The 576,716-nt window shown below is 34.8% G+C and overlaps 1 protein-coding gene, 2 long non-coding RNA genes, 1 other non-coding gene and 2 pseudogenes across 8 annotated transcripts in view; 3 read left to right on the top strand and 3 right to left on the bottom strand.

Annotated features, from left to right (window-relative positions):
• The window catches only part of LOC116665112, a 16,859-nt gene extending 12,210 nt beyond the window's left edge, over positions 1-4,649 (top strand). Inside the window, exons 2-3 of the long non-coding RNA XR_004321684.1 lie at positions 784-988; positions 4,601-4,649. This is a non-coding gene — a long non-coding RNA (uncharacterized LOC116665112). The remainder of the gene's footprint in view (positions 1-783; positions 989-4,600) is intronic.
• A 108,671-nt stretch (positions 4,650-113,320) lies between these two features.
• On the bottom strand, positions 113,321-547,425 carry SEMA3A (semaphorin 3A). 5 transcript variants are annotated; one of them, XM_032484103.1, is made up of 19 exons: positions 547,189-547,425; positions 407,639-407,723; positions 313,540-313,732; positions 257,921-258,078; positions 253,270-253,332; positions 238,968-239,087; positions 201,598-201,691; positions 193,329-193,448; positions 157,985-158,127; positions 156,078-156,192; positions 155,915-155,984; positions 153,450-153,594; positions 150,107-150,326; positions 146,442-146,533; positions 138,220-138,261; positions 133,890-134,047; positions 130,433-130,500; positions 118,019-118,161; positions 116,583-116,738 (listed from the first exon to the last, which is right to left on the bottom strand). In XM_032484103.1, the coding sequence occupies exons 3-19, from the start codon at positions 313,649-313,651 to the stop codon at positions 116,724-116,726; spliced, it is 1,878 nt and encodes a 625-aa protein (XP_032339994.1). In that variant the 5' UTR covers positions 313,652-313,732; positions 407,639-407,723; positions 547,189-547,425; the 3' UTR covers positions 116,583-116,723. The 5 variants fall into 5 exon arrangements, with proteins under 5 accessions (XP_006188982.2, XP_032339994.1, XP_032339993.1 ...); XM_032484102.1 differs by lacking the exon at positions 547,189-547,425 and adding an exon at positions 420,301-420,489; XM_032484104.1 differs by lacking the exon at positions 407,639-407,723.
• Positions 195,979-196,315, top strand: LOC102517311 (annotated as a pseudogene).
• Positions 350,343-366,635, bottom strand: LOC116665008. The gene is made up of 3 exons (XR_004321585.1): positions 366,561-366,635; positions 365,112-365,113; positions 350,343-350,354 (listed from the first exon to the last, which is right to left on the bottom strand). It is a non-coding gene; the product is annotated as an uncharacterized LOC116665008 (long non-coding RNA).
• On the bottom strand, positions 374,865-374,937 carry TRNAS-AGA. Its single transcript has one exon. It is a non-coding gene; the product is annotated as a tRNA-Ser (tRNA).
• Positions 476,854-477,937, top strand: LOC102519890 (annotated as a pseudogene).
• Positions 547,426-576,716: the final 29,291 nt, after the last annotated feature.

The following is a 576,716-nucleotide window of genomic DNA, read 5'->3' as shown; positions in this document are numbered from 1 at the left end:
AGTTAATACTAGTGCTCTTATGTAGTCCTTCATTTACCTGATCACTTGCCTTGTAAGTTATGTGAAATGAAAGTCCTACAATGTATTGCGGCTTTTGTGTGCCATTAGATGGCTGTTGCTATGATGTCTGGCATCATACAACATACCCTCACAAGATGGACATGGCTTAAAAAATTCTTTAAATAAACTGTAGCTTGAAAATGATACTAATAATGCAAGAATTAGAATAAGAACATATTTGAGTTTGCAGAAGGGCTATTATGGAAGTAAGTCCAACATTTCAGTATTTTTGTCATAATTTTCCTTTCATAATAGCAGAATAAAGGGGCTCATGTAACTAGATAAAGTCTTCTAAATATCTGAATTTTTCATTTAATAATTTATTACACAAAATAAAGGAAATTATTGTTTACTGAGTACTAATACATGATAGGTTCTGTAATAAGCATTTTAATATGTTATCTCAGCATACACTTTGGATCCCCAAATACAAAGTTAATCTTTTCTAGGTTTTCAATATTTTTTGAGGATGCACCCAGTGCTATCCAGCCTTCAAGCCTTCAAGATAGTTCCCAATAACCCCTGTCTCCTGGAATTCATACCTTGTATGTACGCAGTCACCTTTCACACTGCATCAGGGTTTGTCCAGTGACTAACAGATTATGGTGGCAGTGATAATATGCCACTTCCAAGTGTAGGTTATAGAAGACTGTGGTTTCTATATATTCTCTCTCTTGCTCTCTTTTTCTTACTGCTCTCTTGGACCACTTACTCTGGAGGAAGACAGTTTCTATGTTTTGAACTGCCCTGTGGAGAGGTCCATTGGCAAGGAAATGAGATCTTTACTATAAGAGCCCCTGAGGGACCAGGTCTGCCCACAACTACATGAATGAGCTGGAAACTGATCCTTCAGCCCCACATGAGCCTTGAAGTGACTGCAGCTCAAGACGATGGGCAGCTTGACTGCAAACTCTTGAGACACTCTCAGGTATGTATTACCATGGTTCTTCGCTTTTTTTCCAGAAATAATGTGAAAATATATAATTAATATCCTTAAGTAATTACTTTTTATCTCTGTCTGCTTTCCTTTTGCTCAATTGAGTTGGATAACAGATCCTATGATTCAGGATATACTTCATCAAGAAAGTCACCTTATTTAATGCTCCTTCCTCATTTATAAATTGGAACTTATCATGATTGCCATTTGCTGAGTACCGACAATTTACTAAGCTCTCATCATATACTGTCTTCTTTATCCTTACAAGACCCCTTTTGGGTGGCTATTACTATTTCCACTTTTCAATTAACATACCTGAGGTTTAGTGATTACTCATGGTATGTGACTAGTAAATTGAGATTTAAACTCATCTGACACTAGCTCCAAATTTCTACTACAACCTTCCTTGTTATGCCTCTTATTACTGAGATTTCAAAAGTTTTATTAAGTAAATCAAAATATTAAATCTTGCATTTTCCAAGAACAGAATAGACACCCTGCAGCACAGGAGACTGGAGGCCCAACTGGAAAAACAGATCTGTCAGATTTTTCAGTGATTGAACCCAAAGTTGACTAAAGTCAAGAAACATCTTATACTTTGATCACAGTTACAGTATTTTATACAAATTTAGCACCTGTTCTCCCTAACAGCTTCTAAATGTGGGGAGAGACTTGGGGATTTTCCTCCCTTCAGCTTGAAAAGGTGCAAAAATGTCTCTAACATCTACACTATCCCCTCACTTTCTTTTTCTGAGGCAGAACATTTTCAGTAAATCACACGGTTGGAGTCAGCCAAATGTAGGTTGTGCTCTCTGGACCTCAATTTCACTATCTACAAAGTGGGGTGAGTAATCCTAGCATTTAGGATTGTTCTGAGGATTCATTGTGGATTAGACAAATAGTAGTATATAAAAATGGTATATATCACAGGTCCACAATTTTGAAATCCAAAATGTTTTGAAAGTTATAGACTTTTTATAATTAATTTGGGGAAAATGTTTAATCTGAATTGATACAAGACTGCTTAAAGAATGAATAATTTATTTTTCACTGCAGGCATTTTAATGAGTTTAACCATAAATTGTAGCCCTAGACTCTAGAGGAAATATGACACAAGATATGGTAGATGTAGCATTTAACTTTTTAAAATCCTCAAATCTTGAATTCCAGTAAACATCTGGCCCTGAAGTTCTGGAAGAAGTATATGGATATAATATTATTGTTACTAAATAGAATTAAATTCTAGACTAAAACTTCTATTCAGTATATGAAGTGGCTATAGGTAGTAATACTATTCATTAGGTTTTACGTTGAACTTTCAAGATTTATACCAAAACACTTTTGACTCGAAATGAGAAAATTAGCTTTATAAGTGGCAATTGGTAAAATTAATATGACCTTTTCAAAGCTGAAGAAATTGAATTATATAAAGATATATTTAAGTAAAATTAAAGCAAAAATTAAGATCACAGATGGGATCAAGAATACGTAATTTACTTCCTTTGTGTTGAGCTCCATGATTAGACACCTTCCATTTTCAGCTCAAGCACTCCTGGAAGTGATCCATTTTGCAAAAGGACCTCACTGGCAACAAGAAAATAGCACCCTGTCTTTTCTATCTTTATTTTTCAAATTAAGGCACTCAATCTAAAATTTTGGAGAGGAATGTTTTCATGTGTCCCTTCTGTTTGCAATTTTTTAATACAAATTTGCTCTAGCATATAGTTTGGAAAATACATTATAGGAATATGTGTATGCAAGAAAACAAACACACATCTATGCAAACCTATATATCTATGCTTGTTAGCCATCTAGTGGCTTTGAAATAAAATTCATGGCAAAAGTAGAAATTATTTTGTTATCTTAACTACTCTTATGGAATATTTATTGTTTAAATTATAAAGCATTTAAAAATATTTATACATAATCATTTAGATATGTTTTGAAGTCAAGCTTCATTTAGCAAATCTTATTTTCAATTTTTTATGAACTCTATCTACTCATTTTACTCTTGACTTTTAATTAACAAAATTTGAGCTACTGCTACACTAACTTAGTTTCACTCCTTACTGAAATCTATGTTGATGGTAAAGCAAAAGTTTTGCTCCTTTGTCTTATGTTAAAAAGTTTGTCTTTTCTGCCACAGGATTGCTGTAAATTTTAAGAACCTTAAGGGTTGTGTTTTGTATCAGTATGGGAACACAGACTAGGCTCAATTTCAAATATTTAGATTCCATATAAAAAGGAACTAAAAACATCCCTATATTTTGTTCCACTGAGTGCTCTATATAAAGCGATCATCTTTCTTATTGATCATTTTATACACTATTGTATTTACCCACTGATATTTGACCGCAACTCAGAATGATAGCCTTATTAAATCAGAATTAGAACTGAACACTTCTTACAGCAACTTAAAAATTTTCCAGTGAGTGAATAACTGCTATATTCTTATAAGTTTTCTAAATTCGTAATATTCTATGTGAAGGACTTGTTTATTTTTTAGGAATTTTGAGTTATAATGCATCCATTTTCTTGGGATAACAACTCATTATAGAAGGATGTTCATGAGTGATTTTTCCAGAAGGGAAAGTATGTCTCCCATCTTAATGTTCTTCTTTTCTGTTATTTTCTGGCATGTTATTAGATTATCAACACCCATTGAAAAACGGATGTTTTCATTGTTACAAGGTAAAGGAACAGGTGACTTTCAACAGTAAACTAAAGAGTTTTTCTTTAGAGTCCTTATGGACATGATTCTCATCTTTCTTTAATGGGAATTTTAATCTTTATATCTCAGTTTAAATTAAATTTAAACACTTTTAAAAGTTAGAAGACTTTTGTAGGAAGGTTTTTAATTGCTATTTCTATTTCCTTTCTAGTGATCGGATTGTTCAAGTGTTCAGATTCTTCTTGATTCAGTCTTGGTGGACAGTATGTTTCCAGAAACTTGTCCATCTCCTCTAGGTTATCCAGTTTGGTTCCATATAGTTTTTCATAATATTCTCATATGATATTCTGTATTTCTATTTTGTTTGTTGTAATTTCTCCATTTTCCTTTCTTATTTTGCTAATTTGTGCTCTCTCTTTTTTCTTCTTTATGAGTTTGGCCAGAGGTTTGTCAATTTTATTTACTTTTTCAAAACACCAGCGTTTGGTTTGGTTGACTTTTTCTATGGTCTTGTTAATCTCTATTGTATTTATTTCCTCTCTGATCTTTATTATTTCCTTCCTTCTGCTGCTTTTTGGGGCTTTTTGTTCTTCTTTTTCTAATTCATTCAGGTGGTGGGTTAAATTGTTTATTTGAGATTGTTCTTCTTTTTTGAGGAAGGCCTATATCGCTATAAACTTCCCTCTTAGCACTGCCTTTGCTGTGTCCCATAGGTTTTGAGTGGTTGTGCTTTCATTGTCATTTGTCTTAAGGTATTTTTCAATTTCAGCTTTGATTTCCTCATTGACCGATTGTTTTTTCAGTAACATATTGTTTAATCTCCATGCTTTCCTTTTTTTCTTTGTTTCTCTGTTGTTGATTTCTAGTTTCATGGCATTGTGGTCAGTAAAGATGCTTGAGATAATTTCTATCTTCTTAAAATTTGTATCCAGAAGGAACCCTACTTCAGGATGACACCTGCACCCCAATGTTCATAGCAGCACTATTTACAATAGCCAAAACATGGAAACAGCCTAAACGTCCATCAACAGGTGACTGGATAAAGAAGAGGTGGTATATTTATACAACGGAATACTACTCAGCCATAAAAACCGACAACATAATGCCATTTGCAGCAACATGGATGCTCCTGGAGAATGTCATTCTAAGTGAAGTAAGCCAGAAAGAGAAAGAAAAATACCATATGAGATCGCTCATATGTGGAATCTAAAAAACAAAAACAAAAACAAACAAACAAACAAAAACAAAGCGTAAATATAGGACAGAAATAGACTCATAGACAGAGAATACAGACTTGTGGTTGCCAGGGGTATGGAGGGTGGGAAGGGATAGACTGGGATTTCAAAATTGTAGAATAGATAAACAAGATTATACTGTATAGCACAGGGAAATATACACAAAATGTTATGATAACTCACAGAGAAAAAAATGTGACAATGAGTGTGTATATGTCCATGAATGACTGAAAAATTGTGCTGAACACTGGAATTTGACACTATTGTAAAATGATTATAAATCAATAAAAAATGTTAAAAAAATGAAAAAGTTAAAAAAAGTTAGAAGACTTAACTACCTATATTAGGGATTTTTACATTTAAACTACTTAATTCTTTTTACAAAGAACTTACATGTCTTTTCTTGAAAGAATACTGCCTGTGAGCTAATTACATGAATTACATATTTATGCTTACAGTTTCTTGGCTTTCCAAATGGGATATTTGGCAGGAACTATTTTTAGGTTTCAGAAAATAGATACATAAGAAATAAATCTAAAATATAATGTCTCCATTCAGATAGAGCAGAACAGGGCAAGCCTCTCCATTTACAGATGAACAAAAAGATTTAGGAAATCAGAATCCTATCTAGGAAATATAAATACAAACTTAGAAAGTAATCATCTTGGAAGGTTTCCCCTGCTTCTGCCAAAAAGTGAGGCTCTTTATCTAATTACAGGAATGGAAAAGAATAAAGAAGAGAGAATCTGCAATATCTCCAGAACACTGTGGCAAAAGAACAATAAAATCCCTGTCCCTTTGAAAAGCACTGAAAAAATTCGGGACATAATTTACTACTTACAGCTGGTTAGTATTGGTGACATCCTGATTGGCAGAAGGTACAGTTACAAGGTGTTTGATGCTACTGTACTCCCACTGAGCTAATTAATGCCCCTCCAGGCTTTAGTTATGGGCTCCATTTTCAACAGAGGGAGAGATCCAGGCTTTAGTACCCTTCGATTCCTCAATGCTCAAACATCTGAGTGCAAAGCTGAGCACTGAGGCTGGACAGAGTTGGCAGCCCCTGTTACACACTTCCCACAGTCTAAATATAATAGTTTCAGAAACTCTATTAGAGCGACATTTGGTAACAGGCTGTCAGTGCTGTCATTTGGGCATTAAAACAATCAACTGATTTTCAGCTTTAATTAGCTTGCTTTTCCTGTTTTAATACCCATTGAAATTTGAAATTTAAGAAAATTGATAATAATGAGCCATGTTAACATCCGTCTGTTCTCCTTGGTGAACTGAGTTGTTGGAAGCAGTTTCATTATCACAAATATAGCATAACTTGTATTGCATGGAAAGTATGCACGTGTTGTTGAAAGTAATTCTATTGGTGCTGCCATAAGATAGGAACTTTGATGTGTTAGGTGACATGCTGAGTGCTTTCAGGTGGGAGTCTAAATATAAGCTTTTAAAATGAGATTTGTGCAGTGTTATTTCTACAAAGGATGTCATGTTTGAGCAGGTAAGACAGAAATGTGTCCACTGAAATCATTTTTGAATGAGCATACTTTGGTTTAAATTCCAGTTCCTCCTCTCACCAGGCAAGCAAATTCAGTGTCTCAATTTCCTTCTCTGTAAAATGGGAATGATAAATTAGAGGTTGTTTTGAGGATTACATTAGGTGCTGTAGAGTGCTTAACCCAGTGGCTAGCAAACAGCGAGTACTCAATGGGGCTTTTAATGTTAATGTGATTATATTAAATATAATTCAAGTAAACGCACTCATGATTACTTGTAATTAACAGAATTATATAGCATAAAATAATGTAGTATGTTATATTAGTTATTTTTATTTTATGTGAATGTTGCAACATTCTTTTAAAATATATTAATTGTAATGTATATTTTATAAACATAATATATCAGTAATATACCACAATCATATAAAATTATATAAAATATATTTTATTACATTAAAATTTGATTATTAAAATTTAATAACAGATACCATATTGTTATTAGTCAAATCAAAGGAATGGAAGGAATGGAAAATAGTGTAATTTATTTGATTTTATTTTTTTAAATAAAGCACATATGCTAGGCTCGCTACATACCAAGTGTCACCTTAGTGCAGTTCTAGGAGTAAAATGTAAATTTCACAACTGCTAATCTTGAATTCAGGGAACCTACAGGGGAAATAGGACATCTAAATTATAGAGGAACAAAATAAGGGATATTTTGGAACATCTCATTCTTTCTTTAAGCTGAAATTCTCTTAAGCCCCAAGTGAGAATCAGTCTTCAATGCTCTCCACAAGCCCAGACTGAGAATAGCAGCTTGCTCTGAGGATTCTAATAACTGTGAATTTAGCCACTGAGGAGAACTGGGGCAAGAAAAACAGTCACAGTGAGAATGAATGTTGCTCAAATTGCTCAATTGTGAAGTCAGGAATCTCCCTCTTCAATGTTACCCTCTCAGTTTATACGAAGCTTCTAACCTCGTGTGTGATACTGAGTGCACTGATTTTCCTAACTTTCTTCTGAACTCACAGCCTAAGCTTTACACTGCCATCAGTGACTTCGATATTAAGCAGATCTGAAATATGAGCACTGGCAATTAATTCACTAAAGTTTGTGTTGATCTGAGTTGAGCTGGCATTATTCTGGGTTTGTGGTATCTGTCAGGCAACATCGTTACAAGTCTTGTTATTTTGCCACAATTAATCTGACCCATATTGGCAGCACTCATATTAGACAAAAGAGAAAATAGAATATTTTGTTCAGAATTTTCTTTAAAAAATATGTAATTTCTTTGTAGTTTTTACTAGAAAAATAACTTCCTTGGAAACCCATTTTTTAAAAAAAATGAAACAGTGATCAAATACGTATGTGATGTTCTGGCCCATTATCTGGTTGGCAACTCTTCTACAGAGCTGCTTGGTATCTAAGACATAGTTTATTATATAAAACTGCCCCCTTCTTACCCACAGGAAGTTAAGAAAATGTCAGAAGATGACTCCCTGAACACTATCACATTTGGCAGTTACATTTGAATCCTCCAAGTTCAGGTTCATTCAGCAAAGTGAATACAAGTAGTTAAAACCATGTGACTAGCTGAGATCTCTCCATGGGTTAAAGTTTAGAAAAACAAAATTCAATTCAGGAAAGGGTAATAAGAAATCACTAAAGATTAAGAATCTGCATAGATTGGAGTCAGTGCTGGGAGAAATTGCACTAGATTGCTCAGCCCTGATCTGCAGTGAGTCTTTAGCCCTTTGGCCAGTCCTGTGTTGTACCATCCTCAGATAAGAAGTTGATCAGCATACTCAGTAAAGCAGATAAAGAAATCTCATGGTCTCATCGAAAATCTAATGAGAGTAATATCAATCATTGCACATGCCAAGCCTGGTCCTGAACAGTCTATTATTTTTGTCATTCAGTAAGAAAAATAGTTTCTCTAATTTGATTGTTGTTAGTAATTATAACCTATAGAATCTGGTTTGAAGAAGCCCCAATCTCCTTCTAGACTCTTAAACTCCTCAAAAGTATGCTCATCAAAGAATAAAGCTCTTCAAAGTAGTAGCATCAATAATACAAATATAACATAATAACGTGAATTACCAGTGTAAGGTTAAAGGGCACAAAAAAAGTTAAATAAGTATCTATCTATCATCTATGTATTGAGTGCTTACGAAGTATTCAAACATAATATAAACCTTGTATATAAAAATAATAATAAATAAAATGTCAAACAAGTACAAAGACAGTTAATGAAATCTTTCAAGTTATTCAAAAATTTAGAGATGAAGTATATGTTGCACATGGAAAATTTCCAAACATAGAAAAAAATATGCTATCTGGCTTTTACAGATAAAGACTTCAATATGAGGATTTTTAAAACATTTTTTACTGCTAGGGAATACAGAACTAAATAAACTCTAAAACAGAGAAAAGATACAAAAAGCTTAATGCACAGAAGAGTAGATTTATCTATTGTTTTCCTTTCCAAAAATAAGTCATCTCACTTGTAATTTTAAAGAGATCACTAATTGATGACAATCTTTTAATAGTAGGATACAATAGTTATAAAATGAAACTAAGGCAAAATTTGTTGTAGCTTTTCTAATTAGAATGTTCGTTACAATACAAAAGGTGAGAATCTTCATGGATTTGGGATCACAGGGAAATGTTTGTCAGAATATTTTCTTCCTTTTCTTGATTGTGATGCGATACTTGGATTTACCAACACAGATACCGTGATAAGTTAGGAAGATGTGTCCTTAAATGGAGAAGGGCGAATAGCATCATAACTTGAAAGCATTATGTCTCAGGCTCTTTTATTTTGATCTACTATCATAAGATAGTATGTTACTATCCCACGTAAGCTTTCCTATTGAGAAGAGGTCAGCTGAACATGTAACATGAAGATTTTAGGTTGATTAGCAATGTAAACTTTAAAAATATCATAATAAAACCACCTCTTCAGGGTTTGATCACCACAAGCTCTGATTACTCACACAATAAATAAAGGTACATATACATGAACACATACACTCACAATTAGGATACTTTCAAATAAGAAGGCAAAACCTACATGACCAAAGGAAATCATTCTACTTTTAGAGCAAAATAGCATTTTAATAATGGAGTTCTAAAACAATAATGAACTAAGCCAAGTATGGGCTAAGTATATTTCAGGAAACAGCCACAACAAAATTAACAGAAATAGAATATAATTGATAGATCTAAAAATTACAGCAAACTAGTCTTCTACTCACAAAAATTAATAATGAAATATATTTTATTTTCTGTTCACTGTGATGTTCATTAATTTTATCATATTAATTGCACTGTGCAATAATTATGTTATACTCTTAATTTCATTTTTCTTGATTCTTCAATTAAAATTTTAAGTGTTGCTTCACAGGAATCATTTGTATATTCCTTTATATTCTTTATATAAGCTTAACTTCAGCTGTACACCCTGTATCAAGCATATTTTTGTTGAGTGAAATAAGTACATAATGGTTTATCAAACTGTATATTACCGAGGAAATGAAACAAGTACATTGCCTTGGTAAGGGAACAAAAATGGTTCATCACATGTTTTAGTAACCAGAGGAGTGTCATGTAAACTAGTCTGATGGCTTTAAGTAACTAGTGATATTTATACAGCAACTGGTTAAATGTTTATTTCTAAATAAATGTCATAGCTAGAAACATCTATTTGCATCTTAGACAACAATGTCTGTCCTATATGTTGATATTCATAATGAATACAGTGTAGCAGTAAAATTTTCCAAACCTGTAGCAGTTGCAAACTGAGATGGTAATATATTTTTTTCAAAGCTCTTTTAAAGATATGCATAGCTCATTACATCCTCGAGAACTGTTAACTGATATGAGGCATTACGATAATTTGACAGATGGAAAATAAAATGCTCAAAAGGTACAATAACTCCCGAGGGCACACTAGACACTGAAAACATAGAGTGTTATTAGCACATTAAAGACTGTTTACCATATATACAAACCTCACATTTCCTTTGACAAACTTCTAGAAACTACTCTAATTTTTAAAAAAATTATATAGTGGCATTTATGAGATTTATGTTTATTTTCGTAACTATTCTTCACGATCAAATATTTTAGTCTTCATAGAGGTTTGAACATTTCAGGTTCCTTTAATTCTCTAACGCTCTATGTTGTGGTGACCGACAGCAGAGATGGTGTTTGTGTTGTTCACCTCTGGACCCCCACCGATCTGGATGGACGCCAGGACCCCATGGACACTTTACCAAGAGTTATGAATTCATATGCTAGCCTCGGTCACTGAGTTTACAGAATATTACTTTTTAATATTAGTGCTTTTTTTTTTTTTATTGTAATGAGTCCCATCTATGTGACTTTTTAACTGTTCAGAGCCTAATTCCACTGGGACTGCCCCTGTTTTGTGCTGGCACTCTTCCCCGAAGTCGTCATCTTCTCTAATTCAACAACTAGTTTTAGACGTTAAATGCTTTATAAAAGATAGGAATAAAAGTTAGATATACTAACCTTCAACGTAATTAACATGCATATCTTTTTTTTTTGGTATAATAAACACTTTAGGAAAAGGGAATTTAAGCCTTTTTTATGTGTTCTCATTTTATTCTGGTGCTAGTGTTTAAAGATGGTCTATGCTGTATTCTAAATCTATCATCATTGGTATTGATAAGGATTGGGTAATGTTAATATGACATTATCTTATGTCCCCACAAAGGCCTGACAGATGTCCTGACAAAGTTATTCCTGCCCTGGAGATAGAATTTAAATGTACCCTGGAAAACAGGTCTATTCAGTGTTTCCATGTTGTCATCACAAATACCTAGCCCAGTGTTTATAGTTACCAGCTCTACTCAAATAGACAAAAGGGCTCATTAGCTCAGGTGGAAAATTCAGAAAGGTTGATATCTTCCCTTAGAAACTAAATTTGAGCCATCAATACTCTTCGGGGGTGAGGTTCAAAATTTTATTGAACATTTCCATATGGAACTAAGCCATATCCATCAATTATTTACGTCATTTATTTTCTGTCATAAAGTCTTGCTTGAGTTGCATCAAAAGCCCTTTTAGCAAGGTTCTTGTCTTAGTAATTAGCAAACAGGATACCTGTGTCAAATCAGAGCATGGAGTATACCTGGTGTCAAATTAGCTACCTGCAATATTTAGAGAAAACTTTAAAAGTTTAGCAACTTTAAGTAATAAAGGCAGTATAATGTATTAAACCCCTGCTTCACTGAGGGAAGCAAGCATTCAGAAGAGACTTTCCATGGACTCCCACCACCTTAGGTTCCTCCTCCAGCACCTACCTGTCTGTGCATGATCTCGCTACTAGCCACGACCATGGAAGAGCGCTCCACAAGCCTGTCTGAAGTCAGTGGCTCCATGGGAACAGATCCTATCCCCTCTGCCCTAGGCAAGGACTGCTCTCCAGTAATTCTCCCCTTTGCCCTTGACATCACCAGTACACCCTCTTTACTGGATCATTCTCATCACCATACACACAAGCTGTTAGTTCCTGATTTTAAAATGTCTTTCCTTTGATCCCATTTACCTGCTACGGCTATCCCAGTCTTAGTGAAAAATCTTCAAAAAGTCACATATAAGCCCTGTTTCCAAACTCCCTCTCCAATTCTTAAACATACTCTAATCCAAGCTTTCACCCCTACTTTCCCCAGAAGCCGATTCTCTCAGTTACATCAAGGTTGCCAAATCCAATGGTTGGTTTCCAGTTCTCCTACTTGTTGACTTACCAAAATATTTAACACAACTGATTAACTTTTCTCCGTTTGATACACATCCTTTCTTGGCTTCTGGACACTTGTCTCCCACACTCTTTCCTCAGCTTCAACATGACCTGTTAAGTGTCTAAATTCTCAGTCCTTTATCTTCTCTTCTCTATCTACACTTGTTATTTTGGTGATCTTATCCAGGTTTTAACATCACTTCTATGTTGTTAATTTCCAAATTAAAATGTTCAACCCAAAATTCTCTGTTGAGCACTAGATTTGTACAGACAAATGCCCTCTTCACAGCTCCACTTAAAGATCAAACAGGTACCTTACATTAACATGTTCAAAATGCAATTACTGATCTCTATCTACAGACTTTCTCATTTCAGTAGTGAGCAAATTCACCCTGAGCAGTGCACAGAGCAAAGACCTAGGATCCTCATCGATGGTCTCCTTTCGCTTCCTCCCTCATCCAGTTCATCCTGAAATCCTGTTCTTTGCTAAAATGTGGCTACCAAAATGGAGGAACTGAACTTTATAAGTGACTTAGTTTCAATTAAGTTAAATTATTAAGTCACCTGTGGCTAGTGGTTACCATACTGGATAGCACAGGTCCAGACTAACCACTAAAGTAATAAACACCATGTAACTTTTGGGAAAAATAACTGATAATAATGGTAAATATGTACACAAGAGGGTAAGATAAGAAAGAAGAAAGAAAATAAACCAGTCAAAATAAAGAGAATGCAACAGGATCCTTAAGTGCTAGGCTCACTTATATACTTGTATATTATACGTAGTGCTTGGCACAGAATAGGAACTCAATATACATTGAGTGGATTTTACCATTAATGGTTTTGAATGTTATGCCTTCAACCAGTAGACCAGAACACAGGTTAAGATTTTGCAGGCTTTTGTGTGTATGTGTGTCTGTGTGATTTCTCTTTTATTCTAGTATTCCCAAATCCCAACAATTAATGTTTTATGTCACATCTTTAGTCACTGTTCACAAAAATGTTAGTTGGGGGTGGCTTCAAGGGCCATATTAAATATTTTCTTAACATATAGCCCTTTGCATAAAAATTAATATATTGCTTACGTGATCAAGTTCTTTGCTGCTGACTTCTGTGACTGCAATTACCCACAATCAGACAGAGAATGTGCCCCTACTGCTGGAGAGAAACCAAGCTTTTTTTAAAAAATATTACTTAGGTGATTTTAAGACTCTGAATACATTATAGAGAAATGTATTTTCTCTAACAAAAATATTGTTGTCAGTGGAACTTACACTTCCTATGGCTTTGCCAATAAATTTATTTCTACTACTTACAAGGAGCTATGTTTCCTGAAGTTTTCTGTGGGTTGAGCATAATGAATTTTACTATACTTTAAGGGACTTATGAGAGGATAGAAGTAATTTATCAAAAAGTACCCGTATTGCCTTTAAAACTTTGTTTGCTGATGACCTAAAAAAAAGAGAATAATGAATACCTAAGGAAGAGTCTATTATTTTGCTCACTGATATAATTAATTCAGGGAAACACTTTTCCTCTGTGTGGTAGCATTAAGAACTGCTTGATATGGATACATTTACAAATGTCAGAACTATTAGGTGGCAAAACGTGTATCTTTTACCAAAATGAAAATTCTTCAATAATGATCTGTAATGAGCCATTCTATGGAGCCACGTAAACTCGTTGTCACAGTGTGGTTTTTCTTCTCTCTTACTTTATATCAAGTTTAGTTTCCTCCTCCATTTCTCTGCTTAAACCTGAATGCTTACAATTCAGCACTGTTGGGGAGGAAAAGCTTTAAATTAATATAAAATTCAGCATATCCTAGTTAAAATACAGTCTACATTTTAATTTTGTTTAAACTTTAGTCAAGCCTGCCCTCTTGGTTCTCTGGAAAAGTAATGATTCTCCTTTTTACATTAATGATCTATTAGTCACATATACCTAATCTTGGTATGTATGTGTATTTATCTATCTCTGGCACTTTCTCAAGTCAAAAAAAAATCAGTCCACAATGTACTCTTTAACTATATTCAATATCATATTCATAATCATGGAAACAAAATGTAGATTATTCTCCCTTGGAAAATAAACAGAAACTACTTTTCTTAACATAATAAAATTTAAAGCCTCCTCAAAGTCTCAACATGGACCGTATCTTCTGGGATGCAAACTGTCCTTAATAAAATAAAGTGAACTGATATTGAGACTGAACCATGTTTTACTTTCCAATACACTTAACAGACCAGCAGTCTGTTCTTCCTTCTGGCTCCTTTATCACTTTTTAAAGATTTTTAAAGTTATAATATGGGCAGACTTATAGGATAATTTCACCTTTTCAATCCCATCTCATTTAGTCAAAAAAAATTTTTCTGATTCCAGTCTGTAACCCACAGTAAGTAACTTCATTACGTTTCTAGAAGGAAACGGTCACGACATAACAGATGCCTTACTTGCGATCAGTGGATAAATTCCTAGAACTAAGGTTGATGTGACGACGTTGCTAGGCTAACATAACATTTACAAAACTAAGAGTCTTTCCTTGGTTTGGAGCATAATCTATGCAGGTGTAACTCACACTCATACATGCTCACCTACTCACTCTTAGGAAGTATAGTCACTCTGGCCTTATTTCGACTTATCTGCTGAAGTTTTAAAAATAAATTGCAGAGCTTGAATGTCACTTTACAGTTTGCTGAAACACACTGATGTGATGTAAAAATAAGATCTTCATTTAAAAACTTATGCTTGCAAATGCAAATAGGAACTTACCAAAAATATCCTTATAAATTCCTAAAATACAAAAATTCTGTAACATAGTGAATTAAGGAAACTTAGACACAATTTTGGTTAAAACACATCATATAATTTGTGTCTTAATTCAGTATGATATATTTTAACCAAAACTGATCAAGAAAAATGAGAATAAGGCTAAGCGTGTCGGTTAGAGCACATCCACAATTTCATATTCAGTTCTGGATGCTTCTTTTAAAGCTGTGTCTATAAGCTAGCTTGCATTAGAAGACAGTGACAGGGAAAATGCAGCGACTCTAAGTCAAATTAAGTTATATATTCATTTATCTATATACCTTCCCCTCATTTCATCCCACAATTGTTTTGGGGTAGCTTATATAGATATATGTAAGACAGAAATTCAAATAGAATGACCTGTCAAGAGCAGGAGGAGAATGAAAACATGCGGTGATGATTAGTGGTGCAAGTTTTAATGACCACGGAGGGTACTGTACACACATGGCTTCCTTTACAGTTCTAGAGTTTCCTGAAATCCACTTAGGAAATATGGTTGTTAACCTGACTCACATTGTTCCAAAAGAAAAAAAAAATGCATGCATATGACTCCAGCTCTTCCTGGCACTCGGCCTGAGAGAAATGACTCATGTGGAGCTTTATATTGGGAACACTGAGTCATGTGCAAGGCAACGTCCTCAACAACATCTCTCCAATAAAGAAAAAAATAGGTCCCATATGTCGCGTACAGTGCCCCACAGTATGAGCCCAGGACGGAATACTGTGAAAAGCTTTCCTCTACGAAGCTAAGACTGTGTTCCACACACACACAGTTTTCTGCACTTTAACTTGAGTCAGAGATAAAACCTAACTATCCAAATGTGGATGATGTGAGACCAAGGCACTGGGTGAGCTGAGGCCCCTTCACACAGCGAGGGGCATGGAGGAGACACGTGAGCTGCACAGCAGGGCGTGTGTTCATCTTAATGAGCCCGGGGCCCGGCTATTTGCATTTAATTCCATCTATGCTACTTACTGCCTTTGTAACTTGAGCAAATAATCAAACCTCTCTGTGCTTGTTGGGTGCTTTATAGAAGAGAGTGGATAATCATGGTATCTCTACTTCCTAAAGCTGTTGTGAGGATCGAATGAGTAAATACAAGCAAAGTCCTGGGAAAGGGACCCGGTACCTGTAAAGGCTACATAACTGTTAGCTATTACTTCATCTTCAAAACTGAGAAGGGCTGATACAAGAGAATACAGACGTTATATTTGAGAGGTGTAATTAGCATAAAAACAGTCAACCCTCATTATTCAAGGACTTGGTATTTGCTCATTTGCCCACTGCCTAAAATTTATTTGTAAACCCAAAATTAGTATTAGGGGTTTGCCTCTGTAGGCACTTGCAGAAAGGCATAGAGCAGCAAAAAATCTGAGTCACCCAATGTGCATGTCCCCATCTGAGGCTGAGCAAGGCCAAGTTCTGCCTGGTTTCAGCTCTCAAACTATCACCAAGTATCCTTTCCATGGTCCAGTTGCTACCGCCTTATTTGTTTCACATTTCTGTGCTTTTTGTGGGTGGTTTTGCTGTTTAAAATAGCCCCAAGCATACTTTGGAAGAGCTGCTTGGTGTTCCTAATGCAAGATGGCTGTAATGGCTGTAATGTGTCCTTGGAAAGAACTAGGGAAGACAAAAGAACAGAAAAGGAGGTGACAAGAGTCTGGAGTCAGAGCTGCTCTAAGAGTCACTGTGTCCTTAGCTGGGATGCTGAAATGTACATTAAATGACCATTTAGCCCTAATTATATAGAGAGAAAGCAAACAGGATTCAGGTTTCAGGCAGGAATCTACTAGCTATGAGAAAAATTAAAATGTAGAAAACATGTCTCTTTCTTTAGAGTAAAACTATTTGGGAATTATAAAATATTTAAGAATTTTACTTTTAAAAAAATTATAGTTTGGATAAAACTACTGCTGCTTGTTTGTTTGTTTGTTTTACTTTGTTTTTTTTTTGTTGTTGTCATTAATGCCTACACCTGATTTTTCAAATATCTGCATCAGGGCAAGCTGGGTTTCCTGATTTTACAGACAATTTCTATGATGTGACAAACTCTTAAGTTATCACAGTCTTGCTCAATGTGTCTTTAGTTTCCTTAAGTAAATATGTTGTATCTGTTGCAGTCATAACACTTCCTTGTATACCTATCCCGGGTTCTGCTGAGAAGGAAGAACTATCTGAATATGTAAATACTGTAGCTCCACACCTGGCTATAGGCCAGTTTCTTGGTTGACAGCTTCAACAATGTACGTCCACATGCCCACAGATGAGGAGGGAGGGTGGATCAACCTATCATAATGATATTTTCTACACTGACTCAGATACTACGGTGGAAATAAGTTCATCTCAGCTTTGAATCAAGTTCAATTTCTTTTTAATAAATGATAGAAGAGCACTCATGTCTTGGCAAAATGTTCTAGTAGAGAGACATACATATAGTGTAGTTATGTGTCACATAAACCCATACCTCGGTTGAATTAGCCCAAAGTGTCTTAGTTTCAATTTTTAGCACACTGAGGGAGCTTCCCAAACAGCAACTGTCTAATCTCCAGTATTCTCTGGGAAGATCTGGCCCGGGCAGGGCTGGCCTGAGAGTGTCCACTGTCTTCCAAAGTCTACTTTCCTCATAAATCAATAAAATGCAGTTACATCTTCCAGCTTTTGGCATACCTGGATGAAAGAAAGGGAAGACACCAAGACTGCACAAACCATCCACCCACAGAGTAGAGGCAAGTCTATGATAAAATCCACTAGAATCACATGCATTGACTCCACCACTGGCGTGAAAAAGACCAATGTTCTCATGAAGAACTTAGGGGGAGGGGGACCACTGCTTTGTGTACCTCTGAAAATGGCTTCTCCTGAAAGCTAGAGCTAAGAAAAGAATGTGTCGATCCTGATTTTTATTCATCTATTTGGATGGAATCAGCGTTAGAGAATTTTGTTCAGTTTGGATTAATCTTTGGAAAAATAAATTTGTTTACTCGTCTGACTACAGTTGCCTTTGTTATCTCTGAAAGAGGTAAAACTGCAAGGCACCTAGTATGTTCTGTGAATCTGCCATCCCTTAAGTTTTACAAACACTTCATATGTTTTATTATAATTAATCACTACACTAAGTGGGTATTGTGAAAATGTTATCTTACTGCTGTAATTCATGATATCTTTTCTCAAATGTCTCCAGTATTATTCTATGCTGTGGCATATCATTATATTTCATTTATTTTCATTAATAATTTTAATAATGGCTGTATAATACTTCATTGTTTATATACCACGATTTGTTCACATATCGTCTTCTCCAAGCATCTACCTATCTGAATCCTGGCACATCCCACAAGAGTAGAACACTCGGTTGTGGAAAATGCGTATGTCCCTCTTATGAGGCAATGCTAAACCATCTTTCAAACTGGCTGTACAATAAAGAGAACTTCAGGCTGCATAAAAGCATTCCATTAGTTCACATGAACACCAACCCTCAGCATCATCAGACATCTTAATTTGGGGGGAATAAATGGAAATAGTGACTAGCTGCAGTCTGAATATGCACATTTCTAATCATTATCAAGTGCGAACAATTTCCCTAAGTTTAAGATCTTTAATGTTTCCTTCTCAGTGAAGTGCTTATTTATGATTTTTTAAAATAGATTTCCTTTTAGACTATTTCGAGGTTCACAGTGAAACCAAGGTACAAAGGTTTCTCCTACACTCCCTGCCCTCACAAACGTGCAGCCTCCCCCACTATCAACACCCTGCAGCTCATGGATTTTCTGTGCTGGTCTAGTGACTGACATGAGTTCTTTCTGAACAGTCATCTATTTCCCAGTTTCTGGCTTGTCTTCTCGTTTTATGGTATCTTCTGGAGAACAGAAGTTCTCAATTGTGTAGCTTATCAATCTTTTCTTTTACAGTTAGCACTTTTCTGTTTTGTTTGCAAACTCTTATTCTTTCCCAAGGCCATGAAAATATCTTTCTATATGTTCTTAAAGGTTTTCTACTTTTGCCTTTCACATATGGGGTTTTAATCCACCTGGAATGGGTTACTGAATACAATAATGTAAGACTCTATTATAATGTTTTTGATAGCAATAATATAGTCCAAGTTTAATACGTATATCTTAAATTCTCCACTCGAAATATAAGGGCTTTAATAAACTTTAATGGAGCTGGAAAGGATAAATGCCATGTCCTAAATGGGTCAATGGTGGGGATAGACAGTCAAAATAAGTTAAGATTTGGATACATAACCACAGTCACATTCAAAATCAGGGCCCTAAGGGCTAAACCAAATGACTATCATGGAAAGAATGAGAGTCTATACATACAGGGCTCAGATGGACTCCTGCTCGGCAGAGAGGCAGTGTGCTGTGACTGCCTTGTGTCCTGGATTGTGGATGTTCGTACTCTGGCCTTCAAAATTCTAAGACTTCTGGCTTTTAAAAGTGGTAAATGCCTTATACATAGTAGGTATTCAGTAAATGCTGATTTTATTGAATTGAACTGCATGCTGTAATGTAACACAGTGAGGAATACATGTTATAAATCCATAGGTGACTGACAGGAAGGAAGGAAGAAGGGTGGGAGGGCAGAAAGGGGAGGGGGAAGGAAGAGAGAAGAAGAGATTTTCATTTTCTAAGCCCTGTGTCACAATATTATTCGAAAACTTTTTGATTTTTCTTAAAGTTCTGAGGAAGAGCAGAGGGAAGACATCACAGGACAAGAATTATTTGCAATCCCCAGCTAGAAGAGATCTGCAGAATGAAGAGTGAGTGTGTAGCAGGAGCAGGGGACTTGGAACACCCAAGTAAGGGCATATCTCAGGAGACATTGCAGCCTCCTCTTTTTTCTTTCCTTTTGTCTTTTTTTTTTTTTTTTTTTTTTTGGCACAAGAAAGCTGTTTTAAACAATCTCAGATAATTTTGCTCCTTCTCTCTCATGCTCCCATGGGTGATGAGACAACATTCTCTTGTTATTTGTCTACCATTACTCACAATGGCTTTTTAATAGCCTTTTGCTACCTTCTAGGAAATGGGAATGGCCTGACAGTGAATGTTCCATGACTTCTAATGAGTTCCTTCCCTCTTAGTACCGAAAGTTGTTTGGAAAAGGAAACTCACTTACCCTAAGCAATCTCGTAGTAAAATGAATACACATTTGAACTGCTTACCCAGACTAAGATGCATGTACCATTCAAGTGCATTAGGGCTAATGATGTAAAAGACCTAAAAATCACTACTGTTAGCAGTATTACCCAATCCTTGTGACACAAGTATCATAATTAGATGTGGCTCGGCCCAAAGTCACTTAAAATTTTTCTGTCGAGTATTTTCACTGATGTATAAATAAGAGACATTTCTTTCTGGTTATTCCATGGGCTAACGCAAGCTTAAAGACTTACTTAGAAATCAGAGCTCAAGGAGAGTGAGTATCATATTTTCCTAATGTTTCTAATTGGAGTGGATGACTGATAATAAAAGAAAAAAAAATACCTGTTGAAATTGAGGAAGCCTATTGTTTCTGTTGGTTAAATGAAACAAAGCTTTGTTCTGTTAAGGTTCTCTGCCAGCCATACACTCACCACTGCTCTGTACATGGAATTAAAAAAAAAAAAAAATCCCATGAAGACACACTCCTCAGAGTATCAAAGGTATTTCAGAATGCATGAAGACTTTAGTTAAATGCCCATGAACAGTGGGAGCAGCTTAAAATTACATACATTTTGGAAAGTCCTACATGTTTATCTTTTAAAATATAGATAAAATTGAAAGGAAAGACAATAAATCATGATGCAATAATACACTGAATAATAATTAGTTACTCCTTAGCTGTAAGATGCTCTTAAAATGACAGAAAGGGTTTGGGCTAAGATCAAGTAGGAAGGAAAAAAATGAATATACGATGGCCTTCAGATAAAGGGGAGAAGATTAAAATATGACCAGTTATTCTGCATTCTTACTAAGAATGGGACAAGAAGCAATGTGTTAGGTTCCAGCAAAGAGGGGGACGTAAGTAAAATAGAATGGGAAGAACCTGGGAAAACTAGGCTTAACTGTTTCTTTTATTGGGATCGCACAACCAGTACCTGTGTACGTGAGTAGAAAGTTGAACTGGTCAGCAGCTGGAATGGATGATGGTAGAGCTGTGCAGTGTGGGGCTCTTTTCTGAGCAGAGCAGACAAGACATCATGCTCATCGTGAAACATGAACAGAGTTTAATAAAATGAGAGAGTAGATGGGAATGAAGCTGGGGGCTTACTTGCTTTGAATCCTATCTTAACACATTCCTTCTGGAATTCTGCACCTTTGCATACAACTCTTTTTGTGAGGCTCATCGAGGGGTAACCATTGTGAGATCCAAGAAGCAGAAACAAGATAAAACCAGAGAAAGCAAGGAGATCATGATGAGTTTGCGTGTCAGGTGTAAGACTAGTAAAATTACTTTAAAAATCTAATCAAACCATTCTTGAAAGGGGGGTGAAATGACTTAGGGAAGCAGATAATCTGTGTTTGAGTACAAGCCTTAATTGTAAAAAAGTTAGTCCTATATGAAATGAAATGGGAAAATTACCTAATATACACATATACAAATAGATACATTTGTATGTTTATATATGTTTGTGTGTATATGTAGATACAAGTGTGTGTCTGTATAGACAGCTATCTGTATTTATACAGATAGATAACTACATATCTATCTTTGAATCACCGCTGTTGAGCACAGCGCTAGGCACATACAATAGATGCAACAAACACACCCTCACAGACGTACCTAAGACGTTACGTACAGCAGGAAGAGCTGAGGTCCTCCTCCACACCCCGACAAACACACGTTCCTCCAAAGGGCCACGTTAGAGGAAAAATACCGCCTAAACTGGGTTCATGGCTGAGTCACTTTTTGGTTGGTAGGACAGGAGAGCAGAAAAAAGAGGCTGAGGGAGGAAAGAAAGGGTCACTTGGTAGGAGGGGCCTGAGAAGAAAGGAGTCTGGGCAGGAGACAATGAGAACAAGATGGGTGTCACCTGCCTGAGGGAGCAGCACTTGTAACAAGTGAGGGATGTCCGAGGAGGGCGGGGGGGGGGAAGTTTTGCCCACAACCGTACATCCCCAGGACTCGTTCAGAGAAATCCACATTATCCTGTAATGCTTTGGGTGTCAAAGCTGCGATTTTTTCCCCCTCAGATATAACCATGGGGTGCTTAAAAGATCACAGGTGACTTTTACTGTGCCCTCCTCTTCCTCTGCCCTTCACAGCATGTCTTACATCCTCAGTCGCCTCCTTGAGACAACGCACAATCTCTTCCCTTAAAGTAAAGGGAATCAACTAAATCTGCTACATAATTTTATATTCTTCTTTTCCTCCTAAAGATCAATATGGATTCCACACTGATTAAGATAACTAAGTACAAGGAGAAAGATATCTATCATTATAAACAAAAAATGGAGCAACATATTTTGAATGGCCAATGTAGAATTTCACATTTAACAAGTAATTCTCCTATTAAATTCTACATTAAATATTTCATGTAATTCTGGAAAATGGGACCCTCAATTTTTGTGAAGTTTCATAATTTCTTAGATGCCATTTTTATGGCAAATAAAACGGTTCCAATCTTCACCTAAATTTTACAAGGTTTTGGAAAAATCTATCTCAAACTCTAGTTTGCATAAAAATAAATTTATATAAGAAGTATGATCTGGCCATAAATGAAATGGCCAAATAAAGGAACTGATTAAGTCTTTATAATCCTGGGTTAAAATGTATACACATACATACATATTTGGATACTGGTAGATACAGAATTTTCTAACATCAGGATCATACTACTGATTCCATTGAAAATGAGTGTTTATAGTGCAGAAAATTAGAGATGGAGAAGTGATCCATAGTCTAGTAAATAATTTTAATCAGCTTTTTGATTGATTAGAATTGATTCACACATTGCTAATGGAAATCTTTACTCACATTTTTCTTTGTAAATGGCATAGGTAATTTACCTGTTACACATAAATACTTTCATCTGTCAACTGGTAATATCACTTGATTTAGAGGAAAAAAAATTGTTAGGGTTTTTTAGACTGTAGAATTGAAAACCTGAAAACAAATTTTGCTTAGAATTTAAATTTATTAAGTTTATAAGGAAGTAGTAACTTTGCAGGAGTTTCATAAGATCACACGTGGACCTGGATTTTCCCAAGTTAATTGCTGGTCACTGGACAGCTTAGGAGAGACCACCAATATGATGCTATTTTGAGGGGCCCAAATGACAAAGAGGTGCTGACATCTGAAATCGATAAAATCAACAAAGATGTAAAAGACACTAAAACTCAGTGTTATCATTATTCACTGAGAAGCTATTTTCTCAAATTCCACATTCATTTGATAAATTATATTAGCATCTGTTATGCCCACAAATTTTATTCGACGGTAAGATTAAAACCATATGTTCTTAAACCACACAAGTATGGAACGTTGTTGCTAAAGCAAAGCAATGCATGACTAGAGAAAGCTGCAATGTTTGCTCCTTCTAATAATCCTCTCGCACCCTCTCTCACGTCTACCCACTTCCACATTTGACCTGTGAAAAGAATTACAAGCACAACTCAACGTTGCTCTGTTTCTTAGCATTTGATCTGTTTTCTGAGGAATTTTAGGCATCAGAAGGCTTACAGCTGCAAATAAGAATACCCAACTAAAAGTGGCCAAAAGGCAGAGATAGCCTTTAGATATAACACAAAATCTGAATGCAAGGCATTTTTGCTTGTTCCCTTATGGTCCAAGATGGTTACCGCAGTCAAAGGTGTCATATGGAGTGGACAATATATTCCATCTGTGTGTTCCTTTCTATTAGAAAGTAAAAAAACAAAACCCAAAACAAGAACAACAACAACAACAAATCCCAGACGTCCTCTCAGGTTCTGTTTGGCTTCCTAGTTTGTGAGCCCATGCCCTAACTACCCATTGCTGAGAAAGCAAGCAGCTGATTGATTCAGCTATTACCGTGGGAGACAGGGTCTGCTGGGAAAAAAGAAATAGGTGAGGATGACTGCAGACAACTCATACTCCTGTCAGCTGTGTGCAGCAGTGTTCATTTCCAACAGCCTCACCTATACTGTTAATTGTCAAATTTTAGACGTTCTTTATCTGAGAAATGAAAACCGGTATCACAGCATGACTTTAATTTGAAGTCTTCTCATAATAAAAAGGTTGGACAAACATGCTGCTTCACTGCTCCTGCAATAATGGAACAACTCCCTGATTAGATTTTATTTGTTGTAGGTGAGTACTATGATAGCATAACATCGCTAATTTTTAAAATTTAATTTTCTTAATAGGTGATGGACTAACATGGCTGAAAATTCAAAGTGTATAAAAAGGTATTAGTATATATTTTTCATTTAAGAGAGCTTTCCATATAATATCTGTACACTGTTTTACACAGCTTCATACAGAACAAATATATATTTCTTCATTCTTTTGATTTACCATAGTTTATTTAATTGGTTCTCTGTTGATGGATATTGAATTCTTTCCAATAATTTGCTTTTGTAGACAATCATGTACTATAATAAGTAAACATATGCATTTCACACACATGGAAATAAATCTGCATGAAATGCAGGATCAAATTTATATCCATTTGTACTTTTGAGAGATACTGCCTAACTGCCTGCAAGACTTGGAAAAACCTACACTTCTACCTGTAATATATGAGTGTGTGTTTCCCCACAGACTCAAACAAAGCATTTTGTTAGATGACTTTTGGCATAAGAATACAATTTATATAATGAGGCTGGGTAAATTTTGAAATTTTTTCAAATTCACACATTCTTTTCTGTGACTAATCTTGAATCTTATTTCTTTTGGGTTGTATGTCTTTATTCTTAGTGAATTTTTATGAGCTCTTTATATATTGAGATTAGTCTTTTTCTGTGAAACACATTGCAATGACTACTTTTTTCTCAATGATTTGTTTGTATTTTGACTTTGTTAATGGCATAATTATAGAATGTATATGTAGCCAAAATAAATAATCTTTTATGGCCTTTTTATCTTTTGATTTTATTTATTATGTTCTTTGCTATGAAGACGTTTTCATACAAAAAAAAAAAAAAAAGAATGATAAAAACTGAACTTAATTTGTTTGTTGAGTCCCCATTGTGCCTGATAGTGAAAACTCAGTTGCTGCAGGCTAACTCAGTCAGATTAGGTTATCTCAGTTAATTCAGCCATTTTCTTCTTCCTCAAATCCCTAGTTTTAAGTGTAAGTTCTAGAAGGCTAATGTATTGCCGCACCTTTGTGGGCAGGTCCTTGATTTTGACATCACGCTGGCATTTGCCAGGAAGCACAATCCTCTAGCGGGTCCTGGGTTCTTCCTGTCTCTCCACTTTGACCTCGGCTGAGTGACCCACACTCCCCTGGTGTCTGGTAACTGGGCCATGAGGGTCTCTCCAGACCCTCCTCTTCAGATCTGCTGATTTGCTCTTAGCTACTTCCTTGCTGAGGCTCTTTATTAATATGAAACGATGCTAAATGAATCTTTTCTTTCATGATTTTTAGATTTCAAGTCATAGACAGGCCTTTTCATTTCCATGATTATAAAAAAGTCTTTCCTCTTACCTCCAAGCCTTACTATTGCTTTATTTTTTAGACATAATAGTTTATCAGTTTTGATTGTACCTTCAGGTATGATGTGTATTATGGATCCATGTTGGTTTTCACAGATGGCTGCCTGGTTACCATATGATAGTTATTGATTTTAGATCTCATCATTACAATAAGTAACTATTTGCACTTGAATTTACTTCTGGGTTTTGTACTGTCTTCCACTGTTCTGTCTGTTCATATTCCTATTGGCAAACTGTTTTGATTAAGCATTATAACATATTTTATCTGCCAAACTAGTCTGCCTTTATGTTCTCCTTTTCCAGAGTACACCCCCCTCAGCTACTCTTGTTTAGTTTCCCAATATAAAAATTTAGGTGATTACGTAAGGTAGAATACGTAGATGAAAATACATATACACATACATAAAATTAGTGGATTTCTCAATACCAGGATTTTTTTCTCCTTTACTCACCAAATGTTACTATTGTATGTAGCAGGGTTTTATTTGCTATAGCCATTTTTACACTTCTAAAAAGGACTAAGGACCGTCTTGGTGAGCTGGAGCTGATACATACTCAAGCCACAGACACGTAGACTTTATGTAGAATTTTTGAGTAACATAAAATAAGCCACCGATTTGAATAGGTTTGATCTTCCATGAGTATTATTTCATGGATATTCTGTACCATGTGCTATTTTGTTCAATGTTACTCTTTAAATTTACCTAGTTGCTCCCTGCTCCATCCCTTTTTGACTGAGTCAGTTTATTAATACTTTATGTTAAGGGAGAGCATTCTCTAAAAGTCAGTGTTGAAGGGATAACTGCCCACAGGTAATAAAATAAATGTCACATTGTCAGTAAATGGGTTATTAGTGTGATTAGCTCTTATTGAATACATTTCCATGTGCCAGGTACTATAAATACTTTGTATTTCTTAACTTCTACAGCCATCCTCTATAACAGGAGTTATTATTGCCCCTACTTTATAGCTGAAGAACTAAGAGACAAGGAGAGATTACGTATTTCAAAAAGGCACTGCAAGCAAATGGAGGAACTGGGACTTGAACTCATGTAGCCTGGCTCCGGATTCCGTGCTCTTAACCCTCTAAATCTCCTACTAACTCAACAGTCACTTCCTTGATCCCTGGATGACTTTCCAGAAAGCATTTCTTATCCTAAAACAGCCCAGCTGTGCTTCCTTCTTTAGGGTTTCATGAGATACTCCATGTCAGCTTGCAGTAAATCCCTTTGAAACCTGCATGGGCAGGTTTCAGTTTCTTGCTATCAGACATTCTCTGATGAAGATGGCAAGAGAGACTGAGCACCAAACTCTACTGGCCTCATTTGCCCTGCCCTCTTTAAAACTTAAGTGCAATAAACAGGTACTTATACTGAGTTGAGAGTGTTCCCTTGGGAAGAAAACATTTAACTCAGAACTAGAGGTCATGGGTAACTCTTTCATTTCCAGAAACCAGTGCTGAGTCAACTATGCCAAGGGATGCCTTCTGGGAAACAATGAGTAGAATGAGATTTCTTTTTTCAAAACTTCCTGTTGTTTCACTGCTGAGAACTGAGAGACCCACAGGGCCTTCAACGGACAGCAGAACACTGTCATTACTGTTTAGAATGGAGGCTTTGTGCACGGGTCTAAATTGGATATATCAATCCTTCCCTGTGAGATGAGAATCAGGGTAGAGTTTCAAACCTTAGAGATCAGTTAGGTTTTGGCTCTGGTAACTAATTTGTTTGATGTGCTTGAAGAAAGAACTGTAATTGTTCACCTATGCTTTTTTGAAAAAGAAAACAAAATTGATGGATGCGAGTTGACAGAGTTCCTAAAAGACAGACTTGGGGGAATCCAATACATTGAAGATGGAGACTCTAAGCTCATTCTATTTAGAACACTCAGTCCTGGGCAGAGTATCCCATTTAGATAAATGTCGGGGAAATAGGAACCTGGTTGTACTAAGACTGAAATGTCAAAAACAAGTATGTTTTCTCAATTTAATTGATGCATATAGGGCTATAGTAAAAAGAAATCCCTTTTGATGTCTGCAAAAACTGAGGTGTTGAATTTTGAGTTGAGCTATCAAGTGCCGAGCAGAGTGTTCCAAAGAATTAAGGCAGTGGCTGTGAAGAGACAGCTCACACTGAAGGCACTCAGGTATCACAATTTAAAATAGACTTGTGAATATGGTTCCTGGTGAGAGAAAAAGCAGAGTCAACAGAAATAAACCAGGAAACCTGCATCAGTAACCCAGAAGAGAACACTGAAGTGCAGCCCAACACATACGTAATAGATGTAGCTGATCAGATTCCCAGGTGAGCCTCCCTTCACTGAGTTTACCAGGGCCCTGGCTCCTGCCATTTTAGAAACTTCTTCATATCATGTTTTCGGTCTCCCATCTCAATCTGGAGAACCTAAAGTGACGAGTCAAAAAAATATACACAATTGATTCTCCGTTTCTTTCTAAGATTCAGTGCTCCATTAAATGCCTTTTGAAAACAGAGTCCCTGGTAACGGTCACTGTAAGGAACGTCTGCTAGTAGCAGTGGACAACAGCCGGGACTCAGTAAATGAGCACGGAATTGATTGATTAGCAGCACCAGGTACTTAGAACGTCCCTCCAAACTCTAGCTTGACAAGCCACTTTCTTTTCATCGTTTAAAAATAAATTTCACATAAGATAAAATTTCTCTTTCAGATGTGACAGGAAAAAAGCCCAGTTCTCCATCCATCTCCCTCTCTAATTACAGATTCTGACTTGGTGCGTCTATGGCTTTTCTACAGCTAAAGTATGCAGTCTTGAAAAGCACGATGCACTTTGTGGTACACTGGGCCTGCTGTAAATATTTTACTATCTGTTAATTTTCTTTTTTAGGAAGAATGTATAAACTTACCTCACATGTCTGTGAATTATTATAAACTCCCAGAAAGCAGAGGCTGGAGCTGATTAGTATTTTATGGGACACTGTCATGTACAGTCAGAAAACTATTAACTAATTTTTGGAGACATTGAGGATTTGTATTATGATAAAGTTTTTTTCTTTTTAATTCTAATCTAGTGATTAAGTGTTTTTCTGCTTCAGATATATTTAAGTTTTAAACTAATTATAGACACGTTATGGCATTGTTGACCACTCAATATAGAATGTGATGAAAACATATAATTTGTTTTTTCTGTGTATTTCCCCTTAATTTCTAAATACATGTATAAGTTCGGTAACCACAGGTTTCATTCACTCATATTTAAATTGTTCAAGAGCTCTCAGAAGTTCAAGGAGGTTTTTAGTAGCTCATTTAAACTTTTTTTTATCTCTAAAACGTTTTATCTAGGATTGCATTTTGCCAAGAATAAACAGACAAATGCCTAAAGGTTAGCATTCAGCTAGAAACTCCAAACTCTTAGATTTTCCCCTACATGTTCTTAAAAATTTTTAACAAAAATCTCTTTCCCCAGTACTAACTGGAGACATAAGCAGATGGACAGAAGGGTGCTGGGATGTGGTGAATGCCCTCTTTCCTTGACTCTACTCCTCCACCGCTCAAGCTGTGATTTGCTTACTTGTCAACAGTGTCTCATAGGTGATACTGCTCTATAATAAACTACTGGAGTAAGATTTTATTTCAGATACTGACATCAGTGAAAAGAATATATAACACTATAATTTTCTTTACTACGTAGTTCAAAACCACTATTTTTATACTGTGTTTGATTCCCGTGGCACGAAGTACCAAGGATAAAGAGAGAAATGCAGCTTAGTAGGGAAGACAGTCAACAAACAGAGAATAGTAAAGATCTAACAGAGGTGAAACACTCGGTGCTATTTAGGTAAAGGAGGGCACGTTAAGGTCATAGATCTTGACTGATTAATTGCAAAGCATTAATCAAGATGTATTGTAAGATACAGCATATGCATTCACATTTCCTTTGCTTTTGCTTAATCTGCTATTCATAGTCTCATACCTATACCTCACCAAGTTGTTCATTATTTTTCCCTTTAAATTAGTCCAAGAAAGTCCAAGAAATGGCAGTATCAGAGCTTGCATGGATATTGACCTTGATTAAGAGAAATAAACAATATTGCTGGAGGCACTGGTGTATAGGTATATCCTCACCGTGCCAAAATGTCAATGGCATGACAGCCTCTTTGGCTCGATGGGTGTAAGGTTAGTACAGAAATAAAAATGATCTAGTTAAGTTGTATCGTCTTGTTGATGCCCATGGTCATTGCAAACAATTAAGTTATAAAACATACTCAAGGTAAGTGCATCCGATTAAAAAAAATGGAATGAAATATTCATAGGAAAAACTGGCACTTTTTAAGTAATGGTAGGTTTGTCACATTACATAATAGCTACCCAATCATGTAATGGAGAGTATCAATCAACTGCTCTATATATCTTACCTACAACTTACTTAGCAATAAGTTTATATCCTGACTAATGTAGTATTTCTGAGGTTTATAATGAAATTCAGTCACATTTAACTATGAACATAGGTGAGAAATATCGTAAGTGGATATGGGAGAACTATCATGACATTTTATAATCCACATTTTTCTTAAATGATTTTGAGATGGTCCATTTTATAAGCTACGCAAACACTGAAATTCTGTAACTTTTTGGAGCAGTACTAGTACCAGCGCTGTTTCTGGTTATTCCTTTGTATGACAGTGCCAAAAATGACCTGCTTTTTAAAATAAGGCTTATTGTCTAACATGTAAAATAATTATGCTTTCACATATAAAATACATAGCTTACTATATAACCCCACATATACGTTGTTTCTACTTTCAGAGAAATCACAAATCATACTGCAATTTACATTGGGCTTTGCTGTCAAGAAAAACACATTTGAAAATCATTGAGTTAAGCAATCTTTCTTCCTTTCTTAAGTGTCAATTAGAACATCCTTATTTTTATTTATTATTTTCCTCTCAAATATTTTTAGCCTTTTATAACTCACTCTGCAATGGGTCTTTTTTCCCAAGATAACACACCAGGGCCAGACTTTCACAGAAAGCGGGTTTGTTCATACTTAGGAAGTTGAGTCCATTATGGGCTTAACCACGTGCATTAGCAGAAGGGCCATGATTTTTCTTATTTTTTCATCCATATGTTTCTACTCTACTTATGTAAAGAGCCTTGGAGTAGGGAAAGCATGCTGCTCTCTGTGACCCTGTATTTGGAACTCATCTGTTAAGAAAAGAAAAAGTGAGCACCCTGTGGTCAACTAGTGCACACTGGCACTTTTCAGCTACTAACTATCTAGCATCTTTATGATCACAGAGGAAAGAGTCCCTATGGAATTCTGAACTGAAGAGTCCCAGAGTGGCCCAATTCTTTGCTCTAAATGACAATTTGTGATCCATCTCAAGATACAAGGGTAAATATATTAAAATTAAATTTTTCTCATCTCAGTATATCTGACACCTTAAGACCAGAGACTATATATCCCAAAGTGAGACACCTACTTAAAAATATCAGATATAGGTGGCTGAGAACCTATGTGATAACTCTTAAACCTTAACCTATCTTTAGGGTAACAAATGTTCAGGAGTCGAAAATCAAGGAGAATACTGAAAAGAATTCTTAAAGCAAGCTGTTGGTATGCCTTGAGCCCCACCACTCTCTTCACCTTACTAAAGACCGGTGACGATGGCCTCAAGGAAAACACTTGCAGAGTTAGATGTGTACTCAGTCAAGATAGCAACGTGGTGGTGGACGGATGTCTGACATCTGACAGAAAGGCACAAAGAGTGAGGTGCAGGCTTGTTAAGCATTAGCTGGACTATGTGTGGTGAAGGTCACTGATCACTTTGCTGAAGTGGTTTTAGTATAGCATGGGGACAAAATCCTGATAAAATTATGCTGAAGTGTTATGGATTGGCGAGAAAGTGTAGACAGTAAGTACAGACAAATGCCTAAAGGTGGTTTTCTATAAGGAATGCAGAGAAAATGGCTAGTGGGGAATGAACTTTTTATATTTAACTATGTGATCCCTTATAGTGTATTCATATTTTTATAGTAATGGTCCAGTAGCAAAAAAAAAAAAAAAGATTCAGGAGAGAGAGTATTGATTGCAGGAGCAAAGGCTTTGGAAAGCCAGACGAGAGGGCCTTTGACGGCTGCAGGGAGAATCCTTCGCAGAAGGGAAGAGAGACCTTCTAGGACCAAGTACAAAACCCTCAAGTCAACCTGAATACCTCAAATTACTTTGCCCTTATCTCTAGCTTTATATATCCTATTCTTTATTGTCTCCTCCGCAAAAATGCTGACTTCTTTTAATTTCTTCTACAGTGCCTCGGACAGAGGTGTAGGCTACTAAAGTCTGCACATATGATGTTATTCCCTCTACCTCAACCACTCTCCATCATCCAAAAATACCTCTCTTCTACCTTTATTACTCTGTTCACCTAATTCTAATTTGTGTTTTAAGTCTATACTTAAACATCACTTTTTAAATGCTACTTTTCTTATCCCTAAACAGGACAGTAAGCTCTAGTTTTTGCAAATACACAGCATTATTCTGTAACACGTATCTCACCTACACTTACATATTTGTGTCCCTTACTTCATTGTGAACTCCAGCTGCATAGTGATTGGGGCTTTCTTTCGACACCTATAACTGTTGACACATAATAGATACTTATTAAATTCGCTGACTGACCAACCATCTTGCACAGTTAGTCTAAGGTACAGCCAATTCTTAGTTTTTCTTGAGTTGTGTCTTTAAGTCCAGAAAGCTTTAGGAAACACGCATTTAATATAAGGGAAGATATTGTGCTAACGTCCATTAATACAAAGTTTAAGGGGAGTAAGCAGCCACTTTGTAGAAAACAGAGCAAGGCAGTAATGAAACAAGGGGTAGATAAGCTTGATGGGGACAGAAGTATTGATAAAGACCTGAAGCATTCATCAGCTAAGGTTTGGCACAAAATCGGCTTAAGGGAGGGAATAAAGTCACCCGGTTCTTAAGGGAAAAACACAAATTTCCCCACACTCTGTTTCCAATTCAGTTACAATAACAATGGTCTTTTCTTTTTTGTTAACCTGATCATGCTGCAGACTTATGCTCAATTTAGAGAACTTGATTACTCTTAAATATAGTTTGGCAATAGCATTTTCCATCTTGCTCCCATTAGCTGAGTATCTGCTTTATATTATTTTTTTCTAAATTTTTTTTTAGAAGTTAAATGCCAACCAATTTTCCAATGTAAATACTAAGTTTTTGTTTCCGTTCTGTATTTCTGCATAGCTACCTTTTTTAAATTGTCCTTGAGGAATCATTAAGTGTTCAATGTATATTTTGTGCATATGAGAAATATTTATTGAGAACATATTACATGCCAGGCATTGTCCTTGGTGAAGAGAAGTGTGCCAGGCCTTTACTCCCTACACAGTGAACAAGTAGGTACACAACTAATTATAGACTACAATGGATGGTGATTAGAACTACTGGAAGATTCTATGTGGTGTACCTTTGGAGCACAGACAAAGGAATAATAAATTGTTTCCCCATAACTGAACAAGCTTCACGGAGAACTTCTGAATGGGGCCTGTGTCAAGAGTAGTTACTCAACAGGGCATTTAAGCAGCAAGAAAGGCATGGTTACCAGCACAAAGGTATCGGAATGTTGTTTGGGTGAGGAACTTCTCTGGTGTGGCAGGAACCGTGTGTATGTAAATGAGGAAGAGTAGGGATGTGAGAGGCAGGGAAAGGAAACCAGGACCACAGTGCCCAGGACATCAAATGGCTTCCTAAAATGTACAACTTTATTCCGTATGTTATATAGTAGAACTCAAATTTAGATTTTGAAATATCACTACTTTGCAGTACTGGTTAAAATGTTGGCAAAGAGCGAGCCTGGTTGGATGGCCATAGTCCAGGAAAGAGAGAAAGAGGGCCTCAACTTTGGAGAGAAGTAACTCACATTCATCCATTCTGCGCCTGGCTAGGGGCTGGACGCTTAATAGAACGTGAGTTAGGACTTGCAACACTCTTAGGAAGTAAGCATTTCTACTGAGAAGACAAAGTAATAAAAAGAATAGCAATAATTACGTGTTCATTATCCAAGTGCTGCTCATGTTTTCATCCCTTTGATCTTCCTAGCAACCCAAATGGAGGTCCAAAGAGGGAAAAGAACTCGCACAAAGTTACATGGTTTGTAAATGGCAGGACCAGGAATGCAAACTTAAAGGCACAGTTCCATAAGGCTTCCTTTAAAACCTATGCTCTGCTGGCTGATCAAGAGAAAGTGAACATACCGGGTATCGGGCTGCAGTGTTTTATAGGTTTACAGTGTACACACTGGGGCCACTGTGAATGACTGCAGGAGGAGGAGTGGACAGAGAAATTGGGAACCAGGTTCAGAGTTCCTTTAAACCGACTTTTATTTTTGCTATGAATTTGCCAAATAAAACTATTTAACAACTGATAGTTTCTATAATCTATCCTTCTACTAGCATGGTTGGTTAGGTATATGGACTCGAGAGAGAGAATTCCTGGATTAAATTCTGGTTTTGACAATTACTAGCTGTGTGACCTTCAGGAAATTATTAGCTGCTCTGTGCCTGTTTCCTTCTCTGTAATACAGGGATACCAAATAGAACCTATTTCAATGTGCTGGGGATTAAATGACTTAATATTGGTAAAGCACTTAGAACAGTGCCTTGATTATACCATAATTAGAACTACATAAACCTCTGCGAAATAAAATGACCATAAAATATCTACTAAAAATCTCAATTTTAGCAATCAGTTCCATTAAATAAAATCTTAATTTAGAAGAAAAGAATGAAAACTCTCTGTGTATAGTCTTTACTAATGTATAACCTGCTCAGGAAGAGAGAGTAATTTATCTTAGTAAAGAAAGCAGGCATCCAAATTGAGATAATTTCTCTGCTTTTTGATTCTGAATTGACTTTCCCTCTTCCCTAAAGGATCTAGGACTGATCTTCCTGCTTGCCTAAGAATTTTAACAAAAGTAAACATTACATAGAAATGCCTAATTTTGTAAATATGAATAGGCTTCTGATGCGTTTCTGCAAATATCTTGCAAAGTATGAGCCTGAACCAGACCGCTCATTGTTACTGGGTTGAGCTTGGAGACTACAGATATGCAAGCACGGCATTGCTTTCATTAAACTCTAACTGAACATAGAGTCAGACTGTTCTGTTAAAAATGGAAAATCCAGTAATTTTCATGTTATACAATTCTTGAGCTTATCCTAATTTCAGCATCTTTGGAGAAATAATCATACATGTGAAATAGCCTGATAGGATTTGAGTGGAAATGTTATTCCAGAGTGTTTATCTTTAGACTTTGATTCAACCCAGTAAGCATCATAATCTCTAAGGTTTTTAGAGCTCATAACTAAATAACCAGGTTTCATGGTAAATGCTTCCATTATATTTGAGCAGCAGTATATTTTTAAGAATCTACTGCCAAAATTAGTACAAATTCAGTTGACCAAGTATGAAGCAAACCTTGTTTTTGTGTAGAATGATGGTGCAATTTATTGGGGGAAAGTCTGCAGGCTTATCTGCAAATTATTTGGAATGGTCCTACATATACATATATATATTTTCCCTCAATGTGTCTTCCTTATAAAAGAGAGCTGGCTTTGGATTGGTAAATAAATCATGTAAGAAAACCTAGGGTTAGTCCAATGAAGCGCTAAAGCAGCTTACTAGATTCCACATATAAGTGATATCATATGGTATTTTTCTTTCTCTTTCTGACTTACTTCACTCAAAATGACAATCTCCAGGTCCATCTATGTTGCTGTAAATTGCATTACTTTATTCTTTTTTATGACATAACAAAGGGACACAAATGAACTTATCCATAAAATAGAAACAGACTCACAGACATAGAAAACAAACTTATGGTTACCAGCGGGTAAAGGCAGTGGGAAGGGATAATTTGGGAATCTGAAACTTGCACCTTTTGGGGAGTGATGGAAATGTTAGCTATCTTGATTGTGATGGTGGTTCCACTGGTATACACATCTAACAAAATTCATCAAATTGTACACCTGAAATACGTGTAGTTTACTGTACAGGAACCATACCATAATAAAGGTGTTAAAAAAAATAAGAAAGCAGCTCAGGAGAGGTTCTGAAAAAGAGCACTGAGAAAGCCCCGTGGGGACATTTGATAAGCAGCCTCCTCCGTGCTGGGGAGGCCTGCTGGTCTGCTCGGCTTATTGTCTTACTTTGGTGTCTAGTATCATGACTCCAGCTAACATAAGCTGTTTATCTTTAGCAATTTCTGATTTTCTCCTGGCATAAAAAATTCTACCGAAACTCATTTATAGATTGAAAAATATTTCTTATGGCCTCTTTTTTTTTTAAGTAAACAAGATAGCATGTGAGGCAGAGATTAGATAATAGTTTTAAAACATCAAAAAGATGAGCTATCACTCTCATTTGCAATCGCCCTTTGAAACTGAGTCTTAGCGTGAGTTGCTGTACCATCTGCCATTTAATCGAAATGTGTATCTTTACAGTTAAGTTGATCATTTTTTCTATATACTAGATAGTTTTGCTTAAAATATTAATTTTTGATATGCATTTATCACAAAATATACATTATCACAAAATATGGTTCTGTGAGAAATGTATTATATTTTGAGAATAGCTTTTGAATTTCTCCTGCCAAAACTAGTTTTAAAAGTTGCCACCTTTGGTTGACACTGATGATTTCTGATTTTTTTCCCTTATGATGATGGAGACTTTCAAGTCATTTTCAGGTAAAATACTAGAAGATTTTACTTTCACTGTGGGGAAGGTTTGAGAGCTGTAATTAGCATAAGCAGATATGAGAGGATAAAGTGTTAAATACAAAGAATTTATTATCTCCAGTCTTTACCTTTCTAAGGCAGATCGTTCCCAAAGAAGATCCCTGATTGGTAAAGTGACCAATGGATGGGGCTGCAAATAGCAAAAGCTGAGAGAGAGACAAGTTATCTTACAAGAAAGAATAGTCAGGGAAGACATGGATACAGATAAAAAGGAAGAACTCAGCCCAAGACGGTGCTGGAAATGCTCCAAGAACAGTTAAATCTACAAGCAGGGTAAGAGTTCAGAGAGATGTGGCAACTGCTTTGAGGAGTGGGAAGTTGGGCAAAAAGTTTTAAGAAGGATTTTAAAGACGTTTCTGTGTCCTAACTCTCCCCTCTGTCCTCTGGGACTGTCAGAAAAATCTTTTTCCTTTTATATTATTTAAAGATTTTTTTTGCTTTTAATAGGAATAAAAATACCCTTTTTTAAATCTTTTTTTCTGGGGGGGATGTAATTAGGTTTACTTATTTATTTAAGTGGGGGTACTCGTGATTGAACCCAGGACCCTATGCATGCCAAGCAACCACTCTACTGCTAAGCTATACACTCCCCCCAAAATACTTGTGTTTATTTTTTTACGGTATTACTTATAAATCCTGAAATTTACTATTTTTAAGTGTGAGGAGGAGATAGTGATGTATGAACACCTGACCCCGCTTTGCCTCTAGCTTTGGATGACTCTGAAGCTCCCCATGGGACCAACAAAAGCACTGTAAATGAAATGGAGTTCAAATTTTCTCCCTCCTCAATCCTGCTTTCTTCCTTCACAGCCTTGCAGGAGTGGTCCAGCGTTGCTCTCCCAAAACCTTTTATATGCATTTTGTTTTCAGAAAACCTGGCCTAAGAGAGCTAGTGTTAGGAATGGTCCTAACGAAGCTGACTTGACTCACCTGCCAGCCAGGTGACAGTGAAGACCCCATCTCTGCCGGTCAGTACATACTGACAGTCCATGGAGATCTCTAGTGAGGCAAATGTGAAAACCCTCACTGGTGGTAAATGGGGACAGCTTGCCTGTGAAAGGAACGCCAGCCCTGGTGGAATATCCCAAGCATTTGAGTGGGGAAAGTAGTAATTTTAGTTACTATGAAACTGAGTGTTTGTTGCTCGGAGCTATCGATGCTTTATAGAGAAAAATGAAAGGCTAGAGGTGAATGAGCATGAGAAATGTGAAAGTCAGAGTGCTCCTTTGCTGCCTATAAAAAGATTCCCATCACCTGCAGCTAGAGATTAGAGAAAAAAGGAGATCAGGCCAAAAGCTTACTCATAAAGGTAGGAGGGCTCTAGAGAGGTTTGAATTCTCAACCCTGACCAAGTCTGCTACACCAAGATGAAGCACTGGTTGGGACAGAATGGAGACTTGTGATTTGAGTTAGGGAGCTCTGAAACTCCAGATCTCTCCGAACCCTCTGTACCTGCACAAGTAATGCTCAGCCTCTTGGTTAAATGTTAGTACTCCCCCTTGTCCCTTGCTTGCAAGCAGCACAGAGATATCTGCCTTGCAAGACATGATGTTCTGCCCTCCAGAGTGCACCATTACTTCCCTCCTTGGCCACCAGACCCATAATTAGTGTCAACTGTCAGCATAACCCAACTGAAGCAGTCGTGGACCTGCTGAGGGAGGAAAAGGAATACATTCCCAAGAAGCTTCAGAATCTAGGTAGCAGACAAGGAAGAGATGAGAGAACATCTGAGGTCGCAGGATCAAGGAGAGAGGCACAAAGTTGGACAACAAAGAGTTTTCCCATAATTTGAGATTTTGCAGTTTGGCAGGACCCCCGACACAGTGCTAATAAGCATCAGGATGGCCTCGGAAGCTTGGAGAAAGTGAGGATCTAAGCTACCTGCTAGAAGAAAGGCCAAGTTTCAATTTGCTTGGGCTACAATAACAAACTATCATAGAATGGGTAACTGAAACAACAAACATTTATTTCTCACAGATCTAGAAGGTGGGAAGTTTAAGATTGAGGTGAAGTCAGATTCGTTTTAAGCGAGGCCCTTTTCTGGCTTGTGGACAGCTGCCTTCTTTCCACATCCTTACATGGCAGAGAGAGAAAACTCCAGCATCTCTTCCTCTTCTTATAAGGGCACTAATCCCACTTTAAGGGCTCCATCCTCATGACCTCACCTAAACCTAATTATCTCCCATGGGCCCCACCTCCTCGTAACACCACATCAGGAGTTGAAATCCTCAACACATAAATTTGAGAAGACACAAACATTTAGTCCACGACAGTTCCGAGGCTAACAGGTGTGTAGGCTGCGACAGCCGCTATGCCAGGTGAGGCTGAGAGACCCCCAGCCAGCTGTGTTCAGCAGGAGGGCCACAGCACACTCTGTTTACCAAAGCAGACAGGAGCGTGTTAGTGAGGGTGAGTCAGAAGCACTGAGCAGCTCCCTGCTGTTTGTCCTCTAAAGGCTAGGCTCATTGTAGAAAATGCTGATTCAGAACAGAGCTGCCTGAAAGTAACATGGACCCTGAAATAATGGAGTCCAGCTGGCAGCACTTAACCATCAGTAGGCAGGAATTCAGGCGGGAGCAATTACCATAATGAGCAGCACGGCCTGAGTGGCATCTGTGATCTTGACCTACAGAGAGCTATTGAAAAAACAGAGCACAATGCTCTGAGGCATAAGATAGCAGGGAAGCCAACTGCAATGCTGCTTCATGTACACAATAAAAAAAGACCTGAAGATGCACAATGAGGAGCCTGAGGGCAGCATCCCCAATAAAACGGCACCTCCAGACATGAGCCAGCTCTATAACCGGGATCCACTGACAGAAGGAGAACCCATAAAGAACTCTACAACACAACTCCAAGTGCGCACGGCGACGATAACCGCAGTGCAGACCTTCTGAAGAAACTCATGGCCATCTACTTGGCAACTAGGTACTGGGAGAGAGCAATGGGATTTTTAGATTTTAGACCTAGGACACAGGGTCCGAATCGATACTGATAACCCAGATTCCAACATGTCATCGTGGTTCCACTGTTAAACAGGTGTATGAGGACTTGGGAATAAATGAATTCTTGGCCAAGGTCTGGCTCACAATATGCCCACTAGGTCCACAGACCCACCAAGTGATTTTTCCCCTGCCCCCCCCACTGCCCTGAGGCTCTGTATTCACAAATAGAGTGAAGGGTGGTCTTTTGAAGGCACAGCTGCAAGGCCGGTTTAGAGAAGATACCCTGTGCCATTCTCCGTGAGGACACAGCATGTACCCTAAATTAATAAATACTATTTTGTACCCAAATGGCAGGTTGCACAGTTACTGGAACCAAGAGCCAGTAGTGCTGTCACTCCCAGTGGAGCAGCTGGGGAATGTGTCCTCCTTATTCCCTCAAGATTAGGCTCTGGGGGCCCAATTAGAGGTGACTTTGCAGCCCCTCCTGGGGTGGGGTAGGAGGCGGCATCTGACAATGCCGGTAGGCATTTCTGATCGTCACAACTGGAAATTGCTACTGGCAACAAGTGTCTAGAGGCTGGGGATTCAGCTAAATCCCCTGCACTGCACCAGAAGGCCCCCCACAACGAAGAAGTGCCTTGCCCAAAACATCAGTGGTACCCAGGCTGAGGGACTCAGACCTAGGCCTCCGGGCTCCCTGAGGAAACTATCCCCACCATGGGGCAGAATAAGAGCTCCTGTGAGCAGTAAGCTGTGGTTACCACCCAGTCACCTTATGGTCCCATGCCAAAAGTAAAGCAAGCAAACAAAAGAAACAACACTCTGGCTGCAGTAATTGACCCTGACCATCAGGAAGAGGCTGCTGCTACACCACAGCACAGGGGAGTTTACCTCTGCCATGCAGGTGGTCTAGGTCCATCCTCTGCTGACCAAATAGGACGACAAAAAAAAAACCCAGCAGCTGCAGCCTGATGAGGACATGGTGCCTGGGGGTTTGGGTCTGGGTCCCTTCACCACGTATGCCACGTAGAGCAGCAGAGGTGCCATCTGCGGGAATGGGGACTCTAAAGGAAGGCGATGATCATCTAAATTTCTTATATTTTATTGAAGAAAATTTTAAACATGTACAAAAGTAGACAGAATAGTGTAATGAGACTTCACATCCTTCATCCAGCTTCAACAGTTACTAATTCATGACCAATCTTGTTTCAGTTCTACTCCCACCATTCAACTTCCCATATTATTTTTAGATAAGTTCCAGACATCATTTCATTAATAATAGTTCAGTATGTATTTCTAAAATAAAAGGACTCTATTATAAAATAGAACCACAATAATATTGTCAGATCTAAAATTTAATAATAATTACTTCAAGTATTATCAAAACTTTGTTTTAAAAAATATATATGAAATACTGGAAGAATATCTATAAAATATTTAACTGAGGTGCCAGGGTTTTGCCTTTACTTCTCTGTTAATACTGTTTGTGAGTAAAATGATATGGAGTGATATTGAAGCTAAGCTATTCGATTTTTCAAAATCAAATAGTACTCTGAATATAAATAAATTAATCATCTGAGGGAAAACTGGCTTGTACCACATATTTTAAGGAAATAATCAAAACTACAAAGAAATACAGAGAGGTCCAATTAATAACAACTGGGGTCTTTAAAATATACTAGAAAAGAAATGACTTGTTCTTAGTGTAACTTTGAACTTACTAGTATTCTATATCAACACATACGTGGAAGGAACCAGCTAGGAGTGCTGTTTGTATTGGGGACCAAATAGGGGCTCAGAACACAAAGCAGTTCCCCGCTTACAGTGGGAGCTGATGTGACCAGATGTGCACACCCCTTTAATATGGGCACCTTAGGAGGAAGCAATGTGGATCTGCCCTTTCAGGGCAAAGACTGTCCCAGGGCAGGCGGTGCTGAGGCAAATGTGATAGAGACAAAAGAGGCCAAGGAAAGGAGGGTCCTTTTTTTTTCCTTAGGAAAATTCCATTTTAATGTGTATATCTAATCTCTTCTGCTGGCTGTGCCAGTTCAATGTAATTAACAAATCATGTGCAATGTCACCATATAGAGGAGACCACATACGAAGTGTGAGTTGCCTTGAGTCTAGTGCCATCTAGTCAGAATTGAGTTTAGACTTGCTCTTACCCTTGCCACCACCCTGAACAGTTGCATTTCTTACAGGGATGTGGCAGCATGACGTTTCATGAACGGCTGTTTCAAACTGATGAAAGAAGTAAGTAAACAAGGCAACACCAAAAACAATATGATGGAGGAAATCACCAATCACTTTTTACATGCAAATTAAAAACTAATGTTGCTCCAAAGAATAAAATGAAAAGGATACAGCAAGCTAGGAAAGATGTCTGCACTGAATCTCACAGAGGACTCATATAACTCAGTAACAAAAAAACCAAACAACCCAATAAAAAAAATGGCAGAAGACCTCAATAGACATTTCTCCAAAGAAGACATGCAGATGGTCAACAGGCACGTGAAAAGATACTCAGCATTGCTAATTATTAGAGAAATGCAAATCAAAACTACAATGAAGTATCACCTCACACAGGTCAGAATGGCCATTATCCAAATAATAAATGCTGGAGAGGCTGTGGAGAAAAGGGAACCCTCCTACACTGTTGGTGGGAATGTAAATTCATGCAGCCACTATGGAAAACAGTATGGAGGTTCCTTAAAATATTAAAAATAGAGTTATCGTATGATCCAGCAATCCCACTCTTGGGCATATATCCAGAAAAGACAAAAGCCTAATTTGAAAAGATACATGCATTCCAATGTTCATAGCAGCACTATTTAAATAGCCAATACATCGTAACAACCTAAATGTCCATTGACAGATGACAATAAATAAGTTGTGGTATATGTATACAATGGAGTACTACTCAGCCATAACAAATAATAAAATAATGCCATTTGCAGCAACATGGATGGACCTGGAGATTGTCATTCTAAGTGAAGTAAGCCAGAAAGAGAAAAACACCATATGATATCACTTATGTGGAATCTTAAAAAAAAAAAAGGCAAATGAACTTACTTATAAAACAGAAACAGACTCACAGACACAGAAATCAAACTTGTGGTAACGAGGGCAGAAGGGGGTGGAAAAGGATAAATTTGGGAGTTTGAGATTTGCAGATACTAAGTACTATCTGTAAAATAGATAAACAACAAGTTGCTACTGTATAGAACTACATTCAACATCTTGTAGTAACTTATGGTGAAAAAGAATATGAAAACAAATATATGTATGTATATGTCTGACTGAACTATTACGGTGTACACCAGAAATTGACACAGTATTATAAACTGACTGTATGTCAATAAAATGTAAATAAGTAACTAAATAGCCAAGACATGGAAGTAACCTAAGTGTCTATCAAAAGATGAATCGATAAAGATGTGGTATATCATGAAATACTACTCAGCCATAAAAAAGAATGAAATAAAGCCATTTGCAGCAACATGGATGGATATAGAGATCATCATACTAAGTGAAGTAAGTTAACAGAGAAAGACAAATATTATGATATCACTTACACGTGGACTCTAAAGAATCGGACAAATGAACTTATTTACAAACCAGTCTCATAGACACAGAAAACAAACTTATGGTTACTAACGGGGAGAGGGGTAAATTGGGAGTGTGGGATTAACAGATGCACACTACCATAAGTAAAACAGATAAACAACAAGGAGTTACTGTATAGCACAGGGAACTATATTCACTATCTTATAATCTAATGGAAAAGAATTGAAAAAAAGAATATAGATATATGTACAACCAAATCACCTCGCTGTGCACATGGAAATGGCACAGCACTGAAAATCAACAATACTTCAAGTAAAAGGAAGTCTCACAGAGGGAGGTTAGAAGGTAGGCTCTGCGTCAGTCAACTAACAGTGTTCGGGGCTGCTTTAACTAATAGTGGGGCCTTGGGCACGTATGTTAGCGCCTCCATGCCTCTGTGTCCTTATCTGTAAAACAGGGAAAATAGTAGTGTCTTTGTCATAGTGTTATAGTGAGGATTAAATAAAATGAAAATGTCTGGCCCATACTTGTTATTATTCCTATTATTAAAATATGAGAAATTACTGCCAATAAACACAAATAAAAGGCTTAGTATATAAACATATAGGATATTAACAATAATTTTAAATGTGGAAATTCACATGGTTCAATTGCAATAGTGGAAAAAAAAAAAAAAAGAAATGCAGTTTAAAACCGGCAATTATTCCTACTAAGTTAGCAAAGTTCAAAATTTGATGGTACTGAATGTTAGACAGGATGAAGTAATAGAAATATTTCTATACGTTCTTGTTAAAATTATCAATTGGGGCAATATTTCTTTCTTTTTGAGTAACAACAGCCTTAAAACAATCACGTTTAAATATTTCCTCTGTTAGAATACATTTTAAGGGAATAAAAAATCTGATAAAGGTTTATTCATAAAGGTGTTCATTATAGTGTGAATATCATGGGATTCGGAAAATATCAGAAACAACTTACATTCTCAACATTAGGGTTACTGTTAAGCGAAATGGAGACCCTCTACATGATGGACTAGTAAAACTTTACATTATGAAACATGATGCAAGATGGGATTAGCTGCCCTGGGAACTGGGCCTCAGACCCAAGCCTGCTCTTAAGTGTGGTGAGAACACAGCAACGGATAGGAATGTGAAAGCTCTCTTTCCGACTTTCAGTCTTCTGACATCACAGTGTCCGTGTGCTTCTACAGTCTTGCTCTGAGAAATATTCCACCTTGGACTGAGGGGACAGTGGAGAAAGAAGGTGCTTCCTGATTGAGCACTGCATTTCCAAGTTGACTTCTGCTTTAAGAGCCTAGATCTCAGGAGTGCCAAGATTTAAGAGGAAATGGGATTTTAGAAAAATTAATTACAAAGGGCAGTCTGTCTGACCCCGTTGAGTTCTGCACATTGTGCCTCATGGTTTGTGGTTTATAACTTGGCTACTCATTGGAATTAATAAAGGAATTAAAAAAGAATCAGATTTCTGTGGAAATTCCAAATTAGTAAGTGAGGTACAGAGCCCAAGAATCTGGGTGGTAAGCCAATTTCCTACTTCCTTTTTATTCAAAGTGTGGTTCTTGAACAAGTGGCATTGGTATCACTGGGGAGCTTTTAAAGACAGTGAGAATCTCATGCCCCACCCTAAACCTCCTGAATCAGAATCTGTACCGAGTAAGATTGCCAGTTATTTATATACACATTAAAATTAAGAAGTGCTGGTCTCTGTGGTCTAATAAGCACCCAGCTTTGTGAACCTGATGATGGAAGTTCAGAAAAGGCCCCAAAGTAAGGATTATTTTTTGGTATGATTTAGTTCACGTGCCTCAAACATATCTGATCCATCAACTGTTTCATCAGGATAATCCATGCGTAATTAAATTTGAGGGACTGTTTACCAACAAAACAGTCTTAGCCCTAGAATGAACCTATGTCACAACCCCAAAAGCAATAACTGTGGTACACAGTTCTTTATAGGATATTTATGACTGTGTAAATACGGAACACATCAAGGTATCCACAGAATTGCTTAACTGAACTGATGTGGAGAAGCTAAGTCACAACACACATAAAAACTACTAGGACATAACTCAAAGCAGCATGTCTCAGCTCTGCTGTATCTGGTGGGAACAAAATCAAGCTGGTTGTAGGCTCTTATCCCACACGTATGTAAAAAGATTAAGAAGCCAAAAGCAATAGACTTTGAGTTTTCAGCAATAAACCCCTGTATGGTCTATTCTTGTTTATACGGTGTTTAAAGGAGTGTTTGTCATGTATCCCAAAATAGTACCAATACAATAATCCCCATTTTCTATTACCAAAAAAAAAAAAAAAATACACATACAAAATAAACGACAATAACCAACAGAGACAGTGTGATAGAATAAAATTTTTAAATCATTTCAATAGGAGCAAAATATTGTTATGCTGCAAGAGTAACTCCTGGCATCATTTAGGAGAGTAATTAGCACAGTCAGTCCAGATCTGATCATAACACCATAAAATCTGACAAATCACAGCTGGAATTCCACTGTAAGGATGAAGAGACAGGCCGAGAATCCAACTGCTTAAAAGTTTTGTTTGTACCATCAAAGGATTTAAAGACGTATGTCAGCTGATCTGGAAGTAAATCTTAGTCTTTTCACATTATCAGACCATGTTCTTACATTCAAGTTTCCTAATGGCGGGTGTCATACGATTTATTTACACAGACGTAACTGAATGTTGATTTGCTTCTCCACCTGGCACTAAGGAATCTACACTTCCCCGAGGGCAGAGGTTGTAAGTGAGCTGTGTGGCCCGTTCCTTACGGGTTAATGAGACCAGATTTCCTTTAAGCTCCTGAAGGTGCTTTCCTCCATCTGGCTGGGCTTGTAGCCGCTTACTGTCAGAGTCGACAGAGACTGAAGAGGGCATCATGCCAGCAGTCTGGCAGAAGATGAGGAACAGAGAGATACGGAAACTACTTTTTGAGACATTGCTCCACACTCTACAAGACGAGACAAATAGAGACATGGCAGTGCCAGTCAAGGGATGGTGTTAGTGACACTTGTGTACACCACCTATTTTTACATGTCTTAATCACGAGCAAGAAAGAGGCTTTCAAGAGGTAAGTACTATAGCCAACTACATGTTTGCTTGATAAGAAATAGTAACATCAACATCTGTTGGATGAACTGGAAAGAGACAGTTATAATAACAAAGTAGCTGCATGTTATTTGGAGATAAAGTCTAATTTTTGAGAGGTTATGCTGTTTTCCTATAGGAAAATAAATTAGGGTAGCATACATGATCATGGATTTAATGCAGGGATAATGACTTCTAGTCAGAAGCTAATGCTGGCATTTTTTTTTTAGCTTACTGTAGAATTTATGTAGCCTCAGGTGGATTCCTCTCTGCAGTAACATCAAACATGATTTGTGAATTATACCAAATTACCAAAGCCTACAGAAGAGTTGGGACGTTACTTAGTAAAACAAAATCCCCTCAAATGTGTCTCCAGTCAGATTATCCCTTCTGTCTTCAACTCATAAATGCACCATTTACATATAGACACCATTTATGCATATATACATGATACATACAAATATACATGTAGAAACATGTTCTGGAGAATGTACTTGCCCAGGAAAATACCTAGGACAACAGAATACAAACAGAGTCACCAAGGCCTTCGAAATCCCACAGTACTCAGCTCCAGTGTAACCATCACTTAAAAGAAGACAACAACAAAAAACTGAACTACCTTTGTATTTTCAAATTAATCCCTAAGATTCAAGATCCTAGATGTGACGTAATACAAATGATATTTTGGAAAAGAGCACATCTATTTAATGTCTTAAATACCTGCTGCGTTGACTCTAACTCACAGTGTAAATCATGTTTTATCAGGGCAGTAATTCTGACAGTCTATTTTAACTACTATATGCATTGCTCACGTCAGATCATGTCTCTACTGACTCCAACCTTTCAAAGGTTTATCATATTCGGAATATAACCTAAAATTCTTTATGTGACCTGCACAGTCAGATACCTAACCACCTCTCCAACTGTATTTTCTGCCACATTTCCCCTTGCTCAGACAGTGTTAACTGTACCAGGTAACCCACTATTCCTTAATCACACCAAGCAGGGTCTATTCTCAGAGTTTTTGTGCTGGCTGTTTTCAGTTTCTAGAACTGTATTCCTTGAAATAGCCAAATTCCCTTACCTCACTTAAGCGTCTTAAATGTAACCTCATCATAAAGTTCTTTCTGCTCCTGTGTGTAAACAGTGTCCATATCTGATACTCTCTACCCCTTATTACCCTGATTTTTCTTTTACTTGTAACAATTTAACATCTTACATATTCATTATGGACTCCTGCTCCAACATACTTGCATGCACGAACACACAAACACGAACACACGAACACGAACACAAACACACACACACACACACAGAGGAACGTAAACTCCAATTTAAGGACTTTTTTTCTTTCACTGTGGTATCCCCCCACGTACTTATAAAATTATTAATTTATAGTATGTACTCAATAAATATTGATTGAATGCACAAGAAAATGACTAGAGGAACGTATGTCAATAGAAAATCACTAAACATGACTTTTTAAGATGTAAAATCCAGGAGCTTTTGGTATCCATTTCTTGACATTGTAAATACTTAGGTCTTTCAGTTGAAGAACCTGCTGATTAAATCAGTAAATATTGTACAGCTGACAGACTGAATGTGAGGTAGGTTTCTATCTAGATGATAGATCTTTTTTGATGTGCATGTAATGGACTTACTTGGAAAAATTACATATAAATACATAAATAAGTGACTTTCATCCCCAATGTTTGTGGTATTTGACTTGTAACTTATGGTGTAAGACCATAAAAGATGAGGGAAATTTTCAACTGTATTTAGTATCTTATTTGCATCATAAGAATATGTCACAGGTTAAAATAAAGAGCAAGATACTTACGAAAAACAATCATGTGATGTGTTGAGGACATTTATGTTGCAAAACATTACCGAGAGACTCTTGAAGAATTGGGGGATACAAGGAGATTTTCAGATAAATGGGTGAGTTCGGGTAGCTTAAAATCTTATTTGTGGAGATAATACATGCATAGGCAGAGGATATTACAGTGCAAGGTAGAAAGGAACAAATTAGTGGCAGAGGAAGCAAGTTAAACTCTGATCAGAGAATGGTCTGCAGTCAGAAAAGACTTCATAGAGGAGATAGGATAATGTCTATCAAATAGAAACATGTCCCTAAATTACCCAAAGTGAAAGCCAACTTAAGAAATTAATAGCATGTTACCTATTCAAAGCTGAAAAGAAAAAAAAATAAATGTTATGAATAAAGCTTTCTACCCCAGCCAGGAGCATATGGAAACTCCAGGTGATTAATTGCCTACCACAAAAGACACAGTAATTCCTACTCGAGACGTGAAAAGTTACCGCTTGCCCAGCTTCTGTTCTTTTGAAGAGGAACACATACCTTTAATGTTTTAAACGCCTGCTGAGTTGACCATAACTCACAGGTATAAACCATGTTTATCTTCCTAATGAACCCCCCAAAGTGATGACATATCAGAATATTGTGAACAAACAGCCCTTTTAATGTTCACAATAGTGAATGGGTCTGGGCAATTTGCATTCCAGATGGAACTAAAAAGGAAACTCATCAAAAGCTGTAGGGATCAGTAACATCAATATAACTTCAAATTTGATCCTTGTTATTCAAAGAATGTGAAAGTTCTGTAGTGTCAGGCTGTACTGTGTTGTTACCCTTTTATTAAAATCTTCATGGATTACATAAACAGGGCAGTTCTTGCTAGGAACTGTTCAGTATATCCACCGAAATCTATGTGCTGCATGATTTCTACACTACACCATCATTTTCACCTGCCTAATTGAGGAGGTTTTTTTGTTTTGTTTTGCTTTTTTTAAATGGGGGGAGGGGGGCAGGGCGGTAATTAGGTTTATGTATTTTTAAATAGAAGTACTGGGGACTGAACCCAGGACCTCGTGCGTGCTAAGTACCACTCTACCACTGAGCTCCCCCAAGAACTTCTTTTCTCTTTCCTCCTGCCTGTTGGACTTCCTTCAGCCCCAACTACACACACATCCCACACAGACACACATGCCTGTACATCACAGCGACAGATAAGCAAATAAAATTGTATCATTTTCCTTATTACAGGAATTGGTCTTAGGTACCGATTAACCAGTGAGAATCACTTTAAATACTCAACATAATGCCTCTCATGGAAATATGAACAAGCAAAATGAAATCATGAGGTGAAGTGGTCTCTGTTCAGTTCCTTTCAGATTACAAGAAGTATTTGTTTACAGTCAACTCCAAACGAACCACTTTTTTACACTAAAGTGATGTATTTTTGCTCGTCCTCTTACTGCCTTGAGTGTAATTTTTAACAAATCTGCTGATATCCCAAGCCACAGAAAATTAGAGACAACAAACGAGTAAGGTCAGAAAGGAGTAAAAGTCTAACAACAAAAAACACGAGATTAAATCAACTTGAAAATCCTCAATTAAAAGGCCAAAGCGGGGTTCTGGTTCAAGACGGGGAAGTCAGAAAGTCTGGAATTCACCTCCACCCACGAGCACACCGAGTCCACAGCTATCTATGGAACAATTTCCTCTAAAATAAAACCTAGCGGCTGCATGTGCGACGACCACCATCAGGCCGCGGAGGAGCAGGCACACGGCGGCGGCGGGGAGGCCGGGACGCTGGGGCCGGAATGCCATGCCCGCCTCCGCGCGGGGCCACCCCGGGGCCTGGCCGTGACCAGTGGCGCTGGGACCCCATGCTGGCTCCCCAACTTTTAAAGCCCGCACCTGAGGGGGAAGCCCCCCCCCAAACACCTAGGTCCGAACACCAATGGGGCTTGTGTCCAAGGGACCCACAAGACAGCAGAAAGCGGGGGAACGGCCCTCAGAGGGACTCACCCGCTCGGGGTCCAGCGCAGACATCGCTGATCCCGGCCAGACTCTGCGTGAAAAACGCTCAGTTGCTCACATTAAAGCAGCCCGAAGGGCAGGTGTTTCCCTCAGCAGGACCCCCGGAGCTGCTGGGCCGGGTGCTCTGGGGATGCACGCGGGTCCGCCGTTTTTGTTTTTTGTTTTTTTTTCCGGTGGGAGCCCGCTCTTCCCCCTCCCTTCAGGTGCCTTCAATGTTTTTAATTTTATTTATTTATTTAACAAATACTAGGCCTTTCCCTCCCTTTTTCCTTCTGCTGGTGCTAAGAAGGGAAGCCCTATAAAAAGACTGGCAGGACCCCCAAGCAGGGCCACTGCTCTCCTACCGGCACCATCGGGTTCCCTGAGCTCACTTCTGATTGGTTATTTCCTTCACTCCTGATTGGTTATTACTCTCACTTCTGATTGGTTATTTCCTTCACTCCTGATTGGTTATTACTCTCACTTCTGATTGGTCCATTTGTAGTACTTCATTTGCATGGAGCTCACCCCTGATTGGTTATTTCTCTCACTCCTGATTGGTCTAGTTCTACAAAGCTTGTTCCTGGTTGGTCAATTTCTGTCATACTTCATTTGCATATGATGTTGTAAAGTGTAAAACTGGCAGCCTATAAACGCCTGTGTAAACCTACAGATGGGGTCCAGAACTTGGAGTGTTAGCTCCTCTGGGCCTGCTGGCTTAATAAACCCGAGTTCTCCAACTCTCCAAGTGCTGCTTGGTCTCTCACGGGGATCCAGGTTGCTGTCACAACTGAGCTGTAACACATTTTTCTGCAACAGTGCCTTCTTGTTTCGTTTTTCCCCCCTGCGGAGGACACCATCTTTCCCTCTAGTTGTGTACAACTTTTTTTTTTTTTTTTTAATTCTAGACCTGTTTTTTCTTCTGCTTCTTTTTTCACCGCCAGTAAGCACCATCCTCGCAGGTTCCCTGTGCCATGCTACAGAGGACTGGTATCTCCCAGAAGGGAGCTTTTATACATGTCTGGTCCCTGGTTTTTGCAGCTGCCATCCAGGGGACACCTCTTGATGGCCTGGTTCTGGAGGCCAGGGGAGCTTGTGCTCCTGGGTCCCATGGGACTGTGGCAATGGGAGAGGCACGTCTTCACAGGCTGCAGCCCCCAGGGCATTGCACAGATGGCAGAATGACAACACCCCCCCCCCCATCTTTCTGTGAAAGAGGCCTATTTTCCTGTCCAGGCTTTGGTCTGAGGGGCAGACTTCTGGTTTGGTACATGTCTGGGGACAGGGAGAACTGCTCTCAGGAGTTTCCAAACTGTCTTTCCATATCTGAAAACATGTCTCAAAGATGTTTCAGAAGCTTCCACTGGAGGCAAAGATGAGGTAAGAGTGGCAGTGGATAAGGACCTCTCTGGACCCCAATTCTTGCTTCAACCAGAAGAGACCCATTTTATTCCTTCCAGGATTGAGTTTCCTGTTGAATTTTACTCAAAGAAAGAATTTATGTCCGTTTTGGATCTCCAGAAAGCTTGTGCCAATGTCAGAGTATAAGATACTGGTTGGGCAAAATGCCTATGAAAGATAAAGGTGGGAGGAGCAGGAATAGATGGAATGAGATATCTGAATTCTCAGAGAAGATGATGCCAAGATAGAATTTTAAATGTCAGGATTTTAGAGTGGGAATCTGTGTGTGAAAGAAAATGGTCTGGTGACCAGAGAAGGCTGGCAGAGCCCTGGGACCATGATAAAGTCCTATCCTAAGGGAAGGAGAGAGGGAAGGTTAAGTGGAAGAATGTCAGAGAGCTGTGCAATCTTAAAAGTAGGTCAGCAAGGTCTTCAGGGAGTTTCCAAGCCAAGGTTGGCCTTGAGAGGAATCCTGTGTCTACAAGAATGGGCCTGCCTTAACATCTGTCAGTCATTGGCAGGAAACTTGCAAACCTGGTAATGGATATCAGAGCACAGCAGATGGAGCCCTTGGTCAATGATTCTCCCTGTAGTGGGAGGTGCATGAAGGACATTCTCATGGCGGCCACATGGGTGAGCTCCAGGCCACAATGTTGACCTGATACCTGTGAAGAAAGAGGAGGGGGAAAGGGTTGAGGGGGAAGAGCTTCCAACTACAGTGCAGCTCTGAGTTGGAAGCTCCTGCTATCCTGAGGGAGAGACTCTGAGCAAACATTACCTGATAGAAGAAATTACCCTCATAAGGCACAAATGACACGGTTCTTTTTCCCTCACTGTTCTCAGTCATTGACAGTAGCCCAGGAAAAAAGTAGCCTTGGCATAAACACCACGTCAGATTTTAAAAGATGTAGCAATTGGTGGCTGTCACCTGATTCACATTCCTCAGAGAAAGTTCTCTCTTGAAGGAAGATCCAGGTGGTGCCCCTTCATGGCTGCCACAGAGTTTCATGAGTAAAAACTGTTTGAAAATAATGTATCTAGTAATTACTTCATTTTATTGATTATAAAATTTAATAAATAAGTGAAATGACATTCCAAGGTCACACAGTTGTTTTACAGTCAAGACTAGACCCAAAATATCTTTATCTTCTACCTAGAATTATTTCTAAAGATATTTCTATTTCCAGAAAGCAGTTCTAAAACACAGAAAATTCTGTTTCTCTCTTACTACCACCACAAAAGCCTTCAAATAATTACAGGAGGACAAGAAACCACAATTTGACTCGCACTCTAGCTCAGTCTTTCTTTTCTGTCTCTACAAATTTTAAAACTGTTAATAAAATTCTCAGAGAAGTCAACAGGTAAGGATAAGTGGTTTGGGTTTTTTCATTTTTTAGAAAAATTCTGTTGATTTATAAATAAACAAATAAAGCCGTATTTGGAATTAAATTGTCTAACCTGGTCTGACATTGACTGAGTATACAGCATAGTCCAATTAACTGAAAGCATCAAAGGACACTGCTTACTTCTTTGGATATGCTCATTTTCATATATTTGAAGATGCTTCTGCTGACAAGATTTCTTGTTATCTGTTAACAAAAAGAGAGTCATAAAAATCTCATCAACAGTCCTTTAACCAGTTTGATTCTTCAAGCCTTGCTTCTGAAATTTGAAATAACGATTTGGGGAAAATACTTTGCAGTGTTTTCTTTTTTCTTTTTAACATTCAAGGCAAATAAATACAAAGGATATTAAACTTTGTATAAAGCAAATTCAAGAAATATAATTAAATTACAAAGGTGAATTTTGGTGCTGCTATTTCTGTGATATTGAGCCTCTCTAAGAAGTTATAAAACCAGAGTCTTTGTTCATATTTTCATCTTTTCTCTTAATTTTTTAAGTTGTTGAACAGTATAAATGCTATTTGTTTATTGAGTTGGCTTTATTTTTATGTATTCTACATAAATGTTTATAATTTATTGCCAAAACATAAAATTCTTCCCTCCCCTCTGAGGGCTTCTCTGACTGCATACTCAGTGATGTCTTCGCCTTACTTCTTTCAGAAGAAAATAGGAGGAAACAAGTCAGCAACATAAAGTAAAACTGAGATTAGCTATATCCAAAGAGCCAATTTCATGAGAGGACAACATAATACGAACTTACTGGTGTCAGAGTTTTGGCTTAACAATCTACACCATTAGATGGTAAGTATTAGTACAATACTGGGAGCTGTGCTACATAATATGGTTTTGGAAAAGAAACTGAAGACTCTCCTTTGGTTCACTAAAGGCTTAATCACCAGAATCTCAGGTCTAAAGTAAGTTTAGAGATCATCCAATTCTACTTCTTTCCTGTGCATAACCTTTAGAAAATAGACAATAAATTAGCAAATGTGTAGGTCAGGAGCAACTCTAATCATTAGAGAACGTCTTCATTGTATAGGCTATGCTCGCTTCAGTTACTGGTTTAATTCATTCTCTGAGAAGCAGCTCCCAATTGTTTCAATCCCTTTTTCCATCTCGTAGCACTTTAATATTAAAGACAGTTCTCATGCCTCCATATCTTAGCCACATAATTTTATCTAAATGCATACTAACATAACTTTCTTTTAACAGTAAATATTTTGCTACTGTGGCTTTAAATGTAGCCTGGGTTTCATTAAGAGCCTTGCCTAAAGGCAGCGCATTTGGGAGAGTGGGTAGGAGTTTTTATTTCCTTGACTGCTTTGAAAAACAAGATTTTTGATGAGCCTTGAAGAAGAGGGAGGAGTATAGCTTCTTCAAATCCTTTGGATTCCAGGGTGAAATCTCTGAGGAAATTGCAGGAGAAAAGACAGAGAAGGATAAGCTTTAAAAATAATGGAATCTGATAATTAGATTTAATTGGGTCACCTCCTTGCTATCATCATCACCTAGTCTCTCATAGTGTTATTACAGATACCAGGTGAAATGATGAGACCACTTTTGGAGTGAACAAACCAAAAGTGTGTAGAATAATGAAAAACATCTTTAAAAAGAAGAAAAGTTGTTGTTGTGGCTATTTTGAAAATTAGTGTATATTTTTGCTTATATACATCCTAGTTTCCATTATGTAAAACCTAGGTAATGGTGAATGGGATTTTACAATTCTAAGCAGAAGGTAAAATCGAAACTATGATTTTACTCTTTTTAATCTACATGTTTCAAGTATTTTAAATAATAAGATAGCCATGTCTAAGTTCTACAGAAATTAAATTTATACTAGCATATATGAAATCTTCGAAAAGCTAAGATTCACTTTTAGTCGTGTGCAAGTAATATCCTTTTACAAACTGACTATTCAAAATTAGCTTCTAGGAAGCTGAATTTGGTTCCATATATATAGGAATTTATGATGAAATTAGAGACATCATTTGTAAATGTCTGTATGTACAAAGGGACAATATGGCATTTTGCCAACATGTATACTATACAGACTGCTATAGATTTTGATTTTTTTATTGTATAGTGCCTCGCAGGTAATGTTATTTTTAACCATTTTTGTGATATTACTATTTAGCACTTCAAACTAGTTAACTCTTAAAATTTATTATGATGCACAACAAAAGTGAGATCTGTTCGTTATTCTAGAGTCATTATGATTGTGTATAAATTTGCCACATCTTATCAGAATAGTAAAAAAAGAATAAAAGCTCAGAAAATACAAAATTATCTTCTATTATTATTCTTGCTTCCTCCTCCATAAATGCAAAATTATTCCATTAAAAATAGCAACATTTGTGCAAAATAGATAAAATAAAAAGCTTATTAAGCTAGAGATTGAAAATTTCAAATACATTCACTCCTATAGCTATGTGTGTTATCTATTCTTATTTTGCTAGATTTCTCCTTCGTCATTTCCCTGGAAATAACACCCAGACTTAAAATAAGGGAATCTGCCTCCTCCATCCATGTAACTTTAATGGGGTCCCAATCGCTGGATTCTGTTCTAAATTTTAAAGTGATGATTTAACTCAGGCTTGACCTTAAAAGTACTTTATTCTTCAAGCCACAGTTATTGGCCCAGGGATCTGATAAAATCTTGAGCTTTTATACAAAAACACTGGGAAAGAAATAATCTTTTTTTTCCTCCAGGATGACTACCTGGGCTGATGTAAGCCTGAATCTGTTAGAGGCTAGGTGCTCCCGGGGTATGAAGTATGCTTTTCTGCAGGAGCAGGGGGAATGAGGCCAACTTACAGGGAGAAGGCAGGAGAGAGGGAGATGAATGGGAAACTGAGGACAACTTTTAAGCTTGAGATTCTCTGATAAAAGCACCAATAAATCCCTTTTTCCTTGCTTAGGCTACTTTGACTTGATTTCTCTATTTTGCAACTGCAGAATCCTCACAAATACAGGGTGCAAGGAAGTAATAGCCTGAAAAGAAGAGCAATGCAGGATGACTTACTCTCCTGGGAAGTGTGCAGTAAGCCTGCAGCGAGTAAACAGCGAGGGGTGACGCTGTGGTGGGAGCACTGACACGGCAAACCAGGGAGACAGAAGGAGGTGCGTGTGTGTCTGCATGTGCATCAGACAGAGAGGAGGGGGAAGGGGGAATTGTCACATACCACATGAATATTTACTAAATATTGCGAAAGTATTTGTCCAGGAGGGAAAATCAAGTCGTTTACTGGCACAATATGCTCTGTGTGTGTGTGTGTGTGTGTGTGTGTGTGTGTGTGTAGTTACATGATAAACGTCTGTTTACAAGATAAATTTACATGTTGTGAAGTTAGAATAAAAGTAAAAAAAAAAATGGACAACATGAAGGTGAAGTTTTAATGGCTCTAGAGATGGTAAAGGGCATGTTATTCTGAAAAACAATGGAAATTAAAAATATCAATGCATTTCAACACAGAAATATTAGCATATCATATAAATGAGAAAACTCAAACCAGAAAATAATAAACATTACTAAGAAAGAGATAAGACAATCGACTAAAGAAATACAAATGACCAATAACTATACATAAACATTCAGTGTTACCAATAATCAAAGAATGCCAATAAAGTAACAAAATATTCAAAGTGGCCTGATGAGATAATGACAAAGCAAGTATTCTAATACACTTCTGTGGAAGCTTAATCTGGTGCATCGTTCCTCAAACAGGAAGAATATCTGCCCATTTCAATAAAACTTCTCACCCTTCATGGTCTTTTAATGATATTCCTAGCAATCCTTCCAAAGTAAAGACTTTCACAATTGTTTTCTGCATAGTTATTTAAAATAATAAAGCACCATAACAATCTTAATTCTAAAATAGTAATTTAATTATGGTATGGTCACACAAAGAACTGAAGGCTAATTAAAAATTTTAAACATGGATAACAGTGGTGTGCAAAATAAATGGGAAAAAAGATAAGGAACAAAATTATATATTATTCTTATTTTGTAAAATAAGGAAGGAAAAAAGAAGAAAGGAAAAGGAAGAGAGGAGTTAGAGAAGGAGGGAAGTTGGGAGGTTTTGCAGAAGAAAATTTAAAAATCACAGATTTTGTGTCTGGGAGATCATTACAACGATTTTCACCTCAACACACACACACACTGTCTGTCTGAAGTTTTGAAAGCAAACCGAGTAGTCACTCATTTCCTGGGAAATAAAGCAAGGTTTAACAGAGCGAGCATTAATAAATTCATTTTCTAAACACAGAAAATCTCTGAAGTTCTTTCTGCACTCTATAAAGTTATCATATGTCATTCTGTCGGAGTAGCCTTTTCCCTTTGATTGTAGCAAGTTCGTCAGTCTCTCGAATGCCCTCTATAAAAACATCGGGTCAGGGAAAATTTAAAGCCTAATAAAATACCTAAGTTCTGCAGATAGGATGAGAGCAGCTGCTGGGAGGAAAGAACAGGGTGCAAAATAAGAGTGGGGATGAGAGTGAGGAGGGGAATATAGAAAAGGAGGAAAGCAACTAATGTGAAAAGGCAGGAGGAGCAAATTCTCCTATTTCTCAAGTTGGCCCAGGCATAGCTGACCGTGTGGTACCCTGGCTTAAGGAAGCTGCCCTGTGCTCTGCCCGGTGGGATAAAGCTGAGCCACGCTGAGAATATTTGCTCTTAGGAACACCTTTGCTTTTTTTAGTTTCTAAGGCTCTTACTGTGCTCTTTTTTTTTTTTTTTTTCCTGCAGAAATATCTTTCTCAATGTTCTCTATGTGGGAAACTCTTAGAAATTCTCTGAATCACAGCCCAGGACTCCCACTGGGTGCCCTAAAGCACATGCATACATCCTTGCTTTGCAAAGCGTGGTCCCCATAGCAGTTACAGCAGCATCCCTTGGGAGCTTGCTGGAACGGTAAATGATTCCAACACACTAACTTAATATCACATTTGACACGCTCTTCAGATTGTATGTACATTAAAGTCTAAGAACCATTAGTATGTATCATCATTTGTATTATATTTTTAAAATTTTATGTACATGGAATCCCTTAAGTTTTACTGTGAGCATAGAATCCCTTCAATTCTCTTTTATTGGTAAAATATTGTGATTTATCTATATTTGAATTAACATCCCCCAAATAATATTTGATCAATAAATATTTTACAAATAAATCAAAACAAAATCAATAACATGTAGCAAAGAAAAATTACTCTAAACAATTATAAATTTCAAATGCTGATCAAGAATTACTACAAACAGATTCTTAATGAATATATTTTACTACTTAAAATTTTCAAAATAACTAGCAGTAACATCATTTTTCTAACATTGCTACTCAACTAAGAATTATATCAATTCTGATATATTTATTTAACTGGGAGAATAAAATCATTCCTTTGATTTTCCAGGATAGAAATTTTTAAAAATGAAGACTCTTTGGGAAGAGTACAATTTAGTCATAATGACTATCTCAAAGCCTTCTTCTCTATAGCCTGGGGCATCACCAAGAAAATCGCACTTCAGCAATTATCTGCTGGATTGTTCTCCCAGGTCTGAGACAGCATACAAAGCTCAGTTCTGAAAAATCAATTACTAACTACATCAGTAAAGAAGCAGCCTGTAAATTATGAGGAAGTTATGAAATCTCTTTTCTTTCTTCTCATGTATAAAAATTACACTGTCTCTAAAAATTAGTATTTCTTTTTCTCTTGTAAAAGATGATTGTGCATTTGTGTGTGTGTGTTTGGTCCAACAACTTGCTCTGGATGGTTTGAATAATAAACAGATGTGCCTACATCTCCCATCAAAAGGGAGATCTTTAAATAAACCTGTTTTGAAAGGGCTAAGCCCTTACTGGACTTTATGGTGAGACTAAGAGCAGCCATATGCCCTAGACTTTGACATGCCAAGTTTCTAGTGTTATTATTGCATGTTTTGTGACATCCCAGCTCTGGTGCTGCTTTTAAAGGAATGTCTCAGAATTGAGGAAATGTACAACTGATGAAATGTATCATTTACCATCCCTCTGGATAGGAGGGTTTTAACAAATGGGTGAAGTGCAGAATGCTAGAAGTTAGGAAAATGTTTGAAATTTACTTCTTAAAAAAACAGAATAGCTAGAAAATCTAGAAGTTGTAATTCATGTTTTGTAATCACGTATCAAGTTTTGTGGCCCATAAAGTAAAGATATGGGATGTATCTGATCCATTTAAAAATACACTTCTAAAAGTAGGGAATAAAATTTTATGAATAAAATTATTTTGTACCTAACAAGGTAAAGTCAATTTTGATTTCCGTATCTCTTGTTACAATAAACATCAAAGGAATTCCCAGAAATAAGTGTGCCAAACTCAGTAGTTTTTGGAGTTCATCAATATAATGTAACTGATGAATCTGATACATTATATAAATAATATTTTATTTTACTTGTGTGAACTCTGCCCCAATATCTAGCATCCTCAATCACCCTGAAGTGTGAAATATTTCATTCCACCATCATAGTTGTCAAATCTTCTGCTGAGCATGACAGCATCAATTAACTCTCTTTATGCTCCATTATTTTCTGCCTTTTCCATTTCTCACTTGGAAGAAACAAGTGTGCAGGTGTAGAAACAGACTTACAAAATTTCTAATAACCATTGGCGCATAATTAAATGGTTCAAATGTTAATGCCTGATGACACTGCTACTGAGTAAATTCAAATATTGCTTCCATTAAAAACAAATGTGAACACTGCAGCATTTTGAGATAGAGTGACTAAAGTAAAAATACTTAAAATATCTAAATTATGGCCTTATTAAAATAATACTTGGGTCATTTTTTTTGCTAGCAACGACACTGGGCATGAAATCATTTGAGATTTAGGGTGAAAATATATCAATTTTAATTGAAAAATTTGTATTATTTCATTCAATTTCTCATTTACCTTTTCTATATAAACTACATACACAGCATGATTCAAAATTTTTCATCATATAGAAGCAGTGTGTGTGTGTGTGTGTGTGCATCAAGATTATGCGCACAAATGCAACCAGTGTTTATTGCAGGCTAACATGATATTTAAGGGCTACCACTTTGTACATTCTAAATTTCACATGTTCTCCATATTGTGCTATTTATTAAAGTGCATTTTTAAAATGGAGAGTTTTTATAATCCACAACAAAAGGTGAAATTTGCTCTTGCGAACTGTGGGGTTTATTTTATACCATCCAAATGTAAGAAAAGTACTCATTATTCCTGATGAATAATTCAAATGCAGATGCCAAAATCTGGATTGTGAAATAGTTTGATTTTTAAGGACAATGAGTTTTTTTTTTATTTGCTTCACATGTTGTTGCGTGTATCTGTGGCTTTCCGAAGTGCACCTTTTGGTATCCTATGTAAGAGATCATTTGCCTACCACAAGACCATGAAGATGTTCTCTTATGTTGTCTTCAAGAATATGTATTTACTTTTTTTAACATTCACACTCTAAATACGGCATGCAGTAAAGGTCAAGTTTCTTTTTACTTTTTAAAATGGATATGCAACTGCTCTAGCACCATATAGAAAAGACCATCCTTTCCCTCCTAAAGTGCTGCACTGCTATTGTCATCGATCCAGGACCTGTCCTTGCCCTGATAACCCACTGTCTTCACTGCAGCTTTAATGTAAGTATGAAATCTGGTTGTGTAAGTCCTCCACTTTTTTTTTTTTTCCTTTTTAAACTTTGTACTGCCTAGTATAAATTCTTTGTATTTTCACGTGGTTTTTAGAGGTTTCTCCATTACTGCAAAAAGAAAGCATTCTGATATTTGGATCGTTATTGCATTGAAGTTACAATTAATTCGTGATCAATTTGGGAGAACGATGTAGAGTTTTCCAATCCATGAGCAGGAAAGTCTCAGTATTTAATTAGGTCTTTTAAAAATCCTCTCGGCAAAAATCTAACACACTTCTCCCAGGAAAAGATCTAATACATTGGATTTTAATGATATTGTAAATGGTATTTATCATTTTTTCCAGTTGTTTGTTGCTACTATATAGAAACATATTGACCATGTATTGAATGCTTTCTAGATTCACTTATTATTAATAATATTTTATAGATTCTTTTGAATTTTCTAGACATACTTATGTCACCTGTGATAAAAATAATTTTACTTCTCTCCAGCGTTTAGAGGCATAACTACCTTCTCCTGTACTGCACTGACAAGGTCTTTGAGTACAGAATTGAAAAGAAGTGGTCAGAGTGGATATCTTTATCTTTTTTCCAGTCTGAAAGAGAAAGTATTATATATTTCACCTTTTACGATAATAGCTGTTGATTTTGGGGTAGATATCCTTTATGAGATTAAGAAAGATCACTTTGATTTCTAGTTTTTTGAAAATGTTTATCATAATTGTTGTCAAATTTTATTAAGTTCTTTTTCTGCCTCTGGAGATGGTCATATTCTTTTCCCTTATTATTAATATAATAAATAATATTGATTGCCAGGGAAATGATAATTTCAAATTCATAAAATAACTCAGAAAATGATCATTTCAAATTCATGAGATACTCCCATTTAAAACATGGTGCTGTATATATACGTATAGACACAGATATGACTGAATATTTTGTGATTTTTTTATCTAGATACGTGAGAAATGTTAAAATTCCCGTTGTTGCAATGATTGTACCATGTATTGGTATGCTGGTTTCAAAAAATTCAAGGGGGAGTATTTCTTCCATTTCTATTTTCTAGAAGAGTCTGTATAAAAATTATTTCATTTATTCCTTTAATATTTAGAGAAGTTTAGTAGTGAAGACATCTGGGCCTGAAGTTTTTTGGGGGGGAAGGTTTCAAGTTATGATTTCAATTTCTTTTCAATTATTTTTTAGATTGAAATTTTTATATTTTATCCTCATGCCTCATTGAGGTTAGGAATGATAGCATAGAGTGGGTGTTGACAAGTGAAACTCAGGTGAACAGAAGAACTCAGGCCATGTGGGAGGGGTATCCAATCATAGAGAAGTTGAATTACTGACATTAGAAAATTTGGAAGACTGATATGGGGGTTCTTAGATTCCACCTATACTGAACTTGAATGTATTTATGATTTTAAAAACAGTACATTTTATTAAGAAACAGAAAATTTTGTGAAATGTCAATGGGTCTTAGAAGTTTGAGGAAATTATTAATATATTTTACCATATTATTTTTATGTTTAAATTCACCTATGCTAAAAATTATCAGTTGTCAATATGCTTTCCTCCCTCCCCTCTACCCACATACGTAAACAACCTGCATATTTCAGAAAGTTTAACGAATTTCTTAACATTTGGTTTTAATTATGTCCCCTGATTGGATTTTGCATGTCAGAAAGTCAAGGATTTCCCTTTTGAAATAAACAATTTGTTTGATATTAAGTACATCTACCATAAGTTTGCCAGACTTTTCTTTGAAAGCACTCATGCCTTTCTAATTTAAGCTGGCCTGAGAGAGAAAAAAAAAAAAGCATATTTATTCTTTATTTATTGAGTCTGCAATTTTTACCAGGCTCATCCATGAAATAGTTCCATATGCCACTGCATAAAATGATACATTTATATCAAATTACTTAGTTTCCTTGTGATATGAAATGAACTATTACTTTCCTAAAGCAAGGTAAGAAAGTAAAGAATAAAAAATAGAGTAATTATTTATATTGGTATCATTTCCCAAGATTTATAATTAACCCTTAAGAAAGTTATTTTTTCTACTTTGTGTATTGCTTAGCATAGAAAATTAACTTAAAAACGCTTTCTCTTGAGTTATCCATTTACTCCACAATTTTTTAAGCACCTACTATGTATTATATGCTGAGGTTAGTGATGCTATGAAGATTGGTAAATATCTGATTAATTACTCTCTTCTGCTAAAATAATGCTAGGTGTTTATTTTTACACAACATGATATAGCATACAATTCATCAGTTTTAAGTAAAGAATCCTCAACTATGGACTTCACAGGGTAATTTGTAAGAAGCCATAGGAGAATAATGTGCTAAATGTAATTTTTGTCTGACAGAATTTTTAAGATATGAAATCTAAGTATTTCATTAAGCACCTGATTAAATCATTAGGCAGATTTGTTTTAATTTAATGTTCACTGGGTAGATTATTTCACAAAGAACTTTTAATAAAAAGATTCATCATCTCAGTTGAGCAAATAACATTTTGCTTTTTGCTTAAAATTCTTAAACTAATTTTAATTATAACTTTATCCTTAGAAAATATAATAAGTTATTATCAAGTTTTAAAACAACATTTAAAAGTTTAATGTTTTTGAACTTCAGAATCAGTATTCTACCCACTAAATTGTAAGCTACTTTTATGCTGGGGGTATATCTTATTTGCTTTTGAAACCCTGGCACCAAGCAGAGGTTAGACATTCAATAAATATTAATTGGAGGATAAAAAAATGAAATTTCTTTTTTTTGGCAGAAATTAATGACAAAAAGATCATTATTTTGTAACGTCACCAATTTAAAACCTATTGTGATGGTGGGGAAAAAAGCTTGTAATGGGACATATTTTAAATAAACCAAATAACTTGGATGCACTTGTATTTAATTTCAGCATAACCTTTCCCTACTGTGAAGACTGAAAATCTCTCCCTTACCTCATCTTCTACGTTCCAGTTGTTCTTTTGATCAGAAGCTGAGATTCTTTCCAGGTTTTAGCTACTGAACAAGGAAACCTGATTTAGGGAATGTCTAATCAGACAGTTAGCTCCAGGGAGCCACATCTCCCCCAAACCAAGTTTGTCCACTCCTAACAACACGATTTATATAAAGCAAAACCGCAAAACGTCTCCATTTCTCACTCCTCCTTACTTAAATCTAAACCAGGTTAAACCATCTTCTAATAAGAAAATGGAGATTAATATGCTACTTTTGTTCTAGTCAAAGCAATTTTAATTTCAAGGATCCATGAGTCACTTAAACAAAGACCAAGTAGGGGGTTGTTGTGTAAGAAACTCAGCTCAAGAGACTTCAAGGAATGGACATAGGTAGACTGGTCTTACACTACCTGGAAAGCTGTCAGAAATTGAACTTAATCTCTGTCTCAGAGTTCACAGGTTTTCCATTTCTGCCTCTCCTTGCTTATTTCCAATACTTCCCTGTTTCCACAAGTAGCATGGCTTTCTCTGCTTGTTTGTTACCTTTAAATGACTCCAAGCTAGCAGCCTTTATCCCCAAGTATATCTTTTGGTTGGCATCCATTATTGGTTGATTACATTTTGTGTTCTTGAAGTTCTTAAGAAAAATAATCTGATCGGTTCAGTTCAGTCTATGGATCCTTTCTCTACCTGTGGATTGTTTATTTATCCTAATGTAACGCGCAATGCTCTGGGCTGTGGATTCATGAGATACCAGGACAGCCAAATCCAGACACTCCAGATGGGATAAGTGCTCTGGAATGGGCTGTGAATGAGGCAGGCAAATACACTAACAAGACTGGTACAATTCTGTGTCCGTTTAAAGAAAGCAGTTGCCAATATTCACTGCATAATGGAATGTGAGTCTGTTTCCTTTCTTCTGTTTTTCTTTTATAGCTCTCTGTTTGGAAGTTTTTCAAGGTACGCTAATTTAGTAAAATACTTAAATGGTTTTGAAATTACTGTTTTTGTTTCTCTTACCTGCCTGGATTGCTGCTTTTTCCTTCCTCATTTTTTCCCTCCATTTTCAAATGCCCATAACCTATATAATGGTGCTATAAAAAATAATTACAAAAATATATTTTAAAGTGTAATATTTCTAAAGCCTTTATTTATGACTTATCTGTGCTCTCATCCCCCAAATGGTGATAATGATGACACAGATGGAGGCAGTACAGCCTGGTAGCCAGCAGGCAGGCTCTGGAGTTAGACCGTGCAGTTTCTCATTCTAGATCTACCTCATTCAAGCATTGTGATCTTGGACCATATACTTAATTCATGTAACAGATTATTACCTATAGTTTACGACATATATTAGGCATGCAGTCGGTGCTTAGTAAATATTAACTATCACTATTACTACTACTATTAGTACCAGTACTAATTACTACCCTAACTATTATCACAACTACTACTACTATTGGCAGTATATTAGCTTTGAAGTTTATTAGTTCCTTAGAGTTTGCAAATTAATTAAACATACTCAATCACACTTTTGTGGCTTTTCTACAAAGAATAATATATAAAATTTTTACTGAGCTTTGTCAATAACTTTCTGCCAACTTTACCTTTATTGAAGATTTGTCCATTGAGAAAATTCTATCTGCTACACTGAGACTCACTCAAAAACATTTGCTTTGTTTATCACATGAAACTTGTCAATTTGGGGGGCTACATCACTGCAATTACCATCTAAATTTTCCCTTCTAATGCTTCATTCTAATCTTGATTGGCAGTTTAGAATACATCTAGTTTTTTAAAGGTAGGGGATTAAATCATGTAGCTTTTCCTTTTTTACAACTTTCATTTTTAGTTAAATTATATTATTCTCAATTATCTTACATAAGAAGAATAAAAAGTCATTAAATATATAACATTCAGTTTGAGTGAAAATTATATGCTTTTATTGGTTACATGTTTTACTGTAGTCTAGGAAAGGAACCTTTATGATGGGTAAACTTCCAATATGAATTTTGCTACCCTAGGTCCATGTCCATGTATATTATAGGTTGTACATTTCTGATCATACCCATTGTATTCATAGGGAAAAGAAAGGATAAATGAAGGGAGGATACTGGGCAATGCTTAGAAAGAAAGCACGCATTAATTTCTTTATAAACCTGAATGGTCTATTTCATAAGAACAGTATGCATGAGTAAAATATGAATCAAGCACGCACATAAACTGTAACTGCAGAACAATCTTTCTATTGAGATGATTCATTTTGTGGCAACCCTTGATTTGCCTCAAATCTTGGTTTTATATCAATGTTTATATCACAAGTGCAAATCAAAGGAAAGACCTTTTTTAGATTAGTGTTATATTTGAGGATACATGACAGCTCAACTGCTGCAAAAGAGCATTTTCTGGTGCCTCCATCTTACTTCCAGGAATGGCATTCTTTTTTATTTTTTTAATTGAAGTACAGTCAGTTACAATGTGTCAGTCTCTGGTGTACAGCATAATGTCCCAGTCATGCATATACATACATATACAAGAATGGCATTCTTGATGCCTGTGCACTAAACTCTTTCCAGGAAGGGCTTTTCGAGCATAGCAGCTGGTTTAGAGCCGTCACGACATTTAAATTCTTTAGCTAGTCTTCCCCGGGAGGAGGATTATGAAACAGACGTATGGGAAACCTTATATTTATACGTGACATTAGTAATTCATGTGGAGATGATAGAGGTTAGACTTCTCTCTCACCTTTGTAAAAGCCTGATGTTATATAACTGAAACAAGTATACATTGCTCCAAACAGGTAAAATAAAATATCCCAGTTGTAAATATTTGAATGTTTCAAAATAATTGGAAACAAATAGATGTTTTATTTTTCTCCAGTTAAACTATCACTGCTTTTATCTCTGTTTTTTTGCTTCTCAGGTCAGTGAGACCTGTATTATGACAAATAGTACTGATTTACAACATGTTCTTCTGAAGGCACTGAATTAAGTATCTTTGATTAAAAAAAATTACCCCAAACCCAACTGTTTTTCTCATAGTGGAAATAATGTTTCTATTTTCACAGTAGAAATAATGTTTTTTATTGCAAGTGACTGATTTTAGAAACTAATAATGAATTGTCTTGGTATCTCTGGTTCATTATACATTTGATATTTCTGGCACAAGTGTGCTCTTTATAATAATTTAAAGGAGAATGGTAGTTATGTAAATCGACTATACTCTGTAAAAGTAGAGTTCAATAGAATGTAATGCAGCTGCATTTACCTGGCACTCAACTTATTTACAAAAAAAGGAAGCCATCGCATTTGCATCTGCACTGCCACACCTGACGGAAAGCACGTTTCAATTACGTCTTTTTGGTGGAAACTGCCGGAGCCCATGCTACTGGATAGGAGTTGTCTTTTCATTTGAGACCCAGAGGACAAGAAACATAGCTAAGAGAAGGACTATAAAGGGTATTTCAGAAAATGGGAGTCAAGTTATTAACTGACTGATTTATTCATCCAATGTGCAAAACACCATGCTAAGTCCTACTGGATATAGAGGGAGTGAAAAAAGCAAGTACAACAGTACGCCTTCCTTTAAGTCATCTGAATTCTAGAAGACAGCATACTCATTCATGTGACTGCTATAAGGGACTGTATAGGGCTGAGTTATGAGAAACATTGAGTAATGTGCTGAGCTGAAAACTGGCAGCCTCGGAATCCCACGTTGTTGCTACAGTACAAGCTTCTCTGAGAGCTCATCTCGGAGCAAGGCTAGAGAGACTGCCAGATGGTGGCGTGACTTTTCAACTCCATCCCTGGGTCAAAGCTGATGACCAGATGTAACAGACCTGAAAGAAGGTGTTTAAGCCAGATGGAAAGGGACTTTCAAACACACACACACACACACACACACACACACACACACACACACACACACACTTTTATTCTATGTGCTTTAGGAAGGCTAGAATTCTGGTGTGTCTTTAGTAAGTTATGACCATTGTGTCTATTTTCCAGATAGAGTCTTTAAAAGTTAAAGGTATTAATATTAAGAGAGCTACTAGTTGTAGACTTATGTTAAAAATTATAGAACTCCATTTGCTTTTAAAACATTGTAATACACTAGGTTGATTATTAATCAAGTCATAGTGACAGTAAGTCTTAATATGTCAGTATCAGTGACCTTGAATCAAACCCCTTATTACATTATAAACACATTCAGAAGATTTTTCTTCCAAATCCCCATCCCCTTTTGAGACCCTTACTCCTTGACTTGCTTTCAGTATCCAGTGTGGACCTCCCTTTCTAGGTCTTACTTCAGGTCTATAAATATCCTTCTCTCCTTCCTCATACCAGTCGTCCAAATCAAAACATTCTGATAACCATTCCTCTGAAGCATGTGGTCTGAATATCTGAATAACTGTCTGGAAATAAAACAATGCGACCCTAAATCAATGAAAACACGTATACTTTTAATTCATTACTGGGCTCAGAAGAAAACTAAAGAAAATTTTAGGGACAAATAAAACAAAACAATCAAAACAACAGCAGTCAAAAATAATTTTAAAGAGGAAAAGAAAAAATAAAAAGAAAACAGAAACCAAAATGAATAAATGTTTAAATAAAAGTTTACATCCATAGATCTGCAATAAAGGAATTTCTATCAGATATACTGAAGGAAGAGGGAAAAGGACCTGATATGCAAAATGGAATAATGAGCAAAGAAACAAGTAAGTAAGTAAGTAAATAAATAAATAAATAAATAAATGTGTGTAAATAATTGAAATATATATTGTCTACAGAAGAAAATAATAGTATAGTCTAATTATATATTTAGCAAAAAATACAAGTAACATTCTCTACAACAAAAACATAGAAATCAGGAAAGGAGAGATCAGAATTAAAGTTTCTAACTACCTTATATTTTTTGACAGGGGATTGATACATTGAATAATTTTAGAAAAATTGCTAAGTTAAATATATATGTGATGCAATTTCAAATTCAAAGGGAAATTTAAAGGAAGAAACAATCAGTATGCCAAAAAAGTAAAATAGAAGAAAACTGGAAACAGAAAAAGCGACACATTAAGAATGCCAAATAATGGTGGTAGAAATCAAGTGAAATGAAATAAAAATGGTAGAAATGAATCTAAATGTGTCAGTCAGCACAGTAGATGTAATCAGCCAAGCTTGACAGAAGACAGAGTTATAACATAGAATAATGAAGTAAAATCCAGCTATGTGTACACCACCTGTATAAGATTAGTATGGGAGATGCAGAAAATTCTTCAATGGCAAAGTAATTAAGTAATTAGTCAACTTCAGAGTATAGGACATTCCAAGGACATCTGTCCACGAGTCAATTTCGTGAAAATGGTAGTAAAGTTGGAGTGGCAGAGGTCAGTTTGAGAGTCAAATCTATTTACATACGCCTTGAGAGAACTACAAGCAAATCTGAGTAATTGTCCTTTGTTTCAATCATGAGTTAGATAAACTGGCTATAAAGAGACATATTTTAGGCAATAGAGAAAATTTGAACAGGAGAACAAGGGTGAAGTCAGGTTGAGTGGGACAAGCTAAGTTTTGAGGTCTGAGTTTCTGAAGGTTCAGGGACTGGTTCAGAAATGGAGATTATGCGTTTAGGGTGCAGGTACTGCAAAATCACAGTCTGCATCTTCAATAACAGACAAAGGGATCATAACCTAAGAAGTCAACTATTTCATATAATTGGTGTGCACATATGAAACATGTTGTATGTTTCTTTGGCTCTATGCTGATCTGTCATATCTTAAGGAGACTATAAGCAGGTTATATATATTTTTTCTAAACTATATTATCAACCTCTAGAGCTATACCTAATACATTTTATCAAACTCTAGTGATCAAAATTCTTTTAAATAACCAAGGATTAATTCTATCTGGGCTCTGAATCAACACAGTATGGTAAATCTCTTTAATATTAAAATGAAAAAGTATAATATAGTTTACTACTACATAAACATCAACTATCACAATATATTTCCTCCAGTATAGAATTATTTTAATGTCATAAAATACAAACAGAAAGCCTTGGTTTTATAAAACTCCACCATCAACACGTGGTGTTCTTAAGGGCTCCCTCCTTATCCACAGACTAAATCATCAACATTGATTACAACTTTCCTCCCCAACCCTTGCTCTGGGTGTATTTCTTGGCTGGATTCCAGGATCTAGCACACTCCACCTACATAACACTAAACCTTGAATTTGCTCCCTGCCTTTTCCTTTGGGTTTAACATTTAACATCTTGAGAACGCATTTATTTCTCTGCATGAAACTCCACCTTCATCTTACTCTTTGCCTTTGCGTCATGTAAAACCCAACCCCAATGACAGCCGTCATAAAGCTCTGGTCTAGGGTTCCCGGGCCAGATGAGGGCCCAGATGTTCACTTGTCCAGTGGAAGAGAATGTGTGTCTATCTTAAAAGAAAGAAATTCTAAGTCCCTTCTTTACTATGGTAAGGCAGATCATTATGATGCTCATATATCATGTCCAGGAAGTCAGGTATATGCAATCTGTGATTAAAGAAAGTTGATGTTCACCGTGCGAGGGAACATACAGGTGGATACTGGGTGTCTGCTCTATCTGTGACATGAACCAAGTCTCTTTATTTGGGGGGCCCTTTTATTAAAACTTATTTATAAAGTTCATTTATACTAGGCTTTTTCTAAGATTTTTTTCCTAAGATTTCTGCATATTAAATTACATCTCTCTTCTGTATGTTTCTTCGTGGTGCATCCTGTGCCTGAAAGCTTTCCCTGAGTGGTCTGAACTGTCAATCTGACAACCATGTTTGTGTTCCAATAGCACTTACATATGACTCTTTTTCAATGTCTCCTACTTTGTCATTGTTCTGTCTCTCGCTGAACTAAAAGCCTCTGATTTTTCCTTATCTCCATATTCCTCACAGAGTCAGCACGTAATGTGTGTTCATTAAATACGTATTGCAAGTATAAATGAATGAATGCCTGAAAAATTATAAGGACTAATTTTAGAGTTTGTATCATTTTGTAGTATAGTTTTCTTTTTAAAAAAAAAATGGTGCTGTCTTGACCCAGGTTTGAGTCCCTGACTAGAGGTCGATCCATTTCTTTTCTTGAGCAGATCATTAAGTTCATACCCAACCGACCACTTCCCTCATTGGGCTCTCACACTCCAAGTCACAATGCATCAGCGCTAATCATGCCAAGACCAGGTAAGAGACAACTAGAGACAGCTCCTAAGCCTAGGAGTCCACAAAATTATTCAGTGTAGCCGATCTTCAGGGAACCTGAGAAACCCTTCTAACCCCACCCTACTTGCTGTATCTAAGCTGCCTTTTACGGCTCCAGGTGCTGTAAATCTGTCCCTGGGTGCAAGTCCCTGTTAGCCTTGCCTGGCAGCCTTCTCTAGTTTGGAGGTGCAAGTAACAAAAATTCTGCTTTCATCTATCCAAGTGTTAGTGAGTTTTCATATCCTACCATCAGAAGAATCTTTAAATCTTGTAAAGTCCATGACAAGCCTTACTTAAAAGCATTCAATTAACATTTGTATGCAGGACTCAAGAAATAAGAGTTACTTAGAATTTGGGAACTAAAAAATTCATCATCAAAAATTTTGAAATAACTGTTCTGGAGAGAACAAAGAGAATGCTACCAGCTATTATTTTTAGCTAGATTTTAAACCCCCGAAAAGAAGCAGTTATGCCTCATTCCTCACTTATATGCCTCACATATACTTTGCTGCATAATAGAAACTTAAAGACAATTACCAACAGATTGAGTTCAGGACATATTATAATCATTTTTTAGATTGGCCTTTCCAAGGAAATAATTCTTAGTGTTTTATTTTTTCTGTGTGAACAATATAGTACAATCTAATTATATTAATTTAAGGTGGTCTTAATAGGCTAAATAACATAGATGAAATAGATCAAATAACATAGAATATAACTGCAATCAAATTCAGACCTAAATATTATGTTATTTTAAACTCAGCTGGCTGCAACTAGTGTTCTTTTTTTTTTTTTTCAATTTCCCACATCTGCTGAATTTACTCTATAGGTTGTATTGTCATTTTATTTTGGCAGAAACATAAGAGAGAACATATTTTCCTCTCACACACCCTTTGATTGGAAGGTTCCACTACTCCATTTGGACATTTTCCATAATACTTCTTATAGCATCCATATGCTAGCTTTTTATGCCTATTAATGCTTTCTTTACTCTGGGCACCCTTCCAAACACACTACTTTGAAATATGGAACTCCTTATTTAGTTATATAGCCAATATCTAAAAACCTCAACTAGGAAAAGATTTCCACCAGAATTTCTGAAGGTGCTGTTAAGATCAATCAAGGCAGCCACTCAACGAGTAGGGAAAAGAGTCTTATAACAGCTCAGGAAACCACCTCATAAAGCCTCTACCAAGGAGAACACAGCAGAAGACAGAGACTACAAACCACCAGAATGGAAAACTCTAGCCAAACTCAGCAGCAACAGATGGAGAAGAAATGCTCTTATTGACTAACTTCCTTGTGAGGCTCTATTTATGTTTCTGCTTATTGGGTGCAGATTATATTTTCCTGCCAAAAGTAAATGCTATTGATTTAATACACGTGACAGCTCTACACCACACTGTAGACCTCTGAAATGTCGAGATGGAATAGAAACATAGATTTCTTTCTCTAAGATACAGAAGATAACCCAAAGACTATTCAGGCACTTTTGCTCAGGAAAGTCTCATGGCTATGAGGAACTTGTATGTAAGCTTTTGAAAAGAAGTATAGACATGGAACAAAAATACACTTTGGATGGGGGATAAGTGATGCCATTTCTTTTCCAGATGTCTGCCTAGTTTCTCTGCCAGGAATTTCCAAGATTTGTATAAAATTTTCCCTAAAGTGCTTACCAACGTTTTGTGAAAGAAAAGGCAAGGCGTGTAATGACTTCATCATCTCAGAGTGAATCGTAATGAACAAGATACTGCATCATTACTGAGAAAATCTGAGTCCAGAGACAGCAGAGATCAGGGCTGTCTGGCCACAGGCAAAGCCCTGCTGGCTAACAGGAGCAGAGGCTTTTGATCCAATTGTAAATTTGCTCCTTTGTGATGATGACATTACAGCTCCAACATTCAAGAGGTAAACATTTTAAAGTAACTGGTTATGTCACTTGAACATCAAATCCCAGAGATACTGGCTGGAAGCCACGGAGTTACTCCCAGATGCATAAGAAAGTGGTTGCAGCACATAATTAGGTTAATGCTCGACTAGACCCGCTGTGATGGGTTGGCAACTCCAGTGAGTGCTGGGCTTTAAGGGGATTGGTGCCTGAGAGGAAAATCTACCTTACGGGACTTAGCAGGAGACAAGCCCCAGAAAGCAACTGAAGGGCTGGGATTTCACAAACCTTTCAAATAATGGAATCACAGAACAGAAGGGTTGTCTGTTCAGGGTCCCTGACACTTACATGAGTTTTAAGTCGGAAAGATAAAATCCGGTCTACTTTTTCACTTAGATCTCCAAAAGGGAGGCTCCACCATCTTCTTCAGTGCAGGTGTTAAGGTATAATATATCAAAAAGTTCTTCCAAACGACTCCTCAGAATCTCTTTGTTGTAGTTAGGCCCCAGAAAATTTCTTTCTTATGATATCCTTTCATAGGCACATGTGTGATTCCTACATATCAACTCAAAATATCTGTACTTTTTTCCACTGGAGTCACTTTCTACATCTGAAACTGTTAATTATTTTTCAGTGATTCAAACTGGATCATAATTCCATAAATTCCCAATTCTGATAACATGGAAAGTATTACCCTCTGGTTCTTGGATTTCCTGTTAAAAGTTCTGGTCATTTGCAATAAATGACATATTCTGGTTTGTTTGACATTTTTGTTAACTGAAAGATGCTATGAGAGGCATGAACTACACCTATCACTCTATGTTAAATGATTAACGTACTTAAAGTCAAATTTGGCTGTAAGTGAGAATAAAAAAAATCAACTTAAAGAATGAGTTTCTGCTATGCAAGAAGAAATGCTGTTTTATGTAAAGGAATTCAATACTGCTATTTAATTTTATTATTAAACCTACAGAAACATACTTTCTAAAGCTTCCATTTATACTTCAGGAACATGAATTTTTCAAAAAATTTAACTTCTATAATATACCTGAGTCATATGCTAATACTAAAATATTAAACAGGCAATCATTTTCAGAAAGCACGTTTAATAATATTGGTATTTTGGGGGGGGCACTGTAAAATGTGACTCTGGGAAATGTTCTTCAGTGGCACGTTTTCCAGAAGGAATTTTAAACCAAGGAGTCATCCTTGAGAAAGCCTCAAGAACACACTGATTTGAAATGCTGAAAATGGTTCAGCAGACTATAGCAACCATTTGACCAGTTTTTGTTTAAAATGTTAGCCTTCACAGACAGAAAAGTATGAGGAATTTTCATCTTAAATCTTTCTTGTAATTATATTATTCTGAACTCTAGATGAAAAAAGAACAAAATATCCTAGGGGTGCCTACTTTTCTCTGGTACTTTCTCTGTTTCTTCAAATATTATATTCTTTATCATGTCAAGATCTAAATTGATTTATCAGAGATCTTATGAATGTGACTTCGGATTTTTTTCTTCCTACTGAATTTTTATGTCTATGCTGGCATTGTCATTTTAATTTATCATCGTGGGAAGAATAAGCAAATAGATTTACATTTTTTTCTTGAAATGATCACGGCCTAAATTAAATGAAGTAACTAAAAATTAAATATGATTATTAAAAAATTAAATACTATTTGTTTAATGTTATAAATTTTAAACTACAAACAATTCTCTGATTAAAACAACTATGTGACTAAATTTTACAATTTTTATATTATTTATATTGTCTTATAAACTATTACCTTAAAAGGATATAATATTCTTCCTAAAATGACCTTGTTAATGCACTCAGTCTTTAAATATTTCTATGATTTCTTATCTATTTGAAACTTTTTATTACTTTTGTTTATACATGTGAATATTTTTCACAATTATCATTAATTATTGTAGCCTTTCACTTAAACAAAGATAATTAATGCTCATGTATATGTGTGCGTGTTCAGAAAAAGAACTGATTTATCTTGAAATAAGGTATTCTTAGACAAATTCTAGCCATATCTTAATGGACCAACCAGGGGCTACATATTTGATCTGTACCAGATTTCACTTGTTTTCTAGAGGGTCTAAGCACACCAACTATAGTGACCCTGTCTGCCTGGCGTGGTTTCCTTTTTCCCTCCCTCCCTCCCTTCCTCCCTCTCTTCCTTCCCTCCTTCTTTCCTTCTAGCACTTCTCAGAATTGAACCAGTTTACAGACTCAGAGACTTCTGAATGAAGGGGAGGTCAGGTCCCTTTAAGGAAGGATATGGCTACACTGCAAACATTTATTCTGTTCATCTTTCACCCAGCCTTCCACAAAGGGAACTGCAGAATTTTCAACCTTGACTGGCAGTGGCGAAAAAGAAATAAACAAACTTGGGAGGATTTCTGAACACTGGCCCAAATTAACACTAATTCCAAGAGACCTAAAAAGTCTTTATGGCCCACCGATAGAAGTAGGGGCTTATGGAGGTCAGGTGATCAATGGAGTTTTAGCTCAGTTCTGTCTCAAAGTGGTTCCAGCGGGTCTGCAAACCTACTGTCTAGGCATTTCTCCAGTTCTGGTATAGACTTACTAAGAAACTAGCAGAATCCCCGCGTCAGTTCCCTGATCTGTGGAGTAAGAGTAGGGAAGGCCAGGTGGAAGCCACTGGAACTGCCCTAGCCAGGAAACTCGTAAGCCAAAAGCAACGCCACATTCAAGGAGGCGCTACAGAGATGAGTGCTATCATCGGGGACTTGAGGGATGCAGTGCTGGTGATTCCTACCACATCATCCCCGTTCAACTTACCTTTTGGCTTTTGCAGAAAACAGATCTTGGGGAATGACAGTGGATTATCATAAGCTTAATCAGGTGTTAACTCCAACTGCAGTGCTATACCAGATTTGATTTCATTGCTTGGGCAAATTAATGCATCCGCTGGTACCTAGCATGCAGCTGTTGACTGAGCAAATGCTTTTTTCTCCACGTCTACTAGTATAGACCACCAGAGTGGTTTGCTTTCAGCTGGCAAAGCCAGCAAAACACCCTCACTGTCCTACCTCAGGGGAATAACAGCTCTCCAGCCCTATGTTGTAAGCGTGTTCACAGGGACCTTGACTGCCTTTATCTTCTACAAGAAATCACATTAATTACATTGATGGTATTGAGTTAATTATACCCCGAACAGCAAGAAATAGCAACTACTATAGACTTACTGGCAAGGCACTTGTGTGTCAGAAGGTGAGGAATAAATCAAACAAAAATCAGCGGAACTTCCAGGGGTTCAGTGGTATAAGGCATGCCAGCATGTCCCTTCTAAGCTAAAGGATAAATTGCTGTACCTGGCTCCTGCTACAACCAAAAAAAGAGGCGTAATGCCTCGTGGGCCTCTTCACATTTGGAAGCAACATATTTCTCATTTACATGTGCTACTCTAACCCATTTACTGTGGAACACAAAAGCTGCTAGTTTTGAGTCGAGCCAGTTACAGAGAAGGCTCGGTAATAGGTCCGGGCTGTTGTGCAAGCTGTTCTGCCACTGGGGCCAGAACCAGCGGTGCTTACAGTGTCCCTGGCAGACTGGGATGCTGTTTGGAACCGTGAACAGGGCCCTGCAGGTAAATCACAGCCTAGACCCTGATGGTTTTGCAACAACGCCCTGCCGTTCTCGTGCATAACTATTCTCCTTTCAGAAACAGCTTTTGGCTCGCTATTTGGCATTAGAAGAGCTCGAGTTACCCTGTGACCTTGAGATGCTGATCCTGAATAGGGCGTGTCTGACCGACCGAACTATAAAGGTGGGTGTGCAGCAGCCACGCTCCACCATCACATGGAAGAGTTATAGGTAAGACTGGGCTTGAGCAGGCCACGAAGACACAACTCAGGTATGTACTAAGGGGCCCAGAGGCCCATGATTCACACTCTTACTCTACTGCTTTTTCTCTCCCAGCTGCATCTGTGGCATCTTAAGGAGTCCCCTACGATCAATGGACTGAGGAAGAGAAACTTCCATCCTGGTTTACATACTGTTTTGAGAGATATGTAGACACCAGCCCAAAGCGGACGTCTGCAGCACTGCAGTCCTTTCTGGGACATCCCTGAAGGATGACGGTAAAGGGAGATCCACCAGTGAGTAAAACTTGAAGCAGTACACTTGCTTGCCTCTTTTGTTTGGAAGGAGAAACGGCCAGATGTGTGTTTACCAATTCACGGGTGTGGCCAGTGATGTGGCTGAACGGTCAGGGACTTGGAGGTATACAATTTGAAAACTGGTGGTTAGGAAGTCTGAGGGAAAGGTTTGTGGCCAGAGCTTTCCAAATGGATAGAAAATATGAAGATTTTTGAGTCCCATGTGAGAGAATTTTAATAATCAAGTGGACAGAAAGACTCGTTCTGTGGATGGTAATCAGCCTTTATCCTGAGCCACTCCTGTCATTCCCTGATGGACTCATGAAAAAAGTGGCCGTGGTTGCAATGATAGAAGTCACACACGGGCTCAACAACATGGACTTCTACTCAGCAAGGCCACTGTGGCTACAGCCACGGCACAGTGCCCAGCCTGCCAGCAACAGAGACCAACACTGAGCCCCCAGTACAGCGCGGTTCCCGGGGAGCATCAGACTACTATCTGGTGATAGACTGGTAACACTGGACTGCAAGTCACCATGGAAAGCAGAGCATTTTGTTCTCATTAGAACAGACACTTCTGTGGATACAGATCTGCCTTTTTTGCCTATAATGCTTCTTCCAAAACTACCATCCATGGACTTACAGAATGTCTTATCCACTGTCATAGTATTCCATAGCATTGCTTCTGGTCAAGGAACTCAGTTCATAGCAAAATGAGTGCAACAGTAGATCCTATGCTCATGGAATACATTGGGCTTTCCATGTTCCCCATCTTCCTGTAGCAGCTGACTTAACAGAACAGTGGAATAGCCTTTTGAAGAGTCAGTTGCAGTGCCAGTTGGGTGGCAATATCTTTCAGGACTGAGCCAATATTCTCCAAGAGGCTGTATATGTTCTAAGTCAGCTGCCAACAGTGATGCTGTTCTTCCCACAGCCAGGATTCACAGGTCCAGGAATCAAAAGGTGGCAGCGAGACACACCACTCACCACTATACCTGGTGATCCACCAGCAAATCTTTTTCTTCCTGTTCCTGAAACCTTAAGCTCTGCTGGTCTAGAGGTCTTAGGGCCCAAGGGAAGTACGCTTCCCCCAGGAGATTCAACAACGATTCCCCTGAACTAGAATTTAAGACTGCCTCCTAGTCACTTTGGGCTCCTCACGCCTCTGAATCTACAAGTAAAAAAGGAAGTTAATGTACTTACTGAGGTTACTGATCTGCTTTACCAAGGGGGGAAAATGCAACCCTACACTGGAGATAAGGAAGAGTATGTCTGAAATATGAGAGATCCCGTAGGTGCTTCTTAGTCCCCTATGCCATGTCATTAAAGTCAGTGGACAACTACAACTATCCAATTCGTGAAGGGCTGTGAATAGCCCAGACCCTTCAGAAATAAAGGTTTGGGGTCACCACACTAGGCAAAAAACACAAGCAGCTTACGTGTTTGTTTGGGATGAAAAGAATACAGAATAAATAGTGGAAGAAGATAGTTATAAAGACCAGCTACAGTTTTGCCTTCTCCAGAATGGCATATAGTAGGAACTACACAATATGTTGCCTTTTCAAATTGGTTTCTTTCACTTAGTAATATGCATTTAACTTTCCTCCATGTCTTTTTGTGGCTTGATAGCTCATTTCTTTTTAGCCTGAATAATATTTCTTGGTCTGGATATACCACAGTTTATTTATCCATCACCTACTGAAAGACATCTTGGTTGCTTCAAAGTTTTAGCAATTATGAATAAAGCTGCTATAAACATTCATGAGCAGGTTTTTGTGTGACTGTGGTTCTCAACGCCTTTTGGTAACTACCAAGGAACAGGATGGCTGGGCCGTATGGTATTTTGTGGGGGCCCCCTTATGACTAGGTCCCCCTGGAATTTTTAACTCTTAGACTTGTCTACATGAGCCTTCAGCAATTCATCAGTTAGAGTTCAGGTTTTCATACCCTGGCACTGGTTTCTACTGCAGCTTCCACCTGTGAGTCTCTGCTGCACTGAGCTGGGATTGCCTGTACTCTCCTCTCTCTCCAGCCTTGGAGGCAGCAGTTCGCCCTGTGTCCTCCCCTATCCTCTGGATCTTGTTGAGTTTTTAGTCTGTGAAGATTTTTATTTGTCATTAGGATGGAGTAGGGACTTCCAAGCTCCTTACATGCTGAACCAGAAACCTTCAATTTCTTTTGAAAGGCTGAAAAAAGAGTTCCAGTTACACATTTTTAGGCAAAATACGTTTGCCTTCAGTGGTCAAGATGAAAAGTGATGTTCTACAAAAAGGAAAACTTTATATGAAATACTGAATGAGTGCTGATTATGATCCATTTTTGCATGAGCACTTGGAAAACATTAGAATGAAAAAAAGTAATGAATCTAAAAAATTCTTAAGATTAATAGAACTTATAAGAAAGTATATATAATGATGATCCCAATGAATAAACCAGAAACCAGTGACTACTCATAGGCCTAGATTTTGCACCATGTAATTAATACTAATCTTTGACAATACACTGTGTCCTACTGCTACAAGGGAAAACTCTCTGAGTGATTTTTTTCTACCATTTGATCACCAGAAAATCAGCACGATTGTAACCTGCCTTTGAATAATACTCCTGATCTGTTATATGACAATGTTACTTTTAAGAGCTGCAGGCATTCCATAAAAACATCACTAAATGCACAGAACACGTGCCATGAGCTGCTCGTAACCTTGATGCCATTAAAGAGGAAAGCTATTGCCATGCTACCAGAAGTATTGCTTTGGTATTTTTCCACAATTACAAGTTTTCTCCTTGGTTTATCTTAAACACATTTGACAACTTGGATTTTTCTCTAAAGAGAAAGTCTGCTCCTTGTTATAAAGTTGTAAATGGATTTTTGAAGATTTGAAAGTGAAACCAGGATAAAATGATATGCAAAAATGTATTTAAAAGTTAATAAAGCTTAAGTGGGCTATTTTCATTGCAGTTTGGAAAGATGGTTTGGAATACTTAATTAAACAAGAGAAATTGCAGATTCTTGACTTGGACATGTTTGAAACGTACGTTCTTTTGTCACTTTAAAATGCATGTATTAAGAACCTGAGAGAAAATTCAGATAAAAATGAAATATAAAACATAGTTTGTTTTTATGTCTGAGTCTGTTTTTGCTTTATAAATAGAATTTGTATCATATTTTTTTAGACTAAAAAACAAACTATGGTCACCAAAGGGGAAAGGATGGGGAGGGATAAATTAGGGGGTCGGGATTAACAGACACACACTACTATATATAAAATAGATAAACAACAAGGACCTACTGTATAGCACAGGGAACTATATTCAATTTCTTATAGTAACATATAATGGCAAGGAATCTGAAAAGTTATATATATACACTTTCCTGTACACCAGAAACTCACATTGCAAATCAACTACATTTCAATAAAAATTTTTAAAAAAACAAAATATAAAAAAAATTATAGGGATGCATAACATCAGTAGAAATCATTCTGATATTTATTAGTGAACTTTTTAGATCAATACCAAAAGCAGTAATTTAAGTGGAAGAGTGTAAGTATTAAATAGGCTCTTTGATTATATGATGATCAAGTTATTGAAAAGAAATAAATCATATGAACATATGAAAATAGCTTTGATGAAAATAATATAAAACCTACAATACACTACTATAATGAGGATACACTCCTGCAATATTATGGCTTATGTGGGAAGAAACTTGATAGATTTTCCTCCAATTTGACAACAATCCTAAAAAATTACATGATATTAAGTGATAACAAGTTGGAGGCAGAACTATTCCCAACAGAAGTGTATTTTCTGTTATCTCTGTAGTAAATCCTATTAGAAATTATTGTTAAATTAAGAAGCAATCAAAATGTATGCAACCCAAGTGTAAGAAAAATGGGCTCCTCAGACATGTGTCAGACCATTAAAACTCGCACAACAAAAATTTCTAGGCTTTCTTGCTAAGGTGGTTTTAGATGGTAGAATTGCTGTAGATTACTTATTGGCTGAACAAGAAAGGGTCTGTGCCATACAGAAAAACTTGTCGCACTTGGATCAAAACTTCTGGTATAGCCGCAAGTATAAGAAATTAACAAACAAGTCACTTGGCTAAAACAGGTTAATCCCCCTTCACGTACATTCTTGGATTGATTTGATACCGACTGGTTTGGTTCATGGGGCCCTGACTACCACATGTACTTCATCCTCCTGACAGTCGTCATTGTAGTCTCCCTGCTGGGCTATGTTTGCTTAAAGGTTTTAAATGCCTGTTCACAGCCATCAACAGTACCTCAGATGGTCTCACTCTGCTTGGAGAAACAGAAGCAAGATGAACCACAAGATAAACAGCAAAAATAACTCCTCACCAGTGATCTGACCTCATAACCTGGGAGTTTTACAAAGAGACAAGCAACTTAACCCTGACGATGACTGAGAGTGGTGCTAATATCAAATTTTTGGTTAACGTCTCATGTGTGAGAAAGATGACCAAAAGGGAGGAATTATTACATTAACTAAACAAGGATGCCCACTAGACTGGGGTGGCTCTAATTCCATGATGACCTGTGTAACCAAACCAGAACTTAAGCCTGTAAATGCCTCAAGGTTAAGAAGTCAAAGCAGTAAGGACAACCAATCACAAACACCCAACTAGACTTTGTGCTACAGCCAAAGTTCTCTTTCTTTTCTTCCACACTTTCTCTATGTAAGATTTTCCCCTGGCTCCTCTGGCGAAACACTTTTAACTACTTCCACTTTGGTGCTAACTGATCCAAATGAATTTTGCACAAATTCTTAAAATTAAAAAAAAAACAGTGTGTCAGGCAGTCAATTAATAAAACAACAGTCTACTGGATTTTATAATGCTTGTGTTACTTGTAGCTTTAAAAACTCATGTATTTGTTGTGATTTCTTTCTGATTCTAAATAAATATTCATTATTTTACTTAATTTTACATTTATAATTTCATGATTTTTTTAAAAGAGGATCCTCAAATTATACATGCTTCAGGATGCTGATGAATCTGTACTGCAGACGGCAGTCAATGCTTGTATTATATAATCTTAAAGAATTCTATCATGAGTAAACAGGAGTTTAGTGCACATGATATTTCTATTTTGTATTTAACTTTGGCTTAAGATTGACTCCAAGTAGTTTCACAAAATGCTCTTTTATAGTGCTCCTAAATCTCTGTGTGTTTTCTGTTTGTTTTACTTTTTGTTTTTTAAATTCAATATATAGTTCTCATAGAGAACCTGCTTTTGTTCATAATGGAATATTTTTCTAATCTATTAATATAAGCAGGAATCCTTTTCTGCCTTTCATGATGTTGTTACCTCTGTGTGAGGTGAGAATATGAGAGGAATCTTTTTAATCAGGATTCCAGAATAAATGTTACTTTTTTATAAAGTCAATTTTATATAATCTGTTCAGCAATGTTACTGATTAGAACATTTATAATTAACTCAGTAGACACATTTCTCATAGCACCTTTTAATATGAATAAGATTAAAACCTATTTTATCCTCCCCAAAACAAAGTGTTGTCTTTACATTTCCTATGCCATCAAATGCATTCATAAAATACCAATCTATGTAACTACACATGTTATAACAAGGAGCATATGCTTTCTTTACCTAGAGTTGTAGGAAATTCTCACTTCCAAATACTTTATTACCATTCTTTTGTAAATATTTGTTAAATGCATGTGTTTTATAGATTTTTTTTTAAAAAGGGACTAGTTTGTCCCCTATTAGTTTCCTATTGTCACTGCAGCAAATTACCAAAAATCTGTGGTTTAAAATAACATCCATATATTGTCTCTCAATTTCAGTGGGCTGCAAGTCCAGGTACCGCATAGTTCTTTGCCCTGGGTTTCACAAGGGCAGAGTCCGGGTGTCAGCAAGACCATGTTCCTTCACGGAGGGTCTGGTGATGACAAGTCCACTTACAAACTTACTCAGTTCCGCCAGATTCAGTTCCATTTGTGTTATTTTACATTTTATCAAATTTCTGAAATGTCTGTTAGTAGAAAATGGCTGGATTCTCCTATCTGTCTCTGAAAAAAATCCACTCTACACTTATGAACTAACTAGAGTGAAAGTCAAACAACATATCAATATTGCTATTATTATACTTTTGATCTTGTGGATCAGCTGAATGGGGCTCAGGGTTCTGCAAGAGTCCACAGGAAACACATTGAGAACCATGGTTCTAGTGGAACAACAGATTAAAGATTTTATAATAAAGTGACAAGTAAGGAAGAGAGTGATAAAAAGTACTCATTTGTAACTAAGCATGCAGACTGTTATGTTACGGAGGGTGTCATTCTCAACGTAAAGTTGTCCTTCCTAGTTCTGGGCGTGAGAGGAAAGGACAATAAACTCAAGCATGTATTTTAATTCATTTTAGAGTAAGTTTAATACATTTCAATTTCTTAAAAAGTAGTTGTGTGAGGAAATGCATCAAGATTTCATTTCCTTGATCTTTAGCAAATTACTGTGTAAGTTTCCGACCTGTAGTTTGGAGATGCTGATGTCCACTGATCTCTGTGTTTGTTGTTGTGCCAGGACCATACTGTTTTGTAGCTTTGTAGCATTGTCTGGAGTTAGGGAGTGTGATTCCTTCAGCTCTTTTTCTCCCTAGGTAGGTTCATTCCCAGGTATTTTATTTTTTGATGCAATGGTAAATGAGATTGTTTCCTCAACTTCTCTTTCTGATATTTCATTGTTAGTGTATAGAAATGCAACAGATTTCTGTGTATTCATTTTGCATATTGCAGCTCCTGAATTTACTGATGAGCTGTAGCAGCTTTCTGGCAGCATCTTTATGATTTTCTATTTATGGTATCATGTCATTTCTTAGGCTCTCAAACTTGTTTAAAATCATCGTTTCTCGCTAAAATTTATTTTAATAGGAGTAAGATTTTCCATTATTGGCTAATTCAAGCTATGACCTACCTTCTAATGATAATAAGCTGTCCATAATTCTCTTTGAAAAAAAAAAACCTTAGGATCATTTCTTTTTCTCTCTGCAAAAACAAAGGAAAGACACCAGGCAACTGTACGTGGTATTTTAGTGGTTGTGTGTTTTAAATAATTTTCTTCATGATCACTGACAAAGTGGTATCTGCCTTAAGCTCTGTTAGTCAGAATCTTGTTAGAGTATTTAGTTTCCGAAGATGATTACCTAACTTCAAAGGGGAAAAATGAATAAAATAATCTAATGCCCATATACACTTTATTCCAATGATTTTGCACTCATATTACTATTTGGCCAGGCCCTACACGTCACAATTTCTTTTATTTTCACTTATAATAAAATGTACCGTGAATTATTTATTTACCTGACCTAATACCAGAATTCTGTGCTTTAATGAATGCTTTATAAACTAGAAAATTAGAAGTTGCCTAGCATCCTTTGTATTGTTAAAAAAAATTTGACACTCTCATTCAGCACAGATGGGAAAAGAGCAACTCTTGTTAAGAAATGTGCACAGACACAGCACATGATGTTGGACAAAATATGTTCCCAAAATAAAGAAAATCAATTACTCTTTTGATGTTATAAGAAACTCCTTCCCTCATTCATTCTCACTGATTCATCAGTCATTTACTTATTTATTAACAGCTCTCAGTCCTGTGTCAGGCACTGGGCACTGAGATGGCATTTGTGAGAAGACATACAGTTAGGTCTTGCTAACTTAACCTTGATGAGGGAATGCCAGGCTGGTAGCATTCAACCTAAATCCAGCCTAAAGACATCCTGAAACTGAGTGTTTTGTTTTTGTTTATTTGTTTTTAAAAGATTTTATTTTTCTTAGAGCAGTTTTAGTTTAACAGCAGTATTGAGAGTAAGGCAGAGAGATTGCCCATGTGATCCCTGATCTGAACCACACATAGCCTTCCTCTGACTACATCCCCCACCACAGTGTACATTTGTTACAGCTGATGTACCTACACTGACACATCATCATCACCCAAAGTCTGAACTTTACAGTAGGAGTCTTTCTTGGGGGTGTAAATTCTATGGGTTTGGACAACTGCATAATATCATATAGTTTCACTGCCCTAAAAATCCTCTGTGGTCCACTTACCATCCCTCTTCTCCAACCTCCATCCCTGAACACTGCTCTTTTCACTGTCTCAATAGTTTTTCCTTTTCTGGAATGTCTTACAGTTGATATTGCAGAGTTTATAGCCTTTTCAGATTGGCTTCTTTCATTTACTATTAGTATTTAAGCTTCTTTTGTCTATTTTCAGGGCTTGATATGACACCTCATTTCTTTTCAGCAATATTCTATTGCCTAAACACACCCTACTTCATTCATTTAGCTACTGAGAGACATCTTGGCTGCTTCCAAGTTTTGGCAATTATAAATAAAGTTACTATAAACATTTGTATACAGGCTTCTGTGTGGACAGAAGTTTTCAGTCCCTTTAAGTAAATGCCAAGTAGCACAATTGCTGGATTGTATGGTTACAGTATGTTTGTTTTTTCTTTAAGAAACCACCAAACTGTCTTCCACAATGGCTGTACCATTTTGCATTCCCACCAGCAATGAATGAGAGTTCCTGTTGGTCCATATCCTTGCCAGCATTTGGTGTTGTCAGTTTTCTGGATTTTAGCCATTCTAGTAAGTGTGTAGTGGTTTCTTCTTGTAGTTTTTATTTGCATTTTCTTGCTGATATATGATGTAGAGCATCTTTTAATATGCTTATGACCATCTGTATATTTTTGGTGAGGTGTCTGTTTAAGTGTTTGGCCCATTTTTAATTGGGTTCTTTGTATTCTTATTGTTGAGTTTTAAGAGTTCTTTGTATGTTTTGGAGAACAGTCCTTTATCATATATGTCTTCTGCAAATATTTTCTCCCAGTAGGCGTTTTTTCTTTCTTTCTTTTTTTTATTCTCTTGATACTGTCTTTTACAGAGCAGAAGATTTAAATTTTACAAAGTCTAGCTTATCAATTCTTTCTTTCACAGATTGTACCCTTGGTGTTGTATCAAAAGTCATCACCAAGCCCACGGTCACCCAGATATTCTCCTACAGTTTTGCATTTTACATTTAGATCTGTGATCCATTTTGAGATAATTTTTGTGAAAGGTATAAGGTCTGTGTCTAGACTCATTTGTAAGTGTATGTGTACGTCCATTAATTCCACACCATTTGTAAAAAATACTACCTTTGCTCCATAGTATCACTTTTGCACCTTTTTCAAATATCAGTTGACTATATGTGTGTGTGTGTGTGTACGTCTCAATTCTGTTTCATGGATTGATTTGTCTATTCTTTGACCAATAACACAGAGCCTTGATTACTGTACTCTTAGAGTAATCGTGAAGTAGGGCAGTATCAGTCTTCCAGCTTTGTTCTTCTCTAAGATTACGTTGGCTATCCTGGGTCTTTTGCCTCTCCATGTACAATTTAGAACCAGTCTGTTGATACCCACAAAATAACTTCCTGGGATTTTGATTGGGATTGCACTGAATCTACAGATCAAGCTGAAGAACTGACATCTTGAAAATACTGGTTCTTGTCTACCCACTTTTTTTTTTAACTTTAAGTGCCTGTAGGAGGTCATGCTCTCTTTCTTTCTCTTAAAGTGTATTCTCTGAAACAGCAGCACTGGCGTCAGCTAAGAACTTGTGACACATGCAGAGTCTCACAGCCACACTGCCGTGGAAGGGAGACTGATGTTGTCAGAGAGCAATTTGCGAGCAGCATGTTGGGTCCAATCCTGGAACAAAATTTGAAAGAGGCCCAGGGAGGCACTGGGATCTTGCAGGATCTTGAAGAGGTTTGTTTTCCTTTTGCTCAATGTTCATATAATTGATAGAATTATGAGGATTTCCATAAGCTCTTACTTCTTTGTACCAGTGAGATTATGTTCTTGCAATAAGAAGAAGGCTCTGGGTTGTTACATATTTGTGAATCCCTTCTACTGGTAACATGATAGACTTCCTCTTACTTCTTTGTTATTTTGCAAAACTTGCAAAATTGCTATACAACATTTCAGATGTTTTGTATATGTATTAGTATTTCAGGATGTCTCTGGGCAATTGATTTAGCTGTTTCTCTTTCAGATTTGAGATTTTAGTTTCTTACACTCACATGCCTCAAGTATTTAAAACAAAGCAACAGCAACAAAGACAACCATCCTTATCCCACAAAATATAAAAGAGATGATTGACGTTTCATAGAAATGAAGAAATAAACAGTATTTGACAATAAGTCAAGATTCCCCTGCTGTTCTCTATCTCAAAATCCTGTCTGTTCCCTTCATCTTGTTCACTACATACGCAAATATTTTAATTATCCTGGGCTTAGTCCACCGAAGACACTTAACTATTAAAGGCATTGAGTTTAATGCTTCCAAAATGAAACTTCTTTTATTAATATTTACCACTAGAGGGCATTTTGCTTCCATTTAAAAATACTAATTCTAGTCCTTGTTTGTTTTCTTTAAACTGCAGGTACTGTGTATACTTTATTAACTTACAAAGATAAAGTATTTCAGATCAATCTATCACCTCTAATTACTAAGGGCACAAGTTTTTTACGGCACATGTTATATTAAAATATGTATTTTAAACATCCATGTTCCATAGTTAAACTTGCTAGAATTTGAAACATTGATCCAATAAACTGTTCAGGATTTTCAATTTAGATCAATATATCAGTAAACACACACGTACACACAACACACACACAGGATTACGGGATTATGGAAATATGTCAGTGAAACAAAACAGGCATAATGGCCCCAAACCATACATCTTACAGGATTTGATAGGATTTGATAAGAGATAAATCATTTTTAAGTTAAAAATAAAATCTGTTCCAAAGAAGAGGACAAAACAAAGTACCTGGTTACAACGAGGCTGTCCTTCAGCTGGAGTGGCTGTTTGAATTCCGGGGAAGCAGACTCTGAGATGGAGTTAGGCTGCAAGTTGTTCATTAGGGAATGCCATTGGGATTAACACCTGTGTAAGGGAGGGGACGGAAGCAGGATTAGGCAAAGACTGAATTCGTGCTGGAAGGTTGACAGGAGACAACCTTGCAAGTTGCTCTGGGGCTCAGTTGGTCCATAGTCAAGCCCAAATGGCTGGCCCTGATACTCCTGTATCCACACGTCACTGGGTGTGAGCCCCCGGGGAATCGGAGCCTTGAGTTAGTTAGTAGGTGTAGCTGAGGAACCCTTAAAGAGGTTGGAAGCTAACCTGCAGGATAACAAGCCCTTCTTTGAAGGGAGATCTGGGAAGTGCTTGGCTGTGTCCACCACAGCTTAGTTTTATGGAGAATTCATGTAAACTGCTAGGTAAATGAGGACTCTGGAATTGGTGAATATCGTTAGGATAAAAGTACATTTTATGGACCAAAAAGAATTATTTTAATGTAATGATTCAAAAAAAAGATGAATTTATGGATGTTTAAGGCATATTATTAGAAGTATAGTCAGAAACTGAGAGAAAAGTATAAACTTACCTCGCAGAAGTGAGTGATGTTTTAAGTGGAACAAAGAAGTTACTGAAATAACTTAACATTAATAAAGTTATTATGCTTTGCTATTATTTGATACATGCTTGCTCTGCTTCTGAATGTTATTTATGTCTTCAGTAGAGAACATTGTGTTTTAACTACCAAGAATTTCCAAATTGTGTAATAGCTAATTTACCTGAAGGCATTCTCAAGAAAATAGAAATAACTAGTTAGGGGGAAATAAAACTCTCTTAACTGTAAAATTAGAACGTATAATTTTCTCTTCTAATGTTCTCTGACTGAAGACATCCCTTTGTCCTTTTTCCCCCGTCTTCCCACTTTACTGCTTAGAGTGTATTTTCACTTCATCCTATGCAAAGGAGAATGGAATAAAATCCTGAAGAGGAAATGGTATTTCCACAGTTCTGTAACTCAGCTTAAAAGAAATGTTTAATAACTTTCTTTCCTAACGAGTTCGAGAAAAGCCTTTTTTATGGTCTCGATCTCGTCCCCCAGAAGATGGCACTCTTGTTCCTCAGCAGTGAGCTCGGCGGCGCTGAAAGTCTTCAGGAGTTTCAGCCACACATCTCCCATGAAGGCAGCATAATAAAGAAGGCGCCTTCAGCCTGTTTATCTGAACCGACTGAGATTCTTTATGTGCAGGTGCAACTAATCCTTTCAAGATGTAATGAAGCTCAATAAATCCTCCTTTTGCAATATCTTCACTGGTCTTTGAGGCTGATCTTGCTCTTTGTGAGAAGGAAAGTACAGAACGGCTCCGCACAATGCTGTGTGTTTAAGCAATAAGGAGACTGCCCCATTGTCTCATGTCAAGCTGCCAGGGATGCAATTTCCTTTTTCCTGTTCTCAAAATTAGCTGATGAGAGCAAGTTCCCCAGGTGAGCACAAGTTCCCCAGACTTTTTTTTTTTTCCTGAAGTAGGTGACCAAAGAACCATGCCTTCACTAGCTGTTACTCCCAACTTTATGGGCTGGGAAATTCACTGGGGCGCAATATATTATCCATCTGTATCTCTATTACTGCTTCTTATTAGTAGGGAAAAGTACTTAACCTGCTATCCATTTTCCTGTTAGTGATTGTATAAATACTGAAGCTATACATTGGGAATTTTTGGAATTAGTATAAATATTAGATTCACTAGCATTTAAGTTTATTGATAATATATACAGGTAAGTTATTCATTTATCAATTACAACATAACTTGCCCTTTGGACTGGACATCCAATAGCCATCTTTGCACGTTAGCATTTTTTTTTGGTCATTTCTTAGCACAGCTCAAATTCTCAGGCGCAGTTAATTAGAAACACTAGTGCTGTTTAGTGATGTCTTTCTGTGAGACACAGTATATATAATCAACAAACAGGGCATCTCTAAACTCTTCTTACCTTGAGAACGTTACAGGACTGTCATCTGATAAGCTATGGGTCTTGGCGCTTCACTCTCGGCTTAGATAATCAGTAGCTGCTGGTGAGAGCGGGAGAAGAGCAAACGCAGAAGCGACCCGCTCCTCGTGACGATTCTGTAGTGTGTTATCTTTCTCCTTAAATGTTCTTCAGCTTTTCTAAAGGCATCTCACTGATGCTAAAGCATGCTACCAGTGACTAGACAAAGAGCCGGATCTAGAAATGACACGTTCCTCCCCCAAGCTATCTCTTGCTGTGACCACACGCTAGTTGTTGAAGGGTTAACCAAACAACATACATTCTCTCCAAAGCAACCGGAGGGGTCTTTTAAAGACCCCAGTCAGATTGAGTCTATTCCCTGAATATTTTAAGATTTTTTCCCAACATTTTCAAACTGTACCTGAAGTTAAAAGCCAGACAAATCCTTATGTTACATGCCTTTTGAATTCCTCTCTAACCTGGTCTCCCAACCTTCTGCCATCAGCCCAGTAAACTCGAGCTGCTCTGTCCTGATTTTGGTTTCTGGAATGTAGCCTGCTTTTTACAGCCTTAATATCTTTGCTGTAGCCCTTTCTTCTGTCTTAAGTATCATCACTGTCTTTTGTGTGTTTGGGGTGGGGGCGGGGGCTGGTGTTTTTTTTTTTTTTTTTTTTTCATTTAAATCCCAGAATCAATGTCATTCATTGCCTTTCTATGACACCATTCTCTTTTTAATTTTCCATCTACCGTGGATCACTGCTGTGTTAGTTTCCTAGGGCGACTGCAACAAGTGCCCACAAACTAGGTGTTATGTTCTGGAGACTGGAAGTCTGAAACCAGGGTGCTGGAGGAGCTATGTTCCCCATGAAGGCTGTAGGGGAGAGTCCTCCCTTCCTCTTCTAGCTTCTGGTGGCTCCTGGCAACCCTTGCCTTGTGGAAGCATAATTCTAATCTCAGCCTCCCTCCACCTACCCATGGCCTTCCTCTCTGTGTGTCTCTCTTTACCGTCTCCTCTTCTTGTAAGGACACCGGTCACTTTATTTAGGCCCCAACCCAACCAGTAGGATGTGTGCAAAAACCCTTATTTCCAAATGAGGTCACATTCTGAGTTTCTGGACAGACATGGATTTGGGGGTGGGGGTAGGCTGTTAAATCCACTGTACTCACTTTGATATTTTTATTGATTTGCATATTAATTTCTTTATTCATTCCACCTACCACTAGAATGTCAGCTCCCTGAGACAAGAAACATGGTCTACATGTTTCTGTGTTACACTGACACATCATATGTTTATTATGTTACGCTGACACAAAATAGGAATTCAGTAAATCCATTTTATTTTTAATAAATGCATGAGGAAGTGCTTCCAGTAATCACAGCTAAGGCCCTCCACCATTTGAGGCATACGACTAATTCCTTTTGTTCTAATTTCATGCTAAGTAAAAATCTTCCTCTGCATGCTTTTCTATCTCATTCACAGTGTTATTTCTTGTTGTAAATTACTGAATTGTCCATTTGCTTTCTGAATTGTATTTTGTAGTTTAGAGTCAGCATCCCTGAGTACACTGGGTCTCGGAATCTGGCAGATCAGGTTTCTGAGCATGTAAGTACCAGACATTGGACCTTGGTGAATACAAGATGGTAATTCTACTTTATGTGGCCTTTGTCTGGTTAATCTCCAGGAAATCCCTTGGAGATACCCTAACTTAACACAGCCTCCTTTATTCAAACCTCTCTCCCCGAGTCATAGTCAGTGGTAACAGAGGAAAACTAGCAGAGGAAAAAAGATAACATCATAAATCCTGAAAGGACCTTTGAGCATCACAGTAGGCATCACAGACGCCATCTCTCTTTAACTCTGTGAGGGTGTACGCGTGCTTTAAATTCCCGCTATTGATACCCTATCGCAGAAGACTGCATCCTCGGCTGCACGTTAGTATCACTCACGGAGCTTTTAAAACCCTAATCCCCGGGTAGCACCCTGGACCAAGTACGTCGTAATATCTGAGCCTCAGACATGGAAGCCTCAGCCCTTTGTAACAAGATGCCAGTGCAGCAGTGGTCGATAATCACTGCTTTGCCGGCCCTGTTTTCTCTGGGTTAAGTTCTCCTGCTTGTTGTTTCTCTTCCATGGGGCTGGGTCCCCTACGGTGTCTTGTGATCTCTGGAAGTGCTCTTATCTGTGGTTCAGCTTCTCTTTCGGGTGTTCGGCTCTTTCGGTTGATGAAGTCTATCTGAGGGCACGGCACTCAAACGGCAGCTGGCTCTTTTACAACTCACGGATTCCAGTGACTCTGGTACAAAGGCACTATTAGCCTTAGATAGAGGTGTTTCTGCTCTTGTATCTTGGCCCTTCCCCCCCATTTTTCTCTAGCACTGCCAGCTGCTTAGAGCACGATCTTTTGTGCCCAACCCTGCAAGTCTATCTTTAGACAAACACTAGCACTACCCCTTGTCTGGGTGGAGAGAGGTGGGTCCTGTGGGATGGCAGAGGGCAGGAAGTGTGCTCGGACTGGCAGATAGGCTCTCTCCTCGGAGCGACCCCCCTGATTTATCAGGCTGCAGTTGTTTCAGCTCCCTCCCGCTTCAGGCATCCACCCTGGAATTTCTGTGGCTTTGCTCTGGTCAAGTTTGAAAAAGCATAGTCTTCCAGGAGTTTACTGGGCTCACATTCCTCTATTTGATCAAAACTGTCTCCTTTCAGTCTCTCAGAAATAACTCAGTTTTGATCTTCTGAAACTTTCCATTTCTGAGCATGGTTCTACATTTGTGCAATTTACATATATACACACACACACACACACACACACACACACACACATACTTATATACTTGCAGCCCTAGGGTGTAATGTGAGGGAAGAAGACTACAGTGTGTGCTCAGTATGCCTTTTTGTCCAATGCTGTGGAATATCAAATTACATACCCTTGATACTATACCATATATATATATAAACACATACACACATTTCTCATTCATACTCAAAGATGGCCCGCCTGATTTTTATATACTTGTTAAGAAAATTTAACATGTTTCTAGTAGTACATGAACTATATATCAATCAAATAAACATCTACTGAGTACTTACTATTTTGTGTTTGGAACTAAGCTAGAAGCTGTGGGTATAAAGATAAATAGGATGTGATTTTTTTCCTCTCAAATAGCTCAACATCTGGCTAAGATGCCAATCAGATAAAAATATAAAGTATCTCTCTCCCTCTCGATATTATATAAATATTATATAAATATATGTATATTATATACATATAAAATATAGTGAGAGCTAGAACAGAAGCTCATTCAGGAAGTTTTTCTGAAGATTAAAAAATAAATAATGTGATCTGTGCCTTTGAAGAGTCAAGATTCAATACGTGCCATTGCTTTTTTGGCTTGTGTTCACTGTCAGTTTCCTCTGTGTGCTTCATCTGAGTTCAGGGCTTCTCTCACTGGGAGGGTGGTGGTGGTGCTTTGATCAAAGCTTCACGATGAGTCACTTGGCTTCCTATGGTTATGATTATCTGAGCACACAAGGCCTTTCTGTTGATTTTTCATTCTTTATGCAGTCTGATATTGACTTCATCTCTTTGTCTTGTGAGCTGTGTGAAGTCTTGCTTAAAATGTCACTCTATCTTAGCTCAGTGTCAGACTAACAGCCTGCTGCCTTTGTTTTGCTGGAGACAAATCTATGCGGCAGGTGCCTTTCCTCAACAACTTCATATTGTTTTCTGCCTGGGTTCACTGTGTTTGATTTAGAAATCATCCTGTTACTGGCATTCTTCATAAACACTTCCCAGAATAGCTTGAGTAAAGAATCCTAATTAGATAGAGGTAAAATGGGTTTTCCTCAGCCAGATCTCGTTGAAGAATCTTGTTTGTGTTTTCTCAAATGTGGCATAAATTTCTCATGGCTCTATCTTTTATGAGAAGAAAAGTAAACTTTAAAAGATTTTCATAATTTAACTATTTAAAAGCATTAAGTTGAAGTTCCCCTTCTTATCTTTTAGATAATTTGGGGTATTCATTAGTTAGTAACTTTCAGAAACATGGAAATTTTTCTGCATAACATGATTGTAGATTGATGTGTTTTTATGACACTTTACATCTTTCTAAAAATTGTGTTTGATAATCTTCAATACTTATGAGATTATTTTCTGAATATTTTTGCACAAATATTTCAATATTTCTCCACTTTCCTGTTATTTCATTTTTGCATTCAGTATGTTGTAACTGTGACCAAGGTAATACAAACTGTTGAATTAATCAGAAAGTACGGAGAAAACTGAGAGGTGGTTGAGGTATTGTGAACTGAAATATTACCCACGTAGTTTAATTCCAGGTTCAGCTTTTGCCCAAGTATTTCAGACAGTCCCTATTTTTATTACGTAGCTAACTGCAGATCTATAACCGACGAACTTTCAGAGTTGATTTAGTTAGCGATGAATATGAAACCCAGTATCTTTAATAAAAAAACTTTACTTTGGAGAAAAATTCACTCTATTTAAAACATAATTTTTTGTATCTTAATGGGAAAGTTTTTTTCAAGCTTGATTTTACTCTCTTTTTAAACTTATTCCTCAGTTTTAAAATATTAGGTGCTATAATAATATGTAATTAAGATTAATAGTCTTCTCATTTCAGAAGTAGAGGAATTAAAGTTCTTTCATAAATGTACTTCTCATCGGAAACCACAATCATTTGGAGAATTCATGCAATATCAGCTTTCTCAATTAACAAAGAATTTGGGGGAATCAATCCAAATAAGAAAATACAATATTCAACTCCAGTGGGATTTCAGAGTTACGAGACAGTGGCAGAAAAGAGCAGTTGTTAAGAAAATGTTCCTGAATAAGCAGATTGTCCATGTTAATCTATCCCACTGATTCACTGGATTTTATGTTACCTCCTTTTCCCTGTACAGCCAGGTTTCAATCTCTGTAGCTCATGAGAAAGTTCAGGAAGAAAAGCATACTTTCTCATGGCATGGCTGCTAACTACTAAGGCCTTGGAGGCTAAAGAAAGAATTCTGTGGTAGATGTTTAATTATGCCTCATTTGCAAGTATACTTACTCACTTGTTTGTTTTAGTTCTCCATCAGTGGACGATTATAATTTGGTGATTTATGGCATCTACTTACCTTTAAATAAAAATAGGTGAATTTACTGCATGAACTAAGTTTCTGTATGGAATCTACACATGTCAAACACTTTGACTCTCTTCATGTAATTACAACCTCAAATAGTATTAGTTAAGTTCTACCAACTGACCCTGATTGAAACTATTATAGATTTACAATGCGCCATTTCCACCCCACCCCACCCCCCCAGAGTTTTTTTAATTTGAAGAAGGACAGATGTTGAGATCCAAACTGAGCGGGGCCAGTTTTCCATTAAGTGGTTCCCAGTTGATCCTGCGTTCAGGGCACAACATTTACAAGTGAAGGCCTTTATATGGTTGGACAACAGGAACCAATTTAAATGGAAGGATTTTAAGGGTCAGTTAGCTGAGAATTTATATTATGATAACATAGGGAGAAGTTTGTTTCATATTAAAGGATTTCTGCGAGGCAGTTCAGTTTAAAGTATTCACACATTTTCTGGTACGTTAGAAGTACTCGATATTTGTTGAATTAACGAACTGTGGTGTCTATTATAATCAAAATTCAATTATTAATGATGGTAAAAGGGAAGGGACACAGTGCAAATAGCGGACTATGAAATGACGTAGTGATCAGTTTCAGTGCTTGTAATGCATTTTATTCTCTCAGCTGGTACATCTGCCATTCTGAGCACTTTTACTGCTTCGGCTTGTATATTAAAGCCACATGGAAGAGACTAATTTCCAGCCACAGCTGTGGGACTTCCTGGTTAACCATTATGGCCTTCACATAAATACTGACCTATTTCCCATCTTACAAAGCTATCACTATCACTTGTCAGGCTGATGCAGATTATTAGCTGAAATCTCTTTTATCCCTTTATGCCTTTTGTTTTCAATAGTAAATCGTCAGGTACTATCCGTGAAGGGGAAGAAAGACTAGCATATATCTATCCTTTATGATGTATTCAGGTCCAGCCACTTAGCTGTATCTAACCGTCCACCAGAACACCACCAAGGCCTTGCCCTCCATCTCCGGCACACCTACAATGTATTGTGCCTAATTTTGTGAACTGATACTTTTCACCATTTACCATATGCAAGGCATCGTGGCTCACATATTAAATACATAATAATTTCTAATCTTTATGGAAACCCAGTAGACACCTATTGTTATTCTCACTTAACAAAGATAAGTAGCTTGCTTGTAAATAACAAAGCCGGGCTGCATGTGTTATCAGCAAATAGTTATTAAACACTTATTATTTACAAAATACTTTGCTTGGTGCTAAAGAAAATTGTGCGCTACTAGATACTATAGATCTGTTTAATGCCTTATTGTGTGCTTCACAAACTGAACTATAAGAGTCTTTAGTGTAGGAATTTTGTCTTTTTTAACCACTGAATATTCAGCACCTAGGGCCACGCTTGGAATACAGTAACGCCCATCAGTTAGCTGCTAAGTGAGTAAGTAAGTGAATGAAATATGTTCCCTTGGAGTGATGATATATGAGGCAGGGGTAGAGAAGGAGACATCATCTGCAGAAGCAATTCCCTGCCCAAGAATGCCAGCCCAATTTAAAAGAGAAGAGTTAATAATTACTTTACAGTCTCCTTTCCATGCTCATTATCTAATTACATCATTTGGGTGTTTCAGAAAGATTAGATTAACTTGAGATTCCTTCAAATTTTTCCAAATGGTAGAGGTGGAAGGCAAAAATCACACAATGAGAGGGTTTTGCAACTCCACGACAATTGTGAATCACTGTGATATGGAAACCACACAGGAGTGGGTCTCCAGGGAAGATGGCAGGTGCTGGCTAGCTAAAATCATGGGGATTTTGTTAAGTTTCTACACTCATCTGGACTCATGTAATGTTACATTCTTTAAGATAAAGACACATTGAGATGTCTTTGAATTGAAAAATAAAATGTCAAAAACAAAAGTTGCCAAGAGATTCAGACCGAGACATTTTATGACGTGAAAACAGCCTTTGCAAAACCTCTAGCTGCTTGTATCCTGAGAGGGCTTTACTCAAAAAGTTGACAGCCTGTTCACATTTCCCCCAGCATGAACCCATTCTCAAGGTCAAACTCTTCCTAGGTATATTGTGAAAAGTGGACAAACTTAGCTAAATATAAATTGTACATAACATCAGATTATGTGAAGGAAATGAGTAATCTAAACTTCTACGATTTTTCTACATAAAAACAAAACAATTAATAAGGAAGAATTCATAGGTATGAAGTAATAGAGGCTACTAGTAGGCAAGTTGAAAAAGCAGAGTTACCACCCTGAACTATTTATTCCTCAGATTTCAAAAATATTTACACAAAAGCATTTTATATGAGTGAATTTGTATAAATATTTCAAATACTATGGAGAAATATTTATGTTAACTTCATATATCATTGATGCAGTGATAAAGTAGCATGAAAAGCGCTCTATAATGAGACATGAACTCCAGCATCAAAGCCTTCCACTATTTGTCCATTTCTCTGTATAATGAGGTTAAGAATGGTGGATCTCTCTGAGAGAGGGAAGCTGAGATTCTTTTTTAAACGATGTGACCTCTGAGTAGTAGTAGTATGTAGACCCCTTTTTTCTTAATATGTTTTTCATTTTCTATTATATATATTTCAGTATCAATTCTTATCTCAATTTATAGATTATAACCTCCCAGAAGTCAGATTTATATCTCGTGTCCCTCACATATTAATGGCTTGATAAATAATTCTAAAGTGAATAAATAAGATACACCAATCGCTTCTCGTCTTTCTGAACCCAGGGTCAATTGCTTCTTAATGTATATTTTATTATGTATTTTAACATATTCTAAGCATGTGACAGATATCTGTCATATGCATTTGTTTCTGATTAATAGAGCTCAAAGTTATGTAACTAAAGTATGGTCATGGTATGCATATATTAGAAGATAGAATGATTTGTTTAAAAAGTGAGCTCAGATTATAATCACAATACAAGAACGTTGGTATCCACAATTATGAACAGAAATGAAGGGAATCTCTCATGGAAAATGAAAGTGGAAGTAAAGTGAACTTTTGCAGGAGGCAGAAGAGGCAGGAATCTGGATGAGACTTGGGGTGGAACCTTCCTGCCCCCTCAAACACTTCCCTCTTAATATCTGATATTGTCACTGAGATTTTTTGAAATTCCCTCACTTACAGCAACTATCTTGTTTATGTTAATATTCACAACCTGAGAGGTCATTAGTCATATTTTCAAAAATTTTTGGAACAGTCCTATGATATTTGTAGCATACCTTAAGGAACTTACTTGGTTTACCTTCTTTCCTCTGTGATCAATGGAAGGAGTCTGAAGAAAGATTCAGAAGCTGACTTTCACCTTCTCTTTTAAAAACTACACTCCTAAAAGTGAAGGAGAATAATTGCTTTTGAATACTCTCATATGAGACAGGAGAACATCTTTGATGCAAATTTTCATCTTGCCTGAAGTCTGTTTGGGCTTAAATTAAAACTCTTAAAAGAGATTGTTGAGGAAAAAAAAATCTATGCAGACTTCTTTCTTCTGTTGCTCAATTATACGGAACAAAGCAGGAATTAGTCTGTCAGGAGTAGCAAGATGGGCTAAAAGAGTGGCACTAGGGACTGCTGTGGTTTCCTAGAGCAAGTGTCTGGTGCTGGATATGTGAGTATCTGCAGAGAGGAGTTCAGAGGAGTTCAGAAGGTGACAGTGTCACAGTCAGCTTGGGATGAGTGCAGATGAATGGCAGCAGAGGCCTGGATTGGATGTAGAAAAGCAGCAGTAACTGAAGGTGGGTTGCAGCTGGGGCACTAGACAGAACTGGAAGGGCCAGGCTTTATAGGAGGAACCTACAACTGGGAAGTGTCATATCTCATTTTGTTTCCAAATGAGTTGCCTGTGAATAAAGGTGGGGCTCTTAGGTTCCTCGCTACTGAAGTGTACACTCCTAGCGAAAGAGGAGCTATAACTTTTCTATTGGCTAATGGTGTACGAAATGTGAAGATGGGAAAAGTGGATAGGTGCTTGAGACCTAAACACCGTGGCGTCCCAACAAGCAATCTGTGCTTTGAAAATGAGGGTTCTACAAGTTGTCTGCTTTATCATCTGAGTAAATAGAGAAAGGGTTATTAGGTAGCTTAGATATGTTTGAATTGACACACAGACACAAGTACATACACCCAGCTTTTTAAAAGGACCCAGGTAGAGCAACCCAAAATTTGAGACTCTGTATTTCCAGCTAAACAAGCAACTCCCTGAATCAGTCTCTTAATCATGTCCTTTTGCAGATTATCCCAGATTCTAAAATTATCTTCCTTACAGGTTCACTGTAAATTTCCTTTTGAAAATTCAGATTTCCTGAAGTAAGGAAGGTTAAGTTAGTTACCTTTCCACCTTCTTTCCCACTTTTCTCCCTATTTCCACTTTCTGGTGTCTCATCTGACTTCTCAATCACGTGTAGCTCTTTTGCTTTGGCGTGGGGAGACATCCTTCCCCTCAGGAAGCGGTCAGAGTCCTCTACCTTTCTCCTATGTGGTCCTCTCTTCTGCCCCAAAGTGGAAAGGATAAAGAGTCTCCTGGAAAGTGTAGTCCTTCTGCCACGCTGACCTTGACTTTGGCAAAGCCTTGATCACTTTATAGCAGTTGTAAGTCATAAGGTATGGCCACTGCTCTATGGTGTTCAGCACAGGAACTGACCAGTGAAGAAACATGGGTTCTCTACTATACCTGGCCAAGGAAACAGCTCCAGCTCCTAAAGGCTCAAGGAAACTGTCACAAACATAACTTAGGACAACAGATTTGCCAAAGCAACCTGAGACTGGACTGAGTTACTTACTGTCAATGGAGATTTGGGATTTTTAATTCTTTAGCATTGGGTTTTGGCTAATGACATAGCTGTTGATGCCATATAAGATTTTATCCAAGGGTTACCCTTTTATATTAAAATATAAAAATATAACCTGTTGTTAAGTCGTATCAAGAAGCTGATACTCACTGGCACCAAATGAAATGCTTACGTTTCATGACTCAGGGAAGGTAAACTAGCACTTCTTTGGTAGGGACTTCACTTTGTCCCTGCAACTGCTCGGTTCATGTATATCTGCTTTGGACATGTTCCTGCACCTTGAATTGCCCCCAGACTCCCATTCCCATCGCTCCCAGTTTATCCTTTTTTCCCGACAAAAAGCTAGAAGTCTGTGTTACACATTAGCAAGTCAGCAGTATTTTAAGATGATTTACAAAGAACTTAAGAGAAAACTGCACTTTTCAAACTGCATGACTGGAAACTCCCTTGAGCCTTAATTTAAAGTCCCTGCTTCCTGAAATCTCAGTGACATAAAACATCCAGTACATTAGTTCTAAATGTTTTTTTGGAAGTGATTTTTAATAGGCTCACGTGCTGTTTCTGCTAATCAATAAACTATTTTCATAGAAATAACAGCACAGAGATATTTTCCTAAGGACAGATATTCTGGTCGATAAGAACGTACACATCGGCGACAACAGGTAGTCCAAGAAGAAGTTCACGGGCTGCTTTAAACAGATAGTATCTGCTGCTCTGACATGCAACAGTGAGTGCAACAGAAATAATATCATCCCCTCACAGTCCTACTTGAATTTGCCAGGAAAAATTATTGAGGTGAATTCAACCTTATGAAAACATTTGTGATTGTACAACTAGTGTCAGACATTGGTAATTTTTGCTGGCAGCGAGCTGGCAAAGTTGCTGAAATCTTTGTAAATATCATCTGGTACTTAAGCAGTGCACACATGGATTTTATTTATGATGCTTTTCAATAACCCTGAACTTTGAGATCAGTTGGTTGTAGCATAAATGGCAGTGGTAGACCACCCAGGAGGAAGTAAAAAATAAATCTTAGAAATATATGGCATGTACACATGAGTCCACTGTGAGAGCTGGTTGTGCTTTTAAGAATATTAGCTCTACACATTATTGGGATTTAATGGCACCAAAATATTCTAAGGAAATAGCCTTTGATTGCTGTTTTGCTAAATTGCATACTTAATTTTAAAAAGGCTTTCTGTTGGTAATCTGAGTAGTTCTATTTATAAGGAAGTATTTAAATTACTATATTCTCTTCATAGAATTTAAATACTATAAAATTACTGAGAAAAAAATGGTTGAGAAATTCAAGCAGTCACTCATACTGCTGCAAAATTTCAGGAAGCCTAATACTGAAATATTACAGGAAAATTTGTACCTTCATCATCCTAGGAAACCTAAAGGAAATGAGATGACAATATTATCTATAAAGTACACTCTCTCGTGTTACACTCCCTCCTAAAAATGTTACTCAAAAACCACATAAATCTATTTATACAGTTGAAGTTTTCCATGTTCTGTTTTTATCCAAAAAAACCCCTAAACTAAACGAATACAGGAAACAACACTTTTAAAAATCTGAATGGTAGAAACATCTTGTAAGTAAAATTTTCTCACCTCCAATCTAGCTAATATCACTGATGGGTAAATATGACTTAAAACACAACAACTTTCTGTCAGTTTCTATCACAATCATGTCTCTTCATTAATGGGCTAAGTGATTTTCATCTGCTATCCCAGGGCCCAGACATCTTAGTGTCTGATCTCAGGCCCCTAGAGCCCAAGGACCCTGGAAACAGATTAGCCTTCACAGGACAAAGACAGGAGAAAAACTGTGTGGAGTCACCGGGCCCGTGAAGTCTTGAGAAACCAGCCACGAAATAACATGAAGGGTGAGCTAAATGTGTGTGTCTCAAAGACAATGAGATCCAAATCTATAGGAAGGAGCCACTTCGAGTTCTGCTGCTCAAACATAATCTCAGGCTAAATAGGGGCCATTGAGCCAAAAAGCCAGTTCTGATTCAGTAGATTTGGGGAGGGTCTTAGGTATTTGTATTTCTCATAGCTCCCAGGTGATGGATGTCGGTAGTCCACACTTTGACCACGTGTTTCAAGTGGCTGGACTTAGTGAAGAGTTGACCAAAGTAGACAAGTTAATGAGAGATTAACAGCACATAAGACTGGGATCTCCAGAAGGATAAAAAGAGGGAGTAGACAGGATCATAAGCATTTGCACTATTAATAAAAGATGATCGCTGTGTTCCTTTACGCTGTTACTTCCTTTGAAGATCAGTGCACTCTCTTCCCTCGTCTTCCCAGCTCTTAGTCTCTCTTTCTTAACGCTCTCATAGTGCTTGAGACTTTTCCTGCTCCTTCTGCTCTTTAAATTTCTTATTTTTGAGCAGTCTCTTTCCATCCCGTAAATATGTTATATCATCATGTGGTCAATAAATGAAAGTTGAGTGTACAAGGTGAGCTGTGTTGTATTCAGTGCAAGGCACTTAAACACAGCAGGACTGATCAGAAGCACCGAGAAACATAGAGCCTAGAAAGGTATCCAGAGAGCAGACCTAGACTTAAGGCATGAAAGACAGTCTAGCTCAGTTTTCTCTGAAAATCATCTTCAGTGCTACCATGCATACATATATACTGCCCACTGAGTTTTGAACTTAATGCTCTTTTCAGTTATGGACAATGTAAACTATTTTTGTTCAGTCCTTATTCTTTTCCCCCTTTTCAGTTTGTCTAATATACACAGTAGTCTTTTCTAGAGACCAGCCCAAACGGTCTCTTGAAGTTCTTATGAAAGGAATAATTCTACTTCAAAGGCTTCATTCTCATTTCATCTCTTTATGCAGCTTTTTATCAATTTCCGAAATAGAGCTGAAAGACGATAATACTTCAAACAAAAAGCAATCATTTAAAAAGAATTACCAAATAATCGAGCCAATCGGTGTTCGCACTTTGGAACTCTTATCCCGTCCTGCCAGAACTTGATGTCTGTCAGATTTGCTGAGACCTTCATATTCGTGAACATCTGGATCATGTCATAGTTTGATCTTATTTTTGCCTAATAGTTTCTTTGTGGATTTGCCTCCCACAACCCGTATGGTTTATTTCTTCTGGTTATCCTTAGCTTGACAGGGTTTTGAGGTGTCATGTCTCTTTTTATCTCTGCTTTTTAAAGGGAATGATTTTGCATAAATTATTATCTTTCTAGGTGTGAATTATGATAGTGTTCTTTCTCATGTGTGCTTTAGAGACTGTGAGTAAATGTCTGGGTTTTTTCGGTAAATTATATCTTATTACAAGAAATATAATTTCTTCTATACTGTATATTTTTCAATTTTTGATCTTATTTTTGAAATTTCTCTATCAGCACATGTTATTGCTCAGACTATGTCTCAAGTCTTTTATATATAAAAGCACACAATGAAATATAGTTTGAGCTTATATAAAAAGAATTGTTTCTTAGATGACAGTTTATGAAATAATGTATAGAGACATAATGGCTGTCTTCTTTCCAAGCTTGAAAATGCTAACTTTGGAAATTGTATATAAAACACACACACACACACACACACACACACACACACACACACACACACACACAAGTGATTATTCAGCACAGAATAACTGGCTAATTCACCTTCTGAATACACCCTTTGGGATGTAGATGGCAGATATACAGTGGCCCTAAAAATTAGAAATTAAAAGTTGCTCCAGATGGAAATTAAGATAAATCTGTTGGTATCTTGATTTAATGAGATTTTACAAGAGGATAAAGTCAAACATGTAAGTTATTTATCTTTAATTGGAAGTTCCTTAGAATTTCTTTTGAGATTCTTATTCTCAAAAGGAAGGGCAAGTAGAAAAGTGCTAAAATGAATAGCATTAATGAGGGAATTTATGTTATTGAAATTATTGTTATTGTTACAATTATTACTTCAGAATGGAAGAGGGAGGAATTGTAGGTACGACAGACTGAGACAAGAAATGGAGGGATAAACGACTAGAGAGGGTGGCACTAGATATAATCGAGAACTTTTTGTTTATTTTTTGTAATACGGAAGAACATCTTTTTTTTAAATCATTATCAGAACAGAAATGGAGACAAATGAGTATATGTCAGTGTTAGCAGTAAGTCTTATAAATCAATGTTAATTATTGCCCCAATTCTATGAATGAGTTCTCTATCGTCTCTTTCACACAGATAAAAAATGAGGTATTATTATTTTATAGATGGGAGGACTAAAGTCTAGGGAAGTTTAAAAAAAATGCCCAAAGATGTCACCAAGTAAAGGAGTAGACCCAGCATTAAAACCAGGTTTGCTGGCCTCTAAGGTGCCTTGATTTTCTATCTTGCCTTGTTAAAGAGGTGTTCCCTGCTTCCTGTGTCAGCCCAGATCCCAGTCCCTCCTTCATCTCTAAGACTTTTTGACATACTTTTTCTTTCTTTCTATACAGCATGGTCTCTTAAATAATATTTACAATAACTACTTATCTTTCTACAAACACAAGTAATCAGGAATTGTATTTGGGGCAGAACTATATTTCTACAGCTTTTGGTTGTGTGAGTGGGTAAGTAGTTACTCAACCACTCTGTGCCAGAGTTTCCTTATTGATTAAATAGGGATAAAAATTGGGTTTGTGGAGCTGTTGTATTAATTAAAGCAATACAAATAAAGCACTTAGTAAACAGAATAAACACTTAATATTAATACTACCATCACTCCTACAAACAGTATAGTATAAACACTTCATATTGCTAGCACCACTACTACTAGACTTATGATGACTACTACTGTTACTGTCAGTATACCCGTTTACAGTATCTGACATGTCTTGGCGTTTGGTGTTTAGTTCTGTAAGTTTCTCAAAATCAAACATTAATTTTCACTCTTCTTTGAAACCCGAAAACAACATGCTGTGTCTGTTACTTAGATGCACTCAACGCATGCGACATAAGTGGTCTGAGGCCTAGATGCCCACTCCCGGAACCAGAGCTACCCAGAGCTCGTGTCCTTAGCCTTGGACTATTATTTTTACATACCATTAAAAGCTTCCTGGTCTCGGGTTCATGACTGAAGGCAGATTGGAGAAATAGGTCAGTTAACTTTGGAATCAAGGTGATAGGAGGGTCCTTGGTGAGGATGTTGAGTTTTGCAAGATGAATTACTAACTGGAAGGAAAGATGTGCCAGAAACTACAGACTATAGAATAGAATCATGGAAATTAGTATTTAATTTTAAAAAGCTTAAGAAAAAAATGAGGAGTAGATGGCAAGATCTTTGAAGCACAAGAATTTTTGTTTGTTCGTTTTTAAGTTGTGATTTCACCACAAAATTTTTTAAAGAAGCAGCAGAAGGCAATAAGAATGCTCTTCACTGGAGGCTATTTTCCCTGAGAACATAGGCTCATAATAACAAAAAATATTTTTTAAACATTACTATATTCACCAGTTTTCAAAAGATACTTTAATCAAATTACACACAACTGTGAGATACCATATGGGAGAGCAGAAGTAACACAACAATGCAACTGGAGATGAAAGAGACAGTCCACATGAGACTGACAATTCTAATCAATGTTTAATACTGATTCTTGGATTTTAAAATAATCTTCAAAATGGTTCAGATAATCTAATGAATACTAAGAACAAATCTGACTTTCTGGGGTGCCGTTTTTAATTGGAAGTTACCAGATCATGATGTTTATTTCCAAGGGAAGTTGTGTCTCCTAAAGTTCATTTCCACTGAGAAAGTCCACGGACTGAGGACTGCTCCCTTAATGGGTGGGGCTGAGGAACTTTAAAACTAAGTGGTAGACTGAAGAATTTAGAATTTCAAAAAAATATCATCCATACAATTTAGAATTTTTGAAATTTTCTCTTATACTTCTTTAATTTGATGTTTTAAAATTAAATCATCTAAATATATGCACCAAGTAAAATAATAATTTATTTCAAAAATTACATATATTTCAGTTGAATATATGCACATGGGATGATTATAATTACAACTGTTGAAGAATGAGAATCTGTGTAGAATTTCTTCTAGTATTTATTGACATAAGGTATTGATAAATACTACATTTTATGAAGTAGCAATTCAATGAAAAGTATTTATAAAGTTTTTCTAGCTACCTATTTTTATGAAAATACTAAAAGTTTTGAAGTTTGTTTCTGGGATGTTGTCCTTGATGCGTTAAATTATTGCATAAGGATGTTATTTCTCACAAAAGTATTCACTTCAAATTGTTATTAAAAATTTATATTTTTTTCTAAGATAAGTGTTTTCATTTGTAAACACAGACTTTATAAATGCATTTATGATTCCAAAAATATTTTTTCTTATTTCTTTCACATAATCAAATATGTGAAGAAAGCTCATCTTGTACCAATTAAAATGTTCTCCTTTTTTGGCTTCATTTCAACTGTTTAATTAAGGTGTATGAAGAAAGTAATACTTTTATTCAATTTTTTTTCCTTAGAGGAAGTAAATTATAGACATCAAGTGTTTTATAATTGAACAATCAACTTTTCTCTGGTTCATTCATCTTCCATATTAATCAATAGCCTGTGTTATCAAGTGCCCAAGTCAATAAACTATTTCTTTGAATGTACATTGTTTTTAGATGATTTAACTAAAATAATGCTTTTTGCAGTGGTAATTTATTAAGTTTAATAGATTACTTTTTTCACTATATGATATGATGTGGTGATAAAAAGTTTCTGTTCTAACTGGACCAATAACAAGATTATAATCTGGGGTTTAAAGTGTTGTTTCAACACTAGATCTAAATTATTAATTAATAAATCCAAAAGTCAGATATAAAACAAACTATTTCTCTTCTCTCTACAGAGTTGGAATAATAAAATTGCCCTACTTCATATAAGGAGAATCAATGAGATTACAAAAATACTGTGAGCATTATAAAGTGATATAAAAATGCAATATTACTATCACTGAACATTAGCTTTAGTAAGACTTTATTAATGCTTCTACACTTCTGCATATATTGGTTTTATTTAATATTACAATATTTAATTATAATTAATTAAATTACATTGTGAGGGCAATGTATCATAGAGTTTCTGCTCTTAGGATTAATGTGTACTGATATCAGATAATTTTATAAATGTATAAACATTTCCTTTAAACAAGTTCAAGCATATTATCTCAATAATAAATACAGAGCCACCTGATATGACATAATTTTAATAAACATTGTCTACTCTCAAAGAGGAGTTTAGAAAGACCAAAACTGCAAACTACATTGCAATCTCCACTGAAGGGAACAGGGTATGTTACTTTTTAAATGATCAAGGATTTTGTAATCTAGGGTATGTGATATTGTTTGTTTTTTAAACATTCTAGATGGATTAAGAAGTTAAAGGAGAAACCTTAATAATGGCATGTTTCTAAATTTAATGAGTAGGCCATTGTTTTGGTCAAAATGTAGTAATTTGGGGATGAATATTTACCTAAGCTTTTCTGAGTGAATATATTTCATAATGGTAATAATTCAATATACTCTTTAACAGTACACCTTTCCATATGGATGCCAATTTTATTTCTGATGCTGTAATAAATTTAATCTGCTTCCTGAACCAAATACAGTAAAGTTAATTTCAACAAAGTACTATTAGAATCAAGAGTAATGCAAAGAATAAAATGGAAAGAGATCCTATGCTCTTGGATTGGAAGAATCAATATTGTTAAAATGGCCATAATGCCCAAGGCAATCTATGTATTTAATGTGATCCCTATTGAATTACCCAGGACATTTTTCACAGAACTAGAACAAATAATCCTAAAATTTATATGGAATCACAAAAGACTCTGAATTGCCAAAGCAATATTGAAGAAAAAGAACAAAGCTGGAGGAATACCCACCCCCTCCAGATTTCAGACAATATTACAGAGCTACAGTAATCAAAACTGCCTGGTATTAGCCTAAAAACAGACATATGGATCAATGGAACAGAATAAAGAGCCCAGAAATAAACCCACAGACCTACGGTCAATTAATCTTTGACAAAGGAGGCAAGAATATATAATGGAGAAAAGACAGTCTCTTCAGCAAGAGGTGTTGGGAAAACTGGACAGCAGCATGTAAATCAATGAAGTTAGAACATTCCTTCACACTATACACAAAAATAAACTCAAAATGGCTTAAAGACTTAAATATAAGACAAGATATGATAAACCTGGGAACCCTCCTACATTGTTGGTGGGAATATAGTTTGGTGCAGCCATTATGGAAAACAGTATGGAGAGGCCTCAAAAAACTAAAAATAGACTTACCATATGATCTAGCAATCTCACTCCTGGGCATATATCCAGAGAGAACTCTAATTTGAAAAGATACATACACCCCAATGTTCTTAGCAGCACTGTACACAATAACCAAGACATGGGAGTAACCTAAATGTCCATTAACAGATGACTGGATAAAGAAATCATGGACTACTACTCAGCTATAAAAATGAATAAAATAATGCCACTTGCAGCAACACGAATGAAATTAGATTGTCATTCTAAGTGAAGTAAGCCACAAAGAGAAAGAAAAATACCATATGGCATCTCTCAGATGCAGAATCTAAAAAGAGAAAGGAAAAAAGGACACTATGAACTCATCTACGAAACAGAAATAGACATGCAGACATAGTAAACAATCTTATGGTTAGTGGGAAAAGGGGGTGGGAAGGGATAAATTGGGGAGTTTTGATATTTGCAAATGTTAGCTACTATATATAAAGATAGATTTAAAACAAGTTTCTTCTGTATAGCACAGGGAACTATATTCAATACCCTGTAAAAACCTTTTATGAAAATGAATGTATATATATGTATATGCATGACTGGGACATTGTGCTGTACACTGGAAATTGACACATTGTAAGTGACTGTACTTCAATTTAAAAAAAGAGTAATGCAAAGAATAAAATGAGCAGTGCTTCTGAAGTTGGCAGATGCCAGCAATGCAATATAGATGTACCATTTTTAGTTAGTACCTAAATTCAAGTAGAATTCGTTAAATGGTATGTGGAGATTTGTATTACTTTGTTGACATTTATCAACAGTTTAAATCATTCCACATAAGAACAAAAATACCTGAGGACCAATGAAACTGTCATTCTTTTTTTGAAATTTAAAGATGCAAATCCCCTAAAAATTGAGGTGTGTTAAACAAATCCTGAAGTGTTTGATTTCCAGACACAAAACTTTGTCTAAGAAAAATTTAGCCTGTCTGGAATTAGTTATCAACAAAACAATCAAAACCAATTAAGAACTGGGCTACACAGATAACATGGATTTTAAAAAATGTATTTACTTGAGGTCTAGTGATTCAGTGAGATTTACAAAAAGAGGATGGAAGTTGAGACTTCAAAATTATCCAAACTGTGATGACTTGAACACATTTATGAAAAACTTTTATTACTTAGGTATTGTATAAATAAACACTGTGTCTATGGGTATAATGTTTAGATTAAGAGAAATAAAATACATTCTTTTGTTATAGGAGAAAAGACTTGACAGTATAATATAATGGGGGTGTGGAGTTAACAGATTCAAGACATAGATCTTTTTTTTAATGTTTTCTTTTTTTTGTTTTTTAAAAATAGAGGAGTCTGCCTGCCAACTATGTGCACTAATGTCACCTGCATCATCGTTTAGCTCTGAAGTACTCCATCTAGGGTATCCACTGAACACGTACAGGCTTCCTATTTCAGTGCTATCTTTGGTGAAGTCTTGTTTGTGACTGACCTTGCTAATTACCAAGGCAATGTTGGAACCCGTCACTTAGCAGTGTATAATACTAGATGACTGAAGTGATGCTGAAAGTAAGTGAACCATGATAGAATCAGAGGAGTCAACCTGATGAAGCCATTTTCTCTCAGCCCTTCATCTGTGGAATTCTGAATTCCAGCTGAAGTATGGTCAGTCAAACTAGTGAGGAGATTATGGCATAAAGATTAATTTGAAGGTGGTTGTGGGAAAACTGCCCAGTGCTATGACTGCAATTGAGTAAAGATGAAAGAGTTCAACATTAAGAGGAAAGACTGGTAGGGAGAGCAAGGGAAGCAGAGGGTAAAAAGAAGCAGAGTGAATGATACCACATGTCAGTGATGAAAATATGAGGTATAAAAAAAGGGCATTAAACCAAAATCCAGTAAAAAAACAAAAACAAAAACAAAGCATCATTTTGACTCATAATAGTGGGATATTTTACTTTCCTTTATGAACTCCTTGCTCCTTCAATTTGGAATACTTGTTCCCAGAATAAAAGCATTTTCTACACCTTTCCTCCATTCTCCTTATTCCTTCTGCTCAGACTGCCATTCTTTACTTCATCTGGGCAAATCTGTCTTATATTTCATTCAAAGTTTGTGTCATTTCTTTTCTGAAGCTTTCCATGTTCTTCCTCACCAATTAACTCTTCCCTTCTCTTTAATCCCATTACCTTTTTTTTTTTTTTAGGACATTGAAGTATAGTTGATTTACAATATTGCATTAATCTCAGGTGCCCAGCAAAGTGATTCAGGTCTCTCTCATCTCTCATCTCTCTCTGTCTCTCTCATATATATATATATTTTTTTTTTTGATTGGGCTTATATATATGAGAGAGAGATGAGAGAGAGAGAGATAAAAATAATTTTTTGGATCTTTCCATTATAGGTTATTACAACAAATGTAGCTCCCTGTGCTATATAGCTTCTTGTTGTTTATCTATTTTATACGTAGTAGTGTGTATCTGTTAATCCAATACTCCAAATTTATCCCTCCTCCACCACCCTTTCCCCTTTGGTAACCATAAATTTGTTTTCTGTCTGTGAATCTGTTTCTGTTTTGTAAATAAGTTCATTTGTACTATGCTTCAGAGTCCATATACAAGTGATATTTGTCTTTCTCTGACTTCATTTCGTATGATAATCTCTAAGTTCATCCATGTTTCTTCAAATGGCAATATTTCATTCTTTTTATGACTGAATAATATTTCATAGTATATATATCCCACATCTTCTTAAACCAATCATCTGTCATTGGGCACTTGGCATTGTTTCCAAGTCTTGGCTATTATAAACAGTGCTGCTATGAACATGGGGTGCACATATCATTTCAAATTAAGAGTTTTCATCTTTTCTGGATATATGCCCAGCAGTGGGACTGCTGGATCATCTGGTAACTCCACTGTAAGCTTTTTAAGGAAACTCCATACTATTTTCCATTGTGTCTGTACCAATTTACATTCCCACCAACAGTGTAGGAGGGTTCCCTTTTCTCCACAGCTTTTCATTTATTTGTAGACTTTTTGATGACAGCCATTTTGACCAGTGTGAGGTGATACCTCATTATGGTTTTGATTTGCACTTCTCTAATAATTAGTGATATTGAGCATCCTTTCATGTGCCTGCAGTGTCTTTTTTGGAGAAATGTCTTTAGGTCTTCTGCCCATTTTTTGATTGGGCTGTTTTTTTTTTTATATTGATTTGCATGAGCTGTTTGTATATTTTGGATATGAATCCCTTGTCAGTTGCAACATTTACAAAGTTTTTCTCCCATTTCATAGGTGTCATTTCATTTGTTGATGGTTTCCTTTGCTGTATAAAACTTTTAAGTTTGATTAGGTCTCGTTTGTTTATTTTCGCCTTTAATTCTTTTGCCTTGGGAGACTGATTGAAGAAAATATCACTACAGTTTACGTTAATGTTTTGCCTATGTTCTCTTCTTGGAGTTTTATACTGTCATGCCTTATATTTAGGTCTTTAAACCATTTTTTAGTTTATTTTTGTATATGGTGTGAGGGGTTATTCTAGAAAAAGAAATAAAAGGTATCCAAACTGGACAGAGATAAAATTGTCATTATTTGCAGATGACATGATACTCTATATAGAAAACTCTAAAGACTCCACACAAAAACTAGTAGAACTAATAAATAAATTCAGCAAGGTAGCAGGACATAAGATTAATATACAGAAATCAGTTGCATTTCTTTACACTAACAATAGAATATCAGAAAAAAAATCCTATTTAAAGTCACATCAAAAAAATAAAATACCTAGGAATAAACCTAATCAACGAGGTGAAAGATTTACACACTGAGAACTATGAAACACTTATAAAGGAAACTGGAGATGATTCAAAGAAATGAAAAGATATCCCATGCACTTGGATTAGAAGAATTAATATTGTTAAAATGCCCATACTACCCAAATAAATCTACAGATTTAATGTAATCCCTATCAAATTACCCATGAATTTTTCACAGAACTAGAACAAATAATCGTAAAATTTATATGAAAACAAAAAAGATCCAGAATTGCAAAAGCAATCCTGAAGAAACAAAACAAAGTTGGAGGCATAACCCTTCCAGGCTTCAGACAGTACTACAGAGCTACTGTAATTAAAACAGCCTAGCACTGGCGTAACAGCAGACATATAAATCAATGGAACACAAATAGAGAGCCCAGAAATAAACCCAGATACCTACACTCAATTAATCTTCAACAAAGTAGGCAAGAATATACAGTGGAGAAAAGACAGTCTCTTCAGCAAATGGTGTTGGGAAATCTGGACAGCCCCATAGCACTTTTATTGAGTTTGCATTTGGCACTCATCACATTGTAACCTGGTTCTTTCCCACAGTGATTTAATGAGCTCCTTCCCTGTGCCAATCACAATGCTAGGCACTGGGGGCAGCGATAAATTAGATAGAAACTCTGCCCTCAAGGAGCTCACAGTCTAGACAAGGAGATAGAGTTGTAAACAAATTAATTACACTGTGCAATAAGTGTGGCAATAAAAAGTACATACAAGGCACAGATTTAGTGCCAAAAGATGGTTTGCTCAATCTAAGGATGGGAGGATCAGGAAAGACTGGCTGAATAAGATGATGCTAAATCATGTTACCATTTCCTTTATTTCACTGTGAGCTCTTGAGGACAAGGGCTCTGTCTTACGTTAGTATCCTCATCACCTACCAGTGCCTAGCACACAGCAGGTAGACAAGTCAGTGGAATAGAACGGGTAGGAATCCGGTTCTAAAGAACAAAGCGTCTAGAAGCCCAATTTCTTTATATTCAAAGTCATCTTTTCATTTGGTTTGGTTTGATTTGGCCTCTCTGCCTGTGTGTGCTTGCATGTTTAAAATGAAACCAAAGCTGTTTTCTTTGGTCAGGTTAACTGAAAATGGCCATACTGTACGAGGCACCGTTTCAGTGGCTTCATTCTCTCTTTCATGTATAAGTCCTCTTAGTATATCAACTTTAAAAAGTGTGTTTCTTTAATTAATTAGTATATGAAAATTGTTACACACAGAACTAATAGGATTTTGCAGACTTTTTGAAAAATGTTTTCTTCTTTATGGAAACATGTATTTTGCAAACATTAACATTGATTTTAAATAATTATTACAAAATAAAAATAAAAAGCATGGCTGTCTTTGGCATTAAGCCAGTTTATAACATTATAACATTGACATTGAATCCTATTTGTTAAGTGTGTCTTTGAAGTCATGAAACCTGTTATGTCTCCATTAAAGTGAATGCAAATTGTGTTTAGAAAATGAATTCATAAAACAAAGATTTCAAAATATTATACTAATTACTCCATATAAATAAAATGCTTGCAGGATAGGCAATTTCAATAACAATTGTCAGGCATCTTTGTAGATCTTGAATGAAACCAAACTGATCATGATAATGACACTTTGTAGAATGTCATCCTCATATTTGCTTTTTGGATATGACATAAAATAACAGTATTGAATTTGAAGGGCATAAAATTCACATCATCACCATAAACATAGAACCCAGTTTACAGAGGCCTACAATGAGGAAGTCTGCTAGAACCTGACTCTGGTTCTCAACCTTTCCTAAACTTTTGTTCCTTGACACCATATGCTACACGGAACAGTAAAGACATCTGAATTCAAATATTTTGAAGAAATGTGTATTTAGCAACTGAATACATGCTAAAAGGAATAATTTACAGCAGCAGTTTATTACATTTTTCTCTCCAGTTTTCTAGTTCCCACCTGAAATGCAATGATAAATACAGATATGGAACATATTTACTACCTGGCAAAAAAAAAAACATGCTTACTGAATGGGCACACAGCTTCCGCCCTTAAATAGCACATAAGCCACCTTGTCACCTACGTGGGAACATCTTGCACTTTAGGATAATGTTGAACACGTTGAAATGGAGCACCTATAAGAAGCTGCATTTATACTGCTCTTCCCTCTTCCTTTCAAAATTATTTACATCTCTTTTGCCTAATGTGTAGGTAGCAAAAATATTAAACACATACCATTGAAAATCACTAAATAATACATAAAAAGTAGCAATAAGTGTGCATTTACATTCATTTACATTTTATATTTGATTTCAACTGGGCCATAACTTATCTGCTGTGATGTACCTTTTTCCTATTTTAAGATTGCTGTCATAATTTAAGGTCACATGAGTCTCTTAACAAAGTTTCAACTCTGATGATACATGCATATGCCAAAGTCTATTAAAACCGAATTAAATGGGATGTTAATTATTCTTCGTACAAATTGCATCCCCCTCAGTAGACACTGGCAGAAGATTGTGACTTTAAATGACTTATTTACCTGCAAGTTATATCAATGATTTTCTTTGAAAACTTATACCTAAAGATTTATAAAGACATGCCAGTGGATTTATTTTTGTTTCTTTTAATTGAAATCTAGACTACCTATTGGTATTTCATAATAATAAACAAAACGCATTCAGATCTTGGAAGGCATCCCTGAAGTTATACAATCTCTATCCCTTCAAATCCTTTATTTTTAAGGACTAATAATAAAAAAGATACTTCTGTGACTGCAAATAAATTTGATTCAGCTGCAAATTTAGAATCAACTATAACACTGAATTTAAGTACAGTTAAGATACTGTATGAAAATAAAAGAATGACCTATTTTTGGAGAACTCTGTGTTCTTTGATTCCTATCTCGAACATTTCTTTTTTCTCTACAGGAGTGTGTCCTTCAAATTAAAATTCAGCTACCACTTGAGAATGTACTTCTAAATGTAACACTGTATGAATCAATGGAATCTGACATTGAATGTAGAATATTTTTAGGCTTCATTTGAAACAAACAAACGTCAAAATTGTTTATTCAAACTAATCATTAAAACTGAAACATGAGCTTCCATCTGTGAGATATTTCAGCTGATAGAGAATTTTTAAAATATTCACTGTAGTCTGAGGTGAGAAATTAATGCTGAGTTAATTAGAATCCCAAGAAGCTAGAGTTAGAATTTCAGTGCTGCTTTCATTAATTAGCAATAAGATGTTTCCTTTGCATTTTTGTGCAGGAAAAAGGACCTAGGGAGGGATTCTCAGAAAGGTGAGTGCAGTGCAAAAGAAACTGCATTGCAGTGCTGAAGGTCTTACACATCTTGGAGTTAGTGATTCTCAGGGAATCATCTTAGGACAATGAAGCAGGCAAGCCCTTAATAATCTTTTAGCTTATATTTTATAAGTTGTTGCAGAAGACAGTGCTTTCCATGTGTCGAGTGTGGGTTGTGTCCTGGGAAACCACTGACATGAAAAGACTCATGCGTTCTTTAGACAGATCATTGTCTTAAACAAGGTGGGATAAGAGGCAGCTGATACAGATGTAAACAGAATTGGGAAATCTGCTTCTAGGATGTTGTTCTGAATATTACTGATCTTCCACTTCTCAAAAAAAATTCAGTTAACTCAGATAAAATTCCTACTGGAGTCACTAGAGTGTTTTTACGTCTCAAATATCACGTGGCAATTCAGGCAAAGAATTAAGACATTTTCTATTAACAATGCTTACTATTTTTATGAAATACGCACTTCCTTTTCTTTTCATTGATCCGTTAGGTACAACAAAATGCATTTACCAACCAATTTCTTCTCTTTTTTCCACGTTAAATGCTCTGTTTTTCTAAGAACAATATGCAGGTTCTAATTAATTTAGATGATATTTAAAGAAGGGGAGGTGTTATTTTTTTCTGAATTCCTTAGAGAAATACAGCATAATTTATAGCCAGACTTTAGGAATTGTTAATGATGTATATGTGTTTCCAGAACAATACTGGTTATCCCTCTTGCAAAACTAAAAACAAATTTTTTTTAAAAAAAGCAGCACACAACTGGAGTTTTTAAAAACAAAAACTATATAGCACAATACTTGTAAGACAAAAACCTACTCTAACTTAGAAAAGAGCTAATTTTTCTGCATATTTGTCACGGTATATTTAAATTATAGTTTTAATAAAATACATCTTTAGATCAAAGCTGGAAGAAGACATCAGTAGTAGATCAGTGTATTCTATTTTTCTTCTGGATGATGGATGGTTTGTTTTTTATATTTCCACAGATCATTTCATTCGGTATCAGTTTACTCCTCCAGTACATATCAACATGAGTGCTGGTAGACAAAAAATATCCTTGAATCCAACAATGTTTTGGAATATTCATCAGCTTAGTAAATCCATGCAGTTTACTTTAAACTTCTAGTTTAATAAAATGGCTTTGCTGATGCAGTTTTTCTTCTTTAGATGGCAATATGGCAAATGACATTTTTACTTCTCAGGCAAAGAATAAAGCAAAATTTGTACAGTAAAATCTCGTAAGAAACATTTGAGTCTGCTGCAGTGAATGTCTGCGTTCACCTGACCTCCATTAGGTGTTGGTATTAGGAAGAAAGCCTGTTAGGAAAGTTACTCATGGACTTAATTTATAATCGGTGGAACTCAGTTGCACTTCCCACCATTGTAAACATCCACATAATGCCATGAAAAAAGTTCATGTATATTGCATTTTTTCCAGTTATTGTCTAGGCAAGTTTCTACTTGTTTGAGGTTTCTAGCGGTAATGCAGCTCAGACACTCCTGGGTGCCCTCTCAAATTCGTGGGTCCTCCTGTTTCTACCTTTCTTATTTTCCTGTAAGTGCTTCCATTTGTTACTGTTCCCTTGGGTGTGTCCTGGCCTTTGCCGACGTTGTTTTCGGTCCCTTTTCCAAACTTGTTCACAGAACTCATCCATTGTGTTCAGGTTGGGGTGGTTGATGAGCTGCATGAAGTCTCTGTACCAGACCTTCTGGCTGGGTGTCATGCTGTTGGACATTTCTTTGGTCTTAGAGCCATCTCCATCCTCATCTTTATGAAGAAGTTCTTCCAAATGCTCTGTGTCAATGACTTCCAGGGTCACTTTAAGAAGAGTTTGCATGAAACCGTGTTCCACGGCATGACAGAGGTAACTGCCTGAATCCTTCCGCTGTAGACTACGCAGTAGAAGGCCTTGTTCCGTCCTGATGATATGATCATCCTACTCTGATCTAGCAAAAGAAAAAAGTAGTAAAATCATACATATTTAAAAGAAATAGAAGCTCCAAGAGCCTATCTCAGTAAAAATTTACATTATGCATTGACGCACACTTTAATAGCTAATAACATTTCTAGTTTAAGAGAAATGATAGCATTTTTTCATAGGGGAAAATAGTTGTATATTTCTGCAACTGCTTTTAAGATGCACGGCAAAATACTGGTTGTCCAATGTTTTAATAGAATTTCTCATAATAATTTAGAATAATCAAGATAATGGGAGGGAAGGACAAAGATATACTTTATTTTATAAATTTGAAATGAGGTATATAAATTTAGGAGAAATTTAACATTAAATATTGGAACTGGAAATACAGAAACATGATATGAGAAAATAACGCATTAGAATGAATTTATAGTAAGATTTGAAAAAATAAAATAAGTTTAGCAGTTGGCAAGCAGAAAAAAGCATGGGATTACTTATTTATTCAGTTTCCTAAGTCTCAGCCGTGACATGAATATGAAGAGAGCTCAGTAATATATCTACATGTTTAAAGACTGCTTCAACTGTCTTAACAGGTGATGAGAGGAGTTTTACTCCTGTATTCAAATTGCATCTGTAAAACTGTCTGCATGTAGTACATTCACAAATCACCTACGTAGCCTGGTTACTGTTATTTAATGCTTTTAAAAGCTGTAAAGGCTCAGAGTACTCACTGAGATTTTCTATGTATGATTTTTTTAATTTTACAGAGGAATAAAGGGGATCCTCTGAGGTGGAAGATCCTCATGATACGATATGCATAGTTCATATCAGAGTTCATACTGGGACCTTAGCTCCTTCATCCTAAATCAACTACTCCTTCCCCTTAAGCTCCCTCCCCCGGTGAGGAGGAAGTTAATGGAGACAAGAAAATGTTTGAATAGAAGAATTAATCAAACAAAAATTAAAATTAGTAGGAGGATTTGATTTGTTTTCTATACACATGTAGATAACATAATTGTTTTGTAGATAACTAACTACAGGAAGGAAAAAGCAGCCCTCTAAATTATATCCCCAAATGACTTCTTGGACAAAACTGTTACCAGTTCACTTTTGTTTCTCCAAATCATAGCACAAAGCCTGTCATAAAATCAGCCTTCAATTAATACTTGTTTAATGAATGAGTATTGTAGGTTAAGAAAACAAAAATAAAGATTCACAGTATTTCTACCCCCTCTCCAGTCAACCATGCTGAGATCACTTAACAGTATATGTCACATAGAATTAGTCCAGCCACTTTCCTTCCCGTACCTCTTCTTTTCGCTCTTCATTTCGTCTCTGGAACTGCCAATAGACCAGAGCTCGCTGTGACTTGGGACTGCATTCCAGAAACGTGCTACTATTTTCTACTCCATAGATAATTCTTTCTTCAAGGCTGTGGCCATGGTGATTATCTGGCCAGTGATGAGGAAGTGAAATGAGAAAATGTTAGAGAAGTAAACTCAACTTTTCAAAGTATTTATTCGGAAATTCAGGAGAAAAATTTGTTGCCAACTTGGAAGTCGTTTCCAAATTGACTGAGGATGGCAGAAAGGTCAAGAATGTAAGGTTTCAGAACCCGTGTCTACCTAAAGAGACTCATTATTTTGTTATGGGTGATATAAAGCATATACAGAGATTGTCTACCGGAAAGTAGCATTACATCAACAAAATCAGTCATGTGTGCAGGATAACCATGTATCTTTAAATGCCACGATGATACTCTCCAAGCAATTATTTTCATTGTAAAAACTCAATGCTCTGACTAATGGCGCCGGTTTATATTGTACTATTCTCTAGAAGGAAAGTTATTCGACTGGGTTTTTGGAAACAAGAATCCATTTCTGAGAAATTATTTTGCCTCTTTGTGTTTATTTTTCATCTGAAAAATTAAATTCACCAACCAATAATATTTATCTAGTATTTTACAGAAGGCAGAGTTCAGGAAGTTTATACTCCCCACCAGTAAACCCTAAATAACCCACAAGATTGTTCTGAAGATCAATTGGTGTGAAATGTTTTGGATGGCTCAGAAGAAAGATGCACAATTATAATGCAATGTGGTTTCAATTGTCCTTATTTTAAAATGACACATCTTTTATTATTTTCAAGAATTAGGCTAAAGAATATGGCAAGAGTATATAATAAAATGCAACAATAATAAAACCTGTTTCCAGATTAAGTTTCTATTATTTTACCCTTTATGTAACCTCCTTCAATGTGGTAAATGAAACATAGTTAACATCAAAAGTACAACACAGGGAGTCTAGGTAAAACTCATTTAGAGAAAAAAGCCTTCTTATTATCTTGTGTAATTCTCTTTCCATTAAGACATCCTGTGTAATCTGGAACTCATTAAATTAATGTAGAAAATAATAAATATATTTTCACATGCATATAGGGCTGACAGTGCAGACAGATGAAAACTTTTTGCTTTCTACTTCAAACTCTAGATTTTTAATTAAAAAAATGTTTCCTCCCCCTTTTTTTTGCATCACTTTGACAGTTTTACTCTCGTTACAACTGAGTACTTTTGCCTGTCATAGATAATATGATTTGCTCTAAGTTTAAAACTTTCCAAAAACCTGCTTCCAGCCAATCCCTGTACACAGCTGACATCCATCATCTCCTGTTCTCACTCTCCCTGCCTTTGGTCCACCCTCTGCCCACATTTGCGATCTCCAGAGATGTCAATCTGAGTGCCTTTTCCTCTATTGTTCTAGGCGTAAAAAAAATTTCTAATATTGGGAAGTATCTGTCCCTTCTTATTTAAAAGACCAATCCCTTGGAAATAAGAAAAAAGAGAAAATGACTGAAATGTAAAGGAACAACACTATTTAATTAATTCCAAGTCCATTTTATTTCACACTGGAGATACATATATCTGCACATCAATATATACACAGAGTATGGTAGTGTTTTTCTTTTTCCTCTGATATTATTAGAATATCTTTGATTGAACAGATACAACGCATGTTGCTGTACTAGTTTGCAGATCTGCTTCTTTGGAGAGAGATGAACTGAATCTCTACGTCCAACAGGAGCTGGAAAATCTCTTGTGATTCAGGATCTACCATGAATAATTAGAATGCCTTGTCACAGAGGTCACTAAAGTTTATATAAAACACATTTTTTTTCTGCTAATTGCTGTGCAGTTTAAACTTTTTTGATTTAGAAATTATTTTAGTTGTAATATTATGCAGCCTTAAAAGTGGTGGAAATCTGCAATATGCAACAACATGCTTGAAACTTCAGGGCATGTTAAGTGAAATAAGGCAGTCACAGAAAAACAAATACTGCATGATCCTACTTAGATGAAGTATCTAAAGTAGTCAAAACTCCTAGAAGCAGATACTAGAATGGTGTTATCAGGGGCTGGGGGGAAAGAGAAATGGAGAGTTGCTAACCAATGGGTATAAAATTTTAATTATGCAAGATAAATAAGATCTTGAGATCTGCTGTACATTATGCCTATAGTGAACAATACTATACTGTACACTTAAAATTTTGTTAAGAGGGTGGATCTCATGTTAAGTGTTCTTAGTCCAGTAAGATAAAAGAAGTAAAAAAACCTTAATTTAAAATCCTTTTACTTTTAGGAAGAGACTTTCCTTCAATCTCTACATATTAAAGAATCAATAAGATATATGACAACATGATAACATAGAAAAAAATCAACTGGATTTAGAAACAAATAATATGGTGATCCACCAGTATCTTCTGTCTTATCAGCCATGCCTCTCAGGTCTACTTTTCTTGTAGAAATTCATGATAATACCTGACTGGTCTCTCTCATCTAATCTGTATAAGTTACTATACGTAACTACAGAAATCTAAGGTATAAGTAAGTTATTGCTCTAAAACATAGATATGTTTAATTACTTCAGTACATTAGTTGACACTCAGCTAAAAGGAGCAATGTAACCTGTAATAATAAGAAATAATAGAGCATCATATAAATGAAACATCTATTAGGTACATTTCCAAAGTCACTACTTAATTGTCTTCTTCCCAACTAAAATAATCATTCTATTGGACCCATAGCGACCTTTCTGCTTACTTATGGTCTTGGGAAACCTGCCTAGTTTTTAGTTTCCCTCCAAGATCTCCTCTGGTGACAGCAAATGTTCCCTAATGTACATTAGAAGAAGAAACATCTTAATAGTAAATGTTTCTTAAAGAAATATTTAGTCTGCTACTTGTCTGTAGTAGAATCTGTACAAGTTGTTATTTGATTTGACCAAGAATTTATGCCAAGTTGTTTTTTGTTTAATACAGCAATAGATCATGGACTTCTTCAAGAAACACCATGACATTCAGATACTTTTCCACCTGAATTAGATAAGAACCACAACTGGTGAATTTGGTTCACTGGCTTGGTGCCTTAATAACTACTCTTGCCAATACCTTAAGGAGTCATTCCCCTCTGAGTTGGCCCCTTCTTTCTCTCCTTTGTATGTATTAAAAGCAAAAAAACAATCTTCTAGTTAGTAAGCAGTGAAGCTAAAAGGTTCTGTCATATTAACTATTCATCATAGTCAGTATGCAGAGGTACTCCTATCTTTCTTTGGTTTATGAGTTTCCTATTTTATGTTTTGTTGGTTCCGCTGCCATCAGCAAAAATAGAAAAAAACTAAATTTCTACTGAAAACATTTATTTCTGTTAATTTCTCTGCAGTAGAATATTTCTATTATCAGCAATTTTTAATTTAGGACCAGAACTTTCATTTCAAGTGGTCTCAGCCAAGCAGTCATACATTTGGGTACTTAGATGTAACAGTATAAACACTTTCCTGTTAATTTCTCCATTACCTGACACCTTCTAAACAGATACTCAATAAAAATTTTAAAAAGACTGTTGGAAGGCACTCAATAAATATCCATTCCTTTTCCTGACCCTCATACCCCAGAGCTGCCTGAGTAAATTTTGTACAACGTAGGAAACATTAAGGGTCTAATAACAGTATGTTTTTCTCTCTCTCCTTTTCTTCCTCCTTCCCCCAGCTCCCTTACTCCCATCTCTCTTTGTCTCTTTCCCTCTCTCTCTCTCTCTCTTTTTTTAAAAATTACAAATAGGAACAACATTTTGATTCTTGTCTTCTAAACTTACTAGATTTTCAATTTTTTCTTAGGATGCCAAGCTCTATCACTTTGACTGTTATTAAAGCAAACAGCTCTGTGTAGAAATTGCAGCAGAGAAAAGCTACACTATAAGTAGTTTTCAGAGCATGTACTATTGAACTCATAAATACACAATATAAATCAAAAGCTCAACTGAGAAAACATTGTGTATTAAAGACTTCTTGAGGATATGAAATCTTGTACATACAGGAAAGTATAATCTAAAATATCTCTCTGGATTAAACCAATTGATCTGAGAGCAGTTTACATGAAACTCATTGTGTTAATCCCATGATATAATTGATTTTATTGAATAGTGTTGGGTGGGGTCCCTCTGATCTAAGTTGAGGGAGCTCGTAGCAATACTCTACAGATTTGCTCACTGTGTTTATGTCACAGTGTTGCTAATTATGGTGTTTTTTGCACTGCATTTTTTTTTCTTTTTTTTTTTAATTGAAGTATAGTTAGTTACAATGTGTCAATTTCTGGTATACAGCATAATGTCCCAGTCATGCATATCTATACATATATTTGTTTTCATATTCTTTTCATTAAAGGTTATTATAAGATACTGAATACAGTTCCCTGTGCTATATAGAAGAAACTTGTTTTTTATCTATTTTTATATATAGGGGTTAACTTTTGCAAACTTGCATTATTTTCTTGATGTTCATCTTTAGAAAAATTTTCTAATGTTAGTTCTTACGAGTTACTGAGATTCTCTTGAACAATTGATATTTTTAAACAAATTTTTGTGACTCACCAGTTGATCATATTTGTCCCCCTACAGTGCCTGAAAAAACCTTTAGACAAATTTATGTCTTACATTTATAACTTCTTGGTAAATGCATTCTTGCCACGTGCCTGGTTTTGTTCTGTCAGTATACCTGCTTTGCCTGTGTGACATTATTGCTCTCTTTATCTTATTGTTGTTTTTAATTAAATAATAAAAAATAATCTGAAATTTATTAGGTCATTTACCAATTACACACAACATACAATATTTATAACCCCTTTAAATACTTTTGTTGTTACTGAAATATATCTACATACAAATAATAGTATTATGTCTGGATAGAGACAGTCATAAATATGTAAGGTGATATTATTTTTATTGCTCTTCCTCTGAAAGTTACAACTGTTTATTCAAAACTTAAAATCTTCTATTGAGAATACATAATAAGACAAATTATGAACTTCTTCCCAACATCAATCCTATTCTCTCATCCCCATCAAAGACATTATTTCCTCTTCTATGCTTCTGAAAAATCTCTTTTTGCATATATCTTTAGAGTACATGTAGTCTTATTTATTACAACTATTTATCAATCTGGTTATCTCCCTCCATACTGTGTGTTCCACAGTTCTGGCCCAAGGCAGTCAGAAAGCCTCAGGTGATGTTTGCTAAATGGCAAACCCAGGTAAAGATTTACTCCGCATTTAAAGGCTGAAACCCCATGTAACTTTGATATCCTCAAGACACACAGTTATCATAATTACATAAAAGAAATGATTAAGAGTTTAATCAATTAAAAAGGGCATAGAGTTTATAACCCTCGTTATGACAAGTACATTATTGAACTGCTGGTGGGTGTAAACATTTCAAGTCTTCTAGATGTATTAAGCTTTATAATGTTACAAGAGTTGACTTGAGATATATCAAGGAAAAGATGATGATTAATCAAGTGTACTCCAAAATCAAAATTTCCAAATATGGGATAATAAGAAGAGAAAGAGATTTGAGAAATTATATGAATAAATTCTTACATCTCCAGGGTCACCTATAACTCTAAAGGATATCTGTACCAATGAGTAACCTTACATATTTCCAGAAAGAAAGTAATCTCATTTTAATCCATTTTCAAATACTCCTCACACTTAGAAAGCAACTGGTTTGAATACTAACTTTTGTCGTGAAAATTACCAGCAAACAAGAAGTGTATAGTTGTTGAACTGGCATAATGAATTCATATCGGTTGAACTGAATAGTTAGAGCAAAATAATTGAGAGCAACAAACATTAAAATTACTTTAAAAGCATCACAGTGTGTTTGAATAACACATATTACAATATGTTGCAGCTGTTAATGACAAGAAATAATGTTTTTAAGGAAGTAATCTTCAATTAATCACTTCCTCTCTTAGTGGGATAATTTATGGAAATGAAATGAGGCTAATAAACCAGAAAGAATGGGAGGAAAGAAAGAAGTTAAATAAATTGCTTCCTTTTGTAACAACAAAAAGTCATGATATCCATCATTTGGCCAGAAATATCATGTTGCTAAAGGCTGTATTTAGTATTTGATTCTCTTCCAATATAGCAGAAACAGAAGGCATCACATTTCAGCTTTCCATTTATTTCACTCTCCATTTTAACCCCATAAATGTCTCCCAAGATGGAAATGTTAATAATGTAAGAATCTTAGGTAATGTGACTTCATGCAGAAAAGACAGATAGGTGAGGCAGTGAACCACATATGTATTCAACAGTTTGATCTTTTTTGTCATTTTTGATGTTCTCCCTCATGAGGAGATTAAAAAGTTGAATTTCATAAATAATGTATATAAAAGTAAAACTTAATTTGAGGGAAGGGCAAATGGTTGCAAATTATATTAAATACTTAGCAAATTCAGTTAGTTGCTGAACTACACAAAAAGGAATCTAATTCCACTTGTTTTTTATCACACTGTAATTTTCATATTTTACATTGTAAGTTTCTTCCACAATATTGTTCACTGTAAAAGATAAAGCAAAGGAGGAAAGGAAATACTGTCCATCAACTCTTGATGACACAGAAACCTGGAGATTTTCACTTCTTATGTATAAATAACATTACTTAGATTTTGATATTTCTTACTGGAGTCTAGATGTTTTTCTCCAGAAACATAATAGACATTTTATCAATAGAAAAGACTCTTAATTTGACTTCAAGTGAATGAATGGTATCTCTTTAAGTAGCAGTAGCTGAAAAGGCATTTCATGGATGAATCAGTAATTCTTGGGAAGCCATAAAATATTTATAAATTAAAAAAAGAAGATAAAAAATTTCATTAATCCTTAATATTCATGTGTATTTTGGACTTGACTGTATATTAAGATGGCTAACAATTGATCTGATAATCTTATATGTTGTAGTGTATTTAACACAAATTTACAGTATATACTAGCTTTATAACAGGGGTATTGTTTCTTCATCAAGATAATGCTTTGTGCAATGTTTCTCCAAGGTTCTGTGCGATGCTTATACCAACTAGTTTCTTGTAAATGTCTGTGGCATGTGGGTTTGCATGCATACATGCACCTACAAAAGTCCATGTGCTTAATATGCTTAATATATAAATTTGTCAAGTACAACAAAGACTCAATTAATGAAACCTTAGAGAAAATTTAAACTAATAATTTATCAAATTGCTAAAACAAATTTAAATATTAAAATGTTTTGTTTTATACCCCAAAGTAAGATCTGTCTCTGGTACTGGGAAATAATTATCAATCAGAAAACAACATTTAGAATTTTACAATTCAAGGAGTTTCTAGTTTTCCTTGAATTCACAGATTCCTGTGGATTTATGTTTAAATGCTTTTGTCAGTGCACAGAAAGGTAGATGGATAAACAGATATAACTAGGGTAATTAATTTTATTGTTCATAGATAATTACTATATTAGACAGCATTACTAGTATCTTAGTTTTAAGGTATCTATTAAAATATGAAAATGAAATTGATGCGTTTTGAAGTTAACTATGAAACCTTTATAATATTGTGCTTAACAATCTTGTCATATCAGAGGTTACAATGCTTCTTGATAGGGCAGGCTGAAACTCAATTATTTAAAAAGCAACATCAATATGAAGATATCTACTGCAATATTTAGTCTACATTGAACATCAGATATGTTTTATTTTCATGATTTTATAACAAATTTACCAAGAAAGCATATATAATTTACATGACAGAGTAAAATTACCAAAGGAATTTATACATTCAAAAATCAGGAAACATCAGCTTTAATATTTAGTTTACTTTTTTCAAAAGTTATGATAGAGGGCAGAAAACACTCACGTGCTGAAGCAGAAACCTTCCATAAACAATAATGAAAATACCATCTTGTATTTTAATATGTTTTCTTTGTAAGTTTTGGAATTAAAAAAAATACAGCATGTTTAAAAACTTCCCACTTACAACAGTTAAACTACAGGTGTATAAACAGTTGAGTGACCTCTGATGACATATTTAAAAACTTTACTAAGGAACATTGATAGCACAAAATATTTCAAACCTCTTTTTATTCGTCTTACACAGGTTGTGTGTGCAAGTCTGGCATACATATATTATGAATAACTGGATTATTTGCCTAATATAATATATCAGAAGATGACTGTGGTGATGACTGATTTTCTCCAGTGTAAACAGTTACAAGGGCTTACAAAAGTTATAGAAGATCATGTTGTAATAATTTCATTCCAGGATGCATACTTCTTTATACTTTAACATCTCTGATATCAGAATGTCTTACAGTTGCTCTTGGTCTGAGTTGATGTTGCTTTTTTCTGGAAAGAATTTATTCTTACTTCTGCCAGACATATAAGACCCTACTAAGCTGACAGCTCCTTAAATTAAAGTTTTGTCTGAAGCTTTTGGTCCACTCTGTTGATGTGAAATCAGAAGTAAATCTTCATGAGGACCACTTTGTGGTTCAAGGAGTAAAACAGGCAAATTGCTTTGCTATCCTCTTCCACGTGGGAATTTATTTCTCCTTCGAGCCAATACTGAAACATACTGAGTCCTGGCTTGATGCTGGGACCATCATCTATTAGACTGTCCCCCTTTAGGCAGTTTTTCTTTCTTAGCAGTATATAAAATAATGGTGCATCTTACATTCAGTGACATCTTAGACTTGAGACAACTTGGTACTTTATGAAAGTTAGGGTTTTTTTTTGTTTTTTGTTTGTTTGTTTTTTTTAGGGCTGACAGCAGCTCATCTATCAAGTCTTGAGGCTTCTCTAGGGCCCAAGTACTCAGATTCATAGTTGAATACTCTATTTGTATTAAAGAAGCTAAAGCGCAGACCAGATTAGCATTGCTACGAAATACTGAATTTACAGCTCTGCAGACCATGAAGATGACACTGCCGAAGATATTTTATGAAATTCTTGAATAATTTTGACGCTAACCAAGCTATAAATTGAAATAGAACACATTTTACCGTGGGAAGTTAGAAAGGAAATGCATGTTCCAATAAATAGTTCCAAGAGAATTATTACGAAGTGAAATTCAATGATGGCATTAATTGAGAAGTTAGGACCTAAAATATTGCAAAGATTAAAAAATTTAAGGTGATGTTAATTTTTAAAAATTGTTGGTACTTATGGTATAGTTTTTTCCTTTCTGGACATGTAGATCATAGTACAGCTTGTTTAGTAAAGAAGGAGGAATCAGAGGTAGTTTAAAAGGAAATTGATTCAACCACTCTTGTTCTTGAATGCAAAGTCAGACAAGCTCCAATTTTGTGCACAACAGTTATTTTAAGGAAGGGAACATATTGGAGGTTTCTTGTTAGCATTGTGTATGAGGTGTGAGTGGGAAGACAAGAGGATCTGCCAGCACATACATATTTAGGGTTTTATACTGAAATTTCCCCAGGCGACAGGCCACCACTGATGGAGGAGTGTGTGCTGGACCAAAGGGAAGTGGAGCTAGATTTTTCTGTTTCACCCAGGCCAGCTCACCATCAAGAGAGGGAACAGAGCACTGAGTGAGTGTTAAAGGTTTCATCGAGGGTGAAATTTCTTCTACCTTAATTGTGAGTTATTTTATATAGTCCCTCTATTAAAACCTCAGGATATGTAAAATATGGAGTGTTACAGAATATGTTTACCATTACAGCTGGAACTGATCGTCCTGAAGTGTATAATTTGGCTTCACGTTGCTTAGCAGTTTTCTGTGAAAACATCTCATATCTTTATATGTTTCCATATGAGCACACATATTTTATTCAATGTGAGATGTGACATTAGCAAGACAACATACATGATTTAACGGGGCTGAGCTCTGGAGTTTTGCCCACTTTACTTTCAAAGGTTGACATCACCTATTCCAAGATAATTCACTGATTCCTAATAGTAAGACTCAGTCTGACCATATGGGAATGCCTGACTTAGTTCCCAAACATTTGAAATTTAGTTTGGTGTTTATTTTTTATGTTCGGTCAATTAGCAAGATAAGCAGACAAGGAATACAGAGGCCTTCAAAGAAGGAATGTTTTACTGCTGCAGAGCTTCTTGAGCCGTTTCACCATTTCCTCCCATATATTACCAGCATCTACTTGGAGTGGTTTTTAAACACACACACAGACCCAGGAACACTGAAACACAGCAATGATTTTTCCTCCCTGTAGTATGTGTTCCAACTGAAGAATCAGGAGAAAAACTGATTCACGATTATTTTTCTTTCCATGACTAAGCAATTTTATATTCCCAAAGTTTATAGCCTTACACCACTCTAATTTCATCAAAACACAACTTTAAAATCTGAAGCACTCTCCAAAGCCCATTCAATAGTCAACAATTTATCCACAGTCTCATTTTTAAAAAATAATAAATATGTCTTTGGTCAGCTTTTCCTTTGTATATATGTACACTCATACTTCCAGCATATATAACATTTTGATAAAAATACTAATTGGGTCTATGAAGAGACTGGACTGCTAACCAAATGGATGTATCAGTAAGATTTATATACTTCTCTAGCAATCTTTAAAACACAGCACAGTATCTGACATAAAGTAGTTTATAACTATAATTTATTAGTTAATTGCTGGTTGATGATATTTCTTAAGAAAGGTTCCACTTTTGAATACAATGGTGTTAATAACAATGTGTGACTTAAGTCAATTTCACAGTAAATAACAGATGCTATTTAGATCAAATCTCTACTGAAAGACAAAAATAATAATTGTTCTATAGCTTGAAATATTTAGATAATTAATTTAACAAATACTTATTACATATCTACTATATTCATGATATTGCATTGGTTAGAGCCCTAGAGATAAAAAAGTGAGCAATATAGCCAAGTCCATGTTGACATGGAGATTAAATCTGATTAGAAATAAGCTCTAGTTACATCACCTTGTTTCTTTTACTTCCAATATTATTATTAGCTTCTCCATATCTAAGCAAATATATTCTTTAATATAATGAATTAATAATTCAATACACTGTAATGCTTAAAAGCTGCTGATCATAATTCAATATTTCTATGCAAAATAGATGAATGGAAGACTAGTGAATGTTTTGTTGTCCAACTGAGAAAGCCATTTGAAAAATCTAACAAGGGTGTGTCAACAAGGTACCATATCCGTATAAAGACAAAAATTTATAAAATTTGCTCTAGCAATCTAGTGGTATCTTTTTTTTTTTATAATGAGAACAATTAACAGACAGGAAAGCAAATAGCAGACAGACAAAAAAATTTTGCAAGCAAAACGGATTCAAAGCATAAGATCATTTTGTGGCTATCTGTCTCCTGGTATTGGCATCCCCCAAACAGCCCTGTGGACATTCATGAATCAGATACCAGCACATGTAGGGGATACAACAGGGGGATCTGACTTGCAGAAAGGCATCTAGGTTTTGGAATGCATGCTGGGTGCTATTTGTGTAGTGTGTTTTCTTTCTTAACATTCATGAACTATGAATATTCTACACACAGAATCAGTAGATCAAATCCAGTAACTGATAAAAATATTAGATCTTCTTTTAGGATTAATGTAAAAGGCACGAAAAAAGTCAATAGGATAATTGGATAATTATGTTCAATTACATGTAAAATGTACACGTGTGACAATTTTAGCCATTTTTAACTAAGAGTTGTTCATTAGCAGTGATGTCATTGCTGAGTTTTCCCAGCAGAGGGAAGCATAGTCTAATTATTGTTTTTGTAAAGGGCTGAAGTAGGGGAAATGAGACATACTACAATTATACTGCACTTTTAAATGAAGATTGGTTGATATTTCATCATTAAGTAAGCAACTTGACATTAAATAGGCCTTGACATCTTTTAGGAATCATAAAATGAACTTGGTCCAAAATCCTCAGCGTGAAGACCTCCAGACTATCTTCTACTTGAGCAGAATACCTAGTAATATTACACTGGCTGTATATTATCAGCATATTAATAAATAAGTTGCATGGCTTATTTTAAGACTACACTGTCTTCTTTGATATATTTAAATGAATATTTTTGTTGCCTCCTACACTCAGGTTGCTACTATGTACGAAAGCCTGTACTTAAACCTGGTTTTGGTTGGTTAATATGAGAAAATTGAGTGTTGACTCTCATAAGGGTCTAATATCTTGAATTTATCATACCTAAAATAAAATATAATTCAGTGCTTTGTGTTCATTAGAATTTTCTTTCCACAAGATTTTCTTTCTCTTTAGTTGGACTTCTCTAAGTACTCTGGGAGAGCTGTGTACTCTGCATGCATGTGTGTGGATATATGCATTATTGCTTATGATTTTATCCAGGTTGAAAGATTAAAAAAAAAATGCTGTAACTTACCATGGTGTTGTAAGTCTGAACAGTGAGTGAGTGGATCTCCATTTCTTATATCTTGTCGTCTCGTGCGTCTAAAACAATTATATTTAAAAGGTATTATTGTATGTCTAGTCCCTCTTGGGAATTTGTCATAAGAATTGAGAAGAATCAAAATCAAAGACTCTAGGAGTTTATCAGAGGAGATGCATCCACATCTGACCAGAAGATTTTTTTAACAGCAGCTCATCATACCTGAAAGAGCAGTATCCGAGATGGGAAACAGTGTACAAATATACTAGCAATGCATTAGAAGTCTTTCAAAGTATTGATAACAAAAAATTCATGGTTTCCTGCTACTGAACATCAATCAGTAAGAATGTAACATCTAGAAAATCTAAAATTTTTAACATCTTAAATTCTGAAGAAAAAGCACAAAATGTAGAGTAGCAACCCATTTATTCAATAAATAGAATTAAACTTTTTTCCCTGATTACTAATGAGGGAATAAGCTTGAAAATTAAAGTTCATATGAATGTTCTCTTTCTCATAATACTTATACATAATTCCTTGAATAGACTTCTCTTAAATTATAGTATTAAGACTGAATTCTATTTTTAAGTTAGCTTTTAATTTTCCTTTTTGGTTGCTATATCAACCTTTTTTTAATAAAATGTTTCTTTTATGATCATATGGTTATGAATGCAAATCAATTTACCTATGAAGTCAGTAAAAGGACAAAACCAACAACAAATACTGAGGAGCAAGGCTCCTCATTTTATCAGAGAGAGGCAAGAGAGAAGATGACAAACGTACCTCTAAGAGGAAAGCTAAATTTGCTATAAAAATCTAAATTAATCTCTCCTGCGTTCTACTGCTCAGATCATGTTAGTTACTGTACATTCTGGGTGTCTTCCCTCTAAACCTTGACAGGGAAGGAGGTTGGCTCCAGTCACTGTGGTATAAATAAGATGTGTATTTCGAGTAAGAGGCTAAATATGGAGACTGGCTATGTGTAACAGACTGGAAAAGATTGGGGACACCTGTCCAACCGTTTTCTGCATCTATTTTCATGAGTATTGTCTTGCTGCAAAGTTAGTGATCGTCCCTGAAAAGAGTTCTCACAAAGGCCATTGAGAGCTGCAAACATGGAATTTGTTACTGTATTCATAAATTTAGAAGTCCCAAGTATTTATAGATTTCTATTTCTAGAATTGTGAGACTATCAAGCAGATGTTGCACATTTCAAAATTGAGCCAACAAGGGAACTTGTGAAACACGAACCACAAAGCATTTGGGAAGGCATTTTTTACTGCCATTTAAGCTTTTGAAAATGCCCTCACAAAGAATATATAAATTGTGAGGCTTCTAAACATCCTTTTCAAAGACACATGAAATTGGATTAAGCAAAATCTGCAAGGCACAACAAAAATGTGTTAGTGATAATTCCTTCAACCTTGGATTCTAGGTATGCAGTAAACACATTTCAAATATTATAATATGACCCAGCTTTTAACTTATTATAGATGTACTTATCTTATTTTTATCTTCTCATTAAAAAAGTTTAAAATTTAAATGGATTATTATTAAATTAGGTGATATTATACATGGAAAGGAAATAATACCCATTTTTAGTTCAAACTTAAACTTCACTTTTTCAAGCAATATTAAAAACCCTCTAATGCTAAATGATTTTAAGAACCATCAATTTTTATTTTTAATTAATTTAATTTTATTGCTGTGAAAATGGCATACTGCTATTTATTAAACTATCCATGGTTTCTTTGATTGATAACATTATCTCCACACTACATTTTTGTTTCAAATTTAAACCTCCAACAAAATTTATAGGTATATGAAAGTAATACAAATATGCTGCCTAAATTCTGAACATTGAGGGTTTAAAAACTGAGTATTTATTAAATGGAATAAGCTAATACAACATTTATGTTTAATACTATGACTAACAAGGTAACTGTTTTAATCCATATGGACTGAGTATATGAAAGGTTAAAATTGTAGATGATTTAACATTATAGTCAATATAGTCAATATTAACTAAAGTGTGTAGTCAATATATCTGAGTAGACATTAGGGTTATTTTTCTTTAATATTTTTTGCAAACATTTAAAATGATTCAAATATTTCAGAATGCATCTCATTAGCAATGAAAAAACTCACAATCATAGCCTCTTATAAAACACTAGCTAAGATAAAAAAAACAAAACAAATTTTATTGCTTCTAAATTGCAGTGGTTTAATAATGCTGATTTCTCTTAAATATTTCAATAGGTTGATGGGCATACTGTTAGTCTTTAGGTTTATATTAGCAAGTATTGTATATTACTTTCATCTATCATTGCTTGTTTTTTAAATACTGGTGAGTATCAACAGAGAAAAGTAGCCTTAAGTGAGTGGTAGAGAATATCTTAAGGTAACTATTTTGTCAAATTAAGAAAGTGTTTTTGTTTTTTAAAGCAAAAGTGAATCAAATTACTGTACAACTTTTAGGATGTGTCTTAAAGTTCCCTGAAGTATAACTGCACCTCCTGAATATAACACTCTACTGAGTGACGAAATGTCCATTCCCAACACATTCAATATCCTAGACAGCAACTTACAGTTGATTTCTCTAAACATACTGTTTTAGATAACTTCTAGGCATAGCTTAGCAACTTTTAGTCAAGCATGTCTGAAAAAAACACTTTCAAGAATTATCAAAAATACACTTTAAATATTTGTATAATACATGTGTACAGGTTGATAAATAGATATTTTATTACATAGTTTTATATTTTAAGTTCAAATAAGGCAAGTACAAGATGATGCTATGATAATTTAGTAGACTTTAAATTTTGGAGATTCACATAAAAATATGTTTTAACGCTGGTTAACTAACATTATACAAAAATACGGTATCTTCAAAACTAGAAAAAAATATTCTTGACTTTTTATAATTTGGTCCCTGTGTACTAAGACTCCATAGGTAAGTAAATTCTTATATCTGAGAATTTTCCATTCATCCAAGGACATAAATTGCCTTATTAAAATTTAAAACCAGGACAGAATGTTGCTGGACAGAAAAAGAAGAACAGTTTTTGGTCAAAAGACACAAGGCCCAGTCTAGACCGTGCTGGTGACTTTCTCTTCAGCTTTCCCCCATGTGTAAGATGCAGTTGCAAAACTTTACAATTTTCAAGTGTAAACATTCAAGGATATTATCATGATGTTTTAGATTTCCCTTCATAATTTATCAAAACCATTTGTTTCATTACACTGAGTACCCAACTGTACTATTACACAATCGTCTGACAATTTTGACTATTTAAGGGAAAGAAACAAAACAAAACAAAACAAAAATCCCTCTACATCTCATTTTAGTCATCAGAAAAAAAGGGGATATACTTATAGGAAGAAGTGGTTCCAAAAATGGAATCAAGTAAGATAACTATGAAACACTATTTATATCGAATATTCCTCTTACCTCTTTGCAGTAGGAAAATAGCGAGAGCATGAAGAGCCATCCCAGGCACAGTAGGGGTCTCGGGCCAGGCAGCACTCCGCACAGGCTTGCCCGTAAACATCACATCGGTGTAAAGGGAGCTGCGCCACCCCCGCAGTGGAGCCAATGTACAGCTGTTGCTGTGGGAAGAGTTTACTGTTATGACAAAAACCAACTTGTCTTTCATATCTCTTTTTCCTTTTAAAAAAAGGTTATTTACACATAACTTAGCAAAAAATACACTCATATTTGTGGGTTTAAAAGCACTCCATTATTGGTGGTTTCTTCAAAGGACTGGCAGGAAACATTACCATTTAAAATACAGCAAGATGAAAATCTAAGTATTTGACTGAAACAAGTATATATTATAACTATAAAACCAAGGGAAGACAGTAATAGTTATATATCAATTATTTCTCATAAAAACTTTTAAGAAGACAGTAAGGCACTGAACAATGTAAAGTTCAAACCTTCAGTTTTTGTTCTTAGCTTGCTCTATTTACTTCTGCTGTTTTATAATGTTGATTACTCAGATTATCTACTTTGCAATGTATTCTCATTGGTCTTGAGGCAGGGATCTTGTGTTTGTGACTCCTGGAGGCCCTACTGCATAGCCTGTGATGTAGTCTGCCCTCCCATAAGAAGGGAAAGGATGACGTTTTGGTACTTGCATTTGGTAGGAAGTTTTGCTCAACACCAACTGTCTTGCCTTTGCACTATCTCCAGGAAGATTACTTTAAACAAAAGTACTCAATTACTTCTCATTCAAAAGATCACCAGATGGGGGAATCAAGTACATGCTAGCTGGTGTCCTAGACTTGGGAAAAAAGCTCAGGTGTTGTGGAAAAAGTGGGGTGTTCGATGTCAACATACCTGGATTCTAGGTCTTCCCTGACATTAACTCTGTGTGATCTTGGGCCATTCACATAATTTTTCTAAGACATAACTTCCTTATTCATAAAATGAGCTTGTTTAACTAGATCTTTAATGTATGCATCCTGATAAAACTATGATGCCACTGTCCTCAGTGAATCTGAAGTTATGACATGAGGCAGAATACAGAAGAAAAAAGAAAGCTTTCTAGAAGCCAATAATTCAGGATTTCAATACAATTTTAAAAATAACTTTAATAAAGTTAAGCCAACATAGTGTATCAGTTGCAAATTTATGTAAACACAAAATGAAATACAAATAAAATTGTTTTGTAATTTTCTACTTCTTACTGTAGTTGCTGTCATAGCTCCCTTCTCCTGCACTAGGTGATTGAACAATTATAATAGAACATTAAATAGAAGTTGAAACATGTGATAGTACATATGAAAAAGACCTCAAAAGTGTATTTTAATTTCTCCACTCTATAAATGAAAAATAATTTGCAGAAAAGCCAGTCTCTGAATCATGGTGTGCTTTTTTATTATTGCAAATTGCCGGACAGTCAGCAATGGATATAATTAAAACTGCATTTCAAAAGGCTTTCAAACATGGACTACATATATCAAAGATAAATTTAAATGAAGATTGAAGTATCTATTAGAATTGAAGAAATTATTGAGGTTAAAAGGAACACTTTTATAGAAAATAATTACATGCTTAAAGCTAACCAATTTACTTATATCTTAATTCAAGAAAGGGGAAAAAGGCAGACGAAGTAATGAAAAAAAAAACCTAAACTATTATGGAGGCAGTCATCCTGATAAACAGTGCTTACTCCATTCCAGTAAGTGAAGAATATTTACAGTACACAATATTGTAGCACAAAATAGTCTGTAGAAGAGGCTATCTGTTAAACATGAGCAACTTCTTACTATATTCACCTTGTCTTGTTGTATTGAAAGATAGGACAAACCACAGCAAATTAAGAAATGATAGTTTAAGCCTCGGGGAAAAAAAGATGGAGTATTATTAAGCTTTTTTTGTTGGGAGAAAATTAGATTGATTTGTACTCCTCTAAAAGCTTCTACTGAGCCTGTATGTGGTAACAGCTGATCATAATTTGAGAAACATTAACAAAGAACTTAACTAATGGAAAGAAATTCTTTTTTGTCTCCTATTCTTTATTTCTGTCTTCCAAAAGCACCTTTAAAAAAATAAACTTAGACTGTATTGAAGGCAAGCAATCTCAATCTGATAAAAAAAAATGAAACAAGCATAACATTTAAACAACAATTAAATTAGTTAAAATGGGGAAGCAGTCTCCAGAAGCATGGATGGCACTGGCGAACACAGACATGAACCATGTACTGTGGTCGTAACTATTTAAAAAGCTATTGACCAAGTAGGTTATAATAAGGAGATCTCTATGTTTGGCCAATAACTTTTAAGAAGTATGAACAAAATGAATTCTTACAGATTTCTAAGAATATTACATTTGAGTGGAAAAGGATTTGTTATCTAGACAATAATATCTGAATCTGTCACGTCCTTTTAGGAGAAAAACAGAGAAATAATACACGAGAACAATATGAAATCAAAAATATGGCAACTGAAATTATTGTAATAAAAACCTCAAGTGTGATTAAATGCCAAAAATTAAATACAATTCAATGTCTAGTTTTCATTTTACAATTATTCTGCAGTACTATTAATGATCTGCAAGACTATTCATGCTATCTAAATGAAGTATAGGGAGGCTTGCAGGCACCACTGAGCATAATCCAGTCACTAGCAAATAGCCTCATGTGCTTTTTCTGCCCAATTTAACATCACCACAGGCTTTTTCACTATCCTCCTTAACAAGTTGCGGGTCATAAGCAGGAGATGAGCCCATTTATCCAGAGATTAGTTGCAACACTGCTTCTCCCTCTTGAAACTACTGCCTCACTTTTAAAATTTCCATGAGCATAAATGAAATTGAGTCACATCTGAATGAAATCAAACTTCAGTAATGGAAAACGAAGGCTAGGGACACTCTGTTCCAACCTGGTATTTCAGAATGATAAATTGTTTTTGTTTTTTGGTGAAATGTGTTTAATAGGTAATTCTTAGGTAGCTTGAAAAATGTTTGAACAGAAAGACATGTTTTACAAAAACAGATGCAGTGTAATTAAGATTGACAATGAAGTCCAGCTGAAGATAAATAAATAATTCAAAAAATCATTATGGGAAAGAATATTCCAGTCTAGCTTCCATCCTGGAAGTCCCCGGATTTCCTTGCCAACATATGACAATTTTTAGATTACAAGAACAGGTGAACACATACTTATGAGGTGTAAGATGACAGTGTCAGGTCAGCAGTATCTGCACTCTGGATTTCTCCAAATATCTTGGAGATTACCGATCTATTTTGATGCGGACGTGTGGAAAGGATATACACTGAGCTTTACTGGCACAATATTTTAGTCTCTTGTACAAGAAATAATGCATGGTCAGAGATAAAATGTGTAAACAATTCAGAAGTAAGATTTGCTAAATCATTCTCATATTCAATAATTTCAGTATGTAAGTTTTCCCTACAGTGAGTGAGGGGCTTCCTACTCCATTCTGGGTTTTTTCTGCTAAGTTATTTAATAATTAATTTCAACTCAGGACCTAAGCAATCTTTGTTTTTTAAGTTACCTTTGATATACTGAGTAGAAAGGCTAGGTTACATTTATGCGGAAAAGATAATTCATTAGAAGTTAAAATTATATTTGTTTTGTACATATAATTTAGCATTTAGAAGTCATTTGTGTTTCTTAAGTGTCTTGCCAAAGCATTCATTCTATGCCAATGAAAAGACTATTAACACGCTGCCCTTAACTTTTGAATTCATGGAGTTTAATACCTTATCATTTGGCAGTGACTGTTTTTGCTATTTTTCCTTTTATATTTAGCCAAACTAAATGTTTTCTCTACCACACAATATACTGAAAAAGTAAAATTAACTTTTAAGTCAAAATCCTCCAAACATATACAGCCCAGGGCATAATTTTATTATCCTATAAAATATATTTTGTTTATCCATGCAAATTAAATTATAAATTTATTTATATTCTGAAATATCCACCAATGTTATTTTAAAGGATAGATAGATGAAATAATTATTGAGTAAATTATAATGACCAAAAAAATGCTAAAAATGAAAATTTACAGCAAATAATGATATAAGAAATGTATTCATAGGACACATATGAGGCTGGTCAAAAACATGACAGCAATGAAAATTACCTTAATTTTCATTCTACTAGTTATTGGAAGAATGCTCTTTTTTCTTCTTGATGTTTTGAACTACTGTTAATAAATCTATAAAATTTGATGGGACATAAATATATTTATCTATTTGAAACACATTAACAAAATATAGAATATTAATTATAATACATAATGATAGTACCTGTTTAGTGGAAAGCTCCATTGCTGAAATAACAGTTGGTTCCTAATGAAGAAAAAGAAAATGTGGACTATTTAGTCAATTATAAAAGTCACAGAACACGAACATAAATTTTCAGAGAGTTAAGTGCCCACAAGAGGCAATATAATTGGGAAATAAGACACGGGAAAGAAATCGCATAGTTAAATATTACATGTGCGGTGCAATCAATAGGAGCGTGTTCATGTCCTCTAGTCAAAGACCATCAGGAACATACCCGTAGTGGATGAGGCTGGGTTTATTGCTCATTGTGATAAGGGAGACCATGGGCATGCTAACAGAGTGTTGGAAAGGACTTAGATGTTCTGGCCTTGTGTAGGTGATCTGTGGGAGGGATCAAGGAAGTGAAGGTTTGCTTTGCACTAGAGGCTGTCAAAAAGCAGAGGTAATTCTACGATTAGGTATCTTCATAAGTCTTATTTAGAAGGAGTGAAGAACAGAGAGAGGTTATAGCAGCGACTGGTGAAGTTGCAATCACTCATCTGGAAAGGACAGGGAGATAGCTGGTCATCTTTGTGGTCTGGACAGTTTATGTTCTTGTCTGTGTTTAGACATGAGTACAGAATGGTCTCGCTTTTTCCTTGATTCATCATGGTCTGAGAGTGGCTCCACCTGATGTCGGGGCTCTGTGAAAATGTGTATGTTCGACTGGAGAACACTGTGGCCTAGATGAGAATGTCAGGCCTGCTCCTGGTAACAGAGGAGAGGTGAGAGTATTGGGCAGGTTTCCAGCTGTCAAGAACTGTGAGAGCTCAGATGAGATGAGATCACTTCATTGTTAAAATGACTGTTTAAAGTTCAAAGGCCTACGTTTCAGGCCTTGCCAGAAAACATAATCTCTTCAATTTCTATCAACAGATTAGTCTAGAGAAGTCATAACTAGAGAAGTAATAATCACCAATACACTTCATTATAGTGTTCTTCTAAACCTATCATGACCACATGTAGTTTGCATAAATAAATGCTGTTCTTTGATGAACTCAGACCTCAAAAAAAAAAAAATGCATTCACCTGAATGCATTAACTTATTCTCTTAGACTCCCTTTCACTGAACTGGGCTCCATCTAATCTTTCATCAATGACAAACACAGCACGAAGAAGAGATGGCTTGGGGGTTTCAGAGATAGCTGATGAGAAAGGCTTAGGTGGGAAGAATAATGTTAAAGGGCCTCTCTGTGTAGGTGACCGAAGCTAAGCCCTGAAGAAAGTGTAAAAAGGTGAACTCTGGAGACAGACTGTATGGATTCAAATAGTAGTAACTGAGACCTGTCCAGAAGCGTGACACTGAGTGAGGTGCGAAGCCTCTCTGTAATTCAATTTTCTCATCTGAAAAATGAGGACAGTGGTACCTTCCTCATAGGGCTGTTGAGAATATTAAATGAATTGATACATGTAAAACACTTTACAAATGTACTTCCCACAGAGTGTTCACATCTCTCCTCTCTCTCTCACATGCACATACATACACACAACACACACACACCCTCCCGTATCCTTTTCTTGCTATATGTGACATTTATGTATAATAACATATATATACGATGTTTGGCTTGCGTCTTGTGACTTTCCTCCTGTATTTCAAGGCGGAGTCTGAAGTATGCAAGCTCTTATCTGAAGGCAGGGAGCAGGAGTGCGCGATAGGATGTGGGGACAGTGGCAGAGGCATCTCATATGTTTCCTTAATTGTTTCTCTCATCCCCCAGGTCCTCCCCCCCACATTAATTTAGGACAGGGGTTTTTGCCTGTTTCATTTACTGCCATATACGTAGCAACTGGGATTGTTTCTGCTACAGTTAATCCTAGAACAACATGGGTCTGAACTTCACTATTTTTTTAATAGTAAATAATATAGTACTACACCATCAGCAGTTGGATGAATCCATGGATGTAAAACCAAAGATACGCAGGGCCAACTAAAAAGTTACACTTAGATTTTCCCCGGCACGGAGGATTGCTGCCCCTAACCCCCGAGATGCTCAAAGGTCAACTATATTTACAAGTTCTCAATAAATATTTGTTAATGAATGACTAAATTCTCTATCAATTTTCCCCCTTCTCTCCTATCTTTTCTACTTCCCCCATTATACCCTGTTCCATCCACTGAATTTATATATGAGACAAAGGCAAGCATCTTTAAAAAAACAAACAAACAAACAAAGTTTTCCTTAATCCTTCAAGCTTAGCTGGAATTTCCTTGAAAATAATCTAAATATTCTATACCCACTGTATTTATTTGTTCATGTCCCATTCAGTGCCATTCATCCCTCAGCCCACTGAGTCTAGCCCTTATTCTAGAGAGGTGGCCTTCTGGTGCTCAGAAGCAAAAATCACTGATGAACTGCATTGCTGAATGGACACTGTCAATCTATATTATTATTATAGACTTCTTGCTTTACATAGCACTACTGACCACTCAGTGCTTCTTGACTGCTTCCTCTATTAGATTTCATTGTGCCTTGAAATTCTTTATTGACTATTCTTTTTCATAATCTTCTGTGTCTCCAGCCATTCCTCACATGTTTGCTTTCCCTTGCTGACTCTTTTTTACTCTCCTCTGGATTCTACATTTTTTTTTCCTGGTGAGCTCATCCACTTTTGTGGTTTTAATTACCCACTGCGTGCTGCAGAATTGCAAATTTCCACTTCAAACTCTGATATCTAAGCTGAACACAGAATTTTCTTAACAAATTTAAGACAACCTGCCTGAGACAAAAATGAGACAAATAATTTAGAATGTAAATTAATTTAATGGAATAATTTTAGAGTTTCCCATGTTCATAGCTTAATGATGTTAAAATAATAATTTTCTATAGGAATTATCACTCATAAAAACATGCTGAAAGGAATATCTACCAATTTTCTCTATGCAGAAATAAAATCTTTGGAATTTAGTAGCATCAAATCACAAAACTCAAGGGGCCAATTCATCACAGATTTTCAGTTTTAAAAGACAAAACTGGCTATCATTTTTAGGTTTGTGAACACTGGAATCAGTGAGCCCAAACAAAGAATTTAAAAGAGTTAGGAAAATATTCCACAGCAACTTCTTCCATTCCAACAGTTTCATAGGAGAAATGGTTCTGTGGTTATGTAAGCAACTAACTTCATGCAGTCTTTCACGAAATAAATTTTACAGCCAAGGTGCAAGAAAACTGCTTCTTAGAGAATTAGCAGTTAGTATAATTTAAATGAAAGTTAGCTATGTGTCAGTACTTTAAAAAAACTTCAGTGAAACTACACTAAAGTGAAGCTGGTGAATTTTCATACATTTCATGTTCACTGGCAACACAAAAGTTTAAATATCTATAAGGTAGATGGAGATGATGACTTCATACTTAAATTGTAAAACAAAACAAACCCCCATACAGATCAAACTCCATTATGCCATATTATGATTTCAACATTCTTAAATTAAGATCCTAGAATCCCTTCATTAAAAGAAACTTTATTTTTCAGACCAGAAAATTAATAACAGTTTGGAATAGGATGTGCTATCTGCTTGCAGCCTGTGGTTCAATTTTATTTGACAGTACATTAGGATGACACTCATTTAAAGAAGCTATAATTTTTTCTGAGCCATAGCTGGTAGTGACTATGACTTCCACTTAAAACAAATGTAGCTCCATAAGCAGTTTTTCATGAAACTGGTTTCAATTGCAAATTTACCTGAAGTTCAAGTAAAAATGAAATTAAAAACTTAGCATCTTTTCAAGATTTTCTATGACTCTAATTTACTGTATGTATTTTTCAGATATTTTAATCTAGTCCTTATTAAACTTTTGCACTTGCGGGGCTATTCAACCTGCTGATCCCAGGAGACTCAGACAGAGCTCCCTGGAGGCTAAGCACATGGACTCTCCTTTAGAGTGAGTTAATAGAATAAGGTTTTGGAAAGCATCAATTATGTTTTACATTCATTTGAATGAAAATTAAACTCTCATTTGTTTGCTCAGTTGTTCATGGAATATTGCATAAATTGGGTTTAAAATGCATGTATTATCAATGTAACTGCCTTGCAATCCTTTGCAGTCAATAGGACTATAAATAAAATCCATTGTACTAAATGCATTGCAACTTGATGTAACACTTCACTGTCTCAAAAGTAAAACCCTCTTTGGGCTGGAAAAAAATCTTACATTGAGCAAAGTAAAAATCAGCATAATGCCTGGTTTTCATACCACTTGAATATTTTTTAACAGTAGAGATGTAGAATTTCCAAGCATTTAAACGAGATTTTCATTTCTATAACTAGTTAACAATAGCTACAATTTACTAGTAATTTTAATGTAAAGAAAAAAAAAAACCTCAAAAAATTATGAAATGAAGAAGCTGAGGCTCAACTGACTTTAACCAACTTGTATGGAATCACGTAGTAAATATGATTCAAATACAGAGTTAGGATTACAAGTAATATTTGGAATCAGGTTTGTGTCTTAGTACGTTAATACATTTTGAATATATAATGTCTATTTAAAGTCATTTCTAGAATCCTATACCAATGCCAATTTTATTTCGCCTCTTATTACCTACTAACATTTTACTCTAAAATGGAAATTTTTATTACTGAAGAATATTTTTCTTTCTATGCTCTGATTGGGGTTTGATTTCACCCAGAATAAAAGCATCTTAGATGTAACTGGAACCACTGGAATGTTCTGCGATTAGCCAGGGGTGTTGTCCTAAAACCAACCTCAAGATGGCAATGGACATAGTACTTGGCTTTAATTCAGGATTTTGTATGAGGTTTGGTTATTCAGTCTAGCAAAGACACATAATGAACATGGTCTCCTGGAGATGATATTATGGTAAAATTAACTGGTTGGTTGACATTAAATGTCTTTCTTTTTAAAATCCAAGAGTATCAGATACCACCAGGACCCTAAATCTGTTCCTTGTCTATTTACCTTGTCAAACTACCACAGTACTCAGGTTAACCCTTTTAAATTTTATGTTAAATGGAATGTCTTGTAAGGCTCAAGTAAGCCTTCAGTATTTAAGTAGAAATACTGAAACTGTAACATTTCTCTGCTTATTTCACTGTATATAGAAATTGCTTTAGTGTGTTGTGTTTTTTTCCCTCTTTCTGCAAAATTAAACAAAGTTTGACAGTGAAATATTCCAATTGCTAGACCACAATATATGTATGAACTTTGCCTGATAGAATAGAATGTTGAAAGTAAATATTTCTCTAAACTCTGCCCAAATATGTTTTGTCTACTTGAGTGCCAATGAAATAATAATGACAATAATGCATAGCAGAGAATATGGGAGAGAAATGGAACATTTTATCTGTGGAAGATGTGTCCCCCACTGTAAACAATCTTTCCACAAAATTGTAAGCTCATGAACAATCATTTCCATGCCAGCAGCTAGCACAGTATTACTTACTCATACCTAATTGTTAAAAACTGGTAAAGAACCTCTCATGATATCTTAAAAACCAAATAAAATGCCATTCAGTAGTTATCCTAGGTGTAATCTGGTTGAGTTTTTCTCCAGAAACTGGAAAACATTAAAAAAAAAACTAATAGATATTAAATATTTGTGCTCACAAGATTGTTGGCTTCCAACCTCTCAAGATTTTGTTAAAAGTCACTTAATAGATCAGCTTAAAGTACTATTTTTAAACTAAAATTTATATTAATTTACTAAAAAACATAGTTAAGATATGAAGTGTAAACTTAAAATGCCAGAGATGTAGGGAATGAAAATTAGCTAGAATACAGTATTACTGCAAAATTATACATATTCTGGTTCATAAAATTCCAGAAAATAAATGATTAATAGAAAAAAGGACCTTATTTTTAAAATGGCATGATATGATGATACAATTTTACAAGGTAAAACTTAATTGTACTGGTAGATAATAAATTGAGTACTAGAAACTATGAGGGTAACGTATAAGAGTCTGTAAGCTAAATAAGGTCATGTTTATACTGTTCACCTCTGAATTACCAGAACTTAAGTGTTGTGCCAAGACCATGATAGGTGTGTGTTTACAGTGAATTAGTAAGTGAAACTTGTTATAACAATATATAATAACTGAAGGGGAATATGCAAAGGAGCCATGACAAACCTAAAAGTAAATGATTCTGGAAATAATTAAGAAATTCTAAAGCTAACATAATATTCAGTATCTTCTGTAACTTCACTGGCAACGGTGGTGGCAAAATAGATTTCCAAAAACACAGAACTGGTAAAATCTTTTTCTACTAGAAAGTAATATGGGATGTAATCAGCAGGATAAGTTGCTGCTGTTCCCAGTTTATCTTCCTCACACTCTGGCACCTCACTTTAAGCAGGGTCTCCCTAAGGAAGACCTTAGACTCTTTAGTTTCTCATATTTCATTTTTCATAAATGCTGATTCCTTTATTCATTTAATAAATGTTGGCTGAAAACACATTTTAGGCTCTGGTGACACAACAGTGGACACAAGTCAACAATTTATATATCTGCCCCTCAGTGCCCATAGTTTGTTAAATCTAGATGGATTCTATGTTGCTAACACAGTCCATTTGGATTCTTGTACTTTTGAATTTATAGGCTAACGTAGGAATGTGTAAATACTGAAATGGGAGTTGGTGAAAGACAGGGATTAGTCAGTACTCTATACCAGACAAAATTAGGTCCAAGTGCCTGATTTTAAAAATCATAGAATTATGATGACTAAATTATTTCAAGACTTAAACCAAGGATTACTAGGGAAGACTACTGAAAATGTAGCTTATGTTGAGTGCAGACAAATTAAAACAATAAAATTATATTAACACTAAGATTCTGAGCACAGTAACTGGCACTGTTCTGGATGCTCTACGTATAGTGTCTCTAATTCTAGCTTCCTTGTGAGGTAGGTATTATTTTTCCTGTTTTACTGATGGGGAAGCTCAGAGGGAATGTGTAAGTGTTCCAAGCAGAACTGCCATGTAGCTATGACTGAAGAACCTAAGCTCTTCCCACTAGAACACTGTTAACTTATTACAAGATATCCGTGTCATGATTTACCAGTTATCTGTTTCAAAGCTAATCATAATATTAATTGAATCAATATATATTAGGAGCTTGTCATATTGTACTTTATTTTCTCTTCAAAAAATTACTGAATAGTGAGCAAGAGCCCTGTTGGGTTAATTAACTGGTCTAGAAATATGGGTAAAGAGAAGCCTTGGGAAGACTTTGCTTACAATGAAAATATTTAATCAACTGAAAAATTTAATCCACACTTCATTTTATAGATAAAGCATCTGAGATGCCTGGAGACTAAATGAGATAATTTTAAGTTGTAATATTAGATCCAATATTATCTCACTCCTGTCCACAAAATTCTTCTAATTCCAGTTTACTTTGCAGTTGTAAATGTCTCACCTCTTTGCTCCCCTCTTTCACCTCAAAATTGAAATAACACCTTTGATAGCACCTGTTTCTCTGTTTTATTTCCTAAATAATTCACATAAAGGTGTGCTTCAATTCAAGCTCTTCCTCTTAGCTAGCTTTCAAAAAGGAACAACAGACACTGTGGTTTATGCTGCATTTTAGTTTCCCTCCCTCACTTCAACCTATATCCTCCTACTTCTACCCTCAATCTTATATAAATTTACCTGGGCCATCAGCAATTCAGGACAAAGGGACAATATCTGTACTTTTCTTAATTGTACAGACTAGGATTCATAACAGATTTGCCACCAGTGATATAAAAAACCTCAAAAATTTTTTTTGCTAACAAATGATTTTTTAGGAAAATATGATAAAACAATTCACAAATAAACCAAAAAATGGTTAAAATGTCTTCATTTCTTTGTCATTCTGAATGTACTTCTTTTATACACTCAAGGAAGTTACCTATCACCCCAGTTATACCATAAAATGTGAAAGAGGTGATTTGGGAGGTGGGGGGGCACACTGAGTTTGTTCACTGAGGTAACTTACACAAATAATATAAAATGTAAATCATGTAATTTATCATTGAGAAAACAAAATAAGAGCCAAGAATATATTTCTTTACATTTTTAGATTTAACTAGCATTGAAAGTTTCAAGGTTTATTTTGACTAGTGTCTGGGTTTCTAATTGACAAGCTAATTAGAAGGGTCTGCTAGACTACTTGTCCGTACCAAGTTCAGTGTGCAGCTGTCCGGGGGGGAAAGACATACAAGTGAACTTGTTGACACTTGAAATTAAGCAGCACTCACCCGGAAAACTGTCATTTCTTCCAGCAGAACTTCTTCTAAATCATGCCAAGTCTCCTTAGGAATTGAGACTACTTTAAGAACAGTCCCAACATCTTTGAAAGAAAGTGGAGAAAACCACAATTGAAATAGATCTGAATAGACTTTAGTGTTAATGAATGGAATCAGTATTTGACCAGAAAAAACATTTTGATTTCAATCTTCTTTTTAATTTACTTCTTTACTGTTAGAGCATTATTTATTTTTGTTGGAGCATATATTAGTAATATGTAAATATATAAGTAATATAAAGTTATTTATAAATATAATATATAAATAATATAAAGTTAACTTCATGAAACTAGATAAACTATAAATAAACCCATGGAATAAAAATAATTGAATTTTTAGAAATATATGAAGCTTTCAAAATGATTTTATCCTAAACTGATATAATTTAAAAATACATATAATAACCACTAGGTTAGATTAATTATTTTTAATCTCAATTATCAGGTGTTTCTGAACAAAAAACAAAGGAAAACTAAAAATAATATCAATTTTTTTGGTATGGAGGTTTCTCAAAAAACTAAAATAGAACTACCATATGACCTCACAACTCCACTCCTGGGTATATATATCCAAAAAACCCCAAAAATACTAATTCAAAAAGATATATGCACCTCAATTTTCATAGTGGCATTAATTACAATTGACAAGGTATAGAAGCAACTTAAATGTTCATCAACAGATGAATGGATAAAGAAGATGTGGTGTATGTACACAATGGAATATTATTCACCCATAAAAAGAATGAAATTTTGCCATTTGCAGCAGCATGGAGGGACATGGAAGGCATTACACAAGTGAAATATGTCAGGGAAAGACAAATACTGTATGATCATATCACTTATATGTGGAATCTAAAAAATACAACAAATCAGTGAATATAACAACAAAAAAAAAGAACCAGACTCACAGATACAGAGAACAAATGGGTAGTCACCAGTGGGGAGAGGGAAAGAGGGAGGGGCAATTTAGGGGTGGGGAAAAAGGGGTTATTATGGGATTATATTAAATGATTTGTGTGAAACTTTTGAAAATTGTAAAGCACTGTAGAATTTAAAGAATCTTTCATTCAATGAAAAAGAAAAAAAGAAAAAATACTCGTTTGACATGACAGGCTTTCCTGTTTTTGTTATGAAATCAGGAACTACTATGAAGACTTAAAATACTTGCAAAATGCAAAGAATGTTGTCAAGCAATAAAAGCAGTTAGAGCTTCAGAGCCTGGCTGATCATTTTCCTCCCATGTGGAAGACTCTGGTACTTAAAGGCCCCTAAAGACAGCTCATTGACCATTAAGTGATGAATGACAATAATCTGATTTCTTAAAATAAACACCTTGGATTATAATTACAGTAGTTTTTCAATAACTGGCTAATCAATTTTGATTAACAAATTGGTCTAATTAATATATTGGTTAATTAATTTTAGAGTACTAAAGAAATTTACAATTCAGAAGCATAACAAAACCTGTTAAACAATATATTTTATAGAGATTGCAAGCATTGTTTACCCTAATTTTCATTATTAAAAGAGACAAATTGTTTTAATGGTAACAGCTACCATTTTCACACTAAGTTGGATTAAGAAGCAAATAATTTTCAAGTATTTACAGATTCACTCCTATTTTTACTACAATAAAGAACAGGGATTTTAAATTCAAAAATTTGAGTCTTCAACATTCCAATTTTGATCAGCTGATCCATTATTTTTAATTTCAATTGGCTCATTTTAATCAAATTTAACAGACTAATTATTGGAGAAGAAAATTTTGCCAATAAGAGTAAGTTTTCAGAAAATAATTCAATGTATTTATACACATAGATAACCATTTTCAGGAAATCAATATGATGTGCTACGTGAGATCAAGAAAGGTTGCTAGTGTATCCCTTGTAAAGTTAAAGGAAAAAAGCCCTCTTTTAACAAGATCCTTCTGTGTTTACAGGACCTTAGACTACTCATAACGCCAAAGATTAAAGGTAAATTAGGTTAATCCACTGAGTGCCTCTGATCAGTCTCCAGTATCCAAATATAACTTTATCTGTGTTTCAGATCAAGTTTTACTGAGTACTATTTCAAACAATTTCACACAACTTGAATCAGATTACTCAACTAGGATCAATATACTATGATGTGTAACTTAGTTAAAAGATAAAATTACTGTAATCAATTTACTTTGTTGACAGATGACCCTGCTCTGGGCTGACCGACAGCCATCCAATCATCAGACATTCAACATACTCATGAAATTGATTTCTTTTAAGACAGCTTGTGTCCAAGAAGAAGTGAAAACTCATGATTAGGTTGCTTTGGTCAAATAGGTGGAAGCAACCTTTTGTTGTACTGGCAATGAGTGGGTGACTTATCAGCATGTGTAGGCCAGAGGTGAAGGAAAAGGTAAGCGTGACATTTTCGAACATGCTTAATTACTCTGTAGAGAGATCTCATTACCATTTGGCATTAAACGATAAACTAATATTTACTGAACAGAAATCCCATCATCTTATAATTTCTCAACTTATTTATAACCAGAAGTTGATACTTACAATTCAGTGACTTTTACTGAACTCTGAATCTCACTGGGATTCTTTTATTTGATAGAGAAACTTTCTCACTCATAAAAGTAGACTGTAATGTATTGCTCAGAACCTGACACTGTTACACCTGATAACATAAGTATTTTACAATTTTGTTATAAAACTTTAAGTCTTTAAAGCACTTACTGCACAGTTGCCATTCCCCTGTAGTTAATTCAATTTTTTCTGTTTCTCACCAAGGGAAAATAAATGTTATTATACAAGGTTTCAGCGGAGCACTCACTCTGTTTCCCATTGATTTATGTCAGTTAACAACGTTAATGGAGACTAGGAATTTATTACCTTGGAATCTGACCCTAAGTAGCAAGTTTCAGATTTGTAACTGGTACTTTCAAAACAGTACTATTAAATAGACTAGGGGAAAAACAAAATAATATGTCATAATAGCAACAGAATGCATTCGGAAAATATACCTACAAAAAGTTTATTTATCATCATGGAATTGGTAAAAATATGTTGTTAAATTTCTGTAGAAATGGATCTGACCATTTCTTAGGTCCACTTTGCTCCTTTTCTAATGAAGTTTTGTTTTGCTTTGTTTTGTTTCTCATTGTATGGTAAAACCACTAAACAAATTTGTTGCCAAAATTTATTTTCTGGAAAATTTTCACCTTATGATAATTTTAAAGTTCAGATAATTTTGCATCAATATATTCTTGAACCTTTATTGAATGTCTTGTGAATTTTAGGCATGTTTTGAGCAATACATCTTTGTCCTAAAAAGCCACTGACCAGAAAAGGGTTATGATTCAATTATAGTCATCAATTGTTCACCTAATCATTAGCTTTACCTTATTACATTTATCAATTTTTCATTGAAAAGAAAATTTATTTAAATTAATATATGTCAACTTGCCTAAAAAGATAATACACTGGGATGTTAGACTGTTGAGGTTTTTTTGTCATTTATTAGAGGTTAACTATACCTTGATAGTGACTATAAAAACTTCCTTCAGTTCTTAGTGTACTTAATCAGTTAGACACAATGTTCTGGAAGAACATTTAGAGTTGAAGTTAAAACATTCACCTGTTCCAATAAACATGACATCATACTGTCCATCTTCTGCATCCACTCGATCTACAACAATTTGTGTAAACTGATAATTGACATCTGTTTTGATCATTATCGGCCGGTTATTAATAGGAAACACTGGATTGTACATAGCTGGATGGCTTCTTGCAAATGTTATAACATCATCAGGGAGGTCTTTTGTAGAGTCAAATCCACCAAATGTTTTACTGGGACACTATTAAGATAAAGAGGAGAATATCTTTTGAATAAAATATAATGAGATTATAATTTATATTATAATATATGACTTCAATGGTCTAGGAATCTAAACCTGTAATTATTTTTTCAAAGTAAAGTAACTTATAAACTAAAAAATTAAATAATGCTACTTAAATTATTAGATGTAACATATAATACATATTTTCTCAACATATCTTAAGTCTCAATGGGATGTCGTCATTTCTTACCGAAAACTTCTAATTCATCTAATAAATTCAGCACACAGGAGGAGCCTGATGTCTCTATTAGTGGCAATGCCATATATTTTATGTTATAGATTAAGTATTTGAAAAAATGAATGGAATATTATAACTAAATGCACTTAATCATTATATTAGAGAAACTCACTAATTTTCTTGGATACATTTCATTTTTCCCTATGGCATCATGCTAAAATATAAATGTTCTCTTCAAACTAAAAGACAATATAAACTATTCTTTATTGCTTTATTTCTAACATAACCCTGAAAAAGCACCACAAAAAGTACTGAAAACATTATTTCTTTAATAATTATAGTAATTTTAAGGATAAGGAGAGGTGTTACTCAAAATGTTTAACAACTTGCATGGCACAGAAACTGACCAATCAGAATGGACTGAGCAGAACAGATAAAGGCCACAGAGAGCCAGACAGGATGCAGTGTACTGTCACCTCCAGATTTAAATACTCCACTTAAGGCAATCAAACAAAAACAAGAAAACTCAGCTTTCACTCTGTCTCTTTTCACTGTATTTAATTATGTGTTATAAGAATTCCAAGTACAATACCTCCAGTCTCTTGCCTTTTGTCTTACACTTGAGTAATTTCTGTCATTTAATGTAGGAGTTTGAGAGCTGAAATGTAATTGAGTGGCTCTTGATCTTACAAGAAGGTTACAAGGAGAAATCAATTGTCTTTGCCATTACCTTGATCTAGATCATTAATAATTTATGAGAAATGAAATAAATAAACCTGTTTTGAAATGGGAAGAGTATCTCTCTATTTATGAATATGTACGTATATGTATATTGTATGCAGATACACACACAATATACAGTAATATAACAGTTAAGGGATTTAGGGAATTAATTTTTGTTTAGGTACATTATAAAATTACTTATTTAATGTTACAGAAATATCTATATAAATTCCTATGAGAAACAATAAAACATATTTTATAACATTAATTCCCGTTTCTTTTCTATCACCATTTAAAAAAACTTGCAAAAATTTAGAAATGTGTGATTGAAAATTAAAGTAAGAGATTTATTTATATAAGATTTTTATCTTAGTATCTGTCTCATCTTCCTGCCTTGCTGTCCTTTGATTTTTATTTCTACTACTTAAGCTGTGGGTTTTTCTCTAAAAACAAAGAAAATGCTATTCTTCTGACACACTGAAGGTCACTAAATATATTTTTCTCCACTAGTGTTTATGCAATGACATTGTCAGCTGCCCCCTTTTGGGATTAACGAACTCATCCAAGTGAATTTTATTCATGGAGTTAGGTGTTATCTCCTCGTGGTAGCCCTCCCTTCCCTGATTCCTAGTTTAGTCAGCACTTTCTGCCTTCTGCCTCTATTTCTTGGTACGTGTTGCTGACTTAATTTCCCATGTTATAAAAATTCTCTGTGAACAATGGGTGAGAATTCAGCCTCTAGAACTAAACTGCCCAGACTGTATCCTGGCTCCTTTCTTTGTCTCAAAGCCCTCATTTGTGAAATGGGAACAATAATTGGGCTAATGAATATTTTATTTAGATATATATACAGATCTGTTGAAACAGGACCTCATACACAATACTTTTTAACTGCTATTATTAATACCAAATACATTGTACACATCTTCAGATCAAAAGCTCTGTAGTTCCAAATCTAGCACATTGAAGGGATTCCACCAAGTTTGCTGAAGTGAGCCTAGAATCAGTTTATATTTAGAATACACTGGCATTAATTCATCATAGAGATAAAAACAACCACAGGGATATAAAGCTGTCCACTAAAAAAGTAAAAACAGTTTACTATTAAGAAATGGAGTAAATATCCTGTGAATTTTTACAAACCCATTTGTCTTCTTATAATCAATGGTTATTCCATCTTGTTTGTTTATTCTTCTGGAAGCCTATTTAAGTTTTTATTTAGAAGACCCATCAGCTAGAAGTAATATTTATGAAATGCTCATAAATAAGTTTACCAATCCAAAAAACAAACAAGATGAAAAGCATCCTATGTCTATAAAATTACATAAAGCATCATTTACGTGAATTTAACAATAAAACTGATGTGAAATTAAAATAATGGTGAAACTTACAGAACAAGTTTTTCATCGTATGAAATTATTTCCTTAAAGATTCTTAGGGTTAGAAAATGTTGCACTGGATGGTTCTATCCCCATAGTCTATAACCTCTGACATCATATTGATTTCACTCACTTTCTACTATATCAGTCTTTTCTTTTTTCTTTTTTTCTCACTAATTTAAATTGCAAACTTAAAGTTGGTTTTATTTTGAGCTCTGACCATTTTTTTTTTTTTAACCCTGAGTGTGCCCAGGATTACTGGAGGGAAAGAGAAAGGTCAGTGAGAGTAGATAGAATAGGGCCTTGCCCAATGAGGTGTTTGTTTGTTTGTTTTTGTGTATCTTCTTTATCCATTTGAGGGATGCATCCCATTCTCATAAGAAGATAATATTGATTTAAATTTTCTTCCTCCTATTTAATGTACAATTCTTGAGCCTTCACCATAAACAGAATATTTGAATTATTTCAACTCTCCATGAAAGCCATGTTCATTATAATCCTTTCAGAAAAGAAAATAAATAAGGCTACCTGCTCTGTTTCTATTTCTCATAAATTATGGGTATTAACTACTGGCAAGCACTGAACTCAAACATTGATATCTGTAAAAAGGATGTTTTTATATGTAGAATTTCATGGTATCACAGAAAATCCTTGACTTACTTTCATTTATAGTCTTGAAATCTTCTACATTATCTGTATTTAATGTTATCTTTTACATTATCTGTATTTACATTATCTGCTTTTTATTAACCTTCAGCATAAATTTATTCATTTCATATTTTAAATGCCTAGGCTACTTACAGTTCCTGGTCGTGGGTAGGGGACTCTTCCTTGATAAGGCACCCACTGGTAGTTGGGACCATCCCTGTGAGCATATGGACCAAGGAACACTCTTCTCACATCACTCATGCTATACATGCACACAGCTGACCCCTTGAAGATGTTACTAAAAAGAGAAAGAACAAAAACAGACTTTCATCTTTATACAATGGCAAGAGAGCTGTTGATACTGAGTTCTTAAATTTCAGGTATCAATTATCAAAACTTGAACATAAATTCTCAAGAAGTGTTTGGGTTTTTTAAATCACATGTATGTATTTTTTAATAATACACAACAGACCAAATTATGATTGCTCAAAAATAGAAGGCAGGGCCGAAACCACTTTAGTACTCAAAGAATATACATATATTCATATCATAAATGGACAAAATGTGATATAAATATATACATTCATATTGCACATATTGATAGGAAAACATATACATGATCTTCTAAAAAGTAATGCTTAATTCTGGTATCAAATAGAAATAAAAATATAAACTTTGGTATTATATTAAGCCTCAAGCATCATTACTGAAACCAGGAAATGTTGAAACAAGCAAGAATGTTTAAGAACTCATTTTATAAACTGAAACTGGTGAGGAAATGAATAGTCAATGAGTTATATTATTTTTAACTCCCAAACCAACAAAAGTATTTGATCAAGTAACAGAATTTGATTTGTGTGAAGGCAATTAATATCATCTTTTGCCAACACAGAAAATCGTTTTAAGTTAGTAGCTATTACAAGCTACCAAAAGTGGAGTATTACAGCAATTATCCTGATCATTTTGCTGGACAAAAAAAAAAAAATCAGGTAATTGAAGCAAATTGGAAGTTTGCCAAGAGCTACCATGATTTTTCATTTTATATAACAGTTGTGCATATTTAAAATATGGAATGCTTATGTTTTAATCACTCTCTCCCACAGAAAGCTACATATAAATTGGATCAAATGAAAAACGTGTTCATAAGAGTTCATTATCGAAAGTTGCTGCATGTAGACAATGTCTGGTAGGGTGCGAGCTTCATGAGGGAAGGAACCACGCCTGGCTTCTTTTCTATAACATTAATTACACACTGCATGGTATTTGACACCCACTAAATCTTAGTAGGTACTTAAAAAGAATTTAACAACAATATATTCATAATGGAATAAATAGCAAATTAATACATACTTGATATATGTAATGTTTATTTGTTCCTTTTCTATTGTTATACATTTTACTTATTTATTGATGGAATTCATCATCATTGAAAGACATGCTCAGGATTTACATCTGTTAAGGCTAACACATCCAGGCATCAGTCTCACTGAAGTAGAGAAGTGTAATTATTTTACCCATTAAGCCAGTGATTCTCAGATGTGGTTCCTAGACCAACAGTGTGGGCATCACTGGGGAATTTGTTAGAAATGCAAATTCTTAGGCTCTGTCCCATTCCTACTGAATGAAAGACCCTGGAGGCGGGGCCTACATCTGTATTTTAATATGCTAAGTGATTCTAATGCATGCTCTAGACAAAACTGCTGTACTAAGCAATGAGGAAGCAAAAGAAATGGATTAATGTTTGTTTAATTTGAGCACCCCCTCCATTCTTTACTTTCACTGTCATTCTGTTTTTATACCAAATGGGAGAAATACTTAGGTATGGAAAACTGCACATGGTTTTAGTAATATGGGTTTCTTTATTTTTACTTGTTCTTTAAAAAATTAAGTAAAAACGTCCAATCAATTTGTAATGACTAAATACAGAATAAATCAGTGTTGGACACTGCAGTTAATCTTTCTCTTTATGCTATCACAGTGCCTTGTAGCACTTTTCCTGACTTCTGATTTTTAAATTATTTTTCTTTTAAACATTTTATTCATATCCAAATGCACATCTCTATTTATATGTATGTAAATATATGGTTCTTTTAGTAACCCAGGTAATGTAAACTTTATACTGAATGTAATAGGAGATAATTACTGCTTGATTGTCAGCATTGGGGGAGATGGGGAATGAGGAAAGGAGAGAGGAGAAGGCAAGGGAGGGAGAGAGAGTGGGGGAGGAGGAGGGTAGGGACAGAGAAGAAGAGAAAGGAGACAGGAAGGAAAAAGATTTTCAACCTTAGTTTATATTACTAAAAACTTTAAACAATGCTCAGATTTCCATTTTTTATAATATTTACACTTCACTCAAATTTTTGTAGTCAAAGCTATACATAGGACATGGCATACATTTTTCATCATTAAATTTATAGTAATGATATTCTTTGCTAAAATCTATTAAAAAACACAATTTAGGTCATAACTTATGTCAGCTATCCAAGAATGCACAACAGCTCAAAGATTAAGCCAACAATGTCCTTTCAAAAATACATTTTCACAAATTATAGATGCCTGGAAAGCATCTAAAGGCCATGGATTTTCTATGATAATAAGAGAGTAAAAGCATTGTTTACCTGGAAGTTGTAAACACTCCGTACACAACTGGATTTTTAGGATCTTTAGAATTCATTAGGAATACATCCTCTGTTTGAAAACAAAATCGGGGAAAGGTGTATTTTTGAAGGTTACGGCAAAGTCTAAACAAATATTCTCTGTACAACATCACCAGCTACTTACGCAATTCATCAAAATGAGTATCAATGCCATTTGGACCTGGCACTGAGCAAATCAGACGAGCTTTGAGGAATGTTGTCCATTTATTCACCAGACTTCTGTGGCCCCCGAAGTCATTCTGAAAGGAGAGAACACTGTTTTAGAAATTCTGCACGCAAATGGTAATTTCAAATACTTATCTTTTCATATCTTGAAACAGATACAAAATATAATTCCTCACTTTTCAAACTGAAAAATAACACATTTTAAATGACTAGATACAAGTAACTGTGTCTTCTTATTATATTGTTGGTCAAATCTATTTACTTAAACCTTTTTCAAGGACTGACTTAATAAATACCTCAGCATTAAAAAGTCACTGTACTTTTTCCATTCTGTTACCACTTTGCAATGAAAAATACTATTCCTGAGTCTTGTGCTTGCTTTAAGTTTCTCCCCTTTACACATGTGTTTCTTAATATCTTACTCACCAAGTTTGCTGGTTCCCAGAGGTAAGCACATTGGCACATAGTAGGCACTTAATGAGTGTTTATTGACTAAAAGAATAACTGCATGCCTTATAACCCATACTGAAAATAAACCCAAAATAAAAGCATGCTAGCATCAAATATTTTTACAAACTCAAACAGTTGAAGCAATTCTGACTTCAAAAATAGTATTTTGAAATAATATCTGCATAAGCCTTAATAAAGAAAACTCATTCTAGAGTAAACATTTTGAAAAAGTATCTCCTCACTGACAATGAAATTTAATTTTAACCCAATGTAGCAATAAATTCTATTATGATGGTATGTATTTACTGGTAACTTTTAGTCTTTCTAAATAATATTTATGTGCATATTTTAAAGGGAAGTAACTGTTTCCTCAAAAATATAATACTGATTTATATTCTGTTTATATGATTTTATGTAGTATAAAGATTTTCTTTAATCTTTGTAAGCAGTGCTTTTAAATATGATCTATATTTTGTGGAGAAAATACTCTCATGTATTTTACATATCATTTGTATGCTTCCAGATTATTAAAACTTTAAATTTTTCATTAATTTAATATACTACAGATAAATAATTAGATTATAATTGGGTAGGAAAGAGGGTTACCCCCTCCCCCCAAGTAGGAATTTTTAGCAGTTCATGATTTTTTTTAAGAAATAATTTTAAGACAATAATTGGATCTGGCTTTATTTCTTGAGCTAAAGGTACTTTAATATATAATAACAGTTAACTTTATTCACATTGCACATATACTGCACTATACTGCTAGAGGGTAAAAATAGTACTATTGTCATATCTTCACACTGATACTAATTAATACATAAGTATTACTGACCAATTGTTTATTCTATATATCTAACATTATAATGCATGTTACGTTATTGCCACACAGTAAACAAATTACCTCAGATAAATTTCAGAGCTTCAAAATTATGTGTGTTGTGCATGTACATGCAAATAGGATGCTATAATCAATTTATAAAAACATGCTTTAATGCTTTTCTCTTTTATATTCATACTTTAGTTATTCCAACCAAAAATATTCATTCAAAACTTACATATTTCAGGAAACTGTGCAGTTCTCAACTATACATTGTAGGAAACTGTAGTAGGTCTGAGACTACAAAGAATTACATTTTCCCAGGTAATGTGAAAAAAATGTATTTCTCTAGAATTTCAAACAGATATTACTTAATGTAATTGTGAAATAATCCCTCATAATCTCTACCTGCATGTTTGACTATGAAATTCTTTTCATAGCAACTATGTTTTCAATAATTTTTGCCATTTAAATATCTATAGTGATCCAATTTTTTAGTCATAATTTTTCATTATATTTCTATATAGGTGGAGAAGGGGAAAAAAACCTGTGATTGGACAATGATGCCCTCCCTCATATTTTTTTCTTCACCTCACCTTGCATATCTGACCTATTCTAGCATGAGTGGCTTTTCCAGTGTGTTCTCCATCTATCGCATTTTCACGGAAGAAAAAGTATACTTTGTCATCTTCAGGGTTGTCACTCTCTGGGATGAGGTGGGCACTAATGAACCTTGGATCTGAGAGACAAATTACAGTACATATATTAATTCACAGTTGGTAAATAAGATCATTCATTAAAGTCCATTTTCAATTTTCTCCTAACTCTTATTTGACATATTTCAAGAACTAATCTTTCCTTAGTTTGCTTTCTTTCAGTAGATGTGAACTGGGTTTTATGCATTTTAAAGTATGTTCCAAATCACCTTGTATCTCAAAAATACAATTTTTCCCATAAAGCTAGGTGGTGGTGCAGAAACCCTCAGTGTGACCACACAGAATAAATGCATTGTTGGATATGAAAATATGTTGCAAACTGTTAAGTGCTATCAAGTGTTACTACCTCCACCATTGTTATGCTTTCAAGCATAAAATAATCTGAGTCAAGCTACCAACTGGTTCATTCCACTTTCCAACAAAAACTGGATGGGAGGGGAGAGACGAGATTCATATAAAATCAAACAAATCCTTTCAGTTGTACCCCAGCTCATTAAATGGAACATTGACTAGGTAGGTACTCAACCCCCAAACCATGAAGTTACTCTTGAGCCCTGTCTCTACACACCAGCCAGTGTGTACCTCCAATATGTCACTCCCCTGCAACACCTTCCTCTATCTTTCCAAATCACTTATACTAAAATGCAAAATCCTTCCAGTGACCAGAAGCCATTTATGATCTGTTCTCTGCTACCTCACATGCCTTTTCTTCTGCCTACACTTCCTTCCCTAACTTACTCCTCACCAGACGTACCATCCCCCTTCCTGGTTCTCAAACAGGTCAAGCACTCTCAGTCCTGACTCAGATGTTTCCTCACTGTGTAACTCTCTGTCCTCATATATTCTAAGAACTGGATTCTTACTTTTACTCAGGTCTTTGTTCAAAATATCACATTATCAAAGGGATCTTTGTTGACTACCCTAATTTACAGTGCGGAAATCCTTATTCCTAGTTACTCTTTTTTCATGCATTGTTTTTCTTCCTAACATTATGAACACCTGCTATGATCATCTCTCTGTCTCTCTTTAAACTCCATTTGCTTATTGTCAGTCTCCCTCTTCACCTCAGTGAATAGAACTTCCATGAGAACAAGGACTTGGCATGCTTTGTTTGATGCTATGATCCTAGAACTTAAAACAGAGTGGCCATTCAACGAGTATCGGTGCCAGAAGACAAGGAAAGAAAAAAGGGAAAAAATGAGACTGCCTAGATTATGCAGAAGGTGTGTCAGAGATGTTTAGAGTCCCACTTCAAAACATACTTTTGTAAATACCTGGGCTGATACGGTTGTGGTCTCATATAAACTATTTAAAAATATGTAATAGCTTCATGGATTTAACAATGGCGTATACTAAGAAGCTGAGTGTATCTCACTCAGAGTACTTAGGACACTGCAGATATTTAAGTTCTTACAATAATTTACTTTTTACATCCATGGTGTATTATGTTATCCAATTAACAATAAAATACATACGCCTAGATCAGCACCATACTTAAGAGACCAGGAAAGGGATGAGAATCCTTGAAACTAGCTTTATCCATGTTAGTCAGTCCTAATCTTTTCGCCTGTGACTAATCATCATTATCATGTGTTCTACACTTGTAACTTTCTGTTAACATTGCTCTGGGACCATGCACTTACTGTATTTCACAGTGCAACACTTCACTATCTTTCTCAGGCAAATTATACAGACAATGTAAGTAATGTGAAACATATGAAATATTATCCATTCATCTTTAAAGTTCAGTGTGCCAGTGGAATAAGGTTAGGAGAATGATACCTTAAAAGCTGGAATCACTTAGCACCATAATTTTTAAGAATACACTGCTTTAACATTAGTTAACTATTGCAAAGCTTGTTTTTTTCCCATAAATTTCTACTTATTCACACAACATTGTAAACTGACTATAACTCAATAAAGAAAGAAAAAAAAAAAACCTTGACATAGTAAACAGTTCAACCAAGACTCGAATCAGCCTAATAAAGCAGTAACAACATAGACACATGCTCCCTCATAGTTAAATTAATATTTCTTTTATAAACAGCCATGAAAATATAAATTTACAAAAGCATCTGAGCCATGAAAAATGTTTATCTACTTTCTGAGTGAAAGATGGTCACTGACGCTTTCACCAAACAAAATATTTTCTATTTAATAACTAGATACAGGACATACAAGAAATCATCCTGAATGCTTTCCAGAGACATATCTGATCAGGGTCACAAGATACATAAAACCACAGCTGTAGAAATTAATAGATTTTCTAAAGGCAAAATGTGAGAGCAGACCTTCAAAATTTGAAAGACAGCTACAGAGTTCATGCTAGATAATAAATATTTTAGGCTTTATGCACTGTACAACCTCTATCACAAATACTCAACTCTGACATTTTTAGTATGAAAGCAACCATGGATGGATGATGCAAAAAATAATGGGTGTGGCTATATTTGAATAAAACTTTATCTACAAAAACTGACAGAAAATGAAATAAATAAATAAATTTCTACTTATTCATATACATAAAATATTTGTATTTATGTGTTTGTCTCATGAAGAATGGTGAGTAGAATAATTAATGTGACAGAGTAGGAATTATGTTACAAACCAAATAATTACTACCCCACTGATGAAGTTATAGATTCCTAGAAATTCAGCACGCATGTGTGCATGCAGACCTGTCACAGACCTTTGTGTTAGAGAACTCAGTTTATTCACTTGCAAAATTTGTGACCTTGTGACAAGACTCTTACCTCTCAGATTTCAGATTCAAATTGAGTTTATTTCAAATTAAGTTCAAGTCACCCTGTCATAAATAGTTCATACAAAAACAAATAATTTAAACTTAAATAGTGCCTGTGAAACAACTTTGTAAAATGTTAAATGTTGTATGTTATTATGATGATGATATTGAAAAGAAGCCTCAATCACATGTGAAGTTCTCATTATAAGATCTCATTATAATCCAGCTGCAGAATTAAAATGAAAAATCACACATTTTTCTGCTTTAACACTGAAGAAATGGAGAAGTTAGTTTAATATGACCTCCCATATTAGTGTAGTTGCTCATATAAACACCTGAATGACTTAAAGAATTTCAAGTAATCAAATACAACTACCTTTTATTTGATCATAAATACATGCAAGCTATAATGTTAAAAACAAAATGAATGGTACATATCCCTTGTTCTCAGAAAGCTACGATCTAGCAAAGTGGTGTTAGAAACACACAAATGGCAACAAATCAAACAATATTTTACACTTAGATATTTCCTTACATTGGTGTTTGGGCATGAGAGAAGGCATTATCAAGCATCATACCTCCCTCTCTAAAATATGTGGGGATAATTATTGTCTTACAAATGTGGGCTCTGGTGGGAAATCATTCAAGCAAGTTATGACATACTTTGGTTACTGGAAGGGTCTTCAATCCTAGTCTCTCCTTCAGTGTCTGATGCTACTGGCATAGAGGATTTGGTAGGTGAATTAACAGTTTGACATAGCTTCAGATATAGATCAAAAATACCATTATGCATAGAAAATAAAACTCAATTTATTAAAACAGAAAAAGGGAATATCAAAGAAAAATGACGTCACTTTAATGTAACTTGTCTTCAAGAAATTTAGGTTATATCTTATACTTGAAAAAACAGTCACTCCAATTTTAAAATAAAATAAGTCTCTAGTTTATCTCATCCAAATATTTAGAAGAAGCCATTCTTCTTCTAATATTTCAAATTTGGAAAATCTTTCTTTTCACCAAAACCTCTGCTCACTATACATTTTCTACTTCTCAGTGCCCCCCTTTTGCCTTCCCCTACCTTGCTCCTCTCTCTTACCCTCTCAGTCTATTCCTTTACTCACTGGGGAATCTCCCTCTTTATCTAATCCACACATTCTAATCAGTCATGCTGATTTGCTTCCCTATTATCCTAGAACCTCTTGGCCTCCTCAACCTCCACATACCTGCCCACAAGTCTCCAGATCTTTTTTCCCTTTGTCCCTAGACCTAAGCAAGGATGAAGAAAATCATACAATCGCAGTAAATGGATGTGCTATAAATTCAAGCTAAACAAGAACCCTAGAGTTGCTAAGGAATTATTTTATTTATTTTAGCGGCACATTTTAGATTTACTATCAGCAACTGTTTAAAATCATTCTAAGTATCTTAACATTAACCAACGTACCATCTCTCACTTCACCCTCTCCAAAGATTGGCATTGTATTTGCTATACTGATGAGACCAGGGTGATTTGGTAAGAATTCCCTTCTCTTCCTTCCTTCAGCCTCCAATTTTTCTTTTCTTCCTTTCTGTGGAAGAATGAGTTCTCTTCCTCATCTAAGGCCTCTATTTGCTGCCAACCCAATAATCTACAGACTGTTGCTCCAATAAAGAATATCTATTCTTCATGCACACACGCCATTTACATTTTCATTTATCTAATATTTCCTAAGCATTTGCTCTATGCTTTGGGTGTAATTAGATTTATTTATTTATTTATTTATTTTTAATGGAGGTACTGGGGATTGAACTCAGAACCTTGAGCATGCTAAGCATGCACTCCTACCACTGAGCTATATCCTCCCCTCTATGCTTTGAATTGTAGAAGATTAGGGGATATTATGATGAAATGTTTTCTGTCTGCAGGGTGATTATTGTCTGTGAGAGAATACCAACAATTAAGCAGAGCAATTATTAAACTACATATAATGAGCAAAAATAAGAGTTTGGCAAGAATGTAGTGAGAAATAGACGGGACAACTGATCTTGATGTGAAAGAATTAGCAAAAGCTTTTCTCAAAAAATAGGACATATAATTCAAGACCTAAAGAATAACCAGTAGTTTCCCAGGTAGAAGGAACACAGGTGCAAGGTCACAGAACGTTATGCAACAGACAGTAGTCAATGAAGAGAGATGTGGTTAGAGATGATGATAAAAAGTCAAGCAGAGACCAGAATAAGAAGGAATTTTATTGTTTAGGAGTTTATTGCCCTACTGGCTAAAAGGGAAACCATTGAAGTGTTTCAAGCGTAGTAACGACACTATCAGGTTTCTATTTTAAGAAGATCACTCTGGCTGCTGTGGAAAAAAATATACTGAGGTAAGAATGAAGGCAAGAAGACTACTCTGAAGGTTGGTAAGAAATGATGGTGATCTGGACTTGCATGATAGAGAAGGAGATGTGCAGAGATTATGTGAAAGTAGAATCAGTGGATTATGTTCATTGGTAAGATAACGGAATGTGAGAAGTAGTAAGAAAATCATGGAAAAATTAAATAAATAACTGATTTAAACAACTGATTGGATAGGAATCATTTACTGATATGGAACACTTGAGGAAGAATAGGTATGAGAATGAGGAAGGAAGACTAGCTCAGTTTAGTGCATCTTTAGAGGGAGATGCTTGTGAAGTTGTCCCATAGACCAGAGAATATGAGAGCTCAGAAGACAAATGAGGCCTAGAGTTGAAGTTGTTTGAAATTAAAGTCAGTGGGATAATTAGGAGGGTATAGAGTAAAAAGAGAAAAGAGCATAGAATCTGGAGCACTGAGACAAGTGATGAGAAGTAGGAAGAAATCTAGCTGGAGAGTTGCAAAATGAAGGGAGGAAGGCTCCTCTTTATTGGATTTTCAACCTTTTAGAAGTCTTTTTATCCAGCAAAAGAAACAAACAAAAATCTTTTGTTTGCTTTCACAGCAAACAAAAAAAACCAAACCAACCAACCCGACACTACCCTGTAGAATCGTTGTGGTTTCTTGCACATTAAGCTACAGAACTTCTTGAGAGAATACTCATACATACTCCCTGCTCCAGTTACCACTTCCTTCTCAACCCTTCGCTATCTAGACTTTGGCATCTTTCACCATAGGTCATTTCTATTGATAAACAACAGGAACCACCAAATCAACAAATAGAATTTGATACTCAACTTCCTTTGGTTGCCTTCAGCCACTGACACAACAAAATACTCACAGCTTCCCTAAAATTTTTATTGCTTCTTGGCTTGTGGCTTTTGTGACTCTGCATTTGAATTGTTAATTATCTAACCACCACAACTTCTTTTAGGACTCTCTTTTTCTTTTTCCTAAATCCCCAAATATTAAATATTCCTTACATTTCTTCTGGGGCATCTTTTATTTCTTTCCACTCCTATAAATGAAGTCATCGCCTAGTATTTCTCTCACTATTTTAATATTCTTAATTTTCTTACATTTTTAAAGTTTCTTCTTTGGGAATTTAATCACTTTTATAGCTTCATGTATCACCAAACTATGTCAGCCTTTCTTTTCTTTTCAGATCCAATTCTGCATTTCAAAACTTTGGCTAAAATTTTCTACTTCGATATCTCACAGCAATTTTAATTCATCATGCCTAGCAAGAAACTTGTCAACTTTTCTTTATAAGCTGCTTCTGCTCTTACCTTTCCATTTTGGTTAATGTCAAGATCGACACCTAGATATAAAATGTTATTTTACCTTAAATTGCCTCCATTCCCTGCAGGACTTCTCTTTTGCAATCTAAGTTTATTATCAAACTTATTCCTGGTATAATTTTCACTTCTTTTCACCTGCTTTATAGTCTTAAGTTTGTCAGCACAATACAGGTTCTTTTCAGTTTATAGTTGTATTTTTGGAATCATCTAACTGGCCTTCTACATGTATTATCTATTTCTTCTAAGCCATCCATCTTAACAGCACTATAGAAATAAGGATAAATGCATTTATATCATATCGTTTCCAAAACAGATTTCAAGTGTCATAGGATATGACAAAGTAGCATAAATTAAGATTTGGTAAGCAGAAAGGGCAATAGGGCTGATGTTACTCTGAGCCACTATATTCATCAATACGTATGCTTAGGATGGGCTCAGAACTTTCTAGCACAAGAGCAAAGTGGAAAACCTTGTCAGTTTCATTACTCACAGTGTCTCTAATATAGAAAATAAACTTAAGGGTGCTACATGTCATCGATGAACTAACCTCAACTTACCTTTCAGTAGAACTGACCACAGTTTCCCTTCTTTAATCCTTTACTGAACCTGCACATCCTTCTAGAAAACATCATATTTACTGTTTTCATATGCACTTCGTTCCCATAACACGAAGAAAAGTTTGCTTCTACATCTATATCATTTAATTCTTTTTCTCTTATCCTCATTTTCATAGTTGTTCTGACAGGCATTTGTCCTATATTTTTTCCCTCTTCTGCCTTCAGCTTTTATTTATGCTAAAGAACTTCCCTAAGCATAAATTTGTCTCACTGCAGCTACCCTAATGTAGCCCTTATCTCCTGTCTCCCAGCAGTCACATCCAACTTGCTTCCCCTGCCTGCCTCTGGCCTCACCTTCTCCAAAGCATCTTATACTGTCTACCGCATTTTAACACACAAACCATTCTCTGGCACTTGGTATGTATTCCTCAATTCCTCCATAAAACTCTATATAATAATATGTTTTCTTTCCCCTCTCTTCTTGTAAGCAGATCTTGCTAATTTTTTTCTATTTCTTCCAATCTAAGCATAATTTCTGAAACAGATCATCACTCCTAAATGAGTGAATTAATTAATTAATAAATGAATGAATATGCTAAACTAAAATGTGCAGGTTTTTCAAAGAATCATATTTTCTTGCTTTTTGACATTGTTGAAGTTTTGGGGATGAGTTGAACTAATCACAGGCTCAACAGCATTTAGGTTCCTGGTTAAAGAAATGCACAGACATGCTTCTTTAAATTGCAACTATTTCTACGACTTATTACACAATAGTGGGTTTTCAGAATGTTCTTCTGAAATGTTATAAATGTTCTTTTAACCTGAAAGAAGATTTTCTTTTTTGATCACACCTTTTTGTGTCAGACAATTAATGCTATAAAACTGATTATCTGCTTGCAATTTTTCAAAATTAAATTCTGCCAACAGGATTAAAATAACAGAAAGCATGTCTCTCCATTTTATGAAGCTAAAAACAGTGCATATGTTAGGGGTCAGAGATTACCACTGTCCTGAGAAACTACAATCAACTCAGTAACTTGCCTTGTCATCAAAAAAATTCCTCATGGAAAAGTTCTACCCAAATTCATTCAGAATGACTTATTTTATTAGTTCTCCTTAGGAATCTAAGAAAATTCATGATGTTCACAAAGGAAGCTATTCTACTTCCATTTACTCCCATCAAATGGCAAGCAGAAATGAAAAATCCAAACTCACTGGTTACTTTTTCTTTTTAAATTTGTGTCCTGTAACTCATTAAAGCAGAGAATGCCTATTTCCAGTCCCCAGATACAAATTCCTGATTTCAATGTGGCCAAGTTCATTGAAACTAACAGACGCACATACACACAATCTTTTAATAATGTAAACAATTACAGTGCCCCTAGACACCTTTCCACATTGCAGCTCTGTAAAGTTCTCTACTCTGTAAAGTTCACCAAATCCCAAGTGACAATTTAACAAAATCTTTGGGCTTGTACAAATCGAAAATATTTCTTGCAATGTGAAGCACGAAGTTGATGTGGATGTACATGAAAAGCTACACATCAAAAGAAAGGGGCAAAATCCATTTAAGCAAGATCAAAGTGCATTAATCTCGCCAGCACAAAACTGCAAATGTAAACACTATGAAGGGTAAATAGAGTTGGAAAGATTCTCTCATCTGGATAGCTTAAGTGGTATGCCTTTGGGGAAGAAACATTGTCTTTACAGGTACTGTGCTACTCTTGCAATGCCCCTGAGCATGGGGTAGAAGCTGAACAAATAATCGTATTTAATAATCTGGGTCCAATGTTATCATGGGAGGCATGGTATCTTTGATCATGATAATAGCCATAGACACTGAGTAAATAGACTTCTCTGTTTTCCACCCTTTATCTCCTTACCGCCCCCTTGATATTCTTCCACACCTCATCCCACAGATGGCATTTCTTGCAAAATTCACTTTTGGGCACCACCTGCCACTTGTAACAGTACCACTCTGTTGAAATATTTTTAGCAGCTGCAAATTAAACTGTCCTTCAGGTGCAATCTCACACTTAATGAAAATGACACCTTGGCACAGGACACGCAGCTGCCTTTATGATTCATTTGGCAGCTTGAGCTTATTTAAATAATGAACACATTTTGCTGCTCTCAGCATTCGGATCAATCTGAACCTCTAATATGGCAACATTTTGACCAGCGTTTGGCTGGACCTCTCACTTCCACCACAAAGTCTCCAAAGAACAAGAACATGCAAGTAAAATTGTAGAATTTTTTTTTGTGTGAAAATGAATCAAATTTACAGGATGATTAATTAAGGCTTTTGGAGTATCTATAAATTTAAAAAGGAGGACATATATTGGTTTTCTAGGACATAAATTACACATAGTTCATCTGGAAAGACAATGGAATTACAGATTATAAACTCTCTTGTGCAACTGCAAGAGGACTAGTTTCCCACCATCAAGCACTCAGATAATCCCCTTGTAAAGCATGTTAAGGGGTCCACAGCAGAACAGGTGGAGCAAAAACCCACTGCAGAAAAACAACCCTGATGACATATATCTGTGACTCAATCCTGGTGCAGGAAAGGAAGGCTTGAAAATTCATATAGTTCACAAATAAACACATACACTCATTTTCTTCACACTTGAAAGGTGGTCTCACCAATGTTATGACTATTTATGAAGGAAAATCCTTACTAAATACATACCTTGAATTATCAACACAAAAATAAACAAATTCTTACTTCACCACCCATATATAAAAACTGTTCTGTTGTAGGAATCAGAGAAAACTGGGTAGAAACGAGGAAGCTTCTCCCACTCATTCAACTTGAAACTTCAAAAATAATGTCAGCTAGCCTCAGTTTCCTTATCTGTTGGAAGCACATGTCTCTGAGGGGCACTGGGAGCATTACGTTAGAAAATACATATATGTCTACATCTTTATGTCTGTCAGTCTATCTAATATCTATTATCTATCTAGCTATCTATCTATCCACTTATCTATCTATATCAGTATATCACTGGCCTGCGAAATTGTTAGCTGTTATTATATCGCTGTTTAAAAAACTTGAGAAATATCCTTTGTGAATACACATTTAAAAGTTAATGGTAACAGAAACTTAAGATTGCTAATATAAGCAAGTTGAATCAGAAGCCAACTGATATAGAAGCTATAAAACCTGTTAAAGACAACTGAGAACAAAGACCAACTGCAAGTTATGTAAATTATAAAACTTCACTTACACAATTAAAAAAAAGTGTTTCCAGTACCTCAGTCTTAGGCTTCAATATAGTTATAAGCTAATGAGCAGGGAAGTTGCTGATGGGAAAAAATCATCACCAGATGACGGCCAGCACAGGATGGCTGCCAGAGTGACTGGCTTCTTCCCCTCTCAGCCTTGATGCAACATAAGGGGGGAAAAGCCCCAAAGAATCAGAAGACTGTGAATGGGAACTTCCAGCACATTGGGAATGCAGGGAATGCAACATAAGGTCATCTCACATTCTTAGCTAACAGCCTGAGCAGAATGGATATATCATTTTTGGCTGTGGAATAGAAAAACCTCTGGCTGCCAAAGAACAGGCCTGGAAAAACTTTTGATGCTTAGCTGGCTGGGAAACTATGAACAGCCCTTGGGACAGTTTAACCCAAAGAAAAGTTCAAAATGAGTCACGCCAGGACGGAGAGAAGGGCTGATTAGGATGGAAGATGAGCATGGATGGTAAGTGAAAATAATAGTTACTATTTATTGTGCCCATTTCTTGTCCTTTTTATACATTATTCTAAGCCACACTTGTCACAAAAGAAACTGACATTAAGACCCAACAAATCCTCAAAGTGCAGACTAGAGACCAAAAAAGCCAGAGCATGAACAAGAGCTGAGTTCTTTTCACTGCATCAAGCAAGCATCAAATGTTTATACCTGTGTATTTTGTAATATGTCTCTAAGTTGCATATACTTATACATTATTTGGTTATTCTGTCTACTATTTTAATAAAGAGATTAGTTTTTTTTTTAACATTTTTATTGATTTATAATCATTTTACAATGTTGTGTCAAATTCCAGTGAAGAGATTAGTTTTTAACATAAATTTAAAAAATTAGTGGAAAAGCTTGATGCTTTCTAACACTACAGAATAAGGCGAATTGAACAAAATGGTCATAACCAAAACAAACTTTCACAACTTTCCTCAATCAAATACTAATTACTGAAGTGGGAGTGAAAAGCCTTTCAGATACTGGACCTACAAGAAGAAACACATGAAGCGATCACAAACAACACTGGGGAGTGTGGTGCCTCCAACTCTGTATCAATCCAAATCAATTACCTTACCGTTTCCGTTATGCAGTCCTGCAATCAAGGAGAAAAGGTTTTTCCACTTTCATCTTTTCAGTTTCATCTCCCACATCCATTCACTTGGCATTTCCTATCACTTCTACACCTAATAAAATTTCCCCTTACTTCTTTTGTCCTAATTAAAGCTCTCTCATCTCTCTCCTAAAGTACTGGTCTTCTTAAAAGACATACCTGCTTCAAATTCTTTCCCAATCAACATTGCACAATTTTGCCAGTGTGTATTTCTTAAATACACACTAATATTATTGATGGTTTCTCATGGACTAAACAATTAAATTCATACTCCTTTAAAAGGCATTCAAGGTCTTCACTATCCAGCTCCCATATATAAATCTAGCCTCACTTCCCATTGCATTTCCCTCTGTATTCTCCTGCCTTATCACTCTGGATTCTCAGAACTTCCACTCTTAAATGACTTTCCTTATGCAAATTCTCTATGAAGAATCATGCCAATTTTTCAAGATCCTTTTGAAATGTTTTCCAAAAATACTTCCTTTAAATTCTTCAGGTGGAAACTTGTCTTCTGGCTTTCTACAATATTTTGTTTTGATTTCAATTCAAGTAGTTATACCTTCTCACCTGCCCTAGATCATTCTTTACAATGATACAGCGTGTTTCTTCACTAAGTTCTTCTGAGGCAGGATTTTATCATTCACCTCCAAATCCCCTCTACTTCTTAGGATAGTATATTATACTTTAATACTTGCTAACTTGAACTCAACTGAACACTACACTATTTATATAACTCTCTTACAGTTTGTAAACTGTCTTCACCTAGGTGATGGCAGTATAACTGTAGAAGTTAAGGTTAAGGGGCTGTCACAGTATCCAGCTAAGCTCACCACTTACTAACTGTGTGACCCTGAAAAAAGTATTGAACATATCTGTGTCTCAATTTCTTGGTGAGAATATGGAGATATTATGAAGACCACTGTATATAAGTGCTGCTGTGAACAATGGGGTGCATGTATCTTTGAATTAGAGTTCCTATGGAAAACTGTATGGAGATTCCTCAAAAAACTAAAAATAGACCTAACATATGATCCAGTAATTGAACTTCTTGGCACATATCCAGAGGGAACCTATTCAAAAAGATATATACACCCCAATGTTCATAGCAGCACTATTTATAATAGCTAAGACACAGAAACAACTGACTGTCTATCAACAGGTGACTGGATAAAGAAGTTGTGGTATATTTATACAATGGAATACTACTCAGCCATAAAAAATAATCAAATAATGCCATTTGCAGCAACATAGATGGACCTAGAGATTGTCATTCTAAGTGAAGTTAAGCCAGAAAGAGATAGGAAAATACCATATGATATCACTCATATGCGGAATCTAAAAAAAAAAGGAAGAGAAAAAAGAGGACACTATTGAACTCATCTACAAAACAGAGACAGACTCACAGACATGGTAAACAATCTTATGGTTACCTGGGGAAAGAGGGTAGGAAGGGATAAATTTGGTCATTTGAGATCTGCAAACGTGAATCACTAAATATAAAAATAGATAAAAAACAAATTTCTTCTGTATAGCACAGGGAACTATGTTCAATGTTTCATAATAACATTTAATGAAAAAGAATATGAAAATGAATATTGTAAATATATGCATGACTGGGACACTATGCTGTACACCAGAAATTGACACACTGTAACTGACTATATACTTCAATAATAATCATAATAAAAAAAGACCAAATGACCTAATTAAAACACAGGGACTTGGAACATGCCATTATGATAATTTGAACTGTCCTACTTGTCATCCCATGTTTGGTTACCTCTACTTCATTATTTAGCCATGTGATGTTCACCAGAAATCATTTAAGAAGAGTACCATTGATGTAAACAAAAAAACAAGTATCTTTTTAAAAAACAGAGTGGACGATAAAGGGCAAAAACAAAGGGCAAATCAGGAACTCCTTTTTTCACATCAGATGGCCATACTGAAAGAGCTCAAAATGAGTCAGAAACTAAAAAGATCAGCAGCCATACTGTTCTCTGTACTGACTTAGATAAAGACACTTGAATTTAAAAGATTCAAAAGGAGATTTGACTCTCACTGCTGGGGCTTCAATAGCTGGATTCTTAGTCAAGCAAAAGCAGATGTGCTGCAACATTTATAGATGCTTCCTTGTATTTTCTGTCAACAAATGTATACTATGAGTGCAATCATCATCTTTGCAATATTTAAATGATTACCGTTTTTAATTATGTTATTTAATTAAGATTATATGGGTGTGTATAATCATTCTGAGATAATTAAAATCATTCTGACTGTTAAATCAAAAAAATTTTTAAGTAGAGAAAGTACTAAAAAAGATCTCACTCCCATGGTGGATGCCTCTTTCTTTCCCATAACTTTTTTGTTTCTACTATCTTAATCAATTTGAGTCCCCAATTCCCAGGATATTCTTCTATGCCTGAGCAGCACATTTTGGCTGACTTTTAACCATGTCCATGTAGTACTGCATAGTCAGCCCCTCAGAATAACTCACTACTTCCATCATTTCTACACCTGATCCACTTGGAACCTCATCTTTCTCAGTGCCACCTTATTTCTTAGAGTCACTCAGCTCAGAAGCCTGGGATTAGTCTTGACTTCTTCCTCTTCATCAACATTTGATCAGTCATCAAGTTTTATTTCCATCTCTCTCCTAAGTATCGTTTTACATCTTTATCTGTCATGTCTTAATTTAGGTCCTTAAAGTTTTTCCACCTTTTCAATAGCTTTTTGAGTTTCTTGTTATCAGTTTTAGCTTTCTACATTTTCTTCTATGTAATGCCAAAGAGTGACTTCATCAATATTGTTTTTTATGCCAATTCATTGTTTAAAATTCTCCTTCATACAGTTTTGGTTGGAATATAAATTAGTCTGGCAATTTGTTATTAAACCACACATGTACCTATCCTGTGATCCAGTCATTCCATTCCTTGCTATATAGCTGAGAGAAATGAAAGCTTATGGGGACAAGGGTGTGAGGACTGATTAGACAGGGACAGGAGAAAACTTCCCAGGGTGTTCCTAAATTTGATTGGCATTTGAGGTACAGGAGTATATCATCTGTCAAACTCACTGAGTACACTTAAGATTAGTGCACTTCACTGTATGTCAATTTCATCTGAATAGAAAAATACATAAACAAATATTAAACTCCTATCACTGTTTAATCACAGGAGAAAGATGTGCTAATGTCTGAAATCCACTTTGAATTCATAACAAAAGATGGCTGATGGATGAAGAGGAATGGATGGATAGATGCATGGTAATTATAGAAAATTCTAAGTTTGTAGAATATAGGTAGAGGACAAACATGTATCACTGTCAAAGTCTTTTGATTTTCCCATTCTGAAAATTTTCACAGAAAAATAATTTAAAAATACTTCTGTGCTTCCTGAAACAGAAAATAGTATGTTTTCCCTAACTTTCAGCAAAGGTGAGATTATGTACATATAAGGATTAAGACAAAATTAAAGGAAATACAGCCTGTAAATTAAATAATTATTACTATGGGTGGTGAAAAGTCATTCACTTTTTTTTTTAACTAATGCTTATTTTTATGGTTTAGTCTTAAATTCAAACTGCAGTAAAACCGAGAAATTCAAACAACGTAACGAGAACCTGAGCTCCAAATTATCTTAGATTTTCCAACCTTAAGATTTTCATAGAGAAGCAAACTTGGTGAGATAAAACTTTCAAATGTATGGTTGATTTTCTATATCTAGATAGCACGTATGTTCTCTTTACTTAAATATTAGGTTTTTAACATCTTGTATTCAAATAGGAACATTTCATACTGTAATTGCCTACATGTTGTAGAATTATGTTTGGAAAGTAAATTGGTAATAAATATTTAGTTTTTAAGAAAATATATATTGTATTTTGGTTTTCTCTTTCTGTCCTGCTGACTGACTTATTTCTATTATGTGTATCTTACTATCATTTCTCTATTTTGCTGAATTTCTCAAAATACAAAATCAGTGTTGAACACAAAGTAGGTTTTAAGGAGAGTAACTGGAATATTAATCTAATTTAAACTAAATGGATCTATCATGAGTTTATACAACAATTTGTTATCACTATTTATGATTTGATAATTATCTACTAAAATGTGGTCCGTTTTCACTTTCTTACCTTGTAAGTATGTGGTCTTTTTTATTGACTGGTTATAAAAGTAATTCATTATTTAAATATGGGAATGATGTAATTATGCACTTTATTCATTATATATTAGAGTGACTTTTCCATTGCAGATTTTGGGAGTTATATAATGATATCCTGTTATTTACAAGCACACTATGTATAGTGATTTATAGGTCTGTATTTTATCATGTTAAATATGGATTAGAAATATTTTGATGTCTTTTGATTAATCCAGTTACCTCGACTATAATGTTTTTAGGCATTTCTGTAATTTTTGACTATTATTACTTCTTGAATGCAGGAAGCTGCAATATTTATAGATGACTTATTGTACTAGGTCTTAAATAAACAAATTCATACTATGAACGTACTCATCCATCATCCTAAACTGTCCTTTCATCATTTACATTATGTTTTTGAGTTATATTAAGTATAAACTACTGTATGATTACATTAGATGATTTGTTATCTAAAGATCAGGGGAATTTCATGAAGGATATAATTTTATGGTAGAATTTTTATTATCTCAGAAAGGCTACACATGCACACACAAACACATATATAATACACATATTCTTGCAGGTAATAACTTGGATATTGATTTTGATCACATTTAAACATCAAGGACTTTACAGATATTTCCCCCCAATGGATTTCTATAAAACTGAAAAAGGTTTGGGAAAAAGACAACTATCTTTTCATATTTTGACAGGAGAGGTCAACATTAAATGCAAAATGCATAATGCAAACTCTGCTCTCTTAAGACAAAAATCATGCTACCAACTGAGTCCGTGTTCATAAGGTAATTATAATATTTTGCACACAACACAAATTAAAAATAAATCTTGAACTCAGATGAAAAAAACGAGGTAACAAACTTTCATTTCCCACATTCAAAGAAAATAAAACTTTCTATTTAGAAAAGTCATTGCTCCATGATAACAAGTAATGTATATGATCTTACTCAATCGCTTACTTCACATTAAAACATTCCTTCAAAGAGAAAATTGGTAGAGGTTCAAGAAACGTGGTATTTCCTAATTCACCTAATTTTAAATTAGAGCACGTTTTTCTTCTCCTTGCCAGAAAGTTCATCAAACTTTTTTTCGACAGTGTGCTTACTCTGCTTTATTAAATGAGATGAAAAAGTGCATTAAGTTAATGTGATTTATTTTTTTAGGAGTTTCAGTGCTTAAGAAGCAAAAAAAAAAAAAAAAAAAAAAATCACACCAAAGAGATACAGTACAGACATGATTTAAATCTCTCTTAGAAGGAAGAAAAACATATCAGTACCGTCTTACAACTCTTTCTCTAATCTACAGTGATATTTTACTCATTTGGTAGCATTTAAAATAAGAATCATGTTAAGTTTAAGACATATTTTATAGAAATAAACACATCTTTTAAAAAACAATCATCAGAGAAATGCAAATCAAAACTACAATGAGGTATCACCTCACACCAGTCAGAATGGCCGTCATTCAAAAATCCACAAATGACAAATGCTGGAGAGGCTGTGGAGAAAGGGGAACCCTCCTACGCTGCTGGTGGGAATGCAGTTTGGTGCAGCCACTATGGAAAACAGTGTGGAGATTCCTCAAAAGACTAGGAATAGACTTACCATATGACCCAGGAATCCCACTCCTGGGCTTGTATCCAGAAGGAAATCTACTTCAGGATGACACCTGCACCCCAATGTTCATAGCAGCACTATTTACAATAGCCAAAACATGGAAACAGCCTAAACGTCCATCAACAGGTGACTGGATAAAGAAGAGGTGGTATATTTATACAATGGAATACTACTCAGCCATAAAAACTGACAACATAATGCCATTTGCAGCAACATGGATGCTCCTGGAGAATGTCATTCTAAGTGAAGTAAGCCAGAAAGAGAAAGAAAAATACCATATGAGATCGCTCATATGTGGAATCTAAAAAACAAAAACAAAAACAAACAAACAAACAAAAACAAAGCGTAAATAAAGGACAGAAATAGACTCACAGACAGAGAATACAGACTTGTGGTTACCAGGGGGGTGGAGGGTGGGAAGGGATAGACTGGGATTTCAAAATTGTAGAATAGACTACACTGTATAGCACAGGGAAATATACACAAAATGTTATGATAACTCACAGAGAAAAAAATGTGACAATGAGTGTATATATGTCCATGAATAACTGAAAAATTGTGCTAAACACTGGAATTTGACACAACATTGTAAAATGATTATAAATCAATAAAAAATGTTAAAAAAAACAATCATATAAAGAGAATGAGAACACAAGTCTCAGAATGTGAAAAAATATTTGCAAAAGACACATCTGAAAAGGATTGTTATCCAAAACATTCAAAGAACTCTTAAAACTCAATAAAAAACCAAACAACTGGATTAAAAAACTGGCCAAATACTTTTAACAGATATCTCACTAAAGAAGATATGCAGATGGCAAATATGCACAGAAAAAGGTGCTCTACATCATACGTCATTAGGAAAATACAGATTAAACTAACAATGGAATACCACTGCACATCTCTTAGAATGGCCAAAATCCAGAACACTGACAACACTAAATGTTGGCATGGATTTGGAGCAACAGGAACTCTCATTTATGGCTGGTGGGAATCCCAAACAATATAGCCACTTTGGAAGACTGGTGGTTTCTTACAAAACTAAACAGACTCTTGTCATATGGCCCAGCAATTGTACTTCTTGGTATTTACTCAAAGGAGTTAAAAAGTTATATCCACACAAAAACCTGCACATGATGTTTACGGCAAACTTTATTCAAAATTGCCAAAACTTGGAAGCAACCAGAATGTGCTTCAGTAGGTGAATCCAGACAATGGAGTATTATTCAGAACTAAACAGAAATGAGCTATCGAGTTATGAAAAGACATGGAGGAAATAAATGCATTTTAGTAAGTGAAAGATGCCAATCTGAAAAAGGCTATATGCCATATGATTTCAACTACATGACTTTCTGGAAAAGGCAAAACTATGGAGACAGTAAAAAGATTAGTGGTTGCCAGGATTATGGAGAGGGAGGAATGAATATGTTGAGCACAGAAGATTTTTAGGTCAGTGAAGCTACTTTGTTATTAATACTATAATAGTGGTTACATGTTGCTATACTTAGTCCAAACACCAAGAGTGAACCCTAATGTGAACAATGAACTTTGGGTTATAATGACAGGTCAGTATAGGTACATCAAATGTAACAAACGTACACTTTAGTGGGGATGTTGATAATGAGGAGGCTATGCATGTGTGGGAGTTGGGTTATGTGGCAAAGCTCTGTACCTTCTGCTCAATTTTACTATAAACCTTTGTGTTTCTAAAACACAAAGTTTATTATTTTAAAATAATTATATTACCTAAATTAATAGTATTCATCTATGCAATTAAGAACTTTAACTGCAGTTCAATTTTTTCCTATCATGTTAAAAACATTTTCTTCTACTCTTTACCTAATATAATTAGAAAAAGTCATTCAATTTATTTTTCAACATTAAACAAGATAAATCATATATTTTATTCTTAAAATAGTAAGGTAATGAATTAAGAGATTTCCTATTTACTGAATCGTCCTTGTAATATTAGATTGATTTCATGCATTTATTTGGAATACTGGGATAATCATAAATGTATTTGTTTCTACTTTTCCTTTTTGTTGGATATTATTATTGGTGATATTATAGCTCCAGATAACTTGAACAGCTTGAAAACCTTTTTATCCATGTCTATGCTCTCAAATATTTTGTAGAAATTTCATACAGTTATCTTACCCACATGTTTTATAGATGACTCAAAGTTAAACTGATAGATTAAAATTTTGCCCCAAACAAAATCACTTATGTAACACAAAAACAAAAGCAAATATGTAATACCAATTTAATTTCTTTTAAATTCTCAAAATTCAGGTGTATATTTAATTTCCACTTTAATTTTTTCCTTCTGAAATGTAGCTCAGAATCTACAGATGGCAAAACTTGTGTTTGTGAATCCCAGTAACAGTTGTATTCAGAAAAAAGCCAATTTCATATAATCATAAAATATAGTTTGCCAAATATTTCTAAATAAGTGATCACACGCAAAAATTCTACTCTGTGAAATAAGAAGTCAATTTTGTAAGTGAAATAGAAAAAGTTTATTCTTGATATCTGCCCATTTCCTAGGGCTTGGTAGTAGTTTAAGCCCTCCTTCAAGGACTGCACCCACGGGGGCTTTTCCTCTTGAGTTGCCTCAGAGTAGGCCCTTGGGTTCTAGAGAAAAGGAAATATCTACAACAATGTGGTCTGGTTCTTAAAACAAAATAATGATTTAGGGGCCAGGGAAGATTTACACCAATTTTTATTCGACACAGACCTTGCAATGTTTTAATAACATGAGTGTGATTATAGATAGGAACTAATTATCCTGACTGCAACACTAGCAGGGCATCAGCATTCATTTCCATCATCCCCTGATCAGAAAATGTTCTCAAAAATGCCAGAAATTCAAGATCTCTTTAAAGAAGAAAAACACGTTCAACTGTGATATAATTAGCAGCTTCTATGGCTTTTGTTCTTAAGAGACAATAATAGTTTTGATTCCTGAAAATGCCTAATTATGTAGGGAAAGAAATTTAAGGCAGAAAAGAAGATGATTTATAGCTTAATTTTCAAAGTAATTAGAATTTGCAGAAATCAGTTCTTAATACATACCGTGTTTAACTTGCAGGATTTTATTATTCCTTAAATAATAATTTCCATTTACCATTAGCTACCATTTTTGTATTTTCCTAATCTCAATGTATTGAAAACAAACAATTACTGTTATTTTAACAAAACAACTTCCACTTATTGTGAGATTTTTTTTTAAGGATTGCATCTATATGAACAGAATACCACTCTAGTTTTTTTTAATATCAGAAATGTTCTATTATATATAAAGTCATATCACATCCCTATAATTTAAAATTTAAGGTTACAATACAAAATTTAAAGTTATAACATAAAATGTATAATTTGAGGTTTTATATTTGAATTTTATCTGTTTCTTTGCACTAAAACATCTATCTAGTTTTTCTCTACTGGGTGCTATTGACAAAAGGTTACTCACAGGGAAATAATAGTTACCACATATTTTAAATACTATGTTGCTGTTTTATCATCCAGTTTATTATTTAAAATAAAACACTATTAGTCCTAGTCTAGCTCTAGTGAAAAACAGTTAATTCGTATGAACCTGTTATAGAAACAACTTTTTTTTTTAACTACCTGAGGCTTCTCTGAACCTAGAAGTCACTATTTCTACTAAAAGTAAAAAAAAAAATCTTAACATTTAACAAGACATGTAGTTATAAAAGATACTGTGGGTTCTCATAAAGATGCTAGCAGCTGTATTAGCTCAACACTGTCCTGGAAGAACGATTCTAGCAGGGTGAAGTGGGTTGTGGGTCTTACTAGCCTTATATAGAGGTCTTAACCAGTGATTGCTTGAATTTCCAACCCACCTGTTCAAAGGATACACTTATCTAGTGCTTATTACTCCCAGGTTAAATGGAAGCACAGGTTACTAATTTAACAAGGCCAATATTAAAATAATTACAAAGTCTGGGTTAGACTACATCATAGTTAATTGAGTCTAAATAATGAACGTATATATTTACACACACCACCCAAATATTCTTGCATGCTAATGTCAATTTAGTTGAGATATAAGATAGTCCACTCAGGTAGAATGGAACAAAACCGCTGTGTCTCTGTTTCTTCTTTAACAACCAAAGATGTAATATATTTGGGTAGTTTAGTCTAGTCCTCAGTTTTAACGAAGGCTCTTGACAGAGTGCAGATTTTGATTAAGTAGGTCTGTGTGGGATCCGAGATTTTTGCATTTGTAATAAATTCCCAGGAGATGCATATGTTGTTAGTCCCAGGGCCAAATAAGAGTCCTTGGTAACAAGGGTCTATACCTGCTAAGTTTTCAATGATTTGAGCTACACATAAATAACACAATTCATTCTGTGAAGCACTGTTGAATAGAATCCTTTAACTTCAGCAAATCTTGTCTTTTTCAAAGGCCTGCAACTGTATTTTCCAAAGTCTATAAATTGATCATCACTTGCTACATGTAAAAGCTTTAGCAAAGTCAGAACCATGCAATTTTTTAAAATGGTAAATGCTAAAATGAACATGTTAGAGAGAGAACAAACATTTAGTTCAGAAGATAAGAGTTTTGTCTCAGTTTTCACATGATAGGTTACTACTGACCTCTTGCAGGTTACTTAAATTTTATTACCTGCAGTTTTCCATTTCACAGGGTTTTGGGGAGGATGAAGTGATCTAATGGGAAGCACTTTGAAGAATATAAAACACTATACAAACATAGGATTTCAGTTGTTCATGATTATTTCAATTATTTCTTTATATAAGGACATCAGTGTTTCAAATTATTGCTTTAATTATTAAAATTTTCAAATATTATGGGTAATACCATGCATTTACAGTACAGTAGATGCAATTTAATACTGCTGCTGATGCTTGAATCAATTTGTGGTTTTTGTTGAGTGGAAGCATTCCATTTACCCTATTCCTTTCCTTTTTCAACTCTTCCCTATTGTTTCTGCTTTAATGATGATTATGTATTTTGAGTGCTAATATACAGTTGTTTTCATAGATACCTAAACAAGACAAATAAAGGTATTTTCTAAACCAATTTGATATTTTCAACTTCGTTTTTAATAAATACAGGGTTTGTCTTCCTTTATTTTAGTAACACTAAAAATAGTTTCTAACGTCTTTAATATAAAGTTAGTTTTACTTTCTAGTGGACCTACGATATCTACATCTTTCTATTAAATAAGTATTAAAATATATACAAAACCATCATCTGAACAATGCTGAGTCTTATATAATTACATGTTATTGGAATAAATTTCTTAGACCGTATAACAAGAAATATTTACACATACTAATTAGTTTAAAACATCAAGGAAAAGTAGACTTCCTCATCTTTTAAAATAATATCCTCCAAAAGACAAACAAACTTATAAATAAAACAGAAACAGACTCACAGACATAGAATACTGACTTGTGGATGCCAGAAGGACGAGGGTGGGAAGGGATAAACTGGGAGTTTGAGATTTGCAGATACTGACTGGTATATATAAAATAGACAAACAAGTTTATACTGTATAGCACAGGGAAATATATTCAATACCTTGTAGTAGCTTATGGTGAAAAAGAATATGAAAATGAATTTATGTATACTCATGTATGACTGAAGAATTGTGCTGTACACCAGAAATTGACACAACGTTGTAAACTGACTATACCTCAATTAAAAAATATTAAAACAATATCCCTCAATTTGTTACTGTGGTCAAAAAATAATGCTTATAGAGCATTTGTAAGTAGAAAGGCAGGTAAAAAATACAACAACAATAACAACTTGCAGATTTATATAATAAAACCCAAAGAAATAGGAAAATTACTATACTTTCTATTTAATGATACAAAGGGAAGGCAGTGTAACTATTGGTATATAAAAATTCTATAGCAAATAGTTTGTTAAGTCAATGAAGACAATAAAAATTACCTAAGAAAACTGTTCAGAACATGCATTTTTAAGCTCCTATTCAACTATGACTTCAAATAATCAAACTAGGAATTAAAATATTAAAACAAATGAAATGCTTTTCCTTCTAGAAAATGGGTCAAGAACCATGTTTATTGCTAATGATTAATTTGTTACTTTTTATGTATGTCTTTTAAAAAGCTCAGAGACCAGTTGCAGTGACCTTATTTACTTATTTACTAGAAAGCAGCACAGAGCATCTAGAACTTCTGGAACATCTAGAAGCATTGAGAACTTCTGCTAAAACACTTGAATATAAAAGAATATTGTTTCTGGTTTCTCTCCATTCCCTAACTACTTCTTTCTAAACACCAATCTTTTTAAATCTCATTATTTTCGGGAAGACCTCCCTTCTTAAAAATTTATTTATAATTAGAAATGTATGCTATTAAAATAATATCTTCTAAAAATCTAGTCATATTATGTAGTTTTTCTGATTCCAACTGATTTCCACCATTTTCCTCAAAACTTAAAAAAAGTTTCCAATTTCTTGGGTTTTGAAACTCTCTTATGTACATATTCTCTAAGACAAGACTGCAGATAATATGGACTAAAAATAGTCTCCCTCATAAGTTGTCAAATCTCACTATCATTTTATAGCAAAAGCCTCAAGTCAGTGGTTCTCATATTGAGTCAAAGCCTGAAAATCAACTGAATCAAAAATCAATGTTTCATTGAAAGAAAAGTGCATAGTACTTTCTCTTACTTTACAGGCTAAACAAAAGTTTTAAGATACTAAGACATCTCTGACGTAAATACATATGATCCCACAGATGTGCTAAGACTCCCAGGGTTTCCATCTGATAAAGAGTTCTGTGCGTTATTATCCTGAAGGGCACTGATCTCTTTTACTCAGCTGTTTCTTGTAACAATTCTTGGTACCTAGAAAGTGCTTAATGTGTGCAGAAAATGGAAGTTGCCCAGAGTAATATGTTGGGAGCTAGCAAATGTAGCTAACTATTCACTGCGCTATTATCAGAAGCCCTTGGGAGACTTGTTTTTTGTTTGTTTGGTTTGGTTTTTTGGGGGGGTTGGGAGGTAATTCGGTTTACTTATTTATTTATAGAGGAAGTACTGGGGATTGAACCCAGGACTTTGTGCATGTTAAGCATGCATTCTATCATTTGAGCTATACCTTTCCCCCTGAAGCAATTGGAATAGAACTGTGGGGTACAGAGGAAAACAGCAGCATTTTATAGTAGTAACTGGGGGGATTAATAAACTTACATACAGAGAAATAGAAATACTGTTGAATGAGATAAGAAGGGACTAGATTTAGGAAAACTAAAAATATTCAACTTAAAAACAGAAAATAAATACATTGATAAACTAATTAAATTTGACAGTTTAATCCACCTAAAAGTGATCCATTCTTAACTTTTCATTAATAATGTAGCTATTTTACCTCTATCATATCACACTACACACTATTTAATTGTTTTTACTGACAACCATATGGTCAGATATAAAACGGCTCAGTAATTAATTATATGTTCCAGTAACATTCTGCAATGCTCTGAGACTGTGAAGAATTATTTACTATGTATCACATGTAATTTACATTATAAACTTCAGGGTTACACCTTTAGATAGGAGACTTTATGGTATAGTTTAAGGATTTTTATTTCAGTTTGCGGTAAGTTTTATTATAGTGATAGATGTTATTTATTATGGTTAAGTGATAATGACACAATATATTCAGGAAAATTCCTGCATCTTTTTCATCTTTCATGTCAGACTCTGCCCAGACATGTATAGATATGTTTTTTAGAAATTTTTTTCTTCATCTATTTTTTCCAACCTAGAAAACAAGTGATAGTTCCAAGTAATCAATCTTAATACCAAGACTTACTCAGCTTCCTCAGCTGCATTAAAGCGTATTAAAGCAAGTTTCATTTTGCTATTATTATCAGAATATTCTTCAATAACATATTAGTGGCATCTTTAGCTAACAAACTATGATCCTCCCAAGAACAGATAATTTGGGAATTTATGAGAAGCTTTCAGGAAGTATTGATAAATGGAGTTGCAGTACATTTATACAAAATATACATTACAAAATTAATTAAATGATTAAATCTGGGAGAGATCATTGCATACCTTTATGACATGGGCACCCTCTTTTTTGGTGTTACCTCTGCTCTACCACTACCAAATGGCTTTATCACTGCAGGATATCAAAGCTGGACCCCCTAATAGTCTGCCATTCTCCTATTTCCTACTGCCATATTTCTAGCTCCAGCCAGTCTTCTCAACTGACTTTAACAAACTGCTCTCATTCAGGAATTCAAAAAAAAAAAAATAAGAAAAGAAGTAAGAATAGCTCCAGTTTGAAAAAAAGTAGAAAATTAGTTCATATTTTAAGATTCATTAACATACAATTATCTCAAGGTCTTTCAAAGGCAATTACATGATAATTTTCCTAATTTGGGCAGTGACTGGTCGATCAGAGTTGGCTATAATTACTTTGATGTTTATAAAGAATGTGATTTTCCCCCTTTATTTTATTTAAAGGAAATCAACAGAAGTAACATCAGGGAGGTCAGTCATTAGTGTTCTTATGACAAACAGCAATATCCCACTACGTCAATAATTTCTCTTCAATCAAAGTATATAATATGATTACTTCAAATACATAGAAGTACATACAACATCATTGATCAAAGATGTTCTGTACCTTATTGGTTCAATCTTGTAAGCCCAGATTTTATCATTTCAACTGTTAGTATGACTAGATTTCCCTTTAATTCATCAAAAAATGAGTAAAGTTTTGTGGTAATCTCTGTGTTTTGCTCTCTATTTTCAGAATACTGTTATTTTTGTTTGACTTACAAGGTTGCTCTCCTGTCCTACAAAACATGGACATAATTTGTTCATTTACTCTTAAATGTGTTCAGAAAACACACTGATGAACAAACACTGACTGTATGGGCGTTAAGAAGTTAAGTGGCAGGCAGCATCTGATATCAGTCTTGGCATTATTAACTTTCAGGATCACTGAGATTAAAGTTTGCTAAATTATAAGTGGGTCAAACACAAAGTAAAAGTCCTCAAATTCAACTCTGTACTGACTCTAACCTAGATCCTGTTGTATGTTAAGCAGAAAAAGGCAGTGTGGATTTTAAGGGAAAGCTAAATCTGCTGTCAACAATGTCCCTTACACATTCAGGTAAGAATTTTATAAACATATAAAAGAGATGGCTCTCTTTGATATTGAAATCCCAGCATCATTTAAAATTAGTAATTAAATGAGCAAAAGAGATCATCTATATTTATATGAATTTAGGCAAATTTATAAGCATATTGAAGAGACATTTTTGATGGGTCCCCTATGCTAAGAGCCTACATTAAATGCCAAAATAGTTAAAATTGGGTAAATCATCAAAAATAATAAAAATTATACTTCTAATGAATAAAAAATTTACACATATTAATTTATAAAATAACTACTAATTATAATTAGTTTTCAAATGCATATCTTTATTTTTGAATCAATATATTTTAAAATAATAACAGTAACATATGTAAAATGGTATAGAGTTTAAAACAGAATTTATGTGTTGATCCAAAGTACCACAGGAAACTGACAGATCGCCGAGAGGAAGGTGTGGGAGGCTGGGGTGGGAAGTGAAGGGATGTAATTTTCTCTCGTCTAGTTTCTTAAATCATACAGTGACACAAACATTTCTAAGTTAAAAATATTCCTTTTAAGGGCATATAAACAGACTTAAATCTTCCTTACTAATATTAACAGGAAATATTACTAATATTAACAGGAAAACATTTTAAAGATCCTTCTCCTGCATAACATTTTACAATTTATGTTTAGTTGATATATGATGTTTAGGGAATTTCTATGTCATCTGTAAGTAACTTAGTAATAAATATATCACTAAGCTTAGAAAAAATCCTTTTTCTCCTTATTGAAGCAAAAGAGTAGTAGATCTATTTTTATCAAAATGTACCTACATCGTTAGGCAAGAAATCCTGTGCAGAGACTTAGTCTAAGAAAAGGGCATGGATCACTATCACTTCATCTCGTCTTGTTTCCTTAAGTAGTTTTCATTGCTTTCCTAGAAGCACATGGCCGTTCAATTAAGTGAGATTGCGCATTCTACTACATCTTTCGTGGCCTGACATACTTAGGTATTGCTATTGTTCTAGTCTTTAAAATTCTTACATAATGTTATGAAACCAGCTAACATCAAAAGAGTTGTTTTATTTGTTATTTTGTTTTTGGTAATAATAATCTCTTTTCCAAGTGCTTTATAGAAATTTACTTCTACATGGTCCTCATAACAACCCAACAAGGGAGGTACTATTATTATTTCCACTTGAAAAAAGGGGACATGGAGCACAGAGAGCTTACAGTAGCTGTCCACAGCTGCTCAGCTAATGTCCACGTCAGACAGTCAATTCCACAGGCTCATGCTCTTAATCACCATCTCAAAGGTTACAGATGACATCTTCACATGAAAAAATTAAAAGCTAAGCTGTGATATGGCAGGATAAATGTATATCCTATATTCATCAATGCAGTCAATTTTTAAAAATTATTTTGGAAAAACTAAAAATATTAACCTAATGATTGATTGATTTAAGTATGAGGATTGCACTTAATAGAACTAATACTCTGAAAAATACATTTTATTGAAAATTACCCTTGGTTCATCATTTAATTGTTTTGTCTTCTAATTTTGTTTAGCCTAATTTGATTAAAAACTTTACATACTATTTTAATGCTAAAGATAAATATTCTATACATTTTTGATATACTAAGTGCCCACATAATGACAATAATCAATCAAATAAAACAAAACAGATTAAGAAAGATGGACATAACCTTCAGACTGGTTTACTGTATTAATTTGCCAAATGTGCACTATGTACTATGTACAGAGCTGGTATGCAAATGACAGCAGCAGCTACCACGGTTGTAACGAGCGTTTACCATATTATCAGGCACCGTTCTCACTACCTTACATGGACTGTCTCAGGCATCCTAAAGAAAACAGTGTATTAGTTTTAACCCTACTTTACAAATCATAATGGGTGATGATAAATAAGTAAAGTAAATTATCCCCAAAGTCACAAAGCTAGTAGGTGGAGGACCTGGGATACAAACTCATACAATTTGACTCCAGAGCCTGCAAAGCAGATTCATTGAAGAGTTTTTCATTTGGTATATCCTAGAGGGTAAGGCAAAGTGGTAGGCCCTGTGATAAATCCAAAAATGCATTTATATGCTCTTGAAATTCAAAGGTGGGAAAGATTAAAATCCATTGAGAGAATGGTATGGTTAAGTGAAAAAGATAGTAAATTTAAGGGCAATCAGCACTAATGGAGTCTGTTAGTGTTTAATATTGGAGAGGTCAATTAGGATTAGATGACAAAGAACCTGACAGGCAGCGAAATCTGGATTCAATTCATTTGTAAATTGAGAGATATAAATGATTTTGAATGGGAAAGTATTGTGATAGCCATCAGAGCTGTACATAGGGAGACATCTGCCAGTGGAATCTAAAAAGGAGTAGTATATATGGCTTACTGTGTTAGGTAATCCTACAAAATTAGGCATGAACAATAATTTATTGACTAAAATATATTTTAATCATCAAAAATGGTATGCAGAATAGTTTTGTCCTAAGCTTGCAGACATTATTTCCTGGCATGGTTATCTAACTTGGTATTTGTGAAAACAAACAGCAGACTATATATTCTTATGAGTCAACATTTCTCTTTGACTCAGGATTAATTTTATTGGGCATGCGAAGATTACACTTCAGAAAACAGTTGGGGTAAATATATTAACAAAAATTTTATCAGTGTAAAAACGCAGGTTACTTCAAACATTTTATCATTTAGATATTACAATATTAGCTTTTGAGACAAAATATGATTAAAACTTTCCAGTCTGAAAACTTCTGAAATTTTCCACTATGAAAGTATTTGTGTCAAGTCAAGATTACATTTAATAATATCGTAAACTTATTCCTTATACTCAGAATGATTAGAATGTAAGAAGTGTTTTTTTTTTAAGTCAAAACTATCCATGTCATTAAAATTCAGTGAGATTGCTTGCCATCATTCAGCTTTATCTGGCTAAAATCCTTTAATTCCCCAGCCCCTGCTGTTGGGGAGCTCTAGGCTCATCACACTTAACCTCTGCCTCAGCTTCTCAGAAAAGAATTTGTCTCAGTCCATTCATAGTTTCAATAGTTAAGCAAGCCACACGCAACTGCACACTGGTCCTTTACCCTGAGCACACTAATCTGATTGTTTTCCACTCTACAAACTCTGGGTCAACAATCAAGCTGCCGCCAGAAACTAATTAATTTGCAAACAGGCTTCTGTTTTCACAGAGGGAAAGCTTTTGAGAGCCATGTCAAGAGAGGCCAGTCACACCATGGTTACACGCATTGTCATGGCATCCACTTCTCGGGGTAAATCTCTTGCTTGATGTCACTGCACACATGAACCCAGATTACTCAGTCAGCAGTAAATCCCTATTGAGGCCCATGGAACTCTGAATGTAGTGACTCTCGAAGAGGAAATTAGTATAGACAGGCTCTGTATTCATTAAACGGATGGTGAGATGAGAGAGAGACTAGTGTTAAGAACCACAAGGAAAAAGGGAGGTGGCTTTAATTTAAAAGAATATTCCAAGATATTGTCTCACTTTTATACATTTTCATCGATTTTAATTTAAAAAGTGGGATTTTCTTTAGTAAATGTAATCAGATCCTTAAATGTTATTTTCTACTCTCACCATTCAACTATAAATTCTGAAATAAGAGGTTCAAAATTTGTGATTAATATGCCATATTTGAGGGTTGCACTTTTTAGTCCATCATTACAGGTGTTAAAATAGCATATCCTAACAATTTTAGTCAGCTACATTTTCACAGAGGTCTGAAAAAAAATCACCTTCCAAACATTGCCATTAATGAGTTAACTTCTATTCCAAAGTTGTATTCATTTTCCTCATTAGTGCAGTACAATTTCAAACAAAACTGGTTAAAAGTGATTACATTAGGCAAAACATGATGCAGAAAATAGGTCCTCAGAAAAGATCAAGTAAAGGTATACTTTGGTAACTTTTGTTTTTATAAAAAAGGGCATATTTAGTGAGTTTATTGTTTATCATCATTTAAAGAGTAAAATAATTTCAGGGTACATATTTAGTTTTTGAAAAGATTATATTTGTGGGTGATGAACATTCTTTATCAGGATGAAGTTCTTTCTTGGTAATCCATGAGAAAAAAATATAATTACTACATTTAGTTATAGATGTAAGTACTTATCTTCAACTATTACATATCCATGTTTCAGCATAATTTCACCCAAAATAACCAAGAATACTGTAACTTTTATTTATGACTCTATACATTGATACTTCAGAATTGCTAACTAATAAATAAGAGAGTAATTCATAGAGAATGTGACTCAAATGTTAAAAAAAGACGCTATCCTTGTTGCTTCTTTCATACAGGATGTTTGTGGTTGCTCTTGTTGCTTTAACTGAATGGTCACACTCAACTTCTAGGATATTCACCTGCTCATAAAACCATAAAATAAGTTTTCTAGAGGCCTTTTTTCCCCCAAAGTCAGCAAAACATTACTAACTTACTTAAGCCAAAGAAATAATTCAAAATGGCAACATTAAGAAGTCTGACATTAATGCAAAACTAGATGATTCATTTTATTTATTTAAAAAAATCCAATTGGATACTCTGATATAGTTCATATCTTTAAAGATGGTAGACTTAAAATAGTATATCAAAAGAGTTGTACAAGTGACTTGGATTAGGTATCTATGCCCACGCAATATTAATTTGTGATCTGAGTTCATTTGCAGTCACATTTCTTGGTTCTATTTTCAAAAAAAAAAATCTTGTGGAGAAATCTGAATCTTTAGAGAACATGGAAATCTCCTAGTGCATGACCACAGAGGAAGCTACGCCAATTCCAGTATGGGCAGGCCAAGCTGGTATGAGTGTTACAAGTGAGAGGAAGCAGAATGATGACTTGCATACCACTTCAGTTACAGAAAAAAACCAAGTGGGTTGGTCTATTCACAAGCACAATCTTTTTAGGAAATTCCACTAAAAGAAAACAGGTCTTCCTGAAATGAGTGGGAAGGCCTCACATTCTGGACACTGTAATTAGGTCTCTTTGCGTGCACTGGGCCTTGGCTCTCTCAAGGATCCATGTGGTTTCATATATTAAACCCAAGTCTGACTGCCCTTTCACCCTGACTCAAATATAATCACTCACAGAATGAGTGTGACCAAACTTACTAAGCGTGCTCCACCCAATGGAAGTGCGATAAAGGATACAGAGAAAATTCACATTTATTGAGTAAGTGCTTACTACATGCCAATCATTTGCTTTCTACACACTGTAATGTAGTCATTTTCCCCCCAACAAATTTAAGAGGTAGGGAGTATTATAATTCCATTAATAATGATGCCCAAGATCAAGTGACTGTAGCCACTCTGAAGACTATCGTCTTTCCTTCTGTCATATAGCATTCCAACATTAGTCCAAGACATAAACAGTATTAGAAACAGTGTCAATCAAACAGAAAAATAAATGTAGGCTGGCTATCCAACTGCTCTAATGAATGACTATTATGTACAAGAACTAGGTGACAGTATTTACATAGCAAATGATAACAAACCATTACTTTTATACTAGTGTAAACTTTTTTTTACTATAAATATACAGAGAACAAGTTTTAAGTTTTCCTAATTTTCACAGTTAGTAAACCAAAATTAGAATTGAAGTTTAAAGTAATGTAATACTGAGAGAACCTATGAAGCATAAAAAAATAGTGAATTTGGGAGCATCAGGTCAAATGCATACCTTGTACGTTTTCTGAAATCATAAGTTGTTCTAACATCTAACAATCTTAAACTAGGGGTTAGTATAAATGATGATTTTTAAAAAGCAGTTATGCAAAAAATCAATAGATTTCACCTATCTTATGTTTCTTCATCTAAGAGTGTTACTTATTCTTAATATTTCCTAGTAAAATGAAATGCAATTTAAGCCATTACTGCTACTATTTTAAAAATGTAAGTTTCAGCAAGTAATGAAAATAGTAAAATTCCATTAAAAAGTTTAAATACTTCAAGATCCAATTCTAGACAAAAGTTTTGTTTTTTACCTTTGTTTAGCAGGAACAAAAATTGAAAGTCATCTAAAAGAGGCCAACTAATTTTTTCAAAATAATTGAATTAGTTTGAATTGATTTGATTAAAGTAAAGTAAGTCCTGTGCCAAAATTAATTTTAATAGCCTGGAAGACCTTTCAAAAAGTACCTTACAAGGTAATTTATTACCTCTGGCAGCACAAATGATTCTGTAGTCTCTGCTGATGCCTCAAAACTCATTTATTCTATGAAAGTATATGTAAACATTATGTTTCCAATTTTGCTCTGCAGTGGTGTTTAATTTCACAAAGCTTGTGACTCACACAGTCCCCTGGTTCTATCCTGAATGTGTCTGCATCCTCCATCTTGCAGCAGTTCTGGTTTCTGCACCCTGTCAAGTGTAACCTCTGTGCTAATTTGGCAAAATCAGTTCTCACATTTACTGCTGAGAAACTGATAACTGAATTCTCAAATGAACTACACATTTACGGAGATGAAGTACAGAGCTGTGGACAATGACTGTTTTCCCACAGTGTAAATTCTTCAGACTCAGCTGTCAACATGTGAGTGTGTAGCACAAAAGCAGCTTTAACTTGACTTTTTTTCCTCCAAGGCCATAAAAATGAAATGGATACTATACTCTCCTTTATGTTATTCCATATTCTAATGAGATTTTCTTTCTCATGGACAGTGAAAGTTCTGTATGCCCTTTAGAGTTCTTAGTAGATCAAAGTCTCATTTTGGCTGAATAAAAAAACATTTTCCCTCCTACATAAATATTTCAATTAGAGAACAGACCAGATAGATATATTGAAAGAATTTTTTTCTAACTAATTTTGACTCCATACAAAGCCCAGGTTTAATAATTGACAGTAGATATTCCCAAAACTGTCCCCTGGGATTTTGGACTTTGGCTCTTCATGGCCTTACACAGATAGCCTTATCATGGTCTCAGCATCTTTTCTTTTCCTTGGTGAGGGTTCCTATTTCTCAGATGGTCACCTGGGCACCACTGTAGCTCCTCTATCCCCAGAGGTGGATATCTGACTGTATGTCCAAACCCCTTTGATTACCACAGGGTTTGTATTCAATCATGAATGATCTTAGGCATCATCTACATTTAAAGAACAACAACTGGGAATTGATGTCAAACTTACTGAAAACTTGGGAGAGTAGGAAATAAGGGAAACTTTAAGAAGTGACACTTTTGAAAAGAAAGGGCTAGTTAACAGTGACAAATATCACAGGAGAGTTTGTCTAAATGGAGACTGATGAAAAAGTAGAGAAAGTCATTAGTGACTTTTGGTGGAACAGTTTTATGGGATCGAAGTCAGGTTGAAAGTGGCTAATGGTGGTGAAATGCTGAGAATACAAGTACCCAACCAGGCTAGACATTCAGACATCTAGGGACTTGGTGGTACACCATGATTAAAGGTAGGGGTTTGGATAGGGTAGATGAGCAACTTTTCATGTCAAGGAAGAAATTAGTGGCAAAGAAGAGATAAAGACAGGAAAAAACGTAAATTGGGTAAATTTACAGAAAAAATCAATGCAAAAAAGTCAAAAGTGTCAAAGATCAAAGGCAGAAGGGTCAAGGGTAGAAGGTAAAAGGCACAGCATTTTCACTAATACATGAAAAATAATTGGACAATCAGAATTGTTGTAAAAGGAAAGAGATGCCGACTGAGGCAATTTGAGGTATGCTTTATGTTTTAAATAGTCACTTTAGAGTTGGGATATATCAGAACAAAGACCGTCACACACAACTTACAGCCTACTAAAATTTCAGTGAGGTTCAGCAGCAGACTGTGATTTTTCTCCAACGAACCAATGCAAGATAGAGGGGAAATGAATTTGGGTATCCCTGGAAGAGCAGGAGAAGCAAATGTGGTAGAAGTTCAAAGAGTGAGACAATCAAGCATCTTACTGAGAACACAGATGGACTGTTTGCCAAGCTTCATCCTTATTAATGAGGCTTGTGAAACAGGGGAAAGCTCATGCATGGGAGTTAGGGACTGGGAAGATGTACTGTACAAGACTGAAGGCAGATAAAAATGGAGTTCATTATCTAACAATAAAAAATAACCATTTTAATACAGTGGGGACCTATCAAAATCTTTGATGAATATGGAAGTGATTAATTTAAAAAATGAAATTCTACACAGAAGACTTATATATGGATTATCTGGTTCAAGAAATGAAAATATTATTTATTTATTTTAAGCATATATATTTTATAATTTTCTCCTATGGTAAATTTATCTATATATTAAAAAGAGAAAGAAAGTAAAAAAAAAAGTATATGCTTGTTCAAGTAGTGAAGCCAGCACCTGAAATTCAGGAAACTGGGTTCTTGTTCCAAACCTATTACTGGGTTAGGTGTAATTTAAGGTGAAATATTAACTTTACTTTCCCAACCTATAAAACAGGAGAAAGAATTTTTGAAAGATTTAAGAAGAATCAGATGAAATGATATAACAGTTCCTCGAAATCTCAAAAACACTTTCAATGTAATGTTGTTTTTGTATTATAATTTTTTAAAACATTCAGTAATTTATAAGATGCTCTCAAGGCAACATGAGAGGAGTGGGGGGAAAATACTAAATCATGAGATTTGTTGTGGTGTCCCTGGAAGACAAGATTGGCAAGTCAACTTATCTTTTTCCATTGCCTCTCTTCCGTAGCTCCAGCCCAGATCTATTTCTTTCCATAGTTAACTACTGAGAAACTTTAGTTTTGGCACAAAGCAAACATTTTCCTGAAGTTTTTAATCTCTATTTTCTCTTTTTGCCCCACTTTCTCACACCCACAGCCATGAAGTCACCACCATGAGTTCAATTGCAACTAAATCTCAACTCAAACACTGTCTGCACCATACAGGGAAAGCTCTCCCCTGACTTACTATAGTTGCACGTGTTATTTGGCTGTGCTCATGCACGCACCACTTACCATTGAGCCACCTGGAATCGTGCTGCTCGGTCCTGATTGGGTGGTGATGCCCAAGAGTTCGGAAGATAGCAAAGTCTCGCCCCATAAAATCAGCTGCTGTTCCAGAGTATAGTTCTTCATCTGCGTTGTGAGCAAATAAAACCATATAAACAAACTCTTAATTTAACTAAGGTGATACAAATAAAAGAAAACAAACAAACAAACAGAATGTAAGTTTCACACTGAGGCTGTGTTAAAAAAGAAAACAGAAATGTCCTCTGCATCATTACGCAAAGCTACTCAAGTTTATCCTATGTCTTTCCTGAAGGGAGTATTTTATTAAATGATCATTCACAGATTAAGTATCTCACTACTCACTTAGCACTAACTTTGAAAAACTGAGCAAAATATGATTCTGTGGACACTACTAAATATGAAATTTTATATTTCCTATTATGACCAAAGACAAAGTACAAAATGCAAACCATATTTATCACATTCTCTGCTTTTGTATGTTCAAAGTTACTTTGGTCCCAATATCCTTATTAGGGTAAAGTTTCATTGTAAAACTTGCTCATAGTTTTGATTTTAATGGATATTAAATTTCTAATATACTTCCTTTTTAGTGGAATCTAAATTAACGAGATCTTGTTATAATTTAGAAAAGACTAATATTTTCCTTGCCAAGATTTTTCTTGCCTTTCATTTTTAAATACAGCAAGTGGCAAAAATATTCTAACTTGGTATCATATAATCCAAAATCAAGTTCATCACATAGACTTAGATATAAAAGAAACATGTTTGAAGAAAGAGAAATTTTGATAAACAAAGGCCATAATCACTACAGCTCAAGATTTTGTTATGCTTTTTGACTTATTTCTACTTAAACTGAATTAACTCTGGTCAGAGTTTTATTAATGGAAGAATCATAAGCAGAAGGTTAGAATGGAAAGGAAAAGGAAACAAGGAGAAAGAGAAGCTAATATTTACTGAATACCATTTGTGCTTGCCAGGCAGTCATGTGCTGGCTTGACATTTTCAAATTATCTCATTTAGCTCTGTCAACAACTCCACGACGTAAATGTATCCCTATTTCACAGTTCAAGAAACCCAAGGTTGCTCAGCTAATGACTAGGCAAGTCAAGGTGAAAGTTCAAACTCAGGCCTGTTTAATCCAAGTCTCTTATACTAAATACATATCATACAACCTTTCAATAAGCCCAAGTTTGTAAGAATGACATTTTCCTTCCTTTAAACAAAAAGCGCCTCATATTATCCCATTCAGAAAACACATTATTGCCTGCTTGCTTACAGTGAATTATCAGCAAAACAACAATTAATGCAACATTTTCTCCAATAATCTATCATAGTAACAGTAAAACTTAATGCTATCGCATTGATTATTTGGATATGTTAATGTTTCTGAATTTACTGGCTTGAAAAGTACTCAAAAATAAAATAGGCATAGATAAAGTATAACTTAAACATCTGTATACCACTATCATTTCCAAAGGACTCTAGTATGTATTAGAGAAACCAAAAACTTTCTGTTCACCTTCAGCTATAAATACCTTTGGGAAAGTCATATTAATCTGATCTTTATGATACTCTTTGTTCACATTCTCAATTCTCACTTGTAAATAAGGGGCTTGGAAATGAAATTAGACATTTTCAGTGACCCAACCCAAATTAATTCCTTTGGTAGAACTATGGTTCTCTGATGTTTCTGAATTCACCAGGCTTTGGTGAACTTCCAAAGCACTGCAGAATAGCTACATAGAATTACTAAGCAACTGCAGGTTATAACTTTAAATATTAATGGAAAGACAACTTATCTTAGAGGCTGAGTTTTAAAAATTGATCACTTATTTTGAATTGTCAATCAAGACAAATAAAAATGATGGCTTGACAATGTATTAAGTACAATTTACTATCTAAATTAATGGTACTCATATGATACAAATTGTTGTACTATGTTATCTCTGGGATTCAAAAGCATCTTGTCTTCTCTTCACTTAATTAAATACTAAGTTCAAATCTGACTTGCTCTTACCATACTATGCTGCAATAATGCTTTATCTGCCTAAAAGATAAAGAACCCTTTTCTAAAAGCACAAAACCACTATGAATAAGCCGTCCATAAATTTCAATCGTACTTTGAAATATTTTAATGCCTTTGGTCTCCTTAATTTAACCTACATTCCATCACTGTAACACTTTTATTGATATTTTATTTTTTACAGATAATTAATTTACTGATAGATGCAATGACTTATTTCCTTGAACTATCTGAATAAGACACAGTTTAAAATGTGTTATGAAATCAGCTTAAAATGTTCATACCAATTTCAAATATTTTCATGTTGGAACAGCTATCATAGGATGACTTCTGTCCTCTTTATCTTGAAAATCAAAAGCATTAAATTATTAGTTGAACTTCACTGCCCACCCTGCCACATGTTAGGTGATAAAAATCAGGAAAGGTGACAATCGAACAACCAAAAGGTGAAAACTGAGCAGTTTCATGTCAGAGTGTAGTCAGACCAGGCCTAACAGGAGGTATAACCAGAAACAGAAGAGTGAAGAATGCCATCAGTTGGGGCGAACTGGCAATTGCCAAGGCTGGGAGAGTTTAGGGTATTAATGCCAGCTGCTGCTTTCCGCGCGAAAAATGCCGGGTCTGGTGGCTGCCAGCCCTAACATGTCTGGTCGCAGGAGAAGAAGCTGCTGAAGCCCTGCTGTGCCTGCCGGGAGACCAAGAAGATGTGTGATGTGTGCATCACTGAGAAAGGAGAAGAGCACTGTGGACTCCTAATTGAGGCCCACGAGGAGTGCAAGAGAGCCCTGGGATTTAAGATATGAAATGGTGGTCTGCTCTGGGAGTGAATGATTCCTGAAAAATGAAGATTCAGTAACTTGGGAGTTCTTTGCTGAACTCTGATAAATAAAAAAGTATTTACAATTTATTAAAAAAAAAAAAAAGGAAAATATCCCTGGTCAAAAAACAAACAAAAAAAGAATGCCATCAGTCAATCTTTTTTCTTTCATGTAGTTTGCTTCATTGTAAATAAAATTCATAATTGTGGTTGCTATTATAATATAAACTCTATTCTAGATAGAGATGAAATTACAAAAACTACAACCAAAGAAATACTATTTGGATATTGATAGGTATTTGTTTCTCATAATCACTTGATTAGTTATTTTATAACATAACTAATTTTTTTATCCACTCCCATGGGAGGAAGGCAAAAATCAATATAAATGAAGGCAAAGGCAGAAAGACTGATTTTGTTTCTCTTTTGACAACAGTTAAGTAGGTGACTCAGAGAATGTAGAAAAGTTCATAAGTGGAAGAGCTACCGACTCAACTTACTACTGAAAACAGAATTTAGAGAGAATTCACTAAAAAACCAAAGGAAGGTTTCAGTTAAGGCACCAGTCGCCTCCAGTCATAGGAAATTACCTCCTACTTAAATATTATTTTTAGCAAGCGTCAACATGATATCTATGAGCTGGAGGGCACCAGATGATTAGGTGACCATAAGGGCACATTCTCATATAGTCAGTGCTCAATATCAGTAACCATTCCTTGACTCCAGGCTTTAGATAGAATTTTCTGCTGAGATGTCTACAGGATTCTTATCAGGACTGATTCCTCCAGAAATTGTATGACATATTTGTCATTTGGTCCAAATGTATATAGGTGACAGAGTATCCTACTCTTGAATTCTCTTTAAGCAGATATATTGTATCAACTCAGAGTATATTTCATTTCATGTAATTGTGCTATTACCATTCTTTATTAAAAACTTATTACATTCTATGGCTAACATATATACTTTTGGATTTTCCATATTTACTAAAGAAAAGATGGCATTTGTCCATCTTTATTAAGTTGATGACAGAATATCAAGGAATTGTTATATATACCAAAAAGTGGTTATGGATACTCTGTCCAACAAAGTTTTGAAGTCTTTCTACAAAAATACCATATAGGCAGCATGATGTCTCAAAAATAATACATCAAACTAAGATAAATTAGTGCTGATAGATGTAACTAACAAGCTAGAAATTTTCAAATATGAACGTTGCTATTTCAGTCAGTACACTGCCATTCTTTCTTAGCTGTAAGCTTTCTTAACTATCTCAAAGGAGAGCATTCTTCACAGAGATGAACAGAAAGTTTAGTGACCTGCATTCCCACTATGGCAGCGTTACCTGAGAAGCATGTTAAAAACCAAAGTTCACGTCTACTCTGTGCTTTCTGTTCACAGCTCAAAACAAAGTAAAAATGTGGCTTAGGTCAGTTAATGTATTAGATTACAATTCCTAAGAAGGGTGTGGTGAGAAGAAACAGAAAATGGGGAAAAAAAAAAAAACCCAAAAACTTTCCTGAGGAAATCACAGCATTACTAACACAGGTGTAAAGTGTGACATGGATGTGAGCAAAAATCAAACAAACCTAAAGACCAAGCCATTATGTTGTTAACACCTTAAGCAAATCCTATTCGCAGGGTAGCAGAGTGATTAGAAACAGAGGGAAAAAAATACGGGTCTCTCCCTCTCTTCTTAGACACATACACACACACACACACACACACCAGACACAGCACGGATAAAATCACTTCTTGAGAGTGTAAGGGTATGGGAATAATTTTACATTTTTAAGTTTGTTAAGCACATTCTCTGTACCAATAAATATGCTGGGTTTGTTACTTACATTGTTCTTTTAAAACTAACATTTTTGAGTAGTTAATATATGCAAATGATACAAAATTGAAAATATAAAATTTATATGGTACCAAATCTTCTCCTAGCCTCCCTACAGGCAACCACTATTATCAGTTCTTTTTTTTTTTTTTGATTATTAGTTTCTATTTCCACACATATTCCAGAAATATGTGTACACCCAAACGTAGTATGCTTTTACGTTCTTATTTAATTGACACAACAAACTAGTGGAATTAACATGACCATGCCATTTTACACTGAGGCTCAGAGAGGTTCAAATAATTTTCTCAATTATAGTTAATTAATTTGGGGAGTGCCTTGTTTGCTCCAACACCTAGTAAGAGCACATTCTAATGTCAAATTATGTTCTTTCCTGAGGCATGACAGAATTCTAGCTTGGAAAAATAAAACATGGCTAAAAGTCCCAGACACCCTGAAACAGAACTTCATAACATCTCTTAGTGATGGAAAATATTAGCACAGCAATGCCTGGAGAAGACTTCAATGAGGAAATAAAACTGCTTTCAAGTTGACTATTCCTTTCACATCATGAAAATGTGAGACGATAGTTAAGAGTGGAAAACACTGGGTTTTATTCTTGTGTGAGGTTCACACATGGCATTTATTCTGAGCAGGGGAGCAAGTGCTATTTTTAATATAAAAATTTTTAAGCAGAGTCAAAAAATATTTAGAGGTGGGTAAAATAAAAAATAGTAAAAAATAAATATGGGAGCAATTTCATATTAACAAAATCTTATTAAAAGAGACTTGAAAAATTAACTTCACTATGATGATTTGTAAACCTTGGGACATATTACAGGATTTGGAGGCTTAACTCAGTAACTATTCACTGCTCAGGAAAGATTCCATATTTTCTGTGGTCATTAGCTTAAAAACCCAAAGCATTTTGGAAAGAGGTTATACTAAACCTTGATAGATTCTATAAACCAAAATTTTAAGCTGTTATCTGGTTTTGAAATTGCTTAATAGAGGGATAGGTGATACAGAAAGAATCTGATGTCAAGGTCCATCTAGCCAGTTTGTCAGTGTTTTGAGATAAAGGTGAAATTTGACTTCCCAGTATTGGGGAAGGAAGCAGCTTGGAAGCACCAGGCAAATTTCTCCTACGTGCGGAAATAAGAAGAATATATTCAAACTCTTTTGGGCGAACAGGCTTTTGCAATAGCTGTTTTTTAATATACAATGTACAATCTGTATAACTCAGTAACAGTTGTTACAGTTGTATGTAAAAGTCTGGGAAGTGCTGAAGAAAATATTTATGTTAAAAGAACTCACTCTAGTAAATTAGTAAGCCATATTTTTAAAGCAGCAGAAGAGAAAATGCCAAGAAAAACCCAACAAGGGGAATTAAATTTACCGTGAGAGAAAGAATTTATAGCACAGTTATAAAAGAAGCAAATAACCTCAATAAAGGAAGTCACAGCTTTTGAATTAAAATGGTGTTGCAGATATTGTGAGAGATTTTAGCAGTTCGTATGGCCTGCTCATTTTTCTGTATCTTGCTATTCGACTGGCTCAGAAATTAATTTATCTCAGCTTGAATAATCTTCCTTGTCAATAAGCATTAAGTAACTCTGAAAGTTACTCAATTATTTTACAGTATTGGCTAGGTGAGATCTGGACTTCCATCTAAAAGCTGCTTCTCTGAAATAGCTATTGTTCTTTTTTAGCCATACATCCTCATTTTCTTTTTCTTTTCACAAACCTATACAACTTTTTCAAAGACATTCTAATATAAAACCAAAACCATGGCGTTTCGTATTTTTTGTGGACGCTGCGTGGTTGCATTTCATATGAACTATGTAATCCTTACTTGTCATCTTCCTTTCTCAATGGAATATTAAAATAAATAATGAAGCAAATCCCTCCTGAGAAACATACCACAAATTAAAGCTGCTCTAGGCACAATTTTACATACTACTTTTTGAGGAATATCTATTTTTTTCCACTGTGCAATTTAAATAAGTATAGGCTTCAAGTTGAGACAAGGTAGGACTCCTCCCCTCTGTTTAAGACCATTTTCAAATTTCTGCGTGTGCACTTAAGGAAGTCACACTTAAGTAATCACTAGGCCATCTGTGAATAGGAAAATTATAAGTGTGTTACATTTGCTGCATTCCTTCAGGTCTTAAACTTTTGTTAAAGTGCTCCATAAATGGATCAAATGGACTGAAATTGTCTACGTTTTGAAAGCAATAGAGATAATTCATGCTGTAATGGTTTTATTCTTAATAGAACAGGGATTGGTGAAATAGTGATAAACACTAGAGGATACTGGAAAAAATACATCTTCAGAGTTAATGTTGTCAGTATGACTGGAGTTTTATTTTGTTGAATAGAAAAAAAGCTATTTTTTAAAAAGAAAAAGACTTGCAGAACTTCAGAAACTTACTACACATCAAATAGTAGCCTAAATTTACTTTAAAAAGCTAGATGTATTATTCAAAATTTAATTAGAAATGTTACACTTGAAAAGTTTCACTATTATTTTTGTTGTTTTATCAAATAATTACTTTCTATATTTTATTAAAAGGAAACAAAAGGAAAAAGAAAAGGAAACAAAAAGGTACATAATTTCTACATGATTATATAAAAACATATATTCAGGAATAGGATAACAACCCAGAATCTTCTGTGTTCTATTGCTGGTATAGTCAAAAGTTAAAAAAAAAGAAAGAATGAATGAAAGAACGAAAGAAAGAAAGAAAGAAAGAAAAAGAAGAATTGTTTAATGATGTATTGCTTTTTGTGTATTATTTTAATCCCAGTCCAGAAGTGGTTAAAAAAAAAAAGGTGGAAAGAATTCTTTATCCTCCAATATAAACTAAAGTTTTCTCCTTCTTCTTCCTACTTCTATCCTTTTGAACTATGGCTAATGAGCATTCACCACCCATATGCAACGTTGAAGAAAAAGAGGAAAGAAGAAATCTAGGAAGGAAAATGGTTAAAGAAAAGGGGAGACGAAATACATTAACTGTTCTGTTAGATTAAAAAGAGAATAAGCCCCAAAGTCAAAAAAGATGAATAAGAAGGACTTTTTCAGCTCAAGGTAACACAAAGGGACCTCTGTCAAGTGTACCCTTTAGTTGGATTGTGCTGATTAAGTTGTCCAAATATTGAGAGTGTGACAAATCTTGGAACTACAATTAACAAGATAGAGTAAATCTCATTCTTTCCTTCTGACTTGTCAAAATTCCCCCTTGAAATGCCTCTTTCAAAATATGAAAATCAAAATCATTTTTTTTACAAAACAAAAATTATAAAAGGTCTAGTGGGATCATAGAGTGATTTAGGGAATTTTAAAGATACTATTCAACCATTTTGATTAAAAAGAACCATAGAGTAGATAGTTCAAAAATCAAAGCAGCACTTAGTGTTTCTTACTCATTTTCAAAATATTTGAAAATATCTCAACTGACATACTCATAAAATATTTCATGATTAATAATGGAAAATCTTGATATATAAGAAGGAACATGCAGCCTGGCTATTATTTATAGAAAATTCATTGTTTAACTGATTGCTGAGTAAGTACCTATTAAAAGAGATGCCGTCAGCAGTTTAGGGTCATAAGGACTCTTCCCACGGCCATTTTCAAAATGCGAGTCTTCCAGCTTAAAAATGTTGTCCTGTAGAAAAGAATAAGAAGAATTCAATTTATTTATAATAGAAAGTATTTTAACATGCCAGTTAACCAAAGAGAGGTTCAGATTTCTTCTGCGCTATCGAGGAGTATTACTATTTGTGTAAACTGTAGAGAGAACAAAGTAACTTAAGTGGAATAAAAACTAGCTCTAATTAGCCAAATATTTATTTAGCTTGGTGATTTTTTAGTAGCATTTAGCATGTTGCAAATAACAATGTATAAATGAACTTTACAGAACAAAGCATGTCAGGATAAGGGTAGAATAATCATTTTATCACAGTGGTATGCCAAGAGCTACCCTAATGGCTCTTGAAAGAAAGAATGTTAACTTTAAACAAAATGACTCATTTACTTCCTTCACATGGTGAAAAAATAGCAACTCGCTATATTAAATGTCTGCAAGAAGATACACTATCTCAATTTTCTGCATGTACTTTCCAGAAGGAAATGTTAAATACCCGTAGCAGTCACATCCTTCACTCCGTCATTCTTACTACTTTGATGCTTACAAGCTTCTCAAGAATTTTTAATTACTCAGTTTGGAAAGTGGAAGGTACCTGAAATTATCCTTATCAATTTCTCTAAGTGGAAAATATCAAACTGTTTATTAGGAAAGGTGTGCCTGGAGATAATGTCCTTAGGACAAGCACAGAGGTGACACATTTTTATCACAGGCACGTCTATTCAGTTGAGGCTCAAGTATCTAGAAATAGGAATGAACATTTGACTATGGTAGAAACTAAGCCAGAAAGCGCTGCAACCGAAGCCTTAATAAGGAGGTAACTAACTCATGCCTGAGACCCTGCCCTCAGGATGTGTCTAGCTACTGCAACTTTTATATGACAGTGGAGTAATCTGAGGTGTTTCTGAGCACTCTTTTCAGAACCAAGTGTTCTGGAAATTAATTAGGTCCGAATATGTATGCTTTTTCCAGTAGCCCATTAACTTGTTCACAGACTGAAATAAAATAGCTTTTTTTGGCAATTTCTCTACTATTCACATAAAAGCATTTTCTATATTCTTAGAATGGTAAATGGTGTTCATTTTATGGCCAATATGGATCACTTTATTTAACATTTAATATTTGTGATGGAGCTAATGGCAGAGTTTCAAGTTATGACTCTTGAAACTCATCTGAGTTAGGGAGGAAGACTGAAAAGGGAAGCAAACAAAAGTGTTCTCCGTTTTTATTACTGTGAGTGAGAATTACCGAGTCTATTTCTCCTTACATTGATTTCTGTACTTGGTAATTAGCTGTCCCCTAGCAATGCTGGTTCTTTAGCTGAGTTCTAAAATTTACACTGTGAAAAATTTATGGGGTTTCTCAGAATTGTGCTAAGTAGTAGCAGGAAGGGCAGTGAGTCAGAAGTCAGGCCCATTTGGGTCAATGATTAGCTCCCGTTCCGTGATCACCAGACACTTGGGTTCCTAAAAATCAATGCTGATAATGATATTTAATCTCAAATGTTTACCTACTGAAATAAAGTATTTTTAAAACATCAAAATAAATAACAGACAAAATTTATTTTTATTCTATTAATACTGCTTATATTATCACTACAACAAAAGAATATGAGCATTTAATACAAGTCAATACCATTGCTGTAAACTTCCCTAGCATAATTTAAAAGAATATTACTTAAAAACATTTACATAAGTCACTAAATTATAAACTTGTTTACAAATACAAATTTATCATAGATGCTTGAATATTAAAATTATGTATGAAATTTATTGTCATTTACTAAGAAAAAGCATAGGAGAAATCTTAAGAAATGTTTAGATATATTCTGACAGAAATTAGGAAAAATCCAGAAGAAATATGCTCAGTAAATGATATACACCCTACTGCCAGAATGATAGAAAATATTAAAATCTGTCTATGTTACTATGCCTCACAGGTTAGAGGAAGCAGCAGGGAAAAGTGGTGGTGTGGCTGAAAAATCTGTTATTATTATAAATTTCTTGTCCACATCAGACATTCTACAATATTGACATAGATAGAGGAGTTATCTCTCCAAATACTGAGATATTTGATGTCTCAGATCATGTGTCCAAGTTAATATGACAACACTAAGGTATATGAAAAGTACTTTCCAACCTTGTGTTTAACATTTGATTTACAAGGTATAGGATTAGACTTCACAGGAAAAGAGGTTAAGCATGTCAGTTATGGTTTAAGAGAAGATGAAAAACTATCCTTTGCCATGGTGTCAGGTAATGTGTTCAAAGCTGGCCTCCTTTTCCTTTCCTTCTTTTTTCCTTTAAATGAAACTCTTGCCCAAATTTCTGGGTATCTACCATGTAATTATCCTACATTCTTATATGATTCTACTGAAGGGTAAAACACTGAATTTCCTTTCTGGCCTAGTGAGTTGGGGGCATGGAACAAATATAATTTGATTTCTGAATAAGTAAGTAAAAGATATTTCTTACATACATGTGTTTGCAGTGTGAAATCCATACCAGCCACAACATAGTAATGGAGTCCAAGGGTGTTGAAGTTAGACAGAAACGGGTATTATCCCTGGCTGTGCCTTTTGTAACTCTGGGCCTCAGGAAATCCTTGAACCTTTCTGAAACTCAGATCCCTCATTTATAAAAGGAGGATAAGAAAATCTCAGAGAGTTGATTGTGACTATTTGTTGCAATAATGTATATAAAACAATACTTTGTATGCCCTCAAAAATATCCATAAATTTCTTTTTTTTGTTGTCACAATAAAATCATTCTTGCCTATACTGATCAATGTATTTCATGCCACAGTGGAAATGCCTGCCTATATTTTCATCAGTGGAAATTAAGACAGGTGTTTAAAAAATATATAAGTATTTTGGACTCCTAAAATGCACTGAAAATTGTTCTTTCCTATAGATAACCCAGAGTTCAGTTCCAAAGCTTTTCTGACAAAAAGTCATTAAATATAGTATGTATAAAAACTCTCAATTAAAAAAGACTATCCTTTTAATATGTCTGATAAACTTAATGTGATCGATATTGAGACATGAAATTGCTATTTCTGTTATCTTGTGAATGACACCTATCAAAAGTGTGACAACACTGACTCTTTGTAAAAGAACCCTGCCTTAATATAATTGTGCATTCTATGCCGTCATATGTAACATATCACGTAGACAGCTGTTGGCTGTACTTGGAATGCTTTTTGAAATCTGCTACTCAATGATTTTCTGTTTTAAAGAGTTTAAATAGATCACATATGCAAGTAATAAGACCAAAAATCTTAAGACCAATGTACACAAGTAAACTTCCTAGCTTATATGTCTTACTTGAACTGAAATGGTTTTCATTTTTAGTAATACATGAACAGAAATCTAGCTGCATGAATTCTAATTTGCTTTAGCAGATACTTTGAGCATATCATATAAGTTATTATGCCATATTTTATTACATGATTGCATCAGTTTTCAGCAACTATTTTTAGCTTTCAAGACCACTCTTTCCCCTTTGTCTTCTGGATTTCCTGAATGTTATTGGGCTGTGGTGACGTAAGGCATTAGAGGAAATAATAACTGTGCTAATGTCTAATCCAAAGTCTTATAAATTATAAACCATTGGTGACATCATGGCAATAAATTTCCCAAATCTCAATCTTGTCCAAGTAATAAACGTAGGTAACAAAGTTACAATTTTAGTTGTTTCATTTAATGATTAAAACATAAATGATGTTTGTATAAAATAAAAGAAAAAGAAAAGCCTACATATATATGTGATAGAATAATCACTTTGGGTGGGAAACTACATAAAATTAATCAAACCCAGTACTTGGATAGAACTAAAAAACATATATTATTGTGTTTTTTCAAATTGTTCTTTCTCCTCTCCTGCTCTTTACAAAGACACTTTGTTTGTCAGTTATAAGGAATTATCAAGTATTCCCTGGTCATACCATGCTTTTTTTCATCTCTGCCTGAACCAGCCCCAGCCCACCTGTCCTCAACTCCAGGGTGAACTTCCTTTCCTTTAAGACCAAATTCAGAAGCCACTTCCTAGGAGAAGTCTTCAGAGCTTCCTGGAGATCTAATTTATTAGTTTCCTTTGTGTATATCCTAATTAACAATAGTGCACAGGTAATGACAATACTGGGTAAAACTACTGACTTCAGCAATGAAGGGATGTAATAGGATCTCACAGGAAATATTGTGGCATACTGTATTTTACCCAAAGGAAATCCATTTGGATCAAATTCAACTGTAATTTACTTCTCTTAAAAAGGTGACTCTAGATCTATGCTGTGCAATACGAATAGCCATGAGCTACATATCGTAATTTAATCAATTAAAATTAAAAATCCTATTTCTCAGTTGCACTAGCTACATTTTAAGAGTTCAGTAGTCACAAGAGACTTGTGAATACAACACTGCAAAGATGGAAACACTTCCACTGTCACAGAGGTTCTACTGGACAACACAGCTCTAGATCCTATTCCCTTTGCAGCAAAGAGTAGCCCTGGAAGTCAGAGGATCTCTACGGAAAGAAAACTTGTCATCACACCACAAGTATAGTTGAAAAAGTCCATGAAATCCACAAGAAAGATTACACTAAAAACCCTAGTTTTTGGTTTTTATTAGCCAAGGGTCTACCCTTAAGTAATATTCAATGGCAGGACAGATGAACAAATACATGTTCTGTATTTTCTTATATGCCATTCTTCTTCCATTCAAATTACTTTTCCCTATTCCATGCAAGTAACACATTTTCCTCATTATTTAAAGTTTAAGTCATAATACTCAGTCCATTAAATGTTCATTAATTTTCCCCAACAGAAAAAAATGTTTTCTCCCTGGAACTTGCATACCACTCTATTCATAGCACCTTTGTGCCAATTGTTACCTTCAACTTTGATATTCAATAATGCATGTCATTCTTTTTTTCTTATGTAATACTTTTGAGGTGAGGGAAAAATCTTATGCACTATATTTCTCTCACATATTAAGATAGAACTTTTCACTGAGTTAAAGCTCAGTGAAAGAAAGAATGAATAAACGAGTGACCATGTGACTGAGTGGAAGAGGTGCTATAGAAAAACTATATTTAAGGAATAGCAAGGGCATAGCACTGACCTCTCGGAGCTAAGACATTAGGGATATGACACAGATAGGAACACAGTTGTGCATAGAGGCCAGAATACAAAATTCAAATATTAAACCTAGTTTTAAATAGGATTTTGAGAAACATGAGTCTAACTTCTTGTAGTATATGTCACTATTAATAGATTATTGATATAGTTATATACTTCAAATATGAGTTTACTCTTATTATAAAATATAAAACCAAGATTTAATGATAAAGAGTATAATATTATAGTCCCTTTGTTTTTACATCCTTCTTCGTCATTAATTTTCTTTGGGCTTTGTAATTCTGCAGTTATTATTAATGTTAAGCTTGTTAATAAATATTAGTCTTCTCAATAGAACCATCTTCATTGAGAGGTAAAGTTATCAAAACACTCCTTTGCAGAACTTCAAAAATCTTTCTGATCAAAGTAATACCTCCATCATTCCAGTATAACTCCTTTACCTGACCATTTTCATCAATAAAAGTTACTCCAAATATCTCTGGGATATTGGCGAGTGGGAATATCAAACTGTAAAACTGGGCTTTTACCAAATGCAATTTTCTACTTATAAAAATATAAAATTTCGACTTATAAAAGTACAAAATTAGGATTTGCATTTTTTATTTATTTTAAAAACAACCTAATTTATATAAGTTTTCTGAAATACTATACAAATATTAATTGGCGCAGTAAATATACATTAAGCTGTGACTATGTAAGAGTTATGTTTGGAATAAGAAGGTGAAAGGTATCAAGGAGCATACAAGAATTTACAACAAAAATTATATAACAATATTACAATGTTCATGAAGTATTTGTTAGCTATTTCACTTAACATTGAACATATACTAAGTGCTAATGATGCCTTAAGAGTTAATCTGTATATTTTCATTTATTCTGCAAACAACCTTACTATTATTACGCCAGTTTTACAGATCAGAAATGAAGACATTTTCCATATAATACTCAAAGTCATAAATATAATAATTGATGGAGTAAAAATCTGATAACAGAACCATCTCTTTCCAAATCCATGTTTTCAACCACTATATGAAAAAGTGGGTTTACCATAAATATTATGTCAGATGTACACTATAATAGTAGAAACTGGAAACCACAGGAGTTCAAAATGGGGGCTAGATAATTTTCTGTTTCACATATAAAGAAAGGCTTCATTTGATTTAATCCTATAAAGATGTATTTTGGTAGGAGGTGAGTGTATCTGTGAGTATACACGTGTGTATGTGTGTGTGTGTGTGTGTGTGTGTGTGTAGTGGTTGTGGGTGCAGAGGCCCAGAGGACCTCAAAAAGAGAGGGGAGAGGAAAGCACAGCGGCAGATCATTCCATCTAGAGGAAACTGCATGAACAAAACCCCCTCAAAATAAATGTAACTCATATGATAACATAAAGTTGAGTTTAAATAGTGAAGACTACATACATATATTAAGAGATAAGGTAGATAAATAAATTTGGAATCACACTGTGGAAAATTTCCTGTGCCAGAATAAGCAATTTAGTCTGTATTCAGAAGGTGTCAGTGATACAGTGGCAACTTTAGCTGGAGAACAATAGCATCAAAGAGATGTATTATGATGAATCTGATAGTGACGCGTAGGATGATTAAGAGACACATGAGCCTGGTGGCAGGAAAAGAACTACTGCCATAGCCTGGGGAGGGGAGAGTTAGGTCTTCTTATACATTATGGCAATTTAAAGGAATTTTTCATGTTGTGCGTTGTGATGGTCAAGTACTTTAGCTTCTTTGTAGCTCACGTTTCTTAAGTTCTGTGGCATCAAAATTCCCTTGATATTTAAGCAAAGCTATGGATTCTTTCCTCCAGAAAACTGACGCTAAGCATACATATACTTTATAAGCAATCTTTAGGGTTTATTGATTTTATGTAGTCACGGTAAAAGTTTCCAAATAAGTTATTCTACAAAGACCTTTCCACTTCTAACGTGGTGTGATTCTATCATCCGAGTCCTCTGAACTTGGACAGTTGCTTCTGCTGCTCTTTGTCCCCGTCCTTCAACATAAAACAGGGATTATCCAGATTTTTAAAAACCATTTTCCTTTTCATTCTCTACATGCTATTATTTGGTATTCATTTATTTTTATAAATTCAGCTATTGAACTTCAGCCCCAATCCCTCTGCTCTGATAATTCAAACTTGGTTTCCTGGCCTGTAGGAAATCTCCTTATTTTCCATGGTTATTTCAAAATTGAGAGCTATTAAGAGGCCTTGGCTCTTCAAAAGAATATAACAGCAATTACAAATAATAAACTTTCATAAAAATTAGCCTGTCAGAAAGAGTTATTTAACAGTATACACTGTGGGAAGATACAAAAGAAATGTAGCCCTGGTGTCTGTCACTGAGTGCTGGGAAGTTTAAAAGTAATGCTGTGTGAATGAAGCAAGTATAATTTTCTGCCCTGATTACAATGTCCTGCCTTTGATTTAACTATAATTTCAGTCATATTATATTGGAATTTTATTTTTCTCTACAATCAGAAAAAGTTAACACTGCTGCAAGTAAATGACTGTTAACTGAAAAAAGAATCTCAGTGAAACTAAGTCCAAGGAAAAGCTATATACCTGTAAGGATTTCTAGGTCTGAATGTACTAACAATACCTTCTTTTCATGGTAATTAATAGTTTTGGTTAGTTTTAGATGTACAATAATTATGAGATGTGGATTTAAGTCAAAGATGTAGTCATTCAATACTAAAATATTTAGAGTCAATAATTATAACAATACTTATTCAATAATTGCCAATATTTTTTCAAATACACAACTTGGAAAGGAAGTTTTCATCGGCAAGTAAAGCTACAATTACATAATTGTTTTGACAAAAATGTATTTCATATATTAAATTAAATTATAAAAAATTCCAGTTATATAAAATGTAGTCCAGTTTATTAGTCAGGATATGCGATCAATCTCTGGTTACATCTATGTAGACTTCTTTCATTGAATTCAATATAATTTCTGTTACTGAGGAAATTTTTGGATCCAAAATAAAGGAAGGATAGTATCATTGGGATAGACAACATTTCTAGTAAGTTTATCTCTAGGTTGATGTAAGTAGGAATGGCTAAAATTATTGATTTCAATTTCTAAAGTCTGTTTAAGCATTGCTTTAGTAAAGCAGAAATCTTCCCCTGAAATTGGTCTCCAGAGATTATATGACTTTTCTGTGACCCAGATTTTTTTTTAATTATTTGACTTTAAAGGTAGATGCGGTAAAAATACTATTGTTAAATAATTATAAAATCTAGACTGTGCTAATTATTAACTGTAAGTTCTAAAACAAGTTTTAAAAATCTCTTTGAAGTGTTAATATTTTTATCTATGAAATAAATAATCCACAGAATTGCCTCAAGGTTTAAATGAGAAACAATGTGTATTAACACAGGGACACATAATTAAACTGTACAGAAACTTAGTTCATAATTATAATTATCATAAATACACTAGTAGTGGTACATCTTTGCTATGAGAGCATACTGACAACTCAATATCTATGATAATGTAATAGCTAATATCTGTTAAGCAAATATTAGCCAAGCACACTGTCCTAAGAGCTTTGTAGGAATTTACTTTTTTATCATCACAAAATCTCTTGAAGTACATAGTGCGATTATACTAATTTTGTAGATGAAGTAGCAAAGAGAAAGAAAAAATGATTCACCTAAGTTTGCATAGTATATAAGCAGAGCCAGGTAAGCAAGGTCCAGAACCAGTAATAAATGGAGGGATTATAAAAGTCTTATTTTTGTGTGTATTTGATTTGCATACCATGTTAGTTTATGAATACACATCTTAAAGTATTGTTATACTAATATCTCTTCGCCACATATTCCTTGTAGTTCATGCCTGTAGTTAGGCCCTGACTTAATCCTAACTGAACTGACGAGACAGATAATGTATTTAACATAGTCCCCACATTATACTCTTAGTACAGTAAAGACAAGTAGGAAAAAAATGAACATAATTCTAACTTTATTTGAAGAAAAATATATGAAATTATTTTGTTTTCAGGTTTGTGAAAAATTAGTATCACTTTACACATTGTCCTCCCAGTAACAACATACAGTCTGTACAGATGGATTAAATACGATTTGCCCTCTAAATTTAAGGAATCTGAATTTATCTGGGTTCCTCAAACAAACATCAGTGACATAATTCATCTGCTTTTTGTCATCATTAAAATTAATGGTATAAACCAAGGAAAACAGAAAGCATATGTGTTCATACTTCATGCAGATTATGTTTTTAATAGGAGCTTAATTTGAGTTTATGCAGATATCTCATACCTGTCATGGTATAATTATTCAGCTATGAATGCCTGTTAACTCCCAAGGTAATATGACAGTGAAAGGGAAAATTCTATCTTGGCTAGAATGAGGAATTCCAGAACATGAACAATTGACTCTAAAATGTTTTGCCCCAGTGAGACCTGGTAAAGTGAGTTCCATCAAAGAACAAATCAGTGGTCCACAAAATATGAAATAATGGAACAATTCACTTGATCTTTTCATGGGCATTTTAAGTCTTCTATGTTCAAAACATAGCTATCTTGTATTTGCCATCATATAATTTCACAAAGCATCAGTGCTTTTTATCCTAAATTATGAAAGTACAGCTATTATTTTTTTACCACTTCTTTTTAAAAATGTGTTTGTCACATCCATGATTAGACACCACTGGGGAATTTTATCAACGTAAATGTAAATATGTCAACAGAAAGAAGCATATGTACTGTAAGAAGCACTGGAATCTATTCATATGGTTTCTTTACATTTTGAGATTTTTATATTTCAAGATTTTTTCATAAATATCGTCTGGGAAATAATGAGGCCAAAAGAACTAACATTTTATTTATATCAAGCTTTGTTTTAGCAAAGCCTTGTCATTCAAGTGTTGTTATAATCACATGATGTAAATGTATGATTTTCTTTTAGCAAATTAGCAAAGATTTCAAAAATAAGTGTTATTTTTGGCAAAGGTATTGTAGGAAAGAGACAATTCTGTCAATTCTTGTGGAGAACATAAATTTTAGAGAATAATTTGGGAATTAGAAATATCTTTAAAAATATCTGTAACTTTAACTTGATTATTTTACTTTTGGAAATAAATATTTTTAAATATATATTTTTAAATATAAGTTTAAAAAAAGGGAAAATTAAAGCAAGAAGAGGTTCACCATGGTATTCAGAATATTGAAAAAATTTTAAATGTCAATAAGAGGAGGGGGAAATAACCTATGAGCCATCTACATAGTTTATTATGATTCAGGTATTAAAATAAATTTTTATATCCAATATGTTATAATGCCTAGAATTGATACTCCTCTTAAGTCATTGTGGAAGCAATATGTAGTAATGTAACAACTATGTAAGATGCATGGAAAAAACCTGAAGAAAATGCATCAAACTATTGTCCCTAATTTATGTTATTTAGGTATTTTTCTATTTATATTGTTTTTAACTATTTTTAATGTTTATACAATGATTTTGCAGCCCATGTATTAAAAACAAACAAACAGAAAAACCCCAAAACACCAGAGTTAACTATATCCTAAGTAAATCTTCAAATTGGCAGTTCATGAACCGAATCTGGCCTGGAGACATATTTTATATAAATCTTGAATTTGAATGCTTTTTCACGGGACTTAGAATTTTTCATAGGACAGTTTAATGTTTCCACTGCTCCCTGTTTTGTGTTTCCTTTTTCATCTTTTTATGTCATCTGTATGGCACTGTAGGTTTGTGAGTTTGCAATCCCTGTGAAGCATTGTGACTTACTTGAATACCAAAGCCTATACTGCATTATCATCCGATTGTCCCCATTTTTCATATTTGCTCAAAATATAACAAAGTCCTCGGAAGGGCTGTGATCATGCTGCCGTAGCTCATAATGGAAATACTATAAGGTTCAGTGATTAATCTCCAACAAAACACAGAAGTTAATAGGAACTTTGAAGTGCTCTGAAACTCTGCCACAGTATCGTAAGTCTACATAGCTTTTCATTCATTTTTTTTTTTACGTAATTAAATCAATCTATACGTGTACTGCTGTTTAACAATGTCTTGGTTTTATTTACAAAAAAAATTGACTGTTTCTGCTCTTTATATATAAATTATCCAGAATTCTTAAGAGCTGAACTTTAAGGCTATATGGTTACCTACTGAAAAATTCAGCCAGAGCAGTCCTTAGAGAAGTATCCGGATACTGGGAAGCTTCTTTTGTTTTCAAATTAATGACCCTAAAGATATTCTGTATCACACGGTGAGCTGACTTTTGGGTCATTATTTTTAATCTGCTATAGTGAACACTTGTATTATTTATAAATGAATCTCTGTTACTGGCAGATGTCAGTTTCTGACTATAAAGCAAGACTTTTGTGTTACCAAATAAATAATTACAATTACATTATCTAGAATAAATCCAGCATTTTTTTTTTTTGGTTTATTGACTAGAATGTTTGATGTTAAAATTAGTATTCACATAGACCAGACATTTATATCATTCTAAATGGCATTTTCAGTTAGAGAAAACATAATAGATCTTCATTATAAATTATTTTAAGAGTAGATGAAAGCTCAATGAATATCGTGATGGGCTTATTGATATCCATTTATTATTTTTAAAAATATATATTATAATCGCTGTCATTAAGAGCTTTAAAATTTTAGATGTGGGGGGAATATTAACACATAAACATCAAGGGTAGTAAAAAAAAAATGAATACTATAATTTATGACATATATTCCTACATCCTTTGTGGTATACAAATTCAAAATGAAGAGATGGAAGAGCCTTCTTTAATAAGTTGAAGCAAGAATGCACATGATATATTTGTGACATAATGAAAAGAATGGACCAACCTGAACAATGAATTGACGTGGGAATAACAGGAAAGAAAAATTTAGCAAAATTCTATTTTCTAAGTGTCTAGGTACTGTTATTTTTTTTAAATTGTCAATATTATGATCAGCTTATAAGAGATAGTTCACAATATATATTTACTACATATGTTTTTACTGATACTAATGTAGTCAACTAAATACAAAAATAATTAACTATAATAATTTGAAACTACATTTATTTTAAAGTGTTTGCTTCTTTAAAATTGCAATATAATAAATGTAAGTAAAACCAAAATAATGTCTGACTCACATAAGGGATAACCATGGCTTCTAGGTAGCTTAGATTTATTATTACTATTTTATGAAATAAATGAAATAGTGATGTTCAGAGAGACTAATTATTCAGTATCTCAGTTTTAATATCTTTTCCAAAAAATAATCCTTTCTCTTTCCATAGTAACCTTTGTGGGTTACTGTTACAACATTTATTCTTAACTCCATAGTTAATTCTCTGAAAGGCATTATTCTACATACAAGCTACATCTCTAGTGCCATTACTGATTGTCTTCTGTTTATTTTTGTTGGCCTGTTTCAAGTCCAGATTTCTGCTTGGCTGAACATCAGTGATCATACAAGTGGGGGATGTGTGGTAGGCTTAGAGACACCAACCATTTCATTGAACTTTCAGCTAGTTACATGTTTAATGTCTAGATTTTTGAGTCAGATTTAATTTTATAGAATCATTCACAGTTTCGCTACGATTCTTAATTTCTTCCTCTCTTTCAAGTCTCTAAATGTTGTTTATTTATTTTCATAATAATGCTTTAAAAAAACAAACGTGAAGACCAGAAAAATGACTACCTGTCTATAGTTTCCACACAATCTTTGAAATTATTGTACATGTTGAATAAATAATCAAGTAGTTATAACATAAAAGTAATATTTATACTTGATTTAAAAATTATAAAATTAGGATAGAAAATAATACAGTAGGAAAATTATGTCTAACTAATGAATTCTACTTCTGTACATGTTTCTTTACAAAAACATTTGAAACATAAAGGAGACCAATCTGCCCTCTGGATAGCTGAACTGAGTCAGTGAGCTGAGAATAAATGTATAAATTTTTAGATAAAACTGCTTATGGAATGATCTGGTTATTCTCATTTTCCATAAATCATAAAATAATCCATTAAGCCCATTTTGCTTAGAATGCCTCATAGCTAATTTGGAATAGTAAAGATATGGAGACAAAATTCATTTAGCATATTAAATGGTTAGCACTATAAATGCTGCTGCTCTGTGTGGTATTATAAAAAGCCCTCCCCAAACAGGTAAGACACATTTTTTAGAGAGCTGTTTTATTTTATAGTTTTTAAACATTACTGGAATTTACACATAATCTCCTATCATTTAAATTTATGCTCCTATTTATGGTATGTATTAAAAATCTAGCTCCTCCTTATTTGAAGACACTCAAATGTTGTTAATGCCGAGGTAATACACAAAAGGAAAAATGGAAAATTAGGCAGTTTTCCAGTTGGTTAATAAAAAGCCACAATACCTATTTACTTCATATATCCCAAACCTTAAGTCAAAATTTCTGAATATGAGCAAAATAAGGTAGACATCAGTCCTCAACAGTCTAAGTGAATTATTTTTGTCTATATAGACATAGACTGTCTAGTATTCTGAAAATCTACATGTGAGCCACTATTCAGACATTACCCATTGTCAAAGACAATGCCATTGGAAAAATAAAGTTATGGTACGTCGAAACTTAGAAATGTTTATGTAATGTGATGCCTAACCATGTGGGTTTCTCAAGGATGTTAAGAATAAAGGATAAGGATATGTCAGTATTAGTGGAGGAGGGTGCTACACTTGGAATGAGATATTTCCCAGGCTAACTGCACCAATAGACTGTACTGAAGTTCAGGAAGAGCAAAGGGAGGATGAGAGGGGGCGTTGTAGGAAATGAGAGCATATGTAGGAGGATATCGCATTACACAGAGCTTCAAAACTGATCATAAAATCTTAGACTTTGTTCTGAGGGAAGAAAGTAACTGGTGGGCTGGGATGAGGACACTGAGTGAACACAGATGGAAGGGGAAAACTGCCGCAAGATCAAGAAAGGAAAAAAATACGAGAGGAACTAAGTTGAATATCCTGAATCGTGTGTTAAAGTTATAAACTGCATCACAACTGGAAAATTTGAAATTGGGATTTTTTTGCAGATGGAAGTCCAATAACATTTAACAGAGAAAAAAAATTAGAGAACATGAAATAAATCTGTTGAGCTATTTATACCATAAAATTAATTTTATCTTAAGCATTCTCTTATATTACTCTAATTTTTTGTATCTTCTTTTGCCTTCCAAAACTAAATAAAGTCATCATACTCCTCTATTTTGTATCCTCCTTGCACTCTTAAAAATAAACAAGGCAAAATGGAAAAGATGCATATGAATAGGTTATCAGGAAGACGTGACTGGTTGTGAGTCAGAAGCTTTGACACACAGTATTTTGGAAGAGGGAGTTCAACTGAACCTTAAATGTATGGTCAAACCACACTGTTTACCTTCCACTAATCTTTTATTTTATGTTTTAAAATGTTGCCACTGTTTGACACATTATAATTGCTTCAATGCTGGGAGATCGGTGGTCATGCACCATCAGGGAAGAGATCAGGGCAATGCTGTTTTTCCTGTTTTCCTACCCTTATTGCTATGATAAAGGCAGGTGTTCTGTGTGACTGCTTCACAGAACCAAAGGGTGAATATCAAAAGACGTAAAGCCTACTGCTATTGTGTGGCTCCTACATCATGATTACGACTGTCCCCTTCGTCCTCCCTCTCTCCAGCACTAGCATTAAATTAGAGAAGCGCAAGCTGAGAACATAGAAAGATGCTAGTTCTCTACCAGCCACTTTCACAGCCTTTGGAATTGGAGCACCTGGGTTTGAGCCCAGGCTCTGCTGCTCTGTATACTCTAGTTGTGTGACTCTGACTTTTACCTCTCTAAGGCTGTTTTCTCTTAAGTGACCAGTACATATAAACTTTTTGCTATTATTTTTATTATTATTATTTTCAAATCCTATTTATATCCCCACAAATGTTCTAGGAGATAGACATGAATTTATTCACTTGACAGTTAAGGATATTCCCTATGCTCCAGAGGTTACAACTAATAATTAACAGAGCTGGAATGCACAGTAATTACATGCATGGGCAAGGTATTATAATAGAAGATAGTAGGCTTAACTGCTCAGGTTGTTGCTACATGAAACGTGTGACTGTAAAAATTCATGGCAAAAAAGATGTGGTTTGTGTACTGAGAAAAGTTTCTGTGAACAAGGAGCTATTATTTCTAATCTTACTCTATGGCAAGTTGCCTTGTTTCTTCACATGCTCAGAATGATAACCAGTGGCCTGTGTGACACATGATAGACCTGAGAAACTAAGATAAGTTTTTTTCCAAGGATTAATTGGGAAATACATTTTAGACACATAAAGATAAATTTGGCTGGTTGCAAAATTCATTTTTCTTGTTGACCAACACTTTCTTGAATTTGATTCTTTTTACATATTACAAATTTTACACATAAATTGTTTTATACTTGTCCCTTTGTCCTCAATGATCCTTTCCACATTAATATTTTATTCTGAATTCCATTCCCACCCTTCTACTTGAAGGGCCATGAACACCAACGACTTTCTTGTCCCAACCTCCAGACTTTTCCCAAGGCTTTCTGTTGTTGTTCCTCGGCATTTTCATTCAATATGGAAATTCTGCCTATTATAAGGTATGATTTTCAGTTTTGACTCAATTCTGTGTTTGTTTCACCTCTGTCTCTATTTCCTCTTTCTTTATTATTTCTTACCTAGCTTTACCAAAAGTACTTTTGCTAACTTTCAGTCTTGGCCTTTTTATATTTTTTTTCTCCTTAGTTATAACTCAGAACTTCACAGTCAGGACCTCCACAACTGCATGTCTACTACCTTTTCTCCTTCAGCTCAGTATCTGCCTAAGTGACACACTGCTTGAACGTCCCATCCAAATCATAACCTCAACAGAAACAGAAACTAAGCACTGCATATTCTCTCTTCTTAACACCAAGATCCTATAATTAAGCCAGATCTGATGATGCGCCAAATCTTATCAATGAAATCATCCTCAGTTTCAGTTATTCTTTGTTAACTATCAATTATTAATTTTGTATCCTTTAATCAAAAATGCTCTTATATTTTTTTCTTCCACCTTCAACATTCAAATATCTACAGTGATCATATCAAGACTAGATTTCTGCTTAGCTTCCTAGAAAACTTCTTTGATGCTCTATCCCTTTGTATCCAATCACTCCATCACATGCTCCTCTAGCAGTTTAAAATTATATAAAAGCTGCTTTCACCATATTAATTTCCCATTCAGTAATCCACAGTAGCTCTCTGTTTCATATATATAACTTTCTTTCAAGATTCCTCATAATTTGGCCTAATCCTAATGCCCAACTTTATTTCTTTCTATCTTCTAATCTGAAAAATGGTTATTCAGCATATTCTCTTACTAGTCATATTCCACCACCCAAAATAGTACATTTGCTATCAATTTCATGTCTTTGTTTTTCTGGTTTTCTTCTTTAATGAAAATATTTACTTTGTTCTATCTGTTTATCCAAACTCTTGCAGGCTATTATCAGAATTTACTTTCAAGTAACTAAAAGTTACTGTACGAAGAGGTTAGTAGTTATAAAGACCTGCGTTCAAAACATGGCTCTGGAATTCCCCAGATCATTGAACCTCTCTAATTTCCATTTTTTTTCATTATAAAATGCAAAAAAATTCCATGTGTCTATTTAGACTGTTATACTGATGAACTAAGATAACTACTTGGCATAGTGTTTGGACATGTAATCATTAATTTTTTACTGACCCTACCTCATGCCATGGGGCTGGGGTTGCAGAGCTGGATAAGACAGAGAGAGCATCAGTGTTCCGGCATTTATAGTGTTATAGGGGAAACAGACAGATATATATATATTTTTTTCCTCCAAGCAATTTTAATACATGGTTTCTGAAGGACAATATCATACTAAAAATATGGTGACTTAACTTGGGTGGAGACTGAGAATGAAGCAGCCAGAAAAGGCTTCTCTTAGAGAGAAACAGCTCAGTGGAGATCTGGAAGAATCTGTATAACAGAAGTTATACAGAAAAGTGTTCAGGAGTAACTCAAAAACAGTAGTTTACTGATGCTGTTTTATTGTTACTGCTGTTATTACTATCCTCTTGAAACCTTTATAAACACTTTATTCCCACTGACCTCTGTTCTCTGAAAATCTATTGCACTGTAAAATTCTTTTACTAGCATTGGCTTTCTTCTGTGCTTTTGCATTTAGTTTTATTCCTGTTCCTCTGTGCTTTGCAGTGTTCCTCCCATTTTCTGAAATGACCCAATTCTTGTCTTGACCTGCTTGGGAGCTAGCTTAAATACTCTCAGTCAAAATTGGATACTCCAAAATCAGGGCTTCCATGGCACTCTCCACATAACTATAACTGGTCATTGGTTTATGTTACAAACTCTTTCCTTCTCAAAGGCACATTCAGTTCTGAGGATAGAAAACATGTCCAATTTATCTTTCAACTACAAATCTATAAAGTTGGTATCATCATAAAATGAGCACCAAAAAAGCATTTGTTGAAAATAGGTTTTTTGACTTTGACAGTTATATGTCTCTAAGTAAATTCTAAGTTACTTAAGGCAGGATGCCTGTCTTAGTTTCATTTTATTTACTACTATCATAATATAGAACAAATAGTATTCTGTGTGTGTTGTATGTTGATTGATTATGAAGATATTTTTCACATCCACTTAAAGATAATAGAATATATTATTATCTTCTGGGTACAAAATTTGACATATTTAGAAAAATGATATGAAATGCACTATCCTATTTATTTTTCCCAACTTCCTGCCCAAGAAGATAAAAGCCATTTTAATATGAAATATTAGTTTCAGAATTTAAAAATAAAAAAGATAAAATTATTCCTTTACAAGGGAAAGCTCTTTATTGTTCCTCTAAATATTGCTCTTTGGTTACTAGTAGTCAAATCCTTTCCAGGATTAAAAATACTTCATAGTAAAAAAAAAAAGAAAAGTTCTTTGGTTTTGATTGTTGCTGCTTCAAAGATAATCTTTTTTAGATTAGATGTGAATCATTTATACCTAATACTCCATGGAAGTTTAAAGACTATAATATAAAATGTGCAATGAAAATCTAAATGGGGATAATATTTGTCATTGATTTAAAATATTCTGAGAGATTACCATTAGTTAAATGTTCAGGGAATCATTCTTTGTATTTCAGTGAGACAAAAGATCATTCTAAATTTTACATATTGTTCCAATTGCTTTTTAAGGATAAAAAGATGGTAGATCATTAAAATACTAATATATCTTCATAAAAGCAAGAACAGTAATTAATATTAGTTGACATTGTTGAAATAAAGACATTTTCACATATATTCAAGAAAAGTAAACATAAACTTTCCTTAAAAGGTCATAAAATTAATGTATATCCATGTTTACTAAATAATTAGCCTCTATTATATAAACCATAAAAATTATAATTCTCAGATCATTATATCAGAAGCACAAGAATGCTTCTAAATTCTTGTAATCTGTATTTTGATCTAGGATCATACAGTGCAGTGCGAAAGACTTCAGACTATTTGTGAACTAAATATACATTAATTAATAAAACTGAATGGTTTTTAACATGTTAAAAAAAACAAAAAAATTCTTTCATGCTATTATTTTTTCCAGGATTTAAAACAATGGAAAGGTTTTAAAGTTATTTAAAATTATATGCTTAACTTTTTGAGCTTATACTAAGAGTAAAAAAGGCATTGAAATAATAATTCTCCTAAGATTCAACAATGAGTCAATTTAGAGCTGTTAGGGAAAAAAAATGCCATTTGGTGAAAAATTATATGTAAACACTCATCTCAAGCACCACTTTGTAGCATGTTTTCTGAGTAGTGTAAAATACTTCCCCTTAAATAGAAACAGGATCTCAAGATCTCAGTCCAGCTATCAGTTTGGTACTCTACTGGCAGGAGAATATATACTACACATGTTGCTATTTGTATAACTGGTATAAATTTTGCCATTTTTAAAATAAATCAAGCCATTATTGATTATAAATTCTTCAACAAAAATATTTTTAACTTCATAGATACAAATCTACAAAAATTTGTCAACTATTAATATTTTGACATATACCAAAGTGCAAAATTATTTCATACATAAAAATAGAGAAGGTTAAAATTACTAATTGTAATTGTAATTTTGTGCGACTGTAATTTTGAAAGTAATGATTTAATAGTCTGTAACCTTCAATCACTTGACAGAAATGTTATATATCAAAATCACATGAAGTTATAATTTCAAATTACCTAAACATCTAATTAAAAACAGTCATTTCTTAAAAGTAGTTATTAAATTTCTAATGGTAAATTCATTATAGGGCTTATTTTACAAATTGAGTGCTTTTTAATAATAATTATGCAGCTTCTAAAGGGTGGTATATATTTTTATATGTATTTATATATACATAAAACTATTATACAGAAACAACTCATCATTTAAGTATACTGGGTATTACTTTAAATATCGAGACTTGTGAACTAGAAAGGAAACCTTTTGTGCTATCAAACTAAGTTTTAAAGGTTATGAAATGTACTGATGAAAAAATTGCTTTATAAACTTGAAATATTTAACAGGTATACAGAGACTAAATACATAAGATATTTAAAACATTCATTTTTAGTACAGTAGATTTGTAAGTCTCACTATTATTATATCTGGAAGGATTTGAAGTTAGTGGTAAGAACTTTATAAGTAAAACCATGGAAGTTCAGGGGATAAGTCATTTGGACTATTTCACAGGAAAAAACCAATGCGTGTTTAATAAAAATTTAGGAATTTGACAATCAGTGTCCTGATGGCTGCTAAATTATGAGTATCCTCAGTTCCATTTCTGAAAGATGTATTCTTTAATGTCTGCTCCATAAACAATGGACAGGTAGTTCAATGTTTGCAGATGATTTGCTAAAATATAATGCAGAAATAGCCTTCAATATGTCAATAGCCTGTCTTCTCTGCAAGGAGGAAAGATTTAATCCAAATACAAAGAAAAGGTAACACACACGGAGTTGAACAAATGCAAAATGGAGTTTAAGCTTATACCTAGAATCAAAGAAAATAAATCAAACTGGGACCAAATGCATGACATTAACTGATTGTTTTCCTATTAAAAATAAGAATAAACTTAATACTTTTAAAGTTATAATAATTAGGCTACTAGTGGTTATTCACTAACTTAAATTAACAAGTATTATCAAGCGTCTAAAATGTGCCACACAGCGTGCTGTAGGAAATTGTGTAGCTTGATAAAAAGAATATGCTTTTACACAAAATACTTTATATTTCATATCTAATCTGAATTTAAAAAAAAACCCCTCCAAACTGAAAGCACATACCTTATCATCAGAGTCCTAGGTTAGGAAAACGGGAGGAGAATTAGAAAAAGAAGTATTCAGTGTTACAATTCAGAATCGTTATTAGGCAGAATGCCTTACTAGGTTAAACATATTTGATCACAATATCCCTTTTGAGACAGGAAGGGGGCAGGGCACAGCCATTCGAGGAACAACACAATGATTAACACCAGAATGGTGAAAGATTCAATCCCCAGTAAGCCTTGAGGCTCAAGATGGTGGGAGATTTGACTTCCTTGAGCTTCATTATATGCTCACTGTAACATATTAGTATGGTAAATAACATGCCCACAGGCACCACGGCAGTCCCAAGGCTAGCCACAAAAGGTCAAAGAGTGGGAAATGGTCAATTTCCTGGGAATCCCAGCCCCTTCCCTAGACTAGCTAGACTGGTCCTTCCACTCATTAGCATATGAAGCCACTGAGCCCCCCAAAACTGGCAACATGGTGCCTCGTGGCTGCCACCCTCTATCTCCCCCTTCTGAGATGGCCCGCACTCTGTGTATACATAGAGTGTGTACCTACTTTTACTCTAATCTGAGCACCCAACCCCCGTACCTCATGGCCTTTCTTTTGCCTTTTGATGTATCTCTCCAAAGAAATCTACCTTTACTCAACTGTGGCTCACTCATTCTTTTCTGTGCAAAGCCAAGGACCCACACTTAGCAGGGCACGTCCCACGGGCTCAACTAAAGCCTGGGACAGGGCCTTCCTCATGCCCCACACCCGTTTTCCTGCATCACTTTGAGATAAAATGATATAAATAAATCTTAATCTAGCTAACTGGTTAATCCAAAGTGGTTTCCAAAGACTCAAGTTTTTAGAAAAACTGCTTTACTTTTTGACTCCATGATTTAGACAATATCTTCATACTGTTCTCACAGTGAATATCCAGAAATGTATCAACCTATTAATAACTCATAAGGGAAGAGCTTAATTCAGTTGTTTTTAGTTTGTCAAAAACAGGCAGTGATTTTTCTTATAATGCTCTTTTTCTAACCTTCCAAGCATGTAGTATTGAGATGCTTTCTCTAGAATTTAAATCAGTATGTTATGAACACAAATGCCATATTACAATGTCTCATTTTTCCTCAATAGATAGGCATGTAGGCTGCATTTCTGCATAACTTCGTACATTCCACTAAAATTCTGAAGTTGGAATTCTGTTCAACCCACAGTCTACTCTCTGAGAATATTAGTGAATTAATGTTTTACATATGCCAAATGCATACTGTTCACACAGAAGAAACAAGGCATTTAAGGAGAGACCAGGGAACCCTGCTCCCTGTCAAACTGGGAACCTCTGAAGTACCTGATTGTTAAGCAGGTTATGTCATCTCCTGCCAATTAAATCCTCATGGAGGAAGACGAAAGGCAATTCTTTGACTTTGGCAATTCTTTGACTAAAATAGAATCTGCCTTTATCCTCAGAGAGCTTTCATTCGAAACTCAAACAATGGATCTCAGTTTTCTGGTAATGCTACCTTCAGTTATTATCCTTTTAATGTTAGTATGGACGTATTTCTGCTGTAGCCTCCCCCTTGTCTCCTCTGCCCTCTCACTTTAAAACCCCTACTTCCCTAAACTGTCAGGAAAAGCTGCTGCTGAACACTACACTGCTTATTATATTTATTGCTTCCTTTGTGTTAGTCTTCAGGAGAGAAATGTAGACTTCAATATAAATGTTATGTTATGAGTGACAGCACTCACAGAATCTTTTAAGTGTCATCCTTCATTCAGAGCACTGAAGTCCACAAAGAATTTCTATTCTATTTTAAACAAAGAGCCCAAAATAAAAAAGTAATAGATTTATCATTATATTATTGTTACTATTATTATATAATAAACTCCATGGTTAGCTCAACCTGTTTTATCAAAATGGATTTTGAGGCGTATTACTTCATTCTTTCCTTCTCTTAGTCCCCCTTTCCTCCTTTTCTTCCTTCAAGTTCAGTCATGTGTATCCTGCAACTACCTCTTTCCTGACTTGCTACATAAAAGCTATAACAGCAAAGTAACTTTCAATTGCACATCAAATGTTACCATGAAAATTTTACTTAAATCTGTTCTCTACTTAGGGTTATATGCATATGAGGGATATAACAATTATACCAACAACAACAAAAAAATCAAAAGTGCCAAAATTTGAGCATAGTTGTATGTTAATCAATATGGATTATTCCTGACATGAAAATGATGATACATGTCAAATTTGTACAATGGCTTATACTGAAATATGGAGTATCCACATTTTTAAAAGAGATTATTTGGAGTAATTCAAGGGTTCAAGCTGGCTGGTGATCTTTATTTCAGGTCCTCATTCTGATTTGCACTCTGTGGCTTTTTGCACAAAAGAAACACAAGACTAATTAACCCTTGAGAGATGAAGAAACGATCCTTAGCTGTTCAGAGTTTATGATGTGCAAATATATATGCTCTTTCAGACAAATTTCTCTAATCCCTATTATGGGACTATCACAATATATGCACTATTTATTTGTCTGCCTTTTCACCTGTATTGCTATGAGAGTATATATAATAGTATTACCTACAATACAAGGGAAGTGAGGAAAAACTGCTATAAGGAAGTAACACTTGAGTTGAGATTTGAAGGATGAGATGAATTTATGAAAGTAAACATCCGGGGGAAGATTCTTTCAAGAAATAGACACAATAAGTGCAAAGACCTAGAAGAAAAGAAACCAGGAATATAAAGGAACAGAAAGAAGAAAAGGGACTCCAGAGTGTTAGGAGAGGGTAAGGGAAGAGTGGTCCAAATAAGGATGCTGAAATAGGAAGGACCAAGACCAAAAAGTAGATTTCCCTAGTTGCTAGGATTAAAAGGAGGCAAGAAAACATCTTTAAACAGAGGTGATAGGCTACAGCTTGCTTTCCAAGAAGACTGGTCTGGCTTCAGTGTGATAACCTGATTGGCCAGGCCAAGTGGTGGTGAGCAGCAGGGAGGGAGCAGGATCTGAGTTAATAGTATTATTTTACCAAGTGGAACCATATGTCATGGTGACTTTATACATTTTGCCTGGTGCCCAGCAGAGAAGTCTACTTAGTCTATTACATACAGACATGATCTTACAGGCAAATATATTTTTGTATTTCCTAAATACTTTCTCACAAATCTAAGATCATGGCTTCTTGCCATTTTTTTTTTTGCCCATGATTCACCTTCTCTCTGACCTCAAATATGGCTTGCTTCCCTGAACTTAAATACGTACATTTGTAATAGCTTTCTTTTTATTTATTTTTTTATTTTAAAGAAACTGTGACTAATTAAAGGTTAAGGCTCTTATGTCATTATTTTACCCATGTGTATTTCAGAATATTCTTATGCATATATAATGATGGATGTGTCTACGAGAGACTGTCACATACGGACATGTCATCTACCAGACATAAGGTTGGAAACAGCTGTTGTAACAGAGTGCTAGAAAATACTAACTCACATGATAGCGAAATCTATACTTGCAACAGCATGCAATACAAATCATAAAAAAGAAAGAATGCCACTACCACCACCAACATTACCACCATCACCTTTTGAGATCCAAAAACTCACAAGCCTGAAAGTCACCCAAATTTGTAAAGTTCTGAGAAATTATTTCTGCTTTGGATATTTGCAACAGTTGAGTGATGGACAATGCCCAGGCAAGCTCTATCCTGTATGGAACAGATCCGTTCAAAACAATCACTTTTTCCGCAACAGACATTTATTTCCTTAAGTTACATGGAAAACAGACTAAAGTCTATATTTACAAATATATGTTCAGCCAGTTTAAACTGACTTGTATTCCTTATTTTACACCTTTACAATCTTCTCTAAGATAATGCCATCACTATGGATATAAACACACACATATATATAATATATAGCTTTGTGTATAAAAGTTATATACCTATGTGCTACACATAATATGTATATTTCCTACTGAAAATATTTATAGAGAATTCACTACAGGACTTACACTTTAAATATAAATCAAACTGCATTTATTTTAATATCTTTTTTTCTAAGTCAGACTTTACTCTTTGGACCTAATTGAGGTCTGTGACTATAAATAACTTTGTTTCTGCATTCTCTTCCTTTTCTCATGCTCTGTGTCAACACTCAATTGGTCTCCACCCTGTTCATTAAACCCTTTTTCTAACAGATGTTGCTTTTTTCCTCCTTGTACTCTTTCATGTTATCCAGGAGAGATCAAAGGGTTTAGTCATTCTTGTCCATTGTATGCAGAGGTGTGTGGGTGAAATGTTGCATGATTCTGGTGTTCACTGTGTTCAGGCTGCCTTCTCAATGTTTCAGTTATTTTCTTTGATAATATTTGATATGTGTTGACTGCTTCAACTAATAGAAATCATCCTTAATCTAGCTACTTTTATGAGAACAAAGGGAAATAATGTAAAATATTGAAACAACATTCAAATTTTACCTATTCTGAAGAGACAACTGACTCATTTTCAATAAGGAAATACTATTTTTGTGAAAGTAATCATATACTTTTCCCTGAAATTACATTACATAGTTTATAATCATATTATGAATGCATGGAGAAAGAATGTAAAATACAACTATATTTTAAAAGTAGTTATCTGATGTTACTTACATATTCATTTTAATTACAAAAAAAACTTATAAAAGCTTGATGTAAGTGAAAAATTGGGTCCTTTATGTCCTCTTCTGAGTTTGTGAGTGAAAGCAGTAGAATGAAATGGAAAGAATTCTAAGCTGGCTATCAGGAGAACTGAGTTTAAGTTCAGCTTTTACCATTAAGTAGCCGTGGAATTTGAGAATACTGTTTAAGTGGTCTGAGTTTAGACTTCCTATATTATGAAATGAAGGCTAGGAATTAGAGGAGCTATATAGAAACTATAAGCTATGTATTTTATAAACATGTATTTTTAAGCAAGTATTTGTGGAAATTCTGGTCACAGTTTAACTCTGGACACATTGTTTTTTAAAGTAAGAAAGATATCAGATACTTCTGAGCTTTGTGCTCAGGATGTTAGGCTTTAAAAGTCGTGCGAATATCTAATTTTCCAACTTAAATTTCTGTACTAAAATCTTTCAGATCAAAATATTTTTCTTAGCAGCATAGTTGAAAAATACTTTTAATTTCTGTTTTAGAAGATTATTAAACTTTTTTAGACTTTGATAAGTATAAGGTAGAAAAGTAAGTGGGATTATATTTTTTGTCATTCATCTGGCAAACATACCATTTTATTTTTTAATTTCACCTGAAGTTGATTTTAATCAAGAGACTGGAAACTATTGACTGCTTCTGATGCACTTTATGAATAAGGAAATTTATCTGGATGTTTGCATGATAAAAATGGAAATATTTTGCTTACCACTTGCATATTTTTTCCCAGTCTTCTGTCAGATAAGTTATTACACTTTATTCTAGAAAAAACATTTTTACGTATGTCTAAGAGATTATGCAAACTTAGCATGAATCCTTAAAAATTCCATATTGTTGTTGCAAAAACGTGATTTAATGTCAAGGTAGTACCTAGGACTGCTATCTGGCATGACATAATACAAAGAATAGGTGTTCCTGCCTACAAATCTTACATTTGCTTCCATGATTTAGGCCAGCAAAGGGCAAGTCAATGTGGGACACTAAACATCCATCCTTTCCAGGTTAAGTAATTTAAATATGAGGTAAGACAGCTACTAAATGCCAACAAAAGATAAATCAAGAGAAGAAAAGTTTGCCAGGATAAAAGCACTTAAAAGGAGCTTGAACCCTGGCATGTATACAAAACCCCATTTGCAATACTAGAAAGATCCAGACTTTTAGCCTCTGTATAAAGCTTTGTGATAATCTCAAGTGAGGTAACTCAAAATAGAAGCTAGCCTCGTAGTTCTTAATCACTAGCCTATTATTTTAAAGTATATATCCATAATGCATCCAGATAAGTAATTTTCATCACAAGAAAAATCCTGAGGTATAAAAATGTTGAGGAAACCAGTTTAATGTCATTTCAGTGGCAGCAAAAGTCACACAATGAATCAGTGACAGACCTGTGAATTGATTTTAGATCCCATTAGACTCCCTTTTTAACCACTCAGCAATTCCTGAGATTGCTTTCAGTGACCAAAGATGCACAATGGAATTAAAATGGCAGACTGGAAAATAAAAATAAAATAAAAATGGAAAGTAGTCGTTTTATGCAGTTTGATTTCTGACAATTTGAAACAATATATTTCCTGCATGTCAACACAGAAATCTCAAAACTGTACTAAGGTACTAATATCAAATTTTCTATCATTTATATAGGAATAGATTTAAATTGCTAAAGTATATGAACAAAACATGCAAAGATAGAAATAATTGGGTTAAGTGAAAGTTGAAGCCTATGTCATTCAATTTTTTTAGGCAATGATTAAAAGATGTCCCTTCACATACACAAATATTTATCCAAATAATTTGTTCTAGCTGGAAATTCTAAAAACTCATAAGTATAAAATTAATTTTAGGTAAAAATATAGTTTTTCCCCAAACCTATTAATATTTCAACATCTTCACAGGCAGGGATAGTTTGATAAGGTCTATTTACATTAAAGAAAATGAAATTAAGACGGCCAATTTTCTGTTATTTGATCATTTGTATGCCATATAAAATTAAGTATTTTCTATTTATTAGAGAACCTAGAATTCTACATATACAAATATCCAGACTCTTCTGTGTTCTTGAAATATTACATGATCAAAATATTGAGAAAGAGTAAAAGAGCATGTTTCATTGCTAAAATTAGTCTTTTTTGTTTTTTTAATTTATTTTTAATTTGTTTTTAATTTTTAGGGGATAGGTAGTTAGGTTTTTATTTATTTATTTTTAATGGAAGTACTGGGGATTGAACCCTGGACCTCGTGCAAGATAAGCACATGCTCTACCACTGAGCTATACCCTCCATCTTTGCTAAACTTACTTTGAATGAGAGTTGGGAAAATCATTAATTTTTTAAAAATATTTTAAGAAACCTAGTTCAAATGTACTTCTATTAATGCCATAGATTCTGATTTTCCCCCTTAGGTAAAAAAGAATTACAACTCTCTTTAGATTGTAAAACATATTACCACTCTCCTGTGTGTTAAAGTAGAGGTACCAGTCGGCCAGTTTTGTTTATTTTTGCTGAATATTTTTATTATATGGAGAGGGAATTAGTAGAAACAGAAAGTAACTGTTTCATGCTATCCTAGCTCATTGTCATTTTACCAAGCTGACAGCACAAAGAACTTAATGCTTCTTTCAAGAACATTCCTAAAAATGCAAGTTGTAATTCATTTTGCTTGCTATTCAATGTTTTGAGCATGTTTAGTCCTGAGTATTAATGAACACATAGTGCATATTATTGAATATGGCAGGATTTCCTTCTTTATTAAGGCCTAATCATATTCCGTTGTATTTAACACCACACATTTTCTTTATCCAGTCATCTGTTTATGGACATTTAGGTTGTTTCCACATCTTAGCTATTATGGATAAAGTTGCAATGAACCTGAAGTATAGTACGCTAGGTAAAATAAGCTAGTCACAGAAGGGCAAATGCTGCATGACTCTACTTACATGAGGAATCTAAAACAGTCAGACTCACAGAGTCAGAGAGCAGAATGGTGGCTGCCAGGGGCTGGAGGTAGGGAAATGGGGAGCTGCTGCTCAATGGGTATAAAGTTTCAGTTATACGAGATGAGTAAGTTCTAGAGATCAGCTGCACCACACCACATCACGTCTATAGTTAACAATATTGAATTGTGCCCTTAAGCTGTAAAAAGAATAGATCCTGTGCTAAGAATTCTGATCACAATTTAAAAATCTAATTTTAAAAAACCACATGGGACAGTATCCTACCAATGAAGTATAACTGGCACAATGTTAGACCATATTTATGTCACTAGAAAGACCATATGTTATGATAGTTACGACAACAAATTTACCAGTTGTATAAAGATTGGTAGGTTGTTGAACCCCTCTGAGACTTCGTTTCATAAATTGAAAAATGGAGATTACAGCTCCATCACAGAGTTATGTTATCAAATGCTATAATCATAAAACCACGAAATATGCCTACAATGATAGTCATTAATAGTAATAAAAGTAATGAAAAAATCATGGATAGTAGTTGTAAAAGGAGGGAAATGCGGCAGAATAACAAGGGCTAAAATGAGTATATCATTTCCATAAAAATTTCACAAAATCACTATAAGCTGTAATACAGTAATGAAATTAAAATTAAAACATCATTTAAAAATCAGTTTCTGAGTACTATATACCTTATTTCTTTTCACTCAGTTGTTTTTTTATTTTTATTTTTTAAACAAAGTGTGTTTGAATGCTTTCACATATGCATTACACAAAATAGCATTGTCTGCATTTACAAGTGTGGAGAAACCATGTTTTAGTGATACAGTATGGTGAGAAATTCACATAACTTTGCATATCAGAGCCTAATGTTTTATGTACAACATAAATTCAGCTTATTTGTAGACTTAGGAGTGAAAAACGAGCGTGCATAAGCCACAATACACTACAAAACATGCTTACCTAATTACCATAAAAGAATTGAGAAACCATTTTTTCCCTGGGGAGTTTAAAGAGTATTATCAGCTCAGTTATTTTATCTAGTGGTTTATGAGATTTAGATGTTATTTTGATTTCTTGTTACTTGTTATGAGAATTTTAAATATTACTCAGTATCTTTCACTCAGTATCAGTCCAGGTTATCATCATGTGACACTACTCATCTTATGCTATAATCTTGAAATAGATCGATCCCCTGCAAAACACATTTCCACCAAAAATATGTTTCAAAACCAGTCATAGCAATATTAGTAGTTTTTCCTAAAATCTTGTACAGCTCTTGATTAGCTTCCCCAAACCAAACTTGATCCTAATTTTCCAGCCTCCTTTTTTGAAGATCACTGAGCACTGTGCACACAGGGATACTTGTCATTTCCCCAGTGGCCTTTAATGTCTCTGTCCTTGTATTCTTCTTTCTGGTTTTAAAATAATGGATCTTCCACATCCATCAATACTTCACCCATTTTTCAAAATCTAGCTTATCACCTTATTCAAACCAGATACACATTAAGAATTTTTGAAATATAAAATAAACACAGGACAAAATCCCTGACTTAATTCCTAAATCAGAATTCATGATTTTCCCCCTTCTCTTCCCCTGCACGGGGCTGGCACTTCCTTTTAAAGGGGCAGGCTCTTGACTGAGACATAAACCACTAAACAGCATGACTGCCTCAGGTCCATTACAAAATACCCATGGAAACCTTAATTTTCTCATCAATAAGATGAAGATAATGAAGAGTACCGAACTCATCAGATTCTGTGAAGACTGCGTGCGGTTATACATGTGAAGTTGCTATTATAGAGCATAATTATTGCTCAGTAACTACCAGTTATTGAGAGTATAGTTGTTACTATTACTGATGTTTTCACCTATGTTGAAGTTTATGTTTATGCATATGTTAGCCCTTTGAGGGCAGATATTTGTGTTTAAATTCCTCACCATTACTACTAGAACCTTGTTTAGGAAAAACATTTCCTATGTTTGTATTGAAGTTAATTTTATCTCTACTGAATACAAATTTCTTCTAAAAACAAATTGCTTTCAAGATCACTTGGGCATTGACTGTAGCAGTTGAACAGAATTGCTGCTACAAATCTGAAGAAGCCTAGATATAAATGTAAAGCCTCCATTGTCTCCTAGTAGGCCATCAAATCTGTATTATAAATAAAACCTTGATTCCAGAAGTTCTGGTTTTCTCTATGTCTTTCGTTTTCACCTCAATGCTATTCTCATCACCTCATGCTGATTCTCAGCACCAACCTTTGCTATTTCTGTTTCTCCAGTTCACATTCTGTCCAAATTGACCACCTGTGCTAAGCCTGGAACAGCTGAGAGCCATGAGGAACCTGGACCAGAGGCCATTATACAAGGGCAGGTGAGTGTCCTCAGATGTGAACACAGGGAAAAGGTGACACTATCTGCTTAAAAACTACCACAAGGTAGTATCTTCTTAGTGTGCCATCAGGTATCCTGCATCATATATTTTCTAACAGTAGCTAAATTTATAAAATTATAAAGCCAAGTATAGGTTCTTCCTGTTTAAAGCTAAGTACCAACAAAACTAGAAAGCAAATGCAATTGAAATTAGCAACAGCAATGCAATGCGACACTACTATTTTTGTGTATCCTGAAAGTAAATACCTTCTTGCAATAGGCACATTGTTCTAGTGACCAGAAGCTACTGTCTGGGGTTAGCAAGTCTGCCCCCTCTGTGTTCTGGGGTAATTTAGTTCTCTAACTACTTTTCTCTATTTGAACCACAGCAAGTTCTTCCTTCACACTAGCCCACTCTGACCTCACTTTGGCTTTTACTTGGCAGGAAGAGAGTATTTACATACCAAGTCAACCTTTGTTTCCTTCTCAATAGCCCAAGAAAATTAAAGGTATATTCTTGGCACTCACATGATCTTAAGCCTTAAGCAAGCAAAAGCACTAAAATCTTAAGATTTTACATGATTATGAGGTAGTTATCCAAATAATTTAGAATGTACTTACATCGCTTTTTCAGGTTATTATCAGAGTGAACCATTATGATTTAAAACAAATTTACAAGATAATGTGCTGATGCTTATTTGAAATACACTGTAAAAGGAATCAAATATATTCTGATTTGTGGAAATTCAGTCTAAGTTTATTCTGCTATTTTTCCAAAGTTTCAAATATATCAAACTAACACCTTCCTTCTCATCTGTATATGAAAGTTGTATTTCCAGTACCTTAACCTTTGATTCCAAATGAAGTAGTTTAGGTAAGATGACAAAGAGATAAAGAAGGAAAACAGAACTAGAGTTCAAGGGCAAAGAAAGGGTCATGATAGAGGGAGGAAAACAGAAGAGAAGATGAAAACAGCACAAACATGTGAGCAGGCAATGGGGTTTAGAAATACTCTTTGTGTTTTGTGTGAAATGTAATATTGATAATAAGCAAATTAAAGCTTTTATGGATAGAGACTTCTTAAAATAGATTATACAGAGAATCAGTGCAATCAATCAAAAAGTGCACAGTAGAAGACAGGCTGAGGAATACACAGCTCCAGTGATAGATTAGCTCCAGTAAATATAAGGTCTTTGATCCAAACCAACTATTAGTAGTTCACGAGGAAAAGAAAAAATAGATTGGTTAATGTATTGTTTACAATATAGTTCTATGGATACTAAAGTATTTTAATAGGTAATTGACAATGCCACCACTGCACCAATACAGCCTTAAGAAAAGTGTTTTTAATTTTGTCCAAATTTTTTTCTTGCACTAGGTGAACCAGACCTGACAAAACATGAAACTAAATACACTGAAAGTTAAGAACTCAGGGGTTACGTTTCCATTTTTTCCTGTCACTGTTCTTGGAAATAAAAAGTGGTGAAATACTATGAAGGGGAAAATGTTGTACAATTAAACCAAGTAAGTGTAGAAGGTAAAAGAGTATTAAAAGTTATCTCATAACTATGGTTTTCACAACAAATATTTAGAGCAAACAAGTCAAAATATAAAATAGTGATTTAAAACATTTTAAATAAGGTACAGGTGATGCTGGTTTGGATTTTTGGTTCTCTTTCTCTCTTTCACCATTTGTGAATTCTTTTTTTCTAGACTTGTTTCTAATGACTTAGGTCCCCCAAACTATCTCAGTTGGCTACTAGTTCTATTAATTTTGAGAAACAGTCTTATTGATAATATTTAAAGTTTAGAATGTGAATAGCTTATGGAAAATGTACTGGTGAGCTGTTAAGATCACTCAGAATTTATAAACTGATCCTTTTCCTCAAATACAAACAACACAGCATTTTAAAATTTAATTTGCAATAAAAATGGTGGTATTGTTTATTCAGCATGGTAACTTGTACGGTCTGCCTTCCAACATGATTCAAGTACCGACAGATTAGGAAAGAAGAACCTAGAAATCAATATGGTCTTGCTATAACCACATTTGGCTTAGGTTGGCAGTGCCAATGAGGGACACGCTGCCTCTGGTGGAAATTAGGAGGCAGAGAAGAAATCACCAAGGAATCTTGACTTTTCCCACTTACATTAGCCTACTACAGAGTAAATCCAGACTCCAACGTATGATCTAAGAAAGATGTAAAGATGGACCCCACCCAAAAGCAACTCCTCATTGTTTTACTAAGAAATCTAAACTCCTCAGCTTTACCGTCTTCTCTTAGAGATAAACTTGGGCTTTATTGGACTAACGGACATAATACATTGAGCAAGATAATTCAATTAGAAGAGGTTAGGTTAGATGTATAAATTAGTCAACAGATCACTAGCTACCACTTAAGTAGCATTTTGGCCCTGGAGACTGTTACTAAGAGCATCTAATTCAAAGTTTTACATAAAAGTAAAACATATTCTTGGAGGAAGGGAAGAATCAGACAAAACATTTTATTTTATATCTTGATATATTAGTTGTCATTGTAGAAATGACCTCAGAGATAGCCATTAAGCTTCACTGCATTTCTTAATGTCCCTCTGGTTCTATCATAAATTGAGATCATGACATTCTGAGAGTATTTATAGAGTTAATATTTTCCAGTTTTCATCTGGGTCCATCTTTCTTTAGATTTCTTTCCCAGTGCCTAGAGGAGGCCCATTTGGAATTTGAGAAAATATCCAGACTTCTTCGAAAATCTATACTCCTCCTAAATTCATTCATTTTTTTATTAACAGATGTAAATTGGAAGGGAAATACCATAAGTATAAGCCTTTTGGGAATATCCTGTCTCGTAAGGATGACTTACACTTTTCATTTCAATGGCATGGATGCTGAGAGCTTAAACTCAAAACTCATCTGTACTCTAGCTCTGAATCATTCCTTCCATGAACTCTGAGTGCATTTTTATGATAAACACACACATGTGTATGAAGTATGTGACCTCACTGGCAGTTATCTGCAGTGTCAAGTACTATTGGAGGATACCCAAGAACTGATTGACACACATCTTACAGACCTGGAATTAATTAATAGGTCTAGCAATTCCCAATTGTACTACAGGAAACAGAAAATCTGTTTAATACAGCAATCAATGACATACTGTGTGTGGTCATATGGCATTCACTCTACAGCAAGAGTAGGTTTTGGAATACAATATTCAGGAGTTTTAATATTGGTATTTAAAAGCTAAAAGAATAAAATAAGGTCTATTTTAATAACTAGAGACTAAACAAGGTTGTTGTTGTTTTACAAACTGTTCATCATTTAAGAGGAACTGTTAATTTCCTCCTGCAAGATCTAAAGCTATTAAATAATGAAAGGAGTACTGCTTTGTTTCAAAAGTGGTGTCTTTACTTCTGTGGCGTCCAGCCACCTGGAATGATAAGTCCAAAAATTCTAACAATGGGTTTCAACAATCATGGGATCTCAATGTTAAGACAAAGTTATTTTAAAGGAAAAGCACTGCAAAGAAAAAACTGGATGCTAAAATGTCTGGGAAGTCATGATAAAAGCAAAAAACAAAATGTCTTTTTCTGTATGATAAAATTATTCATAATATGTAAAGGCTGAATAGAAGTTTAAAAAGGAAACTATTTCATTATTGTATTCAGTGCGGGGCAGGAAATAGCAAAATATACAGGCTACTTCTAAAGCAGAATATAGGAGAAAGATTTGTCTTGGTTCTGTCTGAGAATCCATCCTTGTAAAGAAAAGTTACTAAGTTCAAACTTTGTGAGACCTTATCAACTCTAATCCAACAATCCTGGCCTCGGTCCTGATTACTATTTTATTTCTTACTATTCCAGTCTTTCCATTACTATCATTCTCTTCCTAACTGCATGAAGCACCTATTGTCTCTTTTCCTCAACTTAAAAAACAGCATAACTGTTTAAATCAGAGTGTAGTTTTTTAAGTACCAATATAGATCAATTTAAAGCAGATTCTCTCTTAAGGCAGCTTAAGCATTGAATATTAAATTTTATGTTGTCTAGACAAGCTATCTTGATAATATCTTTTCCAGAATTTCCTATATTGACCGTCTAGAGTGTTCCAAATTTCCCCTGGTAACTACATAATCATCTTCACTCTGATCTCCGAAACAGCCTGGAACAGCATCTCCCCCATATACAATCACCACACAAATCAAAATCACTGAGCTTCTGAAGGACTTCTCTCAAAGGTTCTGAGTTACAGAGTTTCAGGAAAATACTTGTATGCCAATATCCCACCTTAAGGAGATTAGATGGGAAGCTTTACTTATTTATTTCAGTGGAGGAAATGGCCGCCTCCATTTTCCTGGGTAAATGGCCTGGCTCCACAACCTGTATCTCTGCCTTCCCCCACCCACCCACAAAACAGCAGTGAGGAGTTGGTGAGTTGAGAAGGAAAAATTCTGTGAACTCTGCTAAAGAGCAACTTCAAAAAGACAAAAAAAAAAAAAAAAAATCTACTTTTGGGGAAAATGGTAAAAATACGGGAACAATATATGATATTTTAATTTAAATGGCCATCAAGATCATCTAAGCTTTGAATTTAAAAAGGGGGGAAATTAAGATAAGTACAGAATGACCTGCCAACAATGAGAGCCCAGGGCATTAACTCACAACCTCTGATGAAGTAAGGTACATTTAACAGGCAAAGTGACAATTATTAACATCAAAGCTGCAACGGCTTCCAGCATGAAATACACATTTATATTTTAAAAATGCTAACCCACTTTTTTTCCTACCTACTACCTACTAGACAATTTTAAACTCTCACAACAACCACATGAGGTAGAGATCATTCTCATTATCACTTTCTAGGTTACAAAGACACAAAGAAAGAAAGTAGCCTGCTCCGGATCAAGCATCTAGTACTGAATTGAGGTCAGACAAAAGCCCTGCAGGCTGAGGCCAGAGGACATACATTCAACAGTGATGGGGTTAGAACTCCTTGAGTTTCTATAGCAAAAAATGTCAGGGAGTTATGCCCTGCTGGAAAGGTTGGAAGGTAGTTGGAGGTAGTAAGTTCAATTTCTCATTTAAAATGTATGGACACTGAGGATCTAGAGATTTGTTTTTACATATTATGAGACAGAGTCTCAGACAGGTTAAGTAATTCTCCCAGTCCACAGCTAGTAACTGGTAGAACATGGTAAGAGGTCAGACGTGACCCTAAAGCCCATGTCTTTTCCACTAACCTGTGCTTGGAGTTCAACTCTCCTGACACCACTGCCCTATACAGCACAATGCTTGGCAGATGTGAAAAGTGGAATATGGTGTGGAGGGAGTTGTCTAGAACTGTCTCCAGTATACAGAAAAAATGGGACAATCACCAAGCCCAATGTTCAGGATGTCCAACTATAGGAAATAGTTGAGGGAGAGATTTATCCAGAAGGTGCTAAAAAGTGCTAAAAAGTGAAGTATACAAAGTCTCTAGGACCGTGTGCAAGAAATTACTCCAACTTTCATCAATACGAAACAAGTAATTTGAGTAGGACTGCCTTTCCTTAAAGCTAGCTTTTTACTTAAAACTCTTGGGTATGTCAGTAAGCACAGTATGCATGCTTGTGAATAAAGAGAGGAGGAAAGATGCTGTAGGGGAAGAGGCCAATGAGGGCAAATGCCTAAACTGGTGAGACCTTGGGAAAGTGTTTTGATTGTCTCAGGATCATCAGGAAGGTCATAGTAACTGTGTTTAGTCTAGAAACCACATAGTCTCAAGGTGTCTTCTTAAAAGAAGGTACCACACAAACTGTTTTGATTTCTAAGCCTTTGGATTGAAAGAATATATTTATATCACTTCAGGATAAATTAAAATAGAGATCAATCAAGAGTCTAAGTTACAAAAAAAATGGCTAACATGTAAATTCTATTTTATCTTTACGATTCCAGAAATATTCTGGGAACAAATCCTTTATCTGTTGAGTACTTCTAAATTCCAATTTGGAAGAAAATTTTGTCACAAATGATTTTCTCACCACATGAACACTTTTGTTCTTCTTAGGATTTTGTGCCAAAAATTATAAAAGGGCTTCTAATTGAAGGCTATTGATAAGTCCAACTTATGAAACTGCTTTCCACACTAGTAACTTTTCCTATAAAGATATCCCCAATTTCAACTTTTACTTAAATTTACCTAACTTTAATTTCCTCACTAAATTTTCTCACTAAAACATCCTTTAGAAGCAATAGCCACCAAACATTTTTTTTCTTTTTCTTTTTCACACTGACAAAATAACAGCCAAAATTATAAAAGCAAAGCCTAGCTAAGTAAGAACACAAATGTGAATAATTTAGGTCAAATGTGAGATCACATCATTGTGCACATGTATGGCATCCTTTCTTAATCCCTGGGCAGAAGAAAACAACTGTGGTGGCAGACACTTCTGGCTGAGGGAGGAAATGGAGGGGAGAGCTGGCAATACACAAATGAAGGAGAAAACAGTACACATTCAGCCTGCCGACATCTGCTGCACATGCAAAATGCATTGGACTCTAATTCAGGGCAAAAGCAAATGCTTTCTTCCTTCCTTCCTCCTGTTCCATAGTTATTGTTGAGTGATGGTTTCATTCTCCTTGCATTCACAGATTAAAATTAATAACAGCATCTGAATTCCAAGTAGGTACCCTTGAATAGCAAGCCAGAAGCTAAATGAGCTGATGAAATCAGCAATGAAGCATTTGAAAAGGAAGGGGTCATGGGCAAACACCACTTTTTAAAAGCCAGCTTTACCTCAGGATGACGTCCAATTTCAATGTAGGTGCAAATTGGATGAAAAGCCCCCGTTCCACAGGCGTACAAGTGAGTCTGATTATAAGCCTTAAGCACCTTGATGAAATTAGCACATTCTTTCTGTAAGACAAAAGGAAAACCAGTGAGTTCTAGCAGTTAGTATGGCTGAAGTATCCTCTAGGGTGCTAGGCATGTTTGAACAGATTTCTTTTGTGTACTTTTCACAACATTTTTAGGGCTTATTATTCTATTGTTTGCTTATATTATTACATGAAATACAGAAGTTAAAGTTCTTACTTTTGGGGGGGGGCTAAATGTAATATTCTCTTTAACTTTTTTATTAAAACTATTTATAATTTATTTATATTAAAGTTGAACACAGTTATAGATAACCTGTTATTATAGGTGAACTTCCAGAAATGAGAGAAAAAGCAAATTACTGGGTTAATGAATTAGTTAAATTATAACAATGGTGAAAATTTCTTTGTAAAAGTCAGCTTTGAGCTTAACTGTGGAAAAATCAAAAATAAAAGATACTACAACCTTCTATTAAACATGAATTTAAAACTTCATCAGTAACCCATCACTGAACTTGAGTAATGCCGCTTACTAGTAAGCACTATAGACCCTAAAAGATAAAGCCACCTCCTCCAGAAAACGTTCCCCATGCCTCACAGACCACTTGGGCATGGAATGAGATAGAGAAGATGTACACTGTGGTATGTCTATAGGCTGAAGAGTCTTTAGTAGAGTGGCTATCATTAATAAATATTTTTGGGCAGTTCATGCACATCCTGAACCCATACATGGACCCCCTGCCCAATGACTCATGGATCCCAGGTAAAGAACAGTTACTTATAAGACAGAATTATAGTCATATCTTGTTATTATTTATAGAAGTTTAGACATTCCTGCCATTTTATTACTCAAATAAATTATCACATAAGAAACAGAATGAACAAAGCTATTTCTATTCTTTCTATATAATCTATCATATCTGTAGATCCCTGTGAAAGAAAATGTATTTCTATGAATAAAGAGGAATCTTAGCCCTTTGTCCCTGTTGAGGAAAGATTTAGGGGGAAAAATTAGTTAGTCAGAATATAAACTGGATACTTTAATTGCCAAAGAAATTCAGAGCAGAAAAGGCTCAGTTTTTTAAAAACATTTCTAAACAGATAAGTCTATATTGATATAATGTAAAAAGAAAACAATAAAAAGAGAAACTCAAACTCTCAAAATACCTTTAAATAAAATTGTATAGTCTATTAAACATATAAAAATCTTAAACATTAAATACATATAAGCAGAAAATATGAATTCATCATGGAATATACAATATTCATGTTTTAAATATCCAAACGAATATTCACATGCTAAATAATAATTATGTTAAAATTACTATGTCATTGACCATAGAGTTTCTTATACACATAGTTTTGTGTTTTTGCCTACAAACATTTGGAAATAAGAACCAAATATGTAACTAGAACTGCAGATAAAGATCAAAAGCAGAGTAGAGAGCAAGAAATTCCGGCAAACATAACAGGACCTGGGTTCGTCCTGGCACCTCTAACACTCCCAAAGTCATTCTCCGTAACTCTTCAAGTGAAAGCTCAGAATACATTTAGATTTATGTACTCAGTTGGAGTTTATAACTGAAGTGTTGCAATAATTTAAGTATATTTCCACTTGACATCTGTGTTCTGTGTTTGCAACTGATGATTTTGGTATTAACTCTATTAACTCCATGAAATAAGGAGAACAAAGCTGAGCAGAATAATTGTTATTTAAATTCAGATAATTGCTTTTCATTTCACTGATTTTTCTAGGATGAAATCTGAGGATGTCCTATAACTATATTGTTCCAAATGTGAATTAGGCCTATTTAAGGGAAAATATGAAAACTTCCCAGTTATGACTCCTCATGTGTGCTTAACATATGCTGAGTAGTTTAGGTAAGAAACTGAAATAAGTATCTAATTCTTCCCACTGTTTTGCTGCTTAGATCCTCAATGTTTTTTGGTCTGGCAAAGGATAACACAGAAAATTAAGCACTGAAACCAACTGATTTTGCAAGTTGGTATGAAGAAAATTTTCCTAGCTTACAGAATAGATGCATCTCATCCATGTACCACTTTGAACAGGGTACATCTTAGACATAATCTTAGATAAACTTAGATATAACCTAACTTCCAAGACTCTTAGTCACAAACTCTTCATTCTGCAGCAGTTTCTCCTCCTTCCCCAAGAGGATAGGGTAAGAAAGTTTAGGCAGAGGAAAGAAGCTGTGGAGAGGGAAACAGCTGATAAACTCATTTACAAATGAGACATCCATGAGTCTTACCCAAAGGACTTACTTGCACTCTTAAGGAAATGCATTCATTTGCAAAGAAGTCATTTTCAGGAAAATGTTTTATGGTACCTCTTTCTTTGAAACATGTAGGTGGCCACATACTCTGCTTTTATATAAAGACAGCGACTCCTGATTATGAACTCAGTATCACAGCATTCAAGATTATAAATAACCAGTTACAACACCATATGTTGAAATTAAGAAACTGGATATGTACATGCATAGTGGTAAGCAAACAAATACTCTAATAAGTAGTAGCAGCAGCCCCAGAGAGATGTCTCGTTCACTTCATAAAAGAACGGGGTTTTAGTCTGCCTACCATGCCTATAAAAATAGGCATGCAATTTTAAGTACAAAAATCAAACTCTCTAATCCCATTAGTAACACCTAAGTGTATCCAAGAAACGTGAGAATAGACCCTAGTTCTCCAAAATAAAGGAAACAAAAAAGGAAGGAAATATTTTATCAGCATGGATACTTGTGAACACAAATGAAAGCTATGTCACTTCTGCAACTGTTATGAATCGTAACATCATAGAATTTGTGGATTCTTATCTCTTACAGATCGGTTAACTGATTAGCAATAATTATTGACTGAAAAATCTCAAGATTCTTGAGAACAATGGAATTGAGCCACACTGAATATCATAATTTTAATTTGTTCTCTATTAATTGTCAAAGAAGCACCACTATACTATGACAGCTATTCCTCTACAGAACTACTAGAAACAGTCAATCACAGGAATGGAGCTGTGTAACCTTGCAAAGGGCTTTACCAAGAATGCTGATAATGGAGTCTATCTGTGCTACAAAGCAGCCAGACCCACCCTACTGGCCTAAGGCCTGGAATGATCCATTCATTTCTCCAATGAACTCTCCCAGTCGGCTGTAGGTTATATTGTCACCATGCCCGGGGGCTACCTCAATATTATTTTGAAGTGAAAGTTGATGCAAATAGAATGGAGAGAAATTTCTTGGGTTTATAGAGTACCTTAAGACACCTTAAGACACTTGAATCGAAACAAAAAAGTTGAATGAAATACTTTAAAAACTGGTTTAAAATAGCTGCGAGAAAACCCATCAACACCAATGTAGGAGGAAACAGTGAATTAAAAGAACTAGACAGAGAAGAACCAAAATCTTGAAAGAGACATTGTGAAGGAGAATTGTTCTTTAAACAGAAAACCTACATAAAAGAGTATCAATTCTGTCACTCATTTGCCTTCATTCTCTAGGTTTTGAGTGTTCCAAAATAGGATATTCATTTTATTTCGAAGCAGCCTGGACATTCCTCTAAAAAAGAAGGAAGCATGTCAGCAAAAGGAAACACACTTCACACATTTCTGCTCTAGGGAGACTGAAGAAGAGTATTTCTGACCTTTTCCTGAACCATGATGATTCTTAAAACTCAGAATATAATGTACTTTTTGGCATTAAACTACTGCACTGCTTTGCTCAGCACTGGTGAATTTACAACATAATAAAGAGTGTAATCAGTTCAAAATGAATTCATTTTTCAAACCTGGATCCTTTTTGGAATTTAACTTGATACACACAGACAAGTTTAGCAACAAGTTGACTTCCCCAGCGTCAGGCAACCCTACTGACCTCTTATTTTGCTGAAATGTACTTCAGACCAACAGCATTATAAATTGTTAACTTAGCCTAGAAGTAAAAGTAAAGGCAGTTATAAACCAGCAAACCCCAAGGCCACACCTGAGAAGCAATGATTCATCATCCTTAGTGACAAACCATTTACACTTATTTTTTAAGAGTTTCTAGTGCCTTCAGGACAAATGTAGAGAGGAAATACACACAGAGATATTAGCTTGGAAAAATAAATTAGAAAGAAAATGCCTATTCCTAAAAAAAGATATAGAAGGCAAATGCACAGTGATTCAAAAACAAACATTACAAATATGTAGCACTGATTAGACAGACTTTTCCCGGACGGTTACAAAAATAAAGTCCATCCATCTGTCAAAACAACTGCTCCATGCATGAAAATTGAAACAGAATAGAGGTGTTTTTAACTAACTTCTGATAATTACACTTTTTACAAAAGAATGTAATTTACCTCCAATTCCAATTACCTCTTTGTATGGTCTTAAATTATGGATGGAGCGGTGAAATTTTATTCTAAATGAAAGAAAAGAGGAGAGAAGGCTGTGAAGATGAACGATCTATATTCAAATATATTCAGCTCGTGATTAAATCAAACAACTTGTTCTGGTTCAAATATAAATCAGCTCAACATGAATGGATATAGTACAACATTGCCTCAGGTCAGTGAACATTCATTTAATAAGAAAAAAAGTCTCTACGCCATCAGCAGTTTATGTGGAAACATTCTAAATGTATAATGTAGCAGCTGGGAAAGCAAAGGAAGCCTTTTCCTATCATGGTGGGTGGATACATTTCTGCATGAAAATCCATTAATAAGCTTAATTCCTGAAGTTAATCTGTTGACTTTCTTTGTCTCTGGTCAATTTATTTGGCAAGCTGACGGAATACTAGAATCTTCGTGCCAAAGCAGTAATCTGTGAGATTGTTCCTGTCACTCACTTCATCCCTCTCTCTACTTAAGCTGTTCCATACCTACCTAGCAATAATGTTGTGTCTTTTTTTCCTTTTAATACTGTGCTGTTACAGCTGTGATCAGATCATCCATAGTCATGTTTCCCTAATACATCAGCATTCACTAAAGGATGTTAGAAATCTTCTTCAAAGAGGCACATCTAATAGAACTAACACTCAACTAGGGTCTATTTATAATATTAGCCATCTAATGTTGAATTTGTGACTTGCAATTTTTTAACATTCCTGTGATGAAATGGTGAGTAGGCTGTTCGGTCCACTTTAGGAGACATTTTTACCTTCCCTATTAAGAATGATTGCACAATAAAACCAATGGACCTTTCCACTTCAATGCTTTTGTTTTGTTTTGATGTCAGAGAATTTTTAAAAGATACTGATTCAAATAGGACAACAAAGTTGGCATTATTTCATTAGTTATTTAAGTATGTGAGCCTATTCATATTAATTGAACTATATCATCTTTAAACTTATGATAATTAAAAAAGAAATTTTAACTTGGCTTGACTTATGTGATACATTAAATGAAGATTCCTGCCTTATGGATACCAAATCATTTTTATGTAAATACTCATTTCAATTAAGTGCCCCATTTGACTGGTTTTTCACCTCTGAATTAATTACTTGTTTTGAAGTTTTAGAGTTACTGATTAAGATTCTAGCAACATTTCATTTCAAATTACTTGAAACTTTCAAACTTGGTTGAAAGTATACACATAAGCACTATAGACCACAGTATTAGCAAAAGTTACCCAATATGATTCTCTTCTACTATTTAAAGGAGCTTTGAGTAACTTCACTTTGAAATGTCTTATGAACCACAGAAGCTGGTAACATCTACTTTTAGTTTATATTTTATTTTATATTGTTCTATTAATCTAATTAATTATTACATTTGTATCATTCTTTGGAGTTATCTGATTATGGGTATCCATAACATGTGCTCAGCATAACCTTTCTTCATCTCATATTCAAATGAGTGCACACAATAGTAAAATACTATGTGAAACCAACCTGAGTATTTTTTCCTGCCAAACCAGGAGAACTATTAAGTAGTCAAATTCCTTACTCTGATTTCAATAATGATATTCTGTGGTTTCCAATTTTATGTACCATTGTTGAATACTTAGTGCTCATGCCTTAAAGCAACTAAGTCAATGATTTACACCAAGTAGATAGAGTTACAATCTAAAGAGATTTATTGGGGATAAAATTAGTTGGCATATTTAATTGTAACATATATGCAGTTATCATGAATGAATTTAATATTCAAATAAGGGAGATGAGTTATATCTTTAATCACATATGAGATGAAGCCTTGAGGAAGGAGAAACAAAAGTGAAATCCAGATTTTAGAGGAATGCTTTTTGTAATTCATACAAATCTCGTTTCTACCCTATGCTTTCAATATCAAAAGTAAAAAAATCTCATTTGGAGTCCTTAATGTCCAAAATGCTAAATGCTGTTATATAATTAATGTATAAAATATTCTCAACATACATTCTAATAAATGGAGACCCTTTATCTATTTATAATAATATATAATCCATAATTATAATACATACTAATTTTAGAAATAATTTCTGAATACTTTACAATTTAAAAATGTGTTTATATTTATTAATACTTAATAAAAATGTTACTTATTCAAAGGTAGGTATTTACATTTGGAAAGGTATTTCTGAAGAATTAAAGAAAAGCAGAGCCAAAAGTAATAAAATCAAAACGATAAAACAGGAAAAACATGGAAGTAGTTACAAGTACTAATCCGATACTTTAAATGTCAGTCAAACATGGGTTAAAATTATTCAAGCATCATTTTCTATTTGCTGTGTGACTATCAGAAAGTTATTCAGGATTTCTGAGCCTCAGTCTCCTAAACTAAAAATGGGATTAATGACGTATATGTGTAAAGTACATAGTATGATGCCTAGCACTTATTAATTGAACAGTAACTTATCTTATTCTTAAAATAATCAGTCATCCATTTATTGGTTAAAATACTTCCAAGTCTTCTTAACTCTCATATCGTTCCATATGCTCTGCCATGACTTGGGCAAGAAGTCTATTATGAACTGTTCATTCCTTTAAGGATAGTTAAAAGAGGTTAAGCTCACAGTGTGTTGAGGAAAGGTGGATTTAATAAAATTGGTTTTGAGTATTAACCCATGACCATTTCTCTTTCCTTTTTTAAAATTTAAGTATAGTCGGTTTACAGTGTTAATTTCCAGTATACATCATAGTAATTCAGTTACACACACAAACACACATACATGTATCTCTTTTCGTATTCTTTTTCACTTGCTAACTAAAAATTGGCACTTGCCATCTGCCTCTCCAAGGACTGGATCACGTTGGCACTTGCCATCTAACTCTGCTTGGATTAAATCATGAGCTGCTTCAGCCACTGACCTCCAGCACACCCTGAAAGGAGTTCAGGACGGAGGTCAGGAATGAGGCACTCTGTGCTCTGGGAAAACTGGCTGAACAGGCTGTTAGATAGTTAGATATCTTCAGGAGAAGATTTTACGACCCCAATTCTTGCATCTCCAGTATCTAGAAAAGCACTAAAATCACTAATGGTGACATCCGCTCCCTGTGACTAGCAGGAAGCCTCTGCCTAGATGTGCACTTGACTGCACGTTCCTCCCCTCTCCCCTTTCAATGAAATCAAAATCACATACAATAACTGAGTTTTCCCCCTGCCTCTTTGGAACAGTTTCCCAGAGCTTTCTGGGATGCTATCTTCCAGGCTATAGTCCTCATTTTGCCCCAAATAAAACTTAACCCACAACTCTCAAGTTGTGTGATTTTATTTCCGTCGACACACTATACGTCATTACTAGGTATTGAATATAGTTCCTGTGCTATAGAGTAGGTTCTTGCTCTTTATCTATTTTATATATATAGTAGTAAGTATCTATAACTCCCCAACTCCAATTTAAAGGCAAGTTACATTTTGTTCATTAGAATTTTCATGAAATTTCAGTCCTTCAAGAGTGAGGACTATAAATTATAAATTTATAATCACTCTTTTCATCCAAGTGGTAGATGACATGAATCACTGTCAAACAGCAAATACATCAACTTTTTCTCAATAGTTGTGGCAGAACTGTGCTGTCAACTTAGGTATAAGCTGGAACTACATCCCTTAGGTAAATTGGAAATTTGCATGTATAACCAAATATGAATTACATAAATGAGTTAATGAAAGAAATGCATTTATAACAATATCTAGTATATATAATAAGCTTCAGTAGATGAATAAACTGACCACAGTCTTTCACTCATGAGATCATCTAGGGTGCCCACAAAACATTACAATCGACACTGCCAGGAACTGTAAAAGGTCAATGATTCTGTTCTATTTATAAGATAACAAGTTACCCTGACAGAGTTTTGTGATTGCTGGCAGAAGACATACAGCTCCTGAGTCAGAGATAAAGGACATTATAATTCACGGAAATAGTAGTAGTCAGAGTATCAGTATTTCTCATGCCCATTCCACAAGCTTCAATACTCGGGGTGGAGGGGGGCAGTGAGAAGAGGGCCAAGTGACACCGGTACATGCCATGAAGTGCAAAGGAACCTCAAATTTTACAACAGGCATAAGCATGCTGGCCATTACATTGGAGACAGATGATCATTGTACTTGAAGGTAAGCATACCTATCCTTTGCTTTGAGGGAGACACTATCTCTACTTCTCAAGGCTGTTTGAAAATCAGCCTTTTGCTTAAGAGTGCCTCTGTTCATCAGATGTGCAGAAGTGCAACAAATCCATGAAAAATTATCTTCTAACAATTATCCATCAGGGTTTTGAGATTTTTAAAACACTTCAGGATTTTTGTAGAATTAGAAGGTAATTCTAACTATACACTTAAAAGTTTTAACATTCTTTGAAGTCCCTAAAATAAAATTCAAAAAACTTAAGTCATCTTTAACCTTTAAAAAGTAAATGAAATTCAACACGCATTTTAGATTGCACTGCAGCTTAAGATGAATGCGTAGCTTTCTTCAAATTTCTTCAAATTCTCTGTTGCATTCACTTGGCAAAAAATTAGTGTTGTTGAGATCCTACAATCTGAATCATGTTAAATTTGATACGTATGTTATAATACATAATACATTAAAAATGAGTAACAGCTAAGGACAAAAATATAAAAATAAATCTCTCAAGAATTACAAAAATGTCCCAAAATTCAGGTGCATGGTTCTGCACTTTGAAATGCATCCAACAATAGCAGTGTTATGAGAATTTGTTTTTTTGTTCATCTCAGATGGTTGAAATTTTGATTTCCAACGATGTTCAAAATATTTCTAATAGTCATACGGTTGCCATTTGGTTTTACTAAAACTTAGTACAAAGAGAGATGGTTTAGTAGGATAAACAAAGAAGATTCAGAGAGCTATTGATTTGAAACAGATTCTTTTACCAGCTTAGCATGTATTCAGTTTTCATTTGCAAAACAAGGTCAAGGAAGTTAATCCCTCAATAGAAATGTTATTGTGAATACAAAATGGATTTTAAGCACCAGAAAAACATCAAAAATAAAGTGAAGGCAGATAACAGCAGTTAGAATAAAGATATCTGGATTGAATTTATGTCCTTCTTGAGGGTCTCTGTCCAATAATACTATATAACATAGGATTTTTTTTCAAATTACAACTTTCAAGTAACTAGTGGAAAAGTTTATGAGCATTTCATTCCTCTAGTAGACAAGAAATACCATAACAAGGTAAATGCTTAGAATTTACAACACCAAGAATAAAAGGCATAGTAGTATATATATCCTGCATATTCATTTCTACAAGACAAAAAATAAATTTACATTAATGTTGTTATCAAAAAATGACATTTTCAGCAACCTAAGACATATTTACATTCTCTCTCTTTCTCGATCTATGCATATACGGAGAGAGAGAGAGAGAGAACATAAATGCTTTAGGCTGCAGATTCCCTTTTACTATAAAGGCTGATTTAATGTATATGTTTTTTGATGGAAAATTGAGCTATGAGAAATGATGTATCTTCCCAGCTGCCAGGGAGAATGGGGAAAGGGTTCAACTTCCTGTATAATGCTACACTCTGACACAGGAACTATGTAGGTTCAATACAGGGGCATAGCCTGACTTTGCAGGTCAGGGAAGTCTTAACCATCTTAACCGGACTTAAGAATGACCCACCCTCAAGATACTTAAAATTAGCCAGTGTCTTTGCCCTGCTTTTCTTACTGTATTCTTGCATCTGAATCTAATACCAAGAAGACAGCACTTCCTCCAGGATGGTTTATTTAAAGGAGCTTTATTTCCAAAGGGCTTTTAGAGAAAATATTAAAACCAGTAGGAAAAAGGTAAATTCAGGTTCTAGAAACCAAGGAAAGCACTTCAAGGAGGTGGTTAATTTACTTTTTTATAAATGTTCAGGTGGGCTCCTACTTTGGTTACAATTCTATCTCAGGAATCTTGATGGCTGCAAAAACCACTCAAGCCTCATTCTTGTGGTTTTCAGCATCACAAGAAGTCTTTGTAAGGAATTATTGTCCATCAGTTACAGCTTAAGACAGAGTGCAGAATTTCCATCAAACTGTCCGTGCATCACTTCACAAATATGGTGTTAAATAAAAATTAAAAAAAAAAAAACAAAAAAAAAACTCTTTACCCTTAATCTTTCTAGATGGCTATTTAACAAAGTTTTGGTAAAAAATACTAATGCTATTTTTAAATACTAGTGCTATTTTTTTTGTTTATCAAGGAAGAAATGTCACAATTCCAAGAAGTCAACTAACTGCTATTTTCTAAAATCATATGTTAAGAAAGGAACGATAAAAAAGGTCTGTGTATTAAAGTCCAAAAATAATCAATAAATGTCATGTATCCTATTTAAATTAAATAAATTGTAAAGTAAACTGAGGTACATAAATGAGGTCACCTGAAGAGTAAAATAAATTTTAATTAAGTGTATTCCAAATGCATAAAATATATTCTGAGTAATAGGTCAATGAAAAGCAATATTAAAAGAATGAGATGGGTTATCAGAAAAATAGTATAAAATATATTTTACTATTTAAATATGCTTTAGTGTTTGGTATTTACTGCTTAGAGCTAGAGGAAAAATTGATTTTTTCCTTAAACTAAAATATATGAAAATTTTCACGTTGCCCTTTCATTAAATAATTGTTAACAAAGAAAAACAAAAATTCACAATGACTGAATTGATTTAATGCAGAATGTAGAGGAAAAACAAAAGCATGAGTAACTTATCAGGTTACATTAATTAGCTGACTTTTGAAAAGATTTGTATAACTAATATTGCCATACCATTACATTTTCAAAAATTTACATCTCTCAATGCACACATAATTACCCATCTCTACCATAACATCTGAGACATAATTTATAAGTTTTCAGAATACTTATTACAAGGTGCTATGAAATAATCAGGTGTCATTAATACACTGTATCAAACTTAGCAAATGCCATATGATTTAGTTCCTTTTAATTTAGTTCTATAAAACCTATAAGCATTTTCAATAAGCCCGGAAAATATAATAAAGTTGCTTTTCTTAGAGAGGAAACCTCTGAGGTCATGATTAAGGTTACCCATAGGGCACTGTGGGGATCTTGACTTTATTGCAGTTGCTGAACTAAGAGTGTCTAGGCTAACACCAGAGTCCCTCAGTGTTCACTACTGATAGGAGGATTAGAAGTGGGAGGAGAGGGGAGATAGAGGATAGAGGGAGGAAGGGAGATGAGGAGGTAGAGGGGGGAGAGGAGGAGAGCAGGGCAGGAAAAAGACAGGGTGGGGATAGAAGTGGGGAGGGGAGATGGGGAGGCATAAAAGATAAATGTACTGAGGTGAATTTTGGAAACCACAAACACAAAAGAATATCTGCTGTTTTAGCAACTGAATGAGGTGATTTAATCATTAAATCAAATAGGCTCAGTACTTGGCTCAGGGCTTTTTATAAAATCCAGATAATTTATCAGATAAGTATGGTTATTATCTTCAATTTTCAAACTGAATTGAATTTAGAACAGTGCCACACTACAGTGGTCATGGTCATTACAGAAGATCAAACTAACTTCATTAACGATGTTTTCACTTAGATATTATCCAAGCAACTCCATTACATATATTAGTAATAGTTAATATTTGTATCAGGCATTACAGTCAGTGTAATAATTTCATTTGTGACTGAGTCTTACAAGAATTTCATGAGCTGCTTATTACTAGGCCCACATCCTTAGAAAGAGCAGAATAGGTAAGGTACTTATTTGAATATCTATTGCTTATTATCTGTATGTTAATAGGCAAGTTCAAATACATCTATGCCACACAACACCAAAAACTTCAGCAGAGGCACAAACATTTTGATACTGACTTCTAGCTTAGTACTCAAAATGTTCCAAAATTTTTGAATGAAAAGATTTTGAATGAATATTCTGAATCATTACACTTCTTGATTAAGAAAATAGTGGTAATGATACCCACTTAATAAAGTTATTGTTAAAACTACATTTATAAAATACTATTTAAATTATCATAGTACTTGGCACACAATAGATTCTCAATTATTCTTAAGTTTCCATGTCTTCACCTGTTAAACTTCAGCAGAAAGAGAAAAATCTGTGTTTTTAAGTCATAGCCATATACAGGTAAAACTTCCTTTTGTCTCCAACCTTAGTTATTATACACTGAAACCTTTCAACATATTTTGTTAATGGTAAATACAGCATTTTGATGTTAATAAATTTTTGTGTATTCAGTCATATTTTTTCTGACACTTATACAATATTATCTACTTGCAAATTAATTGTCCTAAAACTATTAAGCTTCTTTCTCACAATTGTAGAATATGTAATGCCCCATTTAACGGGTAAGACACGAAAGCCTCCTCAAAGTTAAAGTACTTGCTCAAGTACAATTAATGAGTCAGTTGGGAATCAACATAAAACTCTTAACTATTTTGGACTCTGACCTCATTGTTGTTTCTGTTCACTCTTTTTCAATCATCCCAACCTATGTATTAATTAGGAAAGTTTAAAATTTGGTAGGACAGAATTTTTTGGTCCATTTTCACATAAGCAGAAAAATGTTTACTGTACTATGAAGGTATAATGTGACTTTCAATCACTATATTTAAAACAGAATTTTTAAGGATGACTTTCCCATGTTTGCAGATATGTATTAATCATGGGTGGGAGATACCTGTGCTTTGTGTTCCTTTATCTGCCTTCCTTCATCAGTAGCCAACATTGCTACCAGACCGAGGCATTCTTTTCCATGAACTCAGATTTCACTTCCAAATCATCCTAAACATGTACATCATCTTAGGTGGCTGCTACCAATTAATCAGATTGTTCTCTGAAAATACATATACATCTATACACATATATACAAGTTGATTTATGTCTTTAGGCACATATGATAAATTTCTCCTAAACGCTAATACATAGATAAAACTTTTAAACTTATTTCCTTGTGTTTTGGACATCCAAAAATGTCTGATAAGACATAAAATGGTACAAATTATTTGTAAAATTCTGAATTCATTTTAACTTATTGATTTAAATGATTATAACTGCCTTTCATGATCTGTGCAGATACTTGGCTCTACTTCAAACCTGTGGCCCACTTAATTTTACTGACACAGTTTACCTCAGGAAAAATGGCCTCTACCTATTTACGGTGGTAAACCATTGTATGGATTGCTTACCATTCGTTCATCTTTTGTCCACAGTACCCAAGACAATGTCCTCTATATAATCATTTCTCTATCTGTATTTATTTAAAGAATGAGTGCATGAAATATAAGAACGAAGGACGGAAGGGAAGAGGGAAGTTGTAAGGAAGGGAGGGGAAAAGAAGTGCAAGAAGGAAAAAAGGAAGGAAGGAGAAAGGGAAAGAGAAAAGGAATAGAATAAAATGGAAAAGGGGAGGGGTAATTTAATCATGATAACTCAGAAGAAAAACTTCATGTAATTCAAAAGGAATTCAAGAGGAATTAACATATGGGAACCAATCTGCAAATTAGCTGACTTACTGAATATAAGTATATATGCTAAAACATTGCGTTTTGTTAGTTACTTTTTGCATTTATAAATCATCAAAAGGAACGTGTTTTCGCTTTATTTAGGTCTATTGTTATTTTTACTCAATTGCTTCACGTTAAGACTTTCAATGCTTTACATAAAAATATCAACATTCAAAATCAAGTATTATTTTGTTTCTAAAGAGTGATTAAGTCCACAAGTAAGCAGGGTGTTTAATATAACACTGAACTAAAGTGACGATAGAGCAGTAAATTCCTTATGCAATTACCAAAATAACTTAGTAGATTGATACTCACCAGGATATCTTTTCCAGCCCACTTGCATTCATCCCTCCTGGTGTAAGATACCGGCCACACAATCTAAGGGCAGAGAAGAAAAATTATTTTCTGCCAATTAAGTTTTCTGAGATACAACGTTATCATCTATTAGACTAAGTGGAGCAACTGAGATAAAGGAAGTTCTATAAAGCATTATATGGCAGTAACCTTTTAGTTTAGACTTCGCAGTGGCATCAGTTAATTGGCATGGTCTTAAATCATTCACTTTCCCTCCACCCATTAGGCTTTGCTGTATAAATGAAAGTTCAGCACACAGAAATTTGTGTAGTCAACACATCTAAGCAGTATCCTATGGACAAGACTTATAAGGCAGGTTGGGGGAGGGAGATCATCTTGAGACCAAGTGAGAATCTAGTAAAGAGGTAAAAATAGGCACGGAAAGTGGCTTGCATTCTTCTAAATGAATAGGTCTTTATCCTGAAACAGTTATTTTGAAATTTTAGCATCAGGTGCTCTAGATCCATTTCCATAATTCAAATCTCAGCATGACATGCTAGAATGAGCAACTGATAGGGTTAGAAAAACCCATTTTAGGAAGGAATCTTTTTTTTTTTTTAAACAGGGAAAATAGGTAAGAGTAGCATTGCTTAATTTCAGGAGATAAAGGAGGAAATGAACGAGCAAATAGACAGCTGTAAGAAAAAAAAAATCACCCCCTCCACTATGAGCAAAACTTAGACTAAGTAATAACTGTTTGTATTTTCATCCCTAATATCTTCATCTTTCCAAAGGTTCTGGTATCGTTCAAATACAGTGGCAGTGGTGGATAAGCCAAGGTATTGTTCATGGCTTAGAGGACTGCAGATGCATTTCCCTCAATAATAATATTTCAAATACCTTCATCTAAATTTTAGTATAAATGTTTCCAGTTCCCCTGAGCAATTCCAATGACTTCTATTTGTATTGGGACAGAACAATTTTAATTTTTTTATTCATCTTTCTCTTCTGGTAACATTAGTTAATTTCAATGGTGGGGAAAGTCACAAGTAAAAGAAAAATCCAGAAATGACAGCAGTTAAGCATTCATGTCTACCAGAAAGCTTTTAGTATCAAAATGACTGCTTATCATTCATTTGGGAACCTCTAGATAATTCAATATAAATTGTCACAAACTTGGGCAAAGGTTATGATATTCAATCTAGGAAATTAAAAAGCAAAATACAACACATGTATAAACAAAAATTTAGGACATCTTGAAAAAACCTATGATGACATGGCAAATGCATTTCAGGTCCGTGTCACAATAAAAAACCCTAAAATTTTTCAAATGCACATTTGTTTTTTACCATTTGAAGATCTTAATTCATTTATTCTCTTCTTTTTCATGTGCCTTTCATGTGTTTGTGTATGTAAAATCTTGTTTCATAAGTTTTTTACAAAGTAGTTGTACAATAAAAAACATCCAGGACTACAATCCTTACATTTATAATGAACAAACTTTATAGCCTTACAGTTAACATTACCCTGTTTCCTGAACTACTAGAGCCAGGGCTGGGCACTGCCAATTCACAGGCTTCACAGCCCTGTCTTCTCATTGGCTGTGGAAAAGTCAAGTGAGCTATTCTTATTTAAAGTTTACAATGGAGGAGGATCAAACATAAAATTTCTCTAGGACACAAAAATGATATACAGCACAGTTAAAATCTGTTGACTTTCCCATTCAGCTTTCCAGCTAGATTGTGCAAAAATCATAGATCATTAAAACAGATCATTTTTTAAATTCAGAAAGGCAGGCTGTTTTCTTATAGTTTCCTAGCTCCTGATTATTGGGATTAACACAATATGGGCCTCATTTTGTGATTTCTCTCTATGTCAAATATTAACAAAAAGTAATTTTGCTAACATTCATGCTAAATTATTTCATACTTAAAGGGGTGTATGCTTTCAACTTGTGACAGATCAGGGTAAAAAAAATTAGTTTAAAGATCTGGCATAAGTAAAATAAATTCGAGTATAAAAAATGCTCCTTTGGAACACAAGTTAGTGAGAATAACTGCAAGTCAGTGGACCGAATATGTGGAGACATACATATATATATAGTTTTAATTGTCTTTCCAGTAACATCTGTTTCCATGAAGAATAATTCCTATATTTCGGTTAGGTTTAATAATTTGTTGATATTTTTTCTTCTGACTCAAAAATGTCTCAGTTAACTAACAAAATCCAAATTTCTTATCCTCATATTCAAAGTGCTTCATGTTTATTTTAGACTTTCCCTTCTTTATGCTTCTATGCATCTACCCATGGCAGCTCCTCTTACTCATTACTGATGAGACGTTTATGCCTTAAAGAGATTGAACCCTTTATCAAGGCCAAGAATCTTTTCATGGTCCTTCCAAACCTGAGACTGTGTTTTTTTCTCTAACAGGGATTGGCCTAGTATTTACCTTTATGCTCATACATTTTGTCATTAGTACTATAAGTTCCTCAAGAATTATTTATGACATACCTTAGTGCCCCCTATAGAGTTTATTTATCACAACAGTAGATGCCTAGGAAAAAGTTGATGAGTAACATTACACATAGGTTAAAATGAGCATTAATACACAAATATAGACAAACAGATGTAAATCCTTAAGTAAATTGTATTTACCCTTATAAACACTGTGATATAATTAAAATTAAACACTATGTTTGAAATGAATGTTTTAAAATCAGAAATGTCTTCTATTATTAGAATAATTATTTGAATCAAGAGCTGGAGCTGGAACAAGAACACTATTACATGGGGCGAATCACCTAACTTTTATTTAGTCCATTATTTCAGTATATATTTATTACAAGTCTAGTTGGTAGAAAATACTATTATATATCCTGGGCATACAAATGTCTCTAGAATTTTTCTCATCTATAAAACAGTAGGCTGTTTTAGATGACAATTTAGTTCTTTTTAATTTTTGAACTAAATGAATATACAAACGAAATTAAGAATATTTATTCAGAAAAAATGTTGAATAAATTAAACATATATTCTGAGGTGATCTGTATTCATAGCTTGTCTTTATATAGATACAAAGACACAGACATATATTTATATTCATATATATGGATTATGTAAAAATGATAAAAATTCTATAAATACTGAAAATTTGAGCTGGTATAATCTATTATTAAAATATCTATTTTTTCTAATCATTTTAGATTTTTCATTCATTCTATAAAGGATAGTTTTCTTTCACTAAAACAACAAAAACCTGCTTATACCTTTTTTATCATTTCAGAAAAACAGATAACCGGTTTTCTTAGATAACAGGTTAACCTTAGGGATTCTGCTATTATCTGAGGAGGCTTAAGAATCAAAAAGGTTGAAAAAATCAGAAAAAGAAATATCCAAGATTTTTAAATACTGTATCTTAATTCCAAAATATATCAGTAGGACATTGCCATTTTATAAGGCTATTTATTGTGAATAAAATCTCTTAATACATAGTCAAAATTTTAGTGTTTGGATAATAGATGAAAAGTCAAGTCTAAGGTTTAGTGGTTTACTCTATTAGAGATATGAATCGGCCTTGAAATTCAATCTTCATTTTATCCTAAAGCAACATTCTCTAACTAGAAAAAAAAAAATTCCATTGTTACTGTTAAAAATTACTGTCTGATCTATTTACAGTTTATAAGAAGTTGAGGAACACCACTTCAAAATTCTCAGTGTTAAGAAGCAGCAAAACTAACATACATAAATACTGAAGTATATGTACTCCAGAATACATGTTCTACTAGTACTCCTGTGAAAGTTGGTGCAGTAAAAATCTTTGTTCCTCAGAAAATTAAGACTGGTAATACTGACTGAAAAAAAAAAAACTGACTTAGAATATAGCATATACACTCAGTAGCACAATTGCAACTAATTTGTCAATCCATATTTATTTTCCAAACTGTATAGCTTGTTAATTAAATGAGCCAGAAACACTATAAAGTGTAAAAATAAAACTGAAAGATGGCTAGTATCTAATGATCACATATATAAAAACCTGACACTGAAAACTGATCTTCTAGATTAGGGTTTGGCTAACTTTTTCTTTCAAAGGCCAGATAGTAAATATTTTGAGCTTTGTGATCCAGATAATTTGTATCACAACTACTCATCTCTGCCTTTGTAGAATGAAAGCAGACATAGACAATATGTAAATGAAGGAGAGTGCCTGTGTTCTAATAAACTTTACAAACACAGGTGACACATCAGATTAGGCATGTATATAATAATTGAAGAACTCTGACTTTGCTGGCAATATGGAGAGATGTGTAAATTATATATACATATGTATACCTAGTACATGAAATCAATTATGACGTATTTCTATAATGGTTCAGGTATTTACTTTAATGCAGGAAAAAAGTTATATGAACTACGGAAGAATAGGCTGAAGTTAGTAATTCTAGTATTTCTTATGATAATCACTGAAAATACTACAGTTTCTTCCTTGAGGATTTTTGTGGTTTACTGAATCCACTGATTAGTGATAGTCAAATCAGTGCATTATTTTTATTTGCATCTCAAAAGATAAAATATTAATTTAAATAATTTTTTCAGTTATAGCACTTAAATAGCTAGAAAATTCTGTATTACTTGAACTGTTTCAAAAGAACTGTATTAGAATATAGATACCTTTTGAAAATCCTTGATATTAACCAGGTTGAAAGAAAATATGTGATCCTTTGCTCCAACATACAGCCTACTCCGTTCCTCATCCAAAAGGAAGGTATGATAGCTGGAGCTGTTGGCCAAGCCATTGAAAGTGATCACATTGTTGGATTCCAACATTTCTGCAAGGCAACAAAGCAAGATACTGGGTGTTAATCAGAGGTCCTACATGTACATTGACTATTGGTACTTGGTAATCTGACTACTGCCTGCTGCAGTTAACCAATCAGAGGTTATTCTTCGTGGTACTAAAAAAATATACAGGACTTTTTAACATTTCATTGAAATGGGAGTCATTTGCTTGCTGATTTTGTACTCGAGACCACACACTCCAGAAGAAGAAAGGGAGAGAAATACCTTGCCCACACAACTGGTCTGGTAGAATCTCTTTGCATGTAGTAATGGATTAGAATGGTCAGAAAATGTTTTTACTTTTACAAAGATTTGTTCAAGTGGTTTCATTTGCTGGGAGACAATAGCTGGAAGGATAAGCATAGAGGCCAACAGAGCAGAAGTAGTGTGGGGAAAACTTTATTTAACCTCCTAGGTTGTTAAGGCCTCTTTTTGTTGCAGCATTTCAGTGCATCTTTTTAAGCATTAAACATTAACTCCACCATCTAAATCTTTTGTAGTATTTTGTAACTGATACACATAAATAAACTGAGTTAGGCTTTTATAAAAACATGAATTAATTTTACTATCTGACGTCAGTTTTTCAGTTTCTTTTTGCTTCCCAATTTTTTTCCCGTGTGAACAGGAAAGTACTGAACTTTTAGACCTACACCTTAAGTGAGAAAAATATTTTCAGATAGAAGTATCAGTAAGTTCACTTTTGTACTAGAAAGGTAATTGTTGATAATAACCAAAGAGGTTTTCTTTATCTGCTTCAACTGAAATTAGTTATATATGTATACCACCACAATCCCCCTCTCATGGGATAGAAATGTTGAGGATTCTCCAGAAGTGTGTCCTGAATCAATGATTCTGATTTTTACAAAGAACATATAGTAGAACCTTTTCATCAGCATCCATAACAAGTAGAAAATGCCTTCCGAGGAGGGAAGAAGTGAAGATGTAGACCCTTCCTCTGTCCCAGCCGTACTCCAGAACATCAGCCCCTTGATATTGCCTTGCTTTATCTCTCCTACTGCTTTTTTCACCTTAACAAAATATTATTTCAGTAGAGAGTAAAGCTCAAACTCCCTAACTTAGCATTAAAGGTCAGATTAACACCCTTTGAATTTAGACCCCCACCTCAGTACTCCTCCTCATGTCCTCTACCCTGCAGGAAAACATGCTCTGTAGTCGTCCACTTTCTAGTCTTTCCTGCCATTGTTCCTGACACCTACAACTATATGCCACCTAGAGAAAACAGTATCACTCTCCCAAGCTAGTTCAAATGTAACCTCTAAGAAATTCTCATAGAATTAATTTCTTTGTAACATTTTGCTTAAATTACTCATAACCTGCATCACACTGTCAATTATTATAATCATTCATATAAATGACTTACCTACCAGAGTTAACATTCCCTCATGTAAGGAAATAAATAATAGCTCATCACCCACAACTCACATGGTTTCTTTTCCATATTATCAGATTAATAAATATTAAATTGAATGTCTAGCTATCTATCCATCTATCCACCTATCTTATGTACAAAATTAGAAAAATTATTAATAAATTATTAAAATATGCTTTTCTAATTTATGAGAAAGAGCCCAATATTGGGCTGGTCTTATCTCACCCCCAGCTTCCATCAAAAAAAAAAAAAAAAAAAAAAAAGGAAGAATAGAAGGAAGTAGGGAAGGAAGAAATAGAGAAACAAAGAGTTTTACTCATGTGAGTCATAACTGAAATAGATGAGAGTTATTAGTCTCCAGAAAGAAAGAACAGAGAATCCACAACATGATATATCGATTTAAATGCTATTCCTCTCACCAAATGATTGCCAAGGATCAATGCTACAGAGAGTCAATATACAACTGAAATTTTAGGCACTCTGAGCTGTGTAAGGATGGAAAGGGCTATTACCAGAGACAAGGGCTGTATCACTGGATACGTTCATGCACTGACTGAATGACTGTTTAAAGAGATCTGTTTATCAAACAGACTAGATGATTTTCACTCCTTTCCAATCTACACTGCATAATCCTACCCTAATGCTAGGGAGACCAAACTATAGGTAGCTAGGCAAACAAACAACAACAAAAAAACCCCACGAGTTGAGTCTAAACCAAGACAATTACACAGAGATATTAATCAATGGGAGGGTCATTTAAGAGACACAAAGGTTGATTTTAGTTGGAAATACATAGAAATCATGTAAAAGAGCTCTAAGCATCAAGAGGAACAAGTTACAGGAAGACAACCACTACAGCTACAGGACATGAAGTCACAGTTACAGGTAAAACACAAGCACTACCACAGTACTTACAAGGTGCGCAAACGAGGATGAGTTTCTTACAGTACCTGGGCCTCAGTTTTTAGAAGATGAGGTTAATAAAAAATCTCCCAAGAGTTATTGTGAGGGTGAAATTAAGATAATTCATAAAAATTACTAAGATAATAGTTTATATAGTAAACGTTCCATTAAAAATTACCTGTTTGTATAAGCAGAGGTTAAATATTAATATGTTTAATCTTAACCGGAAATAGGAAATTAGGGTCCAAAGGAAGCTGACTGAAAAAAGTACTTTTCTATCCAAGTTATCAGTGTGCTAACTTGTTAACATCAGTAATTTTGGATGATAAAGGGATAAATAAGAAGAGTAATATGCTTATTGATTTACATTAGTGTTAAATGCAATGATCATTTTAAGAACAGTATTCTTATTGACACAACATTGTAAACTGACTATAACTCAAAATAAAATAAACAAAAAGAACAGTATTCTTTTTTGTTCCCTTATTTATGTACTGAACTTAAATAACAGAAATAATGACTTTCTATATCATAATTTCAAACATAAAAATACTCGTCCAATTGAAAAATATAATACAGGTTGACTTTTATAAATTAGTTCAGGGAGAATTATTGGTTCCTAGGTACAAATGACTTAAAGAAAAGTCTTTTGTCACTTATATATGAAATCACTCTGGAAACAAACTATGCTTTATAAAATGTTACTGCTGGATCATTTCATTAAACAAAAGGACAAAATTTTTCTGGAGTACAGGTTAGCAGCTGTTTTCCATCCTTTTCACACGTACTAAATTTTGCCTCATCATTCTCTTTGCTGCAGTATCTTTAGGTATTCTTCTCCATCAGGGACTTTTTATATTGCTTTGTAACTGAGAGAAGCGTCTTTCTGAGACCTTCATGGCAGTGAGCAGGGGCAAATTCTGGATTGATTAGATTACCTTACCACTTTCAGAACGAGAAAAAAAGTTTTGGTTTTTTTCCAGAGAAAAATCACGCATTTTTTTCTCTAAATCTAAATTTCACACTTTAAAAATTCTATTTCCCTTTATGATTTTTAAATTAAATTTATGATTTTATTTTCCCTGTATGCAGACATATTCAGCTGCAACTGATATTAAATAACATCGAATTTGACTCTATCCCTTTGGAGTCAAAGAATTTTAGATGTTTCTTGTCAGCTTCTGTTACATAAATCTTACCATTATATAAACTGGTATTGGAACTAAAATAAATATTCAGTTATGTGGGATGTTTAATATTCCACTACCTTCTTACATCTTGCCTATGTTCACATTTAGTCAAACAACAACGATTATTATTTTAAGAGCAACCTAAATTTCTACAGAATCAACTTGACTTTGGTGAATTCTACTGGACAAAAGCATATAAAGACACTAATTCTTTTTGGATGCAATTCAGCTTTTTCCTCATTGAGACATTATTTCAACTTCTACAAGCTGTGCCAATCATAAAGAGAAGTAAATGTAGTACTACAATCAAAAGTGCCAACTCAAAAAAAAAAAAAAAAGTGCCATCTCAGATAAGCACTCTTAATGAACTAGGTATTCTTAAATTTGAAAGGTAATTAAGCAAACATTCTGTTTATCCCAGATTCACCAAATGATTTAGAACTTCTATGATTTGCTTAATGACACAATGGAAGATAAACTGGTCATAAAGCCAAGCAAATAGTTCAGGCTCAGTAAGTGCTACCTAGAATCACCATTGTTATTATGACATGCTATAAGATAGATGTTCCAGAAGGGAAAATCAATTCATATAATTTCAAGCAGCATTATTGTCAATTATAAATAGATTGCATTCTCTTGTGACGTAGTTCTAAAATACCTTAGGAATCTTATGAAATTCAAGACACATACATAAAGTACATTTGACAAGATTTTTTTAAAAATCTAGTATCATGTAGCAAAAGGAGAAAATAAATTATTCTGTTCTTTAATCAGAATATCCTATCAAATAATCATGGGAGAAAAACCATGATCTTTTCTAATGAGTCTCTTCTAATTTTTACTCTACTTATTTATAAATTTGCAGATTTGCCTATTCCCCCTGAATTCATCATGACCTCTAATGTAGCTCTATTAGAATAAAGAATAAAGGAAAAGATACTGTTAGCAATCACTATCAGTACATTATTTAAGATACTAAAAAATTATTTGGTTAAGTTACTGTTCTTCTTGTATATTTATTTTCATATATAAAAAGAAAAAAAGATGAGAAAATTTCCATCAAAATCATACATGTCGTCAGCACCACTGGTGTAGTGGTATCATGCAAAATTCCCAAAATCATACATGTCAATTTAGCTCTACATAATAAAGTTGTATGTTTTCTGTGGTGTTCTGATTATCTTTAAGATAAGCGCAGATTTGTACAGATGATTACATTACAATGATCGAGTCAGATTTCAAAAAGGCAATGAAAGAATACTGATTTCTAGACTGCAAGACCACCGAGAATAGACTTTTTACAGTTGGACAGAGAACTGCCGTACAATTGACCTTCAAATCCAAACAACAGCCACCCTGTTCTTTATATTTTCGACTTCTATGACATTTCTATTTCTTTCTCTCCTCCTTCCTTCCTCTCTCCCATCCCCTCCCTCCTTTTTCTAAGTTTTATAGCATGAAATGTAATAGGATCCCACCAGTTGCTGGACTCTAATGAATTGCCTGTATTCACTGATGGCTTTAGGCTTAAGTCCTTTTTCCATGACTTGAACTTTGTCCTTTTCACAAAACAAAGATCCTATTGAAAATAAAAAAAATTTGGGTCAATATGATGCCAAAATATTTTGACTAAATGATGATCACATCCAGATATTTAAAAATTTTGTAAAGTTCATCAAGGTCCCCAATTTTTAGATCCTATATTTCAGTGCTTCCTAGATTACTTAAATTTCCAAAAGCAAAACAATGGCTGAAATAAACCTTGACCACTTTTTGTTGCATCATAAAAACAAAACAACAAAACAAGAGCTATTTACTATCATTATCATTTCACACAAACAGGAGGAATTTTATTTAACTAACCAAAAAGGTTCAAAAGGACAAAAAAAGCACACACACACAAAGGATAATCTTTAGTGATTAATAAAGTTACACTGTGGAAAAATTCACCTTATTTTTTTGACTTTATTTTGTTTTACCAAGAACTAGTTTTTAAAACTAGTTACACAACAATGTCTGGGAAGTACTAAAATTAACTGTAGATGATGGTCTCTACTCCTAGCATTTCTGGTCAGTGCATTTTGTCATTAAGTTAACAGAGCCAATATTAGTCGGCTCTACATGGCTTTACTTATTTTGGTGGTGCTGAGTATATTCTCTCAGTTTATAAATCTTGGTAAGTATTGTTTGAATATACTTAGAAAAATCTATCTTTTGTGGCAGGTAACACTCAAAATGGGCATCCAGTTTATACATCTTGGTCTGAAGGTCACTTTTACCCTTACTAATTTCCTACTTTCTCCAGCCTGCGCCAGAGGTCACAACACTTTATAAAACACAACCCTTTGCCTAGGACATTTCTCCAAGCTCTTCTCTCTACTATTTCTTTGTGTTTGCCAACAGTCTGATCTCTAATGTCTCCATCACATTGAAATTAGGCCAGGACTCTCCTCTGCCAGATGTTTCTTATTTGTAGTGGAAGTGAATAATCAGCTTTTTTTTTTTTGACTTGGGCAGATCCCTGATCAATGTACAGGGTGCTCACACTTGAGCTTTGGACAAGAAAAAGTCCAGTGTCAGCCCAAGCCCACTTTCCATTCTTCTAGACCCACACAATACACAAGCACCTGAACCACACTGCCAGGGAGGGACAATATATTTTCCCTTAAATATCCTGTACAACATCCAGAGCAGGCCTATCTGTGATATTAGTCTATTTCTACTGTTTCTAATGTGAAAAATATGTGTGGAAAGTAAACTGTTCACAATCTAATCTGATAATTCAGATTTTTTATTGTTTTATTGAGTCATTTAACTTCTAATTCAGCAAACACATATCCAGTCCTTCAACACACAGGCAGTGACTAAGAAGTATGTGGAGCATAAAGATGAATAAAACTTAATGGAAAGTCAAACAAATGCCCTCAGAGAAACAAAAACTAAATGAAGAACAACTACAAAGAGGATAGTAAGAGCTAAGGAAGTTGATGGCAAGGATAAATTAATGCCACAAGGAGAAGTGGAAAATCCTTGGAGAAAACAGTCAGGCCATTAAACCTGGCCTTAAAAAATGTACAGGACTTTCACCAGCAGAAAGAGGTGTGGCAGAGCATTCCGTACACAGGGCATAAAGAAAGACCGGGAGATAGAAAAAAGAGAAAATGCAAAGGAAATAAGTTTTCGATGCCTACTATGTGCCAAAAATCTGCTGAGTGATTTATTAGTATATTCATGTAAGCCTTACAACAACATTGTGAGGCAGGAATTTTCATTTCCATTCTTACTTATGACGAAATTGACTCAAACAGGTATTAGGAATACCCTAGGTCATAGAGCTCATGAGATGTAGAGTCAAGAGACCCAATTCCACCTCCACCAGAGCCCAGGCTCTATCTCACTCTGTAGTATCTCTAAGACAGTAGAATTTTTGAAAATACTAAAAACAGATCATTGAGAATAAAAGTAAGAAATGTAATACTCTTTGGCTAACACTAGGAAGAAGTTTGGTTACCACTTACTATCACATAACTCTTCTTGGTTAATGGCTTCTTAAATATTATTATTTTATTTGCTCTGTACTTGGTCTTTTTACACACTAATGACTCTGTGTATAATCTTATCTACACTATGACTTTCTTCCCTAGCAGTATTTTGACATGTCTCAAATGTATATCTCGCAAGGCAGATTTTCCCTCAAAGGCCAAATGAAGGCTTACTAGAAAATCTATTTAGATGTTGCATACGCACCTCAGAGTCTGCATGACTTGCTTAGAACTCAGTTCCCCTTCTTTTTTCCATCGACACCATCACCTTTCTGTATATTTTTAAATTGGTCCCAACTATCACTCATCCAAAGATTTGCACAAACCAGAGCCTCTTCATCATCCAAAGCCCCCATCTATCACTTCAGTTTTGTTCAACACTACAGTAATTTCTCCTGTATCCCCACTGCCACTGCCATTTCACTTGTCATTTCTTCCCTTGATTACTGGAATTACCTTCTAAAAGAACTTTCTTTTTAGCTTTATGCCAACAAACCATATTATGCACTTCCTCCAGAATAATCTTTCTACAAAACAAATACGAATTTCTTCTGGTAAAGTGGAGAAACAAGGCACTTTTATTTATTCCCTTCCCTTGAATCTAATGGTGGGGGAAAGGACAAGAAAATAGAGGGAAAATGTTAAATGAAGAAAGGAAACAACACCAATGGAATATCACAATACAAACTGTTAAGAGAATATATTCAGTATATGAAATATTTTGAGATAGGATGCTGAAATCTGGCAATATCTCCATATATCTGAAGTAGGGTGTAATTATTAACCAAAGTTTTAACAAATCATAGAAGTTGCATCCATAAATGCTTTATTACATAAACAAGCTCTAGGAGTCTACATGGCTTTAAAATTATTGGAAAATGTCCATAAAGAGTGGAAGTACAGTTGAAGTATGAAAGCATCATCATCATCACAACTAACACTTATATGCCAAGTACTGTACTAATTAACACATACATGTGGCATTTATTGTATATGCATTATCTTTCTACCAAAGGAGATCACTGTAGGTTGATGATAGATGGCAGGAGTAGAAAGTGTGAACATCAGATTACTCCACAGTGTCTCTGATGGCGTTTCACAAGAAACACACCAATCATGGAAACACACCAAGATATGGAAAAATAAAGAATGTATTTTCTCAGAATATATTAAAATTTTGGAGCTTGTTTTAAAGTCAGGACAACTGTATACTGTGAACTTCTCCAGCTCCTTCCTTCACTGTCAGAAGAAGGAGATAAAAAGTTTATGAAAATAACACGGAAAAATGTAGGAAAGAGGAACTGACATAGAAAAAAGGAGGATTAGTTCTCATCACCAAAGTTCCAAATTTAGTAGTAACAAAATCAAGTTTTCTTTAATAGAGATGAAACTGATTAATGAGGTGATAACAGGAATGAAAGATAGGAAATAAAATCTAAAAATAGACATATCTGCAGACTGAAATGTCATCATCTTCCCGGAAAATCTTATCTTACAGAGGCTCAATTATGGAAATTACTAAGTAAAGGGCCTAATACATTTGGAATCCATGAAGTAAAACCCAGTCACCTATTGAAGGAAAGTTATCAGGTGGGCTTTATCCTTTTTTTTAAATTTTATTTTATTGAGTTATAGTCAGTTTACAATGTTGTGTCAATTTCCAGTGTAGAGCACAATTTTTCAGTTATACATAAACATACATATATTCATTGCCACATTCTTTTTCACTGTGAGCTACCATAAGATCTTGTATATATTTCCCTGTGCTTTACGGTATAGTCTTGTTTATCTATTCTATATATACCTGTCAGTATCTACAAATTTTGAACTCCCAGTCTGTCCCTTCCCACTCCCCTCTCCCCTGGCAACCACAAGTTTGTATTCACTGTCTATGAGTCTGTTTCTGTTTCAGATTTATATTCATTTTTCTTTTTCTTTTCTTTTTTTTTAGATTCCACATATGAGTGATCTCATATGGCATTTTTCTTTCTCTTTCTGGCTTACTTCACTTAGAATGACATTCTCCAGGAGCATCCATGTTGCTACAAATGGTGTTATGTTGTCATTTTTATGGCTGAATAGTATTCCATTGCATAAATAAACTACATCTTCTTTATCCAGTCATCTGTTGATGGACATTTAGGCTGTCTCCATGTCTTGGCTATTGTAAATAGTGCTGCTATGAACATTGCGGTGCAGGTGTCATCCTGAAGTAGGGTTCCTTCTGGATATGTGCCCAGGAACAGGATTCCTGGGTCCTATGGTAAGTCTATTCCTAGTCTTTTGAGGAATCTCCATACTGTTTTCCACAGTGGCTGCACCAAACTGCATTCCCACCAGCAGTGTAGGAGGGTTCCCTTTTCTCCACAGCCTCTCCAGCGTTTGTCATTTGTGGACTTCTGAATGATGGCCATTCTGGCTGGTCTGAGGTGACACCTCATTTTAGTTCTGGTTTGCATTTCTCTGATAATTAGTGATACTGAGCAGTTTTTCATGTGCCTATTGATCATTTGTATGTCTTCCTAGGAGAATTGCTTGTTTAGGTCTTCAGGTGGGCTTTATCCTTAGTCAAAGCAACATTATTTGTCAGAAAACAAAAAAAGGAATTTGTGCAAATACCCAAGCATAAACACACATGTCTTGTATTTTATGCTCAGCAAGAAACAGAGGCAGTATCGGACATTTTTAAACATGCAAGGTTTAAGGATACAGGCCACCTACCCATTCAAGAAACTACAGCAATAACAGCTTCTTAATAATATATTCATCTAAACAAGGAATGAATCAAAATTAAAATCAAAGATACTATATCACTTGCCTTTTTAAAACCTGCCTAGAAATTTCCAACATGTATGTGTTTTGAGCCCTTTGTATTTTCCACAGTTTTGAGCTCATTCACAAACTCTGTGTGTGTGTGTGTACCTATATATAATGATATAGAAATACATATATTTACACATACATGCACATGCATCTGTAGGAATATTTCCAGTTACCTCAGTGGCATGCTATCTGTATTTAGCAAGCTTAGAATGCTGTCTGTCTCCCAGTTCCTTCCATCTCCCGCTCTCACTTACCTAGGGGAATCTACTCAGCTTTCAGGATCTACATCAAGCCTCTCCTGTGAACTCTCTAACCTTCTTGGGGATAATGTATCATGCTTTCCTTTTGAAATACAGTACTGTGCAAAAATGTAGATTAATCACTGCTTTATCTTTTTAGCTCCCTTTCTAGAGTGTAAATATGCTGCTTTTACTTACTTTTGTATTCCTAGTCCTATAATATTTTCCTAGTATATACCTAGTCTTGGCACACAAAAACAAGTGTCTCAATAAATAGTATTTGAAACACCTTAAAAAAAAAAACAGCAAAAACTCATAAAAAGTAAATGCAATAACTTTTAGGAATAAGTAAATGTAGCAATATATATTATATGTCAGATTACATACCAGCTTTTCTAATTAGGTATATATTACATTCAAATTACCAATAAAATCAAACCATCTAAACACAAAATTATTTATAATGTGGCTATAAAATGGCTAATTTTTAAAAATTATATGTGCTAAGCCCTGCTATGGTCATTTTACATATAAGAATCATATGAATAAACTGTTTCCGAGTTTTGTTTAACTAGTAATGCTAAAGACAAGCCCTACTGCAATAACAATAGTTTATTGCCATAGTTTATAGGAATATCTTTAATTCCTCTCAATTTTAATATATCCTTCAAGGCATCATTATAAAAATTGCCCAGAACCTATTTCAAAAATGTAATGTTTCCATCTTTTAAAAAAGCATCTATACCCACTGCCTTAGCCCAGACTTCCTAATAAAAAGTCACAGTCCCTAATCTTCCTTCGCTACCTTGTTTTATGCCTATTTCTATAAGTTCCCACAATTCTATGAGAAATGGCTAATTCACTCCTGTCTAAGTCTAGCCTGGCCTTCCTGCTTCTAGTTTATTTTCCATGTTCTTGTGCTTCAAGGCACAGTTAGAAGCCATCTCTCCCATGAAAGCCCTGAGAATTAGCTCGTACCACTCTCTCTTCTGATGCCCCACACACTCTGACCACAACGCATACTAATTTATTAATTGCATGCTATTTATCTGCATGGGCATTAGGGTATGTATTCTTTTAGATACAGAGTTAGCACAGTGACATACGGGTTTAATTATCTGTAAAGGAAATGGTTAACTAGATAATTAATTAATCATTGAATTTGAGATCTGGAAGGATCTTTAAATTATAAAGTCTGATTGGTTCCATTTACGAAAGAGCATAGTGACTTTATCATTAAGAACTGCAGAGGTCAGTTTTAAACTCAGGTTACCTAGCTCTCAGTTCAATGCTCTTTCTAAATAAATTTCTAGAAAAATTGTGACTTTAATTTTTTCTCTTTATTTTTGCTACCCAATTCCAGATGTCAGTGAGTTTTGGACACAAGCATATGCTCAAAAATAAAAGTTGCAAACAATTTACAAAATGATTAATGCATAAGAATAGCAATGAAAGCTTAAATGTCATTATTATATAAAGAAACCAAATGTTTTAATGTAAGCAAAAGTTAATACAAATATACATTGCAATGATCACTCATTTCTGTGTAAGATGATTAGTCAGTAAAAATTTTTAATTGAAATGTAGGTACTTCTTTTACAATTCACATCAATTTAATTTGGTGCTTTGAATGATGGGTTAATAATCCAGAGATTAAAACTTTGTTCTTGATTCTGTCTTTTGTATTATTTATAAGGCTCCTCTACAGGCAGGTTCTCATTATCAAATCAATTCACCAGCAAGTGTTCATTAAATGCCTATGACTGGTAAGCATTGCACCATTAGCAAAGTTTTTTAAAAAAGGGCTTAATTGAAAGTTTGATTTTTCAGGTGGTCTTGGTTATTTATTTACATATACCACAGGATACATTTCAGTGTTTTCTCCAAATAACTAGCATTTCCCCACATGACTATACGAAAGCAAATGTATTCTGATACTTGAAAATTGAATACTGCATTTTTCCAGTAACAAAATTCTGTAAAATATTCATGTATGGACACTAGTTATGAACTTCAGTTACCCATTATCTGTTGCATATGCCCACTATAAGAATTTTTAAAAAGCTGTTTAAAAATGATTTGAATTGCCTTACTGCTGAGCAAATAAGCTTTTACTGAAGAAAGAAACTGAGAATTTTGTCAGTATTTTTTCATTATTTTCACCCCAAAACACATTTATGGGAGGGAAAAAAGTCTTCCTTATTCATTGACAAAAACTAAATATATCCAAGCATAAATATACTGGAGAACACATGTATTTCAGTGTTTGTGGGTGTCCCTTTGTGACTGAGACAAGAATCTATGTAATTCTTAGAGTTGGGACAGAGATAGAAGCTCACAAGGAAGTCCAGGATATTAGATGAATATTCTCAAGGATCAATCAAGTAAGCAAATCAGAGGGCAGCTGTGTGTGGCTAGGTAGGTATCACCTAAACCCTAGATTTGGCTGACAGAAGGTGTTTACTATATATATAGCGGATGAATGAATAGATGGATTTCTGATTAGGTGAGTAAAATGGGTATGTTTATGATGTGTAACAGTGCATGTGGGTTAGAGAATCCATAAATTATCCTGCTGCCCTTACTATCTCCTCATTCTCTAAACTACGTAGTATCTGAGTGCCATAAACAAATGCAATTTAAGTTTGTTAGTTAAAAAATAGAAGTTGTACAGCTGAGATGTTTAATGGTCTTTTTTGGTGGGGTGGGGGGTGGAGGGATGGCATTCATATGGTATGCCTACCACTTTAACTAGGATAGATACATTTTGACTATGAAGGCTTCTGGCTTACTTACAAAAGGATATTGTTTGAGCCAGATTTCCCTGCAGATGGGTGGCAGGGAGATGGGAGAGGATGGTGTTGAAAACCAACGTACTCAAAGAATCTCTAGATGAAACCAAACAATGTTTTCTGGGTACATTCTAATCTTAGTGACAATAATAAACTATTTACAATGAAACACTATAAATGTTTTCCCCCTAGTAATATATTTAATTTTGGAGTAAATACATTTCAGAACTAATTAAGTAATGGAAGTCAGACAGCTTAGTGAGGTTGGTTCTTAACAATTCATTGATATTTAGTAATTTTTTCTACATACACAAATAAAAAGGGGATAAATAGGATTATTATTTAGATAATTTGGGCAAAATTAAGTTTTCCTATATTCTGCTCTGCCCCAATAATATTTTTTTGCAAAGTTATCTGATAGTACTACTTCTAAAATTACCTTTGTATTGAAACAAAATACTGTATTTTGCCTTATACAGAAAATGAGACAAGTTTAATTTTCTATTTTTTCCAAACACATTCTACTGCAAATATACTTTAAAATTAGGTCATGTTTAGAATTGTTCTGGGATTGAAGTTAAATGTAAGGTAAGCCACAACTGGTTTAGGAGCCCAAAGGACAACTAAGTGATTCCCTAGGATGAAGTAAAAATCCAGCGTGTTTGTGGAAAATCCTTGCTCTCCCAGGACCCATTAAATCAAGCATATCTCTGGGCTGGACAGGATAGCAGACACTAAAGATTCTCTAGATCGATGTAGGACATGAAGACATTTATCCCTGCAAGGACAAACATCTAATTCAGAACTAAATTTACCTCTTTTTCAAGAGCAGGCAAAAGTAAATGAATAGTTTAAGTTCTTTTTAAACTTCCTTTCATAATTCTTCATCAAAAAACATGATTGTTTTCCTCTTTAAAAAACAACACCAAAAGAAAAACCAAACAAAACGCTAATAACAATGTTAGAATGATAATTAATAAACATTGTTTAGAGTGAAACATGATCTCCTTTTAATCCCCACTGGCTGCACTACATATTCAAAATGATACTCTCCCATTAGTCTAAGTGTGGAGACTAACAGGTAAAATCTGCCTCTAGACCTGAAGGGAGAAAAAGTGTTAGTGCTACTTAGACCTAATGAAACCCCCAGAGCAGTTCCATGTGAGCAATGAGTCCTGCAACATTACCTAAGGTCACTGATTTCTTAATTCTTTCATTTTCCTGATACTTGCTTATATTTTGCATGTAAATAGTTAAAAAAAAAATTATCTTCACTGATCACATCTTTATAATGTTATTTATTATTACTAAACTTTGGATTAAATAATTGAAAATAAAAGTTGAGGTTATGTATTTTGCTCCTAAACAGTAATGCATTTTAATAGGATTTCCAAGATTTTTAAAATTTATCTTAATTTTACATTTTCTTGTAAGGATGCTATTTAAAACAGGCATTTGTTTCTTATTAGGCTAAATGCCACTGCTGATAAAATTCAAAAAGAGGTAGAAACTAGTATAATTACAAAATTGAGAAAGAAATTTCTAGCTTTTCCCACTTGTAACTGTTGTTTTATCATTTCTAAGCACTCAATAAGGAGAAATTACTTCCACTTAAAAAAATCAAGAAATTAGTTTAAAAGTTCATAGCTGAGTTTGTTTGATGAATATAATGACTTCCACCTCATTTAGTAAATCAGAATCTAAAAAATGCTACACTCAACTCTCCTGATAGGCTCTGGAGTTTATCAGCCTTGCTTTGCCACTTCATTAGCTGTCAAGAACCAGTAAGTGATATTGCTATGAAAGTCTTGATTCAGGTAGTTGAAAATGCTCTTATTGCAGAAGTAGCAATTATCAACAGACTTTAAGTCAAAAGAGGGTCTATCAGGAAAGGCACATCATCCATATCAATGCAGTTGGTTATCATCTTTGTAGACATCAAAGAGAGAGCACATTTGAACTATATCAGTAGTTGACTTGTAACATTCAGGAAAAGTACACACATTGATTTAATATACATTGCAGCAGAATTATAGCAATCATAGGACTCTTACCTTTGACTCCTGTGAGGACAAAATGGGGATCAAAAAATGTGTATTTTCTTCCCAAAAGAAGCACCATAAAAAAATTAATCTCTGCTTAAATGAATTCTTATACTTGGCCTTACACTATCTTTGTGACCAAACGTTTTTTAATGTATTGTTAATTAAATCATTCTATCATGAACTTTCCTCTGAATGTAAATACTCTAGTCAAGGTTCAAAATGTTACTTCAGTGAAATTTAATTTTAATCATTAAATCTTTTTTTTTCTACCTTCTACTGTATTTCTTGTAGTTAGAAAACAGAAAACTAAACAGGAAAAGCATGGAGATGTAAAATCTTAAATATTCCAAACAAAAGTTAGAAAATATTTCCTGTGACATTTACTTGACATTATCTGTATACAAAGAACTGCTGACTCTGTCTCTTTGCCTAATGAAAGCAAATATACATACTGATGAATGAATGAATGATCCTATACTGATATATTTTATAAAACACTAGTTTCCTTTGCTGCTAATGGAAATTCAGGGAATAAAGGATCCCATGAGAAAATGAGTTTGAGAGAATACTGCATATTTTATTATTTTATACTTCAAATTAAGACATTAAAGACATTTGGAGGTCTAGCTATAGGGAAATTAGCTTAAGGAAATTTTTAAATCCAGTGTTTACCAACCTTGTATGACATAGACCCATTTTAAAAAAATTAAAGCACTTCCATTTTCAAGGAATATTCAGGGAGATGCTATCATTTTAATGGCAGACCTTGATTATTAAAAATATAACTCATGAATAAATAATGGGATATTAAGATATTTGGGGAAAATTGGTGATAGTTACTTTGAAATCACAAACATTATCTATGTAGGCTAATTATTCTGAAAAATAAATGCTGACCAATTCCTTTCTTTGTGCTCCAGTGCTACCTTCAATTCCTTTAATTATTGTAGGGTAACAATATTATAATAGCAATGCCCCATATTTTCAGCAGATTCCTTAGTATAATTTTAACTTAATTTTAAAAATATAAATTTCCTAATTAGAGAAAAATGACCTATTTAAGGTAAATTGAACACAGAAAAAGGTTATAAAATTAGTGAAAAGATATTTAATACATGATTCAGCTAAAGCTGATTAATAGCCATTGTTTGAATAAAAAATGTGGATGTTTCCTAGAATTTCATTATGCCGAGAATTAAAAAATAAAACATAAGTTACGTTTTCTTCAAGTTTCAAGAGGCAGTTTTTTTGTTTTTGATTTTTGTTTCGTTTTTTGGTTACACTTTGGCCAACTCTTATTTGTAGATGGTACATTATGTGTAACTATTGTATATATTGTAATGTGTATCATTACTCCTTAGGGCCTTAGGGCAAGGAGGGTGTCCTCTGTCCTGGTGGGTGGGGGTGGGGAGCCTTCCCGGGGGTGGCTCAGTGGATGAGGGTACCTGCTCTCACGCACAGAGGACAGCTGGGTTCTCAGGTGCATCCACAGGGCTGTGGCGTGTGGCCACCACCTGACATCTCTGTCTTCTGATGCTTTTCTGAGTGAGCACAATCTCTAGGGGAAAACCTTGATCAGGCTTTAGATGAGCGATGACAAATTCTAGAAACATACGCAGCCATTCCTGCCCCCGCGCCCACGGCAGACACGGCTGGCAGACACGGCTAACTGATCACTGCATTCAGAATCCTCATGCCAGGCAGGTCTTTCTGAAGGAAGAGGGCTGTCCCTGCCAGCGGCGTGTGGAAGTGAGCGTCACGGGCAGCTCGGCTGATGATAGCCGGGCCCGCGAGCTAGGAGGGCAGTGCCTGGGTCTCAAAGCCAGGCCGAAAACTCACATCTACGGGCCTCTTCCTGGCCTAGACCAAGGTCTGGGACCCCTCATCATCACCCCAGGGTGCTGGCCGGCTTCCTTGACACGCTCTTTAAACAGAGTGTTGCTCCTGGCAGGGGAAGGACTTGCAGTACAAAAAAAAAAAAACCCCTACGGTGAGGCTTGCCGAGGTTGAAGCTTCCAAATCCCTAGGCACGTTCTGAGCACCTGCTGCTGCCGGTGCTGGGATCTCTACAACCACCTACCTGTTCCCGTTCGTGGCCCTGCGAGTCACGTGTCTCCACCAGGCCGTCCCCGGAGCCCGGATCCCGGGGTGCAGGGAGACGGTCCCTGGGGCCCCGAAAAGGGTCCAGCTGGGGCAGGTGACTTACTTACCCACCAGGAAACGGCCTGGGGCTCTCCTCCGCTTGTCCCCAGAAGAGACCCACACCGGTACGGCGACTAAACTACTTTCTTTTCCACACCACAATCCCTCAGTCTACGCCCACAACTGTGATAGCTTATAAAGCAAACACCACAGAAACAAAACCGCCGACCCGCTGCGGCTGGAAAGGGCCAAGATGGCGACAGGCACCGCCCTGAACCGGTTCCAGCCTGACCACCGGCGCAGCGCCTGCGCAGACGAGACCCACAGTGCCTGAAAGCTGCCTTTGCCTCCTTACCATGCTGAGATCTCTGTCCAAACGGGATTTGCACAATTTGTGCCACGTGCAAAGGGGACCAGACGACCGCTCATGCTCTGGCGGGTTCTGGAATTCATCAATTCTGATGGTACCCACCTCTTATCCTTTAAATGTTTCCTGCCTCCATCCCCTGAGTAGAAGAGGTCTTTCCAGCATGAGCTCTCCCTTCCCCATTCTTTGCCCAGTAAGTAACATTTCTCTTTTCTTTGCGGAACCTGATCTCGTTCAGTTGGCGCAAGCGGCACCAGGCAACGAGAGGACCCAGCTGGGGTCACTCAATCTGAGAAGGTCGAAAGGGTCAGTGTCTGGTCAGACCCCTCAAGATGGCTATTTTCTTGTTCTTTGTACAGTCCCTGTTGGCCACCCTCTGCTTCATTCACAGCCTACTCACTAAGTGGGTTTGCCCCATGCCCCTTAAGCCAGAAGGTCTCCAACTGCTAGTTCATTCACCCAGTAAGAAGAATTCAAAATACAAAAAGCAAAAACTGACAGAACTACACAGAATATATTTTATATTCAGAGAAGTCAGCAATCCTTTTCAAATAATTGATACAATATATATATGATTTATATAAATCAGTAATGATACAGAAAACTTAGACACACTATCAACCATCTAAACCTAGCTGACATTTGTAGAACCCTCTACCAAACAACAATACAATATACATTCATTTCAAGTAAACATGACACAAGATAGCCCACATTCTGAGCCATAAAGCAAGTGTCAATAAATGTAAATAATTCAGGTCATAAAGTATATACTCTAACTGAAATGTATTTTTTTCTATTACTGATTGGTTTCAAGGAAAATTATACTTTCATGCTGAAGCAGCAAATCTGAACTGCTTGAGTCCAAATGTCCACCTCTCTTTGAGAGTTGTGGAATCCTTAAAATGACAGTAGCTAGTTTAATTCCACTTGTGTGCAAGACATTACATTTTACAAAAGCAGCTGTTTTTCATGGAATATGTCCAGGTTTTCTCCTCAGGATATAAACCAGTGACCTCATACTTCCAACTCAAGACCTATCTATCAACACTCTTCCCCATGCAAGATTTTCATTATGCAGGATTCTTCCTATGGCTGGATCAACATATCCAAAACTACATAAAATAGTGTCTCTTTTAATTAGACTCAAATGTGCTCAATTCCCATTAGATTTTCATAGCTTTTTTTTTTTTTTTTAAGTTACTTCAAAGTCTCTGGGACTATTTCTGACTATATTTTAGCTTTCATCAACTCTGTGGCTTCCTAGTCCAGAGATTCTACATTTTAAGAAGTGGATGGGCTTTGAGCAGATGTGCCTTATTCTTCTCAAACAAAAACTCTGGACCTCAAGTAGGCCGTCTTTTCCACTTTGGGATTTCTCTTGGGTAAGAGATTAGAAATTTTGTCAACTTGTATCAAATATTGCCTTCAGGGGTTACCAAATACAGTCTTCTTGGCTTTAATATGTGTTTCTTACTTACACTCATTAGCTTACTTTAATTATGTAGGGGAGAATGAGGAAAGTCAAAGTCAAAATGTTTTCAACATATTTGTGCTCTAACACATCCAATAAAACAGCTTTTGAAGCATGTAACCTATCTGCTGATGAGATCTGCTGAGATTGTGTTAATATTGTACTAGTAATATTATTCTTATTTAAGTGACAAAATATAATTTTCAATTATATCTAGATTAACTGTAGAGTTAAGAAATATTCAGAAAGCTTAGTTTGTTTTTTTTTCTGAATACCATATTTAATGCTCCATCTGATTTATGCTGGAACTCCTGGCAAGATTCTGTGTCTTTCTTTGTGTCTGTTAAACCACATGTAAAATTCCTGCCCCTAAATATTTCTCAGGCAAACTTTAAAAGGAAAAGAATGATGTAATATCTGAATATCTTTAAGATCTTTTCCTTCTGAAGATGTTATGGTGATTCTATTTTTTTTAAGGTTTTTAGACAATTCTTTCCAATTGGAATTTTGTAAATTATAATGAAAAAATTTTATTGTGGTTTTTCTCTCTTTTTAATATCATCCTCTGGAATCAAGAGTTACCAATATTTACATGATACATCAGGAAAAAAAAAGAATGATGAGGTTCACCCCTTCTCATTTCCTAGGGTGATGAAAGTATGCCATTTTTGCTCATGCTATGACACCTACTTAATTATTTGGATTTAATTCATGTTTGAAGTCTCCACCTATAAACTTCATAGCAAAAAAGTAGTCTTTCCAAACTTTTCCTTATGACAGGTAATCATAAATCCCTGAAAATGTGACACTAAATAAAATATTATCGGGAGAACTGCGATAGCATTCTTGGGTCATTCTATGACTTGAAAGCATTTTCAAAATAATCTATTAGAAAAAAAAAGATTTAGATCAGTGTTGCATAATTGAGTGAGCTACAGAAAAAAAAATAGTTTTATCACTTCACTTAGTATTTATTGCCTGGATTGTCTGTAAAGGAATTATTTGTAAAATACACATTCCAATTCTACGTATGTGGCATGCTTCTGTGGGAAAGTTTGCACGTGTATAAGTCTGTATACAGTGAAGATACACATGTCAAAAAGACATGAAATGTATGTGGGAATATTATGTTTTTCACCAGCTGTGTGTTCTAGCCATAGGATTTTTTCCCTATATATTTATTTGAATGGAAGTCATAGTCCTCCATCCTGACTCATAAAATGTTAATCCTTTGAAGAATGTCTCTAATTCTTTTGTTAAAGGAACACTGTATAACATTATCAAACCCAAATCTTTAGTTGTTACTAAACTTTCCACCAAAAGGTGACTAGACAGACTTAAAATGTCTTATTATGCATGCCAGCACTGATTTAAAACTCTTGTAGTAAATCCTTTGTTTTTTTCTTTAAATTACCCCCAAAATAACAATCAGCATTGTAATTTTCAAGATCAGTACATTTTGAGCAAGTGATTGAATACTCTATGTAATTTCAACATTACCTGGAATGTATACATGGACAAAAATGTATTCTTTTGAATGGCATTAGAAGGGATGCTGATCATTCACATTCCTTTAAGTATTAAAATATTTTACTTTTCCTTCACACTGGTATCTCTCCTTCTCCAAAATCCTTATAACAATATTTCACAACATATATGTTTACCTGCAAAAACGCAAGTATAAATATTAAGTATTAATAACTTTCCATACTATAAAATATCTGCATCTTTTGAAATACCATACTTCACAACTGAAAGATGAATAACATCTGTTGGGATCTCAAAAGTCTTGCTAAGTTTTAGGGCCCGCTGAATGCTAATTTGAGAATTCACATTCAAGGTTTTGTTGATGATCACATGCTGACTAATATCTAACAAGGTCAAGGGGGCTGTGGAGAGCTGATCTGCCAGGAAAAAAGTTAAAAGATGTGTTTCACATTCTTACCTACTTTAATAGACTGTGTGTGTGTGTGTGTGTGTGTGTGTCTGTGTGTGTGTGGCTGTGTGTGTGTGTGTGTCTGTGTGTGTGTGTGTGTCTGTGTGTGAAAACAGCACCAGCAGTCTTTTCCAAAGATCTCGGGCTTATAGCTAGTTGAAGCAATTTTAATATTGTGACTGAGCTACCTTTGAGATTTTAACTACTAGGGAAATTGATAGAAAAGTGCATAGTTGTTGCAATTACCCAAATTTAGAAAGTCACAGTCACTTCTACCCTTAAATACATCTCAAACCCACACACTTCTTTCAGTTGCCACCACTACTGCCCTAGTTGAAAATGTTCTTCTCTCTTACCTGGACTAATGCAGGAGAATTCTAAATAAATTCGACTCCACCATTCAATGCATTGAAACAGAATAATCAGTAGGATCCTCTTAAAGTACGGATCATATCGTGCAACTCCTTTGTTCAAGTCCTTGCCATGACAGACCCAGTATCTTACTAACTCTTACTGACTCCTTCCTTCCTCACCACACTTAGAACTGCAGTGCTCTCCTGTCTTGGGTCTTGAACAGATGTTACAATGCATGTGGGATCTTCTCATCCCTCCTTCCCACCCTACCTGGCTAACTTGAATCTTGCATTTCAGTTTAAGTGCTACTACTTCAGTGATGTCTTCCTTGATATGAGAATCTGTAATAGGTCTCACTGTTAAATTTTTCATGATATTCTATTTGCTTCATAGCAGTTATCATAGGGTGAAACTTTATTTACTTTTGCTATAACTTTGTTTACTATCCCTCTCCCCAACTAGACAATGTGTCATTTGGGTAACAGCACGAATGTTTGTACCTCCTTGTGGCTCCTCTGCATAACACTGTGCATGTCCCAGAGCACGTGCTCAAAAAATATCAATTGAATAAATTACATAAAATCCCAGTGCTAGTAGCTCTTACATTGATTACTGCATATTGCTGTGATGCTGTGAATTTTACTTGTTTCCTACAACGTTTAACATGATGTTCTCTATAGAATATAATAATGCTACAAGATAACAGCAAGGAAGAAAATTGTACATATTAGTTTTGCTAGATGACAAATGATTCCAAAATTTGTATAGGTCACAGATCAATCCTAAACTAAATTTTATGGTCTCATTTTTAAAGCTGGCCTCTGTAAGAGTTTGCAATTTTAAAAACAAGACTCATTTGACTTGCTGGACCCTGTAAGCAATGACTTTTTTGTGTTATAACTAACAATATCTCACTTTTTCAGGGTTTTTTTTCCAAAGAAAGGGACTACATCTTTTGCCTGCCTTCCCTTCTTAACAGAAACTCATTAGAATAATCTGCCACTGAGCATGGTGAACAGCCGCTTCAAGTTGTTTACCAAGGTCTTAAAGGTACAATATTCATAAAATTCTAATTTATATTTTTGTGCTTGATACAGTTATGGTAATACTGAAGGATTGTTTCTACACCTACAGAAGGAGTAAGTCCATCCCAAACTGCCACAACTTACAAGAGAAACAAATTAAAAACTAACAAAACTCTTTTGCAGCACCTTTGTTATTTTACAGTAATTTAAAAGAAATAGGGTGATGTTTTTGGAAGCACTCTTTACAAATGTATTTTTCCTTAGGAAGTATTACACATAGATCCTCTTAAATAGTAAAACACTGGATGCAAAACTCCTCCATGAAGCTCTATCAGTCTACCTTTGCTGTCTCTCCATGGGAGCTGATATAGTAATTGTGGCGGAAATAAAATTAGAACACCACCTCTACACATCAGTAAGAGAAAAGCATTCCAACATTAAGGCAATTTGCAGTTTGGAAGTGCATTACTTAGTGATACTGTAATTCAATCACAGAATAAACTGTCAAAAAACACGGCTAAGCTCTTTTAGCTCTTGATGTAATCTAAGTATTACTGCTTCGAGTAATCTGAGGACTGGAAAGATCCAGTTGTACCATTAGCTGTAGGTAATGACCGAAGTGCGAAATGACCGAAGTGCGAGCTGGGTGCGGGCAATTGTATTCTAATGGGTTTAATATTGTGAGTTTCATAATTTGGACGTTTTGCTATTCGAAAGCCTGAAAAGAAACAATGAAACCATGAGAACAAGAATCCCACAATAGAAAGCATCAATTTTCATAAACCAAAGAATAAAGAAGCATGAAAATTGTAAGTTGATCCTCAAAATATGGTTGATTCATGATCCAACCCTATTCTGAAATAATTTCTGGCTTTTTAAACCTCAGGAGATAGCTACGAGGTCTTAATAAAATCTGAGTTACGGTAAACTGAGAGTAAAAATATATTCTTAAGGAGTGGAGCCATCCCATATTTATTCTCACAAACAAAATTGCACCCAATATTGGTACTGAAATATTTTAAACCATCCACCATTTCGTAGGGTAGAAAAAAATTTTTTTAATTTAGTTATATCCTGCGTTAGCTGCTCTTTCACATCCTTTATATGCTTTATCCTTATAATAAATTCATGAGGTACACAGTGTTAGATCAGTTTTACAGACAAGAATACTACTGTTCAAAGAAGCAAAGAGAGGCGGCACAGACCTCCGAGCTAGCAAGCATCAAGGCTGTCTGAAGTCAGAGTTCCCAACGGCCCCTTGTCACAACTGCTCTTTCTGCTTGCTCCAACAGAATTATCTACCAGAATTGGGACCAAAAGTTGTCCTTTGGCATGAGTAGAAGAAGAGAATGCTCTTATTGAAGTATTTTTTAATTCAATCCAGAAATCACACTGCGAACACATGATCTTTACACTACAAGCACAGCCTGCAGCACAAATCACGCCAAGCACACCCGCGGGACGCCGAGGGTCCCAGCTCCACTGCCCTCGAGAACCAATCATAGAAGGCTTTTACTCTATGAAACTGTAAAAGTAGTTGGCAAGCCCATGAAATAGGTGGTTTGAAGTGATGTGTGAAATGATTTCACTGAACAGTGTATATCTTTCCCTGCTTTGAAAGTTGTAGAAATACCTTGATTTATGGCGAGAACTGCTAGGTCTTTATGGTCTAATTTTGGAACTGGCACAGCGCAGATGTAAGACAGGCATGCTCATTCACATGCAAAATACTTCTGCATATAGACTCTACTGAAGATCAAAAACAAAGAGATAATTAAAATGTTGACAAGCCAATCGTCAGGAAAGAATAGGAACAGGATATTCTATTTCTAAATACCCTAGAAGAATTAATATTTAAACCCATTTAATGCTACTAATGCTTCATTTTTCTAGCACATCAATATAAGCTTATCATTAAAAATAGCATCAATATACCCTCAGACTGCTTGGCTCAGTACTAATTTTAATCCTGACCCTAATTATGGTCCTGAGAGTTTAGCCTGCTTAAGTACACAGCATTTAACATATGGTCTTACTGGATTTCCTTGGAATAAAGTGTTTATATTTTTGAGTTTTATGTTACTGAAAGAGCAAGATTATTTAGCTTCATGTAATGCATACTGGATACTATAAGTACAATATTTTAATTATTCACTTCTGTATTACTGTGCAGAAGCTCCTGTATACATGGAGTTTGCTCCCAAATGTCATTTATTAAGTTCATTTTTCTCTAATAAAAAAGGGTCACTATAGGAAGAATTAGATGCTGTTAGTATCTGTGAGTCGATTGTAGAGTGAAGGCCTTATGTATACTCTAGCAGGATTTTACAGATGCAGATGTGGGGAGGGTGGGAAGGCATGGGGGAATCGTAGCCAGCACACCCAGTTGGAGCCAAACATGAGATCCAGACTTGGCTAAATTTCAGGAATTGGAGTTGGGGACCCCTCATGTTTTAAGATCTGGGAAGAGAGAGACAAGAGTGGAAAACTTCATAACAAATCTCGGGGATAAAAATTGAATATGATTCGAAGTACAGTAAGTGGTCAATTTGTCTTTTGGCCCATATCCTTTGGAACTGGAATTGATTTTTTAGAAAAAGAAAGGTTTAAGAAAAAATTGAGATGTGTTTCATATAAAATGCTTTTCAAAATCCAGGTAGAAGCTTTACTCCTTCTATAGCAGAATGTTAGATTGGGAGGGAACCATTATTTTCAGCTTACCCACAACAAACCAAAGAGCTTGGGCACCTCAAGATCTTAGAGAAAATACCTTGCTGAGGAGTGAGAAAGAGGTCTCAGTACTTGGTGGCTTAGCAAAGTTGTAGCCATGTCTACCTAGTGACACAAAGGCCAAGGAGAATAGAGGTGCACAGCTGAGTACAACATTTCCTGGTTGATAGTTCACGCTAGCTGCATTACATTTGTTTTTGAAATGCAGGGAGGCAGCCTCTGGGAACTCCTGTTAATACTTAGGCAGAGCTGCTACAGGGAGGCTGAGCTCTTGCTTTAGAAGTTACACCCCAAAGTCGAAGGACTACAAGTGATTAATTAATGCAATTGATAGTAAGTCCTTTAGAAACTCAAGTTCTGAGTACTAAGCAAGATAAGGACCATTAAACTTTATTTTATAGGTAAGCAAAGAGAGGCTGTTAATGATAAAGTAACTTGTCACAAACCACACAAGTTGCTGGAGCTGTGTTTTAAGCCAAAGTTGTTGATTCCAAAATCCAAGCTCTTTTCAGTATTCATATGCTTTGTACAGGATTATGTTAAATCCTATAAATTATACTTAGAGGTATGAACTTATGACTTTAAGTTATGTTTATGTCTGTGTATGTTATATATGTATGTATATACATATACCTTTTAAAGCACACTTAAAGAAGGAATACAGTGAGTAAATGGTAAGAGCAAATAGACACCAAAGCCCCCCCAAATTAACTGTCTTTTTTTTATATGAGCATTTTTGATTAGCCTTATAATTTTCAGGTACAGAAAAGTTAAAATGCTGAATTCTGGCGACTCCAAATTCAGCTTAAATAATGTTGAACATTCTGATAACAAAGATATATGGAAATAAATCAAACAAATATTTTCATAAAATGATATCGGAAAACAGTATCATCCCTCAATTAATATATTTTACATATAATTTTAAATAAGTGAAATTCAATAAAATTAATGATATAAGTATATATTTTGTACATCCTCAAATTTTATAAATTCCTATTGACCAGTGTTTGAGAGAAACTTTGTCTGTAAATTACTAATCACTTTCTAACTGAATATTCTTTTCCAATGGCCTGTATTTATGCTTTTGAAAAAAATTATTTTACATCAAAAAATGGCAATTAATTTCATATAATGCTGTTTTAACACAGTTGTTAAATTAGAAAACCAAGAGTAAATAATTGTAAGAGATCCTGAATGAAGCTTGGGAACCGTTTCTTGTGATTCTGCTTATTGTAGCCTGCTTCACTGATAAATCCATTGTCATGATTTAATCTGAATTATTATTAAAATAGATTTTGCAACAAAATTACTAGAATATATTTGACATTTTATCTCCAAAAATTCTTATACAATTGTAAAAATTAGAATTGTATTTAGGTAATACTCAGCGGCTAAACAGACAGTCTTCTTTTGTGCTTTGGGCTTCTACCTATACCCAAGAAGGAATAATCTTGTACCTAGAAACTACAACGGCTTCGACTTGCGTCATTTTTATACAGACCGGGTATTCTCATACTAGCACATGCAGTCCTAGCAATAGCCGTACGAGGTAGATTCTATTATGATTCCTAATGTTTAATGAGAAAACTAATAAATAACTTGTATGTAGTAAGTAACCTGAGAACAGAATATGGGCAGCTTGGCTTAACAATCTCTTGTTATTACACTGCACTGCCCTTATGCTTTGAAACAATAAAGCAAGAGAATAGTTCTTAAGACATTCCTTGTTCTGTTTTAGGCCCAGGTGACACAGAATGTTCATTTAGTATATTTTAAATATATCTTCATATCAAGATGCTCCAGTTTAGTCTGTATTTCTAGTAAACCTGAGTATATGTGATATGTGATTATATAAAATATGGAAGATAAAATAGATAGGACATGAAAGATGAGATGGGTAGTAGCAATGTCAAGTTAATGACTGGACAATGTATTCTATGAATTTTTTGGTCTTTCTTGTTTATTACTGTATCCCCAGTGCCTAGAACAGTGCCTGTCATATAGGGAGTGCTCCATAGTTTTTCGCTGAGTGAACAAATACTGCAAAAGCAATTCAGATTTTCTGGATCACAGGTGTGACTGACAGAGCAGAATGATGTGATAATGAAAAAGCAGGTGGGTTTGAAAACGTAATGCATCTTTTAAGACATGGTAAGGAATAAAGAATTTATCTGGAGGATGAAGGGAATCATTGAACAGAAAAAAAATAGAAGGGGACAGGACCTAATCAGGATTGAACCATGGAAAGGACACATGTGACACATATAGTCCTCAAGCTACCTATGGGATGTGTGGTTGCAGTGTCTAGGTGGAGCTAAACAGGGATTGAAATCCTTTAAACTGAGTTTCCACCACACCCAAAGCCTCCCTTTGAATAACAGAATAGTAGTTTTCTGTCATGCTTTATATCACGCAACCACAATTTAATGGATTAGAAACTTCTGCGTGCACCAAAGTCTGCATTCTCTACGCTTCAGACATGGTTTGGCACAATAACTCTTTTCAGTAGGAACATTTTGTTATTGAATCCTAACTGAAAAGATTAAATCTACTCTCTTTGGGAGTTTGAATACTGCTAGAGACACAGAGAACTGAGTATTTTAAACACCCAGACACACAGAGAGACGGCTGTAAGAACTCATGACAATAAAAGTCATGAAACAGCAGAAACTATGAGGTGGAGAGTAGAGGAGAGAAAATTTTGTGAGCAGTGTTAATAGAATAAGACAGGAAGAAATGACAGTCACCTGGTGCAGATTTTCCCGTCATGTACATATATAGTTTGACAATTCCCAGTGTCTCCATTTCTTGTTCAGGCTTAACATCACTCCAAGACAGGGAAAATAAAAGTTACCAAAATATCTTTTCCCAAATACAAATGGAAGAAACAAACAGAAAAGAATGGACATATTGAGATTATTTGTTGAAATGGCTTAATTTTGCACTGCAGGGACAACTGCAATGTCTTGCAGCTGAATGAAATAGAGAAGTGGGCCACAGGCTAAATCAACAACTGGTGGCTGTGAGTTATTAGAGGAAATAGATCACAGAGTTCAGTCATTTTTGTTTGCCTGTATTTACCATTTTCATTCCTGTAGATTATACAATCATATCTCACCCAATAAGTGAGTTATTACCTAATAATAAATAAAGTCATCATGGTTTAAGGTCACAGATAATTCATACGTAAGTGGAATAAAATCCCGGAATTCCATGTTCCAGACTGATACTTGATTGGAAAACACTGCTTCAGAAAAAGGACAAGGAAGAATAAGCCAAGAGGTAGCAAGACAAAATAGCTGTCCCCTGGGTTGCTTTTTCCTCCATTCAAATGACTTTTAAAAAATCAAACTGAGTTAATGTGCATATCCCCCACTTTTACTCATTTAGTGTATAGTGTATTTACAAACTCTTGTTCTGTTTGTCAGCCCGCATGCTGACATAGCAATCTATGTTCTATATTTTTAGTTTCTAACATGTGAAACAGTTGAGGTTCTGTAATGTCATTGCTTTCATTAATAAAGATAACAATATCAAAAATATAAATGTGTATTAAAACGAAGAGACATTCTACAAACAACTGACAGAAGAAATAAATGTATGCTTTAGATAAGTATCACATTGTTTTGAAACTAGAGGGAAATAAATGATGGCTAACTAATTATGGAAATTATGTCCTTTATTAATTTATACCATTTCATAAGCAAACTAGATGATTGATAAAATGGAATTTTATTTCAGAATATGATGGGAACCAATTAGGATACCTAATGTAATGCCAACTAGTTCACAACATGTATGAGCCTTTCTGCCACTTGAGTTAATCTTTTAATACACATTTTAAAGACTATCTTCATTATCTAAGTTTATCAGACAATGGTATAAACTTCTTTTCTACTTGGCTATAATATATAACTTTAATTTCTTGAGGGTTCAAGTTTATGTTAAACTATATACAACTAGAGAAGTGATCTTAAACCTGACCATACATTAATATCACCTGACAAGCTTAAAAAATATTGAGACTAATATAATTGATCCTGTGTTGAGGTCAGGTGTCATTAGTTTATTTTTATCAACATCCCCAGGTAATTCTAATGTATAGCCAGTGTTTCAAGCTCTCCAGCGCCCTCAACTACTTTCAGTATTGTGATAAAAATAACAGCTATTATAAATCATAAATAATATTCCCATTTAATAAAGACATTTCTCAGTATGTAGAAGAAAATAGGGGCATTGAGTTTCTCAATTACATACATTAGCTATGAAAATAATGGAACATCATAAAACATTAAAAAAACTTGTATGTGGATACAAGCCCTGGGCCCTCTTCCTCTCTCTGCCACAACTCTTTAAGAGCAAAAGCCAATGAAATATCTTAGGCTTCAATTTTATAATTAATAAAATTAATAAGTTGGCCTACAGAATACTTCATATTGGATTACCACTGTAATGATACCACAGATAATGATTATCATTTATGTATCTATATAAATGCTCTTCATTGTAATCTTTGTTTACTGGGGCAACATATAAGTGGTTGTGAAGGATTTTTAAATTAACTATAATTAGTTTACTGTTCTTTAATAGGAATTATTATAATTTCTAGTCTCTAGATATTGGAACTAAGATCCATAAATATTAAGTAATCAATCACAAAAAGAATGATGCTTTCTTGGGAAATAAAATTAAATAGTGCAATCACAAAACTTATGGTTACCAAGGGGTAAAGGGGGTGGGGACAGGATAAATTGGGAGCTGGAGATCTGCAGATACTAACTACTATATATAAAATAGACAAATGGCAAGTTCTACTGTATTGCACAGGGAACTAAATTCAATATATTGTAGTAACCTATAATGAAAAAGACTATGAAAAAGAATATATGTATGTATTTGTATGACTGAAACATTCTGCTCTACACTAGAAACTGACACAACATTGTAAACTGAACTTCAATAAAAATGATTTAAAAAAGGAAAAATAATGCAATCACAAAGTGCAGTGTTGTTAATAAAGCACATAATAAATATGAAATCAATTTTTAAAATGAGATTCTATTCGTTAAAAATGACCATAACTGTTTCCTTTGTATGAATATTTAAAGCTTTTCAGTAGAGAAGATATCACTTGCCTCATTAAACAGCTTCATATTTAACAGTTATTAAGTCCTAAACTCTGCTTTTCTTGCAGGCTATTTTTATTTAAAAATAAAGTGCCTATAACTACTCAGAGTTACAGCAAGAAAAGTTAAAAAAAATTTTAAGAGAAAAGTGAAAAGAAAGAAAATGACAAATATAAGTGTCACCAAGCACACTGCAATTTCAGTGTTCAGGCTGAAAAGATGGATGAGACATCAGGTGAAAACAGCTTTGTTAGCACAGCCCTGACGTAAGTTATGGAGGGCGAACACGTCTTGGTACTCTCAGAAACAATGACTCACTGCCTTGTAATGATAAAACATTTTTATATGTGCATTGTTTTACATCCTACCCACCTTCATATTTATAAAAGCATTTCATTTAAAATTTAAAATGACTTTTGTAGTATATAAAGTACACAAAATGTAGAGAGCAACTTCTGCAATTTCTCAAGGTGCTTAACACTGCAGCGACTTTCAAAATGGAATTTGACTCTTGCTGTAGTGGTTTTTATGCTAATAAGCTGCACAATAGCAAATGTTGTGACAATTTTGGATTATTAGAAAATGTCATCAGATCTTTTTTTCTGCTATTTGCTGTATTTGTATCTGTGACAATCATATGAGATGAATTTGATATGTGTGCAAAAAACTTATATATAGATTTTTCAAATGGAATAGAGCAGTTGAAAATTATTCTAGGATTTTGTGAATATTGTGATAGACTTTGTCTTCAGCTACATATATATATATGTTTAAATCTCTGATAATAGTTCCAGACTTCCTTGCATTTAAAAATTTAATTATCTAATCTGTTTGGATGCGTACAATTGATCCTCATGAAAAGCTCCTGCTGCATGGATTTCTGAACTGGAAGCAGACAGTGTGTGGCTTTATGTTTGCCAAGTGTTGCCAACTTAAAATCTTGACTGTTGAAACAATAACATTTTGGCTGCTTTTATAACACTCATTTAATGTTTACAGTTTAGTAAATGTGCATTTTTATAAACAGAGGGCTTACCTAATTAAACTGGACCAGTGTAAGAACTAGGTCAATGTATTGTGAACAAAATAATCCCAATATGGTTGGGTTATGGAACAGCTCAATTTTGCTCATTGAGTTCTATCGATTTTTGGCAGAGAGGAAAGAAAGAAAGAACAGATGGTGAAAGAAAGAAATTGAGCTGCCGGGTGATGGAATACACTATCACACTGAATTATAAAGAATGGTGCTCGAATCTCCTGAATAGTTATTTCAATGAGAATACAAAATCAACACATACTGCTTATTTCTGAAGCAAGAAAAAATTTTCAAGGAAAATGAACATAGAGTTCAGTTTCAAGTTATGACGATCCAGTATTAAAATATGACATCACATGAAAGGGAAAGGTTTTTTTCTGCAGTGGGCTTAATGAGACAGATAAATTGTATTTTCTTGTTTGGGTTGGAGAGTGGGAAGAGATTTGCAGTTACTCATTGACAATTTGTGCAGATCTGAGGGATGTATATTACTTTGAAATAGGCGAAACTTTTAAATTATGTAAATTGCATATGAATATGTAAATTAACACCTTTGGCAAAGATTAGAAAGTGTTCTACCTTTAAATACACAAAATCACTAGAAGATTTCATTCGTTACAAAATAATAACATAAAGATAGCAATTTAGGCAATTAATATGGTCAATTAATTTAATGTCAGTAAGTGGTATCTTCTTTAATTGTTTTCCTTTGTTTTATCACATAAATCTAGATAAATAATATCTTAAGTAGCTGAACAGTAACTACATATAAGATTTGTAGAAAACAAAATGAAACAGAAAATAAACAAAAATTTAATGAAGAAAATATAATTTTTATACTTTGTTTTGATACGAAAATGTATCATATTAAGAGAGGATCAAATTAGTTTAATACTAAACATTTAAAATGTTTTTAACCAAACATTATATTTTATTCTGCTTACCTGGGAACATGATTAGGCTGCTTCAAACAAAAATCAAAGCCAAAAAGACCATCTAATAACTTCCATGGTGCAGGAAGGAAGCTAAATGATCAAAAGTAAGATTTCACTACATTTCTTTCAAGTATCAAACACACCCTTTTATATTTTGAATCGGAATTTGTCTATATTTTGTGAGTTGACCAACCATTATGCTTATTTTGTACGTTTCCATATCATCAGTTAGGGTATTTGGCCTACTTTTGTCATATCATCTTTTAAGGGATCATTACCAATCATAGAAAAGTCAGAGCCTTCCATTGAACCATCTGAAATACCTTTTAAAATTGTTATAAAATTTCTATTTATTTATTGGAACTCTGTAATCAAATCCATTTTATATAATGGAGAAACCCAGCATGACCCAAGTTCCCAACTCAGCTGCATGGATCATGGTGCCTTACACTGAGGGTGGAGGATAAGAGGAGTCAGAGAGAAGGTGACCTGACAAAACGCAAGTTGATACGAATTCAGGTTGGCACATCCAGGGGGAGGGGATAGCTCAAGTGGTAGAGCGCATGCTTAGCATGCATGAGGTCCTGGCTTCAATTCCCAGGGCCTTCTCTAAGAATAAACAAATAAATAAATCTAATTATCTTACCCCCTGCAAAAAAGTTGGTACATCCAGAAGAACAGACCCAGAATACAAAAAGATATTTGTATCTGAAGTCCATCAGCAGAAATATGAAACAGAAATCAAATCCTGATGTATAGAAATACTGAGATATGCATAATAATCCTTCATAAATTTCCAGGTACGCGATAGTCAAGGCAAGTGCTTTAAGGTTTATAATTAATTATTCCAATTCTTCATCTGGACACCACTGGAAACCTTTTTTTAAGTGAAAGAGCTAACTTAAAAACCAAAACATCATCTGTGGTATTCACAGTTGTCACTTCTTTTGTCATTTCTAAACAGAAGAACTCATCATTTACTGGTAAACTAGAGCAGTCACATTACGTACGCACCGTTTTTCCTTTCTTCCTGAAAGACTGATGAGCCTCTTAACATTTCATAAGAAGTGCCCATTTCATTAATTCTGAGAAGTAATGCCTACAATAAAGCATTAGCAATAGAATGTGACAATTGACTCTAGCCTCTGATTTCATTCACTTGTCAAAAAGTTTGCCAAAACTTAGAAACCTTTATATGAACCAGGTTGAACGTGCCAGTTCTAGGATAATATTTGGATGTTAGGAAGGGATTTATGGTTTAGAGAGTAAATCCTGTGGAACACAGAGGTTTTGCAGTATTTCAACCTCAACCAGGCATCATATTATAGAAGTTTCACTTGCATTTTGCCTAAAATTTTCTTGTAATCTGTAATAATGGTTTGTATGCTGAAACATCTTAAGCATCAACAAAAAAGAGGCTAGAACTGTTTCCTATTGCAAAAATTCCTTTTTATATACTGCTTTTTTACTTCAGTAAACTTAATTACTTAATGGTATATGATTAGCTACTCATTACTGGAAAAATATGCAGTAGGATTCACTTCAAAAAAATGAAAGATTTTATGGAAATCCATGTCATTTTCTAAATAAATATATAGAATGAATGAATATCTAAGATTGGAATAGATCTTTTTATAGGACAAAGTGTTCATTTTTGTAAGTAGCCCATATGCTTAGAGAAAAAGATTTCATTTTTCCTAAAGATTATGGGTATTAGTGTGTATTTTAAATCTCTGGTTAACTTCTTGGAAATGCAACAGTCTCTGAAATGTTTAGCCCCTCAAACCCAGTAGCAATAATTTATGTCAAGAATTTTAGGACTGTGCTTTTGAAATTATTATTTTACGTTATTTTTCCATACCATAATGATTATGTCCAACTGCACAGTTGCAGCCTTTGAATAGTGGTTTCTTCCAATCACCTGAATCAGATCTTCTTCAACAAAGAGCCAGCGATTAAAAATAATGATTCCACTTATATGAGATATCTAAAATAGGCAGATTCATAGAATCAGAGAGTGGAATGATGGTTACCAGAGGTCGGGGGAGGGGAAAACGGGAGGTTATCAATCAATGAACACAAAGTTTCAATTAAGCAAGATAAATAAGCTCTGGTGACCTGCTGTACAACATTATACCTGTAACGAACAACTGTACACTTAAACACTTACTAAGAGGGCAGATCTTGTGTTAGGTGTTCTTACAAAAAGTTAAAAAAAAAAAAAAAGTGAAGGCTTTGGTGTCAGACATGAAAATTCTATCTTTTTTTTCCCTACTACTTCTTGTACTTTGGGCCTTGGTTTCTTCATCCATAAAAAGACGGAAAACGTCTACTGACTAGAATGGTTGTAATGGTTTGTAATGTAATGAGATGGTTTACACAAAAATCTTAGAGTGGTCTCTGGCTAATGATAGATATTCATTAAGTAGTGATTGTTGACATTACTTTTATCACCACCATTATTTATTTCTAACAGAAAGTGTTACTTACTTTAAATAACTTTAAAAACAGTTGTTCTAGAGCTAACTGTATTTCAAACATCAGGATACATCAGTGTTGTGGAATGCCAATCATCCTCAGTAAAAAGGAGCAGGAAGGGCAATCTCACGTCACCGCCTCATGTACCGCCTGTGCCCATTGAGCGTCCAAGTGTCAGCTCTCCCTTGCTTTAGAAGCGTGAGGGTCCACCCCTTGGAGGTACATGTGAAAGTCTAGTAATCAGCAGTCTGTGTTATTTGGGACCCTGGTGGGTTGAAAACCAGAATTCTCTTGAGAGCAAATTCCATTGACTTAAGGGCAGAGCATAAAGCAAACAGATGAATGGTTCTGGTAATCTAAATGATAGCTAACAAATGTTTTGATTGGAAACCTACATCAGTCTTTTTACTTTTTCTCTATATTATTATATCCATTGTTTAGAATAAAACAATCTGATAAACATCTCATCAAGTGGATGCACATACGATTAAAAGCTTGATATGTGACACCTAAATGTCTGGAAGTAGGCATAGGAGCAGACTCTACATGAACCTTGCCTGCCCCACAAAAGAATGCTCTGAAGTTTTATAGCAGTTTTTATTTATGGTCACAGTGATTCACCAACACTAACAAGCATTAAATTTTCACAGCACTCCTATTATTTTATTTGGCATGGGAAATGGTAAATCTGTGACAGCCTAAATATGCAATTCTAAATTAAAACTTCCAATATTTTTCAAGAATAATTCTGTTGCGTTGCTCCCTTTTCAATACATGCAATATCTTGTTTCACTGAATTTATAAATTATTTAGGATGCAGTTCTTATATTTCAGTAGATACAAATCTTGGTACTGAATACATGTTACGAGGTTATTCTGTGGTGTGCCGTAAATTGCTGAAGCCATTTAAATCAAGGTCCCAATTAGTATGAATAGTAAGAACTTTGATAAAAGGAGCAGCCAAATAACAAAATTGTTATCCAGACTGGAATAAAGATCAGAGGGGTGTAAATATGTTTTCTATTGGAATTTCTACCACAAATGGTTCTCTCTTCCTGTATTTAATGGAAAACATACCATGCGTTTGATGCATACCTATCAAAAAGGGAAAAAATCATCTATTATCTTCTAAGATGTATGAGCTTATTTATTCATGAAAGATGGCATGGCAAACCACTAGGGTACCAGATTAATACCAAGAAGGGCCGGGAATGGTGGCTTAACATGAACTCTTTTTCTGCAAAGATAACAGTAGAAAAATCAGTATTTGTAGACCAAGCAAACAGGTCTTCCTATGCTTAATCTAAGACTGAAAAGCAGTGTTTAAGGATGCTTAAGCATTTCTTTAAGCATTTAAGACAGCTTTTAGATTTGACAGAGAGCAATACCCAGTATTCCCTATTCACTTGCATTTCCTAGCCACTCTGACAATGTTAGTTTGGGAAATGAAAGCTATGGCTTTGCTTTACCTTAGCAAATAATTCAGTTAATTCAGTCTGGAGTCATCTTTCCTAGGAGTATACATTAGGTTTAGAGTGTGCAACATTCGATTTCAGCAGTGAAGATAACTGGCTCTGGAAATTGGAAAAAAATGGCACCCTCTAAGCCTGCTTTCATGATAATGTCTCGCCTTGAGCCACGATATTGGACAACTTCAGTAGCACTATCACATTTCTTGAAAATGTTTTTGGAATAGTCTTCTGTTATTAGAAACACCCAGGGAAAAGGTTAAGAAAATGCTACTTCAAAAAGTTAAAAGAACGCAATGAGACATGTTCATTCAAAAGAAGCTCATTCTCCTGCACGTGATATTTAAGAGAAAAGAGTTGAAAGAACAGAGCTATAATCCAGTGGCATGCCTTCAGAATTGTGATATCAGGAGAACTAAAGGGCACACAACACAGCCTTTACTGTGTGTAGCTGTTATACTTCATAAAGTGTATTTTGATCCATAACATACCAGAAGACACATTACAATAAACAAGCTACATGTAGACTACCTGTCTTTGCTTCTCCTTGAGAAGCCGTGCATTTTATTCTTCTAAATGATTATAATATAATATAGCTTAGTTATTCAGCTATAGCATCTACCTATTATTGCCACATAAGGTAGAACTCTCTTTCTGCTCTTTTCCTGAGCTAAAAGAAAACCACATATTGTAAAGCACAAGTTCAACAGCAAGTGAAATGCAATGAGATTATGGAAACAAGCTACTGTTTAGTAATAACCATTTGTACAGTTTTGTTCTACGTATGATGTATATTATGCTCACTTTTATAAATTACATTCAGAAAGGACTCTATTTAGTTATTATGGTGAAGCAATCCAAAATCATTTATAAAAGTTTAAATGATTTTGTATGTTAGAGTTGTTTCCTGTCTCAAATGCATGAGACATGTAAGGAAAAAAAAAGCATTAACCAATACAATTTTGAGTAAAGTTCCTGCTCCCCAATCCCACCTCACAGCATGTATTTCATCCCCTGGATTCCATTCTTCTGATTTGATTTACTTCTACTTCTTTAACTGTCTTGATAAACTTCTGGACAGATCATCAGACAACTCTATTCTCAGCTGCAACTGTTGGGATATCTGGTCACCTTGCTCTTTCACGTCTTCCCTATTTTAAACATCTTGACCTAGTCACTCCTTATCAATCTTCTCAGAAGACCGAAAGAATAACAGAAAATCAATCACAATAATTAGCATCTACATCACCAAAGAGCTTAGTCACATTGACTGAAATGATTTATTTAAACCAGTGTTTAATACAATTGAGGGAAAAGGCAATCAAACAAATTGCCTTTCTCCCTCTAAATATAGCATATGTATTTACCTAATTGCTCACACCACTATCTAAAACTTTTGACTTATCCTCCTTGTACACTTCCTTGACTCCTCAGCCCTTATCTCACTCCTTTGTTAAGAATGCCTCCTTGGCTTCTCCATTATACTTACTACCTTTTCTGCACTTTATCACTTGGCCTGATACCTCACACTGTGAGCCATTCCTGTATTTTATATTAAAATGCAATACTACTGGGCACTCACCATGCCAGTTACTTTGCCAGTGCTCCATGTGTATCATCCATGATGCATTTTTAAGAGGCACCATATAAGCCTCATGTAATGTAGACAAGCATCCCAAAGGGTAGATCCTTTATTATTCCCATCTCTTAAATAAACACTGAGTTTTGGTGGGGCACACTGTCCAAGATCACACAGTCAAGTGTCAGATTTGAGCCACAGTTTCCTGATTACTAGCACCATGTTCTTAAATACTATGTTCTACTAACTCTAACTAGATGATGGTTCTGGACTTGGTACCATGCACCTAAAATGTACTTAAATACAGCACTTAAAAATAATGATAATGACAATTTCTACAAGATATTTAAACATTTCTATTGGAAACTGAAGGGTAAAAGACTGAACAGTTACCGAATACCTCTTTTGTGTCATGTACTGTGTGCTCGGAGAAATCAAGTCAGCCGCCTCTGGTTAGTCAATTAGTATCTTTACTTACCTCATATGATTTTCTTAAATGCGCTTAGGCAAACTAAAACAGTAAACATTTCATGACTTTTTCTTAACACTCTCCCCTGCTTATTGCTTCTTTACCTCCATGGCCTGGAATATTTTCTGTACTTCCTCTCTCCTCCATGCCTGCCAAAAGGCTCTTTGAGGCCCACCTCAAATGCTTCTTCTCACATGAGGGGCTTTCCTGATTCCATGCCTCTGTAATAGCTTACTTTTCTGAATTTTCACAGTTCTTTGTCAGGATATATTATTCTTTGCACATTTGCCCTGTTATGTGTGTTTTGACAAATTTGCCTGCCTTCCCCACTGAATGGGAGCTCCTTGGGGCAGAAGACATATCATCTTCATCTGTGTCTATCCCATTAGTATAGTGTATTTCATGACATACCATATTAGTACTGTACTAGAGGAATGGTCAAAGATTATAAAGAATCAATGATCACCTACATACTCAGATTTTCAAACTGGCTCCCACTGCCTCACTCTTGGCTACTACATTCCATGTAAGATTAATTTTGCAGCTTCTTAGATAAGCTATACACATTAATGCCTCATGTCTCCACACTGTGCTTCTACCAGAGAGGCCTTCCCCATTCTTCCTTGCAAAACTTTCTTCATCCTTATGGGCCCAGATTAATTTTCACTCCTTGTTAAATATATTTTCTTTAGCTCAATAGCAATCCTACCATAATTAACAACCCATTGTCACCTCTAAACTTCAGAGCATTTGCTTTCTATCTAAATGATGGCCCAATCTGCCATATCATTAGGTGGTATACTTTCTTGAGCACTATGTTAAGGTTCCTGAGAACAGGGATTAACCCTATAGGTTTTCCTATTCCTAGCAGTCATTATAGTGACTGGTGGAGAGTAATACTTAGTACATTTCTGTCCATTTGAAATGAGTTTATACGTTTTAAAAAAACGTTTTCTAGATGAGAAAGAGAACAGTATTTAAAGAAGTAAGGGCATAATAACATGTATCAAGTAATGAGAGTTACAGTAAAACCTTAGATCAAACTGCAACAATAGCAATAATACCACACATACATGCAAGCACGCACGCACGCACGCACATGCACACACATGCATCCGAGTTGAAGAATCTGTCTCCCTTTTAGCACTTTCACATCCAGCAGCCGAGTCAACGCTTCTCTGCTTAACTCCTCCACTCCCAGTCATTCATCCTCTCCTCACACTCCTCCACTATTGCTCTAGGAAATAAACTCCAAATGGTAACCAGCATTTGTCTAGTAGACTGTGGAATTAATTCTACTTTTTAAAACTTCCATATTTTTTAAAGTAGCTTAATGATATACTAAACCCTAATCAATCTGGGTTGACACTGGAGGGAAGGGTCTTTACACGCAGGGACTGTGTATTTTATCCCTGTCCCAGGTTGTCAGAGACCCTGGCCCAGAACGTGCCTATTAAATGAAGGATGGCTTGTAGAGCCATGGTTTGGGGACTATTTCTCTCTTTTCTATATCGGTGCATTTTACTTAGATACTTAGTATAATGATTGTTTCTTTGTTCTCTCAAGTAAATATGTTAGAATAAGTTTGGTTGGTTTTATTTTTTGTTTTATTATGATCAAATTAGAAGTATAACAGACCTGATTTCAGTCTAACAAAATATGGCCTTGTGCTTTTCTTCATTGAAAAGATGGTAAATTAATGCTTAAATAGTCATCTTTGATTTATTTTATTTTGCTTCATTTCTTTCCCTCCTCTAGTTACGTGTGTGTGTGTGTGTGTGTGTGTGTAGTAATACCACTTTGAATTCCTGTTATTTTACTATCCAGCTTTACATATAGCAGATGGTAAAAATATTATAAGAGAGGCACAGAACCATCATATTGAGACTGAGTTTCATTGTTTTGAATTTAAAGAAAGGAAAACATTTATTTTTATTATATCTATTTCCTTTTCAAGGAGATTTGATTCAGGTTTATATATTCAAAATTCATGAAATGTTATGAAGCATATGAATACATATATACACATATATATGTATAAAAAGTATATTATAGGCAAAACCAAATTGATATCATACTAACAGAAAAAAGGAGGGGGCATTTATATTCATAAAGGATAACTGGAGTTAATCTAATATGCAACCATTGGTAAAGTAGTTTTTCAGAGATAGACTGACGTAATCACGTCTAACTACAGCTACTTACATTTTAACAATTACTTAAGGTAAAAAATATTTGCCTTTGAATGTTGTGTCTTAAAAAAATATGTAACAGCACAGAGTAGCACTTTGTTTTACGTTTATTGTGCTTTACTAAGAAAACACTAGCAGTTTTAAGAATTTATCGCTGATTATTTTTACATTTAAGTTACTATTAAAAGGCGAGTAGCTCTCTGTGATGTGGTTATAATTTATAACCACAGACAGTCTAAGTTTTTAAGCTAAAACTATACCTCACCTTCACATATCATTTACATATACTGATTGCTTCCACATGTCTGGCATAAGGGAAAATAGTTTATGAACATTGTAATATGGCTAAAGCCACAATGAAATAAAATTTGTCTTTGTCTAGAGTATCTCAGAAATGTATTCATGCTGGTGCATAAAGTGTTTTCCAAAGGAATTCTGTCTTCCAGAAAAATCTTTTAAAAGCCAACTGTGGTTACTGTCACCTCCCTTTCTAACAACATCTAGATTTCCCCAGTCTGGCTTCCAAGTGTCTTCTGTTAGACAAAAGCCCCTTTAAGTTACTCTCAACATGTTCTTCATTCTATTTACTAGCTTTAGACGGCAAGTTTATTTTCTCGAGTGACTGCATATCCTCTCTCCTGCAAGTGGGTTATTTGCCATCACAGGTGGTTCCTAGACTTGGTCAGAGAAACTCAGACTTTATTTCTACAATGTCTCATTCAGACTCAGGGACAAATTAAATAGGAATATTGGGTTAATTCCTCTGTGGATTCCAAACTTTTTAAGTTGTCATGAAGGATGTTGTGTCTTCATGGACCAAGTCATAACAAAATAATATTCAAGGCAACCATTACACCATTTGAGAGGATATGCTGTAAGTACAGGAGCTAATAAAACTAGTCATTTCCTGGTTATTTTTACTTAATATTAAATGACTGATGTCGGTTCATGTTGAAAACACAAACTGGAACTTACAGTCTGTGAGATGCAGGCAATTCTTTCCTTAAGAAACAGGTGCTTCCTTGCTCAGCCTGGCTCACTAAGTGTTTGAGCCAGAAGATCTAAAAATCATGTCTGTTTTCAACTCCATCATTAGTGTTACGTGTACCCTAATACAGATGCCACACTTAGAACTGTGACTAGCAACAGGTCAACATCAAGACGTGCAGCTTCACTTAGGAAGGACTGAAAGGCCTAATCTTAGACTCAGTTTTTTAAAAATTTTTTTACAATTGTTTATTTGCAACGCTAGCTTTTTACAAAGCGTCCTCCTATAGTCACTGACCAGCTGACATTGACAAACTTCACGTGGTCAGAAATTTACACTATTGTGCTACACGACTTTGAAAGAAGCACGTTAGAAATATAACAACTGTGATTTTCTTTGTATTATTATTATTACTCTTGTTCACAACATACGCAATAGCTAGAGAATACATGCATGCATACCCACTCTGGATGAGCAGAACACTGGAATCTAGAACCTATGTAATTATTAATCTGCCTCGAGGAATTAACAGTCAATGAATATGTTCTGTGTACCAAGCACTGACTGAACACCTTACACGTGTATTGTCAATATCCCCATGACAGCTACTGCGAAGTTACTATTCTCCCCACTTTAAAGAAGAGCAAACTGAGGCTAAGAACTATGCCACAGCCCTTACACTAGAAAATGCCATAGTCAATTCACTGCTTTCTTCACTATGCTTAGATTCCTCTTGTACTCGTGAAATTTTTGTTCTGGGAGCTAAATTCGATAGGCCCACAAATAGGTACTTGAACTCTGTAAACAGCTTGACTTCCTATTCAGTAATAGTAAATAATGACCAGCATATATGATCAAATATATATTATTTTAAATTGAATATCTGCTATCATTTTGTACTTTCCAAGGATGTGAAATTTTATTCTTTAGGAAACATGCAAAGGCAATAAATCTGGCTGCTTAGGTGGGGCACACTAGGTACATTCAAGCGTCACCTCCACAAAGAAAACTAAGCTGTATGAAAAAGATGGTGTGATATGCATAATGGAGAATCCATTTGGGGGACCTTAGGGTGTGTCACCTGTGGTACAGTTCAACATTATAGACTGAGATCTGTATTAAAGAAACAAATTGCTATAACATCGCCAATGTCACTTCCTTATATGGCAGCTACTTAGAATAGACTAAACAGATTCTTCAAGAATTAATGTGCAGATGTTTACATAGATGTGAACAGAAGTGCTGTTACTGAATAGACAGTTTTCTCCAATTTGACAGCTAAAGAGCAAAGCCGACCAGATAAGTATTAATCTCGTTTCTGATGAAACAGTGGACACAGCAGACACTGACCCTGCCTTGCTGAGTGACTGCGCGAGTGCCAGAGAGAAACCACGGCTTCGAGTCACTGGGTCTCATTTTGTTGTTATGCCAGAAATCTTTGTCAAGAAGCTGCCTGGTTTAGGGGACTGCATGGTGGAGAGAGGATGCCTGCTCTGTTAGAGGGAGAAAAGGGCACCTTCGTTCTGTTCTGAACAGTCTCCTCAGTAAGCAAAGGAAGGCGGAGACTCTGCTGAACACAAAAGAAGACACGTGAGAGTAAGAGAACTCCAAGCACAGCTTCTGATTTTACCTCGTTAGGATCAAGTGCAAAGGAGTGAGTCTCTGCTTGCCGGCCCAGGAAAAAACAGAAAAGAAATTATCGAACGAATGATGAACCCACGAACACAGTGAGCTAAAGAGAAAAAGTCACTTGTGATACCTCGCTTTGCCCAAATAGTGACATCGTGACAGAGGAAAATGTATATACCCTTCCTCATCAGAAGTCCTAAACGTACAGTCTGCCATAAACCTAAGAAAATCTGAATGAATTAGTGTATAACAGAATATTTTTTAGGTAGAGCTGTATCCTAAATGACGCTCTATTGTTAGAATTTAAGTTTTACGTGAAAGCATAAATAGCCACAGTTTTCCTTACATGTGACTTTTATTTTCTGGACATGTGAAGGTGTATTGCTCTATGTAGATATGGTAAGCTGCTTGCCCACATATAAAGTCTTTGTTCCCCAAGAATACAAGGCCATTACTTGCAGCACAATCTGAACTACAGGCATGGTTCAGAGTCTTGCCTCAGTATCTCAGATGATAACGCAGCAACTCAGAACTGAAGGCTGACTCTGAGGTTCCTGTCTCCCTAAAGCGTTGCTTCACATGTGCCACTCATCTATCAACTTCAAAAAAAGTTTTATCATCTATTGTGAAACATTTCTAAAGTTTAAATCCTGTAAACTCTGTTTCAAAATTCTCCACCATTTATCAATATCTAAACTGCTTCTGCATCCTTCAATGATTTTTCATCCAATCAAATATTTCATGACTCTATTTTACAAACCTTTAAGAGAAACTGGGCTGTGTTTTGTACTCAAACACATCTTTTGTATGGTCACACCTCTGCTCCTGAGCCCTCTCACCTGGAATGAATATTAGCCACCTCCTCAGCCTCCTCAGTTACTCCTTCAACCACTTCGTTCAGTGAGTATTTACTAAGGCTCAGTCATGCACAAGACTCTGTACCTGACAGAATATAAGATGGATAAAGAGCAGGTGTGATCACAGAAGGTTGACAACCTGTGGCTTCTCCCCTTTCAAATGCTAAGTTTCATTAGGACAGGTGCCAGCTTATGGTTCATACCTCTCTGCCTCTTCCAAAGCCTTGCCAAAGGTGATGCTCAAGCCTATGTTCGTTGGTGAGGAGGGTGTCAGTAAACAATTGACAGAGTGGGAGGATGTGCACCAGAAAGCAAAGTCCACAGGTGTGAGGTGGAGAAGGGAGTCCTATACTGGGGCACGGCTGGGCTGCCAGGTGAGGAGAGCTTCATTTTCCAGTTACTGTCAATTGTTGTATCACACTCCTGGTTGCAGAAATTCAAAACCTTATTGTTCTCGAATTCTGCAGATCCTCCCTACACACGGTCATTCACCATACATAATTTTTCTCTACTTCAGAGTGTCTCATCTCCAGCCTTTCTTTCTCATTTCCATGACCATGATCCTTATTCAGGTATTAATTTCCTCATATCTGAACAATGGCGGGACCTCCAAATAGCTCCCTCTGTGCCCTTGACTCCTTTAGGTGAGTCATTCTTATAGGTCAATCTAAGGAGTTTGGGCTTTAATCAGCCGGAATTTAAAATAAAAGAAAGGTACAATTAGATTTAAATTTCAGAAGGAACTGTAGCTGGTACTAACAGAAAGAAGAGACACTTATAGGGGCTATGGCCATAATCAGGCAAATAATGATAAGGGAATGACTTTACCTGGGCGAGCAAGTAAGACGGATTTGGAAGATGGACTCAAGAGCAGCATTCGTCGGACATTGAGACTGGCTAGATATGGGTGGGTCAGGAAGGGAAAGGCAAAGATGCTAGAGGACTCGAAAACTGGGCCAAAACAACAACACTTCTGAAACTGAGAACAAGGAGGAGAAATCAGTCTGTAGAGAGCACAGTGAATATAGTTTTAATAAGCCAAGTTGGAGTTCCCTGTGAGAGATCCAAATGGAGAGACGCTGTGGCCTTTGATAGATATGTGGAAGAGATGCATGCAAAAGCCCCAGCTGACTCAGCAGCTGGTTCCCAGAACTTGTAGCATCAGGGAAAGTAATTTTCCCAGGCAAGGGCATGGACAGCCTGGGAAGAGCTCCCTGGGTGACAGTGGCCACATGCTTTCCAGTTGTGTCAGCTTTCTGCCGCCCCTGCCTTCCCAGTCCTCACACGGGGACACCTCTACATCTCAAAGGTCAAGGTGACTACTTTGTTTGCCCTTTAACCAGCGTATTTTATAGATGGAAAGCAGAGATGTTTAGACTAAAGTGTAGAAGAACCACACTCCCTGTTCTAGGCACAATGTCCAGGTTGTGGCATGTGTGTGTGTACAAGAGAGTGAAAATTGAAAGCGGCAAGTTTATCTAATTAAGAAATTGCCATTTTTGCCTTCCAAGAAACATTTAAAAAAGCTCTTTAGAGAGAAGGAAAATAATGCAAGCCGTAAATACATACATACATACATATGTAAACAAAAACAACAAAATAACAATGCAAGTCAGAAACTTGGGTCTACCTAAAGAAAGAAATAAATGAAGGTAAAACAAAAACTTTTTTTTCTTATTCTTCATTGATATAACAAACAATGCTTTGTTCAAAATAATAAAAGAGACAATGTCTTTGGGGGAAAAACCCCAAGAAATTGTCATTTTATTTGCTCTTCTGTAGACTAATCTGCTAAAAATGAAAGGTCCCCAATCTCTTCCCAAGAGAGATATAAAGGCTTTTAGTTTTTGAGGCCGAAACTTTTCTATGCCCCAGGGGAGAATGAACAGATTTTGTTTTCAAAATGATAGACTTAGAAGAGATTTATTTGGCTAGGATAAGAAGATATGGATTGGAGACTTTGTACTTTCAGGGAAAAGGGGTGGAAGAGGAAGGCCAGAATCAGTTAAAAAGATAATTTATTTCAAATCTGGGAAGATGAAAGGCTATTGCACTAGCAGGATATGTGTCCTGCTCATGCGCTGCACTCTGGAGATGGAAGGACTTGAGAGTGGAAACATGGTGTGCCTGCTTTTAGAGGACAAATACTACGTGACCTGGAGCCAAGATACTGAGAAGGCTCAATGGCAGGGCCATTAAAAGAGGCAACGTCTTGGCAACTTGTCGGAACTATGCCTAAGAGAGAGCAGAGAACCTGGCGAGGCAGCCGCACCAGACAGCAGAAGATGCGCTGGGAAGGCCAACCATAAAGGATGGAAGGTCACGGCCAATGCCATGGAGCACAGAGAGAGAGAATCTGCCCCTGCCCTTTCTCCTCTGCCCATGCTCTAGTGAGTGGCATTCCACTTTTCATAATTTTCAATTAAAAGTGATGGGATTTAGGAAAATAAAACTTGGATGTAACTTTTCTTGTATTTGTTACAGATACACATACACGGACTACCTATAAGCACACTCGTTACTGTAGTTCTTCATCAATATTTAATTCTGCAAGTACCAGGGATTATACTATTATGACCAAAATCCCAGAAGTGACTTTTGCAGCTTGTGGGGGCAAAATACCAGGAACCTACAACTCTGTCTAACGTATGATGAAATGTTCCAAGATTTCACTAGCCTGTTGGTTGGCTCTGAAACTAATTTTTTTCTGAAGTGAGACAACCTGAATGATAACAGATTGCTAAGAAAATTAAAATATATGCACTGTATGACTCTGCACTTAAAGAGAGGTGGCACAGAACAGGAACACACTCCTAAGGGGGCATTTTAATGCTTGATATTCATCACATAGATGGCAGGGGTGTCTTCATGTTAAACACAAATATAATTAAGACAATAGTAATTACTCTTCACACTTCTTGGTGGATTGGTTACAGAAACAATAAAGTAAAGTAGAAAAAAAAAGGAATTAACTAGGAGAACAGGAAGAAACCTGCATTCTAAACCAGTATATTTTATAATTTTAAGGACTACAGTCACAGTGTTTTCTCTACAGGATAACCAAACTCAGCTTTCCCTTTTTTTATTCCATTGGTTAGAAAGAAGCTTGTCTCATGTGTTTCTATAGACACATCTCAAAGGAGAGATGGATAAGCCTGAATGAGCACTGTAACCACCGTGGAAAAGTCTTACAAATGTGTACCACTTGTCCTCTTGCTCTCATTTTCAGTCAGACCTTGACAACCACCTGTTAACTCTATGACCTTCCTAGCCTGATATGCTGCAGCTTTAAGTCTCCCTTGTTAAAGGACAGATTTGTTTCAATATCACATTTGATGCAGAAAAAATATATAACTATCTTATTACTTTCTATATAAAATATATTGCTTTCCTAAAAACATCCCAAAGAAATTTTTTTTATAATGGTAATTACCACTTTTTTCTACTTCTCCATTCTCACATACTTCTTGGATTTCAAGGCCCCCCTTCCTTGTGTTTTATTTCACAAAATTCCCTGAAGTCTTCAGGTACAATTGATACCACCTTCCTCAGAAGTTCCAATGCATTCAATTTATTTATCCAAGAATCTACTTATTTTTTGAAGAAATCTGTCACATGACTTATGTGAGTTTATGTGTATGTGTCTTACATATAAAATACAGGTAAGAAATACTTATTAATTATAATTACTTATTTTTGTAAATAATTAAAATTTGCACAGCTGATGAAAACCTAGGTTCATTTAAACTAACTCTTAAAGGAGGATCATAAAAGAGCAGAGTTTATTCTCTTGAAATTTCAAATTTGATGATAAAAATTAAAATTTCAGATACATAAAAATTCACACTGATTTGACCTCAGGTAAAAACAGCAGTTTTGTTGTTTTTTTTTAATTTAATTTTTCAACTGAAGTATAGTCAGTTTCCAATGTTGTGTCAAATTCTGGTGTACAGCATAATGTTTCAGTCATACATATACATATGTTTATTCGTTTTCATATTCTTTTTCATTATAGGTTACTGTTTTGGCTTTCCCCAAATATATTCCTTAAGAGTTGGACTAGGGATGTAATCATTTTTAAAATACCACCAAATAACTGTGATTCATTGTACCACTGTCCTTTCCTACTGGTATTTCTACTTTGTCACAAGACTAACATATATATTTTATAAGAATGTAACATCAAGCATTGTGCATTAATTTATATTATAAACATCAATTATAGACCTGTAAGTAGACTAAGGAAAGTAGCTTATTTTTCTCTCTCACCCTCTCAATTATATAAGATAAGGATCTTAAACAAAACTCAACATATATATTGGATTCACACTTCAACAAAGATTCCTGTGTCTAGTTCCTCTCACATCTAGTCTCCTGGCAAGTGGGGGCTTGGGAGCAAGGGCTGACGGAAGCAGGGAGTGGTCCTGGGCCACAGAGCACAAATCCACGGGAAGACAGAGGCCGACTTGGAGACGAGAAGCGAGGGCCCATCAGCGACCGCTGCTCTCCATGAGTGGAATCAAGGATAAGAGAAGCGAGGCAGGCTCTGCCACGCTCACCTTAGCAAGCTGTCAAAGAGCAAAGCCAGGATCCTCCCCAAAGTGTGGACAATGAAATAGGGTCAGTTAAAACTTTTAAACGGTTTGTTTTCCACCTAATTTGGTAGGGCCGATTTGTTCTCTACGAAGGATCAGATACAGTGAGAGTGATCGTGAGACGTTTTCTCTTCAGTCACTATTTGGCTTTAGAGTAATGTGACTCACTTTATTTTCTAGCTGTGTGTACTGAGATCCAATAGCAAGGAAAATCATGGTATTTGTCCAAAGGAATGAAATAATTCCTCTCCGAGAGTCTTCTAAGATGCATATATTGATATATATTCTCCATCTCCTACTTGCGGGCAAACAGAGATGTTCCAGACACTTTTTGATTTAGTGCTGGCATAGGCTTGGCTCAGGAGACCCTGTCTGTGGACATACCACTGCTCTCAAACCTTTGTGAGCTCCTAAGTACCTCCTTTCCTAGTGTCTCGCACTGCGTTTACTCTCCCTGCCACATTATAGCGCACGGTTCACTTTTAACGAATTGATTGACTAGACATTTGCACCATTTTTGCATTTAAAAGACAAGGTGCATCAATTTAAACCCAAGTTCATTCAACAAGTGACTGTGCTAGCCTTTGAGACAGTAATGACAAAAAATAATACAAATTTGGCCTTGAGAACCTCACAATGTGGCACCACGAAGATGATCCACATAAGGAGTTTTCCAGACTAAAGGCATCTTTGACATGCTCAATGGAACTAAGCTTCCCTTAGTTTGCTGACGAAGGCTCAAGTGGGTGCTGTTATAGTTCATGTAAAGCCTTGTTTATGGCCGCAACAACAAATTCAGTTACCCTCAGGTTTGGCCAACACTGTTTCCCATGCCACATCTCTCCAAGCAAAGGAAACCTGGAAATGTAGGTTTAATGACTCATTCAGGAGATGACAAGACTCCCTAAATTTGTGGTCCCTTTATGTTTTACTCTAAGCTTATAGAAAACACTGAGACCAATTCGTTCTTCATATTTATCAACAGAATTTTATTTTTGCTTATCTTCATCCCCTAATTCAAGTATAAATTGTATATTCTCTCATCCAGGGTTTGACAGAGTCCAGCTTTGTTACTGTTTGGAAATAGTGTGCAAATTCCCTATTTATACTGATGTTTATGTCTTGGCAATAGAAGGAGATAGTAACTGGAGACATTTAGACTTATCTGTGTCAGATAGAATTTATTGAATCTTCGATATGTTTAATTATGATGACAATTTAAAACAACCTATAAACTGAAAGGAGTTGTTACTTTAAAAATATACCAATTGTAATTTTCTAAACATGATCTTATCTCCTAAAATAGCCACTCTCCAATTATAAATGATGGCAATAACGTGCCACAGGCAGCCTGCCTTATTCCTGCTAAGTACACTTTATCATTCATACGTACCTGTGAAACTGCCCTTCCATCTTTCTGTTTGGTACTACTGCTTCTCTCCTGATTTTGTTTTACATTTTACAGATCACTTACACATGTAAAGTCTTCTTTAAGTTAAAGTACATTTATTTATTTTTTGGTTGCAAGAGTTTACTTTTTGAGGGTCAAAATGCATCAATAGATGTATGCAAAGAGCACATCAAACTCTTTAGCAAATTTGATTTTAATTAATGCTTCTGTTTTGTGCATGTTACGTCTCCTGACTCTTATGCCAGTTTTTCCAAGCTTGGCCTTCACATGTTACTCTGTGTGTGTTTATCCTAGCAGCCTGCCCATTTCCAAGCTAATGAAAGAGCTGTCACAAATTGCTAGTGCCACCTATTAGTGGAAGCATAGAACTGCAAATCACGGTAATTCCTTTAAACAGTACCTTAGCAGTCATGAGGGGTAAAATCCAGCCCAAGACTCACACTGGTTCTAATTTGTGTTTACAGCTGCTGGTCTTTTTAAAACAAGCTTTCACTACATGAACTAAACTTAGTGTCATGAGTTTTGGAGATTTTACTTACAGCTTTGCGTTAATGGATCATTTTATCACCGGATTCTTTTCACGCAGGTTTGATAAGTGTACTGTCTTCATCAATTCATATGTAACTCTCTATGACATAATATCATGACTTTGTAAATGAATGTTGTTAGATAATGATCAATTAAAAATCTATTTAAATACTGGAAAAATTTTAAAACTCATGTATAAATTCTATTTAAAATTGTCCTGACTTTAGATTTTACAATTCTCTAAAAGATGTAAAGGTGTGTGTGATATATTGGTCTTGGGAACTGTGATAGGTAGCTATGCCCCTGGAATTTAAATGAGAAAATCAGGGTAAGAAGTTAAACCACACAACTTCTGACAGCTAACTTTCTTACGGTCTTGATAACTTTAGAAGTTTTAACTAAAGTTACACTTTATCTAAGTGTAAATAGATTATGTTCTGCAACCAACAGCTTAAATTTTATTTTGTTACCAGAAACATATGCAATCATATTAATCGAGTCTAATTAAATTCATTCTTAAATGATTCTTCAATTTCATTAATTCTTAAATATATAATTTAAATATAATTGAAAATCAGAACATGTATTTAAATTACATTGATCGATGTGTGATAACTAAAAATAAGAAAACAAAGAAAAATTAGCTATCTTAGGTCTACACCTCTATTAAGTTGCCTGAATATTCAGATTATTTCATATCACTGACAATACTGGACTCTTAGAAGAATTTTATACAAAGAGAAATAACAGCATTAAAAAGTTAGAATTGGAAAATTTTTCTTCTCAGTAATCAGGTTTCCTTAAGCTATTAAAGACTGACTATCATTATCAAAAGTTGGTGGGTTAGAAGTGTCCATGGGATGGTTTTGTGGTCTCAGTCATTTTCCTACTTGCTAAAGCCTACACTGATAAGTTGTTATTTCAAAAGCCAATCTGGCAGCTTCAAACAGAGAAGCCACAAACTGGAGACTTTCACTAGTTCTCATTTGATCTGACCAGCATTGAATAAGAAGATGTGAGACTGAGCATTTTGTTTTATTTCTTATGATTTTGCCTGGATATACTTGATGAGTAGATAAATAAAAAGTTCTAAATTTCAGTGTGCTTAAATTGAAGACTACAGAATCAAAACATGATTTTTAAAGTTAACAGAATTTGGAAGGAAAAGGCCATGCTAAGTAAGGATCAGCAAGTAGGAGACAGAAGCCAAATAAGCAGTGACTACTGGAGAAAAGGTATTGCAAAGAATTTATAACATCTTTGCCCTGTGAAAATATATATGTATTCCTCCTAACTTTCCTAGACACATTCCATTTTAGCTATGAGGAGATTTTCAGTGTAAGACAAATTCCATCTGATCCTATTATGTGAATACTTTAAATACTCATGAAAACTCTTCATGAGGCTCAAACTCTCATGCCCACTATAATACATATGTAATTTAAAATGACTGTCTTTTAAACGAATAGCAATATTACTTGTAAAGCATTCTATTGCAATTCACAATCTGTAGACTGCCAAAATTGTTTTCTCAATTATAAAATATTGAGATAAATTTTGTCCTTCACATATATTCATCTATTCACATACATACACACACACACACACACACACACACACACACATACATCTATGTATGAATATGTGAATATGTGCTTGTGCTTTGGAGGAACTAATGAAAATCTCCAAAAAGTCAAGAAGTTTAATTCATAAATAATTCTTCATACTAATTAAATTTTGAAGTCATCATAATGTATTGGGTAATGGCAAGTGAAAAAGCTTTTACAAACTTTACTTCATAATTTGTAATTAAATATTATCTTCTAGTATCAGAAAGATATGTTTGAGAATTTTGATTTAACTGATAATGTTATTCTTAAAATAATTAAACAACTTGATTCTGGGAAACAAAGCTTTACAAAATATGAAAAGAAAGCCTCTAAAATGTCTACCATTTATTTAAATGCTATTTACTAAGTCTTCCTGTGAATGTCAAGTTGAGGGCACTGATTTAATCTTTGGAGTCACATGATCACCATCGCATTCAGACTTGCATGTGTCTTTGATTCCTACCAAAACTGAAGCACAGAGTGTCCTGGAAAAGCTCATTACATTGAGTGATGGAACATTTGTCATTTGTTTAAAACCCCAAACCTAATTTATTTCCTTGTGATCTCCATAGGTTTTCCTGAAGTCTTCAATGTACCACACATTCCAAAGGAAGATTATATGATTATCTGGTACATCATGAGAAAAGTGAAATTTGACTAGTTTTGTAGGAGAAATAAACAGTTATGCACCAATTTTAAAAAGCAGCATTATAACATTTAGCGATGTTGCATGTATTTAAGGAAGGGGAAAGTATCTCTGAGTGACTGTTTCTTGAGGATAATTTGCATGTGACTGCTGAGATTTACAGAGTTCTCACATTTGCTTCCCCCACAAGGATTCTAAATCAGATTGGTTCAGAGAAAAGCCAGCATACCCCCATTTTTCTAATATTATCACTTATCCAGATGGTCCTGAAAAACAATTCCCTTTTCCTAGAAAGTAAAGAGTCACCTTGTTAGATATGTATGTACATCCTCTACAAAGGCTGCCTTCTTGTTCTTCCTTCTTTTCTTTCTCATTTAACGTATCAAATCTCCTTTATCTCCCACCAGGCAAGATGACAAGTAGAAAGTAAGCACAGTGATTGACTGAAACTTTGTCTTGGCAACCTGAGCAATGAGAGAGTTAATGGTGGATCTTTGAAAACAAGTGACCATGGGAAATTAGGGTTGGCAGGGATTTAACTCTTCATGAATCATGCTAGAATATTTTTAAGGGCAAAGCAGTGGATGTTTTAACCGTGTTTGACATCTAATTAAGGAGGGAAAAGAAGTAGCTAAAAAAAAAAACTCTATTATAGTTTAGAAGCAAAGTTCTGACAATTTGCTACCAGGCGTTTGCTTTGGCAAAACAAGTTTCTGTGTTGAGACAAAAAGGTAATGACAGACCAATAAAACGACAGAAGAAAAACTGCTTGGGCCATCCCTTTTACTCTTTCTGCTGTTATTCATTTCACAGTTTGTTTCACCAACTTGCCAAGCTCTAGGTGTATCAATAGAATTGTTATGTAGCTGTAGGGCAGTTTGTGATTTAAAGGGAAGCAGACTAATTCTAATGGATGCCATTGCTAAAAAGAGCTTATAAAGAAACAGTGTCAAATATATACATCTTGTCAATATACATAGCTTACTCCATTACGCAAGTTTAAAGCATGTGTATATAACAAAGGGCTATTCTAATTAAATGCTATCTTTTAATATAGAGAAAGCACTGGTGACTCTTCTATTAATGGAGAGCAATCCATTACCATGAAAATAAAATTTTAGCAAAATAAAGAAGCACAATTCTGGATTCCTACTGATTTTACAATGTATTAGCACTTAGACATGTGTACCAAAATATAGTAGATTTTTAAATCTTCTTCATGTTTCAAACTTTTTCTAAAATTATAGCACATAGCTGTTCACATCTTCAGGAATTATACTTGTATATAAAACTTACTCATAAGGGACATAAACTTGTAGAAAGTGGACCATCAACCTAAGAATTATTGGCTAAAATATTCTCAAAGAGTAAAAAATAGAAAGCCAACACTGATGAAAACACAGATACCATAACGTTATATACCATGAAAATAATTTAAAGATAGTTACTATATAAAGGAATAATTAGGATTTAATGAAATATTTAGTGGATGCTATATGATTATTTTTTAAAAAATCTTGCATAAGTACAATTGCAGTTCTCTTTGCTAATATTTAAAATTCATTCCCATTTCAGGAACCAAAAAATTATACCAAAAATAAATACATTTCCAATTCAATGTATTTTATCTAAGTATTAAATCCAAATAAACACATTTAGTAGGTGTTCAGTTTTCTAATTCAAACTGTGAAAATTACATCTGTCTTTCCTATTTGTGGTCCTCATTCACACTAGAGTATTCAGGAAGAGGTGTTTCCCATCATGTGAAAATTAAATACGTTTTCTGGCATAAGAGCACTGTACAGTAGACAGACATCTCTACTACAGACAGATTCAATAATTTTATCTTACATTATAAGCTAAGAACGGAATATAACTGAAGCTCTCACTGCCCCACCCCCAATTCTAGAAATTTGAGAACCATAAGCAAGCAACACCTTAGGGAGTAAGACAACTTGAGTTAAAAACAATTTAATCTTCAACTCCATTTTCATAATACCTCATTTATATAAATACTCTTCCATTAAAAGTTGTATCTGTCATGTTAGAATCTACATTAGCATTATTTTATCCATCTATCTATAAAATCTATCTAAACAAATACATATAGAACAAACATTTTCTTTAAAATCCTCATGAAAAAAACAAGCATACACATTAAACTGTAACCAGATAAAGCACTAGCAACCATGTGATGAGGCTTTTTTTGTCTTTCTTAAATTTATACTTTAAAAAAAAAAAAAAGTTCTCACAACTAGCTGTACAACTAGAAAGTAATACCTCTCCAGTTCTCACTGAAGTACATATGGAATCAAATAACATCGTATTTCAAAGGCATTAGCTTTACACCAATTAGCCAAATGCCCAGTCTTTTGTACAGTCATAACACACTGTGGAAAAACTAGTCTGTTCTCTCCAGTTTATATTCCCTTGGCAAACTGTGATCTACTGCTTATGTTAAGCATCTGATTGTCAGATTTGAACAAACTGAATATTCATGACGACAATTAACCATTTAGTGTCTAAAACTAAGAAAACACAATTTATCATAACAATTATTATAGGTGAGGCATTCACGGCTACAAAGAGACCATTTCTGCAACAGTGATTTTTAAAAATAGTTTAATAGAAGTCGAGTCAGAAAAATTACCAGAATATATGATCACATATAGCGATCAGCATTTCCCAGGCATTCAGCTCTTCTCTGCAAATGTGATTAAATGTTCTTTGTTTGCATTTAAATTGTCATATATCAAACAGGAGGCATGCTTTTATAAAAGAGTGTTTAAATCATCTCCAAAAGACACACACAATCGCATAGGTTTCCCAGGTTAAACTGAAGGTTTTATGGTGTAGGTTGGGAGGGAGTTCAAGGAATGAAAAGGCAGGGGGCAGGGGGCAGGGGGGCATTACAAAGCTAGCCAAATAAAAGGAAAAGACAAACTCACCTTTGTAGGATAATTTCAGCCTTGGCACATTGTTCTTCCCATTTTGATAGTTTGCTCTCGCTGTAAGTAACACTCCCCAGAAAAGACAGACAATCCTAGCGAACCAGCCCATGCTGCAGACACTGTGGGTCCTCTGCTGCTTCAGCCTTCCCTCCTGTATTGTGCGGCCGGAGAAGTTCAAACAATCTGGAAACTGGAGGTAACAGGTGATTTAGGTCAGTTTCATTCATAAATGTGGACAATCAAGACCTCTGGGCAACACTAACACCTCTTCTTCTGTAACAGTCACTGAAGCACAGAAACTTCAAACCCTCCAAAAAAAAAAAAAAATCGAGCCAGGCACCGGATAATGAGGCACAACTGTTGTGTGGAAAGAAAAAAAATTAACAAGGACTGCTGCAGTGGTGCTTAAGAAGCAGCCCCTTTTATCTAGGCTCTTCTGATAGCCGGCAGACTCTAATCCTGCTCCCTGCTTCATTCGGCTCCGGGGAAGCAGAATGAAAGGGAAACAGAGAAAGAAAGAGAGAGAGAGAGAGTGAGAGAGAGAGAGAGAGAGAGAGAGAGAGAGGAACCGTGAGCAGCGCGGACTTTTCCTGTACACATGTAGGGAGAGATGACACAAGATCCCACAGACAGGTTTTCCCAACACTCACTAGACTGGCTGACAATGGGAGAACAGGCGAGCTCAACCCACTCCCCTTCCCTCCTGTCACACAACACATGCAAAAAACATCTCGTAGAGATTAGAGCTGGGAGCAGAACCCTCCAGCGTGCCTGTGAAAGGCATGTAGCTATAAATTTACTTCCCAAGGCAAGCGTTGTTTTATAGCCATTTTTAGGTGCAATTTTGATGAAAAAAAAACTGAATTCTGCTACCTACATGATTTACAACTCATGCTCGTTATATAATTCTACTTGAACTTGTGTGTTGTGTGTATGTATATGCCTGTATACATACACGAATATGCATATACATTATGTCCTTTTCATCAATATAACTTTAACCACTGAAGGTTTTAAAGCCTTGTTGGAGATCACTCCCCTCCTCCCAACAAACCCCGGTGGATCTACCACCCCCTTCCCCCGCCCCACTGCAATTTCAGCGGAGAAATTCCTAGTAAAGCCCATTTCAACAATCGGTTCAAGACAAATATAGGTCCACTGAGAATTATAAATTACAACAGGGGATTCTCAAAAGGATACTCAGACTTTAAAAACATCTATGGTTTTCCAGCTTCTGGAATGCTCTGGCTAACATTTTTAATGCATCACATCTCATTAATTACAGCCACTTCCCTAGTTTTGGTTTAAAGGGCAGAGGAAGATGACAAAGTTCACAAAAGTCCCTGCTGAGTGTCAAGGACCAACATAAAGAGAATATCTCTGTGTCTTCATGAGCTGTGAAGGGTTGTTAAATTTTCTGTGGATACATATGCACGTATTCAGGCAGTCACACAAATACCATTAGTTCTTTCCTAAATAGGCAAGTTGTCTGAGGTGCTTAGATTTCCTTTTCTACTTTTCTTTCAATTTTTCTCAAAGCTAGTATACTTACAGAATTTTTTTTTGAAGAAAGGTGTATAAAGTCAACAGGACAGAACTTTCCCTTTTTCCCTCTAACTCTCTCTACTCTGTACCCTCTCCACACCCCACTTACAACACACACATTAGAAATACAGAGGAGAGAGCTCTATTTCAATAATACGGAAATTCCTCAGGTGAATGGAGAGGGTGAGTGTTACAATTAAAAACTTAAACACTTATTGAAAGTGGCTTGGTATTCTTATAAAAAATGATCTAAGCATCGTCACTACAGCTTTCATTACTTAATGTCTACAGACCAATAGAGAAAGAGCAACACTCTCTCTTTGTGTGTGTGTGTGTGTGTGTGTGTGTGTGTGTTTGTGTGTGTTTGAGTGTACGTGGAGGAGGAGGAAGAGAATGAAGAGGATTTAAAGGGGGAGAGTGGGGGAAGGGGAGGAGGAATTCTCTCTCTACTTCACTAGATTGACTCATCAAACAGACCGTATTGTATTTGTCAGTTTCCGCAAGCCTATTGATCAGTCAGTATTGTTAAGAAAATAAAATCCAAAAATAATGTTGGTTTTACTGATTCCCACACTTGTTATCCTGAGCACTTTTCACGCTCCAGGCAATGGATTAAGGCTGCAAATGACAAGAGGCTTGTCTGTCTTCCATGGATTACTCTCTATAGACATTCATTCTGCAGAGGAATTCATGTCATTCTGGGATTATTTAGAAGATTGGACTAATGAATTATCCCATTGAAATATCACATATGATTAGTTTAAATACTTTAAATAGTTGTGCCATTTTCATTAACATATATTTTTAATGTCTTAAAATGTTTATTTTTCTTTAGCTCTTGTTACCAAGAGGAGAGCAAGTTTATATTTGTCAAAATTAAAAAGGATAAGCAAATTTAGAAATATATCCATTTCTCTTGCATAATGTCTAATCCTGAAACACTCTGATGTCTTCCAGGAAAAATAAAAGGTTGTAGGTACAATTCAGATAAAAGAGGGTCAGAATTGACTCCATAGAGAGGAAAGACATTCAATCTGGATGTTGAACCACAAAATCAGGACAGAATTATTTCCTTTTTCTAAAATAAATAACTTAAAGTTGAAGCCTGGAATTTGGTAGCACAGACATCCCCATGTTTATACACACACAATTTTTTTAAAAAAACCTTGATATATTTATTTACATTTGATATTTTTCTTACCATCCAAAATTTTTATCTTTTGGGTCTTTTCAAATATTTGAAAGGTTAGTGAATTCACATCTACATTTACTTATCTGTAGACCTCTTAAACTTAAAAAATGTGAGAATAGGAAATTCTGTAGGTAAGCGTAAGTGTTCTAGACTGATTCAATTATAAAATAAAAAAATGCAACCACATATAGATTTTTTAAAATTCTTGGTAAGAAAGGAAAAAAGAGGGAGGAAGGAAGGAAGGAAGAAACCACATGCTTGAAAAATACTTACCAAAGTATTTGGAATATTATATTTCTACTGTTCTATCAACAGAAATAGTATATTGACCTTTTAAAGTTGCATTTTATTTAAGGTACCAGTGACAAATCTTATTTTGTTTCTTCTTAAAGCAGCATCTCCATTTTCAATTATTTTGTAACCCACAATCTACATCATATGCTATAATTAACTCTACTTGCAACTGAGTTCCTAATATCTTCTTAAATTTCAAGTTTTCAGATGTGATTAAGTCCTACTGCAGAGTCAAATTTGAGCAGGTATTTAATACGATGGATGATCATGCTGTTGTATGCATTTCCGTCAAATAAATCAGCAGAATTTAATCTCACCCCACTCCATGTGGAGATGGATTACAATGACTTCCAAGCATAAAACTCTGAGAGGCAGTGTGCTTGATTTTCTAGGGAGACAACTCTTCCCTACTTCACAACAGGTTGGTTAACTCTTGTTTTTCAGTAAAGACCCAGATGGTCATAGAAGATACATTTCCAATGGAGAACTGCTTTAACATGTATTTTTGATCTTTTCACGTACTGGATAAAACCAATGTGTATATTTTTGAATGTCCACTTTCTATACTTTGTTATTTATCATGAAACAAACTGGGATGGCAATAAACATTGCAATTTAAAAGCAGACGTTTTTCTAGTATGTGCGATCCCCAGGTTATAGATACCCTGAGACTTTCTGGGAGTGGCAGGTGAATGCTCTCGCTATATTTGTGCATTAAAGGACATAAGGAGAAATACAGTCTCAATGTATTTAAAAGATTTAGTGGATTAAAGGTACCTGATGCTATGGTGCACTTTATTAAACACACCTGACTCTCCCCGCAATCCCATTCCAGCCCCATTTTATTGTGGTCAGACACTTCCAAAGTGTGTGCCACCAACAGAAGCAGATGACCTCTTTAAGAGACATTATTGAGTTAACAATTTCAAAATGAGTTGGTTAACCAGTTCTCCTGAGAAACAACACCAAGAAGGAAACTAATACTAAAAACAAACACAAATTTCCATACCCTTCCCAAGGTGTTATTCAACTACGTCATGTTAAAAAAAAAAAACCTATATTACATCTGCTATGTCCTATCTTTTTTCCTTCAAGGGAATGCTTCATTAGTATATGAGGAAGACCTATGATCAACAGAATTACAGCAAATATCAGAGTAGAACATTTTCCCTTTCTCTGACATCTCATGATGGAGATGCATCTTTAATGAGGGTTTTTCTGGTACAGGGAATTTGAACCTCTTATTTTTTTCTAAAAAAGAATTGTGTGGGTGAAAACATGCTTTAGAAGATCAGAAGACATCCTATTAATTGGGAAAACTGAGTAGTTGAGTTATTATTCATTCTAGTCAAAAAAAATGATAGTTATTTAAGAACTACTGTGGTTGTCGCTGAGAACTGGGGGTGGCAGGTTAAAAGCAATGTTTAAGAAATTAAGTTAAACTTTTTATAATCTGACCCTTGTGAATGCTTTTAGTGTAAGCAACATGTGAAAGCATGAGTTGAGAGGAGGGACTGGTAAAAGGCAAAGGGAGTTCCATCTCTAGGGAGGCATTAACTCCTCCCTTCCCCTCCCGCCCACCATGAATAGAAATCTCAGTAAAATAAGCTAGTCCCTCCTCGGAACTGAATGTCTAACAGTTTGAAACAAATAGTTTTATGTTCTCTCTTGTGACATCAGTGTTCATGATATTTAAGGTAAATAGAGACTCAAGATAAACCACTCCTTGTTTTTCAAATGAATTAACATGAGAGATGTTAAATCAATGCAGAAGGAGTCCAGAAACTGGCCAGTCACATCATTTGTGGCTTTAGATTTTAAGAAAAACTTAAACAACTTAAGGGTATTGGAAATTACAGGGGAAGTTCTTTAGTGGTTATGTGAGGTGGTAGCTTCCCTTTTCCTTAAGAATTTGATTCGAAGGGTAAGCAGGTGAGTTTTATTAATTTGTGTGGGGAAGGAAAGAGAGTGACGAAATAGGGATGCATAAAATTTTGTTTTTGTTTAGTGTCTATGTAGCCAAAATTGGCTAAAATCCAGTTATAGGAACAAGATTCATCATTTCCACAGTCTCTTTTCTTTTGACATCCTGAATCCATCATATTTGCCCACATTTCTAAATGTTTTAAACATGAGATACTTCCTTTTCCATCTACTTAAGGGGAATGCAATCACGACAGCTTCTTTATTAGATTACCTGATAAATGAATGCAGTCTTCCTGAATATTAATATATTGAAATAATAAAACATTGAAGATGTCAAAATACCTGTTTGGGTTTTGTTGTTGTTTTGTTTTGTTTTGTTTTTAAGTGAGAGTGTCTCCACCTCAACTCAGATGAAACAAGAAAGTTTTCAAGTGAGACAAAAATCCCATTGTTAATACTGATCAGTACAGGCTAGGCAGTGAGGAGGAAAAAATGAGGCGTCCGTGGAATACAAATGAAATGAGCAGGTTGGCTGTTGAGTGTTTCAGGATATGAAGTTATTAGTTATTTACTTTCAGTAAAGCTATCGCACACACCTTCTCACTGAATAAATAAATAAGCAGATCTATACTAAACAAACAAAGTGAAGAAATGAGGCACTATCAGTTAAAGGATTACTTTACGTCTGACTCAGGCAAAACAGAAGCATATAGTTTCCCTTTGTTACCACTGAAAAGAATGCTGCATCTCAGATGCAAGTTTACTAAAATCTCTGTGTTCTAAGCAGCAGCCTTTTTTCTTTTCTTCTCGTTTCTTTTTTTTTAAACAAATGTTTTTAAAGAATTTGAAACTGATAACGATAGGGAACAGAAATGCTGCAGGCTAGAATTAAAGCTCCTTGAAAGGGTTTATTATAATGGCAAAATCAACTGTTAGGCGGATGGTGACTCAAAAACTCCACTACATTCTGCTTTTCATGGGCACAGATTTCTCCAAGTTGCAAGAGTTCGGAAGGAAAGACTTTATTTTCTTCCCTGTTCTTTATTGTCTCCAGTGTTAAATATCATTTGGTTAGTCTAGGCACCCCCATGTTTTTCTGTTTGTGGTGTTAGAATTGTATGCAAGGTTCCATCTCACTGCCTTGCGTACAGGAGCAGCTGTCACCTTACAGGAGAGATTAGGAAATGCCCTGTTTATTAGTTAACAGTTATTATTTACATGTGATTTATGAAGAAAATTCAAGTCTTCCCCATTTTTCCTCAGGGCATATCCAAAGAATAAATCTCTTTGAAAATCAGTCAACATAAATTCATTTTCTCATGCCTATAGAAGAAATAGAAGAAAATAACATTCAATATGTCCAGCCTTGAATATTCTTAGATCCAAACTGTAAATGGTTTGACTTGAAGACTTAAGTAGCAATGTGGTTAGTCTCTTCGTTGTTTTTTCAAAGTTGACATATAACTTTGGTAACTCAAAGCATTTGAAAGGCCCCCAGGTATCTAACAGACAGAATCTTATAAAACACCCTTTGAGGCATAAAAATAATTAATGTCCACTATAACAAATCATGTTCTCACACAGTTTTTAACTCTATTATTTCAAAGTTTAGCAATTAACTGTAATAATGTATTGATGATACATAGGAAAAAGCCCACCAGTTAATTTTTTGAACTTCAAATTTTAAGCGAGTGTATTCCTCATTGTGGAACTTTGAAGAAATAAACATTTGATTTTTTGATGGAATCGGATAGTTTGGTGGTCTTGTTTTGACATATTAAATAATTACTGCAGATTTAATAATGCTGTGAAACCCATTTCAATTCTGTTAAACCAAAATAAAAACAATTAGAGAAAGAACTATATTTGAGTGAATCAAGCTAAATGTGGTCATCTATTTTGGGGGCCGTCAACATGAGTTTGTAGGTGTTGGCCACTGTGTATAGCCCAACATGCCTAATATGGTTCCAGAGATGCAATTTTAGATATGCATACACTTTCTTTATTCTCAAATCCAGTCAGCTTTGAAAGCATTTTACTTACCCTATTTCTCGCATTGCTTCTTTTATATTTACCCATTTATTCAACAAGATTTTGAGAATTGCCTAGGTGTCAATCCTTGTGACTTGTAAAACAAATTATAAGTTTTTTTGAGAATTAGTGACGTATATTCCTGATAACCAATGCCAATGTACCTTTTTCTTAAATTTTCTACCACAACATAAAAAGCACCTACAAAGCTTTCTGTATCTATTTTGACCTAGAGAGATGGATGTATTTATTTATTTATTAATTTATATCTCTACTGCTATTTTTTTCCATCAAATCCTGTATCTGTTTTCATTCCTGCTGGTAATATCTTCTCTGCTATTGTGGAAGACCTTCCCTGATGACAGATTGTCTACATATTTTGTTGGATTACTCATGATTATAGGCTATTGTATTTCCCTAAAGCTAATCTTTCTATATCAAGATTTTGCATTAGGGACTCCGGATATGAGGTTGCTTAAAAACAGAAAGAATTGCACAATTATTCACCATGTTTTGTGAGTGTTCTGGGAGCTCTCTTCCCCACGACTCTATGGTGCTAGGTGTATGTAACTATTTTAGCTCTCATTACTTTATATTATAATAAGTTTCCTCAATAGACCCTAATCTCAAAGAGAACAGAAACTTTTTCTCATTATTTTATTTTCAGTGCTCAGCATAACCTCTGGCACAGGGTAAAGTTTAACTTATTACTTAATGAATTAATTAATTAATTAAAGAGTCAGGGGAAATATATGTTAGATAGCCCCTGAAGTCTCACAATTTTAATAAATAGTTTGGTAGATATGATTTCTCTGCAGATAAAATTATACTAGTTTTTCATTCTCTTATATTAAACATGTATCGACAGAGTTCTAATTTGTTCATTTAAAATACTGCTAAAGTAACCATATTATAGTCCATAAGATAATATATGTTTGGTCTCTTCTTTAAAGCATGGGAAATTTTATTGTTTGGTTATTATTATTTTTTATTCAATTATGTATTTCTTTTCCGATTAAAGACCTCTCTTCAGATTTCCCATAACCTGCAAACTATTATAGTATGTTGCTAATACAGACATTAATCAAAATGAGCATTCTACAGTGTTTTCAAATGGCAATAAGTTCTCATTTTTATATTTTAAAAATTGAATGGTGCTTATAAAACTTCCAGGAAGAAAGCTACCACAATTGTGAAAATGTGAATATTATAGGAGATAGGACACTTGGGCCTAAATTACAAGATCACAATTTGTAGCAATATAATTGAAATTGTAGTTTCTTTGGCTAGAAATGAAATTGGTCATCCCCCTATTTCCCAACAGTTGTTAGGATCAGATCACTTATCATATCTGACGTTGTGCAATACAAGGATGTCCTGGGAGGCAGTGTTCCTAGGCAGAGTCTCCACCTCCACACAGCATGGAGTAAGACTCGGCAGTCCCAGAGTTTGATCAAATCTGTGGTATCAGAATTGAATATGGGGCACCAGGGTATCATGGAGCTATTGCTGAGAAAAAAACCCAGTGATTCTAAAATGCCCTCTTGGAGACAGAACAGACAACCCTTTGAGAATCACTGCAAATGTCAGATGAAAAAGAAGGAAGGAGAACATAGGCTGCCCGTACTTTTGTATGTTGAAAAGTTGTCCTTTAAGTGTTACATGTTAGACTTTTAAATGCCCCAAATTTACACATCCAGTGCAGCAGGTCTGGCCACGAAGAATGAGATACTCAAATTCAAATATGAAGAGCAGAGAAGGCAGCGGCAAGCAGAGAAATCCTGCTTTCAATGAACAAGCATGAGGATGCCTTCGCTCATCAGCCCTGCAACTGCAGGCAGCTGCAAATTGAAGGAGAGCACTTCACCTCTTAACAAATGGCTGCTGACTCACTTGGCCAGATGTGGATTTGAGATCCTCCACCTTTCACAGCTTACACAGTATAGAAAGAACTGAATCTTTTACGGTAAATCAAGCCTTAACTTAGTAGAGGACCCATTACTAGCACTAAATCCTCAACATGCAAGTGGTTTTTAATAACCTAAGTTGCAAGCGTCGTCAATCAGTATTTACGTTTCAGAGCAAATTATTTTCCCAGAGAAGTGTCATACTTAACTTTAGGAAGCAGAGAACTTTAGGTCAACAGGTGAAACACCTGTACAACTATTATGGGAATATCTCCTGCTACTATTTATATTCCAAGTCATTCCAGGTCAGCAGCACTCTTTAGTATTTTAACTGTCCAAGTCCTGTTTCATGCTGTTTTCAGAACACGAGGGAATCTTGATTGGCTGGTAAATAAGTTAATTTTCCATTCTAGTGGAATGTTTTACTATAATAGTTTCAACAGGAACATTTTCCCTTTACCTTCTCTGTTAAAACACACCCGCAAAAACAGGACAACGATTAATATTCAGCTATCTCTGAACAGTTTCTCAACTCTACAAATGGATACCCACAAACTATCTTTTAGATTCACCAAACTGTTATGGATATGCTAAATTACAAAAGAAGTCCATTTTCATATTTATTTTTCATTATAACTGCCAGAAGTTAAAACATTACATAGTATGAAAATACAATTGCCACAACCTAAGTAGAATTACATTTCTGTTTCTGCGTAAGTATCAATCCACGGCAAAACTTTCTAGATTTATTGGCCATAAGTAGTGGGATATGTTAAGCAGATTTTAAAGAAGGACTCGAATTTTATAAACCTATATGGAATTTTAAAAATCTGTCCAGTTGTACTCCCTCAAAAAAATGCTGTGTCTCAAATGTATTTTACAGCATTTTCAAATGTGTATTCAATAAATGTAGAAAGCCGCTTAGACTCCCACTAAATTGAGTCTATCAGAAAGTGGTTCAAATGTCACTAATTGTTTTATAGTAATAATCATATTGTAGCTTTAAACAAACTGAAGCTTTAGTCTGTTTTAAGACTGGAGTGCCAGGATGAAAATAAAGACCCTTCTGCTGAAATAGAGACTATTGAGTTACATTTAACAAGATGCAGGATGTGGCACTTCAGCTATCTTAACAGTGGCAGGCTGTTTGCCACCCCAGCAGCTAGATCATGTTTCCTTTGCCTCTTACAACTGCAGAATAATTTCATAAAAATTACCTGATTGACACTGTAGCCTTCCTCCAATTCGGATTTATTTAAATGTTAACATTTCCACAATACATTTATATTTTAAAAAGTATTAGAAAAGAAAGAGAAATAAACCAGCAGTTTTACTTGGGTGAATTTCATTATGCAAAATAAGATGACTTTAAAGGTTTTCCCTAAGTGTTGTCACTTTTCTATTTTTGTGTGTGTGTTTTCATTATATGGGCTTTGAGATACTTTCCACAGTCCTTTCTCTCCACTGTAAAAATGAGTGGCTGGTTACTGTGAAAATTATGAGTAAGGTATCTTTTCCTATATGATGCAAAATAATATTAGAGTAAGTGCCTCCTTCCTTAGTTCATTGTACCTCTAATTTGGTTATTACCCTCTTTATATTCAATTCACTACAAAGTCTTGCAAAATAAATTATTTTCACTGTAGTCATCCCAACACTCCTTATGCATTATGAGCTAAATCTCTACACATATGTATTTTGTTTTGGGCATGTTTATATGCATTCATTCTGTCAGGAAAGTGCACATACCATGAATGTATTTGTCTTCAACTGTGCTTTAATTACAGGGCATCTTCAATGGCCAGGGTCCTATGGACTACTTCCTGTGAAGTTCCTAGTGCAATTCCTTTACCACAATGGCTCCTCAATAAATGTAAGTCAATGACTTCCTGACGATTGTCATGGTTCCTGGGAGATGCAGGATGGGGTTGGCAGCACAAGACAAAGCTGGCTGCCCAAACTGTTATTTTCAGATGAACAGCAAAAACAGGAGTTGAAAGAAATCTAAGTTTTCAGAAGGACTCTGCCCATTCTGTCAAAAACTGACTCCCAAAGTTGTATGCATTCCTGATGTCATGAAGATTGTTTGAAAAACAAACCCTAGAATTCAAGAAACTAGTCAATGACTTATTTGCTTATTTTAAAAAGAAAAAAAGAGTAAAGAAAAATACAGTGGTTTAAACATTATTTTTAACTACAGACTATGGTCTAGTTTGGGCTACACAGAAAAGTATTTTGCAGTAGGGTGATGAAATATCCTGAAATAATATAATTTCATTAGGTATAGTTTTGACATAAATGGCTTTCGTCTTGCCCAGTTCTTTGACCCATAAGCTAAATATCAGGTGTTACAACGTTTAAGAGGTAAGTCTTCTTCCTGTGTAAGTAGGTGTGGGGAAAATGTGTCACCCTTTTCCCAGGAGGCTGGTGGGGCTGAAGGTGGGGGAGGGAGGTTTCCCTTTAACTGCTCTGCACTGAAGAAGTACTGCTGTGAGAGAGTAAGACTGTATGTACAGGGGGCCATAAAACTGTGTGACAGTGAGGAGTTTGAAGTTACGTGAACCCCCTTTCTCCCAAGATTTAATGCATTTTAGTCTTACGCATTTTATATATCCATGCATGTATGTACATATGCACACCTGTGTATACACGCTTATGTATATTTACACCCATATGCACACATATATAACCTGATTGCAATTCAACAAAGATTAATTAGACTTCTGTGTCAGGCCCTCTGTGCTAAAATTGAAAAAAATCAAAGACAAATGAACACATTCCCTGCCATGAAGGATTTGCATTTGAGTTGGGGAGGCAATGTAAGACTAGCCTTTTAGAAATACGCACCAACGATCTCCTAGATGCCATTCTAGTATAAACTTTAAACCATAGACAAAAGATAATTATTCCCATTTAAAAAACTATTCACCTAGGCTGAGGTAGTTTTCAATCATGTGTAATAAAATATTTTTCTTCTTTCTCGAATGATACAAACTCATGTGTGATTTCTGGCATCTCAAGTACAAGTGGGACAGTTGGCTTCGACCCATATCCTTATTCTGAAGAATTACTACTCTCGGATTTCAGTCTTGGAAAAAGAGATAAAGGCTATTTCAGAAATCAGACTCGTAGGGTATAGAAAACTGCAGGTTTCTGATGAGTGCCTTTTAAATGAGTCTAAAGGTAAATACTATCACCTGAGTCTCATTACAAGCAATAGATACTATGTATACTTAATGCTCTAAAAATAATGTTCAACCTCTAAATAGTGTGTTGTTTTACAACTAATGGGCTAGTGGTCTACACACCTTGATTCAATTTTAAATATAAGACATTATTTTCTTTGTGACTAATATTTGCATTTTAAATTTATTTTACCTCTGAGTGTTTTATGTCATGTTTACTGGAGATGAAACACCACTTTTCAGAACTTCATTGTATTATATACACCTAGAAAGAATGTAGAATGAAACTGCAAAGCAGAGATGAATGCTCTGTAACACTTCCTTACTGATTCTTTTAATTTTAGAGATGAGCCTTCCACATTCCTCAGTAGGTCCAAGCAGGAAGGACAACAAAAAGATTCCATTATTTAACCACTCCTTATAGTGAAGGGAGTGCGTGTGCTGGGGGAAACTGTGTGCAGGTTCAAGTTTGACCCAAATACAGCAGTTACGTTTTTAATCACCATATAAGAAGGCAGAACAGCGTGATGAGAAAAACCCAACCTGAGTCCTGTTTCCAGCTTGGGCACTAACCACTTAGGCGTTACTAGATGATCAATTTCTTGGGGCCTCAATATCCTCCTCAATAAATGAGTTAGCTGGATGAGATATATTCCACCTTTGGTTCCTTGTAGTGCTGAAAATACTATATTCTAAAGTGTATTTCCAAGGCATAGCGTGAAATTTATCACTTAAAATATTAGCGATATTTAATTATTTTAGTTAGGAATAAAAATGTAATGATTCATACTGCTCCATGTAAAACTGTAATTTCAGCTAGAGAATAAAATGTAAAAAAAGATTATGTAATATCGTCATTAAAAGATTTGAAAATATCTATGATAGTCCTACTATCAAATTATTACTTCATTAAATAAAAGATAGTCATATCCCTCCCATGCTAGTTTTTGAAGTACGCGTCTGGGATAAAAGTCAATTATATGGTTCCGATGTTGAATGCAGTTGGCATGAGGCAGAAGAATCTGGTTGAAGTTAAGGTTTCTGGAGAGTGTTTACTGTTCCTATCATCTGGGGAAGAAAAGTTAAATTTCTTCTTCAGAGACAGTTAATAGAGACTATAATGCACGTGTCCAACTTACATTCCTCTCATTTGGTTACACTGAGGTGTGTATTTAATGGAAGGGAAAACAATACTATTGTGATAATCTTAATTCAACTTATTTCCATGGGTATTTATCAGTCATTTCCAGATACTGAACTAGTTGCTATGGGTAAGAAAAGAGATGAGTCAGATGTGATCCCTGCCCTTGAGGAGGTCCCAGTCTAGCGAGGGAAAGTGACAGCAGAAGAAAATACAAACACGCACGCTAATGGCTCAGGCAGCACAGGTGACAGGCACTGCGCCCCACTGGGCTTGTACAGGAGCCTCCTGTGGGAGAGGGTGCCTGAGCCGGGGCCTAAATGACGAGTAAGAGCAGGCGAGGAAAGATGAGGAGTGCCTGCCAGGGCTTCAAGCAAAGCACAAAGCCACAAAATAGGAGAGCATGTGTGAGTGCAGGAAATGGGAGCAATTCTGCCATTAACAGGGTGTAAACTGCAAAGGGGAGAGGAAGGAGCAATCAGCAGGGGCCAGATCATAAAGTGTCTCTGTAGTCACGCTTGTAATTCTGATATGGGTGATGAGAAGACACAGGGGACTCTAAAGAGGAGGAAGCCACAGATAAAAGATTTGCTTTTTCTATCAATGAGCCTGGTTGCAGTGTGAGGGATGTAATGACTATCAAAAAGCCTGAAGGTAGGAAGGCCAGGTAGGTATCTATTGTAGCTAGATCAGAGGTGACAAGTCCCTAAATCATGGCAGTAGATTACAAAAAGGAGAGAGAAATCACACGAGGGAAACACAAAGGAGGCATGCTAGTCCTGATGAAAGGTTTGATCAAGAGAAGGATGGAGAAGTGGAATTTTACAATTCTCATGCTGTTATTACAATATCGTAAATGTTGCTTACAGCACAGATGAACAGAGCTATTAACTGAAACTGTCAAGGGAAGAAGAGAAGCAGATATTCTTGAGGAAAGAGAAGGGAGTTCAACTGCAAACTTGTTGGTTTTGAGAAGATTACTAAGTATATATTTTAGGTGCACATAACTAGTTTGTAAATTAGTTTAAAGCTCAAATGTCAGAGATAACGATTGGGGTTTATCTAGGCTAACGTTAGGGTCGATATAAAGAGAAGAGTGGGCCAAGGACAGAACTCTGGATGGCAGTAAGGAACAGGCAAAAGAGGAGAACTCCAAACAGGAGAATGTGACCAGTAACAGAGAAGGACCGGAAAAGCAACGCCACAGACCTCCAGAGAGAACCTGGTAAGGAGGAGAGCCAAGTGTGGGAGAGCGATGTGACCAATGCCAGTTCTATTTGAAGGAGAGGGATGAAAACCATTCTTAGACGGAACTGAGTACAAGAACTGAGTCGGAGGTGGGCACAGAAGCCAGACCGCAGTGGGTTTCGGGAAGACCAACTACAAGAGAAATAATTAAGTAATAATTAGCTGATTTAGGCTAAACAGCTTTCTCCTTTTCTCAGATATGAAGTGAGATATAAAAATTCTTTACTTTTCTAGAATTTTGAATTCACATTAATAATTGAAACATTTACTTGGAAAATGGAAACTATTTAGAACACATACAGTTTTATCATCTATCATCATCGCACTGGGGAATTTAATTCTTTTTCTACCAAATGTCTTGGTTTAATTTTTTCTTTATTTTTCCCTAAGTATTATTGCAGGCTCCTCACAGAATCTGCTTCCCTGATCACGGTGTAGTATTGTGGTCTTAGCTTTTACTGTGGGTGACATAACAAATGATCTCAGGAGGAATACTCTTCATGTCTGCAAAACCGCTATTCATTATACTAGTCAATGTCTCAAATAATGACACACATGATAAATTCCTCCCCGAATTTAGTGCCAGGAAAAGTTTTTCTCTGATGAAGAACTGACATACTCCTTTTTATCAGTCAATAGAAACTTATTTCTTTTTAACCTTGGTTGATGGGAAGTTTAAAACGAAGTTTAATGCTCACATGTGGAAACCAGCTTTTCCTAGTTCCTTAGTTGGTTCTAGGAACACATTTTCCTTTCTTTTTTTTCTTGTTTTGTGCCATTTTAATCATGTGTGTATGTCCATGTCAGTTTACTAAAGTCCTTTTCAAATGCTATTAAAATAAATTCAATTAGCAACAATAATAAAAATAGTAGTAATAAACATGTGGTCAGCATTTTATTTCATTTTCTTTTCCTTCCTTTTGAAGGTTCCTTCTCCCTCCCACACAAACACATATTAGGAGAAAAACATATTATTTGGTATTTTATTAATTAAAGGTAAAATTTTCTATAAGGTTTTAAAACTAATCATTTTTACTTTTTTCATATAGTTAATTTCAAGGAAAGCAAAAGAGAATTTAATTGTGGCTTGAAAAGCAGTACCTATTAATTCAGTCTGCTTATCTTATTTTAAAGTATGTAATCCTGAGCCTAGTACAAGCACCTCTGGTGATTTTTCTTACAGGATTTAGTTGCATTTAGAAGCACTTGAGACTCCTAATCGCATACTTTTTGTGTGTGCTGCCCTTATGCCTCATTTTCCCCCAAACAGAATTTCCTAAGAACAGCTTGAAGAGTGGCAAGTGCAAATAAAGGGATATAAATGAGGAGACAAGGAATACCAGGTATGGAATGTTTGCAGTTTGCGTACAGGCGTGAGGACTGTAGGAAGGATTTGATACAAGAACTAGCAAAACCAATTTTTTTTTTTTACAGGAAATCCCATGATACTCTTACTTGATAAATCCCTTCCCATCATTTATGACCCATCTCAAATGTCACCTTATCTTTGAAACCTTCCCTAAAGCTGCAGACAGTTATCAGTGCCCACTCCTGGATTCCTGACACAGTCTGCTTTTAATGATTATAGTGGATTCTCAAAATACATTGTCATGATTTGTTTAAAGTTCAGTTTCCTTCCTCTCTTCACAGAGAGGAATTATACCTTCTTTGCCTTATAACCCCAGCAGCGAGCACTTGGCAGTCAATAAAGGCTGTTTTTGAAAGCTAAAATGCATGAAGGAAGGAAGGAATGAGGCAGACATATGGGTGCAAACTGCAGAATAATGAGGTATTGCTCTGGAATTTAAATATCTCACTTTCTGGATAGTCAAGATGAATATAGACTTGGTGATAACATTACTACTGACAGCATGAGGTAGCAAGAATAAGAGTACAAGTGAGAATTTGAAAAGTTGGGAAAATAAAACTCTCTCTTATGAAGTCAGCATTAAATCAACACAGTGCCCTGGAATTGTGATGCAAAATCACCTCTAAAATATAACATAACTCCCAGAACAAAAAAGCTTGAACTGAATCTTCCTGACAGTATTAGCACAGTGAGCATGAAAAAGTGCACATTGCAAGGAGGGAGAACAGCCACGAAGGCACCAAGAGAAAAGACCTCAAGCCAACTCCTGGCCGCACACAGCATTTACATTTCTCCTGGGCTTTCTTTCCCGGAAAAGGGGAGACTGTCCCAACCCCACGATGAAAACAGATGCATCCATCTATGCCCTCAACGTGACATGCTTCCATAATAACCCACCTTGCCTTTTTCTGGCTCCAAGAAGTATGCTGAGGGAGAGAATGTGATTGTCACAAAAATGGGAACACCATGGGTTCTGTGACAGTTAAGTTTCTTATCGTACCTTAATAATAGATACTCTGATGACACGGTAATAACACACATCAGTTTTTGATTGCCCACAATAACCCAGACGCCCTTGTCACCAGCTGACATATTATGTATTAGAATTATCTGGACACTGGTTGTCTGTCCCCTTTTAGAAAATATTCCCCATGCCTAGTGTGTTTTCCTCTGTATCCCCAGCACCTAGGATAGCAGTTGATACATGGGAGGTGTTACTGATTGTTTATTGAATGAATGAATTCAGAACACATCCAGGAGTATAGCTGTGAAAAACTAATGGACTCATTTTTTCATTCACTCTGAAACAAATACATGTTTTTATGTCATAGAGAAAGTACACAATATTTTATAGGAGGGCTGACAAGACTAGTGTTATTTTTAATATATTATTATTACTACTTTTAACCTACAGATGAACTATGAAACACTAATATTAATTGAGCAAATACTGATGATGATACTTTTTGTCCTCTATTTAAAAGTGACTCTGGGAGTACAACATAATTTTACAGGTTCTTGTAGATATAACAGCAGTTGGAAAAGTAGCCCTTTGTATTAAGGATTTAATTTTTCAAAATCTGACTCCTTCTCTAGTTTAAATTGTAATGACATTTTTTTGGTCAGATTTAAACAGCACAACAGACGACTAAACTCAAGTTACGCCACTGAGAATAAAAAAGAAGTTGTGTAATAGTCATTGCCTCTGAGTCATGTTAGGCAGAATGACAAATGGACGATAATACACACAATGACATGGCAGTCTTTGGCTTTGCACAGAGGTCCATAAATATTTTGCACATGCTTGGAATACATGGACATCCAGTTGACAGACTCTCCAAGAAAATTCTAAAATTAGATACCACATCTAAATTGGTATCAGGAATTTAATAAAAAGGGATGTCCTCAGAGGCTTTGAGGTCATCACACAAAACGGTCTTCATTGTGTTTTATTTGGCTTGGCACTGCCGTTTTTGGAATAAAAGAGTACAAAGAACTGAAACTTAAGGCAGGGATTCTCTTTCCCCCATATTGCAATCAGTTTGAATAGCAGCGGATATGCCATTCGTGTTAACTGGGCCAAACAGCAGCAGCATGAATGCTAAACTATTCCCCATGTTCACAAACTGTCAAGAGGGGCAAATAGCCAACTATTCAAAATAATTGCAAAAAAGATTGGCACAGCTGTGATGTGTTTTCAGTGTGTATAACGTATCCTCCTGAAACCAATATTCAATATAGTGAAACAAATCCTTCACTCTGATGGACCAGAGAATTTAAATTTCATTCATAAATATTTCAAGCAAAAATTAATTTGTTTGTACTATAATTTCCTCCTCTCTAATAATTAAAAAATGCCAAAATATATACAGATTAGGAACAATTAGCAATAAAATGTGAACCCTCAAATGTATGTTTGATGTGTTGAGAACGTGCTTTGTCTCCTATCATTAAAAGAGAACAAAGTTATCGTTTCTAAATTGCAGGCCTATTCTTATGGTTAATGAACACTCTTGTAAAAAATTCAAATGTGTAAAAAATTTAGCTGCCATTCTAAATTTTATTTATAATAATATTGCTTGCTTGCTGTACCATGTGCTACAGTGTTTAAATGAAGTGCTTAAATACTTTTTAAAAGGATGGGGGAGGGGACAAGTAAGGAAGTGGGGGAGGGGACAAGTAAGGAAGTTGGGGAGGGGAGGAGACAGTGAATAAGGAAGAAATCAAACAAGGCAAGGTTTAAAATCTCTTTTTTAAAAAAATATCTTCCTCTGGGAGCTTAGACCTGTCCTTTATCTTTTTTAAGTACTTATTCTTCTTGCAAGTAAGGATAGATTTATGAATAAATTCACACCTAATTTTAAGATTTTGAACTGAGCTTCTAATGACCATACCTAATAGTCAGTTACTATTATTTCATAGAAATAACTTGAATATAATTCCCATTCATATGGGCTATGCAGATAGCCTAAATTTTAAAATACTAAAATATTTTTTGAATTATTTTTATGAAGAACTTTTCAAATTTGATTAAAATTTTATAGAAAGCTCTATACTGATTAATAAATAATAAAGGCATAGTTGAATGATGATAAAAATTTATCTATCAATGATGGAAAATGAAGAAAAAAGGATCTTTATACAGTGCATTTTCATGATAAAGAGATAGCAAAAGGGAATTTAACTTTAATCTTAGAGAAATGCTAATAACGAAAAATATGATTTTCTATAAACTAATGTGATAAGATTTTAGTTTTATCTCTAAAAGACAAAAGTGAGGTTTACAGGCAAATTTTCCCTAATCCCAAGACTGAGATTTAAATAAATAAAATACTTACATATTTTAATTAAAGTTGTTTCCATTTATGCATCTTTTATTATTATCACTAAGGATATTTGTGCCATGCTATAGTAATCATTGTATATTTCAGAAGAGCAATATATCAGAATTCTGCTTTATCTCTGAGTGTTAAAAAATTGAGATAAAGGTAGTTTATTAAATAAGCTCAGATAATTATACATATAATTTATGAAATAGCAAAATATACCATAGCTTTTTTCCTACATCAGATTAGGGAAAAAAAATTTTCTCACACAATGTTAATTTATTTAATTTATCTTTTTATCAAAGTGTTCAGGTGTCACTTAATGTATAATATAGTATAATTTTTACTTAAGAAAATATTTTTCTTAAATGTATTTTTATGACAGATGTAGATAACCTGTGTACTTCACAATACCATCAGGAAAAAATATTTTCAAAAAGTAAACTTACAAATATGGTTTCCAATTATTTGTAGCCTCTTCCTTTGGGAGGATTACAATTGATCTTAAGCTTAGTCATATGATTTGTTCTGACAATGAAAAAAGAGTAATACTGTTGGAACCTCTGAAGAGAAGCTTTTAGAACCATCTTATGGGCCTGCCATGCCTCTTTCTACCACGTCTCAGATGAGGTTGCTCCTTCAACTTGTAACCCAATTAAAGACTTGGATCAGAGACAGAGGCAGCTCACAAAAAGGTAGCAAGTGAGCAAGAAATAAATCTTTTGAGATTTAGAGTTGTTTACTACAGCAGCATTTTTAAGCCCAAGATAATGGATACACTGTTACTTGCCATTTTACCCTACATGAAGATCATCTTATGGTTCTTAAATAAGGTCTACTTTTAAATTATTTCCATTCAAGATCTTCATAATTTGAAACATTTATGGTATGATTTCTAAATCTGCAGATTGAAGATCTTTGTTCCTCATTGAGAAGATTTAAGATACTTTATCATAATAGAAAAGTTGTGTTCCAACAACTAAGCTGTATCTACTAATTCAATCTAGAAAGCTAAATGAAGAGAATTAGTATTCGTAGCCCTGGTAAAATGTGTATAGGATTATATGATTGACCTCAGATCTACTAATTGTGGTCTTAATGAAATAATTCAATTTGAACTTATACTAATCAGTTGGCCTTCATTAAATCATGGAGATTAATTTAATTTAATTTCTTAATATACTTTCTTAAAAGGAAATAAGCCAAAATGAAACAGGAATGAAGCATTGGTAATATTTTGGGATTCAAATAGTATATATAATATAATTGCCACATTTAGTATGATCTTACTTTCCTATGACTTGTTCCTCTAATTTGTCATAACTTAGAGGAACCAATTTTGTTTTAAGTGGTGAAGAAGTACTATATTTTATATTTAACCTCCCTATCATATTATTCTGCACTCACCTGTCTTCAATTATGTTTAAGTCATGCCTCCTGGTCTTAGGATCCCAACAATTGATGACATATTCAAAATCAGACAAGTATTCTGGATAGGATTTACTTACTGAAGAACTACCTATAAAAATTTCGGTATAGAGGACCCACAAAGTCCTCAATGCTCCACTCAAAAAGTGTGACTCTACATAAATTTTTCCCTTTGGGTTCTTCTAGTGGCTCCACATTACCAACAGAAGGCTGACAAACTAGTGAGGGTAATATCTGACCAAGAATATCTTCAGCAGAAAGTAAAAGGATCTTTGCTAAAGATACTTAAGTCAATTTTCTATCTGTTGCCTCCAAGAATTCTATATTCTCACCTGCTTCTTAATAAAATGAATAAATTATGTAGAACCTGTAAAGAAATAACGAGTCTTTTCTGATGTCTGGTAGAAGGTCCCTAAAACTAGTCACTAGCATGGAACAAAGAGCATGAACTTTCCGAATGGATGTCGAAGATGTACAGAAAAAACATGAAAGTTCTAAGCACAACAGCCACAGTTCCCACAAAAGCGCTCACAGAACTGGTCATGGCACTTCCTAAGAAGCTCGGCTTCATCATGGAGGTCAGTACCATGAAGCTCCACCACGGTGATACGAATCTCTACAGCATTACTTACTAATACAATCTAGTCATTTCTGTCATCATTCATTTCTATATTTCTGAGAAACACCTCAAGATTATAAGATATATGTCAAGAAAAAAAGAACCGTTAAATGATTGATTCTGATACCTCAGTTCTATATTATTAAATGATAAAATGATCAAATAAAACTAAAATGAGATATGTAAAGGGAGTTAGATTCCAATTTTTATACCTGTGACACTAAGTATAACTCTAAACTATGAATATCACATTATATTTCCATATCTTCTTATACTTAGGTAACTTAGAAGAACATATCACCCATAATAAATACTTAGATGCAAACCAGGTTACCAAGACATTTCTTACACACATTAAAATAAAATATGGAGGTCCAGAAACATAAGAATAGATCCAAGTAGGACAATGCCTCAGTTGTAATATAATGTGCAGACAAGATAGGATGGCAGGAAAAAAAATTAAAATCTCATATTGCCTTTGGCAATTTGGCATAATTGAAAGAGTTGGAAATGACAATTGCTGACAAAGCAACCTAAAAGTAGTTAGTTTTATTTTCATTTCAAAATTTAATATCAACTGTGAGCATAGAATAGATTTTTCCAAAGAATAATGTAAAACTTTGATATAAGCAACAGTTATTTTTAATGAATGCATTATATTTAGCTTCAGTATAGAAAGGTTTATTAGTTCTAAATTAGTATTTTCAGCCTTATTCATTAACCCTTTAAATCATTCTTTAAGCACTTAATACCTACCATGTGTAACACCTGAACAATGCTTTTCAAAACTGGCTGTGCACTGGTATCACTGGGGAAAATACATTCAACATACAAACATGTAGGAATCGCCCCAAACTTTCTGATTCAGGATCCAAAGGTGTGGGGCATAATCATCTAAGTTTTCAATAAATTTTTCAGATAATTTTTATGTTGGAAACATACATCACATCTTGTAACAGAATTTTCACACATTATTCAACTAATGTATAGCAGACTCCTTCAGCATGGCAACCAAGGAAGCAAGTGTATGGTGGTGAGAGATCTGCACTTTCATTAACGTCGAGGATTAAAGACAGGAAAAGGAAGATGGGATGCTAACAATAAGAAAACTCATAGTCATAGCAAACTTACTGTTTTCAGAAGTGGGGTAGGAACAAAAATCATTGGAGTATAAAAGAAAACTGGTTTGTCATTTATATATATATAGGGGTGTGTATGTGTCCATGTGTGTGTCAACTTGTCCAGTGAACATTAATCTATAAACTGTTTCCTTTGTTGATTAACATAGAGGATCACCCACTGATGAAGTCCAAATCTTATTACCACTCTGTTTCCAAAGACCATAGTTCTTTCATATTTTAAAGGAAAATAAACTCATTTGATGGGATTACATATAATTACATCACAAAACAAAAACTTAAGTTGCTTATGCTTCAAAATTCAACTCTGTGTTTCCGTATGTAAGAGTTAGCCAATTACAAAGAATATGGGTTTTAAAAGCCTCAAAACACAGGCTTTGAAGGGGAATGCTTTATGTCTATGTGAAAAGCTAAGGCTTAGCCATATGAAACCAATACGGGGGATAGAGATAATAAAATTAAAATGATATCTAGGGAATTTCAGATATCATGAACTTTAGGCAAGATAAGATGATTCAGAGTTTAGAAGTACAAGTGAAAATTTAGCTTAACTGGACCCAGTTAAGGTTGTAAGGTTCACCAGAAGAAAGCTCTGGGACTTGTATTACATACTTCTCTTGAAACAAATATCCAGGTATACATAATGCTAATCACAAGAAGGAAATCTTGCCAAAAGAAGAATCAATATGTGAATAAAAGTACATAGCCAAGAAATGTCTTAAAAGGCTTCTATAGAAATACATAAAAATTAAAAGCAGCTAATAGAATAATTTACCCCAACTGTACAATGTTCAGATGTTAACTATAAACGACATGGATTATAATTTTCTCCTGCACTTTTCCCCATCTTTGACTCAATCACTCATTTGAACACAGCATTTACCTTCTGCTCTTGTTGTTCTATTTAACATTAATTTAAAGGTGACTAATTAATACCAAAGGATTGAGGAGAGCATAAAAGTGACCTATGGAAGAGGTGATGTTCTTAAATCTATTATTCTTGTTTTCTATCTGAAGGGTTAACTTAAATTTCATGGATTCTGCATAGTACTGTTTTGCTGCTTCATAAATCGTAGAAAAATTTTAAAATTTCAAGTATTGCAGTATTAATTGTATTCTCTTTATGAAAGAAAGGAATTTTAAGTGATTTTTACAACCCCTCATATTCTCAAGATTTAATTATTTATAAAAAATTGTCTGGTAAATATACCAAAGGGCAAAAGGTCACTTAATCTTTTGCTCTATTTAGATTTTAAAAAACAAACAACATCATGATGAATGAGCTTTGACACAGAGCTAAAACATTCCCATGAAAATATACATTATGAACTCTACACAATCCATTAAACAAGACAAAGTCCATTCCATTCTAGTCCCCTCTTAGGCAGTTGTGAGTATTGAGAAAAAGAGATTCAGGACACCTTGAGCACCCTTTCAAGTCCCACTAATGAAATAAATAATATTTGTTGTCACATCACTCACTGGGAGGTGGATGTGACTTCATGCTTATTCATTTGTCACTCTCCAATTGAATAATGCCTCCCTTGGTACACAGACCTTTTCCCAACAGCTGGTAACTACTCACGTTGAAGTTAATTGACTCATTGCTTTCCCCTTGAATCTGTGAATGTTCGGGGATTGTGAGCCATCAATACTGCATGTAATAAGGTAATAGTCCAATTCCTATTATGAAAATAGGAGGAGCCTGCTTTATATTCTACTCAGGTACACGTCCTGGAACTCCAAGGCTTTAGAAAGAAGAAAGTTGGGGAAGAGAAGAATCAGGAAGTACAGAATGAGAACAAATTTCTTGTAGACCTGAAAGGAAATATTTACAAATAGTATTTATTGTGCTTCATGGAAAATTTCAAATTAATTTTTCAGATTTACAGTCACTGATTTATAATCAACAACGTCTAATTTTATATCTCATTGTTCTCAGTTTCAGATGTAATGTAATTCTTGAAAAGCATCATGTATACTGTAAACAGAGATGATCTGAGCTTGTGGTCATAGCTCAGTACAATATGAATAGCCCATAATTAAATAACCAAACATTTTATCATATTTCACACATTGTGCTTCACTCAATATGCCACAGGTTTTTCTTCTGGGAAATAAGAATAATACATTGACAGTGGTAGTAAGATATTAAAAATCTCCAAATAACTTTATCTATTTGGAAAGAGATTTTATGCCTTTTGAGTGACCCATAAGAAAGTAATGGAACAGGTCTCTCAGATATGTTGTTTTGCTGTTAATAGAATGTCCCTTTCACAACAAGCAAAGAATGGATGCAGAAGAGGTGTCAGGGCTTCCTTTAAGGGAAGAGGGGCTCTGTTAGTAAAATAGAGAGATCATTTTCAATGACTCAGAAATCATGCAATATATTCAGTGTGTTTGCCTGCACCAGTCATGTGCCTCACCCTCTAAACAGAGCCCCGAGGGCCTGGTGTGAACTTCCTGGATCATCTCACAGAAGGGAGGACACAGACACTCACGCCATGAGTGCTTTACTCTGCAGAGAAGCACACAGGGAACCTGCCTGTAACGACACAAGCACAACAGTGTAGAATTCTAGGTAGCTGAGTGGGATAACGGAGGAAAGTGGGAAGAAGAAGAAGATACCTTACTGTCTACTTTACAAGCAGCCGCATGAAGATTAACGGGCTAATTTCTGAGAAGCACTTAAACAGTCATGGATGCCAAGTTTAAACAATATTATTTATTAGTTGGCTATGTGGCAAATTTCCCCTGAGAGCACAACTGAAAGCCATATAAAATGTATCTTCTTATTCAATTTCAACATCCATATTGTATATAAGGTAGATTTGGTTGCTCAAGACCATTTAGAAAGATAGTAAATCACCTTAAAGTCAAACGGTGAAATGATATCTCTCCAAATATTTAAGAATGTTCTCTTTTGAGGGGGTAGCAAATTAGAAATTGACCATTAAATGAGACATTCTGTTGTCTCCATCCCTAGAGAACAGGATTCAGGACAGAGAACATAAATTCAGAAAGGTGCTGTTGGGAACAGGAAAGGTGTCAGAAATCACACATTTTGCCATGGACTCCCCTATAAGAAAGCCTTTAAGGAAAATGTCTTTAAATGTACAAGCTGAGCCCATAAAGCTTTACAGAAAACAGGGGCTGGGAGAACCCAGACTTGCAAACGTTCCATAGAATTTTTGAAGCACCTTAAAAATTTGTCTGCAATAAAGTTCCAAGGCAGAGCTTACAAGAATAAGTATTCATGCAGTAAAAATCACATCTATAACTTTTCCAGTGTAGCTTGTTACCCACTAGAGTAACCAAGATTTTTTCATACATTATTATTATTATTATTTAAAACGTGTGATTTTTAAAGTGCCACTCAATAGTTGAACTAAGATTTATAATCAATATCATAGTGGTGATATCATATTCCAATTAAAAGGCAAAGGCTCTAACACTTAATATCATTCCACATGGTGTATTTATAGCTATGTTCTATAATAAATATCTGTCTGATATCCACTCCCAAAAACCAATATTTGAAACTAAAAGAAAGCAGGGTGATTTTGGCATAAGGTTCTTAAAAACATCTAGTACAAATTATGTATAATTCTATTCCTAATGGCTATGGCATTTGGGAAATGAAGATTTATAGTCAGTTATCAATGTCTATAATTATAGAGATGTCATTAAAAATCCTCTTTGCATTAAATATGCCTCACAGACTCAACTCTCATTATTTGTTTAATGCTCGAGGTTTATTCTCCCTAGGACAGAAAGGCAGTGGAAATGAGAGTGGCTATCCCTTACAAGGTTAATTTGTGAATGATAAATGAGTGCTTTAAAATGAACTATGTAGGTTACAATTGAGACAGTTTTGGCAGAAAACCAGTTTTCTCTGTTCAGTTGGGGTTTTTATTTTTTTCTAAAGTAGGAGAAGATTCAACAGCACAGAAGAAAATACAAGTGATTGCTTACAAAGTCCTTCTCAAGAGAGATTAAAGAGTTCATCAGGGTATTTTCAATCTCAAAGCAGGCAAGATTTGTGATTCTAACTTGGACACATCAATCATTTATTTGCTACCTCCTTTCTTGAAACAACAACAAAATTAAAAAGATATTTTTGCCTTAAATAAGTGTGTTTTATTTGATAGTTGAAGAAACAAAATGCGTTTTAATGGAATAGCTGAATGCGAAAGTCATTCTCTCAAAAAAGACTCTCAATTTATTCAATTAAACTCTAGTAAATCAAAGTGATTTTATTAAGTTAATTTTACTGTTGAAAACAGGACTCCTATAGTTATGAGTATTTTCCCAATAACCCTGAATAAGCACCCTCACATGCATTCTATTTAAAAGTATAAAGTCTTGATGCCTGGCAGAAGGAGTTATTTCTTTAATGAGTTGGACCACCAGTGTGGTAAGATTTGAAAGGAATGGAAAGACTCTGCTTCTGCAAAGTAATTCTACCACCAGACTGCAACAGAAACTTGCCCTTCTTCCTGGCTTGAAATTCTCATCACTGAGTGATCTCCTCTTTCTTGGCTACTTTCTGGGCTAGCAGGTGATGTGTGTGTGTCTAGAAGACGTGGTGGTTGAAAGATCACATTGAGTTGGTATAAAAAGGGAACAGATAATGAGACACAGGGAAAAAAAAAAACTCAATTAAATGTCACTTTAATACTTTGAGATGACCTTCTTCTCTCCTAGTATGGAGGGCAGCACCTGGCTGGGGTTGGTGGGATGCAGAGATATGGCAACATAGACGTGTCCCCTAACAGGGTGATGAAGACACCACAGTACAATAGGCTAGCATGAGCTGGTTGCGCTGGGAATAGAGGCCCAAGTCATGGGTGGATTGGGAACTATAAAGTGAATGTCTCACTAGTGAGTGAATGGAAATGATTTTAACTGATGCTGGACCAAGATTTGGGGATCTTAAGCAGACTACAAGTATCATACCCCACCGATTCGACAGTCTTTATTTATTTAGCATTTATTGATTGGGATTAATAAGAAACTTCCGATTTTCTTTTAATAAAATTCTACATCATTCTCATTATATATAAACTATAAAAGTGCTAAATAACTATTTGCCCCTCCAAATCCTCTTTCCGTTTATCCTCTCTTCTTTGTGTCTAGGGAGCTTAACAACATAGGTAGAAACTCAATCAAATGGCTCTCGTGTCCTCTGGCTTCTATTTCGGGTTTACAAATAGGAATTACCAGCATGAGAACAGAATGGGTAAGAAACGGGATTAAAGAAACGGAAGTCCCATGTTTATTTCCCTGGCTTTCTCCCTGAAGGATTTCACTAGCTGGCTGCATATGCCCTGCCTCTTTTTCCAAGTTCTGTGAGTACTTCCCCCTTCCTCCCTCCCTTCAGTCCTTTGGTTGGTGATGGAATCTTCTGTCAAAAGCCTGCAATAATAGCACCATCCTTTGTGGTTTCCTTACATCCTGCCCACACTTTTGCAAACTGTCCCCTTATTAAACTTTCTTCAAATTATCCAACTGGGACTTCTCTAATCTCACCCTCACTCATTCCTCAGTTCTCTGCAGTGAACAGAATGCTCTAAGTAAATCACTAACAATCTCCTAATTATCCAGCTATCATCTTATTTTAAATCTCTGGCATTTGATACTCTTGATTAATTGAAATTCCTACTTGAAAACTCCCCTCCTTTGTTTTCCATCATAGAGCCCTCACTGGACGCTCCTACCTCACGGGTATATTACCAACCCCTCACTGACCTTTGTTGACTGAGTCACCTCTTCATATCTTCATTCTTTATCAAAGTTTTATCCCTGTCTCTCTTCTCTTTTTAGCCTAACCATTTTTAAAATGACATTTCACCTCATTACCATAGCTTCAAGTATTATGTATATTCTGATAATTTCCAAATCAGTATCTCTGAACTCACTCTCCTTCAGCTTCCAAAACTTGTATTTCTATCTGCTTTGGAGACATAGCCACATAGATATCCTCTACAGAGTTCAACTTCAACAGGGGACAAAGTTAAATTAATTTTTATCCCAAATAAATCACTCTTCTTTCATTTATACTTTTCTCCAAAGCATATAATAGTTTCAATACCCCGAAGTCAACCATGTTTTTTAAGTTATCTGAGCTCTTCTATCTCCAGTATATTTTTAAAATCTAATCAATCGCCATATTCTTCTCATTTCACTGTCAACCCTTGCTTTGTCTGGTTCTGCTCCTATCCCTGCTACCATCAGCTTGGTTTGGTACCTCAATGTCTCTTGATGATGCCTTTACAGTAACCTCAAAACTTGCTATATAGTTACCTAATTAAAAAGAATACTCAATATTATTCTCTTATACAAAGTCTTTCAATGCTTTCTCTTTTCTTGGCATTGTAAAAAATGGCTTTTAATAGTCCAGTTCCTTGTCAGTATTTCTATCTTCTAACATCTCTCTGTTAGTAGCCTGTCCCAGTTATTCTGATGTATTTACAATTTATGCAAAATCTTAGCTTATCACAGTGAAATATACATGTACAATCTAATCATTTGACTGGATGCTCTTGTTCTGACTGGGAAGAAGCCCTAATTATACTCTAAAAACCTCTTCACTTGATATGCTTCCCGGAGGCCATTCCTGAATCTCACAGACATAGTGAATCACACCAGCCTTGGTACATACAACACATTTATTTGCACGTATCTCACTCTACTGAAATGGCTCATTTATACATACTATTTTCCAGATTATCCTTTGGCCTTGGTGACCACAGGAAATGTGTCTTAGTTGCTCAGTTCCAAGCACAGTGTTTAAATCATAGTAAGTAGCCAATAAATATGTGTCTACCCACAGGGTATGAATATAGGAGAAAGGGGAATAGATGTTAGTTGTGTAATAGTATATAATGTAGGCCAGGAATAAGAATCCATGAAGTTAGACAGAGAGAGACCATGAGTCACCACAAAAGGGAAGATGATCAGTAGGAGGAGAAGCTTTTAGATGATAATTTTGGGGGAGACTGGAAACAAGGTGGTTACAGCATCTTAAAACTCTATTTAGGATCAAGATTGCATCTTCTCAATTTCGTTTTTAAAAAGAGCCTTGTTATACTATTTAAATGCTAATTAACATGGCATACCGGATAGCTACAGGAAAGTTTCCAGATGCTACTAAGCTCAAAAAAAAAAAAAAAAAAAAAAAGTCCTGGGAAGAATGAGAAAACTTCAGAGCCCAGAAAGGACTGGAAAGTCTGGAGCCGGTGAGATAAATTAGCACACTGAGGACATCAGCCTACCTTGCTAAGCAGGAACATGCATTTTAATGGGAAAGTGTAGGGGTCAAGAGACAAAGCCAAGGCCAAGCTGGGTAAGAAATAATCTCAGAGCCTGAAAAGTGACCTTCTCACTTTGGAAAATAGAATAATACCCTTCTTACAGGGTATATAATGGAATTCTTAGCCTTGGTTCTTATAGAGAAGAAAAAAAAGAGGGAAAAGTGCTGAAAACAAAAGGAGGTAAATATACATATATATGTATGTGTGTATGTGTATATATATTATATATATAATTAAATTAAATGCTAATTGAAAGAAAACTGGTATAGCTTTATTAATATCTGACAAAACGATAAATAAAAAGCATCACTTAAAATAAAGAGGCACCCCAATATGAGAAAATAATTGAACAAATATAATATTTAAAAACCTGCCTGCAACTAAAAGCAGGTTTCAAAATATAAAAAGCAAAAATACCCAGTTTTCCAAATAGTAACATAAAAATCCATGGCCAGCATAACAGATGTGAACACATCTGTCAGTGATATATTGCTCATTCAAACACAGACACACACACACACAGACACACACACACACACACACACACACACACACACACATAAATCTTCTGGAGACATAGAAGCTTTTAACAACAAAATTAACAAGCTTGTACAGACCAACTATCCTTTGTAAAGAAGAGCATTGCTGTCTACCCCTTCTTTCTTAACTGTACTTCTTTTGACATGTTCTTCTCTTCATTTTAACCCCAGCACCTAGAAAAATATGACATTCAATTGCACGGAACATGTTGGAGAGACACATTTTCCTTCTAATTTTCTTTCAAAACTCACTTGACGTTTGTATTTTCATCCATTTTCTTGAAAGGCCTCCAACTTCTGTTTAAATGCAAAAGAATGCTTTACACAAACACAGATTCATATTTCACAAACATTTAGTCATCTTTGCTGTTCTAGGTGCTTTCCATCTCAGCACCACCTCAGATTCTTTCCAGGAGCCTGAACCGAGGGTCAGATTTTTCCTTAGGACAGCCTCGGTGGCTCCTGACATTATCAAGTTCCTCCCTAGTATGCACTGAGTAACAAGCAATCAACTGAATGAGGAATATAGTTTTAGACTTAGGAAAATAAGAAGTGATGGAGGTGGAACTGCATCTGGAGTTGTTCTACTCTTCTTTTTAGGTTATTTCAGTAACTCTGTAGACTTTCCATAACTCGTGTGCTGACCTAAAGACTTGGTCTGACGGAAGACAAAAGTCAAGGCAACATGGAATTTCTCAATCATACAATATTGTCTTCAGAGTAATTAATCTTTTTTTTTTTTTTACTGTTGATTACATTCATTGTTCAAGAACAAAAGTTTCTTGCATACATTTATTCTCTTGTGTAAAAATTATGTTTCTGGCAAATACTCTTACAAAGCAGAAATGCTTTTATAAAATATATTTTAACCCTCAAATCCACATGCTTACTGGGTTTTTGATTTTTGCTACTTATTTAACCTGTCTGTTTTTAATTTTCCCATTAAAAAAAAACAAGAAAAACAGTATTTACTTCATAGGGTTGTTGTCAGGATAAAATGAATATAGACTGTCTACCACAGCATATTCTGTGTAGTAGAATTTCATGGACAAATTCTCAAGTGTGAAATTTTTGCATATGACAAAAAATAAAAATTGCCTTTCTGTTAATGAATACAATTTAAATTAATGGGTAATTTTCACTTAAGTGCTAATTAAAAAGTAGCCAAGAATACCTAAAAGCCTTGAGAAATATTTCAATCATGGAATGAAATAGTCAATAATACTGTAATGTGGTCTCATTCCTTGAACACTTATAGCAAGCAGTGTAGATTTTTCTTTCTATTTTCATCTTGGCTTTCTCATCAGTTTAACAGGTATTGCCTGCTTAACGCAACTCTGGGGAGGGATAAGGAAGCATCATTTTCCTCTTCGATGTAAAAATAGGAAGTCTATAATAATGTGATTCATATTGGAAACTATGTAATACTGGACCATGAACTACTTCACCTGTAAGGTTTGTTAAAAGTTAGAGTAAACATGTAGTGAAGTGAATTTTTTAGTGGAGCAATTACTGAGTTGAAAATAACCCTAATAGAGAGATTAGCCAAGACGGCAGAGTAGAAAGAGCCTGAGCTCATGTCCTCTCATGGGCACACCCGAATTACAACTATTTACAGAACACTGATGGCTGAAAAAGAACAGAACGTACCAGAAAAGATCTTGTGTAACTAAAGATATAAAGAAGGAACCACAGTTAGACAGGTAGGAGGGGCAGAGTCGCGGCACAGTCGGGACCCATACCGGAGACGAGTGACCAACAAATAGGGGGATAGTTTTACAATCACAGGGGTTCTCCACGAGGAGAGAGGCGTCTGAGACCCCTTGGGACCCCAGCCCAGGGGTCCTGCTCCAGGAAGATGAATCCCTGGAACACCTGGCTCTGAAGGCCAGCGGGGCTTACTTTCAGGAGGCTCAGAGGACTGTGGGGAATTGAAACTCCACTCCTAAAGGGCACACACAAAATGTCACACGCTCTGGTACCCAGATCAGAAGCCATAATTTGAAAGGAGCCTGGGTCAGATCTACCCCTGATCTCGGAAAGTCTCCCAGATAAGCAGGAAGCAATGAGAGCTCACTCTTGGGGACATGGACATTGGTGGCCGTCATTTTTCTCAGCTCATTTTACCACTTGGACTCTGGTGCAGGTAAGAGCCATTTTGGAATCCTCCCTCTAACTTACTAGCCTCAGGACTCAGCCCTGCCCATGCCCATGCCCATGCCCATGCCCATGCCCGCCATTCCATATTAAGACTTTTCACACCAAGCAACTAACTGGGTGGGGACACAGCCCCACCCACCAGCAGACTGGCTGCCTTAAGATCCCTTGCTCTCCTCCAGCCTCCAGCCACCGGCGAGCCTGGTCTGGCCTTGCCTACCAGAAAGTGGACACCAGCCACAGGAAAGCTGCAGCCTCGCAGCCTGTGGGACTAGCTCGCCCACCAGCAGACCAGCGGCAGCCCCAGTCCTCCACTCAGCTCGGGCAGCCAGTCCCGGGCTACCCCCACAGGCTTGCGTGTAGGGTTGGGGGTTGCAGGGACCCTTTGTGCCCATTTCATTTAGTTTTGTCGGCTAAGGGCTTCTCTGCACAGGTCCGAGCCTTGAGCCTCAGGGGTCCCCCCTCCATCCCTGCTGACCTCTCCATTGGAGAGGGGGAGTCCCAGCGTAAGAGCGCTATTTCTCCTTTGCTGCTCCCTCCCAGCGGGACAGGTCCCACACTAATTTCCTTTTTCTTCTTTTTTTTTTCCCCCCTCTTACCAGATTTGTGAGGAATCTTGTCTTTTGAAAAAATCCATGTTCTGTCAAAGTTCAGCAGATATTCTGAGTGAATGGGTGGGTCTGCGGATGTCTCTCTCGGTATATTCGTGGGAGAAGGTGAGCTAAGAGCATCCTTCTACTCTGCCATCTTGGCCACTCCCCCAGAAATTATTTTTCAATTTATGAAACATCAGACATTTTATCTAAAAAAATTTTTTTTTGCAAATAAACTGATTCCTTTGTCCATAGGCATCTGCACCCACTAAACCCTTTGTGAGTGATCTATTTTATGTAGCCGTGTGGCATATTCATTTTACACTCAAATATCAAAGAAAAATCAAAGACACGAGTAATAAATATTTTAAAATATCAGAACAGTTATTTGATGAAATAATTACTCAGAACAAGTTTTGAGAATCTTGTATAATGAATTCTTTTTGTTTTTAAAGCATCTGGTTATCTTGCTGACTAAAAATGCAATGCCAATTATATTTTATAGGTAGTAATTTCTTTTTATAGTCTAAAAATTGGATCATAAAAGAAAAACAACTGTGGTCAGAATATTTTTTTACTTATTTTGAGGAATATAATGAGATCTGAAACACTAAATCCGAAGAGTTCAAATTAAAGACAAAATCACATTACTGACTTTAATCTCTTTGTAAGCCATCTTTGGATGAAGTTACTTTTACAAAGGACAGCGTTTCATACACAATCACTAATTCTATCATTATGAGTCTAGGTAAAGACCATTGTGATTTAAAAAAAAAAAGATTATAAAAAACTACCTCCTCCAAGTAAATTTTAAGGTTTGATACAATGCAGTAGAATAGTTTTTTTCTATAATTTTATAGACAGAAAGCATTATTTTCTTTCAGTATTATTAGTCTGAACAATGAGTGTTTTAATCAAAAGTAGGATATATAAACTATAATTTTAAAATATCATGTAGATTCTCAAGTGCTTTAAATCACCTATTTCCACCTAAATGATAGCTAGATATTCAGGATCCTAAAATAAAGAGTAATGTTTGCTGTAAACATTATCAGACAAACACGGAAGTTAGTCTTGATACATCAGATTCAAATGCAGAGTAAGAGACAGAGAATTATTAAGAGGACTGAAAAAATACAGAAGTGAACATTTAACTTATCATAAATGGCTTTTAAAAGAGGTAGTAGGCTAAATAATGGCCATCAAAAGATACCAGGTCCTAATCTCTGAAACCTGTATATGTTGCCTCAACTGTAAAGCTTTTGAGATGTGATTAGGCTAAGGCCCTTGAAATGAGATTTCCTGAGTTATCCCAGGTGGGCCCTACATGCCATCCCAAGTGCCCTTACAAGAGAGAGGTAGTGGGAGTTAGACACACACTCAGACGGTGAAGATGGAACCAGAAAGAAAGATTTGAAGATGTTCCATTGCTGGCATTGAAGATGGAAGAAAGGGCCTTGAGCCAAGGAAGACAGCTCCAGAAACTGGAAAAAGCAAGTAATGGATTCTCTCCGAGAGCCTGTGGAAGGAGCATGGCCCTTCCCACCTTGATTGCAGCCCAGTGATGCAGATGTTGGACTTCTGGCCTCCAGAATTGTGAGAGAATAAATTTTTGCTAACTTAAGACAACAAGTTTGTGGTAATCAATCACTGCAATTCTAGGAAATTAATACAGGGACTTTCCTAGCACAAAGGCAATGGAAAAAATGGTAACAAACAACAGAACGACTACATAAAATCTAATTTATACAAACCCCCCCAAAACCCCCAAACTGTTACTATTGTCTTGTTACAAATATAACATAGGATTCATTTACATATATATATGTATATATATATAAACTTACTAACACCCTAGATCACAGCAAGGTTGTCTCTAAAATGAGAAATTCATGGCACTGTGTAATATACACACATATTTAATGTTCTATTTGATTGAGATAATATTTTTTGCCCCTAAATTAACAAAAATCCAAAACCTTATTTATTTTTCTCAGTGTAGAGGAGGGTTTAATCAATTAAGCACTAGCATGCTTTTCTCACAGGAGAAACTAGACCATCCTAGGAAACAGCTTGATATGTATACCATGTATAAGAACTATAAATGTGTGTTGCATTTGACCCTGTAACTTAACTACTAAAAAACAGTCCTAAGGAATTTATCAGAATGAGTTATTTATGACAGTGACATTTTCAGCAGAAAATAACTGAAAAAAATCCAAACATTTAATAAAAGGAGAATAGATCCATAATTGCAAAATGATATGCTGCAGTATGATGATATAATTATATGTCATGATTTTTAAGTATAATGATATCAGAAATGCTTTCAGTGGCAAAACTTGGTGAAATATGAATACTAAAGACAAAATGCTAAAATATCTAATTGTACAGTGTATGAAAAAATTGTGGAAATTTAACAAGCCAACAAAAATTTATGAGAATGTATATTTAAAAAGTAAACCTAGAAAGACCTATTCTCACATTCTAAAGTAATTAATTCTGAGTGTAGCTACATGAATGAATGAATTTTCTTATTTTTAATCTCTAGTGGTTCCACAATGAGGATGTTGAGCTTTTAAAAAAACATGAAATGTAAGTATTTTAACTTTACAGAAAACAGTTGTATAGGCATTCACTCAGATATCCACCGTCAACATTAAACCAACATTAACACATTCACATATTTGTTCCTAATCACTACATCATATTTTAGATTTTAGAGAATTGAAAAAGGTAATAAAAAAGCAGCAAGTCTCTCTCTCTGTTTCTAGAGCTAACAGATATCACAAAGTTGGTGTGTATAACATTTGCATTTGGAAAAAAGTTACGAATTTTAAGCAAAATAAATTTCAGTAACAAAACCCTTAGGTTAAGAAAAGATAAGTCAATACAGAGTGATAAAAACTTTCAACATAAAACAAAACCTTGTGACTGGCCGGTAAACAGATGAAGAAGAGAAAGTAATTATCTGAAAGAAGTTGAGTAAATAACTATTTTGCCTCCAAAACTCTGAATAAACTCAGTGAGCCACCAATGTCATAACCAGTGCATTCACCACCACCGCTGCTCCCACCAGGCAGCTGTCCAGAAGCCTCGTGCTCAGACAGCACGAGGCTTAGAACTTAAAAGCTACAGATGTTGATCAACTCAGTGTTTAGAAGGTAACATATATGTTCAGTTTAAATTATTTCTTCAAGTTCCTTTAGGCATGATTTATCTTCTGGACTACACCAGGACAAACTGACTACATTCTCCCCTTTATAGTTGAGAAAAAATGATACATTGAACTACTTCCTGCTTTCTGTTGGGCAGTATAAAGTGATCATTCCATTGTCACCATCCAATCAATCAATCAATCTTTTTCCAAACATCCTATCTGCCTTTATCACTTCAAGATAGAAACTGGAATTTGTAGTCTCTTTTCTGTACTAGTACTAGTAATATACTGTACTAGTAATGACAGACATAACTAGTACCTAAATACAATTACTACCAGTTTTCTCATGTGCATTTTCCTCCACCAATTCTCTGCTTCCTCATCAAATATTTTCTAGCCTGTCCTTTAAAAAGGCTGCCAATATTTTATCAGAGAGAAAATTATTGAAAGAAAATTTAACAGTACTTCAAGTTCTTAACCACACCATTCTGACAAATCAAGAATTATGAATAGTTTCTGCAACACTCATGCATAAGTGTGATGCATGCTTCAGCAAGCAAACACTTCACGACAAGTGGGGACCATGAGCATTCTAACCTTTTGCTGGGAGGTTGTGGCATGTGGTCAAGAAAGTATTTTACCATAAACTGAATACTTGTCTTTTCTTGAGCATCAGCAGATATACATTTAGTTTCCTCTAGAATTTGTCTCTACTTTTTCTACCCATAGATAAAAACCACATTCTTTTGCCCAGTCATCTATGAGACTTAACATATTTTTTCAGACACTTGTTTCAATAAACATCATGCCAATGACTGTTTAGAGTGCTAAAAGATTTTCTTTAGGCATACCACCTAAAAATTCCACTCTTTGATCAGACTTCTTCTCTTTTTTTCTAAATTACACATTGTGTGCTGGGAGGGTCTCCATCTAGGAGACACAACAAAAAGTTTCTTTAAAGCCTTTAATAGCCCAATGTTCCCACTGCAAGGGAGTGTATGGCTTCAAGGAACAATAACAAAAATACCCTGCTCCTCAGAGTGACTAGTCCTTCTCTAGTGGCACGATCTGGGTCAGAGCAAGGCCACATTTGGCTGGACATCTGTGATCCAAGCTCTAACCTCATGTAGAACAGGAAACCTGGGTGTGTCTATACTCAGCAAACCAGTGCAACATTTTGTGCAGCTCAGTTTCTTCCCTTCCCTGTTTCAGAGGAATAAAGTGCTTCTCTAGACCTTGGTAGTTACAAGGCCTCCGGTTCCTTATGGGAGTCATGTTCCCTGAAACCTCCCCCCCCCCACAACCTTTCAGCCTCTGTACCTGAAGATTACCCAGGATCCAGAGAATCTCTGAAAGGGCTGTTCTTCAAGTCCACCCTTCCTCTTTTATTGACTCCTCTAGTGAAACTCTTTTAGATTAACCTAAGGCAGGGGAGTATTTCTTATTAGAATAGCAATTCAGACAAAACTGGAAAAGAAATTTAGTAAGAAGAGGACTTGAATTGGTCACAATCCAAATATTTTTCAACTTCTTTTTGCTGACATATGCAGACACAATCAATACATCCAAGTATCCTATTCCCCATGGCGGGGGTTCAGGCTTTTTTTTTTTCGGACATAAGGATTCAGTAAATAGTATATCAACTATTGTTTATAGTGCTATAAAGTTGTTCTTTAAGAATACCACCAATTTTTAAAATAAGAGATAAAATGAAATACTCCATGATACTTAAATGATTCTAGGTGTGACACTATGTAATACATGGAATTAGCGGTAAATTAGAGCCTGGCTCCAACTCTTACTAAATGTGTGGTCTTGGGCAAGTCACATAATCTGAGTTCTTTTTTTCATTTGTCAACTGCCCCTCTACCTTATAAAACTATTTTAGAAGTCCAGTGAGACAATAAACGTAGAAATGGCTTGCATAAAATAAAGTAGGTTATGGTTGCATAACCCTCTCAGGGAGGAAAAACAGCTACATCCAGGTCTTTTGACTCTGTGACTGGTTTTCCTTCTAACTGACCATACTCAAACAAACGTAAATATTATTATCCCATTTCAAGAAGCTTGATTTTTTTTTCCTGCCTAATCAAAAAGTATTGACTTCAGAAGTCCTTACACATCCTCTTGCAAAGACAGAAATCCTATAATCAGTTACTGGCTGGATATATACATACTATTCTCTTGTGATTTTTAGTGAAAAAATGGTGTGTAGAAGCATATAATTAAGCATAAAAGGCAATTTCTTGTGTATCATTTTTGTTACTAAACAATATATAAGAATTCACATTTTTATACTTTTTTGGGTCTCTTGGTTAAAAAACAAAGAAAATAAAGCAACATAATTTAACTGTTTAATTGCTTCCACTTTGTTTGGGAAACTTAACCTCAATTTAACCTTTGTGGCTCCTGTGCAAGTCAAAATCAAATGACTCTGATGATCTCAGTCCCAGAATAATAAACTCTTTGGGGTCTCTAAGCCCCCTTACCTTTAACAGGGGGGACTGAGCAGTCTTCAACTTGTTTGTGTTCGTTGATTGATAATGAGCAGTTTCTCTGTCCACATCTGTGTGGGACTGAGTGAGGTCTGCTTTAGCCTGCTGCGAGTTGAGAGGAGGGAGAAGCAGTCACAGTGGGTTTTAAAAGTCGTTCTAAAGATGACATTTGGGAGCCAAATATTTTGGCCATAAGCCAATATGTTTTTTTTTTCCCCCTAACTCTAAAACAAGCTTGACACTTTACATTTTCATTTTAATCTGCTTTCACTATTCAATATAAGTTGACAGTCCACTATTTCTTAAGTCATGGAAACTTTCTTCAAGTGGCTACCTTTATTAACAAGTTATCTAAGATAAAAAAAAATACACAATGAAGGAAACATTCCAGAGTTACAGTATTTATTCTGATTTTATCACTTGCTACAAAACCTATTAGGAATCAACTTTTGTCAATTACAGAGTATTTAATTCTTACTTTTGTTTTCTGTTCAATTTGGCAAAAATGCCCAGGTCCTGCATGTAGATAATTTCCTAAAGAGTTAAATGGAAATGGGATGTAGTGATGAAATTCATAGAGCCTCCTCTTCCTATAGGGTTTTTCCTACCATAAGAATTTTGCAGTATAAATAGGTTTAAACGTAACCCACAACTTTTAAAGCATTTATGCAACAAGAGAAATGCTTGTCAAAATTCAACAAAGTATAGCTTTAATAACACTATTGGTTTCTTTATTTTGTGCATTTGGTTACCTTTAATTTTATCAATGTTATGATGCTTTGGGTTTTCAAGGGTATTGGTCAAAATGAAAAGTATCATTTGCTGATCCAAGGTACTATACTTTGGTAAGTGATCAGGAGAGCAGCTGGGTTGAAATTTCAGACTGAGAAACAGCAGGTTAGAAGCCAGGAGGACTGATTTACATGACTGGGAGCCAAGCGTCTGTTTCCAAGTGGACAGGAGGACTTGAAGACGGTACACATGGTCACAAGAACCAACTCCAGGATAAGCAGTGTGTTCTCATTTATCCTTAAGTGAGGACATCTATGCTTAAGTGAAGACTGGGAGACTATTTTCTAGCCAGAAGGCTGACTCAAATAAGCTGTATTTCTTTACAGCTTGAAAGTTTGTCGGTGGAGCAGTTCCTGCAGAAACCATGCTACATGTCTAGTGACCACCTCAGTGCCCTTTCCACAAAACTTACTATTACATGAGTCAACCAGCCTCACCACATACTGGGCTTCCCCTGAGCAACAAAAGCAGTTTTATTCTTAGATCAACTGGTAGGATTTCCTGGGTCACTGAAGCTACAGTATTCTCGCAAGAATTAGGAGCTCTCTTCGGACTAACCTAGAACGATAGGAGGTCCTGGACCTTTTTCCCCATGCCAAGTAGCCGGACTACTTAGATAAGAGGGTTAATAGAACCAAAAATGTGATTCAAGGTCCTCAAAACAAAAGAAACCAATTGTGGACAAGATATTCTATGCTTATTCCTGGTACTAAGGCTGGAGAAATTTATTCTTAGGGTCCTGAGAAATTTAATATCACATATTCTTATAATAAATAAAACCATAAGAATAATACGGCTTTAAAAATAAGATTCTATTATTCAAGTTATTCTATTAGTGATCAAAATGATATGCAACTGTTTGAAGATTCAGATCAGTCCAAGATTAGACTATTCCTGAGCATGTGCTAGAATGGATGGAAAGAAAATACTGCAAGCAATCCTCTTCCCTGAACGGCATTGTTCTCTGGAGAGATGCTGGTAAGTATCGAACAAGAATAAGATCAGCATTAGACCACCTGACTGTCATCTGGTGGGCAGTGATTCCGTGGTGCTGCTAGAACACAGTAACACATAATTTAATAGTCAGCCAGGCAGGATGGGGTTGATAATCATTTATGAAAGATGAAAGATGGAAAAGCCATTCATACTCAGATAGAAGAATTTTGATCTCCATAGAAAGGCAAACCACAGGATAACACAGGAGGACTGAGACTTCTTTCCAGATGTAATATTGAGTTCACTGCAGCATATACAACAAAATGGGCTATACGTAAAAGACCTTTTGGTGAAAGTCTCCTTCATAAGTTATGAATCTGTCAGAAATATCACTGCTTACTAAGACAGTTCCCTAATCATTTGTGAAAACCAAATTTTCCCATACATAAAAGTTAGAACAAGTTCTCACCTACAGAGTATTCAGGATGACATACAAGTATTAAGAGTCTCTGTCATACAGTGAGGAATCAAGCTATACTGGATGATGTAATATAAAATACATTATTTTACTCTTCTGTCCATTTACAGAAAATGCGTTATATAAACCCATCGATTAAAAATGCTAAAAGTGTGAACTTAAAGTTGAATAACAGAGCTTGACACTGAAAGCTTTAGTAAATATTTCCTTTGTGCTTAAGTAACAAAATTATTCTTTCTACAGAGATCAATGTTTTTCTAAATGCAAGTTCTGATAAAGAGTATTATATGACTTCTACAATATTAATTAAATCCCATAGTAAATATTTACTGAGAACTTACTGTGAAGGGTTTAGAGATACAAGCACAGCACACTAGAATTTGACACAACATTGTAAAATGCCTATAACTCAATAAAAAATGTTTAAAAAAGTTAAATCCCTATTGCCAGATTAAAAAAAAACAAAACAAAAAACCAACCAAACAAAAATAAATAAAATGTTTTACCTATAAAAACAAACAAACAAACAAAAAACAAGTGTAGTAAGACATGTAGTCCCAGCCCTCACAGAGTTTCTAGTGTAGGGGTAAGAGCGTCCAAAAGACAAAATCTATGACAATGGTTGCAAAGTGTCTATTAGATTAAGTGAAACAGTTATCACTTACTTTCAAATTTAATGAGATCAGTTTTGTAGAGATAAAAATTGTGCAGAAAGATACAGATGTACAATTTATGTATTAGATATACATGTATGTATCTTACACATGATAGATACAGATGTGCAATATATTACACATGTATGTATGTATGTATGATACATGGTTATATGTTAAGACATGTATGTATACATCTACATAATGTAGATACTTATCTGTGACAGGAAGAAGAGAAAAAGGAGAGAAGCAGCAAGAGAGGGCTAGGAAGAGGGAAGATTTAGATGGAAGACATCTTGTAAAATCATGATAAGAACTATCTAGTATAGAAGTAAAAGCTGAAGCTACAGGAGTGAAGGATTAGAAGACAGAGTGAGAGCTTCAAGAAGGAAATAGATAATGAGGTCGAGAACACAATTTGAACAGGAGGAAGAAAACATCTCCTGCTGTACTAAGAGGGAATAAGAAGACCAGCAGTGATGAGACAGTTACAGTAACGAGACAGTCACATCAGGTGGCAGAAAGTTGGGACAGTTCTCATGTGATGGTTATTATTTTCTCCACTGCAGGTAGTGGCTTAAGTAATCTCTGAGAGGGTGGGCTGGAGGAAGGGAAAGGCTGTAAGTGGAAGAGATAAATATATTTTGAAAAGATTGCTGTGGAAAACTGTGGAGAGAGTTGATGAAGAAAACTAAAAATTAACGGGCAGCATCAGGGCCTGGTTAGTGTTCATGAATGTCATTGTTTTGTGATTTTTCTCTAGTAGTTCTGGCGGAAGCATGGAGATGACAGGTGGTTCACATGATCAGAAGACTGGGGTTTGGGAGGAAGAGGCAAAGGATTTCAACTGCCTGGAGAAGTGAGGGATTATCCTGCTCGGGAATTATAAACTGAACAAGGGAGATTGTGAAGAAATGAAAAAATTGTAACAATTTATAAAACAGAAACATCAGGCTACCGGATGTGTGGATGAGACAAAGAAATGCTTTACTGGGAAGAGCTGGATGAGAGTGCCAAGGGAAGGAGGCTGTGATGGATTTAGTTGTCCCAGTCTTTTATTCCAAATCCTTCATGGTGATGACAAGGAGCAGATGTGGCCATCAGATTTAGTCACTCAGGGTGAGACAAGTGGAGATGAGACCAAGGAAATGAGAGGGATGGTTGTCAGCTGAGCAAAAACAGAAACACTGAATTTGCATAAGATGGCAATAATATTTGGATGGAAAAAAGAAATGAATTGGGTGCTAAAGTTTTCATTAAATAACAAGAAATGATTTGAAGGTCAGCAAAACTAAGTAGGAGGAACAATGGAGGGAGATAGAGCTGAGCACGTGGCCTAAAATTAGGACTTTTACCTATGGCTTGACGTACAATGGCTTAGGGACTTCCCTGAGAACTGAAATCTGAGGATAATGAACCATAATACTTCCAAGGTAAATTTGAAATACCATGCATTTCATGAAATCCTTACTTTCAGATACCTCTTCTTCAAACATATTTAAACATTTTAATTTTAGTCTGACAAATATAAACTGCACACATTTTAAGTGCCAGGTGACAAGTCTTTATATACCATGTAACCACCACCCATCTAGACAGGTAATTACTAACCAGGCATTCATCATCATGGATTAGTTTGATCTATTCTGCATGCCACTAGGAACAGTTTGGCCATGTCTGTGGGCCTAAGTACATGGACCAAAGACATTTATAAGAGGTTCATGGCAACATTATTTCTAATAGCCTTCTTCAATTTTTAAGAAAGTCAGATTTTGCAAGAACTTCATCTATGAAGCATGTGTATTTTTGGAGTTGTATTTTTGACTCTTGGAGACCAAGTCCCCGTGAGAGGCAGACAGGATTAGGATGAGGTTGCAAAGCTCTAACTTGAAAGTAGATAACCATCGCAGAGTGAAGTACTCGGGAACATTAAGAACCTGGCATGAGTAGGCCTTGGCTCAAAATGAATAATAATATAACAAATAGAAATAATTAATATATTTGAACATTTAGCATAATAAAGACATTCTTTTAACAGCTGCATATATACTACCTCATCACAAACCATTCCATACGGTTGCTATTCTTTTACCCCCATGTTATAAGTGACTAAACTAAAGCATAAAGAATTGAGATCGTGGTAGATTTATTTCTGTCTCCACCTAGGATTTCCAATCAGGCTATCGGCACTCACGGCAGTGCTCTCTCAAGGCCAGGCTCCTTCCACATTCAGCCTTGACTTTCTCACAAAGATTATAGAATTCCAACTAGAAATTCATAGGAACACATCTGCTACACCACAGCATCTCTGCTGAAATTTGAAACCTGAAGAATTATTCAAATTTATAGTCTTTGGTGAATATCTTTGGAGTCTATGGTTCGCCCTTTTCTTTGATCTAACCTAGAAAACTTCACAGGATGATCTCCCCCATGTCTTTTTTGTATTATTTCCATTGATTGCAAAACTCCTATGATTTTGTTCTGAGCTCATACTCATCATCAGCCTCATTAGGTGAACTGATACTGCTAATGAGAAAAAAGGAAGACGGCATAGAGATTAGCAGCTATACCAAAATCACTTTCAGAAATAAAAACAGAATAATTTGGCAACACTGCACTGATGTCCAAACTGAAGTCTCTGTATGGTTAGTTTTGCACATTTGCAGTCCCTTTATTTGTATAAGTATATATACAAAATGTAGGGGAAAAAACTACAAAATTGACTTCCTTTTATAAGAAACGACATGTTAAGGTTAGCTTGAAGAATACTGCTTTACCAGATTTAGGACAAGATAAATGGTATGTGAATTCATGAAAGGAATTTATTTCATGTGGTTACCCTGTATGCCTTATAATACTAAAAGGTATATCATTATCTGAAAGTAATGATTTATCTTTTAACTCTTCAATTTTTGAATGATGGAACATATTCTTAAAATCCTGTTAACATTCAATGTAGCTGATCACTGCTCTGAGACCTAAGGATCTTTTGGACATTTTTTAAACTATGGTTTTCTTTCATGATCTTATCTGAAAGTATTTTTTTTATCTGAAAGTTATTTTTTATATGGCAAATCAGGAAAACAAAAGCCTAGAGAAGGTAAGCCTCTGTTTGAAAGTACGCTAACTACAGTAAATAAAATGATGTGATGTACTGGGCTTGCTGAACAAAGGGCACCTACCACACACTCCAGAGTGGCACTGAAGGGGTTACTGTTTAGCACATTGTACAATGGAATGGAAAAGGCACACTGGCTCTCAAGTTCAAAGGGCTGGAGGGAACTTTGGTAACTTTATCCCCTTTAGTCACAAACTGTGAGATGGCATATGGTTAACATCCTTTTTTGGTGTTATTTTTAAACTTGTTTATGAGACATAAATAAAGATACTCTGAACCCTACAATGACTCTTCTCCCTCAATGGAAATGCAGCGAGTTGTGATGGGCCAGGCAGCACCTCTTCCAGTTTTGCCTATTTGACAACTGTCCTCTTCACTGGTGAAGCAGGAATGGATTCTGGAGCAACTGAACTCTCAAAGGGGAATATATTGTCCTCTTGCTCTTCTCTTTCCCCCTCTGAGTTTTCCCATGGCACAGGTATTCCAGACAGAGCGAGCTAAGATAGTTGAAAGGGGGATTTAGAAAACTGTCAAAAATCATTTGGAGAAAGAGAGTGTCTCCATAGTTTTCCATGAATCAAATGTAACAAGGGAATATCGTTTTCTGACTAACTTAATTTCTGACTCTGTAGCAGCTAGACGTTTGGTCCTCCTAAATCACACAAGACTTTTTTTAAGGAAAAAAAAATGCCAAAGGAAGTAATAAATGTCAGACACTCGTCAAAAACAGGCTGGGCACTTTAATTTTTCTTTTTTTTATTTTATTTTAGTCTCTACTGGAGTTCTTTGAACTTGTAACAAGTAACCCATCTGCAGTTCAAATCTACTGCAAAGCTGGTTTACCACGCTACCTGTTTTAAAACTTACATCCTTCCCCCAGGACATCAGGAAACTGGGGCCAGCCGTACTGCGTTCTGAAATACAGACTTCTATTCACTTTAATTTTCCTCAGGATATATTTAGAATTTCATACAATGTAATCAGGTAACATTTAAAGTATTAAGATGCATAAACATGTGGGCACTGGCGTAACACTCAAGTCATTTGTTTTAGGACAAGAATGTATGCCTGCTCTGAAACAGTAATCCTCACCGGGGATGGCCAAGGCCTCCCAGCAGAAACTAAACAGGCCCTGCTGTGATTTTCCCTAATCTGATTCATCAGCGGTGTGTGCGCTGGCTCTCCATAAATGAAACTGAAAAGCAATAAAGACCCAAAACAAAATTTTATAAAGACACTAATTTTTCTAGTGCTTAATAGTGGCAAGAATTGGTGTGTTTATATTCATAAACATAAAGATCATGGCTTGGATGGAATACACGTCACGACTCAAATAACTTAATAAACCAGTGAAAGAAAAACATGCGGGCCAAAGTCAGGTAACACATGATAGTAAATTCCTTGTTCTATTTCAGACATTAAATAGAACGGTATTGAATTTTTTGTGCTCATACCTTTTCTGTGATAACTCAAAAGCCATTGCAAATACTCATTCTTTATCTCATATGAGAGAGAACCACCTCTCACTTTAAAGCTCTGAGATCAAGTCTTCGTGTTCAATGCTTCGTTCTCTACCTTTTTTCTGACAACACATTCTTATGCAGCATGGGAGCATGACAGGTTCCACCTCCTTCATCATCTAGACTCACATCCAGCACTTCATTTACTTAGTTTGTTCCTTCTTGGAGGTCAGTGGGCAGATAAAACTTCAGGTTTCCGTAGGAACTAGCCTTCTGATTATAAGCTTCTATTTCCAAAGGTCAGATGCTGCCCTGGCTTAGTTGTGACTTTTATTAAATTCACCTCACTTCCTGTGTACAATGGGGATTCACAGATGGATGGATGTTTAGTAATGTGATGTTTCTATTGAACTCTTGAGGAATTTTTTCCCACTGTGTAAAAGTTCAGAGGAAAGAAAAAATGTGACATGGAAATCCAAAGAAAGAGTTATATGCTGTATTTTGAGAAGATAATTCTACCCTTTCAATACAATTCTTTCAACCTTGTGAAAAAAAAGGAAAAAAAACCAGACAATCCATTCTTGGTTTCTGTATGATTCTACATATTTTTAGACTGGTAGAAATAATCTCTCCTGTTTCATTTTTCTTGCCATCTGATATTTGAATAATAATATTTTAAATAGTTCTGGTGACAATGAATATTTGCCTCGTGTGCTTTTCACAGAGCCCTAGAAACAGTCTGTCAATATTTATTTATTAATCAGTGCTATTTTACTGATCCAAGAGACAATGCATGAATGGTGCAACCAAAATTACAACCTAGGATTCCTCACTTATAGTCATAAATTCCAACCACAAAACCTCATTCTTCTTTTTAAGGTATTGCTATAGGAAACTAGTTCTATTTCAAAGGAAAAACTCTAGGGATTATCTAAACCAGAAGGGATGATTATTTTTTTTATTTTCTGAGCTGTGGCTTTGCCATCTGTTTTATTTCCCTTATTGCACAAGACTGGTTTCCATGACCAAGAAACTGAAGTTCTGGCAAAGATATAAGATATCTTATGATGAGCTTACATTTTTGAGACCAATATGTTTGAACAACTTCAATGTCGAGATACCTGTATTTTATGTACTTTCATATGAATTCTTTTTCCAAGAAGATTAAAATAAAGCATTTGAACATTGAAAAACCACACTGTATTTTTAACTAATCAATGGTGATTGTCAACAACTTTTTTCACTCAGTTTATACCAAAGAGGATAGGTTATGCAGAATACTTTTTTCCTATGAATTTTCTGTAAGTTGTATACTTTTTAGATAGAGTTTGTTTCTTATGTCTTTGATCTGAATGCCAGCACCAGGGTAAATTACCACCAAGGAGATGAGTAAATTTTCTAAATTTTCTGCTTCACCCCACTGATTTTTGAGAACAGAAATCGGCTCCCTAAATCTATGCAAGACTGACTTCTCAGGTGAAAGACACAAAGATACATACATTTGTTTGCGTGTATTGGGGGGTGGGATGGGGAAGGTTCTGGGGAACAGTTTGGGGAAATTGTGCTCTGAATATGCTACTGAGAAAAAAAGGAGAAGCTGAAAATGAACAACTATCATTTAATTTTGCTGTAATAAATCCTAGGTACTTTAGAAAAGAAAACAGGAACATTTATGGTGCTGGGAAAGAGGTAGAATCTTCCCTTCCTACAATCAAATGGTACCCAGGAGGAGATGCAGATGCCATAAATTAGTTAGTTTAGTTAGGAATAGACATTAGTTAGGAGAAGACATTAAACGAAGACGTAAGCGAAGAACTGGGAGATTAGCCCAGTAAAAAAGGAAGTGGAACACTTGGAAGTATAATGTGCCATAAAATTAGGGCAAGGCCACCTGCTGTTTCTGGTGAAAGGGAGAGGTCTAGATCAAGGGTCACTGAGGATACCAATACGTGGCAAGGGTTCCTGGCACTCTATGTCTTCATCTGCCGAAATTTTTTCAAAGACATTTTCTATACTTCATTGCATCTACAGCAAATAGAATGGTGCCTCCCATTTAGTTGTTAGTCAGAAATACTTGTTAAGTGCACAAGTGAATGATAAATGAGAAAATAAAATGATATGAGAATGGCTGAAACTTTTAAGCCAAGTGTATCTTTAAGAGCTTTAAGGCAGAACAAAATGAATAAAATATAACTCATCATCATTATCATAATCACATATGTTTAATAAATAGTCTGTATCAGACACTATAATGGGAACAGCAATATACCACTAATACTATTTATAACTCTTACAATCATTCATTAAACTGAATATTGATATCTTCTTTTAACAGAGATTTTTTTTTAACATATATACAGTTTCCTTTGAACTAAGAACATCTATAAAATCAAGGTTATATGTTTCTGACCTTGTCTGTGAGGTCTCTGTACACTTACATCTCTAAGTTTAATGCTACTTTGATCACATTACTGCTTTTTATCAATTAAGAAACCATAGTAAGTATACCTTATTTATAACGGCCATTTCAGGATTGCTGTATTTTCAATATATAATCATACTAATGTACATATTCAATAACACACATTCAACATTTTTAGAAGACGGTAACTATTCTGCATTAAATTACTTCCCAGGAGAGAAAGAGCTAAGGAAATTTATATGTATATCCATAACTATAGCTGTATGTATAAATTTACCTATAAATGTGTGGGTAATGAATCAATTTTTAAACAAATATAACCAGTATAAACATTTAAATTTAAACCAAATTTTAATTCATCAATACTAGGTAGACTAGCCCTAGTACTAGTTTGGCAAACATGTAAATGATTATTCTTCTTGTTTAGTTTCCATCAGCCTTACAGGTCAGGTAAGTATTTCACAAAGTGTAGACTAAGAGCTTGTGGCAACTGCCAGGTTGATTCAGAGTGTTGAGGTCAAGCATACAGAAAGAATATGTCTTATGGATGATCCATGGAAAGACAAAAACTTATGGTTATTTGTGGAGGAAGTGGAAAAGGTTGTCTTTAAAAAGCTATAATTTTGGGTCTGAATTATCAATGTATAGGTCTTTCAAAATGTGGCATAACTAAAAAATAAATTATGGCAATTATACACTTTAGCAAATGGAACTTTTTCATTTACTTATGGTATCTTCCCTTTTTATTAGCCGTTGTGCAATATATTTTGCCACAGACCCAATTTTTAAAGCAATTCCCAAATACATTCTAAAATATATTACATTACCTGGTCCTGTGATGGAATTTGTGCTCCTGTCTAATCTTGGGGACAACCACATGTGTGCAGCCAGGAACACTCAAGGTCTGAAAGTCCTAATCACTCTCACTTGGAAAATACTGAGGGAGTGCAAAGCACAAGGTCAGGAAAGCTTGCCTCAGAACTAGAAAATCCCCATCTTCTAAAGTGTCTATAATTTTAATCTTGGCAACAGGACATGCATCTTTTTCTTAGCTTGTCTTCGCATTACTTTTCAATTCCCTCATTGGGATACGTTATACAGTGTGTCCCTCTGTGTCTATGAAATGGGTTTAATAAAAGTATCTAGCACATAGTTTGTTATAGGATTAAGTTATTATTAAATTATATATATATTTACATATGAAGCATTTATAACAAGTCTGGCACAGAGCTGATGCTTTATAAGTGTTTGCTGTTACGGTTCTCTCTCTCACACACATCCATACACACCACGCACTGCCTTTAATAGTTATCTCCAGAAATGATTTTTCATACGCATTATTTCCTACATCAGTTTTGAAAGTATTTGAAAACAGGAGACCTATCATACATCTCTCCAGTGCTTATTAAAAGGAAAGTGCATATTAGATATATACAATAATCAGAACCATGACTCTTGGTCCTAAATGGAAATAATGCATCTCAATATGAACTACAATAATGATTAGTGAACTGTTTTTTTAGAGTGTTAGAACTGACAGTTGAATAAGGGGAAAAATGTATTCTGGCATGCTGAAACTGTTAAATGTAAAATGTAACATAAACTAATTTCTTCTTAAATGAAATATGTAAACAAATTATGAATGAGTCAGCATTGTCACTGCTGCCACCAAAGAGACATGGATGATTGATCCTCCATTACTGTTTATGACATTGTGTTATTTTTTTCTTTTTCTTGTATTAGTTCAGTCTTTGTTTTTGTTTAATCAATGAATATTTCACACGTTCAGTAGTCTATCTTCTTGCCAATACAAGTTTACAGATATCTTCTCAGCTCTTCACATAGATGGAATACTTTAGACAATTCAACGTGATGATTCCAGAATGTGTTAGGAGAGAATGTAAATATCTGAGGAAAGTAAACAGTAACCTGAAGCAGACTACGTGGGGGGCCTACAACAGCGGGGATAACTCTTTCCTCTGTTCTCTTTAATTTTCTTGAATACGCATTTGGCTTCTGGCTAAGGATGGCAGTTGAAGAGCCAAGTTCTATAAGAAAAATTACTCCCGTGGTTTCTTTTCTGGCTCCTGTAATAGCAATAAATTCAGGGATACCAGATATATTAAGATAGCGTATTTTCATTAGACTTCCAACCAACTGTGGACCCTGTGGTTCAGATAAACTGCATTCATGTGCACAGATCTGAGGTGCTCGTTGTAACTAAACTGATCTCTGGTGCGCTGGAACATTATTCATCATGAGAATGAGCCACACCCATGCCTAAAAAACAAAATTTGTTTTTGAATTCGGAGGGGGAGGGCTTTGGAGCTCTTCTTTAGTCTGCTTAAGTCTGACTTTAGCCCGCACATTCTCCTCCTAAACAGATCTTTGCTTGGCTCTGCAGTAAAAATTGATACCAAGTCACTGTTTCTGGTAAGCTGTCCTGGGCCATCATATCTTAATGTTGACTAGTTTGTTCCCAGATTCTTACAAGGGTTGAAGCTGTCCAAACTTCTTCCCCAGTTTTCTAAAGCAGGTTTCTTGTGTGGCCGCTATTTTGAGTTCTTATCCCAACCATCGACCTACTTGCCCCTTTCCCTAGCAACTCTCAGCTCTGCTGATGTCTGAACTCAATAGCACACATTTCCAAGCCCAGATTACCCTAATTCATAGTTCAAGATTTCTACCTAAGTTTTGTTTTGAAGTTTTCAGAACTTTAACGCGGGCTCGGAAATTTAATAAACTTCCCCAGGAATGAGGGCTGAGATTTTAATCTAATCATAGTCCTTTGATTCCAAAGCTATTGCTTTTGCTTTAGCTTGTGCCTCCTTTTTTCTGTGACTACAAGGAGACAGTCTGCTGAACCTAATTCCAGAATGGAGTCTTGCAACCATGAACCACTGTCTAATGCCTCACTGAAGAAGCAGTACTTAATATGAATTCATTATAATTGTGTTCTGCTTTTTTCTTTCAGTAATCAGAGGGCTATACTATTCTGTTCAGAAATAATTTGAATGAACCAGAACTAAATATTTACATTCTACTATGTCTACCATGCTTGCCGATTTGAAAATCTCCCTGCACATACCTCTGTCTGCACTACTCGGTTCAGCCCTGTAGGCAAAACCTAAAAAGCAGGTCTCCTCCCTGCCACCTTCCCAAGAACCTTCCCTCCCCAAACTCTGAGCACTCTGCCTCCTATCAACCAGCAGTCTTGCTTACATGAAGCCCACGATGTGTTTTAATGCACAAGTGATACAACTGATACATGAGGCATTAGACAGTGGTTCATGGTACATAATAAATAGTAAAAACACCACTATAAAATTATTGGGGTCACAGCATGAATGAGTTTTCTTGAACGCTAGACGAAGAATTTGAACATAATGTAGTAAGAAATGAGGGTCCACTGACCATTGTCGGATCGGTCAAAGCGATGTTTTAGAAAACTTTTCCTAATAGTATCACAACAGCAGGAAAAACAAAAGGCCACTTCAACATTACAGAGTGTTGGCGGGAACGGCTATGAGACTGAAAATTAAACAGCTTCGGTGTGAGTCTGTAACTGTAGAATATGAATTCATCACCCTTCGGCAAGTTTGGGGAATTGACATTTTTGAGTTAATAAAGAAAAAAGATGGCTTATGAGTCATCTAGTGAGAGAGAGGTACTAACTAAAATTGCAATGAAAGTGGAGGCCAAATACAACTCAAAAAAATTAAAAACATAATTGAAAAGAAGCTTGAAGTGCCAACTGGCACACAAATGGAAGGAAATTGCTCTAGCTGGTGAGTGAGAAAATAGGAATGATGAATTAGCTGAGGTTTGGTCACCACAGGACTTGTGAGAACGTTTCAAGAATGTTGTGAATATTCTACACAAGAGCTTATTAAGAATATTTACAACCTTATATATAAGCATTACCTAATCACTGATGTGTCTATCAAATCACAGTTACAGCTTGTTTATCATACACATAGAAATAACAGAGATTATAAGTGAAATACAGACAAATTTATGAAAGTCATTTCATAGTCCCTAATTTAATTTTCAACATATTGGGTAAAAATACCTGTCAAATGAATTTTACCAACTTTAGAAAAGTATGACAACATCTTTTTAAGTACTTACACATTTTTAAGTATATTATTTAAAGAATATGTTCCAAATACCCTCTTATCTCTATCCTGCCTCCTTACAAATGTGCACGATTACCAACTTCTTAATGGCAGGGATCAGTTACTTTAGTTTTTAATTCTAAGAACCAAGTGCTTTTGCCTAAAACTGGGGAAATTTTTCAGCAAATGGCAATAAACAACATCCTTTACCTAATCTCAACAAAGTGTAAGTCTAACTTGTAAGCAACAGTCTGGCTCTTTAAAAATGGAATTTTTTCCAAGTATCTCCACTTAGGAAGACCTATATTTAATAATATATATACTTTTACTTTCAAGTCTTTAATAAGAATGAAGATATTATAATGTCAAAAGTAACAAGATGACCTCTGCAGATTTATTTTTATTGAAGTAGAGTTGATTTACAATATTACATTAGTTTCTGGTGTACAGCATAGTGATGCCATATCTTTGCATACTGTAATCCATTATAGGTCATAATTCCCTACGCTGTACAGTGTATCCTTGTTGCTTAAACAAGATTGCCTTTAGCTTTGTGACTGTGTCTGCACAAAACAGTTGGAAAGTCAGAGCTATGACAAAAGTGATTCAGTGGTCATTTAAATGTCTAAAATATCTAAAGAAATCTTCAAGTATTTTTTAACACCCACACATACAAACACACACACAAACTAGTTAACGAAACTAAATCAACGTTTTTTTTAGTCATTGCTATGAAATGAAGGCTGTAGCTTTAAGGCAGAAACCCCCCTTTTTTTCCCTTTATAAACCATATTACATACTTTAAAAAATATTTTGCACGGTTGAAAGCCTGACTGTTGTATTAATTTCATTTTTGTTTGTAAACTGCCTGAATCTTTTATAGCAATAAGTATGCAAACTACATTAGAACTGCATTGGGGCAGCTATTAAAATGGAAATGGTGACTAGGAAACTCTATTCCTTTATTTCCATTCTCTAAATGTTATTGAAGGGAATAATTGAATTAATTAGACATAAAAATTCTATGCATTCAGCTCAGCAGAGAATTACTGTTTTTGGACACTCCTTCCTTATTAGTATCCTGTTTATTTTGGGGAGCTGTATGTCATTGTAATGTGATCCTCCAGGTACATTATCTTTTCTCTATAGACATGATGATTTGCCTACAAGGAGGAAGTGGTACCAAATTAGTAAACTGAGTGAAACACAGTTTTTCCCTGAGAGATATGTCTTTATGTATGTACATGCTCAGTATACCTAGATGCTCAGTATATGTGTGTGTGTGTGTGTGTGTGTGTGTGTACATATATACATACACTGAGACGGAGAACTCTGCTTTTCCATTTGGAGTCCCAAGCTAGGATGAGGCTAACTGTAACATTTGCCGTCACACCTCCAGCTTACCGGAATACATGGTCTTCAGTAGAGAAGTGAAGCCAAGGTGGCACGGGTGAAAATGAGAGAGAAAGGCTCAATACTTGACTGCCTGCTTTAGTAAAGTCTAAGGCAATCCTCTATCCTCGTCCTTTCCAATAATTTACCTCTTTCCTTAGGCTAAATTGAATTCAGTTTGTGTAACTTTTCATCCAAAGAGTTTCCTTGAGTAGAGAGGCACTCACTATCAGAGTTATGAACAATTCACAGACCTAGATTACTCTACCCCTTTGTTCCTCTCTAGACAGAATGTCAGAATGGAAGCAAAGGGGTTATTATTATAGGCTTAACCTAAATGTGTTCTGATTTACTTTAAAGAAAATCATTTGCAAAGTTTGCTCCTTTAACAAATATCAAATTACTTGAAATTCACCTCCATCTAATCATGACCCATCAGTATATCCACACCACTCCTGAGAATTGCAACTCCAGCTCAAGGAAAACGAATGGTTCTAATTTGCTACTCACACATACGGCTGATCAATGAGCAATCTCACAGTGACTCCTCTTGCTAACAAAATAAACCTTCCTGCACAACTAGTAGAAGGCTTTTCTTGCTCTTACTACCTCTTCCTTCCTTCCTTTCTCCCTTCCTCCCTTCCTCTCTTTCTTTTGTTGGAAAATTTTTCTTCTTCTAGTATCCTGGATCAATAAATAGCCTGAAGTTGTCAACCGGCGAAAAAAAAGTACACACACACACACACACACACAAACATATGTACTAGAATATTTAGCAATCCTTATTATCCTACAGAACTAGAACAGTGTTTCTAATATATCTCATATGGCCTAATTGTTGGAATTAAAATGCTAATTATTTGATACATACATTTTAAAACATATTTTAAGAAAAAATAAGAAGTGAAACATAACTTTGAAGTAGTTTATCCTAGGACACAACACTCATGTCATTAGTTTATATGAACCCTGATGAAAACTGGGCCAGGTAGAGGCATGTAAACTGATGGAGGGGGAAATTATGTGATATTGGCCTTTTAGCATCAGAGATTTTAGAGCTTCCAGGGACCTAGGAGATAATATAGTCAAATTCTCCAATTTTAAGGATAATTGAATTTAACCAAGAGAGGTTAAGGGAATTATATAAAATAAAACAGCTAATTGATGGCAGAGCACAGACTAAAATCGGGGTCACCTATCTCATAAGTCAAGCCTCTTGCTTCTGTAACATATTCTATGTTAATCTAAAACAATGTTAAGGAGATAAACATTATATTATTATTATTATTATTATTATTATTATTATTATTATTATTATTAATTGAAGTTTGCACAAACAACTATTCATGGAGCATTTTACTTTTTAAAAACAAGTTGGCCTTTGTTATTTATTGCTGCTTAACTCTGTGGCAGAAATTACTTTTGGCTGAAATGTTTACTTTCTTGTCTTTGGAAATATTCATGCTTTTCTTTATAAGCTTTCAAAGAATATATAAACACGTGATAGTATTCATTTTATAATAAATTATAATAAAAACTAACTTAAAAAGAGGCATAATTTAACTTCTTAAAATAAGAACAAAGCACTTTCTTTATCATGAAATCATATTATTTCAAAACAGAACATTTTTCTCTCCTACAAAACTTGTTGAGTAAGTGTGGTTTAAAGTAGGGATATTTAGATGGAGAATATGATTTGGTATCCCCCTGAGGTGAGATCAATTTTCAAAGGATTAAGGTTGGAAATCTTCTCAAATGACTTACCTGCTTGCCTGGTTGGCCATGAGAGTCAAGGTGGCACTAAGTCTTACTTTACTTTTCAGCCTGGGTGGGCTTAATCTGTGAACCAGGTAGAGAAATTTTTTAATGTTCTTTTAAAATTTTGCTCTTGGCATGATGGAAAATAAAGAGTGAAATAGCTTTGTGCCAAATACAAATGCCCGTGTGCCTTGCAGAATCTCTGCAGCATCCACCATGTATCAGACTTTCATTTGACCTGCTGTGTGAGAGGATACAAGTGACAGGGGTGTGGGGGAGGGTATAGCTCGTGCTTAGCATGCACGAGGTCCTGGGTTCAATCCCCAGTACCTCCATTTAAAAAAAGTTCAAAAAATAATAATTAGTAAAAATTATATTTTAAAAAAGCAAGTGAAGAGGATGAGCCAAGGGAAGATGACAAAATTGAGAAATAAACCCCATCCCCCTAGTTACTCCCAGCAAGTTTGAAGAGCTATGGTTGCTTTTAGGATCTATTTTACTGTTTGTTGGCCTGGGTGACAACCTTTCTTTTTTTCTATTCTTATATACATGCATCTTTTGCTATTTTTATTGTATCTATATGAGATGATGAATGCTAACCAAACCTATTATAGTAATCTTTTTTTTCTTATTGAAGTATAGTCAATTTACAATGTGTCAACTTCTGATGTACAGCATAACAATTCAGTCATACATATACACACATATATTCATTTTCATATTCTTTATCATTACAGGTTATTACAAGATACTGAATATAGTCCCATGTGCTATAAAGTATAAACTTGTTTATCTATTTTATATATAGTAGTTAGTATCTGCAAATCAACTCCAATCAGAACTGCCTCTCTCAAGTCAGAATTACAAGTTGTGCACATTCACTAAATCTTGAATAGAAACATAAATGTAAATAAAGGAAAAAAATCAGATCATCAGCCTTCGAGAACTATTTTATCTTGTTTCTGAGGATTATTTTAAGCTCTTATGTCAAATGTCCAGGTAATTCTGATACCTGAGTGGATACTAACAAACACAGTCATAAGAAAACTTACAAGCCATTGATTGTTCTTTAGTTTACAACCAGGGCCTACACCTTTAACCTTAACCATGAAAGATACAGGAAGGCCTGGTGGAGTTGGCACAAATCTGTCAACACTCTTCAAAGGTCATGGCCCACTGAAATCCAGTCAGAAAATCATCCTCAGAATCAGGAACGTATACTACCCAAAATGCAAACATTATGATTATAATAACATGCTCCTCATAATTCAACCTTTGTCCTTGATGTGAGATAATATGTTATACCTCACTGAACCCCTTTCAGTTACTAAATTCAATTACTTAGTCTGTTCAGTTGTCACTGTCTTTCTCACCAGTTTATAAGCTTCTTTAAGACAGGTACCATGTCTGTCCTGTTGATAGATATACCCAGAGTATCTCACACTTTAGCTGGCATATTTGGATACTTGACAGAATGACTGAACTAAACAGCTAGGAACTAAAACAAAATATTCAATTAGCTTGGTAAAAGTATATCATAAGATGGATACACAACACAGTCATACTTTATAGCACAGGGAACTATATTCAATATTTTGCAATAACTTATAATGAAAAAGAATATGAAAAGGAATACATATACTCAGTTATATATATACAACTGAATCGCTATGCTGTATACCAGAAACTAACATAACATTGTAAACCGACTATATTTCAGTTAAAAAAGTAACATCATAGTTTATGTCAGTAGGGCCATTACAATTAATTGGAGAACAAGACTGAAAACCAAAGAAAATATCAATCTGTGAAAACAAAGGAAGTACTCAGAGGTAATTTCACATACACCTGCTGCAGATTTTACAGCATTTGAAATCTATGGTTTGTTTTTCGTTTTTGGTGACAAGAAAGGACATAATACTTCTAGATGCTTGCCTCTCTATTAGTTTGTTAATCCAGTTATTTTTGATTGTTTATGGTTAGATAATGGGCCATTTATATTCATTATTATCAGTAATTAATACTATACTCAGCTGAAAAAAATAACAGTATTGAACTAAAAATATTTATTTTTTAGTTCAAATATATTACAGAATTTTGGCTAAAAGAACTTGGTTCTGAGGAACTAGGCAACAAAATAAGATTGTATTGGTAACGACATCCTGGGACATTTAAAAATATCGTTTTCTTTCACCAATATTATTGGCTTTACTTTATTCTTCAAGCTGTTTCACTTATATTGATTGTAAATGAGACTAGATTACAAAGTCCAGTGCTGAAAGATATTTTCCCACACTTCTACCAAGTTAACCATTGTACCAGCTGGTCAGGTTACACCATTATCTCTGAGCATCTGGAAAACTTATACTATTTGGTCCCTAGGCACCAACAAGAACTTCTTTAGGGAATTCTCTGTTTTTCCAGTTCAGATTTTTTTCACCTTAAGAACTATATAATAATCATGAGGCTGAAACTTAAACTCAATTATTTTCCAACAGTATATTATAAACAGTAACAATGATGATTTTCTACATTGTACTTCTGAGGGTTAAGTCTATCTCATTTCAGAAATATGCAGTTTGGTTAAAATAAATAATTAAATACATGCACACATAACTTTTTTCATTATATGCATATATATAAATCCTAGCATTTATAGAATCACAGGTTTCACATTTGAGAATAGTCCACTATTATTTGTCAGGCTTGCTGTTAATGAGATCTTTTGCTGACACACTGATGTAGGAGTAAAAATAACACTGCTATTTCAGACACAGAAGAAGGCTCAAATAACTGAGCAATGGAAATCTCAATTCAACTAAATATTTCGAAATGCTTTTCCAATACTACCTTTGATTTTCTTTAAACTTAGAAATTCATACCAAGGCCAACAGCATGCTAGTAACAGTAGTACATCAGCAGCATTCCTTCATCCCAGCAATTCCTAAAATGTCTTCTATAGGACACTAGTTTCCTAGGATATTAATAGCTGTCACTCACAGTAAATTTTCTGAAATTTCAGATGCTTAGGTAATGGTGGAATGAACAAAGTTGAACAACTAATTTGGCGACTGCAAAACCACTTAGACTGTTAACTCTGAGATCATTAAGTATATGAATGTGGAATGTGAACTTTAGGACAGCAATAGTGTGTGAAAGTTTTCCTACATTTATTTAAATGTTGAACCTTTTCCCCACGGCGTATTGGAAAAACAAGTGTTCCAAAGAACACACTTTGAGAAAAGTTGCTCCCAGCTACACCTGTCCTTACGTGAAAAATACCGAGATCTATTGTAGGCAGTTCTGGGAATGCTGAGAAATTAATTACATATGGTTGGACATTCTCTAAGTAGAATATACGCACCTGTGATTTAATTGTTTGATGGCATTCCCCGCCAAATGTCTGCTAAGTTTCGGCAGGCTCTGTGTCCTGTTCCACTTTCTTCCTTAACTATCAAGAGTCATGTTCAACAAGTAACCGTATGTTTCTTTGATTTCCATATTTCAGGAGCATTGAATTCATTTAATTGCTCGTTCAGTTGACCCCTCCCCAAAAGCCTTGCCCATTTCATTTTATGGGTCACACAAATACCATCCCTGATTCTGCAAAATTTGTTCATATATTTTCTTAAGTTTAAATTAAAAAAATATATATATTTACATGGAATGGAAAACTACATTTACGTAAGTTTTCTTTTCTTCATATAGACTCTAAGAACTCCAAAAGACTTTCAGAGATTATACAAGCATCCATCTATTTAGGGTACTGGCCCATTTTTAACCATTTATATTTTATGTTTTAATTTTAAATTTTCCATTTCCTGGGTGCCTTGAACTTATCCCAGGTGAACCATGAGTGGATGATCCAATTTACAGTTGGCAAATTTGCCTTCAAGGCTTCACAAGCCACTCTCAGTCCACTTGGTTAGGTTGCTGCCTCCTGTGGATTCTGCCTTTCTTTGGGTCAGTAAACAACCCGCTATGCGGGAAGGACCTCTGAAATTCCTAACAATTATTTCTCCCTCTTCCCACAATTAGGGAGTAGAGAGAAGAAAGAGAGGAGAGAAAAGTACACAGTTCTGCTTAGACTGTCACTTTGCATCAGTCTGAGAGGGAGCACATATTCCCGGCCTGAAAGGGGCTGCCGAGAAGAATTAAGCACGGGGCTGAGAGTGAACCTGGGAAACATTCCAGCTCTTCCCACGTCAGGTCTTCGCTGTGTGATCTCCAACATAACAGAAATCAATCAATAAACCTTTACACTGGGATATGTGGTCATTCATTTTAAAGCTGTGTACACGTGCTAAGTACTGTACTCACACATTACATGCACCACAAGATGCTCAAAAGACAAATTTTAAGTGCATGTGATAAACAGGGTGATCAGGTGAGTTCTTTTCTAAACACAGCCTCTTCTGAGAGCAGTAGGGGGCGCTATTTATAATTATATTGAGACAACTGTTGTGATTTGGAATTCTCCTAGGCAAAGACAGATGTAGAAAATACCTAACAAAGATTAAATTAAAATATTTCAAATGTCTTACTAATTATAATGGCTTTCTACTATTATTAGGTAATATTGCAAAGTACAGTATACACTGGGGGCTAAGTTCCCTATTAACTGTAGGGGTGTTCATCTATATTTCAAGTAGATATTTTGATAACTTTAGAGGTTTCACCTCAAAACTGAAGTGATTATATCATTTTTTTTACTTATAATTGAGACCAAAGAAGAATTTCTATGAGAATAAAAACAGCTCTATCATTATTCTGTTCTGTTTTTTTTTCTTATATTTGCATCAAAAATGTACTTACAAACATATTTTACAGTCTCCATTTTGTTAGTTTAATTAATACCAGGAAACATAATAGTTAATACAATTTATAAATCCACTTACCAAGAAAAGGTAACAGACACTATATATTTGTTCCCTTTGTGGAACTTCAATTCTTACGTCAGGCTACCAGACATTAATGACATGAGACAGTCTGACATTTGGGCAAAATAAAGGCACCAGTGTTAATACAATATTAAATATATGCGAAGCTTAATTTACTATTTACTTTTAAAACAACATTAACGTAAATAATAGATACATTCATTCTGAACTCCAATCTTCCATACTCCTCGGGATGTACACACTTAACCTTAGAGCTGGTTATCCAGACCAGTGTTTCTCCAACTGTCATGTACATACAACTAGCTGAAATTCTGGAGAAAATGCAGATTCCCATTTAGTTGGTCTGAAGTGCAGCTCGTGATTCTGCATTTCTACCAGCTTTTTAACAGTTGTTGATCTAAGGACCACACTTTAAGTAACAAGAACCCGAGACCAGTTCTATTTAGTATACTAACCATTGCCACGTGTGGCTATTGAGCATTTAAAGTATGGTTAACCTAAGCTGAGACTTACTGTAAATGTAAAATAAAGCCCAGATTCCAAAAGCAGTACAGGAAAAGTATGTAAAATATTTCATTAATTATTTTATTTATTTTATTTTTAATTTTTAAATAAATTTATTTTTTATATTATTTGATTATTTTATTTTGGCATGGGGCAGGTATTAGGTTTATTTACTTTTAGAGGAGGTACTGGGGATTGAACCCAGGACCTCATGCCTTCTAAGCATGTGCTCTACCACTTGAGCTATACCCTCTCCCCCAATTATTTTAATATTGATGAAATGTCCAAATAATCATTTTGATCCTTATGACATTAAATTTAATTTAATGTAGAGTGGGGATGAATTAATAATTTTAACATGACTACTAGAAAATTTATAGTTATTTGTGTGGCTCACACTGCAATTCCATTAGATGCTGTTGCTCAAGGTCATAGAATACTGTCCTGATTATGTAAAGTGGTAGTGGAAACATTCACTATGCGCCTCAATTAATTTTTCCAGATTTGCCTTCTGCCATTCCCCATTCCGAGGTCTAAGTTTCAGAAATATGATGTTACTTGAAATTCACTGAATATTTATTCTTTATTTGTTTATTCAGTAAATATTCATTGAATGTCTACACTACACCAGGTAACACTAGTAGGTAACGGCAGTGTAGCAGGGAAAAGGACAGATGTGGCTAAGCTTCCTGAAACGTATCTCTAACTCTTCTAATCTCATAAAAAGAAGAATTCCTTTTATTCCTTACATCCCTCTCTTTTCTGAAGGTACATGCTGGCTCCTTAATCTGCATTTCTGTACTGTTTTGTATGTATTTCACAAAAAGCATTTCCTTATATTATGCTTAATATGTGTTGTATTAACTATATGTTTTCCACATCTATGTTATTCATTGACTCTTTGATAGCATGATTGAAACACCTTTAAAAGTAAAATTTCCAGCACATAGTAGGCACTTGCTAAACCAATTTTTGAGTGGACTAATTCTTTCACAAATAAGATGGGAAAACAAATTTAAACATCAGTCACTTCCACAATCTAACTTAATTTTAAAAATCAATGATTATTTTAATTTGATTGCCACTTGGCATGGTTCTTCCCAGCCCTGTTTCTGTTATTATAAATATCTTATGCAGTAATGTACTATTGAGCTCAGCAGATTTAGAACCAATTCAGCAAAATTTGAGCCATACTTGATGATCTTATTTGACTTTAAGCAATTCATTTAGTCTTCCTGAATAAGGATCTCCTCATTAGTAAAATGGATTTTTAATTACCACTGCATGCTTTTGTTGAAAACATTGAAAGATTCAATTCATGAAACAGTGCCCAGTTTATAGCAGTCCCTCAAAAAATATGAGATCTGACTAGCTAAGTCTTAGTCATTTTATTTCCTTTTTAGTAACTAAATAATAAAATAATGTTTGGTGGATAAAGCATTAGACCACTTACCCATTCTGAGTATAATGTATGGTTTTACATTTACCTAAATGTGCTACTTCAGCAAGTAGTTTCATTTCCCTCTATCTTAATTATTTTAAGAATAAAATGAGGGTTTTAGACAAAATGACATTTTTCATTGTCTCAATGTCAATGAGATGATGATGAAAAACAATCAGGAAAAACAATGGCTTTTTAATCCTTTCCCTTCTTTTTTTTCTTCTCTCTATCTGATTTCAGTCCAGAAGTCATTGCACAAGCATGACTAACAATAGATTAAAATTTAATCTATTTTACAGATCCTATGGACATTAAAAGGATAATAAAAAAAATACTATGAACAACTCTATGCCCATAAATTCTGTAATCTAGATGAAATGGACCAATTCATTGACAGATACAATTTACCAAAACTCATACAAGAAGAAATAGACAGTATGAATAGGCCCATATTAAAGAAATGAAATTAATAATTAGTAACATTCAAAAGCAGAAAGAGCAGATGCAGGTGGGTTCACTCGTGAATTCTACCAAATATATAGAGAAGAAATTATACCAATTCCCTATAATCTTTTTCAAAGTATAGAAGCAGAGGGAATACTTCCTAAGGCATATTCTATGAGGCCAGTATTTCCCTAATATCAAAATCAAAGACATTACAAGATAAGAAAACTATAGACCAATATTTCAAATAAATATAGATGTAAAAATCCTTAACAAAATATCCACAAATCAAATCCAACAAAGTCTGAAATAAATTACACTCCACAATCAAGTGAAATTTATCCCAGGTATGCAAGGCTGGTTCAACATTTCAAAATCAATTAATGCAATCAGTCATATCAACAGGCTAAAGAATTAAAAAATAGCCTGATAATGTCAATATACGCTGAAAAAGCATCTGACAAAATCCAACATCCACTCATGATAAAAACATTCATTAAATTAGGGGAAAAGGAGACCTGCCTCAACTTGATAAAGAATATCTACAGAAAACCTACAGCTGACCTCATGCTTAATACTGAAAAATTCAAAGCCTTGTCTAGGTAAAAAATCCAAAAGAAAAACCAAAAAAAAAAAAAAACACCCCTGAAACTAATAAGTTATTATAGCAAGGCCGAAGGATACAAAATTAAAATACAAAAATCAGTTGCTTTCTTTTATAGCAATGAACAAACGGAATTTGAAATTAAACACAATACCATTTACATTAGCACCCCAAAATGAAATACTTAAATACAAGTCTAACAAAATATGTATAATATCTACATGAGGAAAATGACAAAAGTCTGATGAATAAAATCAAAGAAGTAAATAAATCGAGAAATATTCCATGTTTATGGAAAGGTAGACTCAATAGCGTCAAGATGTCAGTTGATAATATAAATTCAATGCAATCCCAATCAAAATCCTGGCAAGCTATTTTATTGATATTGGCAAAGTGATTCTAAAGTTTATGGAGAGAGGCCAAAATATTAAAGGATAATAACAAAATTGAAGGTCTGGGTCTGACCCCACCTGACCTCAAGATTGCAGTTTTAAAGCTACAGTAATCAGTACAGTGAGGTTTTAGTGAAAGAATAGACAAATAGATCAGTGGAACAGAATATAAAGCCTTGAAATAGACCGCCCACCCCACAGATACAGTCAACCTATCTTTGACAAAGGAGGAAAGGCATACCATGGAGAAAAGATAGTCTTTTCAACAAATGGTGCTGGAACAACTGAACTGAACATAAATGTAAAAAAATGAACCTAGACAGAGATCTTGCACTCTTCACAAAAATTAACTCAAAATAGACTTACAGGGACTTAAATGTAAAATTCAAAGTATAAAACTCCTGAAAATTAACATAGGAGAAAACCTGGATGACCTTGAGTATAGTGATGACTTTTTAGATAAAACACTAAGTCAGGATCCATGTGAGTAAACTATGGACTCTGGGTGATTATAACATGTCAATACAGGCTCATCGATTGTAACAAGCCTCACTCTGGTGGGGAAATGTCAACAATGGGGCAGGCTATGTGTGTACCAGGGTAGGTGGTACATTAGAAATCTCTGTACCTTACCCTCAATTTTGCTGTGAATCTAAAACGTCTCTAAAAAATGTCTTAAAAATTTTTTGGATCTGTTAGTATTAAGTCATAGTTTAATATATAGATATAAATATAGTTACAGATATAGATGTAAATTTGTTTATGTGCACGCATATTTTGTGTATGTGTTCCAGCTCTGTTCACTGAGAAGGCCTGTGAGTAGCAAAACCACAACAACAAGAAGCACATCTAGTACTCACATCTTGGTTTCTATGAAGTATTTTACTCAGAAAGAAACCAGGGTTCCTTGAAGAAGTGACTAATTTCTGGGCTAGAGCAGAGAAACTCCAAGATGATTCTAGAACTCTGTGTCATGCTGGATAGTAACAGAGTACTCAAAGAATGATTTAGACATGTCAAAATGACATGTCTGCCGACCAACTCTGGACAATTACAGTAATGATTAAAACACACTGAATAAAAATGGAATTCATTAGCTTGCACTGATATAAACAGATGAATAACTGAACTGGGAGAAGATAAATCTCCCCTTACCATAGAATGTCAACTAATAAATGCACTGGGATAAATGAAATTAGAAAATAATCAACAAAGTAATAATACAGGTAAGAAATATCAACAGTTTCTAAAAATTAATGAAGTGGGAAGAGGAACAGGATGTTTACTCAGTCTCAAAATATTTCCTGACAAAATATTCACAATTTACAAAGAAAATAAAAAGGAAACGTAACTTTGTAGTGGAGAAACTGACAATGACCACCTTAATCAAGTTACTAAAGTTAACAGCACTGTAATGAGACACAAATAATGCAAACTGACAGGCTGCAGTGAGGACACAGCCCCATTCCTGTGCACTCCTGCCCAAAATTCAGAGCCTCGTAGGTGTATTCCTTTGACAGGACTTTGAAGAAACACTGGAAAATTCCACACTGAGGGACATTCTACAAAATAAATGCCTAGTAATCTTCAAAAATGCAAAGACTGTGAAAGTCAAGGAAAGACTGAAGAACCGCTCTTATTGAAGGAAAGGAGAGTGATAGGACCACTGAGCTCAAGGGACCACGCTGGATTGGATTCTGTTGTGCTAACTGCCTGAGTAGCTGGCAAAACTGAATGCTGGTGAAGGACATGTGGGAGTTCTTTTTTCCATTCTTGAAATTTTTTGGTAAGCTTGAAAACTTTCCAAATAAAATCAGTTTTAATAAAAACGATGAAAGCAAAATAAAGCAGAACAAAGATTTTTTTTATACAAAACAATTGAAGATAAATAAAACCTTTTTTTGCAGTTAGTCAAACATATCATAATTTGAAGTCAGAGTGCTCACAGGGGATGTGTGATATTGGTCTGCCGCCTGTATGTTCTTTGTGGTTATATTTTCCTCATATAATCTGAAAATATATGTGTGTGTGTATATATATACATATATGTAGGTGAATTACTGAATCGCATTGCAAATCAATACACTTCAATAAAAAATAAAATTAAAAAAATAGGGACAGCCTGGGAAGACTGCTGAGCATGATCCATTGCTGGCCCTGGGAGTCACATGGCAGCTGTGTGAAAGGCAGTGGTCCCTAAAGGAAGAACACTTGCATTCCTATACAGTAACAGTTGTGCTCTCTCTCTCTTTTAAAAAAATAAATTAAAATAAACTACCACAATGAAATAAATTTTGAAAATAGAGAATTCAATTATATAAATAAAGTAGTAAAATTATGTATTTTATTTGATAAATTAATATGGATTTGTTAATCTTAAAAGATTGTGTGTGTGTGTGTGTGTGTGTGTGTGTGTGTGTGTGTGTGTGTGTATCATGGGTTATAATGGGTAGCTTGGCTCGCAAACCTACATAATCTTCCAAACCTTAAATCTTTGTTCTCAGAACACCCAAGAATATACCATTATAGAATCAGTATTTCAATACACACATGCTGATCATTTCCATGACACATGCAAATATAGATACATGCATGCATTAAGCTGTGTGCTGGTATTTCTAACTGAATGTATCAAGCTGAATCTGATTAGAACTAAGCTCATCTTTCTTACCAATTTTTCTATTTTAACTACTAGTTTGCTTTTAATTGAAGTATAGTCAGTTACAATGTGCCAATTTCTGGTATACAGCATAATTATATATATATACATCAATCCATATACTCGTTTTCATATTCTTTTTCATTAAAGGCTACTACAAGATACTGAATTTATTAACTACCACTTTTAATGTCATACACCATCTTTCCAGGCTTCAAATCCCAGAAAAGACTTAAAATAATCTGTTAATTCATTCCTAGTACTCTAATTTACTAAATAAAAGGTAAAAAGGTCTGAAAGAAAGGCAATATCAATGAAAATGTAATTATAGAAAAAATATAATACCTTAGAGAAGAATGTAGAAAATTTGGCAACTCATTGGGTATGGCTGAAAACTATTACTATTCTAGATTGGGAAAGAAAATTAATGCTAAATTCCATACTAAATATTCAAATGAGAGGGTTATGATTAATATTGTTTCTGAAAATGAGCATTATTTTCCTTTTTAAAATCCAGATAGTTGCATTATAGAAGGAAGTCAGATAGCTGATTTATAGTAAAGTCTAAATTTAAGAGAATTGAGCACCTACATTCTCTTCTAAAGTAAATGCTAAGTGTACCTATCTCTGAGTAGGTGTCTATATTAAACTGCTGGCTGACACTGGTTAGTACAAACAGCAAAGGGATCATTTATTAAGGAAATATTCAGCCTGGTTCTCCTGAGTGTCAGAGGCTAGCTTCTCATACCATTCTCTAAGTGCTGCATTCTTCTTTCTTTCAAATGTTATAATTCAGGAACTATCTGAAAGTTAGACTTTGAGATACTGAAACATAGAGCAGCAGATGCAGCCCTTAAATCTACCCTTGTTGACAATATCACCACCTAAGAGCATTAGACTTTACCTACAAAATTTCAGCGTGAGAGCAGACAAAGTGAGGTAGACTGGCAACCTGAGGATGAAAAATGTTTCATTTCCTCACACTCATCAAAACTAAAAAGACTCCTGACCTTCAACTCGAGCACCCTGTTCCGCAAAGAGTACTGAGCAATTCAAAGAGAATGTTGGATCCTCTTTAATCATTGTGTCCCACGAATGGAATGACTTTTTCAAAGTTATTAATAACATAGGGCATGAGGAAGGAGAATGTGATTATTTTTTAATCTCACTATCAAAACACTTTCCCCATTTCCTAGATGATGTTCCTCTTTTGACTGATGGGCCTATTAAGTTTCTGAGACCAAAAGCCAAACAAACAGATCATACAGAGGTTTTCTTTAGGCACTCAAATTCAAGTCCTATTTGACACAGTGGGGTCACCCAACATCCAGTAAAGCTTTTGCCAGTGTTTGTGTTGTCTTGCAATTAGATGAAAATCAAAGCCATGTGGACACCCACAGAGAAAACAGCAGGTCTCAATGTGTGTTTGGTGGGGTTTATTCTGCTATTTATTCTCTTGTACTTTTTTATGTTTGACAATGTAACCACAACTTTATTTTATTATTTGAGTTGTAATTGTGGTCGTCCTAAAAATTTTTCTCGCATTTTACATATATTATCTACAGTTCCTAGGTGGTTTCAGAGAAGAAAATCAAACTTCCCTCTAATGAGTCTATGTCCTTTACTGTTTAAATACAGAAGACAAAGTAGGAGGTGTCTGAAAACCTGAGGGAAGATATTTTCAGAAAGGTAAATCTAAAGAATTTTGACTTCATGCTTCACTAAAAAGTTTTCTAGGAAATAAAAGCAATACAGGTATAACAAAGGCATCTAAGAAAAAATATGTGTTCATACACATGCACACAAACACTGGCACGCATAATGGAATAAAATACGTGGCTATAGTAAGAGGAAGTAATGAACCCAAATCATTTAGTAGTAAAGTTATATTTCTTTTTAACTAAAGATTAAGACAATTAGGCTGCTGACGCCAAAAATTTTAACCAAATAATATAAAGGTGAGCATAAAAACCTTTATTATTACTTTTTTCTTTCTGAGAATTTCATTGAACATTTTGTTCATTTTGCCTCTAACTAGCAAGATGGTCCTCACAAAAGAAGCTGCATATAGGGATATTTTCTTTGATAACAGACAACATGTTGGGAGGGAAAAAAATAGCTATTTACATTAGCAAAAGCATAGTGCTCAGTAAATATGCATAAATTACAATAACCCAAATTCCGTTGAAGTCTTGGCATGTTAAATTTTGTTTAAAACATTTCAATTCACCTCATCCCCCATCTCAGCTAAAACACTGCAGAGCAGCGGATTTTTTACTTTCAGGGAAGAAAAAGGAAATAAATACGAGGCACCTCGACATAGCAGAGGTTTGATACTCATCCAACTCAAGCTCCTTCATTCACGTCTTGAAGTCTCACTGAATTCAGTGCCAGACAGAGAAGGAATGTAGAATGGATAGAGAGTAAAGCAGATAAAGGAAGGCGTGGGCTTAGCTTTCATTTTACCTTGCTTTTAAACAATTATTCAAGGACTGCTGTAAGAGTTTTATCTAAAATAGGAGACTCTGGTTAAAGAATAAATAACAAATATGACTCTCTAGGAAAGAAAAAAGTGTTTAAATCTCTCCATTCACTATCTTTAGTTCGATAGGAATTCTTACATTTTTAGATAATGATAGCTAATATTTCTTTGAGAAAACTGTCAATACTTCATCTCATTTCCACAGAGTAGCTCTGTGATACAGAAACTATTGTTTCTTCTTATTCTATACAAACAGGCCTTGGAGAATTTGAGTGAGCTTATCAAAATAGCAGATAGAAATGAAAGAAATAGCCAGCACTCAAAGGCAGGCAACTTTAGAAGCCCATCTCCACCCTCTCCCTGCCCCAAAGACTCATTCTTTAACACTCTGCTCTACTGTTTTAGGATTCTGACTATGTTTTGTATGGGTCAACTTTTTAAATGCAAGGAACTACCTTTGCACCATTTAAGAAGGCAGTAATAATGTGTTTCCAAGGATCTTAATATTTGATGCCATTCATATCATTAATAATCTATATTTAATATTTAAAAGAAACAACTTACATGTTGTATCTATACTTACACAGTTTTAAAAAAATATTTATTTTCTATAAGACACACAAACACAAGCAAAGAAGTTCATTAAATGTTTAACTCCGAGCCTGCTGAAATTAGTGGGATAATGCAGTTAAAAAATGACTGACCCCAACTACATTCCAGGCACCAACTTAGGTTTTGCTCCACCTAAGTTATGCTAGAGTAAAGTTACTTTTTATCTCTCAATGAATATAAAAATCTTTTAAAACTAAAAATAAATTTAAAAATTTTTAATTAAAAAAATAAAAGATGTATGACTGAAACTTTATGCTGTACACCAGAAATTGACACACTGTAAACTGACTATACCTCAATTAAAAAAAACCTCAGTAAAGTTTGTATTATCTTACTTTGTGATAAATAAATGTTCTCTCAATTTTTTATGCCAAATCATCTAAAGTGTAGAATCATAGCATTTTTAAAGCTGAAAAGGATCCTCTATTTTGGTTTTCCAATGTATCATCATTTCTCTTTTTCTGTTATCATTCCTTTAATCCAAACTCCACTCACAAGATGTATTTTTAAATTCATTCTGCCACATCTATCACTAGAAAAGTATTCCTCGTCCACCAGGCCTGATTCCAGTGTGTTCTTCATTACACTTTCTAAGCCTATTTGGTTTCTGAGAACCCATAACCTGCAATATCTGTTATTATTATATCATTTGTTATTATTTTACTTTCTTTTAACATGATATTCCATTTGATTTAAACGTGAATAATTCCTTTTCCATTTTTCAATAATTTAAAAAAGAGCATGTCTTTGAGAAATCTTTCTAATTGGATTGTTTTTCTAAGAACGGCTTGTGAGGAACTGTGAGTCCCAGTCAGCATTCTAACAGCAGCTCTTACTTCTCAAGTAACGCAAATCTTCATCTTATTTACTAAATTTTTTGCAACAATTTCTTCAATGTGCTTATTTTAATCTTTCTCTGTGTATTCCTTTACTTTGAAAAGTAGGCCAGCAACATTTTTTTTCAGATTTATGGTTATGTGTATTAAAAAGAGGGAAGTCTGGAAAAACTAGTACCTCCAGTATTCTTCTGTCCAGAGTGCTGTCCTGTAAACCAGCTACACCAAACATTTCAAATGTTCTTTGTTTGCAGCATATTTGCCACAACATCTGCAGGCTCATATTGGGCCTTTACAGTATGCCTTGAATGGAAGGTTATTATAGAACAGTGACAGTGAGTATTTAACTAGATTGATTTTATTACCCTCATGACAGTATACAAAAACAATAACAAGGATCAATGCTGGGTTTAGAAAAATAGGAATGAAAGAGAAATTTACCTTCTATATCGCAGTGTCTCTCTTTGAGAATCAGCCCTCCCTCCATATATACACACAATGTAGGGTCTCATTTTTCTATACTTCAGGCAATGGATGCTTCCATATTGATCACTTCAAAAACGTAATATGCAAAATGTTTATCTATCTATGTATTGAGAGATAATCTTTAAATTTCGAGTAAATTTTACTCAGATAATTATTGAATATTTCAATAAATCAAAAATTAGGTCACCCAACACACCCAATAAGGGGCACCCATGAGTTAATTTCTATCATTTAAAAATAGGGCTAAACCATTTATTTTATGAATTAAAACAATAATGTCACAAAAGATTAAACAACCTGCCTGTGTCCATGGCTAACTGAGAGTCCAAGGATCTCTCCTCTGGACTCAAAACCCCTGGAGAAGGATTACCTCTTGTAATAACTTCAAGATAACTTATTACATTCATTATATTTTTAGATTATTCTATATGCTAAAAAATTATTCTTCTTATTTATCTATTTTGTCTAAGGAGTCACAGAGAATTCTGGGTACTACCTGGTAGATTCACACAGCTGAAGCTTCATCTTCCTTTCGTGCCTTCATATTGCCTCTTTTCCCAAATCTCCCAGTGAGTTTTTTTTCCCCCAGATAGTCCCCTCACCATGGCAACAGTTCTCTTTTGAATTAAGTCCTTTTTTAAAATTAATTATCCATTTGAAGTTTGAACATAATTCTTTGGAAGTATTAAATGGGACGGTATCAGCATTCTTGTTAAATGTATTATACTATTTCAAGTTAGTATGTTGTCTCTACTAGGAATATTTCATCTAGAGATTAGTATTTCACTGTGGAGTAAATGAAGGTCCTTTTCTGAAAGGATTTTGCATGAGCAGATTGAGAAATAATTTAGTACAGGAAACCCTTTTCTTTGCCCTCAAAATCTAAAAGAATATTGTTTGGTTATTCATTGTAGTTGTATTCCTTTTCCTTAGAATGGGTCAGGCAGCTGAATGAAATCTGATGTTGCTGATAAATTTGGTTATTAACTATAAACACATCATCTATCTTAAATAAAGGAAGAAAAAAGGACATCAAAGGGTTCAGATCAGATACTAGATATTGTTCTGACTAATGCCAAGGAATAAATTATTCTCAATAAATTCCTTTCTGTGTGATTTCTGTGTGATGCATTGCCCTGGAATGTTGTTTATATCATCTCATTACATATCATATCAAATTTAAAGAGCTATGAAATGGAAAATTTCAGATAAATAATATGACTAATATTCCTTTGTGTAAATTGTTGTAAATTCATTTGACTGAATTTCGTTTCATTCTTCACTGCCAACTGCATGGCCTAGAAGAAAAACTAAACAACTTAAATATTTGTTAACGCTACCCCTTACATTTTGATATGAAGCTGCGATCTTTAGAACATGGAACATTTCCAACTCGGAATTTGTATTGCCATGTTCTTTCAAGCTACAAAGGCAGGTAGTCTTATGTCATAAAATTTTAAACACAGGAGAGTGTCATCCAGACGTATAATAGAGGATGATTTCCTTCTCACAAGTCGTTTAGTCTTTGTTTGTTACTGTGCTGACATTACTGACATCTGACACTGTTCATTCTTCAGTTTAAATGTGAAAAGCTTCTTAGGAAGAAAAGCCTCTCTTGTCCATTTTAATTCCCTAAAGAGTTGATTCCTTTGGGCAAAATAATCATGTGGAGCACCTGTGGTGCAGGCGCTAAAGAAATATCAAGCAAAGCCCAGCCACAGCTGTGCTGTAATCACTGAAGTGTGCCCGCTGCATAATGGCACATTAGGTAGGCATTGATCTCTGCCAGTTTATGAGGTCTCTTACAGAATTAGGCAGACTTTTTCACTGAAACCCATGGAGCAGAAATTGCTACTTCTAAACTAATCCATTTTCAAATTACCATCCTTTTGTGACTGATGACCTCACTACAAATCCGCTTATCTACCTCCAACCATTCAACAGGCAAACGAGAATCAATCGTTATTTTCCTTTATTTCCTACTCTTTACAAAAAACTCTTCTCGCCATTCTTAGTCACCTTTAGTGCCACTGCAGCTGTGATGATAAGCATGATAAATGCTAAATGCTGCCTAACTGTCAGCGCCCATTTGCAAGGTAAAATGGGAAAGCAAGATATGTGCTTAGGGTAACATAAGCTTGAACTAAGATTTGATATAGAAATTGCCAGTATAAATTATAATTTCATAAATGTATTTAAATAATTTATTCACATTGCAGTATACTGATGCCTGATTTAAAAAAAAAAAAGTCTATTACTACGATACGCAGTGTTTTTTGGTAAAAACCCTTGGTCCAGTTCAATCATTTGAGTAGATAAAACATGTGCGAAGATCCTTTACTCTCAAAATGAAGAAGATGCTCAATAGTTTATTTAATGGAAGGCAATATCATATAAAAATGTGTAGGAAGCAGAAAACACACAAGTTAGAGTGGATCAAAGCCTATTCCTAATTCCTTCTCAGCAAGCTTTATCATAGAAAGTGGTATTAGTGACTTTATGATCCACAAAATATGGCAGTTGCAAAAATGCGTAAATAAATAATGTAAAAAGTCACAAGATAGACGAAAGAGATTAAGACGTGCAAATGCCTATGTATAAAATAAATAAGCTACAAGGATATATTGTAGAGCACAAGGAATACAGCCAATATTTTATAGTAACTATAAATGGAATATAACCTTTAAAAAATGTGAATCACCGTGCTGTACACCTGAAACTTACATAAATCAACTATATCTCAATAATAAATAAAGAAAATTTTTAAAATGTGTAAAACTGTTATGGACTTGCATCTCCTTTTACTAGAAAATTGTAGTTAACCATCACAATCAAAGGCCTCTGAGTGTATTTTAAAAGTCAAAGTTTAATGTATGTTTTGTAGGTTATTTTATTGTGAAAAATTTCTTGCCTGGTTCTCTGAAAGTTTTTCATGTGGACCAGCTAGTAGAGGATTAACTGGTGAATATATTAATGTATGTATGGGGATATTCATTTACATATTTCTTAGAGCAAATTATATACAAGTAGTAATTTGAAACCAGTCCTAGCAAAACTGCAGAATGTCTGTTTACAAATGCACTGAACAAAGCAGTAGTTACAAAAATCTCAGTCTTGGCAGGGTGATGGATGAAGCAGTGAAATAATTATTGCCATGTCTATAATTAAAGCACATATTTTTGAATGTTTCCATCTCAAACATAATCAAAATTCAAACATCTGGACCAATCACTGCTGTGAAGCGTCATCCTTGCGGTTTTATCCACAGTGCCCTGTGCGGTGGACTGATGTAATTACCTATTCAGAGCCAGGTCAGAAGCACTTCAGTTTCCTGAAAGAATATCTTCTCAAAGGAGTTGGAGTTGCTTTCTCACAACTGCATTTTGATTTATGTAGATACGTCAGGGCTTCTTTCTGAACATTAATCAATGAGGTTTCGTATATTTGGTGTATGGAATAGGGAAAGTCATTTGTAAAGTGTTACAATACTACCTGCTCCAACCTACCTACTAGTAGGTGGGATGAACGATAGAAAACTAATTCACAGATAATGCAGAAAAAACCCTAACAATTCTATTTCAGCTTAAAACATCTTAATTTTGAGAGTAATATGATTGTCTTGACTACCTGTACAAATCGACGGGAAAAAGCCACAGGTCTATAAATTACAAATCATTAATAATCCAAAAAATATTTCAAGTGCATTGATCTCACTATTTTCCATAATATCTATGTTTTGTTATAATAAATATTTTCAAGCAAAATCAACATGTGAAGCTATGTCAGGGGAAAAATTAAAATTAAATTGCCTATATTAACTCCCTTCCTTGCACCTCAGGTTGCCAAGATCAATAGCAGGCTCTTCCACATCTTTCTTCACACTGATGAACACCTATATGCCAACAGATAATAGAGATTGAGTTTTATGTAATCTGTTCAAAAACACAGCATCACAACAAAATGGCTTTTCATGAAACATACATCACGAATAGGCCTCCAGTCAAATGCGAAGATCTGATCCGTGCTGTTACTCAACGTGCAATATTCACTGGTATAGATTAAAGTCACATTATTTAACGCTTCCCCAATGGGGAACATTTGGATACTCCTGAGGGGTTTTACTTTTGCCCTTGTTTATTTGTCCTATTTGCTTGTTAGTTGTTATTTTATTAAAAATAGATGCATTTTCATTCCAGTAGATATTTCCTGATCAGTTTTCGTGAATTCATAATCATTTGGATTCTCTCCAGCCATGAGTGTGCCCACATCCTGGCACCCTAGAAAACATTAACTAGGTTTCCTCTTTTTAATTTTCACCAACCTGATGGAAGGAAAATGGCATCTCATCACTGCTGTAGTTGGCAGTTCCCCGTGGTGAGCGTTAGCACCCTTTCTTACATTTGCTGCACATTATAGCCTGGTCTGCTGTAATCTCCTATTTATATGTTTTGGCCAGTTTTACAGAAGGTTATTTGTCTATATTTATCACCATAATTAAATAAATTAAATTCCTATATTCTTCTCATGGGAGTTAGACGAAGGCTAAAGGAGTACTGAGAAGTGGGCACTCTGCCATCTTAGCACTTATCATATTTTATTGAAAATTTTACTATATTGCTCCCATGATGACATTCCTCTGTAGGCACTTACTTTTATTCCTCTTTTACCAATAATTTATCATAATACCTGGAATACTCTAAATATTCAGGAAATAAATGTTTGAACTGGTAAAATGGTGAGAAAAGTACATCTTCAATTAAATTGCCAGATACTTGAGGGAAAGAATCATATCTTGCATTTATGTGTCCCCAGCAGAAAGCTATTCAGACAATACCTCTGAATTAATTATTGAGATATAATTGACATAAAACACTGTGTAAGTTTGAGGTGTGCAACACGATGATTTGATACAGATATGCAGAGTGAAAGACGATCACAATAGGGACAGTTAACACAGCCCTCACCTCACACTAGCATTTGTATGTGTGTGTGTGTGTGTGTTAAGAACATTTAAAATTTACTCTCTTAGCAACTTTCAAGTGTACAATACAGTATCATTAACTATAGTCACCATGCTGTACATTAGATCTCCAGAACTTATTCATCTTAAAACTGGAAATTGGTATACTTTAAACAAATTCTCCTAATTTCCCCCACCCCCACCCCCTAACAACCACCATTCGACTTTGTTCAGCTTTTTACATTCCACATGTAAGTGAGATCATGCAGTGTGTGTCTTTCTCTGCCTGGCTTATTTCACTTTTGGTTGCTCAGTCTTGAAACTCTTTTCCCTACCTTCACAGCTCCTCCTTGGAGCTGAGAATAGTTCAGCTTCACGTTTAGATCTGTGAAAGGAGGCTGCTAGGAGCCCTTCTCACTGCTATTTGTGGGACCTTTGTATAATTGCATTTTTTAATGTCAATTTTTCTTAGTTTCCTTACTTTTAGTATTACGTTCATTCCATGCAACTGAGGATTGTGTGGAATTTCAACTAACACATCTCAGATGTGCATGATCTCAGCCTGTGGGATATGAAAGGATTTAATTTAGGAGGCACCTCCATCCAACCTCAGAGTCTAGACAGGCAACTGCTCTAGAATATATCTATAATGCAATGGTCTCTTGATTCCAAATAGACATTCATCAAAATGCTGACAGTATCATTTTGTTTTTAAATGAGTGGCATTAGGTTTGTTATTTTTGTTGGATATTCTTATATTAAGTGACCAGGCTGTAGAGGTAAAGATTTTACTTCATTCACAAAACATGAATGCTATCATTTATTTTTTGCTTGAGGCATAACTGTTCTAAAGAATACAATTTTTAAGGCGGGAAATAACTGAAATGAAGTCCACATGTTTGCAGTAGAAAAAAAGTGTCTTTATAGCTTTCCAAAGTTTGACTTCTACATCTATGCTTTCTGTTGACTGTGCTTATTTGGGAAAAATCATTTTGCTTTTCTCTCCTCACTCCTTTCATTCTTATATCTAGAAGAATTGTGCACAATGAGTTTTAAAAGTTCTTCCTGTTCTAACTTTGCTCTCTTTGGTAAAACAAGGCAACTAGTAAGTAAGAAAAAAAATTATAATTATGCCCTCTGATATTTAAGCCAAAGTTTTAGACATTAGCTTTTTTTTTTTTAACTATATAGTGTACCACTTCTTATTTACATTTACCTCTCAGTTATAATCAAAGATTTTTATTAAGCTTTTGAAAATAAGTCAATAACACATTGAGGATAATCTGGCAAAAGCTTGTGATATAATAGCCATTGCCATGGTTGGATTTGATAACTCAAACATGTTCATAAATGCACAAGTCAAAGTCACTCTCACAGGTATTCTCATGCTTCATTGAAAGCATCAAGAAACTGTGATATTAATTAAGCAAAATATATAATATTTAAATGTAAGCTCAACTAGTCAAACAATATCTTAATTGAGCAACTATTAGTGAATAAAACAGTAAACAGAGAATCACAATCTTCAACTTAATAGAAAATATAATGTATTGAGCAAGAAGTGGTAAGTGTGACAACACTGTAAAACATGAAGGCTTTCTTGTGGAAGTAATACTGAGCTGAGACATGAAATTTATGTAGAGTTAGCTGGACGAATGGATGAGACACAGAGACTGGACATTTTGGCAGACTAGCTGATAAAGGTATTTCATGTAGCTTCTTCAAAATGGCTACCTCAACACGTGTATCCTCTTTTTAATTATGAATTGGAGCAACATGCTCATCTACGTTTAAAAACTGGATGAGATTCACGTAAGGGATGGGTATGTTTTGCATATTATCTGATAATAACAACGTGTTTCAGTCCATCTGACCTCAGTGTTGCCTTGCCAGTTGAATCTATGGCAGAACCATAGTCTACATAGCAAGTTACAGTTGTCATTGTGCATAGGGGCTTCCTGGCTGCTTAGCAGGGCAATTTGGGATGTTCCTTAAATGACTGTAGAACTGCAGTTGACTTTTCTATGGATGTGAACAAGTAGGTCTTAGATATACTGGGAATTCTCTATGATTAAACATGATTTTATTTTATTCAACTTTGAAATTCTCATACTCCTTTTGATAGCTTTTTAATCACTATCCAAAGAGAATTTAGTACTGTGAGTGTTGTTGGTTGAAAAATCTTTTAAATGCATTCATTTTAAACATGTATCTTTACTAAAGTGCATCTTTAAATGTATTTTCACTAAAAATTCCCAACTCCCTCCAAGCCCCCGCCTCCAAAATCAGTTTGGCAGTTTGACAATGTACTTTCAGTTTTAACACCACTTCAAATCATGTCAGTTTTGTCTTATTATTCAGTAAGATATTCTGAGTACCATTTGATAAACTTTTTAGAGATTTTAAAATAATATTTAGAAAAGCACTACTTAAAATGCAGACTGTTAAATAATTTTATCTGAACTTCTATGCTCTTCTGACTAAAAAATAACTCTATGTTTTGGTCTGAATTTTTTTAACTTCACTTTTAGAAACAAAACATGATTGTCCTTAACGAAGAAAGCTCAAAGGAACTTGTGACCATATACTTAGAACAATGTGGGATAAAATTTCTCAAAAACTTGGGGATTATGAGTCTTAATGTTTGTAATGTAGATTAAAATAAATTGTTCCAGAAACTCCATTCATAGTAACTAATTTACATGGTTCTATGCACAACAGTCTACATATCCAACTAATGTTAATACCTGCTTCTTTTTGCTTACTTCTTTGTATTATTTTTGTTATCGTTATTTTCAGTTCTGGCTTTTTTTTGTTATTTTGTTATTTTCAGTTCCAGCTAACTGCTGTTGGTTACTGTTTCACTGAGAGTAGAGTGGGACAGTTTCCACAGCAACTGTCAGAGATCTCAGGCTAATCTCTGATGGCTATGGGTAGCGCTTCCAGACATAAGTTGTTTCAGAGTCCAGTTGGGTCCCAACGGGGATACAGTTTTGATGAAACCCAGATGATTTGCAACTGTATTTCAGTCCATACTCCCACTTAAACTATAGTCAATTATCTATGGTAATAGGAGAACAGAAATAACATGAGTAATGAAATCTGCAGATAATCTCAAAGCATCATTTTAGACAATAATTTCCAATCCCTCTTATATCAAACCTCTTAGTAAAACTTCTTGGCATGTGTCAGAATGGACAGATGTGAGTTTTCTCCTCTTCATGTAGTAAAGGTGCCAAAGATATAAAATGATCCTCAAGATATGCCACAAGAGAAGAAAGCCTGATTAATTATTGGGCTATATATTTGTTCTTGAAAAATTTAGAAAATTCTTTCTTCTGCCTATCAAACCTCTGGAAACACATCACCATTATCTACAATAATATTTAAGTTAACTAAATCTATTTAAGCAATATCTGATTATTTGTTAAGAATATAATGTTAATTCCAATTCAACCAGAAAGACTGACATGCATAGCCATCTCTTCCTCCTCCCTTAGCTCCAGTAAAGGTATAACAAGAGAATTAAAACAAACAAATAAACAGAAATATATTCATCCACTAGGACCAGGAGAATGATAAAAATGATCACAGCAATAAAAGACTTTAAGGAAATTTGGGGTTAAGGAATTTATATAAACCTGGCAAAGGGGAGTTAGAGAACCTCTGAGGAAAAGCAAACTCACTTACTCTAAGAAAACTGGGAGATGACCAGCACCCAGTGGCATACCTTACCAGGAGAAAAAATAGGAGGTAAATATTTCCCCTGTTTTGCTCCCCAAATATCAGCAATCAATAGATATTTCCCTCTGCTAACCACTGGAGAAACTAAACAGCTCTGGAGAAAGTACCTCACATATCACCATTTGGTGACCCACAGTGAACAGACTGATCTGCTTACGGGTCAGCATAACGTGCAATCTAATGATCCACAAAATGCCCTCTAATCTCTCCTACCCCAACTCTTCCCACACAGTGTTTCCAAAAATGGTTTGGTATCTCACCCACAGATATCAATGGGCAGCCCAGAACTACCTGACTCAGGAGGAAAGCAGACAACATGAATTAAAAAAAAAACCAAAAACCCAAAATACCAATGGAAAAAACTTGGAGAAAACAAAGATCACGAATGACATGAAGAACATGTCAAAACAATAATGAACATTCTCCAGAAATAAGAAAAGATATTTAATCTATTAAAAAACCAGAAAACAAACAAGACTAGAAGAAAAAAAGAAACTGAGAACCAGAAAGAGCTCTAAGCAATTATAACTATGTAATTGAGTACGAACTTCCCATAGAAGGGTTGGAAGACAAAGCCAAAAAAATTCCCACAAAGTAAAACAGAAAGAACATGAAATGGAAGAATATAAGTTAAAACAAAAACAGATTAAAGTAGTCAGGTATCAGATTTTTGGAACTAACAGAATGAGAAGACAGAAAACTCACGGAAGATATATAAATAAATACCTGTATATAAAATACATTATATAATTATATATATATATCACATATCTATATATATCCTTATAATTACATATCTGTATGTGTCTATCTCTATATATCTATATAGGGATATATAGGTATAAAGATCTTCATATATATCAAGAAAATTTCCCATAACTGAAAGTCATGAGTCTTCAGATTAAAAGGGTCTGCTTAGTGTTTGGTGCAATGATCACAAAATAAAAGAAACCCCAAAATGCATAACATAATGACATTTCAGAATATCAGGGATAAATATAAGATCTCAAAAGCTTTTCTTTTCTTGGTGAGAGGTCGAGGGGGATGCATGTGACAAAGAAATGAAAATCAGAATGCATTAAATGCTCAACTACAGCATTAAAACAGATGACTTGAAAATAAATAGATGCAAATATTAAGCATAAGAATGCTGGGGTAACTATGTTAATATCAGCTAAAATAGACACTGAGGCAATAGCATTACCAAAGATAAGAAGAAACAGTACCTAATGATAGAAGGGGCAATTCAGCAGGAAGACATCCTGAGAATAAATGTGTATGAGCCTATAAAGGAACCACAAAATACAAGAAGCAGTCACTGACAGAATCAAAGAAATAAAATTAAAATTGCATAATCCTAGTAAGAGATACTTTGGAACAACTGGACAAGAATAAATCAGTAATCACATGGTGAGTCTAAAGAACACCATGAAGCATGTGTGGTGGGTGTCATCAACTCTCAGCAGATTTGAAATGATTGATATCAGAGTATGTTTTCTGGCTACAATGGAATTAAATTTAACATGAATAATAATGAGATATTTAGAGAAACATAAACTGATTTATTGATCCAACAAAATCCTAATCAAAATTTCAGGATTTCTTTTTGATGAGAAGGGGAGTTTTATGAGAATGCAAACAATCTGAAAGAACAAAAAATGTTCTTTAAATTATAATATGGCCGAGTTGGTCATCTTATACAATTTAATTTCAAGACAGTATAAATCTACAAAAATTAAGACAGTGTCTTATTGGCAAAAGGGTAGACACATAGTCCGATGGAGAAAATTAGATAGAAATAGGCCACTGATTTTTGGTGAGGTTCCAAAGATAAGTCAATGGGAAAAGACATGTCTTTTCAACAAATGATGCTAAAATAACTAGACATTGACATGGAATAAAAGATTAATCTTGACACTCATCTCACATTCCATGTAAAAATTGATTCAAAATGGATCTTAGTGCTTCAAATAAATTCTTAGAAGAGTTGGAGAAAAAATTTAACCTTGTGATAAACAAGATTTCTTAGTATTCTACAGTATAAATCATAAAAGAAAAAAATCCGATATATTTTACTTCATACCTATTAACAACTTTACTATTTAAAAGAAACTTAAGAAAATTAAAAAGGAAAAATTTTCAGTGGGAGAAAATATTCATAAAACATACATACCTACCAATGGACTTGTATCTAGAATATATAAAGTGCTCTCAAAACTGAAAATTAATAAGACAAAAACCCAAATAAAATTTTAACAAAATATTTTGATAGATACATTAGAAGAGAAGTATACAGATGGCAAATAAATTAAAAGATGTTCAATATCATTAGTCATCAGAGAAATGCAAATTAAAGCCCCATTGAAATACCATCCTATATACATGAAAACAGCTACAAATAAAAAGACTGATAACAGAAGTTTTGCAAGGACACAGAGCAGGGGTCAACAAACTTTTTGTTCAAAGAACCAGATAGTAAACATTTTAAACTTTGAGGGCCATATGGTTTTTATCACAATTACTTAATTCTGTTTTTGTAGCATGAAAGCAGCTCATTCATAAGCAAATGAGTATGGCTGTGTTCCAGTACAACTTTATTTACAAATGCAGCTAAATTTGGCACAAGACCTATAGTCTGCAGACCCCTGATGCAGAGCAAAGGGAACTCTCATAAATTGCTCAGGTGAATGCCATATGGTACAACCACTTTGAAAAACTGTATTTTCTTCAAAAAAATTAAACATACACCTACCAGATTACCCTGATATTCCAATTCTCCATATTTTTCCAGGAGAAATGAAAATACATGTCCACACAAAGATTTGCACACAAATTCTCATAGAGAATTGATTCACAAAAGTCAAAAGATAGAAACAACTGAATACCCATCATCAAATGAATAAACAAATGTATATGCAGTCAACAGAATACCATTCAGCAATAAAAAGAAATGAACTACTGATACACACAAATGAATTTCTAAACCATCACATACAAACAAATGAATCTCTAAACCATTCCGCTAAGTGAAAGAAATACACACCAATATGTATACTTATATGATATCATTTGCAAAAATAAGGTCATAAGGAATCTTGTCAGGGTGAAAAAATATTCTGTATATATCTTTCTTGTGGTGGTGGCTTCATGGGGGTATATCACTGTCAAAACTCATAGAATTAAGGCCTTTAAAATAATTTATATCCCCTAAATTATCCCCTCAATAAAACTGGTAAGGGAAAAAGAAACATAGAGTGGTTTCACCTAAAGAAATTGTACACATCTCAAGGAGTTTAACAGAGACAAAGTATCTATGTAGTATTTTGCCTTTAATGTGTGTGTGCGTGTGTATGTATCAACAAACATTTAGCCAGCCATAAACTGTGATTCTCCAAAAACAGTTGTCTCTTATCACCCAATCTTTTTGCTCAATTATTTCTATCCAGTGACAGACTTTTCTTTGTGAAACGAGAGAATGCCACCTCTTTATTTTGTTCACACAAATATGAACTGCAGTTGAAGACAATGCTGATAAAATAATGGAAACTGTCAGCAGATAATCCTAAAATGAATAAGGAAGAAAATTCAGAAAAAGCAGTACCTTGGGAGCAAGATATTATGATATAAAGAAAAGAACTGCAGAATGAGAGTTTGGAGCTGGGTTCTTAGTCTCTGTACTTGTAGTTAATTCATCTTGGTCTTAGTTTCCTTTTGTAAACAATGAAATGATCTCTTAAATCCTTTCTGGCTCAGAAATTCTGTGGACCTAAAATCACTTAGCACAGATTATTAAAGAGAGAAGGGAAAAAAATCACAGTTTAGGGAAAGAAGGAATTATTTGCCAGAAAAATAAATAAACGACTCAGTCTGAATCTGAAATAGAATTTGTGCAAACATGGAGACAATGAAGTTTTTCAAAGATGTAGGTAACATTCCTCTCCTACTCGTGGCCATTCCGATCCCACCCTCCGCTGGGTGCAGAGGAAGGAAGGCATGTGCTAGACTCTCTCAGGAGAAAAGCCATGCCTCTAAGATTCCTCCTGACCCTGTCGGCACTAATATCTGAGCCAAGGCAATGAGGTAAGAGCTTGCTAGCTGCCCAGGTCACCAAAGTTTCTTGTCACTACAGGTGAATGGAAGCTCAGTTCCAGCATGATTTTCTTAGCTCACCTTTTCTTTCATTCTTTAAAAAATGTCTAGGGGATTCTCTGGTAATGAAAAAATACTCTAATTCCTTAAAAAAATCTTAGAAGTCGTTATTAAACATTGAAATATTAATATGCTATAAGCTGAGAGAATCTATTTAAAAATCAAAATTAAGTATCAGCTAAATTAACAGGTGAACATTTTGAGTCAAAAGGATTCTTCATTTAAAAAAAGCCTTTATCTCTTATATATTGACATCCCTTAGAGAATTTTTAATGTTTTAAATGGTTTTGTTTTAACTTAATTCACCAGCAGCATGTCTCTATAAAAAGGTTCGGATCCTTTCCTTCAGTCACTCACTAAATGAGTATTGTCTGTTCCTTAAATGGGTGGGTGGAGGGGAGGCATAGAGAAGAAAAAATGTTTTTCACCTTAAAAAGCTCGCAATCTAGGGTAGAAGAATGACATCTGTAAACAACTATGAAAAATGGAGAACTCTTTGGAAAGATAAGATAAATAAAAAGTAGTTTGTAAAGACGGAGAAGATGGCGGAGTAGAAGGACGCTCGCAGGTCACCCTGTCCCACAAATACACCAAGACCCACATCTACAAACCCACTCAGCCAACCAGAGCACCTGCGGAACTCCGACAGAACATCGCCCTCTTCAAAAGATAAAGACGCCAAAAATCTGGTAGGAGAAAAGGAAAAAAGAAAGAACAAAAGGCAAAGCAGCGAGGGACGGGTCCCGCGGGGAGGGAGCGGCAAAGGAGGACTGGCGCTCGCTCGCTGGGTCTCCCCTCTCCAACTGAGAGGCCATCGGGACGGAGGGGGAGCCTCCGAGGCTCGGATCTGTACAGAGCAGCCCTTGACTGACAGAACTAAGTCAAACAGGCACAGAGCGTCCCCCCGACACCCAGCCTGAGACGCGGGCCGGCAGCGGCGGGCAGGGCCAGGCTGCACAAGCCGGGCGGCTGCACGGAGGCAGCCCCAGGGGAACGCAAGGGGCTGCGCGCCGTGGCTGTGGGTGCACAGGGCAGAACAACCTGGGCCCGCCATAAAACAGCAAGGTTGATGTGCTCTCGGGGGAAGGGTGCACACCCCCATCTCTGAAATCCCGCGGAAAGTTTTCGGGGGAAGAGAGGCGGGGCTCAGGCACAGCCGCCATATCCTCCGCGCTGAGCACCCAGGCGGGGGCGAAACCGAAACCCGCATCCGCACCGAAGGACTGAGACTGAGACTGGCCTGCAGCCCGGGGCAGATAGGATCCTTCCATCCTGGTCCCTCAGAGAACTTGCTCCACAAAAACAAACAAGGAGCTGGGCTTTGGCTCGGAGCAGGAACTGGGCTGTCCCTCGGTCTTCCCCGCGCCCACCTGCGGAGCACCGACCAGGGCGGAGCGCGCAGCCGCACAGAGAGCGGAACTACCGGCGGCGCAGGTAGAGCGAGAGCGGGCCCCCCCCCCCCCCCCCCCCCGCCTTTCAGGCAGGAACACAGCCCCTGACTGAGGTGCTGGGAGGGGGCACGACCCGCCCTCCTACCCGGCCAGTCTGCATCATCTGACTGCGGCATCCGGAGGGGCAGCGACCCGCCCGCCCACAGCAGAGGAGAGCTGAACCTGACCCAGTGTTAGGAGGAGGCGCCATCTGCTTGCCGACAGGTGCTGGGAGCAGCACAGAAGAGGGCGCCAACGGAGGGCCTCTGAAAACAGCAAGCTGAGCTTCCAAAACAGGACGAAGACAGAAAGACTTCACATTAAAAGCACACAGACTCCAGGAGAACACCAACAACCACCCCCCCCTTTTTTTTAAAAACTGTTTTTACCTGTTCTATTTTCTATTACTCTCTTAATCTTTACTTCTTAATTCATTTCTATTTCTCTTGGGTTTTGATGTCCTGCTATTGATTAGACACAGGTTTCAAATACATCTATTCATCTCCCCCCACCCCTTTTTGTAAAGGTTTTAAAAGGACGTCTCAACCCGATGAATACTCTGCTTCAACTCACTCTTCTATTATTCATTATACACTGTTTTCAAACCCTCTTTCTCCCTTCTTTTAAAATTCTCTCTCTCTCTTATTTTTTTTTCTTTTTTTCCTAAGTTCTATTCCTAAATAGGCATCAGATAGATAAAATCCTTAAGGACCGAAATAAACAACTGATACTCCATAAACCACAGTGCCAAAGAGGTATGAGCAAGATGAAGAAGCAGAAAAACCTTTCCCAATTAAAAGAACAAGAGAAATCCCCTGAAAGAAAGATCAACGAAATAGAAATCGATAGCCTACTAGATCAAGATTTCAAAAAAGGAGTGATCAAAGTGCTGAAGGAATTAAAAGAGATAGTGTTTAGAGATATAAAATATGTCAAAAATGAAACTGAAGCTATAAAGAAGAGCCAAGTAGAATGGGTAAACTCATTGACAGAGATGAGGAATGATCTAATAGCTGTGCAAAGCCGACTAGATAATGCAGAGGAACGAATTAGTGATCTAGAAGACAGGGCAATAGAAAGCACCCATTCAGAAGAACTACAAGAGAAGCAAATAAAAAATAATGAAAATAGCACAAGGGACCTATGGGATAATGTAAAGCGTCCCAATCTTCGCATAATAGGGGTCCCAGAAGGAGAAGAAAGATCAAAGGGGATTGAAAAGGTTTTTGAAGAAATCATGACTGAAAACTTCCCAAACTTAAAGAAGGAATCAGATATCCAAGTACAGGAAGCTCAGAGGGTCCCAAACAGGAAGAAGCCAAACAGACCCACACCAAGACATATCATAATCAAGATGGCCAGAGTCAAGGATAAAGAAATGATTCTAAAGGCAGCAAGAGAAAAGCAAAGAGTAAGTTACAAGGGAACCCCCATAAGGCTCTCAGCTGATTTCTCTACACAAACACTACAGGCCAGAAGGGAGTGGCAAGATATATTCAAAGCCTTGAATGAAAAAAAATTGCAGCCTAGGATCCTTTATCCAGCAAGGCTATCCTTGAGGATAGAAGGAGAAATAAAGAGTTTCACAGACAAAAAAAAAGCTGCAGGAGTTTAGCAACACTAAACCCATGCTAAAAGAAATATTGAAAGGGCTATTCTAAATAGAAAAGCAGCAGGATGCTACAGAAATGAGAAACACACAACTGGAAAGGTGATAACTCATGAATTACAAATAAAGTAAACATGAAATTATAAAAGAAGACATACAAATCACTGAGAGTGGGAGAGGGAGGCAGGGAAATATAGAATATTTTTTTCTTTCTTTTTTAAATTTTTTTAACAGTAGGATGGGTTTGAGATCATGTTACTATCAGTTTAATAAAAACAGTTATAGTAATGGTTGATAGATTTAAAAAAAAGGGTAACCACAAGCCAAAAATTTACAAAGAAGTCACAAAAAGTAAATAAAATCCATGATAATACAAAGGAAAATTACCAAACCACAAAAGGAAGAAGAAAGGAACAAAGAGGATATACCAATTCAACTGCAAAGATAAGTTCAAAATGGCAATAAACACACATCTATCATTAATTACTGTAAATGTTAATGGACTAAATGCTCCAGTCAAAAGACACAGAGTGGCAGACTGGATAATAAAGCAAGAACCTTCAATATGCTGCATACAAGAGACCCACTTTAGGGAGAAGGACACATATAGATTGAGAGTGAAAGGATGGAAAAGGATATTCCATGCAAATGGAAAAGCCAAAAAAGCAGGTGTTGCAGTACTGATTTCAGACAAAATAGACTTTAAAACAAAGGCCATAAAGAAAGATAAAGAAGGACATTTTATAATGATTAAAGGAGTGATACATGATGAGGATATTACACTCGTGAATATATATGCACCCAATATAGGAGCACCTAAGTACATACAAGAATTACTAACAAAGATAAAGGGGGATATTGATGGGAATACAATCATAGTTGGAGATTTTAACACTGCATTAACATCACTAGACAGATCTTCCAGACAGAAAATAAACAAGGCAACAGAGAAATTAAATACTACAATAGAAAAACTAGATTTGGTGGATATTTTCAGAGCATTACACCCCCCAAAAATAGGATATACATTCTTTTCAAGTGCACATGGAACATTTTCCAGGATCGATCATGTACTTGGGCACAAAAGAAACCTCAACAATTTTAAGAAGATAGAAATTATCTCAAGCATCTTTACTGACCACAATGCCATGAAACTGGAAATCAACAACAGAGAAACAAAGGAGAAAAAAAGGAAAGCATGGAGATTGAACAATATGTTATTGAAAAAACAATGGATCAATGAGGAAATCAAAGCTGAAATTAAAAAATACCTTGAGACAAATGATAATGAAAGCACAACCACTCAAAACCTATGGGACACAGCAAAGGCAGTGCTAAGAGGGAAGTTTATGGCGATACAGGCCTTCCTCAAAAAAGAAGAACAATCTCAAATAAACAATTTAACCCACCACCTGAATGAATTAGAAAAAGAAGAACAAAAAGCCTCAAAAAGCAGCAGAAGGAAGGAAATAATAAAGATCAGAGAGGAGTTAAATACAATAGAGATTAACAAGACCATAGAAAAAAATCAACCAAACCAAAAGCTGGTTTTTTGAAAAAGTAAATAAAATCGACAAACCTCTGGCCAAACTCACAAAGAAGAAAAAAGAGAGAGCAAAAATTAGCAAAATAAGAAAGGAAAATGGAGAAATTACAACAAACAAAATAGAAATACAGAATATCATATGAGAATATTATGAAAAACTATATGGAACCAAACTGGATAACCTAGAGGAGATGGACAAGTTTCTGGAAACATACTGTCCACCAAAACTGAATCAAGAAGAATCTGAACACTTGAACAATCCGATCACTAGAAAGGAAATAGAAATAGCAATTAAAAACCTCCCTACAAATAAAAGTCCAGGACCGGATGGCTTCACCGGGGAATTCTACCAAACATACAAAGAAGAACTAATACCAGTCCTTCTCAAACTCTTCCAGATGATTGAAAAAGAGGGAATACTCCCAAGCTCATTCTATGAAGCTACCATCACCCTGATACCAAAACCAAGCAAAGACACTAGAAAAAAAGAGAATTATAGGCCAATATCACTGATGAACATAGACGCCAAAATCCTCACCAAAATTTTAGCAACTAGAATCCAACAACACATAAAAAAGATTATACATCATGACCAAGTGGGGTTCCTCCCAGGGACACAAGGCTGGTTCAACAATGCAAATCAATCAGTGTAATACCTCACATCAACAAGAGAAAGGACAAAAACCACATGATCATCTCAATCGATGCAGAAAAAGCATTTGATAAAATTCAACACCCATTTATGATAAAAACTCTCGCCAAAGTTTTTGGGTATAGAGGGAACATATCTCAACATAATAAAAGCTATATATGACAAACCTACAGCCAGCATAGTACTCAACGGTGAAAAACTCAAAAGCTTCCCACTAAAATCTGGGACAAGACAAGGATGCCCACTATCACCACTCCTATTCAACATAGTCTTGGAAGTCCTAGCCACAGCAGTCAGGCAAGAGAAAGAAATAAAAGGGATCCAAATTGGAAAAGAAGAGGTAAAAGTGTCATTATATGCTGATGACATGTTACTATATATAGAAAACCCTAAAAGGTCCACACAAAAGCTACTAGAGCTGATTGAAGAATTCAGCAAGGTAGCAGGTTACAAAATTAACGTTCAAAAATCAGTTGCATTTCTTTACACTAACGATAAATCAACAGAAGAAGAAAGTAAAGAAACAATCCCCTTTAAAATAGCACCCAAAGTAATAAAATATCTGGGAATAAATCTAACCAAGGAGGTGAAAGAATTATACACAGAAAACTATAAACCATTGATGAAGGAAATTAAAGAAGACTTTAAAAAATGGAAAGATATTCCATGCTCTTGGATTGGAAGAATCAATATTGTTAAAATGGTCACACTGCCCAAGGCAATCTACAGATTTAATGCAATCCCTATCCAATTACCCAGGACATATTTCACAGAACTAGAACAAATCATAATAAAATTCATATGGAACCATCAAAGACCTAGAATTGCCAAAGCATTACTGAAGAGAAAGAAAGAGGCTGGAGGAATAACTCTCCCAGACTTCAGACAATACTATAGAGCTACAGTCATCAAGACAGCATGGTATTGGTACCAAAACAGACATATAGGCCAATGGAACAGAATAGAGAGCCCAGAAATGAACCCACAAACTTTTGGTCAACTCATCTTTGACAAAGGAGGCAAGAATATACATTGGAATAAAGACAGTCTCTTCAGCAAATGGTGTTGGGAAAACTGGACAGCAGCATGTAAAACAATGAAGCTAGAACACTCCCTTACACCATATACAAAAATCAACTCAAAATGGATTAAAGACTTAAACATAAGACAAGATACAATAAACCTCCTAGAGGAAAACATAGGCAAAACATTATCTGACATACATTTCAAAAATTTTCTCCTAGAAGAAATAAAAGCAAGAATAAACAAATGGGACCTAATGAAACTTACAAGCTTCTGCACAGCAAAGGAAACCAGAAATAAAACAAGAAGAAAACCTACGGAATGGGAGAAAATTTTTGCAAGTGAAACCGACAAAGGCTTGATCTCCAGAATATATAAGCAGCTCATACGACTCAATAAGAAAAAAATAAACAACCCAATCCAAAAATGGGCAGAAGACCTAAACAAGCAATTCTCCAAGGAAGACATACAAATGATCAAAAAGCACATGAAAAAATGCTCAATATCACTGATTATCAGAGAAATGCAAATCAAAACTACAATGAGGTATCACCTCACACCAGTCAGAATGGCCGTCATTCAAAAATCCACAAATGACAAATGCTGGAGAGGCTGTGGAGAAAGGGGAACCCTCCTACACTGCTGGTGGGAGTGCAGTTTGGTGCAGCCACTATGGAAAACAGTGTGGAGATTCCTCAAAAGACTAGGAATAGACTTACCATATGACCCAGGAATCCCACTCCTGGGCTTGTATCCAGAAGGAAATCTACTTCAGGATGACACCTGCACCCCAATGTTCATAGCAGCACTATTTACAATAGCCAAAACATGGAAACAGCCTAAATGTCCATCAACAGGTGACTGGATAAAGAAGAGGTGGTATATTTATACAATGGAATACTACTCAGCCATAAAAACCGACAACATAATGCCATTTGCAGCAACATGGATGCTCCTGGAGAATGTCATTCTAAGTGAAGTAAGCCAGAAAGAGAAAGAAAAATACCATATGAGATCGCTCATATGTGGAATCTAAAAAACAAAAACAAAAACAAACAAACAAACAAAAACAAAGTGTAAATAAAGGACAGAAATAGACTCACAGACAGAGAATACAGACTTGTGGTTACCAGGGGGGTGGAGGGTGGGAAGGGATAGACTGGGATTTCAAAATTGTAGAATAGACTACACTGTATAGCACAGGGAAATATACACAAAATGTTATGATAACTCACAGAGAAGAAAATGTGACAATGAGTGTGTATATGTCCATGAATAACTGAAAAATTGTGCTGAACACTGGAATTTGACACAACATTGTAAAATGATTATAAGTCAATAAAAAATGTTAAAAAAAAAAAGAAATGATGACACACACACACACACAAAAGTAGTTTGTAAAGTATTCAAAGAAAGGGAAAACTACACTGTACATTCCAAAATTCAAGTTTAAAATAAATCATAAAATATTTCAAAATATATAAAAATTATAAACACATAAAATTAAGTATTGTTAGTCCCAATGTATATGTGAGAGGATTAGGCAAAAGCAGAATAATTTTCTGAAGGTCACACAGTAATTCAGCTTGAAAACTCAAAACTATGTGAGTCTGGAGTATAATTTCATTCTAGTGTATGAGGCTACCTCCCTCCAAAACAGACCAAAGTTATTCAACAGTCATAAGAGAATGAACTTCAAATGGAATAAATTGTGTAGGCTACTCTCGATCTTCTTAGCATTCTGATTTGTGTCTTTTCCTTCTCATCCACACATTTTCAATTTTCCTTTTTCGTTCACATAGAATTTTATCTCATTTTCCTCTCTTTCAAAATCATACATCTTTTTCTTGGCTACAGTTTATTGTAATTGCCTTCTACATTTTTTATGAGTACCTAAAATCTTTGCCATGAGCTTCCTAGTAAGGTACTTGTATATATCCAATTTAGAATTTACTTAGAATGAAATATATACATAGCCATGTCTAGAAAACAGTCAACAATTGCAGAACTGTTCCCAGATTTAGGAGAGGGAGAAAAATGTCCTAGATCTTGGCATTCCCTAAGCAAACAAGCCATTAAATAATAGAATGAGCAAGGTGCAAAATATATTGATTGTCTACTCTTTAAAATAATTATTTATATTAAATATTTTAATACATTTGAAATGAAATTAATTCTCCTCCAGGTTGCTTCTGTTAAAAAAAAAAAAAAAGAAGAAACTGAGGGATAGAGTAACCCTGTCACTGACTGCTATTCATTGTCTCATTTCAATCCAATATGTACATTGTTAATTGTATTCAATGATTTAAAGACTCATCCATATGGACTGCTGATATTTTTATAAATTAAGTTTTGAAAAACTGGCTTTATTTTCAAGGATACATTGAAAGACAGTGATACATTTGGAACAGATTTTAATTAGGACTCAGAAATTCACTTTGTGAACTGTGCCTTCTTAACTGGTGCCCTATGAGACAACTGTAATGGGAAAATCAGAAGGTTTTTGTTGAAAAAGAAAGCAAATGCTTACTGTTTGTGTACATGAAGCACTAATGAAAAATATCACCCAGGAAATCAATATTGTGGAAGGCTAAAAATTAATCTAACCCAATAATGAGTCTATACACATGCGTACACAGATGTTGATATGCACTTGCATACGTAAATGTACGTCTTAGAGAACTGGCAAAACGAAAGCCATATTTTGAAGTCTTTATTGCCCTACTAATACTAAAAATATGAGGTATATTTCCTATAAAAAATTAAAAATCTATATTAACTTTAACAATTTCAATGTACATCTCAAATCAGTGAATTTTTACCTTTTGCGGTAAACGTTTTACATTTATAAGTGAAGCTTCCATATAGCAATTATAATATAAAGTTTTCATAAAAATCTTATTTTTCTTGATACTAAATATGAAAAATCTAGAGAAAAAAAACAGTTGTTCACATTAAACAGGAATAATCATCTAATTAAATCAAGGGACCCAATAAGATTGGGACATCTTTAGTTTTACTAAAATAAAAATCAAACTAAAATTGATAATTGAATTTTATTCTGCTTAAAGACCCATAAGGGGAAAAATACATATTTAATTTTTTTCCTTACCAATCCCACCCACTACTCATAGATCTTTAAGTCTATGTTTTCACTCCTCTGTTCATTCCTTCTAATAGAAATAAAATAACACAGTGGAACAGTAAGCCTAATGCTGGTAAATTTTCTTCCTACTTCATACAAAAAAAGAGTCTTGAGCAACAATTTCAGTTAAAGAGGGTTTTAAAAAAGTAATATGTAAGCATTCCGATTTCCTAACGATATTGTATTTTAAAGGTAATATTTCAGTCTCACATCTTAGGTCAAAATTAAGATAGCATAACACATTAAAAACTGACTCCTCCCTCTGTGTTTGGCACTTAAACCTCTGAATGAATTTGAGTTGATGGTAACCATATGTGGTCCAGGAAATGTAGAAGGGGCAGGCTAGCCAAAGGATCTTTCCGGATGGCAGTCTGCCCACACACCACTGCTTCTGCTCTATGGCTCTTGGGGAACATGGCAAATCCAATCTAATTCCTAAGTATAAGATTTAAAAAGAAGAAAGAAAGAAAGAAAGGAAAGCAAAATAGTAGCAAACCAGATTTTGACATTTTGAAGTAGCAACATGACTTCCCTAAAAACTGCTTAAAAAAAAAATTGGTGGCCTCTCACATATCCAAATCATTCCACAGAAAAGAAGACTGTACAAGTGAAAACGGAAAGTGTCCTTAATTTTTAAAAATTATCTTCTAGATTATATGACAAAGAAGTATACTAGTAAATTTATGTTTTCACCAAAACCTGTTAACATATAAACATGTGCATATTTTTAAAGCTCTTACCTCTTTCCAGGGAGAATTCTTAATTTCTGAGGTACATTTATTCAGCCCAACTGTTTATTTTAAGTACTTGGACACATTAAGTACCCTATAAAAAAAAACTATTCTTAGAATTCAATTTAAATCAAACAATTAGCTATTAATTTAGAGATGCTTAAAAGTCAATATAAATTTCTTCAAACAATCTTAATTCTTTGCATTGGAAAGTGCCATCTAAGAAGAAAAAAGGTATTATGGGAGGTAGACATTGCACTTGACAACCATTTCACTCTGGCTCCTACAAACAATTACGATTTGTAATCACTAATTGGATTTGAGGTACTTTGAAATAATTCATTATTTAGGCTCTGACTCTGCTAAAGAATAACTGATTTATTTGAGAATTAGTTGAAACTCTAACACACTCTATTGATTTGTCTGTAATGCTATGATGTCATTACCATTTTTCACTACTGATGATGAAAGGCTCACACTGACAACACAGCTAAGCAGTAATTTCACGGCGCTGCTAGCAAGTAACTGGATTTCACTTTAACAAAAGCTTTTTTTTTTCCTGAATGGAGAAAATATACTATATACGTAAAGTAAATAAAATTTTTAAATAAATAAAGCTTTAAAAATATGAAATGTAAAATATACTTTGAATAGTTTTATTTTACTAAAATAGATGCTTTGTAACATTAACCAAATGCTATTTCATATTTGACTAAACAACAAAAATAATTTAGAAAACAAAATAAAGACCATTCAAATCTGGGTCAACACTTAATATCTCACTTTGTCAAAAACAAAAAGAATGCAACAGAGATTCATTAGATAAGCATTAATCTTATGAAGTAATATTAGTCTTGTCAATAAAACTACAGTAATACAGATTCTGTAGTAGTATTACTCTCACAGTTACTTCCAATCCTGTTTCTTTTAATGAGATAGAAATATAGACTATTTCTACAATACTATATTTTTGAGAAATACAGAACATATTATCCTACATGCTTTTGTTGGATCTCTTACTACAGGATAGGATTAGACAAAACTTAGAGTTGACTTAAGCAAAGAATTTATGCTAGATGCATAGGTAGAAAACCAGAAAATTTACTACCCCAAATATACAGGCAAACACTGAAACTCAAATGTCAATGCCATGTTAAATATTCCTCAGACACATACATCACAAGACGGTGAAATTATTTCATGGTGGTGATAGGGTAAAAACAAGATCTTTGCAGGAGAGGAGTCAAGTAACTGAGAGACTAGAGTTTTTGGAGACTCATCTCTGTGCATGTTGAAATTATCACATTATATGACAAGAATGGAGTTGGAGAGAGTGACAGTAAGCTAAAGCTAAAATCTTAAAAGAAGAAGGGAAGTGACCAGAGGTTGGTGGAAGACATCTACAAAGAGGAGTAGCAGTAGCGGGTGGTATTTACAAATGTCATGAGATCACAGCTGGAGAATTTAGGGAGGAGGAAGGAGGCTGCTGGGGAAGTGACACTGAGGAGCAACAGAACATCACCCTGCCTCCAATCCCAGTGATTTAAGTGGTGTGACAGGAAGATAGCCATCTCTTGAAAGCTGGCGTGAGAAGCAGGGTCCTCAGGGAAGAATCAGGCTTCATTTAGAGAGAAGAGAAGAGGAAAATCCATATAAGTTCTTGAAAATGAAGAGGCCTGGTTGGTGAGTCCAGAGAGCATGGTGAAAGGACATTAGGAGACAGAGAGGATTCAAGGATGAGGATTAGAATCTTGAGAATCAGGAATGACTTAGAAGTTCTTGGTTCCTTTTGGTCAGTGGCATAAAAGGAGAAAACGGGCATAAGTCAAATCCTTCTTTTCCCAAGGCAGACCACGGTGATGAGGCTGCAGTGTTAGTGGAGGCAGAGGGTTGGTTGTGAGGTCCTGTCAGGAGTGTTCAGGGCTTTAGAATGTCCAGCTGAGTCTTGATGATAGTGCTCTATCAACAAAGGATGTGTGAACCCCACTTGATTTCATGTAGACACTTTTAGACTCACACAGGGGCTGTCTTCCTTCCCTCACCATCAGCGATGGCATGTAGGCGAGTACTGTACACCACTTGTGTGCTTCCTTTTGACTTGTGCAGAAGAAATTCTAATGGCTAGTCTAGAGGTAGACTTACTTAGAGGGCATTGTCAATCTCTGGAACCCTGCTGATGGTGGCCTTATTCCTAGCATGTGGTTGAATCTTCTGTGTCTGAAGACTTAAAGGCCCACAGAGAGGGAGGTCAGAATATTTCAGCATTCTGATCTCTTTACTTTCGCTACTAGAAGCCTTAAGAGAGGGAATTTTTATTCCAAACATAAGGGCTTCTGTTTTTTATATCTTTGAATTTTCTCTTATCCTGATGTTGTGAATGTTTTAACTATTTCATGAACAGCTTCATAAATTAAATTGGACTGATTGTTCATAACCCACATAGATATTTATTATTAGTTCAATGAGTATTTATTGAGTATTTTACTATGTGCCAGGTACTATCATAGGCAGTAGTGACTAATAATTAAAGTGCCCGGCCTTAAGGCACTTATATTTTATACAAACAATAAACCAAATAACATACAAACATATAATACAATGTCAGGCAATGTTATGTGCTATAAAACAAGAGAATAGAAGGAGGTTGGGTTTTAATGGATGGTCAGGGAGTCCTCTCTGAGTTGATGTCCTCTCTGAGTTTGGTTGAAGTTTGAAGAAAGGAATCATGCGCATACATGAGTGTTCAAGACCAAAGGAGCATAAATACAAAGGTCCTGAGGCAAGATTGTGCATTGACTGGTCCAAAAAGGCAATAAAGTCAGTGAGTGATGACTGAAGGAGGAATGATGTTAGGTAAATGGAGAGGCAAAATGCAATATGGATATAACTATGGATAAATTTGAATTGGTAAAAAAAGTTCTAAAAGTTGGTAAAATCTATGCCATGAGGACAATTTTCTTGTTAATAACAATACATTGGTCAAATAAAAATATTATAAAAGAAAACATAGAGCCAAAGGAAAAAAAAACTTCAACTATGGATATATTAAAATTGATTACTTACACAATGGAAGTTTTATTACTTCCTTTATCTATGTCAAATTGACCACAATGAGACCAACGTGTTGGTCAAGAAAAATTACTCTAACACATGAAATGTTGTTTAAACTATGATTAAAACTATGTATAACTATGATTAAAATACACTTGTTTGACAGAAGGAAAATATGCCTCCTCTCTGATAAAGCAGAGAATCTGGCATAGATGAGTTTTTCCATCTATCTTAAGGAAGATTATATGGGCCAAGTAAGCACCTGCAGATACAAAATATCTGATCCAAACTGACAGTTCTTTTTTTCATTCATACCATGTAATTTTTCAGCAAAAAATCTGTCAGGAGAGGTTCCATTAGTGTCAGGTAAAGATTCCTAACCAGCATACTTTCAACTTGTTCTAAAATGAAAGTAACAAGTGAAACTCAAAAGGGGAAACTTCTAGTGCAAATAAATCGTAATTCTTTATCTTATCTATTTCTTTTCTTTGATCCTGGTGTTCTCCTGGAAACTCTAAAGAAGTTGTGACATTGACAAATCTGATGTCTGCTGGATCCTACAGGGATGTACTGAAAACGAATGGAACATTCTACTTTCTGCTGTACTTGTTTTCATTAAGCAATGATTTACTAGGAGTTAGCTGAATTGAAATTTGCATTGGTCATTTTCTTAAAAAATAACATAGCAAATTTATTGGAAAGACTTTAAACTGTCTTTAATATTTCTAGAGAAGTTAATTCCAAATTTAATCTCTCTCTCTCTCTTTCAATTTTTCTCCTATCTTTCCTCCATCTCTTCTTTTCTCTCTCAAGAGTGGGTGAAAAGATGAGGTAATTTGGGGACTAGATATGAAAACATTTAAAATTAATCAAGGTTTAATTTCATTTATGATGTAGAATTCCAAGTTATTCTGATAGGAATTAGTAGATATACTATATTTCAAATAACTTAAAAAAACACGTGTTTGTTCTGAATACTTAAATTGTTCTACAATGTGTAAATTTAAGTAACTTCAAAGATTACTATGTTTAATCATATAATTTCTATATCTTATGTATTTATTAATACATCCAAAATACTTATTAAACATATCTAATGCATCAGGTGATGTTTTAGGTGCAAAATTAAATTAGGCATGCAGCTAAAATATAACCTCTGGTGAACAAAGACTTGCTTTTTATACACCACTGTATCTCCAGTGAATAGAACAATGCCTAGTAGAGAGTAACATTCAATTATATATATGTATTTTAAGTGAATGTATATATTTGAAAGAATGTATATATTTGAGTCAATGAAAGATGTTCCTGTCTCCCTTCTTTTACTTTACTGAGGAAGTCAGATAACTAAATTAATGATTGCAGTACAATGTAATGATGTAATGATGATCATATGCACAGGAACACTTAGGAAGCACAGAGGTAAGAATTCAAATCAGACTATAGGGGTATTCAGGGCTCCAAGTCTATGAACAGAGGATTAAAAGTATGTAGTCAAGATTTACAGTATACACATCTGGGGGTGATATATCATTAGGAAATATAGCAAATTGCTCAGGGAAGACACAGACATACTTTTCAAGATCCCAGAAGAATATTTAAGTAGTGAAAAATTAAATGGCTTCTAGAATAAGAAAATGATACAAATCAAAGTTAGGAAATATTTAAATGCCTGTTAAATATAACCTCTCAAACTTATTGTTAAATTGAAAACTTTTTTATATTTAAGATTCTCTTAATCTGCAAGTATCCCTGAATATGCATAATAATTATTGGAAAAATTATAGAAAATGATAATTAAATGAAAGGGCACACTTATAAAGTCTTTTCAAATTTTTAAAACAAACAAAAAAAATGATTAATGTGAAACAATGGTAGAACTAATATATTTGAAATGCTATGAAGTGAAGCCACCAAAACAAAGAAATGACACCTAGAGCTTCAAAACAGGCCCATATCATCCAGTCGTCCACTGATTGTGACATAGGCTGAAAATAAATATAATTTGATCAAAACACTTGCCTGGAATCTACCTTTTAAGCCATTTTTAAACCCCAAAGTATCATTGACTATCTCACGTTTAGAATAGAGAACTGAAGCTAAAAACTTTATCCTTTTTATTTTTCAGTGAGACCCAAATTAACAGAAAATTAGCACAATTGTCCTTAGTTTAATAGCCTTCAGAATAATTGTTGCCTTAAATAAACAAATTTCTTAGTGTTTTTTCAGGAAATTTTAAATCAGTCTGGATAAATTTCTTAGGAGAGTTTTAGGTCATTAAAAGGTCAGGAAGATTCGAAAAGAAGAGGTAAAAGTGTCACTATATGCCAATGACATGTTACTATATATAGAAAACCCTAAAAGGTCCACAAGAAAACTACTAGAGTTGATTGAAGAATTCAGCAAGGTAGCAGGTTACAAGATTAACGTTCAAAAATCAGTCACATTTCTTTACACTAACGATGAATCAACAGAAAAAGAAAGTAAAGAAACAATCCCCTTTAAAATAGCACCCAAAGTAATAAAATACCTAGGAATAAACCTAACCAAGGAGGTGAAAGAATTATACACAGAAAACTATAAACCATTGATGAAGAAATTAAAGAAGACTTTAAAAAATGGAAAGATATCCCATGCTCTTGGATTGGAAGAATCAATACTGTTAAAATAGTCACACTGCCCAAGGCAATCTACAGATTTAATGCAATTCCTATCAAATTACCCAGGACATATTTCACAGAACTAGAACAAATCATAATAAAATTATATGGAACCATCAAAGACCTAGAATTACCAAAGCATTACTGAAGAGAAAGAAAGAGGCTGGAGAAATAACTCTCCCAGACTTCAGACAATACTATAGAGCTACAGTCATCAAGACAGCATGGTATTGGTACCAAAACAGACATATAGACCAATGGAACAGAATAGAGAGCCCAGAAATGAACCCACAAACTTTTGGTCAACTAATCTTCAACAAAGGAGGCAAGAATATACAATGGAATAAAGACAGTCTCTTCAGCAAATGGTGTTGGGAAAACTGGACAGCAGCATGTAAAGCAATGAAGCTAGAACACTCCCTTACACCACACACAAAAACAAACTCAAAATGGATCAAAGACTTAAACATAAGACAAGATACAATAAACCTCCTAGGGGAAAATACAGGCAAAACATTATCTGACATACATCTCAAAAATGTTCTCCTAGAACAGTCTACTCAAGCAATAGAAATAAAAACAAGAATAAATAAATGGGACCTAATGAAACTTCCAAGCTTCTGCACAGCAAAGGAAACCATAAGTAAAACAAAAAGACAACATACGGAATGGGAGAAAATTTTTGCAAATGAAACCGACAAAGGCTTGATCTCCAGAATATATAAGCAGCTCATACAACTTAATAAGAAAAAAACAAACCACCCAATTCAAAAATGGGCAGAAGACCTAAACAAGCAACTCTCCAAGGAAGAAATGCAAATGATCAATACGCACATGGAAAAATGCTCAGTATCACTAATTATCAGAGAAATGCAAATCAAAACTACAATGAGGGATCACCTCACACCAGTCAGAATGGCCGTCATTCAAAAATCCACAAATGACAAATGCTGGAGAGGCTGTGGAGAAAAGGGAACCCTCCCACACTGCTGGTGGGAATGCAGTTTGGTGCAGCCACTGTGGAAAACAGTATGGAGATTCCTCAAAAGACTAGGAATAGACTTACCATATGACCCAGGAATCCCGCTCCTGGGCATATATCCAGAAGGAATCCTACCTCAGGATGACACCTGCACCCCAGTGTTCATAGCATCACTATTTACAATAACCAAGACATGGAAATAGCCTAAATGTCCATCAGTGGATGACTGGATAAAGAAGAGGTGGTATATTTTATACAATGGAATACTACTCAGCCATAAAAACCCACAACATAGTGCCATTTGCAGCAACATGGATGCTCCTGGAGAATGTCATTCTAAGTGAAGTAAGCCAGAAAGAGAAAGAAAAATATCATATGAGATCACTCATATGTGGAATCTAAAAAAAAAAAAGACAAAAACAAATAAACAAAGCATAAATACAAAACAGAAATAGAGTCATAGACATAGAATACAAACTTGTGGTTGCCAAGGGGGTGGAGGGTTGGAAGGGATAGACTGGAATTGCAAAATTGTAGAATAGATAAACAAGATTATACTGTATAGCACAGGGAAATATACACAAGATCTTATGGTAGCTCACAGAGAAAAAAATGTGACAATGAATATATATATGTTCATGTATAACTGAAAAATTGTGCTCTACACTGAATTTGACATAACATTGTAAAATGATTATAAATCAATAAAAAATGTTTAAAAAAATAAAATAAAATGTCAGGAAGAAAGCCTCAATGGTAACAAACAATTCCTAAAGGCTTTTGTAAAATTGTATTAAAAACAATTTTTTTTAATAAAGTAAACAAATTTTATGAACTATTATAAAATTAATCACCTACAGCTTAAATACTTGCATTTACTCATGTTAATAATTCTCTTGTGAACTTTCATTCATATGTATCTCCCAATACATACACACTATTTACATTACTATACACTATTATATATAACACATATGCACAACATAAATGCATATACAAGTATGTTTGTGTTTACTCACATACACACACATGCCCAGGCACATACATACACTCTCCTTGGAGAATTCTTAGTTGATTTATATATGGTTTGTTATGTTTTAATTAAAGTTTAAAATTGAATCTCCCAAGTGCTTAGAACTACTAAAATTTCTGGACTCCCTATTTCCATCTGAATATATATGATCACCTATTTTAAATTGATATAATCCCTTATTCTGAATATATATGATTCCTTAAAAGACTTTGAATCTTTCTGTTATTTCCTAATCATAGTTATAAACATTATCGGTAAAAACATTTTTTGAAGCTTCCTAATGTTTGCAACATCTCCTATTGTAAAGTCAAGGCAGATTTATTATTTTTTTCTTTGAAATATTATGAATAAAATATCAGATCTCTTTAAGCACAGTGGCCACTTGATGCTAATTACATCATGCACTGTTATTTATCACTATTTTTTGAGACTATGATCTCTGATACACTTAAATGCTTATTTTCTTTGCAGTTCTATTGCTGTACATATCAAAAGAATCCAATTTTGAGAGTAAAACAGTAGAAACTAGGAGAAGAATGAAACTGTAAGTCTATAAATCATTTTACTTCAAGTTATTTATTTTGCAATTCTGTAGAAACAATAATACTGATTCATAGTCATTTGGGAATAAATCAAATTAATTACTTACTGTCCTCTTCTGTGGACTCAAATATTTTAACAATAGGCCTTCATTCTTTAAATTACCTGTTGAGAATTTTTCTTTCCTCTTAAGTTCACTGATACTATATTCAGTTTTACATTAAAGTAATAGGTAAAATTGAGCTTGTTGAGTGAGTTTGTGATAGAAAGGTCTAAAAGTGTACTCTGTGTCCCCAGATGTGCACTTATGATGAGTGAAGAGAGATAATCATTTTTGTAAATATAACACCCAACTTTTCACTCTTTTCAAGCTCATTCTAGACCTGGTCCTTATCCTAAAACTTTTTGTCTATAAAAACTCTTCAGAATTCATTCAGTGAATACATCTAGTTTTATAGTTAGATAAAGAGATAAAATTTTAATCAAGACAAAGATTGTTATAAATCTATGATCTAATTCCTCAGAAACATTAGTGAGATACAAGTTACAGACAAACATTAGTATCCTGTATACTGGATACTACAAAGCACTCCATTTATTTTTCTCAATGAGTATCTAATGTTACATTAGTGAAGCTAATGTATTATATTAGATGATATTATATTAGTGAATTATATCTATATCATGCTAATCTTAGTAACAAATCAAGTAGTTATAACAGCATCAGCATTATTAGCTTCATTGGGGGAAAAAAAAGCAAGTATACAACAATGTCAAGCAACTAACTTATTAGTAGACTCAGTCACATAACTTAAGATAAATCTGTAAGATTGCATTATTGTCAAAATTTTACATTCCCTCTCCACTGTGTCCCTCCGAATGAGAAAGATTATACTTCCTAGTCCTTTGATGTAACTTGATTTGGCAAATAAAACATGAGTGATAGCAGCATGGACCACATCTGAGCAGAAGCTTTAGCACCACAGCACGGTTCTGCCATCACTCTTTTTCCTGGGATACAAGCTAATTCGTAAGTCTAGGTACAAAATAATGGAGCAGAACGGAAACCATCACACACACACACACACACTATATATATATATGTACATATGTATATAATATGAGTGGTATAAAAAATCTTTGTTCTTATTGCAGGGTCATTAATTATGGCAGCGTAGCTTAGCTTGGGCTAACTGACGTGGGAGTTGGGGCTTACAAGTAAAGTTTTACTCTGAATTATATGCTATCAGCTTTGAGTGAGAACATTTTTTTGGAGGTTGGAAAGATGGTGACACATGTAAAACATTTGGTAAAGTTGTAAACTGCAAGAAGTTAGGAAGCTTATAATGTTCTAAATTAGCTGTGGCTTCAAATTACTGCCATTATTCAGTTGTTACTGTACAATTTGTAAGCAGAATCAAAAGAAACAGAGAGAATCTAGAAATTTCAGGCCTTGCAGGACTGAAAAATGAAATTGTTTGTTTTTCCAATTAGTAAAAGAAAAATTGTGAAAAGTTTTGAGTCACAGAAGATGATTTCAACTTAGCCTCTTTGCAAAGCTGATCAAAAGCATAACTTTCCCTCCCTTTGTTAAAATCTCTGCTGATTTAAAAAAAAAATCTCTGATTAAGGTAGCAGCCAGTATATACTTTCCTTTGGACAGACTGGCTCAGAGAAAATAGAACAAAAAAGGATCCAAGTCTTCTAGAAGCCCCATAAGCTCAAGGTACCAGAGTCTAGAGGGAATGTGGATGTAATGATTGGTGCATGGCTGGGAATACAATAAACACTATAAATAAAAAGACTACTATGTTTTGAGAAAGTTACACTGCCAAATGAACCACCAACCTGGAATAAAAGAAACTGTGAGTGTTCAAAATTTAAAATAAACTTTAGGCCTCCCACATTTCTACAGACAATAAAATCAGACTGACAGAGCAGTTTAGCCTATGGGGGGGAGCATCCCACAGTGCCCTCTTCAGATCAGGCCAAGGAGGGAGAGTAATGGGAAAGATCTGTCAGAGGGCAAAGCTAAGAGCCGTGGAGACAACAGGCTAGACAACTCCAGGCAAGCATCAAACCTGGAGCCCATCAGGGAACACCAAGAAAGGGCGTGCCCATTATAATTTCAGGTTTGCTATAATCTACGTGGCGACTGTATTGTGCCTCATTTCTTCCCCTTTCTGTTGAAAAGTATCCTGCTGTTCCACCATAGTATATTAGAAATGTGTGTGTGTGTGGGGGGGGGGATACAGGGCAAAAGGGAAGAGTAGTGTACATAAATGATCGTTTTTAGTTCCTAGCTCTCCAGATTAAGATCGTCATCTGAGCTATCACGAGGTTCTAGACTTTGAGTCTGACCCTGTATTAGATGGGTCTTCCATGTCTGTAAGAAATATACATGCACATACGAGACCAGACTTAGGTGGATTGTATTATTGTTAAGGTTGGGCTGTTGCTCTCTGCTGGGCCAGTCCCTGCGGCACCATCGACTTTACATGTAGTAGTCACATGACTTGCTTTGTATAGTGACATGTGACTACAAGTAACACATGCCACATCTGAACAGGAGCTTTAAAAGTCAGCTTATGGTTCTGCCCTTATGCCCTTTTCCTTCTGCTATGAGATGTGTATGTCTCAGAGAGGGCCTGCTTCTTCATTTTAGAACAATGAAGCAGACCCTAAACTGTTCCATGATGGACATATAACATGTGTAATATATAAACTTTATGATGAAAAAGCCACCGAGATGTTGAGATCATTTGTTACCATAGTACAACTCAGCATAGCCTCACTTACTGAACACAATAGAAAGTGCCCAGAAGCAAAAGGTGTAGAGAAAACAGCATGTCAGAGACAATAGTCACTTTTGCTCATTCAAGCAATGCCTGCTTCAGAAAAGATTCATTTTATGCCGTTTGCCTTAGTACAGCAGGAATTCCAGGGCATTGGCAGATAAGACTTGATCAGAGAGCCATTATTCTGAGCAAAAGCTGGTTTTCCCTGGGTATAGAAAGGAGAGAACAACGGTGCAACACTGATGGAGAAAGTAGTTACCAAAATAATACTGCAAAAGATTCTAAAGCATCATATCAAGTTGAAATTTTAAGATATACCACTTTAACCAATAAATTAATCAGTTCACAGATCAGGTAAAAATGCAAATATAGCCTGTTAGGCTGGAGAGGATGTGAACTATTCTCCAGGTGTTTTTAACTTCTGAAGAACTTGGTATATTAATGACATCACCCTGAAGACACAGCCCCAGGGGAGAAAGATCCCCGAGAAATGAAAAGTCTAGACACTTTCTGTTCTCCTTGGACGACTGGCACAATAATAACAGATACAATTTTGAACTCTGTTTTTAAAATACCAGCTATAGTTATTAAACCATAAATTTATAGAATAGAAACAAATAATGAGAAATCACCTAAATTGCCTCTGTTAAAATCAGTCTTGTAGTAGTTTATGTCCTTCTTAAATAATTATGTAAACAATCTTTGGTAACTAGAGTTTTCTCACATTTCCTTCTTAACGTGAAGCAGTTAATATATAAAAACAACGAGATGACACTGATAAAAGCAACCAACTACATATTTTTGTCATAAATAAGTAAATTTAGCAATGTTCCAGGTTTATGGCTAAAAATTCCTTCAAAAGTTTTATATAAAAACTTACTTTAACTACATTCAAATAGCTTACACTGATTTCTGTATCTTAAAATACTAGGATATTTTGAGGCTAGTAATTTTAATCACAAATTTACCCAATAATCAATTCACATTTAATTATTCAATTTGAATCTATTCATTGGTTAAAATTATAGGGATTACTCCCTCTTAGTTATTTTTGTGTTACTCATTATTTTTCTTTTTCTTTTTGTAATATTAGGCTCTTTTCCTATAACTTTATATTTTTGCTTTTGTTACTTATTTTAAAATTGCTCTCTGTTTTCAAACAAAACACTTTAAACCATCTTCTTACATGTTTTTAATTTCCATTTGAAAGAAATTAACTGAGATAAAATTGCTTGAATTAGAAAGACTATTGCCTTAAGTTATATGTACCATTCTTAATTTTCGGTATCACTGTAACTAAATTAAAACCCAAATTACCACTGATATGAAGAACTTTTAGGAGCTAAATCAGTTAATAGTTTCAAATAATAGTAATTTAATTTCTTAAATTTAGAAAAATAAAAGGCTTATTTTTCAACATAAAGAAAGTAGGTACACAAACTAAAAATCCACGTACTTATTACCATACAAGAAACTCCTTGTTTTTGCATCATATACAGTACATGACTATTGTATCATCTCAGCCCTTAACAAGATAAAAGAGGTTCTAAGTCTGCATATTAAAAGTACACTCGGAAACACTGAGAGACAGAGAGAGAATGAGTTACCATTTCGGAGCGCCTGTGAGTCTTCTTTTCCTATTGTTTGCTGATGATTCTTGATAAAGCAGCTTTTTTTATTTTCTAGAATCACATTCTTTTACTTTCTTTTGATAAAATCCAGTGGCAGAAAATTTTCCCCCAACTGCCAGTGGTCAAACAAAATGAGGGGCAAGGAGAGGCGATGCAGTGCCCACAATCAAGCTGATTAAACTCTGCAGGATCTGCAGTTTGTCAAAAACCTTTTTGCTGCCTCACATTTTCTAAAAATGGAAAAGGTGAAGCTTTCACAAGTAACGGGATCCAAATAAACCAATACGCCCAGCACAAAGCTCATGATACCAGCAAAAAAAAAAAAAAAATTTTTTTCACACATTAGTAAGTTCTATTAGCAGGTATCCATCATTCTAATAGGACATTTCTCCATATTAATGTGAGATTCAGCTTTTGGACCCTAAAAACTCTTTCCATCCCTCAGGCTACATTTGTCCCAAAGAAGCTTTAGTCACATGTAGCCTTGAGGGACTTTTATACAAAACTTGTGGATGTAATGTACAGATTCTTTCCTCGGAAGGGAAAAAGACAAAACAAAACTGGGTCACTGGTGGTGATTGTTAAAACAGTAAACCTAAGAATGCACTATTATCTCTTTCTCTTCATTTAATTTCCTGAGTTTTACCCTGATTTTCTAGAAGTGAGAGCATACAGAAAATTAAACACAGGCTACATGATAGCTACCCATGATGTTACATATTCACTGACGGCATACTCTATCACAATTCATTTATTTTGCCTCTCACACTATCTAGGTGTTAAAGGCTAATGCTTCTTTTTCTTTTTTGCATAGGGCTTTTTTTCTTTTTTTTTTGCTCTTTGATTTTTAACTCATATTTTAACAAAATTTCACTTTACTTAAGTATCATTTTTTCACCTTAAAATGTTAAAAATATATAATTGTATTATTTTATAGGTATTATTTTCATTTTTCCTGGCATATGCTCTTCCTATTCTAAAATTTGCAGTACATTTCACATTCACTATACTTGACTACTCCTTGTCTCAACATATTTCATCAGTTATTATGGTCGCTGAGTTGCCAATAAATTATTTAACTGAAATATCTGTACTCCTGGTGGACAGCATTTCTTGGGACAAACGCCATGAAAATGCATCTATTTCAGGAAGTCCTGAAATGGTAAAACTGTATTAAAAATGCCTAGTTTCTAAATCAGCTTTGAAAAAATGTCATTGGAAAAGATATATTTGATTCTTAAAAATCAGTTGATCTAGAGATATTCGCCACATCTTTATACAGTGAAAGACTCAAAGCACAAATGATGAAATAAGCAAAACAAAGAGCTATAAGATCATATCTGAGCCTCCTTTCCCAATCCATTAAAATAAATAAGTGACAACTAATTATTGAGCATTCAGTATGAAATTGCTATGTTTTTAAACATTGGTAGCATTAAAAAATAGAAATATGGTTTTTTTTTATTAGTTAGTCCCATTCTTTCTTCAGCTATTAAATGTTACTACTAAATTGATAACTACCAACTAATTCTTAATAAAAATGACGTTATCATAATTTTGAAACATAGTATAAATAAGGAAATTATTAAAAGCTCTGTCTTCAGCATTTATGGTGTGAATAAATGATTTCCTTCTTTTTGTAGCCAATAAGATATGTAAAATATAAGAAATGGGTCAGTTGTTATAAGACAATTTCTATGTACACTGCATTGCTCAATAACATCTTCTGTAGAGCCACATTTACCAGACCTATGTGTGAGTTACGGGATAGGACACAGTATCACCAGACTTGCTTGAAATCTACCCACTTAGAAATCACTATACCCTTAGGTATGGTCTTGGGAATGCATTACTTACTACATTTACGGAAATGATTATCGCAGATGTTACACACTCACCAGATAATGCAAATAAACAAGGCTGAATAAAATATCAACCCTAATTTCAAGGGGTTTCAAGTCTCCTTATCTACCACATCGATGCTGATTAGTATAACAATTTATCATGCATCAGCCGCCAAACCCCAGATGTCAGGATAACAGCAGCTACTATTACTGGGCATTTAGTACAATCCAAGTCCTGTTTAAAGCACTTGACACCACTTAGTTATTTTAATTCTGTCAATATTTCAGTCAGGTATTTTTAATTCACTTTATAGGTTAAAAAAGAAAAAACACAGAAAACTGAGAAAGAAGTAATTCAGTGAACATGTGTACTCAGTGACAGAACTGTTATTAGAATATTCGACCTGATCACAATGATGCAGTTCTTGGGCTCAGTGCCTCTTAGCATCAATATGTTGACCAGGGACATTTAGGGAGAGAAGGGTAGCTGGAAGGGGAGGATGAACACAGAGTGCTCAGCTTGATGTTAGGCCCTGACGAAGTAGTGTTTGGCAATTTTTATAAAAAAAGTATAAATGTAATAGGTTTTTCTGAGGCACAGTGAGCTGGAAGAGGTCAGCAAGTAAAGAAAGCAGACTGTGTCAAAGACATACTTCACTGACGTAATCATTTCCTTAACATCATGGAAAGAGGTTAAGAATCCCAAAGCCTGTTTAACCAGGAGTTTTAGACCATCAAGAATCTGGTGTAAAATTCAGATGATCAATAAAGTTGGGTTAGAAAAAAATTTTTTTACCAACTTTTAACTGTAATTTAGCATTTCTTTCATGTAAGAATGTAGATAACACAGCACAGTGGTATCAGCAATATCTGTAGCCTTATTATCAAAAGGAATCAAATATTTTCATGTCACATTATATTTCTTTCAGAAATCTTAGAATGGCATTTATACTCATCATCTCTTTCAAATTATGGTGTTATTAGATCTTCCACTAGATCTTCTTATTTAATGCTTTAATTTAAAAGGGCAGGTATCACTGAATCACAGATTTGTTCATTTCAATACTTATAATTTTTCAATATAATTATTTTTCCTTGTAATACTATATCTTTTATTTTTTGCATTTAAGAACATCATTCCATGAAGCAGTTCATGGATTCCAACAGACTGTCAAAGACATGAAAATAGAAAATCTCCTTAGTAGATGTACCCAAATAAAGAGCCCAGTTGGCGGCAAGGACCTCAACTGAACCACTTCTCTGTAACCATGTCTGACATCATTCCCACCTCTGTTCTCTTTCTTCCTTCCTGGGCCAGCACTATTATCGTGGTTATGGAATCACTGATGCCCCAACCCTATATCAAGACTGCTTGGTAATAGATATTATAACTTTAGTCCTAATAGGGGACATACATTTAAATTTTCTTGCTTCCATCAGAAAATGATTCACGGTGACTGTGTATTAAGATGTGTTACTGTTTTTGTCTGCTATCTATAGGGCTTGAGCTTAGTCTGTCTGTATACAGTAAAAATGATATGCTCCTTCTGGTGCGCTAAAAAATTTGCTAAGTTTTAGCAGGAATTTCTCCCAAGCGGAATTGCTAAAAGTATTTTAAACAAATCAAAGAAATTATTTCTAATTGCTTGCAAAATTTCATATGGGTAGCATCACTACTTATATTATTAAATGCATATACTTGGATATCTAGAATTATTTATAAAATGTTAAAAGGAAATACAGTTCCCTTTGCAGAAATAATCAGTTTAGGGATCTTTATTCAGTTATTTTCCTCATAAAAGTGAAGTCTATTAGAAATTAGAAGTAAATTAGGTATGATCTTTTGTATATGAATTATTACAGTGTTTAAAAAAATTTTTTCCATGTCTTAGGATGTTTTGACATCTGTTAGGAGCCTTACACACGTAGGGAAAGACTGACCCTCCCAGGGCTAGCTAATTCCTGGAGGTGGTGGACAGCTTGCCTGTAAAGACACCTTTCTTATGCAGACCTGCAGATCCAAGGCCATACTCCACTTGCCTTCTTATTTAACCCTCACACATCAAGCCAAATATTCCCCCTGAACTAACTGAACCCAAGGCCAGCCAGGTACCAGACAACTAGAAACTATCCCTATTGCCCAACATTAAACTTTCCTTTCAGTGGCACTGAATTTTCCTCATTGTCACTCAACTTTTATAAATTAATACCTGAGCAGAGAGCAGTTATCGTTCACAGTAAAAAGATAAAACTATGCATAATTATTTAATTGTAAGTGTTAGTATATGGGATGAAGTGCTGTAGTAACAAAGTAGGAGATTTGAAATCAGGTGGACGTTTCCAATTTCCTTGCTGTGTTACCCCAGTGCAGGTTACCTCTATCTCTTTGTCTCCATTTTTGCCTTCTGCAAAATGAGTATGGATATGATTGCCATTCAGGATTCTTCTGAAGATAAAATGATAAGACATAAAAAAGTATCTGCACCACAGGCATGCTAAATACATAGTGGCCATTTATACTGGTGAACTACCTACCATTAGCCAAATATGTACTTAGCTGGATTTTATTCTTTATTGTTGACTTTAGGAATTTAGAAATCTTATTTGCAATAACAATTGTGTCCTAAATTCCAGTTTACCTTGATAAAACCAGTGGTTTGGATGTAATCTATGGAGGAGAACAGTTTATAAAGCCAGTTCTAATTCTAATTGATAATACTGATTTCATCTCATAATCTTTATTTTTATATTATGTTTACTTAATCCTATTATTACATATTTAACTCAACAAATATTTACTTATTCATTAATAAAAGTGCTCTTTTGTATGTTTTTCCTACATTTTTCCCTAAGTTACATTTACAAGATTTCTGAAACCAGATGGGATATAATTACCTCTAAAATTAAAATGTCAAGATACTACTTTATAAAAGTGCTCCAGAACCTAAGTAAAGCACCATCTTTCTCCACAATACAAACCAGCAATAATGATAAGACAACCACTTTTAAGACACACAATCTAGCACTAGACTGTTCGAATCATTGCTCTGTAACTAACTAGTTGTATGACCTTAGTTTAATCACACGTCCTATCTACCTCATACTGTTATTGTGTTGATAAATGAGTTCATACTTGTAAAACAAATGCCCATGAAAAATAAACCTGGAATAAAAGACTGTTGTTAATCACTATCATTTGTATTTTAATTATGTTCAAAGGAAATATACATACTTTAAGAAAGATACCAAAAAAACTGCTTGAGGATTTTTAAAAACGGAAAATCATGTCAGTCACATTTAAACTCACCAGAGGCTTCCTGACAGAGATGACACTTGATAAAAGGGGTTCCATCCTAACCCTCAGGGCGAGTGGCAGAGCAATTATGAGCATGAACCAGAGGTTCGCACTGCCTAGAGCAGAAACAAGCCCACCATGCTACTCGCTGCGCATCCCTAGGCAAGCAATGACAACTCTAGCCTCAGTTTTCTAATCTGTAGTATGAAGGAAATAATAGTATGCTCCTTGTCAGGTTGTAATAAAGATTAAATGAATCTCTAAACAAATGTCTTCAAATACTGAATATAATTTAATGCATAAGAAATACCTGGTAAGTATTAACAGCAAGGCTAAGACTAGATGATTTCTGAAGATTAGCTGCTAACAGATTGACATTAAATGAATTGAATTGTGCATTTTTCTCGATCCTGTAGTATTTACGTCAGTCAAAGGCATGAATTCTCAAGAAATCTTGATTCCCTCTTCTGAAGATAGAATACACTGTGGTGTGGTTGGTAAAGTTTGCTAATACTCATTTTAGCAAGGCTCTTAATCTACATGTTCTTTTGGCACTAATCACTACATAATCAAACATGCCAAGTATGACAGACAGACCACCTTCAGCTAAAGCAAAACATAAGTGCTATCTGCGTCTTAAAAAGAAAACATTTCTCTGATGAGAAGAAATCACGTCATTTCCTGAGTAGAAGTTCACAAGGGGGTACTTGCAGCATGTAATGGGTAAAAAGGAGTATATTTGGGAGAAAATATGGAAAGAACCCTGCAGAAATAGTATAAATGAAAAATACTTCCATGTTTCCATGCTAAACATAATCCTTTCTTACAATGAACTACAGTTCTTTAAAAAATGAAGAGCTTACTTTCTGACTATATTCTGTCATAAATCATATAGACAGATGTGTGCCTTAGTCATGCATCACGGTTGATTACCATCATTCAAAGTTTACTGCAACACAGGCTAAGAATTTTATTCTCTAATTCAACATTTAATTTCTTTGGTATTACAACAGACAAAAAAGTAATGTCCTATGAATTTTTCTTTGTTATAGCACATCTGCACAATAAAAATATTTATGTCAAATATTTTTATTTTACATGGGACTTTAAAGTCATGCATAAATCTGTTTATTCTCTTCCAGAGAGTAGTACAATTTAGCTCTTTAAAAATGTGGTTTAAAATAAATTGTTTTAAATTTTTAGATTATGTATTAACTTTCCTAACTACTTTGAAAACGGGTACATCAACACAATGTCAAAATGTGTAAATAAAAAAAATTATCTGAAAAACTAGTATTCACCAGTATGGTGGCTGAACCCACTTACATTCCTGGCACCATGAGTCAAGGATTTCTTTAATTACAGGGTGTATGAAGACTTTTCAAATATGGTTGAGCCACAGCAGCCTGACTTATATGGGTGGGATGAAGCCATAGGGGTGGTTTCTTACAAAAGTAAACTCTATAGGACGATAGTAATCTACTGGGGTTTCCAATCAAACTTAGTTCATTAGTGCTAGTCAGAGCTAGAACACAGAGAAGATTAACATGAGATTACTCAATATTTCTATTAGCTAGAGTTCAGATTTGACATTGGTCATGGATATAAAGTTAATGCTGAATTGACTTTGGAATTCAAACCCTTATAGCTATCTGCCAGCTCCAATGAATGAACAAAACAAGATTGTTTTAGAGCGAAAAGAAAAGAACATATGGTTGAAACAAAGCAAATGCTGTTTTTGGCTGATAAATAGCAAAATGATGATTATTTATCCTTTGGCCATTTTACCAAATTAGAATTCTAGATAACAAAATATGTAATTTTAAAATCTTTAACAAAAAATTTCAAAATAATTTCTGAATCCATTTTTTCAAAGAGACAAATTTATTATAAAGTGTGTGGTCTTAAAATCCTCCTCTATGCTTATGAAAAGTGAAGTACAGTAGTTCCCACCTGTTTTGAGGGGATATGGTCTGAGATCCCCAGTGGATGCCTGATACAGTGGATAGTGGTGAAACCTATGCACAATATTTTTTTAATACATATATATGATAAGGTTTAACTTATAAATTAGGCACAGTAAGAGATTAACAACTATAACTAATAAAAAATACAATAATTATAACAATATACTGAAATAAAAACTATTTGAATCTTTTCTTTTTTCCCTCTCTCTCTCTCAAAATATTTTATTGCACAAATTTAATTCTTTTTCCATCTCAGCTAAGCACTTATCATGCACCGTGGCCATTACTTTTGCAGTCTGAGGTGCACCAGCAAAATTAGCACAAATTTCTTTTCCTTCTTAACAATTTCACAAATAGACAATTCGTTCTTACTGTAGATCTTAGCAATCTAAGCATATGATTTTACTTCTTTCCTTACTAAGTAAAGAACTTTCACCTTTTTCACTTAAAGGAAGCACTTCACTGCTTCTCTTCAGCACATCTGAACTGCCAGCATCACGACTCTTGCGCTCTGGGGCCATTTTGAAGTAAAGTAAGGGTCCTTAACCATAAGCACTGCGGTATCTCACCTGTGATGACCAAAATGACTACTACGTGACTAAGGGACAGGATATGATGAACACAGGGACGGAGCAGGGCAGCGTGAGATTTTATCACGCTACTCAGAACAGCAGGCAATTTAAAACTAATGAATTGTATATTTTTGAAAATTCTCATTTAATATTTTTGAACAGTAGTTGACCATGAGTACTGAAAACACAGAAAGAGAAACCACGGATAAGGGGGTACAACTTCATATGAAAGTGTGTCTGGCTAAATAGACTGCAATATCAGTGAAAATGGTAAAACAATTCATAATATCCCTGATTATGCTGTATTTATCAATCACAAAAATAATTCAAAAAATAATGTGTTTTCATCATTAAATAGGTACATATTGTCTGATAAAAGGTGTAAATCATGTACTGAGTGTTGTAGGTAACACTAACATCAAGTAGATGTAACCAACCCCTTCCTACAAACAGCTTATATTTGAGTGGAAAGAAAAAAGACATTCACTGCATAACAAAGAGTATGAAAAGAAGCAGCATAGAGAATAAATGTTTTTGGTTTTTGCAGCAAAAAAAAAAAAGAATAAATGTTTTATATGCAATAATTTATATTTTTACAGTAGGCCTACATATCTATACAAAGGAGTATATACATGTGTGTACATATAATGTATATATATTCTTAAACAAATATTTAGTTTGTGTCAACTATGGGGCAGGCACAGCTCTAGACTTTGGAGTCAGGGAAATAGACAGGGAAAGTCCTTACTTTTAAGAAACTTACATTCTAGGGAGAGGAGACAGACAATTAATTAATTAATTAAATCATATTTTAAAAACCACAAACTACCAAAGTGGGGCAAAAGAGAGAAAGGTGGTAAAGACTGCTATTTTAGACTGGAAGTTCAGAGAGAATCTCTCTAATGAGGTCACATTTCCATAGAGACCTGAATTAAGAGAGAAAGCCAGCCACAGGGTATCTATGAGAAGAGCCTGTGGCAGCAGAGTCTCCAAGTGTACAGGTGGAAGTATTTCAGAAACAGCAAGGACACCTGCGTGGCTGCAGTGGCCTGAGAGAGGGACATGGTGGGAGGGAAATCAGAGAGGTATGAGAGGGCTGGAACATGGAGAGCCCTGTGAACTCTGAAGGACTCAGCAGGCCACGGGGAGCCTTGTCAGTAATCCTGAGCAAAGGAGTGATATGATCTGGCATATTTTAAAAGGACCACTCTGGCAACTTAGCAGAGTAGAGGCAGTTGGAGCTGCCTGTGCAAGCATGGCGATCATTTTAGACATCTTTCCAGTAGTTCAGAGGAAAGATGTTGGTTGCTTAAGCAAAGGCATTCATAATGGTAATGGTTAAATAAGGGCTTCTGACTAAATTCTAAATCAGCCCATTCTACAATTCAAAAAAAAATATTATAAACTAAATTTAAGGTTTTTTAAATCATTAAATAAAAAAGATTTTCTTGAATTATTTGCTTTTGATTTATTTCAGGTTGGGATATATAAGTAAAATCCTTGGGTCTATACAGTTAAAGGGAAAATACAGAGTAATTCTTTTTTAGTTTAAAATTTTTGTGAAAAAATGAGATTTACTAATGGTATGTGTCTATTAAATGCTTTATGTCTATGTGTCTAATTCTTTTTTATTCCATTTTGTAAACACTTACATGACATAAACATTTTATCTTTGTGTTTAAAATAATTTTGGAGGCTGTGATTGACCCACTTAAGAAAGGTAGCTAGTCTGAAATGTGAAAAATCTGTCTATGAGTTGACCTCTGCCTTCAATAGACTTACATTATCTCCACGGAGGTGAACACTTACATATAAGAGAACTCCAAAAGATCTTTCAAGATAAAATTGATAACATAACTTAATTCTAGGTCATCAGGTATGTTTAATGGCAGTTAGGAAGCAAGTGGTCAGTTTGAACTGGGACAATCAGGGAAGACTTCATTCAAATGTAATAGTTGTGATGGTCAGAGGGAGAGAAGGAGAGAGAAAGGGAGAGAGGGGGAAAGAAAAGCAGGCAGGCAAAGGAAGTCAGGAAGTACTGAGCTCTTGACGTATGCCAAGAATAATACCAGGATCGTTCACATTTAGTCAAGGCAGTGTCAAACAGCATGCATAATTCCTAACAGAGACAGTATGAGAGTCTGTAAAAATATTCTTGAGTTCTGTAAGATCTATTAGGATAATTCTATATGAGACCTTGTAAAAATCTATAAAATCACTATTTGTGTACTGTAATTGTCATTTCATAGATATGAGTTTATTTTTTCAAGGCAGCATTGTTTTGAACTAGCCCCAGTTTCATAATTTTCACCCTGCTAGCTAATGTAAGAATGTAGCATTTAATCATGGATTTCAAGCCTAAAAGCACTGCAAATGGAGCAAACTTCAATACAGAAAAGCAGCTATGGTACATGGTCTTTTTGATGGATGGATAGCCCTCAAGGCTGTTTTCCTTTTTGCAAGGTCTTTTAGCCTGTGATAAAATTCAGAATTGGATTAATGGCAACAACATAGTATTTGCATGCATTTACCACAAAATAAATAGAACACAGAGATAATTTACAGCATTTTCTAATTTGTTGGGATGATGGTTGATAGATTACAATTTTGAGTTTTATGAATTAAATCTTTAATTTATGTGTGGTTCCATTTATTTTTAAATAGCCTGTTTTTATTGGATTGCATATAATTCCCATACATGTTTTTGTAAATTGTAAAGAAATAAAAGGGCCAGTATAATCTTTAGAAACATTACTCAGAGAACCAGAAATGAGTCAAGTAAATAAGGATTGGAAATAATAGAAGCCAGTTATTTTTTATGGCATCCTATGTGGAAAAAGTATTTTAGTGTCCCCATCTTTACACTTCAAAAACTCATTTGCACTGTCACAAGAGAGTTGGGTAACCATAAATAAACATTAATGACCTCTTTAACACCATGTCCTAGAGACATTTCTGGTATATAATAAATGCTTAGTTCTTAGAAGAATGAGAAAGGAGAAAGCAAAGGGGGAAAGAGGGAGAGAAAGAGGAATTAGATGGTAATTTTCAGAATAAGAAGCTTTTATATATGAAACGTTTCTATCTTTATGAAAAATGAAATACTACTTGCTATATATAAAATCTTTGAAGGTTTCTTTTCTAATGAGATAGACCTCCATTCACATAGAATCAGTTAATTGTAGCTGACCTATTTAAACAAACTATGGCAAGTTTGCAGAGAGCAAAAATATCCTTTATTGTACTGACTTTTATTCATTTTGACGCATTCATTTCTTTTGTTATTGTTCATCCGACAAATATTTACTAAGCATGTAGGCACCCTACTAGACACAGGAATCACAGCTATAAAAGGCATGTGGTTCCAGCCCTAAAGGAACTCAAAACCCATAGGAGGAAAGAAATGTAAATTTATTAGGGAAAGGTATAGGAAAATAAATATAACTAAACTAAAGATACAGACGTTGTATGGGGTGAATAATTTCAACTCAGGTTCACAGATTCCTGGAAGAAGTAATTTTAACCTGGGTTGTTTTTGTTTTTTGTTTTTTTTTAATCAGATTGTGCCAGGCACATGGGGATACAGGGAAGCAGGGTTAGACAAATCAATACAGTCATTCCAAGCAGAGGTAACAGTATATACACAGGCAAAGAGACAGGTTTTAGTTTTGTGTCTCCAGAGATATTTTAATAAAATAAGTAGGCAAAAGATAAAGTGTGAAAGGCTTTTATGGCAAAAGATTTAAGGAAGATTTTAATCAGAGAAGAAACATAAACAGCAGAATTTTAGGAAGAACATTCTCCCAGAAACCTAGACGAGAAACTGACTTCAGATCAGCTGACTGTTGTAATAGTCCAAGTGAACAACAATGAGAGTCTGAAATAAGATGGGGGTACGATTTTCTACCAAACCCCTTACAGGTATTTTATAAATACACTGTTACCATATATTTCTCTAGACAACAATCTCTAAGGTCAATGGTATTGAATACGCTTTTGTGAAAAATAAGAGAATACAGTGTATAATTCCAAAAGTGATGTTATTTTACATATTTGCATTTTCCTTTGTGCCTTCACATGGGTTCTTTCCGGCCCTTAAATGAATTACTATCCCACCCTACAATAACGTTATGGTATTATTTTTCTGTCAAATTTAGGGTTTGTATATGCTAGTTGAATTGATGGGCCCCAATATATGATTTATTCAATTACAGAGATTTGGAACCAATCATGATGATTAATATCAGATGCCCCGCATTTTTACCTAATAACCAAGGATAAAGGTATGAAATAGAAAACAAAGATTCTCATAAGAAGTAACTCAAGTTAAAAAAACACAAGGTCAGTTATATTCAATTTATTTTCTGGCATCAGTGGCTCATATTAAGCAGAAATAAATATTTTAGGCCCTGGATATATGTTATTGTTCACCTTTGTGTTTGATATTAAAATACAGTTAATTAGGAATTCAAAATGAGCCTGAAAAGAATCTTTCATGATATGAATGATTTAGGTCATATTCTGAAATACTTTACAGCATAATTCACAAAATGAGGATGACAATAAACTATCTCAAAAATAAAGAAAATGGATGAGTAAATGACTTTTTAAAGGTACCTACTGAACAATGGGGGAATCTAAAATCAAAATTTTGAAAGAATTAAAAAAAAACTAATGAAGGCAGTATGTAACAAAACACTGTATACATTAGGTAATAAGATCTACTGATTTTTCAATGTTTCCAATGAATATTATCTGCTTTAAAGTGCCATAAGTAAACATTTTGAGGACAGTGACAGAGTTTGTGAGGAGGTAAAATGAGCAAAGTATGTACCCTTTCATACATTTTATCTTTGAAAGAATATTACCTAATTTATTTTCCCTTTACCACCCAAAATAGTCATCTGCCATTGATTGTACTACTTATTTTCCACAACTTTTTTCCCCCATGGTACATGGAGCATGGCAAGGGTAATTCTATATATTTATTGCACACTAAAATGACTGGCTATTTTAGAATTTTACAAGCACAGTTTTTCATCCAACTCTACCATGAGCTCATGCTAACAACTATAATAGTGCTTCTTTTATACTCTGAGATTAGAATGGTTTGGATTTCTATTAACTCAAAGAGGATGAATAAGTATAGGAATGGACTAGCTCTTTGATATTCATATCTGAGGTAGTCATTTAGCCAAGACATTTAAAATATAAACTGATGAGTCCATGCCACTGAAAGAGAGACCAGCATCATACACTGCTAGGTGTTGTAGACCAAATTCTGTAACCCAAGTTTTGTATTTGAAGGCTGTGATCTATGTAGAGTGGAGTGTTAAGCAGTCATTGCCTATGATAGACTTGGTTTTCTGTTTGGGACTGCTAATTGGTTTTTTGAATAATCTCCAAATCCCACTTTGCAGTCACTCAGTTTGGAGTTCAAAAAGACATCAGGAACTTAGAGGTATCAAAAAAGAGAAAGCATCTAAGTTGATTGAAAAATTTTGCCAGGGGTATTTGGAAGAATTTTTTAGCTTCCTTTCCAAGTTCATTTAGCTTAAAAACCAAGGCTTGATATTTTACGACAAGAGCCTCCCCCTTTAAATAAAAGGTGCATTTCTACTATTAATCTCGGGCAACAATTTTATAATAAAGTTTAAAAATAAAAGATTCAGGTGACTCTAGTTTTCATTAACTATTTTAAATTCACTTAATTTTTAAGTGAAGTTTTCATTGCCCCTTATCTACAATGCATTGAACTTACTCTTTATTACTAGCAGTCTGTGGTTTTGTACGCTTCTAACTAATCATTGTTCATTATACCACGAGAATCAGATTTCCAACTATGGTTTGATGTCATTGTGTATGTACAGGACGTCCACAGGTGTCTGGAGGCCAAAAAGGAAAAGAAGGAGACCAGCCAAGATTAAAGTTGCATAGATCCAGATGTTGCTGCTGCTGCTGTTTGAAAAAACACATTTTAGAGCTTGGCATTTCAGTCATACAGCTGGCAAGTAATGAGAGAGAATGAAGTCTGTGTGCGTGCATGCATGCTCCTTTAGTGGCAGAAAAGGGAAAAAATGGAAGGAAAGGGAAGTCCAATCTGCTGAAATAAAATAGGAATGTGGATAAGAGCCCATTCAACCCCACTGGCAATGTGGCATTTCCTCGTTATTAACAAAATGGTCTGGCACGTTAGGAAGAATATAATTTGCCTGAAGGAAGTACAGAACCAAAAAAGTGAATAAATAAAATCTCTGATGCCTACTAATGTCTTTACAGCTCATGCACAGAATTATCATAAGCAGGGTTCATCTGTCTTCCTTTTTCACTGAGTAACTTGTTTCTAGCATTACTCATTTCTCCTTTACCAGTACTCTTTCAGAGAGAGTTCGACAAAGGATCCAAAGGCAACATAGGTTTTTGAATCATGCAGTATGCTAAGTATTGGTGTGGTATTATGAGTTTTACAAGTGTCTCATACCAGATGTTTTTATCAGGATATTACAAATAAACCCAACATTCTAAATCTGAATGACTCATTTCCCCCAAAAAACGTTATATCCGCTGCACATTAAAATGTTATCAATGTGATTGCAAATAATTACAAGTTCTTATTCATGGAAATGTAATCTGCCTCCGTTTATTTTTTCATCGTACCCATCCATATTAGATGCACTGCCAATAAACAGATGTAGTGAATTCTAGTCTAGGCTGTCCTGGACAGTAGTCTGTAGAAGTGTAAATATCCAAATAAGTAAAGGTCTGTTAATTCCTAAATCCAGTATGTTAGATCCTGGGCCAAACTGGAAGTCAGCATTCAAAGTAAGGGCTATAATTAAGAAGAGATCAATTTAAATTATCTTAATCTAAAGAAACGAATCTTTTTTTGGTTTTTCAGTGGCAATTCAGAAGAATATAAACTTAACACATGGTTGTATACGTAATATATCTAAGGCACAGATAAACTGAAGTATTTGTCTATTTTCATATGTTCTACTAATAAAATAGGTGCCGGTATGCTTTGAGATGTAGATAGGTAGGTAGGTAGATAGACAGGTAGCTAGATAGAGCTGTGCTTCATAGAAAAAAAAAACTGTAGAAGAAAAAATATTTAAAGTGATCACCATATGTTAGCTCTTACTTCAGAATAAATATTCATGGTTCTTGAGTATATTTAAAGATTGAGTAACTTTAGTAAGTTTGCTATACCCAAATAAATTATTTTCAAATGTCTCTACTCACTACAGACGTGTTAGCAATACAATGATTTAACATCATAGGGTTATGAATTATTGTATTAGAAAGAAGTAACACAATCTCATTTTTTTAAAGTTATGATTTGAAGACTGCTGCCTTGAACTTAACACTATTTTTGAGGCGAAAATCCAGCTTTGATGGAGCATTTCTTATGCAAAATGAGAAACAACAATCGTGCCTACATACTGCATGTGTCAGTTTAGAAATTCGTGGTAAAATCACAATCTTCCAAACTTTTCAGTTGAAGCTACTATCAAGGCTTTCATCATAAGCACATTTACAGCCTCCCTTGTTTGCCCCTACTTCGGTGTTTACACTCCACCAGATCCTAAAGCTGCACCACAGAAGAAACTGACTCTCCATTGGCGGTACTCAACCCAGCTGTACCTCTGAAAGGATGATGTTTCAGATTTCCCACAACACTAACTGTATTCTTAAACTCCTCATTTGCCTCTTTATTGGAATCCTCAGAACTCACAGAAGAAACTAAAACAAGCAAATGGGGTAGTTGCCTCTAATTAATAGAAAGTTGCAAAAAAAAAAAATGCTCATTACTATTTCAAAATTTCAAACTCTTCCTGCTTGCCATTGAAAAAAACCACCTTTCAAAGAAAAATTCAGATGAAAAAAATAAAGCTCCAAGGCTAGAAGTCAGAAGATAGTTTGGTAAGCGTGCGCATTTGAAATGTTTTAGAGAAAGGAAATTTTCAAAGGCATAACGCCTATGAATAGTGACATTTTTCTCTTTTGTTTTTGGTTTGCGACTTTTATCCAAGACATATGCTATACATACAGAGACTAAGTATCTGTTAGAATTTAAATGAATTCTAAGCCTTGGGGCATCAAGGAAGCTATTTTTAAAACTTAAGGTGAAATAACTTTCAAATTTCCCATATTACTTTGTGTTCCATTGCAAGAAATTTAAACTGCTCCTGTATTTAATAAATTTTAGTATATACCTAAAGTCTATCATGTGTACTGAAAAAAGTGTAAATAGTCATGCTTGTCTTTCCTTACAATTGACTAAATGCTAAAAACAATAATTTTTCCTTAAAAGTTAATTAACTAAAAGGCAGCAAGTAATCAAAGACTAAACCTAAACCACTGCTACTTTAAGTTCTGTCTATATGATCCCAAATGCCTGGATTAGTCTTTTATTTTGGAAATGAATATTTGTTTGCTATTCACAAATTTTTATTTTTATAAATTTATTAATATATGTGAAATAGGTTTCAGAGTAATGTCAGAAGTATTTTACAATTAATCCTACAGAAAATTTAACCTAGTTTTTATCTGAGATGTTTTATGGGTGAAAAAAATTTCCAGAAAGCTAAAGTTTATTTATAATTTGTAATAAAAATAAAAAACAAAATTAAATAAGACAAACAATTAAATGTGGTTTATAGTAGCATGAAACTTATTGTATTTTGCCCCTTTTTTGGGGGCGGTGAAAATCTTTCTAAGATGTATTACCAATTTCTAATATTTAAAACAAAAATTTATATGGAGATACTGGGGACTGAATCCAGGACCTCGTGCATGCTAAGCATGTGTTCTACCACTGAGCTATACCCACCCCTTCAGATTACAAGTCCTTTAAAATGTCCTTACTGACTCAAATTCACTGGAATAAACTTCAATTTGAAAGAATATGGGTCTATACTATGAGATGGGGAGGAAACATTCCCTGAATTCCTAGGATCTCCTAGCAATTCTTTCTTTTCTCCCCATTATAAACCTATTATTAGTGTTATTTGAATTCAGAATCTAAGCTAATAGGTTTATAAAATGTATATAATTACATTTTTATATATTTTCAATTATTTTTGGTATGATGTTGGACCATTCCCGTTTCATAATAAAATACGTGAGCTTTATGTCTTTATTCCTCAGATTTTTTGCAAGTATATTTTGATTATGGAGGTTTACTCTTTGCTAAAAAATATTTTTACATTGGCAAATATAGTTGTAAAATATAATAATTCATTAGCTCAGTTGAGAAATTGTGTATCTATACATAATTCTATCTATCTATCTATCTATCTATCTATCTATCTATCTATCTATCTCTATCTACCTATCTATCTATCTCTATCTACCTATCTATCTATCTATCATTCATACACACACACTGTTTAGACCTTGCTGGAAAGTAAAGATTATGTGATTCATATTTTCTTAGGAAACTCAAACATTTTACCTTTAAATAACAGACATTTGTGAACTATGGAGACATACATTTAAGCAAAGAAATTATTATAGCTTGCAATAAGAATTCAAACATTACCCAAAATAATGAATACTCATTGTTATTTGTTTGTTTATGGACACTATCTCAGCTCTCGGAAGTAGTTTAAGCAGCAAAATATATATGAAATACAACATGAGCTACAAATTTAATTTTAAATTTCTTAGCAGTCACATTTAAAAAGTTAAAAAAACAAAAAAATTAATTTAATGATATATTCTACTACCTATTACAACAAAAATATTATTTCATGCATTCAATATGTAATCAATATGAAATGATTGAGATATTTTACATTCTTTTTTTCCTATTAGGTCTTCAAAATCTGCACAACTCAACTCAGACTAGCACAATTCAAGAACTCGGTTGCCAAACAAGGCTACTGGCTATCTGTCCTGTTGAATAGCATGGGTCTATGTGTGGCTAAAATCTACTAGCAAACGAACAGCATGATCTTCTTCAAGAAATATCAGAGCTTTCACTTCCTAGATACCATATTTAGAAGAATATAAGTAGGCAACTGTCACATTTAAATATCACAATGACTATAGAAACAAATCCTATATGAGTGCAATTAAGGGGAAACTTTTCAAAACAGTGGGAGTAATTAAGTAGAAAATGTGTAGCTAAATCCACACAAAAAAAGTTGGATGGAAAGATCCTTTTCCAAACAGAAGAACACCAAACATAAAAGGAAAGGGGAGGGGAGGAAACTTAGCATAGGCAAAATTACCATATTTACTGAATAGAAGGCCAGTTTGGCTCTGGAAAACTTTTTCTTTTTTCCTCCCAAACAGAATGGCCACACGCCAATAGATACAGGCCTAAAATAGAGTATATACCATGGTAACCATAGTAATGAGTAGATGGACCTAAAAAAAGCTGGTCTTGGGTGAGCAGATGTTCAGTCAAAGCAAGAATGAAAACATAAACTGCATTTCACAACCTCCATTTTATCTACATACAGTAGGACAGTGTTCTGCGAGCCCGCGGGGGAAACCTGCCTGAGGAGGAGGAACCAGATGCCCAGACGCCTTGCTGTCTACACAGGCACGCTCACCAGGTTCCAGGAGGAGAATGCATTAGGGAGAAACGTCCCCAAGTAGGCCTACAAAGGATGAGGAATGTTACCATCATGTATACACACACACACACACACACACACACACACACACACTTACTAAGTAGTGTGTCTTACAGTCGTTGAAAATAATCTGCCCATGTAGAAGTATAAAAAATTATCTACCATCTCAGCTTCCTTTAGGAAGACTAAAGGAAGAATAGCATGGTTGTCATCTTTATTATGCCAACACCTTCTCTAGACTTTAGAGTTATCTTTGCTTTGGAAGTGGACCAGTGCTGTTCTTAGGAACAAGACGTGCTATGCATACTGCCTGGGTTTGAAATTCTGGTTCACCAGGTGACTTGGGACAAGTGACTTAAACACTTCCTAAGCCTCAGTTAACTCACTTTCGAAAAGGTGTAAGAGTGTGCCACTTCTTAGACTGATACATGGGTTAAAATATTAAAGGTGACTGGCACATAGCTAGCATGAATACATTTTAGTTATTTGGTTGTTGTCCAAGTCAATGAATTATTTTTATGTCACTTGTGATTTCATTTCAAAATAGCTGTCAAGAAAAACACTGAAACTATGTTTTATTGTTTAACACATTTTTGTTGATACATGCTTGCACAAAAACAAAACAAAAATACACAGACCTTTGCCTGCATCTATATATATTTCATCCCTTAAAATAAACAAAGAAATCATACTCAAAGAAGACAGGTAGCTCTCATCTTGTTTCCCAAAATGCCACTTGGCCAGTACTCCATTGTGTACCATACTTTGCTGCATTCAGCTGGCAGTGTTTCAAAGCCACATCCTAAGCCACAGAAGACCACTGAGGCTGAGGAGCATTGAGTCATAATCAGCTTAAGATTAAAGTTCAGCGAGGAATGGATTCAAATTCAATTTAATATAAAAGGGCTTTAGAGGGAGGGATCATTGTGCAGGGATCTGAATGAAGCAAGCTTGCATTCTTGATCACTGGAAACCCCTTGATAAAGAATCTCCCTAGATCCTTAAATGCCTTGTGCAGCTGGGGTTTGATGTCATACTTCTCAGTACAGTTACTGTGGGAAAAGAGGGTTGGCGCATATTCCTCCTGATCCACATGTAGCACCCAAAGCAGTCACAAAGAAGGAAAAATAACTGGTACTGCCTAGCAGGTTTCCCAACAATGAATTTCAGGAAGCAGTGAGTTCTCTGGGAAGAGGACGTTTCAAGCAGAAGTTGAAGATGAATCTCATTGTATCAGGCATACAGAATCTTACCAAAAGTCTAACAAGAACTTTATGCTAACCAAGGTTAAACCAAAGCTTCATTTACAGAGATGTTCACAATATTTTATGCATACACATACATATCTAAAATATATGTATAAATATGCATTTATATATAGACCTATATATATAAAACAGTGAATTATCAATTAATTATTAAATGCTTGTAAAATACAACAGAGTAAAAGACATCCATTAAAGTATAGTAGCACAGATCTATTTATTTAAACTGTAAGTAAAGTTTAGGTGGAGGAGGATATTAAAATGTAAATTAAATAATTGTTTAGATTTATGTCCCCCTCCCAAATTTTAACATAGTGCCTGTCTTGAATTAGAGTAGACAATAAGAGTTGATCACTACAATGTTGATGTCTTTTGTATTTTATTTATAAATTTTATAATTGAAACTTTGTATTTTATACATTGAAAAGGTGATGCCCAAGAGTTTAAATGCACTTTAGCCTCAGCTCACATGTAAGTTATTCTTAGACTTCACTTATTTCTAACTCCAGGATTATCCCTTTGCCTCTGAGGATGAATATTTGAATGGGGGTTTGGACATAAATTAATGTAAGGGCACTAAAATGGCAGAGATGGAGATTCAGCTTGCCCATGTCCACAAGAAAAAATTCTTTAAATGCCAGATTCTATCTTCACATAGACCTGCCTAATAGTGTTCATTAAACTCAGTAAAGACAGAGGCTGAAAGAATAGAAGAACACTTCACAAATGTTCAGTTTTCTAACATTCTTAAAAAGAAAGGGAAAAAATTAGGTATTAACTGAACTTATTTCGATCTTTTCTGGGAACAAGAGGATTTCAGGGCAAATCTAGTTTTTAAAAATTGAAAGAAAATGTTTTAATTTATTTCCATCATATGTGGGGCTTTATTTGAATTTGCTCTGTGTTTTTATATGGTATAGCTCAGATGTCTGTGGTAGGTTCCATTCTCCACGTTCATATATATCTCACATATATTGGGTCCCTGGTAATTATTTGGTGCCAGGGCATTTCTTCAGACTTTTCAAGAATTAACTGTTCAAATGGCGCTCCCTTGGAAAATTGCAAATCAGAGATCAGGCACTAACTGAACCAATGTAATTGCACTCTTTTTGGCATGGGTTTGTGTGTTGAAAAAAATATATAATCCTAACCAAAGTAGATGATTTGGGGACTAATGGAGGCACAACGAGGGAGATCAGACTCTCCCTGCAAAGTCAATTAGAGACTGCTTGTGCAATTTCCCTCTTGTCTAATGGCCTTAATATAACCACATATTCTTATTACTCCTTTAAAGTTATTGAACATATGTAATCTGTGTATCTGACTTTGTGGGTCCTTTCAATAGTTCTACTCAAGGCAGCTGCACTTGAAGCTTAAGGGTTTGCAGCTGTTAGAAGCTATATGAGGAACGTGAGGGTTTGGCATTCATTTTCATAGTTCCTACTGTGTAGAAGTTTGGCAAGAACTGTGGAAAGGGTATGGTGACTTAAAGAATGTTTGTAAAACTTTTCCCCATAATTGTGGTTCTGAGCACATGAGGTATGGAGTCAAAGAATATAAGGATGGTTTTTATTTTGATTGGGGTATTTGGCAACTCATATGACAATGAGGGCAAAGTAGTCTGAGATACTGTTTAAATTTTGGTTTTTCTTTCATAAGTACAGCAAAGAGAAAAATGTTATGAAGTTGGTTTGAACAGTGCTCCATTTTCTCAATTTCAACAGCAATTTCTGAATCCTTAACATGATAATTTACACCAACAGAATCTTTAAAGAACATATTAATGGTAGTTATTACTGAAAAAAGTTTCAATGTTCATAGACAACCTGTTTTACCCACATGCACTAATTTTTGGTAAAAAATAATTTTAGTACTCAAATCATCTCTGAAGATACATATTCAAAATCATTATAGAGAGGGAAAAAAAGAGGGAGAATTTTTAAAATTCAATGGATTTTAACTTTGTCTAGGAAACATATTTTCAAAACTGACCATGATGTGATATAATGATATTTTCAGATTATTGAAATTTTATATAAAATAAATATTCACTTAATATCTTTCTATAATTCCTAGACATGAGATTAATAGAGTGAATCACTTAAATTTCTATTTAATTGAATATTTACATGAATGTAATTTAAAGATATGAATTCTCAATGTCCGTAAGAAGCAATTTGAGAAAGTGACATTTTCCTAGGTAAATTTAAAACATTATTTTTAAATATATTACATATATTAAAAAATCTATTCCTTGATTGAGAATAACATTTGTGATTGAAGAATATTTTTTAAGTCTAGCAATTTTACATCCTAGCTAGGACATTCAGTTTAGCCATGGGACTAAACTAAATTCAAGGTGAATTTATCTAGATGTATTTAAAAATATATACCTATATTAGAAATATTTGTGTCGGGTCAACTATAATATTACTAAAGTTATAAATGCCACAAATTTCTGGTGAAAATGTATCAGAATTTTATTCTTTTTTGAGGGAAAATTTTTAACTTCTTTTTTTTACTGACTGTTGAATGATGTATAAAAACAAAATAGTAAAATTGTTTTTATAAACATTTTTCATGAAAAAATTGAAAAGTAAAAGGGAAATTAGAATTCTGATAGTCAAAGTTTCTTAGCTTAACCTTTGTGAGGGTTACATCTCCATGTAGAAATTAAAATAGAGAAGTGAGGCAAATTCAAAAGAATAAAAGGATCACTTAAAAAAATTTGAACCTAATTTTTGGAAAAATCTGATGAGTAAAGTCTTCATTTCACTTCATGTAGACATGAATTACCACAATATCAACCATGACGAGCACCTGCTCTCCGCCCTCCCTGCGGTTAACATGAGTGTGTATCTAACTGCGATATATTTATCTAGCACCCACTGATTAAGCAATTTCTAAGTGTGCAATATAAAGATTTGAATATTGCTTTCAAATAGCGGTCTGTATGTTTGTTGTTTGTTATATCAATCTTCAGAGACTATTTCAAGGCAAGATTGGATCTATTTTTTTAGAAAACACCATTTAGATTCTAAATCATCCAAGATAATTTCTTCTAAATTAAAAGTCTAAGTCACAATCATGTTGCCAACCTGCTTATAATTCTTGCACCAGTTCATGAATCTCGGAGTCATTCTTTACTCTTTTCCCCCCACATTCATTCCATCAACAGGTCCTGCAGATAATGCCTTCTGAATATGTCTTTATTCTCTATATTTCTTTCCATCTCCATGACAGCATCCATCTAAGCCCCCATTATCTCAAACTTGGATGACTAAAATAACCTCCTTGTTCTCCCAATAACTCTGGGTGTTCTTCAGTGTAGTCTCCACAGGACTTGCCACTAACGTGATTTTTAAAATTAGAATTCTGAGTACTCTGCCTACACACTCCAGCTCCTCTCCCCCTTGAGGAGCGTATTTGTAAGTAGCAGTATAATTCTAGAGACCACTCTTTTAACAAAAAGCTTCTATTGCCATTATGGAAGTTTATGATCCCTTACACCACAGAATCTTTGCCAACAATGCATTTTCTGCTTTCCCACTCCCAAAACAAGTTAACTTCTACTCATTCTTTACATGTCATCTCGTGATTCACCACCTCAAGGAAGTCCTTCCTAAACTCTCAAATCAGATTCATTTGGTCTTTCCTGCTATACAAACTTTTTTTTAACTTTTCTTTGGAATTCTTATCAAAGTTTGTAAATGCATTTTTGTGATAACTTATTTAACATCTACACTATGAATGTTATGAGCACAAGAATATTGTCTCTTTGAATAAATAAGTGGAAAATTAAGAACATTTTAAAAAATTCAGGAAGAGTATAGGTCTTCAAATTCTATTTTTCAACTACATAAACATTCCAGGGACATTAAAGGATCTTTAAATGCAGGGATAAAGATACACACACACACACACACACACACACACAATTTAATATTTATCAATAGACATCTCAATTGTCAATTTTCCACATCTCTTGAATGAACACACAATCTGGTGAGACTGGTAGAAATGGTTATAAATAGTCACTTATATAATTCTTATTGTGAATAAATAATAAAAATAACAAGTACTTGGTGGGCAGTTCCCAAGTGCCAGACAACATGTTATGTGTTTTGAAAGGTATGCTCTCATTTAATTTTCACAAGCATGTGATGTAGGCACTATTATTACTACCTAAAGTCATTTACATAAGTACCCTCAATTGAGGATTAGAGCATTTTGGTAAATTTTGCATGAATGTATTGATAAGGAATTAAAACATATGAGCTCTGGAACCCACAGATTTAACCACCAGACTATACTACTCCTAAGGAGTGAGGTGCTGAGAGAGATGAAGCTGGAATTGTTAACTTTAGTCACATTTGTGAAGGATTTTGGATACCATGTTTAAGAGTTTCAGCTTTGTCCTCCAGGCAATGGAAAACACTGGAAAGTCTTTAAGCAGGGGAATTACATGATCCAAGGTAATTTTTGGAAAGACTTCTATGGTGGAACATATGGAAAACTAATGAAGGTGGATTGATTAAATTGCCTATGACTGCATTAAATTGCCTATAACTGAGCTAGGCAGCTAGGATATTTAAAGGTAATTTAATTCAGTCTTACTCAAACTAAATCCTCAAGAGTGATTATTGAATCCTACCTCATCCTCTGCCAAATACTGATCCTCTAAGGAAACACTTGTCTATTGAGGATAATCTGGCATTGAGAGGTAGCTGATGTGCTTATGAGACAGCCAAGTGGAGATGTCAGTAAAAAGGTAACAACATGAATCGGGAAAGGAGGAGTCAGTCAAGATACAAATAGAAAATTAAAAGTCTAAACATAAAATTATTTAAAAGAAACAATCTGACTTTATGATTTTAACACTTTCGCAAAGAATTCACTAGAATCTATTTGAATACAGATATTCCTGACATTAAAATTTGCTCAAATGGAAATGTGTTCAATCTACTCAATATGGATTTTTTATTTTTTACAATACTTCTGATATCATGGAAGATAAAGACTAAAGTTTCTGGCCAATGTGGAATAACAGGGACTAGATTTACCCTTCAGCCTTAAGCAGCTAGAGAAAGAAAACAGAAAATACATAGAACAACGGTTTGAAGACACTGGAATAGGTGGTGCAGGACTGGGCTCCCTCAGAGAAGGGAAATTAAGAAAATGAGCTCAACAACTGCATCAACTTATTGCTTGGAAGCAGTCTCCTGACTTCAGTGCAGAGGGAAGCAGACGACTCAAGCACAGAACAAAACACGTACTGAGTTGAGGATATAGAGAACCAAGTTCTGAAAGGCCAAGTCAGTTAGACTTTGCTGACCAGGGTCCCTGAGAGGAGAATGCTACACAGAGAAAGAGAGAGAGAACTTTGCGTATCTGCAAAGGGGCCTCGCCAGTCTTTGGGGAACTACTGATCTCCTCAGGTGTGAGAATAGACTACCCGAGGAAGGAGAAAGAACCATTTTAGAAACAGGCAGAAAAATATCTAGACTATATAGTTCATGCTTCCACCATCCACCATGGAAAGACCAAGCATCAGATAATATTCTTAGACTTATTCAAAATTAAAAACTTTTGTTCTTTGAACAACACCGTTAAGAAAATTAAAAGGCACCATGAAAGAAAAACACTGGGAGAAAGTAATTTCAAAACTCATGTCTGAAAAAGAACTTGCATCCTGAATACATAAGGAACTACCACAATTTAATAATATTAAGACAAACAACTCTGTGTAAATAATGAGCACAATATGTGCATAGACATTTTACCAAATAATAAATACAAATAGCAAACAAGCACAAGAAAAGAGGCTTAGCACCACTAGTCACTAGGAAAAAGCAAAATATCAACACAACAGGCTACCACAACATACTCTTTTGTATGGCTACCGCTAGAAATGCTGATAACACCAAGTGTTGATGAGGATGGGGGATTCGACTGTGTTATTTGTGAGAGTGCACATTGCACAGCTACTCTGTATACATTGTATACATATACATACAAACAGATCGGCAGTTTCTTATAAAGTTAAATATATCACTTAACATACAATGCAGCAGTCTAGGTATTTACCCCAAAGAAACGAAAACACACATTTACCCAAAGATATGTATTCCAAACTCATAGAAGCTTTATTCTTAATAGTCAAAACTAAAAACAAAACAAATGTACATCAACTAGTGACTAGATACACTAGATTACAGTGTATTCACCCAGTGGAAAACTACTTAAACTTAACAATCAAATGGAACAGACTACACGCAACAAGAAAGATTCTTAAAAGAACTCATAAGTAAAGGAAGTCAGCCACAATAGAATATATTCTCTATGATACCATTTTTTATGAAATTCTAGAAAATGAAAAGCTTTAGTTTCGTAAAGCAGATACGTGATTGCCAGGAGACAGAGGTGAAAATTAGAGAATTTAATGCCAAGGGGCATAAAGAAGTTTTGAGTATGATGGCAATGTTCATATCATGATGATTGTATACAATTGCCAAAATATCAAATTTACACTTAAAATTGGTAAATTTAATATGTACATTATAATTCAGTAAAGCTGCTTAAAAATTAATGTGGATATTGACAACAAGGGGAGACTCAACGTGAGAAGGGAAGGGCAAATACGGGAACTCTGCACTTTCCACTTTATTCTGCTTTGAACCTAAAATGGCTCTAAAAAAATAAAATCTTTTTTTTAAATCAACAAAAAATACTGATGAAAGGTATATTTCATCATAACAATTTAGGATTTGCTGAAGTCTTAACTAATGCTCTAGTATTATAAAAGAAGTAGATAAATAAAATGTACAGGATTTTTAATTAAGGTAATTATTTTTGTGGGACTATTATATATGAGAGAAAATACTAAATAGGTTACAAAATGTATTTTCACTTAAAATTAGCTGGGATTTCTGTTGTTTTCTTTGGCTAAGGAAATTATATCTGTAAAAATAATAATTTCAAATTTCTAAAGATATGTTTGAGATATTAGTTGATTTCTTTCTACAAAAAAGTAATCATCAAAATGAATCTCACAGCTATAATCTTGAGTAAAAGCCAGACTCCAAAAATAAATACTGTATGTCCCCATTTATGCAAATTTAAATAAAACTAATCTATAATGACACAAGTCAGAATGTTGGTTTTACTTGAGGACTATTGTCTGGCAACTGACATGAAGGAATCCTGTACGTTTATCTCAGTGGTAGCTACAGGGGTGTGTGTTTACCAACTTGTATAATTCATCGAGTTGTGTGGCTGAATGTTCACTTGATCCATGTGGTTTGTACTTAAATTTTAAGGTAGTTTTTTTTTTTTTCTCCCCTGCATTGGAGTTAAATAATCTACTTAATATTTTCTAAAAGTCTAGTAATTCCTCTTGGCTTCTTGCCCTTCATTTATTCCCTTAGTGAGTAAAACTTCATAGTTTTAACTCTTTCTTTTTCCCTCCCTTCAGCACTTTCATCTATCCTTCCTATATCCTCTCTTTTTCTCAACAAATATTTTTAAACCCTTAGAATATCCCAGAATGGGCTGGGTGCTGGGGATAAAAATGAACTATAAAAATAGGTAGGATCTTACTCTCATGAAGATGAAACACTTAAAAGGAACACTCCGATAAATGGGAGAATGATAAATAGCTCTGTGAAAGCCTATAATATAAAGATTTGAACTAGGCAGTAAGTTCAGAAAAGGTTCTCCTGAATAAGTAAGCTTAGGAAGATGAAGAGGGGAGGAAGATATTGGCTGCAGAATGTACAACATCTGGATGAACACGGTGGCTGGAGGGAAATTGTCAGTAGGAGAGAATTAGCTGCCCTCTACTTCTGTCTGGATCCACCAAAATGGGAGGTTCTTTGTTTACCTGCGGCCTCCATGTTAATAAATCCCAAAAGCATATTTTCAAACCCGATCTTACTTGATATTTTAACAACATCAGACTTTGATATTTTCTCCTAGATTTTGATCCAGATTCTCCTTTCTTTTTCCACTATAATCTTTAGATTTTCTTATATGCATCTATGACTTCAGTGAGTTACTAAAGATTTTTTAACAATGTGATCTCCAGGCCAGACTGCTTCTCTCAACTCCAGATTTATAGCTCTGTCTGCCTTCTTGACATCTCTAGGGTATATCAATATATCCTAATAGGAAATAACATTCTTGCTGCCCCAAGTCACCCCAAATTGGCTGAACTATCAGTGTTCCCTGTTTCAGTGTCAACACCTGCTCTGTCACAAAAGCCAGAAACAGAACCTTGACATCTCTTTCTTCCTTATGTTCAGCAATGTATTTCCATGATCTTTCAGTTCCTCTCTGTCCATCTCTATTGCATTGCTCACTAAAATGTCCCTCATGTCGATCTATACTTCCTTTTTTTCACTCACCTAATCCTTGCTCATATTACAACACCTCCTTCATTTGTGCTCAAACATCCTTGTCAATAACGTCTCATCACTGATGTATTTATAGAGCCTGATCAAGTCCTTTGCAGGGGGTGGGGAGTGAGGAAGTATTTTCCTTTTAATCATACACGAAACAGTAAATTTTCACTGAAAACAACCAATACATTTATATTTTTAATAAAACAAATGTTTTACATGGTAGCAACTTCACTTTTTTAAAACAGGGAAAAATAGTTTCTTTGTGATTGGACATGCACCCTGTGAAAGTCATAAACCAGTGGTCCAAATTGTACTTATACAGACACTGCTATTACGGACCTTGAATTCTGTATTTCCCCATATTGAAGACCTGTCTACAGGTAACAATGCATATATTCACCTTTATATTTCATTTATCTTATTTAAAAATACAGAATCTTCTATATCATAGTAAAGTCTAAATTTAGAATTACTAGGAAGCATCATTAATAGTGCTGCTTGGTAACCAAAGAATGATTCAGAGCACAATTGAGCCAACAACACCTAAATCCTTAATTGCCATGGCTGTTATTTTATGTTCATCCTTTGTATTATTTCCCAATTGGCCTTATCTCTTGCTTACTGCTTCCAAAAAAATTCAAGTAACCTTTGAAATGTAGTCAACATAATCTGTCATGACACTTGGTATTCTTGAGGAATTGTTAGTGATTGAACAGAGAGTGAAGATAGGATGAGTTGTGTACATTTTGTGATCCCTTCTGGAAACTACAGAGGCATTTGTACTATAAATACAAAGTTATAAGAAAGCACGTGTGTAAGCATATGTACACACACACACACACACACATAAACACACACCTTAAAGTAGCACATTAGAAAGTATTTTTAGATAGGTATTAGAAGCTTGTATAGGGTAAATATTTATTCACAGTACTTCTATAAAGTCTATGTCAACATTCTTAATGATTTAAATGGCCTTCAAAACTGCTTCCCATCCTTCCCATAAATAATACCCATTTCCCCATTTACACATGGACTTTGAGTCTTGCTTGGTCTCTTCTAGTAATATCACATTTTGGATAAGCCTCTGAAAGGTAGCTCCCCAAATTCATTACAATTCTTTTTCCCAAATATTACATTAGCAATTGAGGATTTTCTGATATTTAATATAACCCAGCATGTTGCCTTTTGACTCTCTATTTCTAAAGATACAAACAGAACTTTAAAAATTCAACTTGATTTTTAAGATAGACCCTTTCCTTCCGTAAGGCAAGAACCTGCTTGGTCATACTGACAGTATACTAAGGACCAACACTGAGCATGGATTATGGAATTAAGTTGCCAGCACTTTGGGTAGAGTTTCTTTTCAGAGATTTTTCTCAGGGACATGGTTATGTAACATGACTATAGTATGGGAAGAAAAGGAGGATACATTCCTGTACCAATATGCGATTGCATCCTGAAACACAGCTGAGACTATCAGAAAGAAAGCAGATGAAAGTCAAACTGACACATCATTTTTTTACATGCATTATTTCCACAAATACTTACTGAAATCAACTAATGGGAGACGTATTTCAACTATGGGAAGCTAGTGAGTAAGAAAGTTTAGATTGGTAAAGACAAATTAAACTGTAGGAACTATATACTACACATAATTTACATTATATATATATATATACATGCACATACACACACATAAACATATGTCCTCCTTTCTTTTTTAATAAAATAGAGATGTTTTGAAAATTTGGTCATCAATTTACCAGTTCTCAGAATATCCTGAAACAAAAAAAGAAAAGTGATCCAGAAATAACAAGTTTCAACACAAAAGATTCTTCTCTATAAGATAAATTATTTCTTTGTATATCTTCCAGATGCCTAATATATTTCTGTGACCTACATAACATATATTATATAGTGGACATAAAGATACAGATGGGTAAAGCATCATTCAACAGAGATGAGTGAATTGAGTGAATTAATATGAAATATGGAGGAAGAGTGTTTCATTTTCTTTGTCATATTAGAATAGAAACTGACATGCTATGCTATTTATAGAATTGAAATAAAATTCTGAAGTGTTGCTTTTATCTGTAGTGTATTTTTCAGAGAGAATAAGAACGCCTCGATGATCACAACATTAAAATGTCATAAAACATAGAATCTAACCTAAGAGATTGTTCTGTCTGTGAGCTTTCAGATTCACATTGTTTATTGATTTTATCCTCTTTTCAAACCATATGTTAAGTTACAAATACTGAAATTGCTTCATTAAATCACATTTTTCTTCTTTTATGTGTCAGTTACCTATTAAGAACATATGTTATCTCGACACACTAATGCTTACTCTCAAGTCATACACTATAAGCTTAATGCTCTGAAAAAATAGAGAAATAAAAACATCACCATGTTCTAGATGAAAATAAAATTTCATCAAAATGATATTATAAACATTTAAAATTTAAAGGAAAAGTTATAATGATGTAATAACAAACCCACAGAGTTCTTGGACATAATGAGGTATACCAAAGAGCATTGGCAATGGGTTTCCCTCCACATGAAGTCATCGCTTACTCTTTACTCTCTCTATACAGCTAAGAAAGCTTAGACCAAAGATTTGTGTTCATTGCAACTAATGTTAGTTCCTTAAGTGGTAAGATGGCTCTGAACTTGGTCTTTGAATAAACAAACCATATCGTACTTCCTTTTTTACAAAAGAGAAATAGAGCATTTAAAAATAGATTTTACTATTTAACCATAAGAAGGTATGTATCTGTACCATTATCCTATTTATTTAATTTCTACTTCCCTCCTCTTTATATTTCTTTTCCTGTATCCCCCATTAAGTTGCCAGCACTGTGGGTAGAGTTTCTTTACAGAGATTTTTCTAACACACACACACACACACACACACACACACAAAATATATATATAGCGAAGCAATAACAAATGAATGTTCAATCATACTCACAATACGTTTTATCCTGCAAAACAGTGATAGAGACTAAACAGATCTGTTGGAATTTTTCTGCCTCTGGGAGCAAGGGGTAGGGGGGGACAAACTACTCTTTAAATTGTATCACTTTTTTTTTTTATTCTTGTCTAAAAAGGAAGAATTTGATGCTAGTCCTTTTAGATGTGATTCTTTACAAATGTCATTTTTCTGAGTCCATGTGTCATGTATGCACCACCATGAGAAACAAATTGATGCATAGTTGGTATTTGGTAGGGAAATAGAGAAGATAAAAATAACTTAGAGTCACTAAATTCAGATCATTCCTCCAAAAGTGATATGAAAATATGGTCTTATTATTCTTTATATCATAGCAAATTTTCATCCTCCCACCAAGTCACGAAATCAATTTATCTACCACTGTAACTTCATTAGAATGAAATATAGCATCTGCACACCAGACCTTCATGACTGGCTGAGGACAACACAGATCATTTCCAGTTAAGATTCTCAGGGAAATTAGGTATACAGAATGGAATTCCCTAAATTAGAATGTCCATATTATGAGAACAGAAACAACTGTTTTGACCAGAAACCAAGTCGCCAGTGTTTCACAAATTTAGTATAACAAAAACAAAGCTGCTTTTGAAGTCTTTGGTTCTTCTCAATTTCTCAGCCATTTTATAGAATATAATGATTTCATTCACTCAATAAGTTAAAATTTAACCTATATTTAAGTTATAAATATATACCATACTGATATAAATCTATATACTGTACAGGTTGATTCTGTAATAATTAAATAATTAGAACATACATAAATGTTTTCTAAAATGTCTTTATTTACTAAGTCAACAACTAGCTTTTAAATTACTCTCACCAGTAATTTCTCATTATAATCTTTTTTTTGTATTTTTTATCTGATCAAGTGTTCATATCTATCATACTGTTTCCACGTGGAAAAATTTCTGTCTGCTGAATCTAGACAATCAAAACTAAGGAGGAAATTGAAGAAAGCTGGAAAATATAGAAGCCCAAGTGTTTTAAGGCAAAAGACCAGGAATAAAATACAAATTTGTAAGTGTTTGAGAATGTAATTTCTTAATATATATTCCCTGGTCAGTAAAACATGAATGAAAAATCTAGTTTGTCTGAGATGCCCATGGCTCTTCATAATGGCATAAATGGAAATAAAAGAAAATATTCTGGAATGAAAATACATAGTTTGGAAAAATTCTCCAGAAATGGTTTTAACAAGAAATGGCAATGTCATACAATGTTTCGCAAATTTCTGGTTCACATATTGTGTTTTACAGATCTGATTTAGTTAGTGTGAACAATAAATAACATAGCTATTTGAAAATTAAAATTTCATATTTTACTTTTGAAAATTATTTTAGTGTTTTAAAAGTAGATAAGGATTTGAACCATACTGATGTCATAGCGTTTGCAATATAATGAGTTTAATTTGCCCTTTTAAAAAGATAATGTAGAGGTAAGCTAGCCATTTATTTATTGTGCCTCAGTGCTAATTAACTTTACTTGTAATATACACTTACAGTCAAATTCAAAATCATGCCTTATTCAGTTGAGTTTACCCTAATTCCAAAAGTATGAACAGCACTCTATTCAAACTAGTCCATATTGTAAGAAAATGGCCTGGACCTTGCAGGTTAATCTTTAATATATCTCTAAACATAAAAGTTTCAGAAATGTGTTTTTTAATTATAACCAGTGATTGAGTAGAAGCCTATTAAATGAATGTAAATTGAATTCCATAAAGTAAAAGTGAATCATTATGAAATCAAGGCCTTTACAACATACATTTTAATGAGAAAAAATATGCAGTTTGAAAAGTCTGTGATTTTTTTTTTTTCATATAAAGTGAGTTTTGCACCTGCAAGAAAGACCAATTATAAAAGGATTTCATATTGGGTCATTTAGTCTAACTGCTTTATTTATTCTGATTTTTGAAATATTCTCAATTTAAGTAAATACAAATAATACAATTACTTTATAATAAAACAGTTTTAATATGATTAAAAGATTTAGTTCTGATAAGTCTGCAAAATGATATTCAAGTTTTTTATGATGTGGAAAAAATGACAGATTCTGAAATTCCAAGTATGGATGTTATGCTACAAGTTAAGAAGAAAGTTAGTGTGCAAACTTTAAGGATCACAAAGTGGCTTAACTTTGATTATGTCTATCTGAGACCCATTTAGGTCAATTATATGACACCTTTTTCTCCATTCCTTGTTGACAAATTAATTCCTAAACAGACTAACAACTTCAGAACCCTTGCTCTGCCAGATTCTGGAGGTGTTACAATGATAGATATTATAACTGCAAAAGTGTTAGCATATTTTTCACTTGCCCAGCTTTACTTAGAGCAGGTCAGAATGAGTCTAGAACATGTTGTTTATTATGCAGATAGTGCTAATGTGCATAGATTTCTTAAATTATCTCCACTTCAAAGGGGAACAGAGTAAACACACTTTTTGGCCAGCTATTCTTATCTACAGTCTTTAAAAAAAAATCTCCAAGTTTAAATAACTCTCTAAATATTCTGTTATCAAGAACTAAAACCTAAGTTGAATTTTTTTTAAATGTACAGCAATAAATATCGTTTTAAAAATCTTATTATCTGGAATTGAAAGTTTAAATATTTGTTTTTCATATTTTGTCTTTTGCTTGAATACTTGAAAATGCTTTATAACTTCATCTGCTTATTACAGATTTTACTGTTAGAGATGTTTGCAACAGGCCTTATTAACCTGTATAAGTATACTTAACTTTTACTATAAAACCATAGCAGGTCAGAAGGGAGACAATATAGGAATGAGGCAAAACAGGATATTCTAGATTGGTTGCCATCTACTCAGTAGTAATAGAATGAAATTAAATCATTCAGAACAAAATTAGAACTGGGTTGTCTTCATTCTTTCCACATCAAATGTAATTGACAATAAATTTCGAGACATGAGGACACGCAGTAAACAAATGTGCAGTCTATCAAAGGAAGGAAGAAAAGAAGGAACAAAGGGAGGGAAAACAACACAAGAGTTATAACTGTGATTACCAATGTCAAGAGGGCAAAAAAGGTTTCTGTGGTACTATTTCAGTGACTATACTACTAGCTACATTATAAAGATAATAGAAAAGACATGTAACTTTAGGAAACAGGAAATTTTTTCACAACCAACATAAGAAAGTAACCAGGAAGTTAATTAGGAAGAAATTTATTTAATCATCTCAGAGAGCATGGGGTAGTTTTACAAAAAGAAAATCAAAGTAATTTCCTTTCTTGGCAGGGTGGCAAGCCACAAAGGCAGGAAGAAAATGCAAGATCTCAAATCTCCTACAGAAAACTTACCAGATTTGGCAGGAGCCAAGATTGTTTTTCTTCCATAGAAGTTGGGTTTAATTAATTTTGTATAGTTCTTAAAGATCTTGTGCTCTGATTTTTTGGGTGGTTTACAACTAACTGATTTTCAAAGGCTTGTGTTAATTACTGTTAATTGGTTCCTGGTGGATATCAGAAACTAGTTAAAAAACAAACAAACAAACAAAAAACTTAAAAAATAAGCAGGAGCTCTTGGAGCTTGGAATGACTAACTCTTGGGAAAAACTAACCAGTTTTTCACAATATCTGAGGTAGTCACCAAGGAGAACCACAGTGGCTCAGAGTTCCAGTGGCAATTAGGATCCAAAGGAGAGATGACTAAACTAGGAGCATGCTCTCACGAAGGGCTGAGAGAGTTTGTTTTGAAAGAGTATAGCTAAATGGACTTGAGGAACTTTTACAACTTGAAAGAAAAAATATTTATATTGAATTGCAGAAATAATACATAAATGAAACCAATGATTATAATATCCCTAAATGGTAGACAGGAATAAATGAAAACAACAAAATAGAAAAATAAAAGTGGAGAACTATCACACAATAGCGGAGATTCTACCTCTACAGCAATGGATTTATGCATATATTCAAATAACACATTTATTTTATCAAGCATGGGAATTAGGTCTTTTAAGTATGAAGCATCATCTGTATTCAAAGAAAAATAATATATGGACATCATTAGGAAGAAGGACTAACATAAAATACAACAGTCAAGGAAAAACTTTGACTAGTAATGATGCCCTGACGATAATGAATCTCATGACATAGAACAGGAAGCTAAACCATCTGGAAAAGTGCATTGAACAATAAGCAGAATCCTAAGAAAACCTCCCATTGCTAAATCATGTGGATACAAATTACGTCATCTTGGGAGTCAGAGAAGCACCTTTAGGGTTAGCCCTGAGAGGTTAACCAAAGGACTTGGGAGAAGAAGCTGGGTCTTTCATTCCTTCACTCCTCCAAGAGAGAACTGGAAGGGCAACTTAGCTCTAGACTCTTGTTTCTTCCATTTCTATGATAGTTTTATAAGTTCTTGAAGATAGTTTAATTTTCTTTTTTTGTTTGTTTTCAAAACGATGCTCATGTAGTTTTGGATGGTTTTTTTTAACTGGTTAAGAATGGGAAGTCTGAAGACAATCTCTAAGATAAATATCCCTCCTTCACCACTAAATAATTGGATGACCTTGAATAAGTTACTTAATTTCTCCAAGATTCAGTTACCATATTCATAAAATGGTAATAATAGTACCTACCTCACAGTGGTGATGAGAGAATTAAAGCAGAGAATTTTCAATTCCAACCACATAAAAGTACTTTAAAAAGTTAATTTTATTGTCATTATTCCACGCTATTATAAGTCCACTCACAATATTGGAAGGCATATTTAAGGATTTGTTCTGAAACTATCAGAAAGATCCAGGACACTATTTGACAGAGTTGTTTAACAATGAATATGATGGTGACAAGGGCAAATGTATAGCTGTGAGAACTTCCTCATTATCATTTCTAATCTTACCTTTCAGTTACAGCTTTCTATAAAAATTCACACCCTTGGTGCTGTGCGAAATGGTGGGAGGGGTTACGGACCAGAACAACTTCAGTCCCCCATAAATTGTGAAAAAAGCAAAGCAACACAGCTGGTGTGCCCTGAGGGGAGGGGCACCGTAGCCTTTGTCTCCTCAGACCCGAGGTGCCATTACTGGTGCTTCTCGCGAGAAGAGAGGCGGGGCGCAGCCACAGCTGCCATATCCTCCTGTGCGCAGCACCCAGGCGGGGGCGGGGTGAGACCTGAATCCACACCCGGGGGCTCTACAACATCCTAGGCAGGATGAGACTTGTTTACAGCCTGAGGCAGATAGGATCTTTCTGCTCTGACATCTCAGAGAACTCACACAGCCAAGACAAACAAGGAGCTGAGATTTGGCACAAAGCAGGGGCGGGGCTGTTCCACAGTCTTCCCCGAGCCCGCCTATGGAGCGCCCACCGGAGGCAGAGTGGGCAGCTGCACAGAGCATCAGAGCAACCAGTGCCGGGAGAGGGCAGGCAGCCACCCGCCTTCCTGGCAGGAACGCAGCACCTGACCACACTGTTGTGAGGGGGTGCATCTGCCTACCAGCCTTGCCTGAGCACAGCATCTGACTGCGACATCGGGATGGGTAGTGACCCACCTGCCCACCAGCCACAGTGCCAGAGAGATATGAGCAATATGAAGAAGCAGAGGAACCACTCCCAATTAAAAGAGCAAGAGACATCCCCTGAAAGCACAATCAAGGAAATAGACATTGATGGCCTACTAGAGCAAGATTTCAGAAAAGGAGTGATCAAAATACTGAACGAACTAAAAGAAATAGAGATATAGAGATATCTCTATGTGTTTAGAGATATAAAATATGTCGAAAATGAAATAGAAGCTATAAAGAAGAATCAAGTAGAATTAGTAAACGCATTTGCTGAGATGAGAGCTGACCTAAAGGCTGTACAAAGCAGGCTAGATAATGCAGAGGAACGAATAAGTGACCTAGAAGACAGGACAACAGAAAGCACCCAATCAGAACAGCTGAGAGAAAAACAAATAAAAAACAATGAAAACAATATAAGGAACCTATGGGATAATATAAAGCATGCCAATCTATGCATAATAGGGGTTCCAGAAGGGGAAGAAAGAACAAAGGGGATTGAAAAGAAATCATGACTGAAAACTTCCCAAACCTAAAGAAGGAATCAGATATCCAAGTACAGGAAGCTCAGAGGGTCCCAAACAGGAAGAAGCCAAACAGACCCACACCAAGACATATCATAATCAAGAAGGCCAGAGTCAAGGATAAAGAAATGATCCTAAAGGCAGCAAAAGAAAAGTAAAGAGTAAGTTACAAGGGAACCCCCATAAGGCCCTCAGCTGATTTCTCTACACAAACACTACAGGCCAGAAGGGAGTGGCAAGATATATTCAAAGTCCTGAATGAAAAAAAGACGCAGCCTAGGATACTCTATCCAGAAAGGCTATCCTTTAGAATAGAAGGAGAGATAAAGGACTTCACAGACAAGCAAAAACTAAAAGAGTTTAGCAACACTAAACCCATGCTAAAAGAAATATTGACAGGTCTACTCTAAATAGAAAAGAAGCAAGATGCTACAAAAATGAGAAACTCATAACTGGAAAGGTGATACCTACCATGAATTCCAAATAGAATAAACACAAAATTGTAAAAGAAGACATCTAAATCATTAAGAGTGGGAGAGGGAATCAAGGAAAGTCACTGTGGAAAACAGTATGGAGATTCTTCTATTCCCAGGAATAGACTTACCATATAACCTGGGAATCCCGCTCCTGGGCACATATCCAGAAGGAACCCTACTTCAAAATGACACCTGCACCCCAATGTTCATAGCAGCACTATTTACAATAGCCAAGACATGGAAACAGCCTAAATGTCTATCAACAGATGACTGGATAAAGTGGTATATTTATACAATGGAATACTATTCAGCCACAAAAACCGACAACATAATGCCACTTGCAGCAACATGGATGTTCCTGGAGAATGTCATTCTAAGTAAACATATGAGATCACTCATATGTGGAATCAAAAAAAAACAAAAACAAACAAACAAAAAACATAAATACAAAACACAAACAGACTCATAGACACAGAATACAAACTTGTGGTTGCCAGGGGGCAGGGGGTGGGAAGGGACAGGAAGGGATTTTAAAATGTAGAACAGATAAACAAGGTTATACTGTATAACACAGGGAAATATATATAAGATCTTGTGGTAGCTCACAGCGGAAAAAAAATGTGACAATGAATATATGTATGTTTATGTATAACTGAAAAATTGTGCTCTACACTGGACTTTGACACAACATTGTAAAATGACTATTATTCAATGAAAAAATGTTAAAAAAAAATCACACCCTTGAAGTTTCACATGGCCCAACACATATGGAATCCCTCTCCATATTTATAATAGATTTCTGTTAACTATTAGTATTTACATACTTACATAGACTAGCATTTTGACTGGTAATTTTACATTTCCATCAACTAACTGATACAGTTATTCATTTTTTCGACATTAGGGACGCACATAAAAATGTTGCACAGTAAAGATGAAAACAAACACAAAGTCACTCTCCCAGTACATGAAATGGGTACACTGAAATAAACCATACTACAAATGAACGTTAGCTGAGACACACTAACCAATCAGTAGTACTTTGACACATTTTAAGAATGTAACAATTAAGAATATCACAAAACTTTTGTGAAAAATCAAGTTAATTTCTATATTCACACTTTGTATATGTGCACAAGTTTGCTTCATGTCTGCTCTCAGAAGCAATCGATCTGCCTGCAGACCCTGCTATGCTAACCCCCAAACGTTGGAGCAGCACCATTTGAAAACCCAGGACTGAACTGTGGGCTTTTCCAGGGACTGAGCAGACAGAGACCCATATTATGCCTGCAGGAAACAGACACTCATTCATTCATATAGGTAGGGAAACATGGAGATCAAATGGATGAGGGAAAAATGGGAACGTTACAAATTAAATAGCAGTGTGGGAGGGTACCATGGAGCAACAGCTGGAGGAAGGAAATGGATAACGTGTCCTGATACAGATCACCAAGCTGCCTCAGAAGCCAGACAAAGCAGCAATGGGAGACTCAGTCTATAGACATCCGCTGAAATTCTCTTTCAGCAAAGTCACATCATCTGACAAGTTCCTGACACACCTTATTGAAAATACCATCCATCAAAGATAAAGGAAATGAATTATTTGGGAAATGACTACTTGGGGTCTAATTCTTACTAACAAAGAATTGATTCATTAAGTGAGAGAAACAGGAACTCTGGGAGAAAACAGTTCAGTGGCCTAAAATTCTGATAGACCAGGAAACGGAGACTGGATTCTCGCTCTTTTCACCATTGGACATTCGGAAATACACATCCATGTCCCCAAGGCATCATTGATGATTCAGGATGGGGGAATTTGCTTCAAGTTTGTTTTTTTTTTCCAGGCCTTTAAAAAAAGTTTTAACAGTTTTTTAGAGCTAATTTCCAGTCATTTTTACACTGTGAATATCTGTAGATATTTTCATTGGCTACATTAAACATATAATTTTGCATCCTTTTGCATTTGATTTTATAACATAAACATGTTTCCATTTAATCAATATGAATAACCTAATTTGAATGGCTACATAATAATAAACCTTATGATTTAGAGAACTTTGTGACTCACTTCACACCCCTTCTAGTCCTGCTTAATTATACAGTGATCATGGTGCTTTTGTGATGTTAGTATTAATCCCATCTCCTGGTATGGATCTGACTGGTTCAGAACAGTGGCTCTCAGAATGTGAGCTAGAGAATCCTAAGTTCTCTCAATAGATTTTCAGGGGCTTTGCTAAGTCAAAACTACTTTCAAAGTAGTATGAAGATCTAATCTGCCTCTTTTGCTCTCATTTTCTGGTAAGTGTACAATGCAGTTTTCTGGAGGCTACAGATGGGGCTGTCACCACAAATTGAATACAGATGCAGATATGAGAACCCATCTATTAAGCCAAATATTAAGGAAATGTACAAAAATATGAAACAATGCTCATTCTCACTAATTTGTTTTGGAGATACATTTTCATTCAAGTGCGTATTTGTGTTAACATGTGATTAGTTTCTTATAGTTTTAAATGAAATAATAAATACATATTTTTAAATGTTTTTGTTTTAATTTCTATTATGTACATATTTATAGATATAAACAAAACCTTTCAGGGTCTTCAATAATTAAAAAATTAAAAAGAGGTCCTGAAACCAGTAAGTTTTACAAGTTAACATAATCCTTTGTTGAGGTCCCTAAAAACTCTTTGTCTTAATTTGCAATTTGCACATGAACATTGGTTAAATAAAGAGGAAATATAAAGACATAAGTATAAATTTTTTCCAAATGAAAACTTTAAATTTTGTATTATCAAGTATTTAGCTCTTTATTTATTTTTGGCATTTAAGCTTAGAAATCCTTGACATTTTCAGATTTAAGCTTTATTTATTTATTTAATTTCTCTAATGTTTTAGTTATTTGATTTTTTTCTATTTAATTATTTTAGCCACAAAAAGTATATTACTGTATGGAAAAAGAAACAAGTATTTTTATAACCCAAGATGTGTTTTGTTGTCTGACACAAGAACCTAAGTATTTATTATCTTTCCAAAGAGCAAAAATCAATTTTCTATTACCATTACTATGCTGTGGGTGTGTGTGTGTCTGTGTGTGTGTGTGTGTGTGTGTGTGTGTGTGTGTGTTGGTTGTTTTTGATTACTAATTATGGATCAGAGGCAAAATTCATTACCTAAGAAAAAGGAAAAAGAAAGAACCAAGAGTAATTTTGCAACCAAAAGAAGTTAGTAAATTCTGAATAAACTTCAGGTCAGGCAGGCCCTGAGGACACTGAGGAACCTTGAAGAGGGAGAGGAAAAGAAAACAGAACAAGGGGGAAAAAAAAAGAGGTGGAACTGCAGAATTGTTTGCATTCTTTTAACCACAAGAATGAGGGCAGTTAAAAACACAGAATGCCTTCAACCAAGGGGAGTTACAATCCTTGATCAAAGCAGAGTTGTGCACTAAGACTACTCCCACTGGCCAGCAGTCGGATCCTGCCGTACCATTACCTCCTGGTTATAACACTACAAAGGGAATAAAAACGTATGACAATTATATAATAATAATAATAATTAGGAGTAGAGATGGAGGCGAAAGAGTCAGTTCAAGCCTGCAGGGAGAACTGAGGGTTGTTTGGGTGGAGTTTGTGCCACAGGAAGATAAATGACATGACAAGGAGGAATTATACCTGAGCTGCCTTTAGCCTGTGTGCTAGAGAGAATATTGTCTTACCAGCTGACTGAAACATTCATGCTTGGAAGGAAACCCACACATATTTAGAGTTTGGAACCAGAAAAAGATTACTCTTTTGGTGTCTTTATGGTTCAGAATAGTCCAAGTATGAGAGCACTTGGTTTGTGCTTTCTGCACTTACAATTATGCTCGTTTTATACTTGAAAAAGAGACAAAGTATAAGTAATTTGCTCGAAGTCATGCAGCTTTTAGGGGGTGAATTTTGGTTTCAAACCCTTATCTCTTAGTCTCCAAAAATTATCCCCTAAATCAGTCCCTCATTTTGTGAAAAACTCTTCCTTCCCAAACTAAATTTGACTGTATCTCATACGTACTATTATCTGTCCCGTTGATGTGCTCATTTATGTTGGTAACCACAGTTTTATTGTGGTGACTTCTAGATATTCCTTATTACTCATCACATTCACTTTCTGTTATGTTCTCACCTTTGGAAACAACTTCAGCATTACTCAGTTTATTCCTAAATGAATTATATATTTAACATATTTCTTTCTATAACCAGAACCAGACACTACTCCATGGTACTGAGACTTAACATAGGTATCATGAGATGATGTTTCTCTAAGAGTTTAGTAAGTAATTCTAAGAGATTCTGAATAGGTAACACATCTGTGATCAGTAACATGAATTTAGCTCATATTTGAAATACTTCATCTTGAATAAGGTCAAATAGCAATATTAGAATTATAATTATTTTTGAGTAATTATAATGTGATTATAAAAATTTAAACTAACAGAATTAGGGATACACTGTTCAACTAAATTATTTGAATATTATATTTGCCAGGAAAAAGAAAATAAGGGCTTTCTACTACCTTTTGAAAGCTCACATTGAAGCTATCATAGACAGATAAATCTTCATTCAAAAAAAAAACTTAAAAAAAATTTTTTCATGATGAAGTTGGGAAAATAGGAGGTCCTAGGTTTAGCACATGCCCCCAACTCCAGATGAAGAAGGGAGTCAAAGACTTTCTTCTTTAATTATTGATTTCTTTGCACCCTTTGACCTAATTATATCAATTAACCAGCGTAATACATTGTAATGCCACAATAAAGAAAAATGCTTGATTATGTATTTATTAAGAAACTAGTTGATGCCACAGGCCTAAAGCAGACCCATGGAATATAGTTTTGAGTAAAGTAAAACTGTATTATCCTCTTATAAATCTGACAGTCTCGTGGAGAAACATAGGCATTAAACAAACAATTACCAGTGGAAGAAGTGATACAAGAGTGTGATATTAACATAGAAAATTATCATGACATGCTCAATATTCATTTACTAATATTGTAAATTATTCATTTTATTAATCTGCTGTAACCAATTAAGTTTCTGAGCAAACCACCATAGTAGAAAACATCCTTGCTGTCCAATTCTCAACTTCACCTTGAATGACTCTGTAGGTTACAATCATGTTTCAGATCCAATCAAGCAAAAACATGGAACACTACATTTTTTCTGCCTCAATAGATGAGCGCTCCAAGGCAGAATGACTTCAGGCTTTCTCAGGAGATTCATTTGGTTCGTCCGTCATAAACGATGACTTGAAAAGGACTTCTTGTTCAATGAAAACCCACATGTTATTTTCTAGGCACTGTAAGATGCTGGCATTCTGGTGGGTAATTGTTACTCCAAAACTAGCCATGTAAAAAAGATGATTCAAGTTTATTTTCTTGGTTATGCAGGAGTTCTCAGTGTGGTCTCATTTAACAATCGCGGGAACTCACTGAGATTGTTAAGCAGGCCAGTGTTCTAAACAACTTACATATAGCGTACGTAAGCTTCAAAAAAAAAAACAACACGAAACAAAACTTTCAAGGCAGACTCATCTCATTCCAAATTCAGCATTTGCACAAATTGAGGCCCTGAGAATTTAAGTAACTTGTCCAAGGTCTTGACAATACCTTTAGGAAATACACCTATGAATCTACCAACCCTGCTCGCTTCCATCTCTCCCCGTTCAAACCACATCTACACAAGGTGATTGACAGTCTAAAAACTGGGGGCAGAGTGTGAGTGAAAGACATTTTTTTAATAATAAATGTATAGGTTATTTATCCAGTCATCTGTCAATGGACATTTAAGTTGTTTTCCATGTCTTGGTTATTGTAAGTAGTGCTGCCATGAACATTGGGGTGCATGTGTCTTTTTGAATTAAGGTTCCCTCTGGATATATGCCCAGGAGTGGGGCTGTGGATCAGATGGTAAGTCTATTTTTAGTCTTTTGAGGAATCTCCATACTATTTTCCATTAACGGCTGCACCAAACTACATTCCCACCAACAGTGTAGGAGGGTCTCCTTTTCTCCACAGCCTCTCCAGCATTTATCATTTGTCTTGATCATTCTGACTGGGGTGAGGTGATATTTCATGTAGTTTTAATCTGCATTTCTCTGATAATTAGCGATACTGAGCATTTTTTCATGTGCCTATTGGCCATTTGTATGTCTTCACTGGAGAACTGCTAGATGACTGGATAAAGAAGTTGTGGTATATTTATACAGTGAGATACTGCTCAGCCATGAAAAATAATAAAATACTGCCATTTGCAGCAACATGGGTGGACCTGGAGTTGTCATTCTATGTGAAGTAAGCCAGAAAGAGAAAGAAAAATACCATATGATATCACTTAAATGTGGAATTAAAAAAAAAAAAGACAAACCTATTTAAGAAACAGAAACAGACTCACAGACGTAGGAAACAAACTTATGGTTACCAGATGGAGGAAAGGTGTGGGAAGGGATAAATTGGGAGTTTGAGATTGGCAGATACTAACTAATATATACAAAATAGATAAACAACAAGTTCATACTGTATAGCACAGGGAACTACTATTCAATATCTTGTAGTAACTTGTGGTAGAAAGAATATGAAAACAAATATATGTATGTTCATGTATGACTGAAGCATTATGCTATATACCAGAAACTGACACAACACTGTAAACTCACTATACTTCAATAAGAAAATATACCAAAAAATTAAATAAGTATATAAATATACATAGGTTATGTGTGGAATTATCAGTTATGAGGATGTCTCCATAATTTAGTCTAATTACTTAATTTTCCATCTAAAGAAAAAGGCTAATAAATTCTACTTGGTTTATTTTAGGTTATATACAATTGTCCTTAAAAAGAAGTGTTCTTAAACTAAGTCTGTAAACTCTTCAAAATAATCTACATATGTGTTTATGTCTTTATGACTCTTAAAATATTAAAGAGCTAAGTTGTATGTATAAATAAAACACACCTTTTTATAATATAACTGCTATACAATAGTTTTGCAAAAAGTTTCTCTGGACATTCAAAGGACAGAATTGCTATATATTTCTCCCAAAGATGGTAATCTCGTCTAGCTATGTGCAGCCATTGTAGCTATTTCAGAGAGAAAAAATTAGATTTGAAGTAAGATTTAACAAGAGTCTAAATTTTTGAAAGACTTGAGGAGAAAAAACATCCCAGACAGGAAAAATCAAATGCAAAAACAAAACAAAACAAAATATAGGTGAGAAAGCAAGGGATGCATTTGAAATAAGGAGTAGGCCTATGTATACTCAGGTAGAGCGAAATCAGGCTGGAAATATGCTGAAATTCAAGTATGAAATACAAAGATTAGGCTAAAGAGATTGGACTTAATTCTTTGGGAGCCATACAATTTCCCTTAGCCAAATCTACACACTTGTTTATTTAAAAGGATCTCTAAGAAATCTTACGTTGATAAAATATTGGACCTTCTTAGTAACATATCAACAAATATGTAGTAATTTTACACATACTCTATGGAAACTACTACAAATAAAAACATGACTAAAGCAGAGTTAATGCTCCCAAGGACATTACGGTTTAGTTGAGGAAATAAAGAAGCACGATGTAGGGCTGTAGGTGCCATGAAAAATTAAACACACAAAGTATTTAAGCTTATTTACAGATACTACTCCAAAATATTTTTTTAAATATAGTACAAACCTCAGAAAGTCTATTTTTCTTTACAACTTCAAAAACAGAATGAAAATTCATTTATTGTACTTTTAGTAAATCTTGCTCCCCAAACCAATGAATTTCTCACTGGACCCAGTACTTTTTCATTATATGTAACCTTCCTTTTTTTTTTTTTGCAACCCAACAGAAGTTGACTTGTATGTTAAATTCACTTTTGGAATTAAATCATTGTCTTCTCTAAATGAATTTTAATTAAAAGCATGTTGTTTATCTTTATAATGAAGGTTATGAGCATAAAGATCATTCAAAAACCAAAGTTATTTTGTGAATCACTTAAAAATTACATCACTGTGTCTGAATTTTGATTTGGATTTATTACTTTTATGTTTTCCTGTTTGGGGCAGTGTCTCAAAGTCACATCATACTTTCACAATCTTGTTACAAAGTGAAAATCCAGGGATTTTATATTTGAAGATTTGTTTTACTTCACAAAACACTGAATCCAATCATATCTCAGAGATGTGCAGCCAAATAATAAAAGTATTTTCTACAGAAAAATGTGTTAATTAGAATATCTTTTAGGATAGTATGTCAAACATTTAGGTATGGTGTTTACTTTTGTTCAAGTTTACTTTTATTTCGCTTTTTATTGATCTTACCTTGGTTAATATACAGTGTGTATATATATATATATATATCTCCATCTCTGTCTCTCTATTTGTGTGTACATTAGTGTCTACACAGTGACTGGATTGTATCTTGATGATGTATTTTTAGTTTAGATATTCTTTCAAATATATATCTAGCCTTGAAACTGAAGATACCACTAGAGTACAATGTTAATATATCTCATTTAGAATTATATTATTCTCACTGAAAACAATAAACCCACTTTGCCAAAACTGCATCCCGATGGAAATCAATAATTATAGAGATGAATATACAAAACACACAAACCTATATTTGGAGTCCAAGGAAAACCTCAAAACAGCTCAGAGCCAGACATATTACAAGTTTAGTATGTCTGGAAACTTTTTTAAAAAAATGTATTTTAATATCCTGTATCCATATAAACTTATTTCTAGGGGATTTTTACCAAATGTGCATTATCATCTTTCTTTGGAATCAGATAGAACACTCATTTTTAGTCAAGCCCAGGAATTACTAATAATCTGCTGCTGAAAATGACTTCTAGTTTTTAAATTACTTTGCTCATCAGCATCATGACACTGAAGTGACAAGAACAAAGACAAGTCATATTTATTACTGTTTCATGAAGAGAAACTGAGACACACAGTGTTTATGAGACTTACAAGAAGCTGCAGACCTGGGACAAAAGAAAAGTCTCATCTTTGGATGTTCAGACCAGGGAGTCTTTTAAAGAAGTATCATATTTAACACCTTAATTCAGTAAACTAGAAAGGACATGTGTATGTTTGTAATCTAGGTATTTGAAAATGTTAATTTATGTATTCAAAATAAATTAATTGAACATATAGTCTATGCCAGATGGTAAGCTAGGGGTTGTGAATAAAATGGCAAAAATAAAGATTCCATAGTCACAGATATGTCATTCTTTTATGTGGTGGCAGATAATAAACAAATGACCAAGTAAATATAAACCACAATGTGAGGTTGTTAGGTAGCAATAAGTGTATAATGACAAATAGAACAGTGTGAGTGGACACTGAATGATGGTGATATATATTTTTAGGCTGCTCAGGGAAGGCTTCTTTAAGGATGTGGTGATGTGTGTTGAGAGGTGAGGGATGAGCCATGCTCATCCCTGTGATGGAACGCTCCCTGTCATGGTCCAGGACCAGCAAGGAGGCTGGCCTCGTTCAAGTGGAATGAACAGCAGGAAGCGTGGTCAGAGGTAGTCTGAGTCGAAACGTGAAAGCCGTTAAGTATGGAGCTTGGATTTTCTTTTAAACTACAAAAGGATTCCACTGGAATGTTTGGACAATGAAATTATCCTATCAACATTTTAAATGATTATTCTGGATAGCGTAGAGCAGCAAAAGTGAAAGCATTGAGTCTGGTTGAGGTAGAAGATGATGGCTACTACAGAAGAATGAGAGGTAGAAATATTAAGAAGTGGTTTGTATAGAAACATTCTATACAAACATTAAGTTTGTATAGAAAAGCTATACAGTTTTATGTCAGTACCAACGATTAGTATTTCAAAAGCAAAGAGCTGTTTCCTGAGTTCCTGCTGTTCAGAGGATATGATGTGGCACCTGCGGTTATAAGAAATTATAATACTTCCTTCCCTCAAGTAATAAATAGTATTTTACCAGTCATCTGACATTGTTTTTTCATTTTCCATAGGTTTGGAATGTATACGTGTGTGGAAAAGAATAACAATGTAACTCAGAGAATACTTTATTACTTTCTAAAGGTTTGCAATTTACTAACTTAATAGCCTCTTTTATAACACTCATTATATTAGCCAATTACTATCTTTATTAACAGAAAACATCTCAAATTTTATTACTAATTCATAAATTACTAATGTTCTACTAATGCAAATTAGTAATATAAATACTACTTTTTCAGATGACAGTGGGATAATCATGGGCTAGGATGGTCAAGAAATGCCACCAGGTAGAGCCCAGCTCTGTTATTTGAAGCATGAAGGATATATCATCTTTGGTCAAGGTGGGAAGTCATCCCAGATGGAAATTATGGAAAAGAAAGCTGAAAAAACAAAGATGAAGATGTTGATTGTTTATGGAATTGTGGGTGACATGGACAGGACAGTTTGATTGGAGCATACAATCTTACTGACACAAGCAGAAGATAAACTGAGAAAGTTCAATTCTGGCCAGATTCTTAGTAATCTGGAATGACAGTCTAAGGAACTCGTTAGTAACTTACTCTGCAGGCAAAGGAAGACACTGTAGGTTTTGAGTGTAAGGGATGTGATGAGAGATGTTTAAAAACACATGAGAATTAAATATGATAACATATGTAAACTACAGTTCATATACTTCATCTCCACACTGTGGTACTCATGCTCCACAGCCCCAGAGCCTCATTAGAGAATCAGGAATGTGTATGGACATATGCCAATACCTTACATTATTAATGCATAGGTTCCCTCTATATTTATACAGGTTAACAGATACTTCCTTAAATAAAATATGGACTATCTATGGAAATTACAGATGGATTATAATTCCCAGCAAAACTTTAGAGTAGCTAGGCTTTAAATACAATTTAAAATGTTAAAAACATATAAATAATATTGTTCACTCTGTTGAACTCCTGTTTTAGCCACAATCAACCCTAGTTTATTTTCTCAATTCTCCATTTCAATTTGTAAGTGTAAACATTTTTCCTTTCCAGGCTTCTAATATGCATTATTTTATTTAAGCTTAAAAATACTTTTACTGTATATATTTATTTTCATTTTATAGGGGGGAGGATGGAGATTCATAGAGATAAAGTTGTAGGATATGAAATTTCTTTAGTAACAAAAGATGAGGGGACATACAAAAATGATTACATAAACCACAAACTAATACAGCATGCTTCCAGCCAGAGGTAGAGAGTCCCAGGGCCCCCAGGTAATCTATGACAACAAAATCTATGGATGGCATTACCTAACCAGATAAAAGATGGGTATAGAGGATAGACAGACAGATAGACACATAGACAGACAGACACATACATACATACTAGATGATACATGGATACATACCATATATGTGCAACCTGTGTACCATATACACATACACATGTATATATAAATTACATGTGTCCTGTTATATCCACATGCACATATATTCACATGTGATCACAGACATGCATGCACACACTCACACAAATACACAAACATCTATTTATATAGAATTCCCCTTTTGCCAATCTCACAGGAGAACCATACACCAGATTACGTAAGTAATTATTACTGTTTCCAGTACTTCTTCCTTTGTCTTGTTCCTTCAGAAACTCATTACAGAATCACATTCACCTATCTGTACCAGCATGCCAATGGTTACTACCAGACAATGTGTAATGTGTCTCAGAGACTTTTATCTATAGCATTTAATATGGGAGAAGTAGAGAGCTAAGAGATTTAGAGCAAATGGAATTTGAAGTTGTATTAATAATATTGATTTGTAATTATCTTAAGTTTCTACCCTGATGTAGAATACTTAGATTTTTTTTCAGAAAGTAGTTTCATGACATAAAAGTTTAAATTTTCACATGGAATCGGATGAGTTGTTTAGGTCTTAATTGTTAAGATCACAGTGTCAAATTATATAACAGAATATTAAAGCACGTTAATTAAATATATTTAATTACTTACATCAAGACAAGCCCTATCTTCCACAGAAAATGAAAAACAACTAATATTCAGTGTATTTGAATTTGGAAAAATGAGAAGACACTTGATTGGAATTTGTGCTTTGCTTTATGCCATTTGAAGTCTTTGGCTCTGAGAACATAAAGATGTTCATCATTTCCTTAAGACTGTTTTAGCATCCACTGAAAGACAAACACAAGGCGAAGCGTCATACACCTTTTAGAAATATTCTGAAAAGCTAAGCAAGCAAACAAGAAAAAGTCTTTCATATTTGAACCTCTACCAAATCCGAAACTTTCTTGGTAAACTGGTTAAAATTTTTTAAAAAAAGACACAAAAGAACACCTCTCCTACTGCCAGTGAGCTCTTCCACAACACCTTGGGAGCAATACTGATCTCTGTAGGGCATCACTAACCTCTTTGTTTTCTCATCACCAGCCACTCAGAGCACCATTACCTTCCTCCCTTCTTCCCAGATTGGATACTTCGAGATTATTTCCACTCCTTGTGTGTGTAAATTTGGCTCATGACTTTTCACTCTCTGTTCAGCTGCCTTATCTTTTTAGACAAAACATGTTCACCCCTTCAGCTGCTTTAGACATTTCCGGCTTTCTATCTTCAGTTCTATGCCTGGACTATGATTCCCTCCTCCAGTTTCCTCTTAAGTCACTGTGAGTGAGTAATAGTCACCTTAGGATCAAGTTCCCCAGCAATCAAGCTGTTTTTCTTACAGGCAATCGCTCTCAAATGCTCTTCTCAAACTTTAAAACTTGATTTTTTGGCACCAGTTGAATAGGAATTCTGGATTCTACAGCTTTCATGCTTATGTGACCCAACCGCTGCAGATTTCGGGGCTTGTGGCATGAGGTTGAGTGGGTGGATACAGTGGTGAATAGTTTAATGAGTCACTCACTGAGGGGTTTTAGTGCTGAAAACTGAACCCAGAGAGACGCACAAGAGGTTCTTAAAGAACATGAGCAATATCATTTCATAAGAAGAAAACACCTGACCAAAACCCAAGAAGGCTATAGCATCTCCTCTCTCTCTCAGGAAATCAGAAAGTGTCATTGTGTCCCATTATCAAGTGGCTAAGAATACAAGTTAATAATTTAGTTTGGAACAATACCACATTTTAAAATAAAAGGTTATTGTTTTAGTGGTAGGTTGCGTTTGTGGCCCCAGTCTTCCCTCCCTATTGTCATGCTCTTTTCTATGTGACTTTGCAGTTTTTCCCTCCACAAAGGAGGCTGATTATATTTCCAACCCTTAACTATGCGTTTGGTCATGAGACTTGCTTTGGCCAATAGAATGGGGTGAAGGTAAGAGTGTGCTAGTTCTAAGCCTAGAAAACAGAATGTGTTTTCATCTTCTCTCTTGTTCTTCTACCATTGCCCTAAGAAGGACATGCCTGGGCTAACTCACTGGTCTCAGAAGGATAATGAGAAATATGTGGAACAGAGCTCTGACGAGCTACCCCAACCGAGCCCAGACTAGATCAGTGACCCGAGCCACCCTGCAGAAACCAGCATGAACTTACATCAGATAAACCCCAGCTGCCACAGCAGAAGGTTGCATTAAGGTACTGGATTTACACTGTTTGTTATACCATAACAGCTACTCAGTACACACTGAATAGTCTATCAAATAAGTATAGAATTAGTTACTGACAAGTTTATCTAAATTCCCACTTCATTATAATTTTGTGAATATATTTTAACTAGATATCTCCTAGACAATGTCTGCACTTACTGTAAGAAAAACACATAAACAATTCCCTTTTATTATGGAATCCAATAACAGACATTTGCCTAAAAATAGTACCAGCCTAGACTTACCCTCACCGAAATTTACATTTTTTATCACACAGTAATTTATCAGTAAAATTAATTTCCAGAATCATGCCTTTGAAGTTTGGCCAAGCCCTAAATTTGTCTCTGAACCTCCATATGCTGACAGTATATCATGGTAGTTAAGAATAGATTTGGCCTTAAAATCGAATACTGGAATGGTGATTACCAGGGACTGAAGGGAGAGGGAAACAGAGAGTTATTAAACGACAGGCACAAAGTTTCAGTTAAGTAAGATGAACAAGTTCTATAGACCTGCTTCATAACACTGTAGCCATAGTCAAAAATAATGTATCATACACTTAAACTCTGTTAAGAGGATAGACCTCATGTTAAGTGCTCCTACCTCAATTAACAAAAGAAAAAAAGAGAGAGAGAGAGTAGAATTGAAATTACACAATTGTGGATATAAGTCCAAATGAGCTACTCATTGGCTACTTGTCCTCAGAAGGTAATTAAGATTTTCTGAGCTTCAGTTTTTTATCGCAGAGGAAAATACTAATAATAGTATTTAATTATATTGCATACACAGCATATACAGCACTTAGCCTACTATCTGACAAGTGTGTTATTTTCAAAAAAAGTTTAAATTATATTTATTGATATTGTAGTATTTATCTATATTTTATATTGTTCTTTTAAAAAGTAGTTGTTGAAGATATGCCATGAGATGAGACTGGCTTCAGGGGTAGAGACAATCAGCAAGGGATTCCTCCATGTTGAAGAAAGGACCCAGCTGCATTGCTGAGAAAGCACTGTCAAGAAGACCTGGCGTGAGATCAGGAGGAGAGTAATGGATCTCAGGCAGCATCTCATGGGCTGCAGCCCAGAGGAGAAAAACAGTAGGAACAGAGAATACACTTCATACAAACTTTAAGATACCATCTTGTCAGTGGTGACAAAAATCAGTAACAGATTTGTGAAAGGCAATATGCACCAAAAATGTTAATGTGTATAACCTTTCTTCAATAATTTTATCCTAATGAATTCATCCAAAGAATAGCAATAAATATATGTGCAAAGACATTTACATAAGGATGTGCAAGCAGTGCTGCTAACAATAGTGGAAATGGCAAGCACACATATTTATTAAAAAAGGAATATTTGGCACAGCCATTATGGAAAACAGTATGGAGATTCCTCAAAGATACCAAAAATAAACTTAACATATGATCCAACAATCGCACTCCTGGGCATATATCCAGAGGGAACTCTAATTTGAAAAGATACATGCACCCCAATGTTCATAGCAGTGCTATTTACAATAGCCAAGACATGGAAACAACCTAAATGTCCATTGACAGATGACTAGTTAAAGAAGTTGTGATATACTTATACAATGGAATACTATTCGGCCATAAAAAATAATAAAATAATGTCCTTTGCAGCAACATGGATGGACCTAGAGATTACCATTCTAAGTGAAGTAAGCCAGAAAGAGAAAGAAAAATACCATAGTATCACTCAGATGTGGAATTTAAGAAAGAAAAGAAGAAAGAAAGAAAGAAAGAAAGAAAGAGAAGAAAAGAAAAAGAAAGAAAGAAAGGAAGGGAGGGAGGGAGGGAGGGAGACACTAGTGAATTCACCTACAAAACAGAAACAGACTCACAGACAATCTTATGGTTACCAGGAGAAAGGGGATGGGAAGGGATAAATTTGGTAGTTTGAGATTTGCAAATGTTAACCACTATATATAAAAATAGATTAAAAAAACAAATTTTTTTCTGTATAGCACAGGAAACTATATTCAATATCTTGTAATAACCTCTAATGAAAAAGAATATGAAAATGAATATTGTCTGCAATCCCAGGGAGAGAGATGTTTGAAACATGGTTTGGGTACTTTAAAAGGGGCAGTTTCAGAGGAAAAGTAATATTATGAGGACATTACATATGACAAGTACCAAGTTCTATTGTTTACTTGTGATAGCCTGCTCATCTTTCTAACAACCGTATGTGACAAAAGCTTCCATTGATTGAAAACTTCCTCATTATCAGAGCTATATAGAGTGCTTTGGGACATTACTTCAGTTAATCCACCTTCCAACTCAGCTGGTAGATATTCTTATCCCTGGTTTCTGCTACCTATCCTCAGAGACAGAACTTTCCAACATACAAAGACATCTCAGGGCAGTAGGAAGAGGTTTCCATCCAAAATGGGGCACGAATAAACCCTAGCTGTGAGTCACCACTTGGTCTCCTCCAGTATGGCAGAGACTCACATTCTTAGTGGTGAATCTTTTCCAGATACCACTGATCAAAAGGCATCTACCTGACCATAGCCATGTTTCCAGTTATAGGTTGTGATTCCTTAGGGAATATAATTTATACAAATCTCCTCAGGCTCATCTGACCACCCACCTCAAAGCCTATCCCTAAAGTCCGGAAGAGGGTTCTTCTCCCTGGGAATGTCCCATTTCATTATCAAACAGTTTTAAGAGCAAAATTTCATTATCACACAGTTTCATCATAGACAAAAAAACCCCCTCATTTGCCAATATTTCTGGGTAAATGGAGTTGTGCATAATATCATGCTTTCTACAATCTATCCCTTCAATATTCAAAAACAATCTTAAGTTTCATCATTTTACAAAGAAACTAAAGAATGCATATTTAGTTAAGTACAAAATTCTTTTTATATAACTTACAGTATACTTACTTAAAAACTAAAAATTGGAAAGATGATAAAACAATGTGTATTTATTTATTTGTCCTTATGAATATGAAAATTAAAACCCATGACCATATTTTCATGTATTTGTACTAAGTTTTAATAAGTTGGAAAAAACCTTAAGTTTTGTAATAGGAGTTAGTTTATAATTCATGGAGTTAATTTACAGCTCTATGGTTAATTTCCCCAGATGTACCAATTAAGTACATGCATGCAAGGTGAAGTGTGTGTATTATGGGAAAATACTGTCATCATGAAAAATTATTTTTCACATTGAATTGTCTCTGTTGATCAAATTCAAGAGTGAAATTCCAAAGAACTGAGGAAACTACTCATGAAGATTCTGCTCAGCACTCACACCACTGGATTCATCTACCAAACACATGAACATAATTGTATCTATTTATGAGAACAAAGCTTCTATTTGAGGAAGCGGTCTGGCCTTGAAAAATATCCCACAAATCACCAGCTTATTCCATAACTAAAATGAGGTGACAAAACTGAAGCAGGAAAAAACAAACAAAAACAAAAAACTAAGCTCCATGCTCATCAAAATTAATACATGAAGTCCCATCCAATTTACGTAACCAATAAACTTCAAAGTACTGGTGGCTTTTTTCTTCATATTTTATTGCTACAGTATTTTCTGATTTGGGACAATTTGTAACAAATAAGGCAAAAACACTGGCAGCATGACACATACAATTGCTAAAAACATAGATTTGTTTGGCAACTAATTTGTGGTTATTTTGATTCAAATGCTAAAAATGTAAATGAAAGTTATAATTTCAGAATGAGACTGAGTTTAGCATATTAGATTCTGGGAAAATTGTTTCAGTGGATTATAAGGCAATATGAGAAATTCCATGGCAGATTTTGTGTGAATTCCAAATATTGAGTCCAGCATATATTGTCAAAGAAATGAGACTGATTTTCTGCAACGTATTTCAAGTATTTACTTTATCATACCATATCATAAAAGATGTCACAGTAAATGAAAATGAAAGGGTATTTCCTTGGATTGAAAAATAAAAAGACTTAAATGATTGTGAGCAATAAACATGTACATTGTTCCAGATGCACTAGAAGACACAAAAGAAAGATAAACTTAAATCGTACATGTGATATGTTTACAGTCTAGTCTGGCAGCAAAAGCGAAAGGGACAAAATCTTCAGTTGGCAAATTCCAGTTTCTATTGTATGATATGGGCTATAGGTACCACAGTGCACGAATGGGAATTAGAGGGAAGGGAGTAACAGAGGAGAACTGTTCAGAGAAGGCAAGGGTTTTCCCAGGCTGTGAATTTGTTCACACTTTGATAGGCAATGGAAGCATAAAGTCACTTTGATAGGACTCATGAGCAAATTCAGAAAAATGGAATGGATTTGGCATGGGTTTAGTTCTCTATTGCTGCCAAGGAAAATTAACAAAAATTCAGTAGCTGAAAACAATACAAATTTATCTTCTTTAGTTCTATAGGTCAGAAGTTTGACAACTTGGACTGAAATCAAGGCGTCAGCAGGCTAAGTTCCTTAATGGATGCACTAAGGGAGAAATCTTACTCTTGACTTTTCCAGCTTCTGAAGGGCTCTCTCTGGTCTTGTTTAAAGACCCCCTACACTTCAGACTGAGCAACAGGGAACTGAATCCTACTCACAGGGCCATCTCTCCCTGACCGCAGCCGGGAAAGGTCCTCTGTTTTAAGAACTCATGTATTTAGATTAGATTCTGGATGATCTCCCTGGAACAAAGCCCTTAAGTTTAATCAAATCAGCAGTCTTTTGCCAAGTAAGGTAACATATTCACAGGTTCTGAAATTAGGATGTGGACATCTTGGGAGTCATTATTTTCCTAACACATCATGGGCATGAGATGGGATACTCTCCCTTGTTTCCTTTCTTAAAGTTTTCTAGCTTTTAAAATGTTGTTTCTTAAACTTAACATTAGGCTAAGCTTAACCCAGTAGTAACAGGCTGATTTTAATTTAAGCATGGAGGAGGGGGACATGGTCAAGGTGGAGAGGGGGAAAAAAGGACCTCAACTTTCATAATTTTCTAATTTGCCTCAAGTTACTCATGATGTTAACATAGAGAAATTAAGCCCATTTTATAAGAATGTTCCATCTTGGAGCTCCTACTTCATCCAAATAATGATACACAATGACCTTGGTGATAGCTGTGTTCCAGTAAGAGAAGAAGTGGCCTGCGCTTGGGTTGTCTCCAGTCATCAAGAGTCCCTCAAAACAGGCACAGGCATCTTTTGTTAAACAGTCTAATCCAGATAGCTCCCTTTGGCACTCACGTAGACCTCAAACACACAGAGATTTAAATGGTCAACAAACTGTTAAAAGCACTTAATTTCTGTCTACTGTCCTCTCCTAGTCTCCTGGCCACTCCAGTCTCACAAAATTCCACTCTTTGATCTTCCATTTACTAACCTACATTTGGGTTCATTGTCTTATATGCTGTGATCTGCAAACCCAGCCCTGTACAGTATGGCCCCTCAGCACAAATTCTGACAGAAGAAAGTAAGAAGGCACCCATGACAAGCAAAAGTTACGAGATTCTTAGTAGCAAATATAGTTGATGACTATTTTGAGGTTACTCTATGCAGGGTCTTAAATGTTGCACACAGCTCCCAGGAAGATGGCAGCCCTGGTCCATCCACAGGTTGACTGGCAAGTGCTGTGACCAGAAGCTCTATACTCCAGTCCCTGTTCCTTGAGCTCTGCCCTCGGATGTTCCACCTCCCAGAGCTTGCATGCACCGTGGGGCGCCCCAGGACCAGGAGCTGGTGGGTTCGGGGGCTTCTGGACGGGGGTCCTGGGGCACCCCTCCTCTCTCGGGGACCTGCTGTCCCGGTTCTCATCTTTCCTCCGGATCTAGTATTCAGGGCGGACCAGTGGAGCAGACCCGGCAGCTGCTGACCCTCTATTACCCCACGGGAGCAGTGCTTTGCTTCCACGACCTATGCACAGCACCTGCCAAATACAGTGTTTGACGCGGAAGGATATGTGAAGCCTCAGTCCTGCATTGTCATTGTGATCCGCCACGTGGCGCTTGATCCCAGCCATTATGACGTCCAGGGCCGCTTCCGCATTGAGCTGTCTGAGGAGGGAACAGAGGGCCGTGTCGTGGGGTGCAAGGACATCACCTCGGTTTTGAGGGTCCCTGTGTACCCCCTTGAGCTTCAGGGACAGCCTGACCCAACACCCCATCCAGGGCTTCCTTCCTGGGCAGCACCACCCACGGCCCAACACTTCCCAGAAAATCCCCACCCTCAGCTGGCCACCATCTCCTTCCTCCTCTTCTTGCTGACGGGTGTAGTGTGTGGCCTTCCTGCTGCTCCCACTCCAGGATGAACTCAGCAGCCAGCTGCCCCAAATCCTGCATGTCTCCCTGGGACAAAAGTTGGTGGCAGCCTATGCCTTGGGCCTCCTGACCGTGGTGTTCCTCTGGACCTGAGCTCCAAGTCAACCTCCAACCCTCTCCCTGGGCAGGGACATGGACCTGGATGTGAGACAGCCACTGTGATGCTCATAACCTTGCCTCAACTCCTGCTTCCTTCTTCTCCCTTCCTGCCTTAACCCAGCCCCAAAACCCAGGATTTGTATTCATTTTCCAAGTTGACTAAAATAAATTTGTAAAATTGAACTGAGAAAAAAAAGTGTTGCACAGAGAATTTTGTCTTGATGGGGTAACTCAACATGAATAAGGAAGTTTCAGGGCTTAATCGATATTTTAGAAAGATTATTTAGGTACATCTGCCAAAAAATAACAAAAACAAGAATTGGGGAGACGCAGATAAGAGACTAGGTGTGAGGTTTGTTTAGTGGTTGAGGAAATCAAGATTATGTCAATTTAAAAAAACACTGGCTTCATTCAGACAGTTATAAAACATTTTAAAGTGTCATTTCTCTTTTTAAAATTTATACATTTTTTTAATTAAATGGTAGGTTTCAGATTCTGATTTTGATGTGTATGTGTGTAATGGAAACAGTCTAATAAAAATTTCAGAGGGGTGAATGAGTAATAATTTTAACATTTTAGATATTGTTTGATATTATAGTCACAGTCAGTTTAGTTGTGCATAAATATCCTGCATTGTAGGAGTTAACGTTTTTAAGAAAATTCATTCTTGCTTGCAGTAAATATAAGGAAAAACTGAAATCATTTTTCCTTATAATTGAGGAAATGTATATAAAGTGAACTAAAATCATTTCCAATAACATCTGTTAAACACTTTTGTCATTATATATTTTTAAAAAATTATCTCTACAGTTTTAGTCTAAGAATATATGAATAATAATGGTTTAAAAGACTCTTGTTCTACATGGAAAGCTATTAATTTGAACAATGAACTGGAAAAATTCAAGTTAAATTTATAATAGATATTTAAGATACTAAAGAAAAAAAAAAAAAAAAAAGAACAACAGACGTACATTAGGCCAATCTAATTCCTTGCTAGAGAATATTAAGTAAATGGGATAATATATAATTAAATATTTCTACTACATAATAACTAATTTTTATACTTTACTAGATGCAAAATTCAAAAGGGGGATATTGGTTATACAGATAAAATGTAAGAACTATTAACTCATCTTTAACTACAAAGAAACTTCCAAAGTTCAGTTAATTAGGAAAAAAAAAGTCTTAGTTCATTTGCAAGAATATGCTGTTATACTTAACATTTTCTTAAATTCACTTTTAACATTTTACATCAAGATTACAACTATAGCAAACTTAACACTAGTGAAAGGGAGAATTTAATTACTGATACAGATAATTCCAATCCTTAGGTCCTACTGTTTAACATAAGTAGGGGTCTAATTATAATTTATTCAAATGAGCCATATGCTGTGACCAAACATATCAGATTGCCATTCAAACTTCTGTGATATAGATAAAATCCTAACTTGTTCATAGAACAAAACAGTGGGGGGAAAATCTCATAAAGTAATTATTTTGTGCAATTAACACATGTGGAAAGTTTGTTACTAACATGAGGGACTTAAAAGATTTCTATATCTAAATCTGCTTTAACTTTGATCAATTTACTTCCTTACTGACCTAGTTTATGGAGCTCTTTAAACTTTAGGAAAAATAATTACATTTTTAAATGCTTGATATGAGACACTGTCATGAATTATTTGAGGTAAGTCTTCCCTTTTGCCTGGACCTCACAGAGGTTGAGCTAAAGAACAGGGTAACTCCCTTCCATGTCAGTCAATTTAGAATGTTTGGAAACCTCATTAATCATTTCTTGGAGGGTACTTCTAGGACACAACTGTCTCAATTACAAATAGGGTCATGTGAAAGTTAATGAGTCCTTTAAATAACTCATTGGTTCCTTGTTCCATTTACTTTTGCTAATATGTTAGGGCAGAGATCACTTTTCTATGACATTGGAAAATTAAAAATAATTATCATCTGCAGGTTTCGCACGATTTTTGATTTGTTATCATATGTTAAATTTTATTTTAAATCTATTTAAATGTATTACAGAACCCTAATCATGGAAAATAATTATATCATTGTGACTTCAGAAGAGAAGAGAGATCTATTTCATAATTATTATAATGGATAAGAATGAAAATGAACAAATATAAATTTATTTAAAATATCAAACATTATTATTTTATTATTGTTATATCAGTCTGAAACCAGAAAGCAGTATGTCTCTCCATAATTTACATTAAATACAACAGTAGTGGTGTTTTGTCAAGAAAAGTAAGGTTATGTAGAAGTAAAAAAAAAAAAAAAAAAAAAAAACCCAGAGGCCTAACAACAAAAAACAAAAGTCCATTTCTCATTCCTACAAATACACTGTGGATTCCATAACATCTCAGAACCATTCTCTGTACAGCAACTCGGGAATCCAGACTGCTTCAATCATGTGACCATTATCTCAACACAAGTCTTTGTTTTTGCCAAGCTAGGGAGAGAGATTGGAAAATCGAAGATGAGCCAAACTCTCTTGGCCTGTAAGTTTTATGTATCACCTCTCTTCACCTTTCATTGACCATATCAGCTTTCACAGTTCTTGGCCCCACCTAACCCCTGGAGCAAGGGAATATAGAGGACTAATGGAATATATATGGGGAATATTATTTGAGGACTGTTTCCTTTGTTCTCATTAATTTACAAAGAAACACACTCAACTACTCTCCAAGTGAGACAATTCAAAAGTCCAATCCAGTCTGTTTCTGGATAATCCAGACCTCTGATATGTGAGTCTCTATATAAGGTTCAGATGTCAGTACTTTCAGTCAAAACATACATATAAAAAAAGACAGTTAAGGGAACCTCTTCATACACATACAGAAATAGAACAGATACTAGTTAGCAAGGAGAAGCCGAAAAGACACATCAGTCACTAGTACATAGATATTTCGGTTTCCGTGAGCAGACATCGTGGGAGGACCTAAACTGGGAGTGAGAAATATTCCTCCACTGGGTCTACATTCTTTTGGGAGCCTCCAGAAAGTGAGTTGTTCTCTGTGCCTCTTGGCTTCATCATTATGGTTGCTCCCCCCCCCCCCCATTATCCTTGTTCCCATCTGATACGGGTTTGAGGACATATTCCCTATTTGCAATCTGAGGAGTTCTGTAAGCCAGCTTTCTGCCCATAGAAAATTTGGGAATTTCGAGTCGTTTAAAGCCTGTAAAAGTTTTTTTTTTTTTTTTTCTGTCCAAACACATAGTTTCTTAACCAAAAGAACTTACAAAAATCCGATAAGTTTTCAATCCAGTCTTCTCCATGTACCCAGAAAATACACAGCTCTATTCTATTTTGTACGTCTCTATTCTTTCATTCCATTATTCATTCTCTCTATATAACAGGGTTGCACAGAAACTGAATTTCCGGGCAAAGCCACACTCTTAATCTGATCTTTGCCCTGAATCATTTTACCAAATTATTCAGTGCCACATTCTTAACCTGTTCTTTGCTTTGAGGCAATTTAATCAGTCGGAAATATATTACCAGACATTTATCAGTAAAGACTTTTCACTCTTATCATTTATTACGGTCATAAAGCAATTGTTTTACCAACACTAAAATACTCTGTATTAAAGGCTCTCTCTATTCATTTCACTTTTGTTTGCAAATTAGCCAGTTCTATTCTGAGCCCATTTTTACTTAATATACCTCGCTAAAGAGTCAATAGCAAATCACACATATTAATAACATCCTGCTTTCAAACCAGAGTCCCAATGTTGTTAGGTACATGATCTGCTGCTCACAGCGTTCTAATGCTCTGCTATTGTATGAAATAAATTTCCGTCTTGTGAAAGCCTCTAATATCAGTTATCCTCTGCTCATCCACCACTGGATCCTTAGGTCAATGCCAAATATATTAGATTTTTTAAAACATCATCTCATCTCTGTTACCAATTTCTACAATAACCAAGATAAGCTAGCTAAGACAGAACAACTAGATAGGATGTATTAAATAGAAATAATGCCCACATCTCAGTGCTCAATACCACAAGGGCTTAGTTCTGGCTCATGCAGAATCCGATGAATATTTGAGCAACTCTTTGGGCACTGTTCGCCTTGCAGCAACTCAGTGGTCCAAGCTGTTTTGATATTTTGGGTTCACAACACAAGGCCTCTAAGTACACAGTAGAGCAAGAGAGAAACTGAAGAATCGTGCCTGAGATTCCCACTGCTTTACCCTAGAAATGTCACATGACACTTCTCATACTTTATCCTCCAAAAATAGTCTGTGGTTCAAAATAACTACAATTGAACATGGGGATGAAGGGAAGAAAACAGAATATTTGGTGACAAGTACTCTCTGCCAAAAGAGAGGAGGAAACCCCCTAAACTTTTGTTGAGAGATGACTAATATATTTATCTTTTTTAAAAAAGAAGTTTCTTTAACTAACCCTATCTCAAATGAAAAATTGAACAAGCAGTATATTTTAATGGTTAAGGGTGTAGTTTCTTTTTTAGGTAATCCTGGTTGATCAGCACTGTGATTTTGGGACCAGAGAGGTTAAATGAGATAATTTCTATAAAACACCAGATATCTATGAAGCATTTGATGGTCATAGCTTTAACTGGGAAAAACACACTATATGCATTTTTCCATAATATAATATAGATATTTAATTCACAATTATCTGCTAAAATTAAGAAATCATATTAGTTGAACTTGCCAGAGAAATCTAACTCTTTTGCCATTGGAAAAAAACCCAATAAAGCCAAGTTTTCACTTGAGAACTTCAAATTTAGCTGGCTTCCTTAGAATTAATTTTAAACGGACTGAAAATTAGAACATGTGATGTGACACTATTCTAACTAAATTAATAAATTAAAGGAAGAGGGATGGCAATGAACTGGTGAAAAGGTTAGGAGAAGGATAGATTAAATTTAATGACCCAAAATATTTAATTTTGTCTTGGACAAAACCTAACAGTAATTAGGGTTAATTAAAAGACACATGCCTCCACCATCTTAATTTAATATGTGCAATATTATTCTGTTTGATCTCTTTTCTTTGAAAACTGTTGGCTAAATGATACAGATACAGAGAATTCTACCCTAATCAGAGAAAATGAGTTTCGACTTTGAATCTGATCTGTAGTCTGGCTCTTTTATAGCTGTCCTGACTTCTAAAGAAACAGATCTCTTTAAAAACAGAAACCGTTAGAATGGTTAGAATGTAGACGTGTTTGACATATTAAAACTCTACACTTGTTTGATCTTACCAAACAATTTGAATGCACATCAACAGAAAGAAAGCTCACATCTGCCACAACAGGCATGTTTACAATCATTTTAATGATATCATTAGATGTTGCTCTTCTATTCTAGGCTGTTACACAAAAACCATGTGAGATAAGTTTACCACCTGTGCACAATGGAAATAACCTATTTAAAGGAATCACAGTAAATACAGATAGAAGATAGAACTCAATTCATTTCCTAGGTTAAAATACGACCTTAGAAACAAAGTCTATTTTGTGGTAGAGTTTACCTTTTACTCGAAACCAGAAAAAAAAAATTACAATGAACAGACTTTTCCTGATCTCAAAACATTTGAATTTCAGTGTCTCTGGAAAAGTCTCTCAGTTGACAGGTTGGTTCTTAGCTCAGGTAAGAAATCTGAGTTTTAAAAGCTTTTCTAAAACATTTACTTGGTTCTTAAGCCATCTTGGATTTAGATGTTTTCAGGGAAGTTGGTAGTTAAGTAACCATAACTTTATTGCTTCTATGCTTGTCTTTAAAAGGGGGTGGAAACTGCTGTGTGCTTTTTGAAGACTGAAAGAATTACAAGATAATTCCTCTTGAATCCGTACTGTTTTTAAGTACATTTTCTTTCATTTTTTTAGGACAGGGATTGAATGTACTGTTGATTACTTTTAAAACCATTATTGAATGTATCCTAGAAATTCTCTGTTTAATTTTCAGTAATTTAACTTTATATACCGCTCTATATTTACAAATGAACAGACTGTAACTATCACAGGATTCTTAGTAATTCTTCATCCAACTGTACATAACGATGTGAAATACAAAGGAAAACTGAATACTCTTTCATTTATTAAATGATTTCTATGGGTCTAAACTACACCGAGCCTTAGGAATAAGTAATAGCACAAGTAATAGAAACGTAAGTAAGTTTTCCAGCAGCCAGTAGGTTATTAAAGGGATGCTGTGTCTGAGGCAGTTTTTGTTTTTGGTAACAGACTCAGAAGCACTTTCCCTGCAGTTCTGTTGTATGATCCTAGGAAAACTTCCTGATTGCTTAGCTCTCTGCAAGGACTCTGCGGAAACAAAGCTTCATTAATATGATTAGGAAAATAAAACTGTGGAAGTTAGTTGGAATATCTCCTTACTGTTATGATCACAGGTAGCAATCTAGGGGTATCAAAGTCAAAATCACTTTTTTTAATTACAAGGGAACAAATTACAAGGAATGATTGATCAAAAGGAGATACTAAAAAGGGAGATATTGAGGAGAAAGAAATAATAGTAAGGGCCCCATTTCTACCCCATTTCTATGTCTCATGAGCATTAGAAATGTTGGTGGTGAAGTTCTCTGACAAGAAATCTTTCTATCTGTCAGATATCAATCAAATGAAGAAGAAAGTATAGTAGGAGTTATCTTGATTAAATAAAATAGAATAAAATTTATTTTGGCTTTGACTTTCCAGGTACATTGGAATTGCTCCATTTATGTAGAAAATGGCTAGAGTGAATCTAATCTCCCTGCATCTCTCCCCATGTGTTAATGGAATGTAACCTCTGATTTCCCTATCCACTATTTGCAGGAGGCAGGCCTATTTTGTGAATCTGAAGTAGGTAATGATGCACCCTAAGAGTGCATTTGGCTTTCCTGTCTATGCAACTTTTATGGTTTCATTTCCCCCTTTTGATTTTCAAGTATGTAATTGTGTAACTCAACGGTACACACCTGGCTCTGAGTAGTCTAGCCCAGGCTGGTAAGAAAACAATTCACGAATCTCCAAGGTCTTGGCAACATCAATATGTCAAATTTAATAAAACTGCACAGAGATCCTAAACATACCTGCTGAATACTGATTGGAGATACCCTTCCTATGTATAACATAAGATCCATTGTTTAGCTAAGGAATTCTACTTAGAGACTTTAAAGCAGTCTTCATGGTAAAGAAAGAAATTGTGTACCTGAATGAGAATGTATTCCACTTATTTTTTGCTTCCATACAGTGACAGCAGTTTTCTAAAAAATATGACTAAACTTATACAGAATCAGGATGAAGGAATGTTCATGTATAAAACAGAACAGATATAACTGTAAGCATATAAAACAAAAGAGAGAGAGAGGGAAATTACAGCCTGCAAAGTATTTACAATACATTCAAGGGCACTCAAAAATGTATATAATTGGACATTACCTATGCAAACTGAGATTAAAATAATGGAGGTAATCTCCCAACACTTCTGTCCATTTCATTCTATACTTTGCCATATTAAACTCCGTTTGTCATAGTTATTTTGTACTAAAGTAACAGCCACAAGTATCCTCTGCCTAAAATAAAATAATAAACCTAATGAAATAGATGATCGTGTTTCTGAAACACTTTATAGAGCACGTGCAGCCACTAGTTGTCTTTAAGTTCTACTGACACTTGTAAAGCCCCTTCCAATCCCAGTGCCACTGCAGGAGTCCTCCTGCACGTCTGGCAGTGCAAGATTTTTGTATCAATACTTCTAGTACATTAAGCTAACTGAAAAAAAACTGGTGGTATTCAAGAATTACTACCTTCATAACAGCTGAGAACCAATTGCTTGGTCAACTTTCAACGATGTTGAGTGTACTAACTCCTTTACCGCTAGTAATAAGAAATGGTCCTTGGGGTCACGAATACAATTTGTGAGAACACTACCCAGTTTTCCTGTAGTTTTCTCTTTTTTCCCTAAAGTGGTACCTCACTCAGCATACTTAGCAATTAAATTCACACTTAACTAGACATCCTAATACAGAGGTATTAAATTGTCAATAAGATTGTCGAGCCATCAGTGAGTGCCAATATATATATCTTCAAGAGGGGAACTGAGTTGATGCCAGTGCCTCTAAATGGAGTGTTGATTCATAATAGGATGAAGAAGAGATGGAAACCAACAATTTCTGCTTTTTAGAGAGTCTTGTTAAGATCTGGTGAAACATTTCATCAAGCTGTTACCTAAACTACTTTGGGATGTAGACAACATAATAGCAGAGGTTGAACTACTGGCAAATGAGTAGTTAAAACTCAGAATGCTGGCCTGTGTTTAGTTACTCTTTGAGGCCAGACACTCTCTGCCTGCGGCTTGCAATCCAAGCTGACTAAGAGTCCTCCCTCATAGTTCAGAGCTTGGCATGGTTAGAAAAACCGACTTCCGTTTGCCAGCTTGAAGCTAGTTTAAATGCCAGCATGGAAACATCAGTCTTACTAGGAGGTATGACAAGGAGGTGCCTCAGATTCTCCCCAGTACCTTTCATCAAGAGGCCACACCCTAACTTCTAGTTACTTGTGGGAAAGGGAGTGGGAAGGGATAAATTGGGAATTTGTTATTTGCAAATATTAACTACCATATATAAAATAGACAAAAAACATAATATCTTCTGTGTAACTCAGGGAACTATATTCAACATCTTGTAGTAACCTATAATGAAAAAGAATATGAAAACAAATATATATATATATATGTATATAAGTATATGTATGACTGAAACATTATGCTGTACACCAGAAATCGACACATCATAACCAACTATACCTCAGTTAGAAAAGAGGGCACACCCTCTAGCAAAGATCCAACTGCAATTATGCCTGCCTAGCCTAGATTAAAGATTATGTTTAATCAATTTATTTTGGCCAGTGATGAAGGAGCATGGAATTGATTAAAAGCAAATAAGTGAAAACTTAGTAAAATTTGAAGGGGATACACTAGCAATAAAATACAAAATCTGGCTAGGAAACATCTGTGGAAATCCCTGGGCCTCCAAGGTAGCATCAAAGAGAGATGCTAAAGCAGTGGATCCCCCGGAAGGACCAGTCAGGTCAGATATGGATGAGAAGGAAAACAAAGAGGAAAGTTCCTCTATCTTGGTGATAGATTTTGGAACAGACGTAGGGACAGGATGATTGGCTAATCAGGAAACTTACTTCACTGCCAGGATAGGATTTCCTGCCATTACTAAATAGCAGGGTAAGATACATGCTTTCAATAGCAATTATTGTGTGTTTACAACTGTTCACACTTACAATGGAAAATTAAGTTAGAGCATTTCTTCTCCATAATTGTACATTGTGCATGTTAAAGGCAATACCTTCTGTTTTAACTCAGAGTCTCCAGATCATGAGTAGTCTCCTCTAACCTGTCAGAGTGTATATGTACCACCCACATGTCTTAGGAAAGTCACCATATGTAATAAATGGCAAATGGATAAACCTTTGGGGTGGTCTCCCCTGTAGGAGAGGTGAGCACCTTCCATGTGAAACGAGTATGGATGTGGAACTATTGCAGATACCATTAGTCTGCTGCCAAAATCCATTCCTAGCTTCCTTCATTCTATGGATTTCCAGAAGATTCTCATTTCTCTAGTCTCTCTTGGAGCAAGAAATAGTCATGTGGCCCAGTTCCAACCAAAGTAACCTAAGAAGAATTTTACTGGGGTCTTGTTTAAAAGATAATTTGCTGCAAGGAAATAAAAGAAAACAGCTTGCTGTCTCTCCTTCCCCTTGGTTTCTGCCTTGCTAATATGATTCTTAGAGCTATAGACACCATTTGTAGCCAAGATACAAGAATGATGAGGACAAATAATCAGCATACTGAGAACTAGAAGGAAAATAGGTGAGTTGTAATGTTCTTTAATCACTGAATCAGTCATGAAACAATCTACCTCTAGGCAGCTTTTTAATTAAACAATAAATGATATAATATTGTCTAGCCACTATTGGTCAGGTATTTTGTTACTTGGAGTTTAAAAGCATTTTTAAATGATAAATGCTGTTAGATGATTTAATCAACACAATGTGCACCATGTGATTTGGAAAATTAAGAATTTACAGACTGTCATTCTTAGAAAGATCTTCATGTAAAATCAACAGGTCATAGCACACTATATTGTTTGCTAATCTTTGAAGAATAGGGTAGAATTGGGATGTCATGTCTGCGGTATAGTTTGTAGGGACCTAGTTCTCTAGAAGATAATTTCATGAATATGTTATAACAACATTCGTTTGTCTTTTGCATCAGTTCTAACAAAGAGCCCAGTATCAGTATGAGTCATAGTTGACAATGAGCTAACTGAAACAACAAATAAAATTTTAAAAAACTAAAACCTATATCTTTAATGTATAGAAAGCAGTGTTAACATGGAATAACAAGAAAAGGCATATGTAATTGAAGTTTTGAAAATAGCACAAATAGAATTTTCATTGTGACAACTGAATAGACAGAACTTACTGGACTCCCCCACCAATAAAAAGAAATAAGATAGTAAGTATCTTTTTATTTGATTTTACATTTTCCAAATAAAATGTAGCAAGTATCTTTTTAAATGCTTTTCTGTAGTGAAAATAAATTTTTAAATCCATAGAGAGGAAAAACAATGAAAGTGGAAGCTTACGAATTAGACGTGCTTTAAAAGCCAGTTTTTACTCTACATTGATGCACTAAACCCAAGGGACTTTAAGTTTCTATCTTGATGGTTTTTCAGGGTATGCAAGATGTAAGATAAAGCCTTGGGTATGCTTAACGTAGAGTGTATGATAGGAGACTGCTCTATAAAGTTGGGTTCCCAAAGGATTACACCTGCAATAAACCCACAGCAGAAGGGACAGTAAATAAACTTCCTTATGTCACTGGTATTGTGTGGGGAGAAAAAAATATCCTTTGAGAATTCATAACCATAATCTGGTCTTCATGCAGATTTGCTCCTTAACTTTACACAATTTAGTTGGTAGTGGAGACCCTCCCACCCCACCCAGGCAACTAACACAAGTAAGTGTAGAATCTGAACTGCTAACTCTTACCTTCAATTTTGAACTCTTATAGACAGACAAAACCCAAGAAAGCCATGGGGAGATGTACCAGGAGTGAGAACTATCAGAGGTGTACTTGCACAGCTATTGGGTATTAGACATAGAAGAAAATGATTTAGACAGTCATGTTTTATATATTTCAGAAAATAGAATTTGAAACTATGAGTGACGATCAAAGGACCAAAATGTCTGTGAAGATTTAAAAAGGAATCTAACCAAAGTTTTAGAAAAGGCAAAAATAAAGTAAAAAATTCAGTGCATCAAAGTGGAAGCAAAAACTAGAAGATACACTGAAGAAAATATTCATGAAGCAATCCAGAGAGAACAGCTACAATATCAAATAGTGGTTATGAGACACAGAAGGTAAACTGAGGAAGGCTGATATAAGTTGAATTGAAATTCCAGAACTGAAAGAATAGAAGAATAGGTGATAGGCAATATTTGAAAAGAAAATTAAAAATTATTAATTTTGAGATATAATTATAAAATTATTAATATAAACTCATAGAATAAATTAAAGAAATCTAATGTTTTATCCTTGGAGAGCCTGAAATTACTAACAGGATAAATGAAAAAAAATCTGGGCAAGATATATTATAGCAAAAAATATATTATAAAATAGTATTACAATAATAATTACAGTGGTATAAAAGAGTAATAGAACCTCAGAGACAATTTTAGAAATGACATGATAAACTCTTTGTTTAAAAATGACAATACACTGATGTAACAAAAACGAAGTTAGAGACACTGTAATACCTTCAATATGTTGAAAGAAAATAAGCATTATAACTTGTAATCCCAAATCTAGAACTACTGTCTTCCAGAAACCAAGGTGAAATAAAATATTTGTTTTCAGGAAAAGCAAAAGTGAAGGAATTTACCTGCCAAATCACTCTTATTAAGCAAACTTCTGAAGCTGAAATATACGCAGCTGGAAAGCTTTCCTAGTTGAAGCTTTCATTCGTAAGAAAAAAAAGATCATTCTAATAATAATAAGAGTTTTTTCTTTCTTTTTCTATCTGTATAGTCTTTACTTTCTTGCCTTAGAGAAATTATCTAGACTCACACTTTAATCCTTGGTTTTCTTATGGAGACAGTATTTACCTCATCAGACGTGAAATAAGGATAAATTCTTAGCAGAATAACTAGTAATTAACACTAATATGTGCTAATTTTTTGAGGATGCCTTTGCACCATTGTCCAACACAATTTTGAGGATGCCTTTGTATCAATGTTCAACATAAGTTAACAAAAGGTGAATGATTTTCTCGTTCTATGTCCAAACAGTTGTATAAACAGCAACATGACATATAAATTCTTTTGCAAAGAAAACAGAAAAATGTGAAAGTTATTGTTTTTAGATTTTCAAAATCTTGAAACTTACATTTCCAAATTTACAATGGAAGTTTTTCAAGGCATACCAAAACAAGAGGTCAGAAATTCAAAACCGGACAAAGCTACAGCTTTGCTCATAGTATCAAATAATAATCTACTTCATCTTATTGCTATTTCACTTGTCCAGTTCTAATTAAAATTGTGATATATATAAAAGGTGAATGTGTGAAAAGTATTAGTCAATAAACATCTATTGAGAGTTTATTTTACAGTGAAACTTCTGGCATTTCCATGAAAATCGTCTGTACCCTCTGCAGTAGTGCTCTCCACGAATTTCTTCCCCTTTTATTTGACACGCATGTAGGCACGGAGAGCCTCTGCCATGTAACGTGGCCGTGTGGAGAGACGTTAGACAAAACCCTCTAGGTGAATCACTTTGAAAAGTTCAGTCAACCCCTATGGAACTTCGTTTCCTGATATGTAAATTGAGATACTAGAATGAGATGCCATTTCTGGTAGAGTGACACCCAGCCCTTGGGGTTTTGTGAGAATTAAATGAGATAAATCATGCAAAGGTGATCAAATGGGGCATGGCACATGGGAAACAAAAATGCTGTCTCCCCTTTGCACCTGCCTCCAGACATTGTGTTGGGGGATCCAGGTCTTATTCGGTTTACTTTTCAAATGTCTAGGGCAGTCATTCTGAATAGTAAAAATAAACTAACAAAACAATCAACCAAAAGACATGTTGACTGATGATTCATTTTTGATTCCTGTGTCTCAACTTTCAAGCATGTGTAATCCAGCTACTTCCTCACTTCCTTTCCCAACTCATCTTTTAAAACTCTAAAATTGACTTTTATCCCAGTTTTCCTTATGGAAAGTAAAAGGAGCTACCATTTATTGTGTGCCTGCAATTTCCCAGAACCTGTAACAGTAGCTTATGCTGTTTTCATTGAACATAAAGGAGTCTGGTGCCTTTTTCTCACTTTTGTTCTCATTAGTATCACTGTGGCATGTGACATTTCTGACCATTTACTTCTGAGCAAAGTACTTTATCTCTCAACTTCAGAGGTATCAGACATCTCCAGCACATCACCCTCCTCTCTCAATTGCTGTCACCTTTAAAATCAGTTATAGGATAGTCCGATGCTCTCCTTCTGCATCCCTATAAAATTTGTCACACTAAATAAATCAAAACTAGAGGATGGTAACTTCGACATTATTAACATTTGTGCTCGCTTTGGCTAATTATTAATATTTTACTTAGCATCTACTAGAGATTCACAGTTGAAGACTACTCTCTTCCCTGAAACTCATTCACTTATCTATGGATAGAAAACACTTCTTTTTAAATTCTTCTTGAATTAAAATTTTAAAAAATCTAATTTATTTGTGATTGATTTAACTGTTCCCCAAAAGAGAAGGAGAAAGCAAAATGTGTTTTTGGAATCACTGACATTTTTGGACCAGATAAGTTAAATGAGAAAACCTACACTATGACAGATGATTTGTGGAAACAGGTATTTTTAAAACAAATCCGTTTAGATAGAAACTATAAAGATTGTGTCCTAATTTCATTTCTCAGGGAATTGTGCACTAGTTTCCAAGTTTCTTCTATTGTGAGGTATAAAATATAGAAGTGTTAATATCACTACAGAAATGTAAATTTTGTATTATATTGTAAATATTGTTCTTTCCTCAAAAGACTTTTTTCTGTTTGGAAAGAATGATTAATAATAGATTCCATTATGAAGTAGCATTAGTTATATGATAATTGATCTTAAAAGACAATTTTCCTACTAGAGAAGCCAAATTAAGTGAATACTACAAGACTGTTAAGTATTCTGTAGTCCTGTACAAGAACCAACAAAAGTAAACTAATGTTATCTTCTTGTATTATATGACCAATTGTTTGTTTGCTTTTTAAGGGAAAACATAAAGTCACGTGAATCATTATGTTTTTATACACTAATATACATGCATATAATTCATATATATGTATATATAGACCATATACAATATGTTCTTTTTTTATAAGTAGTGATTGTGGTTATTCAACAGAGGGCATTTTTCTTCCATAATGTTAAAGATAAAAGGCATTCTTTTAATGTCAACCCGTGCCTATATGGTTATGTATTATACTATTAAGCAAACAACCTGGATTTAATTCCCAGCCCAGACTGCACACTCCCCAGGCTACTTTGTTCAACACCTGTAAAGAAGAAAATTACTTATGCTACATGAAAGCATTTATTTTAGTTTTAAGGAAAGGTGCTAGTTTCCAATAAAGGAATAAAGTGTTATTTTGCTTTGTTTTCTGTAAGAAATAGAGTAGTTGTGGCCTTTCAGCAGGACATATAAAACCTCCCCACAAAGGTTCCCCATCTCTTTGTGCACAGAGCAGTGGATACCCTGCTACCACATGTTTTTCTCATAAGGAAAAGAAAAATGCAGGTATTAGCGATTTTAATTATATGTTTCTACAAACTGAATTAACACGGAAATAGCAAATTGCTTGAGGGAGCATTTAACCCTGTGCCTTTAAAGCATTTAGAAGTGTTTGTGTTTCTCCACACTTGGACTCTTAAAAGCCATTTGAACATTTTCCCAGGATATCTGTACCTACAAGACTAGCTTTCTATTTACACAGTGGCAACTATTAGTAGAACTTGTTCCAGATTTTCTTGAGGGGGTATAACTTTTCATTGCCCACAAATCTTAAGGTTTAAGATTGAAGAATATGGACTGCAATAAGTCAGTGTACTCAAAAATGTTTGAATGCATGTGCATTTGTGTCTGTGTTTAGGGGAAAAACTAATCATATCTCAGAAATATCAACAGAGGTGGAGAGACAATCTTCTTACCTAAGTGATACTTGATTTCTGGAATGGAGGAAAATGGTAGCAAACTACTTGGGATTTATTTTATAATGCTGTAAGATAACTGTGATTATGAATTTCTGTTTCAACAACTAAACATATTCAAGAGACAAGGTAGAAGGCACAGTCACTGGAGCATAACCTTGAGTGGGACATAGTAAGACATTTATTGTCAGGAATAATTTAGCTTGGAGAGTCACCAGAATGCTAGTTCTTGCTTGCTTCCTAATTACTATGAATGCCTGGTTACTTCCACTATGGTGTTTACAAAGTATCAGTCAAATCAGTCTTTTATAAACTTGTTTGAAAAAACAGACTACATAATAAGTACATCTATTCCTTAAAATACTGATAGTTGGGTATGAGGATATATTCTTGGAGTCTATTGTTACGACAAAATAAGTGGGATAAAGTGGGATAAGCTTAACTTATTAAACTGAAAAAATTTAAATCTATGTAAAAATTCCATTGAAAAGTCGTAAGTTTTCCTAAATACACAATGAGCATTTTTTCTGATTTTTTTTTTGTCTAACCAACATGAAACAGCTGGATTAAGAAAGACAGTATTTTATATTCCAGTTTATTTTCTTTCCTCTTTCTTTCAACATGAGGTCATGGACCACCTGTAAGCTGGATCTTGATGGATTAAATAAAACTTGTGAAACTGCATCTTGGTAACATATTGGATTCTGTAAGAGAGACACCTTGTATCTCTCTCCCCATTATTCCATTCTCTTGTGATTCTTTCCTAATTCCAATGTGCACTTATTTTAAAATACATGATTTCTGTACATTTTTCACCTTCTTTCCTAAGAAACCCATTGTGATGTTTCTTACTGTGCTGAGCAAACTTTGAACTCCTAGATAGTGTTTCTGATAGCTCAAAATGAATGCTTTGATAAGGCTACAAAGCAAAGTACTGGCTTGAAAAGCCTTGTGATGAAAAGGTTGGTAGGGAGGCAGTGCTAACCACATACATGGATCATGCAATGGGATACAGGAGGTCACAGGATTTTAAGGAGTGAAAATCAAGCAGGGTCAAGATTGGTTACAGCCAATTGCACGGCTGCCTTCTTCTCCATTCATCCCCAGCTGAATCTCTAATTATGACTTACACAATCAGTGCCAAAGCACTAAAGAGTGGAACTGTATTGTTCCATGGTGAGTGCTTAGCAAAAAAGCTGGAATTAGATACTTAGTCACAGTTTGCAAACAATGTGGTTGAACCACCTGAAGGGTCACATTTTTACATTCTGAGGCAATTTATTAGTAATGGTACCTGTCAGTCAGAAATCCCCTCAAAGCTCTTTCTTTAGGAGACATGACTTTGATATAGAAATGGTTCAAAGTCAGAGGCAAATAAAATGAGAGCTAGATCATTTACAAAGAAACATCACCACATTCCTTTTATCCTTTCCTGATGAGCAATCTTTGTAGTTGGGCTCTAAGTGGTGTGAAGATTAGGCTGGATGGGTTATTTTAAAAGCAAGCCTTTTTATTTGTCTGTGAGGAATTTTGAAAGTTTCTAAACTATCTCCATGACTTCTTCCACTTGAACTCAAAATATATAGACAGAAGCAAACACTATGGTTGACACTTTCCCAGGCAATCATACTCCAGATAGGAATAATTCAAAAAAGCTTGTCTAAACGTAAAAACAGGTTCCTGCATAAGGATTTTACACAGCTTTTTCCCAACACACACAAACACACACAAGTGCACTGACATTTCTAATGCACAAAGCAAACGTCCATTTCTGATTATCAAACACAAATGTTCTCAAAACAAATATAAAAAACTTAATAACAAGTGATTTTCTACCCTTGGAAGGAAATATCACCTTTTACAAACAGATTTTTAATAGTTGTCACTTAATGAATTTGCCATACATGATCATAGAATTATTACTCTTCTGTATATTACTTTCTTTCTACTGCCGACTTCCATTTAGGAACTTACTGTTTATAACTGATCCATTTATGACATCACAGAATGTATTACCATATGTGTAGAATAATGTGGCTTTTGCCACATCCTCTCTAAATGAACGTCTTTAAGAATGAAAGACACATTCTCTAAGGATTTTATGTGAACCATTTTAAAACAATGAACAAAGGATTTAAAGTAAGAAACGGAACATACAGTAGAAAGCAAATTCATCAAATGAAATTGCACATGTTGAGAGAAAAAATCTGAAAGCAGCCTAGATTTTATTCCCTCTAGTCCATTGTTTCATACAGTCATTTTTAAAAATTAAAAAGTTCAAATCACATGATGGGTAGGACAATGTAATACAGTAAAAAATAACTAACATTTAAAAATCATTATCACATTCTAAGAAATAGGATCTGCGCTTTACCCACATAGTATTACAATTAATCCTCAAAACAATCCTATGAAGTAGACATTATTATTCCAAATTTAGCAGATGGGGAAAATTAGGCTCAAGATCGCATAGGCTGCTTCACCGTGAATTCCTGATCCCTGATTGCTTTATTAATTGACACTTTATTGAGTCTTAGAGTGGTATTTACGGTTTAATCCCTGCATTGTTAACCAGAGTAACTTCTCTGATACTAATTTATAAGGTAAGTAAAGTGTGATATTTGTTTACTTGTTTTATATTTTTAAAAATATTTTTATACTCAAATGTTCACCATTGTTAATAATTTGGAAGCTATGAATATGCATATACACATCTACGCATTTACCTCTTGACTCCAGCCCTGAGCTCCCTTAGCCATTCTATTGCCCATAAACACTGATGTTTTAAAGGAAAGAATTGGTTTTGTAAATATGAGTGTAATACTGGGCCCAAGCAAGAATCATCAAAACATGTTCAATCATTGGCTAAAATGTTGTCAGAGAATGGGATCTTTACATAGTATCAGAGTAGTACTCCATAGAAACTTGATGAGTATGTGTACTAAAATATAACTTTAAAATAGAGAAATCCCACAGAAATCACCTTAACCACCATGTGATCAAACTTAGCAGCTTCAAAAGAGAGACAAACTATCATTTTGTCAATCTGATATAACAGTAAGTACACAGTATCACCTGTAGCTTTCTCACCAAGTTGCTTAACCTTAATTTAATCACGACTAAACACAGAGAAATCCAGATAGTGGAACATTCTGTAAAACAATTAGGCTGCATTCGTTTAAAAAAAAAAAATCAGTATCATGAGAAACAAAAAAGACAGGGTGAAACAGAAGGACCATTCTTTCACATTAAAGGAAACTAAAGAGATATATAAAGCAATTACAGTGTAGGATCTTTGAATCCTGGATCAAAATTATCAAACAAATAAGTAAAGAACCATAAAGAACACTATTGAAACACTTGGGAAAATTTGACTAAGAACTGTATATTAGATAAGATTATCATTAAAATGTAACTTTCTAAAAGTTAAAAACATAACTCACATCTATAAAATAAATATGTCAAAGATTTTATCTAGCTTATCAGTTAATGAGGAATCAGTAAAATGTTAAAGTGAAACCAAAGATTATATGAGGAGCTAGGTTTTATAAACAAATTAATAAAGGAATAGTAAGATAACATTGCTGGGTTAGACATAAAACTAGAGCAATAAACTACAACTGTCAGGACTGTCTTTTAAAAATAAAAATCATTTGCATCTACTAGGGCAAAAATCGACAAGTTAGCCTCTGCTGTTTCATAAAACTTAAGTGTTAAAAATAGACTAGTTGATAGAAAATTTACCAAATTTACCGTTTAGTACTTCAATTAAGTGTACCAAAGGAAACTCAGTCATTTCTTTTTCCTACTAACAAGTTTCAGAATTTTTTTTTTTTTTTGACACTTGTATCAAAGTTAAAGTTCTTAAGTGTGATAACACAATTGCCATTTAGGTGGAAGAACATCCTAGCTTTTAGAATATATATGCTGAAATATTTGGGGATTGTGTTTCATAATGTCTGCGATTACTTTCAAATGATTCAGAGAAAAACACTGCTCAGTGAAGGCAGGAAGCAAATGTGGCAATGCAGTGAGTAACAGATAAATCTAGCTGATGTGCTACATAGGTAGCAATTTAGCTCATCTTCCAACTTTTTTGTGGGTTGTAATTTTTTTTTTAAAAAGCTGTTTGGGAACATAAAGAATGAAATATTTGGCTTGCTTTGGCACTTTTATTTATTTAAGTTAAATGATATCAGTTTGTTTGTATATGTGCCCTGGTTTTCTAGTCATTGGAAGCTGTACAGCTTGGCATATAGGCTCTCAAGTGAGTTTGCTAGCAGGCTTCAAATATCAAAATTGCTACTGACAAACTGTGTATTATTGGACAATTTAAATACACTCTCTGCTTACTTTTCTCAGCTGAGTGATAGGGATATAGCAGCCAAATTACCTAACATGTATTTAATACGCAATACATGCTATCTAATATGATAGTGTTACATTTTATATCTTTAGTAATCATACCGATACTTTCTATTTGGTTAACTAAACTCCTAGGATTTCTTTTAAAACATAATGTGGGCCTAATTTCACAAACCTCAAAAGGCCTATCTACGTAATGCAGATTTGCTGGCACTGACTTATGAGAACCTTCCATGTCTTTTGTTATTGGCAGGACGTGTGGGAGCTTATTTTGTTGTTGCTGGTTATCTCTGGCTGATGCTGGCTGATCAGCATCTCTAAAAGGACGTTATAGTCATATCCATTTACTTCATAAATGCAAAGGTTTAAAGTTGGAAATGATAGTTCATACATGGAGCTTTGGATTTAAAACAAGACAGGACTTATCTCAATTAGACTATCAACTTTTAGTTAGATACCAGACTGGAAAAGTTATAAAAACTTGAGATTCAGAAAAATGAAAATGTTCTCACGTTTTTTCCTTTCATTTGAAATTGGACAGGTATAACTTAAAACAATATTTGGAGGAAAAGCTTTGGAGTAAAGACAAACTTTCAAAGGGGAAAATGATGCAGAGGCTTTTTGCCTATTCTTAATTCATCAGGAGAAACAGCTCTGATATAGCACACTAATTAGAAGAAGGATTGTGTTTTAAGGAGGAATAAAATTCAGTTCTTGGCTTCTTCATTAACGTCCCCAAGATACTTGCAATTTTTAAAGCACAATCCTTTGAAAAATCCTTATTTGCATGGTTATTGTAACTGATTATGGTATTTTTAAACTTAGCCTCTATGCCAAAATTCTTTTTAATTTGGCTGCATTATAAATAGATACTTCAATTACGAATAAAGATTATTTTACCTACATTGTGATTTAATATTGTTCTGCTTTATTACAAATAAACAGTTCAAACCTATTTCAGATACCCTGTACTCATTACAAGACTCACTACAAAATGTAAATTTATGATAAATACGGATAGCTAAAACGTTGTTTGGTCAACAACTCCTAAGGTGATGAAAACCTTTTTTTAGATTTTAAATTGATGAATATTATTGTGTAAAATATTTACTTACGTGACAGAATACAGGAATATTCACTTCAAAGTTTCTGAAAAAAATTAATTGATACAGATAGGTTTTAAATGTATTCCTTCATACCAAAAATTCTGTGAGTAGTTTATGTTTCCATTATGAAATTCTGTATTATTTCAGCTATAAACTTTCATAAAAATTTTTGTTCAAAATTTTTAATATTATAGTGATTGAATTTAATACCATGGACAGAATTTTTACTGCTTGCATATAAATGATGTCAATTATAATAACAAATTGTAATTTTAAAATGTTATATTACTTTCAAATTTTTAATTGGGTATTACTCAATAATCAGTATTCCCAGGCATAAACTTAGATATGAGCATTATAATAACCTAATCTAAACTAGCTTATATGGAAGAATACTATAGAAGTTATTGAATTTTGGGTTTATAGCTCCACTTTTTATTTGTTACATGATTTAAAAGACAAATGCATGAAATAATGATATCTACTATCCAGCACACAATATATAAAATTTTAATTTGTGCCACCAACATAAGGGGGAAGGGGAGAACCATATAGGAGCACAACTTTGTATGGTACGGAAGCTAATTTGGTATCAATAAAAACTAGACTGTTACAAATTTACCATGCTAATTGTAATCCCCATGGTAACTAAAGAAACGTAGGTCTATAGAGCCTGCCTTCAAATTCGAACAGTCTACCCTCCAGTCTGTGCTTTTGACCATGTTATGTTACCTCTCATCATGAAAAGGGATTTGAATTATTCATTCATTCATTGAGAAAATACGTACATTGGCCACCTAACAGAAAATTACTGTCATAGATTTTGGCATTACAAAGCTAAACGAAGTTATTAAACCTGCCTTCCAACAGATCATTGTAACTATGATAGCATCTTCATTCATTGTAACATAATACACACATCTGTAAAAACAGAAAACAATTCACATCCAATAACCACAGAGTAAAGGAGACATGCTTGCAGTGTTGGCGCAATGAGAACACAATGGCAAAATGTATAGGTATTAGACCTGAATATGAATTTGTCACTATCTAACTGTGACTTTCATGTGGTCTCTGACACCTCTTTGACCTCACTTTCTAATCTTCATCCTCTACAGCCACACTGACTTCCTTGCTGTTTCTTGAAAATGCCAAGCACATTTCTGTCTTGAGGTCTTTGTATTTGCTATTCCTTCAACACAAATACAATCCCTATACATAACCTTGAATCTTCGTCACGTATGTTACTTCACCAAAGAGGTGGTGCCTAGCCACTCTGTAAAAAAGAATTACATCCCTCCCCAGACACTTCCTACTTCAGTTTATTACCTATACCATTATCAACCCTCTGTCGGAGAAGTTTAAATATCTATCTATCTATCTATCTATCTATCTATCTATCTATCTATCTATCTATCTACCTACCTACCTACCTACCTACCTATCTATCTTTGTTCATTGTCTTTTTTCCCCAGGTGAATATAAACTCCATGAGAGCAAATGTTTTATCTGTTTTTGTTCACTATTGCATATCTAGGTCCTAGAAAAAGTCATGTTCATGGTTGGCCTTCACTAAATATTTATTAATTTGATTTGGTCAATGAACCATACCAATATATAATTTTCATTACATCGAAGAAATTAACAAACAAACCTAACAGTTCACTAACTAATTATGTAGTTTTAAGTTTAAGAGGGACTAAAATATTCACTCAATCTGCTATTTTGCCTTTAAGTAAACCTTTTTTGTTTGTTTTTTATGGTTTAAAAGAAGAAAATGTTAAAAATACCACTCTTCTCCATCCCAGTGTTAACACAGGAAATCATAGGATTCTTACAAATCTCACTTAAATATCTCCTAATGAGCTTTAACATTATTTCTCTTCTTAACTATTACAAACTTATCATTATACTCATTGTAATAACTTGATATTTAAACTTAACACCTTCTAGCATTAATCTTTACCTTTTCAAATAAATATTTTAGTTTTTATCTCTCAGTTTCATATTCCAACTTTAATTTTTTTCTTAATGTCTTCTAGAAGACTATGACTTTTTTGTTTATACATACTATTCTAAATTTTTAAATATTTTAACACAATGAAATAAAATATTGGCTGATCAACAAATAACCATATTTTAGGTAACTTCTCTCTGATCTAAACTGAGGAGACTGACCCTGGAAAGATGTGAGAACATGCAATACCAAAGGGTGGGGCTCCTAGAGTGAGGATTATACCATCTGGTAAAAATGGAAACCATGTTAGGAGGATTCTGGAGTGTTAAGTTAGTCAACCATTGGAATTAACACCACCCGATTTCTCTGTCTTTCTAGAGACAGTTGAATAGAAGCTGGAATGATTCTACATGACTAGTTATGTTCACTTCCCCCGCCATTTCTTTCAACCACCTCCAAAATAAAGAATAATATTTATAAATTATTTTTGCCTATATCATCATTTCAAAATAAAATATCAAAGAATGACATGACTAAGAATTCCAATTGCTTAAAACAAAGTCTTTGTTGAAAAAAATTTTAGTTGGGGGTGAAAGGGGACATAGGCTTGATATCTCATTCAAGAATGTCCTGCCAGTAAGATGCACAAAAGAAAGACATGTTAAAGAAACAATAGACAGTCAAAATATTTATATTGTCTTACTTAATTTGCTGTTGGGAATGATGGTGAAAGGAGAAAGGTGAGGCAGAGAAATGAACATGAACTCTTTTCTCCTGAGTACAACTTTGATGAGAACGCATATGTGTCAACCAGCATAAAAATATCATAGGCAATATAATATGCTTCTAGGAGCTTTATGCTATTGTAAATGTTACTTGCAAGTTAAAGTACACATTAAATTTTACTCTAAGCAAATACCCCCCCCTGAAAAAGTTGAGAAGTGTAACTTGTTACTCTGTCAATCTAAATGTATACAGACTTAATTGGAGAGGCTATGTCTTTGACAATTCTTTTTGCTTCATTAAAATACAGCAATCCTTCCTTCTTATTTATTTTTCTAATAATTTTATTACTTCAGAGGACTGTAATTATGGCACAACACATTCAAAAGAAAATATGCATAGTTTAACAGCTTTTAGTTATTCAGAGAATAATTAAAATGTACTTGATTTTAGGCAAGCAAAAATAAATAAAAGGAAATTCTGAGATATATATAGTATACATACATACATACAAACAATATAGTTAACTAAGATACTTTCCAAGCAGGGAGACATTTTGCATAAGAACTACAAAATTCCTATAATGCTGTAAGAACAGACAGTAACTTTTTCTAGATAAACATGATTGTTACAGAACAAAAATAGGTAAAATTTTACATAGAATGGACAAAAATTAAAAATGATTACAAATGCCAGTTGTCATTATCATAAGGATATAAAATTGATTAGTTTAGGCATGTGCTTTTCAAATTAAGTAGATTATCATTATTCAATCCGACTGATGTGAAAAATAACTAATTCTAACCTTTTGTATGCAAGATAGTAATCTGACCCCATGTTTAATGATTTATTAAAGGAATAGGGTTGATAGGATGTATATCTGGGAAATAGACTGGCTGGAAGGCCCAGGTGTTGGTGGATGGTGCTGGTTCCAGGTATAGCTCATTTGTCTCAAATTCTTCCATAGTTCTTATACATATATACACAGACATGGTGTGTGTGTGTGTGTGTGTGTGTGTGTGTGTGTGTGTGTTTTACTGTGTTTAAGTCAATTTTTAGCTTTGGCAAACTATAGTATTTTCAAGATTTTTCTGGAGTGTAAAGGTCTAAAAGCTTTATATGTTCAGAGTATGGTCCTTCAATATCAGTTTCCCAAAGAGTCAGATGATATAATATAATTTAACAATAATGCTACTATCTGCAGCTATTTATAGAATTAATTTCTCATAATAATCTGACCGCCCTAAATATTTTACACAAAGGGCAGTCCTAATTAGAGGACATTTAGAGAAAATGATTTTTTTTTAAATTTTATTTAAATTTTGTGTGTAGACAAAGCCAAGTGCATTTAAACTTGCCTTTTCTGCCCATGAGCACTTGAGGGGAAATTTAATTTCTATAATTATGATTCAATGACATCTAATTCATCAAATGATGTTTTATGTGATATAAGACTCAGTGAATATTTAACGTTCACTAAGTCTTAGGAGTCTATTCACCTTTTAAAGCTTTCCTTTTCTGCACCAAGAAGTCATATTTTGTCTAGCTTAAATCTAATTAATTTTCAAAAAGCTTATGCTAATTTTAGAGTCAAAATTCACTAAATTTGAAGTAAATTCAATAAAGAAAGCATTTTGCTATCATTTACTTACGCTAATACATAGAAACAAATAAAATATGTTCCAAAAAATTTACAGAAAATTCCCCCACTGTCTGGGTGAGGACAGAGAACATTTCTCCTGAATACTGCTTTTTCATAGCAAGTAGTAAGATGGCACTCAGCAAGTACACACAGTCAAGAGTTTGAGAGATCAAAGAATGTCAACAAGCTAATGAATGTCAACAAGGTAATGAATGTCAACAAGGTAATGAATGTCAACAAGGTAATCTGAATATCGTTAAATTTTGTTAAAGTCTATTTTTTATTTCTGCTTGTAACATGCATCATTCAAGTTTCTCCCTTATTACAGTTCATTCTTTCTAAGTAAGTAATGAAGTAGCATTCTAAAAGTATCAATATGTCTCAACTGTGCAAAGGAAACTAAGGGAAAGGGGGTTTTCTTCAGAGATTGTTGTATCAGAAGGACCCAAGCAGGATGGTGCATTGTTACAAAGGTGGAAGACTTCAATGAGAAGGTGAAAAGTAGGAAGACAGGATGGGAACATCCTTGTTCAGCTCCTTCACTTCATTGGGGATTTTTCTTCTATGGGTTCCTACTAAAAAGCTTTATAAAGAAAAGAGTAAGAAAATTGCTTATTTTTATAAGGGTGAGGAAACTTAACTCCTTAGATTCAGAGACTTAAATGAGTTCTACGTTTAATAACGTCTCTCCAGCTCTAGCATGGACTTAGAATAATGAACATGAACTTAGAATAATGACTCATATCTGTCTTAGGCTGTTGTGATTTGAAGACTTAAAAGTAAGAAGATGGCAAATGGCTTTTCTTCCTATTTGCTCTTAGAAGGTCAGAAATTAAGGAGGGTGTAATACACACATAACTCTCCCTTTCCCTCTTCTAAACCCAAGAGCAAGTCTCAGGGAAGATGACATAGGACTCAAAAAGAAGCACAGAAGCCTTCAGACAAGTGGAAGGTCACGTGCCTACTGGAAGGACATTTGCCCTATTTTCATGCCTGTCTTCACTCTTGATTATGTTTCAAGAAGCAAAACTATTTTGTTATTTTAGATTATCGACTGCTGTGCTGGTTTTATTTACAGTGTTTCTATTGAGCATACACAAGGCAGTGGTCCTATTTATTTTATTTGGACAGAACAAATATTCGTGCTATGAAAATTTCTGAATTATGTCTGATATGAAAACAGAGCCATGAAAACGGATATTTCTGATGGGACTTTTCAAACAGTGGTTGTCAAAGGTTAGCCACCCACAAAGAAGATTTAGATTAAGTCTATAAAAAGCTTGCTTGTGGCATGACTCACTGTTAGAAAGTGTAAAAGGAATTAAATCTGTACACACAAAAGAAAGAGGGTTGAAACTGCAGTGCAGATGAAGATTTCTGACATTTATCTTTAAAAGTTAAAAAATTTGAAGTAAGTATTTTCAGGCTAAAAAATGCATATCAGTAAATCTGTGATATATGAGGCAAAATCAACAAATTTACTTATATATTCAAATATTTATGAATACCTACCATGTGTTAGGTAAGGGGATAGGGAAGTTAACAAGTAGTCATGACAATGATATTTGGAGCAGGAGAGATAAACAGATAAATAAAAATGATGATGTAACACGTTGTATTTTCCAAACCCAGCTTCAATACCTCATTTGGCATTCTCGTCTTAAGAATGTGACTTTGCCACTTTTCTGTCAAAAGATGAAGTCTATTCTACCACTCATTGAATCTTGGCAGGCTTGTGACTACAGCTGAAGTAACACTATGTGACATCCAAAGCTAGGTCATTAAGGCTAAGTGGTATGGCTTCTACCTGGTGTTCTTGGGACATTTGCCTTTGGAGTCCTGAATCATTATGTAAACAGAAGGAATCTCTTGAAGCCATCACGCTATGAGCAATCCTAAACTAACTAATGTGGAGAAACCACATGCGAAGCTCTGAGACTGCAGAGAGAGAGAGAGAGAGAGAGAGAGAGAGAGAGAGAGAGAAAGGGAAAGAGGGAGGCAGCAGGTCTGGCTGACTCAGCCGCTTCAGCAGTCCACTGTGCTAGCTTCTGCCACCACCCAACTACCTGAAAGATCTCACCCAGAAGTGCCCAGGCAAGCACTTCCCAAATTCCTGATCCAGGGAATCAAGATATCAACATGCCAAGATGTGTGAAATATAACTCAAGCAGGGCTTTGAATGAAATTTACAGATGAGAAGAAAGGTGTTAAATCACTTTCTTAAGTGAAATCACTTCACCTGAAGTGATTTATCTTAGGAAGCTAGGAAAAGAAGAGTATATCACATCCAATTTAAGTAGAAGAAAGAAAATAATAAAAATAAGAGGAAAAACAATGAAGTGAAATCTGAGAAGTCAAAAAGTCTAAAATTAATAAAATAATTGTTAATAAAATTGTTAAACCTCTAGCTGGTCTGATAAAGAAAAAAAGAGTGGAAAGTCACAAATTATAAATAACAGAACTGAAAGAAGGGGCATCACTATGGATCATACACACAAAAAAGGTATTGTACGAAGGCTGAGTGAGTGTTGTTATGCTAATAATTTGACAGCTTAGATGAAACAGGCGAATTCCTTGTAAAGCATAACTTACCAAAACTGACAAAAGAAAAAAATGAAAAACAATGATTAGCCCACTCCAAATAAAGTAATTTAATTCATTATGAAATCCTTCCCACAAAGAAAACTCTAGGCCCAGATGGATAAACCAGTGAATATTTTCAAACATCAAAGGAAGAAATAATATCTTATATAAACTCTTCCATAAAACAGAAGACAGTACATACCAAATTTATTTTATGAGGTCAACATACCTGATATTAAAACCTGACAAAGACAGAAAGAAAAAAATACTCCTTATATACTGACCTCATGAACATAAAGGACACCATAAGAAAGGCATTAGCAAATCTAACATAGTAACATACAGAAAGGCATACACAACCTGACTAACTTTATTATGCAAAGTTGTATAACATTCACAAATCAGTGGAGGCAATTCACCAATTAACAAAATAAAAGAAGAAAATTTTATGACCATCTCAACAGAGGCTGAAAAAGCTTTTGATAAAATACAATCCTCACTGATCAAAACTCTCAACAAATTATGGTGAGAAGCAATGTTTCTTAATATTATAAAGACCACTGGCGAAAATCCTATAACTAACATCGAAAGAGTGATGAAGCATTGAACATTTATCTTCTATGATTAGGAACAATAAAAAGGTGTCCACTCTTTCCACATCTACCCATCATCACCATCATCACCATCATCATCATCTATTGTCATCATCAATCTTTCACCATCAACATTATACTTGGAAGTTTTAGCCGAAGAAAAAGACAAGGAAAATAAAAATAGCATAAAAAATAGAAAAAAGAAGTAAAATCACTTTTTATCTGCAAAAAACATAATTGTGTAAATAGAAAACTCTATGAAAGCTTCAATAAAGAACTACTAGACTGGTACATAAAGTTAGCATAACTGAAAGGATTCAAGTAAATATACAAATGTCACCTGTAATTTTATATACTAGTAAAAACTAATTTAATAACAAAAATTGTAAAGTTATAATAACATTAATGATACAAAAATAGTATTTAATTAAAGCTGTCAAGTCCTCTTCACTTAAAACTACCAAAGTCTGCTGAAAAAATTAAAAGAGATCTAAATGAACTGAGAGATCTGGTACTGTTAAAACATCCATTCTCATCAAATTGAGCTATAGATTCAACGTAAACTCAATCAAAATTTCAGTAGGCTTTTTTGAAGAAAGAGGCAAGCTGATTGTAAAATTTAAATAGACATGCAAAGAATCAAAACTAGAATCTAAAAAAGAACAACTTTAAAGTACTTAAACTATCCGATTTAAAGCTTATGTAAAGTTAAGCTCATCAAGACAAGGTGGTTAATGGTACAAGAATTTACATGCATATCAGTGGAAAAGAAGGAGCACCCCAGCATAAGGCTCATATGTATAAGTTCAATTGTCAACCAAGGCACCAGGAGAGTTCAGTGACAAAAGGTAAGTATTTAATAAATTGTGCTGAAGTAGGTAAACTCATATGGAAAAAATGAACCATGACTCCTACCTGACAGTGTACAAAATATATAATAAAGATGTAAATAAGCCTAAACATAAAAGCTAGAAACATAAAATTCAATATGAAAACAAAGAAAGATACATTTGCCCAATTTTAGGCACACAACTATTTTTTAGATAGGACACAAAATACATGAACCATAAAAGAAAGAAAATCCATAACTTGCCCTTTGTCAAAATTAGAAATTTTTGTTCATCATAAAACATCATTTAAAAATAAGGACTGGGCAAGCTGCAAACTGGGGAGAAAATATTTAAAATACAAATATCTGACAAAATATTATTATCCAATATACATATGTGTATGTAAATTTCAAGGAATAAACTAAAGACAACAACTCAATAAAACTGAGCAAACGACTTCAAGTACCACTTCATAAAAGAAAATACAAGATTAACCAAGGCACATTTGAAGTGATGTTTAACACTGTAAGTCATCAGGGTAACGCAAATTAAAACCACAATGAGATACTGCTACACATTCACCAAAAGAGCTAAATCTTAAAAGACTGGCAATATCAAATATTGACGAGGATACGGAACAAACAGAAGTATCGTAATACTAATAAGGATGACGAACAGTACATGCATTTCGGAACAGTGGCTGTTTCTTACAAAGATAAACATACGTTTATCTTACAACCTAGCAATTTCATTCCTGGTGTTTATGCAAGAGAAAGGAAAGCATATGTCTACCAAAAGGTTTGCACAAGAAGGTTTATAGCACGTTATTCATGATCGCCCTGTGCTGGGAACATTTCATGACTATCAGCAGGAGAATGAATAACAGTTATTGTGGTATATCTATAAAATAGGATACCAATAAAAAAAAAAAAAAGAACTGCATAAATAAACAAATAAATAAAAATTAAATACAAAATAAATAAATAGCTGCAAAATGAATATAGCCTGTAAAAATCTCAAAAACATAATGAGAAAGAAAGATTATATATAAAAGAATATACATTGTATGATTCAATTTATGTAACATCCAAGACCTGGTAAAGCTAATCTATGGTAATTAAAAATCAGAAAGTGGCTGTCTCTGGCAGAGTGATGAGATGGGGAAAATTAATAGGACAGAAGTCTGAGAGGACCTTCTGTACTCCCAAAGGTGATGGAAATGTGCAATAAATTTGCGGGGCTAGTTGTTACATATAGATATGCAATTGTCAAAATTTACTGAACACTTAATACCTGTGCTGTTTGGGTTTTTTAAATATTTATTTTAAATGTAAATATAGGTTAAAAGTACAGGGCTGGAAAGATATGTCCCACAAACATTAAGCTTAACAGGGGTGGAATGGATATATCAGTATCAAAGATTTCAAGAAAAGCAGTATTACTGAAAACAGAGGAATATTTTATTATAAAAATTAATTAATTAAGAAGACATAACAATCCTAAGTGTAAATGCACCTAACAGTAAAGCTTCAAATGTATTAGACAAGAACTATGCCCATATAATGGAATATTACTTAACACAAGAATAAACTATTGATATGTGCAATAACATGGATGAATCTCAAATGTATTACCAGAATCAACAGGATACAGACTTTATGATTCCATGTATATGACATTCTGGAAAAGGCCAAATCATAGGGCCAGAAAACAGATGAGCAGTTGCCAGGAACTGGGGGTGGAGGGAGGGTTTGACCACAAAGAGGCATGGGAGAACTTGGGGGGATGACTGAACTGATTTATATCTTGATTGTGGTGATGGTGCCACAAATGTATACATTTGTCATAACTTGTAGAATTATACACTAACCAAAGAAGAAGCAAATTCTGGGTAATGTAGTCCCCATCTTGACCAGGTTGACAACAAAATTATCCATCACACCAGGAAGACTCAGGCTGCAGAAGACCTCTGCCCAACATGGCCATGGCAGGGATGGCCAGGCCTTCACACCTACCACCTGCCCAGAGAGGAGTAGGCAACGGGCCAGATGGAGGCACAGGACAGGCCTGGGGGAAACCTGGGCACTTTAATGCATGAAATTATAACAAAGTCAAAACAAATACAGAGAACAGGGTAGGGAAACAGAGAAAGCAAGTGTTGACCACTCTTTAAGGAATTTTATTGCATAGGGATTAAAAAAAAAAATAGAGTGGTAATTTCAAGAAGAAAATATGCCATGAAATTTTTTCTTTCTTTTGAAAGACAGCGAAACAACAGTATGATGTGTGGTGCATTCTGATAGAAAAACATCCAATAAAGAGAAAAACCCAGTGACAAAGCAGAGAACAATTTCTTTGAGTAGAAGACAAAAAAAAAAAAAAAAAAAAATCAAAGCTTCACTGGAAGGTTTGGCCTTTGCTGATGGCATGACAAGTCCATCTGCAGGGACAGCCAAGAATTTGGAGAAGATGTAAACAAATGCAGGTGGGTGAGGAGCTATGGTGCGGAAGTTTTTGGAAATTATCTTTCCATTAGATATAGACATATAGACACACATACACACACACACACACACACACACACAAACAATCGGGTATAAGAAAACACTTGTCTACCTGCAAATATTCCCTCACTTCCCCTAGGTGACTACTTTGAAGAGATTCTTGTAAAACTTTTCCCTTTACTTTTTATACCAATGTGGTTACATTTGCGTACCTTCTTTAAAATTGATTCTTTTTTAAACTAACAACCTATCTTGGAGACCTTTATTTTCTCCAATCATTCCATTTTAATAGGTTGAAAGAATTCCATTGCATGAAAATACTCTAACTTTTCTAATGTCTGTCTTGCAAGCATTTGCTTTGTTAGTACCTTGCTTTTCATTATTTCAAACAATATTTTCATGAATACCCTGGTACATACATGTTTGCTCATTGATTAGAGTATACACTTAAGATAAATTCTAAGAAGCAGAATTGCTGGGTTCAAAAATATGCACAACACACATAATATTTCTCCCAGCCCAATGCAGAAACTTTTTTGCTACCCTCTGGACAGCAAAATATCCCCTGTGGGTGATACTTAAAGTCAGGTTCCTGGGTAATCAAAGTCACAGGGAAAAGCCCCTATTCTCAATTTTGAATCATTCTGGAACAAATGTGCCCAGCTATCACAAGTAACTCATAAATTGATTACAGATGTTTATGTGCTTAAATTATTGTTCAATAAATGAAACTAAATCATTAACCTGAGATTTGGATTACTCCTACCAGAGATAATAATGATTTTTAGAGAGCATATACATATAGTGTAGACAGAAATTTGCTTTATACATAGATGAATATTTGGTGCAGAAGGAGCTAAGGTCTTCTGTTTATTGTCTCTACAATCCCTGAAATCCAGCACTACCTGATGAAGTGATATGGTTTAAAAATTTAAAGCAGTCATCCATCACAACAAATCTGCCTTGGCAGAACTCTTGTTTGAAAATCATTGATGACCCAGTTGTATGCTGAGTTCATGTTTCATTAAACACCTTATGGCAAATAGGAACATAGGTACGTTTTTTAATGTGTGTTATCTTTCTAACTTCCTCTCTTCTGAGTTAGGCTGTTGAGAAGTTGGAAATCTTTTTTTTTTTTTTTTTTTTTTTTTTTGGTCCACTTAGCTTTATCCAGTATCACTGTATTTTTCTCAAATAAAGGAACAGCTCCATGGGTGAAATTTGCAATCTCTTTCCCTTCTCAATACTCCTAATCTCTAAATAAATTTTGCAGTATTTGTTTACCTTGACATTTGCAAATCTATCTAAATTTTTTTACCTTTATCTTTACTTGTTTAAATCCATCTTTAACGTATGTTTTTATTTTTTATTAACCTGACTTGAGTCTGAATAAAAAGATTCATATAAGGACCACACTTCTGTTTTCTCACTTCGTAAAGTTTAGAAGTTCAACGCTTGGCAAAACAGAACCAGCACTTACCAAGTAAACTCAAGACTGTAATTTTAAGGCAAGATTTAAAAAAAAAAAATAGGTAGTACCTGAAATACTGGAGTTTCTAACACAAACTCACTTGGATGTGACTCTGTATGAGTGATTTGCCATAAGACTCATTTTATGAACAATGAACCTAACAGTGTTGGGGACGGTTATGGAGAATTGAATCCTGTGTTTGGAAAGTTGATGATGTCTACAACCCAGATAAGTATCATACACTTTGTGAGTATGTCGTGGACATTTGAAAGTCCTTGCAAGTTATTCCTAGAGCATTGATTAAGATAGTGTGAGGTGGCATAACTGATAATGTAAATCTGGTGTTCTCCTGGCCCAGGTAAGTTTCATGATGATTTCTATCCCATTACTGTACCTCTTCTCTAAACCTAGTGATTCCTCTTTATTTGACCCTCAGCATGAAACATAAATAATGCTGTGTTACTATTCACTAAGAATTAGTTTAAAAAGCCCTTAAAAGCCAGTGTGTGGCAGGACACTCATAGGGCCGCCATGCATTTTGCCGCTGGCTCTGCTCCACGGGGCGCTGCTGCTGAAAGGCCTGCAGACAGCAGCAACAACCCACCTACCTGTTTTCCCTGCAGCAGCACGATGGACGCAAAGTCATCTGTCACTGACCAGAGGTGTCATTTGTCTTTTTCATTTGCAACTTGCCTGAACTAGGTGTACTGAGTCACTTGTCACTCTTTGTGACCATTTGTACAAATAAACAAGGGCCTTTTTTTCCGGAAGTAAATCTGTGTGAACTGTGGAGTCTTTCCTTGTTTTGTTAACCCTGGAAGTTTGTATGGCTTTGTAGCCAATCATTTTACCAGTGATAGCTTAACATTTTTATAACCTTGTCTGAAACTCCCCATTTTTTTTGCCTCCTCTTTCTCAAAGATGGAAGAATCTGGAGAGAATATAAAAGTTGCACCCTTACACACACTGAATACCTGCTGTTACGTAAATTAAACGTGAGAAGCACGGAAAGAGAGAACCTCTAAATCTGGTTTCAGAGGAAATTATGGTTGATGAGACTTTGTTTCAGTTTGAATGACAAGTGGACCTCATTCTGAGCCACACAGGGCAACACTACAATCTTCTGTGCAAGGTCAGGAAACGGCATGTAATGGAGCCACCTGAAACACTCCCTGTCTTCCCCTGAAGGCCACATTCTCTGTATTAAATAGTTTTCCATTGTTTACATTATCTCAGTAAGGAGTAATCTGGAACTTATCAAGAGTAGCTGTTTGCCTTTCTTTGTAAAGAAAAAAAGTGTATAAGAGTGCATTTGCTAATAGGCCAAAGAAAGCTGTTGTGCAAGGGTCACTTCAATGAATCAAACCTGACCTGACTAGATGACTTCATTCCAGTTACACTTTTTCTTTTAGAAGAGGGAGGAAACAATATTTGCCCTTCTTGATATGACAGTGATATTATAAAGTAAGATAAAGAAAACTGCTGTATCAAAAAGTGAAGTGATGTATCAAAGCAATTATTATGATTACTAGAGCAATGAAAAATGCATCCATAATACATGTGCACCAATTATTTGACTTAATTCTTTTTAGAGTTTACCTCGATTCTCTCCTTTGCATATATTTAAAGTATTAATGGGCCTGAACTTTTCCAGGAAAAAATAAAGCCAAAAAAGCATATTTATAAAAACTATAAAGGAACTACAGAATCTTACTATAGTTTGGGGAATACTTTCTCTTTCTGCCTTTATTCTGTGTTGTAATTAAGTTGGGTTTTATTTACAGAAGATGTCAAGTGGCATTACACGAAGACTTCAAAGTGTTTACTCCGTGAAACAGTAAGACATACATCAGCCACAGATAAGTTTCTGCTTGGCCTTGACCAGAAAGGAACTAACATTAAGGTGAGAGTTTAGTTTTCTTTTCCATCACCTCTTTGTTGAGTATTCACTAATTATACACTTTATTGTCATGCCATTCTTTGAAGTGACAATAGACACGTGCTAAGTGACCAGTTTTACTTTGGGAATTCTGGGGACTGACAGCTCCAGTTATTATAGCAAGTTAAAGGTTCTTAAAATAATTACATTAATTATAATTTTAAAACTCATCATTGATATCAATGTTAGTGTGAACATATTAAAAATTATTTATAGCATGATTACAGTGAAAAAATTGAAAACTTTCACCAGAAATTATCAGGTATCACTGTCTATCCACATTACATTTATGATGTCTTGACATCAATAATAGAAAAGCAGCCAAAGTGAAAAAAAAAATCTTTACTCACATTGCTTAAAAGGATGATTTGATTCTGATTTTTCCTGCCATCTGGTGGCAAGATCAAAACTCAGGCAATATATATTCAACCATAGAAACGACGCACACCAATTTTAAATCTTTTTAACCACTGTCAAACAAAGTATACTTAAATTAATTTTATATGATTCCAGAAATGGTTTCAAGAAATCCAGTAATTATATGTATAAACCAAACAAAAAGTTATTTTAATTGTATTAGCAAATAGCACCTCAAAGATTAACATGATCTTTAAAACTATGACAAATACTATAATACACTAAAAATAAGACTCTGCCAGATAAAAATGAACAATTTAGCCGGCATCACATTTGTATATCCATAGTACTTCTCATTTTACTGCACTGAATATTTATCATAAATTTAGTGGACAGTGTTGTACTGTATTAATTCCTTTTGATAGAGAATTGAATTTGATTAAAATATGGAAGACAGTTTTATAGTAAGAGTATGCTAGAAATATGAGAACTCTCATTCTTAATTTTTTAAATGAATTTGATGGGTGGGAATAAATACCTCTTTATAAAGATGCTTAAAAACTCAAACAGAAAGTTCAAGACAAAAATAATTTTATATAAACATTGGATGAGTTAAATACATTGCATTCCTTTCAAAAGAGAGTACAAAATCTTAATTTTTTTTTTACTTTAAAAGAACTACTTTGTTTAATATTTTCATCCCATTGAGCAAATATATTTGAAATAACGTATAATTTAATGCTTCTAAATGTTCAACAGATGCTTGAATAATAAGATTTTTATAATCTCTTTACAATAACTTAAGAGATGTAAGAGATAATGTCATACGTTACACGTTGAGTTCAGCAAAATAATCTGAGTTAGTGAGAGCAACGGTTAACAAACTCAGCTCCCCGTGAGGTAATTTTTTTCAGAGAGATAATCTCAGAAATTTCACTGTGAGCAATTCTCCTTTCAATTTGGTCTAAAGCTTCATATCAACATATTTTTATATAATTAAAAATAATAGTCTTAAGTTTACTAAGAGTTTAGAACTAAGTTTTGAGAATTAAAAAAAAAATGTACAACTGTAGGCAACTTCAGAAAATTTTAAGTTGTATTTTTCTGAATATCAAGAATAAACCATCTCTTCTGTCTTGTATATAGGAGAGGGAAGAATTCGAAAAAGATTTAACCAATGTAATAACCAAAATAATGCTCCAACTTTCATTCTAATGAATATTCTTTCTTGCCTAGTTGGCAGTAGGCAATTGCTGAAATAGCCTGTGAGACAGCTGAACGCTGATTCATGCAGGTCGTATGGATACACGTTCTGTCTACACAGCATAAACTGAAATGGAAATCTGGCAGCTACCCAATTTATGTGATCCTTGACAATTCAGGCCTTAAAGTAGACTTAACACTTGTGAATGAGATGCCTAAATGTAAGGATGTTTGAGATGATATTCTAAAATTATTTCATGCACTTCACAACTTGTTACATTCTCCTATGGGGGGAAAACCATTTAAAAAGCAGAAAAATACCTCCTGTCTTATTTCTAATCGCCTGTGCTTACAAAGATATGTTTATGAAAGTAAATTAGATATTCAGACATCCAGGATTCTTGAGTTAAGTCAACCTGGTGGCTGGAAGATGGATAAAGTCTTGATATGGTAGAATCTATTATTTCATTTTGAAGGACCTGAAGGAAATTTAGAGTTGAAGTTCGAAACGAATACAGGACCATTCATCAACTTTTTTGACCATTTATGTGCTATATACTGTGTTTAAGTAAATGACTAAGGAAGCACTATGATCTCTTAACCATTTACATTTGAATAGGCTAGATATAAAGTAATCAAAAATTCCACCACATAGAACTAAGAATCTAACATCAACCAAGTGGAAAGATTTAAATTTTGCAAATATTTGGTGTTTAATACATATTACTATATTGATTTATGTTACTGCATAGTTGTGTTTTCTATAGCAAACCTTTCAAAAATAGGCTCACTGAATAAAATTTTCAATTAAAAAGCAAAAATCTGAATTTTGTCTTCATATAACTTATACAAATAACTATGGTGTATTTGGCTTTGTTTATATTTAATATCTGTAACACACTTCAGTGTTTTGTAGGGGTGCACAAACAGATCCCCATTTGCACAACACATTAGAAAGATTTATTTAATCTTTGAGTAATTTGTAACTTAAATCTTATACCCACTATGATGATAGTTCTGAGGCTAAAGGACCCTAAGTGACTTGGCTAATGTCAGCAATAAGCAATGAAACCATGACCCTCAAACTCAGGTCTTCATATACCAACTATATTGATTTGTGTGTCTTGTATAAATAGACATGTATTTTGGTATCAAAAATAAGTTAAGTTCTAATCTCAGATTCACTACTGAACACCTAGTACCACGGAACAAACCCGATGAACAAATGCTATCTCCAGTTTGGAAAAAAATATCATGAAGGACGGAGAACAGAGAAGAGGCAATTTCCAGCTTTTCCTGAATCACTTATTCCTCAAGTACAGAATACACTCTTTATGTCCATTACATATAAATACACTCCATATCTATGTAGGTATGTGGGACAAATTGTCAAATTTCAGTTCTGGAGCTCCTCTGCTCGATCGTGGATGATCAGGATTTGAATATAGAGCAAACTCTTGGGTAATTGCTGACACTAGTTAATAGAGATAGTGAAATATCTAATACTTAGAGGAGGAATATTTGTCTTTTTTTAAAATAACTCTGAAAAACCAAAAGTAGTATTTTTTATAGAGTTTTAAGTAATTTGAATATGTAGAAAATTTTAATGGATTTTTTGCAACTAATCAAAAAATAAAGCTAGAAAATATTTTGTGTGAGTCATTTCTTCTAGACACAAAGACAATCTCACCTGTTCCTATTTAATTGACTGTAAGTTAATATCAAAAATTGTTGAATTTCCATTTGAGGTGTTCTGACTTGAGACTACAAGTACATGTGGTTATAGACATGGGAAAATGTGTTTCTAACCAGTTCTCAATTTCTTTTCAAATATCAGCCTATCAGTCACTGGGGAAATACACAATTACAGAGCAAAAAAATCTACTTATGTTATATAGTTACAGGAAATGAAGAAACAGGTAGATAAATACATACATACAGATGTATGTAAATTAAATGAGCGAAATTATCTTGGTGAGTGACCTGCGCCTACATGTACTTGACTAGTCCTTAGTCCTTCCACTGACTGATAATGTAGCCTTAAGGAAGACTATGTTCACAACCTTCTCCTTCAATTGTATTGACATTATGTTAAACTCTATGTTGGAAACTCTATGTTAAACTCTATGTTATATAATTAAGATTATATAAATTATTCATCTTCTAAACACTATATGCATTATATGCACAGAAGGTTCTGAGTTTGTGAAATGCGAAAGCAATACCTCACATTTATACCAAAAGAGGGATTTTCCTTCTGTGTCCTTTTGGTAAAAAGAATATGTCTTAAATGTTCATTTAACATATGCAGCAGTTTTTATTTTGTCCCTCTCTGAAGGGAAGAAATAAATATTTAAAAAACATCTTTATTCAACTTAACTATTATTTAACATATTGATGCTATTAATTCAGAGAAAAAAGTTAATAGTCAAAGTAGCTCTTTGTTGCTATGTAAATCATGTAATCATAGAAACAAATAAATGGGATGAACATTTTACCTTTTAATTTTGATTGCATTTTTTAAAACATTCTAATGGAATTTATTCATTTTTCGATTGACATACTGTGATTGCCCACCTGGGAGCTTGGAATTCTTGCTTTTGCCTTCATTTCCTTGAGAGAAAGTCTCCAGCCTGGGGACCCCATAGTTATAGGACGTCCCGCCTCTCTGCTGGTTGACCCTCAGATTTTATTTTTTGACTTGACATCTCCCTGCTCTTACTAAAATTCTTTGGAATGTATAGTGCTAATACCAGCCTCCTACTAGCACCTGCTTTTTAATTTTATACATGCATAATATAATTTTGTCTTTGCTCTCTATAAAAATCCTCTAAAACGTAATACATTTCCAACATGTGACTCACAGTCATGTGGCAGAGAGTTGTTGTGGTCTCAGGGAAAAAAGGTCATATAAGATGTGAAATTAGTTGCAGTTAAAAACACATACCCATATTTCTAAACACTCTGTCTTAAGTATTGAAAAAGAGAGTGTAGCCAGCTACTGAACCATTAACAGCAAGAAAAATTCACACCGGATCTGTTGATACAAAAAGAAATTCTCCACAGAATGCTGATCATTAAATTGCATCTGTGTTTTATTTCTTTATAATAAACATAGTACTGATGAGTTGCAATGTCTTAAAATTCTCTCTAAAAAACTTTATTAGTTTTTCAAACAAATAAAATATAACTTCAGTAACCTTTGTAGCAGGTGAACAACAAATATCATCAACTCTAGCAGAGATGAAAGAAACATACGATCCAAAAAAGTGATGTGGGAAAAACACCTCCAGCAGAGGAATAGGAAGACAGGATCTGAATGAAGAATTTCCTACAGATCTCCTTGACCCTCTGAAAAACAATCTTTGCAATCAGTACAGGTTTTATAATTTCCTTATATAACTCTAATAATCTTAAGGAAATAACATTTCCTCTGAATGAACTATAGTTTATTTAATACCATTTAAATCTTGGTTAATATAACTTTTCACAGGCATTAGAGAGGGTTTTCATAAACTCAACAATGGTATGAATTCCAGTTTCAAAGGATGCTAAGCTTCAATGTTAAGAATTCTTGGCTTAGAGTTTCTAAAACTCATTTAAAGAAATGTGTTATAATCGCAGATGCAGATTGAAAGGCAAATAAAGTAGTGGGATAGAAGTTTGGCTTTGTTTCCTTAACAGATTTAGGAACTAGTAATAACACTATCTTTGTGTCAGAATTTCAGTTTTGGAGCATTTTTCCAAAAACATGGTGAAACAAGGGAGCTATAATTTTCTAATCAATTATCAGAAAAAATTAAAATGGAGAGGAATAATAATAGTAATAACCATTTGGGATGAATTTTATGCAACTTGCAGGCTATTTTCATCTGTTTTTTCTTCCATCTAGCTATGAAGCAAAGAATATAAATACATTTATCCTCAAATCTCACCCTTCAATAAAACTGAGGTGAATAATTATTTACAACTTAAAGGTCTTACAGCCTTTGTTCCCAGTCCACTTGTTGACTTAGATACCAGATATCTGAATGATAATGTGCTGTCCCATTTTATTGGTGTTTTACAGTTTATCCGAAGCTTTATTATAGGCTATCTAATTTAAGACACACAGAACTCTGTGTATACACACGGATTTTTCCCTCTCATTCAAGAATAAGAAAGCTGAGGCTCAAAAAGGAAGTACAAGTAGGAAGTGGACAAGCCAGGGCTATAGCCTCCTGGTTTCAGGTGTTATTTGTCACTGAGTCACATAAGCTTCATTGAAATACCCACACTCACACGCTCAAATTGCCTTACATTTCAATGCAAGAGAATTCCCAAGACATACAATTGAAAAGCAGGCGTATTTAAACCTACGCTTTTAAAATACTTTTCTTTCTGTAAAATTATTTTAGCATCTTAAATAGAACCTTAAAATTCATAGGGTAGGTGTCATTTTCCTTATTTAAGAAAGCATAATGTGCTTCAAGTACACTTTATTCTAAATACTGTGTAATAGACACGATGTTCTATACATAGGATGTGAAATGAATTGCAGATTAAATATGTTGATAAATGTTCTTATGTTGAGCAGTCTGCAGCTGCCTTATGTTTCATTTACATCCTTAGAATTCAGTTCTTATGTTCAATATGTTTAAACATTCAAACAGAGCAAAATTTCAAGGATCTCCACTGAATATCCTGCTGTGTCCCACCAGCAGTGGCACAATAACAGAGTATGAAGAACAGAGGACTTAACTTTTGCAAAATTGTAATATTGCTCCTTGGACATTTTTGGTGGTTAATTTTCCATCATGAATATGTATTTTTGATACACAAATACTTAGATAGCTCTTTTTTACAGCTGTCTTCACTTCTTTTAAATAAGGCAAACTCTGGATGCATAATTTAGGGTGCTTATGCATCAAGAGATAATATTTTGTGTATTATAATCAAGCCGAGGCCATGAACAAATAATGGAGAGATGTGCCTTCTCCATCTTCCCTTAAATTATGTGTAAATCTTTTGGAACCAAAATAAACAGAGATGCTCTGAGAAGGGTTAAATCCACTTTAGAATACATAACTATTATATTTAGCTAATTTGAATACCATTAGGATGGAATCAATTCAAATGGAAGAAGACTAAACTGGAGGAAGTGAATTTGTTTCATGTTTCATGTTTATAAAAAACAAATTTATGATTAATTTCATTCTTCTTTGATTCTAATTTCTTATTTAATTCTGGGTTGTTCAATTTTTTTCCCACAACTTGGAAGTTTACAATCTTGGCCACAAAGACCACTGTTTCAATAGTAGGATTTGGAGTTCTGAAAATGCTACTGCCTTAGAAATACTGTTAAAATTTTGTGATGCTCAGTCATTTGGACATTTCTTTAGATGCTGAGTTATCTTTGAAGTCACTTTGAATTTTTTTAAAGTGTGGGGGACAGCCAATATATCTTCATTATTCCCCTAACTCTATGAATATATAATGCCTCATATATGACTAGCACCTTACAATTTATAAAGCATTCTCCCACGTGGTATTAAGCACTGACATGTTACACACTGATTGATTTTTTTCACAAAAATATACCTTATTATTGAAGCATTCTGAGGAATTAACAAAAGATGTATGACCTGATTTTCAGCTTATATTACATTTTCAGGAGAGCACTGCTGCAATATTTTATAGTGCAGCATGTAATTCAGGGGTTCATATTCATCAAGCAAGAAGAAATGACAAAATTTTACATCTAGCAACTGTGACTTCTGGAGCCTTCCCAAGGAATTTTATGTAAAGAAGCCAAAGTATCCCTTAAAGAATGTGAGGAACTAATTTTCCATGATCACTGATACTGACACTAGCTCTACAGGACCATTAGAGACTCTTATTTTTGAAATTAGAATAGCTACGGTCTGTTCTTTTGTCTGGCTGGCTTCCTTTAAGTCATATTTATTCTCCCTCACAGTCTGGTATTCTTCATTTGTCATGTTCCTCAAACCTTTACTTTGAGTGGGTCTGTAATAACAACGGCCCCTTCTAAAGCAGAAACAAGTTGCCACGTATGGAGGCCTACTCCACTTTAGTAGAAGAGTTTATGTTTACAGAACACAATCAGAGTGGACTCAAAGTAAAAAGAACAAGAGGGCTCCAGAGAAAAAACAACTGAAAAGGCATCTCCCTTGCGTGTGTACCGAGCAGCTGTTCAATTCACAGCCTCCCAAATTAAACCTGACATCTTCATCCCTTTCCAGAGACAAAAGAAGTGTCTCTGCGCTCTTCCATCGAGGCTGTTGACCTTGCTGGTTTCATTTTCAAATGTCCTCTCTATACTAGCTTTTCCTCTTCTCTTATAGTTTGAACTTTCCTCCACCTTAATACATTTTCTGTCAATTTTCCGGTTTCTACAAGTTTCACTCAATCTCTCCTTCTGAGAGACATCAACCTTTCTGAAAGAGTAGTTTAACTCTTCGTTTTCCCATTTTAACTTCATTCATCCCTCAACACACAGAATCTACCTTTTACCTGTACTACTAGTAAGGTAATAATTCTTGAAAAACTTACCAGTGACCTCGACATATTCAAATCTTATAACCACTTCAAAAATTTTAAATTATTTAGCCTCAGAAGATTTAGATTTCATTGACCCCTATTCCTTAAAACTTTACCTTCTGGACCTTCTCATTACATTCCCCTTAGTGTTAGAATGGGCTGAGTTTCCATTATGAATTTCGGCTTAGAATGATGTTCCCTCTGTTTGAGTTGAACACCTGTTCAGCATCTGAGAATCAAATCAGACTGAACCTACATGAAACCTTCTCTTCCTTACTCTATGCTCCCATGAACTACTGCACTCCTTATGTTAATAACATATATTGCTTTATGATTATATACCTATTCCCTCTATAGATCACATGTGTCTCTGTTACTCCTCCAGGAACCATGGCCAGTACCTGATACACAGTAAACATGAATGGGTAATTAATTAATCAATGGTAGGGCATGGCACAGCTGGTGAGCTGGAACCTTCAGTCTTCCTTGAATATTATTTCCATTAAGTTATTCATATTCCTAGTTTTCTTTATCTTTACACTCTAATAAAAGAAATGCAACTTAAGTTGTTTTTGAGCTAGGAAGAGACAGAAATTAGCACAAATAACAGTTTTCACTTACTGAACCCTTGACTCACAACAACCCTGACAATAAAACCAATGCTATCCCTATTTTTCAGCTTGAAAAAGGACCAGAAAAGTCATGGACCTGATATTACAAAGCAAGGGGGTGACAGAGCACAGAGTGGAACTCACATCTCTCTCTCTCCAAAGTTGCACACTAAAGTTAAAATGGAGAGAAGATAGAAAAAAAAGTTACTCTGAGGAGCTGATATTTAAGCTAATTTCTGAAGGACAAAGAGTCTGCCATGAGAAGTTAAAGGGAAGAACATTTAGAAAGAAAGTAGAACCACTACAAAGGTTTAAGTCAAAATGCCATGTCTGATAGGTTTCAGAATAAAAGTAGTGATTGAAGGGGTCTCATAAAGTGAGAAAATGCCAAAGAAGGAGGCAAGGCGCAAATCACTTAGGGCCTTAAGATCCATGGTAAAAGTCTGCATTTTTCCCCTAATTGTCATAATTCATAGAGAATTCATAAGAAGGTTGTAAATGGAGTGGTGATATGAGTTTTCATTTTGAAAAGGTCATTGTAGTTGATGAATAAAAATTAAACTAGACAGAACATATACCAAAAATGGGGAAAGTTACATAAGAAAGATATGTAAGAAAGTCTCATTTAGTTGCTTTTGGAGCATAGAGGTAAGGGAAAACTTTTTGTTATATAATCTATGTATTTTTTAAATTCTGAATCAGGAGCATGTATTCCTAATAACAAAATAAAGATAAATAGAGGATTGAAGTAGGAAGAGTTGTTTCAAAGCCACCTAATTATATGGAAATTTTCTCTTAAGCCTTAACAGGGACCTGAGTTATGTGAGGATTAAATATGGAGACCCTCAGAGTGCTCTATAAAAGTCGTCTACTGTATGGCTCTAAGAGACAGAGACTTAGGGGTAATAAACACTTAAGTTTCAACCCAAGCATTACTGAGTTCTATAACCATACATAAATGCATCTGAATTGTGTGCAACTTTAAACAAATCACTTACATTATTTTATTATCTGTTCCTTGTATATTAAATGGGAAGATTATGGGGTGAGGGAAGGAGAAAAGGGGGAGCAGATGTTCAGTGGGTATAATGTGTGTTATGAAGGACGAATAAGCTCTAGAAATCTTCTGCACAACACAGTGTCTATAGCTCACAAGTCGGTACTACAGACTCAAACATTTGTCAAGAGGGTAGATCTCATGTTAAGTGTTCTTACCCCGCAAAGAAACAAAAAGCAAAAAAGGTCAGGAAGGAACCTTTTGAAAGCGCTAAGTATGTTTCTTACCTTCATTGTTATGATGGCTTAAATAGGTGGTGTATGCATGTTCTAAACTCATTGAACTAAACGCTTTAAATATGTCAAGTTTCATGGGGTTTTAAAGCACAAAAATATGGGAAGATTATACAAAATCAGTGATTTTCAAGTTGTTCCTGTTAGTCCTGAGTGTTCCGTAGGAATGGAAGGATTTTCAACGGATGCAGGTTGACTGCACAGGCAAGGACCTCCTAATGTCCCCTCATCAATTAAATAAAACTTTTTTTTATGTTAGACTAGTTATATTTCACTTGAATGAAGCTAAAATATATTGAAAACCACTGCTAAATTATCTCTGAGGCGAATTTCAGATAAAATGTCATAGAATCTACCATGGATTTTTTTCTTTTTATAGACATTATTCATAGGTGTTCTCATGAATGCTATTGCTACATAAATAAATACAACTTTTATTTATTATTTCTAACATAGCTTTGACTCCTGAGCATGGATGATTTTCAACTGCATATGTTTATCTGGAACTCTCAGAAAGATCCCAAACTCAAGATAATAAAACACACTATTCCTTATCATTTATTTCTTATTGCCCAAGCCAGAAAACCAGGAAAGTCATACATTCCCCATTTTCCTCATGTCATTATATGGTCCTGGTCTCTATATTCTGCCTCCTAAATGTCTACCAAATCTACGCCATCCACTTTGGCTACTGTCTTCAGTACAAGCAATGACATTTCTTTTGGAAGAGATTAACTAGTTTCTTAAATGACTTCCTCTAATTCCTTCCTCCTCCCCCAACACACTTGTCCAAACCTCAGCTCAAAATTATCTCAAAACTATCTGATCATATTTCTCTCCTTATAATGGCTTCCCAGTTTATCCAGGACATACTTCATAGCTTGGCATAGTTGCTAACACTATAAAAATTAATCACTTGCTATGCACCAATCACTCCTCTTCGTGCTCTAATGTTAAGCTGAAATATGGAACAAGTTAGTTTGTCACATCAAAATGAAACTTCACTTTGGTCTCCCTTTTAACCACTGTTTCAAAATTCCCTTTAAAAAGCTCCACATGGTGATTTGTCACCTCAATTAGCAGTTTTGCATTTTTCAGATTTTCATGTGGAGTTGAAGTTTCCATTTTAGTATGAATTATTTAATTTACTCCTTAGCATAATTCTATAAGGGAGAAATCTAATCACTTTTGTGCACACATGGAAACTGAGGTTAAGAGGTGTTAAATACATTTTTGTAAATTGCAGACCATGTAATGACCAAGTCAGAAATCCATTCCAGTCACTGGACTTTGGGTCCATGACCCTAAGCATTGAACTACACAGCCTCTGATGAAATTTCTTTTATGATCTGGCCCCTGTCTACCTTTAAAGCCACTTCCACACTTTCAGTGCACTCCAACATCACTGACATTCTAAGAACTCTATTTCACTTACCAACCTTCCCTCATCTCCTGGCTTCACAGAGACCATTTCTCTAGAAGAAATGGTTTTCCCCTTTTCTTCCCTTGATAGTGATTACATACTGAACTCTTATTTAAGACAGCTGCTTTCCTGACCTCACCAGAAGGCTTAAATGCTTCCTTTGACATGACTGCAAGTAAAGGTATCATAGTAATGTCTTCTGTTCTTTAATAATCTATATATATTTCTGTCTCTCCTGCTAAAACTCTGAGCCCAAAGCAGATAGAGACTATACTCTATTCATCAAGCTCCAAAGGAAATGTTTGTTGAATGAATAAATGAGACACTCAATGTAAGCTACCACTTGTGATATGAAATTCTTGCTAAGATTTCTGAGAGAAGAGCAAATCCTTGAAAATGATCTACTCCAACAAATTCATTTAAGAGTCAGGAAACTTTAGCGCCACAGGGGAAAAGTTACCTAGTGGAGGCAGACAACGTTGTATTTTTAATTTGGAATTCTCTCTTCTTCCACATTGTGAGAGTTTTTGTAGTCCTTATTTGTACAAAGCTTTTAGCAAGGTCATGTGGCACAAAGCCAGCATGCAGAACCCTCACCCCCATCTTTCCAATATCTAGCAGATGTGACCAGGCTGTGCCAGGACCACCTGGGAGTCATTCCTAAGTGGCAAGGCTGTCTCACTTACGTAAAGGTTATAACTACGATCCACAGCAGGTGCTTAGTTTACTGCATTCAAGGTCATTACAAAGGCACGTTGCTAGGTTCTTAGATGCAATGAAGCTTTGGATCTTTAATGCTCATATCACAGTAACAATGTTAACCTGGATTGCTCCCTGTCTTTGTTTTTATCAACTGTTTAAGTAATGGTTTTCTGTTATCTATAACTTTTATTGTAAGTCTTTTCTAGAGATAAGGTATAAATTATGAATGAACAAGTGCATGTTACCAGTTAAGAAGAATGATTTAAAAATAAAAATTAGTAAGAGAGGCAGAGAGATTTCTTACCTTCATGTTCAGTAAAGATTGGTACTAGATTAAATAATTGGGTTCCAAGGTTTTTCTAATAAAGACTTATGACTATTGAATACACATCAAGAGTAGTTTTTGTTTTCTTTAAAAAAAAAAAAAAAAGCCTCTCTGTAATAAAATACTCTTATTTTTGAAAAAGCTACATCAGTCTTGGTGTTAAATTTTGCTTTCAAGCTCTGGTTGTGATATTATTATATATATACACACACACATATATAAAAGCATAGGCTATTTTCTTTTTTTCATTTTAATTTAGGAGAAGTGAATTATAAAATAGTCAAAATTGAAGACATTTTTATGAAAAAAATTTGATCTGAAGAGGTCAGAGAAGTGGTTATTTCTTTTAAAAAAAAATAGAAATAGGCTGACCTGAAAAGCAGACCACATGTGTTTTAAAAGTAATGTCCTTGGTTTATGCATTGATATTTTGAATAATAAACTCTCTGTCCTCCTCTAGGAAAAGGAAGAGTGTGGTTGTGTATGTGAATGATGTAATATTACTTCCTATCTTTGGGAGACCTCTGCTCTTGTCAGTGCTGCTGTCCCATTTGACTATAACCCTGTAATCTTTCAAGAATGTTTTGGTCATGGGCCTTCACCTTCCAGTGATTTCATCCAGATACAGTTTCCATAGGCTTTACTGATTTAAACAGAAGAAAAGGGTAGACCATCTGAACAAAATAAAATGTCACCATTAAATTGGTTTTTGTAGCTTAAGGTACAGTGTAATGATATTTTTCCAGCAGCTGCTTTCAGTTGGATTTAAAGTTTAGAAAAAGCTTTGCATCTGATACAAAATAATAAAGTACAGGTTGCCTTACTTCCTTCTTTCGTGTCCCAAAACATAAGGAAAGCTTTTGTGCTTATACATGGTAACTGATGATCATTAAACGTTTTTTTGTTGTTGTTAACCTTAAATGATTGCCCACATGTGCTAAATGGGGTATATGTGAAAAGTGCTTTTGAGAAAAGTAAAAGCATTCTTCTAATAAATATGGCTGTAACTTGGGTCAATTTGTATGACTTCTCACATACAATTGATTCCTTTTATATAGTAGTTTAATTACTTATGTAAAATGAGATGTCTTAGTGATAAATCTGTTGTCCTTACCAAGAGGCAAGGAGCTCTTTCATATAATCACAGTAATTCATTTTATTTCCCAACCAGGCTGATATTTGTTCTAAGCATGAAGAATATAGACTTTGGAAAAATGTGAACTTAAAAATAATCTAAAATCGTGGTTATCCGTAGTTTAAATCTTTTCCAAAAATTGTTGATGAAATAAAAGGTAAAATGATGCACAAATATTACAATTTAAACAAAAATTAGAGCAGAAAAGCTTTCATTGCATTTTAGATTAGCACAGTGAATAAATATTCACCAATTACTGAATTTAGTGTTGGATAATCTAATAAAAATTGGAAAGGAGAAAAAAAGTCGTTGGGATTCCTTAAGTGCTTGGAATTCCTCTATCATTATCATTCATAAAGAGGTCCCCAATCCTCTATTGTTTCTATTATCAGATGTTTCAAGGTCAAAGTTAAATAACAAGTGCTTTTCTTATAAACAATCTCCTTAATAAAAATCCTCATTTTAATTTTTCTTTAATTGGGCCAAATTTGCGTTCTTAATCAAAAATAGATTTTATTCTAGATTAAAACTGGGCTGTGTGATAAAGCATCTGAGGAGACATAAAGGATCCTGCAGTCAGTAGAAGATGGTAATAATTGGAGAAATATTGCTAAAAAACAATAAACTAAAAAAAAAAAAAAAAAACCAAAACACTCTGGACAGTGAGAAGATGGTAGAATACCAACTGGGCCTCGGCAGGTGGGTCTCACCTTGCCGTGACCCAGTGAGTTAACTTAAGGACAAAGTATGATGAATTTAAAAATGAGACTGTCAGTTGATGCTAAAAATCTGAGATATATACACAGATAAAGCTAACAGTTACTTACTTATGTATGGTAGACAGCAAAGTTTACACACAAGTCCCAGAACTCCTCCTCCAATTATCTTTTAATTTTTTAACACTTATTTAGCAATATTCCTTAGCGTAAACTCTAGAAAAAGTGCTAGAGGAATAGAAGTAGGCCTGTTCCAACCTTGTCCCCATTCACCCATTTGGCTGCCTGAGTGAGATTTGAATTTTTTCTCCTTCAAGACTGTACTTGACATCTTTTTTTATAATTAGATTTCATATATAAAATTTGGGTCAGTGGGAAAAACAGATGATGATTCTCTCCTGGCCAGCAAACAGTAAAGATAGGAACACTGAGAGCAGACGGAGGAAGAAAGAAAAGAGACGCCCCTAGTTTAACAGCCCTTCTGACAAGCAAGTAGGAGACTAAAGTGAGGAATTATGCTACTTTAATCATGTATCCCAGCAAAAGCTCAGTAGATCATAACCAGCAATACACCAAAAAGAAAGTTTTCTTAAGCCAGAAGGACACTGGGATTAAATCATTTTCCCTATCTTTTGTGATGTTTCTTTTCTGTCCTGAGCTTACAGTGTTAGTGCTTGTGAGTGGCCTTGCAGGCAAATTGATACTAAACTGTGTGTGTGTGTCTGTGTGTGTTTCTAACAGTCTTTCTTTTTAACAGAGTGACTGCTTGACACAGTATCATTTTAAAAGATTAACATTTTTTCTGAGTCTCATATGTATATCTCTCTCATTAACAGATACACAAATCTTTAAAATGGTACAAGGAAATCCCTAAAGGAGGATCTTTAGGTGCCTTTTTCAGCTTAAGATTTTTAATAAAATGCTGGAATTGTTGCTTAATGTCAATACATCTCATTTTTTCCATGGCACAAAGGAATAAATAGATACCGGAAGAGTCAAAAGACCCTGAAATCTATAGTGATGTTAAAAAAAAAGCCAAGCTGGGGTTTGTAGGACAGTAATTCCAGTCTTTCGAGGGATAAAAATAGATTGTGTTAGCAACCTATCCCAATGGCTTTACATCCTCATGGGGGAGAGAGAGAAAGAAAGCGTTATGAAACCTAGACCTGGAATTGCTGGAGTGCAACAAAACCCCTAATTCCCCCAGCCGAAAGAGACCGTCTAAATCATCTGTGTTTGTGTGCATGCTTTTTTTTCTTTTCCTGGTTTCTAGGGAAACATGCTTTTATACCTAAGGCTGACTTGGGAAATCCTTTTTTTAGATCTCTTGTTCCAATAAAAAATTTGCTGCTTCTAATTGTGAACAACACATTAGGAATAGTGGCCCTCCAAATCATTTGACTCTCAATTTTTTTTTTCCCTTAGTAACTTAGGTTAATGCCCAGGATTATTATTAATTGCACTGACTCGACACTGATTGCTAACTAAATTTAATAGAGTTTTAAGAGACTAACTCAGTGAACAGTGGTAGGTAGCTCTGGGGATTACTTAACCTCAAATTGAGTGCCTAGTCTGTAATAAAATATTAATATATATGGCTGTAACAGAAAAAAGGCATATATGAATACATATGTGTGCTTACGTGTCCTTACATGTAAAATCAAGAGAAATGGTGACATTTTTCATGAATTGAGGAAAAGTTAGCTTAGAGTCAAAGGCTACCAAGAGAAACATGCACTGCATTGTCCTATTTCCCTACTGCACCACGTTTCAGGAATAGGCAGAAATTTCAAGGAAGGCTTTGGACTTTGATGGGTTATGGATCCAGGGTAAGGAGGAGTCAAAGTAAACATAAAAGGCAAAGAAATCTTAGTTAACATCTTAATTATTTGAGAAATAGTTTGAAACTCATTGCATTTTTTACTGGTGATAAAGCTGCTGAGGTTTGCTCTAGTTTTCAATCTATATTTTGCTTGTCTTTTTTCCCATCATATCCTCCAGCCTTTTTCAGATAAAACACGCTCCCCATTTATACCAGATATGACATTCTAAGCTTGTCGAATGACAAAGTACCTTTAAAAATTTTAGAGCTAAACAATAATCTTTTAAAAACAAATTCATACACCAAAAACTGTCACACAATGCAGCAAGAGGTTAACTCAGACAGAAACCAGTATTCTGCTCTTCAGCTTTCACCACGACATACTTCACCATGTTATTTCAGAGGAGCATGAACCCAGTAAACCAAGGCTACAAATAAAGTCTGATCAGTTGGTTTTAGTGATGGAAAAAGGAAAATCTCAAAAATGATGAAACACTGACATTCAAGAAGTAAAGTAATACCCCCTCCCCAAATGGCAGATAACGTGATGAACAACAGCTTTTAATACTGCTATCGGTGTAGAGCGACACACGTATCGTTGGTGACACGTCCAATAACGGTGAGAGTGGCAGTAAGAAGGGTACTGTTTATTGGTGTTATAAAGCTGGACTTTGAAGTTAGACAGGTCTGGGTATGAATCACAGCTCTGCCACCAACTCTAGATATGAACCTAAATGTGCTTGATCTCTTTGAATCACCGTATATGTTTTCTTCATAGAGATATTGTTCGGGTTTAAAACTAAAAGAGAAACCACACACACATGAACACGCTAATTTGTGTTAACAACCTATGTACAGAGTTAGGCAGATTTATATAGTTAGGCAGAGTACCCAATTCCTACTTCTTAAATATTAGTTTCCTCTCTCTTATTCCCTCTAAAGGTTTTAACATTAATTTCTGTGTTTGATTACTTTATTTTCCAAAATTTTAATGTAAAATGAATAAGATTATAGGAACAGGAGAAATGGGAAAGGTTAAAAGGCCATCCATGAATAAATCTCAGTATTCCATATTTATAATCCATGTTTTAATTAATTACCATGAGAATGGATGGACAAAAATATCCAATCATTCAGACAGTGAAGAAACTAAGAAGAGAATTTCAAATCATAAATAAGAGCCCTAACACTATGGGGATTATCTTAAACATAAACTATAATGAAAATAATACAGAAAAGAATATGTATATACAGGTATGCGTATGTACATACATATAAGTAACTGAATTGCTATGCTGTACAACAGAAACTAACACAACACTGTAAATCAACTAAACTTCAATAAAGAAAAAAACTGGTTCTAAGAGGAACTTTTTAAATAAAACAAATTTAAGAGAACAAATACAATTAAAAACACTATACTGAGGCAAGAGTAAGTCATAGCTCTATTTTCCATACCTTTATTCAAGGAAGAGTTCAGATGCCTGAGACACACACAGGTCCAGATCTTGTTGGAAATCCAGAGCAGGTCAAAACCTACAAGGCTGTGTATGTCTATCAGTGCAACAATGGCTTTCAGTTTCATCTGCTAGGAAGTGGGAAATCCTAACTCTTTCACTTTCCTTATCTCCTGGCCTTGGAAAAAGATAGTTTCTTTCAGATATCTCTGGCTATAATGTAATACTAAAAATGATATGATTAGAGAAAATAAATTAGTTAAACATGAACTTTCCTTGCTAGAGGAAATAGTCTTCCCATATTTGAAATGAAAAAAAAAATGAATGAAAGATGCAGATTGTGTGTATACCAAAAATAGCACCACATAGGAACCTGACATAGAACAGGGCCTTCCTGTGTGGTGAAGGTGGTCATTGAGACAGGTGAACCTCAAACTTGTTCTTTTCAAAAAGGCACATGCCATTTTCAGCAGCATGCGTAGACCTGCAGGTCATCATACTAAGTGAAGTAAGGCAGAAAGAGAAAGACAAAATATATATTTATATGCAGAATATAAAAAAGAACACAAATGAACTTATTTACAAAACAAAGACAGGCTCACTGGACATAGAAAACAGACTTATGGTTATAGGGTGGGAAGGAGGGGTGTGGAGGGATACATTGGGAGTTTGGAATTTGCAGATACTAACTACTTATATAAAAAGATATACAACAAGGTCCTACTGTATTGCACAGGGAACTATAGTCAATACCTTGTAATAGCCTGTAATAGAAAAGAATATGAAAAGAAATATATGTATGTACAACTGAATCAAAATGCTGTACATCAGAAATTAACACAACATTGTAAATTGATGACACTTCATTTAAAAAAAAAAAGTTATATAAATGACAAAAAAAAAAAAAAAAGTCATTTTTTTTTCCCCAGGCAGTGAAAGAACTATAGGAAGTACTGGTGAGAAATCTGCTCAGACTGTTCAGAATTCCTCATCATATAGTTATGCCAAGGACTGCTCTTTTTTTATTTCCAGAAAAATATTTGAAATCATTTTAAAATGAGTACAACTATTCCTTCTTGTAGCAGCTTTTACACTTGACATTTTATCCGTCTATGTCAGTGTAGTAAGGAAGGTGAGAGCCAGTGCATCCAGAACCCAAAGGAGAGAAGAGAACTGAATTGTTACTATTTGGCACTTACAGAGTACGTTTCCTCTGAAGAGTGTGAAACGCATCATAAAATGCTAATTAATAGCCAGTGTTCTTCAGTAGATCCCCAGAGATGGCAAATGCAGGTGATGATCCCTCCACTTTCACTTTTACCCTGGGGGAAAAAGCCCCATCACAGTGAAAATGGAGGAAAAGTACAAAGGAGCAGTGGGAATGAAATGTTTATATTTGGTCAGAAGTGTCCCTCTACTTTAAGAGGATCAGAGAGCTTTGGAGAAATATAAGAAGTTTAAAAAAGTGGAAAGGAACCAGAAAGAGAGGCAACATCTTTAAAGGAACAAGAGAAGGAAATAGAGAGGATGAGGAAAAAACAGTGAAACATCTGTGACACCATTTTTCCTCCAGGCCTCAGCTGGGCTGGAGGCGCCAGAGTTCTCACCCTCACCCCCAGGAGTGCTGGGTCCCACGAGTGCTGGAGCTGGGGCGGGGAGGGGTGGGCACAGCCCCTTTCACACTCCCTGGTGAAAGTGTATTTGTACAACACACATTCGATCTGAAATTTCTTTGCAATGATGAGTTGTTAGAGAGGCAGAATCTGTTTTTGCAGTTGGTTTGTTTCTTACGTCTGCTGCAGTGTTTGTTCATTTGGTGTGAGGGTGTGTGTGAACATGATGAGTGGTCATGCTGTTTCTTGTCCTTGGTTTTAGGGTGATGTTGGTGTGCTGACTTGCTGTTTTGAAAACCTTGTATGAAACAGATATCATTTTCTTAAATTCCCTTCTTAACATTTGAAAAAATTCTCAAGTGAGAAAATAGTCATACACATGCTGAAACAGACTTTACTGGTTTGGGCAGGACACTCTGACCAAAATCTTTTTACAGATAAAATAAGATCAAAATGAATATCAATAACAACCTTTAAGGAAGAAAATTCACATAACATGCAACCTGGTGGTTTACCTGGAAAGTAGGAGGCGTCCCTAATTCTTTAATTTTTTTCTCAATCTTTGTAAGTATTTAGAGCTGAGCAAATACTTTAACTGATAGGTGATGTGCACAGGAATACGAGTTTATTGATAGAACCTATCTTACCTGGGCTCTCATTCCTGCCTTCACATGAAACCCCTAGGGCCAAAGCAAGACAGCTCCCTACCGATTCCTTCCTACATAACAGTCCTGCCCTTGCAGTTTTCTCCAAGATTCTATCAGCATTAAACTTATGGGCTGCTTTGTTCTCCTGGTGAGCTTTATCTCTAGTTTTAATACAAATCTAGGTTAAAATTCATTTTGGAAAAACATGCAAATAAGGCCAAGTTTACAGAAAAGATAATATTCATGGTAGCAATTTTTGATTTCCATGAAAGTTTTACATTTCCTTAGAACTTGAGGATAAAGTAAAGAAAGTTACTTTAAGAATCTTTCAAATATGTCTTAACTGTCCAAATGTAGAGCTAACAATCAGGTTAGGCTCTGCAAAATAATTTAGTAGAATGATAACATTTGAAGTCATCTTTCTTAAATTAAACTGACAGTGCTTTAATTGGACGAATTAAATAATTTATCCAACAAATAATATAAATGTTTAATGTATGCAACACATTCAGGTGCCCAAGTGAAAAGATAAAGATAATAAACAAATATAAAAATTCTGTCTTTTACTAACACTAGGTATATTGTTTAGCTATTTAAGTATTTAGCTATTAAAATAAGTTATTAGAATCTTGTGTTTCTCATGTAAACTGATAAATAACTGAAAAGTGATACAAAAGTAGAAAAAAATTTTGTTTTTTACAAGAGTAGAAAAGAGATACTTTTTTTAAAGAAAAAAATAGAAAATAACTTACATTTTATGTAGTTCATACTCTTTAAATTGCCCCTTAGAATCTAATGTAAGACATTAACTTGCACAATATCCATATGGTTTAATTTGTTCTCAGTTTGTTACCATAAAATTAACTATTTCTTGTAACTTGGGGACATGACTACAATTACTAATTATTCCCAAATTCTATAGTAGAAAAATTAAAATAACATTTTAATCAGTTTTCCAGTATCCAGCCTTTATTATAACATTTAACATTCATATCAAAGGAGAGAAACTTATCTTTTCCCTAGTTGTCCCTCTGCAAGTAAAAAAGCATTCTAGAACAGTATCTGCCACATCCTTGTAAAAAAGAAAATAGTTCAAAGGTACATCCTAAATACGTTTACACCACTGTCTCAATAACAGCAATGACCCAAGATATTCCTGAAGTAACAGGGCTCCTCAAGTAATTCTACTCAAATGAACACATGTATACATTGGAGAAGACATTCTGCAAAGATGAAGGACAGAAATTTACTTCCAATTATTTGTCCAAATTCTGAGCTAAATCTTCATATATGTTGCATTCCTTTGTGTGAAAACAATCTTAATGTATACAGATATGTATTATACAGGGTGTGGCATTCACTAAATAAGAAGTGAAGCAGCTGATTAGTGTGGTCTTAGGATCTTTGTACCTCCAAGAGCATCCTCAAGGCCATGAATGAACAAAGGACAAAACTGCTTGGAGAGTGAACTAAACACACGGAGAGTAATTTCTGTGAAAGCTATTGATTAATTCTCAAAACACATGGTCAGTATTGGATTTGGTTTGCCTTTGTGGAGCTCCTTCTGCCTGGACTCTCTCGCCAAGTCCCCCCTCATTGTCACCTTCCTTCTCTCTTAGGTAGCTGTAAATTCCAAGTGAACAGCTAACCAGCTGATGTTAGGTAACATCTTTCTAGAGTTGAAGTCATAGTGTTACACTGATTTGTTTTTCCAGTGAGATTTCACATTCGTTAAAATATACCTTGAAATGCAGTTGTAAAGGAGACCCTCCCCTGCCCTCAGTTGCTCACAACTTCTAGGGTCAGTTCCCTAAGGGACTTGGAGCAAAACTGAGCACTTTGGCAAATCAAAAAGTAATCAGCCCATTAGTATCAAGTTGCTTTCCTGAATACAGCAAGGTGCTCTTTCTGCCTCCTCCACCCCCTAGCTACTCTCCCACACTCTACTGTGCCTCATCCAAATGTATTATGTTCGGAATACAATGAGAACTTCACTAACTTACTGTTTTCCTCCCCAGAGATTAAGGCCATAAAACATAATTGCATATAAAATTACACATAAACTTTTTGCAACTTTCTAATGTTATTTTATCATATTTATAGGTTGTGAATGCAGATCTGGGCAAAAACAAAAAAAAAAACATGATATAAAACAAACACACAATAAATTGGAATACATTAATTAACACAACATCTTGTTTCTTTCCAATAATGTATAATTACTATTCCATATAGTTTTTGTGAAATACCCAAAAGAGAAAGTATAAATTTTGTAGACTTCAAAAGATTATGAAAATGAGTGCCATTATTTCAATAAAATTGGTTAGATCTATGGACAAGAAAATTTACAGGAACAAATCTAAAGTGTTACGTTTAAAGAAGGAAATTTTATTTATTCTTTCCTCGTGTTATTTTCTGAAATTAGATAGAAAATATTTCAAGTAATCACTATTCGTAAAGTAAGTAATTGTTCCCCCATATCTGGAGTTCATATTAAGATTTTAGCAACAGCTATAGGAAAAGGCTATTTATTTTTCATAAATGTGTAGGGTTAATTAGGAAGTGATATCTGATACTCTTATGATTATCAACCTTACAAATGGTTCTTTTAAAAAAGCAGTCATGTCTTTCTCTTATTAAATATATCCTAACATGCTCCTCAAAATAATTTTCCAATTTTGTATCCTTCTTTGAACACCTGGAAAATTAATTTGTATCTACACAAAGAATTGGAGTCAAATGTTCCTTTTCAAAATATATTTTCATAGCCACTCACAGAACAATAAAAAAATTCTACTAAAATTCTTTTCCATGCTAAAAAGAAATGCATTCAGTGGGGTCTTCTTTGGGGGATTGTAAGGGGAGAAACCTGGGGTGCTTTAAGGTTAATGGACAGTGATTAAGGTTAATGGCCAAGTGCTGAAGGTTAAGCGCTGTATTTACATAGCTGCCAATTCTCTTAAAAAAAAAAGTCTTCACATCTATCAATCAGTTCCAGCTAATAAACAATTAAACAGCAAGTTGGGTATAGAGACTGAAGGTAAAGACTTTCAATCTGCTTTTACAGGGTGGAATTGTCGATTCTCCACCAAGAAATATTTATTGAACACTTACTTTGTCATGGCTGTACTGCATACAAGAAGGAGAAGCCATGGCGCCTATGTTCAAAAAGCTTAGCAACTAGCAGGGGATGGAACCAGGTATGAAAATACTCAGTACAGGCAGCTGTCAAATAAATGACGCAGGTGATACATACTGCAGAGTTCAGAGCAGGGGAAGATACTACCTAGCACAAGATTTCATAGAACGGGGAAGGATGTTTAAATTATGCCTTAAAATTAATGGTTTTCAAAGTGCTATACTTCATTCTTAAAACAAACTATACAACTTCAAACAGCGTGAGTATGTATCAGTGACACCATGTGTCATATATTTTGCTGAGCCACAGTTTACCCATTAAGACTGCATCAACAATTTATCACAAAGATTAATAAATAAAAAGTTCAGTGGATAAAAATACTCCTTTTGAAGCTGAGCAGGACCCTGTGGGGCCCTCCTGGGTACAAAAGCCTTTCCTTGTCCCCCTCTTCTTGTTTGTAGGATAAAAGCTTCAACCTCCTGGACCTTCCCTGAGTTCCAAAGGGCAAATTCCAACAGTTTCTAATTAGGGAAGGAGGGAATGCAGGAACAAAGTGGGAGCAATCAAGAAACCAGAGTGCAGATCCAGGTTCCTCCTCAAGAGATATACATAACAGTATCTTTGAGTTCTTCTGCAGGAACTTACGCCCCACCCAAGTGGAGGATGGTAACTTAAGGCTGAGCGAGAGATTCCTGGAACACCTGCCCTGTTACCTCACCACCAACCCATCCACACACCCTGCAGCCCTCAGCCCAAACTTTGTCTATAAAACCTCTTCCCCAGAAACCATCAATGAGTTTGGGTTTTTTGAGCATGAGCCGCCTGTTCTCCTTGCTTGGCCCTGCAATCAACCTTTCTCTGCTCCAAACTCCGATGTTTTGGTTTGTCTGGCCTCAATGTGCGTTAGGCACAAGAACTTGCATTTGGCAACACTTTGCAGTTCTTTTCCACATGCAAACACAAGATCAGTGTAAAACAAGAGCAGTAACAATGAAAACTGCTAGAACAAAAAACTACATTAGCACACCGACTCTGAAGTCAGTGTAAACTTACTTAGACTAGGCTCATCTGAAAAGTTTAGTCTAGTGTAATGTTCTGAGGTGTCGGGCAGTTATTCAAGGCAAACTGCATCACTAAGTCCCCAGTGACAACATGATTAATTATATAAATGAAGTTTACTAAAACAGGATTAATGTTCATCTCTGCAGTAGCCACTGGGAACATGGCTTCACTTTCACTCAATTAGCAACATTCAGTCAAGATTCTTTGTATTTCTCTTTTCCTTTGTTCACTCTCCCTGAATTTTCAACTATTTTGGAGGGTATGCCAGGGATGGAGGATGTGGGGTTAGGGGCTAAGGAGGAACACCTGGAATGGTAGAGATGCTAAAAAAAAGTGGACTCGTACATAACACATAATCATTAAAAGTAAATTTAAAAACTTAAGGAATATTTTCATTCAGTAAGTTTCTTCCACTGGCCAACTTCAAAATGTTTACAGTGTGAACATAAATCAGGCAAAAGTAAAGGGCCCCTAAAACTGACAGTGAATTGTAATAGATTTTGATCTCCTGACCATGGGAGTGCTGGCCAGGAAGCCACTTCCTGGGTCAGGGCTGGCCTGGGGCAGAAGATCATAGCTCAGAGGTGGGATGGAAGGGCACTCAGCCCTTGGCCTGAAACTCAGGTCTTCGTGAATTTTTTTGAAGGTAAAATGTTAGAGATCCTTTCTGAATCAGAATGATGTTCTTACTAAAATGTAAACATCTCAAAAAAAGGTTAAAACTTTATTATTAACAGATATCCATCAACTTGTATCTTTCAACCTGCTGTGTCTGGGTTTAACTGGCTAGCAGTCATTATTGCACTGGGGGAATGAGTGTTTTGATCTATGGAGAAAGAGGGCGACAATGCCAAAGAATAAAGACTATTTTGGAATATAGGGATTTTTGAGCTGAAAACAGCGCTGTTGCAGAAGTTCAGTTTTGGGGTAATCAAAAGTCATATGAAGACTATGAATATAAGTGTGACTCAGTTGTTGAGTGAAGAGAGAAGAAATTGCCCTTGAATTGGGGAAGTTGTGAAGAGAATGGAAGTGTCCAAGATAAAGTTTCTAACGCTCAAAATTTGCAAAGGGTCAATCTTGTTCTTCGTATTTCCTAGTTTTTCATGCTTCTATTTACAGGAAGGTTCACCCTAAATGTAGGGTTGACCAGTGAAGAGAAAATGGGGCAAATCTAAACCTGCAGTGATCCACAGGTCTTGGAAATATTCATCACCACTATTGTTTTTGCGTGTGTCTAAATTATTAATGGCTTGTGGTGTGCACAGTTTGGGGTCAACCCTGATTAAAAATAAACATTATTTCAAAGATTTTTTAAGGTAGTTTTGAGATATCTTTCTGAAATAAATCCAAAAATGCTTTTAAATATATTATTCACTCAAATTAAAAGAGCTGATATTAAAACTTAATATCTATTAAAATGCAGTATGTAATAGAAAAAATAACTAAGAGATCTGACAAATTTTCTAAAGATTTATAGCTGATTTCAAAAGGGAATATGAAATAATTGAAATACATTTTTCTATTTTGTAAGTAATACCATTCTTAATATGGTTTCATATGTTCTTCTCTTATTATACATAATTTAAGATAAATTAAGTTCACTATTTTCAGCTACTCACTTTGTACTGCCTCCATTTTATTATATCTATGGTTTGACAGAATAAAATATTATCTTTAATAGAAAAAAGCCAAATTATCATCTATTTAAAGTGTAAGATGTATTTTAATTCCTTAACTCATAAGCACTATTATGGAAGACAGCAAAATTAACTGAAACAATCAACACCCTTATTTTTCAACATTCAAGTAACTTGAGGATACTTAATTACTCAAGAGTTTATTAATTCATCAAGATTGACTTTGTCATTTAAAATGTATCACAAAAATAAAATTCTTAAAAAATTAACACATCTTTTAAGAGTAATATATCTTCTATCTAAAGTTTGTTGTTAAATTATATTTTATATACTACTGTCGATCAATGTTAATTATCATAAGAAATATGTACTCATTTCTAAAATTAAACATAAAAGAAGCTGTACACATCATCTATTTCAAACTTCTCATTTTACAAATGAAAATATTGAGGCAGTGTTATTAAATGACCTGATGACCATGGTCATACTGCTAATTCTGATCTTATGGCAAGCAAAACCTCTTAACTTTTGGTAAATTCTGAAGTCATTATGAGACAGTGTACATATGTAAATGCACACACAATTACAATTACTGTATAGCTAATATCTATTCCTAAACAGTTGAACGAGTAGATGCAACTGAATTGCATATAGTCTCTTAGCGTTCACTTACTTAAATACCATCTTTACAAATTTTTAGTGGTACTTTTAAAGTCCGGTAATTAGGACTGGCAAGCACAATAATAAATGCACTTGAAATGCTCTGAACCTGCCTAGCCCATAGTCCTTTCAGAAAAAAAAAAAAAAAATAGCTGGAGTGAATTCTTCAACATTGGTGATCATAGTCCATGGTCGTAGAAATGCAAAAGATATCATCTGCTCGTTACCGTACTTCCTTCCTGCCACATACACATCTTTCTGCTAAGGCATGCTTACATCATGTGTGGCCACATCTGATGTCCCATGGATGGGCCCTAATAGCTTCTTCCCACATCGGAGGTGTTCCTCCAGAACTAGTATCTTGAGCTTTAGAAGCAATTCCATACTGTCTTATATAAAACCTTATTTATTTTAAGCAGCTACATAATTGGCTCTAAGTTTTAGTCTTTTAAAATGTAGTCATTACCTTTCTTAATTTAGTCTACTATAAAGGACACAAAGTTCCCTCGGAAATTTTAATTAATGAATCTAGACCTTGTTCAATACTTCAAAATGCTGGTGTGTAGTTTTTAAAATTTACAGAGAGGGCAGAAATGCTTAAAATGTGGAAGCAAAATCAAAACAACAAATAATGGCAGGTCTTTGCAGAAAACTAAAACTGTAAACTGAAATGCAGTCTGCTTCTGTAGACAAATGGAAACATGCCATGCTAGTCCTTAAAGTAATCTTCTGAAATTTCATGTTATCCACCTGCGGATAAAGGACTAGCAACACACTTTCTCCTTCGTCATGACAATTTGATCTTTTATGAACTGTCTAGCTCTATTTCCCTGGAAACCTGATAAAAATTGGAATGCCAATTGCATTACTAGGAAAACTTACCTATGGTTAAACATGAGCCTTGACCTCTACATGAATTGGGACTGGAAGTAAATACCTGATCATAAGCCTAAGGTCGGGTTCCCTGAGCATGCTGACTGATTTCACTGGGCAGGCCCGTTGCAGGAACCCCAGAAGCTGTGCCTCTGTTAATACAATAGATTCTGGTTCCTATAGGGAAGGTGCCTTTCAAGCCATGGTGCTCCCCCACCTGCCTCCTTCTGAGTGTCTCTGGTTGCACGCGGATATTGGATCGCTGTATGTAAGGACAGCCTCGAGTGGAGCCACGGAGGCTGCCCTGAGTCCATTGTTCTCTCTCTCCCTAACTCCTTCTGAGTAGGCTGAGGTCAGCTGTGACCATTGGTGGTCTTGTGAGTCTAGTTGTTTATGAGAGTCTAAAAAGACACCACGTGGGCAATACACCACTGAAGTCCTACTAATGAAAAATGTATCTGGGATTTATTATAATAAAAAAGGAAACTTCACAACTTCCAAAATGGACAAAGTTTTAAAAAACACTGGGATTCAAGTCCTCTTTTTGACAGTGACTACCTCATTTTCCAAATGTGTAGAATGAGCTCTATGTGACATTTTGGTCATTACTTACACATGAAAGAAATTTGCAAATCTCTTTGTAAAGTAACCAGGAGGAACTTTGAAAATTTAGCATAAAATAGAAAACAATATGAGAAGGCACAGGTCATGTATTTGATGCTTCACACAAGACTCTTCCCAGGCTTTTAAAGGATTTTGTATGTAGTCAGGACTATATGCTTGATGTAATTTGTTATATCACATAAAGCATAACACATATTTTTCTCCTTTAGAGTAAAATATATTTCAGTGATATTTAATCAGAAAACTTTTATCTGAGCCTGAGTTCTACTGAACAATGAGTTTAAATAAATAACTATTTCTTGGACCAAACACTTTTAAAACATTTTCCCAATTTGTAACTTAATGAAGGATTCATATTGGATTATTGCCATTTCTTGATGGGTCCCTTTCCTGTCCCATTTTGATTAACTTAAGAAATGAGAGAAATTAAATGATGGAGGTCAAAAATACTTACCATTTGAAGCTGAGTCTACAATTCTGAATCCTTGAATTAAGTCTGATTTACCCACCCAGTCATAGACAACATTGGTTTGACACATAGTAAAGGAATATTGTTAATACTATCAAGGATGTCTGAAAATTCACAGAAAACATTGACATATATTGTCATCTTTGTTCTATTACCCCATAAGACAGTGCAGTAACATTTCAACTTTTTCACTTAAATACTAGATGTGTATTTTATCACAACCAATACTGTGACCAAATATTTAATTTATACAAAATGAAACGTTGAGTAAGATTAGCTTATGTGCAAATATTTCCCTTCCCTTTAAGACATAAAAGTAAGTGAAAAAAAAATTAAGTGTATGTGGGTGAATATAGAGAAGAAACATTAATTCAGTGACTATGGCCTATAGTTTACATTATTGCATTTAATCTTCATATTGATAGGCTAAAGTAGATTTCTAATTTCCATTTTACAGATGAGCAACGAATTTTATTTTCTCAATTTTATGAATAGCATTACACCAATAAAAATGTTTTCAAATGACTAATACAATATTGAAAGCAGTAAATGTGTACAAACATGCCAAGACGCCCACAGGCAGTGTAGGTTGGAACAGAAACTACTTTTTTTTATATATATATATAGTTCTAGTTCCTTGGATTGGAAATTAGAGACTCAAACTATTCTAATACATTATGAACCTTAAGAATGAGCATATACACAGTAGATGGGAAGCGTCATCCTGACAGAAGCATTAGTATCGCCATTTGGAAAATGAGCTAGTACTTGTCAGAAAGGGGGCCTGAATCCCAGTGTTTTTCCTTCATGTTCAGTGCTCTACTTATAGAAAATTTTAGATTTGTAATTCAGTCAAATGTAACTACAAATGCTAAAATGTATATACATAATTAATAGCATAGGATTATCTAGGGAAAATAAATTTTTTAGTGACTGAAAATACTATTTATCGGGAAAATGATTATCTAGCATGTGAAATTTAATCATCTGGCCAGAAACGAGGTCAAAACCTCAAACTTTTAATAGAAATACAAATAGAACACTAATCATCCTTTTCTGCTGTTTATCCAAATTTGAATGTACAATATAAGGAATAAAACAAAATGAAGTTGATTGCTAATTAGATGCCTCTGAATTCTTCCATTAGTCATACCTGCAACTTTTACTCTGAAGATAGAGCAATGATAAAGTATACTACATTAACAAAATTAAAAATCCATATCCTGTTCAAAACGGGTTATAAGTTTCAACGAGCCTAAAATGAAGAGAATATTTACTGCTAAGCACGGGTAGAAACCAAGACCTTTTGGATACTGATTGCAGAAATAGACCCAAGACGGCCCAGAGTCTGATAGATGTAGGAAAACTGGGACCAAGAACCCTCCATACAAAGGAAGAACCATGAGGTGAATTGTGTTTGACTGCTGGCTGGAATTCAGGATGTGTGAAGCTGTGGAAATGAGCAAAACAGCCAACCATCAGATATGGTTGAACTGTCCAAGAGCAAAAAGCCTAAGCCTACAATGTTCCCAATATTTCCCTGGAACATGAGCCAGGAGTACCCAGCATTAGAATTAATTGTAGCCCTGGGCCCTGGTAGAAGGCTTGGAATGGGACAGGTAAAGAGTTGAGGGGGGGAGACCCTTCCACTTAAGATGAGTCTACAAATAAACACAAAGTAGCTTCTGGTTAACTCAAAAAGGATTTATGAGGATAAGATTAACTTCAAGGAGCCAGCCTGTTGATATCTTTGAGTAATGATAGTGATAGAGGAAGTCTTTGACCACTGTTTTTTAAGTAATCATCAATCTTCAAGGTATTTAGAGCTTTCAGATCCTGTCACCATAGATTAATTCTTCTAGGATCTTGACTTTAGTTTGAAAAAATTACTTGTTTTCTTCTTTGTCTTCTTTAGTATAAAAATAGCCTATGGTTTTATGCATGCCAACCAAATTTAAATATCTTTTTTCAAATATCTTTCATCAAAACCAAAGGATATGTGAGAATTAAAGTAACATATCTACCCACTTTTTCAGAAAAATATGGGTTGGGATTGCTAAAATTTTGAAGTAGTTTCCTCATGTTCATTTCATTTGCCTGGCATAAATATGCTTGTGTTTATAAACGTAACCAATGTCTTGGCTTAAAATTTTGATAAATGGACTTTTAAAAAAAAAACTCCCTTTCAACTAAATATTCTGTCTTAACAGGGAGCAAACACAACCCATAATGATAAAATTTATGTTATGACATTAAAGTGTTTTTCTCATAAATATTTTGCTTTTGATCTCTCTACAAAGAAATGTTCCCAATCACATTGATGAATGTCTATCTTGGGGAGAAAGTATTCCAGCAGATAGACAAACCATGATGCAGGTCCTAGGAAAATCTGTATTTGAAATAAAATTTTTAAAAAACTTTACAGATATGGAAAAATTCAATTAGCATTCTGTTTTTTAAAAATAAATATCCAGGTGATCTTATTGAATAACTGAGGCCTAAAGATCTTGAGGGTGAATAACTTGACAGCTTTTGAGAGGCCATTGTGATTAGAGTCACCGTTGCTTACGTCAGCAGTGGCTTGGTTGGAAATACCCTCAGGAGACAAACTCTTCTCAGAGACTCAATAATATTAATAGGAGTGGAAACTTGACAGCTGAGTGAGGGTGGAAGGACCAGTTCTTCCCCTAATGTCTGGCGTGTAACTGCAACTCCTTCTTTACCTGGACTAAAACCTCTGAAAAGTAATAGGATCTATAAGTGCTGAATGATAATGTAGCTTGAAGTGAGGTCATACTCATTAGCATTTAACCATTTATGTTTTGTTTGATTGGGTATTCTATCTGTTTCCATCTATGAATCCATTTCATTCAAGTAGTCCTGATAAAGTAATCAGAGATAAAGTTAACTGCATTGATAATGAAGTCACCTGATAGGGAAGAAATGTAGTCCAGTGGTTGGAAGAGATATCTGTCCTCAGGGAAAGTTAATTTGGCCCAAGTTCCACTACCTACTAGCTAGCTGTGTGACACTGGGGGAGTCTCTCAACCACTCTGTTTTTACATTTATATATGGGAATAGAAACAGTACCTACTTTTTTAGGCTGTAAGGATTAAATAAATAATGGGTACAAAATGCTCAGGGCAGTGTCTGGTTCCTTGAGGTTTCCCAACTAATGTTATGCATTAGTACCCTACTGGAAGTAGGTGGCTTCCAACTCAGAGCAAAAATGGAACCCTGAATAGAAGAGTACCTGGAAGATAGAGCTGCTGGCATTGATAAAGTGGGAGGACATGTAGGATGCTTTGTGTGCTGGTTACAGAGTTGACTATGCTGTTTCCTCCTTGAGTGGCCATTGAAATTGGACTGTATTTTTTCCCATACTTTCCGATACATAATATAGTTTTGGTTTGTTTTTTTTTTTTTTTTTTTTTTTTTGTAACAAGTGAAAATGGAGGTGTTAAATCCTGGAAGTGTTGATTTAGGGTTTAAAAAAAAGTTACTTAAAAGGGAATATCCCTTAGAATAAGTTGACACATTCCTGTGTTTGCTAAAAATTTTCCTCCAGGCATATGGAAATTTTCCTGCGTAATAAATATAGTGTATATACTTACATTGTTTGTATTACTTAATCACTCATTACAATCTTTTTGAAAACATGCACAGATAAAGCCACAAGGATACAAAACTCATAGATAAATGAAAAGATAAAAGAACTTATTTAAGGACCATCTAATTTGTGAATTGCATATTTATCAGTAAAATATAGTTCCAATTAAAAAGTATTTTTCTTAAATTTTGTTAGACTAAGCCATACTGTTTTCTAGCACAGGTTTTCATTGGAATAGTTATAACCAAACCACCATTATAAATTTTAGATGACTAAATTGCTTCTCTGAGAATGTCACTAGGTTTATAACTACTGTCTTCATCTCCACGTAGCTATATTCTTCAGTGAATTTCACCATTAGTGACACATCATTATCTGCATAAGTTACCTGTGTATATTCACTAGCATATAGCTAGTGTTTAAGCATAATAAATCTTAGATAGAAAGATCAAACCCTTCCTCTGTCACTGCATCTTCACCCTGACAATGCCCCTTAAAGTTTATTAAATTAACTGAAACTTAAGCAAAGGCTATGTATTCTAACTATATAGAGAAAGAGTAAAATTCTCATTCCTCATCCTGTGCCCTCCGTGATTGGCTTGACTGACTTTTGCACTTAATTACTATTTTTTTAAGGAACCAAATACAGTAACCAATGTGTTGCTACCATACAAAACCAACCATAATGTGTTTAAAAAGTGCAGTATAGTGCCACTTGATTTTTATTACACTTTGAAAGGCAAATGAAGTAAATCAAGAAGAAACAAATATAAATGCAGTGCTGAAGTGAGGTCTAGCTTTTCAAACTGGCTTCCTATTAATCACAGGGCTGACCTTTTCATTAAGGGGCAGTTGCTGGAGTCACTGACACGGTTACAGCATTCATATGTGCGAACTGTACTCTGCGGTATTCATGTTCTGGGGAAGGCACAGTGAAATTAGATTCTCTCCCTGTAGGGGGTAGACACTGACCGCTATTCAGTGCCAACAATTGTCGGTTAAAGTATTTCTTGAAGAATGGCTTTTAAACTGCCTTTACTCCACCATCAGTAATGTCAAACGCAATTCTTAGAGAAATATATTTAACTAGCAGTAATTAATTAAACCTCTCATAGCAGCAACTTTATCCAAGCTAAATCATTTCTGAATATACACAAAGGAGTCATCAGGATTCTACCGTCATGGCTTTCAAACGATCAATTTCAATGTTGTCCGTCTATAATAGTTAGAAAACAAAACCAAAACATCGGCCAGTGGGGAATTGTTTAAACAATGCAACAGTGTTTTATCTAATTTCACCTGTCTATATACCCTGTATACGTGAATTGTCTTTTGGGATGTCAGCGATTCCAGACTAATTTTGCAAATTAAAAAATGCCTAAATAAAAATAAATAAATAAATAAGTAAAACCTCAAAATGCTACAAGTAGATGTGATGTGCTGACAGTTTTTATTTCATCCTTTGTTAACACGATCACCTTTGTGCAATATCTGATGCGTTGAATTTAGGAATCCTAATTGGAATCTTTGTCAGGGTATACATCCCATGTGTTTATTTCCTATGTGGAACATCAGACATTTGAACAGCAAACACATTCTTTCACGTTGGCTGACGTTCCACTTGAAAAAGTCCACCACAGTTAGCTTGTTAACACAATTCAGGATATATGGGGTAGTAATAAAAAGACTCCCCACAGCCAAGTAAAAATCAGAGTTGGGGGCTCAAGGAGCAGGGCTGTACTTAGATCAAATCTGAACTTCAGGTTCAAACATAGTTTAATGGTGAATCTAAAGTTGTAAATGCAAAGTAAACGCAATGTGAAGACTGCTTGAAACCAAGCATGAAAGACCAAAAAGTCAAAGTTGAGATTTCCTACATCTGGTTTTAATATCTTTTCCTATGCTATTAGACAAATGACCTTTTTGTTTTGTTTTGTTTGTTTCAAAAATTCATTATCATTGTCATGGCTGCTACAACCTAACACTGCTTTTAGAGATTTTAAGATCACTTCTTTGGTAAGAGACTGAGCTGTAGAATGGATTTGTTAAGCAAAAATTACAAGCACCCTCCCCACTAATGTACAATTAGTGATGTTAACAGTACAGTTACGTGTAAAAGTTAAAATCCATTTTCAAGAAGAGTATGCTTTTTAAAGATTTTTTTTTCTGTTATCAGAACTGTGACAAAATACTTGCCACCATCACTTTTGACAGCAATAAAGGACATTTCATCCAGAAAGAGTGGGTAATATGCTAGGCTACAGGATTGAATTAGCAATATTATTAGCACCACATTTTCGTTCTGATACCTTCTGAATGAGGAAGTCACTCACGGAGTCTAAGCTTCAGTGACAGTGCCAAGGCACTGTGCAAAACGAAACCAGAGGAAATCCACAGGGTTATCAACACAGGTTTTTTGCTAGTTCACTTTTGCACAGTCTTTAGAGGATTCCCTGAGAGTAAACATCCTTAATTAATTCCCAAGTAAAAGAAGGAAAGATAAATTTTCCACTTACTGCATTTGCTGTCCTTTGTCCACACGCTGAAGTAAAACGGGGTTCTGCTGTTCTTACCTAGCTCCAGGTTGCCCTCTGGGTTAGGCGTAAACGTGAGCAGCAAGAAGCACGTTGACTGTGTAACTGTCCGGGGAGCAGCCCATCGCGCTGCTGCCGGAGAGCCGGTCAGGACAAAGTGCTAAACTTCAGCATGAGAGCACGGCATCTATTACCCCCGAGGCTCTACCATTTCACCTACACCTGGGCGGATCTATCAAGCTTCATCTCTATTAGAGCTTTTTGACTCTGTGGTTTAAGAGGGAGGAGAAGAAAAAACTGAAGAAAAAAAAAGAGGCTTGCCGTTGTCACACTTGTTTCCTATTAAAGAGCCTTACGGTGGATTGAGTAATTGTGTACGAAGGTAGTCTGGCTGGCAGATGTGTGCAGCCCCAGCGGAGCACTAGATTCAAGGCAGATGGGTTGTACCAGGGCGCAAACAACATTGAGGGAGAGAGAGGCGTGATTAAAACAGCAGGCCTCTGTTTTATAGTGCTGGAAGTGGGGTAGCATGAAAGCTCCTGGGAACCAGAGTGCCCCAAACGGCATTGCTCTATAGCATGGAAAACAATAAATCCAATAAAAAAGAAAGATGTTCAGGCAACGAGAGTTATAGAGATATTTATAATATTCACTTTAACTATTAATGAAGGATTAAATGAAGCACCCCTCCCCCATATCCTAACTGAACTTAATTAAAACTACTCAATCATGGATCATAGTGGGTTATTGATAGTGTTAGTGTGATGGATTTGAAACAGATCCCTCATTCTGCTCTATAAGCCATGGTTATCTGTTTAATCTGAACTAAATTGCTTTAAGGAGATTTACGCTGTCAGACAGATTGACATCCTGCAATTGGGCATTTTTTAAAGATGTGGCTGAAGCCAATTGCTAGGAAAAAGTGTCCTTTTGCAGGTGTTTCTGCATACCACATATTATCCCAGGCACCCTAACCCATGGACACTATAGAGTTTTCTATGTCACCTCTCTTTAAGGATAAAAGCTGTATAAGTAATCAAAATGTATATAATTAACTTTCACAAATCAGAACTATTTGACATATTTTCTTACGTTGTTGAGAGCTACTTTCCTATATTGAATAGTGCAAAACAATTATTATTAGTGATGCGGATGGTCATAACTGAACAGTTGCTACATGCTAGAAATCATGCAAAGAGATCTCCATGCATCATCACTTCCAAGTCCTAGAAGGGCACTTCTTTTTTTCTTTCTTCTTCTTTTTTTTTTTTTTTTCCCAGACAGATGTGGAAGGAGTTAGAGAGGTTACTGTACCCAAGGTCACACATTTGTGTTATGATTCGGAGGCAAGATTCCACTGGACCTGACTCCAGCCCACTGATAGAAATTCTGATAGTTTTAAGGATCAATTAAGATAAGAATTGCCTAAGACATATATTTCACAAATAATTTATTGGCACATTTTTAATAATTAAATTATTGAGCAAATATTTCTTAATATCTCAAATTGGTTTGCAGCAAATCAGTGAAAGAAGGAAGAGTGGGACTGAAAATTAAGAATTTCCATCAATAAATAGATAAATAGTTCATCTCTATCATTCCATCCAAAACAAGAAAATCAGAATGAATGTGCTTCAGAATGTAAGAATAAATTTGAGAGAAGTATTAAAAGATGATAGAGAAATATAAGGTATGGTAAAAATGGGGACAGAATACAGAGAAAAAGATAGTAACAAAGAGTAGAGATAATAATACTGGAGGAAAAACAGGTTTTGATTTAAATGTAACCCAAGGGGCCAACGCAACTTGACGAGACCTAAATGGTTCACAACTACTGTTTGCGTAAAGCTGCAGTATGAGGAGAGGGCCTTTTAAACAATGTCTGGTTATTCTAGAGGGTATGTTTGTGTGTGAGTGCACATATGTTTGCAGGATATCTTAAAGACATTACAAGCATACATGGATATTCAAGTAAAAGAAAATACACTACTGGAAGAGTACAGAATTTCCTGTAGAAATATTGTATAGGAAAGACATTAATCTTAATTTCCTTTAACTGGATTTCAGTAAATTAAAGTAGATCTGTGACTACCTGAAATCTCTTTCATGAACTTCAGCCAAATGTTAGCATTTTCTGATTTCAAAACTTTTCATTGGAAAAACAAACAAAACTTCTACATTTTCATGGTTTCACATAAAATGCCGTGAATACTTTCCTGGTGACTTTTCTTCTATCTTGGCTAAATATGGGACATACTGAAAACATCCCAAGAAACAATGTCCTGGGGGAGTTTCCAGTCTAACTTACACACCAAAGTTTGGGTATGATTTGAAGAAGCACACAGACTTTATCTGTTGTTTTTTCACAACCCATCATATAAGCCTATTCTTAAGAAAGTCCTTTATAACAAATATTATCTAATTTGTGAACAAATGATCCAATGCTTGTTGTTTTTCTCTATTCTTTAGGAAGGTAAAAATCAGAATTTTCCCATCACCAAACCAGCTCATGGCTGATTTTCATCCCCACTTCTGTTGGGTTTATCACCGTCCCACATATACACAATCTTCACTTTAGTCAGCTCCCTGATGGTGACCATGGTCACGGTGTCTGTGAAGTTGTTATTAATAAGATTATTTGAATAAATTACAAATGAGATCTGTCATTTCCAATTCAGTATCAAAATATTTTGTTAAAATTATGTACAAATTTTTGTTTGATATATTCAAATCTTTAAAATATTTGATTTGAATTGTCACTGAAACCAAAAGTCATAGTATTTTTAATTATCTGGATCAAGATTTTATTCTTTTTTTAAACATGTGTCTCATTGGGTCAAGATTTCAAAACACAAATGGTAAATAGTTTGAGTTCCAACCTGCTTATTTCTGAGTTTAAGCTAATTAAAAAACCCCTGTGCTGTTCCCTCGTGACTAGCCAGAATTTCTGAAAAAAGTACATCAGCTCTTAAATGTAAATACACTTTATATGAATATCTTCAAAAATGTTTCATAACCTTCTGTTTTTCTGCCCCATGATTTCAATATTGGGCCTTGTTAACCTAAGAAGATAAAAGACACAGAGCTCATTAAAGCATGGGGCCCATAGTCTCTTCTAGACAGAATTGTTTTTTTTCCCCCACTGTGGTTTAGGTGGGTGCAATTTTTTGTAAGGTTAAGATGGCACAGAAAGTGTTACATTTTTCTTGATTCACCAACTCCAGAAGATGGGGAAAGTGTTAATTTTTTGGTTGCTGTTGATTCATCAGTTCTAAAATTCATCATAAGTGAGCAGGAAAAAAGTGTATGTCTCAAACCATTAGTATTCTTTTAACTTCATACTATTATAAAGCTATAGAATAAAATATCAGTAGGATAGCATTCATAGAACAGAGGAAATATTTCTATGAGCAGATTTGAAGAAGTATACAGAGATTTGTCAATTGAGTCTGAATAACCAAGAATCCAACAAACACTTAGGGGCAACTCCTTTTATGAGATAAGGCGTGATTTGTAGAATTCCATGATACAAAATATTCTTCCTCTTAGATCTTAAAATATCTTCCTTAAAATATGCTTCTGACCAAAGTGAACAACATTCTCACCAAAAAAATCTACTGTGGTAAAAAATAATGGTGATCTAAGGGGAGGATAAAAGTTACTACCCTAGAACATTTTCTTAATTTGTTCTCTATCCTCTGGATTAATTTAGGACATTTGCTGGTGGTCACTGAAAGGTTGGTACAGTACATCTTTCAAAAGACAAGCTGTATTACAGAAAAGGTTCCTTAAGGAATACAGAGAGCTTTGATGTGTCAAAAGTGGTACAGAAACCATCCAAAAGGCTCCAGATTGGCTGAGGGTCTAGACCATAAATCCATCTGAAGAGGTGAAGCCAAGAGAAGTTATTCTTGAAAAAAGATACATCTAAGTGAGGGCAAAATTAGGCAAAGGCTGGAAGTAGGGAACAGAGGGGCAGAGGGAAATTTAAATTAAAGGAAAGAGATCTAAAACAATAGTTCTACCAATTCTACTATTTCACTTGAGCTAATACTAGAAGATAGGCAAGTTAATTGGAGAGTACTTGTGGGTCAGTTAATCCAAATACTAAAAATGTACAATAAAAAAATAATGTTACCGCTGTTCAAGATTTGTCAGGCAATTTTTAATTCAGCTAAACAAATACTAGATATTTTATAGAAATTTTCACTGATGTAGACTTCCTAGAGAAGCAAAGCAAGGTGTAGCATCTAACCTCAAGACATTTTGCAAACTACTTTGGATGAAAATACACACACAAATAAATTAAATGAGACCTTATGATCAGAAAGAATGATACAGACAATACATTTAATAAAAGGTCCGAGAAAGGGGAGATCAGTGTGGGTTGCATGACTTCTGAGGTAGGCAAGGATATTACGCGGTTCGGAAATGATGACAAAAACAGTCTCTGTCAAACAGAGGGTTTGAGTTGGGGAATCAAGGAGAAGTTTGGGAGGGGCAAGGTTGTGCAGAACAAAGAAACATTGTTGGAAAGTTTCTGGTAAGTGCCTGGCATGATAGATACGTTTTGGAAAGATTAATTGGAAGGGATTAGAAAAACGCCAAGACAGACTTTGAGTCCACTGCAGTAACTCAGGCTCTGAGCTAAACTGCTCATTCCATCATCACCTTTCTCTCCGAGTGGGACTGTCCCTGTGGACTGACATGCTCTAGTCCCCTTACATTCCATTCCCATTTCTACCCCTTTGTTCACGCCATGTGCGAAGTGGTTCAGTGGAAGGTGCTGGATTTAAAAAGTTTTTGATTTAAATCCTAATTCCATTATTTAATAGCAACTTAACTTCCCCATAGCTCATTAAAAAAAAAAAAAAAAAAAAAAAGTTTCCAGACTCCTGTTTGTGTAAGTTAAGTGTGATGGGATCACTAACTGGAGCTTAAAACAATGGAATCAATATAAACTTAAGGTTGGGTAATCAATGGCCTTTTCCGTATCCTCAATTTCTAATATCACGACTGGATCCTAGTACAGATGTCACAAATATTTGTCAAATGTTTATATATCTTAGAATTTCTCAAAGTATTTATCAAAAACACAAAAAACCCACTTAATTTAATTTTTTAGGAATACCAAATGACAATTAGTACTAAAAACAAACAGAAACACTAGGATTCAAAAGGAATTTCAAAGCTAGAAGCAACAAAACTTCATAACTAATTAGAGATGAAGGAAGAGATTGAGTGAAAATTTACTCTGCGAGTAGCAGAAAATAATAGTGGATGAAACAAAACCAATATTTATTCAACATGTTTTCTTTGCTTAAAAGTAAGAGAAATCCAGAAATAGCATTTCCAAGTTATATGACATAATTTTCAAACAATCAGACAATCCAGTATTTTTCTTTTTGCTCTGTCATTCCTGGCTAATAGATGTCATTTTTAAGGTTACAAAGTAACTGCTGGAATTCTGGTCATTGTTTTTGGTAGTGACCTGAAGGAATGTAGGAAGGGCAACAAAGAACCCACACAGGTTGTTCAGCTCCTTTTAAAGGGCAAATCCAGAAGAGTCCACCCAGCAACCTTTGCTTATGTTTTGCCTTCTCAGCTGCAAGGAAGGGTTTATGTAGTCATTTTAACTACGTGAACTATAAATCAGGTGTCTATGACTGAGAATAGTAGGTAAATACTTTGAATGGGAAATTAAAACCTCTTCCTCACCAACTGAATTGAAGAATGGTATGTTGTAGAGGTAGAAATGTTGCGGGACGGAACCACTTTAAAACTTAAAAAATGGTAAAATGCATACATGATGAATTAGGATGTTATGTCTGTGAAGCTGCTGAAAAAGAAGTGCTACTGATCTATGTGGTGAATAATGAGAGTAATAAAGCAAATTAAGAACATCTAATTGATGAAATTAGGTCACTCAAGTCAAGGAGCTTCCAAACTTAACTTAGACCTGGTCATTTTAATAATACTATACAGAAATTATATAACTAGATATTTTAATAATTAGATATGCTTTAATATATAGACATACACATATAAATACATCTAGGTATATCCACTTGCCATTAAACTAAATATTGATTAAATTAAAAAATTTAGGATTCTGTTCAATATAATCTATACGATATTTATTTGACTGTATCAATCAATTCTATCAAAAAAATCAATTACACAGGTATTATACAACCTGATGTTTGCTTTTGAAGAGTATAATATTTAATAAGATATTTTATTGACACTTCACTCAAGTATTTTGCAGAAGAGGAGAGAACTGAAAGGTTATATTATTTGCAAATATTTTCTTTTATCCTGTGAGTTGTCTTTTCACTCTAATGATTGTCCTTTTATGCGCAAAATTTAAAATTTTGATGCTATCCAATTTAGTTATTTTTTTAATTTTGTCGCCTGGCCTTTTAGTGCAATATCCAAGAAATCTCTGCCAAATCCAATGTCATAAAGCTTTCCTTCTATGTTTTCTTCTAGGAGTTTTACAGTTTACTCTTACATTTGGATTTTTGACCCACTGGGGTTTAATTTTTGTATATGGTTTTGGATAAGGGTTCAACGTTTTTCCTTTACATGTAGATATTCAGTTTTTCCAATACCATTTGTTGAAAAGACTCTTACTTTCCCCACTGAATAATCTTGACACCCTTGTTGAAAATCATTTGATGATATTTGTGAGGGTTTATTTCTGGATTCTGTATGTCTGTTTTGATACCAGTATACACTGTTTTGATTTCTGTAGCCTTGTAAAGGGTTTTAAAAGCAGGAAGTGTGAGACCACTAATTTTGTTCTTCTGAAAGATAGTTTAGGTTAACTGGAGCCCCTTGAGACTCCATATGAATTTTAGGACTGATTTTTCTGTTTCTTCAAAAAACATGATTGGGATTTTGATACAGATTGCAAGATCTGTCAATTGCTTTGGACTGACATATTAACAGTACTAAGTTTTCCAGTCCATGAATATAAGATGGCTTTCCATTTATCAGTGTCTAATTACTTTCAGCAATGTTTTGTAGTTTTCAGTGCACAAATCTTTTGCCTTCCTGCTTAAGTTTATTTCTAAATATTTAATTCTTTAAATGCTATTGCAAGTTAAACTGAAAAAAATTAAGTATAATGATTACAGAACCTATTGAAAACCCTGATAGTCTCTCTTCTTCTCAATCCCACACTCCTTTTCTCTCACCAACATCACTACATACCATGAATTTGGCATTTTAGATTTAAAATGCAATTGAATTAATTTACATTAATTACATACTTCGAGTTTTTAAGTTTACTTGGTAAAACTCAACACTATACTTTTCAGATTGATGGGGCTACAAATAAATTGAGCTCATTATTTAATCACTATTATAAGTTTAGCATATGATTCATATAATTTATATATGCATTTAAACAATTCATTTAAATTGTTCCAGTTTTTCACTTTTATGAAATAACTAAGTACTTAGTTTGTGTTAGCTTTGTTTTTAGCATTTGTAATGAGTTGAAAAGCGTCCCCCCAAAATTCATGATCACCAGGAACCTCAGAATGTAAATTATTTGGATATAAAGCCTTTGCATATTAATTAAGCTAAGGATCCTGAAATGAGATTATCCTGAATTTAGGGAAGGCCCTAAAATCCGGTGACTGGTGTCTTTACAAGAAGAAGAAAAAGTACAGAGAGACACAGAGGAGAATGCTATGTAAAGGAAGAGGCAAATATTGGTGATGTTTCACATGCTGGGAACCCCCAGAACCCCAGGAGAAAGGTATGGACAGATTATCCTTCAGATCCTCCAAAAGGAACCAGTCCTGCAAACACCTAAATTTCAGACTTCTGTTCTCTAGAATTGTGAGAAAATATATAATTTCTAACAATTGTGAGAAAATTTATGCTGTTTTTAGCCACCAAGATTATTGTCACTTGTTACAGCAGCCCTGGGAAATGAATATATTACTTTACTTGAAGTAACTCATTTATTCCTCATAATGATTCTATGAATGTCGCTATTCATATGAATGAATGTTACTATCCCGATCTTTTAAACAAGGAAACTGAGGCTGCAAGATATTAAATAATTTACCAAAAGTCAGACAGCTGGAAGGTGATAAAGACAGACAGTAACACTCCAAATCATTAGAAACGTGTTATATTGCCTCCTACTCTGGGCTAATTTTAGTCATTATACAAAACATATACAAAACACACGCTTGACTTGCTAGCATTGACAACCAAAAATGATTGCTAAATCTTTACTTTCTACCTTATATATATTAGAAAAAGACTGCTGACTGTATTTCCAAACTTCAAGAATATTTCCCTAAGCTTATATAAAATAAACTATTTTTCTATCACCAAGATGTAAAACTTGTCACATGATTTGCGGAAGTTCAGTACAGCACATTTTGATTATGCACATTTAGATGCTGCTTTTTAAAGAGGACTGAAGGAATCTGAAAAAAACTAAAGGAAATGCTAAAGATCTTTTAGGCAGGAAGTCTCAGAGGAGTGAAAGCTGGTTTTCATTGTTCAAATAATCATTCTACAATACTGCAACATTTCACAGTGGCATGTCACATGTGTCATTATATTTATGTGATGGAAAAGTACAACCTATTTAGTAAATCCAGATTTTCGTAGAGCAATTATCAAGAACAAAATTTTTATTATAATATGGATTTAGATCCACTCATAAATTTGTAGGAAATTCATCTGATTCTTCACATTTTTATTTTAGCAGTAGCATGTTTTCAAAGAAATGAATTGTTTGTCGGTACCTTAGATTACCCATAAATACGAGCTTTTTTTTTTTTTTCATTTTCTTTCACAGAAAGTCTTTCTTGATAATTCAAGGTCTTACAATCTTTGGCACTTTTAAACATGTATTGAATATTTAGTATGTGTTAAATATTTTAGCATCAATGTTCATGTAAATTTTACTTTGTACTCTGTTGTTGCTTAGGGAATGAAAGTAACTTTTTCTACCAAAGTGGTTCTTTAAATTTAGAAATCACTACTCATACCCTTCTACTTTCCCTTATTAATGAATCTCAAAAACTACCATTCTCCACCAAAATGCAGTGTTTAATGAGCGCTATGTAAACAGCATTTCTATTAGTTTTCCTTGTTCTCCCTCCTCTCTCCGTTCCCTGAACACATTTGTAATATAGGAGAATGGAGTTAGAAATGTATACCTTTATATACTTACACTGTCAATCAAATAATTCTCCACCAGAGATTCCTTATTGATGGGAGTCTGCTATGCGCAGTGTGGTGAATATAAGTTGAAACATTATTAATACTATTTGTAAAAGACAAACTGCACGTAAATTATTTATAGATTTTTTTAAAAGTTGTCTTTTGTTTAATTGGTTTTTTTGAATTTATAAGCACATTAGGTAATATCTTTGTGTCTTCTTTTTTTCTTTTTAGATTATCAATGGTGTTAATAGTAATAATCTTTTTTTTCAGTCATTAAAGCCCACTTATAATTATACATTGTGTTCAAGGCTCTGTTTTCAGCTTAATAAGATATTCCAAGGGATCCAAAGAGGTTAGTAACAAATCATAGACAAATGCACAATTCATCGATAGGAAAGATCAAGAGGTGATTATAATATTACTGAGAACCTATATAACAAGTTGCAACTGCTATCAAGATTGTTCTTCACAGGAATATTTAAACAGTGAATTGTAAATATTACATTAGTAAAGATAAACAGACTTGTAAAATAATACTGCTAATAGAGTATATTCTAAGTTGCCAGTGATTGTTATTATAAAATGATGTTGGTGACCGTGGAGACACTGCATTGGTAACCATGCTTGCTTATCAGGATACTAAGCATGAACTGAGCTTTAAATACTGCAGAGTAAAGCTAACAAGAAGAAGGTTCTGAATGCCATATGAGGAAGTTTATTTTATTTTGAGTGGCATTTGGAAGCCACTTGTGGCTCCTTAAACTGGGAATCGTGAACCAACGTAATATTTGATAAGATATTTCCCTCCGAGAGCATCACAAGAGGTAAGATTATCATCAGGTTTTTTGTTTGTTTGTTTTTATGGTAGGTTAGCTAGAGGTGGTGATGACTTGACCTGAGGCTCTAACAGAGCAGAGGAAAATTTCAAGAAGTAGTATCACAAACAGGATTTGGTAATTACTCAAACACAGGGGACAGACAATACAGATACAAAGAGACTTGAAAATAAATAGAGCCTGTTCATGACAAAACAAGGGTGACCAACTAGCTATCTAATCACAGTGTTTATGAAAGTCCACACTGCAGAGATGACTGCACAAAAAATAAAATTCTCCATAGACAAAAGGGATTCAACTTCTAAACAGAATCATCCACTTTTCTGCATTGTTTTAGTGACACAGAAAGCAAAACACTTTTCCTGGACACTTTTTTTGCTGCTCTTTTACTCCGTGCCCACAATAGTCAGTGGACTGAATGGCTGTCTATACCCAGAGAAAGACTGATGATGAGTGAGTGTCAGCTTAGGGAGACAAAACAAGTGATGTTTGAAGGGGTCACCTTGGGTTCCAGGGCTGCTTAAGTGTTTCTTCAATGACCTGGAAAATGGAATAGAGAATAGGCTCATCAAATTTGTAGATGAGTTCAATCTTCTGAAGAGAATAAAGACAGGGCTTCTCATGGAAGACAGATTCAGTGTTCAAAGTGAACTTAGAAAATTAGAAAAGCAGTGAGAAATGAACTGAACAAAGTTCAGATGGGTCAAAGTCAAGGTAGTGCAACAGAAGACAGAGACTCAACCCAAAAGGATGCACCAAGGTGATATCTCTAGAATAATGGGAGGAAAGGTGACTTGGAATAGTATAGGAAATTCCCTCCATGGCAATGCCATGCTAAAGTGAGTGGGGAATGATACTCGTAAGCCAGCAAGACACAGGAGACCCAAACTCACCGTACTTCAGTACTTTCTGGGAATTGAAAATAGAGGCCCCAAATATTCACACAAAGCTTTTCTATTGAGAACTTCAGCAATAGTTAGGTATTTACTAGATAGAGTTCTCTGTGTTGTTTTAATGTAACATAACAAATGGATATAATGGGAAATAAGTCTGGTTCAAAGAATTAAGACTTTTAGAGAACAAAAAGCAATGACATTCACACATACACAAAGACTTTGCTTATTTTGAATATGAAAATAATTTCTTAATCACATTATTTCCAATATTAAATCATCCATCATTCATTCAGGAAACAATAGCTAAGTACCAACTAGGCACGATACTATGTTAGCTACTTGCTATGTGGTGGTGAGTGAAGAGCATCACTGACTTCAAGAAACCTGCAGTCTAAGAGGTCAGCTAACTTTCTCCAAAGGGCCAGATGCTAAATACATTAGGCTTTAAATATCATATGGTCCCTGTTGCAACTACTCAACTCTGCTGCTGCAACACAAAAGTAGCCATAAATAATACATAAATAGGTGGGGCTGCGTTAACATAATCACTTATTTACAAAAACAGGCAGGGGGCCAGATTTGGTCCATGGACCATACTTTATCAACCCCTATGCTACTGGGTAAGATAGTTGTTAATTAAATATGTGATATGAATACAAATAGAGTGTCACGTGAGAGAACACCCAGGCATGAGCAAGGAGACTAGAGTTGCTTAGTGTTAGACCTGGGAAGGCTTCACTTAGGAACTGACATTTCAGATGTTATCTGGAGAATGGTTCATGACTGGCCAGCCCACCCATGGGGAACCTTGAGTACAATGGCTCTGGGGCAGAAAAGTGTGTGTGCAGGTGATACCCTGGGAAAGTCCAGGCAGCAACAGATATCAGAGCGCCTACTGTGTACTGGGTTTGTTCTAAGTTAGGGAAATGGATGGTAAGGAGGAAAAGTCCCTACTCCAGGGTAAAATGTAACAATGGAAAGAGGCAGTTTAAAACAAAATTATAAGCACATAAAGCACATAGTGAGAAGCGCTATGAAGAAAATAAAACAAGTTGATATGATAGTATGATTTGGAGGGAAAAGAGTCAGGAGTAAATGAGTATGTGGCATTTGATCTGAATGTGAAGAAGGAGACAGCCTTGAAAACACCAGAAGAGAGTTCCTACCTGAGAAAAGAGCAAATGCCATGTCTCAGAGGTGGGAATAAGACTGGCAGGACGTAGGGCCAGAAAGATGACTGAGGTGGCCAGAGTGCCACATGGATGGTAGTGATGTTTATTGTAAAAACACAAGACTGAAGAAGGGGCAGAACTGGAAGGAAATGTCATGAGTTCTGTTTGGTCATAAGTTTGAGTAGCTTCTTAGGCATCTGAACCAGGATTTCCAATATGGAATTGGATACATGAGACTGTGGCTCGGAGGTTAGTAAGAGCCTAGGCTGGAAGGATAGATTTGAGAAGGAGTTAAAAATGTAGGCAGAGTGTCATGATGCAGGGCCTTGAGGCCCATTTTAAGCAGGTTGTATTACCAAGCAATTGCAGGAACACAGTCTTCACATCCACACCCCACCCCTCGTCATTGCCCCAGGGCGTGATCCACTTTTATTCTAATGCAAAGTCCCTTTAAAAAATCACATGATTATTAAGCAGAGGAGAATGCCAAAATTCCAGTCACAATTAAGCCTCATTATTTGTGGATTCTGTCTTTGTAAATGTTTCTACTCACTAAAATCTATTTGTAACTTCCAAGTCAATGTTGTGGTGCTTTCCTGGTCATTTGCACAAAGCTGTGACAATTTGCATCTCCAGATGTGCATTTTCTCAGCTGTTGAACAAGATAAGGCTTTGCCTTCTTATTTCAGCTCTTACACTGTAAATAAGTGCCCTTTTTGCAGTCCATTCAGTGCCACATTTTTCACATTTTGGGGATTTCTGTTGATGATTTTGTTGTTTAAAATGGCCCCCAGGCATAGTATCAAAGTGCTGGTTAGTGTTCCTAAACTCAAAAAGGCTATGATGTGCCTTGAAGAGAAAATATGGGTGTTAGATAAGCTCTGTGCAGGCATGAGTTACAGTGCTGTTGGCTGTGGGTTCAATGTTAAGGACTTACTGATATATATTATATAAGGTGTCTTTAACAGAGGTACACCTAAAACAAGATTATGTACTGATCAGGTGATGACAACTTCGTGACCAGAGTTCACAGGAACCTAACTCTGTATTTCCCCTAAAAGCAATGGTTCAATATTCATTAATTCAGTATTTGTGATGTCTTTATCTAAAATAACTACCATGAATAACAAGAATTGACTCTATGTCTCAAAAAGGTGACATTAAATTACATTATGAGACAGTTGGGTTTACTATACGGAAGCTTTTCCTATAGTTGTACAAAACACCAGCAGAACTTCTTTGGGAAAAAAAAAATTCCTTTTTCAAATGGTATATACATGTAACAAATTTCTACCAGTAATTGAGAGACTTAGCCCTCCAATTATATATAGAATTGTTTTATTTAGTCATTAGATAAAATGTAAAGTTTCGGTTGGCTTTTTCTACCTTGCCCTTGAATTTTGTGCACATGTGAAGCTAAAGCCAAGTGCTTAGCACAGTGTGTGACAAATAATTATTGCTCCAGTAGGTGTTAACTCCTGCTGCTGTTCCAAGTGCCCTGTGTGAAGACTCCCTGTTTAAACCCAGAGATGATATTCCCAAGGGACAAAGGTGACAACACTAAGCATATTAACCGGGATACGTTCCCTAAAGGTAGGACAGTCTCTGCTCATGCCTGTTGTTCCAGCCTGTGACCTATCCTGTTGGTAGCCTCCGCTGGTACAATAAATTTTATGTTCATGATACCCAGAGATATTTTATAAATAAAGATATGGAATATGGATTTAGTGGTGGAGCAGCCAATACTTAGCCTTGGAATTAGAGTTAGGCAAAGGGCCAAGGGATTGGGAAGTGTTCCAGGCTAGCCTGTTCTAAGCAGGAACCAATTTCTAGTGATGGCTGAATAAAGGTCAAAGAAATGTTGGAACTAAAAGTCAGGGAGAACTAGAAGTTGTTAGAGCTTTTCAATTTGGGTATTGGGAGTCACAGAACAGGAGATCTGTGTTAATGATGGCACCATGGGGAAAACATCGTAAGGAGAAGGCTGAGGGAAATCAGGTTTAGAGCAAATTAGCAAATCACAAAATGTAAAAAGCAAACTTTTTAAAAAATGCAAAAAAAAAAAGAGTATAGAGAACCAATGGAAACAGATGAGAACAAAGTAAATGTAAATATCAAATGTTGATTTCATTCTTAACTTTCTCTGTTTCTTTCTCTCCATTCTCTGCTGTCCTCAGCTTTTCCTTCATGACCTCCATTATTTCAGGAACCTAGTTTTCAGAACTCATGCTTACAATTATCTATTCCACTCTCCTGTCTTGAACTCAGGTTCACTTCTGATTCAAAGCCAAATGCTTTTAATCAATGCAGTATTCCATTACTATTTTATACAACATTTATCTAAAATAAGAATCAATAATTGAGTTATAAATGATCACAGTACATATTCAAATTCAAGCAACTCCTTTTGTATTTTCATTTTAACTGGAGAGATTTATATTGCACATAGCACTTTAACACTGCATTTCCCAGTATTATCCAAAGGGTGTTGTTATTCCATTATATACGTATATATAAGGAATATGGGAGAAAAAGGCAATCTTTTCTCTTCCTTCAAGAATGATGGAATAAGTTTCAAAAAATAATTGTGAGTTTTGTTTATGGCAACATGCAGATCTCTAGGGCCTTGAATCTTTTCAGTATATCTTAGACTCAGCGAAGGTAGAATAGAATCGCATTTCCAGGAGGTTACCTAATATTATAAAAGGCTCTTGATAAATCTCAAGTGATCAGCAGTAACATTTTACTGCTCTGTTGCTATAGCTTTCCATGTGTAAGTGTATACAAGCTGTTTGAAAGTCTTCAAAAGTGAACTTCAATTGACAATACATCATTGGTACATTTGTCCCATTTTTTTTAATGTATTTTTCCAGTGATTCTCAAAAGCCTAACCTAGATTTTAGTTTTTATATTTTGAAAATGAAAACTTACTTAAATGGGGCTAAATTAATCTAAGAGTTTTTTAAAATGTAATTTTAAATATCAAACCTTTCAATAACATGTTTACCTGTCTAAAATAAGCAAAACATCAATTAAGCAATTTTTAAGTGGAAAAATGGGGAGGAATAGCAGGAATTCTAGAAAATATACTCAGAATCTGGAAACTCATAATAAAATGATATAATCTTATCTAGAATAGTCTCATTTCCATATTTGATATATGTGCTTTTAAAAAGAAAAATAATCAACCACAATGGAGAAAAAAACACTCCCAGTAACATTAAAGATTTCTTATTCAGCATCTTGAAAATACCACCACAAATACCAGCTGCCCTCAAACTGAGAAATTAGCCTGTGTGATACGTTTCATCTCACGCTCAATGACAGTGCAATTTTATCACGCCCATCTTCTCACTTAGAGCATGTTAGTAGTCAGATACATATTTCAGGGGAATAATGTGCAGAGTTAAAGCATTGTTTTTAATTTATTCTCTGTTTCCTGCTTAAGAACATATTACAAACTGTAAATAAGACCCAGATCATGTAAATTCCTTACTAGCAAATCGCATTTTCTCCTTACAGCACACAGAATCTCTTAAACACAGCAGCTAATCAATTCTGGCAATTCAGTCATCAATTGTACTAATAAGTAAACTAATCCAGATGTTTTTCATTAAATGATGCTATGTCCAAATATCTAATTATATTTTAAATTTAATTTATATCTTCTGTGGACATATTTCCAAGTTTATCTTAAAGTTTATGAGGTGGTCACTTCAGAATTTCAGAGTTTATCTATTTTCCCTATCAAAATATAGAACAAATGAAGTATAAAGTAGGAATTCACCTAGAAGCATATTGCTCAAAGAAATTCCTTCCTTCATAGTTGTAGCTTTAAGGAGCCTTTCCCTGTTGCCTATGAGGTTTCTGCCAATTAAATATTGCCTCAGTGCTGTGGGCACACCAGCATTTTTATGGTTTCTGATATCCGGGATCTGGTATCTGCTTCTGTCACAGTTCTATTAATTTCTTCTCTATGTCTTGCTACTTAGGAAGAAAATCTATTTTACGAAAAATATTTGTCCTACCCTTGGGAGCCCCAGAAAAAGAAGCAAGAGGTTGAGACGTCCTGTAGCATATTGTTTATGGCAGTATCCAACAAGCAAGATTTTGTATGTCTACATATGGTGCAAGTCTTGTTTTAATTCAACCCTTGGGACAGCAATCCAATAATGTTGCCAAAATACACTCTTCAAAGTTCAGTGGAAATAGAGTCTGAGGACAGAACACTTCCAAGATTTCCAATGTAGAGGTGGCTTAGTTTTTCTCCATATTTTATACATATGCCAATATAAATATTTATATCAGAGGATTTGTGATTTGATTTTATGATTAAGTCTCAACTCTGATGTGATAAGTAAATGCCTGTATACTTTTAAGTGATAGTATTAAATTACATTTTTACTAGGTTGGAGTATTTTCCCTTTGTTTACAGTGCATTTAAATACACATGACATCTGTTCTTCCGTTTAGGTATTTGAACTTTCTCAAACACAGGTATACTTTTTTTTTTTTTTTTTTTTTTTGCTAAGTTGAATGCTTCTTACACACAGTGACATACGAAATGTCCAAACATATTGTAATCTCCCATCAGAACTATTGCTTTCTCTGGATCTGTTTCAGAGTTTTTTGGCCCAAGCATAGAGAGGTGTCCACTGATTTTACAAGCCAAGCCTGACATATGTTTTTTTCCAAACTCTAGAATGGAATAAAGAAAGTTTTTTATATTAGGTCAAAGCAATGCTCAGGGGAAGAGCAAGTGTGTTCACTAAATCTGAACTACACCTGATGCTCAAGGGTCTATACTAAGGTTTTATTTTGTGTATTTCTAGAGTAGGGTGTTATTTAGTACTACAAGTAAAACCACATATTGGTCTTTCTCTTTTTATCTTGAATGATAGTAAAAAGAGGAGTGGCCTAGGTCAATACAACCCCCATTAAAAGCCAAACAACGTATGAGCTTTTTTTGTTTCTTCTCTTTCACAGCCATGTACTTAATAGGAAGTGACAAAAAACTGACTATAAATGACTTTGTGGCCTTTTTTTTTTTTTAACCATAATTTCCTTAGTTTAACTCTGAGCTTGAAATAGGTAAATAATCATTTAAAATTATATTTCCCAGATTTGTCACTTCTTATAAAAGCCTAAAGAAACTAGATTCAGAAATTTTTCTTATATTTATAACACATACAGCTTCTAAGCTCAAATCTAATAATAACAAAAAATTTTAATTCAAATAAAGTGGGTGCAATTTCATTATGAGCTCACCAGAAGTCACTCACACAACTATTCACGTAGATCAAATAATACGGTATTTAAACAGAGCCACATCGGTACACTGAATAATGGAAAATTTAATATTCTTTGTCTCACTAACAGCTATAGCCTTAAATAGGTTATCTAGCACTTCCCACTAATGTCAGCAATTCACTTTTGAAAATCAGAAGTCCTGTGTGAAAATGATTACTGGAAGCCCATTTTCGCCTACTTCAATGGGAGAAATTGATAAATTTCTCATCAATCTCAAATCTTCAAGCAACTTTCTAAAATGACTATACTATATCAGTAGCAAATTACCATGCTAGGATGTATTAAGTTTTAAAATATTAGTTTGTGATTAACAAAAGAATGATATGGGTTGCTTAAAAATAAGCAGTAAATGCAGTACACTGTATTGTTTGCACACGTTACAATAAGCATTCATTTGCAACACATGTCAAATGCAATGTAATGAACATTTTTAGAAAAAAATGCAGAAAATAATGTACAATTAAAGAGATACTCCAGGATTGTTCTGCTTATCTCTTATATCCCAAGAAGTAGCTTAAAACATATTACTGTCCTTCACAATTCTAGCAGTTGACAGGGTTTAGCTGGGCAGTGTAGCTTAGGGTTTCCCATGTGACTGCATTTAGATGGCAGCTGTCATTATGGTTATTGAAAAATGGAACTAGACTGGATTTCCAAAATTGTTCACGCACTCAGCAGGCAGCTAATGCTGCCTATTGGCCAGGAGTTGAATGGAGCTGCCTCCTGACACACCTATATGTGGTCTCTCCATGGTCTTCTCACGGCATAGTGGCTCACTTCAGATATGAAACATTACAAGAACAAGCATGGCAAGTGGTCCAGGCAAAAGCTGCAACGCTTCTTATATTTTGGCCTTAGAAATTCCGAAACACGATGTTTGTTGTATTCTCTTAGTTACAAGTGAATCACCAAAACCAGCTCCAATTAAGGCAAGGGGGAACATATTCCACCTGTTAGTATCAGGTTTAGTATGAATATACAGGAAGTGAAGTCACTGATACTGACCATATTTGAATATTATCTATCACACAGTTTGGCAAATTATAGCTTCTAGATAAAACCTATCTTGCTACCTGACTTTTTAAATAAAACTTCATTTTAACATTGCCATACTCATTAATTCACGTATTGTCAATGATGCTTTTGCTGCTTTACAAGGACAGAGTTAGGTAATTGTGACAGGGAATATATTTACTGTCCATGGTATGTATAATCAGACAAAGATTACTGACCCCTTCTTCCACCGAAATTTCCAGGAATAAATTGTTGCTACCTGCACTGGGGTCTTGAAACTTGAAATAAATGTTCAGAAATAAGATGGGAAAGAGTAGAACAGAAATTGTCATTTAACGTGAAGGACAATGGTGTGGATGCGTTCGGTGGAAGAGGAACAATTTTAGGTAAACTGTTAGAAGCTCAAACAGATTTGCCATTATTTTTGTGTGGCTGTTGGCATTCTTGAATTAGGTTCTGAAACATTTTAGCGTATTTAGCAAAGGCTTTTGAATTCTAAAATCAATGCAAAATGGAACTTTGCTTACACTCCTGTTTGTGTTTTCATTTTTGTTTTATGTTTGGAGATCTCTGCATGGTGTTAGGAGAGACTTCAGATCATTTTCAAGGAAAGTTACTCACGATACATTCAAGGATGATGCTTATTGTTGCATAACTCATAATTCTTTAAGTTGATGCCTAGTGTTCACTGACTGCTCTTTCAGGATTCTACCATCGTGGTGGTCTTCAGACTACTACTTCCATCTCTGAGTGAAATCTAAAAGCTCTTGATATCTTTTTCTTTGACCTCCTCAATGCCAGTTACCATTGCCAATGCGACAATTTCCTTGTCGGCATCAACCATGCTTTCAAAGCTTTTGAAATTGGCCACAAGTTGAGGAATTTATTTGTTCCATATACTGCTCGTCATTTGTAGAGAACTCTTTGCCATGACTCATCAATGAACTGTAATGCTTTTTTTTTTTTTTATGTCAACGTTTTTTTCCCAAAGATCTTTCAGTGAAGCTTCTTGGTTGGCATTCATAACCTACATAGACTACATATTGCAGAGGCAAATCAACATAATAGGTCATAAAGGAGGCAATACCCACCTAGCCCATGGGTTGAAACAGTGGACTTTGGAGGGAGGAAAACCACCTGAATATTGTCACCATGTTACAACACTGCCTGGATATCCAGGAACATTGTCAGTATTGCACAAAGCTTTCTTTGTGAGATTTTGTTTGGGTATATTCTCCTTTGTAAAGCATGTCAATTAGCATTGTATACAATTCACAAAAACCTTCTCATCAACCAGAGTTGATGTTGAAACTCTAGACAGCTGTGGATGTTCTTTTGAGCATTTCCTGAGGGCAAGAATGATCACTAGAAAGAAAGGGTTTGAACTTAAACCCCAGCAGTTAAGTCAGCCTCCCCTAGAGGCTTTGTGATCAGATGCTTTCTTCTCCTGCTGTAAGATAAATGTTGAGAAAGGCATGCACTCCCAAACAAAAATTTTTTTTTAACTCCGAACAATTGCTCAGTGGTATAGCCTCCTTCATCAATAATTTTTCTTGTATTGTAAATGAAACAGGAATATGGCATCTACCTCGCTGTCAGCTGCAGCCGCTTTCCCTGTTGTTTTGATAATAAGGATTATGACTTGAATGTGTAGCAAAATTCAGGGCTCACCCCTTTAACAGTTTGTCCTTCACCACAGCCTTCACCTTCACTTTCACCTTCTCAGATCACTTCTTGATCAACACAGTACAGAAGGCAGTGTCTTGATCAGTGAGGTTTATCATCCACTTTTCCATTTTCACACAGATCTTTTCTAACACAAAATGATGTATTTTTTTGTCTCAAGACACACATTACTACCAAAATGCTTTATGACTTTTTGCTTATTTTATTTTTTAAATTTTTATTTATTAATTTATTTTTTACTATTTGTTGTTAGAGTGTATAAGGTGGTGACTGAAGTGAGAAGTACGCACTTGAAGTCTTCGGTGGCTCTCTGCTGCCAAATGATATTACTTTCATTTTCCTTCCTATTGTAAATGCTTTTCTCACAGGCTTTACTTACTTCCCCATGCTTTTCTTCAAAGCTCTCTCAAACTTTTTAAGACATTTATAACATGAGGCAAAAACAAGGGCTCAATCTAAGTAGACATTAATGAAACAAGTTCAAGATCTCTGTACAAGGAAAGTAAATAATGGTACTGTGATCGCATGCTCTTACTGGTAGCAACATTTAGTAGTCACATCCCCTGTATCAGCACTCACAATGCTTTTTAAAACATCTCCCTGTGATGGTGCTAATCTGCAGTGATAGCTGGAATATAACATGAGACTTCTCCTCTGTAAAATCTTGTAAAGCTTTAAGTTTGAAGATATATACAAGTTTTTCCCTAAGTAGCAGAAGAAAACTACATCAAAAATATATTTATGTTTTGGGAAATTCTGGTATTAAAAACTAGGTAGTGTTCTATTAGGAAAGTGTTAATTGAAGACAGGATTTATAGGATACGCCTATATAAAGTTTTAATTAACAGATAAAATGTTTATGAGAAAATGATTTAGATAATAACTTACAGAACTATATATAACCCTCTTTATTTACCTTATTATATAAATAGCTGTTGCTATACTCACTAAAATGATCTTGAAAAAAGAGATGTAGGCTTTGTTATAGACAGAATGAAAACCAAATACAAAAATATACATTACGCCAGTAACATCAGAGAATGAAAGTCAAGAAAATCAGAGTAATTTCTTGTTTTTATCAGTCAAGCATTTTAATGAAAGCCATGGTAAATACCACTAGCTGTTCATCAAATTCCATTTTTTTTCCCATTCCTTGGTAATAGAATTAGAGTCGAGCACATGACTGGACTGCCTTCTCCTGCTCCCTTGAAGGTAGATGTGGCCTATGACTAAGTTCTTCAATAGCATAAAAATCTGGGCTTCTAATAAGGACACATGTACCTCCTTCACTCCAACTTTCCCCTTTGGCTCACTTGAGGTGGCAAAGAAAGGTCCTGAGAAAAGGCAGAGCCTGAGAGTCACTGAATCACCAAATGAAAGAGAGCTGTCTTCCAACCAGGAACATCTATTTTGATCATCATGTAAACAGGAAATAAACTGTCTGTTTGTTTCTGCAGTTTAGCCTACCTTAACTATTACAAAAGCAAGTTAATGTATCGAAATTTTTGTGCAAAACTTCAGTTTGTAAATGTTCAGCTTTTTCATTGAGAAAGTAAAAACTGAACAAATTCAATCATTTAAAGAATTAGGAATGTAGAAGTTTGCATTTGTGTATAATCTCCAAATATGCTAATTGCTTTTATGTTTTTATTTCGGTTTCTTCTCTGAGAGTTTTTAACCTACGACATGGTTAAATTTTCTGTAATTATCTTTAATTTTGTACTTGGTTTATGTGAAGTTCTTTCTTACACTAAAACTATGAAAGTATAAAAACAGAGCCATGTCCAGTCTGTTTTACATTGGTCCATGACACCTGATATATTCTAGACACATGGTAGGTTCATAAAAGATGGCTGTTACGTGGAGGTGAGCACTTTTCTCTTTTCCACTGTGATTCCTTCACAGTATAAATACCTCTCTTTGCCCATAAAGTGATTATGTGGAAAAAATAATCACATTCATCTCAGGAATTAAAGTAAAACTGCATAATTTTCATGTTTTCCCTTTTTTTTTACCTTGAAAATGAAGATAATAAAAAAAATTTAAGAACTCATTATGACACTAATTTATCTTGGAATCACTTTAAGCTATTTAAGTTTGTTTTTCCTTTGGTAGTTAAAGCAAGGGATACAAAAGCACTAAATGTGATTCCCAGTCATCACCACATATCGTGTTATTTTAAATTATTATATGATGGTTCATCATCGTAAAATTGAAACAAAATTAAGTATGAATACTATTACATCAGTATAATAAATAATGAAATTCTTATTTTCTCAACACTTTAAAAATAAGCTACTTTGAGAATATCATAGTTACAAATAAACTGAATGGACATCAAGTAATTTCTATTTAGGGAACAGTTTTCATTCTAAACATAAGTGGTATTATAGGCAGAGACACTGAATGCATATGTAATTAAATGAAAAATGTATCTGTAAATAACCAGCCTAACAACTTCATTTAAAATAATGATATTTCATCAACCTGAAGGTGCAGTGAAAAAAAAAAAAATCCAATAATAGTCATAGTTTCTTTGTTATTTTATTTTTATAAAGTACTTCTCCACAATTATTTTATAAAGTACTTCTCAAGTAATTATTTCCTGGACAAAACAAGAACATATTTGTCATTAATTTTTATGCAGTTAAATAACTAATTGAATAAACACATTTTGAAAAATAAACTGAATAATATGTGTTTGTCTCCAAAGTACTGATTTCATTAGTGCTTTACATCTTTTTTTGTTTTTTTTACTTGTTTTAAGGCTGCAATTAGAAACATGCTTATATAATCAAACACTGCCTAGGGTATTGTGTAACTATAAATAAACAATAATTCTTAGGAGTTCTCTCCCTATGTCACAATGTACTGCACTTGGGATTATTAATAATATTTATAACTTATATGAGCTTAGTAGTTTAGAGCAAACTTGCATTTTGCTGAGTCATTTTTAACATCAGTTTTGGCATCCTATTGAGTCAAATGGCAGAACATGCAGAGTGATGTCTTAAAAACAAATCAACAAAATTAGAAAAAGAAACAGACAAGAAAGAACTAAACAGTTTGCCAAACATTCAGATGCCAAGAATTCTTTCCAGCAATCAATCTCTCTCCTTCAGTAGAACAAAATATCCAGAAGGAGGGACATTAGTTGTTTTGAAGCACTTTTCAACACCTGAGTTTGTGCTAGCAATTCTTGTTAACATTAATGGAAAATCTATTACATTCCTTAGCATAATCTTAGCTATTCTTTCCTTGGATCCCTCTCTCAGGCCACTTTACCGAGGCCAATAAGACCATAGTGATGAATGGCATTCTCTTTGGGGAAGTTTGTATGGAATTTGAGACGATAATTCCTCATTTACATGTAGGTGATGCAAAGCAATGCCCATGTCACCAGAGAACCAGGAGCTATGGTATTCCTGCGGTTTACCTTACTTACACAACATTCCTATTTCCTGTTTCTCCGTCTAAGTCATGAATAATATTGTGTACTTTAAGTAATATGCCATGAATATTGTCTCAGTACTATTTATGTTCTGTTACTATTCAATTTCTACAAGAATGGTTGGCATTGGCATCATCGTCCAATGTTTAGGACATTCATTATACAGAATCTTTCTTATTCATAGAGGAAGCATATTCATCAATTTACATTGCCCTTAGCTTTACCCAACACAACTTGCAAGTATGATTTTGTGTGTGTGTGTGAGTCTGGGAGATAAGCTTCTACCTGACTTTATTTACTTAAAAAGTTCTTTCAATGTACAATGGGGGCAAAGGAAAAATTCTGATCGGTATGATAATCTCCATTTTTCACCCATACAAAATCGTTTGCTATAAAAACAGATTACGATTCTTTTGTAAAATTTTTAAAGTATTGTCTTATATTAGAATTACTAAATTCTCAGGAATGAATCATATATGTTATATTTTAGCTCTGGAAAAGAAGCACCACAATTTTTTGAAGATTCCACAATTAGAGTGAGTTTTATAGACTTTGTAGTGATTGAGATGTGGTGATTTCACCTGAGTGGTTACAGTCACTGAGGTGCCACTTTCATACAGATGGCAGAAAATAGAGCCAGTGAATTCTCCTCAAAGGACTGTATGTCTTCCATATTTAATGTGTTTCAATTCTGCAAAGTTATTTTATTCTTTTCTGAATATAAAAGCTTATGACCTAAGTCTGAGCAAGACTGAGAAAGTCTAGATAGAAACAAGTATTAAATATCTTTATTATGTAAAAAGTCATTGTAGATTTACTTCAATACCAGCAGATATTATGACTTTTTAAAATGTATCGTTAGTAGATTTTTAAATGGTCGTCTTATCTTTTTCAACACTATGAACATCCCCCAACCCATTAAAATTGACTCACACTGCTTATATGCAAGTAACTTGGTAAGCTATTTACAGAGGACATTGGCAAAATAGGTATTTCCCTTTGACCCACACCTAAGAATGAATATAAAAGAAATAAGTGAGTGAAGTAAGTGATCTAGATTCAAAGTAATAGTTATAAGGATTTCCCCATGCTTTTTTCATGATAGGAAAAAGCTGGCAACAGCCTAAGTGTGAACAATGGTTAAATAATTAGTAAAGTATTATTTACTCACTATAATAATGTATATATTGATTTACATAGGGAATATTCTTATAATAGCAAGAAAATTAAAAATTACAAAACAGTATGTGGAGTATAATCTTACTTTTTATGAAATATATATGAATAAAAGAACTTCTGGAAAAACATAAAACCTGTTAATTAAAAAATAATCAGATGTCTAATACTAGAGATAACAACTCTGCTATAACACTTGAATGTCAGATATTGTATACTTGTTTCACCCTTTTTCTAAATTCTATTTTTGGAGGAGGAATGCTTGGTAGCTAAATACAAAGTGCTTTAACTTTTGTGGGGTGTTAAGGTTGAATTAACAAAACATTTATACATCTTCACGAGCCTCAGCCTCTATCACTTCACTAACGGAAAAGATTGCATGACGCCAGTAGAAAGACTGCAGATAAACGTGGCTTTAAGTAAGCAGTTCTTGGCACGTAAAGAGCAACAAATAAAATCAGAAACTCAACGAAGAGGTCATGCCCGGCACTGAAAACTTCTTCAGAATAAGCATCTACTTATGTGGGCCTTTTTACTTCATTTTGGATTTGAAAAAACTCCTTGCCAAGATTTATTTAAAAAAAAACAAAACCTTTGAAAGGAATGTAGAAGCTATATTTAGCTCAAAGAATACCTCTTGCTCAGTTTTGCTCCATTAACCGTGGTCTCCTTATTAAACACAGGAAGTTGTGTTTGGAGTCGCCTTAAATTTTGTCATGCCTATCAACTAGAGTTTTGGAGGAAAATGCTTTTGAAAGATTTTAAAAACTGGAAATGAACCCTTGAAAATCCTTTTCTTTTGCTGGAGTGAGGAGTAGTTGGGCTCCAAGTCCTAAAGAGGCAGGCCGGCCAGGCAGGCCCTAGGAAAGGTGGTGACATTGAGCCCTCCAGCACTGTGCCCTGGTGGAGAAGCATGAACTGTCCTGCTTCTCAAGCCCCGCTCTTCTGATGGGCCTTTCACACCCCTTTCTTCAGGACAATTACTTCCTTCCCATCTGGGAGCCCCCTTTTCTTTCTCTCCTTCAGCCATACCTGGCACTCAGCCACCAGCCCAGGGGTGCCCCTTCCTCTCCTATCTTCCCATCCCTGTGGCCAGCCAGCTGCCTGGTTTGGTATGATACTCGGTTGGTGGACAGTACTTTTTTTTTTCCTGGTAATTTAAATAGGCCCAGCATTGTTGGTTCCATTTAATAGATGCAAGATAATGCTAGGGGTTTTAAACAATTAAATATGCAGACTATGAAAAAAGAAGAAGAAAAAGAAGGTAATGTTGCCATTCGAGACCCCATGGATGGCCCTTGAGGGCATTATGCTAAATGAAGTAAGTTAGAAAAGGACAAATACCACATGATCTCACTTACATGTGGAATCTTAAAGAAAAATAAAATAACCTAAACCAAACTCATAGCTACACAGAACAGACTGGTGGTCGCCAGAAGAAGGTGGGGTGGAGGTCGGGTAAAATGGGTGAAAACGGTCAAAAGATACAAGCGTCCAGCTACAAAACAAATAAGTCATGGGGATGTAACTTACAGCATGGTGACTGTCATTTATAATATCGTATTTTCCATTTGAAAGTTGATAAGAGAGTAAATCTTAAACTTTCTCATCACAAGAAAAAATACTATGACTATGTGTGGTGATAAGCGTTAGCAAGACTTACTGTCATAATCATTTCCGATATGTGTAGATATTGAATCATTATGTTGTAACACTTTAAACTAATACAATGTTATATGTCAGTTATATCTCAATTAAAAACAAAAAGAAGGAAAGAGACAGGATTGTTGTTCTCATGATGGGACAACAGAATTTATGGCACACTCTGCAGATTATTCCAGAGATGTTTCCAACCTACAGTGTATGAGCACTAAATCCTCAACTATTACAGCCTGTACAGAGAGATGAACTTTGGAAGTTTGATGAATCACTTTAGCCAGTGTGGACATATCTGTAACCTGAAATCTAAGTGAAAAAGTAAGGTTGTTTAAAATACTAAACACATATGAAAAATCATTTCTACCGCAAACATTCCTTTGGCCTTTTGTATATCACAGTCAGGTTATAACTGTTGCCTACATGCTTGTGGGTAGGAAATGAATAACATAGAAATCTGCACAGGAAACAATAATTGTGATCGACATACGTGAGATGCATGGTTGCTTTTTCCATTTGAGAAGTTGTTATTTCAAAGCATTGAATTAAGTATTTCCTTGGGGTAAGAAATATGGAGAGAGCATTAAAAATTACTGTGAAGTCCATTTTGGTGGGCACACACCTTATTCTTACATGTAAAGCATGACGAAGCAATGAGCAAAATGTGTATGTGAGCCCGATGGATATAATTTTTATTTTATTTTATCCTTGCACCTGTATAAAACATTGTTATACTTCAAGCTATTGGTGTGAATATTCAAGTCTCACTCCAGCCACTGGGGAATGTTAAGATTAATAATGCATGTCAAATAAGAGCAATGAACATTATGGATCCAGGTGTGAATGTTTGCCTTGTTTCTAGCTTCAGTTCAATATTTTTCCTCTCTTTGTCAATTTAATTTTTCTTACATGAAGCAATCTTTTATTCCATTGGTGAGATGAATTTCTAAGCTTTTACTCCAAGCAGAATAGCACGATTAAGAAAACTCCATTTGGGGTGCTTTTTTTTTTTTAATAGATTAATTTAAAAAACAGAAAATCCTCATGTTTAATGTACTACCCTTGACCTGAGATCAAAATCTTGGATTTGTCTTTAAAGGAGGGATTTTACTCTGCCCTGCGGTGTTTATGACCAAAGAATATATTTGCTTCCTTCATCACTGCTGCGGGGTTATCACATGCAACTGGCTTAAACAAATGGAAAGTACATTACTATTACACACCCATCTCTGAGTCCAGATGAGAAACAAAACAATTGGACAATAAATGTCATCATTAGCTTGATTTTATATATATGCACATATATTAAATGTGTGTTTAGTGTACATATTTGGCAGTAAGTCAAAAAATAATCTCCTAGCATCTTTAATAACTCTTATTTTAGCAAAATACGGCATGAAAAAGTAATGTGATCCAGAACTCTGAGTAATTCCAGCCACAGTTCACTAGGATTTTCAGTAGTTATTGAAGCCTGTGAATGTTTCTAGCTTTTCTTTGAGTCCCTCTGAAAACAGGTCTGTCCTTGAGGTGTCAGATTAACACTCCACTCAGAAGACAAATTGTTCGTGGGCACAGTGGACATATGAGAGCCATTAGATAGTGTGCTCTGCATTCTTGAAAAATGAAAAATTCTAGGCAACATTACATTTTATAAATGCAAGATGTTTATTATTATAGTACCAGCAATAAATGTTTAGAAACTGGAGAGGGCTCACAATGGTTCTGACTAGGAACATATGCCTACTGAGTTCATTGGCAGCGGAGCCATTGATTTTGGCATTAAACAAAGGGTCTGGAAGCTATTATGCATTTAGGCTTCTATGAGTATTTAATTATATCAATAGGAGAACACAATTTCTGTTGTGTGCATGGTGATGAATGTCTCCATTTATTCATGTTACTATGCATGATAGATGAGTTTAAACCAGATGCTGTAACTTTCTTGCAATTTGACCAAATTATTTAAATCATTTTCTTTGAAAATTTAGAGGATGCCCTCATGAACATCACTGAAGAAACTGCCCATGGAATCTCCTTTCAGATTTCCCTCAGGACAATATATAAATTAAAACACACACACAAAAACAAAAACCTTCCTATAAACATTCCCACCTCTTGATGTAAACTGATAAATGCTATTATATTGCTCTTACCCTCATGTACTTTCCCAGCTCTGTCATATTTCTACCTTGAAATGATACCTGTTTGGGTATGTGATTACTACTGTTAATTTGACATTTGCTACTGCACAATCAGATGTTATTCAACAATACAATGCAAACCCTGTTGAATGGCAGCTTTCTTCCAATGTAACTGCAGGTGAGATACTGACTCAAGCCCTATTCTTTTGTATGAGATGATTTTACATAGAGTAAAAGTCTTTTAAAAAATTAATCCCTTGTGCAAATAAGAGAAATAAATTTTATATTTAAACCAACACTTTGTCCAGCACCTAGAACATTAGAACAATTAATGACTTCCATGTCATAAAGACATAATAAATCTGTATCCAATGAATGAATAAAGGAGGTTATAAAAGGCTCCAAACAGAAAAAGAAAACAGTTGGGAAAGGTACAATGCTTAAAGGCAGAATGAAATTCTGCTTATCAGTAAAGGTTACCTAGTTTAAAATTCTAGAATTGTCTCTATATGAATGTTTATAGTAAGTCTTCAAAATATGGAGGAATTTTTTTAAAGCTACTTCTCTGCTGGAATTCAAAAAATCTTCCTTGCTCCTTTTTCTGTCCTTGATTCTGCTCTGGTATGGACCTGTGGTTTAACAAACCTCAGTTTATTCCAGTTGTACTGAGTTCGAAGTCTTTTCATTAAATACAGCAAGTTTAGAAACTAAGTTTTCAAATCATGAGTAGTAGTATTAACTCATGATAATCAAATGCATGCAAGTTTGACTCATTCAAAAAATGCTACTTTTTAAATTAACTAAAGTGAGGACTCGGTGGCAAGTTGGTCATTCAAGATTTCTAATTTTCCTATCATATTCTTATATGGACTTAATTAATGGTTTCTTTTTACACAAAATCAAGAATATCAATAAAGACCTAAGGCATAATCTATGTTTTGTCTGTTACAATGAATACAAATTTAAAA

This window comes from Camelus ferus, chromosome 7, assembly GCF_009834535.1.
Source record: "Camelus ferus isolate YT-003-E chromosome 7, BCGSAC_Cfer_1.0, whole genome shotgun sequence".
In the NCBI taxonomy this organism is placed as follows: Eukaryota; Metazoa; Chordata; class Mammalia; order Artiodactyla; family Camelidae; genus Camelus; species Camelus ferus.
The sequence above is the reverse complement of the archived record's forward strand: the minus strand, read 5'-3'. Positions and strand labels throughout refer to the sequence as shown.

What these genes read in the sequence shown, in the direction of transcription:
- SEMA3A (XM_032484101.1), bottom strand. An exon ending in TACTCATTTTGATGAATTGC is followed by an intron (nt 155,985 to 156,077) that starts GTAAGTAGCTGG and finishes GTTTTCAAACAG; the next exon opens with AGGATGTATTCCTAATGAAT. An exon ending in TATTTTCCTACTGCAAAGAG is followed by an intron (nt 130,501 to 133,889) that starts GTAAGAGGAATA and finishes TAATTGTTTTAG; the next exon opens with ACGCACGAGACGACAAGATA.